The 576716-nt window shown below is 37.0% G+C and overlaps 5 protein-coding genes, 1 non-coding gene and 2 pseudogenes across 15 annotated transcripts; 4 read left to right on the forward strand and 4 right to left on the reverse strand.

The window, feature by feature from the left end:
• Positions 1–11555: 11555 nt before the first annotated feature.
• On the reverse strand, positions 11556–348410 carry SPATA5 (spermatogenesis associated 5). Its single transcript, XM_045998426.1, has 16 exons — positions 348215–348410; positions 342454–342575; positions 340899–341056; positions 336470–336528; positions 335215–335859; positions 334175–334304; positions 333846–333902; positions 330608–330731; positions 327792–328047; positions 304466–304620; positions 279620–279829; positions 262715–262768; positions 260525–260604; positions 233404–233530; positions 78809–78973; positions 11556–13058 (listed from the first exon to the last, which is right to left on the reverse strand). Exons 1-16 carry the CDS (start codon positions 348375–348377, stop codon positions 12882–12884), a joined length of 2682 nt encoding a protein of 893 aa, XP_045854382.1. The 5' UTR covers positions 348378–348410; the 3' UTR covers positions 11556–12881.
• Positions 133044–133150, reverse strand: LOC123937751. The gene has a single exon (XR_006817549.1). It is a non-coding gene; the product is annotated as a U6 spliceosomal RNA (small nuclear RNA).
• LOC123937519 lies at positions 229512–229978 on the forward strand (annotated as a pseudogene).
• A 226-nt stretch (positions 348411–348636) lies between the features above and the next one.
• Positions 348637–387719, forward strand: NUDT6 (nudix hydrolase 6). 8 transcript variants are annotated; one of them, XM_045992398.1, is made up of 5 exons: positions 348637–348654; positions 352248–352451; positions 356643–356698; positions 382736–382790; positions 387054–387719. In XM_045992398.1, the coding sequence occupies exons 4-5, from the start codon at positions 382745–382747 to the stop codon at positions 387449–387451; spliced, it is 444 nt and encodes a 147-aa protein (XP_045848354.1). In that variant the 5' UTR covers positions 348637–348654; positions 352248–352451; positions 356643–356698; positions 382736–382744; the 3' UTR covers positions 387452–387719. The 8 variants fall into 8 exon arrangements, with proteins under 8 accessions (XP_045848354.1, XP_045848318.1, XP_045848353.1 ...); XM_045992362.1 differs by lacking the exon at positions 348637–348654 and adding an exon at positions 348778–349040; XM_045992397.1 differs by lacking the exon at positions 348637–348654 and adding an exon at positions 348778–348973.
• Positions 387720–387852: 133 nt separating this feature from the next.
• Positions 387853–449443, reverse strand: FGF2 (fibroblast growth factor 2). Its single transcript, XM_045992401.1, has 3 exons — positions 448913–449443; positions 397629–397732; positions 387853–388102 (listed from the first exon to the last, which is right to left on the reverse strand). The coding sequence occupies exons 1-3, from the start codon at positions 449088–449090 to the stop codon at positions 387917–387919; spliced, it is 468 nt and encodes a 155-aa protein (XP_045848357.1). The 5' UTR covers positions 449091–449443; the 3' UTR covers positions 387853–387916.
• Positions 449444–474021: 24578 nt separating this feature from the next.
• LOC123937725 lies at positions 474022–474146 on the forward strand (annotated as a pseudogene).
• Positions 474147–510618: 36472 nt separating this feature from the next.
• BBS12 (Bardet-Biedl syndrome 12) lies at positions 510619–546238 on the reverse strand. 3 transcript variants are annotated; one of them, XR_006816532.1, is made up of 3 exons: positions 546064–546238; positions 532062–532126; positions 510619–511405 (listed from the first exon to the last, which is right to left on the reverse strand). XR_006816532.1 is itself a non-coding variant. In XM_045992346.1 (3 exons), exon 3 carries the CDS (start codon positions 529878–529880, stop codon positions 527739–527741), a length of 2142 nt encoding a protein of 713 aa, XP_045848302.1. In that variant the 5' UTR covers positions 529881–529890; positions 532117–532126; positions 546064–546238; the 3' UTR covers positions 526294–527738. The 3 variants fall into 3 exon arrangements, 2 of the variants coding, with proteins under 2 accessions (XP_045848302.1, XP_045848294.1); XM_045992346.1 differs by lacking the exon at positions 510619–511405 and adding an exon at positions 526294–529890 and having other exon boundaries at positions 532117–532126; XM_045992338.1 differs by lacking the exon at positions 510619–511405 and adding an exon at positions 526294–529890.
• A 167-nt stretch (positions 546239–546405) lies between these two features.
• LOC123937056 (centrin-4) lies at positions 546406–551243 on the forward strand. The gene is made up of 5 exons (XM_045997558.1): positions 546406–546508; positions 547913–548059; positions 548444–548572; positions 549181–549318; positions 549482–551243. The coding sequence occupies exons 1-5, from the start codon at positions 546506–546508 to the stop codon at positions 549569–549571; spliced, it is 507 nt and encodes a 168-aa protein (XP_045853514.1). The 5' UTR covers positions 546406–546505; the 3' UTR covers positions 549572–551243.
• Positions 551244–576716: the final 25473 nt, after the last annotated feature.

The raw sequence follows: 576716 nt of genomic DNA on the forward strand, positions 1-576716 counted from the left end.
ACTGACTGAGCCACCTGGGTGTCCCATCCCATTTCTAGTTCTTAAAATGTCAAAGTAGGAACCAGCCCAGGATTTCCTCCTTATTAGAGCAAAATTTTTGAGCAACAAGGACTGATGGCCATCTAGTCCTCAGGCTTAGCCATGATGTTCAGTCTTCCCAACCAGAGTTCCACAGCCAGAGCCAGAATGAAGCTGCCTGGGGAGTTTCTGGAGATGGATCCCGTGGGCCGGTGGAAGGTGGTTCAGGTTCCACATTCCTTCACCCTTCTGCCTTCTCTGAGAACTACAGGTTATTGTGTGTGCTCTTTGATCCTTTTCTAAACGTTGTGTACAGGACATTTTCAAAGGTAGAAAACAGAGCTGGAGATGGAATGGGAAAGAAGAATGGAGAAAGAAAGTCTAAGCAGTGCCAACGTGACAATAAAATGACCTTTGTGCCTTAAATTAGGGGATTGGCAGAAATGGCTTATTATGCAGCTGAGGTATTTGAAATGTAGAATTTGCTGGGCTGGCAGATTAATCCCATTTATGCTGGGGAAAGTATGCCATGACATTAAAGGATTTATTTGTTTGCTAATCTGTTTCAGGCCTCAGAGGCCTTGTTACAAATAAGCAGGTGGAGGAGAAGGAATTGGTCAGAAAGAAGAAGCTACAGAAAAGGAGACCGTTGTCATTCCCGTTTCCCCTCCCAGTTTTTGCTAACCCAACGTCTAAAGAGGCCATCTGAAGTACTGTAGAATCCAGCCGCCCGTAAACACGGCGTGTATTACTGGTGATATGGACAATGTAGAGGGATTTTGTTTGTTTGTTTGTTCTGTTTTGTTTTTATACAGCTGGTGTGATCATTCCCTGTATACACACAAGCCAGAGTATATTTCTCCTGTAATTTCAAACTCAGGGTTTGAACAAGCTTTAATTTTTATCACTAGATTTATTGGGACCAATCACCAATAGTTATTTCAACTTGGAACAGTCTCCTTTCTTTAATTTTTAAAACTCCCCTCCCCTCAAGTGCAAACAAACGTTTGCTTTAGTGTTGCCTTTTTCCTCCTGGATGGACTGCCCAGTGCAAGAGCCAAACATCCTCTTAATCTCTTTTTCAAAGACTATAACCCTCTTTTGGGTAAAGCAGTCATTTTGTTTTGTTCCACTGCACCTTGACAATGCCGAGAAAACATAATCCTTTACTTAGAATAGAATCTCAGATTTGCTGTTCCATTACCCGGTAGCCTAAGCATTTGTATTAAAAGACAGTTAAGCTTTTTTCAGTGAGGCATTTCCTTCCTTACCTTCCTCACAGAAAGTTCTGCTTTATTTTTAGTAATATCCTGGCTCCTGGTATTGTATTTGTGCACATAATCCCTTCACAATAATGCTTAGCACTCTGGTGGCACCTTCCCTCCAAAGAACTCAAAGACCTTTACAAACATTAATTAGTTCTCACAGCACCCCCGTGAAATGGGTGAGTATTCCATTCCAATTGATATATTATTATCCACTTTTTGTGATTTTGCCAAAATTCTTTTCCTTTCTTCCCCAGTGTGTTTCCTAATGGAATTCACCTTTAGTCGTCCGGAGCTAGTCAGCTAAGTGCCTGGTAAAGGAATGAACCACAGCAAAAGGAAGCATCAAAGAAAGATGTGAAGAGTGGTCTACAGAAAGCTTGGTGGACCAGCATGTGGTGGGGAGTAGAAAGACCCTCCTCATCCTCCACCTCCCCTGATGCCCCGGGGAAGGGCAGAGGAGATAAGTGTGTGGGGACCTTCTCTTCCCTGAGACCAGAGGAGAAACCTGACGAGGGCCGGGGTGGGGGTGGTAGCGGCCGCGATAACAGACAACTTCCGCCAGGAACGGTGGGCAAATTCCTGTGATTCTGAGCTATTAGACCATTTCCAGGGCTGGTGGCCTCTGTGGTGATGAACTTTAACCTACCTTAAGAGGTTACCCCAGAAGCCACTGGAAAAATCCTCACCGTTCTTCAGGTTTAGTACAATCTGCTCTGTGCTAAAACTTCACTGTAATATATTTTTTTCACCAGCTTTTTGTAAAAAAACTTACCAAAAGTTGCAACATTTTACAAAAGTGTGGGTCTTTACGACTTACAAAATGTTTGAAAGTGTGTGTTAGTATTTCTGTATCTACTCAGATGATTCCAATCCTAGCCTTTCCTACACACTTCATTACTAAAATGGGAGCTATGTGGAGGAATAAAGTGGCCACTTGTTGAAGGTGAACCCAGGAGACAAAGGACCAGATTTCCTTTTTGACTGAATGCAAGAGAGCTGAGCAGGAGCCCTTGAAAAGGCTAACCATTATCCTTTAACGTTCAGCCAATTGGCGCTTCTGCCCTCATTCAATCACCCTTATCAAGCTTTCTGAGGAATTCCTACTGAGAAGTTATTTGGAGGGGGCAAAGCATAGAAGCCCACAAAAAGTTTTTGTGGAAATACGCAAATAAAAAAAGGATTTTTAACATTTTTATTTGGCCCAGAAGCCAAGTAATTTTCCTTCACTTACCGATGGAAATGTGGGATTAAATATGGACTGGTTTCAGATTGCTACATGTTAAAATGAGGAAAAAAAGTGTGGAGAACTATAAAAATAGTATGAATTTAAGGTAAAATATAAGAATTTGACCAAAGACAGGAAATTCTTTGTGCTCTAATTTCCTGACCACTGACCTCTGTGGGAACTTAGTGCTGCCCCGCCATCTTACTACACAATTATGGGCCATTTACTTTTTCTTCCCAAACCTCCAAAACTTCCTCCTCCATCCCTGTACTCAGCTGAGAACAGAGCTTCCTATTTCATTAAGAAAAATCGTCCCAAGTTTCCATCAAATGTCTCCACTTATTGCCCAGTACCATCTACCCTGCCTTTCTCTCTGTAGCTATAGAGAAGGTTTGTGGGTTCCAGGCCAAGCCTGCCCTAGTGCCTGGGGCCTGTCCTCTTCCCTGGCTCTGCCACTTAACTGGATCTAGGGCTAAATTCTTTCATCGTTATTACATCAGGAAAGCTCTGGCATCTTAAAGCTTACAAAATGTAGGCCACCACTGAGATCATTTCAGACAACCAACCAAGTAAACTCCACAGTACTTAACGATACTTCATGCAAATACCAAAGTGTTGATGGGCATCGGACAGGGAGAGAGAAAAAGAAAGAGTGAGAGAGAGGAAAGAGATACTTTTGTGCATTTTAAAGACAATTTTTGAACAAATAATGAAATTCAGGAAACAAAGTACTTCCTATACTGAAAGAGCATATATATCATGATTATATGAAGATTGGCACCATAGTTAATATCACAACCATACAGTTAATGTAGCATAAATTTTTTGGGCATTCCCTTTTCAGAAGTCCAGAATAAAGCAAGTATGATTCTGACACCAATTCTGATGTGGGGATTTTTCTTCCAACTATTGAACTATGGATTCAATTCAATTCCAACACTACCTGGCGATAAAGTCAACTCCCACAGATTAAGAGCTTAGTCTGTTTGTTTATTTATTTATTTAAGATTTTATTTATTTATTTATTTAAGATTTAATTTATTTATTTGACAGAGAGAAACGCAGCTAAAGAGCGAACATAAGCAGGGGGAGCAGGAGAGGGAGAAGCAGACTCTGCACCGAGCAGAGAGCCCAACGTGAGGCTCTATCCCAGGACCCCAGGATCATGACCCAAGCTGAAGGCAGACGCTTAATGACTGAACCACCCAGGCACCCCAAGAGCTTAATCCTTTAGGACTGCTTCCCCCTACCACAGCCTCCACAGCACCCCCCTACCTTCAGATGCCAATCAATAGTCCAGGTTATCACCTGTGCTTATGACCATCTATAAATCAGAGGTTCCCATGACCCACTCCTTTGGGTTGATTAATTTGCTAGAGCTGCTCATAGAACTCAGAGAAACATTCTACCAATAGATTACTGGCTCATTATAAAAGATAAAACGCAGGAAGAGCCAGAAGGAAAAGATGCATAGAGCAAGATATGGGGGAAGGGCACGGAGCTTCCATGCTCTCTGAGCCACTCTCCCCAAATATCCATGTGTTTTCTAACTCCCTGCTACATGGCACAACCGATGAAATCATTGGCCATTGGCACGGATCCAACCTCCAGCCCCTCACCCCTGTCCCATCCTCCATGGACACTCAGTATGTGATAGGCTGGCTTTTGAACAGGGTGGTGGAAAGAGAGCAAGATAGAGCATATGCCCACAGAGGAACATGCGCATAGACCCTAGCAGCACCGATAGTCAACAGGAAATTAAAGTGTTTTCTTTTCATCATTGTAATTTTTCCTTTTTTTTTTTTTTTTAAGATTTTACTTATTTATTTGACAGACAGAGATCACAAGTAGGCAGAGAGGCAGGTAGAGAGAGAGAGGAGGAAGCAGGCTCCCCACTGAGCAGAGAGCCCGATGTGGGGCGAGATCCCAGGACCCTGAGGTCATGACCTGAGCCGAAGGCAAATGCTTAACAACTGAGCCACCCAGGCACCCCTGTAATTATTCCTTATTAGTAGTAGTTTTGTAAAAATCCATAGTCTGGCCTTAGCCCTGAGGTCGCTGAGGCAAGGTCTTTGCCCACACTCGGGAACAAAGTGGTAGGGAATTGCTGGTGACCTGGAGCAACTTGTTAAGAGCTGATCGAGGGCCCATGGGTGAGGAGTGGCTTACGTGGGGGTGCCTGGGGGATGGAGGGCGGCAGTGTAGAGGGTGTTAAGCTACTGCCAGTTGTACTTGACAAACACTGAAGTATTCATCAGGGGAATCCCAGCAAACGCTTGAAGGAGCAAAACCAGTAGAATGGACTTTCGGTTATAGGGGATGAAAACTTCAAGACGTAAACTGGGTGTGAAAGGAAATGTGCCCTTATTTTGTTGTTATGAGCCAGTGAAGTCTGAGACGATATTAGTTACATAATAACCCTTGAGTTAATTATCGTGGGGTTTTTACTTTATTCCCTTGTATGACTTCATGCACTAGCGCTCAAAGAACAATGATAAACAATTGCCCTAGTTTCTGATATTTAATTAGGGTATGGGCCATTGGTTTAGTATTACTATTTTTAGCAGGTTAATGTTACCTTTGCCTTTTGAAAAACTGAGAAATAAATGTTGAATTCCATACTGATTGCACTGTTTTCTATTTTGATCTATTAATATGCTAAATTATTTGATTCTGAGTAGTAATTTTTTACAGGTGCTTCTTTTAAAGGTATGTAGCTAGTGAAAGGGGGTTGACACTATGTCAGTCACAGCAGGAACTGGGAAAACATCCTTTTCCTTTATGCTCTGAAACAGTTTCAATGGCATAATGATGATTGGATTGAAGACCTGAATTAGTTTTAGCCTATAAAACCATCCACGCTCAAGAATTTTTGAGAGGTAGCTATACGAAAACCAGCAATTTTAGCAGGGTTTTCACATGTATTTGCATGATAATATAAAATTCTTAACTTTTTATTTCATTCATAAATGTGTTTTTTTCCCCCTCAACTTTATGTTGTGGCTTTGTTGTCTTCTAAAAAGCAAGCCAGAAAGCATATTAGTTTACTACTGTTGCTGTAATACATTATCGCAAACAGTGGCTTAAAACAACACAAACTGGGCGACTGGTGGCTTTGTCTTCCACTCAGGTCATGATCTCGTTGTCCTGGGATTGAGTCCCACATCGGGGTCCCTGATCACTGGGGAGTCTGCTTCTCCCTCTCCCTCTACCTGCCACTCCCCCTACTTGCACCCTCTCTCTCTCTGTCAAATAAATAAATAAAATCTTAAAACACACACACAAACTTACTCTGTAACAGTTCTGTAACAGTCTGCAGTAAGTCTGAAATGGGACTAAAGTCAAGGTGTTGGCAGGGCTATCCTGGAGGCGATATGGGGGGAATCCTTGTCTTTTCCATACTCGAGTCTGCGTATCCCCTGGCTTGTCATCTTTTCCTCCACCTTCAAAGCCACAGAGAAGCATCTTCAGACTTCTCTTTCTGACCTCTTTTCCTCTGAATCTGATTCTCCGGCTTCCTTCGTTTCTTCCTTATAAGGGTCTTTATGATTACGTTGGACCTATGCAGAAAATCCAGGGTACTCTTATCTCAAGATCCTTAATTTGATGACACCTGTAAAGTCCCTTTTGGCATTTAAGGTAACACATGATTTTCACTGTTTCTGGGAACTAGAGTGTGGATGTCTTTGTGTGTGTGTGTGGTGGGGGGGGTGCATTGTTCTGTCCACCACCAAAAGATTAATTTGTTTTGGATTTTGTTCTCCAAAGAATGGGCTATTGGATCAATCATTCATGTTGTTTTTTGTTAATTTAAGCTTTTACCTTTATATTTTCCTAAAGTTAATTTTGGAGTTATTTATGATAACTTTTTGAGGAGATTTCATAATTTGGTTAATCTTATTCTATTAATGAAAGTGTTTAGATTTATAAATTATCTTCTGTGTAGAATATTAATTGAATTCCATAGATTTTGATATATAGGATTTTCATTATTATTTTTCACATATTGTTTTGATTTCCTCTTTGATCAAAGAATAATTCCCAGATGAATTTTGAACTTCTCAACACTTGGGGTTTTGTTATTTCTACATTTCTCAGTTTTAGGTGTCTTTTTAAAAGATTTTATTTATTTATTTGAGAGAGAGAGAGGGAAAGTGTGTAGGAGCAGCAGGGGGTGGGGTGGTGGGGTGGGGTGGGGGAAGCAGCAGAGAGAGACAGAGAAGCAAACTACCCCGAGCAGGAAGCCTGATGTGGGGCTCGATCCCACGACCCTGAGATCATGTCCTGAGCTGAAGGCAGAAACTTAATCTACTGAGCCACCCAGGTACCCCTTGTTTTTTTTTTTGTTTGTTTGTTTGTTTTGTTTTTTTAAGATTTTATTTATTTATTTGATAGAGATCACAAGCAGGCAGAGAAGCAGGCAGAGAGAGAGAGAGGAAGAAGCAGGCTCCGGTGGAGCAGAGAGCCCGATGGGGGCCTCGATCCTAGGACCCTGGGATCATGACCTGAGCCGAAGGCAGAGGCTTTAACCCACTGAGCTACCCAGGTGCCCACAGGCACCCCTTCTTAATTTTAGTTTTATTACATGGTGATTATAGGGCACATTCTGCAACATTCCTGCATTTGCAAATATTTCGTGTATGTGTGTGTGTATATACTCTATTATATAATTTATATAGATTATATGAGAGAATAAAATATTGTGCATTCTCTGTTTGCAAAGTTTAAACATTTTTATCTGTTATAAGTTACTTAGATTCTCTGTATCTTGGAGGTAATTACTAGATCAGTTTATAAAGAGCTTATTTATTTTTTTATAGCACTACAATGTTCCATTGTATGCATGTACTATAATTTATTTAAAGAGACCCTATTGATAGATACTTGTTCTAATATTTTGCTATTATAACAAATAAGTCTATAATAAATATTTCACCATTAGATGGTAAATAATATGCTATTCTTTATCTTTGGGAGCATATTTGTGGAATAAACTATAAATAAATTCCATTAGCTCTGTTCGTTTTGAAACTTATTCAAATGTTTTATGATATCCCCTATCACATTGCCTGTATTTTAACATTTCTGAGATTTCAAAGCAGTTGTATTCTAAACTTTTTCCCTCCTTCCTCAGAAAATGTCTCTTCTAATCTACTCTAGCTTTATCTTTCAGTACTTTGCTTCTCCTCCAGTGCCAAACTTTCTCCCCAGATTTTTGGCATAGTTGCCCTGTTGCTATTTCCCTTTGGGAAATCTCAATCTGTGATTATTCCTGGCCCCAAATAATCTGTTCTCCATGTCCTTGACTCTCCTTTTCACCTGTCGACATTTTTATTGTTGTTTATGATTATGTTGGTATAAACAGTAATTTAATTGCTGTGGGTTTATGACAAACATATGAACATATTATTACATGTCAGTTCCCATTTCACTCAACTGGCATTTGACTGATTTTAATATGAATATTTTTTGGATTTTAGAAAGATTTATTTGAGAGAGAGAGAGTGAGAGACTGTGCTAGTGGTGAGGGTGGTAGAAGAGGGAGAGGGTGATAGGGAGAGAGAATCCTTAAGCAGATGGCCTCTGAGTGGGGAGTCTGTTACTACACTCGATCCCAGGACCCTGAGGTCATGACATGAGCTGAAACCAAAAGTTGGATGCTTACCTGGATATTATTACAATATTAATATTAAAATCACAGTAATTTATTTTTTCCCAAAAAAGGTGTTTTTAAATTAATAGTCTGATAATTGATGGTGTCTTATCACATCATATGTGTTCTGAAGCAGAGTAGATGTTGAAATTCCTGGAATTCATGGAATTAACCAACTTTCTAAGTTGGTTCAAAATGTGTTGTACTTGACAGATAGCCTTTGAAATACTTTACCTGGGGTTTAATCTATTCCCTGATTTCAGCATAGATGAACTCTATTTTTCTTTCTTTCATTTCTTTGGGTTTTGTTGCGTGTGGTATGTTAAGTGTGTCCTTTTAACCCATCTTTCCAGAAATGTTTATCACTAGGTCCTGAAAAAGGAGTCTACAGATTTCTCAATAATTTTGTAACCAACTTATAACCTTGTAACATCTCTTTCTGCCTAAATTTGCTTGAACGAATTCTTTTCTCCAAAAGTAAGTCCTAAAAGATACAGGCAACTGGGGTATATTTGACATGCACATTAGGTAAAAAGCTTTTCCGTGCATACAACTGTTAAAATGAAAACTGAAGGAAGGAAAGTAAATCAATTTGGAGCATTAGAATTTCTATGTGGACCATATTTGAAAAAAAATACTGCTAATTCAACCCATATATAATTTGAAAGTATGCTTTGGTGAAAGTATGCTCATCTTTAACGTTAGGACTCAGAGAAACATGACAAAACAAACCAAAACTCTTTAACAACCTCATTCAGAAATTTAAGTAACAATAGGCCAGGGGAAATAACTTCAGTCTATTCTAGCAACTTTCCTGTAGGCTTCTCCTAATAAAGATAAATTAAACATACACTTAAATTTGGTTTTTCTCTAAATTCAATCATTATTTTTCCAAAGTAGAAAATCTATACATTATTTTAAAAATCTGTTTTATACATTAGAAATAACACAGAACTAAATATTTTTTCAAGCAATGTTAGGGCAGTCAGAATCAAGCTTATAAATACACTTTCTTAGTCATAAAGGAGTAAAAAGTTAGAAGCCATTCCTTTAAATTTTGTTGTTAGAAAAAAACACTAATTGCACTATTGAAATGAAAACCTCTTGGAACACTGGGGGAAAAATAAGTGTCACAGTGAGTACCCTGAAACCCTGAAGAGAATCTGGACCAACGACAAACACTTGACCAGATGCCAAAAAGCAAATTGTTTTCTGAAGACAGGAAGCTGGACATTTTCTTTTCTTGCTGCACTTAAATTTTCCATGAACTGTACTGTGTAATTCAATCACAAACAAATCCAAATAATAGGATCATACACGATTTTAAATCCACACACAGGAGACTGGGGCATCAGAAGTAAAGCCCTCACGCAGATGAAGCTGGGGTAAACTGTCATTAGTGACACCTGACCTGTTCTTTTCTATGACTCAGATTTTTACTGGTACTGTTATAAAAAGGGAACAAACTTCAAATAAAGAACAATCATTGCCTTTTCAATGGTAATAATTAGCTATCTAAAGATATAAAAAAATAATTGGTTTGTAATAGATTAAAGATGTAATGCTCTAAAATCTTTTTAAATTCTTGACTTCCTGCTCCTTGCACAACCACAGTACCACGGAAACAGAAGTCTCACTCTCTAGATTTAATTTCTCCCACCCTCGGTCATCAAACAAGGATCACCTAACCACTAATTCTCACCAACACATTTCTTGTTTCCTGGATCTTAAAAGCCCGATTTTTTTTTTTTCCTTCTTGCGTTTTATTCCATCATCCCAGTACTTCTGATTTTCTAGACACATGGGGTGGTAGGCGTCGTGGATTGCACTGGAGGTCCATGGACTTCGTGGAAGGACAGGATTGTGATGCTGGTTAGGAACGCAGAACAGGGCTGGGGACTTGCCCTTTGCCCCATGACGTGTCAATTTAAGGCTGATCTTTTAAACATTATGATGACATACTTAGGCATAAAAAGTATAGACTGGATTACAATCAACACCTGTATTCACATTACCCAGTTTAAGATAGGACATTTCAGCTTTTCTCCCCAGAGGAAATTCTCTTGGTATTTGATGCTTTTCACTTCCCTCCACATAGTTCTCTACTACCCGTGTTCTTGTAAACAACATATATTATCATGCATGCCTTAAAATTTAAATGAATAAAAGTATTCTTCTGAAATGTTTTTTTTTTTTTTTTTGAAATTCCTCTTTTCCATGTAGCTCCAATTACTATTTTACTGCTGTAAGTATTGCATTGTATGGGTATCCCATAGAATTCTCTGACTGACAGATCATTTCGTTTCTTAATATTTACAAATACTAGGGCTCTGATTTTCTTAAGCATTACTCATTGAAAACAACTTGCTCTGAGACATACACTGAAAAGAACTCTGAGATTATAGGGTCTTCAGCATTCCTAGATATGTTAGTTGCTCTCTGAAGTAGCTGTCCCAATTTACGCCCCACCAGCAGACTGTGCACACCCTTCGGGATTATAAACTCTGTAAGCAGGATTTTAGCTGTTGGAATCCTCCAACAACTGAAGTGCTGGTCATCCCAAGGATATTTCTAGTGTGGATCCATATTTTCATGTTGAAAGTTTTCAAGCGTCTAAATCTCAAAGGTGGTGTGAATTTGAACCCAGAAGCCGTGGTCAGGTAAGCTCAGAGTCAGAATTCTGAGGAGCTGCTGCTTTTCTTTTTCAAATCCAAAGCACAAACCAAGTCAAGAGAGGCTCCTCGTGATCTCTCCAGTCAGCTGGAGCAAGTCTTTTCTAATTTGCCCTTATGCTGCAGGTGTTGGTCTTTAATGATCTGGACATTATATATGAGGCCTGGTTATGACTTCTATTTCACATGGGCTGAAGGGTCTGAGCGGTCACTAATAGCTGAGCTCCTCATTGATTGAGATTGCACCCCCTCCCCCCCCCCCCCACTGCCCAGTCTCCAGCCTGAGAGCCTATGCCAGTTCAGGCTTACTGTTCTGGTTTTTATTTTATTGGCAGTGTGAATTTAATTTTTTTTCAGTTTAGGTCTTTGGGGATAAGGTTTTCCTCTTTATTTTCTGTGCCCTCAGAACTTATAGAGAAAGATGGTCCTCTAATAACTAAAGGGAAAATGGGAAGCATAATAGTAATTTTTAAGTCTTATTTCATCATGTAAGCCTTATATTCTAAATCAGCAGACACCAACAGAATGTTCTAGTGATGTAGTCTACAATCTATTCTATCCACGTGGCAGACACTTGTCACAAGTGGCTACTGGACACTTGAAATGCAGCTAATGTGTCCGGTGAACTCAATTTTTAATATTATTTAATTTTAATTCATTAAAATTTAAACTTAAATAGCTGTATGTGGCTAGTAGCTATTATATTTGACAGTAGAGCTCAAGTAGTAGTCATATTCTTTGTCCCATGGGTGGTTTTATGTACATACTAATAAAGCAATGTAGTCTGGGGAAAAAATGCTTTGCAAGTCTATTTTTGATAGTCAAAGGGTAAGATATTTGAGAGGTGACTTCAGAATACAAAACTGTATAGTCCCATTATTGTGATAATCAGGTATTTCTCGCCTGACTTGTCTTTCTGGAAATTTTTAAAGATCTACAGTAAGCATGTCTCAGTGCACATTCTTTCCACTGCCACTTTCTCAACTGGAAGTCATGGAGTCAATTTCTGACAGTTTTCTAAATATATTTATGGAATATTAAAGTGTCAAGAAATTCTGAAGATAAATAGGAGCACAAATATACATATTTCAAATGCAGCATAAGACAATATGGTTAAGAGTACAATTTGGTTTATCTTTGAACTGAAAAAGTTTATTAGTAAGCTGAAAATGGGTGCAAATTAACACATGAACATACAATTTATTTATAGTGTTGTATGAAACAAAACAGGTCTATTGCTCTAGGCCTGGACTGGGATTATAATTCCTATTTTTTTTAATTTGCAAAGGGCATTACATGAAATAACTCTTAATTTTTTTAAATTGCCATTTGTACAGATTAAGAAGGCCAAAGCAAAAATGTAGGTGTAAATTATAATAAGAACAAAAACATACCTGGAAACAAGGCCATATAAACCTGGCTGGTGCATTTGGCTATTTCACTGGCTGGCCTTTAAAAATAAAGATCTGTAAATCTTTCTCACTATGGACTAATCCACATGTATTTTGTATTTCTTGAATAGAACTGATGCCCACAGGCTGGCCATTCAGGAATAGACTGAAACAGATTCTGGAGTTAGGAAAGCATTTCATGGGAGGAATAAACTAGGTCAAAAATGAAAAAGCTAAAGTTTGCTTTTTAAATATCAGCACACATTTCCAGATGAAACTGATTTAAACTTGTGTCCAGAGATTTTTATTGATAGTTTTACTGTATCCATTTCATTTAAAATGTCTTTAAACACTGAAGCCTCTCAATTCCAGTCAACATATTTCAGACACTTAGCTTAAGAAGGATTTTTTTGGACACTCTCAAGACAATTTTTTTTTTTTTTAATTTTATTTACTCACAAGAGACAGAGAGAGAGAGAGAGAGAGAGAGAGAGAAGCCCAGTGTGGGACTCTGATCCCAGGACCCAGGGTTCATGACCTGAGCTGAAGGCAGATGCTTAACAGACTGAGTGACCCAGGTGCCCAAGACAAATTTTTAAGAGAAACAATTTTTGTCTAGAAAGCATTTTTAGCACACTGAATATGTATCCTTCGTCAGAGTGAATGTAGCCCACTCTTCTCTTGATACTCCTCATAGAAACGTCTCAGTGATTTAGGAATTCTCGGTGTCACAGTGCTCAAGGCTTGAGTAAAATGTCTTCTCGAAATGCAGTTGGCTTGAATGTCTTCTTCCAGAGCTAGAAGGGCTGCCTCCCTACAGACAGCTATAACCTGAAGCAAAACAAAGAAACAAAAACAAACATACAGAGAGAGAGAGAGAGAGAGAGAGAGAGAGAGAGAGAAAACAATCAGTACTGTTTTTTTTTAGAAATGTAGTATTTCAAATATTTATCTGTGGTAACTGCTACAACCAGAAGCCATCGCTAACATGGATCTTCACGCTTATTCCGCTTCATTTTTCAGAAGGATAAAAAGTAATCACCTTCATTCCAAAACAATGTATTAAGTACTCAGAATCAGGAGGGGCTAGCAGAGATGGAAGACACGGTGTTTATTCTTAAGAAGCCTGCAGTGGTAAAGGTGGAATACATGTGCGGGCACCTATTTCTGCTACAAGGTGACAAAAGGTGAGTGTGTATGTGTATCGGGGGCAGGTGGGAACCAAGAGATACGGGGGTGAGGGCGGAGGAAGGAGATGCCCTGATAGGCAGCAAGGTCCTGCTCATCAGCACACTTGTCAGGGCAGAGAATTTCCACATTCCGCTTGACCTCTGAGGTTTTACCCACACATAAAAGCATTTCTTTAGGTGCATCCCTTGAACTGAGTTCTTAGATCTTGGGAATATCGGAGAGAAGTTGTCTGCGTTTACTTTGGAGAGCTGCATTAGAACAGAGAAGTGAATTTTGTTTACTCAGGGAGCAAAGCTGGAAGAATTGAAAAGGATCTGGGGAGGGGGTGGAGTGGATGCAGAGTGAGGGAGGACAGAGTGGGCGGTAGGAAAGTGGAAGGGGAGGAAGGTTCAAGTCTTGAATCCTGAAATGTGTTTTTAAGCTCTCTGGACTTCAGACAGCGGAAGCAGGCTGATGCCAGTGTCATTCTAAAGACACATTACTGTGGTGAAAAGAGCTTGTGGGATGAAAAGAGATATTGTGATTTTCAGGGCAACAGGGAAAACAGTGATTGATACTGACTGCACCTTTATATTGGTAAATGAAAGGGCCAGCTGAAACACATTTGTCCAGCCATTCAGCATATTTTCTCTGTTTGTTCACTTACTGAAAAGAGTTCCTCTGCTTAGGCTGGGCTAATGGCTGCCAAAGCAGTTTAGTAGCTTTTTAGGGGATTTAGCAGCATGTTTAGGGAGCTTTCAAAAAACATGCATAGATTTAGATGGCTTTGTCAAATTACGACAATGTAACTATTAGTTCTGGGCTTCATTAATGAGCCCTGAAGTTGACTACAGTGGTTATGCACGTTAATGCTTTTCCAAAATGAGTGGCTACCAACTGTTGAAGGAAAGGACAAAACTTCCAGGGATTTGTAAAAACAACTTCACACGTTCTGGTGCAAAAAGAGTTATTTTGAAAACAAGATGTAATAATTAATAAGCACAATAAAAGCACATGAAATGCCCAGCATGATAAACTGGTTATTTGATGGTTCCACTCTGTAGAAAGTGACCCTGAGGACCTCCATGAAGGGAGGTAAAACAACCAGGCAGGGAAAGCCTCAACTCTCTCCTTCCCTCCATCTGAGTAGTACTTCTGCTATCTGCAAGAATTTTTTTTTAAAAAAGGTTTTAGTTATTTATTTGAGGGAGAGAGAGAGAGAGCGCACAGGCACGTGCGCACACATGAGTGGAGGTGGGGAGAGGCAGAGGGAGAAGCAGATTCCCCACTGAGCAGGGACACCAATGTGGGGCTCCATCCCAGGACCCGATCCCAGGACCTAGACATCGTGACCTGAGTCAAAGGCAGACACTTAACTGGCTGAGTCCCTCAGGTGCCCCGTTATCTGCAAGAATTTGAAGCAATGGTTGCAAGGCTGAAGTCTGAAGAAGAATCACTGGAAGAGGCAAAAAGGCCTGAGCTTCCTGCTGGCTGGTGGATTTTAAGCTCGTCCTCTGAGACAGTACAAGGAATGTTCCATTATGTGGCTCCTTCTCTGGCTAAGTGGAGTAGAGAAGTCACCAGCTCTGGGCCAATGCACGTCTTGCACACTTCACCACTGAGACTTATGTCAGAGAATACCAGACCCAGCACACGATGGCTACAGAAATTTACTGAGTCCCTACCACATGTCCCTACCACATGTGCTAGACAATTACTAAGGACTCTACTAATCCATTGCTATGCGAACACTGCCCCCCCAGGTTTTATACAAGGCAGTGGTGTCCCTAATAGTGTGCACCATTTGATGGGAGGATGGTAATGGAGTGGCCAGATAAGCATGTGTAAGGTGCTGGCGTGGGCTGTGGGGAGGCTGGGCTGAGGAAAAGAGAGGTGACCGCAAGGCTGCCTGGACCCTCTCCACGTTCCCGGAATCTGGTTACATGGCCACATAGTGAGTAGCTCCTGCTGCTGGTACACCTGAGAAAGTGAACTGCTGGGCTAGCAGGCTTCCTCTCTCAGTACACAGTAATCAGACTGGAAAAGGAATGGTTATACTCCTTTAATCACTAGAATCTCAGGTGGCCTAACAAGGCAGGGTAGGGAAATGTAGGTAGTGGGAAGTGACAGGAAGGCTGTCCTTGGGGCAGCAACCCTGAGCAAATCCTCTCTGCAGATCAACTTTCTTTCCGTTGTATCTCTGTCTATAGATTTTCCCAATTTCTAACTTGCTTTTTGCCTTTCTTTGGTCACTTTCAGGATTGTGGCTGAGGAGACACTGGTGGTGACAGCCACCTGAAAGCTGGATGTTTGTAACTTACAGCCTCAACATATGTTAACATTCAAGAGTAATTGTCCTACTATATTTAGTATTTACTGGCCTGACCCTTAATTAACAATTCCATCCAATTTGGAGAACTACAAAATTGTGAGGTATAGAAAACTTGGACAGAGTTTTGACAAGAACACTGAGAAATGTTTGAATTCAATAGAGATGATCCCGGGAGCCTTTGAGAGACAATGGCCAAGGAAACAGAGCAGCTGGATACTGGTACTTTTAAGCACCTCATAGGAAGGTGTCTTCCTCTGTACAGAAGAAGGGCTACAGTCATTCGCCCTTCCAGAGCAGCTGGAGGACAGTCTGAACTGAACACTTGCTTCAAGAAAGGTTTTCCTGTTTCATAACATTTTATAAGGGATGCCCTGAAGAACTTTCTGCCACTTCTATTTTCCTATCATATTTACTTTAGCAATATATAACCAGTAACCAAGAGGAAGTAGGACACTACAAATAATTAACCGGTCACTCATCAATCAACATCCACTGGATAGCTAACTCTGTACAACCACTAGATGATGCCAGGCAGAGGATCCAGAGATGTCTACGACATGGCTACCTGACTTCTGGTGCTCCCCCACCAGCAGGAGATCAAGGTCAATTAACTGCCCCATCTGGCATGGTATTAGAGGTACTGTTAAGCAAGGCTATAGGAAAAATGCTTTGGTATGGAAAGAAGAGAGAAATTACTGCTCCATAAATCGAAGTGGGAAGGGCAGAATTTAGATATGCATACAGAACAGAAAAGGGCATTCTGAGCAGGAGGAATAAAGTGGGCAAAGAAACAGCACGGTGGGGGCGAAAGAGACCAGAGATTGTGTAGCCAAATGGGGAATTAAAAAAAGAGAGAAGAGTAGTTCTGTCATCAAAATGTCACTAAAAATAAAATGACAGTTTTCAGAAGTCATGTGGGCCATAATAACAGTGAAGGCTAGTCAATGACAGTCATCTCTAAAGCTCTACACCCAATTCACAAGCGGCTGATGCATAAGCCCCTAACAGAATAATTCCTAAAGCGTCCTTTGTTTGTATTTTCTCCTCATGAAAGGGCTTCTTAGAAATTCCAAAGGGAAAATCATTAAATGGATTAGTGGTTCTTCTCTCCTAACCCAAATAAAAAGGTATGCCTGAAAATGGAAGTATTCTTAGGAGGCTCATTTCACGAAGGCTGGTTTCTATTTGCTCTGGGGTCACTCATACTTCTCAGGAGAAGTGTCGCTTTGCTACCTGCTCTCAGGGCCCATGCCAGCATTCCCCTTAACAGATGAGTGTCTTCAGAGGAAGAAGTATTTCATGATCAAATAAGTTTTAGGTAACAGTGCATAGACTCTGTTTCCCACACTGCACTGTAGAATTTGAAAGATTTTTGTGAAGGCTGGCAGTAGTAATCTGCTTAATTTTCTTTAACCTGTGGTTTCCCACAGGAGTCTCCCTTTGCCCTGGTTTTGGCAGAACAACCTGTGGGTGGCTATCTTTCAAGTTACTGGTGATCTTCAGCACACACTCTGGGTGGTGTTAACCCACACCGAACAATTCAACCAGGACACAAAATGGCTTTTGCCTCTCACATATCCTTTTTTTTCCCCCCTTTTGCTCTCTCCTAGTGCAGAATAGAGAAAAGAGAGAAAGGGAGGAAAAAAGAGCCTGGAGAAGGACCAGTCTGTTTAACGGGATCAAAGGGCAGCAGCCACAGCACATGCTTGTGCTCTGGAGACACAAATGGTCAAAGCGTATTTGTCGAATCGAACCGAACATTTCCTTAACTATAAACAAGTTTCTACAAAGTTCACATTATATGCATCTTTTTCATATTTGGCCCATATCCTATAATATTTTTACTTACATTTCATATAGCCTATACTTTGTCAGTTATACTTAAGTCTCTGGAATGGTAACATCAGTAACACTGTTATATGTTATCTGAAGCAATGTTTCAGTTTGGTGTACTACTTTGAATCGAGTTCTGGCTTTAGAAGTAATATAAATTAGAACTTTTGCCGAGAATACAAGTATGCCTGGGTTATTTTGAGGGATGCTTCCTTAGGTATCAAAATTTGTTACATGGGGACAGGACAGGAACTCATCTGTTGGGTTGTCAAGGGGAAAGGTGCACTGTCATTGAGAAATAAACTTGAACATTTACTAATAATGCAGTAATACATATTGGGTTAGAGGACTGAAATGGAAGCTTTGGGACAAAAAAATTGTACAAATGGTGGTCTGTTGTCCCATTTGATGAAAACAATGTGGCAACAATGAACAGCTGAGGGGTTTTCTTTTCTGTATTAAGCTTTGAAAGGGTGAGGGCATTTTAGATAAATTATCTCTCTCTCTCTGTTGGGGACTGATTGCTACAGAAACTAAGAAGGGCTTTCAATTTGAATTAGGATGTTTATCTCTAAAGTTTGCGAGACAACATAGTGAGGTAAGTGCATGTATGTCTATGCATATATCTCACTACAGTGTATTCAGGGCCCACACAATTCATCATTCTGCGGGCATCACATTCAAAACCACACGTGGTCTGGGAATGGTCAGTGATGGGGGAATTCTGGTGAATTTCTCCCATGAGGTTACCGAAGAATCTCATGAGAAGATGTGTAGAATAGATGAATTTGAATCACAGACTGTCTGGAATATTAAACCAACCCGTTTAGAAAGAAAACTCTTGGCACTCGAACACTTTAACATCTTTGGCAAAAAAGATTTTGGAAGCTTTCCCCTAATCCCTTCACCATGTCCTCCTCTTCCCCCATAGGCTGCAGGCTAGATCATTTAAATGAATTATTAGCCAACTACCAGCAAGGTTGCTTTCTCCATTAGGCTGTAACTGTTTTGGCTGGCTCTGTAAAACTGGGTGTCTGTTGTCTGTGTTCTTTTTCAGTTTTGATTAAAAAATAAATACCCAGCCTTTTCAGATCTATATATGCCTTGCTGCAAAAGTGCCAGTTGGGAAAATGAGAAAATGAGACAAAAGACAAGCAGAGTGGGCCCAAGATTTCACCGTCAGAGCTAAACTAAGACACATTGTTGTTGCGGTGGCCACGACACCCATTTATTTGGTGCCAGCATGTCACAAATTCCCTTCCCAGGGATTCTGTAATAATAATAGAGCTATCAGATATCTGAAAAACAACATAAATTAAGCAGGAACTCTCTATATGAAAGATTTAGGCATATTTGAACTAAATTCCTAAGAGGTAGGAAAGGAAAAGATTTTTCATGAAAATGTTCAGAAATCTTCAAAACAGAGTCACTGAGGAAAATAGTAATCGTTTTCAAATGCAGGCAAAAAGTACCTCAGCAAGGAAAGAGGACATATAAGTATGAATTTTCATGCTATGCTTGCCCTCTGAAAAAAGCAGTGCCTTTAGAACAACAATACAGCAATAACTGGATTACGTGAGACAACTCCACTTGGGAGGGGTGTGGGGAAGCAACTTCCCAGGATGAGAAGGCTCTTGACCATTGAACCTTGGGAAATCTAATTACCTCACTTTTAAATGCAAAAGGGCAAAAGAGGCAATTGTGCAGAATTCTGAATGCCATGAAGAATAAGAACAATGTCTTACTTCACTGTGGAAAAAAAAAAAAATGAAACCTCTTATACATAGCCTACGGTTCTTTCCCCCAATCCACAACGAGACAAGAAGAGTTTAAACAGGTGGCTCAGCTTAGCAAAAGAGAAACAGGCGTATTGCAAAATTAAAACCCACATGGTTTCTAAGCAGGCAGTAGTAATTAAAAAAAAAAAAAAAAAAGAGATGTGATAAACAGACAAGGCAAGTACTTTACCAAAACCTAATAGGTAGGGAGGAAAACCTGAAGTGTTGGATGATACTTTGGGTATTCATCATCCTGTGCTATAACCCTGCCCTTGCTCTTTCCAGTTTGGCAGTAGCACCATCTTCTTTCCTGGGGCACTGAAAGACTAGGAACCCCACTATTGATTTAAGTACAGTTGTTTCCATTTCCAGATAAGGCCTGGGTAGGTAGTATGCGCCCTCCTTTTCCGTTGACTGTAAGCAGATTATGGGAAGGACATCAGGAACACAAATCCATGAGCAGCTTATAAGGCTGGGAAAAAAGCATGCTGCCCCAAGAAGGCCTAATAAGGGAGCTAAAAACTGCTCACTTCCCACAGCACAGGCAGGCTGACATTCTAACAGAACTGCCTTCACGAAGTTCCCAAGTGCCTCGCAGAGGTTATCTGTGTCCTCCAAAGGAAGGCAGGAGGATAACAAAGTCCCAAAGGCAGCTTAGCCCACAGCTCAAGTTCTGCTTGGTTCCCGTCACCCCACTCTGCAGGCAAAAAAAGCGCTCAGATCTGAGGAGAAAAAGAAGTGGGCGATTTAAAATGTGCTAGAGGAGGAGGCGTATGCACAGGGTGACCTCCCGGGACGAGAAACGTGGCTCTGGGTGGCTGAATGCGAACACATAGTTTCCTGGGCTCCTGGCAGGGCTGCTTCAACGCTCTTGGGACAACGGCCACTGCAGCCTCGGGACTGTAACGGAGGACAAGGACTGGGCCAGGCGGCAGTCCTCTGCGCGGGCAGAGAGCAGAGCATCGTTAGAGAGGGGGCCGGGGAGGAGAGAAGCCGCAGCCGCCCCGGCAGCTGCACGGAATCCACGCGGAGGTAGAGCCGAGCTTCCCCGGCCCCGCGCTGGCGCGCCGCGGCCGCTCCTGCTGCTTGGCAAGAAGAAAGCGCGCCTTCCAGTGAGGCCTAAATGTGCTTTTCAGCTTCTTTGTATTTCAAGTGTACTAAATAGCTTTAAAGAATCTACCAAAAGAAACGGGCTGCAGTGCTTTAAAAAGTCTTAGGTATTTTCAAGAAAGTGGTTTTTGTGAAAAGCATCTTCTGTCTGGAACACCTGTGACCTGTTGAGCTTAATTGGGCTGCAGCTGGCGCTGATTGTGGCGCAGCCGCCGGCGGCCGAGGGCGGACATTGTGTGCGCTCCCGCCCGCCCGCCCCCTCGCCTTTCTTTTCTCTTTCACAGCCCCGCGACCTCCATCTCCTGTGTGTCTGAGGGATTAGGAGCCCAGTAGAGAGTGGTGTCCTGCTGTTTGCGAACAGCGTGCACTGGAGGTGCTTCAAGGAGGAGGCTACCTGGGAGATTATGTGTTCCCGTGGACGCCGAGGGCCCATTCTCCCGGGCCCATTGAGACGTGCTGAAAGGTGGCTGAATGGCCCGGGCATGAAAGATGGGACTGAAGGGAGCGCAGCAGGCTCCTGGCCACGCAGCAGCAGATGGAAGTCAGACTGTCACGGCCGGGCACGCACGGCCAGGGCCGCCCCACACTGCCAAGAAAGCAGCTCCGGAGCGCAAAACAGGGCGGGAATTCAGAGGGGAAAGCCAGTGGCACTGCTTTAGGGTACTTCAGAATGACACCTAACCACAACGTGCCCAGGTGGAAGTGAGGGTTTTGGCGGGGGCAAATTCCAGATGTAAGGAAACTACCTAACTGTTGCCCTACCTAACTGTTTAATTGTCTGCAGAATAAGCCCTAGCATAATCCATCCATCTGGGACTATGTTAGGGTTATACTATTTAGAATGCCACACAGAAAGCCACTGAGTCAAAAGAAAGTAAGAATTTCTATAAAAACACATGAAAGCACAATGACATCAAAGAAGGTGGGAAAAGCCCTCGGTTGCTGAATTTTACTGATTTCAAGTTATTCTGAGGTCTCTAAAATGTACAGCTGAAGTATATGTACAAGTGAGCAACCTTTTGCACGGAGGCCACACTACTTCTTACTTTTTAAAAATTTACAAAGGAATCCATCATTCCACAGAGCCTTGGGGCAGGAAAGATGTGGAGTTTTCATTCTTATTGTTTCTACAACCATCTGCACTTAGGGGAATTTTAAATGTTTCTAACATTAATTGAACCATACAAGATCAAAAAGGGTATTTTTAGTTTTGAAGAAAACAAACCAACTGTTATAGGAATGGAGAAAGCAGGAACCACATGGCAGGGAAGAAGAGGGGTGAGAGGGCAAATAGATGGTTGAACTCCTATTCATTCCTTTAGCCAAGAAGTCTTTATTGACCACCTACAAGGTCCCAGAAACAAGGTACCCAGGGGATATAGTGGTGAAGAAAACAAAATGCTTTCATGGAACAAGATGTCCAGAGTACTGGCTAATCTATTTACTCTTCAAGGTTCAGTGTAAATGTTTCCATTGGGAGGCATTCCTGGAGGCAATTTCACTTAACTCCCCAGGCCTGATTGCTTTAGGATCACTTGTTTTATGGTCTGGTAGCAACTTGAACTATTCTATCATGTTACAATTGTCAGCAGGGATAAAGAGTTATTTGTGGTAAATGTCTATCTCCCTCACTAGACTGGAATTCCCATGGAGGCTCTTTAGTCTTTGCTCTGCTCTACTCCTCAAACATACCAGGTTAGCATGTCTCTTGACCTTTGGGAATCTGCAAAAAAGGTCTCCCGCTGAGGTCATCTCTGAACAGTGATATGAATTAATTTTTGCCTTAAACACACACACACACACACACACACACACACACACACACACACACACACCCTGCTGTTGACAACTGCAGCCAAGATAATTATCTACTATGGACTAAAAAAGTAAAAATGTCTTGAGAACAATGGGTCATCCTAGTTGAGGTGTATATTTGTGAGTCTTAAGGCTGATGATCAGGCTATGGCCAGAAAGCTAGAAGAGACACAAAACTTTGGGTAAAAGCATCCAGGATGGGGGGAGCTTGAGGTTGGCCCAAGGCAAAGAGGAGAGAAAGAGCAGGGCAAGGCATGTTCTTGGGAGATGAGACCCAGCAAAGGTCAGCTTGCTGTAGGACTCCCTTTTAAGTCTGGAGGGTTTGATTCTTCATGCCAGTGTTGTGGGAGATAGGGAGATAGTGGCTGGGGTCAAGGTGAGCGGGCGGAGGGTTTAGGTAGTGAGTTAAACTATACCCTATGTTTCCTCACCTGCCAGTCATCTTCACTGCCATCCCCCACATCTTGCCCCCACCCCCACCCCCAACACAAACATAAAAACGCCTCCTTGGAAACTCTGTAGCTTCAGAGATGCCCTGGGTAGCCTTCTTTGAATTCTGTCTAATTTGTGATCTTTGAACATTCACAAAGTGGAGTATTTGGCAGTTAGAACCTGTTCCCCCTTTATAGCCAGTCCTGTTTTATTTTTGAACTATAACTGACATATGACATTATATTAGTTTCAGGTATATAACATGATTCAGTACATGTATTATTGTGAAATGATCACTACAGTATAACAACTATCATCACTGCACTTTTTTTGTGTGTGATGAGGACTTTTAAGATGTACCCTCTTAGTTACTTTCAGATATACAATACACTATTATGAACTATGGTCACTATACTATACATTACATCTCCAGGAAATACTTATTTCTTAACTGGAAGTTTGTAACTTTTGACCACCTTTACCCATTCAGTCATGCTATACCGAGTCTTAATCTCTAATAAACTCCTTTCTCTTTTTCCATTTTCTGAGCAGCTGCATGCTGGTCCAACTGATCAGCAGTCTTGCATGGCATCTCTAAAATCATTTTAAAAAGTATGGTATCGTGTTAATGGCTATCTGTGTTAAACATAAAAAAATGACTTGACAATTTGTAGCTAACTGAGGGGCATCTGAAGATAGGTCCTGGTGAGCAAACACTAAGTGTACCACCAGGACATGACAGGGAGTGAAAAGACAATACAATTACATATCTTGTACTTATTTTATGGATATCACATTTTATACAAAATATCACTTTTGTGCATTTATTGGCCATATAATAAAGATTTTTAACCTAGAGACCTTAGATATCCAAATGGGTCTAAGGATATACTGAAAGCTATGAAAACTTATACACAAATTTTCTTTTTCTAGAGAGATGGTTCAAACTGTTCATCATATTCTAAAAAGAAACCATTACCCCAAAAGTATTAAGAACCACTGTTCTATAGTAACTATATTTCAAACCTTGCTAAATCCTATGAATGCTTCATAATAATATCTATCTTCCTCTTTCTAGAATGTATTTGGCTAGAATTATCACAGTTGAGGAGTACAGGAGTTGCAATATGTAGTTAATCACTGTAAAGGGAAAGTAGTTTTTGCTTTTTTGGATCTTCCTCTTGTCCCATATAAACATTCAACAGTTGCCCCTAGGTATAACTTTCTTAGGTCTTTATTGACATGAAGAGGACCCTAAAGACCAATATCTTATTTTGCTTATTTAAAAAAAGCTAAGGTAATACACTAAGACTGCAAACTTGAGAATGCTAGTTAAGGAATGAAAAGCCAAGTACCCAAGATAAGATTAGAATTTACAAGTGACAAATATTAACTATGTGTAATTTTAGTTAACCCATAAATGAATTTTCAGATTTAAATACCTAATGTAGGTTTTGATATTTGGTAATAACATTATACACTGGGTATTTAGAAACTGATGGGTTTGTTTTTTTATCTGCAAAATGATATGGCCTATTGTCTTGTAAGGAGTGAGACACACTTTGAACTCTATTTACTGCATGTCCATTAAAAAGAAAAAAAAATTGATTTTACTGATTTGAAAGCCAGTAGTAAGATACAGCTCTTAAAAAATATATATATGTGATATAACTTAGAAGAAGTTACAAATACTTGTAAAAACCACATAGCACAATCACTGTCATTAGTTACTCATAATCCAAGTCAAGGTGGGAAATAAAGATAATTTGGTTTATGAAGGCTTTAACCAAAACACTCATATGTTTCTCTCTTCTGACCATTAAATCCATTACGTAATGGACTATGAAACCTAACCATTCTTTCTTAACTACTGTTACCCAAACTCCTTTGCAAAAATGCTTATGACAGAATAAGGCTTCTGTCAAGTTCAGCAATGAAAAAGCCAGAAAGTCTCCTAAAGAAAGACTGAAAATGTCTACTTGTAAAGACCAAACTAAAAACTATGAGAAAGCCCTCAGAGCAATCAGCAGACATGGAAAGGTTGTGGGGAAAGACGTAGATGAAACTACTTATCGATAGTTAAGAAATCATGTTTCAAAAAAAAATTAATTAAAATGGTGTCTTAAATTATACCTTAGTGGGACTGGTTTGGTTATGAGAAATGTAGCAGTTGGTACATGTTTAGAGCTAATGAGGGATTTTTAAAGCACAGATTATTCATCTAGTTCTTAAAACCTAAAGACATAAAATTGAGTGAATCTGAGTATGTGTATTTCAAGACTGTATCTATACTTCTACCTCATTTTATATTAGGTGAGCTTTCCTCAGATTTCTAATCATCAAAAAATGTATCATTGGGAAAAAACTAGTAGACATTTCTAATGACGGAATTTTTTTTCATAGAGATGAATCAACTGAACACAAGGGAATTATAATACAATGGAAATGATTTTGCAATCTTAATGTATCTTCTATTATAAATGATAAATATGGACATAAAAGCACTCTATAATGTTACAAGTAGAGAAAACTGAAGCAAGTGTCAAGACTTTCCTCTTACGGGTGTACTTTTTCATTTGCAGATCTGATCATTAGACTTTAGATAGGGTACACCTGGGTAATTGAACACTTCCATTTTAGCATAGTGGTATCTAACTGGAAATAAACCCATACTATCTTTCCTAAGTGTGTTCAAGATGTCTATTGTACTCATTCCATATTTACACCAAAGAGTTTGCAAGCCAAGGGAAACGCTGGGTTATTTTACAGGTCTGTCCTGTTCTCTCCCCCATTCTACTCTGTTCTCTACTTTACACTATGTTCTCTACATAAACATATATACACATATACATAGGAATGCAGACAACTGTGTATGCGCACATACACACACAAGCACGCAAGCATGTGCACACTCATTTGCAGATGCAATGTAAGTTCACAAGATGCGATGTAAGTTTAAGCACTATTCTAAAGGGGCACATAGGTGGCTCTGTGGGTTGAGCAGCTGACTCCTGATTTCAGCTCAGTTGTGGGATTTCAGGGTTGTGGGATTGAGCCCCGTAGTATGGGGTTCTGTGCTCAGTCTGCTTGTCCCTATTCCCACTCCCCCTCTAGTGCTGTCTCTCTAAAATAAATAAATAAACAAATAAACAAATAAGTACTCTTTAAAAAGTGTGATGTACATTTTACCATCAGTCGTTCTGAAGCCCAGCATTTGTAAATCTCTTAAAAATAAACTGAGCTTTTAAAATCCCATCACTCTGGCAGCAACCCAGCATAGCTGTGCCTTTAACAAAAGATTTCTGTAATAAAACGAGATTTTACATGCTGAAACAAAATATTTTAAAACATCTTTCTGCCGACTGCTCATTTCAGTAATATTTGTGGAATTTAAAACCCACACACGCATACACAAATGTTCCCATGGAAGATTAGGCTAAGTTTTAGGTTAACCTCAGAATTATTAAATTTTTATAACAATCTTTTAATGAACACTTTTCATTTATTTTCTTTAAGAAGAAACCCAAGTCTTGAAAGACTTTCAGGCCATGTATTCTTTAATTGCCATAACAAATGCGACCAGGCTAACTTTAATCAAAGGAGACTCATGAGCAGTTTTCACACTACATTTGTGAATGCCTCTGAGCAAGGTGGACTGAATTCTGCCTCAGCTTCTCTTATGTCTGCAAATATGTGTAATCAGCTGTGACATCTGCTGTATATTAGGGCTAAACTGCTAGGGACAGAAACCTAATTTGAATCAAAAGGAGGTATTTATTATAAGGATATTATTGAATCTAACAGAACCTAAAGATAAGAGTGAGGCTGGGCTCAGCAGACCAACTGGGACCAGAGACTGGGACGTTATCAGGACTCTCTCTCCCTAATTTTGATCTTGGCTTCTCTCTGTACTTGGCTGAGTTGAGTTTTAGTCCTCCTTAAGTACAGAGTGGTTTTTCCCACATGGAAGAAAACATGGCAAAAATGTTTTATATCTTACAGCTTCAGCTACCACAAAGTCCTCATTTTCTCAGTTCCGGTTACGAAAACTCCTGCGGAAAGGGGCCTGAGTAGCCTGGTCCAATCACTGTGACTGGGGAAGAGGGTATGGAGATGGGGTCAAATTGAGAGAGATCATTGCTCTGTACCCAAATCAACTGTGTGTGTGTGTGTGTGTGTGTGTGTGTGTGGTCACACTGGGATGACTGAACAACTCTGTAGTTTTTTGGGGGCAGGAAGTGAAGATTCTTGGGGGCTGGAAGTACAGATAATATAAGGCAGGCTTATGTTGGTGGGTGGAGGGAATGAGAGAGAGATGCAAAAAGTGGCTTTTATACTCCTCTACATGTAAGTCAATTTATGTGGCTTTTACTGCTTCCTCTCAAATGCTGTCTTGGCGACATGTAGAGTGTATTATCTCTAATCGTTCTGTTGAGAAGGAGCCACTCCGGAACTCATGCCCAGTAGTGCAACTGTCTCCCTTGCTCCCAGCTGCCATTTTCTTAGACCACGCTGCTCATCAGGGGTCCAGATAACATTCTGAGCGGTACAACTGATTTCCAGGCCACAGATATTATCCAAAATATGATAAAGTTGAAAAGCCTTAGGGGCCACCAGTTAATTTCTTTGGAAATGATCATGGAATCTATAGGAAAAATTAAAGCTGTTCTTTTGAATGATGATTTCAACATGGGTTATGGTCATTGCCATCTATATGTTAAATCCATTCTCTTAGCAACTGAGAAGTCATAGTGAAAATCAGAAAAGAAAGCAAACAAAAACTCAACTTTTTTTGTGGGGGAGGGGTCATAAATAGCTAATAGATACAAGCCTCAAGTCTGGAGCTGTTTAGTTTGGAAGTTTATGGAAATTTCATTTGGAGACAGTCCCTAAATTCAATTGTAACTGGAAAAGCATGTAACTGGAAATGCGTGCTGACAAGGCCTACAGAGCAAGGGGAATGAAATAGACAGCATTCGAAGCTTGGAGGACTGACTTCATTCTACTAGCTGAGAGGCTGAAAGATGCTTGCAAGAGTCTTTCACAACAGCGCCACCCTGCTTTGTAAACTTGCCCAATTCTTGTCCCTGGGAATAGAGGAGAAAGGGGAGATAGAGGAGACTAAATCCTTAGCAAACATTTAGGGAGACAATAATTACCCCCCCCTTTATTTTCTTTTTAAACGACAGAAAATTCAAACATACACCACAGCAGAGAGAATAATGTACAGTGAATTCTCATTTGCCTGATACTTAGCTTTAGCAATGAGCAACCCATGCCTGATCTTGCTTCATCTTCACTCTAATCCTCACCCCAACACAGCACTAGCTTTTTGAAGCAAATCCCAGAATCGTAACACTTAATCCATAAATATTTCAGCATATATCTAAAGGAATTTTTTAAAAAGATTTTATTTATGTATTTGACAGAGAGAGAGAGAGAGAGCACAAGCAGGCAAGCTGCAGAGGGAGAGGGAGAAGGAGAAGCAGGCTCCCCACTGAGCAGAAAGCCCGATGTGGGTATCAATCCCAGGACCCTAGGATCATGACCTGAGCTGAAGGCAGCCATTTAATTGAGCCACCCAGGTGCCCCTAAAGGAATTTTTAAGAAAATTTTTAAAAAGCATAACCACATCATTATTTCACATTTAAATGGCAATTCTTTAATATTATCAATATTTAGTCAGTATTAAAATTTTGCCAATTACTCATAAATGTATTCCATGCTATTTTGTTTAGATTGGGATCAAAATAAGACCTATACCTTGTATTAGTTACTGTATCTCATCTCTAAAAAATTCTCTCCTTCTCTTCCTTACAATTTATGTTGAATAAACTAGATTATATGTCCTATACAGTTTCCCACATTCTTTATTTTCTTGACAGCATCTCTGTGTGTGATTTAACACATTCCTCTGCCTCCTGTATTTCCTGTAAGCTCACAATAAGATCTAGAGGCTTGAGTGGTTGGATATTTTGGGAATAAATAGTTCATATGTGATGTTGGAATACATAGTGTTTAGTAATCTTTTATGGTTTAATAGTCACTTGTGAATGTCTAAGTTCTTCATTAAATATAGCAAAATGGTGCTATTTGTTATTCCTTCTCCATTTATTGGCTGGGATATATTTACAAAGGGAAGCTTTCCTTCCCCCTCTTACCATTCTCTTAGCATACTATTCACACTTCTCTTTGCCTTGCCTTTCCTTACTTAACAACTTTATCCTAGAAATCACTTGAAAGCTACATAGAGAGCTATTTCATGCTCGCTTCGGCAGCACATATACTAAAATTGGAACGATACATAGAGAGCTATTTCTTATTTTGTTTACAACTGCACAGTTTATTCAATCAGGTCCCAAATACTGTACATTTGAGCTGTTTCCAGTCTTTTATTCCCTTTTAAGATTGATTTATATGTTGGTCAAAGTCTAAAATGCTCAGGTAGTACAAAAGTAAAAAAGCAAAGAACTGGTAAGATGCTCCTATTCACTGTAGCATGGATATGATTATAGAATCTTGTTTTTTTAACCACTGCTCATTCAAAATTTTAGAAAGGGTGAGTCTTAAAAATCATATTTTCTGTCTCTTCCCCCGTTTTTTTGCCTTTGTTCTTCCAATTTTCCACTTTTCTCAGCTCCAAACAGCCTGTGAAGGCCTCCAGCCTCTACCAGCTCCAGGCACCAATCAACCTCTCCACATAAGCAAGAGGCTTTACATTACAGAACTCATCTGGCTCTGAAATCTGAAATCTGGCTATTGAAGCTCACACTCTGTCACTGCTTCCTGGTGATCACTATTGCCACAAGCACTCTGTTATAATGGTTGTCCTAGTGGTAATGAGTATAGTAGTGGAATTAAGGTGAACTCAGACACAGCAGCATGCTTGGGTTTAGGGAAGTGAAAACAGGAAAATCAGGACCCTTCTTTATCCTGGTGATTTAAACCAGTGTGGTTCCTCTATATCTATTTTTTAAGTACGTGGTAATATGCTAGGAGTAGCTCCTAATTCTCAGAAGATCACATGTTTATGTGTCGTAGACATTTCCAATACAGATACGTTATACTTGGCCACTGGTTTCTAGTCTTTTACCTATCACCTCTTGAAAATGAATCTACTCTCCTCTCTTCAAATATCACTCCTATGCAAATGTCTTTGAAATACTCATCTTCAAGTCATGCCTCTGTCCAGGCACCTACAACCCAAAATATTTAACATCAAATGTGTCATCTTGATCTGCAAACTGCCTGCCCCATGAACCTATTTTCAGGGATATACCATTCTCCCAGCCACTGAGGCTTAAACCCATTGCTAATATATCCTTTATTCTTTGCCCCATACCACTTAATCTGGCTAAATCTTCTGGATTAGATATTGATTTACCTGGAGTCATGTGAAAACTGAGAATTGACAATCCTATCCAAGGGACTAACTAGTGGATAAAAGCTGGATTGGAGGTGATTCTTTAATAGCTATGCTTTGTCTGTAGGATAAACGCATTAGATAAAAACCTTGCCAGCATGCAGGTTGGGTATAAATATTTGTTAGAAACACTGGATATGTGGGGGGAAAAAAAAACATAGGAGAAAAAAGGCCCCAAAGGCCAGGACAAATGAGTCCTGATTAACAAATGAAAACCAATGAGATAAGCCTGGCCCCTGTCAGGAGAGCTAATGGTCAGATGTGCGAGGGGGCTCACGGCACATGCCAACAGAAATGCTGAGGAGTAGGTGTGGTGGCCAGAACAAATGAGGTCAGCAGTGAGAAATCAGGTCAACCCTCCAGTACTCGAAAGACTCATGGAGAAGGATGGCACTGTCACTCTCATGAGGTTCTAGGAAGCAGAAGTAGGACCAAAGCTGTAGGAGACAGGTTTTTGCTCAGTAAAAGGAAGAAAACATATATGAATCATTTACAAGCTGGCCAAATATGGAGATAGCTCTAGAGATAGTGAATAAATGAACATATGACAGGGACACTGTAGATTTTACTCAAACACTGGAAATAAACGTTTACATGGCAGACAGGAACACTCAATATGCTACCCCCACTCAATCTGCCCTATTCCATTTATTCGTACTTGCGCACTTACCTTTCCTTCTTGTTTCAATGGATGAACTATTTTGGTTGTTAAGATCAGTCCTTCTATTTATGTAATGGACTTCATTCTCTTTTTTCCTAAGTCAAGATTGCTGTTATAACTGTTTCCCCCACATACAATCAACTTTCCCCACCAGCATAAAAATATGTTGCAATTACTCATCTTAAAAGCATAATCCCTCCCTTGTCTCCATACCTGCTTCAATCCACCACCAGCAAAAGTCCCTGGAAGAGCTCTTTTTATTTGCTGTTCTCTAGTTCCTCTCCTCCCAGCACTCAATAAAACCCACTGAAACAAGACTTGTGACCCTCTAGTGAATTGCTCTGTTAAGATCATAATCCAGTGATCAGTCCTCAATTCTCAATATACTTGATCCATCAGCAGCATTTGATACCAATCACACCCTCCGACTTTCTTTTCATTTGAACACTGGAACACCCCCACATTCTTCACTCCAATGACACTGGCTTCTTGACTGTTCTTAAGTACAAAAAGCTCAGTCTTGTTCAAACCACTGGCACCTGTTTCTTCTTCTGAAATGACCTTTCCTTGGATAACTAACTTGCCTTAGGTCTTGTCACCTTTTCAGGGAGGTTTATCCTGGCCACCTTATTGACAACTGCTGCCTCCTCCCTTGTAAATCCTCTTTTCTTTTCTTGCTTTATTTTGCTCCCTACCTTGTTACTGCCATCACATATACTGCATTTTCTTTCTTCTTTTTTTTTTTTTAAAGATTTTACTTATTTATTTGACAGAGAGAGAGAGAGAGATCACAAGTAGGCAGAAAGGCAGGCAAAGAAAGAGGGGGAAGCAGGCTCCCTGCCGAGCAGAGAGCCTGACGCGGGACTTGATCCCAGAACTCCGGGACCATGACCTGAGCCAAAGGCAGAGGCCCCAAACCACTGAGCTACCCAGGCGCCCCTGCATTTTCTTTTTAAATTAACCATTTTATGATTTTTTAAAGTTTTAGTTATTTTAAATAACCTCTATACCCAACATAGGGCTTGAAATCATGACCCTGCAATCAAGAGGTGTGTGTTCCGGGGTGCCTGGATGGCTCAGTGGGTTAAAGCCTCTGTCTTCGGCTCAGGTCATGATCTCAGGGTCCTGGGATCGAGCCCTGCACGGGGCTCTCTGCTCAGCAGGGAGCCTGCTTCCCCTTCTCTCTCTGCCTGACTCTCTGCCTACTTGTGAGCTCTGTCAAATGAATAAATGAAATCTTAAAAAAAAGGTGTGTGTTCCTCTGACTGAACCAACCAGGCACTCTCCATGTATTGCATTTTAACTTATTTTATTGGTTTGTTCCCCTCACAAAAATGAAGCACACATAGAGTACAGACTTTTGTTTATTTTGTTCACTAACATATGCTAGTGCCTAGAACTGTACCAGTCACATAACAGGTACTCAGTAAATTGTGTTGAATGAATAAATGAGGATAAAAGTAGGAGAACAAATGAAAAGAATAAGGTCTGATATTTGACAATATTAACTAAAGTTAGGACTTCAGTCCTAACAATTTATTCTTTGACTAAATATGGCCTTTATGCCTTAGAGCAGATGCCGTACTTAACTTTGGTAGAATATTAAGGCTTACCAAAAGCTAAAAAAACAACTATCCCACAAACTTCAGAACCACTAAACTTGTGTGCTCATGTTCTCGTCTAGACTCAGTAGAGCTAGCTATGACTACTATTGATTTCAAGTGTGCTCTTGGCCAGCCTTCTGCAACACGGGGCTACACTAAATACCTAGTAACCAAATCAAAATAGTAGAGATTAAGTAGAGATTAGTGTTAAATGGAATGTTAAACAAAGCTCTCAGCTGGGATTCTATTTTATATTCCTGAGCGGTTGCAAATAATTCCTGAAAATATTCAAAGTGTGAATTCAGTCTGTCCTTGGCCTTTCCTTTCTTGACCCCATCACTACCATGAGCACAGTATCCTGGGGCTCACTGCAGAGGGATCCTTGACTCCTGGGCAAACACAGCTTGTTCCTAGCTCTGAGGACACCACGAATACCAAGCTCTGCAAAGCTGCAGATCCCAAATGGCTTTCTGACTGATGAATGGCTGACCAGGGGAGATCTCAGTGACTATGGGGTGCTGGTACTTTTTAAAAGTACACCGAGTGGATTTATGCTGTTTTCCTAATCGGGTCTGTCATTCACATCCACCAGCTTCAGCGGGCCTCTGTCACAGAAGTTCAGACCATCTCTAAGTTCTCTTTGAGTATCTCAGGCACCAAGGAAGGATAAGAAGGAAAAGGCTAAGAGTGTAGGGAGAGAAGAGGTCCAAGAAACAAGAATTCTGGGAATATGTTAGCTTAGATTGATGCTAGGAGATGATGTGTACAAGAGAAGACGAGTTAGAGGAAACTGAAACAGTCTCCAGGAAAATCGGAAGAAGGTCTGGAGAAGGGGGTATGAATTCTGGGAGATGGGCAGAAAGGCCAGGAGGCCAGGAACTCAGAGCTGGTTACTGGATTGGAGATGAGGAAACAGCGAGATCCGGGACGTGAATTAGAAGCGAGGAAGTGGAGGCACTAGGTGTGCCAAACTCTTTGAGAACTTCGGTAGTAAAAAGGAGACAGGTTGTGACAACAATCTAAGTAAAATTCAAAAAGGAACACACTACCTAAAAGGGGATGTAGAACAAGAAACGGTATTTCCAGAGTTAATTTTTAATTTCCTGAGTTCACTGCTGTAAGAATTTCAAACCACTCTGGCATATATATCCTGGCATGTGCATGAACTTAATTGTGGAGATAAAATGCAGTAGCATTTCAGACAGAAACCAAAAATCCTCTGTAAAATCACTAGAATGGTTACATTAAGTCCCCCTCGAACTTCTAATCACCCCAAAATTTCAACTATAACATAATGCTGAAAGGTCTTTCCTTCAATGAGTAAAGGACAGGTGCGCCAAAATGTAGCTCAAAAAGTTTGTTGAATGAACATTAGCACAAAAAAACTTAGTAACACGTACAATAATGATTATTCAAAAACTTCAGATCTTCTCTGCTGTCAAATAATTTTCCTTTGTATTCATGTTTTATTTGTTTTACCTTAAGTCACCCCCAATCATGCTGACATCTACTACTGATGATTATATTAGACCTAAAAGTGTTCTTAAACAAATGAAAAATACTGACTTCCATTCCTGAAAGCCCTGCTTCCAATTTTCAGGAGGAAATTAAATAATGTATAAATCAAATACTGGGCCTAAGCCCAGACAGCTGAACATCGTTTTGTCCTTTCAAGGCAAAGAGGAAGTGTCTGCTGCAGCAGAGACATGCCAAGAGAAATAAAGCTTAACCTCAGCCCCATGTGAAAGTGATTTTAGATAATCGGGGGTGTCTGCAAATAGGTTAAAAATGGGACCACATACTAACAGGGAACGTTCCATGGAAGTTAAAAAATGTATCAAGATCTAACCCCCACCTTAAAAACAAAACATGTTGGGAAAATGGTGTGGCCTTAGAAACTCTCTATAAAGGCCGCAAAGGAAACAGAAAGCAGACAGGGAGGAGAGAGCTACAAGTCAAAGGGAAATTAAAACGTGTTTCCGCTTATGAATTACTATAGGCTCAGGATTTGATGTCTTTGTAATTGTAATTACCAAATTCAAAACGATGTCTGTGTGTGAAGGGGAAAAGAGGAAAGAGGGGGGAGAAAAAGTGCAAATAAGCATGTGGGTAGAGTGGTAGATGAAATGATTTGGATAGGGGGCCAGCAAGTTTATTCTTGAAAGGGCCAGATGGCAAATGTTTCAGAGTTGTTTTTTTTTTTTTTTCCAGAAGACAGTCCCTCCTGTCACTACTTGAGTCCCTTTAGTGTGAAAGCAGCCACAGGCAATACGAAAATGAATGTGTGTAGCTGTGTGCTAATAAAACTTTACGGATGCTAAAATTAGAATTTCATGTATTTTATTACTACTTTTGATTTTTCTTCAAACACTTAAAAATGTAAAACTATTCTTAGCCTACAGGTCTTACAAAAACAGATTGTGGGACAGATTTGACCTGCACACCATAGTTGGCTGACCCCTGATTTAGATAGTTAACTCCCCATTACACAGAACATTCCTATGAAAATGTGTTTGACTCAAATTTTGGATTCTGAATAAGAGAAACTGATGGGGTTTTTTTTTTTTTTTTTGGTTTGTTTGTTTCTTTTCTTTTTTTCCCCAGTAGATGAACAAAAAGATGCTAATAATGGTAGGAAGCATTTGAGAGATACAGCAGAGCTTCTCGAAGCCTATAAAAAAGACAAGTATCTCTACTTTTTTTGTAGCAGAATACTTATACTAGTATGAAATAAAAGTTTATGTAGTAAGAAATTTTGAAGCCAAATGCTACATAACCATTAATATGCAGTATTATTCAGGGATCAAGAATGATAAAACATTATCCCCCTTATCAGAATTTAACGTCTTATAAACATCCTTGGCAGCATAAGGCTAGTCTGGATTTATAAGTAAGTTTCCATCATCACCTCTATGGAAACCAGAGAGTTGGTGACTAGAAGGATTTTCTGGTGGAACATATGCTTTACAGATCACATGGTGATAAAAACTTTATGGAGCATTTGATCTAGACTATCAGAAACAAAGGAATATAAAAGTGCAAGGCATCTATGTTCATAGTTTTTGGAAAGCAAAATTATTTTTATATATTAAATGTTCTGTTAGGGAACAGACAACTAACTTTCCCTTTCTGTATTAAAAGAGAAAGTCTTGTAAAACATCCTGGTAGCTGTCTCACAACCTTGAACTGGGAAATGCGGCATTCTTTCTTTTCCCTTTCCTGTCTCTTTCTTCTTCCTTTATTTATTTTTTTTTGGGGGGGAGGGGTTGGATAATCTCAGTACTTCTCCTTAGTTCTCTGAACAAACGAAGCCCCCTTCTTTAGGGAACTGCTCCGCAACCATTGCAACCCTTTGGTAAGCCAGTCATAGTGCCCTGTCCCTCAGGACACAAGGGCAGCTGCATGAGACAGCTGGGGCAGACAGGCTGCATCCTAAGGGTAACAAGGATCTGAGCAAGGTTTAAAAGGAACACACTATCCAAAAATGGTTATAAAACATGATTATTTCCAGAGCTGTATTTTTATGGACCAATCACCCATGGTATACAGGATCCTGATCGATGTTGTTAGTGTATACTCACACTCATTAAAGAGAACTTGGAGCATACTTTTTTATTTGATGGCAAGTTTTGGGCAGGAATGCAATTCTCCATTATAATATTGTTTGTATAAGGAAATGTAATTCTTTCAACAACAATCTGTTTCGTGATGGCCTCCTTTATGGCCCAGTTTCTAGGAATTGACTGTAGGGAAAGAAACTGCTTTAACCATCCACAGGGATGTGACTGAGGCTGGAGGAAAGGGAGGACTGCAGAGAGTGCAAAGGCTGAGTATATACAACAGGCAGTGGCAATGAGGGCAGGCTCAGTGAGCAGCCTTTTATTTCCTCCCATCCTGCTGCTGCTTCTTTTTAAAAAATTAATAGACTCTTTTTTTTTTTTAAGAGTAGTTTTAGATTCACAGTAAAATGGGGGGGGGGAGTACAGAGAGCTCCTGTAACTACATACACACAGCATCCCCCCATTATCAACATTTCCACCAGAGTGATACATTTGTTACAATCCATGAATACACACTGACAGATCATTAGATCATTAGCACCCAAGGGTCAGAGTTTACTTTAGGATTCACTCTTCTTGGTGGTGTACATTCTATGGGTTTTGGCAAATGTATAATAATATGCATCCATCATTCTACTGTCATACAGAATAGTTGCACGGCCTTAAAAAGCCCCTGCCTATTCATCCCTCCCTCCCTTACAACCCTGGGCAACCAGTGGTCTCTTTACTGTATTCATAGTTTTGTCTTTTCCAGAATGTCATAAAGTTCGAATCATGCAGTATGTAGCCTTTTCAGAATTCACTTCTTTCATTTAGTAATATGCATTTGAGGTTTTTCCATGTCTTTTTATGGCTTGAGAGTTCATTTCTTTTTTAGTTTGGAGTAATATTCCATTGTCTAAATGTACTAGTTTATTTATCCATTCACCTACTGAAAGACTTCTTGGTTACTTCCACACTTTTTGTGGTCCTTGTTCTTTTATTTTCATTTCTTTCTTTTGCTTTAAAGTCAAAGTATCACAGGTTTCTAGTTATGAAATAAATCATGGGACTAAAAGTACAGTGTAAGGAATATAGTTAATAATATTGTAACAGTGTTGTATGGTGACAGATGGTGAGCACAGCACAAGGTAAAGACTTGTCAAATCACTATGTTGTACATCTGAAACTAAGGTAACATTGTGTGTCAACTATACTCAAATTAAAAAAAAAGTATGCATGATTAATCAGACCCAAGAAAACGTCAAAGTATCAGAAGTAGACAAGAGACTTTATTAGCAACCCATACAGTCCTCAAAATAGGTATGAGGAAACTGAGGCCCAGGAGTTAAGTGACTGGCCCGTGGAGGTTTTCCCTTCCTGCTGCATTTGTCTGGGCCCACTGACAGCCTGCAGGCTAAGATCTGCTGTCTCTGTATTGGATGTTCATTCCAGGTTTAGCATCCCAAATGTCACTTTTTTTAAAATAGTTTGTTTTGGTACAACCAGTATTTTAAGTAATACGACTCATACACCTTTAGAAAATTTGTCAGCCATGTATTAGTTCATATTAGAGATAAAATATTCAGGTAATAATTTAGTCTTCACAATGACTCTAGGAAGTAGGTAGTATTACTGTAACCACTCCACATATGAGAATCATAGGGCTAGGAAGTGTCAGAGATGGGATTCAAATCCAGGTCACCCTAATTCCTGAGACTGAGCTCTTTATCTCTGTAATACTGCCAACTTGTATATATATTTTATGTACATTTCTTCTAGTTGAAGCTTTAAAAGAAACTGTCCTTTTAATCAGAGACAATATGAATTCAGAGTAAGGAAATAATGAAAATTTCAGATTTCTTTATCATGATCCTAAATCTTGAGGTCTATTTCAGCATCCACAAGATGCAAGGTGCCATTTATGTAGGGAACAAAGAGATTAAGATTTTAAATTTCCCCTTAAAGCTTTAGTACACAAGCCACCCTAATTTGGAAATATAGCCACTTTTTGGAATGTACATACCCAAGAAAAAGCATCATACTGTATTTATGCATTTATCACATACTTTATATTTTGGTTTCATAAACAAAAATGAAGACATAAGTCAGTTAGCTAAGAATGTAAGTCAGATTGCCACAGGTCAGATTTCCTCCAGGTCATCTTCCTGGCTGCAAAAGAGGCTAAACTAATGAAGACACAATTGTAGGTAAGAGCTTTTTAAAAGAATAAGCCAAGGCCAATAGAAAAGGCTACTAAAACTTTATGCAAACACTACTAACAAACTCATCTGTACTACTTCTAGGGGTCTCATCATTTGGTTTCTGTAAGCTCCTGAAGTCATTTGCCAGGTAAGTGAATGCATAGACTCAAGGATAGAAATGGGATATTTTACAAAGTGTCACTGTTTGTGGTTGTTTACATGTAACTGGAACACCATGAGGTAAAAACAAAAACAAAAAACAGAACAAAACAAAACACAACACAAAAAAGACAATCATCAAGGATCTGTCTGAAGAAAACATACTATGGAGAAAACTAAGGTGGATATAATTCAATTAAAACAGCAGTGTATGAGTTGTTTTTATTCCAACCCTGGAACGTACCCTGGCAATCTCCTTCTTAGTGAAAATATGACCCTCAGTAAACTTGACTTTGACCAAAATATTTCAGATAACTCTGATGAGACCCACTGATGGTTCTTCATTCCAAGTTATTGCATCAAGTTCTTTCATGTAAGAATGACATCCTGTCATCACCAGGTGGCCTCTCAATACACGAACTATTCTAATGGGGAATAAAACGATCGTTTCCAGATTAAATCAGTGCCTAAAGCATTTGTGCTAGAGAACTGGGTAACAGGATTATGATAGTTTTTTTAAAAAATGTACTCTTTTATATAATTAATCTGAACCTTGTCCAAACCAGCACTAATCCAAACTTGTTATCATCAAAAATTAAAACTCATACCCAATGTAAAAGGACATAAGCAAGGTCTCTTTACTTCAGTGAGTGTCTTGTGCCTGGGACTCAAAGTGTTAATAGAGTTAAAATTCAATGGTTTCAGATATTCTAAAAGGAACATGTGCTAGTTCTTTCCAGAGACAGAGTTTTTAGTGTAGTAAATTTTCACAAAAATGAAATTTCATGCATTCAGTCTTTCACTCATCAGATATTTATTGAGTACAAGCTGTGAGCCAGGCACTGTTAAGTCTTCTCTGATCAATAATTCATTCTAAGATCCTGAAGCTGTAACACTATTACAAAGGCATTCTTTCTGGAAAGTGGAAATGCTTTTCAGATCACTGCAGAAGGTCAAGTATTAACATTAATTGAGAAAACCCTTTAAGAACTACATCGAGTTACAGCTAATATACTATATAGAATAATTCTTTGTGATAGTGAATATGATACTAGATTATCAAGTAGGTCAGAATGTAAGAAAAAGCTACAGTAGAAGTTTCATTTGAACAAACAGGTTGCATGGACAAAGTCACTAACAGTTCCTCACCTAAATAGAAGTATGTAAAACTAAGAGACTAAAGGATCATTTGTGACATTAGTATATTCAGTCTTTCTTGTCTAGAAAACAGTATTAATCTATAGTAAAAAATCCTTCTATAAGTATATGATCATCCACATATAGAGAGCTTCTCTTTTCTCTTTATGCAATAGAGTTATATTAATTAAAATGTTACATAATGGATATGTTCACTTAAGGAGAAATTCCAACAAAATGAAAACTAGTCTAGATGATCAACTCCATTAGAGGATCCATAGACACCTTAAACAGTATGTTTACATTTTTAAAATTTGAATTTCTGTATATTTTTTTCAGAAAGAGGGACTGGACAGTAGAGTCCATGTATTATACCACACATGGTAAAGGGTAAAACTCAATCTTGTGACAGTTCATTATATATATGGATTCAGTAATTCTTTGGGTCAGATAAAAGACTCATGAAATAGACTCAAGTTGAGGCTTGTAGATCACTGAATCCAAACCCCTTCTTCAACTTTACCCCTACCTATAAAATCATCTGTATCTACTATGATCCTTACTTCTTTCTCAACAATGCAAGAGAACAGGGCTCCCTTCCTTCAGCTGAAGGCCAAACCTTACTTTGTGCTCACAATCTCAGTCCTCTGTGACCTTCCCTCATTAGTTATTCCCTTCCCCATTTTCTTGCCTGTATATTTTTATTCTCCCTCTGACTCTTCCTCCTCAGCCCATAAACATGCTTGTCTCTCCCATCCTAGTCCCTACCCCACCAATATTTCTTCAGATACCAATCTCATCTCTATCCTTTGTTTAAATTTCTTGAAAGAGATACCTACAGTAATACCTCACTTTCCATTTTCATTTCAGTTTTCCACAATCTAGATTTTGCCCTCACTACTCCTCTGATACTGTTCTCAAGAAGTCACTAATGACTTTCATATTGCTAAACTCAACAGACCCGAACCTTCCAGTTGCTTTTGGTAATGATCTTCATCCCATTGGTTTCCAGAACCCATCTCTCTTCAGTCATTTCTGTTCTGTTTCTTAGGTCTACCCTTTAGGTAGGTTTTGGTGTTCCAGATTTCTTTCTCAGACACTTTACTCTTCTCATTTTATATATTCTACAGTGTAATCTCTTATTTATATATTCAACTACCACTTGCTGACATCTTTTCTTGGATGATTCAAAAGTCCTTGCTATTGAACATATCCCAAACTGGATATGTTACTTTTATCCCCAAACTGGCCTATATTTTCTTCTCTCACTTGATGGTACTATCACAACCCAAGGTACCTACCTGTGAGTCACCTTTGATTCTCTTCTCTAACTAATTAATCCCATAAATCTTGCTTCCTAAATGCTTTATGTCTTTCCCTAATTTCACTATATTTTAACTAATACAAGTTTAGGCCCTAATGTTCCTTCATGTGGGCTATTACCTAGGCTATCTTAACTCTACTTTTCGTATCATAACTAGGGATATTTGTTAAACCTTCCAGTAGAGCAACTAAGCAAAGTATTGTTTTGAGGCTATTCACAGACCCAATCTCAGGATGGATGGGGACAGTACTAGATATTGCAGCCAAAAAGGACAGAGCTGAGTTAATAGTGGGTTAGTATTGAACCTTGGTAACCTCTGAGGCAGAACATCTTGTACTACCATGACCACTGGTTAGGATTAATTGATGATTATCACAACATTAAACAAACAATTCCACCCAGAGCTCAGACTCTTTAGGAATGTAGGTTTGTCTCATGCCAATAGTATAAAAACTCTACTTTGACTTGATGAAATACTAATCAAAGGCAAATAGGAACATGAAGCGTCAGTGGGGAAAGTAAGTCATAAATAGTATGGCTCCACTGCCAAGTGCCAAAATTACAAGTGTAGCCTTTAACACTTTGTCCTTGCTTACAGCTATTAGCTATGTTACCCAAAGAAAAATCTTACTCCATTCCTTTATTTTCCTCTTTTTAAATGATACTTTGTCATTAGCTTTTCTTCTATCCTCTTCCTTTCTCTAACCATTGTATATAGAGGATACTAGTGATAGTCAAATTTATAATTTAGTCCCTAAGTTACAGCATTTTTGTTGTTGTTGTCAAATGATCCTCTATTGAAATATTTTCCTTTGTAGTTCTTAACTAGCTGGGCATTCTACTCTACTGCTCTTGATGTCATGAGGGTGGTGGCCATCAACATTGCAGGCCACAGGCTGGACGGTCTCCAGGATCTCTTTAATAGTTCCAGAGAGTTCTCTGGCTAAAGATTGGTGCTGCGTTTATCAGGCAATGTTGACAATCTCATCAAAAGTGATATTTCCACTGTGTTTATGTTTTTCTGCTTCTTTCTGTCCTTGATGCTTCCTTGAGGGCACTGGTAATCAGGGCCTGTCTGTTCTGAATAATCAATTTCAGTATAATTTCTCCAATCATTGGTTGCCTTGGAGATGTGATTACCAACCTTTTCTGAAGACAGACCCAGGGGGCCAATTTGGGGGTCAGGGCAGATGTGGCAATGGTTTCCCCACTGGTGCACCTCAGGTATATGACTTTGATCTTGTTGGGGTCAAATCTGGGACGGCATGGTGGAGGGGACTGGTGTCAGATTCCAGATGACCAAACAGAGTTGTACCTAGGCCTCCAAGTCGAACGCCAAAAGACCTAAGTTATAGCATCTTGCAAGGTTACAGGCAAGATGGACTCATGATGGAGCCATAGAAAGGATGGGGAGTGATTAAGAGGTTATAGACTTGGGAGAATAATGGTCACATAGTATCACTTCTAAATACTACCTTTAGTTAGGGAGGGTAGAGTACATTTACAGTTTACAGAATAACAAGATATTACATTTCGCATATGGAAGTACGGGAAGGTAAGTGTGCCTCATCTATGTATTCAAGAATAGAATAAATACACTTATCACTTATATATGGCCTATCTCACAACATTTTCCTCTTCTCTGGGAAATACCCCTGAAATTAGTCTTCAAACGTATGACCTTGTTCCCCTATCAGAATTAATTAGTTAAGAGACAGGCACAAGAATCTGAATGACTCAATTAGGTTCTTTCTCCAGGGGCTTTGGAACTAAGAGAAACAAAGAAAAGTTGAGGGTAGATGATTCACATTCACAGCTGCAGAGCAGTTAAAATTTCTGTTGTTAAGGACTGTGGAGTCCTTCTAGTCCCTGATAGTCCAAAGTCCTATTCCTTAAATCCTGACATATCATAGTTTATTTTGGAAAATATTCTTTATTAGGCTCAAGTCAGTTCCCGCTGGTATCTTTTACTTACAAATAGAAACTTAACCATATATATATACACATATGTGTGTATATATATATGGTTATATTATATGTATATAATACACATATATGTATATAATGTATATGATGTATATTTATATTATATATATGTATATATACATATATAATTTTAAAAAGATTGCATTTATTTATTTATTTTAGAGGGAGAGGGAGAGAGAGAATCTTAAGCAGGGTCCATGCTCAGTGGAGCCGAAAGTAGAGCTCAATTTCATGACCCTGACATCATGACCTGAGGCAAAATCAAGAGTCCAAGGCTTAACTGAATGAGCCACCCAGATGCCCCTTAACTACTACATTCTTATACTTGCTGATACAAAAATACCATTTGTTCTGTCTTCAGGCTGAAAATGTTGTCAGTTTTGATGCTTGACTTTTAGTTCTTGTTATTCATCAATTACCAACTTTTATAATTGTTGACACTGACTTCTTTTCTTTCATTGACACTGTCTTCTTTCTACTTTATACCACTTTTAAATTCTAGTAGCTTCCTGACTAGCCATCTTGTTTCTAGATTAATTTTCCAAAATTACAGCTCTGATATCACTGAAAAAATCTTCAGAAGTTCTTTAGTGCTTATCTGGTAAATGATAAGCTTCCAGAATGTGCATATTCTAGACACTCTACAAAATACTCCTTACCAATCATTAGAGCCTTACCTCCAAAACACTGACGCCCATTTCTTAGTATGTCTAGGCTCTATTGAATCACATATCCTTCTTTGTTTCTGCCTCTGCGTAAAATGGATTCTCTCCTATAGCCTCATAAAGTTAGGCTTATCTTTTTTTTTTAACACTCTTTTTTAAAAAGATTTTATTTATTTATTTGACAGACAGAGATCTCAAGTAGGCATAGAGGCAGGCAGAGAGAGAGAGAGGAGGAAGCAGGCTCCCCGCTGAGCAGAGAGGCTTGATTCCAGGACCCCAGGACCCCAGGACCATGACCTGAGTCAAAGGCAGAGGCTTTAACCCACTAAGCCACCTAGGTGCCCTAAAACTAGGCTTATCTTTTTTTTTTTTAAGATTTTTATTTATTTTGACAGACAGAGATCACAGGTAGGCAGAGAGGCAGGCAGAGAGAGAGGAAAGGAAGCAGGCTCCCTGCTGAGCAGAGAGCCCGATGCGGCGCTCGATCCCAAGACCCTGGGACCATGACCTGAGCCGAAGGCAGAGGCTTTAACCCACTGAGCCACCCAGGCGCCCCAAACTAGGCTTATCTTTTAAAGGCTCATTAAATTGTTACTTCTTCCATGAAGGCTTTTCTGATCTACCCCCCTGGATGTGTTCTCTACTTCCGTTAAGAGTTTCATTGCATTTATTTCCCTTTCTGGACTTCCTACTTGGCTCTCATAAGTCTCCTCACCCTTTATGTTGAAACTTTGTGATCTTTTTCATCGGTGAGGGTTAGATTTCATCTGGAAGCCTCTAGAGGCAAGCTGAATTTTTCCTCCTGTTCCACATGGAATGCCTGCTCTCTAGCCTTCCAGCACAGTGTATATCCTGAGACTTTCCATTATTACTCTTTCCATGTCCTCCCATTTCTTGATTTATTCCTTTGTTTAGCTGGCATACAACCTTAAGTACATTTGTAAAAAAACAAGTACATGTTGAGTCCCTTCCAGAATATTATAAAATGCCTTTATCCAATCCTCATGTTTCTAAAGTTTGGTTTGGCCTATAATGCTCAGTTAAAAACAATTTTCTTCAAGGTTTAGAAGGAAATCATCCATTGTCAGTGCCTTTGTCTTCTCCCAACCATCCCCTCCCCCACTCCACTCCCATTTACTAAACATTCAAAACCATTCCAAAGGAACAATGATATATCCAAGGAAATTAGAATTTAAGGACATAGGCTTTGGAGTCACACTGGGGTTTAAATACTAATTTCACTAGATGTTAGTTGTGAGACCTTGAAAAGGTTACTTTAAGCTATAGTATTCTCTTCTGTAAAAATGAATATACTAATTTCGTACCTTAGAGGGTTGTACTAAATTAGATAACTTATGTAAAGTACTTATTATTATGTCTAGCACATAGTAAGTACTCAACAAAATTGTGGCAAACATTCCTAATATTATTAATATATTACCTTACTATTGAACATATAGTGAAGGCCAATAAAGAATCCAGTGGCTGTGTATTTATCTACCATATTTTCCCTAACAAAAATGACTTATAACCTAATTCAAGTGGAAGTCACTGTGAGTGGCCTAGGAGGCTTATATTTCATGGTTCCTTATAAACTTCCACAGGCGGATATGCTCCCCTTCTGGTTGTAACTTGTTTCTAATTCCTTAAGTTCAAGCTCTTCTGGAGCATTTTCCAGAAAATAAGTGAAGCTGGTAAGTGAGGGTCTAATGTGAGAAGACTATCCACAAATCAATGGTAAACTCATGTTTAGCATCCAGCCATTTAACATCCAGTGAAGACTGAAGGAGAAGATACTGTCAAATCACAAGAAATGTGGAAGGAAGTTTCATAGGTTCGAGACATAGTTGTGCATTGCCAAATTTTGCATAGTAAAATCCTAGAGATAGACTTTGTGTGTATGTAGTCAGGATAGGTATACTAAACTCACAATGGTATTTTCATTACATTTCATATACATGGAGAATGGGTTCCCTCTCAATAGTCATCTTTGAAAATAGAAAGCAAAACATTTTGTAGCAGACAGAAGCTCAACATTGTCACAGTGACTACTCGTATTACCTGAGCACCAAGATTAAGTGATGAAACTTTGCACTGTCTTTGCTGACTGGTGGAAGCATTTACAAGTCAACAGGAAAGAACATTTATGCCAGCACCACAAAGAATTTCACTACGTACTGTAATGTATTCTTACTAATGTAATCATGATGCTTAGCATTTGAAATACTGGTTATCTAATCCTTTCAAAACTAATATAGATAAGTCTTATTCATATTCCAGTAAGAAAACCAAAATTATTAGTATCATTTTGGAGCATGAAAAAAAACAAAAACAAAAACAGTGACATACTAAGTTAAGGGTGCAGGGTAGAATTTTAACTAAAGGACCCAGATAACTTTCTAGTGTAAGTTACACATGGCAAATAGAAAGTTTAGATTTATTATATGTACATCACAATTCCTCAAATACACAATGAGTCTCAAGTATCTAGGCAACTTCGTGCTGAGGAATGAGTAAGCCAGCTAGAAACCAAAGGAGAGTAAGAGGAAAGCTTAACTCAGAGGGATCAGGACATGCTTCAAGCCATGAACCTTGCATGAAAAGATACAAAGATAAAATGAGGCTCATAGGCCAGGCCACCAAATAAGGCCACAGTGACTGAGCACTGCCTAGGTCAAGGGGTGAAATTATTCACATGGACCCCCCTAGGTGCTATGTATTGCTGGGTTCCACTGGCAGGAATTCATTAATGCCATCAACTTTTGATAACAAAAGGATCCTCACTTAATTTTTTAAATTAAAATTTTTTTAAATTAAAAAAAAAAAAAACAACAAAAAAAAACCAACCCAAAACCCAAAGATGGATATTTTAAACTGTTTCTACAGGTGGAAATCCAGGAGATGGTAAAAAGACCTGAAGACACTGATCTTCAAGCCATCCCAACTATTTTCTTGCCAAGTTGGGAAGGTACAATTTTCCTTAAAGGTGTATCTAATGCTTTGACCTTGAAATAGCCCTAAATGGTCCCCTTCGCCACCTCCCAGTGCTATAGTCACTCTCCAGCATTGTGCTGCAGTAGACTATAACGATATCATCAACTGTGCTAAATTTGGGTATATCCTATTACTGCTGTGGCATAACTCCATGGCTCTGCTTTTTCACATGTGTCACAAAAAAGTCCTCAAAGAAGGACCAAGGGATAAAAAGGATGGACTGCTCTGATTTTCACATGTAACTTATTTTTATAGTCTTCAAGATAAACACCCACTCTCTGAGTTGAAATGAAAAAGTAGAAACCTGTGTTTCTGCTTTTTAGGTTGAGCATAAAAAGATAGTAATATCTCTATGATTCAGGGCATTCTCCTAATTGTACTTCTAATTCTAATCTGATCAAATTTCATGTTAAAATGATTTGTCTGCCAAGATATACACTTGCTCAAGGATTTAATTCTTCAAAATTACAGGTGGAGTTTTTAAAATGTTATGCTTCTCTTTTAATTTCATAAGCTATGTTTTCTGCATTATTTAGTTGAAGACTCTAAAAGGAATAGATGAATGGGAAAGCAACATGAACTTAAATTCTTTGATGCACATAACATAAAAAACTTGCTGTTATATCTTCATTATATTTCTATATTTACAAATAAACATTAAACATTAACCAGTTCTCAAAATGTTTTGTTAGGTTACCCTTCCTCACAGAATGTATACAGGTAATAAAGGCCATGAAGTTGGTATTTTTAATACTTGCCAGTGATAAAACTAAAAATGATAAATCTTTCAGATGGAAAAGCTATGCTACACTCTACTGTTGAGGGTTTTATATTTTCATGGTATGCAGGCAGATTCAAACCTGATGTCATGGGCATCCCATAATGACCACACTATACAAAAAACTCAAATTCTCATAGCATTAAGTTATGTTTTTATTCTTTAATCTCATCTTTTAGTTTTATTTACCAGAGGAGATTGTATCTGGAAAGCTATTTAAAACTATAAATCTGTCAACAGTTGCTTTTACAGGAGTGACATGGGAAAACGAAAGGATAGCATTAAGAGGGACAAAGGATGTACTACAAGGAACACTTGAAATACAGGACTTCCCACCCCAAATACAGTGTTACTTGGATGCTCTATGTTTGCCTTAGCTCATGCTTACAAGGGAAAAGAAATACGAATGACTAATTTCAAATTAAAAAATGCCAGGAAGGTGGGGCGCGTGGGTGGCTCAGTGGGTTAAAAGCCTCTGCTTTGGCTCAGGTCATGATCCCAGGGTCCTGGGATCAAGCCCCGCATCAGGCTCTCTGCTTGGCAGGGAGCCTGCTTCCCCCTCTCTCTCTGCCTACCTCTCTGCCTACTTGTGATCTCTGTCTGACTTTGATCTCTGTCTGTGAAATAAATAAATAAAATCTTTAAAAAAAATGCCAGGAAGGTAAAAATTGGAGGTTCCAACTTTTATTTGAAACTGAGGCAAAGACATTTTTTTAAAAACAAGACTGACTGGCACACACTTGTCAAGATGGAATTTTAGTGGCATTTCACATATACACAAAACCTCACTCTGTAAGCAAAGCTACATTGATGTTCTGCTCCTTGAGTTCATAAAACTCATGGGTGCTCAGGTTTTAATTCTGAGAAATAATAGTGAAATAAGTCATGTGTTCAGTAGTTTCAGCGAGAGTAGTAGTTTTAAACTGCTCTACAGAATCTCCAAAGTGCCCTAAAAGTAATGGCAGGAGGAGTAGGGAAAGGTATGTAGGTGGGACAGGCCCAATCAAAACAGATTCATTCTTACCTTTTCTATATAATAGTCTTTCCACACATTTTATTTGAAGGAGGGGGGAAAAGGTTCTGCTACTATAATCTTTTGGAACCTATTCATCTTTAGTTTCACAAATGATAGAAAAAACTAACATTGAATTTAAAATGAAGCTTTCATGGAAAAATATAGTCCTGTATTGGAATGAGGAGGTGGAAAGAACATATGATCATTTCTTGAAACAATATTTTGCTTTTATAGTTTCCAAGTGTAGCTAATATAATCTTTTTAATTACTTATTCTCAATTGGAAAGCAAAGTCAGCCAAATAGTGACAACCTGATAAGAATGTCTTTTCCTTGCCAGCTTATATAAAGAAGCTTAAAAATGTGTGTGTGTGTGTGTGTGTGTGTTTTCTGGAACTTCTGTCTTCAACATCACCTGGAATTCCCTTCACCACTCTCCTGTGTTGAACTGCTTATTTCCTGGACCCCATGTCTTTTCCTTGTTTTTGGTGGAACTCATCCACCAGTAGCTTCCTAAAAAGGGGTAAACGGAGATACATTTGTTTTAGATCTTGCATGTCTGCAGTGTATTTATTTTATCTTCACATTTGACTTCATAGTTCGGCTAGATATAGAACTCTAGGTTGGAAATCATTTCCCATCAGAATTTAGAAGGGTAGCTCTCCTGTCTTAGGGCCTCTACTGCTGCTATAGAAAATGCTCTGGCAATCTAAATTCTTGGTCTTTTGTATGTGATGGGTTGGGGCTGGACACTTGGTAGAGTCTTTTAATAAAGAAACTTATATTCTTCAATTCTTAGAAAGAAATTCTGACAGTTTTTTCTTCTCTGATTTTCTGTTTGCTCTGAGACTACTATTAGTCATTTGTATCCATTTCTCCGATTCTCATCTCTATCTTTTTGTTTAATTTTTTGGGAGACTTACTCAATTTTTTCTCCCAATTCTTCTACTGCATTTAAAAAAAAATTTACCTGAACATTTAAAAATCTGAATTAAAGAACAATATTCTTTTGTAGAGCCCATGCTGCTTGTTTCATGGTTGTACTTTTTAACATCTATTTCCCCTGTGTTTGTTTTAGAGTATCTTTCATATTGGAAGCTTTCTTCAAATATTGGTGATCCGTAGTTTTCCATTCATATTGAGGAATGAAGCACTGAAATTTGAATTGGAAACTGTGTGCATGATGAGGCTTGTCAGTTGGTGGTCTGTACTTTGTAATTCTCCCAAATATAAGTATCTGCAGAGCTGTTCTTTCAGACTCCAGAGAGAACAATCTTCTAATCATCTGCCTGTCTGACAGCATGACAGGGTCAGAGCAAGGGAGGGGGCCTGGAAGTCTTAGCATGAAGTATATCACTTGTCATTTAATACTTTGTTTTTGATTTGACATGGTACTTTTCCCCTCACCCTTATAAGGAACTGGTTGTCTTCATGTCTAAAACCTCTGTAGTTCAACTTTTCTAAAAAAAAAATAAAGCTCCAGTTTTCTTTGGGGGATTGTCTCCTATCTGTGAGGAGCAGGAGAAAGAATTGAGGAGTGTACCTCCATTATGTAAAGATTCCCAATAAACCCTGTTTTTAATCTTTCCTTCTTTTCCTCAAAGGTACCCTATATTCTAATTTCTTGAGTCTTTTTTGACTACCTATGTTGTGGCAATCAGCTGCTTCTTATTGGTTTCTCTTGCCTGTAGGTTTTAGCATTCTCTAATCTGCTCCTTTATTGTCCAGCTTCAAAAATTTAATCTATATTTTCATCCACTGTCATCTTCTTCATTCTCTTTGTCATTATTGGTTTATGCATTTCCTGTTTTTTACTTTCATTTTAGTACAGTTTCAGAAGGGAACAGATGTAAATGAGTGTGTTCAGGTTACCATGTTTAATGAGAAGTTTCATGAACTTGTTTAATGATGTTCAGACAGTTTCTAGAGGTTACCCATACACAACATACCTGTGTCTCAGAAGTCAGCACACAACATGCATAGCCACGTACATGCAGAAGCATGCCAGCATTCTGTATCTTGTGGCCTGGACATCAATTTCTGAAGTATTTAATGATATTATGAAGATACACTTTTCTGAATGCTTAACATTTAAAATTAGTATTTGTCATGAAATAGATATGCATATGGTAGAGGAAGTCTCTATGCCTCCAACATACACAGTCACTGTAAATTATTACGAATTTGATGATGTCTCTTACAACTGATAGCCTCTTAGAATCAAGGATACAGGTAGTACCTATTTGAAAGGGTCATTGGAAGATACAAATAAAATAATGCTTACAAAAATCTTAAGAACAGTGGCAGAGTGATATTATGTGCTTATAGTTTAGTTGCTCTAATTCCTTTTTCAGCAAGCTTCTGCATGATGTAATACTTTCCCACTAAACTTCTACTATTCTGTTAAGACAAGTTAGTATGTTAACATATCGTGAAGCATATAAAATCACCAGACAGCACATAATAAGTTGCTGGTTTATTATTTTTTAAAAAAAATATGTATATGTATAAATAGTTGCTGTCTTCTGAAAAAAGTGAGATGAGACTCAGTATGAAGTTCACAGCATCTAGATCCATGAGGCACTCCATTTTTCATTTGGTCATTTATTCTTTTCTTAAAAAAGTTATAAAGCATCTCTTAAGTGCTTAAGTTCTGCGGGTAGAAAGAGGTGACACAGATCCTCTCTTAGGGAAGCTTCCAATTCAGCAGCTGCTGGTGACTATGATGCAGGGTGCTGAGTGGCCCATGCAACAGAAGTCAGGATGTTCCTAATGGGTTTAATGATTTGGTTATACTGATTCTGGGCACATATTTAATAGTATCATACTGAAAGTATCATATTTCTATAAAACAAGGGGATTTGACTTCAGTTTAGAGCTCAGGAAAGATGGAACTCTTTGTTAAAAAAGGCATGTAAACATCTTTCTTTTTGCCATGGCATCCAGCTTAATGCTGGTGTGGAGGCAGGATGTGGCCACCAAAGAAAGCACAAATACAGACACAAAGTTTCAGTCAGAAGAAACAGAGTGGTATATAGCACCATATAGGCTTGACCAACATTTTGATATACAAATTGGAGAAATAAAGCCTTTTTTTGAAACTAATTTTTAAGGGCTCTATTCTTAAAGGCTACATTGAGGAAGCAATCCTTCTAGGACTTTGTGATAACAGCCCTGAAGTAAGAAAAGGACTGTGGACACAGTGTGAGATAATGGCACCAAGATATGTGGTTGAGATGCAAAAGTGAACCAGCACATTTCCCATAGCCATACTGCAGGAATGACAAACTATCAGAAACTATTAGAAGACAGATATGTCAGTAAAATCTGCTGAAGTTTTATTACACTGCATATGTTAAGTTATTTTCAATAATTTTTCCCATCATAATCAAGTGTTAAGCTGAGGAACCCATTTTAGCTTAAAGTCACCAAAATGAACTGGCCTGGGTGGATGCTAACTCATTAGTCAAGAGTCTCAAAACTAGTTATAGCTAGTATTACTGATTCTGTCTTAACAAAGGTTTAAAAAAAACAAAATCTAGGTTAGCAAGCGAAATGTATTATGGGATAGAGAGTATGGGTATCCAATCTGGGCTGGAGGTGGTCAGAAATGACTTTCTGGATCTAGGTTGAGTGGCTGCAGAAGATTCAGTTGAAAAGTTGTACGAAGCTGCAGCTATACAAGAAAATGTTCTAAATGTCCTTGCATTCCTCAACCAGTAGATAAATTCATCCCCATTTCAGAGGTGGAGAGAATGTATCGTTTAAAACGAGGGAGGCAATAGCACTTGACAGAAGATAGGCAAGGGGGGGAAGAAAAGCATAATACTTTAATGACAAGATGTTACACAGGGAATGAAACTGATAGCAGGTTAAGCTTCAATCTTTAATATGCTAATGTAAATGAATGTTGTAATAACGTCCACAAATGAAGTCCAAGGGTTTCTTCAGAGAAATAAGAGAAAGCCCAACTGTCTCCCAGATTAAAGAAATAATATTTCTTAGAGTTTTGCTTAAGAGCACTAGTCCTTAAACAAAGCTTTTAAAAAAAATTACTCATTAAAAAATGCAAAAAGATAAATCTAGATTGTAAGTTACATTCTGCTTTTGTACTAACTTCCATTTGGCATCTGTTATTTCCTAATGTAGGCAACAAGACCTGGCAAAGAAACACATCCATTTCTGGTCTGATTTTTACTTATCCCTCGCATTGCCTGATATCACTGAAAGAATTTTTATTTTATACTATAAAAAAAAAAGCAAGGAAGTCAACCAACATGGCAACATAGGAGGTTCCTGAACTTCTCTCTTCCTGCAGATAGACCAAATGTACACACATAGGGCAATCCTCTATGACAGCCTCCTATACATTGGGTAAATGAGAAAATAGACTGAAATGGGTAGGCTGACAGGCACTCTTGCTAAAAATTCTCTACTCCTGGCACAGCATCATACAATCTGGAGAAAACCCCCGACTCTCAACTTCTCCCTGAGGAGTGAGGAGTTTGGGCCACATATCTAGGGCCCCACCTGAAGACTGGGTCCCCAAAACATTTAGCTCTGAAAGCTAGAGGGAACAGACAAAAATGCACATCTTCTAGCCTTTCTCGGAGAGGGGTCTTAATGCATACTTTACAAGCTGCTGCCTGAGGGTCTGGCGTCTAAGTATAGCATGAATTTAGGGTAGGCTGTAATCCCTGGGGGAAGCCGGCAGACACTTCCCAGGCTTCTCTTTCTGGCTTGCTCAAACAATAAAACCAAGTAGCCAGTATCTCCCTGGAAGAACCTAGTACATGGCTGGTGACCCAGTTCTGAACTATCAGAAAGAGAAATTAAAAAACAATCTCATTTATAGTATCTTCAAAAAGAATAAAATATTTAGGAATAAATTTACCCAAGGAGATAAAAAACATCTGTACACTGAAAACTATAAGACAGTGATGAAAGAAACTGAAGACATAAGTAAATGGAAACATATTCCACATTGTGGACTGAAAGAATTAATATTCTTGGAATGTCCATACTACACAAAGTGATCTACAGATACAATGCAATCCCAATCAAAATTCTAATGGCATTTTTCAAAGAATAGAACAAATAATCCTTTGATGTGTATGGAACCACAAAAGACCCTGAATAGTCAAAGTAATCTTAAAAAAGAAGAACAAAAGGGCGCCTGGATGGCTGTTGGTTAAACATCTGCTTTCTGCTCACGTCATGGTCTCAGGGTCCTGAGATCCAGCCCACGTTGAGAAGGGAGTCTGCCTCTCCCTCTGCCATATCACAGTTCCTGATTTCAAATTATATTACAGAGTTATAGTCATCAAAACAGCAATAATATTGGTATAAAAACAGACACACAGATCAATAGAACATAATAGCCTAGAAATATACCTGTGCATATGTGGTCATTTAATTTTTAATAAAGGAAACAGGAACGGGGAAACTATGGTATCTTCAATAAATGGTGCTGGGAAAACTGGGTATTCTCATGTAAAACAATGAACCCTAACCCTTATTTTACACCATACACAAAAATCAACTTGAAATGGATCAAACACTTGAACATAAGACCTGAAACTATATATAAAATCCCTAGAAGACAAATAGGGGGTAAGCTCCTCGACATTGGTCTTTCTTGGTGATGATATTTTAAATATGGCACCAAAAGCAAAGGCAAACAAGTAAAAATAACAACTGGGACTACATCAAACTAGAAAACTACTGCACAGCAAAGAAAACCATCAAACAATGAAATAGCAACCTATGGAATAGGGGAAAATATTTGCAGAATGTATTTACAAAAAGGGGTTAATATCTGAAATATACATATATACTCACATAACTCAATAGCAAAAAACCCAAATAATTCCATTTTAATAATGGGTAAAGGACTTGAATAGACATTTTTTCCCCCCAAAGAATATATGCAAATAGCCAACAGGCAAATAAACAGATACTCAACATCACTAATCAGGGAAATGCAAACCAAACCATAATGAGACATCATGTCATACCTGTTGGAACAGCTATCATCAAAAAGTTAAGAAGCAAATTCAGGTGGAGATGTGGATAAAAGGGAACCCTTGTTCGTTGCTGGTGGGAATGTCAACTGGTACAACCATTATGGAAAACAGTATGGGGTTCTTCAAAAATGTAAAAATAGAACTGCCATATGATTCAGGAATCCCACGTCTGGGTATATATCCAAAGAAAATAAAAGCATTATTTTGAAGAGGTATCTGTACTCCCATGTTCTTTGGAGCATTAATTATGATGGTCAAGGTATAAAGACAACTTAAGTGCCTACTGCCAGATGAATGGATAAATATAATGTGGGATGTGTGCATGTGCATGTGTGTACATACACATACATAGACATACAATGAAGTATTATGCAGCCTCAAAAAAGGAAATCCCACCATTTTCAACAACGTGAATGGACATGAAGGACTCTATGCTAAGTGAAATATATGACAAACTTCCATGTGGAGTCTAAAAAATATAAATAAAAAGTAAATTGAACTCTGAAATAGAGAGTAAAAAAGTGGTTGCCAGGGGATGGGGAAAGAGAAAGAAGTTAGTAAAAGGCTCTACAAACTTTCAGTGATAAAATTAATAAAAGGTCTTGAGATCTAATGCATATCATGATGACTAGAGTTGATAAAACTATTGTATAACTGAAATTTGCTAAGAGAATGAAGCTAAATTTTCTCACATATACACAAAAAAAGTAAATATGTGAGGAGTTGGATGTGATAATTTACTTGGAAGGGGGTTTCCTTTCACAATATAGATCAAACCATCATATTGTGTACTTTAAGTATCTTATAATTTTGTCAATTATACCTTAGTAGAGCTGGGGGCAAAAAAAGGAAGGCCAGAGAGAGAGAGTAGAAAGCACAAAGGAGAATGTTTATTGTCTATACCAAACTCCAAAATGACAGCTTGTCTACTATTGCTACTCAAATGCAACTGTGTATTTAGAGTTCTTGCCAGGCTTTCATTCTCTGGAGTTGTTGTAACATGCAGGGCATGACCTATTCTATGGGCATTTTAGCAGTGTAATAAAAGGCGCTAGTTTACTCTGTGACTCCCATAAGGTAGCTTTGTTAATTCCGGGAAACTTGCATGGTATGAAAAATAATTTGATTTCTGCTAAGTTTGAAGTTCTAATATCTGTGATTTGTTTATGATCTGGATAAACAGGTGAACATAAACATACATGTGCTATGGTAACAAAACACTTCACAAAATATAGGTAAAACTAGGTCCATGTAATAAGAAAAATTACCTTAGATTGCTCTGCATTATTTTATATAATATTTTGTTATAAGATTTCTTTTTATTGTGTCCCCAAAAAGAGACTGCTGAATAAATAAAGGGATATACTGATACTCATTTGGAAACAGAAATCTTCATATTAACTGTAATATCTGACTTTACCTGAGATAATTAAAGTAATTTTCACTTTCATACTAATTCATTTTTTTAAAATAAAGTGACTTTCAAATCTCTGTATTTATAAGTCCTTTCCTTCTTAAAAATAAGGTCTTAACTACTGTTATATGGCTCTGTTCTCATCACCTGCATGAATATATTCATTTTTTCCCCTTCTTTTTTTTATTTTGTTAAAGGTTTTTTAAATTTTCATCTTTACAGTTACATTCTATCCTTTCAATGTATTTAATTTTACTTTTGTATGTATGTAAGTTTTTCTTTCTTAACAATTTTGAGATGTGGTTTCTTCTAACAAACCAATGAAAATACATTCAGGATATAGGGTATTGCTCTGTAGTGTTCACTTGTCTGTTAATACTCCTTCTTTCTTTTTTTGCTCTCTTTTTAAAAATTTTCATTTTTACAGTTACACTCTATCCTTTCATTGTATTTAATTTTATTTTTGTACAAATAAAAGTTTTTTTTCCTTTATAATTCTGGGATCTAGTTTTCTAAAAAAGATTGAAATACACAGGATCCATTATATTGCTCTATTCTATTCACCTGTATGATTATATTCTCTCTCTCTTTATAAAAATTTATTTATTTATTTATTTATTTATTTATTTACTTATTTTTCCACTTTTGGGTCTCTTCTGATTGGTTTAGTGTATTTTTTTTCTGTCTCTTCTGATTGGTTTAGTGTATTTTTTTCTGTATTTTTTTATTTTATTTTTTTCTGGGTTGTTTTTGCCATTTTAGTACTTTGTTCTCTTAATCATCTATCTATTCCTCTCTGGACAGAATGGCAAGATGGAAAAACTCACTTCAAAAAACAGAAAAAGAGAGTACTGACTGCCCATGATCTAATCAGTATGGATATAAGTAAGATGTTGGAACTAGAGTTCAGAATAATGATTATAAAGATACTAGAGAATCCCTTTCTAGATCTAATCACATCAAAATCTAATCACATCAAAATAAAAAAGGATATTAATGAGCTACAATAAAAAATGCAGGCTCTAATGGCTAGGATAAATGAGAGAGAGGAAAGAATTAGTGATACAGAAGACAAAATGATGGAGAATAAGGAAGCTGAGAGAGAGATCAACAACTACTGGATAGTGAGGGGAGAATTTGAGAGTTAAATTATACCATAAAGCAAAACAATTTACAGTAATTGGGAATCCATAAGAAGAGGAAAGAAGTTGAAGGGCAAAAGAGGGGCAGATGTTTATGGCAGCAAATAGTGGAGAACTTTCCTAATCTGGGGAAGGAAACAGGTATTTAGTCCAGGAGGCACAGAGAATTCCCCTGCAAAATCAATGAAAATAGGTCAATGCCCAGACGTGTAATAGTGAAACTTGCAAATCTCAAAGACCAAGAGAAAATCCTGAAAGCAGCTTGGAACAAGAGGTCTGTAACTTACAAGGGTGAAAACATTAGACTGGGAGGAGACCTACCCACAGAGATCTGGCAGGTCAGAGAGGACTGGCATGATATATTCAGGGTGCTAAATGAGAAAAATATGCAGGCAGGAATACTTTATTCAGCTAGGATGCCATTCAAAGTAGGAGAAATAAAAACCTTCCAGGACAAACAGAAACTAAAAGAATTTGTGATCACTAAACCAGCCCTATAATAAATATTAAAAGGAATCCTTTAAGTGAAGAGAGAACCTCAAAGTAACACAAACCAGAAAGGAACAGAGACGATACACAGAAACAGTGACTTTACAGCTAATACAATGGCAAGAAATTCCCATCTTTCAACTGTTACTCTGAATGTAAATGAGCTAAATGCCCTGATCCAAAGACACAGGTATCAGACTGGATAAAAAAGCAAGAGCCATTGATATGCTGTTTATAAAAGACTCAGTTTAGACCCCAAAACACCTCCAGATTGGAAATGAGGAGGTGGGAAATCATTTTTCATGCTAATGGACATCAAAAGAAGGCTGGATGGCAATTCTTATATCAGACAAGTTAGATTTTAAACCAAGGAGTGTAATAAGAGATGAGGAAGGGCACTATATTATAATTAAAGTGTCATCCAACAAGAAGATCTAACAATTGTACCTATTTATGCCCCTAACATGGAAGCCAGCCAATTATATAAACCAATTAATAACAAAATTAAAGAAACACATTGAAAATAATACAATAATAGTAAGGAGGCTTTAACATTCCACTCACTGCAATGGACAGATCATTTAAGCACAAGATCAATAAAGAAACAAGGACTTTGAATAACATACTGGACCAGATGGACTTCACAGATATACTCAGAGCATTGCATCCTAAAGCAACAGAATACATGTTCTTCTCAAGTGCACATGGAACATTCTCCAGAATAGATCACATATTGGGTCACAGATCAGGTTTCAACTGGTAGCAAAAGACTGGGATCATTCCCTGCATATTTTCCCACTATAATGCTTTGAAACTGGAACTCAATGACAGAAGAAATTGGGAAAGAACTCAAATACATGGTGGCTAAAGAGCATCCTACTAAAGAATGAATGAGTCAACCAGGAAATTAAAGAAAAAAAAATCATGGAAACAAATGAAGATGAAAACACAACTGTCTGAAATCTTTGGGATGCAGCAAAGGTGGTCCCAAGAGGGAAGTATATAGCAATACAAGCCTTTCTCAAGAAACAAGAAAGGTCTGAAATATATAAACTAACCTTACACCTAAAGAAGCTAGAGAAAGAAAAGCAAATTAAACCTAAACCCAGTAGGAGAAGGGAATTAATAAAGATTAGAGCAGATATCAATGAAAACAGAACTAAAGACAGTAAAACAGATCAATGAAACTAGGAGCTGGTCCTTTGAAAGAATTAATAAGATTGATAAACACTTGGCCACACTTACCAAAAAGAAAAGAGAAAGGATCCAAATAAATAAAATCATAAATGTAAGAGGAGAGATCACAACCAACAGTGAAGAAATAAAAACAATTATAAGAATATATTATGAGCAACTATATGCCAACAAATTAGGCAATCTGGAAGAAATGGATGCATTCCTAAAGACATAAACTACCAAAACTGAACCAGGAAGAAACAGAAAACCTGAACAGACCCATAGCCAACCAAGAAAATTAAAGCAGTAATCAAAAAATCTCCCAGCAAACAAGAGTCCAAGGCTGATGGCTTTCCAGAGGAATTCTACCAAAGGTTTAAAGAAGAATACCTATTCTTTTGAAGCTGTTCAAAAAAACAGAAATGGAAGGAAAACTTCCAGATTCTTTCCATGAGGCCAAAATTACCTTGATCCCCAAACCAGACCAAGACCCCATCAAAAAGGAGAATTACAGACCAATATCCCTGATGAACATGGTTGCAAAAATTCTCACTAAGATACCTGTCACTAGGATCCAACAGTACATTAAAAGGATTATTCACCACAACCAAGTGGGATTTATTCCTGGGCTGTAAGGGCCATCCAAAATCCACAAATTAATCAATGTGATACTACATAAATAAAAGAAAGGACAAGAACCATATGAATCTCTCAATAGTTGCAGAAAAAGTATTTGACAAAGTACAGCATCCTTTCTTGATTAAAACTCTTCACAGTGTAGGGATAGAGGGAACATACCTCAATACCATAAAAGCCATATAGGAAAATCCCAGAGCAAATATCATTCTCAATGGGGAGAAACTGAGAGATTTTCCCCTAAGGTCAGGAACATAGCAGGCATGTCCACTATCACCACTGCTGTTCAACATAGTACCAGAAGTCCTAGTCTCAGCAATCAGACAACAAAAAACAAATCAAAGGCATCCGAATCAGCAAAGAAGTCAAACTCTTACTCTTCGCAGATGACATGATACTCAGTGTGGAAAACCCAAAAGACTCTACTTCAAAACTGCTAGAACTCATACAGGAATTCAGTAAAGTGGCAGGATATAAAATCGATGCACACAAATCAGTTGCATTTCCATACACTAACAATGAGATAGAAGAAAGACAAATCAAGGAATTGATCCCATTTGCAACTGCACCAAAAACCACAAGATACCTAGGAAGACACCTCACCAAGGAGGCAAAGGATTTGTACTCAGGAAACTATGGAACACTTATGAAAGAAATTGAGGGAGACACAAAGAAATGGAAAAACCTATTCCAGGCTCATGGATTGGAAGAATAAATATTGTTAAAATATCTATGCTACCTAGAGCAATGTATACATTAAAAAGCAATCCCTATCAAAATGCCATCAACTTTTTCACAGAGCTGGAAAAAATAATCCTTAAATTTGTGTGGAACCAGCAATAACCCCAGGTAATCAAAGGAATGTCGAAAAAGAAAACTGAAGCTGGTGACATCACAATTCTGGACTTCAAGCTCCATTACAAAGCTGTAAACATCAAGACAGTGTGGTACTGGCACAAAAACAAACACATACATCAATGGAACAGAATAGAGAGCCCAGAAATGGACCCTCAACTCTATGGTCAACTAATCTTTGACAAAGCAGGAAAGAATGTCCAATGGAAAAAAGACAGTCTCTTCAACAAATGGTGTTGGGAAAACTGGACAGCCACATGCAGAAGAATGAAACCGGACCATTCCTTTACACGATACACAAAAATAGACTCAAAACGGATGGAAGACTCAAGATGTGAGACAGGAATCCATCAAAATCCTTGAGGACGGATGTAGCAACCTCTGTGACCTCGACCCTAGCAACTTCCTGCTAGACAGGTCTCCAAATACAAGGGAAACAAAGGCAAAAATGAACTATTGGTATTTCATCAAGATAAAAAGCTTTTGCACAGCAAAGGGAATAGTCAACAAAACCAAAAGGCAACCTACAGAATGGGAGAAGATAATGTAAATGACATATCAGATAAAGAGCTGGTTATCCAAAATCTATAAAGAGCATATCAAACACAACAAACTAAATAATCGAATCAAGAAATGGACAGAAGACATGAACAAGACATTTCTTCAAAGACATCCAAATAGCTGACAGACACATGAAAAAAATGCTCAACATCACTCGACATCAGGGAAATACAAATCAAAATCACAACGACATACCACCTCACACCAGTCAGAATTAAGTCAGATAACAACAGATGTTGGTGAGGATGCAGAGAGGGGAACCCTCCTACACTGTTGGTGGGAATGCAAGCTGGTATAGCCACTCTGGAAAATAGTATGGAGGTTCCTCAAAAAGTTGAAAATAGAGTCACCTAAGACCCAGTAATTGCACTACTGGGTATTTACCCCAATGATACAAGTGTAGTGATCCAAAGGGGCACTTGTACCCCAATGTTTATAGCAGCAATGTCCACAACAGTCAAACTATGGAAAGAGTCCAGAGGTCCATTGACATAAAAATCAATAAAGAAGACACACACACACACACACACACACACACACACACACACACACACACAATGGAATACTACTCAGTCAACAGAAAATTAAATCTTGCCATTTGCAAGGTTGTGGATCGAACCGGAGGATATTATGCTAAATGAAATAAGTCAATCAGAGAAAGACAATTATCATACGATCTTACTCATATGTAGAATTTAAAAAGCAAAATAGAGGATCGTGGGGAAGAGAGGAGAAAATAAAACAAGACAAAATCAGAGAGGGAAACAAACCATAGGAGACTGCTAATCACAGGAAATAAACTGAGGGTTGCTGGAGGGGAGATGGGTAGAGGGATGGGGTAACTGGGTGATGGACATTAAGGAGGGCATGTGATGTGATGAGCACTGGGTATTATAGAAGACTGATGAATCGCTGACCTTTACCTTTAAAACTAAGAACATACTGTATGTTAATTACTTGAATTTAATAAAAAAATTTTTTAAATAAAAAAAAAAAGATGGAACATATCTGAAGTTCCAAACTTTCCAAGTTTTCATCACTGATGATTTATGAGTCTCTTCTAGAATTTTTTTATGACTTTACTTACTTGAAAGATTCAGAATTAAAAACACATTAAAAACATATTATTTAAAGAGGAGCAATGCAAAGTCTTATTACGACACCAGAAAATAATACAGATTGTTAGGAAGAGGAGAAGGGTATTGTTGATACAAATCTGCCCTTTGTTTACTGAGACAGTAAACTCAGGGTTCCATAAGAGGTGACAGTTATTTTGTTCTTCATGGATGGATGAATCAGTAAATGACCCGTTGCATACAACTGCTAAGTGAACTTGAGTTCTAATCACAAAAATATTAATAATGTAGTTCTAGCTAGAATAAAAAAAAGACCAAGGTGGGGCATGAAAACATTAGGCCAAAAGAATCTGTATTTTAGGGCAGTATTTTTATGTAACCTGGATGCCATTTAGTAATGGTTCCTCAGTTTTTAAATCTGCCTTCCCTCTGTTTCCTTCATAGAGTCAAACAAGAAATAATCTTGGTCTATAAATGTTATACTTTAATTTTTTCTAATTTGTATAGAATTCCTAAAGAATGATTGTGTATTACTGTCCTGTACCTACTGGGATATATTCCAAATAGATATATGTCCAAGAGACAGATCAGCAAATTATCATTTAAAAATCCTGGGAGGCTTGGGTGGCTCAGTCAGCTGCCCTTGATCCCAGCTCAGGTTTCCAATCTCAGGGCTGTGATTTCAAGCCCTGCACTGAACTCCACACTGGGCATGGAGCCTACTTAAAAAACAAACAAACAAAACAAAAAAACTCACAAAAAACACATAATTAAAAATAAAAATCCTCAGATACCTTTTGAAGATTTAAAAAATTTTATTTATTTATTTGACAGAGAGAGAGAGAGAGAAAGCACACCTGGGGGAAGCGGCAGGTAGAGGCAGAGGGAAAAGCAGGCTCCCTGCTGAGAAAGGGGTCCCATGCGGAAGTGGATCCCAGGACCCTGACTGGAGCTGAAGGTAGCCACTTAACTGACTGAGCCACCCAGACGTCCACTGAAGAAGATTTTAAAAACAGAAAATACTGTAAGTTAAAAAACCTAGTTGCTTTAAATTTCTGTCTTACCATTTTATGATGTGGGCATATTTGTGTTTTCTACAGACAGTTTCCTCTAAAATTAGTTCTAATACTGTTTTAAACAATATAGCTAGTGGTACAAACTAAGAGTCACAAATATATGTAAAGAGAGAAAGGCTCTCAGAAATTATTTCTTTCAATATAAGAAATACAAATACAAAGAAATTAAGACCTGTCTGAGGTCATAAAGTGACTCAGCAGCAGAACCTAGAGATGAGACTCCATTATATCATTGCTAATATGTGATGTGACAAGGTTTTTGAATCAGAAAACTTTAAAAATGTAAAAACTGCTTTCTATAATGTACTTCTTCATTTAAAATGTCCCTCCCCTCATCGATCACATCCTTGTACAGTTCTCCTGTGTTTTAAAACACGGCTGTATAGTGCTGCCATTGTGTAGTGTGTCATCTCCATATAAAACACCACATGTGCCCAAGTTGAAACTGCTCCTGTTGAGTAGGGAGTCCCAGTTTCCAAGGGGAATGTTTTTCTATTCATGCAGGCAGAAAATCTGATTCAAATACAGTAGCATAATGTTCAAAGAAAAGAGAATGGTTTTCTTCATGGTTAACAGTTTTTTAAGGAAATAATTCTCCTTTGCCATTAAAAGTTATAAATCACCACAATTATAAAATGAGGACAAAAATAAACCACTGAGCAAATATGGTGATTTTTATCTGTAAACAGTTACAAGGCATAAATCAATTCCAAATAGATCTCTTTTTCTAGAAATAATACATTTAAGACCTTACTAAATATATTTTGAAAGTAAAAATTGACAATTCATTGAAATTAAAAATTTCTGCTCTATGAAAGACACTAGAGTGAAAAAATAAGCCACAGACTAGAAGATTTTTAGAAAACACAAATGTAATAAAGAAGCGGCATCTAAAATATACAAAGAACTCCTAAATTCAAATAAGAAAACAAATGACCCAATTAAAAAAATGGGCAAAAGATGTGAATAGATAGCTTACCAAAGAAGATATACAGATAACAAATAAGCATATGAAAATATGCTAAACATATGTCATTAGGGAATTGCAAATTAACAATGAGATACCACTACGTGCATATTAGAATGGCTCTGATCTAAGACACTGACATCATCAAATGCTGTTGAGGATATGCAGCAATAAGAACTATCATTCACTGGGGCGCCTGGGTGGCTCAGTGGGTTAAAGCCTCTGCCTTCAGCTCAGGTCATGATCCCAGAGTGCTGAGATCGAGCCCCACATCAGGCTGTCTGCTCAGCGGGGAGCCTGCTTCCCCCTCTCTCTCTGCCTGCCTCTCTGCCTACTTGTGATCTCTGTCAAATAAAAAACAAACAAACAAAAAAACTATCATTTACTGTTGATGGAAATGCAAAATGGCACAGCCATATTGGAAGACATTTGCCAGTTTCTTATAAAAGTAAACATATTCTTACCAAATCTCTAGCAATCCCACTCCTAAGTATTTACCCCAAAGAGTTAAAATCCTAAATCCATAAAAAAAACTTTCAAATAATGGTTATAGCTGCTTTAATCACCCAAACTTGTTAAGCAACCAAGATGTTCTTCAGTAGGTGAATGGATAAATAAACTATGGTACATGTAGACAATGAAATGTTGTTCAATAGTAAAAAAAAAAAAAAAAAAAAAAGAGCTATCAAGTCACAAAATGATATGGAAGAAATGTAAATGCATATTACTATGTGAAAGAAGATTCCAACAATATAGCATTCTGGAAAAGGTTATAAACAATGGAGACATTAAAAGATCAAGGGCTTGGCTTAGGTTGAGGGAGGTAGGGATGAATAGGTAAAGCACACAAGATTTTTAGGGCAGTGAAATTATTCTACATGATACAGTAATGGTGGATACAAATGTCATTACACATTTGTCAAATTCATAGAAAATACACTATCAAGAGTGAACCCTAATATTAAACCATGGACCTCAGTTAATAATAATTTATCAATACTGGCTCAACAATTTTTAACAAATATATCTCAATAATGCAAGATATTAATGATGGGGGAAACTGGAGGAAATAAGAGGGTAAATGGGAACTCTGCATCTTCCACTTATTTTTCTGTAAGCCTAAAATTGCTCGAAACTAAAATCTGTTCAGGCACCTGGGTGGCTCAGTTGGTTAAGTGGCTGCCTTCAGGTCAGGTCACAATCTCAGGGTCCTGGGATGGAGCCCTGCATCTGGCTCCCTGCTCAGTGGAGAGTCTGCTTCTCCCTCTTCCACTGCATCTGCCTCCCTGCTCATGTTTGCTCTTTCTCTCAAAATAAATAAAGAAAATCTTAAAAAAAAAACAAAAACCTAAAATCTATTAATAAGAAATATATACATTATTAAAAATGACATTTAAGAGATAATTCCAGCTACCAAAAGCATATCTTATACTAAGGTAGGAGAAACACTTCTACTTTTTCTAGTGAGATAAATGTTTGGAGATGAAATTCCCATTCATAACTTATCAGTCATAAAAATGCATCACTGAAAAAGAAAAAATTGGTCTTTTGACTATAGAAAATACTACTTTTCAAATTTTATATATAAATAGTAGAGAAATATGGTATTAAGTATGTATATCCTAGTTTTAGGAGTCATGCTGAAGGTTGGTGATGAAATGTTTCTCTTTGGAAGTTCTTAAGTTGATGAATTCTATACCTAATACATTTCTAAAAATTTTATCTAAAAATGTCTAAGAAAGCAAGCTTCTTACAAAGGGCAGAAATTGGTTATTGATTTTATTCTCTATCTCAGTTTTCTTTTTGGTGTCTGTGTAGAAAACTCAATTTTCTGGTTTGTTTTTTTTTTTTTTTTGGTTTGGTTTTTTAATTTTCTGTATTTTTAACTATAAAGTTCCTCTTACATTGGGGTCTTCAAACCAAAATTCCTTCCTCCCTTATTTCTTTCTTCCCTCCCTCCTTTCCTCCCTCCCTCGCTCCCTTCCTTCTCTCCCTCTTTCTTTCCTTTGTAAAAGTAATCTCTACCCTCAGTGTGGGGCTTGAACATGACCCTGAGATTAAGAGTGGCATGCTCCACTAACTAAACCAGCCAGGTGCCCCAAACCAAAATTCTTTTAGGAACAAATCCTTGTTATCAAACAAAATCTTACAGATTAAAATTGAGCTCCCCCAACTGAAGTCCAGGTGAGAGGCTCTAGGATGTAGCCCTAAGACAACGCCAAAGAACCTAATGCTTTCAGAGATAAAATTTTAAACTATCCTCTAAAATATAAGGATATCCCAGTTATAAAATCACTTACAGGGTCTTCTATTACCATTACCTACCTTTTAGCTTCCACCCCAAAGTCCCCGATGCTAATAAGGCTCAGTAAAATATAATAGCAGTGTTTAAGCTGAGGTTAGACTAATACCAGAGTCAATAAAACATATTATGCAATTTGATTATAACCATGTGAAAATGTAATTGCATACAACAGAAAAGATTGGAAGTCCTTTCAACAAATTGTAAATACTTTTATTTATGTTCACTGGATGTTTTCTAATGTAAAAATTTTGTTGTAGAATAAATCTTTTTTATAAGGAAATTTGAGCCCTTCAAGTATCTTGAAAGTTAGCAGAAGAGGGAAGGTAAAGGAGTTAAGAGCAAGAAAGCTCACTTGTTTTTAAACAACCTGAACACTGACTAGTTATGAATTTATTTGGGAGAGTAAAGTTTTTTAAAATGCAGATGCTTGGGGGTGCCTGGGTGTCTCAGTGGTTTAAGCCTTTGTCTCCAGCTCAGGTCACGGTCTCAGGGTCCTGGTATCAAGTCCCACATCGGGTGCTCTGCTGGGCGGGAAGCCTGCTTCCCCCTTCCCCTCTGCCTCTCTGCCTACTTGTGATCTCTCTCTCTGTCAAACAAACAAATAAATAAATAAAAAAATAAAATAAAATGCAGATGCTCCCTGAAGTAATAATGGTTATTTGGCTTTATAGGGATTTGAATCAATCAGACTGTTTTCTGAGACAACTGATTGGGACTGTCAAAAAAAAAAAAAAAAGCGCTCAGAAAAGTAGGTGTAGAGGATACTGTGTGTGGGGCAGCAAACTTGAAAGATAAACAGTGAAAAGTGAAGACAAATTTTGTCTAATCTAACCTTGCATAGGACTTGCTCTGTGCCTAAAGAAGATAACAAAATCCCCTTTTATCCTGTTGGTTGGCTTTACTAGTGCATGTTCTCCTGCTTCCAGGAAATAAAACTTGTGTTTACTCTTTTGGGATTACTTATACTAGGAATGTAATACATTTCAAGGGACTTGCATGGGAAACTATCCATCACAGAACAACTTGGGGTAGGATCCAAGACATACCACATCAACCCAGAAACCGAATTCTATACTAAGCTAGATCATGTTAAAGGTGAACTTCAATGTGTTTTAATTTTTACATAATTTATAATGTATAACATCAACTCTTATCCCTGAGTTATTTTATGTCCCTAAAATTCAATTACTGATTTCTAGTTTTATATACAAGTACAAAAGGAATTAAAATATTAATGTAAATTGCTTTACATAATAAATGTACTAAAATTTTATAAATAAATACTTTTGGGGAAAAAAAGCCTAATTTAAAGGCAAAGAAGGCATAAACTACCCATGAAAATATCCTATAGGGTTCAAAATTAAGGTGGACTAGACATGGCAGGAATTTTTTGATGTGTAGATACGCAATATTAATTTCATAAATGAATGAGAGGTGAAATCATAGCTTAAGTGTCTTTTATTAAACTATAAGGAAGCCATAAACGAACCACCAAAGCAGCTTTTGTGAACCTGTGCATGTGTGCATAATTCATGCCAATTATGATCGACTCGGTTGTATAACAAGAAAGTTATTTTTCAATTGACAACTTTTGGCCACATCTCCCCACTAATCTCCAGTTCTGACACAAGCCATGGCACACAACAACAACAACAAAATAAGAAATGCTGGGGACTACTATTTTTATATCTGAGAGTATTTGTGTGACCTTTTATGTTTTTAAGGATTTTGGCAAGAAGTTAGTGTTAGGCAAACTAAATACAATTCTTGGTTTTAAATATAAAACCACTCCTTCAGGATTCTTCTGAAGTGAATAAAAAATATGCCAAAGGGCTACTTTTGCTACCACCAAAGAATGTCTTGTCCTAATGCCAAAAACAGTTTAAGTGATTTTTTTTTAATTCTGAAAGAAAAAGAGAACATAATTAATTAATGATTTGAAACTTCCACAGTGGTAAATGTGGCATGTGCATTACGCCTAGTGTCTTGAATAAGGAAACCTTCTTACAAATATAAAAGCAAAATCCACTTTCTAGATTTTAATAGCAAAAAGAGAGTTAAATATTGTCAAAGAACACAAGCAATAATATTTGGAGGTTGAAAACATACAAAAAACAAAAAAAGAGAGTTCTGAATATCTTAATAATTCTTTCTACTTTTCTTTCTAGCTTAAGGAATGGTTAGATTTTGTTTTTAAATTTCCAAAACATAGTGAAGGTCATATTTAAGGACTTAATAACTGCACTGCAACTCTGAACAACAATTTGATAGAGTTTTAGTAACATTTTAATAGAATGACACCTTTGAGAACTCAGAATTACTGTCATTTGGGGATGAAGAATGAGAACATCCCATTGTCACCATCACACACCATATGACCCATAGTACTTTATGTCATTAGTGTTAGATTTCTGAGCCTTACCTAGATACCTGGGTTTAATCCTAACCTAAATGAAAGGGCACAGTAATTAGGGATGCTTATTTCCTAAGTGATTATTCTAAGGGCGCTTGGGTGGCACAGTCGGTTAAACACCCAACTCTTGGTTTTGGCTGGGGTCATGATCTCACAGTCATGGGATTAAGGCTTGCGTCAGGCTCTGGGCTCAGCCTCGAGTCTGCTTTGGATTATCTCTCTCCCTCTGCCCCTCCTGCTCATGCTCTCTTCCTCTCTCTCTAAATAAATCTTCAAAAAAAACCAAAACCCCTCAACTTTCTGAAGTTGCTACGTTCACTTCTCTTAACCAACAAAATTTATGTTAAAACAAATTAGAATTAAATTGTATACTAGTCACTAGTATTATCTTGATGAATATGCTGATGTAGGAAAACAATGTTAACAGTTTGTAAGGAAACATTAGCTTTACACACTTGAAAGTAAAAAACAGCATACATGTTTAACAGGAAAAAAAGAAAAATAGGGATTACAAATGTTTATAAATACAAAGTAGCTGAAATAAATACTGCATGTAACTACGAAATGCAGTTTAAATTTAAAGAATACACTATTAAGACGAAAAAACATGAATATACATGAAATAGTCATTGTGAGTATTCATAAAACCCAAGGCAATGAAATATGAAAAATTCAATTCTGTGGATTTTTCATATTAAAGATCAATTAGATTGATTTTGCCAATTATAAAAAATATAACAGGGGCGCCTGGGTGGCTCAGTGGGTTAAGCCTCTGGAGCCTTCGGCTCAGGTCATGATCTCAGGGTCCTGGGATTGAGCCCCGCATTGGGCTCTCTGCTCGGTGGGGAGCCTGCTTTCCCCCTGCCCCTGCTCTCTCTGCCTAACTCTCTGCCTACTTGTGGTTTCTCTCTTTCTGTCAAATAAATAAATAAAATTTAAAAAAAATAAATATAACAAAAATGACTTATTGTGCACTTGCTATGTTCTTCAAGGGTAAGTCCCTTATAGGAATGATTTCATCTAATCTGGACAACAGATCCATGAAGTAGAGATTTTTTTGTATCCTTATTTACATACAAGGAAGGGTAAGAAATGGGCATACTAAGTAGGCATTTGGATCTGGATCTTTCTCATTCCATAACCCATTTGCTTAACTACAATGTAGATCTGCATAGTAAAAAAATTTTTTATACTTTTTTTTTTGTTAAAGAGAGGGAAAGAGTGAGAGAGGAGGGGCAAAGGGAGAGAGAATTATAAGCAGCTCCACGCCCAGTGAGGAGCCCAATGCAGGGCTCAATTCCACAATCCTGAGATCATGACCTGAGCTGAAATCAAGAGTTGGATGCTTAACCAACTGTGCCACCCAGGCATCTTGGTAAAAAGTATTTTTGAAGGAATAAACAGTTTTTACATATATTTGTATGTATTCTGATCAATTAGAATTATTAGAAATTAGCCTTCCATCACCTCAAATAACCAAACAAAAATATCCAAGTCTACTATAATCTATATATACAGAATTGATAGCATGCTTTACACATCATTTTAAAATTGTGTTCCTCTCATGTTAGTAGAACCTCTAAATTTTATCACTCTTTTGAAGATGACGAAATACAGATTAAACGTGCAAAAATTTTGAGGAACCAGCACGTGTTAACAGAGAATGAGAATCTGGAAGAGGTGAAAGAAGGCAGAATGTAAAATGCTTAATCAGCTTTACTACTGGCTTGAGTAATTCTTCACAGATACATATGCAGCCTGGAACCCAGGTTTGGGGTTCTAGATTATTAGGTCTTGGCTAACTTGTTGCCTTGAAACACTGCTTCCTTACACAGGGTTTCAGTATTTGGCTATAAAATGCTCTATTAAGTTTGTTGCTAGCCAGCCTCTCATTCAACAACCATTTCCTCTCTGATTAATGTTTCTTATAAGCTGATGGCAGCTTTAAACATCTGGCAAGGAGTCAGTAATACAGGTATCACAGAACAAGGCGTTCTGGAAAATTATTTGCTTTGGTGTAAACATCCTATCTGAAATAGCCTTCAGGTAAGTTGAATTAAGGTTCTTGTATTGCCAGTTTGAGTAGATGCTGAAGTTTGGAAATACAGAAGATGTTTATATCTCCACATGTTGGAAGTTTTAAAAACTACATTAAAATCAATATTGTAACCTTGTAACTTCCCTGACAAAGAGTTTAGGGAAAAAGTGGACTGGTGGCTTATTTCCATTTTACAACACTTTTTATTATAATGCCTCTAGAATCACAGATATTGAACGTGACTAACTGTTCTTGAGGAAGTTGAAAAGCAGAGAAACCAAACTTCTCAGGGGGGAAAAAAAATTACTGGGAGTCTCTGAGCAGGTAAAAATTTCATTTCCATTCAGTGGAAAATTGTGAAAGTTTGCTAAGTAGAAGTTTGTTAAAATCTGAACTCATGCACAGTCTGTCTTTTCATGTTCCTATTCCTCTGGTGCTATGATTTGGATCTTTAGGCCACAGTAGTAGCAAATACACAGAGACTGCCTAAGAGCCTAAGATCCCAGGTTTCTAGAAGCACTGTAAAGGAAACAAAACCATGTTATATATCCCTGGAAGTCCAATGCCTAAGAGATTCCTAATACAATTAATTTAATGTATGATAAGTATATAACACATAGATTTTTAACACTAGGAAGGATCACAGAGACCATATTACCACCTCCCCTGTTAAAATATGAAAACTGAGTTCTAGAGATGATAACTGATTTGACCCAACTAATACTGTAATACATGGCCAAGATAGGATGAAAGTTTAAGTCGTGGCTTTTACCAAACTCCTTCACTTAGTATGCAGATTGTAAAATTGTGGGGACAGGGGAAGGAAAGTAGTGGTGGGCTGGCTTAAAAGTTACAGCCTAAATATCTGCTTTTGGTATATGCTGATTTTTGCTCTGAGAATTTCATCATGATTCATTTGCAACAAGGTAGCTACATACTAGCAACTGAAAAGAGTTGCGGAGATAAGGTGTTGGCTGTAAGAGCTTATGTTCAACCTTATATGGGATAAGATGGCTCAGAGAGCATAAAGCACCTGACTTTCATAATTTTGGCCATTCATACCAGGTACTGGACTTCATGGCTGGTTTAATACTGCACAAAAGACACCATTTTGTTGTTGTTTTGAAGAAAGGAAGACTGCTGCAATGCAGTGCCTCATTTGTATGTGTGTTGAGTCCTGGAAGCTTAACGACCCTACGTTCTCCTACAAATGTTACCTGAGAGCTTGTCTGGAGGTTCTAGCAGTGGAGCACAGCTACCTGCATACACTTGACCAAAGAAAGGTCCTCTTCAACTGAGCATGCAGCTTTGGGAGGGATGCACCAACTTCAAGTAGTGAAGGAGGAAGACGACACCTGCCTAGCCAGCTAGATCAGCTGAATCAACCTTAATCATCAGTGGGGTGACAGATGGCACAGTCAGATCACCCTCACATCCAAAAAGATATTACACAAAAGACATCTGTAATACTTTAATACTTCCATCTTACCCCATAATTCATAATAAATAATGAGTTTCCATAATTTATCCCATTCACATAACATGTTTGTCCAGTGTTCATGAAGCAAATCTTAAAGTAACAGAAAGTAGTTTATCTACTTGGGATATAAAATCAAAATTTCTTTATTCAATGCATACATATCAACTTTATATGAGCTACTCTGCAAGGCACTCTGAAGGATATTTAAAAGTTGATAAGCTAAAAATGAGAGTCTTTTAGAGATGTGAAGGTTGTGTCCATACATGGATGCCAAGCTGGCGGGGGAGAATACAGACTGAAATGGGGAGTTTATAAAGCTCATGCTCTGCTTGACAAAGCTTTCCCTCAGGCAGGTAGCTCTCATTAAGTGGGGCAAAGGAGCACCTTTTCTAATTCACATAATAGCAGTGGGTAGGCTAATGGTGGTTTTGGACACAAAACACCACCAATCTTTGATAACAGAAGTTTGATCACAACATTTTGTATTAACTTTTTCAATGGCTCTCCAATGCTTAAAGGAGAAGAGAAAGTTCAGATGATATTCAAGGTCCTTCATATCTGTCTTATTTTCTTGTTTTATCACCTACTACTTCTATATGCAGACTCTTTCTTCTAGTCATATTTCACCATTTAACCAAATCTAGGACATACCGTGCTCTCTGCATACATGCATCTCTGCCTTTCCGTCAGCCAGAAATGCTCTATGCCCAGCCCCACTGGACTTAGGGAACTCCTACTTACCCACTGACACTCAGATCAACTACTCCCTCACTCAGATTCAGCTAGTGTGAGTCACACCCTCTCCTTTCTCCCATAGTATTCTGTACATCATTAGATCATGCCATATGAACACATTATATGGAACTTAGTCATATGTATGCTTTCCCTTCAAAATTGCAGGTCTTATTCTCAATATCTGGAAAATACAATACACAAATAAAGAAAAACATAGTTCCTAACTTCAAGTAACTTATACTTATTTGGGAAGTCGACAACAGGGTAACTAAAATCATATATAAGATAAATATACATAAAAATGTAAAGATGCTTCATATCTGCTGCTTAGTTTGCTAAGTCACTGTCCATAAGAGCAGGCAAACCTTTACTAAACATTCAGGTATGTCAAAGAGAATAATGAAACACTTTCAAAGACTTCTCAGCTGACTCCAAGGCATGAAAAGATCATGAAAAATCTTTCCGGAGGAATTGAAAGATTTGGTCCTGTGTTTGTCACTTATTTGCTGTGGGACTTCAGACAAATCGTTGTTTTTGCTTGGCTCCGGTTCTCTTTTTTTTTTTTTTTTTTAAGATTTTATTTATTTATTTGACAGAGAGATCACAAGTAGGCAGAGAGGCAGGCAGAGAGAGGGGAGGAAGCAGGCTCCCTGCGGAGCAGAGAGCCCAATGTGGGGCTCGATCCCAGGACCCTGAGATCATGACCGGAGCCGAAGGCAGCGGCTTAATCCACTGAGCCACCCAGGTGCCCCGGCTCCGGTTCTCTTGGTATAGCACTGTTCCCATAGGGTTAAGATACTCAAATAGATAATGCATACAAAAACACATTTAAAACTAGAAAACGCCACATTAGGTGAATCTTAAAACTGACATTCTTTGTTGGTAGAATGACAGATTCAACACATAAGTCTACAATTCATCCAACATTAACATCCACTGACTGTGAGATAATGGCTGCTTTGCTGGACTCCAAGAACGAGAAAAACCTGGTTTCTGCTACAGAGAATCTTACAGTTTGTTTGGGGAGATCAAAATAACTACAAGGAAAAAAAAAACATACAAAGAACTAAACAAGTAAAACAGAAATCAGTGTAAAACCGTTCAAAAAGAGAAGTCACTTCTGGTGCGGTGGTCATGTTTTAATGACAAAAACAGGATTTCACTAGGTTGTGTAAGAAAAGAGGATTTTGAAATTCTGGGGTATAGAATTTTAGGGAAAATGCACAAAAAAGAGTAGAGTGGTAACAAGGATCTCAAATAAGAACAGTAGACGGTTGGCTACAGCAGTATATATTCACAGGGCAGTTTCTGATTAGGCAGGGCAAGTAGGTGGCAGACAGTGTTGCTAAGTACTGTGGCACTCTGCTTCACTTTGGGGATGGAACAGGGCTGCCAGGGTGCTCTCTGACACTAACCAGAGGGCCTGAAACCAGCTAGCAGCTGTTCTCTAGTATTATCTCAGATGGGTTGTTAGATAGAGTCGATCTATGCCAAATTCAAATATACTGGTTCTGATTTTTAGTTTGGGGAAAATTGCCTCAAGAGATTTCATGTAGGAAGAGTACAGACATCTGAAATGGCTATGATTTTTCTTCCTATTTTCATTGCGTTGGAGAATGTCAGTAGGAATATTAATCAGTAAGATAGAAAATTAGTTTAAGGTTCTTTCTTTATTAGCTATAATAGCGTTAAGCATGGTAACTAGAACCTTGTTGAATTAATGAGGCACACTGGAAGGTAATTTTTTAACGTCAAGCCGGCATTAAGACCTTGAGCTATTAGACCCAGAAAGACAGATACTACAAAACAAATCCAGGGCAAGACACATGATTTTAGTAAAAAGAGAATAGACAGAGTAAATTAAAATGAAGTTAAAGCTTTTCAAAAACTTAGTGTGGAATGTATTTACCAAATTGCTTTAAGAGAACTTTCTTGCACTAGGTTCATTAGATTACCCTAAAAACCACCATATAAAGCAGATGTGATAGACTTTAGAAAAGAACAAGAAGCAACTCATTTGTAATTTAGCTTTCAGATACATTATCTGGTTACTGAGGCAATGGAAAACATTACCATCTAATAGCAACATCATCTAATACTTCCATGGTAAATATAAATACTGAACAGATACGAGGAAGAAAGAATAAAGGGACATAACATTTATGAAGCACTCTCTATGTGTCATGCACCGATTCTTGGTTCTTTTGTATTTGCTACCTGTTTTAACCCTCAAAATGATTTCAGTCACTGAAATAACTTAAAAATGAGAAAATGGAGGTTCAAGGTTCAATAACTTGCTGAAAGCAAGTTGAACTTTCAGCAATAACTTGCTGAAAGAAAAAGACTACACTTCTTTTAAAAGTCTATTCAAATGCAACACTAAAATTTTGCTTTGTTTTCCTTTTATTGCTTGTATTGGAAGTTGAATTCTCAAATCTTGATGTATGAAATAAATGCTCTGATTGCCTATATTATTTATAAAATATATAACTGATAACTGGCTCTTAGACTTACTATGAATTTCACTTAATGAGATAATCACTAACAGGAGGATAACATCCAAATGCAAGTAAACATTCAACTCTAATTTTACAGACACTATGTATGAAGCTATGTCAGCAAATTCCTATACAGAGAGGAAATTATATATCTTACTCGTCACCTCTGCTCCTAAGCACATGGCACATGGGTAATGGGCCAGGTTATGCCTTTCATGTGCACATATTTGTGACTGTTGATTTCCTGTTGGTGGGTAAGATAAAAATTTTCCTAAAGTAACTAAGATAACTGGATAAAAGACAAATGAAAAAATGAAGTGGAATCTGCTACAAATAACTTAAAAAACAAAAATCAAAGCAAAAGAAAACAATGGGTATAACCAAAAAAGACTTATTATTTCCTCCTGAACTGAATTCCCATCTGCTTTTAAATGGCAACATGTTTTTCTATTTACTGGGAGCTACAGCCAAGAAGCCAAAGACAATGAGGTTCTGGCCTCCAGGGAGCGGCGGGCGCAGGGATGGCTGAAGGATGCTACCTGCTTCAGCCTCTCCATGGAGGCAGCTCCCTAGTGACCTGACTCCCCTTCCAGTTGGCAAGAAACTTCCCCTTGGGACTCTCCTGAGAATTAAAGAAATGCGTCAGTTCTCTGTATACCCTCTCCAGGGAAGGAAAATGGTGTAACTCACAGGGGTCTAAGAGGCCATTTAAAACACTGGGCCATGTAAGCTTTTAATAAACAATGTTCACGGGGCAAAATAAAAATAGGTTGAAAGAAAACATTTTTAAAAAGTAACTCCTCCAGTTCAGTCATTAAAAGTACCCATATCATTTCTAATCACTCTCTAGAGCTTTTTGTTGTTATTTTTTTAAGTAAGCTCTACACCCAACGTGGGGCTTGAATTCCCAACCTCAACGTCAAGAGTCACATTATCTACCGCTGAGCCAGCAAGGCACCCCTCTCTATAACTTTTTAATTAAAATTAAACATTAAAAAAATACAACAGTTACGTTTCTAAAAGACAGACACTGGTGTCAGCAATTTAGTCATCTCTGGCTCATGTTCATGTAGCTAAGACTGTACAGTTTAAATTAATATATTATATATTATAGATAATTCATAATATATTACTTATATAATAATGATGATACAACACTTCTGTGAAGACAACTAATTTATCAGTACTTTCATTTTACACCAAAAGTGGCCACTGAGATACTCTCTAAATTCGAAAAAGTAGCTATGGCCATAGCAAGGTATGTTGCTACAAAGTTAGAGGGTTCACATTATGATAATGACAAAGGGAAGTCTATTTTTCCTAAATATAATTTTAAAAATTGTTTTTCTTTTTCAGTTGGTTAAATGCTTGTTAAATATATACAATATAATAGGTTCTGTGCTGAAGGATCTGCATTAGACTGAGGACGAAATAAAATTAGTTACATCAGCCATAAAGCACTGGATCTGCCGGAGTCAGGTGATGCAGGTTCCAGCTTGAATTTATCTTGCCGCTAACAACAACAATAAATCAAAACTAATTTTGGCTTTCAACACTGATGCACCATTTTCATTCTGAAGGAAAGTGGTGGGGGGAAAGATGGGATCTTATATTATTTGAAGCTACACGCTGTCGGTCTTAAATTTCCTATTTATTAATTTTAAGACTTAGAACTACTAAGAAATAGCTCCGAATAAAATTTCGAATAAGTTGTAATAATATATGGACTATAATTAGGACCAGGGTGGGATATACTTCCCCCACCCAATCATTATAGGACCCAAAAATGTAGTTCAAAGAGGGACAGAATTTTCTGCTACTTTTCCCTTGTGACTATTTTTAGAAGATCTGATATAGAAATTAATCAGAAATGAATGTGCTTATATTACAGATTGGGTAAGACATGTACTACATAAGAACTAGCAAGCTGGTACAATAATTCCTGGCACCAAAAGAGTTTTTTCCTTTCAGCCAGGCAGAACCTCATAGGCTTTGATTTTTGTCTTGCACTTCTATGCTACTACCGTGAATTACGTCAAAGTGAGAAAGGCACATTTATACCTTGCTAACTGCTCTTCCACTTCACTCAGCTCAAGTGAAAGATTTATGGTTTCTTCTCTTTGCTGCTTCCTGTAAACTGACATATATACATGATGCCAGTCCTTGGTCTCACAACAAAAACTGAATTCTAGAAATGCTGGAGCAGTCAGTTAACAGCAACTATATGTTCATTTTAACTTAATGGACAGTCATGTCAAGAAGATGCTCATAAGGATTATTTTTTCAGATGGGACTTAAAAATGTATGTACTTCAACTGCTTCTCAAGGTACTTTCTACATGACTTTTTTTTTTTTTTCTTCCCCTCCCAGTGAAAATGAAAAACCTTCAGGTGGGGAAATAAAATATACATAGTTCATAGTTGAGACGAAACAATGAAGAGATTTAGATCTATTTCAGTTGTTGTTATTAACTATGACTGAATGATATACACAGTTCAATTTTACATGTCAATTTACCTACAATTCTGAGTACACTAATGATCTATTAGGTATTAATCTCTTTATGGTTTTTACAGAGGACAGATTATGAACAATAGCAAGCAGACAGAATGTGGAGTCTGTATGCTGGATAATTCAGAAGAAAAATAATTTCTTACTTGAAAATATATTAATTCCCCCGTACAAATCCCTATTGGTGGTATTCAGAAGATATTTCTGTGTTGAGGACTACAGTCTGTCCTTTCTTGAGAAATGCATGTAGAAAAGAAGCACAATTATTTTAATGGATTTTTATTTTGTAAAGAAAAATGGCCAAAGCAAAAAGCTGCTAAGGAGAGGAAGAAATGTTTACCTGTCACACTTAAAACCTTTCATATTTTCACAGAGGTCTTGCTGTTCTTATTGACAGTATACTTTCCCAGCTAAGGGTAGATTATAGGCTGTCCCTTTTACAGTTTTATTATTTATTTATTTTAAAATTTTATTGCTTTGAAAGAATGAGAGCATGCATATGCGAGAGAGAGAGACAGAGAGAGAGAGAGAGAGAGAGCAAGCACAAATTGGGGGAGCGTTAGAGGGAGAAGCACACTCCCCACAGAGCAGGGAGCCCAACGTGGGACTCCATCCCAGGACCCTGGGATCATGACCTGAGCCAAAGGCAGATGCTTAACCAACTAAGCCACCCAGACACCCTCTTTTACAGTTTTTACGAATTTTTAATATATAAGGAGATTGACATAATTTTCCAAAATGATAAAAGATGGTAATAATACAATCTCTCTGCCAAATCTTGTACTTCTGAGCACTTGCATGATATACTAATTTTGTTTTTATGATCTCTATTAGAAAACAGTATGTAAAGTTGTGTTTCATTTCCATTTGACAGGTCGAGAAATCGAAGTTCAGAGAAGCGTGGAATGGTTGGAAGCTGAGGTATCAAGAAACCCCAAAGAAGAAACTTCTACTTCTAGTACAATGTTCTCCCCACTATATCATGTTAATTCTCTGAAGACTAAATTTTGAGAAGTGACAGAAGCCAGGTAAAAACAACTGAGATACAATAGAGGCCAGTAAAATGCAATTTAATTTAGTGACTACCTGTCATATAGTGCATTTCCTGTTTTAAGATTTCTTAACATACAGTTATTTAAAACAGTTGGTATCAAGCAGTCTTTTTGCTAATGACCCCAACCCACTGCTTTCCTGCCACCAAGGTATTTTGAGCAGAACTATCTTACCTCTGCTCCTGAATATGTATCTGTCTGGAGGATGAGTTCATCCAAATCCACATCATTACTGATTGGCATAGAGTGAAACTGGAGGTTAAATATTTCCCTTCTTGTTGCTGCATCTGGTAAAGGCACATAGATGATTCTGTCAATTCTTCCAGGTCGCATCAAAGCCTATAAAGAAGATGATACCATGCAGATCAACCAAACTCAGAACTGACATTCCACATGAAAGGTACCAAAGAAAGGGGATGTCTGGAACCTCACAAATAACCTACTATTACCCATAATTAGTACATAAAACAAGAAAACAAGTACTAGTGATTCTATCATCTATTTCAAAGATCTAAACAAATAATATTCAGAGTACTTTTGAGAATAGCAAAGCAATACTTCTGAGAGGCTTTCTGCTTCTCAGCAACTGTCAGGTCAATAAAAGATGGCTATTTTCTCTTAGGGAAATGTGTAATATGACTTATATTCATTATATCAAAAGACTTTTTTTGGAACTTCCTGCAATAACTCTTAAAATATGGGCTAAGCTGTTTTAGAGAGCCCTCAAAATAGCACAGCTCTGATCAAAGAATACTTCTAGAGCTGAAAGTAGTCAAATGAACTTCCCTCATATTTTACTAGAGGCTAATGGCTAAATTATCTTAGAGCTAATGAAATTCATCTATTCATAAAACTTTATTGAGCATGTACTATATACCAGACATTGTTCTTGGTATTAGAAAACAGCGTAAGATATGTGTAAGCATAAGATAGATACATATAAAAGTGATTGTGGTGATGGTTACATATGACTATGGATATACTAAAAGCCACTGAGTTGTGTATTTTAAATGGGTTAAATTTTTTATGTAAATTCTATCTCAGTAAAGTTATTAAAACAGATATGGGTCTAAAATGTATATATGTATTAAGGGACTGGGGCAACTTTTAGTTGGGGTGGTGACTTACACAGATGTCCAAAGGAGTCAACCTCAGAAAGATCTGGGGGAAGAGCATTCAAGGTATCAAGTACAAAGAGCAAAATAATAAGTTCCAGGGAAAGAACAAAAAAATCTGCGGTAGAGTGAATAAAGGTAAGAGAGGTAGGAATGAGGTCCAAAAGATAGTCATAGGTGGATCATGAGGCCGTAAAAGACATGGTAAAGAGCGTGGATGGTATTTTAGTTGTAAAGAGACGTCATTGAGAGATTTTAAGTAGAAGGTGAATTGGTAAGATTTACATTAAAAGATCACTCATGGAATGATATCAAAGGCCTAATTTGTGTAACTATATTCCCAGAAGAAAAGGTAGGAGAAGATGGGGTAGGAAAAATATTTGAAGAAGAATAAGCCAGAATTTCTCCAAATTGGTAAACAAATTTACACAGTCAAGAAGCTCAGTGAATTTAAAATAAAATAAATATAAGGAAAACCACACCCAGGGGCACCTGGGTGGCTGAGTGGGTTGGGTCTCTGCCTTCAGCTCAGGTCAAGATCTCAGGTCCTAAGATCGAGCCCTGCATTGGGCTCTCTGCTCAGCAGAGAGCCTGCTCCCCACCTCTCCCACTGCCTGCCTCTCTGCTTACTTGTGATCTCTGTCAAATAAGTAAGTAAAATCTTTAAAAAAAAAGAAAAGAAAAGAAAAAGAAAAGAAAACCACACCCAGACACATCATAGCAAACTGTTGAAAACCAAAGACAAAATCTTGAAAGCTGCCAGACTGAATACAGAGAACAACAATTTGAATCACCAATGATTCTCAATCAAAACATCGAAGGGCAGAAACCAGCAGAACATCATCATCAACGTGCTGAAAGAATAAAAATGTCATTCCAGAATTCTAGTACCAGTGAAAATATTCTTTAATGATGAAGAAAAAATGAAGTCATTTTCAGATAAAAGAAACCAAGAAAATTTGTTTTGATCAGAATGGCACTACAGAAAATGCTAAATGACGTTCTTCAGGTTTAAAGGAAATGACATAAGAGGAAAATTGAATCTTCAGGAAGAAATGAAGAGTACTGGAAATGAAACACTACAAAACTGTACATGCTTTCCACCTCCAAAAAATTACTCTTGTTGCTGACATAATAAAAAATGGCATTTCTTGAAGATTTAAGAGACACTCACTTATAATTAGTGAAACACAGCATATTTCTATATGTGCACTTTTGAATGAAATACCCAGAAAAAAGGTTTGATAGACATAAATACAGAAAATAAGAAAGACAGGAACTATAACATGAACACCTTCTAATTAAAAAAACAAAAAACCAAAACCCTGAAAATGCAGCTGAGACCACATGTAAAATACTATAGAAAATACAAACATTAAAACCTCATATGGTTGCATAGTGGAAATAAGATCTTAGAGAATCAGCTCGTGTGCGTGCGTGCGCACACACACACACACACACACACACACACACACACACATCACGATATCCTGTGAGTAATAAACTGTGTTTATTCTCTGTCCTCTGTCTCTGACCCAAGAATCTCATGTCATTAGCCATGTCCCCATGAAATTGTGACAGGCTAACTTCTTAGCTTTCAAATAGGGTAAAGTCTCAGAATCTTTATAGTTCTTGATATATGTTCCTAATAATGGAGCCTCAAAATAATATAAAGTAAAAATTGACAGGATTAAAGAGATAAAAAGATAATTCCACAATCACAATAGGAGATTTTAACTCTTAGCAATTACAGAACAACTAGAAAGCAAATCAGTAAAGATAGGAAGGACTGAGGATTTGAACAAGACTATCAATCACTGGGACTGAACTGATAGTTATTTATGGACCACTATACCCAACAATTGCAGAATACATATTTTTTTCAAGTACACTTGGTATAATCACTAAAACAGCTCATATGATGAGTCATTAAACAAAACTCAACAAATTCAAAAGGACTGAAATCATACAAAGTAGTGCTTTGACTATAAGAGAATAAATTAGAAATGAGTAAACAATAAGACATAGAAGAAAACCTCAAGCACCTGAAAATTAAACAATACCCGTCTAAATAAACCACAGGTCAAAGAAGAAATCACGAGGAAATTAGAAAGTGTTTTCAGTTGAATGATAATGCAAATCCAACATATCAAGATTTGTAGAATATACTTAAAAGCAGTACTAGAGACAAATTTATAACTTTATTTTTTAAAAAAGATTTTATTTATTTATTGGACAGACAGAGATCACAGGTAGGCAGAGAGGCAGGCAGAGAGAGGGGAAATCAGGCTCCCTGCTGAGCAGAGACCCACTTTAACCCACTGAGCCACCCAGGCACCCCAAATTTATAACTTTAAATAGTAGGAGTGAAGTCCAAAATTAATGACCTAAGGTTCAAGAGTAAGTACAAGGAAGGAATAATAAGGATGAGAGCAGGAATCAATTAAATAGTTAACAAACAATAGAGAAAATTGAAAGTCAAGGGTAGTTTTCTGGAAAGATTTTTTTTAAGATTTATTTATTTATTTTAGAGAGAGAGAGTATGCATGTGGGGAGAGGCAGAGAGAATCTCCAAGCAGATTCCACACTCAGCACAGAGCCCAACATTGGGCTTGTTCTCATGATCGATGAGATTGTGACCTGAACCAAAATCTGGAAAGATTTTTAAAAACTGATTAAATCTTAACTAGATTGAACAAGGATAAGAGTGAAGAAATCACCAATATCAGAAATGGAAGAGAAGTTATTAATACAGATCCTACAGATAGCAACAAGAATAGTAAGAGAATACTGTGAACAACTTTATGACAATAAATGCAACAACTTTGAAAAAAATAAGTTTCTTTAAAAATCCAGTTACCAAAATGGACACAAAATGAAAAAACAAAATAAAAATGACCCTATATTTATATTTTTAAATGGAAATGAATTAATAAAAAATTTAATTTTTATGAGTTTTACACCAAAAAACTCTAGGCCTAAATGGTTTCAGTTCTGAATTCTACCAAAGAAGAAATAGCAGTAAGATTGTACAACCATTTCAGAATAAAGAAAAGGGAACACTTTTTAAGGTACAAGTCTTTATGCAAAGGCAAAAGGCAAAAGACAAAAGACAAAAACTGGCAGGGGAAATGAAATATAGAAATTGGAAGAGGAAAAGGTAAAACTATCCTCATTTGCAGATGCCATGATTGTTTATGTAGAAATACTAAGGAACGTACTAGTAAGATTACAGAATACAAGTTTATTATAAAAATTGTATTTTATATATAAACAGTAAATAGAAAACGAAGTTTTAAAAATCCACTTGAGAATATATAAAAAACACAAAATGTAAAAGACAGAAATAAAATTAGCGAACACTTTACTGGAAACTAGAACATTACTGAAAAAAATTAAAGACCTACATAAAGAGAGATATACCATGTTCATGAAGTAGAAGATTCAATATTAAGATATTCATTCTTTTCAAATTTATCTGTAGACTCAGGGCAAGTCCAATAAAAATTTCATAAGAGCTTTTGAATAAAACCTGACAAACATTATAAAATTTATATGGAAATGTAAATGAGAATAGTGAAAGCAAGTCAAAACAGAAAAAAGTTGAAGGACTTACACTACCCGAGTTAAACTTGTAATGTTAAAAAAATCAAGACAATGTGATAAGGTCCAGAGGATATAAATATAGATCAACAGAACAGATAAGGGAGTCCATAATGGTTTTTATTTTTACAGCATCCAACTAGGAAAGGAAAGCATTACAAAAATAATGCTGTAACAACTAGACACTCTTACTTATTTATAAAAAAGATTTATTATTTAACTGATTTATTTTTAAAGATTTTACTTATTTGTCTGAGAAAGAGAGAACACACAAGCAGGGGGAGCAGCAAGCAGAGGGAAAAGCAGGCTCTCCCCTGAGCAAGGAGCCCCTTCCAGGACTCAACCCCAGTACCCTGGATCATGACCTGAGCCAAAGGCAGATGCCTAAGCAACTGAACCACCCAGGAGTACCTTATTATTTTATTTTAGGGAGTGTGAGAGCAAATAAAGAGGGGAGGGACAGAGAGAAAGGGAGAGAGAGTCTTAAGGAGACTCTGCACTGAATATGGAGCCCACCTGGGAGCTCAGTCTCATGACCCTGAGATCATAACCTCAGCTGAAATCAAGAGTTGCATGCTTAACCAACTATGCCACCCAGGCGTCCCTGCTATGGTGAGTGCGGTGAAGTGTGTAAACCTGGTGATTCACAGACCTGTACCCCTGGGGATAAAAAATACATTATATGTTTATAAAAAAATAAGAAATAAATAAAAAATTTTAAAAAAGACTCAGAAAAAAAAATGAACACTGATCCTTACTTGACATTTCAAAAATTAACCTGACATGGATCATAAAACTCAATGTATGAGCTAAAACTACAAACTTCTAGAAGTATAAAAAATTAACTGGTCTTTAAAAAATTAAATTTTTTTCTCTTCAAAAGATACCTTTAAGAAAATAAAAAGGCAAGCTACACACTGGGATAAAATGTCAATAGGCATAATTGACAAAAAAATTTTGGATCCAAAATATACAAAGAAACCTTAAAAACAAAATAATAAGAACACAACCAAGAGAAATTGGGCGAAAAATCTGAACAGAATTTCATAAAGGAAACTCCCAACCGTATGGTTGGGAAATAAGTAAATGAAAAGATGCTCAACATCACTAGTTATCAGATCAAAGCAAATTTAAATCACAATGTGATGACATCATTACATTCTTATAAAAATGACTAAAATTAAAGACACTGACAATACTAAAGATTGAAAAAGAATACAGAGCAGTAAGAACTCATACAGTGTTAATGGGAATATAAGATAAAACCACCACTTTGGAAAACTGTCAGTTTCTTAAAAGGTTAAACATTTTCCACTGTAACAAACTAGCTACTCAACTCTTAGGTATTTACTCAAGAGGAACAAAAACATATATCCAGACTTGCACATGAATGTTCATAGCAGTTTTATTCACAATAGCCCTAAACTGTAAACAACCCAAATGTCCATCAATTCATGCACGGATAAACAAAGTATGTATATAGATATAAGCGAACACTAACTGGCAATAAAACGAATGAACTATTGATACACTGAACAACATGCATGAGATCTCAAATCATTTTATTGAGTTAAAGAAATTAGATATGAAAGAATACATATTACATAATTCCATTTATCTAAAATATGAGAAAAAGCCAATCTAATCTATAATTACAAAAAGCAGACAAGTGGTAGCTTGGAACCCAGGGCAGAAGAAAAGATGGATTACCAAGGGAGCAGAAGTAATGTTTTGGGGTTGACTGAAATATTCTCTACCTTGATTGCAAAGGTCGTGAAACAGGTTTACATATATATATATATATATTTTTTTTTTTTAAGATTTTATTTATTTATTTGACACACAGAGAGAGAAATCACAGGTAGGCAGAGAGGCAGGCAGAGAGAGAGGGGGAAGCAGGCTCCTTGCTGAGCAGACAGCCCAATGTGGGGCTCGATCCCAGGACCCTAAGATCATGACCTGAGTGGAAGGCAGAGGCTTAACCCACTGAGCCACCCAGGCACCCCCTGGTTTACATATGTCTACATTAATTGTACACTTTAAATTGATGCAGTTTATTATAGCAAGTAAATTATATAGTTGATTTAAAAAGCAATAACTTGTATTTGTTAGAGTCTCGGTATTTCTCAATCAATCAGTAAATTCAATGGCATTGGAGATGTTCTCAGATGATCTCTACCTGGAAAGATTACCTCCTTCAACTAAGCAGTTTGAAAAAAGTCACAGAGAAGTGGTCAATAAAAAAAAAAAAAAAAGTGGTCAATAAGAGAAGGCATACGTACTTAATAACAGATCAATTTTTATGATTTGGCCATGAGGATAGATTGGCAGGTATCACAAGCATTTCAATCCTATAGTCAACTCATTCTCTCTCTTTTAAAAATTTACTTTATCATGCTTATGTTTAGAGTTCTAAAAAGATTGTTAAAGTTCATGGGATCAATTCCATTATATCTCATACCAGTGCTTCATAAAACATTCCAGTAAATGTTAACAGATGTAATACAGAAAAGACTTTTCTTCTTAAATAACATTTGGGAAACAATGGGTAGAAGCAAAATTAAACAGCCTGGCTTCTATATGCAAAAATTTTTGGAACCCATACTAATAAAAATTTCCAAGAGAAGTCTACAGTAATATATACAAATATTATCCCAAATTCTAATCAAACATCTCAAAAGCTAATATTCTATTTTCACTTTGGAAATGCTGGTGTGTACTTTCTGCATATGTCTCAATATCTACAATATGGTGAATGTCTACCAGATAACTATTAATTCTTAAGTTATGTATAAATTGGCAAGCAAAAAGTCAATTAACAAAGACACAGTAAAGGTAAATTCCTTTGTTTAAAAATGACTGTTTTGGGGTGCCCGGGTGGCTCAGTGGGTTAAGCCTCGTCTTTGGCTCAGGTCATGATCTCAGGGTCCTGGGATCAAGCCCCCCATCAGGCTCTCTGCTCAGTGGGGAGCCTGCATTCCCCCCTCTCTCTGCATGCCTCTTTGTCTGTCAAATAAATAAAATCTTAAAAAAAAAAAAAAAAAGGACTGTTTTGGGGCACCTGGGTGGCTCAGTGGGTTAAGCCTCTGCCTTTGGCTCAGGTCGATATCAGGGTCCTGGGATCGAGCCCCGCATCGGGCTCTCCGCTCAGTGGGGAGCCTGCTTCCCCACCTCTCTCTTCCTGCCTCTCTCCCTATTTGTGATCTCTGGGTGTCAAATAAATAAACAAAATCTTTAAAAAAACAAAAACAGACTGTTTTAATTATTTAATTATCTGCACCCAACATTAGTACATTAGGTAAAAATGATGCATGATCAGCTTCCTTGAAATGTACTTAAGTTTTCAACCTGCATTTCAATTATGGGGAATCACTTCTCCCCTACCTACAACATATATAGGATTCAGTAAACTAGAATGATTCCAGTAAATATATGTTTTCAAATTATTAAAAAAGTATTAGTTAAGGCAAATAACATTGTTTATATAGCCCTTAAGAATCTATAAACCACTTTTCACATATTGTATTTTACTTAATATTTCTCCAAATCCTGTGAAGTAGTTATTGTCATATACCTTTTAAGAAACAGGGAATGAAGCCCAAGAACATACAATAAAAGGCAGAAAGTAGGCTGAATACTGAATCAGTCCTCTTTTTACTTTACTATCCTATCAGTATAATGATACACAGTATAGATGGACAAATGAAAAAAATTCTTGTTCTGAAATATGATATACATAGCAAAAGAAATTTAAATAATTCTTGCATCAAAAAAATTATTATGTATCTACTTTGGGCCAGGCCCTGTTTTTGGTGCTGGGGGAATAGCTGTAAATGGTTTGGTTATTTTTTTTTTTTCCATTTTATTTATTTTTTCAGCGTAACAGTATTCATTCTTTTTGCACAACACCCAGTGCTCCATGCAAAACGTGCCCTCCCCATTACCCACCACCTGTTCCCCCAACCTCCCACCCTTGACCCTTCAAAACCCTCAGGTTGCCCCAACCTCCCACCCCTGACCCTTCAAAACCCTCAGGTTGTTTTTCAGAGTCCATAGTCTCTTATGGTTTGCCTCCCCTCCCCAATGTCCATAGCCCGCTCCCCCTCTCCCAATCCCACCTCCCCCCAGGAACCCCCAGTTTGTTTTGTGAGATTAAGAGTCATGGTGCACCTAGATACATGCTGAGTGTTGTTCCAATGACTTAGATGACGTGTGTGCTCTATATCCTTTGCTGTGTTGTTGATCTATGGGAAAGGAAATTTTAAAATAGCCTAGAATATGAGTTTTCCAATAAGAGTGAAAAGGATAACTTCAACTTTAAAAAATAACCAAACCAATCCCATCTTGTTTCATTTATTCTTGGGAAACAAGATGGGATTGGTTTGGTTATTTTTTAAAGTTGAAGTTATCCTTTTCACTCTTATTGGAAAACTCATATTCTAGGCTATTTTAAAATTTCCTTTCCCATAGATCAACAACACAGCAAAGGATATAGAGCACACACGTCATCTAAGTCATTGGAACAACACTCAGCATGTATCTAGGTGCACCCTCCTCCCCCCACTACACACAAGTTTTAACTGTCCCTGGGCAGTGCAGGTTGAGTACACTTCAATGATTATAACGTCTGGGCCAACAGCCAGCTGGTCTTTTTCTGGTCTGATCTTGTCAGTGAAAGTTAGCTTAAAAAATAGTAGGAAAGAGCTTTCCTTCCTGCAGAAACCTGAATGAGTTAACACCCTTCCTAGAATTTCTTTAAAAATACTGTTCTGGGATATTAGGGTGGAAGAATGTATTCTGAATGATGCATGTTCTGTTATTTTAAAATCAACATATGACAACTCTTAATGAAAAAAATAAGCCAAGCCTTCCTAATACTACTTTGAGCCCTTCTATCCTCAAGGTCATAGATACTGTGGCTGCTACCTTAAAACTCTACTTAAAAATATCATAGGGCAAACCGCCTTTTCAAGAGAACTTATTCAAGACCCTGGCAAGTCCCTACACCTCAGCCCTGGTTTCTTCATGTATGAGAAGGTGGTTCTTTACTCAGAGAGGGCTGTGTACATCTGACAAGAATTCTCCTCAAAATATACAGATGAAGAAATATCCCTACACAATTCTGTTAAATAATTCCATAAAGTTCACCTGAAATCTTCTGGTGCACCCAGAACTACAAATTATTACATGACCTATTACATGGGACTTCCAACCCTGATTCTAGGACTCCATTATAGTATCTTTCCAAAGGAAATGTCCACAGTTTATGTTACATGGTGATTACTGAAAATGTGTTGTTATTTTAGTTGATTATATCAATTAATTAAATTAATACCATTATCTTTTCTTTTCTGACCTTTCCAAAAAGGACTTAAAAGCATTTCTGGTATTTCATATTAAGGATTCTTAATGATTCAACTCTATTACCACAGTTATAGGGCTGCTTTTTTAAATAAAATTCTGCAATTTGACACTTGTAATTTCATATTCTATCAAATGTTTAAATCTAATTTAGGTAGTACAGAAATTTAAGTTTAAGTTTAAATTTAAAAGTTTAAGTTGTTCAGACTAAGGTATTAAAACAGACACTTTGAAAAATCAGGTGCCATGGCTCCCACTTATTTTGAATGATGAACAGGGTGTGTATGTGACGGTAGGGAGTGCCTTCCTCTAGGAAAGACAAGCGGCACTGAGTCTTTACATTTTACTCTAATAAAAACATAGTGTATCATGATGCATGGAGAAAACAGATCTGGAAACTGGGAAGAGAGGTGGACCCTTGGTAACAGCTCTGATTTATTTAAAAGAAACCCTGAACTTATTCTAGGCGTCTCCCTCTCTTCTAAATTTGATGGATAGGCAGTAGGCATGGTTAATGCTACTTCTTAATTCCTTCCTGAAATGGTCATCTCTCCTCCATCTTCTTTATTACATATTTATGTGTTCGTTTACTGTCTGTCTTTCCCAACAGGCTGTAGGCTGTATATAATGGCAGGGGTCATATTCTTTTATTCAACACTTAGACTCGGCAACAGCACACACAAGGCACTCAATGAGTCAAGACAACACAATCTCTTGTCTAGAATATCATAACTGTCTTGCTAGTTGTTTTTTCTGCATGTAGTCTAATTCTTTCCTTCTTCCTCCCCGATCTACATCACTGCAAAAGTGATCATTTTTTAAAAAAGAGTATTTATTTGACAGAGAGAGAGAGAGGCAGGCAGAAGGAGAGGGAGAAGCAGGCTCCCTGCTGAGCAGAGAGCCCAGTGGGCGCGGGGCTCGATCCCAGAACCCTGGGATCATTCCCTGAGCCGAAGGCAGACGTTTAATGGACTGAGCCACCCAGGTGTCCCAAAAGTGATCATTCTTATACTGCAAATACAGTAACCTATTTTATAACCATCTAATGGCACCTCAAGGGAAAGAGTCAAATTCATAGGCTTTCAGGCCTCTATAATTTTGATGTAACTCTCCTACCTTATCTGCAGCTCCTTAAGCACACCTGAGCACTCACAGTTAGCCAAAATCACCATGCTACTGCTCTCTGCCTCCTTGTCCTCACACATATTTCTCTCTCTGCTCAGAATATTTTATCTCCTTGTCTGACAAGTTCTACTTCTTGTTCAAGTCTCAGCTTAAAAGTCTTCTCCTTTTTACCTTCTATGACTCTACCAGCTACATATAACTTATAATTTGGCATACATGCTAAGTGAGGATAAAAAAATTCGGCCTAACTGGGTTAAAAATTCTAGCTCCTCCATTTATTAGCTGTGTGTTTGGACAGATCATTTAAAACCTGTTGGTACTTCAAAATCCTTAACAGTCCTAGTCTCTACTCAGAGGATGGCTCTATGAATTGAATAATATAACCCATATAAACTGCTCAGCACAGTGCTTGGTACACGGCATGGATGCTTCAGTTAGGATGCTATTATCATTATTACTGTTCCTGTATAATTATCCTAGGAGTAGACCAAGCTCCTTAAACATAGGAAATGCTTGTTATCTTTGGATCCTAGCACATGGTAGACATTAATGTTCTTTGAATGAATGAAAGAATAAATGTTCTAAAACTATGAGATTAGAATGTTAGAAAGGTAGGCTTAAAACACAGATTCTTTTTTAAAGATTTATTTATTTATTTTTGTGGGGGAGGGGCAGAAAGAGTCTTAAGCAGACTCTGTGTTGAGCACAGAGCCTAATGGGGGGCTCGATCTCAGGACCCTGAGATCACAACCTAAGCTGAAACCAAGAGTCCGACACTTAACTGACCGTGCCATCTAGGCATCCAAAACACAGATTCTTGTTGTAAATTTCCAAATCTCAGTGTTAAAAAGGATTGCTATTTAACAAGTCTACTTCCTTTTTCCTCTCCCTGCTTTTATCACAACCCCTGAAATGCTCAATTCACAGCCTTTTCGTAATAGAGTCAGGAGAACTTACAGCAATGTGCTTGCTCTCTTCAACAGAAACCTGAAAAAGGAATCACTAAAAGAGAGGAGACCCTAGAACATGCCTATATTTATTAAATCTTTCTATGTGTTGGCCCACATTACTCAGTCTAGAGATGGACGTAGTTGACTTCTAGAAAATTTTTTTATCTTTGACTTTAGCTGCTATCTTTAAAAATTTTTATTTCCAACTTTATTGAGGAATAATTGACAACTATAATTGCATATATTTTAGTGTACATGATTTGATATACACATACATTATGAAACATTACCAAGATCAAAGTAATTAACATATCCATCAATATATCCAACAAAGTGAACTCAATTTTGTATATAGTGAGAACACTTAAGATCTACTCTCAGTAAATTTCAAGTACACAACATCTTATTTTTAACTATACTCACTATGCGGAGCATCAAATCCTCAGAACTTACTCATCTTATAATTGAAAGTGTACTCTTTGACCAAATTGTCCCCATTTCTCCATGGCCTCTTGGCAAAAACCATTCTACTTTTGGTTTCTAGAAATCATGTGTGTGTGTGTGTGTGTGTGTGTGTGTGTGTTAAGATCACACTGTAAGTGATACCATATAGTATTTGTCTTTCTCTGTCTGGTTTATCTCACTTTAGCTACTATCTTTTAAGGCTTGAAGTTCTCAGTGTTTTAGGGAATACGATTTCATAATATCTTTTATGTAATTCAGTAATCCAAAAGTTTAATTAGACTGAAGGAAGAATAGCTTTAGAGACTAGTAAAATAAGCAATATTTTGCAAAACCCATTCAACCCCTTGTAAGAAACACTCTTCATTATATTATTTGGTAATTAAACTTGGAGACAACGAGGAAAAAAAACATAAAAAGTATACTTAAGTTGGGGAAATAGTTGCTGAACAGGTATCAGGAAACCGAAATGGATTTTATATAAAATTTGAAAAAGAAAATCTTGGGGCACCTGGTTGGCTCAGCATTGAGCATCTGCTCATTTGGCTCAGGTCATGATCCCAGGGTCCTGGGATTGAACCCCTCATCGGGCTCCCTCTTCAGCGGGAAGCCTGCTTCTCTCTCTCCCACTACCCTGCTTGTATTCCCTCTCTCGCTGTCTCTCTCTCTCTGTATCAAATAAATAAATAATAAGAAAAGAAAGAAAATCTTAAACTATCCACATATTTTGAAAGTAACTAAAAAACATTGATTGATAAACTTTTTTGTGCAAAGCACTATTTACAATACAAAGAAGCGTAATACTTGGCCGTTACTTTTCAGATATTAACATATTAAAAGCAGAAAACAGTCAACATACAGAGTTAAGTATAAGTTTTAATCAACAGGCTAAGATAGTAGCACAAAAGATGACAAAATACATGAACAATTGCCACATTAACTAAAAATTTAAGGATGAGAATTAAATTGGAACTTGACAAATGCTGTGATACTAAAAGCCAATCATTTAATGAGATAAAATCAGCAACATTTACCTAATTGGTATATATTTTAATTTTTATTTTATTTTTGTTTTTTAAAAAGATTTATTTATTTTTGATAGGGAAAGAAGAGAGAGAGAGAGAATAAGCAGGGGGAGGGGCAGAGGGAGCAGCAGACTCTTTGTGGGGCTGGGAGCCCGTCATGGGACTCCATCCCAGGACCCTGGGATCATGACCTGAGCCGAAGGCAAATGCTTAACTGACTGAGCCACCCAGGCGCCCCTATAAAACATTTTTAGAAAGACAGAAATAGCTGAGAGGAATATGTTAGAGATCAAGATCAATGACAGTTAAAATAAGCAATAGGCTCTGTTGATCCAAGGAAACCAATTTTTAGAATTCTTCTTTTATAGCTTTTAGCTTAGTAAATCTTTTTATAAGAAATAACTTGACATCTTTTAATTTTACAGTATAACTGAGTTAGTAATGATATATATATTTATACTGTGCTCATCATCATTTACATAAGTAACCCCTTTGAGATGGTATATTTGATACCATGGGGAATGTAATCTATGGGAGAAAGAAATGGTTTACAAAAAGAAGTGAGACTTTTTATTTGTATTTTTAAAAACACAAAATCGCTATTGGTGCAGTAGGTAATGTCTAAGCTTAAAATTAAATGATTACATGGTAGGAAAAGGCCAAGAAAATACTCCGCACAAATAATAAAGGTACAGCAATGTAAACACCATTCCTGAGAAGGAAAAAGTTTTAGTGAGGTCACAAGGTGAGCCAGACCTTCCCAATTGCTACACAGGGAACAGATTACAGTAAGATTCTACTTCCTGCAGCTTTCAGGTGGGCCAGAAGCCCAGAGAAGCCAGAGACTCTAGGGAGTCAGACAGTGACTTTATCTGGTTATTATTCCACACGTGACAGGTCACAAAAAAAGCTTAAGAAGAACTGGCAGAGGATTCTTGAAAATGTGGGGATATGAAAGTAGGTGAAGTAAAAACAAACAAAAAACAACTCCAGGGGTATGATTATATATATACAGTGGGTGATGTCAAGAACTGTGGTCTTTATCTTACAGCCCATAGGAAGCCATGGAAGGTCTTTAATCAAGTGAAGGACAGGCTCAATTTTTGTTTAAGGAAGTAAACAATTCTGGCAGCAGTGTGGAGGTGGCACAGGAATGAAGTGTAACTTCCAGTTAGGAAGCTAATACAATCTTGAGGTCTTAAATTAGAACATGAATAATAACACAGGCAGTGAACCTGTAAAGGACGATTTAAGAGATATCTTTGAAGTAAAACTGCCCGAAGTCTTCAACTTATTATTAGACATTTCCCCCTTTGACAATGCCTCTCCATTTTGCAAAGGAAGATAAAGCAGGCATTTATTTTTGATAGATTTGTATTTGTATTTGTATTCTGCAAAGAGAACAATACTTGCCCAATTAAATCTGGATCTTCTAAGCAGTTTTTCAACTGCTGGAAATGCCTTTTTAAGACAACATTTCAATTCATTATTACAGCTACTTACAATATCCAGTTACTCCTAGAGTTGCAGGAGTTTTTAGCGCTCAGTTTGAGACTTCACAGAGCAGTTCAATTCCACAAATGTATGCCGAGTATCTACTTATGTGCCAGGCACAGGATTAGGCACTAGGGTTACAACGTTCTTTGTTCTTGGGAAAATAACTCTTTTAAAAAGGATTTCTGTATGACAACACCCAAGCATGTGTTTGTATGAAAACAAATAAGTCAATTGGTATGTAGGCTGCCTGTCTAATGTTGGGCTTGCTCAGTTTTGTAAAGACCCACAGTGCCACGCAAGAAAAGACTTGATGCCTTTGACAGCAGGGGTACAGAATGAACCGCGGTACCTGGCAGTCCTTGATGAATACAAAAGAGTAAAGAAAAGAGAACAACATCAATACATAAACACACACTCACAAGTTCTTTTATTAGAATGTTTTTCATCCATTTCTATTCAAAAGGCCCCAAACAGTATTTAACTAGAACTAATCTTAATTTTTCCTCTTATAAAAAGTGTATTTGCTTTTTGATAAACTATAGAGGAAAACTGAAAACAATGCAGTTAATCTTTAGAAGATCTCTATAAAATTCCATCTTTTAAAAGTTCTCCACAGGATAGAAGGATGGGGAGTAGACTTCCTTACACATATACATTGATTTTTATGGTATTTAAATGTCAACAAACCTATAGTCTCTAAACAGGGGTGAACGGTGAGGGGTGGTGGGGATGGGGAAAAATCATCTGCCCCCTGCTGCTTTCTCTAGTATTATTTCCCATTACTTGGCCCCTCTCTGCCTTTTACTTTCTGCTAATACCAAACTCCTTAAAGTTCCCTAAAAATAGCACATCCCCACATACCTCTGTACCTCTGTATGTGCTGATCTCTCTGTCTGAAGAGTCCTACCCACCCCTATGCCATGTACTCCAGGAAAATTCTAGTTCTTTCTTCAAATCACTTCCGCACACACAAAAGAATATTTACTTCTTTATATTACTTCTAAACACCATTTGCCAGTCGGTTGCACATATTACACTACAAGATTTGTTTACATATTCTAATGTCTCCATTGGACCATAAGATATTCAAGGGACATAATATTTTTCCAAATTAAAAAAAAAATCAGTTCGGGGCGCCTGGGTGGCTCAGTGGGTTAGAGCCTCTGCCTTCGGCTCAGGTCATGATCCCAGGGTCCTGGGATCGAGCCCCACATGGGGCTCTCTGCCTGGCGGGGAGCCTGCCTCCTCCTCTCTCTCTGCCTGCCTCTCTGCCTACTTGTGATCTCTGTCTGTCAAATAAATAAATAAATTCTTTAAAAAAAAAAATCAGTTCATCAAAACGTAAAGTGATCTGGGGGCGCCTGGGTGGCTCAGTGGGTTAAGCCGCTGCCTTCAGCTCAGGTCATGATCTCAGGGTCCTGGGATCAAGCCTCGCATCAGGCTCTCTGCTCAGCGGGGAGCCTGTTTCCTCCTCTCTCTCTGCCTACTTGTGATCTCCATCTGTCAAATAAATAAATAAAATCTTAAAAAAAAATGTAAAGTGACCTACCTGCAGACACCTAGCTACCAGATGCAGACACATGCAGACAAGAAATACGTAAGATAGCAGGTGGTACCAAAAATACATTGCTGAGAATATGAATTTTCTGGATAGTTGGATTTTTTTAGTTAACTATATAAAAATCATTTTTAAAAACTTAAAATAGAATTCTCACGTATACTATGTACAATGATGATATGTTAAATATAAGTGAAACTTTTCTTGTTGATTCAGTTTTCCACTTCTCTTATAATTAAACATTATTTGGTGCTAAAGGAAACTGTTAAGGATAGAGAGGTAGCAGACAGGTTACACAGAGTGACTTGAAGGGACACCACAGGACCGATGGGACTGACTGCTGAATACCACTACAGAGCTGGACAGACTGCCTCCTTGCCCACACTTGTAGGGTTCACGATTTTTCTACAGTCACTAAACTGAACACCACTGTTTCCCTGCCTCCCTCACCAAATGGACTGATCATTTTTTTCCCCTCCTGCCAACATTCCAATTTTTAGGGTATAAAATACCCAAGTATAGGAAGTTCTTTCTTTTCTTTTAAAGATTTATTCAGTTGAGAAAGAGCGAGTGCATCTGTATGTGGGTGGAGGGGTAGAGGGAGACACTCTTGAGCAGACTCCCTGCTGAGGTGGAGCCCCATGTGGGCTCGATCTCATGATCCATGAGATTCTGACCTGAGCAGAAACCAAGAGCCAGATGCTCAATTGAGCCACCCACACGCCCCTGGGAAGGTATTTCTTATCAATCCCAACACCTAAGAATGCAGGGATGTTTTACCCTTTTTCTTTGCCCCCCTTTTTGAGGGGAATAAAACTTATCTGGCTGGTGCTGGCCCACTTCTGAGCTCTGTGACCATCAGTACTACATCCGGTTTGGCTATTCACTGCATTTTCTTCTTCCTTGTCTACCATACATTTTCTTTTTATCTTGTCTTTGATAATACATATTATAGGCTTTTCTTTTTATTTAATTTTTAACTCTTTCAGAATTCAAAATTCTGGCTCTATTCCTTACTAATTGAATTTTAATACAGTAGTTTTCAGCACTCACATGCAGTAACCAGAAGCATCTGAGCTAGAGACCACAGCGTAATTCTGGCTCTGTGAGACATGTGGGACGGGACCATATAGTTTGGTAAACTACACTCCATGGGCCAAATCTATCCCATCTCCTGTTATTATAAACAAAATTGCATTGGAATCCAGTCATGTTCAGTCATTTAAGGATTATCTATGGCTGTTCTCACTCTAGGACAGCAAATCTGAGTACTTGCAACTGATAACTGATATAAACTGATATAACCAATGTAGGTTGCAAAGCCTAACATATTTACTCTCTCGGTCTTTACAGAACAAGTTTCCAAATCCTTTCAGTAGTGATCGATCCTTCATCCCTCCCTTCCTTCTTTTGTTCCTCCTTCCGTCCATCCCTCCTTTCTTTTAAAGATTTTAATTATTTATTTGAGAGAGCAAGAGAGCACACAAGCAGGGGACGTGGCAGGCAGAGGGAGAGGGAGAAGCAGGCTCCCTAGTGAGCAGGGACCCCGATGTGGGGCTCAGTCCCAGGATCCAAGGATCATGACCTGAGCTGAAGGCAGACGCTTAACCCATTAAGCCACTGAGGCCCCTACAGTAGTGATTCTTAATCCTTAGTGGGCGTCATGATCACCTGGAGAACTTCTGAAAAGTAGGTTTTCTTGAGGTTCTTTCTCCAGAGATTTTAATTCAATTGGCCCAAGTCCAGGGAAATTATTTTCCCAAAGCTCAAGTATTCTAATGTGCATTCAAAGTACTGCTCAGGATTTCTCAAACCTCAGCGTGCACAGGAATCATCTGATTTATCTGTTAATCCAGGAGAGTCCCGTGAGTATTTACACTCCATTTGGACTTACAACTTCTGGAAAGAGAGAGCAGAACTCTGCGTATTGATTAAGTGTGCCTGCTGACTCTGAGGCAGGGAGTCTTTAGACCCCATTTTGAGAGCAATGGCTTATAGAGGTTGCTTTGAAAAAGCCTCACGGGTAGATCTGAACAGGCTCATGTCCCCAGTAATGAATCAAGTCATTCTATTACTCTTAAGCCTCAGGTTCTCATCTGTAAAATGGGGCTTTTTCTCTACCTGCCTTGCCGATCTCATAAGCTTGGTAAGAGAAGCTCTCTATGAGATTTGTCAGTCTCTAATACCCTGACCAAATTCAGATAATACTGCTTTTGGAAGATTCAGATTACATCTGATATGGCCTTCTAAAAAACTCAGATAATCAACATACAATAAGCAGACATCACATAATAAGCATATAATGCATATACCATAATTTGAACACTATTTCAAGTATAAAAACAAGCATAACTAAGAACTGTGTCAATGACTTCCTGAAATCAAACCTGGATAATGAAGGGTTTCCAGAAAGCTGGTCACATACTGTAGTGATTACACAGTGGCTCCTAGGTTGGAACACAAATGTAGCTAAATCCTTTTCATTGTCCAGAGGATTTCACTTATCTAAGGGTTCTTGGATAGGCTTAGGGAAAGGACTGCCTGTAAACCTTTGAAATTGTAGGCCAAATTTTGCCTGCAAATTTTTTCAGACGAGTATATCAGATTCCCCAAAGAAGCCACTCTCCAAAGGAGAATAAAAGCAGTAATTTACCCTAAGTTTCTATGCCCCAAGATCTGGGTCATATCAGCTCATTATGAGAACTTCTAATGGTGAGGAAAACAGTCTGTTGTGAGTTATTTCCAAATGTTGGTGTCCTGGTTTAAAACAAACCCATTTAAGAAAGAAATCTTTGGATTTCCTTTATTTCTGGTATTTTCTAAACAAAGTAGGTAAAGAAACTAATAATAATTTTTCCATTTCAGTAAAGGTAACAATATTTAAAATAAAAATTTTTTAATGTGCCAGAAAAGTCTCAGTTTTATTGCTATTAAATACAAGCAAAAAAGGAATTTGATTATCCTGTGGGAGTATGTTTTTATGGTTCCTGGTCACTGAAAACAGCAGCATTTTCTTACATGGCCAAGTCCAAATGTAAGTAGTGACCTGACATTGCTCAGACATTTCATTATTCAGTCACATCAAGTAGTTGACACACCCAGAATAACCTGGATTCCACACCATGTTTACCCTATCTTTAGCAAAGAATTCACTGGCTATGGTCTTTCCAAACACTCTGGAGTTATAAAAAGAAGTCTAACTTGCCTCTTTAGTAAGTGTTCATCTGTATCTAGTACAGTAGACAACTGAGTTTGAAAGTTACATCAGGTTAACATTACCTTTGGAAGACACTGTCTCCTAAGGACTGCTTTCTCCAAACATCTGTAATCACTCATTTATATTATTAAAATTAACTTGAGCACTTACCCCAACAGTTCTATATTTATTCAAAAAGCATATATATGTGCCTGTAGTAATATATTATGTATATTATCTCACACATACATACATTTTTTTTTTGACTGTTCACAGCAGCTTTACTTATGATTATAAACATCTCAACAACCCATATTTCCATTCACAGGTGAATGGATAAGCAAACTGTGGTAACACATTTTTTAAAAAGAATATTACAGAGGCATCTGAGTTGCCCAGATTGGTTAAGCATCTGACTGTTGATTTTGGCTCAGGTTGTCATGTCAGGGTTGTGAGATTGAGCCCTTCCTTGGGCTTATGGTCAATGTGGAGTCTGCTTAGGATTCTCTCCCTCTCCCTCTGCCCCTCCCGGGCCCCATATTCTCCCACTTGTGTGCTTGCTCTCTCTCTCAAAAATAAACAAACAAACAAATAAAGAAAGAAATAAAATGCTACATAAAACAATCATGAATACAAGTTTGTAGTATTTTCTTCCCTCACCCTATGGTGTGCGTATGCATCTTTAGAGATCTCACTCCTAAGTAATAGGCAGCATATAGGTATGGCTCTATCTCCGTATTTCAGAGAACCAAATCCTAATCCCCCTATTATAATATCCCCAAGCTGTGGTTAAGAAGCAATGGAGAGGCCGTTCCAGGATGATGATGATGATGGTGACAATGATAAACAATAGCTGCAACATGAAACGTACTCTCTGCCTAACACCTTCCTGAGTCTTTTATATGTTAACTCGTTTAATCCTCAAATGGGAGTTAGGTATTATTAGTCCCACCTTACAGATAACAAAAGTGAGAGAGCAGAGTTTAAGGAACTTGCCCAAAGTCATACAGCTAGCTATTAAGTAGTAGAGTCAGGAGCAGTACATGAGCAGTCTGGCTGTGGAGTCCACACTCAGCCACTACCCCAAGATACACCTGACTTCAGATTCACAGTCAAAAGTAAAGCAAAGATTATACTGTAAACAGAAGTCAGGGTCCCTACTTTGTCAGTAATGAGGGTAAGGATAATATTTCTTTTTTTAGGATTTACCCATCCACTTTAGAGAGAGAGCGAGCAAGAGAGAGAGCAAGCGAGCATAAACAAGAAGGGCAGAGGGAGAGGGACAGAATCTCAAGCAGACTCCCTGCTATGTGCAGAGCCCAACTTGGGGATCCATCTCACCACCCTGAGAACATGACCTGAGAAGAAATCAAGAGTCAGACCTTAAGTCTAACTTAAGTGCGTCACCCAGGTGCTCCAAGGGTAAGGATAATTTTTATCAAAAGCAAACATCTTTTCAGGGTGCCTGGGTGGCTCAGTGGATTAAGCCTCTGCCTTCAGCTCAGATCAGGATCTCACGGTCCTAGTATTAAGCCCTGTATCGGGCTCTCTGCTCAGCAGGGAGTCTGCTTCTCCCTCTCTCTCTCTGCCTGTCTCTCTGCCTACTTGTCATCTCTGTCAAATAAATAAATAAAATCTTAAAAAAAAAGGGGAAACATCTTTTCTTAATCTGATATGAAGATAATTAGAGGATCATAGGATATTCGTATTACAAAGATTCCTTCTATTTTCTAAATTCCTTGCATTTACTGAGAAGACAGAGGTCCAGAGAGGTTAAATTATGGCAAGAGTCCTAATACATGATTAAGTGGGAGAGCTTAGAAGAAGCAGTCTAATAATGTAAATAATAATGTTACTGAATGCCTACTATATATTCAGAACTGGGGTAAGTGTTTTCCTATAGTAATTCATGCAATCTTCACATCAACACCCAGAAGGAGATATTCTTTACCAGTTTTACAAGAAAGGAAATAAGGTTGAAGAGGTTAAATAATTGAAAAGGTCAGGGCGATATTAAGCAGTAAAGCTGAAATTTGAACTAAGGTCTGATTCCATACCCTCAGACCTTGGTAACTAAACTATATTCCATTATTTCATACTGCTATCCTAAGAAAATTTCTAGGCAAATTAAAATATTATTAAAGTTTTAGAAAATAATTGGGGGGAAAAAGGATCTATGATTCCAGACAAATATGCCTTTGTTAATGGATTGAAGTTTTCCTCTTTTTTGGTAGTAAGTGCTAAACATCAGGAATGTAAGTTATGCACATGCATTTAACCCTGTTTGAGATGGAATCTTAATAAAAGGACACCTTTAGAAAAGATAACCATTATATGTAATGGAATACAGAATCAGATTCTCCTGGCAATTAATCACCTACTGCAAACCTATAGGCTGTTTCTGACAGATCCAAGTGCTTTGAATTGTTGAGTAAGATGTGTCTGGACTAGCTTATGAGAAGAAATTCTGTTTAAAGCCTTTGAAGAAGTTTTAACATATACTTACACATACTGATGTATGTGCATGCATACATACTGCAGATGGATTTCAGTAACATATGTATGGATATATGTGTGTAGTATGTATGAAACTGAAGAACTCATTTTATTGCTCAAATATGTGCAAAGAAATGAAAGCAGCCTTCCTTTAACAGCCACAGAGCGCTATCCGTCATTTACCAGAGATACTTCCTGTTTTTAAGCAGTTGGGAAAGCATGATTTCCAACCCAAATACTTAGCTTGGCATGTTAGTGTTGTGTTGATAGATGCTTTTATAACCACTTTAATTCCACCTTAAATATCAATATGAAAAAGATAATTTATTTTCCCTCAACTCCTTCCTTCTTTCCTTCCTTTCTCCCTTTCCTTTTTGCTTCCTTCCTTTCTTTCTTGGTGAGTTAGTGTTGTCTTGATAGATGCTTTTATAACAACTTTTATTCCACCTTAAATATCAATACGAAAAAAAAGAGATGATTTGTCTTCCTCCTTTCCTTCCTTTGCTTAAGAAATGGGAGAAAAGGAGAGAGAAGAGAGGAAAGGGAAGGAAAATATTATAACCAGAACAGGTGGGCGACCAAGTTTAGTATAGCTCTGACAGATGTGGCTGTTTTATCTCAGACTAACTCTGAGGGTGGGGGGAGCAGTGTTTTCTTTCTATGAAAGAAAAAGAAAAAAAAAAGGAACTCCAGCCAAATATTACAAGTCTTTAAAGAGGCGTTTGGAAGTTGCAATTACAAGTCCACTACATTCCCTGACCAAATATTTTTAAAAATGCTTTATGTGGGCCATGGAATTAACAATGCCTCAGGCAATAACATTAGTAAGACTGAGGAGAGGGGCGCCTGGCTGGCTCAGCTGGTAGAGAATATGGCTCTTGATTTCGGGGTTGTGAGTTCAGGCCCTATGTTGGGAGCAGAGCTTACTTAAAAAAAAAAAAGAAAGAAAGAAAGAAAGAAAGAAAGAAAAAGATATGTAAGTTCTCAAATAAGCAATTCTGTTTAAATGATTTTAAAAATGGATTTTGTTTTTTCATTATTTGATACTGCTCCATCATGTCAGTTTATTATCTTCTTTAGCTTTTGTTTTGTTCTTTATTGTAATAAAGAAGATTTTCTTTAGGAATTGTGAAGTGCTTGCCTGGTTTTCATGATTTCAGTGTGATGATAAGAACTGACATTTAGGGGTGCCTGGGTGGCTCAGTGGGTTAAAGCCTCTGCCTTCGGCTCGGGTCATGATCCCAGGGTCCTGGGATCGAGCCCCACGTCAGGCTCTCTGCTCAGCGGAAAGCCTGTTTCCTCTTCTCTCTCTGCCTGCCTCTCTGTCTACTTGTGATCTCTGTCAAATAAGTTAAAAAAAAAAAAAATCTAAAAAAAAAATGAACTGGAATTTAGACTTGATTAGTATGTTTTTATGCATTTTACCCAACCTTATATCTGACCAGGTATTCTCCTTATGTAGAAAGCATTCTCTGCAAATCCTACCTCATCCTGCCATGGTGGAATGTGGCACTGCAATTATCTGCTCCCTTTGGGGTATCTTCAAGCTCTACTCTATTTGGTGTTTTCCATCCTCATTTAAACATACCAGACACCTCTGCTACTAAACATCCTTGTTCAGCATATCATGTGGTCTTAGCTACTGCCCAGCCTCTTTCTTCTGCATGCATAGCTAGAGAGTGGTTAAATCTCTGTTTCTACTTTCTCACTTGTCACTCTTATCTCAGTTGACTCCAATCTGTCCACATCACTGCACCAAAATGACTCTTCTTACAGTCGCCAATGACCTTCAGATTGTTAAATTTTAAGAAATTACTTTTTCTGCTCATATCTTGCCCAAACTTTCCACAGGATTTAAAAAGCCAAATCACTCCTTTGTTCTTAGAATACTTCTCTCTTGGCTTCTTACACTCCATATTATGCCTCTTATTTCTCTGGATGTTCTTATTCAGCCATATTTGGGGTGGGTTTCCTGTTCTTTTTTTTTTTTTTTTAAAGATTTTATTTACTTATTTGACAGAGAGAGATCACAAGTAGGCAGAGAGGCAGGCAGAGAGAGTGAGAGGGAAGCAGGCTCCCTGCCGAGCAGAGAGCCCGATGTGGGGCTCGATCCCAGGACCCTGAGATCATGACCCGAGCCGAAGGCAGCGGCCTAAACCACTGAGCCACCCAGGCGCCCCGGGTTTCCTGTTCTTCTACTTTACCTAAACTTTAAGGTTGAAGTTCTGCAGATCATACACCTAACCTTCTTTTCTTTCTCTTCACGTTCCCATCCATTCCTTTGACTTCAACTACCATCTACGAAATAGTGATTTCCCAAATCTATATATCAGGTCCACATTTGTCTTCTGAACTCGACTCATGTCAAGCTTTCTATTGACATCTCTACTTGGATGTTAAATAGGTACATATGAAGAAACATCCCCAACCTAATTCATAATTTTCTTTTCTAAAGCTTTGATATTCCTAAGATTCCCATTCTCATAAAATAGCCTTTACACCAACCCAGAACCCTAGGAACTATGCCTCTTTTCACTTCCCACTTTCAAACTGCCAGATTCTGTAGATTCCAAATAAATAACTCTGTCCACTTTGTTCCACTCCCACTGTTTGAACCACTTTCTTGTGGTTATCCTTGTGTCACATTGCTCAGAGACTGTTCACACAGAGTGCTGGTATGATGAAATGGCTTTTTGATGCAGATGTGGTAATTGCTTTCTACCCACATCCTTAATACCTTCCATTGTTTTCAGCTGTCTTTAGTATAAAGGACATACTATGCTCTCTCCAACCTCTATTCCTTTTCAAATACTGGGTCCTCTGAATAGAAAGATCACTCCACTGTTTTCTGGCTAACAGCCCCTTCATTCTTCAGATTTGGCTTAAAAATCAGTAACTCAGGGAAGCCTTCTCTAATTTCCCAGACGAAGTTAGATTCCCCCTCCTACACGCTTCCATAGCACTTGGTATTTGTTTGTAGCACTTTGAATACCTGTAATTACTTTCTTATATAAATTAAATATAAAATGATTTCAAAAATGCTGTATACCAGAAATTGCACTGGTTTTTATACATTATCTCAGTTAATTATAGAAAACCCTTGAGAGGTAGCTAGAATTACATTTTTCTTCTTTGCTAGACCATAAGCTCCATGAGAATGGGGAACCATATTTGTACTGTGTATTATTTCATTCCAATATCCAGCCAGGACTACCTTATGTGCTTGATAAATATTTGCTGACTGACTGAGGGCAGTTTACAAAATACAAACCTCCAGATAGCCTCCAATCAGGTACCAAGTAAGTCAAAGTTATATAAATGTTTTACTTTATATGGTTTACAGTGGAAGAAGAAGTAGCGTCCTATAACAGCTATTTTTAACTCTGTTAATTCTATCATTCTTATCAGTTTTTGTCTATTTCTGTTGACTGATTTTTCCTCCTAATTATTCATTTTCTTATTAAAAAGACACCAGGTGTGACTGAGGTTAGAGAAGATGGTACTAGAAGTTTTAAAAGAGAGATGATGATTCATATATGAGATTATATGATATATATGATCCATCAGATGAGATGATTGTCTAAAAGTTGGAAAATAGATTTGGAATAAATGAAATGTTACTCTAGAAGGGACTGAGATTAGGGGAAAGAAAACCTGGGAAATCACAGTTTGATTACCTTTAAGGAGCTTCAATGAAATGTTTACATTTTTTTGAGGAGGAGGTTCTCAAAATAACAGATAAAGCATCTGACTATTTTAAGTAATTTTAAGAAATTGAAAGGAGCTCAAAAGTAAAAGATTAGAAATTAGTAAAAGAAAAAAATGTGATCATTGTACACAATGGGAATTACCATAATACCGCTAGATATTTGTTCCAATGGAATACATGGGCTGCCCTTTCATATTTTAAAAATTTTATTTCTCTAAAGGGATTAGACCCTTTATTTTTATTTTATTTATTTATTTTTAAAGATTTTATCTATTTGACAGAGAGAAAGAGAGAGTGCACAAGCACAGAGAGAAAGAGTTGCAGGCAGAGAGAGAGGCAGAAGCAGGCTCCCCGCTGAGCAGGAAGCCCAATGCGGGGCTCAATCCCAGGACCCTGGGATCATGACCTGAGCCAAAGGCAGACACTTAACTGATTGAGTCACCCAGGCACCCCTGCCCTTTCAAATTTTTCATAAGATTTAGTTTATTTAAAGAATGTTGGGCCAGACACTCAAGTTTGAACTCCAAGAACTCCAGTTTCACAAAATGCTTTAGGGTCTTTAACCATTCCCTAATGCTAATGGAAGTTAGGAAACTTCTGCCAGATCTCTGTTGAAAGAGCAGTGCCTCTAAGTCATCCTTTCACAAATCTAGGAAGCGAATCACCATCAGTTTTGGATATCAGTTCAAGTTTGACTAGAGATTTCAAGAACTTTCGAAAAAATAATCTGGAGGAGTACAACAGAAACAGTAACAAAAATGGGTCCACTTGGCCTTTATCTTGAAGCAGAGTGTCCTGCTGGCTCTAATTTCTTCAGTTCACAGACCTATCTGATATTGTCCTACCCTTCAAACCCTCTCCCTTCACTCTGTGGTCAAAGAATTAACTATAAAGACTTACTGAAAATTACCTTCCTTATAAATCTATCTGTCCAATAATATGCATAAAAAAGTAACTATAAATAATCCATGAGCTTAATAATAAGTAAGAAAGACTGTAAGAAGTAGTTAAAACATCTCTAAAATTTGGGGGCCTTTGTTTGCTCAGTATGAATCCCCAAACTTAGTCACTGCAATGATGTTCAGTTGTGATTATGAAGAGGGTCCTTTAACAAAACTATAAAAATAATACTATGTCAAAGATTAAAACCATGCATGGTTGTTATCACAGTAACATTATAAAATATATAGCAACTACACGCCAGAATATTAGTGCTTAAGAATTTTTGGTGCCTGAAAATGACACCTTTTAGAAAAAGGAGAAACATGTGCTAAACCCATCCCAGAGCTTTAGAGGAGAACTTGAAATTTAAAATAACAGACATACAAGAAAGTGTTATGTTGTAAAAAGTTGTTCCTGACACAATATACTAACTTATTTTACCAGATCTGTAGAAGGGAAGAAAAATTCTATTATCCTATTAGCTCAGGGAAAACTGCCTTTCTTATAAAAAACAGGACACAACTGAGGCCAGAACAAAGGTAAGTAAAAGTTGGAGCCCACCTCTGATCCTGGACCTTTCAGCTCTAAAACATTTGCCATCTCTAATCTGATTATACCTGTGGCATCACAGATCAGCATCCATTTAAACTCTGACAACTGAAATAGGTAAAACTCTAGATCAGAGCTGTCCAACAGAAATACGGTGTGAGCTACATATATAATTTTAAAGTTTTCTAGTCCCTATACTTTGTTTTTAACAAAGTCAAATTACTTTTAATAATATATTTTATTTAATCCAACATATCCAAAGTGTTACTTAAATATCAATGTAAAATTATCGCAGAAACATTTTACATTCCTTTTTTGGTATAAAGCCTTTGAAATCTGGAGTATATTTTACAATTAAAGCACATCTTGATTTGGATAAGTCACATTTTAAATGCTCAGCCGCATGTGGCCAGTGGTTACTAAATTGGAACTGGTAGTTCTAGGGTTTGTGGAGACCTTCAGTGAAGAGACTAGCACCAAATACATAATAAATTGTTAGGGCATTAGATAAATTACCCTTATGAAAGCACTGACTAGTCTCATCAACTTCCTTCACACAAGAGAGCACCTTTCTCTTCCTAAGACTTTTACTTATCTTAACTGATAGAAGGATCAGTCTTCTCATGTTGCAAATGATCAATTTCCACTGAATCTCAATTTCTATACAACATCACATTTGAAAGATAGTATGAGGCCCACCAAATATCCAAGATGATCAATTTTGTTAAATGAAAAAATGAGTAAATTCATTAAAAAACAGATTAAGTATTGTCACCTGTAGAATATTCAGTTCATTAATAACAAGAAAATAATCACTTCTAAGTCACTAGAAACTATAATCTGTAACAAAGGAAATGTGTTCCAAGTAGAATTTTAATTTATTGTTCAGTTATATGTTAAATTCAGGTTTAAATCTGGTTTAGATTCATTCTCTTCATTGTTAGAGAAGGCAAAGGAAACTATAAACCATGTAGACTTTTACTTGTTAAGAGAAATATATAATGGCATTGCATTGTTTCTTTGACACTGGGTCCCAAATTCTTGTCATAGATTTTATAGTGCAGATTCAAGATTTTCAACTCATTCCAGTTGAATAGTTCAGAGATATGAACAAATGCTTATTTGTTAGAGCTCTGTATTCATTTTAAGCAATAAGGCCAAGGTCTCCTTTAGAAATACATGCACATGTATTTATATATTTACTTGTAAATACATACACACATACACACACCACATACAATAAGTAAAATTATATTTTAACTGCTGAACTATTTCACTGTGTTTTTCCATATTTATTTTTATATGTACATAAATTATGGGACAGAAGCTATCCACAGGAATTAAAATATGGACAGAAATTATGTAAATTAATTGTCCCATAGTTTCTGTTGACTTGGAACCCTAAGTTCCAATATGCAGAAATGGTGGCTAATTCATTTTGTCACAGATTTTGGTATGTTTGGATGTAGTGATGGCCACAACCGACCATTTCCTAATGTCTAGCACATAGATATTAAGATACAAAAGCAACACCCAGTATTACTGTTCCGTCCAATTCCCACTCTACTTAGGATGGTTTCATCTTTTAATGCTAAAATTTTGTAAATTGCTATAACAAAAAATATTCCCATTCCCAAGCTTCTGAAGTTGGAAGGAGCAGAAATTAGAAGGTAGGCCCTTGTGCATGAAACTACTGTTCAGTAAAATCCCTTGTATTAAAAGGCAACTTAACTAGTTAGCCAACTAAATAAATATTTACAAGTCTGGTACTGGATTTATCAAAGATAGATAATACCCCTTTTGCCTTGGAGAAGCTAATAGAAGAATGGACATGACAGGTAAACAAATAATTTCAATTCAAGATGAGACCTCTTGGAGAGAGTTGAAAATTTGGTTCTTAAAGGCAAAATCTGTTAACTTGCCAAAACAAAATGATCATAGCAAAAACCTTTCAACACGTCAAACCATCTCATGAGATGGGATTCAGTTCAGTTCAATAAAAAGCAGAATTTGCTTTTTTCTTGTTTCAGTTGCCTACTTTTATTACACCTGTGCACAATTCACTATGAATATCAAATGAATGTCTTCATTTCTCCAGTTTCATATTTTCTGCAAGATTCATGATTGTATTTGACAACCAGGTCGCTAAAGAGAACTAAAATTCCTCAGAGGAAGAAATTGTAAAGGAAAACTTCAACTAAAATCCCCAGTACACCATCCTGGTCCTGCACCCCTGCTTCTCTAAATTCCTGCTTTTTCAAAAGGAAATGTTTTTATGAACTTCCTCAACTACTTGCACATATGCAGTCGTCCTGACACACGGGACTTCAAATTTTATTATCTTGGGCAGAGGGAGTCTGATAGTATCAGCTCAGATTTGATTCCAAGTCCCAGACAGCTGTTGAGGACCTATGCAGCCACAGCTGTGAATAGTTATGCCATTTCCTTCTCAGTGAATAATTCTGATATGGGTTTATTATTGCCTATTAACTAAATAGGGAAGGAAAGAAAAAAAAAACCCAAAAAACTATAAATGCTGGAGTCATATGTTGCAATGCATGAGACCTTGTCCGACTAGTTTTTAAACCCCTCAGAGTTGATGATATAGTACTCCAAAAATAACATGATTATTTCTAAAAATAGTCAGAGAAAGGCACTCATGTCTCAAGGTAAAGGTTCTGGTGTGGGTGGAAGGGGTATGACATATTGTCACTCTCTACGTCCTCCACACCTAAGCTTAACGTACCATTTACTTCAGCTAGCTGTCTAAAGTTTCTTCTCTCAAAAAATTATTTTCTAACCAAGGAAATTTCTCCCCTATATATAGCTAAAAATAAAATTGCTGAGTCCAAATGAATGGAAAGAGATGGTGTCCCTTTCCTGAAATTCACAAAGAGAATGTTTAAAATGTGACCGAGTTCTAAATAATGAGTAAAACTAAAGACAGTTTTAAAATTGCCACATAATTCTGGACTTGCCAGTACGGGCCTGGATCACCTTGCTGACTTCTCCCCTGGGCTCTGTCAATATCTCGGTTTCCCTCTACCCCCTTCCACTTCTCTGGCAAGGTTACTTTTGCTAAGGAAGTTGTCCATGAGAAATATGACCCCACACGCCTTGGGAAGGAATTCACTTCAGCTACTATGGAGCCAAGAAAGGCTTGGGACTCTGAAATGGGGAGGAAGATGGGAGGAGGATTAGAACTGACCTTTACACTTAAAGTTTATTTTTACTCTCCTTTTACACACAAGGAAATTTAAAACAAATTAAAAGTCACACTGTTAATAAACAGCAAAGTTTTGTACAGTTTATTTTTAAAATAAAAATAACTTCACTACTTTCCCTGAATATAAAAATGATTCATATTATTATTGTAAACAATTTTGACATGGTACTGATTAATTAGAAAGTAAAAAATCACCAAAATGATGGCTTTAGTAATATTTTGGGGAACAATTATCTAGACCACTGTAATGTACATTGTTTTACACAAAAGTTATATTTATTACTGTTTTATAACCTACTTTTATTTCTCAGGAAATATAATGCATGAACTTCTTTTAATATTAATGTCTTTATATCACCATTGTTATAGTTACTTATTATTTGTTATGTATATATAGTACATATGTAGTATTTAGTTCTCAAAGCAACTCTCTAAGATAAGTAGTACCATTTTACAGAGTCAATCCTGTAACAAATCCTGCAGTGAACATTTTAACTAATATCTTGGATTGACTGTCTTATTATATCCCAGGATAAATTCCTAGAAGTATGATTAGTAGAACAAAAGGTGAGTAACTTAAAGTTTTTTGTTATTTATTAATTATGTTCCAGAAAGGTTATAATAATTTATGGCTTATAATTACTTTTGTCTATATATATTTTAATAAATGTAATTTGGTGGTCTGATATTGAAAAAAATGTGAAATGACTTCTAGAAGTATCCAAGAAAAACCTGCCATAGGTCGTATCTCATGATTATGCTGTATATATTCTTTTGCTATCCTGGAGCATAAAATTCAAGGTCCTAAATGTCAGTAATACACTTATTACCACTTAAAAATGATCTCTACATATGTTAAAAAAAAAAAAAAAAGTCTTCCCCTTTATACTTGCCCTTACTAGGAAATCATATAATAAAAACGAAAGGAAAATACTAAGTTGTTAAGAGACTCAGTGCAGTTCAGGAGTGAACTAAAGAACAAGAGAAAATTAGAAGTGCAACTGGAACTGGGACAGATTCACAGGACAGAAGAGCTTCCACATGAGTAGCACACTGGCCCCGCAAAGAGCTCCTCTGACATTAGAAGGCTCATTTCATCTTGTTGCACTTTTGAACATGCTACTTAGAGATTCATTCCGGCAATAAACATCCCTGGAGGTACAGAGAGAATGGAGATGACTTTGGTAGGTGTTAAGGAAGGGGAGGAAAACGGTTTAAGTTATCTGGAATGTGGATAAAGCACTTTGGGAAGAGCAAACAGGTAGGAAGTTGAAAGTGGGAAGTACTGTAATATAGTATGGAAAACAGAGGCTTTAGAAATAGTCTGGGTAATCATTTTGCAATATATACAACTATTGAATTGTTATGCTGTAAACCTGAAGCTAATATGTCGATTATATTTCAATTAAAAAAGAAAGGCTTAGAAGTATAATTATACTTGATTAAAACTGCCAATCAATTGATAAGATTATTTTCTTCTTTCATATTCTTGTTTCCTCATCTGTAAAACAGCTATCATCATAAAACCCCTCTAATAAAGTTGTTTTAAGAATTAAAAAAGAAAAGAACTAGATAGACTAGAGTTCACACACATCTGTTCTCCTCTTCTCTTTGTGTGACCTTGGTGAAGCCATTCAGTGCTGGAGTTTTAGTGTCCTCATTAAGGAGAGGGATTGGACCACTGTATCTAGCATCTTCGTTAGCTCACACATTCTGATCAGATTTTATTCTACAAGTAAAGTCTATAAATCATTAAAACACAATTTATCAAATAATTTCTAACATTTAAAAAATAAAATTATTGATCTAACATATTACCTACAGCATTACAATTAGCATTAGAAGATAATTTTAGGGCCCAATTAAAACATAAAAATGTTCCATAGAAAAGTGGGCATATCTTAATTGTCAGCTTTGTCTTAACTGGTTCATCTTGAGACTGGGTTTAATGTGTGAAACTGTTACATATATATTCAATATGGAAGATAAACGGAAAGAATGAGCATTATTTTTCAATTTTAATTTATTATCAATTAAAATAAAACATAGTGGTTGACCTATATTTCTGTATCTACATAATACTATTTTAAAATTTAAAAAATATCTAAAAGTAGTTATCGTCCAGCCAAAACAGTATCAGTGAGACTAATATTTAATGCCATATTTCTAAATTCTCTCTCGTATTATAATTATGAAACCTGTTATAGTGTGTTTTCTTTGCTTACCAAATTTTCCATTAATGGCAAAGTATTGAGGACATTGAAATAAATATGTGTTACTTATGTCCCATGCTTTTCCCCAACTGCTTAATCTATTTTAAATCCCAGTGACCTTTGTTGATATTAATAATAAATACATCTGACAGTTTAAGCTACTAATCTAGCATCAAAATACCTAAAGGTACTTGCCTATATATATGTAACCCGAGATAGGACAATTAAGTAAAAGCAAATCCAGTGGTGTTAGAAATAATTTCAACTATTTAAAGGACTTATTACATAAAAGCTAATTTATACTAATTATTAAATTTTATAAAAACTAAATTGATACAAAAAATTCTACAAAGCTTCTGTAAATATTTGCTTGAATGACTGGTGTACACGTTTACTCTTCCAAGCTAAATCAGACTAAACTGAGTTAAATGGGACATGGAGGAATTTCTGTTTGCCAGTAAGGTTATTTTTAAGAGAATGAGATAGGCTTATTCTAGTTTAATATCTATTTGGTAGAATGTACATGTGCAAAAATAATTTATACATAAAAACTGCAGTGGTGTTACATGGACTTGCTGGCTAGGAAGCTTCATTTCCCACCTAGAAGGCTGGTTGACAATAGTTCCCTACTGGCATCACTGAAATGCTTTAGAGAGTACTGTGCCTCAACAACAGAACATAAGCTTTCAGGACAGAGAGACACCCCCCCCCCCCCCCCAAAGCAACTCCAGCCACAGCAGCCTCCCGATCAGGATCAGCTCTTCTTAGAATCAAACAACTAATTGTTCTTCCCATTATTTGTCATGCCCACAAAGTCTTACAATTCCTATATTCAGTATTCACTGACTCCACCAATGGCTTATTTTTAGTAGTAACTAATTGTATCCACCTGAACTCAGCCTGACTTGTGCTTTGCTCAGAGTGAAATGAATAATCGTTTTCTTGGAGTACCCTCTTTTTCCTAAGTTAAAAATACATTTGTAGATTTGGGACTAAACATCTGCTTTTAATCACATGGAGTCTAAATTTAAAGAAGTTTTTTTTTGTTTTGTTCTGTTTTTTTTCCTATTAGGGCACAACAAAGGTATGCTTAGATGTATTTGCATAAGCACATGTGAATGAAATTCACGAAAAGGAAAATGAAATTCAGAAAAGATTGTATTTGGAAAAGATTTTATTCTCTACAGGGTATGTGCCCATTATGTGTTGTTAGCTCAGAGCTTAGCTTTATCTTGCATGCAGGGATCAACCTGCATATGAGAAATGGTACCGAAACTTCAAACATTGGAAACATGTTTGATAAATACCACTACCATGATATTTAGTTTAAGAAAAAAAAAAAAAAACAAAACTACTAGGTGTAGGTGTATGAAGTGAAAAGACAGATGCTGGTGATATAGCTTCAAATGCTGAAACTGAGTAAAACCTTTTTTACTTGGGGGGGGTAGAATTTCTTGCCTTTTCTTTTTCTAATTTTAATATTATGCTGTTAATAGCTAAACAGGCACGGGGCTAAGTATTTTATATGTATTTTTAATTTCGTCATCTGCCAAGCAGTGGCATTTTTAAAATGCTGATTTTTTTTTTAAGATTTTATTTATTTATATGACAGGCAGAGATCACAAGTAGGCAGAGAGGCAGGCAGAGAGAGGAGGAAGCAGGCTCCCTGCTGAGCAGAGAGCCTGATGTGGGGCTCGATCCCAGGACCCTGGGATCATGACCTGAGCAGAAGGCAGAGGCTTTAACCCACTGAACCACCCAGGCGCCCCAAAAATGCTGATTTTTTTTAACATGATAAAATTAAAGCTAAGTCAGCCAGCTGAGGTCAGACACTGAAAAGTGGAGTCAGATACAGAGGCTAAGCTCAAACCATAGTGTATTTCCCTACAAATTACTCTCCAGGTGAAAGCTGCCACTCTGGTACTGTGAATCTCTGAAACCATACATATCTATATATACTTTCCTCTTCAGTTTGAGACTCAGACTATCTGAAATCTAAACCCTTATTGAAGGACTTAGAGCTACACTATAAAATAGCAACAATTTCCAGTTTTATTACTTCTCATCTAAGGCTGAAAGCCAACATTTTCTAGTGATGATAAACTCCTTTTAGTATAATTTTTATACATTCTTAAGGTATTTATGTTGCCCACTGTTATCTTTTGAGGGTACCTAGAAACAAACTAAGTTATTTGTAGACAATACATTCTCAAAGGCATAGAACAAAACTAATGGAATAAACTGGAACAGTTAAGATAAGAAAAAGATGGGTGATGTAGTACGTGTGGGAGTAGTGAATAAAGAGAAGGTTTTATGTATGATCTGAGGATGGGGGTTGCAGGCAGGTGTGAAGAAATAAACTGAGAGGCTGTTAATCAGAATAGGAGAAAAGAAAAAAATTCGGGTAGTCCCTATAGGCTGTTAAAAATAAGTAACTGAGGAGCGCCTGGGTGGCTCAGTGGATTAAGCCGCTGCCTTCAGCTCAGGTCATGATCTCAGGGTCCTGGGATCGAGCCCCGCATCGGGCTCTCTGCTCCGCCGGGAGCCTGCTTCCTCCTCTCTCTCTGCCTGCCTCTCTGCCTACTTGTGATCTCTCTCTCTGTCAAATAAATAAATAAAATCTTAAAAAAAAAAAAGTAACTGAAGGGGCATCTGGGTGGCTCAGTTGGTTAAGTGTCTGACTCTTGATTTCAGCTCAGCTCTTGATCTCACGGTCCTGTGACTGAGCTTTCACATTGGGCTCTGCACTCAGCAGGCAGCCTGCTTGAGATTTTTCTCTCCTTCTCCCTCAGCCCCTCCCCACCTTGCATGTGTCCGTGAGTGCACTTGCATCTATGTGTGCTCACATCTATGCAGGCTCTCTCAAATAAATAAATACATCTTTAAAAAAAAAAAAAGTAACTGGAGAATACCACTCCAGTAGGGGAAGTGAGGAAACCAGTAAACCAAGGACGAGACAAGAATAGTCAACAGAGCAAAAAAGAAGTCTTTCCTGTCCTCATCTGTTTGTGTTACTTTATTCAGTAATGTAAGCTCACTGTAAAAGAATAACAGAACAGACTGTATAGAAATGTGCAGCGTGAAAAGCAAAAATCCTGTTTCCTCTTCCAATCCACTCATTTCCTTTCATAGAAACCATTTTCTTCTAGACATTTTCTATTCTTAGAGAGATATATATATATAAATATATAAATATAAATATAAATAAATAAATAAATAAATATATATATATATATACTGCCCATTAAAACAAACAAAACCCGGCAAAATGAGATGATACTTTCTTGCGTTGATCATCAATCTTTGCCCAGCATCTTAAAAGGACCATGTCACAATCTGACAACCTTAGGTTTACTCAACTGAGCTCAGAGAGCAGGAGGGCAAAGTGCTTTCAATGATATAAAGTAACAAGATTTTTAAGATTAATCTTCATTCTATTACTCATTGAGTCCTAGAATCAAATGAGTCTTAGTAAAATAAAATTATTATGTGACTAAGAATTTCTCAGCATTTACTCTAAATTATAAATGGTATAACTAACAGTGAAAAAAATACACCACTATTATTGGCTCTTAACTATAGCAAATCCGTACATAAAATGGTGTCTAAAATGAAGATACTAGAATAGGTATTTAAGATATAAAATTTTATGTCTTTAAATTTTTATGTTAATTTAAAAAATATATAATGTACTTGGATAATTGTAAATAAATAAACAAATATGCATCTATTGGTAGTTCACACTATGATTTTCTCATAGATACATGCAATAAAAAAGTTTAGAGGTCACCGCTCTGAAGTATTATTAACATATCTTTATTAAACAGTGAAAATCAAAATGCAATACGGCATTCCTATAGAATGTCATCTCCAAGATACTAATTTAGTATTAAGCAATAACAGCAAGTATACTAAAAATATTTTAAAAATGTTAAGTACCAGTGGAATGAAGACCACCAACTCTAGCAATTAGTAGTTTATATTGCTGCTTCCTAGAAAAAGCAATCCTAATATACTTTTCAATTAGCTGTAAAAAGCCTTTTTCATCTAATTTATGTATGTTACTATTATCAGCAACACTTTGTATACTCTTACTCTTTTTTAGATAATTTGTGACTTAGAATTAACACTAACAATAGTTTTGGAGGCTATAAGAACACATGAAAATTAAACTGAAACAACCCAATTTTTGCTCAGCAAGGTATGTTTGCTCTACAACACATTGAAGAGCACTGGAAATAACTGATAAAGATTAGCAAATGACGTCTTCATTTAATTGCAGACCATTTCGTTCTCAACCAGTCTCTTTATTCAACTAATGATTAATGTTTTTAATGCCTTTCTGAAAAAAGGCAATTTATGGTTTTGGAGTAGAACCTGGCAAATGCAGACTGTTGTTAGGTATTAGCTAATCAAAGAGTTAAGTCCTAAAGACTCGTATCTCTGTGTTTGTCAGGTCTTGAGATACTGTTCAACAGAGTAAGTTTAGAATTATTCATGGAAATTTGTTAAGTCATAGGTGAACTTATAGCAAGTGATTAACTGGCTTATAAAGTACTGAAGACATTGGAAGTCACTTTCTCAGATACAAGGATGTTCACAGCAATTTGGTCTTTCCTGATTTGGTGAGGAAAATAGGCAAGGAAGGATTAAATTTCACGTACACTCTTCATTGTTTTGTTCTTTAGTTCATTTGATTAAGTTAACTCATTGTTCTTTTATTGTGAATTCCTAAAAAGCATCCTCTTAAGAGTACCTGACTCTCTAAACTGCTTTTTAGGATTTTACTTTGAAGGTGGAGCCTTCACTACCAAAAATATGATTCAAAATGATGGAATGAGACACTTGTGTGAGGACATTAGATCTTTATTATTATACTGAGACTCAAAGCCCCTGATTTATCTGCTTTTTGAAAGTAACTGACACCTTGTCACAGTTAGCTTGCCTTGGAGAGTTTGTTAAAAAGTTGTCCAAGTTCCAGACAGTGCAAGAGCAGGCTCTAAACTGCCGACACGCAACGTGCTTGGACAAGCACTTTCTTGTTACAATGAAGTAACAGGCTTACTTTTTCGGTGCAACCAAACTCAAACAATGAGAGGAGCCACTCCAAACCATAAGCCATGACAAACTGAGGGCCAAGCTTATGGTATACACTCAGCATTCCCAACTGGGCACCATGGGCAAACCCAAGTTTTCTCTTCAAAGAAATGTCTGAGCGGATTACAGATGCTTCAGCTCTTCAGTATGTTGTCATTATGCACTGGTGCCAAGCACAGATGGCTGTTCTGAACACAACAGAAAATAAGTGTCACTCCTCCCACGATACTGAGTAGCATACGAAATGCTTATGACAAGCTAAATTAACCCACATAATGTGGACTTTCCTCTTGGAACAGAGTAATCTGTGCTAGTGTTTTATTTATTCATTTTCTTCAGGGTTGGTGTGTACTAAAGTCCTGTGAAGTCACATTCATCTCTGCAATAATCAAAACATGTAAACTACTATGTATCACTTACTTCAAAATTTGAAAGAGAAAAGTTAAGGTCTTGCTCCACATATCAATAAAGAGAGAGGTAGCGAGGTAGCTATGTAAGGACATGGAATTAACAAAAGTGTTCTGTGGTATGCAAAGGAATCTATAAGATATTTTTCACTCCTTTAGAATAATGTTAAATGTATATGTTAAAATATCTTTGAAAAGGTCCAGAAGAAAGCCAAAGTGTGGTTTAGACAAATATTCCACATGAAATATAGGCTAAATGAAGGTAAAATATTTGCATATACTTTGCCATAGGATTAATAGATCTATATATGGCTTTGGGTTTATAGGAAAGACAACAGATAAAACATTAAAAATCTGGGCATAACATTGAAAAAAATTCTATAATTTATTATATCTAGTGCTTATAATATGGCAGCATTTATCTCAAATTAAAATTTTAATGTGGAAAAATTAATGAGGCATTACCTATTTAGAGCTATACAGTCTCTTTACATTACCAGTATAATTCCTTTCATAATTTCAAAACAAGGATGTTATCCATAATTCTGAAGATCATTCAGTGTCTGTGGGTCATCTAAATTCTCCAAGTTCAGTCTGTATAAAAGTCTTTTTGTATAATTATAAACATTTACATTATTTTATATTTAGTCTGGAAGGATCAGGATTTGTATTTTTCTATATGCCTAACCAGGCTCTCTTTCTATACCTATCACCTATGAACTGACATAGAGTGTCTATAACCCACAGAGGTCAAGGAGGAGCCCTGACCTATCAGAGAATGAGCATGCCCTGCTCCGGAAAGGTTAAGCATGAACTCTGCCCACTGAGGCTTAGATTTACTGCCCTAGACTATTAAAGCCTTCATAAATGGTTTCAAGAGGGAGCCACAAATACATGACCTCCCTTCTTCCCACCACTCACACAGTCACGACTACTATCTGTTCCTTGAATCTAGCAGCACTAATTTCATGTTGCCCTTCATCTATGTTATGTCAGCCAACCGCAAGAAGCCCCAGCCTTCCAGATCATCCCTCATCTCCTGGATCAAATCCCCACAAATGTCAACACAGTCTCTAATCTGTTTTCTTCTCCCAACCCTCTATTACTCTATTTTATAAAAAGTGAAAGAGAATACATTAAAAATATGTGTCAATTTTAACACATACTAATCTCAAGTGGAGAAAAGAACCCAACCCTGGGGTGGGAAGATACTTTGCCTTTCAATGGTCTTACTTAGTGGTGATTTTTAGTATTGGGTAAAGTCCTGCTTCAGTTAAAGATATCCATCTGAGAAGGAATAAACTCAAAAAACGAAGATATAATTCTAGAAAGAGTATGGAAAGATTCCTTCAAATGGGCACTGGTCTCAAACAGGGTTCAACTAGAAAGCCAGAGACCCAAGGGAGACAGGAACGCTCTAATCAGACAGATATAATCACATACATGTATGTGTACTCCTCCTGCAATACCAAGCATGTGAATAGGGAGGGGGCTGTGGGCAACTGTATGCTGGATGCCTCAACTTGGTTTCTTACCATCTTAAGAAGGGTTATGTTGGAGATTTCAAGATCTTGTTATTTAAATAGAATTTAAATGTTATTTAAATTGTTGTTTGTTATTTAAATGTTATCTAAATAGATTTTGTAAGTCCACATTCAAAAACTTAGAGAGTTAATGCTTTGAATTTTATATATTAACACCTGCCTCCCTCTCAAAGTATCCTTGAAAGTCAAGTATATATGCTTTTGAAAAAGGAACTAGAGTCAAACTAGTGAGCATGGTCAGTGACCCTAACAGGGAACTGAATATGTTTTGACTTTATTTTTTTAATCTTATTTGTCTTTATAGTATCTGCCACATGCAAATATCTCTGTTCTCAACCTAGAGATGGATTTAAGAAATAACAGGAGTTAACTAGGGATAAGTAGGGAAAAATACACATTTATAATAAAAACTAATGGTTATTCATATTATTTGGGCTAATGCCGTCTAAAATAAAAAAACCAATGCCCTCCTTAAATTGTATTGACTGGTTCGATGAGTTTCAATATGTACTTTAAATGTATTTAACTACCTATAATAAACTTGGGTATGGCCAATATAAAGTGTGTAAATCCAGTGGTTTTAGACAACTCTTTCAAATGACTATTTGCAATAAAGACTGTTAGTATTCTTGCTTATAGTAATCAAAACAGAAGTAGGATATTTAGTCTTTTAAAGCAAGTGCCCTGTTAATACTGGTATTGGTAACATCATCTTCTCTGAGACAAAAGGACAACATTCTTGCTGAATATATATATTTAAAGATGTTGTTTATTTGTCGGAGAGACAGAGAGAGAGAGCACGAGCACACAAACAGGGAGAGTGGCAGGCAGAGGGAGAAGCAGGCTCCTCATTGAGGAGCCCAACATGGGACTCAATGCCAAGACCCTGGGATCATGACCTGAGCCGAAGGCAGATGAACCAACTGAGCCACCTGAGGCGTCCCCTTCCTGAATATTATTAATTTTCAACTCATTTTTTTCAGGACTTTACATTTAAGAGAGAGGTTTGGATTGACAGAAGATGACCATTACCAATCTAGAAATAGTAAAGACAGCCATGGCAAGAGTCTTACTAACACTACACATAGGGCTGGAAATGGAAATTATAGTGACACTGCTTCTAATTAAGCTTGAATTTTATGTCAGTTTTGTAATCAAGATTTTAAAATCATAAATGTATGCTATTAGATGGTAACAAACTCAGAGTATCAGAAGTATGCTTCTGTAATTTTCACTTTATTCTCTTCATTCTCCCATCTGGTTATACTCAAAAAACAAAGAGCAAATAAACCAAGATCCTATTGAGCACGGACCATATTAAATTCTCTAAAGTATAGAAGTAATGGTCTAATGTGGGGAAAAAATTATATGCTTTTTCTTTTCATGTGAAATGCTCAGGAAACCTAAGTTAAGTCACTTCGTATTTAAAGAATCCAATCGTCTTACATGTGAAAGAGGTATTCTGCATTTTAAGTAAACAGACCTGCTGTTGGTGGTAGGGGTTGGGGCGGGTTTCAGGGAGTGGGAGCCAGTGAAATAAATTACCAGCATTTCCAGGTTGGGAAGGAGTATTGGTTTCTTTTCGGGTCAGGCTAGTTGTCGCCACCAATACTGACAGGAATAGTTACTGGACTGATGCTCTGCCTATGATGACTGAGGGACACGGAGACAGCAGAACAAGAGAGAAATCACATCTGTAATACCTGGTAGATCATCACCAAAAGAAACCTGTTATCTGGGCTTTGTTTTGTTTTTCTTTTCTTGGAGGATTAAGATTCTTATCTTAATGCAGTATGTCGTTAAGCTTGAATTTTATGTCAGTTTTGTAATCAAGATTTTAAAATCATAAATGTATGCTACACATATATAAACTTATAAACCCTCTCTCTACAGGCACTATATTTTCATCATTCATTTACTATTGAGATTCTTCCACTGAACTACTTCTATGCAAAAGTATTACCTGTTAATTGAATCTGACACTTCTCAGTATAAGTTTTAAACAAGGTATTTTAGTTTTAGAAAAAAAAATTTGAAACTCATAGACTGACCTCATGTTGCTTTATATTTGTGATACATTTTGGTACATACCTTATCCATTAGCTTTAACATGATTCAGACTGAATTCCCAGGAGAGCAAGTAAATGTGAGAAAAGCGAATGTCTTGGATTAATTCTTTACATAAAACAAATTGGTTTGATACATTTTTTACTTGATTAACTGGCATGATGTCTTAGTGATGAGAGAAGTATGTAAAATACTCATGCTTTTGTTTTACTTTGTCAACTGCTTTGCTTAACTGCCTGAGTTACCATATAGTCTTTTATTAGGCTACTATTAGTTTAATATCTAGGAAGGGAATAAAAAAAATTCATTGAGTGGATGAATGAAAGGATGATGAAGATTTATAGTTACTTGACTTGTCTTTGCCTTATCTTCCCTATTTACTATTTAGGAATAATAATATTATGGGGGGTATCCTAAAAGAAAATTGGAAAATAGATGGTTATTAAGTAAGGAGTATTATTCTAATTATAAGAGATCATTATTTTCATTACTACTTCTACTTCTGTTAATCAGTACCAGTCTTGCCCAAGAGCCGAGGAACAACTTACTTTTGTCATCACCATAAAACTAGCAAATCTCATGGTTAAGGTAATACACTGATCATCAAATTTGAATAGGTATTAAAAAATTTAAACATTATTTAAAAATCCAAATAAATGAAGTTGTTAATCAAAATGCAACTGAAATAATATTATTTCCTCTATATATTTTTGAATTTTTGAAACTCCTTAGATTTTATATAACTCATTGAGACAAATTTGTTTTCCCTATAAATATATTTTTTTAAATGGCTCAGTCTTAATTCAATACCAAACACCCTTTCAAAAAGCTACTATAGGGTGCCTGGGTGGCTCAGTGGTTAAACAACTGCCTTTGGTTTGGGTTATGATCCCGGGGTCCTGGGTCTAGCCCTGCATCAGGGTCCCTGCTCAGTGGGGAGTCTGCTTCTCCCTTTCCCTCTGCTGCTCTGCTTGTGCTCTCTCACTCTCTCCGTCAAATAAATAAATAAAAATTTTTTTAAAGTTCATAGTTTCTCTGTTTAGGATGTGCATAAATTCCTAAAAGAAAAAAAAAAGGCTACTATAAAAAGTAAAAAGAAATCCTGAGGTTTCAGTGAGTTTTTCTCTAGCTCTTACATCAAACATGCTTTCTCTCCACTAAAGCTACTGTTTCTTATGGCAGGAAAGCAGATGATTCCCTTTGGCATTCTTGTGCCCTTTAAATCCCCAAAGCCACCCAAGAACAAATAATGAACTGTACAAATCCTTTAAAACTTCCAAGAATCACTTATAAAATATGGTAAAACATAAAGCAGCCTGTGAGTTACGTATTAACATAAAAACCGTACAACTCTGTCAGTTACCTTATAAAAAGACTTTTGATGATTAGTTTGTCCAAGACTACAGTTCATATATAATAAGACATTTTATATGGTCATTTCAAATTGGTGCTTAATAGAGCCTTATGATTCAATGAAATATAGAGAATTAATTACTTTCTCACTCTAGGAAACAGTGGAAAGTAATCTGAAAGGATGACGGAAGAATACTTGCCCTATTACACTATACCTTTCTGTTCAATACTCAGGGGACATTAGTTCTGATGCCATTAAGTCTCTTTTTCCTCCTTCATATGTTAAAGCCCTCTTGGTTTAAAATGTTAAGTTCGTGTGTGGTCTGTTTTCAGGAATGATTCAGATGGGCTATATAAGGTTATTTTTTTTCTTATTTGTGTAAGTGAGGACATTTCTGTATTTTTCACTTTTGAGGCATATTTTAAAGATGTCAACTCTGGTTTAAGTCTTGATGAAAGTACAAGCCTGTATTTCATGTACTTTTTCACATTTTGATTAAAAGACAAAGGTACACTGCATACTGGATATTAAGACCAATCTTCCTTGCTTTTACTCTGACCTAGTGAACCTCTCTGGTAATTGTACACCAGAGAACAGCTTTGTTATGGATTTCAGTCTTATTAAATGCTTTAAACTGTGAAATCATTTATTCATTGGCCATTTAATGATTATGCTTTTCTCTTATCTATGATATATAGTACTTCAAAGTATAGCTTGTTATTATAGCATTCAGCAACTTAAAGTTTATTAGCAATAATCAGTAAACAGTTATCTTCAGTCATATTCTCTGCATATTGCATTGTAGGCCAACAAACCATATGAATAAAAGTATAAAAATGTTGTAACATTAGGTAGCATTTGAAAAACAAACTTTAAGAATAGTGTTTTCAATTTCCTTCATGCTTTCTGAATGCACTGAAGTCTGGAGTATTTAATGTCACTAGTACTGCATTAATGTCACTAAGGATGTTAACATGCACTAGTATTAACAATAGCCTTATTGAAATCAGTATCAGGCAGTTTAGCTTTTAATGCTGCAAGCTGGATTGTTCTCACTGTGTTAATCTGCAAAGTTTATAATTCTCATCACAAAATCATGTTTCAGCAAAGTTCTACTAGAAGCTTCAGGTTTCCAAGACCACTTGTGTTACTGGGATCATAAGAAGAATTAAAGTTGTTAATAGTTGAGCAAGCAACACATGTAAAAAGAAATGAACAACATACTTTTTCAGATAAAACCGAGACTTATTTCTTATTTATTCAGAAGTATCTCAGAAATATTAAGCAGATATTCTAACTTATGTTTATGCTTAAAGTTAATGCTGGATTGGTATATTTTTAATGAACCAATTTGTTTACTTGACAAACAGGCCTAATCAAAGGTAGGCTAAAAAACTAGATTTGGATTTAGAAAGAAAAACATATTGACTTAAAAATAAAATATTTAATTCAAATAGAGTTAGCTCCAGATTAAGGGTAAAAGAATCAAAATTTTATACAAATGAACAATATTTAAGTTAAGGAATAAATGTGAGCCTGAATGCTAGGTAGCTTGCATTTTTGAAAAATGGAGAATCTGGGTAATTTAAACAAACCCTCTGGCTCACTCAGAATAACTAGAAAAACTGGAGAAAAACATTTAATTGAAGGAATCAGAAAACTAACAAGTAATAATGGGAGAAGGAGGACTACAGGAATGAGTCCTGTATTTAGGGCAGCTTTTCACCTGGGAGCAGCTCTAATTCATAGAAGAAACTAATGGAAGATGAGAAGCTAGCTGCCTTTTCAACACACTTGAAAAGGGTCCAGGAGTAGAGAAACTGCAATCCAAGCCTACTATGAAAAGGGTCCTGGTAAAGACACTAGGAGAGAGCAAAAGATGACTTAGTGTAGTGATGGAGATGTTCTCTATTAGTACTGTTCCAACAGAAAGGTCATTAACCACAAGGGACTACGGGACTTGAAATAAGGCTAGTGTGAGACTGAAAAACTGAAGTTTAAATTTCCTTCAATTTTCTTTTAAATTTAAAGAGCTCTATGTGGCTAGGAGCCTCTGATTAGACAATGCAAGTCTGTATGAGATGATGCATGAGTATTTATTGCAGCACTGAATATATCAAAACTCCAGACTGATTAAAGATCTATATACAAAGGCAATTTTAAAGTATTTAGTAAGTAAAATTTTGGGTGTGCAGAAGGATTTCTTTAAGACATAAAGAACACAAAAAGGAAAAGACTGATAAATCTGACTGCACAAAAGTGCAAAATTCCCCTACAATTAAGACTACATAAAATATAAACAAAGCGTAAAGCTCAGTAATAGAACGGGGAGAGGACATCTGAGTCATATATAACTGACAAAGGATTAGTAATCAGAATATATGAAGACCCACATAGTAATAGGAAAAAGACAATTACAGAAAACAAACAAACAAAAAAGGGCACTGATCCTATTAAAGTTTTGGGAGGGAGTATATGCTACAATATAATCCTGTCTTCCCCATGGATCCGAACATAGCAGGGGTTTGAATGGGGGGTAGGGAGAAACAGAGAGAAGGAGAAAGATATGAGAGGATGAGAGAACACAGAGGAGAAAGAAATACAGAGATCAATTTACCCAAACAGCTATTTTCTTACTGGAGAATGTAGCTTATGTGTATCGTCACATGGGCTTCTTAACATTTCACCTCTGAATTAGATGCTTTTGCCTATTCAGCCTTTGTGAGCTCTTCCTCAGGGGCAAAACTTTCTCTATAAACTTAACAGTAAGGAAGAGTAGGCATCACAGAACTACTCTGCCTCCCGGCAGTTCCAAAAGGAAAAACTCAGATGAGTTGAGGTGGGCATGCTCTGTTTCTTTATTCAAACCAATCAATCAGTTAAGACATTCCTTCTCATAGAATTGAGCTAACATTATGAAGTCGATAATACTTGACCAAAATATCTAAAGACAGGGTTTATATTTCTTCTGTGGTAATATCACTTGTATGAGTCAAATAGTAATTTCACTTTTAAAATGACTAAATGAATACAAACAACGTCTCTTTCTTTACTTTTCTGATTATTTTGCTGAACTGCCTGCAATAGATACATAACTACCACAAGTTAGAAGTCTGTGGCAAGTGCTTCCTGATAGCTATGAGGAGGGCATTTATTAGAATAATGGGTAGAAAGTAATATCTCTGCAAATATTGAATGGAAGCAGTTTTTTAAATCTCAGTACTCTTTCACACAATTTTCAGGTACCAAAGAGATGGAACCCTTCTGCAGCAGGGTTAAGGGATGAATCCCATAAGCACAGATCCTGATGAAATCTGAGGCAGTATTCTGGCTTATGAACATTCTTCACAATATCCACACAACCAAAGAATGGATTTTGTAACAAATATGAACAACAAAATGCCCCCAGTATCACTAGACAGTATAGAAGTCATGATTCTATCTGATAAACCTAATCAGAGTAGCACCTGATTTCCTTCAGGCGTCATCAATTCTTCTTTTATTCCTGTGAATACTGGTATTATTAACTCCAACCACTAATCTATGAGAGGAAGTCTTTTCATTGGAAGAGGAGGAGGAAGAAAAGATAGAGGTACCCTTCAGACCCTTTCTCATTCTGCTGGCTCTATGAAACATACACAGGAAAGATGGAAATCTAACTAGAAAAGTGATACTTCAAAGTCCTCTATTCATCTCTGTGAAATCTGGCCATGACCATGAAATCAGATGAGGTTAGATACACTGCTTTATTTTTTGCCTCGATCATTAGGGCTGAGATGGAAAACTGATGAAACAAAATGTGACACATATTTTTCCAGAATTAATTCGGATGCTGGTATGATGCCAAAAGTGCTATTACTGAAGCAGAGATATACACACTACTTCAACTACTGGTGCACACAACATCATCGGGAGCTTCTCTTTACCATCTCTTAAACATTTAAACTGATGCGCATTTTAGGGGGTGGGAGGGATGGGGTGGCTGGGTGATGTATATTGGGGAGGGTATATGCTACGGTGAGTGCTGTGAATTGTGTAAGACTGATGATTCACAGACTTGTACCCCTGAAACAAATAATACATTATATGTTAATTTAAAAAAAGAGAATACAGTATTGTTATACTATCCTGAGACTATTACCTAGGAAGAATGTATTATTCAAGTGATTTTAGCAAATGGGTAAGATTAAAAGGAACCTAGACCCAACTGGTAGAAGTAATCAAGGCAAAAGGTTGGTATAGACAAGGGGAAGACAGCAATCAGGAATGAAGGTTAAGGTGGTAGCCAAAGTGAGCAGGCATGGTCAGGGAATTGGAGAGAAACAGTGGCTAAGTGAATAAGAAACTTATTCAGGGTATAGTTATACTGGATAGTCCATATTATTATATGTGTGCAAAGTGAAAGCATCTACTTGTTGTTAACAACTTGATCTGGGTATCTTTGAGGTGTGAGAAGGGCAGAAAGGTACACCAGGACACATATGACACCTACACTGTGTTTTATTTTATTGGATGAGCCAGGGCTCGGTAGGCTGAGAGCAGGCAGGGCATTCCATGAAGGGGAAATGAGGTACAAAGGCAAAGCAATGGCGATATGTACATAATCATTTTTCTGAATCAAAGATCTAGAGCATAAGGTTTAACTTCAATTAATTGGCTCCTGAGATCTTAGGACCCTTCCTTACATGGTAAATTAGTAAAATCGAGGGAGACTGTTACATAAAGCTGTGTTTGGGAGCTTAGAATTTTAATATCCAGAAACCAAATATAGATTGCTAATTTCTGAATCTTAAATTTTTAAAAATATTTAACTAAGCACATACTAATACTTGGATTCTGAAATTCAGAAATTATATCAAGAAGCCAATAAACAAGCCTGGCCAGGAATACCAGGGATGATTCATATTTAATATTACTTTTCTGCTATTTTATATTAATATCGTTTTACAAAGGGTGATGTTCAAAGAAAAGTTGGGGAGTAATAAGCAATTTCCACTATTTGCCTCTGCCCATTTTATTTATTCCATCTAAATGATCCTCTTTTTCATATATTATTAAATGGGTTACAGTGACAGTACTAGAAAGATAAATACAAGAACGTTTTTCATATAAGAGACTGGAAAAGCATCTGTGCAATAGTCTCAGCATTTCTTAACCTTTTGCAGCCATTTACCTCTCTGTTCAGCTGCTGAGTTAACCTGAAACAACACAAAACAATGCTATTTTTAAAATTACTGACATACAATGTTATATTGGTTTCAAGTGTGTGATATACTGATTTGAGAAAAAAATATGTATTTTTTTGAAACTGCATATAAAAGCTCCAGAAAGTCCTTGGAAAAAAAGGGGAAGTGTGACCCAGGGAAGAATGACATGAAGTCGTGACGGCCACAACCAACAACTATGTTTGGTTCCTTAGTGTTTTACAGAAATTATCTCATACTTAACCTGTAAGAAGGATGAGCATTTAGGAATAACGAATGGTAATTTATCTGATAAAGCTGCAAATTTAAGATACTTGTCAACTGCCTCAGCATTGTTCTACAGAGCAAGAGCTAGCTGATTCTCAGAACTTGGGGGCCCAGTACAACATCTAATAGTCCACACCTATTATGATGCCTAACTGCAATCTGATATAATATCATATGTATATGATATATAATCTGATGCTTTTGTGATTTGATATATAATAAACCATCAAAACACAATTAATTTTTATGACTGGCATTTTAAAATAGAACGATTCAAGTCAAGACTTTTGGAAAAGATCAGTAGGTTCTGAGGAAGGAAAAAGACTAAGGAAAAGATAGTTAACCTGGAGATAATATTCGAAGTGACAAAGTAGTTCCACACTAGCATAAAAGTGTAGCCTAATCACTAAAGCTCATGTGATCGTCTAATGATTAAAGAATACTTCATGGAGAAATATAAGAATGATAATCTTTCTGCCAAAGATTCTGGCTTTTGAGTGCACTGCAGAAATGTTATTAATATTTCAAGGTTGTTAATATTTTATGGGATGGAAAAGTTATTGCTTTTAAGGATATAGATGTTTAAAAACAAACAATTTGTCAACTATACTTCAGTAAAGAAAATGATTTTGATAGTTAGAGGTCAGAAATAGAATGGCTTGTACTTTTAATCTTATAATGGAAATTACTAAGGAAAAAAAATCACTCAAATAGAAAGTTGCTGCACAGCAAACTTTGTAGGAATGTATCCATTCTACTAAGGAACAGATACAAGAATATATAAATCCTAAAAATATACAAAATGTTAATTTACATGGACTATATAATATTGTATTCTATATATTTAACAATAGGGAATAAAAGTGAAAGATTTATAAAAATAAAAGAGTAATTTCACTTCTTTCTTTTTTTCTTAACGTCCAGAAGAAAAACCTTTAAATAATTTAAATAATCTTAATATTTAAATATTACATATTACATTTCTATGTATATAACTTAAATATTAAATTCAGCCTTTTTCCTTAGGGCATAAAGAGTTGTGAAGGATCTTTAGTTTAGATACAATTGATAAAATAATTTAATTATTACTTGGAGTCAGTAATAAATATAGTTTTGATGCCAGAATTTTCAAAGATTCAAATAGAAATACCCAAGAGAACATTTATTAATATTCTTAATAAATAAAGACTGTACTATCTCCGTAACACTCTAATTACAAAGAGAAAATTTTAAATCTCAGCATATTCCTGGTCAAAAGCAGAATTCAGCAATCACAAGTGGTGCTCCTCTCACATGCCAGCAGGTGCCATTCATCAGAGTTTGCAGGAACATGTTCTGCATACCACCATATTTTTATTTATTTATTTTTAAATATTTTATTTATTTATTTGACAGAGAGAGAGATCACAAGTAGGCAGAGAGGCAGGCAGAGAGAGAGGGGAAGCAGGCTCCCCACTGAGCAGAGAGCCCAATGCGGGGCTCAATCCCAGGACCCAGGGATCATGACCTGAGCCAAAGACAGAGGCTTAACCCACTGAGCCACCCAGGTGTCCCTGTACTCCCATTTTTAAATGGTCAAATAGCATGCGGGGTTTTTTGGAACATCTCAAAAGGCTTCACATTCCTCATCCCTAAAGACATACTACTCTTCATAAATACAGTTTTCATTATTTTCCTTTCATGATCCTAAAGGTCAATATTTTTAAAGAATGAAACTTAAAGGAAAACTACAAACCATGTCTGAAGGCATTTGGTTAGACACTCCAACTAGAGTTCAAATTAAAAATGATGTATCTTTTATAAGGTTATTAGATTTTAGAAAACAAAAGCCTACAAATCAGAAAAGCACAATACCATTAAAGAAAATGAAGCATCCAGCTTTGACATGCCCACAAATGTCTACCGGAACATGTTATAATTATTTACTAAAAGGTATATTTTAGTAAATAAAAGCATCTTAGGCAGAATATAATAATGTAGAACTATCTCATGTTCTGAAAAACCATAATCTTGGAAAAGTAAAAGTAAAACTTCTATCCTTAATAATTTTTATTCAGTTTTCCACTGCTTAAGATCATCCCTTATTTTAATTATTCTGTAGTCATAATATCCATCTAAGATGAATCAATATATTATCATTATCAATCATATTATTAGCAGTTGTGAACTAAAATAGAAATGCATGTATGATCTGTCTCCAAAATAATTCTTACACAGGATTTCCCAGGCTACTATGTTATTAATTATTAGAACCTATAAAAATTCTGATACTACATTCTTTTGTTTTAAAGATTTTATTTACTCATTTGACAGAGAGAGAGAGAGAGAGAGAGCACAAGCAGGGGGAGCAGCAGGCAGAGGGAGAGCTGAGCAGGGAGCCTGATGCAGGGCTACATCCCAGGACCCTGGGACCATGATCTGAGTCCAGGGAAGATGCTCAACCAACGGAGCCACCTGGAAGCCTCTTGATATTACATCCTTATCATGAATTTGTGACTTTATTTTTTAAAAAAGATTTTATTTATTTATTTGAGAAAGAGAGTGCAAGGGAGAGAGCAAGCAAGCACAAGCTGGGGCGGGGCAGAGGGAGAGGGAGAAGCAGACTCCCCTCTGAGTACAGTGCCCAACAGAAGCCTCTTTCCCAGGACACCGGGGATCATGACCTGAGCGGAAGGCAGTCACTTAACCAACTGAGCCACCCAGGTCCCTGAATGTGAAACTTTAAATGTTTAATCAGATTAGCTACAAAAGAGCCAAAGCTTAGCATTTTGATCTATGTTCCAACTTCACCTAACAAAGATCCCTTGGAGAAGATTTCTGAGTAATTCAGCAATCCTACCTGGAGAAAATCCTACCTGGAGAAGATTTCTGAGTAATTCATAGAAAGCCAATACAACACTTAGCTTCCAGTAACTTTTAAAAGTCCTTTTGTGTTGTAGCTCTAAACTGACTTTCTACAATTGGACAGCAGTAAAACAGTGACATATTTTTATCTTAGAAAATTAAAGCATACCAGCTGGGAGAACTACATGTTTAAGAAGAGAGGATGTCCTTCTCTGACACTCCTACCCTATTGCCCAAGTAATGCCACTTTTACTGAGTGTAGCTCTGAAGAGGAATGCTGTGGGACAGGGAATGAAATTTGGAATCAAACCCGAGTTCAAACCTCAGTTTGTATGAATTTGGGTAAGTTACTGTAACTGTTTAGTGTCAGGAGGTATGTCTGAAATGTGAATATTCATATTTATATTCTCACAAGGTCATCCTGTTAAATGAAATAATGTGTAAAATACAAAGTAAAGGGCAGTGTCAAATACAAGGTCCTACAGTAGCTACTCTAACAATACTTAATATTATGGCTGTTTTTAATGTTATAAAATTATTAATACTAGGTAGATAATAAACTCCAAAATAGACATAATAACAGTATCTCATAAGGTGACCAAATACAAATTAAATTAGAAGTTGGTAAAACACCAACTCAGTGTTTGAATAAAGGTTAACTGTTATTACTAATATTATTCCAATTCTTCGAATACCTGGTCTCAATAGTCTCTAAGAATCCATCAACCAAATCCATCTCTTGGAAGGGGTGAGCACCAAACTATCATAACTGAGGCCTCATCCTCTAAATAAAGGGATAGCTTCCACCAGAAGACCAGAGTTTTAAGCTTGCCTCTGCCGTAAACTAGAGCTTTGACTTGGCCAAATTCAACTGATGTAGTAATTTATACGGCTATGCCTAGGAATTTATTGTTCTAACCCAAAGAACTAACATTACTGGCTACTTTATAATGGCTTTTTCACTGCTTATTTTTATTTTAGCAATGGTTATACTAGACCTTACTGAATGGAATCCTCTTAGTACATAACTGGTAGGAAAATCATTGTTTCATAGAACACATCCAAACTACTGGGCCAATGATTTTTTTCTTTTTTAAAGTAAGACAATACTTAGCATGGCATAATGCATGAAGCATGAAAAACAAGAATGGACTTATTTCCTCAAAGTAGGGGCAAACATTAAGAGGGTAAAAATTTTCTTAATGGATCTCACAATATTTAGGATGCTAAAAACTATAGAAGTCTACATAGATACTTAACACATATAACTGACATATAATTTCTTTCTTCTGCTATAATATTTGAAAGCAATTTTTTCTTTTTTTTTTTTAAAGATTTTATTTATTTATTTGACAGAGACCACAAGCAGGCAGAGAGGCAGCTGGAGAGAGAGAGGGCAGGAAGCAGGCTCCCTGATGAGCAGAGAGCCCAATGCGGGACTCGATCCCAGGTCTCTGGGATCATGACCTGAGTCGAAGGCAGAGGCTTTAACCCACTGAGCCACTCAGGCGCCCCTGAAAGCAGTTTTTTAAAGAAAACTAAATGTTTGCTAAAATTACCATCCATATCCCATATTCTCACATGTACTAGCTTCCCCTGTGGCTTTAGTCTTTAAAAAGGAAAAAAAAAAAAAATCAATTTGGGCCTTGTGGAAATCAAGCAATGAACATTTAAAAAAATGTACTCTTTCTTTTCAAAAAAAATTTTTTTTTACTGCACTAGATTTGAATTCGAAGTAGTTGTTTCTGCCAAATGGACAGGTTTATTCTCCTCAGCCTACTGGAAACATGTACTTGCTACTACTATGAAAAGTGTCCAGTTCTCATAAGAAAACTACAGCTTGATATTTTCATTAAGACGACTGTGAAAATTCACAGGTAGCAAAACTAATTTAACATGAGATTGTGATGAGATAAATTTCTATTCAAATTCTAATTCAAGTAAAATTGTATTCGAAATTTAAATTGTATAACATTTTTCCAAGAAATACAGGATCTGTAAGAAAAATAATACTACAGTTATGTACACTAATAAACAATTTATTGGGTGTTATGTGTCAAGCACTTAAATGCTATACTATCTCATTTAATCCTTGAAAACTTCTACAACATAAAATTTCATTATTATCTTTACTTTTTTGGGTAAAATAATTTGCTCAAATTTATATGGGTAGTAAATAATAGAGCCAGAATTCAAACTCACATGTGTCCTACTCTAAAGACCACGCTAGCAACTACTTTACTGGTTTTCAAACTGAGTCTTCTTAAAAATACCTTTTCCTAGGCCTGACCCCTTCAAAGATTCTGATTCAGTAAGTCTGCATCAGGGCCAGGAAATCCTTGGTTTTTCAAAGTTCATCTGGTGATTCTAATGTACAGTCAGATTTGAGGAGCACAGAATTAGGTCAGTCTGCTTTTTTCCTCTTTAAGTTGTGTATATCACAAAACTAAGTATCTCAGATTTCTAGAGTTTCCTTCCCACCTGCCCCCACTCAGATTAGCTTCCGTTAACCAAGGTATAGCTTTTATTACAAGGAAATTGGTTTAAAGTGGCCTTTGATGGAAAAAATTGATGCGGGGGGGGGGGGGTAAGAAAAAGAGCAAACTGGGAATTAACTATCTTGTAATTGTTATCCTTGTGCAGGGGCCATGCTAATCTTCTCTGTATCGTTCCAATTTTAGTATATGTGCTGCCGAAGCGAGCACTATCTTGTAATTGTTAAGACTTGTTCAGTCTTAGGGAATATTCTTCTTTCCATTCTTCTGTCACTGAAGAAAGAAGAAAGGAGAACTATTGAGGAAATGGAGCAAACATCTGTGGAGAATTTAATAACAACTACGAAGGAAGGAAAGCCAACAGTTTTATACTCCAAGTATAAAAATGCAATTATTTACAGCTGAGAGGTTAAATAGGAACATCTGATGCCAAAGCAGACTAAGGTCCTAGAGAAAGTCAGCAAATACTTGAGAGGTTACTATGCGCAAGGCATTATATTAAGAACTATGTTATCTATATTCTAGAGAACACCTGATACCATTAGAAAAGGAATAATGTAATCAAAATCTAAGTATTAGCTCTGGTTTGAAAGAGTTACTGATACCTTGAAGAACTAGGCATTGGAAAGTCTACTCTTCGCCAAATCTTATACTAAGAACTATTGGCCTTATTGTCTACCATTATTAAAGTTAGCAGTTTTAAATTAAAAACATTTTTTTCCTGTAGTAAAAAATTCTAGGGAAATTCACAGTTAAAAAAACATGTAGCTTAAAAGAATGACTTAAAATATTTTATGTTTTGTAGCTTACAAAGCATTTTCAGTATCTCCATTTCAATTAGAAAAAAAATTAAGCAGTTTTAAGAGGTAGGCAGAGTTGGTGTTATTTCCTCAATTTGATGAAGAGGAAACTGAAACTTAGAGTGGTCTGGTGGCTTGCCTGAGACCAGAGTCCAATCAGTGGCAAATCAATGACTCAAAGTCAGACTTTCTAACACTGAGTTCACATGCCAGATAGCTTAGCCCTAGATCATACTAACCCAGGCATTAATGAAATGTAATTGAAGCACAGCTAAACTCTGTAACAACATTATGTACTTAAAATGAAAAAACAAAAGCAGATGTATAGGTATTTCATAGACTATGCAAGCTGGAAGACATTTAGGGTCTCTTCATAAAAGGGTCAGAGAAGCCAAAGCTGAATGTACCAATGGCCCCATATCACAAGTGAGCTTGGACAGAACTGGGTTTAGAAACTAGGGGCTCACTTCAAACAGTCAGTAGGTCAAACTCTGCTTTTGTGGGCCACTCAAGCTTAGAATGGTTTCTACATTTTTAAAAGGTTGTAAAAAAAAACAGAGGAGGAGAATAAAGAATGGGAAAAGATGATGGCATGGAAGGGGATGCAACAAAGACCATATGTGGCCTGCATAGCCTAAAATATTTACTACCTGGGCCTTTACAGAAAAAGTTTGCAGACCCTCATTTTAAAGAAAAGCAGAGATATTGAGACATAGGAACAAAAAGAATACCACCCATACATATTAGTATATCAGGTAATAAGGCACAATTTTAAAATGTAGTTAAAACTTCTCCATAAAGAAGGAATTAAAGACAATACCCTTTTCTCCTTCAGAACACTAAAATATTTTAAAGTGAACAATTTCCTGATTTTAAACACTTGTGTTATCAGAAATTTCTACTGGAGAATCTACAATGTGCAAAAACATAAGAACCAGGATAGAGAATTCTAGTATGAATGCCAAAAATAAAACTTACCTTCCCTAAATAGATAAATAATCACCTCCTCAAAAAACAAATCAAATTCTGGCCCCCACCTACTAGAAACATTGGATATTAGTTGTCAGTAGTGACCCGAGATGACTTCCTACTACAGTGCCAACCACAATTACTTTTAAAGCCAAAGGTACCACATATGAACCTCTATAAATATTAAATCTGCCTCCTACCACCATAGTGGCTAAAGTAGCTATTTTTAAAAAAAAAAAAACACTTTAGTTCCAAATTGTACCTGTAAAATAGCTAAATCAGTGGTTAAACTACTAAGTTCTTTATTAGCTTTCCCTTTCCTTTGGACTCACATGCTCAAAACACCTTATATTCTTTCTGATAAAATTCCCTTGGAAAGAACACTATTTCAAGTTAATGATTTTAACAGAATACCCAATGCTGTAAGCACTAATACTTATAGCAGTTACAAGAGGGAGACATTTATTATGTGTGTGTGCACATGTACAGAAAATTGTGTCAAGTTCCAGTCCTGATACGGAGATACTAAATAAAGTCCTACTTAAAGTGTGGTGTGTGAGTTGATGATTTGAAGATTTTACAAAAAAAACCAAAAAAACAAAAAAACCCCACAACATTCAGATATTTACGTGAGGAGGCAACCTGTCTGCTCCTATTCTACACCTTCTTCCAGATTGTTAGCCTCTGCAGGAAAAACTGCCTACGGTCCTTGTCCATATAGGTACATTAACTTGAAAAGAGTTTCTCAAAAGGTATTCTTTTTTGGGGGGGGAGGGAACTTCTCATTGTGCTTTATAATGCTAGGCCCAAGGGTGCGGGGGTATATAAAAAACATAAATAGGTCTTGGAAGGCAAGCTGATTGGGTGGGGGTAAGGGGAATAAAATCATAATGCTGTCCACTCGCTCCCTTTATTCCAAAAGCTCAAAGGCAGCTCAAGCATTTTCACTCACATTTTAATGCAACCGAGTTTCAGAATCTGGAATGGACCATATGCAGCTGTGAGAAGCCTATCAGCAGGTATTAATGAAGTACAGGGGCATGTGGAATTAAAAAGTATTCTGTATGCTTGTAGCAACACTTTATTCTTACTATTCTTTATTACAAACGCAGTATGTCCATCATGCTATGGGTTTTAAAGAGGTTGTAAGCTATCGTTCTTCATACTGTTTTACAGGAAAATGTGAATTACAATAATTTATATACAACCCTATCTACATAAAACAAATGTGGAATTTGCTAAATAGCTTTAGAGATGAAACACGTAGATATTTCAGGAGATCAAAACCAGAAGTCTGATTGAGTAAGTTCTACTGGAAACAATGTGCTTTTTCCCAAGAAAACAGAGGTCTTACACAATAGAGATATCATAACTTCTGTTTTAATAAGCAAAATTCCAGAGTAATGCATCAATGGGGTATTGTGTAAGAATGTAAATGGAGGTATGTTTGTTTCTTAAATAAAAATTCATATATTTTCTAGCAGACATGGAAGAAACCCAGGGATCTGACAGGGATTTATAAAGGTAGTGTAATAAAGAATAATTACCCTTAAAAACTAATTTTAGGGGGCGCCTGGGTGGCTCAGTGGATTAAGCCGCTGCCTTCGGCTCAGATCATGATCTCAGGGTCCTGGGATCGAGCCCCGCATCAGGCTCTCTGCTCCGCGGGGAGCCTGCTTCCTCCTCTCTCTCTGCCTGCCTCTCTGCCTACTTGTGATCTCTCTCTCTGTCAAATAAATAAATAAAATCTTTAAAACAAAAACAAAAACAAAAACTAATTTTAGGGTTTTGGATGCTTAAAGACTAAATTATATACTTGTTCCTATAATGTTAATGAAGTTCAGATAACTAGATGAGTTAATAAGATTAGATGACATAAGAACTATTATAGTATGGAGAGAACATAAATGGACATTTCTCCAAAGAAGACATTCACATGGCCAACAGATACATGAAAAGATGTTCAACATCACTCATTATCAGGGAAATGAAAATCAAAACTACAATGAGATATCACCTCACACCTGTCAGAATGGCTAAAATCAATAGCACAAGAAATAATAGGTGTTGGCGAGGATGTGGAGAAAGGGAACACTCTTGCAACTTTGGTGGGAATGCCAACTGCAAAATGGCACAGGCACTCTGGAAAATGATATTGAGGTTCCTCAAAAAGTAAAAATAGAGCTAATTTATGATCCAGCAATTACACTAGTAGGTATTTACTCAGATAAAAAAATACTAATTCAAAGTTGTACATGCACCCTGATGTTTACAGCAGCATTATCAGCAATAACCAAATTATAGAAACAGCCCAAATGTCCATTAACTGATGAATGAATAAAGAAGATGTGGTATATATATCTCCACAGTGGAATACTACTCAGCCATAAAAGGCATGAAATGTTGCCACTTGCAACGACATGAACGGAGTTAGAGAGTATTATGCTAAGTGAAATAAAGTTAAGCCTAACAAGAACCTCAGGAGATACACCTACATGTTCACTGTAGAATTGAGCAGGAAAGTGTTAAGGTAAAAATTAAGTTTCCCTTCCTAAATTAAAGAATCTTTGTTCTTACTACCTATAATACTATCTCTAGATGTTTATTACAGAAGTTGAAGGAAATTCATTCAAGAAACTAGAACATTTACTTTTAAAGAATCCCTGATTAGAGGCTGGGTGTGGGAATGGGAGATAGGAAGTCTCTTTACTTCTCAAAAGCTCTTTTCTAGTTAAGAAGTACTCTTAAGATACTAACACAATAATTTTAAGGCTTATGAAGAAATCTTTTACCAGAAATGCAATAAATTAGCTTTTTCTACAACTAATACGAAGGGGAGGGGTTGGTTTGTTTTGTTGTTTTAATGCAAAGCTTTTGGGTACGTTTAAAGTTGAATCAAGTTCCCACATAAAATACTAATGCTCTCATTTTATGTTGGGGGGGCCTGTTTTATTTCAACTATTATCAACATGTTATCATTACGGTAGCTCATTCTTGATGCGGGAAATGAAAGAGATTTTGGAAAAACCTTAAAGAAAGCATTACTTTTCCTCCACCTCCTATAAGGCAACAGCAGTAAATTCAAATAAGAATTTGTGCCACAGGCTCCCACTCTTCCCCTTATTGTGTTTCTGCTGGTGTAGAGACCGGTTTTTGGATTTAGTTGCTGAGACTGAGTTATTATAATCTTCAAGATGTAGCACACTGTCATGGGGTTCCTCTTTTACTTAATGTTTCCTTTTAGTATCTGGCCACTGACCCCTTCCCTCCATCCTCACTAAAGATGAAAAGTTATGTGTTTGGTAAAGGGCCTTATATGTATATTCATCCTTGAGCAATACATATCGTTTCACTTTTTCTGTTTGAGTTACATAAATAATATTATGCCATATGTCTTGTCAGCCCTTTTTAATAATCTATCTTTAAAAAAAATAATAATCTATCAGGTTTCTAAGTTCTCTTTGTGTTGTTGTAGCCTGCAAAAGAAAAAGTACATCTCAGAGCTGGCTCAATATTATCAGCAAGGTCTTCATTCTATTACAAGCTGGTCTGACACTTGGTTGGTGTTCTGCTAAACATAAGTCATTTCACAAAACATCAACATCAGAAAAGGCTACTCTGTGCCCATAATGAATCAAGACAAACACAAGACCACTGCATAACCATGTTTGAACATAGACAAAATATGAACATTGTCCAAGCCACAAAAACAACCCAATTCCATATCCCTGCTAGTAAGAGTGACTGCTATTTCTCTGTCAATTACAGCTTTGCCTATTCTATTCTTCCTTCCTCATAGATGATTTGATTAAGATAACCAATCCTAGAATTACCTCGCTTTCTGACAGTATCCAAATCAAAGCAAAGTCTCACCTTTAACTCTCACATCAATCACCTAACACAAGTTCAGATCTTGTAAGTGCTTCCCAACATCCTCTTGCTGAGATGTTCCACAGTTCCCCACAGTGGGGGTTAGCCCTCCTTACAAGTAATAAATCCAATAAATCCAATTTGTTCCACTACAGTCTGTGTTCACAAGGGTCTCTGGCTGGAGGGCATGGCCAGCAGTCACGTTACTGCTCCTGATGGCTACAGAGTGTGCCACAGGATACATCTATCAGATTGTAACCATTCCCCTTATGGCAGACACTTTGTCCTCAACTCTACCAGACACAATTCTGAGGTAAACATCCTGGAGTAGACCCCATTATAGACCTGAGCTGTGTTTCACTGTAGTATGTCCACAGATATGGGACTACTGAGTGACAAGTTATACCCATACTTTCACTAAGGATTATGGGATTGCTCTTCAGACAAGCTACATCCAGTCTAGATTTCCACCAGGGGTACTTAAATGTCCCATTACCCCAAATCTTCATCCTTCATTTTTATTTACCTATTGAGTTTTCAAAAATGATTTTTCCAATTAGATGGGTGTGAAGTGATATGTCACTATTATTTTAATTAGCACTTCTCTAATTACTTATAATATTGAATATCTCTTCATGCACTCGGCCATTCAGGAGACTCCTTCCAAGATGTGGTAAGTAATAACTTTGCTTTTATCTATAGATCTGTTTCCCTTTCTTACTCCTGAATTTGCAAGCAGTTCTCATAGTGTCCACATGTTTATCTCTTCTCAGCTTTGACGTTACAGATACCTGCTTCCTGTCTGTCACTGTCATGTGAAGTTTGTTTTATCCTAGAACTCACTGTACAGAAATTCTTAGTTTTGCCATTGTAAAGTTACCAATTTATCCCCGATAGCTTGTGCTTTAGGAATAGAGTTAAAATTCTTCCATATCCAAGGCCACAAAGATCTCTAATATTTTCTTTGATTGGCTCTACAGTTTCACCTGTCACTTTTAGGTCTTTGTTCTCTCTGGATTTCATACAGTACATGATGTGAAGGAGGGGTCCAAATTTATTTGTTTCATCTAGCAAACAGGTCTTTCCAAGAGCCTATTAAGCAACATACCTCTTCCCCACATGTTTTTGAGTGCAAACACCCCACGTGAGTGTTTTTGAGCACTGACCTCTGTTCCATTAGTCCAACTGCTTCTGTGCCAGTTCCAAACTACTTTTATTAATATGGATTGAATCTCATCAAAATATCATTCTTCTTCCAGATACATTTCAAAACAGACTTAGCTATTTGTGGATTTTTATTCTTCATCACAGTCAGTTTGAGTCTCTCCCCCCTCCCCAAATCCCATTAAAATTTTAATTGGAATTGCATTGGTGAGAATTGACATCTTTGAGTTAGGTGCCCTACCAATGAACATGTTATAGCCCTTTATTTATTCAAGCTTTCATTTATATCCTTTAGTAAATTTTTACAATTTGTTTTATAAAGCTGTTACCCATTTTTAGGTTAATGCCTAAATGCATTATAATTTTTATAACTACTGTGAACTTTGGGCTGTAGTTACTGCTAGTGTAGAAAAACAAAACTATTGATTTCTGAAAGTATATAAGTTGCTTTTGCTAGTTCTAATGCTTTGTCTATGTAGATATCACATAATTTCCAAATAAAGACTGTTAGGTTTTTCTCTCTTCCCCCTCTTCTCTCTGTCCATCTTTATTTCACTTTTTTCCCTTTTCAGATTAACTAGATCTATATCAAGAATATCGGTCTTTAAGTATAATTGTCTTGCTTTGTCTAAAACTTGTTTAAAGTTCAAAGATTTAGTTTTGATATTTGCTATAGGCTTTAGTATTTAAACTTTATCAATTATAGTTTCCTTCTACTTCTAGTTTTCTTGACTTTATGACTACTAGTCATAAATTGGTGTTAAATTTCATCAAATACTTTGAAAATCTTCTTTTAGATAATTATGTAGTTTTTTGTCTATCATATATTTTCACCATTAATCTAATTTCATTGCCTTTTTTAATGTTAAACCATCCTTGCCCTCCAGAGATAAAATAACTGTGCTTTTAAAAAGTCTGTTGGAATTAGTTAGCTAACATTTCATTTAGAATTCCACACTTAAACAACTGTAAAAGACTGACCTATGATTCTCTTTTGTTGTACTATTCGTTTGGACTTAAGGTTGTACAAGTCTTGCAAAATTAGCAAGAAAGCATTCCCTCAAGTCAATTTTTTTTTTTCTTTCTTTGATTATCTGCATGAGACAGGAGAAGTGTCTTCTGAAAGTTTAGTAGAAGTATCTTGTTTAACTTATTCAACTTGGGGAAGTATATCTGTTTACTCAAGTGTGTATTTCAAGTGTAAATTTAGGGAGAGCTTTGATTATCATTTCTATTTCTTTGAAAAATTTTTATTAAGTTCTCTACTTTTTAAAAGATATTTGCTTTCTGTTTTCATCAGTTCCATACAAGGAAATTAATCACAAAGAAGTTTCTGACAACCAACATTCTACAAATGAGATTCCTAAGAACTAGTACTTAGACTTCATACCCTAGCTCCAAACTGAAACTTTGAGTTTCTGCTAGACAGCTGTCTGCGAGCTGTCTGGCAGAAAGTTCTGTTCTCACTCTCTATAAAAAATTATCTGTATGTAGATAGCAGCTTGAATAATGGGGACTGACAGGACATCTTAATGGGAAAAATGTTCTGATTATTTTTACTTCAAAAATAAGGAGTGCTTTTCAACAGTAAAGGACTTAAACAGTAAATTCAATTGAAGAAAATTTGTTGAAGGCCCCATAAAGTAAGAGAAAATATTTTGCATCTGAACCTGGTTTTTTAATCTATTTCATTTTGACGGTTTCAATCAATGCTCTTTTTTAACTAGTAGATTGCAGGAACATAAAGAAATGGGTTCAGGTATAGATTAAAGAGGAAAGGTTTCACTAAAGATGTGAGAAGTTATTAGGGATATAATTTGATGGCTAAATTTAAGATTTCTGAATAATTAAAACTAATGAAAGTCTGCAGGGTGAACTAATTTATTAAATTGAGATGATGGAACTTTTTCTCATGGTCTCAACTACTACAATATTCAATATAGCTTGTGTGTGCTGTCCCATAGGTCCTTAATAGAATTTTTATAAACTGTTAGAATGAATGTTAGCGTGCTTCTTACTTTGTTTATCACTCAATCCTAGCCAAAAGGCACTAATTAGAGTAGTTCTGCCACACAGTGTTTATATACTAATTATCCTACTTCCTAAACCAAGTGTTCTAAGAACTACTAAGAATGCATGGCAAAAAGCCACGGTTGCAGCATCAAGTATACTGTTTTACAAACAAAAAGAACAACAGACTCCAAAAGAAAAGAAATAGAAAAATTAACATATGACACAAAGTGTGGTGAACCAGACAACTGTATTTTCCTAAAGATGTGGTGAGCATTATTATGGCAAATAGCATAGCTATGTAATTTTAGTAAATACTGAGACTTCCACATTAAAAATAAAATAAAAATTTAGAAACAAAAATATTATATGCAGTAAAGGTACCTACACACACAAATATGTTTTATATTCAATTTATGGGAAGTATTAGGTAAAAATTTCAAAGAAAAATACAAATTAGTATTGCAAAGCCCTTATTTTTGAACTTTTATTGAGTGCCTTCTGTGGGCAAGACACAATGATTCCAACGATGAACAACACATACGTGTTTCTTGCCTTCAAAATGTTTGCAGTCTGAATATGAAGGTGCTCAGTTAACCAAGTAAACAGAATAAATACAGTGTAAAAAAAATTTGTAAAGTGTTGGGACATAGTAGTCTATAGATCATATAACCCAGTCTAGGATTTTATCTTGCCTGCGTGTATGTGTATAAACAAATAAATGAATTTTAGAAATAGGAAGATCTTTCTGGAACTCTCCTTTCTCATCTGTCTTTTCCTGGGTATTTTTGTTTTACCCTGTTTGCTTCTGTAGTATTTACTCTCCTGGCTATTCCTGTCAGTTTGCTTTCTTTTCTTGTCCCTCATGTCCCTATTTGGCCATGATGCAGAACAATGTACATTTAAATACCTTTTTGCATTGTTAAAAAATGTGTCCTAATAAAAACAGTGATAATGTTGAAAATAATTTTTTTTAAATTTTATTTATTTATTTGACAGACAGAGATCACAAGTAGGCAGAGAGGCAGGCAGAGAGAGGAGGAAGCAGGCTCCCCGCTGAGCAGAGAGCCCTCGGGGCACGATCCCAGAACCCTGGGATCATGACCTGAGCCGAAGGCAGAGGCTTTTAACTCACTGAGCCACCCAGGCACCCCAGGAAAATTGAATTTTTAAGAGAAGAAAAATCACAAACTAAATTATCTTTATTTTCACGTTAGACCATATTCTCTTGGTCAAGGCTTTGAAGAAAAAAAATAGTTCTGTGCTTCAAGCTAATAATTCTGACTCATTGCAACGTCATCAGTCAAAAGTGTTTGCTGGTTCTTTGGCCAAAAAGGAATAAACGGACTCTGCCTTGTCATTTTTCCAATGTGTTCAATAATTCAGCAAATCACCTTCCTTTCAATTAACATACACCCAAAATCAATTTTTATTCTATCTTCTTAGTACTACCACAAGAAATTCAGGTTATAGCACATCAAAAAGAGACACAGGATCACATTACTGATAAGTTAGATGGAATCTAACAATCAGGAGAGAAAATGAACCCTCTTTGTCTCTACATTATCCATTAGCACACACATCTCAAGAATATATCTTACAGTAAACTTTTTTGTTTTTTAAGATTTTATTTATTTATTTGTCAGAGAGAGAGAGCAAGAAAGCAAGCACAAGCAGGGAGAAGAGCAGACAGAGGCAGAAGCAGGTGCCCTGCTGAGCAAGGAGCCCATGTGGGACTCAGTCCTAAGACCCTGAGATCATGACATGAGCCAAAGGCAAACGCTTAACCAACTGAGCCACCCAGGTGTCCCTTAAAGTAAACTTTAATAATTATCTCCTTCGTATATGCAGGCAGTGCTAATTCGGGTATATAAAAACAAAAATACACTTTATCTGTGCTGCTACAAAATTAGAAGCATTATAAACTCCTCCAAAATATAATTCAAAATCTTGTTCTCTGAGTTCAGGGGAAGTAAATATCTCTCCAATGAGGAGGGAAACCCTCTTAGAACATCAGAAGACTTACTAGTTCAAAAGCACATCAGTATTCAGATTAGGAAAGGGAGGTAATTAGAGCCTACAGCTTTGTTTAGGGTTATCAGTGCCAAGGACTACAGTCAAAGAGCACACACAAACAGTCCTTGCCCATTATAGTTAGATGATGGGAAAAACAGAGCTCTACATCACAACTACTGAAAATACGACTATCATCAGAAATGAGAAAATGAACCCATTAGCTTTCCCCAGCAAATTGTTTTTCCAGCTCAGCTACCTAAGCTGTGTGACCAAAAGCTTTTCTAAGCGTTCTTGAGAGAAAATGTTTAGGGGTACTATTTTTAATTTGTGCCTACACACTGTTTCAACCCTGCACAAAGACCAAGGGATAGATTTGTAGCTAAATCCCATGACCTTGAAAAAGGATGGAACCTGATATAATTACATATGTTAGATCTGTAATGGTAAATATCAAGGCAGAACTATTTGCTCTGCAGTGCACCTCGAATTTCTGAGAAGAAAACAGAAAATCTTTATGGAATAAACATAATCCAAACTGAGTTCTTAGAATTTCCACTTGGTCTTTGCTGCTTGCTATTGGGCTGTTCTTTTATGAACACATTTGCTCTTGCCTCAGTGGCTAACACAAATCCTTTTTATTCCCCTCAAAATTTCAAGGATGTCTCCTATCCTTCAAAGTTGACTGAGGGTATCAGGTGTTAACTCTTTCATCGATGTTGGTCTTGACCTCAAAATTCCTCCTTTTTTAGAACTGTTATTCTCAATTAGAGGAAAAGCTGACTTGCCCTCACTCCGTTCTTCCTCATCACTCCCACCCTCCAACTTCAGTATTAGGCTAACAACTTGTAAAAAAGCATTACTAATTCTGCAGCCTTCAACACTGCAAGACTACACATTCCCAACTATGTTTCTCTTAACTCCCAGAATGTTTTCAACAAACACTTTTAAGTACCATTTAAACACTGTGTTAGGTCCTGAGACACTCATAACTGAGATGAGCACCCTTAAGTAACCCAGGGACCATCCTCCCTCTTGTTTTCAAACACATACTTAAAATTATCTTCCCAAAATCTCTTAGTCTTCATTCCATATGAGATCATTATCTCTATCAAGTGATAAGACACCGAGAGTTCATAGTACAATTCAAGTTGTGTCCTCACATAACTCTTCCTTATTATTCTAATTTGGAGCAATCTCTCCTTTCCCTGCTTGTTCCAATCATTTGGCACTAATCAGAAACCACACTATACTGGTTACCTTTTCTGCATCTACTTTATATTATGTGTCACATATCATACATATCTACTTCTTTAAGAGGAAAGGAGTCAGGTTTTACAGTCAGAAAGAACATGGCTCTCGGCCAGGCTCTACCAGTTCAGGATCATATAACCTTGGATAAGTCATTAATCCTCCCTGTGCTCATAATAGGGTTATTGTGGGGATCAATGATTTAAAATATAGGCACACTATAAGTTGGTATTAAATATAAATTCTTTTCCTCATTGATTAAAATAAAAAAAATAGCATGTGAATACAAAAGTGAGAATTTACTAAACCCTTACTTCCGGGTTCCTCATTTTTCTCATTATATAAGCAAGAATCGAAAGCAAAAATGAAAAATGTCACCTTTTAAGGGGTCATTCAAGGAAAGTAAGAGATCTTCATATAAGCTTTTATTTACTGTACTTCTAACAAGAAGTTGCTACTTTGTCCTCTTCCATTCCCCACTGAAAGTACAAGCCTCCGAAACTGATGTAAGCTGACAAGAGTTTCTATCTCATCATGGCAGATTTCATACTGCAGTTGCTATATCCATTAGATTGTTTCTGCATTATCATTATCCAAGTAGATGTTTACCAACTGAGGACAAGAACTATTTAACCAGGCTTACTGTTAATGGATGTACTCAACTGCAAGCAGGCATCACTCTAAAGCAAAGCATGTCACAAGATAAGACTCTAAACATGATAACCAGAGACAAAATGAAATCCCAATCACCTACAATTAGTTTCAACTATTCATATGAAGAACAGAGCATGTTTATGGAAATACCAATTTTTTCTTTTCCATGGACACAAATTAATAATATTTATATATATACAAAAGGAATCTTTGGCTTTCTCCCTTAAAATTATAGAAAGGAACTTATAAAATGATATAATGCTTATTATATTTTAAATGACTTCTATCTTAATACAAACCCCAAATATTTTATGTATAATTACCCTCCATTTCTTTTTTTAATATATATATATTTCTTATTTATTCATTTGACAGAGATCACACACAGGCAGAGAGGCAGGCAGAGAGAGAGAGGGGGAAGCAGGCTCCCAGCTGAGCAGAGAGCCAGATGTGGGGCTCGATCCCAGGACCCTGAGATCATGACCTGAGCTGAAGTCAGAGACTTAACCCACTGAGCCACCCACGTGTCCCTATCCTCCATTTCAAGAATTAATTAAGAATTCTTTATGATCCTTATCTTTATATAAATAAGTCTATTTATATATGCTTATTTTATTAATTTTATTTATTATTTTAAATTAAATTTATTATCAAGTTTAGGGGAAATTAATTTATTATTGAATTTAGTTTATTAAATGTATTATATTTAATAAGTATATAATATAAATATAAATAATATAAATATAATATAAAATAAATGAATCTACTAAATTTATTTAAAAATAATTAAATTTATTATTAAGCTTAGGGAAAATGGGAACTACTCTGCCTTTTCTCCTAATAGAATTAATGACAGTGATATACCACTAATGTGTCGGGTTTTAAAATTTAACTTTATACTTATTTTGCAAAACTACCCAGGTTTTGAAAGCTAGCCTCTTATTACCTTAGTTGGACAAATTATTTTCAATACTAGCAATCCTACCTTGCAAACATTTTTAGCGGGACATTACACCATTTACTACAACATTTGAAATGAAAATTAAAGTGCAATCAGTTGAGCTTTGCTTTTTCATTTTCCCTTTATCTGTTACAGTTAAGAAGACTCCACATGGACCTCTGAAATTGCCTCTTCATTAATGAACTGCTTAAAGGAGAACAGAAGTTTGTATTTTTTAAAAACACAAAGCTTAATAGTTTGTAATGTAATAGAAGCCCCACCATATCTCCAACTATCTTGATCTTAGAAAATCTCAAGATTTTCCAAGTTTAAAAACACAGGAAGAATCTGTAGAGATGTCTTATGCGTATTAGTGAACATTACAAATGAAATTCCAAAGTAAACAGCCATCTGGGAAAATACCTCCAAGGAAAGATTAATAACCCAACTATATAAAGAATTTAAACAATTAATAAAGAAAAATATCAATGTTTCAACAGCTTAATGAGCAAGGGCATAAAAAGTAAACTTATTTTTAAGTTTTTCTCATAAAAGAAAATCAAATGATTAATAGAAGTATGGAAAAAAATTTAAGCTATTTTCACCAAGCAATTAAAACTTAAGAGATAGCCTCAGAGTTTAATCTATGAAGACAAAAGGGCTTAAAAGGATAGGGAAAAAAACATTAATATCTACCTGGTAGCACCTGGGTGGCTGTCAGTTGTGTCTGCTTTTGGCTCAGGTCATGACCTCATCCTGGGATTGAGCCCTTCAGGGAGCCTGCTTCTCCCTCTGTCTCTCCCCTCTGCTGGTGCTTTTCTCTCGCTTTCCCTCTCCCATAAATAAATAATTTTTAAAAAAGATTATTAAAAAATATATATATCTATCTGTCCAAAGTCACAGAGTAAATGAATGGCAGACCTTACGCAGATCAAGAAAGTGTGAATCCTGACCTCTTACTATTACGGTATACTAAGTGCAAGGAGCCAGATAAATAGCATCTAGATACTATAATTTGAAATTACTGTTAGCTGGACTATGAGCAAAGGGAGCTATGCAAGGCTAAGAAGAGTAACACACATAGGCATGATACCATTCAAAGTTCAAGGAACTGAAAAATCAGTCTCTCTTCTTGACTAGATGAGAAAATTGTGCTGGTTTATTGTAAATATTCCTTGAAAATTAAGCTAACTATTTAACTCTATATATTCAAAATGTTCCTTACCACTGAGGGCCTCATATCAAATGAACAATTTAATAAGTTGGACTGGATGATATAAAAATTCTCTTGCAGTTTCAAATTTTCCTGCTCTGAAAGTACATGTCTGTTAAGTAAAAAAAAAAAAAAAAAAAAAAATAGCAGTGATGCTCAACTAGCCATAAGAACACAAGTGTAGAAATAGAGAAGCAAAAAGCATGAAGCCAAAGATATCAGACATAGGGGACATACTTATTATGCTTGGGAATAAAACAGTATGCAAAATTAGCAAATATTTAAGCCAGTAGTTAAATCTTCCATTATCAAAAATTTATAGCTTACTAAATTAGATTTCTTCCCCCAGTGTGAACAGCTCTCAAATCTAATCTTAGAAATATATGAAAAATTAAGATTTCCCTTGAAAAAAATCACTTTACAGTCAACTCTGGTAGAATACTTCAATTAAAAAAGGCAAGTGATAATTATTTTCAGAACTGAAAATCACAGATAACAGTGAGAAATCATCTAAATTCCATGGACATAAAAAGGTTAGAAAAATAAAATAAAAAGATCAATCTGGGGCGCTTGGGTGGCTCAGTGGGTTAGAGCCTCTGCCTTCGGCTCAGGCCATGATCCCGGGGTCCTGGGATCGAGTCCCACATCGGGCTCTCTGCTCGGCGGGGAGCCTGCTTCCTCCTCTCTCTCTGCCTGCCTCTCTGCCTACTTGTGATCTCTCTCTCTGTCGAATAAATAAATAAAATCTTTAAAAAAAAAAAAAAGATCAATCTGATTTTTTTCCTGAGTAGTTTTATTTTTGAAAATTCTAATAAATAGTGCAATATAAATTTATTAATAGAAATAATATATAAGAGAAGTACATATATTGATACAGCAATTAAAGAGTAGCAATAATTAGTTTTCCTAATGGAATAATTTGAATCAACATCTCTGTCTTTCATAATGAAAATATTATGACTCCTGATAATTTATTATAAAATAAAACTTAACCATGTAATCTCCTAAGTTATTTCTAAAAACTTCATTGAGAAATAATTTATATGCCATAATATTCATCAAGTTTAAGTACACAATCCAATGATTTCGAGGAAATTTACTTTATGTAACCATTACAATAATCTAGTTTTAGAATATTTTTGTTGGTCCCCAAAGTTGCCTTATACCTGTTTATAATTAATTCCCTAAGCATCTTGTAACCCCAGCCCTAAGCAACTACTTACTGATCTACTCTTTATCTCTACAGATTTGCCTTATCTGGACATTTCATATAAATGGAATCATATAATTTGTTATTTTTATACTAAGAAGAACTTTTCTAAGGCCCAATGTACTTTTTTATAGGACTCTCAGAATAAAATTAACCTAAAGTTAACTAAAAATGAAAATCCCAGATGTTTATCAGGAATTGTAACCATCCATATATTGAATGAAAAGGAAAATTTAAAGACCCTTCAAACTACACGTTCTTATTGCCATTAAAATATACAGGCAGAATTATAGAATCATTAAGTATAAGTTCCACTTGTTATCTTCTTCAGTATCATATCAAGGAGAAAGAAAACTGGACTAGGAATCAGGACACTTAGAATTTTTTTCATACTAAGTGATTCCTAGTTATGATACCTCAAAGTGTTGCCTATTCTGAAAATAAATCAGAAGGGCTCAGAAAATTCTCAAAGGCAAATAAACTAACCAAAATAATGAGATATTGGCATAGAGACCTCAACAAATATCCAGAAATTTTAAACAACTCAATAAATCTTCATCAAATATCTACCATAAAAACTACATTTTTCCCCCTTAGGTACAATGGGGGGGATAATCAAAATACAGGAAGATAGTATTTTACCCTTCAAGGGTTTAAATTTCTGTTGGGGAAAAGAAGTCACACACATGAAATACTTAGTGAAGAACTCAAAATAGAGAACAAGTGATAGAATATGAAGTCAGATTTGGGGCTGAGAGAAGTCAGGTGGGGAAAAATAATGTGGGCTAGAAAGATCACTAGAGGTCACAGAGGAAGCAGAACTTAGGGTGACTCTTGAACTGTGGTTCAGGATTACATAAGGATCCAAAGAGGGTGGTCTAAATAAGAAGAATATCATGGTCAATTTGCACAGAGAAAGAAGTAAGTTATTTCAATCATAAGGAAATGAGTCTGATTAGAAGAGTCAGTATGAGTGGACTATGATATTGGCCGGAAATGAGAGGATTAAAAAAATAGATATAAGTGGCATACTTCAAATCTTTCCTCTGATTGCTATAACCTTTTTGGAAAAGGTAGAGTTTTGGAAGGTTAGTGAGGAGGAAATTATAATAAGTGTGTCTGAACATCTAGTAACTTCAACTCTTTCCTTTCATATAAAACGAGATATGAGTCTCTATCCTCTCTTCATCTATTAAATCTCAGACACTTCCTTTCAAGGGCTGCATAACAGAGGGCAGTTTATTAGATGAATCAGTCCCAGGAACTGGCACTGGCAGAAGGAACAGCTCTCCCTTCCCTCAGGGACAGTGGAGCCCAGCCAGGACTTCCAGTCCGTCTAAGTCTATGAAATTCGTGTTAACAAGTCATGAGTGGGGTACTACCTGTACATATATTTGAAGAAATGAAATGAAATTAACACTGAGGCTTAACTATGTACCAGACTCTGCTAAACACAGAAATAATAAACATGACCTAATTTGATACTCTGCATCTATGGAGTAGGTAGGTATTGTTATCCTTTTACAGATAAAAGAATCTGAGTCATGTTGGTTAAATATGGATGTACCGCTAATAAGTCACTGAACTAGGCTTCAAAGTCAGGTCAAGTCTGACTCCAAAGCCTATGTTCTTTTCACTTAACCACATTGTGTCTATGTGTCTACCTTTTCAGATAATAGTTTTAATAGTTGCCAGTTTTTAATATCAAAATGTTCTAGGTTCTTTTCTATGTACAGAATAAGCATTATTATCAATCTGTATTAAAACCCTGAAAGAGAGTACTTATATCCCTGTTTACAGATGATTAAACCACAACCCAGAAAGGCCAAATAATATGCCAAAGTTAAAATAGCTAAGAGGAAGAGCTGGCTTTAAATTCAGGTGTGCTTGATGTCAACCCACCATTCTTCATACTATGCCATGCCCTCTTATTTGGTATGCATTTTAAGAAATTTTGTTACTTATTCATGGGTACATAAACTTCCCTATATGTCTCTTTGCATTTTCTGTTCATCTGAGAACTATAAATTCTGAAATACTCACAAATATAAGTAAAAAGTATTCACATAAGTTCTAAGATGTTGGTGGGCCCATTGATTCTTCTTTTTTTACCCTCTAATATTAGAGATATTGATAAAATAAATCCAATGGACACTATTAATTTGTCCTTTTAAAACTGTTTGATACCATCAATATCCATTTTCAACATAACCACACTTTTAATATTTCTGATGGATGGCCCACTATAATTAATAGTTCTGATGATAAAGAGAAAAAGAGAAAAGCGGCTTATCTACAACGTACAAATGGTTCTGACCTATGGAGTTAACTGAATCTGTTTACAAGTCCCATTTCCATGTGGCAAACTTTTCATGAATTTGTAGATACTGCTCAAGTTTCTTACAAATCTTTGTTGTTGTTGTTGTTTTTTAAGATTTTATTTATTTATTTGACAGAGAGAGATCACAGGTAGGCAGAAAGGCAGGGAGAGAGAGAGGAGGAGGCTGACTCCCCACTGAGCAGAGAGCCTAGGCTCGATCCTAGGACCCTGGGATCATGACCTGAGCCAAAGGCAGAGGCTTTAACCCACTGAGCCACTCAGGTGCCCCACAAATCTTTATCATAAACGGAACCTCTCAAAATCCATCAGTTACTGTTCCTTTGTAACATGGTTTCCAAATCTTTCTACATCCAGGTCACACTCTTCTGGATGCAGTCCAGTATCTTGACCCTCTGGAGTGACAGAGCAAGGATGTGTCTCTTCCAAAGAGAGACCTCTGAAAAACTGAAGCTGCCTCTCATACTTTCCTTCAGAATCTTTGTTTCCCTTCCTCATTAATGAGGAATTCAGTTTGTAGACCCTTGCCTCTCCCTCCTGCTCAAATCCTGGTTACTTTCCTTTGGATTTATACTGGCTTGCCTGGTTTCTCTTAAAATGTCGTGATTCAAATGTAAACTGACCAACATGCAATACAGTGAGACTTGTTTTTTCCTTTTTACATTAACAATGCCACTTATATATATCTTCCTCTTGTTTTTAGTTTTGGCTTCTTGTCTTAAATTCCTTTCCTAAAGAAACACTATAACCCTTCATTCTAGCCCATAGTTTCTGCCTCTTCTAATTCAGCCTGAACATTGATTAATCTTCCAAAAACCTCATGATGTATCTTCTACTCAGAAATTGTGTATCTCAACTGCCTACACTAAAACCTGAACTTCCCCTAGATGCTGATTTCAACTTGTCCAGCTTTATCAGCCACTGATCTCCTTTATTTATTTATTTATTTACTTACTTACTTTAACTTACTTAGTTTTACGGGGTGGGGGAAGGGCAGAGGGAGAGAGGGAGAGAGAGAGAGAGAGAGAGAGAATATTAAGCAGGCTTCATATGGAGCCTGATATGTGGCTCGATCTCACAACCCTAAGATCATAACCTGAACAGAAATCAAGAGTTGGATGCTTAATCGACTGAGTTGCCCAGGCACCCCCTGATCTATTTATAATTCTGAACCATGCAATTAGAATATTCATAATACCTTGCTTTCACGTCTTTGTCCCTTGCCTAGTTTTAGTTCCGTATGGAATGCCTACTAATCCTCTCTTTTGTGTCCTAAAATATCATCCTCTTCCCTAAGACTTAATATAATTACTATCTCTTAGTCATCCCTGTCAGGAGCAATCTGTCCTATCTAGATATACCTGACCCTCTTTTTAGAAGGCTATTTCATGCTTCCTTGTCCTCAGTTTAGTTGTGTGTCTTAAGTCTTCTATTACATTCTAATATTGAAGCTAGAAAATATATCCTACTAAGCTAATACTGTGTATGGCAAATATAAACTTTGTAGTCCATCTAATCAATTGTTTCAACAAATATTTGGTAACCATCTCTTATATACCGGGCACTTTGCTAAGTTTTTGGGATGTGAATCTGAAGAAATGCAGTCCTTACATCTGAGGAGCATGCAATACAATGAGAGAACTGAAGTATTTATTTAAAGCAAACAAACAAACACTCTTTTATGCACAGAAGCAGGCCAAATCTCTGTTTGAGTGGTTAGGAGACCTGATCCTCAAAGGATGAGTAGGAATTTAGCAAGCAAGCAAACAAATGCTCAGCAAGTTATTGTTCACAGCGATATGATGGAGGTGATAAAAACTATTATCAGAGATTAGAGAATCTGTAGGAATAAGAAATGTCACAGAAGATATTGCAGAATGAGAGGTTATCCCAGAATACAACCAAAGGAAGCCAGGTGCTTGGAAAGGGCAGTGTTTACATTAGTAGTATTAGGTGATTAGCAGCTGGGATGAGCTGATGGGAAGGTGATAATACAAGAAGCTGGCCACAGTAATTTGTGTTGTCTGTGTTTTCAGGAAGAGGTGTGTCTTTATTTTGCCTGCAGTAAAACTGATGACTATGGGCAAGTCTGTACTCCACCCAAAGTGAATCATTTTTTTAAGGATGTAACTGAATGTTGTGTTTTAGAACGGAGTTTACTGGTGAGGGTGGATTAAAATCTCATGTAAATAACTACTCGCTTCCTTGCTATATCATGTGTAGAACTTGGATTTTTCTCAAAAGTAGCACAACTTGGTAAAATAGAAAAAAGGCTAGTTATCACACTACTAACACTACTACTATTTTCCAGAGGGAGTATTGCTGTGAGGAAAAAAAAAAAAAAGAAAAAGAAAAAGACAAGATTTCTGGCAGATTATACTTATTCACACTCTTGCTAGTCAGATTCATCTTAAAACACTGTTTAACTTTATTTTGCTCTTTTGGAGGTTTGTCATAGACTAAAAAAATGAGAGTTAAATGCCTTGGGGTAGCATTCAATCCTTTAACTTGTCTTCTAAATCCTACGAGAGTCTCAAAGATTTTGAGAGTTGCTCTCCCATTTAAATTGTTAAGATTTGATTTCTAATACATTCCCCTGTTCATGACTGAACAGTAGCAGGAGGCTGAGGCTCAGAACCAGGGGCTCTGGTCTGGGCAAGGTCCTTGCTTTTTTCACCCTCCTCCCCCAAGGAGCCCCAGGTGCTGCTGCTGCCTTGCAGTTGCCTCTCATTGTTCCCCAGAGGAGTGGGCATCAGCCATGAACCTCTACTCTGCAGCCCAGGCTCCACTTGGCATTCCTCTCTCCATTCTGCTTCCTCTCCTTCAGAAAGGTTCTTACTTTTCCTAATCAACTATCCAATATTTCAATGATTCTAAGCAGCACAATTCTTCATCCTTTAACTCCACAGAAATCAGTATGTGTCTGGCTACATTTTCTTCATAGTGCACTATAAAGTAATGGTGAACCTTCTGATCAGTGGCTTCTTAACACTTCTATACTCCCATCTAACTTGACTCCTATGTACCCAAAATATTCCCCCACGGAATCATATCTGTTTTATCAAAACTGTAACTGAGTGAAAAATGAGACTTTTGAAAGTACAGTTCACAAACATTTTTTTGTTGTTGTTTTGTTTTGTTTGACACAAACTTCTAAAAGCAACATTTCATACCTCCCAAGTGGTTCAGAAAATCAGATTAAAAACTTGTCAAAACCTTTACAAAAACAAAAACAGAACAAAAACAAAAGAACTCCTCAATATTATCTGTAGATCCTTCTGAATTAGTTTTTCAGAACCACTTAATAGTTATAATCAAATAACAGAAGACACACCTTTGGTGGGGCATGATTTACCTGGAATCTCTAAGTGATTTGATTATAATTATTCTTCACAGCAGAATATAATGGACACAACACTGGACTAGGGGTTAAATAATGTTCTCTGATCCATGTTACCTCATCTGAAAATAAGAGGGTTAGACATGAGTTAAGTCCCTCTCAATCCTCAATCTCTGTGGTTTTCAGTATTGATGTTTTGATAAAGATCACCTTTACTGGTGAAAAAAAAGGGGGGGAGGGGAAATGAATTCTAAAATCTAGGACACTATTATAATTTTAGCAGCTGAATTTGAACATTGTTTTGAGTTAAAGGAATCTCCCTTCAGTTGCAAGTGATGAGACATTTTGGCACTTGCAACCTGGCATTCTTTCCCTTTCTTGCTAACTTCCTTCCTCTGATTGCTGCAGACAGGTTGTAGCAAGTAATGCTCTCTTTAGGAGAGATTTATTGTGCTCAAGTGTTCCTTCTGTATTTTCCTCCACTGACATGATGCAACAATAAGCATGTTTATATACTGCCTATGTATTCTGTGTTTCTCAACTTGAACTTCTTTGGGGGGCCACTACATAATAGGTATTACCACATCCGGACCTTTACTTGTCAAGACCAGAGATAAAATACTGAAAATATGTTTTATTCATCCCTACCATTGTTATGCCTCAATAAATTAATAGCTTAATAAACTCTAGCCTTTATACTGAGAGTTTATATAAAGCTGCACTGATACAAAAACTAGAAGTATCCACCCTCATCATACACGTACATAAACACAGCCTTTGGTCTGAAATTCCTGATAATCACCTTTTATTGCAAATGTATAGTCACAGACTAATTCTAAGGGGATTATGAAATTTTAAAATGTCCAAAAGAAGAAGAACCTGATGTGAGATGTAGGTTTACTATATTTTCTGCCAGAAGTGATTTGGGACTAGTCATTTTACCCTCTCAAAGCTTTAATGGTCAAATGCATAATAAAGTGAGGATTTATAGACTGCCAGGGGTTTTCATCCTATTTTCTGCCTCAACATACCAGCAATGATCTTACTCAGTCTCATTATTCACAGGCTCACTACTCTCATCGCAATGAGAAGTAAGGGTTGGGGGGGGTGTGCCTATGACAAGCCTTCCAGGTGTATCTGATAAATCTAGAGTGTGTCTGTTTATGGGGCAGTCACTCCAATTCCCTCTGCAGTCCCACTCTCATTGCTACAGACTAATTAGCTCAAAGGTCCTTTCCAGCATCACTCTCTGTGACTATAAATGGAAAGGATTCTTTTTATAAGAACATGTTTCATTAAGTTGAATAGGTTTTGCTCTTCTTATGTTGACAGTTTTCCTTTCAGCGTTGTAAAGATATGATTTTACTGTCCCCTGGCTTGCACTGTTTCTGATCATTCCTACCTGTGTGCCTGTATTATTTAACATGGCTTTTTTTCCTTGTGTTTGCTTTTAAGGTTTTCTTTTTATCATGGATTTTCCGCAACTTTATTGATCTCCACTGGTATGGTTTTCTTGTACTTGTCTTGCTTGAATTTCCTTGTGCCTGCTTAACCTTGGAGCTACTTTTTTCTGTTGGGTTGAGATTTTCGAACAAATCTGGGGCTTTTTTTTTCTTCAAATATATTTTCTCTGATCCTTTTCCCACTCTACCCCCAGGAATTCAATTTCATCTATTAGTTTATCTAATATTATGTCCCACAGGTCACCAAGGCTCTGTTTTTTCATGTTTGTGTGTGTGGTTTCGTTTTGTTTTTTTGCTTTTTTTCCCTCAGTGCTTCAGTTGGAATGAGTCTGTTAGTAGATACTGATCTCTTTTGTAGCGTCTCATCTGCTGTAAGACATATTCAGTGAATGCTTCATTTCAGATTTTGTATTTCTCAGATCTATACGTTTCATTTGGTTCTTCTTTCAAGAAATAAAAGCAGGAACATGGCATTTTAAAAGTTAAGTGGGGCAGGGAGGGACCTAACTGAGTAAGTAGAAAGTAGTTCATCTTGGGAAGCAGAAATTTGAGAATGGGGAAGAAAGTACAGAAGACTTTTGTTTTCTTTCTTAGCCTTTTTTGTTTTTGTTTGTTGATTTGTTTGTTTAGCCTTGTAGGTCTTATTGACTTTGAAAAATTTGAGCAGGAATTACTATGGATAAAACTAAATGAAAATAGATACACAAATGAAAAGTATAGACACATATAAATGATTTTATAAGCAGTAATACTTTCCTCTCTATCTCTGTCTCCCCATAAAATAGAAACTTCTGCATTCTGGGATTGGGATAAAGTACTGGGATAAAGTATCTTAAATCCTCTGTCTCATACTCATTAGTAGTTTATTTCAATGTTGAGGCTGGGTAAAGAGTCAGGTAGGCCTAAGGCAAACTCTCTGTACAAGCACCCTCAGCTCCACTACTTCCCCATCCTTCCAGGACTAAAATTTTATCCAACTATCAAACAGTACAAAGACTTAAAAGAAAATGGTCATAGGCAGGATATTTTTGTATTACAAGTAAAAGAGATGGTTGGCTCTCAAATATAGAGCTGAATAATAATAACAACATAGAAAGCATCATATTGTCTATGGTGTATTAAAGATGGCTGCAAAAACTTTCCCATTCCTCTCATCAAGAGGTTGAACCTATTCTCCTCCCACTCATTTGGGAGTCATTTGGGGCCAGCACTGGGAGATGCTCTGTCCAAAACAAGGGCAAAGGAACCGGGTATAGCTTCAAGAGATCTGCAACTTCCGCTTTTCTGGGTTGAAATGGCTCCATTTTATAAGCTAGCCACCATACCCATAGAAGCCCAAGCTTACAGGAAGGTTATGTGGAGGAGCTCCAAGGTCCTCCAGCAGAATGCCTCAGATGAACCAGACATAAGGGGGGAGCCATTGTGGACATTCTGGGCCAGTAAAGCCTCCATTTAAAGAAGAAGTTGGGACTGGGCTCAACTGCCCATTCAGACAAGAGGAGAGCTAATAAGTATTTGAACAATAAAAGAATACATAAGAAAATCGGGGACATTTCTTTGACTGTAAGATACATGTGTGGTTATTACTGTGGCAATTAAATAATTTAACATGTGTAAAATATTTAAGACTGTGTCTGACATATCCTGTTCAATAAATGTTAGCCATTCTAACTACTGCCATAGAAATATACCAAGTTTCCCTACTTTTTATTACTCTATCTGTCAAGTCAGCAATTCCCTTGCCTGGGGTAAGCAATTTGGCCAATCCCAACTTTCCTCTTTTCAGATGTGCCTGTACACACCCATTGCAGCACAGAGTAGAAAGCATTCAACTTACCAGCCCCCCTTCCCCTTAAGAAATGTTGGGGATTATATATTTTAAATGGCTGCCATATTTCTTCATATTTTACTTGTAATTCAGTTAAATAAGTAGTATCATTATTATTCTAGCTAAAAGCTTTCTTTTCAAAAAAGCATTTTAGGGGCGCCAGAGTGGCTCAGCCAGTTGAACACCAACTCTTGGTTTCAGCTCTGGCTATGATTTCAGGGGTTCTGAGGCTGAGCCCCAGAACAGGCTCTGCTCTCAATGGGGAGAGAATCTCACCGTCTCCCTCTGCCCCTCCCCCAGCTTTTACATGTGTGCACACTCCTTCTCTTAAAATAAATAAAATAATTCTTTTTTTTTTTTAAAGGCATTTAAAAAAAACTATTACCTAAAATCATGCTCAGGAAAGTTAAAATTTTTATGTTTGCTGTATGATAAAAATATTGTTTATACTTCCACATCACTCACATAAAAGCACATTTCCACCTGCAAAATCCAGTACTTATTTGTATGTGTGCTTATGTCCTATATAGACTTCAATTCTATCACATCACAAATTTTGCCAAGGTGGGTACTTTTTTATTGGTAATCAAGGAACACTACCATCCTATCACACTTTAAAAATACACAATGGGTGTATTGCTATCAGTTGTCTAGTCAACACAATTCTAGTTACTACTGAAATAAGAGTCACTCATTTTGGCAGAAAGTTGAAGGAATCAAGACACACAGTTTAATGGCATATATTAAAATATAATAAGGCAGTTGCTACAGGTTGGCTAGGGACTAACTCCATTATCTGCTTCCTTAATCGTTTTTTGAACCACCCACTCTTCACCACTCCCTGGAAAAGTTTCACTGTTTAATTTTTAAAAGCATTTCTCTCTCTTCACTGCCTTTTCTTTCTCCAAAAATGTAGAGTTCTGGTCTCAATCAGTGTGCACATGTAGCTCTTATTAGTGCTAAAAAGGAACTGTATGTATACTTAAAAAAGAAAATTGAGATAGTTGCCTTCTCACATGTATCCATGTTTAAATAACTGTGAAGGATGTAATTTCCAGAGTACTATAAATATTGAGATTTTAAAATAAGACCTTTACATCAACTCTTCCCAATGTACTCAGTAGATCTGAAACCACAGTGATTTAATACTAGCATCCATTTGAAAATAGCTTTGAGAAACTTTGAACTTTTTTTCTCTTTAAATTTATATTCTATTCCACTAGCCCAAGGGAATTTCCTTTGTTCACTAATCATCTTGTAATAATTCTCAGGAATAAAATTATGTATATACATTGATTTTAAAAAAATTCACATGAATGTAAGGTTCTAAGTATTAAATTTCTTCTGGATTGAATCAGAATTACCATTATATATGTAAAATTATATCTATTAACGATTTAGAGGAAATATTAAGCATAAAAGGTTGAAGTTTATTCGAGATTCATTTCTTAATGAGACAGATGGAATTATCTCGTTAGTCTCCTCCCTCCTGATAAGTTCTTATAAACATGGGAGATGATTACTTATTGCTAATATTCATTTTCAGTTCTATCTCAATTTTTTATATAATAAAGTACAGAGAGCTTATTCTATGCATAAATAAGTAGGTGAGAAGAGAAGAAAGTTTGTTACAATTTGAGTTATATAACAGAAAAGATGACAAATGATAATGGAAAGTCCTTTCTCATCCTAATTCCTGAGAAAAAGAGTGAAAAAGGCAAAGAGTAATTATTATGATCTCCAGACCATGTGCAGAAAACCGGTGCTTCAGAATTATCCAGTCTCTCAGACCCATAACCTTTATTTCTCACTGTCCTCTTGTTTGGGGCCTCTGAGGTTTATAAAGAGAAGTGTGCAAAGGGGAAATCTCCCCTCTCATCACAAATGGACTCTGAGACAGATCAGTTTTAGGCATCAGAGATTTAGAAATGGATTTCCTTAAACTATCATTCCTATGTATACCATGCAACCCTACATGGGGAATGTCCTGGTTTAATGAAATTAAGGAATCTAACTTCTGCAAGGTTGGTTATACAGCATTTAATTGTTAAAAAGCCAAGATAACTGAGGGGCAAAAATGTAACACAAACATGTTATATTAATAAAACAAGATCAAGGTTTTCACAAAATCTTATATATCTTGGAGCTTCCAGCTGGGAGGAGAAAAATGGCTCAGGATAGAAAAGGGTCTTGAACTGCCGATGTGTACTCATGAGAGATTTATTCAAGGTTCTACAAACAATAACATGGCAACATAATAAAACTGTCTTAGCAGCCCTTCAGTATATGTCCCTAGCAACTGTGATCCCTTAAAACACTGTGCACTTCACTTGGGGTGTAATAATGAGGTAAAAATTGGAGATTTGATGCCCGCCCCTTGTAATCTCAAGGAATAAAAATATTACAGCCCTGGTTTTAGTAACACAATGGTTCTCAAACATGGCAGATGATAAATCATTTGGAAATCAATGTTCTTTATTTTATTTGATATTGGAACTTTTTCTGATTTACCACAATCTGTTCATATTATCTATGAAGTCTATTACCAAGCAAATATTAATTTCGAATTCTGTAACTATATTTATTTTTCACTGTAAATGTCTAAAATCAATCAATGCCTGTACACTTCCCCTAAACAAAGTAAGAATCTTATCACAGTTTCACCTCCTTTGGTCTCTAACCCCACCCTTCCCTTACTATTCTTGCCCCCACAATTCCCAAAAGATTCATATTACGTAGAATTTTAGTTCTAGATGGATGAGACACTTGGTTTATTAGTTTCTCCCCTTCTTCTGTTTTTTTTTTTTTTGTCATTGTTTTTCTATAAAACTATATGCATTCTTGGATTCTGTACTCTCTATTACAATCTATATATCTCACTACTTCCTCCTGATTACATATCTCTTCTTGTCAGAATATATGTTCCGAGAGCTTTCAGCAAGCATCTTTGTAGATTTTCTGAGATCTTGTATATCAGAAAATATCCTTCCTTATTGCTCACATTTAACTTTCAGTTAAGTTGGATAAAATTTTAGGTTCAAAGTTGTTTTCTTTCAAAATTTTGAAGCTATCATTTCAGGTTCCCTTTGAATCTGTTATTGTTGAGAAATCTAATGTCAGTCTGATTCATGCCTCTCTATGTAGGTTATCTGTTTTTCCTTAAACCTGAAAGCTTTTAGAGTTTTCCCCTAAGCTTTGATGTCCTAGTATTTGAATAGAATAGATCCATAGATGTAGGTTTTCTTCCTATCTATACTCTTCAGTTCTCTCTGAACTCTTCAAATCTTAATTGCTATATTCAGTTCTGAAAAATTCTTAGTTATTAAGTGATTTTGGCATCTCCTCCCCTCAGTTTACTTCTTGTCTCTTCTTCTGAGACTTATAGTAGATGAGTGATGACATGTCTATTTCTATCATTCATATTTCTTAACTTTTTTAGTGAAAGATTTTTAAAATTTTATTTATTTGAGAGAGTGATTGAGAGAGAGAGCACATGAGCAGTGGCAGAGGAAGAGGGAGAAGGAGGAGTGGACTCTCCTGCTGAGAAGGGAGCCCAATGAGGGGCTCAATACCAGGACCCTGGGATCATGACCTGAGCCAAAGGCAGAAGGTTAACCGACTGAACCACCAGCAGCTCCTTGACTTTTCTTACATTCTTTTCATATCTTATTATCTTTTCCTAATATTCCTAGAAGAATTTCTGGATTTGGTTTTCCACATTATGAATTCATTTTTTGGCTACATCCATTCTGTTATTTAACTCATCTAGGGTTTTTTTGTTGTTGTTGCTTTTTAGTTCCACTATAGCTATTTGTAAATTCACATTCTGTGCCACTGGTTTTGCTTACTTTATTCTATTGTGACTTTTAGTTCACTCACCTAGTTACTTTCTGCTTAGGTGGAAGAGCCCTAGTTTATATAAGTCAAACAGTGAGAGTCAATTATCATATGGTTTCACTTACTTGTGGAGCATAAGCAATAACATGAGGACATTGGGAGATGGAGAGGAGAGTGAGTTGGGGGAAATCGGAGGGTAAGACAAACCATGAGAGTCTGTGGACTCTGAGAAACAAACTGAGGGTTTTTGAGGGCAGGAGGGTGAGAGGTTGGGTGAGCCTGGTGGTGGGTATTAAGGAGGGGACATAATGGGGCACCAGGGTGGCTCAGTGGGTTAAAGCCTCTGCCTTCAGCTCAGGTTGTGATCCCAAGGTCCTGGAATTGAGCCCCACATCGGGCCCTCTGCTCAGCAGGGAGCCTGCTTCCCCCCGTCTCTCTGCCTACTTGTGATCTCTCTCTGTCAAATAAATAAATAAAATCTTTAAAAAAATTTTTAAAAAGGAGGGGACATTACATGGAGCACTGGGTGTGGTGCATAAACAATGAACTTTGGAACACACAAAAATTAAATTAAATAAAAAAAAAATAAAGGGTTCTTCTGATGTCACGATGTGGACTCAATCACTTCCTAGCTTTACTCTCTAATCTCACCTCTGCTTCCCTGTGGCCTCTATCTACTAGCAAATCTCTTAGGCCCTCCACTCTAAGCATTTTTTTTTTTTTTAATTGGGGTTTTCCTGCTTCTATAATAGTTGTCAAATCCACAGAGTGAGGAGAGTTGAGAGAGTAGGAATGACTGAACTTATTGCTAATACAACTCTCTTGCTGTCCTGATCTACTGTCAGCCTCTAGCTGGAAATGGACTGCTACTTTCTTGCTTTATACTAAAGACAGGGTGAGCAATTACTGGGTTATTATGGAGGAGAAAAATGGGCTCAGTTAGAAACTTTTGTCTTAGTTTATTATCCTTGGTTTATGGTTGGTGACTTTCACCTACATGAGAAAAATGATTCTACTTCCCTATTTGGCAGGTGGGCTAAGATCACCTCTAAGATCTCTTTAAGATCTAACATTTCCTTGTTCTAAAATTGAGTAAAGAGTAAATTTTTTCCCTGTTCCTTTTTTCTTTTTAACATACTACTGATTTGCTCTGAAATTATTTCTTACTAGACTCCCAAAGTGCTGATACAATTAACAACGACATCCTGAAAATTCATGTACTAGCAGGAAGTAATCACAGTTTAAGCAAGTTCACACCTGTTATGGGTTATATTTTAAATTTTATTTCAGGGGCACCTGCGTGGCTCAGTGGGTTGGGCCTCTGCCTTCGGCTCAGGTCATGATCTCAGGGTCCTGGGATCGAGCCCCGCATCAGGCTCTCTGCTCAGCAGGGAGCCTGCCTTCCTCCCTCTCTCTGCCTGCCTCTCTGCCTACTTGTGAACTCTCTCTCTCTGTGTCAAATAAATAAATAAAATCTTTAAAAAATAAATAAATAAATTTTATTTCAATTTTTATTATGTAAAGCCTTGTTTATTTATTTCAAGGATCTGGGGCAGAGAGGAGCCATGGGAATCTATAGCAAGTCATATTCATAAACACTATGATTTCTGAATGCTTCTAGAACAATAAACATATTATAAAACACATAAAGTTACAACTTACAGTAGCTTACATGTGAATTCTTTTTGAAATGAGAAATTCTGGTTATTTTCTAACATAACAGAAATGCTTTCTTTCATAAAATGTAAATAAAAAGACAGGAAATATATATTTTTCTACTGACATTTATCACATATGTTAGCAGGATTCTAGATACTAAAATTGCATTACTCCTATACAAACAGACATTTCCAGGCTGGGAACTTTCTAAACTGCTTCAAAGCATTGCTATAAATCATTAAGCGTAATCCATATTCAACTTCCAAAATGAAAAAGAAATTCCAAGGATTAAGAAATACTGCATAAAGAAAAAGCATTTGACAAAATCCAGCATCCGTTCCTGATTAAAACGCTTCAAAGTATAGGGATAGAGGGAACATTCCTGAACTTCATAAAATCTACCTATGAAAGACCCATAGCAAATATCATCCTCAATGGGAAAAAGCTTGCAGCCTTCCCGTTGAGATCAGGAACACGACAAGGATGCCCACTCTCACCACTCTTGTTCAACATAGCATTAGAAGTCCTAGCAACGGCAATCAGACAACAAAGAGAAATAAAAGGTATCCAAATTGGCAAGGAAGAAGTCAAACTCTGTCTCTTCGCAGATGACATGATTCTTTATATGGAAAACCCCAAAGACTCCACCCTCAAACTACTAGAACTCATACAGCAATTCAGTAACGTGGCAGGATACAAAGTCAATGTACAGAAATCAGTGGCTTTCTTATACATTAACAATGAAAATACAGAAAGGGAAATTAGAGAATCGATTCCATTTACTATAGCACCAAGAACCATAAGATACCTGGGAATAAACCTAACCAAAGAGGTAAAGGATCTGTACTCGAACTACAGAATACTCATGAAAGAAACTGAAGAAGACACAAAAAGATGGAAGACTGTTCCATGCTCTTGGATCGGAAGGATAAAAATTGTTAAAATGTCTATACTGCCTAGAGCAATCTATACTTTTAATGCCATTCCGATCAAAATTCCACCGGCATTTTTCAAAGAGCTGGAGCAAATAATCCTAAAATTTGTATGGAATCAGAAGAGACCCCGAATTGCTAAGGAAATGCTGAAAAGCAAAAACAAAACTGGCAGCATCACGTTACCTGATTTCAAGCTTTACTACAAAGCTGTGATCACCAAGACAGCATGGTACTGGCATAAAAACAGACACACAGACCAGTGGAACAGAGTACAGAGCCCAGATATAGACCCTCAACTCTATGGTCAAATAATCTTTGACAAAACAGGAAAAAATATACAATGGAAAAAAGACAGTCTCTTCAATAAATGGTGCTGGGAAAACTGGACAGCTATATGTAGAAGAATGATACTCAACCATTCTCTTACACCATATACAAAGATAAACTCGAAATGGATAAAAGACCTCAACGTGAGACAGGAATCCATCAGAATCCTAGAGGAGAACATAGGCAGTAACCTCTTCGATATCAGCCACAGCAACTTCTTTCAAGATATGTCTCCAAAGGCAAAGGAAACAAAAGAGAAAATGAACTTTTGGGACTTCATCAAGATCAAAAACTTCTACACAGCAAAGGAAACAGTCAACAAAACAAAAAGGCAACCCACGGAATGGGAGAAGATATTTGCAAATGACAGTACACTAAAGGTTGATATCCAAGATCTATAAAGAACTCCTCAAACTCAACACACACAAAACAGATAATCATATCAAAAAATGGGCAGAAGATATGAACAGACACTTCTCCAATGAAGACATACAAATGACTATCAGACACATGAAAAAATGCTCATCATCACTAGCCATCAGGGAGATTCAAATTAAAACCACATTGAGATATCACCTTACACCAGTTAGAATGACCAAAATTAGCAAGACAGGAAACAAAGTGTGTTGGAGAGGTTGTGGAGAAAGGGGAACCCTCTTACACTGTTGGTGGGAATGCAAGTTGGTGCAGCCACTTTGGAGAACAGTGTGGAGATTCCTCAAGAAATTACAAATAGAGCTTCCCTATGACCCTGCAATTGCACTGCTGGGTATTTACCCCAAAGATACAGATGTAGTGAAAAGAAGAGCCATCTGTACCCCAATGTTTATAGCAGCAATGGCCACGGTCTCCAAACTGTGGAAAGAACCAAGATGCCCTTCAACGGACGAATGGATAAGGAAGATGTGGTCCATATACAGGATGGAGTATTATGCCTCCATCAGAAAGGATGAATACCCAACTTTTGTAGCAACATAGACAGGACTGGAAGAGATTATGCTGAGTAAAATAAGTCAAGCAGAGAGAGTCAAGTATCATATGGTTTCACTTATTTGTGGAGCATAACAAAGAACATGGAGGACATGGGGAGATGGAGAGGAGAAGGGAGTTGAGGGAAATTGGAAGGGGAGATGAACCATGAGAGACTATGGACTCTGAAAAACAACCTGAGGGTTTTGAAGGGGCAGGGGGTGGGAGGTTGGGGAACCAGGTGGTGGGTAATAGAGAGGGTACGTATTGCATGGAGCACTGAGTGTGGTGCAAAAACAATGAATACTGTTACGCTGAAAATTAAAAAAAAAACTAAAAAAAAAAAAGAAATACTGCATAAAATATATGTGAAATTAAATGATTGCTAATCAAGTCTAAAAAATTTAGTAGTTCTGTGGTCATTCATTAGAATGACACTCTTAAATGAGCTACATCAGTTTTTAAAACAGTACATCAAATGGTTATATCTTACTGGGGATCAATTTCCTCATCTATAAAAAGAAAATATTTGTCAGCAAATTGCAGGGAAAATTAAGTTAGATAATATCTGTCTCAGTGACCTCTCAAGGAATGGTACCAATGTTTCTCATTTTGTGTTATTGTACTTGTCTGGACATTGTTAAAATCATCAGCTTTGAATTCACACAATATTGATCTATTCACTGCTAACAATTCCTTTATGGAAGTTCTAAACTCTCTAAGCTTCGGATTCCTCTCTTATAAAAGAAAGAGGTAATGTACAGGGCTTGGGATATTAATAAATTGAAAGTAAACCATCTGTATTATTGATGTGCAGTATCACCAACTACTCAATTTGCCATTAATTAGCTTTATTTAAAGAATTCCTATGTGATTTACAAGATTAATTAAACTGAAGCCACCTTTAAGGCTCTTATGTCTTTATCACAGGCTGTATGGCCCTTTTCCTGGACTTCCACCTTCTATTTGATTAAAGAACTGAGCAACTGAGTAAAAGAGAGTTGGTATGTACATATGCAACCTCTGTCAGTGTATGCTAGTTAAAATTATTCTTCAAACTGTGTAAAAGGTAAGAGAAATTTTCAGAACAACAATTTACTAATGATTTGTTAAAAACTAACTCTATGTAAGACATACGCCCTAGGAACATCACAAGTAAGGGAGTAAATCTCTGCCTATTAGAAACTTGTAATTTAGGGATAAACAAGAAGATAAATAGCAGTTTAAAGCCATACATACAAAATGTTCAGCAAACACTCTGGGCAGTGTGTTCTATAAGAGATTGGAAGGAGAAAACAAATTGTTCAAGGCTGGGAAAATACCTGCTTTCAATGCATTTTCTAAATAAGTCCCACCATTTTCCACAGGTCCCTCCATTGATGCAAGAAACCAAAAATGACAGAGTTTTTAATACTACATATAAAAAAGAAGAATGGTAGGCTCCTGGGTGCCCGAGTTGGTTGGGCATCTGCCTTTGACTCAGGTCATGATCTCAGGGTCCTGGGATCCAGCCCCACGTTGCGCTCCCTGCTCAGCGAGGAGTCTGCTTCTCCCTCTCCTTCTGCTTACCCCTCCCACTGCACGTGCGCACGCTCTCTCTCTCAAATAAATAAAATCTTTTAAAAAAGAAGAAGAATACAAGGACATTCAGAACTATTCATAAACTACTATGAGCAATTTCGTCAAAAAACCAAGAAAAAAAGTTCAAGTCCCTATGAGCCTGGAAAATTTTACATGACTGGCCCTGTGTGGACATATTTTTATCCCAGAGGAGCTTTTTCTTTTGTTTGAAAAACTGATTGTAAAAATAAGTTGTTTTTTTCCCCCTTATTAAGGGAAACACTTCTACTTTTAATCATAACTAACACTTAAGACAGGTTAAAGAAAGGAGAGAAAATGCCCCTTTATAATTATGGAGCTTTATAATTACTGTGTATTACAACAGTCCCACTTACAAGGTATCTTCTATTTTTAACTAAAGCTGGGATCTCTCTGGATATTATTAAGTTATTTACTGGCTTCCCTTGCATCTGGTACCCAATGTAGGACACAGTATATAAAACTATAATCAGGCCTCAGATAATGACAGAACAAAAGCCAGAGAAAGCATAATTAGCATTACTGTATTACTTAAACCATGTAAATAAATTGAATTAGATCATTTATACAGCTTATCCTTAAATTAGTTGAACTTTGCTGAGCAAGAAAGAAATGTATCAGAGAGTATATTAAAATGTAAATGAAACATACATATAGAGTTAAAAAAATTTCATGGATGTGTGCTCTTTGTAAAATTTGTCATGTCTGTAAGGCAGTATAATAATAACAAAATAATTTCAATGATTCCTAGAGCAGCTAGAAAAATTGTGAATTCCACATGCCTAGAAAATACCTGAGCTTTTCCACTGGTTTATTATTTGCCTCCTGACAAATTGTCTAACAAACTCTGTCCTTGTCTTTCCTTTTATAAAAAGGGAGTAACAACCACTTAACTTCATAGTACGTCTTGGCAAAGTAAGACAATTGTCCTGATGCTACTGGTGCGAGACGGTAAACTTGTCTCTTTCTGGGGATGCAAACAGGACACAGTTTAATTCCTGAGATGATACATATTTATAAATGTACTCTCTTGACTTGAACAGATTAAAGTAACATTAAGGAGTAAGAGTTTTCATTTTCAAAATACATATTTATAAATGTACTCTCTTGACTTGAACAGATTAAAGTAACATTAAGGAGTAAGAGTTTTCATTTTCAAAATACTTTGATTAAACATAGTTATTGTTAAAATCAATAGAAACCACTATTTGTGGCTTGGTTTAGGTACAAAAAAGATAAAAGATGATTCAGTATAAACATTCTCAAAACCTGAATGTTTATATAGCTTCATTTTTAGGACTGTTAGATTAATATTTTTAACTTTTGCTAGCCCTAATTTTCAGTATAACGTATTTAAGAATTGTAGAATTAGTTACAAATCTCAACACCCATAACCCTTGGTTTATTTCAGTTATGTTAGTAAGTTTTCACTACAGAGATACAGGTCTTTATGGTTTTCCCATAATAACTATCAGATTTTAACCATTAGTGGAGACAATTATAATGAGTTGCAGTCAGCTAAGTGCCCTCTAAAAAATAATACGCCTATATAAAATAGGTCATCTACTGGAAGTTAAGGAAAAGATCATTTGCTTCATCTGAATAAGTTCTTCATTGCCCAATGATTGCTGAACTTGTCTTTTTTTTTTTAAAGATTTTATTTATTTGACAGATTTATTTATTTTATTTATTTGACAGACAGAGATCACAAGTAGGCAGAGAGGCAGGCAGAGAGAGAGGGGGAGGCAGGCTCCCTGCAAAGCAGAGAGCCTGATGCAGGGCTCGATCCCAGGACTCTGGGATCATGACCTGAGCCGAAGGCAGAGGTTTTAACCCACTGAGCCACCCAGGCGCCCCGCTGAACTTGTCTTTAACTCATTGTGAAAGTGAGATCGAGTGTGTGTGTCTAGTTATGGTGCCAGGGTATCATAGAAAATTTAGCCTATCCCTCTGCTTTCTAATTTTTCTGCACTGGACATGCATTTTTCTTGAAATTATTATATATATATATATATATATATATATATATATATATATATAAAATTTCTACAGCTAATCAGTTTTAACATTTTGGCATATATATCCTTTCAGATTTTTCTATAAACAAAGGTTTACATATACACAAATATCCTTGCACGTTTATTTTTGGAACTACATATTGGAAATCTCTAGGGAAAATGAGACTGATTCTAACCAACTATGCTGTTCTGCACATTCTACTCCTAAGGATCTCTTAAAGCCAATTACTTCCTTTCATCCCATCTTCATCATCCTTAGTTCAGGCTACTGATTCTCCCCCTTACTCTTACTAACAGATCCTCACTGTCCATCCTCTTAGTACAAGAGAATTCTAAAACACAAATCTGATTATATCACTCCCTGCTTAAAAGCTTTAATGGTTATCCTTGCTTCCCGGATAAAAGAAAAATTCCTTGCGATGGCATTCAAAGACTCTCATTCTGGGCCATGGATTATCTCTTCTGCCTCACTTCTGCCACTCTCAGCTTTCCCAATACGGCCCCATCATCCTGAACTACAAATGTATCATCTGCTCTCTCTATTTTAGGCCTTTCCAGCTAATGCTACTCTCTTCTTGAAATAATCCAATCCCTTCCACTCCATCATGTCCAGTCCTTTTGGAAACTCATTCTAAGAAACTTTTCTGATTTCCCTAATCTAGTTTTAGTAGTCTCTTTATCCCATCTCTCTTCCCGTAGAGAACTCTGTGCTTTTCCATCAGATAATTTATGTAGGATCCTTTGGCGTAGTTCTCCACTTGTTTATGAACACCACTTACTAAACCGTATACCTGATCAGAAGAGACTTTATCTGCTATTTACTCTTGTATTCCCACAATCTGGCATGGTGAATATTAAAGCCTCAAATAAATACTTTTAGTAGGTAAAAACAAGTAAACACAATACCCAGCAAACAAACAAAAAATTCAAATGTTGGAAGTTATTTTATCAATGACAAAGAATAATTGGGAATTTCATAATAATTATTAAGTCTCTAGGAATAGAATCTCCCTATGTATCTTATAAATCTGATGTTCAGCTTTGCACATTACTCTTTGCTTTCCTTTTGGGAATTCATTATATACTGATATTGGGAAGGATCTCAGATTTCTAAAGGCACTGAGATCATGACTTGAGCCAAAACCAAGAGCTGGATGCTTAACTGACTGTACCACCAAGGCGCCCTTAATAGTGCCTATTATAAAATTATTTCTACTTCAACTCATAAACGTCATTGTTAATGATACTAAGAAATGCTTATATAGGGGCACCTGGGTGGCTCAGTGGGTTAGGCGTCTGCCTTCAGCTCAGGTCATGATCTCGGGGTCCTGGGATGGAGCCCCGCATCAGGCTCTCTGCTCAGTGGGGAGCCTGCTTCCCCGCCCCGTCTCTCTCTGCTTGCCTCTCTGCCTACATGTGACCTCTCTCTGTCAAATAAATAAAATCTTAAAAGAATTAAAAAAAAAGTACCCTCTTAAAAAAAAAAAGAAATGCTTATATGAAAGACATTACTGAATACTTCACTCATGAAAAACATCTCAAGCTGCAAATATATATTTTGTCTCTCAAGCAAATTAAAACCTCAAATAAGAAGCAAATACTTCTTTGATTTGACTGGTACATCCCAAACATAAAGCAATTTTAGATGATAAATATCATTTATAATAGGATTAGACATGCTTAGGTCAGTGATAAAGGCATATTTTATAATTGGCTTTATTTTTAGCACACAGATTTAAGTTGCTTGCTCAACTTTCCACTCAAGAGCCATCAACAGATTTTCTCAGTGTCTTTAAATCTATTACCAATTCCCAAGGTCAGTAGCAACCCTGCTAACCAGTCCAAATCTTTGAAAACCACCAAAAATCACCGATTTCTGGGAAGAATATCTAAATGTACAAAAGTAACATTCCTTGTAGAGTCATTTACTAGCTGTTAGACAGTGAACAAGTTACTTCATCCCTATTATGCCTATTTACAAAATAGTATGAAAAACCATCTACCTTAACTGTTTTATTGTGCAGACTGAAATGAGATAGCATACGCAAGCTACTTAGTCTGACACACAGAAATGATTTTTAAAAATTAGAAAATACTTAATGTGTTTATCTTTTTTTAATTATCCTAAATTTCCATAATCTCTTTGTTACTTGAATTGTAATATCTACATAGTTCCACCTAGTACTAGTAAATGTTATATAGTTCAGACAACAGAAAGATTATAGAAAGTCAGAATAATTAGGAAAAATACTAAATATCAAAAGCTTCTATACTGCTTTTTCCTCAGGCATATATTTTCACATAAATTCATTTATTCAACATTAGCGTGAGTGCTTTCTAGTGGTAAAAGAAAGTCTGAGCTAAGAAATATAAGCTGATAAAACTACAGACCCTATAAAGTATCCATAGTGTTTTAGGAGAGGCCTGACGTTATGAATATACTTTTAGGTTAAAGCCAGAAAAAGAAAAAAACTCCGCCATCCTAGATAAAGCAAGGTTTCAGGCTCAAAAGTTTTTTTTTTTTTTTCTTTTCTCCTCCAGTTACATTAAAAAATCCAATTGGTCTTTCACTCTCTGAGACATGCAAATCACTGAATTTTAGTCTTCATATTTATACAGACTGGGAGACTGACAATGAGCATACAATGTAAGTTCGTCAACATAGCACATTCCCCAGGGCACCTGGGTGGCTCAGTGGGTTAAAGCCTCTAACTTAGGCCCCAGTCATGATCCCAGGGTCCTGGGATCGAGCCCCACATCCGGCTGTCTGCTCAGCAAGGAGCCTGCTTCCTCCTCTCTCTGCCTGCTTCTCTGCCTACTTGTGAACTCTGTCAAATAAATAAATAAAATCTTTAAAAGAGAAAAAAAAAAACAAACATATTCCCGACTAATATTTAAAAACCATGGCTTCTTAAACACTTGCTCTTATATCAAATAGTCATAAATTGAAAAAGGTTCTGATTTGAAGAGATGATACAATATTTGTTCTATGATTTAGTAGTGAAAATAATATTTTGAAGATGGGAATGAATGTTCCTAGAATAAAAATAAAAAGCTTACAATTTCCGGGCACCTGGTAGCTCAGTGGTTAAACCTCTGCCTTCAGCTCAGTTCATGATCTCATGGTCCTGTGATTGAGCCCTGCATAGGGCTCTCTGCTCAGCAGGGAGCCTGCTTCCCCCACCCCACACCCCGCCCCCCGCCTGCCTCTCTGCCTACTTGTGATCTCTCTCCGTCAAATAAAAAATAAAATCTTTAAAAAAAAAAAGAAAAAGCTTAAAACTTCATCATGGTTATTTTAAACTATAAGTTCCATGCAATTCTATCAGATGTGCTGTGCAGATGTTAACCAAGATTAGAATAAAAAGATACAGATGGTAGTTTATTCAGTTTGTATTACAGATTATACTGGCGAACGTGCATGTGTGTATGTGTATAAAGCAAACCACAGGGTGGGGGCAAGAAGAGAAAAGGAAATTTGCTGGGTCAATATTGAGCCATAGACAGGCTAAAAGGAACCTCAGAGAAAATAATGTGTATGATGAATATGTACAGCAAGGGTGGTTGAATCTTCAGTCTTCCCATTTCTAGCTTAACACTTTCCAGCCTACTCTGCTATAAAAACTCCTATTAGTCCAGTCCATTTTAAAAATACAAAAAGTTTAGTCTCCAAGTTTAGGTAATCAGAACAATCTATCTAGGTATTTGTTTTAAAGATTTTATTTATTTATTTGACAGAGAGAGAGAAAGAGAGAGACCACAAGTAGGCAGAGAGGCAGGCAGAGAGAGGGGGAAGCAGGCTCCCTCCTGAGCAGAGAGCTCGATACGGGGCTTGATCCCAGCACCCTGAGATCATGACCCAAGTCGAAGGCAGAGGCTTAATCCATTGAGCCACCCAGGTGCCCCTCTATCTAGGTATTTGCCAAAAAGCCAGAAAAGCCCCTAAGAACCTTATTTCCTGACAATGGATGAAGATCCTACATATATTTATAATCACTGCAGATTCCTTGACAACTCAGAAACTTTTGTGTAAAATGGAGTAAGGAAGGAGAACAGATATGACATGCATTGGCCATCACAACATGAGAGAACAAGATGTCATTAGGTCTCCCAAAGGAATATTTAATGAACAATTCATTTAATAGTGATGACTAATGGGAAACTGCTGATATATTCTGTATAACAGAAGGATTTTTTTCAACATAAGAATTCATAGAGAAAAACAAAGCTGAAGAAAAACGAAACTGAAAACTAAGTAAAATTGAAAGCATTACAATTTAAAATTTAAAGAGCTAAAGCCAAGTATTTATCCATGATATTTTAATCCCCCCATCCCCTGGAGAAAATAGTAACAATAGCTATTGTGTCTCCAGGGCTCACTTTGTAACAAGCTCTATGCTAAATGCTTCTTGTAAGTTACCTCATATAATCCGCTAACATTTTTGCAAAGAAGGGAGTATTCCTATTTTACAGATGAGCAAATGATACTTCTCATTACTTGGTAAAGGCCAAAACAGAATTCAAATCCAGCCTTAAATGACTTAAGACCCATTTATACTGTAGATTATTTTATGGGAAAAACAAAGGAAAAGCAGCTACTCCATCCTGTATTATGTAAGAATTTTTGTAAGAATTTTCTAAGAATTATGTAAGTATTTTTTATAACTGCTCTTGGTTTTTTAGCTCTTGGGAGGTTAATACTGAGAGGTTAAGAAGAACTGTCATTCTTCTATATTAATGACCACAAGAGTGGAATGACATTTACAGAAGATTGCCAAAGTTAACAGCTATATAAAAATTGTTTTAGACTAGAATGAAATCCATAAATATATATAAAATATATTGATATATCAATATATAATCAGTATATGTATAATACATATTCCTTAGAACAATCATAATCTAAAGATGAAATAAAATTACTCATTTATATAAATTTAAAAATAATAATATATTTGCTTTATTCAAAGCTAACACCTGATCCTGTCTAAATTGAATGTATTTATTTACATGACAAATGTTCACCAAGATTTAAGAGTGCTAAGAACTATTCTAGACTAGCCATGGATAAAAAGTGATCACTGTACTTAATGTATTATCAAAGATGAACATGCATGCATATATACATTCCTTCTTTCAAGCCTGTGTTCCACAAATGAACAACTCACATAAGAATTTTTTGCATGCTACTCAGTGTTAATTAGTATCTAAATGTAGTGAAAAAGTACAGTAATATAGATATTCAGTGCTAAATAGCCAACTTCTCTTGCTGAATTCTGCAAACACAATACCTCTATTCACTGTCTGCACTCTTAAATATATGTAACATTAAGAATGTCAAGATGTTGGGGTGCTTGGTTGGCTCACTTGTTAAGCATTCTGACAGGGTCCTGGAACTGAGCCCCGCATGGGGCTCACCGTTCAGCAGGAAACCTGCTTCTCCCTCTCCTGCTCTCCCTGCTGGTGTTCCCTGTTCTCGCTATCTCTCTGTCAAACAAATAAATAAAATCTTTGGGGAAAAAAAAAATGTCAAGATATTCTGCATGATGGGAAAAGCCTATCCATTCAAAGCACTATCCATTCAAAGGACAATACTGCCAAGGAATGATCTTCTAATATATTGTCCTTTCCCCCCTTGTTAGGAGAGCCATGTTTGCTACAAATAAAGTATCAAGTTCTTAGACTGTGTTATTAAGTTCCTTACATGCAACTTACATGACAGGGTAAGTGGGGTTCCCATGTTAAACAGAGGACCTGTATTATTCATTCTTATTCTTACTTCTCACTTCAGACTGGATTTATAGGACCTGGGCCAAAATTTGATTTTTTCTTTTTCTTTTTGATAAATACTTTGTATTATTTTTTAAAAGAGGAAAAATATAGAAAAGCACAAATATCTGGTGAGTTCATAGGGCCAACCAAACCTGATTTTCTTAACCTCAAATTCCAAATCCCAAATTTGCAAATACTCACATATGTGCTAAGTGACGGGGTCATAAAATCATTTTATGCTTGCCAATTCAATTTAAAACTGAAGAGATCAGAAGTTATCTTTTCCAACTTCCTAATCAATACAGCAGAGATTCAGCAAAACTCTTTTTTTAAAACACTTGGAGTAGCAGGGAGAGCAATGCCTCCCAGAACAAGCAAGTTGACTAAATGAACAATGGTCATTCATTGAAAAGTTATTCCATGCGTTTTAACCAGAATCTTCTTAATTGTCCTTTCAACAGGATAGGCTTTTAAACATACAAAGTTATTTAAACAAGTAACTGTACTGCATGTATTCTTCTTTTCTCCTGAGTAAAAATATACTCTGGTCCACACCTGTTAGTTATATCTAAAATTATTTACAAACCATGAGGTCCCAAAATTGTATATTATATTCTAGATGTGATCTGACCAGGACAGAGTACCACAAAACTATAAGTTTATGCAATCTGGATGCTATAATTAATGCAGTCTAAAATGACATGAGTATTTTTTAGTAGGTTCATGATATTGTTAACTTATATTAAATATGAGCTCAAATTTCCATATACCACCAAACAAGTAAAATCTTTTTCATTTTAGAGTGTGTTTACTTTGGTGAATTTAATTATTAAATTTTAAATTTGTTTTCAGTAAACTTCATTTTAGGGGGAGAATGTATATAGTTTTAAGATTATTCTCCAAATTGGGGCGCCTGGGTGGCTCAGTGGGTTAAAGCCTCTGCCTTCAGCTCAGGTCATGATCCCAGGGTCCTGGGATCAAGCCCCACATCGGGCTCTCTGCTCAGCAAGGAGCCTGCTTCCTCCTCTCTCTCTCTGCCTGCCTCTATGCCTACTTGTGATTTCTGTCTGTCAAATAAATGAATAAAATCTTTAAAAAAAAAAAAAAGATTATTCTCCAAATTACCACGAATATCAAGATTAATATCTCATCAAGGTTTATTAAATAGGAAATATATAGAGAGCAATGTAGCAACCAGTAGTTCATTTTAAGAACCAGGAAGTACCCAAGGAGTTAATTTTAAGCAGATTTAAATAAGAATCAAATTTAATTTAGCATTCTTTAATTTAGAGATTTATAATGCCTCTGGCATTGTAAGAAAGAATGGTATTTTTTTTTTTTAAAAACTCATCCTCTGAGGAAGTTGTTATGACACAAAACAGGTGTGGAGCTTTGACTCAATAACTAAGCCTAAGCCATCATCCTATATCAATCATTTAGAAGACTATTTGCATTATTTTCTATTATTATGTTGAACTGTAAGTAAAAGAGAGAAACCAGAATTTTAAGTACAAAATCCATTAAACCATGTACATCTAACACTCCTAACCACTGAAACTGAAAGCAGATTCTATTTTAATAATAATAATAATAATATTAGAGTAGTTGACAAAAGACGGATTTCCTCACTTAGTCATCCTCCTGTATTAACAGCTTAATTTCCTACCCGTCATTTACTCAACTAAATGCTGGATGTTCTGTAAACAAGTTTGTTTGTGTAACAGGGACTGAGGGGAAGAAAGAAAATATACTACAGTTTTTCTTTTCCTGAAACAGCTACCAAAAGTTAGCCTTCATGAGCGATGATATGTCAAAGAAAGGGTAAATTCCTCGATCCAACAATAACCTGTCAGTTGATTATTTACCTATTCCTGGGGGCTCTTTGAGCAGCTGAACAATCCGCCTGTGACTTACCACAGTATTCTGGAGAGTACTCAACACAGGGCTGACAGAGTGGGGCTATTACTTTGACATACAAATCTGACGTGTCTTGATGGCAAAGAACAAGGCAAATTTCTTGTTTTATGCTTTGTGTGAACTGAAAAGAAGGGAGAATATGAGTTCTCCAACTTTAGCCCTGTCCCTATTGGGGCACAGTATTTTAAACTACATGTTTTATCCTGGAAACTTATTCCTTTGCTATGGGTGAAAAGAAATGGATCTCAATTTGAAAATAGGAAAACATTCATTTAAATAATAAGCTTAAAAATTTTAATACAATATATAAGTTAAATGCTGGAACAACTTTGCATCCATATGCAAACATGGTCCTTTACTTTTAATTCACACTAGATTCAAAACTTAGATCAAAACTAGATGTGAAATGTAAAACTTTTACTAAAAAATATAGGAATCTCTTCAACAAATGGTGCTGGGGAAACTAGACATCACATGCCAAAAAAAGAAGCTGAAACCTTAACTTACACCTTATACACAAATTAACTCAAAATGGATCAAGGACCTAAATAAATATAAGGTCCCAAAAGAGAAAGTCTTCAGTGACACTGGATTTGGTGTTTCCCAGTGACAACAAAAGAATAGTCAACAAAATATAACTAGGCAAATTTGACATCAAAATGAAACATCAAAATGAAAAAAAAAATTCGTGAATCGAAGGACAAAATCAACAGAGTAAAAAAGGGAACCTACATAATGGGATGCAAACCACGTATTTGATCAGGGGCTAATATCTAGAAGATATAAAGGACTTCTACAACTCAATAAAACAAAAGTTTAAAGATGAGCGAAAGACTTGAATAGATATTTCTCCAGAGATGATACAAAAAAGGCTAATAAGCATATGAAAAGATGGTTAACATCACTAACTAGGGAAACACAAATAAAAATCACTAGGAGGTATCACCTTGCACCTATTAGGTTGGCTATTTAAAAAACAACAAACAGGGCAACCCTGTCCGGACCCCTCTCACTCTTGAGAGCTTTTCTTTATCTTCACTTAATAAACTTCTATGGTTTTACTCACTTTCAAAAATAAATAAATAAATACATAATTAACTAAAAAACAAACAAACAAAAAACAAATGTTAGCAAGGATGGGGTAAACTGGAAACCATGGGCACTGTTGGGAAGAATGCAAAATGGTACAGGCACTGTAGAGAACAGTACGGTGTTCCTCAAAAAGTTAAAATTAAATTATCATAAAATTCAGCAATCCCACTTCTAGGTATATATCCAAAATAATGAAAACAGAATTTCAAAGAGATATTTGCACACTCTCTTATTCATAGCCGCACTACTCACAATAACCAAGAGGTAGAAGAAACCCAAGTGTCCACTGACAACTGAATAGATAAGCAAAATGTACTATATACATACAACAGAATATTATTCATCCTTACAAGGAAAGAAATTCTGATATATACTATAACATGCATGACAGGAGAACATTATGCTAAGAGAAATAAACCAGTCACTGGGGCACCTGGGTGGTTCAGGTCATGATCCCAGGGTCCTGGAATTGAGGCCCACCTCAGGCTCCCTGCTCAGCAGGGAGTCTGCTTCTCCCTCTCCCCGGCCCTATAATGCTCTCTCTTTCTCTTTCGCTCTCTCTCAAATAAATAAAATCAGAAAGAAAGAAAGAAAGAAAGAGAAAGAAAGAAACTAATCATAATAAGATACATACTTCTGCTTACCTATGGTAGTCAAATTCATAGAAACATAAAACAGAATGGTTGGTTGCCGGGGACTGGGTGGAGGGGGTCAAGGAGAGTTGTGCAATGGGTAGAACGTTTCACTTCTGCAAGGTGGAAAAGTTCTGGCGATTGTCTGCACAACAATGTGAATATACTTAATAGTATTGAACTGTACACTTAGAAAAGGTAAAATAATAAATTCTACGTCATGTGCTTTTCACAACAAAAAACTTAAAAAATTATTCATGATCTTGGGTTAAGCAAAGAGTTGATTAAAAAAAAAACAAAAAGCAAAAAAAAAAAAAAAAAGAAAGAAATTGAGCGAACTTCTGCTCTGTAAAATACACTGTTAAGGGAAAGAAAAGAGAAGCTATACACTAGAAAATACTTGCAATATACCTGACAAAGGATCTGTAATTAGAATATAAAGAATAAAAGGAAGAAAAAAACAGCCCAATTAAAAAAGTAAAAATTGCTCAGAAGAATCTAAAACATTTCTCCAAAGAAAATATTGTAATGAAAAATGGCACATGAAAAGATGCCCAATATCATCAGTCATTACAGAAATGCAAATTTAAGTAAGATAATACTACACACCTATTATAATGGTTAAGTTTTTTTTTTTTTTAAATGCCAGCACAAAGTGCTAGCAAGAATGCAGAACACCTGGAATTCATATGTTGCTGGTGAGTCAACAAAGTTCTGACAATCTAGAAACCAATATAAAGTTGTTACACACACCGTTAGGTAACCTATGACTCAGTAATTCCACTCTTAGTAATTATCCTAAACTATGAAAACTTATGTTCACACAAAAACCTGTCTGCTAATGTTTACTGTAGCATTATTCACAGAAAAACTGGAAACAATCTAAAATGTCCTTCAGGTGTATGGATAAGCAAACTGCAGTACATCCATATAGTGGAATATGACCCAGCAATAGAAAAGGAACAAACTACTGATAATACGTAACAACACAGACAACTCTTAAAAACATGTTAAGAAACCATACTCAAAAGGTTACATACTGCATGGTTCCACTTACATAACATTTGGAAAATGGCAACTTGGGGAACAGATCAGTAGTTGTCAGGCATTAGTGGTGGGAAGAGGGTTAACTACCAAGGGGTAGAATGAAGAAATTACTGGGGTGAAAAACTGCTTTGTATTGTCATTACCCAGTTCTGCACATTTGTCAAAACCTCAGACCCTTCACCAGTGACTTGGTCAAATTTCTTAACTTCTCTCTGTATTTCAATTTCTCATCTATAAGATCAGTTACAGTAATTGTATTTACTTCATAAAGTTAAGATTTATTGATTAAAATACTTAGAGGAAGACTAAAATTTAGGATATGTTGAACTGAAATGCCTTTGAGATAGCTCAGTAGGCAGTTCATTGGCGAGGTCAGAGCAATGGTCGGCTAAATCAACTGCAATCACATGATACCTAAACCCATAGATGCAGATGAGATTGCCTGAAGACAAGGAAGAAGAGGGGTCCTAGCACTGAGCCTTGATGACCTACAACATGTCATGATTAGGCAGAGGAGAATTTGTAAAGGAGTCAAGAGGGCCAGAAATAGAAGAAAAATCAGGAGACTACTGAGGTAAGTGAAGCAAAGTTGGAGTATTTTGAAAAAGGAGTGGACAATGAAAGCGAACAAAACTAACAGATAATGACTAAGACTGCGAGCTTTTCTTTTTTCCTTTAGTAATAAAACCCCTCAATTTAAGCTGTGTGCTCAGCCACTCAAAATAGAGAACGTATTTATTTTGCAGCCTCCCTTGTACCTGAACATGTTCATGTAGCTAAGATCAGCCAATGGGATGTAAACAATACATGCAAGTTATGGGCTATGTTCTTGAAGTGAGGGAGTAAGTTCTCGATTACCTCACCTCCTGATTCCTGTTCACACGAATGAGAATCCAATTGAGGTAACAGTGAGATTTTTAAACACTTGGCTAAGGGATGGTACTGCAGTAAGATCTAAGGAATCTGAGTTCCTGACACCATTAAAAGAACCACCATATCAGTTAACAGCTCTGTTGTCTTAAGCTACTCTGTTTAACTGAAGATAAATAGCTTTAGTATTTCAGAATTCAACACAACAGATTTACAAGAAGGGACACATAGAAGGGATAATGTCAATATATTCATAAACAAATATTTAAATGAAAGGTACAACATATGGCCAGTACATTAATAACATAAGAACTATCTGATCATAAAAAGCATATTTTTTTTATACTTTTAAAGTGATCAACAAGCATTTTAAACCTTGTATTTGGAAATTCTTACAGGTGATTCTCCATTTTGCTGGGTTTTAGACTGAGTGGGGGCTGAGGTAGAGAATCAATGCAATTAATTGTTACTTTCCATGTTAATGGCAGAAGTAATGAGACAGAAGAAAAAGAACCACCAACCTAGAAATTAGACACAGGTCTAGTTTATGACGTCTGCTTTGGCATTTAAGGGTTTAAATCATAAATATTTTTTTCAGTCATTAAAAAGAAACTGCAATGCAATTTTGATTTCAGCTATCACAAGTATAAGAAAATCTATTCGTTAGCACATTAAAGGTTAAGTTACAACTGGTATTTTTATATCTTAATGACTCACATTAAATAATAACACAAAAACTCCAAATCTAACTCTTAAAAAACGTAATCTGTATTCTAAAAACAATCTCCAAATTATTTTTTCACTGGAAATTTTGGAAGGGAGTAGAAAACTCTGTACCTTTTAAGCCTGCAGAGAATTCATGAAAGCCTCATTCAAGTATCAAAAATAGTTTTAAGCTAAAAGAACAAAAACTAGTAATGACTTACTAAATCAGTTTTTATGTTTACCTCTGACATATCTACCAGCAAATTTCAAGCAAACCACCAGGAAGACGCTTCTTTCTCAGACATAATGGAATGTTTTTGTGTGTGTGGACTAATTGCATTTCTGAACTAAATGCATGCAATGTTAATAAACGGAAGGAAAAGCAAATATAGAGTTGTCATTTTTAAATTATATTCTTAAAAGGTTTAGGGGTATCATTTGTGGAACACAAAGAGATTTCCTTCTGTAACAGCATTCCAGGACATCACTCTTTCCTGCCTACCAGCAGACAAGATTATACTTGTCTGGAATGTCAGTGAAGTATTTATACAAAGGCAGTTTTTCAGAATCTTCTAATTGTGAATACAAAACAGGAAATACAGTAATACCATCAGTATATGTTAAACACTGTTTAGTATAAACTGTGTTTCTCCCTTAATAAGTACTAGGTTAACCTCCAAGAGGAGGAGGTGAAAATGAGCACATCTATAAACACTTGCCTCTAGTTGTTTGCAGTCTGCCAGAAGAAAGGCTCAGGAAGAAAAATTCAAAGAAACTTTAAGAATTTATCAAACTATATTTTAATCAGTGTTAAACTATACCTCTAATAAAAACTTATTTTTCTCAAGTTCATAGGGGAAAATGAAAGTACTATTCTATAAAAGTTAATATTTTACTGAATGAAAAACAGCTTAATAATATATTAATTTAACTGAAATACTGTTTGAGCAGGAAAAACAAATTTCTGTGTAAAGTGGCCATCCAAAAAAAGTACCAGATAAAGCATTTCATGTTCTAAAACATACTTTTCCATCAAAAACACAATTTATTTTCAATGGATTAAAAAAAAATTAATACAATTCTAAAGAATTACCTACCAACGAATTTTAAAATTTATTTACAAATCAATTATAAAGTATAGCTGGTACCCCAAGCAGAATAAACTCTTACAGAGATAAATTTTAACCTTCCATAAGATGGCAAAATGAACTTTGGTTTGAGTGCCCCCTGCTGATGTGACAATTTTAAAAATACAAAAGTTGATTTAATAAAATTATGATGTTAATTATTTTTTAAAAAAACTGCTTCTACTCAAATTATTTTCAATTTTTTAGTGAGAACTAAAGAGATATAATATTTGATCTGTAGCTTATTTTCATTCAGTGGTCATATATTTATGGTCTATTACCTGACATTTAGAGAGTTTCATTTCTCTGACCTTAAAATATCTAGAAATTATTAGATGGTTAGGAAACACTTGGAAAAGAATCAACTGTTAAAGGAAAATCAAGAACTGAACTAAGTGGTCCTCAAGAGAAGCAAGCTAGAGAAAAAGATACTGGTAAAGCCAAATTCGTTTTTTTTTTTTTTTTAAAGGAAAAGGTTGTTAAGACTAAAGCAACCAAGAAAAAGTAATGAGGATGGTGTTAGATAAATGGAAACGAGAAAAAAGCAGCAAAAGCCTGAGGATTTATGAACATGGCATGTGCAGAACACATGACACTTGAAGACTTAACTGCCAGATGAAATGGATAAAATTATGTTCCATGAACACAGAAAGTAATGGTGAAACGTGGGCCCAACCTTTGCAGACTTAAAAGGTCAGAATGAAGAGCCGGACTTTAGGCAAACGACAGGGAGCCACTGTAGGTTCCTTAGCTCTATGGTAATCTGGTAAAGCAGCAGAACAACCTGGTTAAAGACATTCCTTTAGGAAGAGAACTGTGAAATAAAACAAAGATGAAATGGAGGAAAGAAGAGACTGGAGGCAGAGAAACAAGTTAGGAGGCAGAGAAACTGGTTAAGAGACAACTCTAGCAATCCAAAGAAAGAACTGAACCAGACAGAAGCAATGGAAATGAAAAACAATAATGATATTGAGATACATTTTGAGTCAAAACCAAAACTAGGTGTCTGACTGGACTCAGATTTTTGTCTGATTCTTACGCCATATTGTAACTGTTGAATTCAACTGAAATAAAAAAGTAGGAGACAAACAGTTAACAGAAGGGAAAACTGGAGCTTCAAATGTGAGTAGTCAGCAGGATCAAATTCGTTGAATTCGAGAAAATAAGAACCATTAAGAAGCCATTAAATTTTGTTTGGTAGTCATTGGTGACTTACATAAATTCACTTTATTAATAAAATATAGTCAGGAGGAACTAGAGAGTTGAAACTTTTTTTTTTTTAAAGATTTTATTTATTTATTTGACAGAGAGAGAGAGAGAGCATGAGCGCAAAAGCAGGGAGAGTAAAAGAGGGAGAAGCAGACTCCCCACTGAGCAGAGAGCCCTATGTGGGGCTTTATCCTGGGACTCCAGGATCATGACCTGAGCCAAAGGCAGCCCCTTAACTGAATGAGCCACCCAGGCACCCAGAGAGTTGAAAATTTTTTAAAATTGAGATAAGACAGAGAAACTAAGCGGAGCAATTTACTTTAAGGAGAGTATGTCTGTCTCTGAGAGTAAAGGAAGAACATTTAAATAACAGGGCATAGCAATGTTCAGTTAAAGATGGGGATACATAAGGAAGTTCACAGCAAATGGTCTCAATTATCTCAAAAACTGGTTTCCAGACTCATTTCTCAAATAAGAATGATAGATTAGTACTCAGCAAAATTGGAAAATATCTGGTATCACTTTTCTATCCAGGAGTGCAGTTCTCCTAGAGATGTCTAGTCCCAAGGGATGGCTTCCTTGGCCAGGATTTCTCATTTTTCTATCCTTGTCTAGAAAAATCTGTGTGCTATTTCATAAAAATGTTCAAACCTGACCCACTGATGACATTGTTTCCTACACATATATAGTCTTTCCAAACACAGTTATGTGAAGACATCTGGAATCAAGTATGCAACTCAAGAGTAGACCATATTCACAGGCCACAGGTAAAAGTAGTAATGGTTAAGACCTCATGGAAAAGTAATGTTTCCAAAGATAAAAGAGTAGCCTTATTCTAGAATTACCAAAAAAAACCTTATGGAAAATCATAATTTCTAAACTTTATGTTATTTTTTCGGTGCAAAAGAATTTTTGTTAAAAGAATTATAATACTTGAAGCTAGATTTCAATTAATTCATTTTCTTTGAGAGCAGATCCACTTGTAATTCTTCTGGCCCAAGGTCACTATATTATATCATTGTAATGTCACTGTTAAAAAAATATCATAATAAGGTTTCCTCTCAAGACTAACATTCATAAAGTAATGCAGTAAACATTAGGATGTACATAAGTCTAATAGAACATAATACACTTACTGGAAAGTATACCAGTTGTTTTGAAGCAAGGCCTTGTTCTTCTTTATGACCAAATATTCTAATAAATTGATAGAGATGTTAACACTAATTAATATTTCCTAGAAAAGACTAAAAATCATCAAGACCTCATAAGTATTTATAGAATGAATAAAAGTGCTACACTGATTACATGTCTATACAACAGACCAAACTAAGTTCTCTCTAAAGTTAAATAGGTAGGGATCTGATAACATCTTTTTCTTTTCAATAGAAAAAGAGTAAACAGATTTTAAATAAAATTTCAGAGAAAGAAAAAAGAATTAACTATTGTTTCCTTCTTTGAATATTATCCTCTAGTATTCACATACATGAACATATTTTATAGCAATAGTTATACTTTAGATATTACATCCTTTCTAATTAAAAGTGTCAGTTTTCCATTTTCAAACTCAAGTAAAATGAATTTTTCCAAGGTAACCGTCTTTTGAGAAACAAAAATTCTTTGAGATTTCCTCCCCTTCTCCCACTGCCCCACACACAAAAAGAGGTCAATTTTCACAAAGTACATAATAAAACAATAGGAATGAAAATTTAAAACTGAGGAATGAAAAGCAGATTTTAATCTACACTGCATGTAGGACACATCTAGATAGAGATAGATTTCAAAATACTACCAACAACTGCATATGTTGTCTAACAAATGTGTAATCAATAAAGAAGACATGGCCAAAATAATAGCTTTATACTCCATTCATTAAAGGAGACTACAAATGTAAAGAGATGGTCTTATGTGTAAAAGAACAGTTTTTATCTATACCTCAAAAATCTTCCTGGTATTCTTCATTAGTTACTACTGCATTAGACAACCAAAGCAGGCAGTATTATATCTAAAGGTGTGGAGTGTGAAAAAAAAAAAAAATTATCTCAGAACACAACTAGTTCTTTCCCATCATACATCCTTTGGAAATATTTATCTGAATATCTAAATATTACCCTGGACACTAAAACACATAAATTTTGAATTTACAGACTGAAGTAGAGGCTGATGTGTGAAAATGAGTAAGGCATCAAAACATAGCAAACAAATAAAAACCAAGCAGACAACTGTGAAAGTAGAATAGGACCTGAGTCAAGAATTCAAGATACAGGGCGATGACATCCCTGGGCAACAAACTAGTTTAAAATATGCAGCCACTTTGGAAAACAGTGTGGAGATTTGTCAAGACATTAAAAATAGAGCTTCCCTATGACCCTGCAATTGCACTACTAGGGATTTACCTCAAAGATACAGATGTAGTGAAAAGAAGGGCCATCTGTACCCCAATGTTTATAGCAGCAATGGCCACGGTCGCCAAACTGTGGAAAGAACCAAGATGCCCTTCAATGGATGAATGGATAAAGAAGATGTGGTCCATATACACAATGGAGTATTATGCCTCCATCAGAAAGGATGAATACCTAACTTTTGTAGCAACATGGACGGGACTGGAAGAGATTATGCTGAGCAAAATAAGTCAAGCAGAGAGAGTCAAGTATCATATGGTTTCACTTATTTGTGGAGCATAACAAAGAACATGGAGGACATGAGGAGATGGAGAGGAAAAGGGAGTTGAGGGAAATTGGAAGAGGAGGTGAACTATGAGAGACTATGGACTCTGAAAAATAACCTATGGGTTTTGAAGGTGTGGGGGGTGGGAGGTTGGGGGAACCTGGTGGTGGGTATTAGGGAGGGCATGTATTCCATGGAGCACTGGGTGTGGTGCAAAAACAATGAATACTGTTATGCTGAAAAAAATTTAAAAAATAATAATAAATAAAATAAAAAGTCAAATTTGCCCTCTATGAAGTAAACATTCACCCTTGAATATATTAACCTTTTAAGAACTTAGAAGGAAAAGGGTCATTATACTCCAAGGAGATCAAAAAGTCCTATTGAATTTGACTCAATTAAAATAGTCTATTTGGACAAGAAGGTTATATCTTCAATTTGACAGCAATAACAATCCTGACTCACCAAGACAGTCTTGCCTGAGGGCAATGTACATGCCATGTTTATGACGGCAGCACATACAAGAAGAAAAATAATTTATGTATATATAAACCGAAAGGATGGTTAATTCTAATGAATAGTTTTATTGATAAACAGTAATGGATAAAATGATATCACTAGCACACTGAAGCTACTTCTTCATTATTAACTCTTAATTATTACTGTATTTTCTTAGGATTTTTCTGACAATTTATCTGAATAAACACGAGTCAACAGAGGTCAGAAAAGGTAAAAGCAGAAATTTAATTATGGGAATTATGTTAATCACTAACTATAGAAATTCAAACGTAACGGATTATTTGTCCAACAGGAGTGATTCATTCACAGTGATCCATTCACATTCTCTTGAACAATACTTTCAACAACTAAGACAAAACCAAAATGGCTGGTCAGGATTGATGAAAAATTCTGTTAAATTTGGTAGAAGATGAAAATCACAAGGAAATATCCCATAATCATGGCCTCATTAACAGAATATTATCTATGCTGAACCTTCATCTCTATAATGTAGTTTAAAGTTAGGTAAGCCCCAGCACATCCTAACGTCGATTCTAGCAGGAAAGGTTATGATTTTCAAGAACAAACAAGGTAGAAGATTAGAACCAAATGAGGTTCAATGGCCCTACATACTACACTACTGCATCAAAATTTTTTATATGTCTAAGAAGAGTAAATTTGGAAATGGAGAGCAAAATACATGATTTCCTAGCCACTTTCAGAAAAGATCAAGGATACTTAATGCTTATCTCACTTTTCCCGGAAAGCCAGTGTTTAGAGTCACAGGCTCCTCACAGATGAAATTAAGACACAGGACATGGACTGAAGTGGTAGAACAAATACCATCTAAATGATACAAGAAACGTGCTTACACTTAGACTTACCTTTTCACATTCAACAGTAAAATTAAAAATCACCTAAGTAACTTCCTTCTTTTTTTTTTTTTTTTTTTAAGATTTTATCTATCTATTTGACAGACAGAGATCACAGCCAGAGAGGCAGGCAGAGAGAGAGGAGGAAGCAGGCTCCCTGCTGAGCAGAGAGCCCGATGCGGGGCTCGATCCCAGGACTCCGGGATCATGACCTGAGCCGAAGGCAGAGGCTTAACCCACTGAGCCACTCAGGCGCCCGGTAGAACAATTAGTAAGAAACACTGGAATAGTTCACAGTTGTCATCTCTGGGTGAATTAGAGGTAATGCTCCTTTATACTTGTATGTACTTTCTTAGTTATATAATCTGAGCATGTACTGATTTTGTAGGAAGAAACAAATTATAAACACTGAAATTTTACAAATACATGTTTTACAGAACTTGAAATAATTATTCCAATAATTTAGTAGTTGAGGGAGAAAATACCATACAGAAGAACCCAGATCCACTTTTTCTCTGTGCATTTTTTTTCCCAAGTCAAACCAAAGACCGTGCTACAATGTGATCAGTATACCAGCAGCATAGGCATCACCTGGGAGCTTGTTAGAAATGCAAAATATCAGGTCCTCCCCAGACTTTCTGCTTCAGCATCTGCATTCATTTTAACAAGATTCCCAGGTGACACCTAGGCACGTTAAATTTTGAGAAGCACTGATAGAAGACATTCTTCGCTCTTAACAACTAAGGCCTAGTCCCATTTTATTCATTGGTTGGTTAGGGCCATACTTTTGGCAAGCCTTTATGATTACAAATATGCAAACTACAGAATGCCTCCCAGGTTTATGGTCGAACTGGCATGCCAGTCTGGTCGTTTGAAATACATTCTGTGATTAAGCTTTTAAAATGGAGTGGCCTGACAAGGGCAAGGAGGGGGGCAAAAGACAAAAACAAAAACAAACACCAAAGCCCGAGTTCTTCCGCTTTGTTTCTTCTTAACTAAGTAACTTCCTTCTTTACAAGACATCCATTCAATCTTGGTTTTTACTTTAATATTTTAAAAATAATTTAAGAAAAATCATTAGAGTCTCAAATATTTCTAACTTAAAAATTGTGGAGACTTATTCTTTCCATTAAAAAAGAAAATCTTCTATGTTATACACAGCAGTATTAGACACAAAACTTAAAAGCTGTCTTTTATTTTTTCTATTTTCTTTTTATTTATCATTAAAATTTCAATTCCCTATAGTTATCAGTGTTATATTAGTTTCAGGTGCAAAATATAGTGATTCAACAATTCTATATATTGGGGCGCCTGGGTGGCTCAGTGGGTTAAAGCCTCTGCCTTTCGCTCAGGTCATGGTCCCGGGGTCCGGGATCGAGCCCCACATCGGGCTCCTTGGCGGGGAGCCTGCTTCCTCCTCTCTCTCTCTCTGCCTGCCTCTCTACTTGTGATCTCTGTCAAATAAATAAATAAAATCTTAAAAAAAAAAAAAACAATTCTATATATTACTCAGTGCTCATCAAGATAAGTGTAGTTTTTTAAAAAAAAAAATTATTCGAGAGAGAGAGAGAGAGAGAAAGCATGCAGGGGTGAGGAGGGAGAGACAGAGGGAGAGGGAGAGAGCCTTAAGCAGACTCCATACCAAGAGCAGAGCCTGACATAAGGCTCCATCTTATGACCCTGAAATCACAACCTAAGACAAAATGAAGCGTTGGATGCTTAACTGGCTGTGCTCCAAGATAAGTGTAATTTTTTTTTTAAACAATTTTATTTACTTACTTGACAGACAGAGGTCACAAGTAGGCAGAGAGGCAGGTAGAGAGAGAGAGGAGTAAGCAGGCTCCCCACTGAGCAAAGAGGCCGATGCAGTGCTCGATCCCAGGACGCTGAGATCAGGACTTGAGCCAAAGGCAAAGACTCAACCCACTGAGCTACCCAGATGCCCCGATAAGTGTACTCTTAATCCCCTTCACCTATTTCATGCATCCTCCAACCCACCTCCTTCTGGTAACCTCAGTTTGTTCTCTATAGTAAAGAGTCTGTTTCTTCGTTTGTCTCTGTTTTGTATTCTTTGTTCATTTGTCTTGTTTCTTAAGTTCCACATATGAATGAGATCATATGGTATTTGTCTTTCTCTGACTTATTTCACTTAGCATTATAGCCCGTATAGCCATCCATGTTGTTGCAAATGGCAAGATTTCATTCTTTTTTTGGGCTGAATAATATTCCTCTCTCTCTGTGTGTGTGTTTCTTTATCCATTCATCAATCAATGGGACACTTCCGTAATTTGGCTATTATAAATAATGCTGCAGTATGCATAGGAGTGCATGTATCTTTTTGAATCAGTGTTTTTGTGTTCTTTGGGCACATACCCTGTAGTGGGATTACTGGATCATAAGAGATTCTATTTTTAATTTTTTGAGGAACCTCTATACTGTTTTCCACAGTAGCTGCACCAGTTTGCATTCCCACCAAGAGTGCAAGAGGGTTCCTTTTTCTCCACATCTTCTCCAACACTTGTGGTTCCTTCTGTTTTTGTTTTTTGTTTATTTGTTTGTTTATTTTAATTTTAGCCATTCTGACAGGTGTGAGGTGATACCTCATTATGGTTTTGATTTGTATTTCAAATGATTGATGATTAATCATGTTGAGCCTCTTTTCATGTGTCCATTGGCCACCTGGATGTCTTCTTTGGAGAAATGTCTATTCATGTCTTCTGCCCATTTTAATTGGATTATTTGTGTTTTGAGTGTTGGCATCGTATAACTTCTTCATGTATTTTGGATACAAGCCCATTATTGAATATGTCATTTGCAAGTATCTTATCCCATTCAGTTGGCTGTCTTTAGTTTTGTTGATTATTTCCTTTGCTGTGCAGAAGCTTTTTATTTTGATGTAGTCCCATAAGTTTATTTTTGCTTTTGTTTTCCTTGCCTCAGGAGACATGCCTAGAAAAATGTTGCTATGACCGGTGTCAGAAAAATCACTGCCTGTGTTCTCTCCTAGGAGTTCTGGGATTTGAGGTCTCACATTTAAAGATCCTTCATCCCTTTTGAGTTTATTTTTGTGTATGGTGTAAGGAAGTGGTTCAGTTTCATTCTTTTGCATGTGGCTGTCCAGTTTTCCCAATACCATTTATTGAAGAGACCATCTTTTTCCCATTGCATATTCTTGCCTCCTTTGTTGAAGATCAACTGACCATGTAATCATGGGCTTATTCTGGACTCTGTTCTGTTCCACTGATCTGTGCGTCTCTTTTTGTGGTAGTACCATTCTGTTTTGATTACTACACCTTTGAAGTATATCTTTAAATCCGGGATTGTGACACTTCCAATTTCTACTTTTTAAAAATGGCTTTGGCTATTTGGGGTCTAATGTGGCTCCATATGAATTTTAGGATTTTTTATTCTGGTTCTGTGAAAAATGCTGTTGGCTACTTTGATAAGAATTGCATTAAATCTGTATATTGCTTTGGGTTGTGTGGACATTTTAACAATATTTGTTCTTCTAATCCATGAGCATGGAATATCTGTCCATTTGTTATCTTCAGTTTCTTTCATTAATATTTTACGGTTTTTAGAGTACAGATCTTCCACCTCCTTGGTTAAGTTTATTCCTAGTATTTTATTCTTTTTGGTGCAATTGTAAATGGGACTGTCTCCTTAATTTCTTTTTCTGCTACTTCATATTATTGTACAGAAATATAACAAATTTCTGTACACTGATTTTTGTATCCTATGACCTTACTGAGTTCATTTATCAGTTCTAGTAGTTTTTTTGTGAAGTATTTAGGATCTTCTAAATGTAATATCATGTTATCTGCAAATATTAGAAGTTTTACTTCTTCCTTAACAATCTGAACACCTTTTATATCTTTTTGTTGTCTAACTGCTGTGACCACGACTTCCAGTACTATGTTCAATAAAAGTGTTGAGAGTAGACATCTTTGTCTTGTTCTCAACCTTAGGGGAAAAATTATCAGCTTTTCACCACTATGATGTTAGCTGTGGGTTTTTCACATCTGCCATTATTTTGTTGAGGTATGTTCCCTCTAAACCTACTGTGTTGAGGGTTTTCCTCATGAATGGATGTTGTACTTTGTCAAATGCTTTTTCTGCATCTATTGAAATGATTATGTTTTTCGTCCTTTCTCTTGTTGGTGTGATGCATCACTCTGATTGAGTTGCCAATATTGAACTATCCTGGAATCTTGGGAATAAATCCCACTTGATTGTAGTGACTTTTTTCATGTACCATTGGACTTGGTTTCCTAATACTTTGTTGAGCATTTTTATATCTATGTTCATCAGTGAGACTGACCTGTAGTTCCCCCCACTCTCTTTTTTTTAAATTATTTTTAAAGACTTTTATTTACTTATTTGACAGACAGAGATCACAAATAGGCAGAGAGGCAGGTAGAGAGAGAAGAAGGGAAGCAGACTTCCCTCTGAGCAGAGAGCCCAATGTGGGGCTCGATCCCAGGACCCTGGGATCATGACCTGAGCTGAAGGCAGAGGATTTAACCCACTGAGCCACCCAGGTGCCCCATCTCTCTGTCTCTCTCTTTTTTTTTTAATAGAGTCTTCATCTGGTTTTGGGATCAGCGTAAAGCTGGCCTCATAGAATGAATTCAGATTTCCTTCCTTTTCTATGTTTCAGAATATTTTGAAAGAATAAGTCTTAGCTCTTCTTTAAATGTTAGGTAGAATTCATGTGTGAAGCTGTCTGGTCCTGGACTTTTGTTAGTTTTTTGATTACCAATTCAATATCCTTGCTGGTAATCCATCTGTTTTCAAATCTATTTCTTTCTGGCTCAGTTTTGGGAGGTTATAGGTTTCTAGGAATTTATCCATTTCTTTGTGGTTGTCAAATTTATTGGCAGATTTTTATAGTCTCTATAATCCTTTCTTTTTCTGTAGTGTTGGTTATTTCTTCTTTTTTATAATGGTTTTATATCTGATTTTGTTTTTTATGTCCTCTGTTTAATAAGTCTGGCTAAAGGTTTATCAATTTTTTGATCTTTTTAAAGAATCAGCTCCTGGTTTCACTGATTTGTCCTACTGGGGTTTTTTTAGTTTCTATTTTATTTCTTGCCTAACCTTTATTATTTTCTTCCTTCTACTCATTTTGGGTTTTGTTTGTTCTTTTTCTGGTTCTTTTAGGTATAATATTAGGTTGTTTTTTGAGATTTTTGTTTATTGAGATAGGTCTGTATTGTTAAAAACTTCCCTCTTAGAACAGCTTTTGCTGCATCCTAAGATTTTGGACCACAATTTTTCATATTCATTTGTCTCCATGCATTTTTTAAAATTTCCTCTTTGATTTCCTGGTTGACCCATTCATTGTTTAGTAGCATGTTATTTAACCTCCATGGATTTGTGTTCTTTCCAGAATTTTTCTTGTGGTTGATTTCTAGTTTCATTGCATTGTAGTCAGAAAAGATGTATGGATGACTTTAATCCTTTTTAATTTATTGAGACTAGATTCGTGGCCTGATACATGATCGATTCTGGAGAATGTTCCATGTGCACTTGACTATGGATTAGTTCCTTTGTTATTAACTGCTTTATGTATTTGGGTGCTCCTGTGTTAGGTGCATATATATTAACAATTGCTACATCTTGCTGGACTGTTTCCTTGATGATTACATAGTATCCTTCTTTGTCTTGTTACGTTTTTGTTTTAAAGTCTATTTTGTTTGATGTAAGTATGCTGCCCTGGCTTTCTTTGACAACTATTTGTATGATAAATGCTTCACCATCCCATCACTTTCAATTTGCATGTGTCTTTGGGTATGAAAGTAATCTCCCATATGCAGTATGTGGTTGGGTCTTGCTTTTTTAAATCATTCCATCACCCTATGTCTTTTGATTGGAGTGTTTAGTCCATTTACATTAAAGTAATTACTGGTAGGTATATACTTATTGCCATTTTGTCACTTGTTTAGTGGTTTTTTTTTTTTTAAGATTTTATTTATACATTTGACAGACAGAGATCACAAGTAGACAGAGAGGCAGGCAGAGAGAGAGAGGAGGAAGCAGGCTGTCCGCAGAGCAGAGAACCCGATGCAGGGCTCAATCCCAGAACCCCGGGATCATGACCTGAGCCGAAGGCAGAGGCTTTAACCCACTGAGCCACCCAGGCGCCCCTGTTTAGTGGTTATTTTGTGGTTTTTCTCTCTTCCTTCTCTTGCTCTTTTCTCTATTAGTTTATTTTCTTTAGTGATATACTTGGGTTCCTTTCTCTTTGTTTTGTCCTTTCTCTTTGGTTTTTGATTTTTGGTTAATCATTTGATTTTGGTTAATCATTCAGTTTATACATAATCATTCAGTTTGTGTATAAGATCATTTGTATATAAATCATTTGGTTTGTATATGAGATCTTCTCCATATGGCACTCTGTATTAAGCTGATGGTCACTTAAGTTTGAACCATTCTTTATTCCTCTCCCCATCATGTTTTAGGTATATGATGTCATACTTTACTTCTATTTTGTGAGTCCTGTCACTGATTTTTATATACTTATTTTTACTGTTTTTGTTCCCACTTTTCTTCGACTTACTGTCTTTCCTTTCCACTCAAAGAATTCTCTTTAACCTTTCTAGTAAGGTTGGTTTAATGGATTCCTTAATTTTTGTTTGTCTGGGAAACTCATAAGCACTCCTAATCTGAATGATAGCCTTGCTAGATAGTGTACTCTTGGTTGCAGGTTTTTTTTTCTTTCCAGCATTTAAAATATATCATGATACTCCCTTCTGGTCTGCAAAGTTTTTGCTGCAAAACCAGCTGACAACCTTTGGAGTTTCCATTGTATGTTACTATTTTCTTTTGCTGCTTTTAGAATTCTCTTTATCACTACTTTTTGCCATATTATTGTCATATTGTCTACTACTTATTGTCATATTGTCTTGGTGTGGACTTCCTTCGGTTGAATTTGTTGGGGGTCACTGTGCCTCCTTGATCTGAATTTGTTTACTTTCCTAGATACAGCTATTAGTTCTTCAGATAAATTCTCTGCCCCCCCCCTTCTTCTTCTGAGATCACTGTACTGTGAATGTTACTACACTTGATGGTGTTGCTGAGTTCCCTAAGTCTGTTTTCATTTTCTTTTTCTTTTTTTCCCTCTCACCTGCTCAGCTTGATTGTTCTCCGTTACTTTGTTCTCCAGGTTGCTGATACATTCTTCTGTCTCCTCTAGTCTACTAGTCCATCTAGTGTATTTTTAATTTTAGTTATTGGGTTCATCTCTGACTGGTTCTTTTTTGTTTCCTGTCTCATTGTTAAGGTCTCACCAAGGTCCGCCACTTTTTTATCAAGTGCAATAAATATCTCTGTGATCATTACTTTCAATCCTCTATCAAGCATATTATTTATCTATGTGTGACTTACTTCTGTGGCTGTGATTCTCTCCTGTCCTTTCATTTGGGACATATTTATCCAGTTCTCATTTTGCTTAACTGTGTCTATTTCTATGTATTAGGAAAGTCAGCTACATCTCTTGCTCTTGAAAGCAAGTGGCCTTATGAAGAAGAGGTCCTGTAGTGCTCTGCAGAGCAGTGTCCCCAATTCACCAGAACCTGGTGCCTCAGGGGTATCTCCTATGTGTCTTGTGTGCCCTGCTACTGTGGTTGACCCATTTTTTCCTTTGGTCCAGTTGTCTACAATGTCTCTCTTTGTCCGTTGTGGGCAGTGTTTCTTTGCTGTGCTTCAGGTCAGCTGGTCTGGAGATGCCTTGGCCTTGAGTTGAGTGAGATCAGGCATTTGTCAGAAATGCAGTAGCAATGAACCTTAGGGCATTTTCCCTCTTTTGTTCCCTGAGAAGTTTTTGTTGGTGGGCAGGGCTTACAGTCAGGCTGGCTGTCTGCTCCCAGCCTGCTCCTAGGGCCACCTGCTCCTAGGTGTGTGTGTGAGATTAACTTTCCCTCTCCATGGGCAAGAGTCTTTTGAAGTGGTGCTGGCCCTTTGGGGCTGCATGCACACTGCCAGGTTTGTGGCATAGCTTTGGACAGGCTCAAGCAAAGAGAGTATTGGGAAGGGTGAATCCACCGAAGCTAGCAGGGCAGGCAGGTGTTAGCACAGTTTGCACTGATCTGCTGTGGGAGGACACATTGTGCTGGGGCCACACAGGAGGAGGTGTGTCCACAGGGGAATGTATGGGTAGAGCACACTGTTTTCAAGTTAGGTAGAGAGTGTCAACATAGTGCTATGTTCTTAAGCTGAGGGTAGGCATGGGGAAAATCCTCTATTCCTGGAGATGTCCCCCATAGGTCCCTGTACTTCCAGCACATGCTCTGAGAATAGTAAACAAATTTCCCTCCCCTATACCACATGCGATTTTCAAACTACTGCATCTATGCTATACTCCACGGTACTGCTTGCCATGCTGTCTCTTTAAGGGCAGGGACTATTTCCTCTAGCCCTCCAAGCTCTCCCAGAGCTAAATCTGCTGACTTTTAAAGTTCAGATTTAAAGTCTGCTTCATTGTAAGAACTTGTGAAATTTGACCCCTTTGGTTTTCAAAACCAAATGTTATGGGACTTCATCTTTCCTGCGTGGGCTCCCTGGTGTGAGTCTACTTGTCTCCCCTTTCTGTGCCTGTGTCACCACCCCTTCCCAGGGACGATCCTGTGGGTCCATTTAGCTCCTAACTGGGTCTCCATCCTTCCTTCTCTCCTTAACATGGTCTCTTCTCTATGTAGCTGTGGAGGGTCTGTTCTGCCAGTCTTTGGGTCATTTTCTGGGTTATTCACACTGATGTGAGTGTTACCTAGTTGTATCTGTGGGACATGGTAAAATCAGACTCCTCCCCGCAGTTGTATCTGTGAGACATGGTAAGCTAAGACTCCACCCCCACAGTTGTATCTGTGGGACATGGGAAGCTTAGACTCCTCAGATTCCACAAAAACTGTTTTAACAGTGAAGGCAATAAGAGAACTCTCAGGAAATAGTAAGAAAATACAAATTTACAGAGGCACACTAATGAAAAATCTCTAGCTCTAAAGCAGGCATTTGCCTTGAGTATCTGAGAATTCCTTGTGGTCTAGAAATGTAGTTGTAATGAGTTCCGTGCTCCTGTAAAGGTAAAATCATCATCATCATCATCATCGTCGTCATCATCGTCATCAAGGGCCTGGCCTTGGAAGATAGTTGAATCAGAGAGAGAATAAAGGACAGGGATTCTAAGGAGGGATACCTTTAGTAAGTCATCTGAGTCAAACCCAGCCTACAGAGGAAACTGTAGGGATATGCCAACATGGCCTTTGCACTTAGTGAAAGAGAAAGAGAGGGGAAGAAAAAAGCTACTCCCCATAGGAAATATAACCATGGCAGGAGAGGCAAGATGGTAAAATAGGAGACCCTGTTTCAACCGGTCCCCTGAATTGAGCTAAATATTCACCAGAACACTCTGAACACCCATGAAACCAGCCTGAAATGTATGATTATACACTTCTGGATCTCTACAGGGGCAGATCATCATCAGTGGAGAGGTACAGAGGAGTGAGAGTGCTTGGACTGATATCAGAGGATAAACAGAAGGTGAAGGGAGCCACCAGAAGCAATCCTTTGAAAAGTAATACTCCAATATGAAAGTGCTCTATGCTTGGGGGCCAGCATTAGCATGGAGTCAGGTTAAAAGTACCCAAAAGAACAAAGGGTCTTAAGGGGAAATTTGGTAGGATCAGGTGGCCATAGGCACGGACCTAAACCCACAATCCCAGGGCAGTGACAGCCGATGCCCAACTGTGCCTGAGAGAGCCTGGCAGGGGCTCCAGTCTTTGGTCCCTGGGCCTGCAGCCTTCCACAACCTGCGCAGCTAACAGGTCTGAGCTCACCCCACATGGGTTTGGGCACAGGCTCCAGACAGCAGCCCCCCCAACAGCAGACACTGGGATCGGGCTCACCCAGACCAGTATCACTCATGGTTTTAGTGGCATGGGGGTGCAGAGACAAGTGTGGACCTCCGGCGACCACTGGGACAGTGGCTGGGGGTGCGCATCACCTGTGGGAGGTTGCAGTGTTCAGCAGAGTTTGCAGAGGGGGAGTCTGTGTGTTCTGGACCACCCAGAGGGGAGCACACTAAGGCTTCTCTCTCAGGCAGAGGTCTGGGTGCAGACAGTTTACTTTGCTCTGACTCTCCAAAAAGGTACAAAAAGCCATCAGAGAACAAAAGCCTGAGAAAAGGGTTTCCACAGAGCCCAGCCCCTTGATGGGGGGGCAGGGCAACTCAGCCCAAGCAAGACTGACTGAAAAACAATGCGGCAGGCCCCACCCCCAGAAGATAAGCCAAAGGAACTAGAGGAAAACAACCACAGGGTCCTCATAAAACTGTAAAACCCCACATCAGGGGAAAACAATATATTAAATTCCTGGTATTGCCCCCAAACCTGTGTATTTCATAGATACAACTTTTTTTTAAAATTTCTTCTCACGATCCTTGTTCTTTTATTTTTTTTAACCTATTTACCATTACAACTAGATGTTTAATACAACATATTCCATAATAACTTTTTTAAAAACGATTTTATTTATTTAACAGAGAGAGATCATAAGTAGGCAGAGAGGCAGGCAGAGAGAGAGGGGGAAACAGGCTCCCACTGAGCAGAGAGCCTGATTCGGGGCTTCATCCCAAGACCCTGAGATCATGACCTGAGCTGAAGGCAGAGGCTTAACCCACTGAGCCACTCAGGTGCCCCTCCATAATAACTTTTTAACTTAAACATTTTTCATACATATACCTTTGTTTCTTTTTCTTTTATTTTTATAAATACATATATAGATATAAGCTTCAAGGTAGTCCTTTTTCCCTATTCAATACTACCCTTATATGTAAACCAGTTTTAATTTCCCTGTAACTCTGGAAAGTTGACTCCTTTAACAAAGATAATAAGATACACCCAGGAAGAACTGAAATAACCTTCCTCGCCCATATCTAGGGTTTATAAGCACCTTCCCATCTTATTCTTCTGTCAGTGTTTCTGTGTATTTGGTTTTTGTTTGTTTGTTTGTTTGTTTTTGTACTACATAAATCTTATTCTTGGGGTTCATTTTGCCTGGGTTCTTCTTTTTTTTTTTTCTTTTACTTTTGTCGGTTCTTTGTTTTTTGTACATTATAAATTGTATTTTCTTCTCTTTTTTCTTTTTGGTAGTAACTTCTGCTTGCTCCAAAACTTTTCAGGGTGCACCTTGCCTGGGTTATGGTTGATATATTCAGCTATATATTCTCTCAACCACCCCTCACCAAAATGACTAGGAGGAGTAACATCTAACAGAGAAAAAATTCAGAGACTGTGACCTCTGTCACAGAACTTTTGGATATGGACCTAAGCAATATGTTGGAAATAGAATTCAGGGTAACAATTATCCAGGCAATGGCTCAGCTGGAGAAGACCATTAGCAGCAACATAGAATCTCTAAGGGAAGCAAGAGCTGATCTGGCAGAACTTAAAAATGCTATCAATGAGATCCAATCTAATCTAAATACTCTAACAGCTAGGGTAAACAAGGCAGAAGATCAAATTAGTGATCTAGAAGACAAACTGATAGAAAAGAATGATCAGGAAGAGCCCTGGGACATATAGCTTAGAAGCCATGAAAACAGAATTAGGGAAATAAATGAGGCCATGTAACATTCCAGTGTCAGAAGTAGTGGGATCCCTGATGGGGTGGGGGTGAGGGGTCTAGAAGATATAGTTGAACAAATTCTAGAGGAAAATTTCCCTAATCTGGGGACTGGAACAAGTGTTCATGTCCTAGCAGTAGAGAGGACACCCCTCCAAGATCAACAAGGGTAGAAAGACCTCCAGGCATGTGATTGTGAAATTCATGAGTCATAAATTCAGAAAAGCTGTCTTAAGGGCAGCTAGGAGGAAGAGATTCCTTACATGCAGACAGAGAACCATCAGAATAACATCAAACCTGTCCACAGAAATCTGGCAAGCCACAAAAGGCTGGCAAGACATATTCAGGGCACTAAATGAGAAGAACATGCAGCCAAGAATACTTTATCCAGCAAGGCTGACATTCAGAATGGATGAAGAGATAAAAAGCTTCCAAGACCAGCAAGGTTTAAAAGATTATGTGACCACCAAGCTGGCCTTCAAGAAATATTAAGGAGGGGTTTAATAAAAGAAAAAAGAACCAAGAGTGACATAGAACAGAAATTTACAGAGACAATCTATAGAAACAAAGACTTCACAGGCAACATGATGTCAATAAAAACTTATCTTTCAATAATCACTCTCAATGTGAATGACCAAAATGCTCCCATAAAATGGCACAGGGTTGCAGACTGGATAAAACGACAGGACTCATCCATATGCTGTCTACAAGAGAGGCATTTTGAACCTAAAGATACATCCAGACTGAAAGTGAAGGGATGGAGAAGCATCTTTCATGCCAATGGGCCTCAAAAGAAAGCTGGGGTAGCGATTCTCAGATCAGAAAAGTTAGATTTTAAACTAAGGACAGTCAGAGATACAGAAGGACACTATATCATTCTTAAAGAGTCTATCCACCAAGAAGATCTAACAATTATAAATATTTGTGCCCCCAGTACAGGAGCAGCCAACTACATAAGCCAACTGTTAATCAAAATAAAGCATCATATTGATAACAATACATTAGATGTAGGGAATCTTAACATGTCACTCTCAGCAACAGACATATCATCTAAGCAGAAAATCAACAAAGAAACAAGAGCTTTGAATGACACATTGGACCAGATGGACCTCATAGATATATACAGAACATTCCATCCTAAAACAAGAGAATACTCATTTTTCTTGAGCACACATGGAACTTACTCCAGAATAGACAACATACTGGGTCACAAATCAGGACTCAACTGATACCAAAAGATTGAGATTATTCCTTGCATATTCTCAGACCACAATGCTTTGAAACTGGAACTCAATCACAAGAAAAAGTTTGGAAGAAATTCAAACACTTGGAAGCTAAAAACAACACTGCTCAAGAAGGTTTGGATCAACCAGGAAATCAAAGACCTTAAACAATTCATGGAAACCAATGAGAATGAAGACACATTGGTCCTAAAACTATGGGATACAACAAAGGCAGTCCTAAGGGAGAAATACATAGCCACCCAAGCCTCAATCAAAAACACTAAAAAATCCTGAATACATCAACTCTCTTTACACCTTAAAGAACTGGAAAAAATCAACAACAATTTTAAGCCAACCCCAAGCACAAGAAAGTAAATAGTTAAAATTAAAGCAGAGATCAAGGAGTTAGAAACTAGAATAGTAGAACACATCAACAAGACTAGAAGCTGGTTCTTTGAAAGAATTAATAAGATTGATAAATCACTGGCCAAACTAATTCAAAAGAAAAGAGAGAGGACTCAAATTAATAAAATTATGAAAGAAAGGGAGAGATCACGACTAACACCAAGGAAATAGAAACAATCATCAGAAATTACTATCAACAGTTATATTCCAATATGTTAAGCAATCCACAAGAAATGGATGCATTCCTGGAAACCTATTATGAACTTCCAAGACTGAAACAGGAAGAAACTGACAACCTGAATAGACCAATATCTAGTAGTGAGATTGAAATGATGATCAAAAACCTCCCAAAACACAAGAGTCAAAGGCCTGAACAGATTCCCTTGGGAATTCTACCAAACATTCAAAGAAGAAATAATACCTATTCTCCTGAAGCTGTTTCAAAAAAAATAGGAACAGAAGGAAAACTTCCAGATTCTTTCTATGAAGCCAGCATTACCTTGATCCCCAAACCAGGCAAAGACCCATCAAGGAGAATTTCAGACCAATATCCCTGATGAATATGGATGCCAAGATTCTCAACAAGATCCTAGCTAATAGGATCCAACGGTACATTAAACAGATTATCCACCATGACCAGGTGGGATTTATCCTTAGGAAGCAAGTGTCCTTCAACATTCACAAATCAATCAACGTGACAGAACAAATCAATAAGAGAAGAGAGAAGAAGCACGTGGTCCTCTGAATTGATGCAGAAAAAGCATTTGACAAAATACAGCATCCTTTCCTGATTAAAATGTATCAAAGTATAGGGATAGAGGGAATATTCCTCAACTTCATAAAATACATCTATGAATCAATTTCATAAAATCTATCTATGAAAAACGCACAGTGATATCATTCTCCATGGGAAAAAGCTGAGAGCCTTCCCACTGAGATCAGGAACACATCAAAGATGCCCACTCTTGCCACTGTTGTTCTACATAGTACTAGAAGTTCTAGCAACAGCAATCAGACAACAAAAAGAAATAAAAGGTATTTAGATTGGCAAAGAAGATGTCAAACTCTCACTCTTCACAGATGACATGATACTTTATATGGAAAACCCAAAAGACTCCACCTCCTAAATACTAGACCTCCTACAGCAATTCAGTAATGTGGCAGGATACAAAATCAATGTACATAAATCAGTTGCTTTCTTATACACTAACAATGAAACTACAGAAAGGGAAATTAGAAAATCGATTCCATTTACTATAGCACCAAGAACCATAAGATACCTGGGAATAAACCTAACCAAAGAGGTAAGGGATCTATTCTTGAGGAACTACAGAACACTCATGAAAGAAACTGAAGAAGGCACAAAAAGATGGGAAAACATTCCATGCTAATGGATCGGAAAAATAAACATTTTTAAAATGTCTATACTGCCCAGAGCAATCTATACTTTCAATGCCATCCCAATCAAAATTCCACCAGCATTTTTCAAAGTGCTGGAACAAACAATCCTAAAATTTGTATGGAACCAGAAAAGGCCCCGAATCACCAAGGAACTGCTGAAAAAGAAAAAACAAAGGTGGGGGCATCAGGTTGCCTAATTTCAAGCTTTATTACAAAACTGTGATCACCAAGACAGTATGGTATTGGCACAAAAAAAGACACAGAGACCAGTGGAACAGAGTAGAGAGCCCAGATATGGACCCTCAACTCTATGGTCAAATAATCTTCGACAAAGCAAGAAAACTATCCAATGGAAAAAAAGACAGTCTCTTCAATAAATGGTGCTGGAAAAATTGGACAGCTGTGTATAGAAGAATGAAACTCAACCATTCTCTTATACTGTACACAAAGATAAACTCAAAGTGGATGAAAGACTTCAACATGAGATAGGAATCCATCAAAATCCGAGAGGAAACACAGGCAGTAAACTCCTCGACATCAGCCACAGCAACTTCTTTCAAGACACGTCTCCAAAGGCAAAGGAAACAAAAACAAAAATGAACTTTTGAACTTCATCAAGATAAAAAGCTTCTGCACAGCAAAGGAAACAGTCAACAAAACAAAGGGGCAAGCCATGGAATGGGAGAAGATATTCATGAACGACACTACAAAGGACTGATAGCCAAGATCTATAAAGAATTCCTCAAACTCCACACCCAAAAAACAGATAATCATGTCCAAAAATGGGCAGAAGACATGAACAGACACTTCTCCAAAGAACATACAAATGGCTAACAGACACATGAAAAAATGTTCACCATCATTAGCCATCAGGGAATTTAAAATCAAAACCACATTGAGATACCACCTTACACCAGTTAGAATGGCCAAAATTAACAGAAGAGGAAACAACAAGTGTTGGAGAGGATGTGGAGAAAGGGGAACCCTCTTACACTGTTGGTGGAAATGCAAATTGGTGCAGCCACTTTGGAAAACTGTGGAGATTCCTCAAAAAATTTTAAAAATACAGTTATCCTATGACCCTGCAATTGCACTACTGGGTATTTACTCCAAAGATACAGATGTAGTGAAAAGAAGGGACATCTGGGGGCGCGTGGGTGTCTCAGTGGGTAAAGGCCTCTGCCTTTGGCTTAGGTCATGATCTCAGGGTCCTGGGATCGAGCCCTGCATCGGATTCTCTGCTCAGCAGGGAGCCTGCATCCCTTCCTCTCTCTCTGGCTGCCTCTCTGCCTACCTGTGATCTCTGTCTGTCAAATAAATAAATAAAATCTTTAAAAAAAAAAGAAGGGACATCTGTACCCCACTGTTCATAGCAACAATGTCCACAATTGCCAACCTGTGGAAAGTATTAAGACGCTCTTCAACAGACAAAAGAAAAAAGAAGATATGGTCCATATATACAATGGAATATTACGCCAACCATGAGAAAGGATGAATACCCAAGTTTTGTATCAACATGGATGGGACTGAAGGAGATTATGCTAAGTAAAGTAAGCCAAGCAGAGAAAGTCAATTATCACATGGTTTCACTTACTTGTGAAGCATAAGGAATAACATGGAGAACATTGGGAGAAGGAGAGGAGAAGGGAATTGAGAAAATCAGAGGGAGAGACAAACCATGAGAGACTGTGGACTCAGAAACAAACTGAGGGTTTTGGAATGGGGGGGTAAGGGAATGGGTGAGCCTGGTGGTAGATATTAAGGCAGGCATGTACTGCATGGAGCACTGGGTATGTTGCATAAACAATGAATCTTGGAACACTGAAAAAATAAAACAGAATTTTTTAAAAAAGTTATTATAACCACGAATCTTATATAAGATTGCCCACATAGCCCCTTCCCTAAATTTTAAGTAAAAACTTAAAGTTGTCCTGGACACCCCAGAAGCAATGAGCACAGTTAGTATGCAGAACTTGGCTTCTAAATACCATTGTCCATCAAAAAGGATCAGAGCCTTTTGGAAAAGTGCCTGATTTCTGGACTGCAGCAGGGTAAGTATAATGTTGGTTCAGAATATCTATCTCATGTAAGAAAGAAAGTATAAAGGAAAGATGGAGATATAATAAAAAGAATACAAGAGCTTGAAGGTGATCCCATTGGCTTAAACTGGGACAATCTGAATAAAAGTAAAAATCCCTAAGTCTATAGTGACAGACATAAGGAAAAAGGGAAATTTCTTCTTTATAGTAGAAAGCCAGTCAATACTCACAGAAAAATCATGCAATGAGAAAAATCACCATTTGGCAACCATTGTAATTATAAGTGGTTCAGGCAAGAAGCATCAATAGAATATTAAATTAGTAGTGAAAGTCTAAGTAATACTAGGATATTTACATAGGCTCAATGTGTATCCCAACAGGATAATTATAAACTACAATGGAAAAACAGTAACTTTGAAGTAAAGAAACCTGAAAGACATCACTTTAACCAATTGATCAAAGATAACATCACCAATAATGGAACAAATCACAGTCACGTGCCTCCTCATAAGAGAATACTGTATCTGTGGTATTCCTGTCAAAATGCATAAACCGAAGTTCTCATGAAGAAATATCAGAAAAACCTAAACTGAGGGACATTCTACAAAATGACTGTCATTTACTCTTGAAGAGTACTGAAATCCTGAAGGGCAAAGAAAGACTGAGGAACTAATTCATATAAAAGGAAAATAAAGAAACATGACAACTACATGTTACATATGATACCACTGTATTTTCTTTTTTGCAGAGGACATTGGATAATTATCAAAAGATGAATAGGATCTACAGATTAGATAACAGCATTGTATTGGGATTAGTTTCCTGATTTTGATCAATGAATCATGATTTTTTTTTTTTTTAAGAGAATGGCCTTGGTTTCAAGGTAACACACATTCAAGTATTTAGGGCAAAGGCATCATATATATAACATCCTTTCAAATGGTTCAAAAAAAACTTAGAAATACAAGTAGAGAAAATAATAAACCAATGTGGAAAATGTCAACGCCTGGGGAACATGGGTTAAAGATTTAAAGAAATTTATTATAAAATTACTATAGCTGTTATGTAAGTCTGAAATGATGTCATAAATGGAAACTTTAAAAAAGAAACCATTTTTTAAATGTTTTCAGATAATAGTGTCTCCAAGTACCTTGCAAAACTCTCTGTAATAGAAAAAAAACTGCAAGTTCAAACCTCAAAAATAAACTTCCAAGAAACATGAAACTAACAAAATTGACACACACACTAGAGGTACCTAGGTGGCACAGTGGGCTAAATATATGAATCTTGGTTTTGATTCAGGTTGTGATCTTGGGGTCATGAGACTAAACCCTGTGTCAGGTTCCATGCTCAATGCAGAGTCTGCTTAAGTCTCTCTCTCCCTCTGCCCCTCCCCCATGCTCTCTAAAAATAAATCTTAAAAAAAAAAAAAAAAACCAAACCTATGCACACACACACACAACAGAGGACATACAACATCGAAGAACGAGTTTTTGCAAGACAAAGAATCACATGTTCAAAGACTGAATATATTGGAAAGTTTTTGAAGCTAAATATAAAATGACTATACTTAATATGTGTAAAGAAATAAAGTAACTGAAAGCATAACAACAGAACAAAATAAGATACAACTAAAAGGCAGAAGTCCCTAATTATGATGAAACACACACACACACACATATACACTATAAAAATATACATGGTAGAGAAGAAAAGTTAAAGCCTTGGACTTCCAAGTCACACAGTCTGGTTCCATCACTTACCTGTAATATAAACTTGATCTAATTATTTGAGCCCTGAGCCTCACTTTCTTTATCTATAGAGAGGATCAAGAGTATCTCATAACCTCGTACGATTGCTGTAAGAATTAGATGAGTGGGCTGATCTATATAAAGAATTTAGAATAGCATCAGCACATAAAAAATCCTCAATTAATGGTGGTGGTAGTATTTTACAGAAATGCATCCATACCCAAAGTTCTTAGAGTCTCTTATTATCAGAAATCAAATACAGCAGGATCACTTTTATTAAAATAAGAAAAAACTTAATAATTTTTTGTGTGTTAGGCAGAAGCTCTCTAAATCCCCTCAAAAACTTTCTTACCTAATATTTTTTCTTCCACACAACTGAAACAGTCTAGGGTTTTCTTCCTAAGCTACTTCTACTATTCAACCCACTCAGGCTATCTTACCCAACAACAGCCTTCCCTCATTCTTGGCCTCCATATGTTACTCATTGAAATACTGAATTGGGAGTGCTTGGAGTTTTAATTATGCTGCCTTAATACAATGTATACTGTGTCATTGAACATAAGAACCAGAAATGACCTTAGAGACCATCTAGCATGCTATTTTTGGAAAACTGAAGTACCTACAATAACCTGAAATGTTTTCAGATGATACATGGATATTACATTAAATAAGTAACATTAAAATTTTATTCCTTTTTTAATTTTCCAATATTCACAGGCTCACTTTTTTTTTGAGTTATCCAAATTCATTTGTTATTTTTTATCTGCATCATCAATTTATTTTCTGCATTTTTAAAAACTCAAACTCACTTAATTAACATTTGGTATGTTATTAGCTTCAGAGGTAAAGTTCAGTGATTCCTGGGTATATAATATCCAGTGCTCATTACACTGGTATTATGCCCTCCTTAATGCCCATCACCCTGTTACCCACAAACAACCCTCAGTTTGTTTCCTGTGGTAAAGAATCTCTTATGGTTTGTCTCCCTCTCTGATTATGCCTTGTTTTATTTTTTCTCTCCCTTCTTCTATGTGTCTCTGTTTTGTTTAAGTTCCACATGAGTGAAACCATATGACAATTGTCTTTCTCTGATTGACTTATTTCACTTAACATAATACCCTCTAGAGTTCCATCCACATTGTTGCAAATGGCAAGACTTCATTTTTTGATGTTGAGTAATATTCTATTATATATATTAAATGTCTTTTTAAAAGATTATTTCAAGTTCACATTAAAGTTTTAAGAAAAGCAAGAATACAAAGAACCTCTACACAACCTTTACTGGAATTCACCTATTATTAACAATTTACCCTTCCTGCCTTATCTTTTTTTTTGGTGTATGTGAAGGACACATAACACTTGCTAATCTTGTTTTGCTCAGAGCCCTCTGTAAAGATCACACAACTTTCATTTAATAGCACTGTTTTGTTTTCATTACATTTACTTTTTGCTGCTGTTTTTATTTATGGCAAGCAGTCCTTCTAGGGAGATATAAATTATCCTTATTTATTAAATTTACCTAAGTGTTTAAAATACTAATTGAAGAAAAATATAAAGAGTGGTAAAGTGGTATATGAATATGGCAAATTCATGGTGATGCACGGGGAAAAAGAAAATTTAGAAAACATTCAACTAGTCCTCGTATCTTTTTGAAAAAATAAGCTGCTGGCTGGGCAAGAGTATAATATAAAGATGTCTAGCCCAGTTCGGCACTTATCCTAAGTAAATGAATTAGTCCCTGGAATTAAGGCTTCCTTTAGGCCACCGCCCTTTCAATTTCTTTATGGAAGAAGTACTGTAGAAGTCTTAATTTTCCAATACATGGTTGTACCTGCCATGGCAGGCTAACTATCACTGGCTGATAAGATTACCTCTCCTATACCCACACTTCCTCCTCCTCACAAACCTTTGCTCTCTCATTCTGGGTGCAAAGCAAAAGTCAGTTGAGCCTGTTCCCATACTACCTCTTCCCCTGCCTCTCTTCTGTTCAATAAATTTTACTGAACACTATGGCCAGGAGATTAATAAGCACAATGAAAAATAATTAAGAAATCATAATTGAAAAATTCTAGCTTAACAATTATTTAATATTAAAATAATGTGATGTAAAAAATATTGTATAAACCAATAAAATATGACTGTTAACAAGAACATGACTATTTCTGTAAAAACCAAGGCAAATCCTTAGGAAAATTCAATCAAGGTAATAACTAAAATAACTATTTTGGTATAAGCAGAACATCTGTAAAAGAACTCAGAGTGCCCTAAGTTCTCACTACATTAAAATCAAACACTGAAATCAATACAATGAGGTTTAGATAAGGGATATCATGGAACTTCAATCAGTGGATTATTCTCAAAAAAACTCATTTGCCCTGAAACGAATGAATAACAAATTAATGTATATTTAAATGTCTATGTTAAGGAAAAAAAATCAACCTTTACCTAAAATATTTTAAAAATTCCTCTTTTGATTTTTTTTCAATTAACTATTTGTTACCAACCAGTAGTTACCTGGAAATAACCAACTTGGAAATCTTGACACATTAAAAATTACCAGTGAAACATGGGGAACCTGGGTGGCTCGGTGGGTTGAGGCCTCTGCCTTCAGCTCAGGTCATGATCCCAGGGTCCTGGGATCGAGACCCGCATTGGGCTCTCTGCTCAGCAGGGAGCCTGCTTCCCACCCCCCCCACCACCCCGCCTGACTCTCTACCTACTTGTGATCTTTGCCCATCAAATAAATAAATAAAATCTTTAAAAAAATTACCGGAACCACTGTAGAAGGAAATAAGGCAACATCTACCAAAATTACAAAAGCATTTACCCTTTAACACAGTATTCCCACTTTATGACAAACCCACACAACTACAAAATAACATTTGGACAAGGTTGTTAGTAATGGCAAAAGACTGGCAACAGTCCAAGAGTCCATTGATAGGGTACTATTTGTATGTAGTTCTGTGCTTATGCTGCCTACAAGAGGATGAAGAAAATATCCATGTACTGAGAAAGATCTCCAAGATATGGTGCTAAGTGAAAAAAAGCAAAGCATTTGATGTATATGCATAGTTTCCTACATCTTAGATTTTTGGGGGATATGGGTATAGGAAACAATAAATAAATATACATATTTGCTTGTAATAAAAACAACATTAGAAGAATAAAGAGACTAATAAAAAATGAGGTGAGGGGGAGGGAGACAAAAATGGGATACAGAAGTGAGAGTAAGGTATCACTATGTGTATCTCTCTACAGATTTGATCTTTACATCATTTAATATAGATTACCTATCCAAAATATCATGTAAACAAAATATTTAGAAATAAAAAAAATAACTAAAAGAATATACAGAATAATAACAAATTTATTCTTTTGCTTTCTGTCAGCAGAACGACTTATTTTTATACATTAGTCTCTAATCAATAAACTTTGCATTTTTCACTTCTAGCTGAGATACAATTTCTTCTCTGAATTTTTTTCTACTCTAACATAACTGTGGTTGGTTTCTTTACTTAAAAAACAAAACAAGGGGCACCTGGGTGGCTCAGTGGGTTAAGGCCTCTGCCTTCAGCTCAGGTCATGATCCCAGAGTCGTAGGATCGAGCCCCGCATCGGGCTCTTTGCTCAGTGGGGAGCCTGCTTCCCCTCTCTCTCTGCCTACTTGTCATCTCTGTCTTTCAAATAAATAAATAAAATCTTTAAAACAAACAAACAAACAAACAAACAAAACAAAACAAAAACCCAAGAGGACTTTTGTTGGCAATAGAATGCAGTTTTCCTATCTGTCTCCAGCAAAGAGACAACTTCTTAAACATGTAAACAAAGGTAAAATGATTGGCTATGATTTTTTACTTCAAGCTGCATTTTTTTCACCCTCTCCTTTACAAAAAATATGACTTTTTCCATTCAGTTCATTAATGGGGTGTGGGTGGTGTGGCAGATAACATGATTATTTAAAACATAAGATCAACTGCAATTTTAATAGAGTGGGTTTAAGAATATCACTTACATCTAGTTCCCAATGTCTGTTTTTGTTTTAGTATGATGGATGGAATATTATTAAATCTCTTTAGAAGCTGTATGTTCCATGAGGTTCCATGAACCTCAATGGTTGTTATGGGCATGCCCTGGATCCCAGGTCAGGTTCCCAAATCCTTAATCTCTGGAAGGCAATGTAAACAAACACTCTTTGTCAGTCTCTAATTTCCCTACCACTACTAAGTTACTAGGTGTGTTTGTGTTTATACATGTGGCCTTACATATACTTCTTTCTACTGTAAATTATTTTGATTGAGTAGACAATATAAAAAATGAATGGAAGCACTGTCATACTCCACTTGAGAAACGAACAAGGGCATGCCTATTCCTTACACTGAGGCCCAGCAATTGATTAAAGATTGGACAATTCTTTTAATTCATCTTAAAAAAAAAAAAAAACACCCAAAACTTTAGTGTCAATACAAACTACCAAATAGAAATTAACAGACACCCATCTGACAAGCTTAAAACAACACCTGACTTTCTGAATGTGTTAACTGAAGCTTAGACAGCAAATAAATTACCAACAGTCACATCTAAGAAATGAATTCAGAGCTTCATGATACTGAATATTTTACCAAAATAATTAATTTTACATATTATGATTACTTTATTATAAATGATTTAATTCACCAATATAGAAATAATTCTATATGACCCTATCTCCTACAAAGTAGAACTTTCCTTCAATATTTATGAAGGTTAAAAATATATATAAAGTTTCCCATGTCCTTCTATGATGAAATAGCACTGTTTTCCATTTCTTTGTATCATGAGATCAGCATATTGTCTCAATGAGCATTTTTCAAAGAATGTTTTGTTTACCATGTTCATAAATCCCCAAGTCAATGTCTAAAGCCTCTTTTTTCTCTTATTGTAACCCAAAGAAATAAACTCCCTATAAAACACTGTAAACATCGGTGGGGTTATTCATTCGGAAAAACTCCCATCAAGACAAAAATCCATGCTTGAGAGCACGGTTTCTCAACTTCAACACTACTGACTTTGGGGCTGGATAATACTTTGGTGCCCGAGCTCTCCTGTACATTATATAAGGCGTTCAGCAGCACCTGTGGCCTCTGCCTACTGGAGGCCAATATCACCAATCCATTTTCCTCAACCAAAAATGTCTCTGATACTGCCAAATGGCAGGGGGTGGGGTGGGGATAAAAATCGTCAGGTTGAGAACTGCAGAAGGTTATAAAATCCTTACTAGCAGAAATCTTTAAGAATAGATAGTCACCTTCCTGGTTAGTTCAGACATTCACTGCTTAATGAAGAAGCTGGTTCTAACTGGTTTTGTTTGGTTTACACAATCTTCTGAGATGTTTTTGTTGTTGTTCTTTGTTCCTATTATCCTGTCTTTCTGAACTTTCATGCAAAATCAAAATTCTTATAACCCTTATTTTAAAAAAATGTCCTAAAAAAATAACTTGAATTAGCAGTACACCCATCACTGTAAGTATTCAAATCAGGCCCAGAGTTGGGGGTTGTGAGGAGTTATATATAGAAACTAAAACTAAAATCCAGGTGATTAGCAATTTAATTATGATATACCTATCTGATTTATCAGCATCATCACTCTCCCCAAAGGCTGAACTGGTAAGGATTTTGCAAACTATTAAAAACTGTTTATAACCAGATTTTTTTTTTTTTTTTAAACTGGACATGAGGCTGCAGTATACTAAAGACTATCACTAATGCAGAGGGAAGTTTTAATCCCTGTGGAGATTGTCTGGGTAAGTGAGCAAAGACTCTAGCTGACAGCACAGATAATACAATTCAGTTCCAGGCCAAAGCACTGTATTTGTTTTTGTTGTTTTTCTCCTATCCTATCAGCAGCCTGTCTCCATGGATTTGTCTGGGAAAATGATAAATAGTAAAGCAAGCAACCTCCTCCGTGCATCTAAATCGTCTTCCTAGCAAAGACTACAAGCAAAGCTTTAGAAGCACCATCTTTTAAAATGTGCATTTATACGTATAATAAGTTACTAAAAACCAATGAATATAAATGTAACAAAATGCACAAAAAGATAAGTATTTACACAGAGCCTTAAGTCCTTGAAGTTCAGAACACATTAAAGAAAAAATTAACAATCATCAGATATTTACAAATATGTGAAAGAGAAAATATAAACATGTAAATGACTCCCCATTAGTCCCTAGTAACTGAATTCAGGCAGGGATGCAGTCCCCTTTTGAGTTAATGTGAGAGTGTTTCACATTGGTGTTCTTGTTATCGGACAGTAATAATATAGTTCTTGATTTCAAGATGTGATTTTTTTGATAGTCTATGTATCTGTATCATTTAAGAAAATTACAGTTTCTTTTCTGTCAGAAAGAACAGTGATATAGATTCCTTTTGTTTGAATGGTTGGCTAAAAATACAAAATGTGGAGGATAGAAACTTAGAGAATAGTGATGTTTTTAGTTCTTTTTTATCTGATTCCCAAGCATTAATAATTTTTCATTTCTTTCCAGTGTTTTAAAGGTCCTTCCAAAGTGTCCCTAGGGCAAAGAAGCTCTGTTTAGATTTTTCCTATGTGCTTTATTTTCTTGATATTTTTATTTTGCAGAAGGAATTTGCCATTTACTTTTGATGAAGTTAATTAATGTATAGTAACTTTAGATTCTATTTCTTGGATTTAGAGGACAATTTGAATGTTACATTTAAAAGGTTTGTATGTAAATGGCCTGTGGTGGTCAAATCTGGTTTGTAATTTTAATCTTGATGAACTAAGGAATACATAAACAAAAATTAACAGTTTAGCTCATTGTGTTTTTATCTCCTTATTTATCTTTAGGAGGACTATATAGCTTCTTTTTGACAATTATAGAAAATAGCTAAAAACCAACATTAAGACACCTAAAAAAAAGATAAAGAAAAAGATTTTGTTTATTTATTTACTTATTTGAGAGAGAGAGAGAGACAGTGCATGCACCTGAGCAGGATGAGGAGCAGAGAGGGAGGGGGAAAGGGGGGGAGAGGGGGAGAAGGGGAGAAGGGGAAAGGAGGACCGGGGTGGGGGAGAATTTCAAGTAGATTCCATGCTGAGTGTAGAACCAATGTATGGTTCAATCCTAAGACCCTGAGTTCATAACTTGAGCTGAAATCAAGAGCCAGATGTTTAATCAACTGAGCCACCTAAGCACCCCTAAGATACCTTTTAATTTAATGTTTTCAAAACCAAGGAGAAGGATCTTCCATTCCAAGGCAGGCTCCAAATAATTTAGGAGTCCAGGGCCCCAAATAAATTCATTCATTCATTCATTCATTCATTCATTCATTCATCTATATATTCATCAACACATAAATTTACAGCAATCTTTGGTATTAAGGAACAGTATTCATAAGGTCCTTGTATTATAATGATTATAATAAAAACATTTATAACATATTTAAATATGTATAAAACATCTTCACCATATAATTGACATTTTACTCTTTTCTGACTTTATAATGTACTATAAAAGGGGAAAAGTTAAATTTGTGATAAGAGGTAGGAATGGGAAACAGCCATAGGAAGTCATTTGAAAGTCAAAGAATTAAATACACTACTTCAAGTTAAATTTCTCAGCTTTTCAAGACTAGTGCTCTTTTTCTTAAGTCACCACAAGATTTTAATATATAACCATTATCAGAAATGCTTCTTCCGTCACTGCCCTGTGGCTTCTCAGTCACTTCAACCAAATAGCTTAATGAGTCCTTTCCATTGTCTTATTAAAAGTAAAATTTGAAGACCATCCACAAATTTAGCTATGCTAAACAGACAATATAAAATTCTATACTCAATCAGAATACAAGTGTTCATAGGTCATACACTCTCAAATCAAGGTGAACACAATACATTATTTCTTAATAGTTTAAAAAAGGAAAACATCAATGAAGCAAAGTATTCATTTTTAGAACTACACATCTGAATTTAGAAGAACTAGAAGAGAATCTTATATTAAGGGCTGCAGAATGAAATTATCTCAATTTCCTGAATAGCATGGCATGATAATCTTGATTAATGATATGAAAAAATAGACTACAGTCATAAAAGTACCAAAGAACATCTCAGTCTGTTCATCAATTAATTTTTTTTAAAGATTTTATTTATTTATTAGAGACAGAGAGATCACAAGTAGGCAGAGAGAGAGGGAAGCAGACTCCCTACTGAGCAGAGAGCCCGATGTGGGGCTCGATCCCAGGACACTGAGATCACGACCTAGGCCGAAGGCAGAGGCTTAACCCACTGAGCCACCCAGGTGCCCCTCTTCATCAATTAATTTATGTAGTAAAGGTGTTTTGGGGGAACCTGGGTGGCTCAGTTGGTTAAGCATCTGCCTTCAGCTCAGGTCATGATCCAAGGGTCCTGGGATCGAGCTCCATATTGGGCTCCCTGTTCAATGGGGAGTCTGCTTCTCCCTCTTCCCTCAGCCCCTCTCCCTGTTCATGCTCTGCAATAAATAATAAATTCCTTAAAAAAATAAAGATGTTCTTTGGGTAATTCCTTTATGTATAAAATTCTTATTTAAAAACTTTTGAATCATTAAATATTTTAAACAAAAACAAACTTTAAAAATCATGTTGGTAATTATATGTATGTACATACATGGCTATATAAGGCCTAATAAATATGAGAAAAGTAAAATAAAAGAATATATGTCAGCTTAAAAGTGGACAACAAGGGGCGCCTGGGTGGCTCAGTGGGTTAAAGCCTCTGCCTTCGGCTCAGGTCATGATCCCAGGGTCCTGGGATCGAGCCCCACGTCCGGCTCTCTGCTCTGCAGGGAGCCTGCTTCCTCCTCTCTCTCTGCCTGCCTCTCTGCCTAGTTCTGATTTCTCTCTGTCAAATAAATAAAATATTAAAAAAAAAAAAAGTGGACAACAATTTTTTTTAGAAGATTTTATTTATTTTATTTGACAGAGAGAAAAAGAGGGCACAAGCAGGTGGAGCAGCAAGCAGAGGGAGAGGGAGAAGCAGGCTCCCCGCTTCGCAGAGAGCCCAATTCAAGGTTTGATCCCAGGACCCTGGGATCATGACTGAGCTGAAGACAGATGCTTAACCAGCTAAGCCCCCCAGGCACCTCCGGACAGCAATGGTTTTAACTTTAAAAATGACAAAGAGGTATTTGTCCCCTCCATGTACTACTCTCTGGAATTAGGAAACCATTTTCTTTTGTATAACACTCTCCTCAGGTTATTTAGAAGCACATTATGTACTTAAAATTTTAAATTATGCAATGTAGAACAAATAATGTTAAAATGTCCACACAACCCAAAACAATATACAGATTTAATGCAATTCTTATCAAAGTAGCCAACAGCATTTTTCACAGAACCAGAACAAAAAAATCCTAAAATTCATATGGAGCTACATTAGACCCCAAATAGCCAAAGCCATTTTTAAAAAGTAGAAATTGGAAGTGTCACAATCCCGGATTTAAAGGTATACTGCAAAGGTGTAGTAATCAAAATAGAATGGTACTACCACAAAAAGAGATGCATAGATCAATGGAACAGAACAGAGAGTCCAGAATAAGCCCATGATTACATGGTCAGTTGATCTTCAACAAAGGAGGCAAGAATATGCAATGGGAAAAAGATGGTCTCTTCAACAAATGGTATTGGGAAAACTGGACAGCCACATGCAAAAGAATGAAACTGAACCACTTCCTTACACCATACACAAAAATAAACTCAAAAGGGATGAAGGATCTAAATGTGAGACCTCAAATCCTACAACTCTTAGGAGAGAACACAGGCAGTGATTTTTCTGACACCAGTCATAGCAACATTTTTCTAGGCATGTCTCCTGAGGCAAGGAAAACAAAAGCAAAAATAAATTTATGGGACTACATCAAAATAAAAAGCTTCTGCACAGCAAAGGAAATAATCAACAAAATTAAAGACAGCCAACTGAATGGGATAAGATACTTGCAAATGACATATTCAATAATGGGCTCGTATCCAAAAATACATGAAGAAATTATACGATGCCAACACTCAAAACACAAATAATCCAATTAAAATGGGCAGAAGACATGAATAGACATTTCTCCAAAGAAGACATCCAGGTGGCCAATGGACACATGAAAAGAGGCTCAACATGATTAATCATCAATCATTTGAAATACAAATCAAAACCATAATGAGGTATCACCTCACACCTGTCAGAATGGCTAAAATTAAAATAAACAAACAAATAAACAAAAAACAAAAACAGAAGGAACCACAAGTGTTGGAGAAGATGTGGAGAAAAAGGAACCCTCTTGCACTCTTGGTGGGAATGCAAACTGGTGCAGCTACTGTGGAAAACAGTATAGAGGTTCCTCAAAAAATTAAAAATAGAATCTCTTATGATCCAGTAATCCCACTACAGGGTATGTGCCCAAAGAACACAAAAACACTGATTCAAAAAGATACATGCACTCCTATGCATACTGCAGCATTATTTATAATAGCCAAATTACGGAAGTGTCCCATTGATTGATGAATGGATAAAGAAACACACACACAGAGAGAGAGGAATATTATTCAGCCCAAAAAAAGAATGAAATCTTGCCATTTGCAACAACATGGATGGCTATACGGGCTATAATGCTAAGTGAAATAAGTCAGAGAAAGACAAACACCATATGATCTTACTATATGGGGAATTTAAGAAACAAAACAAATGAACAGCAAAGAGAGAAATCAAAAAAACAAAAAAAGAAAGAAAGAAAGAAAGACTTTTAACTAAAGATAACTGATAGTTACCAGAGGGAAATGGATGGGAGAATGGGTGAAACAGGTGAAGGAGGTTAAGAGTTCATTTATCATGATGAGCACTGAGTAATGTATAGAGTGGATGAATCACTATATTGTATACCTGAAATAAATATAACAAACTATACTGGAATTAAATAAAATTAAAAACTAAAAAGTAAATAAATAATACAACAATGGTAAAAAATTTAAAAAACAATACGTAGTGTAAATGTTATAAAATGTAAAATTTTTAAACAAATACAGGTATAGAATATAGTCAGGTTGTAGCACATCTTGATAATACATGAGAAATGGACAAAACAGGATAAAACACAAGGTATTTGGAGGAAGAGGAAGCCCTGCATTGCAATACTACCTTTATGACTTATTAGTTCTTGAACCATGGCAAGTCATTCAATCTTTCTGAATATCAATTTTCCCAATCTTTAAAATATAAACAGAAATATTACTTTGCAGGCTCATTAGAATTATAGATGATATATGCATGCTCAATTAAAAGTGGTAATAATTATTACCAGCTATATTTCTGGATTTTTGATTCCCTGCATGTATTCAATTTTGTATTCTTTCTTTCAATATAATACTGAAGAAAAAAAATCCTACAATTTAATGCATAAGCCCTAAATTAATATATTCATATCTATATAGATAGATTTATAATATTCAATATAAACATTATACCTTTGTTTGAACTACATTTTTACTTCTTTGTTTTCCATGAAGAAAATCCTTGTTGCTTAAGAGAACATTTGGCTTTTCTCATGGGACGCAGGTTTAGGTCACAAATGTGAATGTGAGATACCAAGATACAGAGACCTGGCTACAAAACACTCCTCTGGGGCACCTGGGTGGCTCAGTGGGTTTAAAGCCTCTGCCTTTGGCTCAGGTCATGGTCCTAGGGTCCTGAGATCGAGCCCCACATCGGGCTCTCTGCTTGGTGGGGAGCCTGCTTTCCCCTCTCTCTCTGCCTGTCTCTCTGCCTACTTGTGATCTCTGTCTGTCAAATAAATAAATAAATTAAAATAAAACCACTCTTCTTACCCATTCTGCAAACTGTGTAGGCAGAACAATCAACTATCACCAAAATATGCTCGAGTATAACTAAAAGAAGTTTTATGAGAAATTATTTTTAATTATTTTAATGGTGATTAAATGTGCACCTCTATTATATCCACAAGGCCATCAGAGTAGTTAACATAGCTTCAATCTTAGTGTGCATTTTTCTGTTCAATAAATACATTACTGAACTACCCAAAACATCTTTTACTAAATATTTATCACTCCCAAGAAAAAACTACATAAACAGTAATTACTGGTAATAAAATGAGGTAAAAAAGTAAGAAAAACTAGTTTTCTCAATGAAAAACATAGAACAAGTTAAAGAGACACACAAGTTACCTCAGCAAATTATCATTTCAAATCAGCAAAATTATAGCTGACATAAAAAAAGCTGGTATTTTCCAAATGCACTGATACAGTTACTAAGAATATGTAAGGCAAGTCTCCTTCATACTAACTGCTTACTGTGAGTTCTAGGCACTTGGATAAATCAGTAAACAAAATCCTTGCCCTTATGAAGTTTATGTGGGGAGACACAAAAATAAATGCTATAAATAAGTAAACTGTGTGGTAATAAATCTATAGAAATAAAACAACTGAGTAGTGTAAAAGGGGATCAGAAGAACCAGAGAGAGAAAAGAAGCTGGAGAATCAGATAATTCATATTGTCACTGCCCAAGAGGTGCAGCATTATTGTTGGTTCAGATAAATCAGATCTGTCTTACAAGCATTTCCCAGTCTTACAATTCCTAGCATTTTGTAACCTATGTTATAACTATTTTTTTTAAGATTTTATTTATTTATTTGACAGACAGAGATCACAAGTAGGCAGAGAGGCAAGCAGAGAGAGAGGAGGAAGCAGGCTCCCTGCAGAGCAGAGAGCCTGATGTGGGGCTCGGTCCCAGGACCTTGGGATCATGACCTGAGCCGAAAGCAGAGGCTTTAACCCACTGAGCCACCCAGGTGCGCCTGTTATAACTATCAATAAAAAAGAAAGTCAAACATTTTTCTAGGACATGTTTGTTTTTGCCTCTCTCTCACCTAGCACACTGCTTGGCACATAGCAGGTACTCAATGAATATCTGGTGGCTGACTCATTCTAAGACAACTAACAAACAGTTATCTGAATAGTACTGATCGAAAATTTAGTTCAAGGGTTGGCAAACTTTTTCCCATAGGGCCAGATAGTAAACATTTTTATCTTATTGACTAAATAGTCTATGCAACAATAGGCATGGCTATGTTTCAAAAAACTTTACAAAAATAAGCAGAGATCTCAGAAGTTTTCTATTCTCTGCTTAGTTTACTCTAATTGCTTTAAGTCTTGTTAGATTTTCCTAGATATATAAAAGTAAATTTATTCCTTACTTGCTAATGCTTACTTTCCTAATTCTAATCAACTAAATCAAATAAACAAAACATAACTTCAACAATAACAATATACACAAACTCCAGTTCTCCTTCCCTCTCTCCTTTCCCTCCTTTCCTTTCTCCCTTTTTGATTTTTAAGTGAAAATTGATAACCTCACTTAAAGTGTGAATAAAGCTACTACAATGCCTGACGGTATACCATAGTTTTTACAAGAAGACATACACAGAGGTCTACCAGTCATCTAATATAACGCAAATGTCAGAGATTGAATTCAAATTTATAAATACAAAGCAAAAGCTGATCAGAATATTAAATACACAATCAACTCAAAGACATTAAGTCTAACACAGAATTTAAGAATTTATTTAGTTTAGTGGTTTAAAGTATAAGTTCTAAATTAAGCTGCCTGGATTGCTAAACTGTCAGCTCCACTGAATCAGGCTGTTTACTAAATCTTTCTAAGTAAACGTTTCTCAGCAGTAATGACCTATGACTACCTCACAGGATACTACTTTTAATAAAATATGAGCCTTCTACTTGGCCTCTGAAAAAACACACCTCTATTTCATCAAGAGGAAACAAGTACATCATTAAGCCTGAAAATAGGGAGTTAATGAAGAACTCCTACATATCCAAAAGTATCCTAAATGTGCTTCTCAAACATTAATAATTTTCGTTACCTCTCTACTTTGATAAAATATACTATCCCTTGCTTTTATCATGTTACATCAAATATTCTTTTTTTGCTATTTTAATTTAAAAAAAAAAGAAGCTTCAGAATCAAGATTTCCAAAAGGCACTAGTGCTATAATTGGCTTAGCATTTTTTTCTATAACAAAACATACTTCTGAATAAGTCTGTCATCAAACCTGTAACCCCCAGGCCATAGATGTTACCAGCTCCATAGACTGAAAAGCTGCTAAAAGGTAGACACTATTATTTGATATGCAACATAATGATCCAAAGCACTTGTCTGGGTCACCTGCACTGTCCCTTCCAGGAGACAGAAGTAGAATCTAGCACAGGAAGGAAGAAGGGAAGGAGGGTAGGAGGGGATAAAAGTATAATTTCATAATTCTAGCTATACTTTATTACAGTAAGAACCAGATTAGAAACTGTCCTTAATATATGCATAACAAACTGACTTTGGTTACTGAGAATAACTTCTCTAAAAGATTTATTTGTAAAATCTCTAGTTTGCCAGCCAAATTCTCTAAGAATCTTTCTAGCACTAAAATTCTACCTTCTTCTGTACTGAAAGCTGGGTAGCAATGCTTGAAAGCAAAATCTTTGTTGGGGTAGTTCCGAGTCAGCTAAGGCAGTGAGAAAGAGAGGTCTGCCTAAAGCGGTTGTCAAAAGACAAGCAAAGGAGGGAAAGAGCTGAAATGCAAAATGCTTTACCTCCAAGTGAAAAGAACTGTTGCTGAAGCAGAGCTGACATTTTCCTCTGCATTTGCGATTAACAAGTTTTTTTTTCTAGTGTGTTTAATGGTCAGGTTTTGAGGTAGGCTTTATATACTGTAAAATTCACCACGTTTAGTTTTATAGTTAGAAGGGTTCTGACAAACATATATAGTCCTATAATCACCACCACAACAAAAATGTGGAATATTTCCATCACCCCCAAAAGTTTCCTCATGGCACTTTGTGGTCAATCCCTTCCCCCCCAACTCCTGGATCTGATTTCTGTCCCTGTGGCCTTGCCTTTTCCAGACTGTCACATAAACAGAACTAGTCAGTATACTCTTTAACCTTTTGTGTTTGGCTTCTTTCACTGAGCATAACGCTTCCATTTTATTGCATATATCAGAAATGTGTTTCTTTTTTTACGGCTAAGTGGTACTTCATTATATAAACATAGCAGAACTTCTTTATCCACTCATCAGTTGATAGACATTTGGGCTGTTTAGTGATTATGAATAAAGCTGCTATAAACATTTGCCTAGAGGTCTTTGCGTAGACAAAAGTTTTCATTTCTTTCAGATAAATACCTAGAAGTAGAATCGCTACGTATTAAAGTAAATGCGTATTTAACTATATAGGGAATTTTTTATTAGAAAAGATTGATAACGTCACTTAAAATAAAAAAAAAAAAGATACTACACTGGCTGATGGTATACACAGTTTTTACCAGAGAGAACATACATAGCACTACTAATATTACACAATTTATTGAGCTAAGGAATACACTGGTGGTGTATAAAATACATATACTTATATTTGGTTAGAATCAATTAGAGATCATAAGCAAATCACTCAGCACACACTGGATGCCTAGTATATACCTAATGACTGCTAGTTCCCTAGCCACTGTTCAACTTTCTCTTTTCTCGATGTTCCTACCTCACCCCAACTCAAACTTACACAAACCTACACTTAATATTAAATCACTATTTGTTAAATAAATTATATACAGTAGGACACACACACACACATACACACAAATTTCAACTATTATTTTTTAAAACAAAGCCAATTCCACTCATTTCCTTAAGTCACTCATCCTCTGGACAGAGGAGGGGAAGACTCCTCTAAAGGCCACAGATGCTGCACTCACAAAACATTTCAGGTAAGTATCACCATCTTGTGTCCAAACACAGTAACTGCAATACCAAATTCACTGAGACCAACACATACACGGTTTTAAAAGACCAGATCTAATATCCATTTTTCCAAATCTATGGTGAATGTACATGCCAGTACAATACTGCAAACAAGGTTTAGACTGTGCATGTTTTATGATAATAACACTTCAAAACTTGCCTGTATTTCATATTAGATCATACATATCCTAAAGAAAAGAACTGAGTTTTCTTTATTACATACTCGACACTTTTGCACATCCCTTCCAAAGTGCACACGTACACACACACACACACACACACACACAATGAATAGAATACCAGGCATCAAAATGGCACATTACTGTTAATACTCACCATGCACTTTAAAAATAGTCACCAAATTAGCCCTTCTACAAATAATCTTAAAATACTGAATAGGGGGCTTCAGATTTAGTTCTTGTACACTGAACATGAAATATGAGATCCTAGGAGCATTAAGGGGGCACCTGGGTGGCTCAGTGGGTTAAAGCCTCTGCCTTTGGCTCAGGTCATGATCCCAGGGTCCTGGGATCGAGCCCCGCATCGCCCTCTCTGCTCAGCAGGGAGCCTGCATCCCTTCGCCTCTCTGCCTACTTGTGATCTCTGTCTGTCAAATAAATAAATAAAATCTTAAAAAAAAAAAAAAGAATACTGGGAAGAAGCTTTTTCAAATTTAAAAGTGACTCAACTTTAAATAATCATATGTTTAGACATTTCTGTTCTAACTCAAAATTATTTTTACATTCATTTTAAGTTTTCAAAAACAGCGTATTAAATAGACCAAAACATTACAGATACTGTAAAACTGATCAGACATCTGAGAAAGGAGAAAATATGCAGCTCAACAAGTTTTCTTTTTCTAAGAGTAATAAATTTTCAGTGAAAAAGTTAAACTGTTCTTCAACTGTCAACCAAAGTTTTTATTACACAACAACAGCCTTAAGGCTGATTTATGGCTTTCCCCCCTATTCTGACAATCAAGTGGTTAAAAAGAAAAGTCATTTTCGCACACCTGGATAATATTTGCTTACTTTTATAACATGTTTGCAGAAAAGAACTTTTCAGCAACATGAAAGTTTGCGGAGGTAACACCTGAAAAAGCCTAAAAAAAAAAAAAAACCTCAGAAATTTGTTTGGTAAATAGCAAGCTTTAATGTAGCATTTGGAAAATCTATTATTATCTATCTCTAAGTCACAACATAAGAGAATTTGGGGACATTAATGACATACCCCGGATTATCTACTACATTTTGACAGGTACAGAAACAGAGGTCCAGAGAGGATGAATAATTTCAAAGGATACAGTTTGTTAGCAACAGGGCTAGAATGAGAAACAAAGATCCCCAAATCTGTATCTGTCTGCCTCATTTCTCCCATTGCTCATTTCTCACTATCAATTTCAGGTCTTTCTATCACAGTTTACATATAACATTCTAGTCCTTAACATCTTTGCCATCTACATATGCTAATATCCTTTTCCCCTAGACTCATGCTTACATGATGTAGAAGCCCTTCTCCAATGCTATGCGTACTCCAAAAACTCAATCAGAAATGCTAAGTATTGGGAAGGCCCGTGCCCAAAACACTATAAATAAAATGGTCAAATAAGAAAATTATACAACTCCTCATATAATAAAATATCTGTAGTATCACAAACTCATGAAACTGCACCTATAAAAGTAGAAGTGATGAGGACATTAACTACCTATTTCAGCACAGTTTTTTTTTTTAAAAAGATTTATTTATTTGACAGATAGAGATTACAAGTAGGCAGAGAGGCAGGCAGAGAGAGAGGAGGAAGCAGGCTCCCAGCCAAGCAGAGAGCCCGATGCGGGGCTCGATCCCAGGACCCTGGGATCATGACCTGAGCCGAAGGCAGAGGCTTTAACCCGCTGAGCCACCCAGGCGCCCCATCAGCACAGTTTTAAAGCTAAAAAAATACTATTAAATAATTTCATTTCTAAATTTCATTGACTATAATTTAAGTCTTATCTTGTCTATTTCCATTGGAGAAAACAAAGCATTTCAGAGTATGTATTCTTAAGGTAAATTAGGTAAATTTTACTTTCTTAAATTACATAGGTTAAACTATTTTTCAAAAAGTCAGAAAACTACAGAAATTCTTCTTGATAATTAAGATATATAATGCCTCTGCTATTAATACCTGTAAGACTTACATAGGGAATGGCAGAAACAGAATCCCACACTTGACAAATTAGAAAGATCGGATGTAATATGATGAATTTAGTAAGAATTAATTCTTCTACTTCTAAGGCCTAAAGCCCTAGCAGCTGGCTAGCAGAAACTATTGGGAAACCACTTGGACTTAAGGAAAAACAAATCTCTGGGAAGCATATGAAAAGTGGGAATAGCTCGGAGGAGCTGTACTTGAAGGAAGACCTCTAGATCTGATCGCACTGTGGCTCAACTTCTAAGACTTAAATCAAATTAGTAACACAAGCCCAAGGCGGGGAAGCTATAACTTAGCAGAAGACTCTGAGGAAACACTTGGGCTTTTGGTTTTGTTTTTGTTTTGTTCTTGATGACTTTAAATTCAACAGCAGTCGACAGAGTGATTCAGCTGGCAAATAATCTAACACAATCCTGGAATGCATTAGCAGAAGACATGATATTCAGACTGAAGGCATTAAGTGTCTTACTAAACTCTGTAGTGATCCGACTACAACCTATTACAGTATATTCATCTGTGGATGCCATAATTTCAGAGAGAAAGGAACAAATGAACAACAGTTCAGAGGGGGTAAAAAAAAAAAGGATAAGAATGCCAAAAACGAAATAAAACAAGATGTCAAGCCTGGAGAAGACTAGTTGGTAAGACAGAATGTAAGACAAATAACAGTTTTCAAAAATAAAGAAGAACCATATTAGAAGAAAGATTAAAATCTGTACTTCTGGCTGGTATGTTGAAGCTTTGGGGAGACACAGAGCAACTGGTTCAGTACAACAACAAAATGCCTAAAAATAATCTGAGACAAAGATGGTGTGGTCTATTTCATGAGATAATAATCTCCTCTCTCCCATCAGTTTGGAGAGTAAGCAAAGGATGGAGAAGTGATGGGTAGAAATTTTACAATGAGAGGGGAGGATTAATGTATCAGAAGGATAACTAGACTATCAAAGCCTTCCAAGTTCACTCCAATCTTGAAAAAATCAGTTTCTTTCACAACTTGGGTATCAAGGGCAATATGTACTGTGCTATTTATACTTTCTCTAACAGAAGAGTAAATGTACTCCTATTTGCATATTAAAATATTATTCACCAAACATCTAAACATAGAACCTTAATTTCTCAAAATTTAAATATCTCAGCCTGAAAATTCCTATGATAATACTAAAAAGGGCACTCAACTCACAGTTATAAAAAACTAAAAAACCAATGAAACTTTAAGATTCAAGTGCCATCAAGAAATACATTATCCAGGGCACCTGGGTGGCTCAGTGGGTTAAGGCCTCAACCTTTGGCTCAGATCATGATCCCAGGGTCCTGGGACCTAGCCCCGCATTGTGCTCTCTGCTCTGCGGGGAGCCTGCTTCCTCTTCTCTCTCTGCCTGCCTCTCTCCCTACTTGTGATCTCTGTCTGTCAAGTAAATAAATAAAAACTTTAAACAAACAAACAAAAAGAAATACATTGTCCATACAATTAAAAAACTACACTTCTAGATTTATGGATTTTGTTGAGTAATTCAACTGAAAAGAATAATGATTTTGTCCAAAAAGACATATTTTAAAAGGTTAAATATTAAAAGAACTTTTGAGATGGAATGCACTTGAAAGAACAATAAGATAATACAACCTTCCTATTATTTATTTTAAGCCATTAATGCAACACATATGTTTTTAAAGATTTTATTTATTATTTATTTAAGAGAGAGAGGGGGAGAGAGAGAATGAGCAGGGAGAGGGAGAAACAGGTCCCAGTTGAGAGCAAGCCTGACGCAGGGACAAATCTCAGGACCCTGAGATCATGACCTGAGCCAAAGGCAGATGGTTAACGGAGTGGGACACCCAAGCACCCCAGAAAATTAATGCAATATATTTAAACAATCTTTAGAAAGACACCGTGGCTCATGTATGGACACCACACATTAAGAGACATTACTAAACTTCTAAAAGCCTACAAGGATAGATCAATGGTCAGTAAATTTTTTCTGTAAAGATTAAAATGGTAAATAATTTAGGCTTTATGGGCTATAAATACTGTGTGATACTGTAACTACTACAGTACAAGTGAAGTCATAGACAATACATTAATGAATTAGGGTGACCATGTTCCACTAAAGTTTTACATACTGAAATTTGAATTTCATCTCATTTTTACATCTCACAAAATTATTTTTCTTTTTCATATTTTTCAACCATTTAAATATATAAAAACCATTCTTAGATCATGAGAGGTATAAAATCAAGTGGTTGGTCAGTTTGCTGACCACTGGGATAAACAGACTCTACCTAATTAGCACCTAAGTGAAGTATGACATATATACATACAACTTCTGACTTGCTTCTCTTGTCATTTTTCCCAATCGTCCATTCCCAAAACTGAAACCCTTACAGAAGCTACCATAATAGATATGCTGAAAACACTTAAAGCTTTAAAAAAACAAACAAACAAAACAAACACACAAACACCTATCAATAATGATAAAGCCACTTCTGAGAGTCCTGTAAAAGGAAGGTAAAGCTAAAATTGGAAGATGAATTTGGAGGAGGCCTCCCAGGCCTGACCACATTGCAGCTCACCTTATAATCCCCCAAGACTCTCCACATCATTTTGATAAACAATATTAAGGATTAATAAACATCCTTTCCTAAAATACAAGAAAGTAAGAATTATAACTTATTTAAAATTTTAATGTCTGTTAGGTCAAGCAGCTTTTTAGTTCCAACTTAGCTGAGAATAGCAATATTAAAAGAATGGCACTTACAACTAGGAAAGGTAAGGAGAAAAGCCATCTGTAAACATATCTGTACTCTTTCTTCTAAAGGTATTTTTGGAACCCAATTCACTTGAAAATTGGGGGACACATATATTTTTCTTCTCACTTGCCAACATTTCTAAACATGCTAATTAAGTTTTCCCAATGTTACAAAGATATCTAAAACCAACTTTTAATTTGCAATACTTAAGAAATAAAAATGTTATGTCATATTTAACTCTTCAAGCACATTTCCTCTACTAGAAAAACTGGAAGGAAAATTAATGCCAGTTTATAATATCCATGAGCTAAACATACGAAGTTAGAAAATCATTCTGAACCCTGAATTATTCAATATTTCTATATAACTTGCAAAATTTTCGTCAGTTGAACAATATTTTCCATAGATGACTTAGCAGAATTTTCAAAATTCTACAAATTTACTATTATAAGAAAACTACATTTATAGGCTATATACTTTATAGTAGTAATAATTATTGAAAGCCTATTATATTCTAGGCATCAGTACTAAAAGTAACCAAGTGACTAAATGAAAAAATATTCATAAAACTAAACTATTTTGAGGTTTTTTTAATGTCTGGGAAAGAAGACATGACCATTTCTTAATATCCAACACAAGTGCATGAAATGCCATGGATTAGACATTATATTCTTCCAAAGGGACCACATAAACAAGAGCCTAACAAGGAACAATATAAACTCCTACAGTTCGGACTCTTTGTTATTTGGGCATCAATAAAAATTCAGTTGTTTTCTAAAGTCTCTTGTTGCTGAGGAAATCCAGACCATCATCTATCTAAAAACAATGTGTCAACTTGACATTATACAATCTCATTAATCTTCATCTATCCTTCACATCTTGTCATTCTTATGCAAAATGGACACTTGGGAATATGACTTTTCTTCCTTCACTTAGCAGCTGGAAGAGAGAGTAAGTCATAAAGTCTATGGAGACTTCAGGATACCACCAGGAACCACAAGCAATTACTTTACTTAGCCTAGTGTGCTACATCACATCTAATGTATTTGACATGTAACTATGATATAGCAGGAAATAGAATAATGTGATTATTGAGCTGTGTGTCTTACTTCCTTCAGCTGAATCACCAGAATCCCCAAGAAACTCCAGCTCTAGTTTCCCCAAGCTACACGAAACTGAGATATTGTCCATAAAAGACACTAAATACACGCAACCTAAGGATCACATAATGATGTCAGTTTCATTCCTCTGGCAGTCCAAGAATTCTCACCGTTTTAACATACTAACTTAAGGTCACCATGACACAGAGGTTGTGGCTTAACAGACAGTAGGATGGTAAAGCCAGCTAATTTACAAGGCCAAACACCTTAATTAAATTTAGCAAAAGTTAGACCAAATGTATAATTTCTTTGGCATTAGAACAGTCTGTTTTTTTCTTAATTCCAGTTTTAAGCTAAAAAACCCTCTACCTTTTAGCAGCACATGAAATTTACTTTAATTCTTCTGTTACCCATACTCTTCCTATTACAGTTTCCTCCAGACAAGGCAGGTAGTGGAAACTGTCTATTCATTTCATAACAGGAAGTTTTTTTGTTTTTATATTATCTCTTAAGACTATTTTGTTTCTACCGGAATGGACCTTCAGGACATATTTTGAACAAACACCGTGTTCTAATCACACATGCACTGAAACTTTTTTTATAGTACTATTAAATGATATACAAATAATGCTCTAAAATAGTTCTTCAAAGGAAAAAATCTGCAAAGAAAAATGACTTTCGATGTAGTATCATATGAGTAACAAAAGTATCATATGAGTAACAAAAGTATAATTAAGAAAAAAAATCCATATTCCACACAAATATGGAATTATACCTGAAATAGAAAAGAATTAACTTTTTTTTTTTACAAAAATCACTGATTACTTAAAGTGTTTTTTTTGTTTTGTTTTGTTTTTGTTTTTTGCACAATTACAGAATACAATATGCAGAACATTTAGACCCTGGTGTAATGTACTAAATTCAAAGTTGTACTTGAAAGCATAGCACATCAATTGATGATCTTGAAACCATTCTTACACCCCTCAAAAATGCTTTTTCCCATTTACCAATTTTATGTTTTGCTGTCAGGAATAACTTTATTATTTAATCCTTTACAAATTAAATATTGCAAATTTTGAAAAATTTGAATACTAAATTAAAAACACTTAGATTCCCCTGACCTAGTGGAAATAAGTCTTTGTATCCAGTTAGCAAATACTTTTGATATATATATATATTTTTGTTAAGATTCTACTTATTTATTTGAGAGACAGAGATCACAAATAGGCGGAGAGGCAGGTAGAGGGGGAAGGGGAAGCAGGCTTCCTGCTGAGCAGAGAGCCAGATGTGGGGCTCGATCCCAGGACACAGAGATCATGACCCAAGCCAAAGACAGAGGCTCCACCCACTGAGCCACTCAGGCACCCCAATACTTTCAATATCTTGATTTAAATGTGCTCATCCCAAGTTAGCTGGTTAAAAAAAGTTGGATTTCTGCCCTTTTACGAAGATGATGCCGAAAGCTAAGAAGTAAGCCCCTGCCCCTCCCAAAGCCGAAGCCAAAGCAAAGGCTTTGAAAGCCATGAAAGCGGTGCTAAAAGGTGTCCACAGGCACAAAAAAAAGATCCGCACATCACCAACGTTCCAACGACCCAAGACTCTGCGTCTCCAAAGGCAACCCAAATACCCTCGAAAGAGCGCCCCCAGGAGAAACAAGCTTGATCACTATGCCATAATCAAGTTCCCCCTGACTACTGAGTCAGCCATGAAGAAAATAGAGACAACAACACACTTGTGTTCATTGTGGATGTCAAGGCCAACAAGCACCAGATCAAACAGGCTGTGAAGAAGCTCTATGACATTGATGTAGCCAAGGTCAACACCTTAATCAGGCCTGATGGAGAGAAGAAGGCATACGCTCGACTGGCCCCTGACTATGATGCTTTGGGTGTTGCCAACAAAATTGGGATCATCTAAACTGAGTCCAGCTGGCTAAATCTAAATACATTTTTTTCATGATAAAAAAAAAAGTTGGATTTCTAATATTCAAAAACTAATCCAAGTATGTGTAAATGCATATATACATATACATACACCCATACAAGCATACATATAAGTACACATAGATACATACTATATATTTGTATAGGTTTATACTTCTCTCTGAAACATCTTAAAGAGGTCAATAAATCAAGGTGTTAACAATTAATATCGATACTTAAAACAGTTACTTTGCACAATTACATGTTTTTAGAACTGATGAATTCAAGGTAACATTTTATAAAGGATTTAAAAAAACATGGCTAGAAGTTCGGCAAGCTATTTCCCAAACTTCAATTTCTGAAACTATGTGATGATGAATACTCATGAGTTACTATTATTGAAATACAACATTTACCTTCCTAAGACAAATTATTATCACCAGGCAAGAAACATGAAAACAATGCAAAAATCCTTGAAAGGAAAAAAAAAACAAACCACTTCCATCCCTTAATTTTCTGTCTTTGGAGACAACTTCTGCCCCAAATCCAGTTAAGTATTTTCTCCAAGAGATCCAAATATCTTCAGACTAAACTATCCCAAAGAGAATGGAAATTCTCTACCATCACCTTGGGGGTTTTGACTTTAGAAAGCTGAGCTTTAAAAAAAAAAGGCCCCAGACCTTGCAGAGGCCCAAGAGTAACTTCTAATCTCTAGGTTTGTCTTTAAAATTTCTAAAGGTCTTTTGTACCAGGTGTTGGTTAAAAAAAAAAAAAAAAAAAAAAAAAAAAAAAAAAAACTAGGATAAATTAGATCTATTGTAAAACACAACAGCTAGGGTTCAATTTAGGTCTTACAGGAGGAAAAGTAAGCAAAACAGATTATAAATCAACAATCCCACCATATTAAGTAACAAACTTACAAAGTGTCACACATATAAAGAACATGAAAAAAATGTATCCTTTACAATAGGAGTTTAAATTTATTTATCATTTTCTATTTTAAGAAAGATTATATGTATAATTTGAAGAAAGATTTATGTGGACAGGGCAAGGCAAAGAAATGTTGCATCTGAGAAAACAAGCAGATTGCACAGAACAAGAACATTTCAGAGGAACTGGTTTGTAGCCAATTATATGACAGGCAAGGAAGGAAAAGCTGGTCTCTGAGAAAGTCAGAAGTTGTTAGTACTTGGAACAGAATTCAGATAGGAGTAGGGGGGAAAAGCTGCAGAGCACTCTGGTAGGAAGACTTGTACAGTCACAAGATTCTGGTCCTCTAGGGGGCTCACACTTTCTCCCAGTTATTCAATCAAATGCTAATTTAGGTGCTACTGTGAGGGACTTTTGCAAATGTAATTAATTAAGGTCCTGAATCTTCTGACTTGAAGGTGGAGAGATTTTCCTCTGTTGGGCCTAACCTGATCAGATGAGACTAAAAGACTGGGCTTTTCTGGCAATAGAAGCTTAAAGCATAAGAGGGATAAAATATGATTTCTTTTATTTATTTATTTTTATTTCATTGCAAAGACACCAGTTCTCCCTGTGGTCTTTGAAGATGGAAGAGGCCATGTGGATGGTCTCTAGGAGTTACAGTAGCTCCCAGCTGACAGCCAGTAAGGAAATTTAGTCCTTAGGCCTGGCCCAGTCATGTGAGATTAGAAAAGGAATACGAGCTCCTGACAACAATATAGTTCTGCCAACACTTTGTTTTTAGCCTGTAGTGAGTCTCTAGAACAAATGACTCTGTCATGCCATTCCCAGATTTTGACTGACCTACAGAAATACTAATAAATGGGTGTTGTGTAGAACTGCTAAATTTGAGGTAATCTGTAACACAGAAAAAGAAAACTAACAAAAGCACCTATCAGGCTGAATCATATAGCTTGATTTAGATGAACCCAGAGAAGTTTATTGTAAACCCAAAAGTTCTATTTCAAGAAATATATCTAACAGTGAAGACATACTCTATTAAGAAATCCAAGAAGACAACTATTAGATTAGGCATTGTAGAAAATGAAACCAAAGAAAATTTAGAAAATGTCATAAAAATACAAAGTATTCTTAACAAGAGAAAGATTTTTTTTTTCTGTACTCAGCACCTCTATTTGTGAAAAAACTAAAAGGTGGGATTAGGTAATCTCTAGGGCTCTTTCCGTACTTTCTATGATACTTGCTAAAATGCAGTCCTACTTTTTTGTTTGTTTGTTTGTTTTCATACACATCAGAGGTATCTGAGCATGAACCCAGATCACATAAAGTGCTCAGAACACACCTATCCTCTTAAAAAATACTATAGCAGAAAGGGAACAATTTATTAAAGTCCAAAGCTTTCTCACCTGTATTTGACCCAAAGGTCTTCATCGCATAACAAAATACGTAACTGAACGAAAGCAAAGCTTGGTTTCCACATAAGAGCTCCTTTCATACCTCTGAAAGGATCATTTTTTCTAAATCCCATTTTTAAAACTGAAAGTCTGTGTATATGTGCACAGGGAAGGAGGGAGGAACTCATAAGGTCATATATATGAAATAATAATGTGAACAGAAAAAAGAAAAAAATGGTTCATACTACAGGAGAAAATTTTTACTCTTAATTTAAATCTTTGCAAAGAAATTATACACTAAGTATAAATTAGGCATTTAAAATTTAGTGAATTCTCTTTATTAAACTATGACTTAGGGAGAAAAAGTGGTAGCAATAGCTAGAAAGGGTTAATTTTCCAATTCTGCAGCTTAGTTTAATGCTATAGCCTAAGTAATTTCTTAGAAATTGTCACTTTTATTCTCATCACTCTGAAAGCAACTGCAGGCAAAGAATTCTAAAAAGTTGTTAATAATAACTTCAGTCTAACTTATTCTAAATACCCAGAAATTTACCTTAATATGAATGAAAATGTTAAAAACTTCTCAAAAATAAATCAGATTACATAAACAAAGATTTTCAGAACTTCAATTCTCTGAAAGTTTTTTTTTTTTTTAAAGATTTATTTATTTATTTGTTTGACAGAGAGAGATCACAAGTAAGCAGAGAGGCAGGCAGAGAGAGAGGAGGAAGCAGGCTCCCCGCTGAGCAGAGAGCCTGATGTGGGGCTCGATCCCAGGACCCTGAGATCATGACCCGAGCTGAAGGCAGCAGCTTAACCCACTGAGCCACCCAGGTGCCCCCAATTCTCTGAAAGTTTGATGCAACAACAAGGGGGAGAAACTCAAGGGGTTACAAAATAGTCTCATTAATACCAAACCATAAGCAATAAAAACACAGAAGCATTACTCTGTTCTTTATATCTCCTTTAGTTTAAGATTTTTGGGATCCTCTAAATGAAAAACTGATTTCAGAGTAATTTGGCAGAAAAAAAACCCTAGCATAATCAAATGACCCAGTTCTTGATTTTAAAACACTCACACTGTTTTCTTTCTTACCTTGTCTATCCTATCTGGGCGGTTGGTAGCTGCCAAAATTGTCACGTCTTTTAACTGTTCAACGCCATCCATTTCCGTTAAGAGCTGAGCCAGAACACGGTCAGCTACATTCCCGGCACCTGAAGAACTGATTTTTAAAAATAGAGTTTTAAAACAACTCTTTACCAATCCCCAAGTATTTTATTACTTTTAAAAAACTATATATCCTATAACAAAAAAAATTATGTCTGTTTCAAAATATAAAATGCGTGCTTCAGAATTCATTATTTGTTGAAATTACCATACCCCAAAACTAACTATATTCAAATCATTCCTTTTCCTCCTTCAACAACCATGTTCATTTTCTCTCCAAGAATGAAATATATAAGATCTGGGAAGTAAGATATAAGATCATTTAAAGCAATTTATCAAATACATAGAAAACTGTGTAATTTAGTCAATATTTACTTTTTATATGGCAAGTATACTGATACTAACTGGGAATAAAGAAACTAAATAAAATAAAAACCCATTCCTCACATGAAGTTTAAAGCCCACACAAAACAAAAAAACTCTACACTCTTTACCCATACATAACACATGGGATACTTCTGATGTATCTTGATATTTTAAAATATTAATGTTTTTAAGCACACCATCAGGTAGGTAGTGATCACAATCCCCATATGTGGAGAAGCAGGCAAAGAAAGGTACGTTATTGTGTTCTTTTTGTTAATGTATCAGGTCAAATACAAAGCTACTACTAGACATACTATAATTAATTAAATATAATAATTAAATTATAATTGAATCACATTTCCTTGGACAAAAAAATCCAAAACAAAACTGAATATTGATTATTAATAAGGAAATTTAACAGGTCTTACCAATGAACAAAACCCTTATATTACATAGTCAAGGCCCTATAATAATAATTCTTATTAGCAGCAGGTAGGATTTACTAAGAACTGTTCAGAATTGAGAAATATGTAATAAACACCTGAGTGGAAAATTACAGAGTATAGCAGCATTGTAAGAGTATCAAACATATACATTCAACCAGATGTATGGGGTGAGGGGAAGAAGAGGAAAAAAGGATAGAAGGTACACACCTCTATCACTGTCACCAGTGACAGAACGAATGTACCTTAGTATAACCATCATGTAACATATTTAATTAGATAATTAGGATCTCTAACAAAATGTAGATCTCAACATGCATTACAAGTTCAAAAACTTGATGTAGTGTATAAACAGCAGAGTAGTCTCTAACTCACATCAATCAAACACATTGTTATGTAAATCACACTGTCAATTTATTAAATTAAATGGTTCTTCCCCATGTCTAAAAAGTTTGGGACCAAGGAATACCAGAGAGGCCACTGAGATTTATTTTGGTTAGCCCTAATTCTTGCAAGTAACTAATTGGCAAGTGCTTGGATTCGCTAATCTGATTATAAGAATAAACTTTGAACATTCCGAATAAGTGGATTAATATCCTCCATAATATAACTTTTCCACATGAGAGTTTACCAGATAGAAACATTGTTAGCAAAAGCTCTAAGGTCACCTTCATTATGACTACAAGCATTTAAATATTTAAGGCTGCCACCAGATTACATCTAAGGCCTTTAATTGCATCTACTATGCTAATTAGTTATGATCCTATCTATATTTTCAGACACTAAGGAATGTCACATTGAACACGTTTTGGGAGAGTCAAGGTGGGCTGTCCAGGGAGATGGTTTCTAAACTTGAAAACTGAGTGAAGACCAAACAGGTAAAAGGAAAGAGAACACAGGATACGGAAAATAGAAATCAGTTCAGAATAGATGGGCACAGAAGTTAAGGTGAAAAATGCAAAAGATCACTACAGAAAGAAAAATCAAGACTAGATAACAAAGGCTTTGTTTTTGAAATCACCTGAGTTTGGATTTTATCCTAACTTAAATGGGATGTTTCACCTAGAGACATGACAAAATCAGATTCATGTTTTTGAGGACCACTACAGCTACAGTATAGAGAACAGATTATGAAAGGGCAATACTGGTCTGTTTTCCAGTCCAATAACAACTCTTCTTAGACCCTTCTGGGACATGAGATCACAACTGCCTTCATTTGTTCAGGCCACTATTACAAAATATCATAGACTAGGTGGCTTATAAACAATAGAAATTTGGGGCTCCTGGGTGGCTCAGTCATTAAGCGTCTTTCTGCCTTGGGCTCGTGTTAAGGTCCCGGGTCCTGGGACTGAACCCTGCGTCAGGCTCCCTATTCAGCAGAGAGTCTGCTTCTCCCTCTCCCACTCCCCCTGCTTATGGTTCCCTCTCTCACTATCTCTCCCTCTGTCAAATTAATAAAATCTAAAACAACAACAACAAAAAACAAAAGAAATTTATTGCTGTCTGGATACTGGGAAGTCCAAGATCAAGGCACTAGCATGGTTTTAAGTGAGGGGTCTTTTCCTGGTTCATAACTGACACCTTTTCACATCCTCACATAAAGACGGTGGGTGAGCTCTGTGAGGCCTCTTTTATAAAGACACAAATCCTATTCATGAGGTCTCCACCTTCATGACCTAAGCACCTCCCAAAGGCTCTACCACTTAGGATTTCAACATATGAATGTGGGGAGGACACAAACATTTAGACCATAGAAATAAGACAAACCACTGCCCCCCAAATTGGAGAGACAGACAAGCTGAATACAAAGAAACCAATGAGCAGAAACCTCCACAGGAACCAGTGCTGGGTTAAGGATACTGGAAATGTAAATGATGAATTTCTGGAGGCAGTGAGGACAAGTCTGAGAATTAAACAGTCCAGAAGACACAATCACTAAGGGACTCTTACATTTTTTGTGAGTTTACCTCCAGAAGCCATACCAGGTTCTCACAATGAAGACCTGAGGAAAATATTGCACATGCAGCAGGAGGAAGGGAAAAGTAGCTATTTTGAAATATGCCAGAATAGTCTGTACTTCTGAACACATCCTGCCTTCAAGAGAAACTATTTTACCAGAGCCTAAACTATGATAAGTTTATCAGAGCCCAACTGAGGTAGAGGAAGAGATATACCCAACTCCAGCCCTCTTAAGCCATCTTGTATTACTTTAAGGGAAGGTGGGTTACTAAAAAGCAATTGCAAAGTTCACGGTCCAGTAATACAGACTACAGTAATACAGACTACTAAAAGACTACAACCTAATCACACGACCAAAGAACACCTCGCCTCTTACACTCTTACTACATTACCAAAGGCCTATTTACCATAGTTCCTTTTATGCAGTATTATTATGTCTATTTACATTTGACAAAAATAAATAAAATCAAAACTATTACAATAAAACAAAACAAAATCAAAACCATTACAAGGCATACTAATAGACAAACCAAACACAATTTGAAGAAGCTGAATGAACATCAAGGAACCAGAGAACCTACAAAAATGCTATAATCAGACCAGGAATTTTTTTTTAAGATTTTATTTATTTCTTTGACAGAGAGAGAGAGATCATAAGTAGGCAGAGAGGCAGCCATGTTGTTGCAAATGGTAAGATTTCATTCCTTTTTTATGGTTGAATGATTTGTGTTCTATATACACACCACATCTTCTTTACCCATTCATTCATCTATAGATGGACACTTAGGTTACTTCCATCCCTCAGCTGTTGTAAATAATGCTGCAGTGAATATAAGAGTGCATTATCCCTTAGGATTAGTGTTTTCATTTTCTTTCCTTTTTTTTTAAATGATTTTATTTATGTATTTATTTGACAGAGGGATCACAAGTAGGCAGAGAGGCATGCAGAGACCCCCCCCCCGGGGGGGGGGGAAGCAGGCTCCCTGCTAAGCCGAGAGCCCAATGCTGGGCTTGATCCCAGAACCCTGAGACCATGAGACCATGACCTGAGCCGAAGGCAGAGGCTTTACCCAGTGATACACCCAGGCGCCCCAGACCAGGATTTTTTTTTTAAACTATGATTAATATGCTAAGGGTTCTAAAAGACAAAGGAGACAACATGCAAGAAAGGGGCAACATAGGGAGAGATGGAAATTCTAAGACTCAAAAGGAAATGGCAGAAATCAAGACAGTAGAGCAGAAATAAAAAATACCTTTGATGGGCTCATTAGACTAGACATGGCTGAGGAAAAAATGTCTGAGCTTAATTATTTGCCAATAAAAACTTCCAAAATGAAAAAGCAAAAAGAAAAAAAGACTGAAGAGAAAAAAGACTGAAGAAAAAAAAAAAACCTAAAGAATTTCCAAGAATTATGGAAACTATAAAAGGTGTAAAATATGTTTGAATGAAATACCAGAAGGAGAAAAGATAATGGAATAGAAAAAATATTTGAAATAATAATGACTGAGAATTTCCCCCAAATTAATGTCTGACACCAAAATACAGATCCAGGAAGCCCAGAGAACGTCAAGTAGGACACCTGGCAAAAAACTACCTCTAGGCACATCATATTCAAACTACAGAAAAGCAAAGAAAAAAAAAAATCTTGAAAGAAGCCAGAGGAACAATACAGTTTCACATTACAGATGCAAAAAATAAGAATTATATTAGATAACTCCTCAACAACCATGCAACCAAGGAGAATAGAGTAAAATACTTAAAGTGTTGAGAAAGAGAAAAAACACCTACCTTAATTTCTGTATTCTGGAAAATTATCTTTCAGAATTGAAGGGGAAATAAAGACTCCCTCAAACAAAAATTGAGGGAATTTGTTGTTAGTCAACCTGCCTTGCAAGAAATGTTTTAAAAAATTGTTCCAGGTGGGGCACTTAAGTGGCTCAGTCAGTTAAATGTCCTACTCTTGATTTTGGCTCAGGTCATGATCTCAGGATTTTGAGATTGGGAGCAATCTCACGTAGAGAGTCTGCTGGAGATTCTCTCTCTCTTTCTCCTCCTCTGTACCTCTCCACCATTTACACTGTCTTTCTTTCTCTAAAACAAATAAATCTCAAAAAGTTATTTCAGGAAAAGGAAAATGATATAGGTTGAAACTTTATATAAAGAAGGAGCACTAGAGAGGAATAAGTGAAGACAAAATAAAAACTTCAACTTTCTTATCATTGATTGATCTAACAGATAATAATTTGTCCAAAATAATGGTAAGAACAATGTAGCCAATGACTATAGTATATGTATAAGTGAAATGAATGACAGAAATGATATAAGGGACTAGAAAGAGAAATTCAAATTTTGGTTATTATAAAGTACCACCTGTGAAGCAGAAGGGAGTTATTTGAAAGTGCATGCAGATTAGTTGTAAATGTGTATTGCAAATTCCAGGACAACCACTGAAAAGAGGGAAAAAATAGAAAGATACATTTCATTCACCAAGAAAGGAGAGAAAATGGAATCATAAAATGATCAGTTAAAATCAGAAAAGGCAGAAAAATAGTCAAAGACAAAAAAGGAACAAAGAACAAGGAATAGAAGACAGTAACAAACATGGTAATATTAATACAACTATATCAATAATCAATTTAAAACATCAATGGTCTAAACACACCAGTTAAGACAGACATTGTCACAGAGGATCAAAGAACAAGACCCAACTATATACTGTCGACAAAAAATCCACTCTAAATATAAAGATACAGAGAGAAGTAAAGGGATGGAGAAAGATGCACAATTAATTCTAATCAAAATAAAGCTAGAGTAGCTATGTTAACTTCAGACAAAGCAGACTTCAGACCAAGAAAAATTATTAGGGATAAAGAGAGGTATTACATAATGATAAAGTGGTCAATACTCCAAGAGGACATTAATAATCTTTAATATGCATCACCTAACAGTAGAGGATCAAAATATGAGAGGCAAAAATTGATAGAATAGCAAGAAGAAAGAAACAAATTCACTCACAGAGTTGGAAATTTGAACACTGCTCCAGCAGAAATGGACAGATCTAACAGGCAGAAAATCAGTAAGAACACAGGTGAACTCAACAGGACCATCAACCAACTGGATATAATTGCTATCCAAATGTCACTTCATCCAACAACAGCAGAATACACATTCATCTCAAGATCATATGGAGTATTGATCAAGACAGACTACATTCTAGGCCATAAAATCTATCTTAACAAATTATAAAGAATAGAAATCATACCATGTGTGCTATCAGACCACAGTGAAATTAAACTAGAAACCAACAGCAGAAAGACATTTGGAAAATAACAAAACACATGGAAATTAAAAAACCAACTCTGGGGTGACAGGGTGGCTCAGTGGGTTAAAGCCTCTGCCTTCGGCTCAGGTCATGATCCCAGGGTCCTGGGATTGAGCCCCATATCAGGCTCTCTGCTCAGCAGGGAGCCTGCTTCCCCCTCTCTCTCTGCCTGCTTCTCTGCCTACTTGTGATCTCTGTCTCTCAAATAAGTAGAATCTCTGTCTGTCAAAAAAAAAAAAAAAAAAAACACACTCCTGCATAATACATGGATTAAAGAAGTCTCAACAGAAATTAAAAAAATACTTTGAACGAAATAAATGAAAATACAACTAATCAAAATTCGTGGAATGTGGTAATAAAAGTAGTGCTTAACAAGAAATTTATAGCACTGAATGTATATATTAGGAAAAAAGAAAGATTTAAAGGCAGTCATTTAAGCTTCTACCTCAGGAAACTAAAAAAAGCAAACTAAATCGAATGAAAACACAAGAAAAAAATATACAAAAATTAGAGCACAAATAAAATTGATAATAGGAAGTCAAAAGAGAAAAATCAGCAAAAGCAAAAGCTCATTCTTGAAAAGATCAATAAAAATGATAAGCTTGTAGTCAGGATAACTAAAAACAAAAAACAAAAACAAAAACAACAGCAAAAAAAAAAAAAAGAGAAGACACAGATTACTAATATCAGAAATGAAAGAAAGGATATTGCTGCAGGTCCCAAGGACCTTAAAAGCTTAATAATGGATTTCCAGTTGACCCTTAAACATGGGTTTGAACTGTGCAGGTCCACTTATATGACAATTTCTTTTTGATAAATACATTACAGTACTTTAAATGTATGTTCTCTTCCTTCTGACCTTCTTAACATTTTTTCTCTACCTTACATTATTGTAAGAATAGAGTATATAATACATACACAAAGTATGTGTTAATTGACTGTTTCTGTTACCAGGAAGGCTTCTGGTCAATAGTAGGCTATTAGTAGTTAAGTTTTTGGGGAGTCAAAGTTATTTGTAGATTTTTAACTGCACAGGGGGTCAGCAACCCAAACCCCCACATTATTTAAGAGTGAACTAAATTATGAAATATAATACAAGAAAATTTTTATAGTCACATACTTGATAATCTAGGTGAAATGAGAATCTGCCAAAATCCACACAAAAACAATCTCAATAGGCTTATACCAAATAAAGAAAATGAATCAAGAATTAATAATCTTCTAAACAGAAAGAATCAGTTTATCAGAATGAGTTTATAGTAAATTCTAGCAAGCATTTAAGGAAGAAATTTTACCAGTTTTTTACAATTTCTATTAGAAGATAGAAGTAAAGGGAATACTTACTTGTTAAATCATTCTATGAGAGTATCATTATCCTAATACCAAAATCAAAGACATTATAAGAAAATTACAGACCAATTACTCTATAAATATGCAAAATATTAGCAAACTGAATTGAGCAAAGTATAATAAGTATGTATAATTCAATGATTTGTAAAAAATTTGTACATTGTGATGAAGTGGAATCACTGGTTCAACATTCAAAAATCAATGAACATAATCTATCATATCAACAGGCTAAAAGAAAAAAAAATCATATAATCTTATCAATAGATGTAGAAAAAGCATTTGACAAAATCCAACACCCAGTCTGTGCATGACAAAAACTCTCCACAAAGTGGTTTAGAGGGAACATACCTCAACATAATAAAAACCATATATGAAAAGCCCACAGCTAACATCATACTCAACAGTGAAAAACTAAGAGGTTTTCCTCTAGATCAGGAGCAAGACAAGGATGTCCACCCCTGCCAGTTTTTTTTTAACACAGTGCTCAAAGTCCTAGCCAGAGCCGTCCACAAGAATTAAAAGACATCCATATTGATAAGGAAGAAGTTAACTGTCACTATCTGCATGACATGATACTATACATAGAAAACTGTAAAGACATCACCAAAAACTATTAGAATAAATGAATTCAGTATATTGCAGGATAAATTATTAATTATAATTATTAAGTTAAATTAAAAATTAATACACAGAAATTGGTTGAATTTCTATACACTAATAAAGTAGTAGAAAGGGAAATAAATGATTACATTTGTAATTGTATCAAAAAGAATAAAATACCTAGAAATAAACTTAACTAAGGAGGTAAAAGACCTGTACTCTGAAAACTATATAATACTGATGAAAGAAATTGAAAACACAAATAGAAAGGTTTTTATGCTCATGGACTGGAAAAACAAGTATTATTAAAATGTTCATACTACCCAAAGCAATCTACAGATTTCATACAATTGCTATCAAAATACCAACAGCATTTTTCACAGAATTAGGACAAATAATCCTAAAATTTCTGTGGAACCACAGAAACCCTAAATACCTAAGGAAATCTTAAGAAGGAAGAACAAAGCTGGAGGTATCACAATTCCAGATTTTAAGATATACTATAAAGCTGCAGGAATCAAAACAACACAGTACTGGCACAAAAACTGACACATAAACCAATAAAACAGAACAAATAAGCCTATGTTTACACAGTCAAGTAATCTATGACTGAGGAGGCAAGAATATACAATGGAAAGTCTCTTCAATAAATGGTGCTGGGTAAACTGGAAAAAAAAACATGCAAAAAGAATGAAATGATCACTTTCTTACACTATACAAATAAAATAAAAACAGATTAAAGATCTAAATGTAAAACCTAAAACCATAACACTCCTAGAAAAAAAAATAGGAGGTCATTTCTTTGACATTGGCCATAGCAACATATTTCTAAGTATCCCTCTTAAGGCAAGGGAAAAAAAAGCAAAAATAAACTATTGAGACTACATCAAAATAAAAAGCTTTTGCACAGTGAAGGAAACTATGAACAAACAAACTATGGGAGTTGATATTTGCAGATACTGAATGAAAGAAGATATGTGCAAATGATATTGCTGATAAGTGGTTATATCCGAAATATAAAAATAATTCAAAATATATAAATAATTCAAACCAAAAAAAACATAAATAATCCAAACAAAAAATGGGCGAAGGACCCAAATTGACATTTTCTAAAGAAGACATATAGATGGCCAATAGACATATACAAAGATGCTCAACATCACTAATCACCAGGGAAATGCAAATCAAAACCACAATGAGATATCAACTTCCATCTGTCAGAATGGCTAAAATCAAAAACAACAGAAAGAACAAAGATCAGTGAGGATCTCGATAAAAAGGAAACCTTGTGTGCACTGTGGATAGGAGTGTAAAATGGTATAACCACTGTGGTAAACAGAATAAAGTTTCCTCAAAAAATTAAAAATAGAAATACCATTTGATATATTGTGGAATTGTACCAGCAATTCCACCACTGGATATTTACCCAAAGGAAATGAAAATACTAATTTGAAAATATATATGCACCCCTATGTTTATTACAGCATTATTTACAACAGCCAAGATATGGAAACAACCCAAGTGATGTACATACACACGAAAACACACATACACACACACAACAGAATGTTACACAGTCAGGATAAAAGTAAGATCTTGCCATTTGTGACAACATAAATGGACCCCCAGAAGGTATTACAAAAGTCAGAAAGACAAATATCATAGGATTTCACCTATACATGGAACCTAAAAACAAAACAAATGAATAAGCAAACAAATAAAAGGCAGAAATAGACCCAAAAATACAGAGAATAAATTAATGGTTGCTGGGGAAAAGGGAGTCAGGCAAGATGGGTAAAGGAGAGTAGATGAAGAGAGGGGGCTTCTACTTATGGAATGAATATGCAATGGAAATGAAAGGTAAAACACAAGGAATATAGTCAATGATATTATAATAGCATTGAATGATGACAGACAGTAGCTACACTTGTGGACAGTACAGCATAATATATAAAACTTTTAGAATTACTATGTTATATACCTTAAACTAATTTAACATTGTATGTCAACTATACTTCAATAAAAAAAATATAAAAATATCCAATACCCAGTCATGATACAAAGTCAGCTGACTAATAATAAAGAGAACTTCTTCAACTTGATTTAAAAAAAAAACCTACAAAAAAACTATACCATCATACTTAATGCTGAGAAACAAAAAATTTCCCATTAATATCAGGAATGAGGCAAAGATGTTCCCTCTCGCCATTTCTCTTCAACAATGTACTACAAATCCCATATAGCGCAAGAAGACAAGAAAAGGCAAGAAATGGTAACCATATTGGGAAGAAATAAATAAAACTGTGTTTGTCTGAAGATGAAATGCCTGTCTATATAGAAAATTATGCATCAACCAAAAACTCTTGCCAATAAGAGCTTATTCCCTCAAGGACTTTAGGATCTAGAAGGCAGAAAGAAAACATCATGTTTACTTTTTTCTCCAAAATAAAAAACACAGAATAGATCCTCAAAGACTGACTCAAGAACTATAGATTTTATCTGTTATTAATGTAAATCAAGAATTTGAACAGAATATATGACTAAATAAAACTAGATTAAGATGACCACTTACCCTATCAGTAATAAAGTGGTTCTAACTATAACCATGAATGATCATACTACATAGAACATTTAGAATCCTTTCTACAAAAACAAGAGCAATCTCATAGCTATCAATGTTAGATTTAGGCAGGGCTACCACTGAATTTGAATACCACTCAATATAGACTTTCATTAGTGGTAATATTTGAGAAGAAAATTAAAACAGTTATGTTAGAGGATAGGAAAATGAGTTATTTTAACAAAAAATATAGATTATTACTAAACATATAGATTTTAACTTTTAAATCTTTTAAAATGAAAAATTTGAACACATTCCAAATATATATGAATTTTCATCATATAATTCAAAGAAAATGTCAGTATATTATAGCTTTGGATTAATGTTGTGAACACAAATTGCTATACAAATTAACAGATTTAAAGCTGAAAGAATAGTATACATGAGCTTCACTATAAGCAGTTTTTACATGAAAGTTATCAGTAAAAAAACCATTTAAGCATTTTTCATTTTGAATCTAAATTTTAGCTCACAGATTAGGAAAAAAAAATCAAGGAGCTTTTAATTTTTTTTTTTTTTTTTAAGATTTTACTTATTTATCTGAGAGAGAGAGCATGAGTGGAGAGGAGGGGCAGAGGGAGAGGGAGAAGCAGGCTCAATCCCAGGACCCTGGAATCATGACCTGAGCTGAAGGCAGACACCTAACCAGTTGTTCCTCCAGGAGTTTTTCAAACGCCATATTTAGATGCTGAAAGCCCATGACACACAACCACATTCTATTAACATAAACTAATTTAAATTTAATTTAAGAATGGATAAAAAATTTCACAAATAGAAAACGTGCCATTACCATACTGCTTTAGACACTAAACTCAAGTATTAGGTATAGAGTCCAAATAAAAAAAAAATAAATAAACAAATGAGAGAAGCCCAAGACACCAGTTATCAACAAAATCATAATATATATATTTCTTTTAGTTTTGTCTTAAGAAGAGGAGAGATACTAGGGAGTTAGAATCTGTAAAACAAGTGTATGTAATATAGAAAGGAATAGAACTGAGAGAGTAAAAACAAAAATTCCCAAGAATTGTCCAAGAAAGGCGGGGGGGATTTCATCATCAGGGGCCTGGAATCCATAAGAAAAAGTCTAATGAAAATTCTAAACCCCAAAACTATAAAAGCTATAATTAAAAATTAAAAAGATTAGAGTAATAGATTAGACACAGGAGAACAAAGGATTCTTGAACTGGAAAACAGGCAAGTAGAAAATATCCAAACTGGTGCACAAAGAAGAGGGGAAAAAAGAACGAAAACAGTGTAACAGACATATGGAATCGAGTGGAAAACTAAGAAACATAGAGTACCATATGAGACAGTTCCATAGAGAGAAAAGAGAATAAAATAAAAGCCATATCTGACAAACTAAAACCTGAGAATTTCCCTAAGACTATCAAAAGGAATCAAAGAGATCAAGAGTGTACTCAGGATTCTTAAATACTGAAGCCAATACAATTATTGATAGCTTGAGATAACAGTCTATAGCCAAAATTTACAGTTAAGGTTTATTTCAAAAGATATCTTTGTAAAATGACCTCTACAATCAGCAGCTAATACTGAAAAAGGTACAAACACGGTATTTCTCAGTCTTAAGTATCAATTCCACTAGTAACAGAAACTGTATTTGTTTGCATACATACAAATAACTGCTTACTCATTAAAAAGTGTCAAGAATAGATCCAAGTGTTCTAGGTCCAATTTTGCTTTAATATTCTTTACCTGATCCTGACAACCCTAATGTGAACTTGTTTTAAAATGAATCATCTCATTAGGAAACCTATATACTTGGGAGGGAACTGGGATTTTTTTTGATGAATAGTGGATACAACCACCTAAAAGAAAATGAACTGGGGAAAGAAAGAAATACAAAAAGATTTTTCTTTTTCACCCTTTTTAAAGCAAAATTCAGAAAGTATATGAATTATACTTTCTTCAAATAAATACCATGAGGGTGATAACATCACTGGAACAATAACTATAGTTCTGGCTCCTCTATACACATCTATAAAATTAAAAAAAAATTAAGGGAGAAACAATTTTATATTTTAAAAAATTCCAAGCATAAGAATACTTAAGCTATAATCCATAAAAAATAAAATCACATAACACATTCGTTTTGTCAATATTCTTTTAAAAAGTAAAAATCTCTTATAAAGATATAGCTTGTAAGTTATGAAAACACTAAAATTATTAATACCTTTTCTTTTAGGCAAAGAAAAAGAAAGAAAAAAGAGGCTGAGAAAGGTAAGCAGATTTTTTTTAACTTTAAAACAATTTTAAAGTTTTAAACATTTAACCAGTTTAAACTATTTGTTTTGATAATTAAACATGTTTTAAACAATTAAAGTTTTTTAACATAAGACTTTTATACTTTCAATAAAATGTGTTGATATTATAGTAATAAATTTACCTATAGAACACAATTCTATTCCTCAGAAAGAAGTTGGCTCTTCCATAAACAAATGCATTATCTATTTTTTTAAGATTTGTTTATTTTAGAGAGAGAGAGAGAGAGAGAGCATACAAGTAGGAGGGGCTAATGGAGATGGAGAAAGCCAAACAGACTCAGCACTGAACCCAAGGCAGGGCTCCATTTCATGACCCTGAGATCACAACCTGAACCAAAACCAAGAGTCAGATGCTTTAACTGACTGTGCTACAGGAGCCCCACAAATGAATTATTTTTAATAAGTCATTTCCGATACCACGACACTCTTAAACTGACTCATGTTAGACTAGTCTTTGAAAAAAAAATTCTAAACAGAAACTATCATATTCCACTTTTGTAAACAATATTCCACATATTTAAAATTCTACCTATGTTGTCCAGCCGACAATAACTAATAAATAATTATTTAATTTAAAAATTAAACATTTGAAGAGTCTATCAAAATCAGAGATTTCTTAAGATTCCTTGCTCACTTTGTTGAGCTGACATAAAAATAATCTCTTGAACAAGATCTCTGATTCCCATTAAAAAAAAAAAATTAAGCTCTTCTGTTCCTGATAAACCATTTGCTTATAGCATTATTAAAGCTCAGTATATATTCGGCCCACACAGGCAGTTTATCTATGCCTTACCTATAGCCTCAGGAACATGGAGAGTTCAGATGTCTCATAGAAGATGTGAGGGAAAACCTTCATAAGTAATTATAAAAAAAATACCTACTGTTCATTGAATACCTCCCAGATAGGTGCTCTGTACCACATAACCCATGGACTACTTTATTCATCCCAATAACACCACTGTGAGGTAAATACTACTTTTATTCTCACTATATATAGAAAGAAAACTGAGACACAGAGAGGTTGAGTAATTTGCCTAAGATTCCACAGCTAGCAAATGGCAGAGGCAAGATCTGAACACATATCTACTTGATTCCAGATTCTATACTCTTTCCATAATACTATAAAGCATAAATAACTTTCAGAGTTTTGCAAACCAAATACACCAATGTGCCAAAGTAGGTTGAAATGCCTGTAACAGCTATCTTTTAAACCATCACAGAGTGAGGGAGACCTATTGATTACAGTTGAAAGAAAACAATTGTACTGAAGAAATAGATGCCAATTTAAAAGAAAGAACCACCAAAATTCAAAACCCGAAAGCAAAAACTAATGAATGTCAAGAATCAATAATGCCTTGAGTTTTCTAGCTTAAAACTATGCTGTCAGAGTGTGATCAATATTCAGCATGAGCCTGACAGTAAAGAAGCTATTTTAGGTTCACAGGCTATCCTAATAAAAGTAGTGACATACATAGTGAGTTATATTCTCCAGCTGTCCTTAGCTCTGTGAGCAGCATGTGCTCAGCATAACTGCAACTTTGTATAAACTGTTAACATAGAGAATGACATAAAAGTATGTATTTTTCCATTATGCCATGACTCCCAGTAAAAATTCCAAGCTAACAAAGGCAATACTCATTACATCTGTATAGTCTGACTAAAACACGTTAGAGAAACAAGTGATCCTTAACCCCACAGTTCAATTTACTCATTGCCAAAAGCAGTTTTTTGAAGAGAACTTTTTTCACACTCCTGACATCCCCACACTATTGTCATGAACATAATTCAATAAAATAAATAATAAGGAAAATTAACATATGTCAGCTCAAACTAATTTTCTGAAAAAAGTGGTCTAATAACTGAAGCAGAGAAGATGCTTCTAAACATGCATCATTTCTTAGTGCCATTGATTTAGAAATGGTGACACAAAAAATTAAAATTCTGTACTTATTATAATCAATTTTTTTAATTTAACTTCCATTTGTTAACATATAGCATAATATTAGTTTCAGATAAACAACACAGTGATTCAACACTGCCATACAACACCAGGTGCTCATCAAAATAAGTGCCCTCCTTAATCCCCCTCACACACACACACACACACACACACACACACACACACACACACCCATCCCCCCACTCAACTGACTTTTGGGAACCATCAGTTTGTTCTTCACTGCCAAGAGTCTGTTTTTCAACTTGCCCCGCTCACTTTTCCTTTGCTCATTTGTTGTTTCTTAAATTCCACATATAAGTGAAATCATACAGTATTTCTTTCTCTGACTGACTTATTACACTTAGCATAATACTCTCTAGCTCCATCCATGTCCTTGCAAATGGCAAGATTTCATTATTTTTATGGCTGAGTAATAATATTCCACTGTGTGTGTGGGGGGGGGAGCTGTTTCCATAATTTAGCTATTGTAGACAATGCTGCTATAAAGACTGGGGTGGATGTAGCCTTTGCAATTAGTATTTTTGTATTCTTTGGGTAAATAACTAGTACAGCAATTGCTGGATCACATGGTAGTTCTATTTTTAACTTTTTGAGGAACCTCCATACTTTTTCCAGAGTGGTTACACCAATGTTTGTGTTCCCACCAACAATTCAAGAGGATTCCCCTTTCTCTACATCCTCACCAACACCTGTTCTTTCCTGTCTTGTTGATGTTAGAAATTCTGACAGGTGTGAGGTACTATCTCATTGCAGTCTTGATTTGCATTTCCCTGATAATGAATGATATTGAGCACCTTTTCATGTGTTTGTTGACCATCTATATATCTTCTTTGGAAAAACATCTAGTCACGTCTTCTGCTCATTTTTAACTAGATTATTCATTTGGGGGATGTTTAGTTTAACACATTCTTTACATATTTTAGATACTAACCCTTTATCAGACATATCATTTGCATATCTTCTCCTATGCCATAGGTTGCCTTTTAGTTTTACTGATTGTTTTCTTTGCTGTGCAGAAGGTTTTTCTTTTGATAAAATCCCAATACTTTATTTTTGCTTTTGTTTCCCTCGTCTCAGGAGACATATCTAGAAAGAATTTACTACAGTCAGTGTCAAAGAAGTTGTAGCCTGGGTTCACTCCTAGGAGCTTTATGATTTCAGATCTCAAATTTAGGTCTTCAATCCATTTTGAACTTATTTTTACATATGGTGTAAGAAAGCAGACCAGTTTCATTCTGCATGCTGCTATCCAGTTTTCCCAATACCATTTGTTGAAGAGATGATTTTTTTCCCATTGGATATTTTCCTGCTTTGTTGAAGATTAACTGACCATGTATCTGTGGGTTCTTTTCTAGGTTTTCAATCCTGTTGAATCTATGTGTCTATTTTTATGCCAGTACCATACTGTTTTGGTTACTAACAGTTTTGTAATATAACTTGAAGTCTGGAATAGTGATGCCTCCAGCCTTGCTTTTCTTTTTCAAGGTTGTTTTGGCTATTCAGGGTCTTTTGTGGTCCCATACAAATTTTAGGATTATTTGTTCTAGTTCTGTGAAAAATGCTCGTGGTATTTTGATAGGGACTGCATTAAATGTGTGGATGCTTTGGGCAGTATAGACATTTTCATAATATTTGTTTCCAATCCATGAGCATGAAGTAACTTTCCATTTTTTGTGACAACTTCAATTTCTTTATCAATGTTTTATAGTTTTCAGAGTATAGGTCTTTCACCTTTTTGGTTAGGTTTAATCCTAGGTTTTTGGTGCAGTTGTAAATGAGACTGATTCCTTAATTTCTCTTTCTGTTGCTTCATTATTGTTGTATAGCATTACCTGATATCAAAACCAGGTACAGACACCACAAAAAAAGAGAACTACAGGCCAATATCCCTGATGAACATAAATGCAAAAATTCTCAAGAAAATGCTAGCAAACCAAATCTGAGAATACATTAAAAAAATCACTCACCATGATCAAGTGGGATTTATTCCTGGTTGCATAGGTGATTCAACTGCTAATCAATCAACAGGATATACCACATTAACAAAAGGATAAAAAATATGAGTATTTCAATAGATGCAGAAAAGCATTTGACAAAATACAACCATTCATGAGGAAAACCCTCAACAAAGTAGGTTTAGAGGGAACATACCTCAACCTAATAAAGGCCATATATGAAAAACTCACAACTAATTCCCATCTAAATGGGGAAAAACTGTGAGCATTTCCTCCATAGTCAGGAACAAGACTCCCTCACGTCCACCCTCATCACTGTTATTTAACAATAGTACTAAAAGTGCTAGCCACAGCAATCAGACAACAACAACAACAACAAAAATAAATAAAGGCTCCTCCAAATGAGCAAGGAAGAAGTAAAACTTTCACTACCTGCTGATGACATGACTCTCTGTATAGAGAAAGATTCAACCAAAAAATTGTTAGAACTGATAAATGAACTAAGTCACAGGATATAAAGAACTATTATATAACATGAAGTTTTAAAAATCATCCTGGTTAGTACTCATTGGGAAGGCTGCTTTGAATTGGGGAAAGAGCTTTGATATTCAATAAGCGTGGGTTCAAATACCAGCTTTACCACTTATTTTTATGTGTAATCTTGTGGAAAAGGTATGTAAATCTCTCTGAACCTCAGTTTTCTCAAAGCATGGGTAATAGGCTCATACCTTCCTCAAAATTAGATAAAATGTATAAAAGATCTAGTACAATACTCAGCACAAAGAAAATGTTAACAGGCAGTAATTATAAACATTATCATTATTATAATTATCACTATTATAATTGGCTTAACAAAGAAATCTGTAACTTTTTAACATTACCTTAACAAATAAACTAAATAGGGGTGTATATAAACGGTTGCTGACACCATTGGTAGAAGTTTTCAGAAGTTAATACAGCACAGGTCAATACAAACATCCAGATTCATATTGACAATTCCCTACCTAGATTTACTTACAACATGGTAGAAAGTTATCAAAATTCCTTAATTTTGCCATGAAAACCACCAACATAATAATAAGACAAGAACTGCTCTTCTGAAGTTCTTCATAACTACTAGGCATGCCAAAGCCAGTAACCATAATAAACTAAACTAAGATTCTTTCTTTCTGTAAGACATATTAGTAGGAGATTGCTGTACATTGGTACTTAGAGGTCTTTACATTTTAATGTTAACTGTGTATTAGCTGTTCAAATGTAATAGTAGCTTGGAATCCTCTGAGTCCTCAAGGAATGATTTGAGTAGCTAAAATTTCCAGATAAGAGTATTTTTAGACTTCTCAGATTTTTTTAAATGATTTTTTTTTAAATGAAAAGCTTTCTAAACTTTCTAAAACAGAGAAATATAATACACTTACAGGATTGTTCGCAGATACAGAAATGCTTGGATCAAGAAACACATAAATTAGAAGAAAATATCTACTTGTTTGATTTCTTGGATCTATATCCAAAGAAGTTCTCATCTGTTTTTTTTTTTTTCCTGCTCTCTTTTGTCTTCTAAATGAACTTTTGCTTTTTTTGCGTGGAGGGGGATGGATACTGATTCAGGATCTTCATTTATATGCTCTAAGTATAGCTACAGACACCTAGGATTTGGTACCCAAAGACTTGGATGCTTGCTTGAAAAAAACTTGATTAACGTAAGTTGAATTACAATAAAATAAGTCTTACTGAATAGCTGTCTGGGTAGAGGGTAACTTGGTGACCATTCTACAAAATTAATTAGTATACCAAGGAAGGCAAGAATCTTTCTCAAAATATCTCCTCACTTACCTAAAAAATACGATCTTCATTATTGTTGCTATCCTTTGTTATCATTTGATTACTTTGCAATCAGGCACATTATAAAGAATATTTATCATTCTGTATCCTTAGCACAACTGACAAAGTTTGGTGAGTCCACACCCATTTTCAGACTTAGTGTGTATAAAAACTACTGAATTTTTTTGAAAAAATTATCACTTAGCACTTAATTTATTTCTTTTTAGAGCTCTTTGACAGGTGAATATATTCCAAAGCTTATAAATGATTCTTTATAATGAAGATGATGGTGCTTCTATGAACATAGGACAGATGAGAAAACTCTGAAAGACAGTCTCAGTATTTAATTTTAAAAGAAAATTGGTTCACAAAGGACACTAAAATATATTGAAGTCAGACTCCACTAACAACCAAGTAAGTGAACCTAACCTCTAGTTTCTCTAAGCCTTCATTCCCTTCATTCCCAAAAAATAAATGTCTGTGTGCTTCTTTGCTAGGCACTGTGCTAGACATCTGAGATAAGAGCATGAAGATATTACTGTTTCCTTGAGGATTTTGTAATTACTGGCATGTATGAATAAGGGAGTTGAATTAGAAAATATAGATAGATTCTTCTAGTTTTAAAATTCTGCATTCTGTGTTGGTATTGTGTAGACCCCAAGTAAACTTACTTAATTCATTATTTTTAATAAAAATATTCATAGTCAAAAACTTATTACTTACACCTCCAACTGGTACTTCTAAACAGAAAGAAGTGAAATTCCTACTTGTCCAATTTGCTATTTATTATAGGAGGAAATGGTGGCTGTATTAAATGTTGATGATTAGGTGAAGGAAATTCTTTGGATTCCCATTACCCAGCTGCCTTTGCCCTTTATTTCCACAGATCATTGAGAGTTAGCTGGAGAATAGCACAGTGAAAATGTTTTATGGGCTGAGAAATATTCTTGGCTGACTTTCAAAGCTGCAGTAGGAAACAAAAACCATAAAACTGACATCCTAGGAAATCAAAACCAACTCCAAGAAAAAGTTTAAAAACAAATGTGTAATCACTAACATAATGAAATGATTTTATAAAACTTTATTATCTGCTAGAGATAGGCAACACAACAATGGAAAAAAGATGTTCAGTTGTAGAAAATACTGAAGCTAGACTTTCCTAAAACATTAATTCTCTTTTCCCTTCAGAAGTCAAGGCCCTTTTCCAAATTATTCTTATTCAAAAGTCATACAGTGCCATGGACCGAAGGGATGTTTAGGGTATCTTAAAATGGGTCAGTAAACTATAGCCACAGGCTAAATGTGGCCAGCCAACTGTTTTCTTACTGGCTTACATATTCTCTATCGCTGCTTTTGCAATATAGAACAGAGATGAAGAGTTGCAAGAGAGACCATGGATCAAAAAGACAAAAATGTTTACTAACTGGCCTGGTACAGAAAAGGTGTGAAAACCACTATCCTAAAAAAATCTCACTGCCGTGATTGTACGGATTAAAAAGACTGTATTCTTCAATACTAAAATTTTCGCAAAAATGATATATACATTTCCTTTTTAACTCCTTCAATAAAATGAAATGCCCCATCATTTGCCCCTTCGTATGATTTCTAAATTACAGACCAGCATCTTATCTATCCAAGTTAAATTTTTTCTAGTATACATTTTTAAATATCATGGAGTTCTGAATGGTAGGCATCTGACTTTGTTTCTTAAAAACTACTTCCCACACTCCCGTAGTCAGTATTGATGCTTGGAAGAGGCCTAAGAAAGGCCTACAGAAGGCTAGCCAAATATGCAGTACTCTGAACATGAAGATCACCTATGATAATTTTCTTAATGGATGTGAAACACAAGCAAGCTTTTATTTCAAAGACAACACAACTACAATAAGAGACCTATGTGTCCTACAACAACAAAAAGTAATTCCCAATTTCTAATAAAATGCTGCAACAGCCCATCTCTCTAAGGAAAGCTGTACCTTTAATCTGTGGTATGGTATTCAGCCACAGTGCACAGACAAACACAAAACAAAAATAGTCACAGAACTCTGCTACATTTCATGGAATTATTATAATGAAAAATGTTAGACATTTTGCATTTCTTCTTTTGCTCTCTTTTCCCCAGCATTTCTGTTTAATATTAAGAGTTTACAAATGTGAAAACCATGTTATATCTGGGGCGATCAAGTATAAAGAAGGAAAATCTGCATACCAGGAACTAGGCATTTAATTCATTGATTTGAAATACAGATTTACAAAACAGTGGTTAAAGTATTTAATAAGTGGTTACTGTTAGAGTTTCTTAAACATAAAAATATTCTTTAAATATTTACATACATGAGAATTTTTACTACAACAAAAACACACTTTTTCTATCTCAAATCCTGATTGTATAAGAGGCAAGAGTAATACAGTTGAATCAGAAAACATGAATTCTAGTCTTGCCCAGGCCACAAAGGAATGATGTGCCTAAGTTCTTAAAATCCAGGGGCTTCTGTTCTGAAGAACAAAAGTTGCACAAGATGACTTATAACAACTTTTTCAGCTATAAAAGTTTATGATTTTATGAAATTTTTAAAAGTACCATAAATATCAATTAGAAAAAGGTACTACCCTCCTTGAAAGTGTCATTTAGAAAAATGGTACCCACAAAATTTCTTCCACAGTGCTTAGTGTCATGAAGTCACTGAATTTACCTGAAATCTGGATATGCTATTAAAGAGGATATTGCATTTCCTGATCATTATTTTTAAATTCAGAGTTTTCAGAATACTGCTAAGCCTGAAACCTTCATTTTCAATGAAAGTTGGCTCAGAACTTCTTACTTTTTCCCCCAACCACTCCAAGTACCAATTGTGGATGATTAAGTGCAGTAATAAGAAAGTGGTTAATATCACAGATTCTCCCAACACCTTACAGAAACTATCAATCAGCTTTTACCTGGGAACTTAATCTTTTTCATTTTTCTATATATTTAATCATCTTTTTACATTCTAGTCATAAAACAAAATCCTGAACATTTTTTTTTGTGTTTAATAGCATCGCTTTTATAAAACAGAACAGATTATCTTCTTTCTCCCAAATAACAAGGTTACTATCTTTCTTCTGTTCTTTTTAAGGTTTTTATTTGTTTGAGAGAGAGAAGGAGAGAGAGAAAGAGTGCACCCGTGCATATGAATCAAGCAGATTCCATGCTGAGTGCAAAGCCCAACACAGGGCTCCATCCCCCAACCCAGGAGATTATGACCTGAGCTGAAACCAAAAGTTAGATGCTCAAAGTGACTGTGCCACCCAGGGACCCCATTTTCTTCTATTTCTAAGATAAATCTTTTTTCCTATTTTAAATTTTTGAAATCGATGTCTCTTGGAGTTGGTGACTTCTTGGCTTCATATCACAGTTTAAGGCTACATTTTTCATCAGTAATGCTACATATAATAATGATGTATCTTTTTATTTTATTTTATTAACATATAATATATTATTTGCTTCAGGGGTACAGGTCTGTGAATCATCAGTCTTACACAATTCACAGCACTCACCATAGCACATATCCTCCCCAATATCCATAACCCAGCCACCCTATCCCTCCCCCTCCACCCCCAGCAACCTTCAGTTTGTTTCCTGAGATTAAGAGTCTCTTATGGTTTGTCTCTCTCCCTGGTCCCATCTTGGAATACTATGCAGCTACTAAAAAAAAAAAAAAAAAAAAAAAAAAAAAAAACAACTCACCACCACCAACAACAAAAAAAACCCCGAAATCTTGCCATTTGCAACATGGATGGATGGAACATTTGGTATTACGGTATTATGGGTATTATGCTGAGCGAAATAAGTCAATCAGAAAAAGACACTTATCATATAATCTCTCCAATATTAGGAATTTGAGAGGCAGGGCAGGGGGTTTTGGGGTAAAGGGAGAGGAAAAATAATGATGTGTCTTACAACTAAAGGCATCTTAGACCGATGAAATACCATAGTACCCACCATCTGTAGATCATATTTTCTAATTTCCCAAATGTTTCAGTTTCATCCACTAGAATGTAAACTCTGTTAGGACAGGATTTATTTCTATGTCTATTACTATATTTCTATCTGTATGGAAATTATTACTATTAACAGTAGAATATCTACGCAGATATTATAAGAAACACAAAAGTTTTTTAAGTTGTCACTAACACGCCAGCTACTGTGTCAAGCACTTTATGTGCATTTAATTCTAACAACCTAAAATTTGTTAGTACTACCATCTCCAATTTACAGATAAAGAAAAAAAGGCATAGAGAAGTTAAGGAAATTGCCCTAGGTCCTGTTCACTATTTTAACCCCAACATAAAGTCTGTTGCAGACTAAGCATTCAATAAATATTTACTGAACAAGTGAATGAATGAATGCTGGCAAAGGAATGTAACAACAGCCCAGTTAAACAAACAGGGTCATCACTAAAGTAAGTCACAGAGAAAATGCACAATAAATACAAGCTTGAAAGGTTAGTTAGCTACTAATACCTGGAATTCTAGAATCTGTGGTACAGTAGTCGAGTCAAAAGTGGCTCAGAGTATCTGCCCTGGAGTCAAAATATCTAAATTCAAATTCCATCTCTGATGACCTTGAGCTATCATATTCATGCATCTATATGTCTAAGCTTTTTCACCTGTAAAACGGAGATGAGAAGAGGACCTACACAAGGTTGTTGTGATGAGTACAAGCTGAAACAAAATAAAAAAGACCATAACATAGTGAGTGAGGTCAAACAAAGAGAGTCCCATTATTTAGAAGTTAATTAAACAAACAAGATGAGCCTCTTTAGCTCTAGAGATAAGTTCCTAATTTCGAACCTCTTCTAATCCTGCTTAAGGTTTGGCATTCCCAGGCAATCAATGTCAGGAAATGAGGATGATTCAGGATCCTGAGACTAACTGGAATGTCACAGACAAGGAAGATCTTCTAAGCATCTCCAGGTTAGTCAGTGGCTATTTTCTCTATCAGAGAAGACTGGGCTAAGAGAATATAGCATATGGGGACTTGCTCCATATCTCTCCACTTCTGAGGATAGGACTACTGCCCAAGACAAGGCTGACCAATGATTTATTGCCCGGCTTGCTCTCTCCTCCTGACTATGACCCTGAAAAGGGTAAATATTTAAGCTAGTATGAAGCTCAGGCAGAGTACCGGAGCCAACTGTCAATTGTATGATATCCTACCTTGCATTAAGGCAGGGGCCTTTCTGTGAGTTTTTTTCCTTCACCTGTAAAGCACTCAAAACAATTTCCAGTATATAACAAGCACTAAATGAGTATTACCTAATATTATTAGCTCAGTTTAATTTAAGCCTCTTCCCTACCTCAGTGCTTTACTCCTGATATAATACCTCTTTTCCAAAGAGCTCTGCTACTTTAACAGCATTTTCAATTTTCCCAAATCTTAGATCATTAAAGCACTTCATAAAGAGAACCTTAAAACATTTTCTCTAACTCACAATATGAATACAGAACACCCATAATTTAAATGGTATTCAGAAAAAAAGAAGCAAACACCAGGCTTATTTATTTTTCAAACCCCAAAGAAATTTAAATGGGACAGGGAGGAGGAGAAAACAGTGGTTGTAATTAGATACTTTGATAAGCATGAAAAAAAATCTCTCGTTCTGAAAGCACAAATATTTCTAAAGCTAAGCAAACAATATACCCATGTTCTATTTACAATGTGCTTCCTGGCTGCAAATCTCAGTCCCATGGCTAATTTGAGTAACTTCAAATAGTCAAAATAATTGATTTAACAAACAAAAGATAACAATAACTAGAGTATATAATAATTCTCTGCTCAATTTGTTAAACATTTTAAGTTTAGAAATTAAAGTCTTGATAAGAAGAAACAGACTTTTTATGCACTATTATTTTTGAACTAGTCATATGGGTTTGACCTGAATGTTATCATAGAAAACATAAGAACAATTAACAAATTAAAGCAATAACTATTCTATAGCCCAATATTATGTAGAAATGTCTACTAGTTTATGGAATTTTAAATTTTTCCATGTTTTCTATTTCTTTAACAATGCATAAAATTGGTTTAGTATCTTGGGAATTTTATACTTTTGGTATGTATCAATGACTGTTTTTTCAATTTCTAGGAACTGTCCAATTCAAGTAGCTGAAGAACAAAAATATATATGTGGAGGTTTTACATATTTTGGTTTTTAGGTGCCTGCATTCTTATTAGATAAAACAATTATTTCTAGGCAATGCTGGCCATCACACAGTTTTAAAAAACAAATACAGAAAGAAGAAACAAATAAGAGAAAACAGAGCATCTTTGAGATTCTTAGGGCTATCAAAAATAATCTACGTAAAACTTAGTGCACCTAAGATATAACCACCTCTAAGTCTCTACTTTGGACCATTAGCATTGTGTTTTTTTGTTTTGTTTTAATCAGCTTCATTGTTGTTTTGTTGTTTTCTTTCTATTTTTTTTTTCAGTAGGCTCCATACTCATGTGGAGCCCAACAAGGAGCTTGAATTCATGACCCTGAGATCAAGACCAGAGCTGAGATCAAGAGTTAGACATTTAACTGAGCCACCCAGGTACCACTTATTGTTGTTTTCTGAAACATCAATGAACATGTCCAAAAAGTTTTCTATACAAAGGAAACACCACAGAATTTATTTGACCTTGGTTTCAATAAGTCACTGAAGGAGGGAGGTACACAATACACGATATGATGAAGACTATTAGGGGAAATGATATCTGGAGGCTGCAAATCACTAGCATCTCTAAAATATTTGCAAATTTCTACTGGGCCAAATTGCCCACAAAAACAGGATATTCCTATCAAGTGCCTTGTCTGGGTTCTCACACCATTTTATTTCAAAAGCATTTTATGAGAACTCTGCTATATATACTACCTCCCATCTGGTTCATATTTAACAATGTATCCCACCCTGTTCTTTTTAGGCTCCAAAAATGTCCCTGATGTCACATAAATGTGGCAGGTCACACTGCTTCAGCAAACTTCTCTGGTTTCTTTTTCTTCTCTTGTGGTTAGGTGAACGTGAGCTACTTGTAACCTTTTATGACACTTTACCTCAGAAGTAATAAGACAGTCTAAGTACTTCAACTCATAAAGTAAAAAGACCAGTAGGTATTTATAGATTATCCAATGGGTAGAGTGAAGAGCAGGGCAGACTACCACCCAATAATAGTCTCCTCATGATAGTTCATATTCTCATCTGATGAGGCAGCTCTACCCAGGAAAGAAAAGAGCACCAATGTCTGTTACAGACTTTAACACTGGGGACCTAAAAGGTGCCATCTACCATCACTGTAATTATTATCAGCAAAACTTTTTCTTTTTTTTTAAAGATTTTATTTATGTATTTGTCAGGGAGAGAGAGAGAGCACACAAGCGGGGAAGGAGCAGGCAGAGGGAGAAGCAGACTCCACAATGAGCAGGGAGCCCAAAGTAGAGCTCCATCCCAGGACCCCGGGATCATGACTTGAGCTGAAGGCAGATGCTTCACCGACTAAGCCACCCAGGCATCCCAAGCAAAACTTTTCTAATCAATATATAGATCAAGAAGGTACGCACAAAGCATACAAAGTAACATTCTCCACAAGAAGTACTTGTAATATATAATCTTTAAAAGGACTTCTAAACGTTTGTAGAGGAAAAAAATTATACTTGTAAACAGTTAAGATACATGCACACATACCCAAACACACACATATACATCTGTATACACACACACACACACACATCTGTTTGAAATGATATAAATAATCTTTATTGTTTGAGATTCAGGAACAAAACTATTAATACTAATTTTTATTCTACTGTAACTCTATTTAGGAAACATAATCCAGAAAATACTAAAATCTATAAAATAACAACTTTTATTACAATTGATTTTACTGTATAGTATAATTATCCTTAATGGAGTTTTGTTTACAGTTTTTATCATATGCATATAAAAACCCAAAGTTTGGCTGGCAGTACTAGTAATAATGTAACAAATAATATAAAGTAATAATGTAATATATAAATAATATATATAATTATGTAATTATATATAATAAATAATAAAGTAATAATGTAATAAATAATGTAAAGAATATAAATAATAAGCTATAAAAATTAACTCAAATGTCCCAAATGGATATCAGTGTTTTAAAAAAGAAAATGTATATGGAAGTATTATAAAGTGATAATATGAAAAAGTATACTGGGTATAAGAGAAAAAAGCTACATGAATTAAAAAAATGTTTTTATTTAGTCTAAATGTATTAATAAATAAGATCTATATACGAAGTGTTAATTTACTTTACAATGTAATTGCCAATATTTAATAGCAGTCCTTTTCAATAATTCTTACCTTCCCCTTTCAACTGCTAAGGCATCAAGTTCATCAAAGAAAATAATGGACGGGGCCACTGCTCTCGCTTTTCGGAAGATCTGGTGAAAAGAGTGCCACATTAGCTAAAGATAGCAAACTTCAGAAAATTTTGCAGTTGCCTTTAGTTTGAAAACTATGTTAGGAACTAAATCTATTATGTGCAAGTCAACCAGCCCAATCATGACCTTCAGCTGGTAACTTTACTTCTCTAAACTTCAATTTCCACATCTAGAAAATGGAGATAATGATAAATATTTGCCTCAGAAGATTATTTTTAAGAACTGGGTTTTAAAAAAGAATGCAAAGCATTTAGCACAGTGCCAGGAATATAGTAAGAGCTCAGTAAATGACAGTTATTATTAATAATCATAAACACATGTTTAAAAGAAAAACCATAAACATGTAAAATCAGTTATAGCTTAGTGTATAAAATACCCACAAACCCAAAAGCCACCCTCCTTACTCATTTCTCTGAAGACCGTGCAGAAAAACAATGGCTGATGTAAAGCCAGGACAAGAAAAATGACCAAACCTTGGAAGAGCACAGACTGATAAGACCAAAAGTCAAACACTACCAACAACAGGAACTGGCCAACTAGCCAGTCACGAGGGCAAAAAATGTGGAAACGGGCTAGAAAAAGTCAGCACTGGCAGAAAGAAATCCAAATGTGTGTTATCTGTAATCTAGGCTCCCATCTCTGGTCACAAGGACCATGACCATAAAAATAAAACATTAATATTAATAAATATTGCCTTTTTCTTATTTTAATCAATGATGATACTGTTGTTGTTGTTGTTAATGTTTCCTACAATTACCACTGCCTACATTTTCAAGAAAAAAGAAAAAGGACAAAAAGTAACTTAAGATCTTTTCTTAGATGAAAAACCAAGTATTCCAATCTCTAATTCTCTTGGGTTGGTATCCAGGTATTCACAAATGGAGGCCATCCGTTCCATTGCTATTTGTGTATTCTCGTCCTTGTTTAGCTTCTGTAAGGATACAGGGTGTCTGTGTGAAGCAGGCCAACGTCTGCTTAGGAAAGCCAAGACTTGTGGTCAAATTCCTATAGTTACCCGATTCCAAGTGCCCTGATTTTGCATGAATTTATCAGTTGTGCAGCTTCCGCAATATGGGTGAGTGGCCTATCAATTAGGCACTGGCTTTAAATCTTAGAAGGGGGATGTATCATAATTGAGGTAATATTTACGGTTACAGCACCAAATTCTTTGAGTTGGGGGAAAAGATGATTTAAATATTTCAATGGTTTTAAGGTTTTTTTCTCCATTCTGTATATTTATATTTTTATTCATTTAGTCTTTAATTAAATATAATACACTATATATATACAATATACTGTACTAAAGTGTGATGGTAAAATCACAAAAAATTTTATATCCTTTTCAAGTATTACATACTAACTATATTGACATTTATTATATAGCACAATAATGCTTAACTATTTTACCTATATTATTTGACAGAGCTACAATACTTAGTAAAGATCTTTGAATACAGTATATAACATGCTGCTGTTATATACATGGATTTTTATAAGAACTTAGAAATGTAACATTTAAACACTGTAAGTATGTGTGGAGGTATTTTTAAGATTTAAAAAATATATAAATATATATAAAATATATATACATAGGGCTAATAATCTACTTCCTACATATATACATCTGCCTATTCGGGACATTGCATATACATGGAATCATACTCAAAATCAGCATTATCTCAGTCACCAAGCAAAGGTAAAATAATTAAAATAAGGACAGTACAGTGAAATTTTCATATACTAAGCTTATTCAATTTAAAGGACTACATAATTTAAAGGATTTAAATCTCATTCTGAGATCAAGCATTCCTTGTAAGTACAGGAGTTGTTTTTTTTTTTAATGAAATGAGGGCAGTTGTTAAAATCTTTATTTGGTAAAACTAAATGTTCACAGTATTATAATGTTTAAAGATAAAGATGAAGTATTGTAGATGATCAAAATTGCATTTTTAAATAATAAAATAATGCTTGCCTGAAGGACAAATATACCACTAGAATTTGGATTTGGAAATTTCAGCATCTACAATCCAAAACAAAATGGAAACCATACAGAAGGACAGAAGGATAGTTCCCCTACACAGAGTTCCACTTCAAGGCATAATCATCTTACCTCTCTAACCGCTCTTTCAGATTCACCAACATATTTATTCATTAATTCAGGCCCCTGCATGAAAAGAAAACAACTGTTCAATGTTCTTTAAATGTAACCACATGTATGTCTTTTGATGAAAGAAAAAATGAATACTTAAAAGAATAAAAAAGAGGAAAAAATAAAAATCTGCTCTCAACTAAATTGGTTCCCTTAGCGTACTTATTTTTATTGGGTGTTACTTATGTCTCAAAAATTAAAGCCATTCTGTATTTCAAAAACTACACATCAATGTAAAGGAAAGGTTGTGACTAAACATAATAGTTTCACTTCTACTTCATCTACCTGTCAAAGCCTATTTTTACTATAGATCAGGCATGGTGCTAGGTATTGAAGATAGAACAGTCTAATTTGGGAGACCAACAAAGAGATATCATCCATGTATTCCCAGATCTAACCAGTGTTAGATGTCTACATGTCCTTTTGGATCCCGGTCCACTAGATCAATATCGTTCTCTGGCAAGAAACAAGACCTCAGGGCAATTCTTCTTAGGACTCCATAATAATTCCTGAGAATGGAATGGAAGTCAAGTAATTCCATATTATTTTATAGTCCCTGAGTGTTTCCTATGTAAATGCTACTCTTGGACACTCTGCTCTCACTTGACTTGGCCATGTAGACACTGACTATATGAACCTGCAGGGCCAAACATGCTCTTCTCAGCTGATTTAAATGAGTACAGTGAGAGAAACTTCCCACAGCTAAGAAAGACACTTAGCATTATAGGACAAACTTCATACCAATATTTGAAGGGAATAGTTGTAGTTCTCAGGACAGCAGGGTTTTTTGTTTTGTTTTTATTTTTATTTTTTTTTAATTTTGGTGGGGGGGGGGTAAGGCACAGGCAGAGGGAGAGGGAGAAAGAGAATCTTAATCAGACTCCATGGCCAATGTGTGAGCCCAACAAAGGGCTCAGTCTCACAACCCTGAGATTATGACCTGAGCTGAATTTAAGAGTCAGGTGTTCATCTGAAAGAACCACACAGGCACCCCTTGTTTTGTTTTCAATATCCCATGACTTTCGTGATGTGATGATTATGTGCCATTAGAGAGTAGATAGGTGTGCAATAAAAAGAGAAAGTTTATTGTTTTTCACACAATATATGATACTTTAGATATTTAAGAAAGAAAAAATGTTAACATTCAAAAACATTAAATGTCAAAAAACCCCAAGAACAAACAAAAAAGTGTGCATCTTTAATCAGTAATATGCAGTGTATCACTTGGAGATGAGCCACTTTTATAGGGATTCTCCTGTTGATGGCCAGTTAGTAAAAGTCTGTAGAACTTTATTACTAGAAGGGCACACGTTTCACTGTTGGTACCCCTTCTAAAATACCTGGACACAGGAAGGGAAAAGAGGTTTTCTATCAGCTGGATGAAGTGCTGAGTGGCAGATATCTGAAGGGAGATTCAGAGAGAAGCTGAATGAATGGACACTTAGAAGGTGACAAGAATCATTGTCATTGTCATGGTGTGATGCTCTGACTGATGAGGGTTACCAGGGTTGGTGGTTCTGAGACTTTGTTCTAAGGGAGTTATCTCCTATGGCTGGAGGGGGGTTGGGAGGAACACAGATGAACAAGCAGAAATCAGCACAGGGGTAGTGGTGGCAACCACCTAACATGAGGTATCAGAGATCAAGAGGGTAAGGAGAACTTCACCCTGGGAAGGTGGCTCAAAATGAAGTGTCACAGTCTGAGTGGAATGAGGAGGACATTCCTGTAGGATTTGGACGAGAACTGAGATGGAGAGTTCCCATACAAGGGAGCAGAACAGCATGGAGTACTAAAGCAAAGTGAGTTGAGGTAAGTGTCCACATGAGAAGGCATCCTGGGGCAATGTTATACAGAATATTGTATGTAGCCCTAGTGGGTAAGACAGGTATCCTCCTGGAAGGATAGGATGTGGCGAGGCGAACAGTATGGAAGATGTCAAGGAAGAATATGGAGGGGCAGAATAGGATAAGGAAAGCACTGAGGTGACAAGATGGTCTTGTACTGGGTACCAGGGCCCTAGGGGAGTAAGAAAAGTACACGTGGGGAAGAGCAGCACAGCAAAGATCACTAAAGTCAGTGGGATGAGGAGGGTGCTACAAGAGGTGGGGAGAGGTGGGAAAGGAAGATGGTGGCATCACCCTGACAGATGAGGAGTATGTCTGTTCTGGAAGAAAAGGGGCAGAGGCAGTAAAGGGGAATTATATTTAGAAGGACTGATCAAATAAATAATTAAGGATAATAGTAGCCAGGTTCCTCACTATTAGAGGAGTTGTAATATAAAAATAAAGAAAATGAGAATGAATTCTGCTGTACTGAACTGAAATTGGAATTATCAGTATAAATCCAAGACTTTCAATATATTTAGGTAAGTAAATATAAAAAAGTGTGTGCAAATATATATACCCATATGTGTGTCCATATGTGTATGCATGTGTGTGCATATATATACAAACACATTCATATTCCTGAGCTCTGTTCCCTCAGAGAACCTGAGAGTTGCCATATCCCAATAATAATAAGCACATCTAGCACCCAGAGCATGGCTTTTAAATTATAAAAACCTGGATTCCAAATTCTCCACCATAAAGGTATCAGGGCTTCTTAAAGAAATGGCGGATTCCAAGGCTGGGATAGGTGATGTACAAAATGAGTCTGGAAATCTTACTGCCTAGATAGTAAGAAAGTGCTCAAAGAGATGGAAACCTACTGTTAACATTTGTTGAGGAACAAGGTAGTTATACAGTCCCAAAGTAACTACCCACAGAGCAATATTAACTTCATGGGGATAACAGTAATTTTACAATGGCGAAGCTTGGCAGACACCACCATAATCGAAGTTAGCATCAGTAGAAATGAGACCTTTTAAAATCAAGTAACACCTGACAGGACGCAATGAGAACACAGCATTGTTTCTACGAAATATCTGAATCTAATCATGAGTAAATATTTAAAAAACCCAAACTGAGAGATATTTTACACAATAACTGACCTATAATGTTCAAAAATGTCAGGGTCACAGAAGTAAAAAAAGAAGTGAGGACCCATTCCCAAATGAAGAACACTTAAGAGACATGACAGTTAAATACAGCACATGATTATGGACCAGATCATTTTGTCATAAAGGACAGTACTGGGACAAGTGACAAACTTAAATGGTAATAATGATGTTCTTTTCTAACTTGATAGTTGTACTATGGTTACATGACAGAATGTATTTTTTATAGATATATACACTAAAGTATTCAGGGTGATAGAGCATACAGCAGCAACTTATTCTCAAATGCATTCAGGAAAAAAAAAATTCTGACTACTCCTGCAATCTTTCTATAAAGTTTAAACAGTTCATAAAAATAGAAGAAAAAACACTTGATCCACAAACAGAACAATTACAGTGAGATAAGTAAAAAAGATTTGATAAACACAGACCCAGAAAGAACAGAAATGATTAAATTAGCAGACAATGTCTTAAAACAGGTATTATAAATATAATAGCACTGTAGTGAAACAGTCAGTAAACCTGAAGACAGAGCAACTATTCAAATTGAAGCAAAAAAGACTTAATAAAAATGATGAGACTTCAGGGATCTATATAACAAAAGCCAAAGACTTAATATATGTATAATTAGAGATCCAGAAAAAAGCATAAGGAGAAAAACAGAAATATATATAAATTTGATAAAATCAATGAAACCCCAGATCTAAAAAGCTCAACAAACCCCAAATATGATAGGAGAAAAAAAAAAAAAATCACACCAAGCACATAGAGATCAAGTTGTTGGAAACCAGCAAAAAAGATACAAACTTCAGAGAAGTTGGAGAACAAAAAGACACCTAACATGCAAGCAAACAAAAAGAATCAGTACTGACTTCTCATCCACAACCTTATGAGCCAGGTGACATTAGAACAAAAGTATTGCAAAAAACAACCATCAAGCTAGAATAGCATATCCTTAGACAGTGTAAGCAAACAAAAGACTGTATCAGATAAACAGAAACTAAAGGAAAGTACCACCAACAAATCTCCACTGCAAAAACTTAGTTAAAGGAAGTTTTAAAGCCAGAAGGGCGGGGCACCTGGGTAGCTCAGTCGGTTAAGCTTGGGACTCCTGATTTTAGCTCAGGTCGTGATCTCAGGATTGTGAGACTGAGCCCCTCGTTGGGCTTTGTGCTGGGTTGGAGCCTACTTAGGATTCTCTTTCTCCTCTCCATCTACCCCTCCCCCCATCTCTCTCTCTCCCCTTTCTTAAAAATAAAAAAGCCAGGAGGGAATCTATATTAAGTACAAGGAAATGAAAAGTGTCGGAAATGGTACTATATGGCTAAATATTTTTCATTAATTTCTTAAAAAGACAAGTGAACATCTAAAGCAAAAATAATAATATACTGTGGGGTTTATACATATGTTGAGATAAAATATAGAGTATAGCACAAAGGAAAGTAAATTGTAAGAATCTTATAACATAAAGTAATATAGTACTGGGAGGCACACTATAAATTAAATTTGTATCCTATAAACCTAGAGTAAGTATTTTTTAAAAAATAAAACAAAGAGGTTTAGCTATTAAGAAAATAGGGGAGATAAGACAGGATACCAAAACACACTCAACTATTCCAAAAGAAGGCAGAAGAGGAGAAAAAAAAAAAGATGGGAAAAACGGACAAAAATTTGGGGCATTAAAAGGCAAATTATAAATATGTCTGATAAAAAGGAGACAATATTTAATACTTTTTTTATATACTACCTCCACAATAGGTGCTTCAAAAATATTCATGGAATGGCAACAAATGAGTGCATTAGAACACATGGGGGATCAGGATGAACAGTCAAGGATAAGAATAAGAAAAGAATAGGAAGAGTCTCTCAACAGTCAGGCTAAACAAAATCCAGCTGCTCCAAGAATACTGCCTTTAGTCATGTTCACTTAAGAGGAGTTATTTGATAGCATCAACATAGAAATCCTTAAGTAATAAGAGAAGTAGTTTTATCTTTCTGCCTGATATTTTTATTTAATGCAAGATGATGCATTAGTAAATTTCTATAACATTAACAAAGTTTTCCCTAAAAAACAAAACATGAAGCCTCTCATCTATTTCTTACACCTGTTTTCCTCTTTTCTTTAAAAATAATCTTTTCAAAATAATCTCAAAGTAACAGATTATACATAATCTAAAAAATTAATACTTGAGGGTAATTAGGGGGCAGATATATTAAAAACATAATTATGACATATTATGAAATATTATGTAACATTTAAGGGAATTCTACATTTGTGACTGAAATCTACCAACAACCAAGAAACACATAAACCGTCGGTAAGCAAACACATTTTTAAGAAAACTTGCTTGGGACAGTGCTTTTGATGACTATACTTTATAACTAGTACACCAACTGTCTATACATTGGTACCTACACTGTCTCCAAGCAATCATGTTTACATAATGAAATGGTTTTTGAGCTTGTTTCCCCAAAAATACTACAGAGATACTTATGACTCTAATCTCATTACCAATGATTTAATTATCTTAATTTCTTAAATAATGCAATCCAAAACAGATTTATTTTCAATGAAGACAAAGGATGAAACGTTAGTTATGCTGAAGCAGAGTGTTCTCCCCTTTTAAAGGATTTTTAATAGCAATGGCTTAATATCAAATCAATTTTACAAGCTTGTTTTTAAGACACACATTAGACAGTGTAATAGGAACACAAAATTTACACTTATAGTCATCAGTGAGATAAATAAACCTGAAGGCATTTTCCTGAGTACTGTGGAATTGAGAAGAAAAAACACAAAGAGCCAGACAGTAAATATTTTACTCTATGGGCCACAAATGGCTTGTGTCACATATTTCTCTTTTTTAACATCCCATTAAAAATGTAAAATTCATACTTAACTAGAGGGGTATATTAAAACAAGCTGCAGGCTGGATTTGACCCAAAGGCTGTGTAATTTGCTGGTCCCTTATCTAGATTAACCTCACACAATTTGAAATAGTTCATTTCTGTCAACAAGATCAAAAGTCACCAAAAATATCAATGACATTATTGGTGACTAAAAAACCTGGCCTTAAAAATATTAAGAAAACTGATTAAACATTAAGGAAAAAAATTAATGATACTTTAAAAAGCAATTTCAAAATACCTAGTATGTTTAAGATGTTCATGCCCAATGACAATAACTTCTAGGTAATATACCATAGAGAAACTCTTATGCATACACCAAAGGAGACATATGCAAGAATATTATAGAAGCATTGTTTGCAACCAAAAATAAATCCTAAATCTGGAATTCATGAATATAAAAATGGGTGAAATAGCTAAAGAGGTATAAACTTCCAATTATAAAATAAGTCATGGAGATAAAAAGTACAGCATAGAGAATATAGTCAATACTGTAATAACATGGTACGGTGACAGATGGTGACTACACTTGTTGCAGTGAGCACTGAGTAATATACAGAATTGTTGAAACAATATGCTGTACACTTGAAACTAGTATAACATTTTTTGCCAAGTATACTTCAAATAAATAAATGAGTAAATAAATTGCAGTGTCCTCATAAAATGGAGTTTTATACCATCAGAGTGTAAATGAATGGCTATACTAAGGAGACCAGCAAGAAAGCTGTTGTTACGTAGCCAAAATGCACTGTTTATATATTATTTACAACAAAGAGTAAGAGAGTTCTTAATGTTTTGCCAACTTTTTAAAGATTGCAGAACAGTTGTAATTTTCCCCATGAATCATTTTTGCATGGTTTCACCTCGCCTGATCATTTTAATTCCTGTATTACAGGGCAAAACAATGTCTGTCGGTTCATAATATAGACAGTCAAATAAATAAAGTAGGTGTTATTCATTTGCAATATGATAAATTACCCTTTTACCCAAAGAAGACTGTGGACAAACAGTTAAGACAGTGAACAATAAAACAAGAATCAGGACCCACTCAATAAAACAAACATTCAATAATCAGGAAAATGGGTTATTGTCAGGGAGGAGGTCAGAGAAGGTAGAGTGAGGACAGGGTGAGAAATTTTTATGCAGAATGTTATTCTATTTCGGGTAACTAATTAAGCAAGTGTGCCCTGATAATAATCAGAAAGGAAATTGCTGATGTCACTGTTGTTTTACTGTAATTACTATCATGCCGAATCTGAATTATTGTTATTATTCTTACAGCAACTCTCCATAAGTCAAGGGCATGACATAAAATAGTAACCCAGTGAAGACATAACTTTATATTCAGGCAGTATATACATTGCATATGTACTGCTTTTTAATTATCTGGCTTAACTGAAGGAATCGGGAGAAATGATTGTTGTTCTCCACAGATTATCTAAAAAAGATGACTTGAACATCAGTGTTGAAATGTACAAGATTATGATCATTTCGTGATCTCTGAGAATATAATATCAATATCCTGCTACCAGTAACAGAAAAATTAATATTTTAAATATATGATGTTTAGGCAAACAGACTTTTTTTTTTTTTGAAATGTGAAAATATGGCATATAACCTCAACCAGTAAAGAGTCATTCCTCTACTAAATAGAGTTTAGCTAAAGGAAACCTGTAAATAAGAAACAATGTTTTTTTCCCTTCAAAAAAAACAAAAGAAAAAGGAAAAAAAAAGATTTGAAAACCAAACCTAAGAATTTTGCACTATAAGAAAATATGTGCTGGAATAATTCAAGTATTACTAAGAAGTCATAGCAGTAATAAAAAGACTTCTGCAGGAGGGGAGCCTGGATGGCTCAGTCAGTTAAGCAGATGCCTTTGGCTCAGGTCATGATCCCAGAGTCCTGGGATCTAGCCCCTAGTCAGACTCCCTGCTGAGTCTCCTTTCCCTCTCCCTCCCTAACCCCTGTTCTCTCTCTAGCTTGTATGCACTCTCTCTCTCTCTAATAAGAAACCTTAAAAAAAAAAAAAAAAAAAGACTTCCATAGGGCCCCTAAAGAACATGTGATGTTGCAGAAACCACCATCCTGACAAATCTTACCTAGATGACTGGCCTACAAAATGCAACCCAATAGCTACACTGATATGTTACATGGGTCCAGAATTTTATAAGAAGCCAAGGCAATATCAAAACCAAGGAAGGTTTACTTTGAGCTTAAAGTTCAAATAGCCAAAAATCACTGTTTTCTGGTACAATAAGTTGCAAAAGATTAAATTCAGCTTTCAAGAAACATTACATTTTATTCCAACAGGAAACAAGGAATCATAAGCTATGATGCTATATTTTTGTTCTATTTGAAACCAAATATGTATGCAATTCTTAAAAACAGAAGAAAGCAGCAACTAGTGTCAACTAATTTCATGAAGTCTTTCTAAAGACTTCTAAAGTTTCATATGTATTATTCTCCACTGCTTACAACAGTCCCCTGAGATGGATATTCTTATTATCATAACTTTACAGAAAAAAAAAATGTGAAGTGAAAAAAGTTTAAGTGATTTATGAAAAGTCACACAGCTTAATAAATGGCAGAACTGGCATGCAAGTCTCTTAACCAACATACCTGACAATTAGAGGAAAGGCCCTAAAAGTTTAGCAATTGACAGGAATAAAGGACAAACAACAGATTAGAATATAAGCACTATGTTAAACATACTCAGAATGTAGTGGGAGGGCTTTAGGAGTCATTTAGTCTAACCTACTTCATTTAAAACCTGAGGAAAACAAAGTGTGAAGAAGTTGAATGAAATGCCAAAAGCCCAAAAAAGTTAAATGACAGAAAAAAATGAGAAAAATGCAGGATTTTGGTTCCTAGACAATTACTCTTTCTAAAAACTATGATGTGTTCCATTTGTTCCAAGCCATTCCAATAAATAAATAAATAAATAAAAAGGAAATGTGCCCTTAAGAGTTTACATGGTGGGGCACCTGGATGGCTCAGTCAGTTAAGCATCTGCCTTTGGCTCAGGTCATAGGATCCCAGGGTTCTAGAATCAAGCCGTGCATCCGGCTCCTTGCTCAGCGAGGAGAACCTGCTTCTCCCATCCCTCTCCCCCTACTGGCCATTCCCCCTGCTTGTATGTGCGTGTGCGCTCGCTCGCTCGCTCTCTCTCTCTCTCTCTGTCAAATAAATAAATTAAATTAAATTAAAAAAAAAAAGATTTTGCATGGTACTAGCAATTCAAATTCAAAAGTATTTGTGGGAGCAGAACAAGTGACAAGCACAAAGTATAATCCTCAATAAATAGCTGTGAACATGGGTTAATTTGAAAATAAAAATTTTATTGATTTCTATTATAAACAAGAGACCATTTACATCAAAATATAATAAGGGTTAGGTATAAATAGTATGGTTTATAAGTGCCACATTTGCTCATAAGTTAACTCTTTAAAAAAGTAATACATAAACATAAAATAGATGGACTAGATAAAGTTATTTCTTTTCCAATTTTAATTACCAAATAACTGTGGTATGTTAGCCCTGTCACATTTTACCTGCCCAGATAATGTGCTTCACTCATAAGGGTGATCAAGAAAAACTACCAAAAATAAATAAAGTATCATAAGTAGGCTTATTTTGCAGTAATGTTATTTTCCATGTTTCCATGGTTAATATTTCAAGTGTCCAAGTTTTCAAAACATAAATAACATAAATTCATGTAAAGATTTGTCCAGCTGTGCTATTAATACAGTGAGAACTAAATCTGACTTATCTTTTATTGTTTCATGATTTTATATCCTATCAGTCACAAACTCAATACTTACACCTCATGCAGAATTGCAAGGCAATTTTGCCCCTTTAATCAGTACTGGATTTTTTCCAGTTTCCCAAGGGCTTTTTAAATGTGTCTGACACCTGCCTGTTGCTTTTGGCTATTACAATTCAAACCCAGTTTTTATAAGTTCTAAAATGTCTAGGGAAGGCAAGTTAACCTAAGTGTTAACTATGGTTAAATGCTATGGAATATACTCATAAAAACCCAAACTCGCATGAGATAGAATTACATATATGTAATGTGAGTAAAGGATCTTGAAAATTAATAAAAAGTACGACATCGGCACATACAGAAGGCCATTTTGGGAAAGTACTTCAAAGGGTTTGAAAACAGGCATTAAGTATGAGGCAAGAAATACCTTACCTTGGTAAGTAAAAACCCTAAAAAGCAAGAGGGGCTAGCAGAGAAGGGAACAGAATTCAAGCTGTTCCTCTCAAAAAAAGTACAACACAAACCTTCCCCACAACTTATTGTTTCAGGAAACTAAAATGACACACTTCAGAATTTACACAGCAGCACCATGCTGCCTACAATTTGGCTGGCTATAAAGTCTGAATGTAGACATGCCCACAGAAACCCCTTACATTACTGCTGACCATTCTAGTCACTCTCCAACTCCTTTACTGACTAATACGCAGAACTGCAAACACTGGGTTTCAGCTTCCATGTTTTCATCACTAGAAATGACCATTCTCTTGAGCTGCAAACCCATACAAAAAATGGCCTTTTACATATTATCTGCCATGTTGTTCCACAGGCATTTCAAACTCCACATGTCTAAATCCCAGTCTGGTATCTGCTCTCCCACCTCTAATCTGCCTTTTTCTTCCTCACGTGCTAACTTTTTCAAGAGTCAGGGTACTTCCATCTACCAGTCACTGACAATGAATATTTTAATCACCTCTGACTTTTCCCTTTTTCATTTCTCACATACATTTAATCATCAAGATTCTAAATGTTACCCATTTCATTATATCACTTCTTTAATCAAATGTCTGACTAAATTATGAGTTGACAGCGAGGAGCCCATCTAATGCATCTTTGTTTACCATGTACAGAAACAGAGAATATAGAACATAAAGAAGGAACTTAATAATCTGAGTTACATAACTGTTGCAATTATAAAACATTTACAAATAGTTTCAAAGCATTATAGACATGAAACTTTGATATTTCTTTAATTAAATTTTATTCAAGAGATTTAAAAGAAGGAAAAAAATGACTAATCTCTTTCAGCTGGATTCCATGAATAAAAAGCTAAATGAATCCAACAATAAAATTTTCTTTCTATTATTAAGTAAACTTCTTAGACGTCTGAAGGCATTCTTCTCTTTTTAAATCTGTCTTCTAAGACTCCAAATGTTGAAAGTTTTGTTATTATAGTTCATATTATTATCATTTTTTGCTTTTAGCCAAATATTTTATAATATTTTCATGTCAAGGGATCTTTTTTACATAGCACTTTTATTGACTGATACAAGCCCAACTCAAAAAAATGTTAACATTAAGTTATAACATACGATGTTTCAACTTTAATATGTCAGCTTATATAATGCACAAATAATGCCAAAGTTAAGTAAATCCAATCTAACTTCTACATAATGGCACATCATTCTATTTGTCCTAATAATCAATTACCATTAGTTATTCCCTAATAGCCATTCAAAGAGTGATAAAACTAAGTATATATATCTAATAATGATACTAATAACTGCCAATTTAAGCATATGGGGCACATAAGACAACACTATTTGGAGAAGTCAAGGGAATTATTTTTTTTTTTTTTTTTTTTTAAAGATCAGAGAGAGAGAGAGAGGAGGAAGCAGGCTCCCCGCCAAGCAGAGAGCCCGACGCGGGGCTCGATCCCAGGACCCTGGGATCATGACCTGAGCGAAAGGCAGAGGCTTTAACCCACTGAGCTACCCAGGCGCCCCAATCAAGGGAATTATTAAAGTTAAAAAAAAAAAAGCCTGAAAGGAAATGAAATAGAAACTCAAAAGGTTTCAGACTCTAGATGAGCCCAAATGGCAATAAACCTATAGAAGGAAAATAATGAGTTAGGGTCCACAAAAGGCATGAATCTGGACATAGTTCCTGGTGAGACTAAATTAGAAGCTATATCCGAGGTGAAAGAAAAAATAACCAAAACACTAAAAGAAAGTATTCTTTATAATGATAGGGTCTGGGGCCAGAACCAACACACTCCTTTATAGGCTTTAACTGAGAACTGCAGTGAAATAGGCAAGCGCAGGGAAGCCCTAAACCCAGATTCCCCAGCCAATTTCCTCTCAGGGCTTTCGTTTCCCAGGAACTTTCCATTATCACCATGAACAGCAGGATGATGAATAGGAAAGAAGGTCTCCCCCAAAGCCCTCACCCAAGGAATTGGCAATCTCCCCCCTGGCTTTTCTCCTTCCATACATTCCACTCTTCCCATATAGTGTAGTACAGAGCTATGCGCCAGGCTTTTTAACTTCAGTTATATTCATTAAATGTCTGTACTATGTCTGGATCCGTGATACTGACCTTAAAACTCTTTTATTTAATTAACAGACCTCTTCTGATAAAGCTTAAGATTTCCAGAAGAATTAAGATAGTACTGAGTTCCTATACCACCTCGCAACCCCCACTGCACACTTAGTTTCCCCAATTATTAACATCATATATTGGTATGGTACATTTGTTATAATCAGCTAATAATAATGTATCAATACTGACTCACGAAAATCCATAGTTTATTCAGATTAGCTTTTATCTAATATCCTTTTTCTGTTCTAGGATCTCATCCCAGAGAACTACTGTAACATTATATTCAGCTGTCATGTCTCCTTGGGTTCCTCTTTGCCATGAGTTTCTCAGACTTTCCTTCTTTTTGATGGCCTTGGCAATTTCAGGAGTACTGGTCAGATATTTTATAGAATGCCTGAAGCTTTTCTCATGGTCAGACACAGATTATGAGTCTTATAGAGGAAGACCCCAAAAATAAAGTGCCATTCTTGTCACATAATACAAAGGTATACACCATCAACATGACTAATCACTGAATATGTTAACCTTGAGCACCTGGCTGAAGTAGTGTGTGCCAGTTTCTACACTGTCAAGTAAGTAACTCTTCCCCAATCCCCTTTTCGTATTGAACTCTTTGACAGGAAGTCCTAACTATATGCAGCCTGCACTTAAAGAACTGAAAAGTTACGCCTTTCAAAACTTTTTCAGTTACTTCTTAATATACTAATCCTCTCGAAGAGCTAATACAGATTAAAAAAACAAAACAAAAACAAAAAGCTGAGACCAAGAGAACTTATTTAAGGCTACAGAGCTAAAAGTCCAAGGGTTAAGAATCAAACCAAAGCTATCTGAATCCTGGTTTAGTACTCTTTTCATTGTAACACAATTTCAAGATCACAAATTATATAGTAATAGGTAAATTTCAAGCTCCACCTTATTCAACCACTAGTCTCCTTCCATATACTTCCATCTTATTCATCAGGTTCCTGTTTCTTTGGCAGTGATTACTCTTTCTTATTATTTTCACCAACTCCTACCTCAAAGCCATGCTACTTTTCTCAGTTTTCTTTGTCCTACAGGAACAAATCTTTTTTTTTTTTTTTTTTTAACTGTCCCAGAAACATCTTTTCTCTTCTCTGAACCTGCCCTGTAGAAACTGCCTGAACTACTTTCTCCAGTATCATGGTGTAATTAGTGAAAAAAAGGACTGGGCATTAAATTAAAGAAGAGGGGAGGGGAATAAAAGACTGTATAATGCAGTGGTTCACAGCTTAGACTGTGCACTCAGAAAGTCCTGAGACCAAATTTCAGTTTCATCTCCACAACTCCGACCTTGGAAAAGTTATTTCACTATCTTAAACATTATTATCCTCATTTGCAATCCTAGAAACTAAACTTAAAGCATTCAGTATATAAAGAGGTGTCTCTATACAGTTTTCCACACAGTATCTGCAAAATGGAAACTCTATGATTTACAGACTACCCCACAAAATTTAAAAACAAAAGCTTAAAGATAAACTTGGAACTTACCAAATTCAAATTATTTTGTATCTTTGATAACAGAACAGTAGGAGATCTAGTTGAATAAAGAACAGTAAGTACTTAGAAACGTGCATGCTTTGAATAAAAGTTTCCTGAAAATGGGATGTATTTTATAGAATTCCTCCTTGAGACAAGTAACAGAAGAAAATTTCCCCAAAAAAGTCAAGCATACCCTAAGCTCATTACATTCTAGTACTCACCAAAAACAGCTACTAAAGGACTTGCTCAAAATCCTTGTCAAATGCCTAATCACCCTTCTTCCAGAATCAGTTAACAGTTCTTCATAAGGTAAAGCAGCCCAACTACCCAAGGGAAGCACTCCAGACAAAAGCAAGAGAGAAGCAGAGAGGAAATTTCAACTGGAAAATATTTTGACATAATTGACACAGATGACAAACTAAACTTAAGCATATGTCAAGTGCTAGAGTCTACACAAAAACACATACAGGTGCCAAAGGATATTAAGAGTCACATAAGCCAAGGTGAAGTCTAAACTTACACTAAGTACACCTCTTTTAATCACTGTTTAGGAAAGATGCAGAGGGGATGCCAAATGGTTCTTTCATAAACTCAGAACAAGAAATGTTTCAAATCTTTAAATTCTTTATTTTGCAAATTAAAGGTAATTACAACTGTAAAAAATGTTAGGGAATTTTTCCTTACAATACATGTAAGATTCTTGTATTTTCCAATAGGCTAGAAAATTGCACTATCTACATTTCTCCGGTCATTTTCAAAATCTGTCAGACGTGTGATTTCAAAAGCTCAAACTTAACACTTAAATCCCTGGGAAAAGAAACATATATGTTGCAACCAAAAACCAACATTTCGTCATAGAAAACAACAACAACAACACAAAACTAGGAAGAATATATTATAAATTCCCAATTTCTTTGACTTCATTTCTGCATACATAAGCTATATGACCTAGCTACTTTAAACCCTTCTCACAAGCAATGATGAGAAAAGATGAAAAGACTGATGAAAATGCAGAGAAAAACAAATTTTTTCAAGTTCCCAACTTTTTCTTTTGGAGATTTTTAAACATGTAAGAAAACTTAAAAAATAGTAGAATGAACATTCATTATTTATTAAATATAATCTCCAGCCAGATTCAAAAATTGAATAACACTGCCAAACTATATTAAAATGTATATTGAATAAAAATCCACCTTAAATAAAAACTAGTAAGTAGGATACTAAGCAAGTATGAACTCAATTGAATAAAAAAATTTCTTAACATCACTTATCCTTTATGTATGTATGACCTAAAAGAAAAATGAACATGAGTTTAGTGGAAAAGCTCAAATAAGTTAACACAAGCATGGTTATTTTACATGAACAGTGTGCAAGATAAACCTTTCAAAGAATCTTTGTACATTTTCTCACAGTGAAAAAAGTAAAACTGCCTAAAGTTCTGAAATGTTTCATACTCAAAAACAGTGATAAATATATTTCTAAGTAATCCTAAAATATGCCAGAAAGTAGTCCTGGTAACATCTGGAACAGCTATCTTAGATTACATAAGAATGAGATACTAGTTCATAGGAAAATAAACGTGCTCCTCTTTGAGATTCCAGTGTAAATAACTGTGAGTGCAGAACTCATCAAATAAGTTTCAGATATCCAGCAGACAGGAAAAAAAAAAAAATTCAAGGGTTATGAATATACCACTGTGGAATATGCAACAAGGTAGGCATAGAAAAGTGGGAGATGACAGTAAAATGAGTAGGAAGTTCCAGTAAAACAGCTATGTCCATTACCATGACATAAGAGAACAGGGACCAAAGAGAAATCAAGATGCTTCTGAAATTTCAAAATCACTCATTACCCCAACATTTAAAGCTGCAAACTTTAAAACTGTGGCTGTGATTCAGTTTAAGTGATCATGGTGAAAATGGTCTCCGCCCCTATCTTGAGTATTTAATATATTTCACAAGATAATAACAAATATGCAAACACTAGTGACTGTCAAGATACTGATTCTTAAAAAGCCTAAACATATCTAAACATTATTCCAAAAAAAAAATTTTAAGTAAAAAATTGACTCTACACTGAAATAAATTTTATGCTTTCAATATGCCAAGGATTTCATTCAGTGTTCTAAGATAGAAAACATATTTTATTATGAAAAAAATTCCCTGATACTATCAAAAAAGAGCCTTTTATCATGTGCTTTTTCTGAAATGAATTTGATATTTAACAAACTGAAGTCATATTTTTGTGATAAAGTCCATTCCACTAATGGATTTAAGGTTTTATATATGTATATTTAGTAACTGGATAGATGATCATATTGCATAAAAATTAATTAGAGAATTAATATCTGGTCCTGGGGTACCTGGGTGACTCAGTTGGTTAAGCATCTGACTCCTGATTTCAGCTCAGGTCATGATCTCAGGGTCTTAGGATCGACCATGTTGGGCTCCACACTCAGTGGGGGAGTCTGCTTGAGGATTCTCTCTCCCTCTGCCCCTCCATCTGTTCACATGCTCTCTCTCTCTCTAAAAGAAATAAACCCTAAAAAAAAAAAATCTAGCCCTAAAGTCAAAAAAACTACATGTCAAGTAAGATTATCTACCCCAAGTAATAGGGTAGGGCAAAGAACAAATAACATATGTGTGTGTTTCAGAATATAAAACTTGTACAGATATTCCTTGACTAGAAACATGTTTTAAGGAATTTAGTTTTACCATATAAATTATTTAATTTCTTCAAAAACTTTATATAAATATTAAATCCACCTCATATTTATAATAAAGTCTTACCTAAGCAAAAGAGATTAGCACAATTAAAAACAGGAACTAAACAAGACTGGTTCCTTTTATACATGGATATAAGAAATATTGAGAATCACAAAACTAAATAAAGTAGTTTTCTATAGTCCACCATTTTTGCTGATTACAAGACTAGTTTATTTAGAGCTCATCCCCCTATATTATATTGCCATCAACCTCAAAGAAAAAAAAATGAGCTACTCCTTAAGATGCCTTTTCATGTTTTTCTAAGGGTAAGAATCAGATGATGGGTGATAGTGGGGTTGGAACAAGAAAGTGGCAATTAAAAAATTTAACACCTTACCTTTATAGCTAGGAAATTCAGGCCACTCTCATTGGCCAAAGCTTTTGCAATCATTGTTTTAGAACATCCAGGTGGTCCATACAGAAGAACACCTTTAGGTGGCTGAATACCCATTCGAATGAAAGACTCTGGGTGTTTCAAGGGCCACTCCACAGCCTGTTTCAATTTCAGTTTGATATTTTCCAGTCCTCCTATATCTGACCATGATACCTGTAAAACAGAGCATTATCTAAATGTAAGTTTTGCCAGGAGAAACAGAGAGGAAAAAAAGAATCAATAAAAAGTGCAAGAGGGGGACTAGAACCATTTAAGAATTTAGAAGATCCTTAAAAAGTTCTATCAAGAAGTAAATTACAGTACATGAAATGTGAGCTATATATTACAGAAATACTAAAGAAAAAAGTTTCTGCTTGTATCAATAACTGTTTAATGACTGAACAAACTGTTAAGTCTATCTTCTATTCTAGATGGCTTAAAAAATTAAGTTTCATCAGTCTGAAAATGGCCTGAATTAGTGATCCAAGGTCTCAGCTACATATATCTTTTGGGCAAATTTATTTGCGTTATGTATTACTTCCAAAAACATTTCTGTAGGTCCTTAGGGACCATACTATGTTTTCCATCTTTGACATATTCAAGAAGTATCCTCAAAATTTTGTTCCTTTTTCTCAACAAAGAAACACCTACCAAAATAAGACAACTCTTTACATGATGTTTACTTAGTAAATATCCACTAAGAACTACATATCAGATAATATACACAGGAAATAGAAAAATAAGACATGAGTACAAACTTTAAAGAACTTAACAACCTTACCAGTAATGTGTACATAAATAATCACAGTGCAATGGAAAGGATGCTAAGCACAGTAACAAAGACACAAAAAAAGCTTTTGGGAGTTCCCAGGAAGAAAAGATTACTTCCAGCTGGAAGGCAAATCTGAAAGTCAACTTCTAAAGCACGGATGAGATCTGGAAATGTGAAAACAGGGCAACGGTCGGGTAGAGGCCAAAAAATTACAAAAGGCTCAGAGGAAAGTATGAAGGAATAAGAGAAAAAAAATATGAGGGAGAAAAATTTTAAAAGGAAAGTAAGTTGAAACTATGTAGTGGACGACCCTGAAAACTAGATGATGGAGTTCAAGAACCTCTCTCTTCATACTAAGTCTTTGAAGATTTTTAATCTGGAAAGTGATATGGTCTGATCTCTGCTTTAGGAAGACTTCTCTGACAAGATTCCTTTAAAGAGGAGAGAGAATGCAGGGAGATCAATTAAGGACCTATCACAAACATTCTTCAAATAAAAAAACAAACTGAAACGAGGGTAACCTCATGCAGAGTGAAGACACACCAGAGTGATACTACAAGTCCACAGCACGAGGGTTTGAGGTTAGAGTAAGAAAGGGGAAAATTTCAAGCTGAAGATTTCAAGATGAGTTGATAGAATATGAATAAAAAATAACTTTAAGGGGGAAATATATAAGATAGATTTTTATTTCTGGATATAAAGAGTTGAAACATAGAACAGGATATTCAAGAGATAAAAGGGGAGCAGTTGGAATGTAAGCATCATAAATGGAGCTCTGGAAAGAAGACAGGACTGGAATTTGAATTTCAGAGAACTGCATAAAAACTGCCACCAGGAGAGGAGAGATGTGGGTGAGGGGCAGATTGCTGGGCACCATCTACATTTCAGAGGGAAGGGGGAAAAAAAGAGGAAGAAAAGTTCAGAAAAACAAACAATTCACAAACCCCAAAAAGAGAAAGGTTTTGTTTGTTAATATCAGGAAAAGGTTTTTTGTTTGTTTTTTAAAGAACTTGCGGGTTTTAGAGAGGGGTATTTCGCTGTTGTTTTCGTTTTTTGTCCACAGAACCAAAGAATGCTATATTACCAACCATAATCCTGAAATCAGACTTAGTTATCCCTTTCTAAATTGCTTTCTTAGAATTTATTTTTAAAAAGTAAGATTACTGGATTAAGAGGCATGAACATTTTTAGGTCTCTTTTTTTTTTTTTTAAAGATTTATTTTTTTGACAGATAGAGATTACAAGTAGGCAGAGAGGCAGGCAGAGAGAGAGAGAGGAGGAAGCAGGCTCCCAGCCAAGCAGAGAGCCCGATGCGGGGCTCGATCCCAGGACCCTGGGATCATGACCTGAGCCGAATGCAGAGGCTTTAACCCGCTGAGCCACCCAGGCACCCCCATTTTTAGGTCTCTTGATGCATGATGTCAGTTTGCTATCCCAACTGCTTTATCTATTTTAGTAGCATGAATAATACATGTATGAGTTTCCCTTAGTATCATCAGCCTTGGTTTTATTTTGCCTTTTTTTCCCCTGATTTCTGATTTCACCAACTAATAAAGCTAAAATTAAACTTGAGATCAATGCACATAAGCTTATGGCCCTAAAAACACAGGATCAACATGACTGTTTACATAACTGTTACTGTTAAAACCAGGCCTGCCTAAAAGTGTAGTGAATTTTCACACTAACTCAAAATGTAGTGAGTTGTAGTGAGGGGTAGTTGCTGCTTCTGCTTTCTGGTGTCTCTGATTTTTATTTTTCTTTTTAAATTAAATTTTGAAAAATTTCAACATACACAGAAATTGAAAAATCAATACCATATGTGTATATATACTTTTTGCCAAAATTTGCCAATTTTTAATATTTGCCACACATGCGTTAGTGCATGCTCTCGCTTTCTCTCTACATACACACACATATTTTATCAATTTTTAAATTTGCCACTGAATCTTTTTTTTTTAAGATTTTATTTATTTATTTGACAGAGAGAGATCACAAGTAGATAGAGAGGCAAGCAGAGAGAGAGAGAGGGAAGCAGGCTCCCTGCTGAGCAGAGAGCCTGATGCGGGACTCAATCCCAGGACCCTGAGATCATGACCTGAGCTGAAGGCAGTGGCTTAACCCACTGAACCACCCAGGCGCCCCACCACTGAATCTTTTTAAAGTAGGATGCAGACACGTGGGTGGCTCAGTTGGTTAAGCATCTGCCTTTGGCTCAGGTCATGATCCCAGGGTTCTGGGATCAAGCCCTGCATTGGGCTCCCTACTCAGCAAGGAATCTGCTTCTCCCTCTTTCTCTGTTCCACCCCATTGCTCATTCTCTCTCTCTCAAATAAATAAAATCTTAAAAAAAAAAAGTAGGATGCAGATATCAAGACACTTATGAATAGTGCAGCATACTCTCAAAGAAATAAACATTCCGGGGTGGGGGGCGCCTGGGTGGCTCAGAGGGTAAAAGCCTCTGCCTTCTGCTCAGGTCATGATCCCATGGTCCTGGAATCAAGCCCCACATTGGGCTCTCTGCTCAGCAGGGAGCCTGCTTCCCCTCCCCACTCATGCCTGCCTCTCTGCCTATTTATGATCTCTGTCAAATAAATAAATTTTTTAAATCTTTAAAAAAAAAAGAAAAAAGAAAGAAACATTCTGGTAAAAGAGTGTTAACGAGGGTAGTCAACAAGTATCAAAAACTGAATAGATCAGTAACTACAGAGTTTTTAAGAAACAGTGGTCAGTAGATACAGCAACAAGGTTACTGAATTGAGTGGTTTAATCAGATCAGTTTTTGTTTTTATGCCGTTTAGCAGTGGAATATACATACACACAAACCACAAACACACAGGAGCACATACAGACAGTATATATACATGTTATATATAATGTATAAAAGCTATATTTATAATAACTACCAGAAATGTAGAAGTCAAGGAAAGGAGCACTCCTTAAACTTGTGAAATTTAACTCCTTAAACTTGTGAAAATTAAAATAATAATCCTGCATGAGGCCCATTCAACCGTTACTATGCAATTATTATACCTGTACAATGAGAACAGCACATTGTCAATGTGCTCCACTAGGAGCAGACCTTCCATGTCTTGGAGCATGTTTGAGCTTTACCTTTTTTTTTTTTTTTTTTTAAGAGAGAGGGGGAGAAAAAGAGAGGAAATGGGAAGGGGGAGAGAAAGAATCGTAAGCAGGCTCCACACCCAGCACGTAAACCCAACTCGGGGCTTGATGTCACAAACTTGAGATAATGACCTGAGTCAAAATCAAGAGTCAGATGCTTAACCAACTGAGCCACCCAGGTGCCGAGTTTTACTTTAAGTAATGTAGCCTTATAACAGAACACTTACTCAAGCTAATTTAAATAAGTACACTTACACAGATAAAATTTTCTTAAAGGTTAATCCAGAACTACTTTCCTAATCAATGACATTTTATAAAAAATTCAATTATATGCCTATAAATGCCTAGGGAGTATTTTTTCTCAGAATTTCTCAGAATTTTTATGAAACTAAACCCGGCAAAACTTCATTACAATAAAATTTGGTTTTCAATACATTTGTGTGTGTTTAGTTTTAAACCAGTCTTTTAAAGATTCTTGAAATAAGAGTTTTTTAAAATAACTTAATATCAGTGCTCGCTTCAGCAGCACATATACTAAAATAACTTAATATCAGATATTAAGTACTTTCATGAACCACACATGGAAATCACCAATATAAACACAAAGAAATCCATGTGCTAAAAGATAATCTCTGTAGTTAATAAGGGTCAGGGAGTACGAGCAAACAGAGTCACCTGAACCAGAGTTGGAGAGGGCTTATCCGCCAAGCGAAATTAGGATGCTTTTAATAGGAAAACTGAGTGTTCATCGGCATGGAAGAGGCCAAAATACAGATGCCACTGTATGGACCTAGTAGTCTGTGCTGAGGAGTTGGCCCATTGCCCTGAAAGCTACAGCAGAAGAAAAGTGAAACAACCTTGTCCCCTACCTCTCTGCTGAGAGAGCTCTTGCTTCATCAGTTGTCCTTCCTCTATTACTGTTCTGATTGTATTTTTCATTATATTCTTTCCTCAGCCTACAAATATTCCCTGTTTCTCCCTATCCTGCAAAACAACCTTACTTTGATATTGTATCTAATGTTCTATCGTCTTTTATCTCACCACTAAACTATCTGAAAAATAGTTAATGCTCCTCTATTCCTACTGTACTTATATCTCCCACTTTATACTTTAGTTTAAAGTATTTATCTTGCCAAACAGTGGTAGGAAAGGAGTATAAAAGAATAAAGATAGGGGCGCCTGAGTGGCTCAGTTGGTGAAGCGTCTGCCTTTGGCTCAGGTCATGATCTTAGGGTCCTGGGATTGAGCCCTGCATCGGGCTCCCTGCTCAGCAGAGAGTCTACTTCTCCCTCTGCCCCTCCCCCCTGCTCATGCACATTCTCTCTCAAATAAATAAATAAAATCTTTAACAAAACAAAACAAAAAAAAAGGATAAAGATAAAACATTTAAGACTGATGGGAACCCTTGGGGCGCCTGGGTGGCTCAGTGGATTAAGCCGCTGCCTTCGGCTCAGGTCATGATCTCAGGGTCCTGGGATCGAGCCCCACATCGGGCTCTCTGCTCTGTGGGGACCCTGCTTCCTCCTCTCTCTCTGCCTGCCTCTCTGCCTACCTGTGATCTCTCTCTGTCAAATAAATAAATAAAATCTTTAAAAAAAAAAAAAAAAAGACTGATGGGAACCCAAGGAGTTGAGGGAGTTACACCAGAAGGTCTGTAGCCTCTCAGGAAAACATGAGGCAATGTCATCTGCAGAAATATCAATTAATCTAACAAATACTGACTAAATGCCTATTTCATAATATGCTGAATGCTGGGGACAAAATAGTTCTTGGTACTACTGAGTTTCTGACCTGATGGAATACTCCCTTAAAGGGATGTAGTTCCATAATTAGGCAATTCCTATATAGCATGGTGCATGCTATAGTCACAGAATTTAAATGCATGGTCAAAAAAAACTTTTCAGAGGTGATATACAAGGTGGGATCTGATAGCACTAGTCAGCTGAAAGTAACAACAGGTGCCATGGGAGGAGAGAGAGTTAAAAAAGCATCATGCATTAGAAGAACTAAAAGTAATTCAGTATGACTAGAATTTAGGGAGCCAGGAAAGGACAGAAAGGAGTAGAAACAAAGAAAGTTCGCAACAGAGGAAGCTATCAGACCTTGAAGACTCATAAGGCATCAAGAAGTTTAGACCTTACTTTGAGAGATGTAAAGAACAAGTTAATCAGGGAAATGACAAGATCACATTTCTGGAAACGACTGTGGCTACAAGACAGAGTAGGGATTAGAACTTGGAGGGGACTTCTACAGTAACTCAGATAAGAGATGGTGATTATCTGCACTACAGTAATAGCAGTGGAGCTATAAGAGGAAAAAAATATTAAAGCTTTATTAAACCATAGTAAACTATATTAAATAAGGCAAGCCAATGAGTTTTAAAAATTAATTAGATCTGAAGAAGGGGTGGTGAAAAAGAACATGGAATCAAGGGTAATAGCCATGATTCAGACTTGGGCAACTAAGTAATTGAAAGTTACATTAAAAGAGAGGTGCCTGGGTGGCTTACTTGGTTAAGCAACTGCCTTCGGCTCAGGTCATGATCCTGGAGTCCCAGGATCAAGTCCCACATGCAGCTCCCTGCTCAGAGGGGAGTCTGATTCTCCCTCTGACTTCTCCCCTCTCATACTCTCTCTCATTCTCTCTCTCTCAAATAAATAAATAAAATCCTTAAAAAAAAAAAAAGAAAAGAAAGTTACATTAAAAGAGAAAAAGCAACATGTTTGGAAATTAAGGAATAGTTTCCAATTATCATACTGTGGTTGGAATTTACAAGTGAAATAAATTCAATAAACCAAGAAATGTCTTCTATGTGTTGAACTTCTGTTAGGAACTGTAAGGGCACAAAGATGAATAGGAAAATGTCCACAAAATTTTATTCTCTAGAAAAAGAAATAAGAAAAGCTATGCTAAAAGACACAGTCTTTGTCTAAAGATATAAAATAGCTGTCTTTACACAAAGTAATACAAAAACTACTGAAAAAAAAATACGAAACAGTTCTACAGTTCTCAAACATGTGAGATGGTGAAGAGAGACATTTGGAAATTGTGCGTATATGTAAGAGTTATGTCAAGGTGTTAGAATGTGAAAATGATAGGAAATGAGTGAAAAAGAAAGGCAATAAAAGAAATTCATAAAAAAACCCACTACTGTGGTCAATCACACAGACAGCTCGCTACAACTAAGTCTAAAGCAGTTTCCTATTGTCCCTTGCCAACTGGCTGCAACTGGAGCAATGAAGCCATGCCACCATCAACCATTCAGAAAAACCAGTAAGTGTCTATCTCATACTCAGTCCCATACCAGGTACCAGTCTACAAAATCCTAGCTCACAGGATTAAAACACAGTAAATAAGAGATCAAAAATAAATTCACTCTAATTACTGCATGGGGAATGAACTTAGTAGAGAAGGTAGGCGAGACTGGATATGGAAGATGCAGTTAGATGGTGGCTTGGAGCAGGATTACAGCAATGAGATGGCAAGAAGGGCCAATTTGGGCATGAGACATTTTGTAGGCAGAACCAATAGGACTTACTGATTAGAATGTGAGGGAATGAGAGGGATCAGAGGTAACTCCTGAAAAAAAAAATTTGGCACTTCTTACCTCATGAGGTACTTCGTACCTCATATGATGTACAGCCTTTAAGAAATTACGAAGGACAATATAAAAATTATCTTTTTTTCCCAACACCTAAAAATAGCCATTGTTAATGGTACCTTCTAGTCTTTCAAATGTGTGTATGTTTTCAGAGATCATAATGTATTCACAACTTCATATTCTGTTTTTTTTAAACTTCATTTTTTTTATATTATAGATCTTCCAGTTACTGTATGACTTTGGGTAATTTACTTGCTCTCTCTAAACTTTCTCATCTAGAATATGGAGATAATAAAATCTAAGCTACAGTTTTGTTGTGAGAATTAAACAGTATAGTTTATATTAATTGTACTTTGCCTAGCACACAGTAACTATTTAATAAATACTAGGTATTAGCTTATTTAAATGTCTGAAAGATGATTATAATGAACAGTTATATTTTGAAGGCTTAGTGACAAAAGATAAAAGCCAATCAGGCAACTGCATTTGTAGTTTCATGAGCAATCCTGAATTACCATAACTTTTCTATTCTTTAGCTTTGCATCTGATCATTTACATTTCTTAAACTAAAGGTAAATAAGTTTTTCATTTTAATTTAGCACCTAAATGCCAAATAAATGAACAGATAAATGATGAGTAAATCTACAGCTAAGATATTAATTCAAAAATGAATATAAGTTGGCTTAAAGAGTTTGCTATTGCACAGAAGAATCTTAAAGCATAGAATGTCATGGGAAAAGTCTGTCGAAGAAGAATAAATACCAGCATGAAATCAAAAAGTCCTAAAACTAGAGCAGGAATTCAAAAACTAGCTGGTTCACTATTCCACCTTCAGACAGCATTTCATCTTTCAACTCTCTCATCTTTCAACAAATACTATTTAATGCTCTTTAAAAAAATAAAAAAAAATTCCGTAACTCTCTTTTTAATAAGTTACACTATATCATAACTGCTAGAAAATTATTCCTACAATCTAACTTAAATCACTCCTGATAATAGTTGGGTCCTTTCTTTCTTGCTTGGTCCTTATGAAAATAGTGAACAGCTGCTCACATGTGGCCTTATAACTTTTTGAATAATAAAGTCAGAAGTAAAGGAACAGCTGTCAAACAAGTACAGACAGAGCAGCGAGATAAATTTCCCCAGGGAAATGCCCTCCACAAACCTCTTACAGTACTTTCTGGACAAGCATCCATCCAACAATACACAAATCAAAACCAAAACCAAAACAACCCCTCAAAGTGCATACCCACAGAGGCCAAAAGACTTGATGAGGTTTAAAAAAAAAAACAAAAACAAGCAAACAAAAAAACAACTTAGCAAGAAGTTCCACAAGGACAAAGTAAAAATTAATGAACTCAACTGCAGATATTAGGAGATACACTATGAGAGAGTAATTCAGTAGCTCCAGAGGCGCTGACACTGTCTTTACACATTTGTGAGGAAAGATGCTCATATCTGTTACATGCCAAGGTTTATACTGCCAGGTACAAAAAAATTATTTTCAAAGTGTTATTTTTATAGAAAATATTGTGACAAAGAGTACTTTTCATTTTGTTCTTTCATGCTAACAAGTCCCAGCAGGAGGACAAGAAGCCAGGAGTAGCAAGTGAGTTGGCACCTGTTCAAAATTCTCTGCGGGGTCACATGTTAACGTTCAATTCAAATATTATTAAATATTTATTTTGTTTAGAAATCATAAATATCTCAAATTACTAAAGATAGTAAGTAATGCAGAAAGAAGTAAGTTGAGAAAACCCAACCTCCAAGATCCAAAAGAAAGATCAATACACTTGCAGATGCTTCTTTAATGGAGGTAAAGCAAAATTAGGAAATGGTAAGTATTCAAACTGTGCTCTTAGATCTAAGTGAAAGCCATTAGCATTATAGAGTGAAAAGACAAAAAATATTTTCCCCCATGCTTTCAAAACACATTCTATGGAGGTTCTTAAAAAAAAAAAAAAAGTCAACGTTTCAATTGTACTATAGTGCTATAACTACAGCCTCTCTCTCTCTACCCAGTCCATTAAAAATAAAAACTTCAGAAAAAAAAATACAACAGCAAAAAAGACAAATAGAAGTGCTCTGCACAGGGTGGTAAGAGGCGCTGAGTATTCCAAGTATGTTTTCCTTCTCTTTTCTCTCTCCACTCAGCTTCCCCCCGCCTTCCTGTTTCACACTTGGTTGAAAATACCTACCAACTTCAGAGGTAAGAGTACATGGAGCTTAAAAAAGTAGACGAGAAAGAATAAAACAAACTGCACTCCAAAACTTTGCCATTAATTGCAAACTGCCACTAATCTGGGTGATTTTGTTGTTCTTTAGTAAATCACATTATGGACCTCACTGGAACATATAAAAGCTATGGGAGACAGATGCTCCTATAACTACTAATTAATAAGGAAAACAAATTAAGGTAAAGAAGAAATAAACTAGTCGAGTAAAAAAATTATAGGTATCCTCCCAAATTATAGATATCATGGAAAATACGATCAACTTAAAGGCAAGTGTTTTAACCAAATTTCAAACTGTTTAAATTTCATAATCAGTTGAATGGTTACATTAAAATCCGAGTTCAATTTCTAAAATATCATTACCTTACAATCAAACTTTAAATTAGGTTTACTATGATCTGCTCTCAGAAAACTGGCTATGCATGAACCTGATAAATATAAGAACATATTATTATTTCAATAAGCCTCCTTTAGATAACAAAACCATACAAATTAATTCAACTTAAAAATAGATAGGGGTGGCTGGGTGGCTCAGTCAGTTGTGACTCCTAATTTTAGCTCTGGTCACAGTCTCAGGGTGGTGGGATCAATCCCCACTCCCAGGGTCTCCAGAGCTGGCAGGGAGTCTGCTTAGAGTTCTCTCTCTCCTCTCCCTCTGCCCCTCCCTGTTGTGAGCATGCTCTCTCACTGGCGCTATTTCTAAAATAAATAAATTTTAAAAAACAAAAAATAGTTACTCATTTCCAAAATGAGCTTTTAAAACACAATCTACTTTTGCCACAAAAGCAAGTCCAGGAAAAATCTCATTAAAAATGGAAACTTTAAACAAGAAAAAAACAGCAGCAGCAACAACAACAAAAAAGAAAACTCACCATGAAAATGATATAAAGTCTCACCTAGAAAATTCTTCATATCTCATTAAAATATTTTATATTTTTTTCTAATTTACCAAGTCCTAATAATTTAACTGTGAAGAGGAAAAAATGTTTTGAATATTTAAGGAAATTGCTTAGAAAATTCCTACCATTCTTACTCTGGCATAGCAGAACTGGGAAAAGATAAAGGAAATGAAAAATGTAAGAACAGAACAGAGAGAAAGGGACTTCTACACACTAGCCCTCCAAACTCAGGCGCTAAACAAGCATAAGTTCTACAAGTTTCTCAAGTGAATTTTAAATTAACCACAGGTAATAGGTGACAAAATGTCCCAATACTAAAGAAATATAAAAGGTCCAGGAAAAAAATGTGTTAAATAGTAAAAATTTTAAAATGAGTTCTGTCCTGATTATTGTTCTATGGGAATTACAAGTGAATAATGAAACAGAAGGTCTCTTTTGTTATATAAGCACGTATCACCAGGACCTTCTTAAGATAGTGCCTATGTATTACAGATGCTCAATGTCTAGCAAAGGAATAAATTAATAGGCAGACATACTTCCCTTATATTATTTTAAAAATAAAGTGGCAAGGGGAGCCTGGGTGGCTCAGTTGGTTAAGCGACTGTCTTTAGCTCAGGAGTCTGAGTCCTAGAGTCTGAGGATCGAGTCCCACATCAGGTTTCCTGCTCAGTCTGCTTTTCCCTCTGACCCTCCACTCCTTGGGCTCTCTCTCTCTCTCACAGTCTCTCTCTCTCTCAAATAAACAAAATCTTAAAAAAATAAATAAATAAAGTGGCAAAAGAGGGAGAACTAGCAGGGGGATGGGCTGGTAGGAGGTGAGATGAAAAAAATAGCAGAATTAGGAATAAACTAGAATGTGTAGTCAGACCTAATGAAAAAATGTGCTAACAAGTAAAAGTGTACAAAGGCTAGACGTATGCCTTGCATGACATTTTCTAGCCCAGATCTGTCCAAATAGTTGAATCATAAATTCAAAACATTTCCTCTGATCTCCTTTGATGGTTGGTTGACAATAAAAATTTTTGCATAATGGAAAGAAATTCCCTCCCCTACCAAGACTGTACAAAGAGATGCTCCAAATTTTTGTGAAATAGGAAACAAAGGGAGAAGGTCCCCTCTATGTCAGAAAACTGAGCAAACTTGTATAAGCAAATTTCCTAAGGAGCTTCAACTCTGTGTCTTGAGATATAGACCAGAAAGGGAGTTCCGACATGGAAGAAAAACCAACGCTGGCCAGAAAGTCAAGATGTTGGGGAAAAAAGATTACTATTGATTTTGGCTTGAGGCAACAGGTATAAGGAGAAATCCCTGACAGAGGAAAGGGGATATCAGAAAATATTTCTTAGAGCACTTAGAGTCCTAATGGCAAATATTGAGAACAAGAACAAAGGATGTTACCTTATAGCTAAAGCTTGTCTTAGATGCTGAATATGCTACATGTAACAAATGAGGGTATGAATGTTAGTGGGACAGAACAAACTTGGGAACCAGGCCTGAAAGACACCATAAGACAATTCTGGGGAATAAGCTGCCTAGAGAAATGAGACATATATTTTACCCATGTTGTGCGTTCAGTGAGACAGGTCAAACAAGTCTCAGGAACTAAGCAAGCCTACGTGGTAGACCGTTGAGCAAAACTTGACTCTCCTAGGGTAAAATTTGTTTGTCTTTTATAACTTCTGATAGGTATGGGGGCTCCTATGTTACAAATATCAACAAGAGAGCCAGACTCCCATAGGTATAGTTGGTAGAGGTTTTAATATCAAATATCCATTCACTTACTCATTTATTCACTCACTCACTCACTCTGATATATTCATTTTACTGCAAGATTATTACGTTTGGAATGTCTGGCCAGACTCTAGGAATACAGGTAGGCATACAGAATGAGGTATAAGGAATGAACAAAACTGACACGGTCTCTACATCGTTGAACTTACTGTCTGGAAGAAGAGGCAGACATTTAAAAAAATACATTAACAACTGAATAACGTGAAAGAAGAGATGCATATGAGAATAATGGCAGAATCATACGGAGGGACCTGAGTTTTACTCTAGATTCTAATCTGATAAAAGAGACTCATTTTAGCTTCCCTAATCTGTGACTTGAGCAGTTACTACTCTCCTTCCTGGCATCCTTTCTTTGTTATGGCTAGGCAAATCTAAAGTTATGTACGTTAGATATCCTGACACTTTACTGAAAAAAGCAAAGTAGTAAGACAGTTAAACATGGATTAAAAACAACAACAAGAAGAAAGAAAAAAGAAAACAAAAAAACCCCATGGAGAATAAATTCTGCATATGAGCAGCACATCCACCTAAAATCTAGTTAAGTACTCATGAGGAGCTGAGGGATTTTTAAATCAGATAATTAAATACTCAAAATTAATAAGACATCCTTGTCAAGCCGGGATGAAAATGGCCTTTCACCTCAGTGGCAATCCTCTCTAAAATCCTTAATATCCTAGCCTAAGCATAATAAAAATAGCAGCCAAACTCAATTGAGGGGCATTCTACAAAACACCTGACCATATACTCAACACTGTCAAAGTCATCAAAAACAAGCGAAGAATAAATGGTGTCACAGCCCAGGGAAGCCTCAGGAGACATGATAACTAAATGCAATGTGATAACCTAGATGGAATCCTGAAATACACAAAGGACGTTAAAAAAAAAAAAAAAAGGTCACAGGTTATAGTAATGAAGGGGAAACATAGGCAGAACCCACAGGCTCCCTGAGATGAGAAGGTAAATGTAGGAGCCTGGGGAAGCCAGAGGCTAGATATCACAGAGCAGAGGATTAGAGATAAAAGAAGTCCACAGGGAGAGAAATCCTGAATTCTGATGATGGTCTCCTTCACATATCTTATTATCAGTGTAAACATGTGAGAAAAACAAAATGAAGCAGGGTAGGGTGAGTGAGAGGAGCCAAAGACCCAAAAGGAATAGAAGGAATGTGTCTACTCTCAACAGAAACCTCATAATTCACCAGGCATTAGGTAGAGTACCAGAAAGGATCTTACCCCAGTACTAGGGAAAAATTAACCTTACAGAGAACACTGCCCTGGTCCTACCTAAAAAAATTTAAAGGCAAGATGCACACCCCACCCCACCCCCCAAATAATCAAGCTATTGCCAAGTAACTTAACCACATCTCAGAACAAACTTCAGGAGTATTTTTATGAATATAAAAATTATCCAGCTGCCAATAAGGTAAAATTCAAAATTTATGGAATTTAATAAAAAAGTACCAGGCATACAAAGAAGCAGGAAAAGACAACCCATAAGAAGATGATCAATAACCTGAAGCTGATCCAGAAATTATGATGCAGAATAAAGACATTAAAACAGTTGTTATAAATGTATTCCATATGTTCAAATAAAGAAAACACTGACAACACTAAGTAGAAAAAAATATAAAAAGGTTAAAATCAAATTTCTAGAGAAGAAACTAATTTAATGTCTATAATTTTAAAAATGCAATGGATAAGCCTAATAGTGGATTAGATATTTCGGTGGGGGGCGGTGGTAAAACAGATTAGTGAACTGTTAGACACAACAACAGACATTAAAAAAAGAGAAAAATTTAAAAAAAATGTATACAACATTACTACACTTCAGGACAATCTCAGGCAGACAAATGTACATATATTTTGAGCCCCAGTGAGGGAGGGAGGCAAGAAACAAACTAAGTCTAAAAAATAATGGCCAAGTTTTTTCCCACCAAAATTTGATTAAAACTATAGACCCACACATACAAGATCAATGAACCAGCATAAGAAAGATGAAGAAAACTAACAAGGCACATGGTAATTGAATTGCTTAAAACCAGTGATAAAGAGGAAATATTAAAAGCAAACAGAGGATAAAAGATATATCACATATAGAAAACAAAGAAAAGGGAGACAGCAGATTTCTTTTCAAAATGACTGCAAGAAAGAAAGAAGAGTGGAGCAAAAGCAACTGGGGGGGAAATGAGAAATAAAAGATAGGATATCATACTGAACCTGCAGACAGTAAAATGATAACAACAGAAAGCTATAAATGACTAACTCCATCAATCCAACTATTAAGGCAAATGGATCAATTCCTTAAAAGATACAAACTATCAAAACTCACTCAAGAAAAAAAAACAATTTGAATAGTCCTATATTTATTAAAAAATTAAATTGTACTTATGTCTTCCAAATAATGAAAATTCTAGGCCCAGATGGTTTCAGTGGAGTATATTTAAGGAAATAATATTAATTCTATACAATTTCTTCCAACACATATATGATGAGAACACTTTCCAACTCATTTCATAATGCCAGCATTTCCCTAACACCAAAACCATATTAAAAAACTACATAAAATAACTACAGAACATTATCTCTCATAAACATGTATGTAAAAATTCTCAATAAAATACTAGCAAATAAAATCCAGCAATTATATAAAAAGGGTACTATATCACAGTCAAGTGAAATTAATCCAGAAATACAAGACTAATTCAACACTGAAAATCACTATAATTCACTATATTGACAAACTAAAAAAATACATTATGAAAAAAAAACCACATTATGATCATTTCAAAGATGCTGAAAAATGCATTCAACAGAATTTAACATCCATTCAAGATTAAAAAAAAAAAAATCTCGGGCGACTGGGTGGCTCAGTGGGTTAAAGCCTCTGCCTTCGGCTCAGGTCATGATCCCAGGGTCCTGGGATCACCCGCATTGGGCTCTCTACTCAGCAGGGAGCCTGCTTCCCTTCCTCTCTCTGCCTGCCTCTCTGCCTGCTTGTGGTCTCTGTCAAATAAATAAAATAAAATCTTAAAAAAAAAAAAATCTCTCAGTAAACTAGAAATAAAAAGGAACTTAATAAAGAACTTCTTAAGAAAATAAAACTAACATAATAATGACGAGGGAAGGAAATAAAGAGTTGTTTTCAATAGGTATGGAGTTTCAGTTTGGGAGAGGAAGAAGTTGTGGAAATCTGGAGATGGATGCTGGTAATGATTGCACAGCAATGAAAGCATACTTCATGCTACCAAATTACACATTTAAAATGATTAAAATGGTAAATTTTCTGTTATGTATATTTTATCACAGGCTAAAACAACAACAACAACAACACTTTTCCCATACTGGGTTTTCACCGCTGCAGGCTATAACCATAGTTTCTATAATGCTATGGTTACAAACACAGAACAGGGTTAACCCTAGCTGGGGGGGAAGGGGGGTTAGAATTAGTAAAAACCTAAATGTAAAAGCTAAAACTACAAACTCTTAAAATATAAGGTAAATCTTCATGACCTTGGATTTGGCAATGGTTTCTCAAATGTGGTACCAAAGTACCAAAAGCAAAAAGTACACTGGACTTCATCAAAATTAAAAACTTGTGCCTCCAAAGTCACTACCAGGAAAATAAAAGAGGCAGCCCACTGAATGAGAGAAAATATTGCAAATCATACATATCTGATATCCGGTATCACATATCAGATAAAAGACTTTATCCAGAATATATAACAATTCTTACTACTCAATAATAAAAGACAAATAACCCAATTAAAAATGGGCAAAGGATCTTAAGAAACATTTCTTCAAAGAATATACACACAATTGCTAATAAGCAAATGAAAAAATGCTCAATATCATTAGTCTTTAACGAAATGCAGATCAAAAACCACAATGAGCTATTATTTCACACCCACTAAGCAACAACACTGGATACACTGCTGGTGGAAACAGAAAATGGTGTAGCCACTTTGGAAAACTGTTAGTTCCTCAAAAGGTTAAACACAGAGTCACCAATGATCCAGCAATTCTACTATTAGATATAGATCCAAAAGAATTGAAAAGAGCTGCTCAAACAAAAACTTGTACACAAAAGTTCAAATGCAGCTTTAGGGGGCACCTAGGTGGCTCAGTGGCCTGAGCCTCTGCCTTCGGCTCAGGTCATGATCTCAGGGTCCTGGGATCGAGCCCCACGTTGGGCTCTGCTCGGCGGGGAGCCTGCTTCCCTCTCTCTCTGCCTGTCTCTCTGCCTACTTGTGATCTCCGTCTGTCAAATAAATTAAAAAAAAACAAAAAAAAAACTTAAAAAAAAAAGAAATTAAAACAACAACAACAACAACAAATGCAGCTTTAATTATGATAGCCAAAAGCAGACGCAATCTAAATGTCTATGAATGGATAAATCAATTTGCTACATCCATAAAAAAGAATATTATTTGGCAATAAAAAGCAATAAAGTACTAATAATGATGCACGGATGAACCTCCAAAGTTTTATGCTAAGCGAAAGAAATGAGTCACAAAGAATCAAATATCTTCTATTTCATTTATATGAAATGTCTAGAATAGGCGAATCTATAGAGATATAAAGTAGATAAATGTTTGTCCAAGGCTGGTGAGGATGGGCAGGTTGGGAGATGATGCGTAAAGGGTATAGGGCTTCCTTTTGGGATGATAAAAATGTTCTAAAATTGACTGCAGTAATGCCTGTACAGTACTTTAAATATACTAGACCATGAAAATATACACTTTAAATAGCTGAATTGATATGTGAATTGCATCTCAATAAAGCTATTACCAAAAAAACCAAACAAACATATTTATATGGAAGGCTGAAAGAACTATTACTGAAAAATAAGAACCTTTATAAACCAAAATCCTTCACAAAATATTCCGTTATTTAACAAACTTCTATTATTTAGTTATTACCATTTGCCAGCAGTGGGGATTCAAACGTAACAAGACAAAAGGTCCGCAGGGATATATGTGTATTTTGTGTCTGTGTATGAAAGGGATCACATTACAATATCTTTGCTAACTCAGAGATCAGAAAACAATTTTTCAGGAAGAGAAGACAACAGATGCAAAAACAGGAGTGGTTCCACAGGAGAGCATAATAGTAGAACAAAGTGAAGGAGGCATGAACCAGGTTAAAATAGTAAGCTAAAGAGTTTGGACTTCATTCTAGAGATGATCAACAGATAGTCACACTGATGGCTTTTACACCAGATCAGTAATTTCTGCTGGGAAAAATTACTCAATGACGTGTTGGGAGGGACTGATTAAAGGACAAGATCAGATGTGTGTGCAATTCTGTACAAGGTGATGCAAAGATGTGTAGTTCTGCCAATGAACCACATCAACCCTATCAATGAGTTCCTTTACACTAAAGGAAAATCGGTGTTTTTGGCAAACACTCATCAAGTATTTACTGAGTACCAACCAACTATAATATACAAGTGCAGCAGATGCCTCTATGATAATCTCAACATTATTTATTAATTCAAAAGAAGGCCCACATCAGAAACAGCAAATTAAGAGCTGTCTTTCCTTCTGTCATCTGAAAGGAAGAGTGATTTCACCAAAGTTAACCAGGATCAGCACTGAGAACAGAAACTGTTGATCTTTACACCAACTTTTATATCTCTCTCATTCCTCCTCTAGAATATAAGCCTGAGAAAAGTAAGGTATCAAAAAAAAAAAAAAGTGGAGTGAAAGAGTTAAGCTTCTAAAATATTTAATACAGTTAAAAGTACAATCTTGATTTTGGCACAGAGTATTTCCTGGTTAAAAGTAATCTACTTTCCCAAATGTGCTTTCCTATTCAATTGTTATTACTTAAAACTATAAAAATGCACAAAAGAAGTTGGCAGGGAAGACTGGGATCTTGGGAGTGATAGAAGACACTCTTCTGTCTAGACAACAAGAAGCAAAATCAAAAGAAACCGAATTCAAAAGCCCTGCCAAGCACCAATATGGAATTAATAGAACTTCCACAGGTTGTATATCTATTCCAAAAAAAGCAATCTGTTATTTAGTAAAGCATCACAAAACCCTGGATCCTTTGAATCTGTAAAAAATAAAGAACATACAGAATACAAGTAATGTTTTTAAAGAATAGAAACTCAAATTCCTTCTAATTATCCTGAGGGTACACTGAAGAATGAAATGTAATTATGGTCAATTAAACTATTTAACTCAAATCTCTGCACAAGAAAAGTAATGTTAATGAGCTCATCCTATGAAATTCAACTGTCTTGTCACATCCTGATGTTCTATTCTCATCTGAAAAGATGCCAAATGAAAATACATCAGTAAATCTTGAATATGTAATTAGTGAAACAATCTTTTGATTATTCATATAATTAAGTTTGCTACTTTTAAAAATGAGAGTAAATGAGGTACGTTTATTTAACTAATGACATGTGGTAAACACTCAACTTGACTGTACTGCTTCCACTGCTAGGTAACTAGACTGCCACTCCACCTCTAAGTTTAATCTGGATCCAAGCTTACAAAGAAGTTTAGGGCTATACAATTAGTCTTGAGGCTCTGATTGCAGTTAACTTTATAAAAGTGGGTTCACATGAAAGTACAGCCCTCTCTTTTTATTGGCTTTTAGCTTATTCTGAACCAAATGTCCAAATTCTGAACACTGCAGTCCAAAAGTATAAAGATGGATTATTTCCAAATCATGAAACAACCTGAAGCTATATAAAATGAAACAGGGAAAGCCAGGGGGTATGGGTGGGGATGGTTTACGATGCATAAATGAATTAAATTTGATGGTAATCAATCTGTATGTATTTGGTTCAGAATGTCATTTATCAGTGATAACTGCTAGGGTATATATCAAATGACTTATTGCAAAGATAATATGTAAATACAACTTTTAAAAGCACTGGTTTTTTTGTTTGTGTGTTTTTGTTTCCTTAATAAAAAGAGAATTTTCGATAGATGAAGAAAGCAGCATGTTTTGGCAGAAAATATAAAGGACTACTTTTTATCCTTCCAGAATAGACAGCTTAGCATGATTACGTGCGACTTTATTCCAAAACTGTGAAATTCACCAAACAAACAGTTAAATTAAAATTCACTAAGGTTAAAATTCACTAAAGAAACAGCTTGCTTTATAAAATATGAGGAATGTGAAGAATGTTATATGAAGGTAATAATTTACTAAATTATACTTTAGTACAAAAGAAGGATGCAATATTTAAATATATGTGAATTTGACTATCTGGGTTTTTTCATGACAATTACAGTTTTCACTTGTCCACTGAACAAATATTAATTGGACATCTATTATGTGCTAGGATAAAAATAAAAAGTAAGAACTTCTCTCATGGAACTTAAAAATCCCATGGGAAAAAAAAAATCATCCAGTTTACACCCGTTATCTAAAAATTAAACATTTTTATTGGAAGGAGAAGATATAAATAAATTGATAGTTCTTTCTCATTTTCTTTTTTTAATCTTTTTTTAAAGGACTATTACTTTTTTTAAAAGTATTACTCCTCATAATGAAAAAGATCTTTTCAGTCAAGAAAATGAACTCTAGTGGCAAATAAAATAGAAAAGGACTAAAGTAAAAATGAGATTTTTTAAAACTCTTTATAATTTTAAATTTTTACCGCATAATTATAGATTAAGACAATCTTTATGGGGGAAAAAAAGAGCTTAATAACATTTGTCTCAAGCTTTAAAACCACATATTTTAGTGTGGTAATTCCACTTCTAGGAATCATAGGTGCAAAGATTTAGATACAAATGTGTGTATAATCGTATTAGAGAAAAATGGAAAAAAAAAATATTTGATAATGGAAGAAGCATAAAATTACAGTTTATCACAAACCAGTCTATTATATAGTCATTAAAAAGATGTTTGTTGAGAAATTTTAAAGTAAAATGTTTACCATATAATTTTAAGTGGATAAAGCAAAATATAAAACCATATGTATCCTAAGATTAACTATATGCACATAAAAACAACCTATCAAAATTTCAAAAATCTACTGGAACTATAATAAAATGCTAACAGTTGCTATTTCTGGGTGAAAAACTGAAATTTCAAAATTCACAGTGGCATAGTCAAAGATTCTGAGGATTCCTGTGGTAAAGAAATACATTTGATTTTATTACCAATCAACTGTAAAATATATTTGACTTTTAATACACCAACTGGTATAATCATCAATTCACAAACTCCACAAAAAGGAAACGTTACATTTAAGTACGTGGCTAACACTTGTGGTGTCTTGAAATTAATAATGCATTATAATCTTAAGATGAGAATATAACCAGGCCAAGTGTGATTTACAAATTTTAATTTCACACACTGAAATCTGTTCTCAAAAGATGCTGAATGCTCAATTTACTATTAAAAAATGTTCACAATTAACTACCGACTTGAAACAGGTTTTCTATAGCAAAGTTAAGCAAAGTTAGCAAAGTTACTACAAGTAAAAGTACTAAACCCCCTGCAAAAAAAATGTGGAGATATTTTTGTCAATGTAATAGTCTGAAAGCAGAAGAGTAAAGTTTAGGAATCCAATTACAGAAATGCTAATTTCTCGGGAAAATTTTTACAATCTGAAGTGAACATAAAAAGCAATGTAAAAACGTATTTTGACTAGGGCTAATCACTCTGGAGCTCATGAGTAACATCACAGTACACCATGGCCTTACGCCAAGTAATAAAGTGCCAAATGGAAAATGGCACAAGTCCATGGATTGTAAATACTGTATCAAAAGAAAATAAAGGAAAAAAAAACTTTCATTAGAGCAATTAAAAATGCAGTTGTAGTACCAGTTCCTGTGATGAATAAATCAGTTCAGCAATTCCAAGAGTGGATAGCCACTATTTAAACACATTCTCCATTGGCAATAATTTTAAGTTTAAAAAACTTAACTGTGTTTCTTTAGTTCCTAAACTTTTTTTTTAATTTATTTATTTTTTTCAGCGTAACAGTATTCATTGTTTTTGCACAACACCCAGTGCTCCATGCAAAATGTGCCCTCCCTATTATCCACCACCTGTCCCCCCAACCTCCCACCCCTGACCCTTCAAAACCCTCAGGTTGTTTTTCAGAGTCCATAGTCTCTTATGGTTCGCCTCCCCTTCCAAATTTTTTTTTTTTTAATAAACATATAATGTATTTTTATCCCCAGGGGTACAGGTCTGTGAATCGCCAGGTTTACACACTTCACAGCACTCACGATAGCACATACCCTCCCCAATGTCCATAACCCTCTCCCCCTCTCCCAACCCCACCTCCCCCCAGCAACCCCCAGTTTGTTTTGTGAGATTAAGAGTCATTTATGGTTTGTCTCCCTCCCAATCCCATCTTGTATAGGAGTTCCTAAACTTTTTTAAACACTAAAGTGTTTTTGGGTAGTGTAGTTGGTTTATAACCCTATCACCTGAAATTTTCGCATGTGGCATTTGATGACTTCTACTTGATCCATTATATTATGCGACAGTAGCCAATAAATACAGGTAAATACTGCAAGTAAAAGTATTCATACCAATGTGCCCAAACTTAAGACCATAAATTCCAAAGAAATGAAAAGCTTCTACTAATCCAACATCTATCATTCATTATTCCATAATTCCAGTTGTCAAATTATTCATACTAAATGAGCACATTGTGTTACACAGCTTTGGTAAACCCCCAATGTTAGTCTGTAAATTCATTAGTGAATTTGAAAAAGTTTCAAAAAGAATTTAAAATCACATAAAGTCGCCTAAACTAGAAGCTAGTTCTTAGGGATGTTCCTATCTCCAGGGCATTGTTTCTCACCTTAATTTACAAAACAATGGTGTTCTATAAGAAGTCAACAAACGTCTTTGCCACTGAAGCTTTTGCTAACTACCATAAAACTTAGTTGCTCAGAACAACAAACATTCGTTATTTTTCACAATTCTAAGAGTTAATCGGGTGGCTCTTCTGGTCTGGGTAAACTTCTGATCTGGGGTGAGATAGTTTAGCATGGTGTCTATCAGATGTGTGACCACTGGCAGGCTGACCAAAAGGAGGAGATCTCAGCTAAGAGAGCTCACCTCCATTCCACATGGTCTCTCATCCTCCAAGAAACTATCACAGTTTTCTTAGCATAACTAATTCAGGGTTTCAAAAAGCAGCAAGAAAAGGCAAGCCCCAGTGCTTTCAAGCCTAATTGCATCATGATGGTTAATATTCTATTAGCCAAAGCAAGTTACATGGCCAAGTACAAATTCAAAGGATGGAAACCTTGACTTCATCTCTTTTATTGTAGGAGCTACGAAGTTGCTGTGCAAAAAGGGCAAATACAGTGATGGGAAGAATCTGCAGTCATTTTTTGCAATCTGCCACATTGTAAAATGCAGAAGGTATCTGCTCTACATAGTCCATGGCCAAATAAGTTTCCACAATAGCTCTCTTTTGACACTGAAAAGCTCTGCAGCAAAGAAATATAACTGATTTTATTAAAACAGCATTTCCAAGACTTATGTGGCCACAAAACACATTTTCCAAGAACACTTTTAAAAGTAAAAACAAACGAAAAAAGCAAAATAAAACAACAAAAAAAGGAGAAAACAATCCACTGACTTCTTCCCCACTATATCATTCCATAGACTATATTTATTCCACAGACTTAATATCTTTGTAGTCTCTTTAAGTTTGTTGTGTTTTTTGGTTTTAGCTTACAGCAACTAAAAAACATTAGTTCATGACCAAGATAACTATTAATATACACACAATGGGGCAAAGGGCACAAAACTATGCCCGACTCTCTAACAAGGCTCTAAGTCTTCAAATAACTATAATGTTAGAGCTTTTACAAGGGAGTATCTCAGAAGCAGTAAGACTAACTCAAAAAAGAAAAACTAATGGAGTGATATGATTAAAGCAGAGGGAAAGAATAGTCACAAAATTCCATTCTTCCATCAGAGGCTCTCGTAAAACTGTCACAGAGCAATCTGTAAACTTTCCTCACGCTACACTGTGATATAAACCTCCTGATGATCAAGCCAAATTTAACAACCTATCCCCTATACCAATATGACACAGGACATGCCATCAATGCTTTGTTTCAATGTTCATTTTCCAGAAATATTCATATATTCAAAGTGAACTATAAGGCCATCTTTTTCCCCAGAATGTTAGGCCTACTCAGGTGATAACTTAGCAGATGATTCACCCATAAAAGGTAGTTTCTGTTGCCCTTGTAGTGATTTGACTGTCAACTTTGCAAAGCATGTCAATGATGAAGAAAACATAAAGAAACCTAAGGAAACATCAGGCATCAATAGTAGAGGGATCATAACTAGAAGACTTTTTATTTTTGTTCTAAAATTAGCCTAGTGGACATTTTCTTATAAGACTAAATACACAATTAGCATACAACCCAATAGTTGCACTCTTGTGCATTTATTCCAGAGAAATAAAAATTTACATTTACATAATACCTGCACATGACTGTCCATAGCAGGTTTAATCATAAATGCCCCAAACTAGAAACAGACCAGATGTCCTTCAACAGATGAATGGTTAAACAAACTATAGTACAGTCATAGCATGGCATACTACTCAGCAATAGAAAGCAACAAACTACTGTTGCACATAGCGACTTGGATGAATCTCCTGGGAACTATGCTAAATGGGGAAAAACTAATACCAAATGGTTGCTACTATACAATTCCATTTTACGGTACTTCTAAAATGACAGAATTTTAGAAATGGGTGCAGGAACAAGCTAAGTAAAAGGGGCAAAGCAAGGGATGATTGTGGTGATGGAACTATTCAGTATCTTGATTCTGGTGATGGACACACAAATCTTTATAAGTAATAAAACTGCACAGAACTAAACACAAACACAAACACACACACAAGTACAAGAAACACCATGGAAATCTGAATAAGATCAGTGATTATATCAATATGAACACACTGCTTGTGATACTGTAGTACTGTTTACAAGATATTACCACGGGGGTGGGGTGGGGTGGGAGAGTGAGTGAAGAATACACAGGATTTCCCTAAAGTATTTCTTACAACTACACTGAAGCTCCAATTACATCCATAAAAATCTTAATTTTAAAAAAGTGTTTTTTTTGAAGTTTAGCCTAAGCAGGTTGTTTCCCTGGAGTTTCAGTTTCTTTTAGAGTTCTATTCAAACATGTAGCTAGCGGGCACCTGGGTGGCTCAGTGTTTTAAGCCGCTGCCTTCAGCTCAGGTCATGATCTCAGGGTCCTGGGATCGAGTCCTGCATCAGGCTCTCTGCTTGGCAGGGAGCCTGCTTCCCTCTCACTCTCTCTGCCTGCCCCTCTGCCTACTTGTGATCTCTCTCTGTCAAATAGATGAATGGAATCTTTGAAAAAAAAAAAAAACGTAGCTAGCATGGGAGCACAAATGACTTACATTTGGTACATCAATTGCTACTTCCCTCATTGCACTGGGCCTGATGTCATTCATCCCCTGTAAGAAATCATTCAGAGTAATCTTCACCAGCCCAGCCATCTTGCTATCAGAGAGATTAGGCTGTTTCTTCAGGACTCTCCGTAAGGCATGGAGACCTGTAAAGAGAAAAGTAATACAAGATTTACCTTCTGCCCCATAAATACAGACTGAATCATTACCAAAAAACTAATAATAAACCCAAACTTCACACATATTATAGCATTTAAAATTGTTGGTGCTTGTGTGTATATATGGAGGTAGGGTAGGTGCCTGAAGAATATGGGAGATGAAGGCAAAAATCCAAGTGCTTAGTTTGGGCAGTAAAAATATGACAAACTGATATGAAATATGAAAAGATGGATACTTCATAAACATGAAATAAAGCTTACAAAAAAACATCCACAAAAAAGACCATAAGGATTTCTCTAAATAATCTAGGGAATAACACAACTCTTGCTTCTGCCCTTTTTATTAATGCATTCAATCCAGAGTTATAAATTTTGTAAGGTATTGGCAGAATATCTTAAAGGAAATATTCAGTTGGCAGCTGGAAATGTGGTTTTGGAACTCAAGAAAGAATCAGACTTTAGAGTTGTGTGCATACACATGAGATCTGATATTACAGGAACAGGAGAGACCTATAAAAAGAGCCTAGAAAGAGACCAGTGATGAAAAAATGAGAGCTAAAGGCTCAATCTTAAGAAAGCCCATCATCTGAAAAGCATAAGAAATGATGGTTTTTAAAAAAGACAGAATACAAAGAGATGGAGGAGTAGAATCAGAATAGTAAAATACTGCAGGAGCCAAAAAGATGTTCAACCAAGTCAAATGTAGAGAAATCAAGAATAGCTTAAAAGAGATCATGCTGACCCAGAAAGTGACAGATGCAAATTCTTTATTTTTGCTATCTGCTTGCAGTTTAAACACTAACAGAACTAAACATCCTAATTCCCCTTCCTTCATAGATAAGTTGCCAGATTTAGAGCCCTTTGACCTGTGACAAAGACCTCTAGGCAGCAGAGTCCCTATCTATGGCTCTCTGCCTTAGAGTCTTTAATAAAGTGAGACTTTTGTGTTCCAGTGAATGATGAAGGTCCACTTAGAATTCCGGTCTCAGACACCCCTTAGAAATTCAGTCTGAATATACGAACTTGTCCTGGGACACCAGCTAACTCCATCATGTTAAAGATCTTTTGTCTAAAACATGGATGCTATGCATCCATGAATTTTTTACAAAGATAAAATGATACCATAACTATCACTTTACTTGCTTTCATATATTTGAACTTTTATAGAGAAACAGAAGCACTGATGCAAAGAGGGCAGACACAAACTCCCAAAACAGAAGGTTAGGTATGTTTGACTAGTAAGAAAAAAAGTGAATACCTCAACGATATTCAGAAAATCGATCTATAGCAGTCTTTCCCAGGAAACTATCAGTGTGAATCTAATATTCATGGAGGACTTGGAGATAGTAAGCTAAACAGCAAAAATAGCTACATAAGAAGAAACTGAAGATACACATTAAAAAAAAAAATCATTATTTTCTACAGAAAATGTCTTAGGTCATCTTACAAACACCCAGTTGGTTTTTCTGCCTTCCAAAATGCTGAAAGATAATTCTTTACATCATTCTAGCATTTCTGCTTATCTTTTGAGCAAAAGGACTGTCTCTGTTCCAGATATATTTTCAAGGATGTTTGTACACATGAAGATAGACTGTCTCCCCGCAAAGCAAACAGCAGACATGATTACTGTCTGATACAAAAGATTCGGTTTCCCTGAATTCAGGATTCTCCTCCTATAATGCCTTGTCTGGAAACAGAAGTCACCCAGCCTTCTTCATGTCACTCTGTGAAAAGTGAGGCTCAAGGAACTGGTTCATATGCTGCTGCTCTGGCTACTTCTGTTGCTATAATATTCTGGCCTTTGACTATGACCCAGGATTTTTTTTTTCTTTTTAAAATAGGTCCCAACATGGGGCCTGAACTCACAATCCCAAGATCAAGAATCACATGTTCCACTGACTGAGCCTGCCAGGCACCCCATGACCCAGGAATATTGTATCTTCTGCAAGTACTTGGAAAACTTACTGGCTTGCAGGCAGGGTGTAAAAGCTCAGACCCTTCACAACACAAAATGAAAGTTAATATTAAATTAGGTTGTTTCATTGCCTAACATACCCTTTAGTTAAATGGTACAGTAAGCGTAAAAAAGAAACCTAAACAGATAAAACTGCAGTAACTAAAGTGCAGTAACTAAAGTGCCGTAACTAAAGTGTTGTATTAAGCAGCACGTTGGTGGCCCAAAAGAACTTATGAAATTCCTATAAATCTTACATAAATGGAAGTAATCAAAAGAATCTGACTCTTCTTCATGTCTCAAATGGCTCTCTAGCAATACTGGTCAACATTTTTAATTTAAACCAGATACCTCACTCTTACCAGAACCGAGATACTAAAAACTGAAACAAAGGAAGCAGTCAAATAATTTCCCTGCCATATTTGTGACATGTAAACATACAGCTTGACAAGAAAGATCACTTATTCGCATGTGAGGAAGGGGTTTGGAAAAAAGACAATATATGGCTAAAGCATTTACAATAAGAATATATTTATAAGCTAGCAAAACATCTGTGATTTCAAATGCAAACTACAGAATTTAGAGCTAGACAAAAATTTCCACATCTATGAAGATAGCAAGAAAAAGAGGAGTAATTCCCAAAGACAGAAAAGGTGAAAAAATAAAGACAGGAGTTTTCAAAAGTTAAGAAATAGTAAAATAGAAAGACTGATTCTGTGATGAACATATCCAAATGATAGATAACATATATTTACCTACTATTTCTCAAATAAATTTAAAATTAAAGGATGAAAGTGAGCCACTACTGAGCATATGAATCAAGAATTGAAAAATAAAGGTTTGAAGTAAAGTCATTCAAGCTAGTAAAGACAGAAGATTAAATCCAAGCACTTTCTTTTGCTCCCTCCCAAACCCCCACTACAGTGAGTGTAAGGGGATTTTTTAAAGAAACAAACCTGGAACGGCATATAGGAGAGAAACAATAAAATAGCAACAAAAATTTTGGAAACTGAACAGCAAATGAACAAGTAGTAACTGAATATAACTGACCCAGGAAAGCTGACACACTAGCATACAGTAAGAAAATCTGAGAGGAACCAGATTTATGCCAACAGATGCCCCTCCTATTCACCTTACCCACATATGATCAAAAGAGTTCAAAGTTGGATAGCACAAATTGCTTCTGGGGGGAAAAAAAAAAAAACACAGAAAAATCAGGTTAGAAATTGAAAGTGGAAGGTTAGGAGAGAAGTCTATTAGGAAGCTGTTAGCTCCTCAAGATCCCCTCCCTAATTGCATGGAGTCAGATGACGTTTCCTGTAGCCTATCTCTAAAGGTAAGTAACTAACACAAACCATTTCTGAACTGAGGAGACACAAACCACAGCTAGAGACAAGGGAATCATACCAAAGAGAGAAATTAGTAAGACTCCTCACCTCCTCCACTCTGCTCTTCCCTGCTGCTCCCAGAGTTTACTATCAAGATACACCTGCCACATAGGAAGCTAAAAGATCCTTCTCACAGAAAGGTACTAGCCCGACCAAGGATATCGACAGGTCCCTTCACCCAAGGAAAGGGCCACGCAGAACTCACTACATGAAAGACCACAAGCTCCAACAGTTCAGAGTACCTAATCAACTTTTAGGAGCTCCACTTTCAAATATGAGAAAACACCCAAAGATCACTAGATATCTAAGAATACCTTCTAATAAGCACTATAATAACAAAATATATAGACAAAAAAAAAGCACACTAAAAGAACCAGCAATAATGTAAGAAGAAACAAATACAAGAGCGGTGGTGCCCTGAAAGGACTTCAAGCCAACTGGGACCCAGAGAAAGGCTGGCAAGGTTTTGCCTCCCCTCCCCAATAAAACCAAGAACTAGTCTTTAAATAGAAGTATAGAATTTGCTCAAGATTAGCTTCCAATGAAGTAATAGGATCAACAAGAGATGCTGAGCAGAGGCTGAGATAACCCCAGAGCCCACTAGGACCATGTAGAGGTAGCAAGGAAAGGAGCATGCAGTTAGTATGAAAGAGTACACAAAACACTCTACTTCTTTCTTGTAATTGTCTCCCTTTTCTGTTCAATTCTGCCCAATCTGTATTAAATATTTCTGTTTTCTAGGGCTTGTTATTTTTTTTTTAAAGATTTTATTTATTTATTTGACAGAGAGAGAGATTACAAGTAGGCAGAGAGGCAGACAGAGAGAGAGGAGGAAGCAGGCTCCCTGCGGAGCAGAGAGCCCGATGCGGGGCTCGATCCCAGGACCCTGAGATCATCACCCGAGCCGAAGGCAGCGGCTTAATCCACTGAGCCACCCAGGCGCCCCTAGGGCTTGTTATTTTTTAATGACAATGCCTGGCTCATTATTTTTCAACCTTTCCTCATTTCTAATTTAAGAATTTCAGGTTATAAGTTCCCCTATAAGCATTGCGTTAGCTATATATCCATAAATTTTGATATATCTGCATTGTTTAATACCAAACAGCTTTTCATTTGCATATTATAATTCAACCAATGAGTTATTTAGAGTTTTCTAATTTCCAAACTATAAAATTTTCTAATTTATTCATTTTTAACTTAAATGAATTTTGGTCAGAGAATAAGGTGTATTAAATACATTCATAAATGTTGAATTAAATGAATTCATAAATGTTCTTTGTATGCTTCAACATATATGTTGCTGGTTTCAGCATTCTAAGCATATATCCATTAGGTCAAGTTTTTTTATTTTGTCGTTCAAATCTTCTCTATCCTCAACACCACTGACAAAGAAGCATTAAAATTCTCTCACTAAAATAGGTTTTCTGTTCATTTCTCCTTGTACTTACAGAAAGTTTACTTTATAGATTTCACAGTGACCTTTAAAATAGTTATGCCTTCCCAATGAACCGAAAGAATATGCAGTACTCATCTTTATCAGTGGGGATGCTTTTTGCCTTAAAGTTACTTGGTCTAACGTTAACATGACTATAGTCTAATCCCTACCTTCTTTTCTTGGGTTTTTTCACACTGATTTTTGTTTTGTTCTTTTTACATTCCATTTTGCCTTCTACTAGCTTTGAAGGTATATACTCTTTTTCTATTATTTTGGTAATTATACTGGAAATGTTAATGCATGTATTTACGTGAACAGAGTATAGTGAATCAAAGTAAAGTCAATCATGAAGCTGTCAGGATATTAATAGGAAAAGTCAGTGAAATAGATATTTTTCTACTGCACAGAGGGTTTTTAACATCTAGGAGGAACATCTGTTTGGTTTTTTAAATCTTTGTTTTGTCTGTAGTTAATTCTGCTCTCTGTATTTTATCTGTATCTTTTTAAAAATATTTTTTAAAGATTTTATTTATTTATCTGTTAGAGAGAGAGAGAAAGAGAGCACAAGCAGGGGGAGCGGCAAGCAGAGAGAGAAGTGGTCTCCCCACTGAGCAAGGAATCCAATGTGGTACTCAATCTCAGGACCCTGGGACCATGACCTGAGCTGAAGGCAGCCACTTAAGCAACTGAGCCACCCAGGTGTCCCTTCATTTGTATCTTCTTTTCTCTTTCACCAAAAATACCAATAGTATGCTCCTGTCTCTTGAATGGACCTTCTTCTGACTTCATAATCTTAAAAGTCTTTCCAAAGAATGAATTTTTTTTTAACTTTGTTGTTCTGTTCTCTATTTCATTAAATCTAACCTTATAGTTTTAATTTCCCTCCTCTTGGGTTTATTCTACTGATCTCTTCCAAATACTCAAGCTGAGTGCAGTTATTTTTAACCCTTCTTCTTAATAAAATATATTTGTTATGACTTCACCTTAGAGAATATTTAAAACATAATTTTTACTATTCTATTCTTAATATCTAATTTGCCATATGATGTCTTTTATAGCTCAGAGAGTTTATTTAAATATTATCTGATTTAGTTTTCAATTGTACTACTTATTAAATTACTGACACTTAGCTTGAAAATCATGGTTCTATACCTAGCTCCAGGGCTGACACTGCAAACTACTTTTTTGTTCCATGGTAGACTTTGCCAATGCTAGAGCAAATCTCTAGAGGAAGACAGCAAAGCTGAAGAGGGAAGAAGGGACTTTATGTCCCATAGACTTCCTATCTGTTTGCTATTCCTATAACCATCATTCTACCAACACCAGCACAAACCCAGCAGTGCTACCCTCTCAGAAGACTGGAAAGAGACCAAACTTCCATTATTTGCACATGAAAATCATCTACCCAGAAAAGCCAAAAAGCTCAGAAGAAAACTAGTAGAATTAATAAGAGAGTTAAACAAGGCTGAAGACTGACAAAAAAATTATCAATATAAAACTTCTCTATACCAAGAAGAGCAAATTTAAAATACCATTTTTTTAAAAAAGACACCATTTGCAATAATCACAAAATTGATAAATTAGCTAGGAATTAACCTAACCAAAAACATATAAGACCTCTATGAAGAAATTTTAATAAAGAGAAAAATATGAATTCAAAGAGTGAAATTCCAGGTTCTTGAATGGGAAGACAATACTATAAAAATGTCCGTTATATTCAAAACACTGTTTATGTTAAACGTAATTCCAATCAAAATGCCAATTGTATATTTTTGGTAAATCAGAATAAACTTTCTCTAAAAATAGTATTGAGAAATAAAGATCTATATATAACTAAGTCAACAATAATGCAAGTAAATAGGTAGGATTTATCTTACCATATAGTAAGATATATTATAATTAGTACTATTAAAATAGCATGTAAAAGGCATAAAACCAAAGAGACCACAACAGGACACAGGGTTCAGAGACAGATCCATATGTATATAAGTTTAATACGCAATAAACCTCTGATAATCTATCATAAATCAGTGAAGAAAGCATAGAATATTTAGTAGTTGGTAACTAAATAATGGGAAAATTGGTTCATTGTGTGGATCCCTAGGCACTGCGTCTCTAATGAATTATCCGTGTAGACAACATTTCATACGTGTTGTCTCAACTCATTGCTGGAGGAATTAAACATGTCCTATGTGACTCCACTGGGAGAGAACTCTTAGAAATCTATACCAGGTTTCCTCCACACTTTGCCCCATGTGCCTTTTCTCTTTGTTTACTCTACCATGTATCCTTTGCATTATAATGAATCATAGCAGTCAATATAACTACATGCTAAGTTCTGTGACTCCTCCTGGTGAAGCATCAAACTTAGGCATGGTCATAGAGACCCCATATATGTAGACAAATATAAATGAATGATAACTGTATAAAACAACAATGTTTGGGGATAAAGAGAATCAAAGTATTCCCAAAGTTTTTTTACTATTCTTGCATTAATCTCTAATAAGCCAAGGAGACATAATATGATATATAGGATAACCACTGAAAAAGAAGTTAAAACGTGTAATGAAAAAGACAACAGGAGGAAGATAAAAATAATAAAAATACTTGCCTATTCCAAGAGAAGGCAAGAAAACAAAGGGGCGGAACATAGAGAAGGTGGACAAACACAAAGAAGGCAGATTAAATCTAAGTATTTAAGATATCACCCAAATTTAAATGTATTACATATATGAATTAAGACTGACAGCACAGATGGATTAAAAAATACCCTGTACCAAAATAAACAAATAAAACCCAAATTTGTGCCATTTATAAAAGACGTATTCTAAAAATACAAAGATGAAAAGATTGAAAGTAAAAGAATAGAGAGGGGCAGTGTCTGGGTGGCTCAGCTGGTTAACTGGCTGCCTTTGGCTCAGGTCATAGTCCAAGGGTTCTGGAACCAGGCCCTCCATCAGGCTCTAGGTTCAGTGGGGACTCTGCCTCTCTCCCCTGCTCATGCTCATTCTCTCTCTCTCAAATAAATAAAATCTTGGGGGAAAAAAAAAGAAAAAAGAATAGAGCAAGAACTACCATGCAAACATAAACAAAAATAAAACAGTGCTCCTATAATAGACTATCAAATAGACTTTAAGCAAGAGGTATTACTAAGCATTTCAGGATAATAAAAGGGTCAATCTACCAAGACTATATAAAATTCTATATTAATACAGGCCTAGTAACAAAAGTCTCATGACATAAAAAGCAAAATTAAGTAGAACTGAAAGGAAAAATGGACAAATGTGCAACTCAACTTACAGATTTTAACATATTTCCCATATACATTTATAGATACATAAATATACATATTTACAGAAGGTATAAAAACAAAATTAGCTCACTTATCCTAATTGGCATACATTTTTTAAAAAATCTAAAATAATAAAATATCCATGCCCTCAAGTGTATCTGGAAGAAGTACCAAAACTGACATATGCTGGGACACAAAGTAACTGTCTGTATATTTTAAGTAGAGAAATCAAAGTATATGTTCTGGAACCACAGTAAGAATTAATATCAAAATCAGTTAACAAAAAGGGGTACCTGGGTGGCTCAGTGGGTTAAAGCCTCTGTCTTCCACTCAGGTCATGATCCCAGGGTCCTGGGATCAAGCCCTGCATCAGGCTTTCTGCTCAGCAGGGAGCCTGCTTCCCTTCCTCTCTCTGAGCCTGCTTCCCTTCCTCTCTCTCTGCCTGCCTCTCTGCCTACTTGTGATCTCTGTCTATCAAATAAATAAATAAAAGCTTTAAAAAAAAAATCAGTTAACAAAAAGATACCAAAAAGACATTAAATATTTGGAAATTAATTAATTTTCAAATAATCCATGGGTCAAAGAAAAAACCTAATAAAACATTATAATTTTTAAAAACTAAAATAATGAAAATATAACATGAGAATTTGTGATTTGCTGTTAAAGCTGTACTAAAAACACAGTGACAGGCATAATGCACATATTAGGAAAGAAAAAAGGCTGACAGTCAATGAGATGCTCATCCTGTAAAATGAACAATAAAATATACCAAAGAGAAAAATAGCACGAGGGAAACAATGAAGAAGTTAATGAAATAGAAAACAAACATACAATTTAAAAAAATTAAAGCCAAAGTTTATTCCCTGAAAAGGCTAATAAAACATATAAACCTCTAGCCAGATGAATCAGGGCATGGTCTCACCAGTGTGAGAAAAGACACATTACCAATATTAAGAATGAAAAATAAGGTGCGCCTGGGTGGCTCAGTGGATTAAGCTGCTGCCTTCGGCTCAGGTCATGATCTCAGGGTCCTGAGATCGAGCCCCGTGTCCGGCTCTCTGCTCCGCAGGGGGCCTGCTTCCTCCTCTCTCTCTGCCTGCCTCTCTGCCTACTTGTGATCTCTCTCTCTGTCAAATAAATAAAATAAAATCTTTAAAAAAAAAAAGAATGAAAAATAAGACATCACTACAGAACCTACAGATATTGAAAAGCCAGTAACAGAATACCTGGAATAACCTTGAGCAAATAATTTGAAAATTTACATGAAATAAACAAATTTCTAGGAGAAAAAAGCTTATCAGAACTACAAACCAAAAAGTACATAATTAAATATTCTAAATATTCTAATAGCTACAAATAAATTTATTCTGTAATTAAAACTTTTCTCACAGACAAAATTCCAAACACAAATGGCTTCATTGGAAAATATTATGAAGTATTTAAGGATGACTATAACACTAAGCTTACAAAAACTCTTCCAGAGAAAAATAAAAGCCAGAACAATTCCCAAGTTGACTCATAAGGCCAGCATAGCCATGTTCCTCATCTTAAGAGTACGTTATAAGTAAACAAAATTGTAAGTGAATCTCTCTCATGAACATACATGCAAATATCCCAAACAAAACATCCATAAAAACATAAATAAAGGATTATACATCAGGACAAAATGGCTATGTTCCAAGAATATGAAGTTGGTTTCACATGTGAAAAAAAATCAATGAACACCATTCTCCACGTTATTAGAAAATAAACAATATGATTATCTCAAAAGACACAGGTAAGTATATCATAAAAAAAATCAACAGTTAGTTACAAAAACCAAACAGGACTAGATGGAAATTCTTTACTAGAGTAGCTACAAAAAACAGAGAGTGAATATATTTCTTAACTGCAAAATACTAGAAACTTTCTCCCTAGGATCAGGAATGAGATAAGAATAATTATTACTTACACTAAAGATGATGTTAGAAATCTTAGCCAGTGCAATAAGGCACAAAAAGAAGTAATAGGGGTGCCTGGGTGGCTTAGTTGTTAAGCGTCTGCCTTTGGCTCAGGCTGTGATCCAAAGGTTCTGGGATTGAGTCCCGCATTGGACTCCCTGCTCCGCGGGAATCCTGCTTCTCCCTCTCCCACTCCCACTCCCCCCCCCCCACCCCAGCTTATGTTTCCTCTTTTGCTGTGTCTCTGTCAAATAAATAAATAAAATTTAAAAAAAAAAATAAGTAATGAGCATAGAGATTAAGAGGGATAAATAAAACTCATTATCAGTAGACTGAACACATGTAAAGCTATAACATAATTATATACATAGAAAACTCAAAGAATCTACATATACACTATTAAGACTAAGAAGTGAATTTAGCAAGACAGGCAGACACAAAGTCAATACACAAAAATTTACTTTCCCTAGGTAACAGTGAAAGAAAAAAAGAGAGCTATGAGGTAAAATTTTCTTTTTTTCCTTTTTTAAAAGATTTTATTTATCTATTTGAGAGAGAGAGACACAGCAAGAGGGAACACAAGCAGGGGGAGTGGGAGAGGAAGAAAAGCAGGCTTCCTGCCGAGCAGGGAGCCCCATGCAGGCCTCGATCCCAAGACCCCGGGATCATGACCCAACCCAAAGGCAGACGCTTAATGACTGAGCTACCCAGGTGCCCCTAGAGGTAAAATTTTAAAAGATGCCACTTATAACCATATTCAAAAAACCCTACATACCTAAGAATAAATATACTGAACATCATGCAAGGCTTCTTCACAAAAACTTTGAGAGAAATGGAAGACCTAGAATAAGTGAGGGGATCTACCATATTCATGGACTGCAAAGATGTCAACTTTCTAATTCTCCCCAAATTGATCAAGAGACTTAAAAATTCTAATCGAACTCCAGTTTGGTGTGGGGGGAGCCTACCAAGCTGATCTTTTTTTTAAAGATTTATTTATTTGAGAAAGAGAAACAGACAAAGACAGAGAGGAGTGTGGGGGGAACACAAGGAAAGAGAACCCCCAGTAGCCAAGCTGATTTCCATCTAACACTATGCCATACCTGCATTACTTACTTGCCAATTCAGTTACAGTTCACATTAAAATAAGGCAACTATTAAAATATTATATCATGAATTCACTTGGAAAACATACATCCATCAACCACAAGTTACCCCTTCACAGATACTCTTCTTCAATTTTAGTTAATCTATTCACTCGTTCAAAAATTCATTCACCAAGTACCTCCTAAACATAATTTATTCAACAAATGTATTGAGCTCTTTCATCTAAGAGTCCACAAGAGCAACAAGCAGATAAGCCTCTCATAGTCTAACAGTCTAATAGAGAAGACACACAATAACAACTATTATAACCTGTGCGGAGTAGTATGAGGTGGAAAGAACAAAGTGGTACAAAAACACATCAGGGACAGCTAACCCAGTTTTGTGGAATTAGTAACAGTTCGGAGTTAGATAACATTCAGAAAAATCATTTAGTACATTCTTCTATTTCACAAATGAAGAGAGACTAAAATGTGGGTCCAACCTCAATACGCAGACCTGAAAAATGAACTGATGTTAAACTGTTAACATAAGAATTGAGGTCACATAGGCTGCAGAGTATTCAAGGCAGAGGGAATACTATATACAAAAACCCAGGGACAAGAATGAGCCTAACTTTAGAGATTATGAGGTCCTGTAGAACAATAAAAGACAAAATCTCTGACCTTAAAAGAATTCACACCTACAAATATAAAAGAACGTGTTTTAAATAAGCCTAAATCCATCTTTATTAATTTGTTTGCAGATATTTAAGACAACATGCCATACTGTCAAAAATGGAAAAAAAAACCCAACAATATGGAAAATAATAAATTTGCAAAAGCTATAAAAACTTAAGAGATCCATGAAATTCCTGCATAGGCCTTCCAATTATTTCCCAATCAAAGGTTCCATGACTCTAGACTCTATATAGAGCTATATATAGTATACTATATATAGTATTTTACACAAATGATTTTTGAAAATAATGTACAAGTTGAAACAGAATTTACATGAATTAAATGTTAAATGTATATCAGAGGTTGCAAAATTTAAACATCTCTAGAGCTATCATATTAATGCAACCAATTCTCTGTGTCTTAGATCTGCCACTAGTGTGAGTGTCACTTTACATAAAACTTAGCCTTGTTGGTCATGTTATCTCACTTACTAAATGGAAAAAATAAAATATATTTTATCCAAATTATTTTTTCAGCTTTAAAATTCTATGATGCTAAGCTTAAATGACTGGACATCAACCATTCCTAATGAGGCCACAGAATCTATGCCAAGAAATTCAATTTTTAAAAATACATGTATTTTTATGAACCAGTAGAACACAATTAACTAGAGGAGCAATTGGACACATGTACACCATCAGCGAATATAGCTTAGGGCAAGCAATCTATGACATTTCTTTTTCTTACTAAGTTTAAAGTTAATTTTTAAAATGTAAACAAAAACAGAAGCAGTACATCTATGTTCTTAAAAAACACAACTTGGAGACAAAAAAACAGGTGTAGTTAATTAAACAATAAATTTGTCATTTTGTTTTAATTATTTTATTTTCCAATGCTCTTAAAAGTTTTGAGAATGGAAAACAAGACACAATGAAAAGTCAAAATGCCTCAGGCAAGCCTAATGCCAACACATTCTTTCCAGTCTAAAACATGTTCCCCCTCAAGCTCTGCATCACTATCCAGAGATAATCACATCCGGATAAGAGCAATTACTCTAAATTCATGTTCTTCAAAACCATCTGCTCCAAATTCAATCAACAAACATCATCTTGCCCTACACATATGGAATCCAACAATTTTATACCCAGTGCTTACTAAATAAAATTATTTTTGAGACTGCAATTAAGTTCCTTCATTGGAAACCAACAATGAACTTAGACTGATCACAGGAATAATAATGTTTTTCAGAATATTATCTACCCTACAGACATTTAATTATATGACAAAGTAATGTGAAACATGGCATCTGGATGTCAAATTTAAATTATAAAAGTTAAGCGTAAAATTTCCTCAGGCACATGAAGGCTGAAAGCAACTATAATAAAATCTAAGTCTCCTTTTTTAAAATACATTTTCTTCAAAATATCCAAACTATAGAAAATTTATGTTTTATCTGGAATCTTTACTTTCCCTCAACTCAATATAAGTATAGACAAGGTGGTAAGTATCACTTGATATATCACTGGGAGAGTTCCATTTCTCACTGCATTAATAGAAATCAAATAAATACCCTCAAAGGTATTATGGTTCTTGTTTTATTTACACTTCAAGTGATTGGTATAACAAGCTGATCAAGGAAGCCACGTCTATTCTGAAGCCACTATCACTTTCAAAGTTGCTTTTAAAAGTAATGGGACAAGACGGGGTGCCTGGGTGGCTCAGTGAGTTAAAGCCTCTGCCTTCGGCGAAGGTCATGATCCCAGGGTCCTGGGATCGAGACCCGCATCGGGTTCTCTGCTGAGCGGGGAGCCTGCTCCCCTTCCTCTCTTTCTCTGCCTACTTGTGATCTCTGTCTGTCCAAAAAAAAAATCTTAAAAAAAAAAAAAAAAAGTAATGGGACTAGAGAAGGCATACTGGTCTCAAGACCTGAACCCTGGGCCAAGGAAATGTAGTAATGATTTCTAAGAGGGTCTTCTAGTTCTAAAACATCAAGATTAATTCACTTCACCAGTCCCGGGTGTAACAAACTTTCCTAAAAATATAGTGTTTAGTTAAATTTTTAATATCAAATTATTTACTTAATTGGCTTATCAATGTTATAACCTGTTGGGTTAAAAAAAAAAAAAGATAGTTGACTACAGCACAATTCTTAAGCCAAGACAGGCTGAAGATTTATGGCTTGGTGGACTCGAGCAAGGCCCAGGTCAGAGAAGAGGAACCAGAAAAATAATGATGGAACATAACCTGAGATGAGGAGGAAAAGGGGGCACAGATGTGGCAAAGGCAGAGGGGAGGCCAACTATATTCAGGCCTTTTTTATGGAAAGTACAAAATTCTAAATAACAGCACAACACTAAATTGAAAAGTAATTCACAAGCACTATTTCTGTTTCTCCACTTTTAATCACCCTTCAATTTATCACAATCTAGCAGCTAGCCACAGGACCCCACTAGAACTATTCCCTTACAAGGCCCCCATTTCCCAGGTAGGAAACTAAGCAATAGATATCACTGTGGTCTCTAATATTGTTGATCCTAGCTCCACTACTTACTTCCTATGTGAGTTTAGGAAAGTTCCTTAACCTCTCCGACCTAAGTTTTCTCACTTATAAAATGAAGATAACCTTATAAGGGTTGTGGTGAGTAAAAAATGCATTAATATGTGTAAGGCACTTCAAGCAATGGCTAACACATTGGGTTAGTGGTAACTAATACAAAATTAATTCTAATTGCTTCCTCTCTGCAATCTTCTCTCATTTGAGTCACCACTTTCTTTCAGTTCTTTTCCCATCTCCTGGCCACTCCCCAGTCTCCTATACCAGATCTTTTCTAACAAGCCAACCACTGAATGGTGGTATCCCCCAGGACCCCTCTACTCTCCTTATCAGCATTCTAAAACCTCCCTGATCACTCACAAACACCCAACACATACAGGTACCATGATTACCTGTTACTCTGCAGTACTTGCCTGGGCACTCTGAGCTCTAAGACAGGGTCCAAGTCTTGTTCACTGAGGCAGCCCCAGCACCCAGAGCAGTCTCTGGCTCAATAAATGAATAAATGTCTGAATTTCACTCATGCTAAGTGATTTCATTCATTTCAATGGCTTCAGTCACAACCTAACTGTTGACAACTCCCAAGTTTCTATCTCTAACCAAAACTCTCCTCAGCTCCAAAGTCTGCAGTTCAAAGTTCTGAACCTCAGACAATATAAGGATAAGAAAGGGTGGGACGTGGAAGACAGACTGGTCAGGAAGCAAGTAACACCATAGTCCAGACAAGAGCAATGGAAACAGTTAATTTTTTTTTTAAAGCTCAAATTCTGAATAAATTTTGAAACTGAATCTGACAGGATCTGATAAAGAATAAAAAAATTAAAATATAGCTCTTAGAAATAACTTATTTCGATAGACTGATTTTTTTATTTCTGTGATTGCTTTAATTAGGATGAAAACCTTTCCTCAAGTTTCCTACTTTTATAGTCTTGGCAAGGCAACTCGGAAAAGTTTCCACTAGTGAAGTAAACGTATTACTGAGAGCTTAAACAGAATCAAAACTACCACCTGTTTTTCTGAAACAAACCATTCGACTCTAGTCATTTCAAATGAAGAGCAAAAGTAATATTAAGATACCCAATTCACTGACCAAAAAAAGAATTCTACCTCTTATTTTAAAAAAAATCCATAGTATTTAGGCAGTGTCATTCATAACATCACAAATAAAACTATCACTACATTTCATAATTACAAAACAGAGGAGAAAATTCATTGTTTCCTGAGATTTTATATTGCATAGTTACTGCTTATTTACCAAGCTACAATAATGAATAAGGATATGATCCATTATAAAATGCATTACTTAGAGTGATGATCATGATACATTGATTTAACTTTGTTGCTCTACTGCAGACCTGCAGCAGACTCACATGGGGATAGGGAGAGGGAAGAGACCATGACTCTGCCTATGTATGACACGAGAGCTTCCAAGTTCAGCAAGAAAATCTGTCAGGGAGGCCCCCAAAACAAGTCCTATCAAATTATCTACAGTTTGCATTTGTTGCAGACTTTTACTGATACAAAGTCAGGAAAAATTACTTCTCCAGCAAGGTAAAGGACACTGACAGCTTCCCTAACATCTCCTGTACTAGGATAACCAAGAATACTTCATAAAATACCAGTACTGTCAAAATTCAAATAAGCATCCACCAGAGGATGGAAAATACACACAAAATATAAATTTTTCTTAAAAGAGAGAAAGTGACAGTATGAGGTTCTGTATAAATCATGACTACTGCAACCATATTACATTTTTAAACCTCATAAGAACTCTTAAAAAAATATGGTATCCCTGGTTAGCAGGTGAGGAAACAGAATATAATAAATTAAATGAGTAGTGTAGCATTTGAATCTACAGCTCGTAGCTCATCATAAGCTTTCCACAAAACACCATCACTTCCCTGAACTTCACTTAAAAATACTGAATTTTTGCAGAATCAATATTTTAATTCTAACTTAGAAAACAACATTAGCAGAATTCAAAAAATGGTGGAAAATTTTAGAAAAATCCTTTCATAAGAGCTGGACTGTTGCATACTTTGTACATAGTAGATCTTCCATAAATTCCTGTTAAAATAAGCTAGTGAAGGGTGGGAGAGGGGAATAAAAGATAAAAATAACTCAGAATTCTGGTATAAGACAGATCAAATTTTCCACCTCAAAAAAAGTTATATTATGGTAATTAGACTCAGTATTGTTACCAGCCCTACTTAATAGTAATAATGACAAAATCATTGTTTAAATAAGACTTTTAATTTTTCCTGTATGTGATGCTATCTTATCAAGGTCCAAATATTTGGTATGAACCTGTTGAAATGATGTGTAATCAACAAGGATGCTAAAGATAAATTCTTAGAATGTGAAGCAAGTACTTCCTTTCACTGTAAACAAAATGACTGAGTCCACTTCTTAAAGAAATCAAGCCCTATTTATATTCACTCTCCTGAAATGGCACAGGCAGCCTTAGAAGGATAAGTTTATAATAAATCCCTATATTTGGAAAACATTGTTGCTAAGCATCTTCTAACATTCAGCAGAGTTTATATAATTCATGTCTCTGCTACATAATTAACATTTCATGTTTTCCAAAAAAGTGTGGTATGCTTATCTATGCTGTTAATTTAAAACATTATAAATTTTGAAGGAATTAATAAAAGGCTACACAACTAATTAATTAGAAAGGCAGCCTAAGCCCAGGAAGAATACAAATACAGATATTAAATGTCAGGATGTGTCCGAGTTGAGCTCATAAACAACATGTCCACTTGAGATAAAACATTTCAAAACGCAGCTGCTCTTTGCTTAAAAAGGTGAGCTACAAAACATTAGGCTTTTGGACAAGTCACAACATATCACACCACACTCTAGCTCAGAAATTAATGATAAAAAAAATAACATTTGAAAATAACTTTCACACCCAACTCTCAACATTAAACATTATATCTGCTCAGATAAAAGACCCACGTGTTGAAAGTAACACTACTGTAGTATTTCCAATTTTCACATTCATATGGAAACAAGTTAAAAGATACAGAAAACATTTAGTAACATTGGAATAAAAGACTGGAAAAATTAAGATAAGCACACTGTAGTACCACTCTCACAAACTGTGGAATACAAACTATGGAATAGATTGTAAACCTTCTAGACTCTAAAAAAGCATGCACAAACAAATATATTCTATAGGGACTTTTATCTTTTGTATTAGTATCCCACAAACAACCATTAGATTACAAAAACAATGGGAAACATAATCCACTTAGGTTATATGAAATTCTGAATCACTTCAATGTACGCTATTATTAGACATCTGGGTCCCACCCTTTGTTAAAAAGGACAAGGTTTCTCTGACTAGAAGGCAGGCCAGGAAGAAGGAAAACCATCAGACAGTCAATGCACAAAAAACTCAAAGAACACACAGGTCCACAAATTTTAAGCAAGCAAATGTTCTAGGAAAAACATATGTCTATATTTTTATTTGTATGCTTGCTAATTCTCAACTGTTTCCTTAATTGTGGCTTTTCTATCTTTCAGAATTATTTTTAAGTTTTATTCAGAACCATTATATATATGTACCTCTAAGACAAACCTAAACACTTACTTTCCTAGAAGGAGAGTTGAATGACTGTAGTTCAGAATAGTACATTACTGTTGCATAAAAACTCTGGGAAAAACTCAACACCATCAGAGGATGACAGAGATTTACAGTCTCTAAATTTATCCAGCTATTTAAATCAATTACAGAGTATCCAAAAATTAGGGTTAGTGGGCCAAGATCACTGCTTCTCCAAGTACAGCCCCTGCACCTAAAGCATCGGTATCTCCCATAACATGATAGAAATGCAAATTCTTGGGCCCCACCTGGACCTAATGAACCAGTAGGATGGGGTCCAGAATTGTGTTTTAACAAGCTCTACAAGTACTTCTTAGACAGGTTTAAACTGGAGAACTACTGGCCTAAACCAGTAATTTAGAAAATTTGCTCACAGGCAACTGCAAGACTGGCTGCTTTAAAATCATCTAGGAAACATAAATACTGGCTCCAGTTCCCTACTTCCCTTAATTAATATGAAGAGGAAATGTGTGTGTAGCTTCCCAGGCGAACCTGATGTATGACATTTAAGAACCAATGTCCTAAGTTAGTGGCTCTCAAAGTGTGGTCCCCAAACCAACAGCATCAGCTGGGAACTTGTCAGGATTCACAAGCAGCAGCCAAGACTGAATCACAACTCTGGGAGGTGGAGCTCACCCAGCAATCTGTTTTACTGAGTTCTGCAGGTAATTCTGATACTGATAAAGTCTGAGAACCTTTGTTCCAAATGATCCACCCTGAATTTAGAACATATGAAATGAATGTGGATTTCATGGAGAAGAATAAATAATAGAAAGAGACAGAATTGATTTGTATACTCAGAAATACATCTCCTGGAGCTAGACTATCTCACTGTCCTCACAAATCTAGAAGTTAAAGTGCCTTTCTTCCCAGATATGCCAGTGGACATTCTCAAGCTGTAAACACAGCACAACTGGTGAACATTGAAAACGCCTCCTGAAAAGCACTGGTTTTAAACAAAATACAAAGTCCACAGTCAGAGCCATGGCTGAGAAATCTTGTCAGTGGAAAGCTAAAAATGGACTGGAATGTTTAAAAAAAAAAAAAAAAGAAATAGCAGCAGTGATTTAGGCATCACAAAACACTTATACCTTATTTACTGCTACCTATAAAGGTAGCAAGAACCACTTGGAATTGTTTCCTCAGCACAGACAGGGACTTCTAAAGGCAACAGAGGAGAGAGAGAGATGAATCTCACTAGGGGTTTAAAAACAAAACTGATTTAACCCTCAGGTTAATAAACATTTTTATTGCTCTGTAGGGGCAGTAGGGTGGTAATTAGTCTGATTATGTCTCCCAGCTTTCACATGTATTTCTCAGATCACATATTTATTGAGCACTTACTCCGTGCCAGAAATTATTACTGCTACTTCCAAATATTAAGATATTATCATGACTGTTTTTTAAAAAACAGTGATTCTAACTTTGTGTATAATTCTAAGGTCAATATAATGATTGCAACTGCTTCTACTTACCCAAGAAAACTTAACATGCTTAAAACACAACAACAACAACAGGCAACAATTCAAACTTCCCTAAGTGGTCATTTTAAAAGACAGAGACGCATTCAAATTATTTTCTAATTGTCCCTCTAAATTTACGTAGGATGCAATATTAAGTGCTCAATTCTTTTTATTTATGCCTAAGAGACTAGTTCAAATTTACCACAGAGCTGAGTTTATTCTTCCTATGCTCAATATACCCATCATAATATATGCAGATATCTCTGTGTGTTCAATATGTAGGATACGCTTATGCCTATTCTATAGAATTTGGAATGTAATTTTTTTTTTTTAACATTTATTTGTCAGAGAGAATGAGAGACAGCAGAAGCAGGCAGAGCAGCAGAGGGACAGGGAGAAGTAGATCCCTCCCCCCACCCAGAGTAGGGAGCCCTACTTGGGGCTCGATCCCAGGACCCTGGGATCATGACATAAGCTGAAGGCAGTTGCTTAATGAACTGAGACACCCAGGTATGTCTGGGTGTCTGGAATGTAATTCTACTATTTTTAATGCTTATTGAGTTTTAGAGTTGGTTTATCTTTCCTTTTGAGTTGCACTATAACCAAATTTATAATTTACTTAGGTCAAGTCTATAGGCAGAAATTATAAAATTGTTTCAATGAGAAAATGCAATTTATTTCACAACTGACATTAGTCTGCTCTGTGGCATTAACTCTAAGAACGCTGTGGGAGAAAGCCCTGACTAGTCACTTAAGTTATTCAGAAAAACAGGTACAAAAGAGAACACAATAAAGGGCAGGAAGGCCAGGTGTCTGAAGAAGGTAGCTAATGAGGCCAGGCCACATTTAGTAAATAACTTGGGTATTTATTTTCCTCTTTCCTTTTTCTAATCCTTCCTATCCTTTTTTTTTTTTTAACCTCCCCCCTTTCTTTCTCATCCCTCCTTATATCTAGGGAATGTCATATTTACAAGAGCACTTACAAATCATCTGCAAAAACCACCTAAGTATACCCATAGAGAAAACTAAGGCCCAGATAAGGCAAAGAACATGTCCAAGGATCACAAGCCTGATTTTAAAAGTAGGTCTGTCCAACTCTACTTTTCCATTTTCAACTACATTCTCTGCTTCTTTAGGAAAATGCCTTGCAAAAAATTCTAGTGCACTGTTCTTAAACTGTATTCTGCTATATATATGGAATGATGCTACATAATACAACATATGTAAGTATTTAAGACAGTATACACAAAACCACATACTTTCCCTACTGGACACTTTAATTATAATGCTAATCTTTTTAAAAACTATGTTCTCATAAACCAATTCATTGCTAGACTAGAGGAAAAAAGAAGATCAGTTCAATATGGATAATTTGAAATTACTATTAATATTTACTTACTACTTGGATTTGCCAAGTATACCCCAGATACCTACCTACTCATCCATCTATCTATCTATCTATCTATCTATCTATCTATCTATCTTCAGGTTGGAGGCCCCTTCCATCCTTTCTTCTGATCCTTTCACAACTTTTTCAAGTAATGTAAGAAAGTAAAGGGTAGAATCTCTCAACTTTTCTTGTTATCCTCCTAAAGATCTTGGGGGTACTAGAGTGCCCATGAAAGTAGATGGTTTATTTACATCTGGTATGTAAATTTACAGTATCAGATTTCCCCTTAATGTCTTAGGACAAAATTTATGGACATACTTACCTTTGAAATAAAAAATTAAATCAAAAAAGCCTTCCACCGCTTTGACAAAAAGTTTCTTTTATGATTTAATTCTGATGCAGAGCATAGATTTGGAATAAAATGACATTAAGTTTAAATCCTAGCTCTGCCTCATACCAGCTGCAAGACCTCTCCAGAGTCTGATACTTGTATCACAGGGTTGGTGTGAGGAACAGTGGAAAAAATGTTTACCCTTTCCCACATTCTCACCCCCCTCATTCTGCATGTAGAGCTTTTTGTAACCTTCTTCTTAGATATGGCTATTTCTGAATAACCATAGCATTTCCTTTCCCCATAGGGAAAGTCACTACATTCTCCATAGTTTTATGAGTACATATTTCACTGTGTAAGTAGTTATTCACATATCTCTTTCATTCATTAGACTGTATGTTTCTGGACAGCAAGAATCCCAGAGCCTTCCAGAGTGCATGAAATACATGAGAAAGTAAGAAAAGTGTCTGATAAAGGATACTAAAGAATGAATCCTAGGCCAAAATGCACCAAAAAAAATGTTTACGTTTGCCTTGTAATCTACATAACCTATGGTTTCCCCCATCTGTGAATCCTCTAACATGGAAATTGTGATAATGATCAAAAAGAATAAAACAAAACTGATTTTCTCCACCAAGAGTAAGATATTCAAAGAACCCTAAATATCAGGTGCCTGGGTGGCTCAGTTGGTTAAACGACTGCCTTTGGCTCAGGTCATGTTCCTGAAGTCCAAGGATGGAGTGCCACGTCAGGTTCTCTGCTCAGCATGGGGAGTCTGCTTCTCCCTCTGGCCCTCCCCAACCCCACCATGCTCTCTTTCTCTCTCAAATAAATAAATAAAATCTTTAAAAAAAGAAAGAAAGAAAAAAAGAACCCTACATATCCCTTCCAGGTTTTCTTTTCCAACCTGTTTTTTGTTCTATATTCTCTTCTCTGCATATATCTAGCCAGATTAGAAAGACGAAAGGACTAAAGGAAGGGTTTTTAAAGCCTACTATATTAACTATGAATCCATAATTTGGAAGAAGTTACCATATTTCTATACTAAATCTCTAAAATAACTAAAGCTCCAACTCAAAAATTCCATTTCTTCCATTACCTAAAGGTGCTGAACTTTTTTTAAAACTTAAACTTTTAAAAATGTTGGATAGGTCACAAACTGAAACAACAGAACACAACAACTGAAAAAAATTCCTTCTGAAGTATAAAAGGACCTAGAAACACATACACAAGGGAATAAATTTAAGGAACCTAGGATTACCGGCAAACCAGGTATGCTTTGAGGTATATGCCCAGCCTTTAGAGATTACCAGAAAATAAACACATTCTCTTAGGACCAAAAAACAAACAAACAAAACCAAAAACAACAATCAGATATTTTTTTCAGTAAATACTTATTTGCCTGATGAAATATTTCAATAGCTTATAAAATCTGCCCTGATTTGAATACATTTTTCATGGTTAAAATTACTCTGAAAAATTACAAAAATGTTAAAAGATCTTAAGGGCTTCCAAAGCAAAGACAGTTTATGCCATGGGGACATTCTTAAAGTCAAAGAGTCAACTCACACCCCTTATACACTTTCAGACTTAAACAGCACCATCACATACTCTGCGGCAAAGAATTCTTAGATTTTGCTACGTACTTTTTCAGCACTTCAAAAAATACAAAGGCTGCTCCTGTTAACGAAAATTCTGATCCACCTGTAGGCTCTTCTCCCTAATTTTCACAGCACAGTATCAATAAATAGTCATCGTCAATACTGCCATTAATGCATCTGATGATATATGTGTATGTGTGTGTCTGTGTGTACTTAGGAAAAGTGTGAAAGGAGATGTGCTATTATAGTGGTTACCTTCGGGAAGTATGAGTGATTTTTATTTCTTTTTTATAGTTTTCAGAATTATCTAGTTTTCAATAAATACATATTTTATGATTAGAAAAAATATCAGCTATTTCCATTAAGAAATAAGTATGCAAATAAGCCAGATTTATGAAGCCCATCAATACAGACTCAGTAGCAAAGCACTCTCACCTGCTTCATTACACAAGGCTTTCAAGTCTGCTCCAACGTACCCATGAGCACCATTTGCCAGCTGTAACAGTTCAGATTCAGTGAGCAAATGGGGTACCCTTTGAAGCAGTTTCTGGAGAATATCTAGCCGATCTGCAGCATTAGGAACTCCAATCTCAATCTCTTTATCAAATCGTCCAGGTCTTCGAAGTGCAGCATCTAAGGCATGAGGGCGATTTGTGGCCCCAAGAACCAACACTTGTCCTTCACTTCCTTCCTTACAAAATAAAATGAGAATAAATTATACATTCATCTAAAAGCAATATATACATACATATATATTACCACATATATATACCTAAAAGGTATATGTGTGTGTGTGTGTGTGCGCGTGTGTGTGTGTGTGTGTATATAGGCACTGGCTATATAAACAAGATTGATCTAAGTGTCCAGGCTGTTAAGTCTTATCCTTCACACTTTAATTACTCATCCCCCATTTGTCTAAGTTCAGCCTAAATACTCCCTCACCTAGAAAGTTTTCCACTACATACCTTTCCAACTATAAGTGATGTCTCTCCTATTCTTGGTACCTAAACGTCACCATTGTCATAATATCCTACCATATAGTTGTTTTACTTTACATTGTCCTTTTCCCCTAGGCAAAGACTATGACCTGCATATTATTCTAATAGAACAAGGCTCTATTACACAGTTGTTTAAAAAATATTACTCACATGTGGACTGCACTTTTTTTATTCTGATAAATGTTTAAATTTCTAGAAATATAGATAACGATGGAACCAACACCTTGAGCATCAGCCATCCTTGAATACATACGGATTTTTCACATAGGAATGACATTTGGAACAAGTTATAAAGAACTATGATAATGATCAGCCATCTGTGAAAGTTATCCGACATTTTATTCTGATGACCCATGTATGATCTCACAGGGACAAACTTAACTGACACGTCAAAAACTGACACGTCATTCAAAGTAAGGAAATTTAAACCTATTCACTTATACTGGCTGTGCTAACAGAAAATGCACGGATTACAAAAAAATCTCTAAGTTATGAATTTAGAATCAATGGCCCTTAAGCATTTTCATACTAACATCTATGTTACATGCTTCCAGTCCTGCCCACAGGCAAAACCACCAGTACACAGCAGACCTATCCCAGCAGCAGAGAAAGAGGCAGCAATTAATAGCCTCCAAAATAAAGGCTTCCATCTGATCTCATGCTCACCAGAACTCTTTTAATTATAATACAGCTCTCCATACATATTTGCCTTCCAGGTGGAAAAAGTCATCCATAACAAAGATATTTGGCTGGCTTAATGATTTTACGTCTTATTGTAAATAGACAAACTGGCATCCCAGTTTATGTATGTCTCTTGTTAGTGTTGTTATGGTGGTGCAGTCCTCAGAGCCCTGCCACCCCCAACACACTAGCATCACTGAAGTCTCCAATTTTTAAGGGCTGAGAACCAAACCTGGGACATAATGACACCAAATTATTGCACCAAGACTGAGAACCAGGTGACTACTTGCCTCCCTCAGGTATCAACTCTTCTGTTACACTTAAAATTATAACACATGTTGGGGCACCTGGGTGGCTCAGTCAGTTGAGTGTCCAACTCTTGACTGTGGCTCAGGTCATGAACTCATGCGTTGTGGATCTGAGCCCCACGCTGGGCTCCATGCTCAGTGGGGAGTCTACTTAACGTTGTTCTCTCTCCCTCTCACCCTGTCGCTCCCCCTGCCTGCAAACATGTGCTCACGAGCACTTGTGCATGCTCTCGAAAATAAATAATTTTTAAAAACTGTAACACATGTTAACAAATAATGGAGACTTAAAACTCAACCTTCACATTATTTTCACATGTTTAGTTTCTACCAATAGGTAGTAAAAATCAGAAAGTTTCAACTGTCCAGTTGTTTAACGTGCAAAAGGAGGGTTTGGGACTACATGAGTTCTAAAATTTCTTTTGGTTCTAACATGACTCTAAAAAATGAGTTCTTTACAATCCAGAATAAGAAATGTATTCTGGTAAATGGCTATCAGGGGTCTGAGAGAATTTTTCTTCATTGCTGTCACTACTCCTATGGATCTTCCTTTCATAATCAGCACATAGTTTTTATTAATATCCGAGTGTATCCCTATCAGAGAATCTGGTAACATGGGTAGATTCTTTTAAATGTGTACAAACAGGGGCGCCTGGGTGGCTCAGTGGGTTAAAGCCTCTGCCTTCGGCTCAGGTCATGATCTCAGGGTCCTGGGATCGAGTCCCACATCGGGCTCTCTGCTCAGCAGGAAATCTGCTTCCCTCTCTCTCTCTGCCTGCCTGCCTCTCTGCCTACTTGTGATCTCTCTCTGTCAAATAAACAAATAAAATCTTTAAATGTTGTACAAACATATTTTCCATTATTCTCACTCATTTCTTTCACTTGTCCAACTTAAAACCTTAAAAGAATCCATTTTTACATGAGTATATAAGACTTAAGAAATTTCTTATTGATCTGAACCTTACTGATTTTTGCTTCAGGTTTTTAAGTTAATACCATTTACTACCAAAAAAAAAAAAATCCATCATTGCATATTATTATTTTATATTCTAGAAAAACATGGCAGTATATCCTCCTAGAAGTTATTAAGATATCTGCTGAAGAAAATTATTTTATGGGTCTTTCCTTTAGTTTTTATGGCTAATATTATTCCCTATCCTAGACTACCCCAAAACTCAGACATATTTAATAGTTTTTGCTACTACATACATATATTATTAGGAGCCAACCCTTTCTTACACAGAGTCAATACTGGTGCTATACTTACTGAACCAATACCATCCATCAATGTTAACAGCGATGCTACCACTCTTTTTTCCACTTCATTCTGAGCCCCTTCTCTTTTAGGACAAAGTGCATCCAGCTCATCAATAAAAATAATTGATGGGTGCCTAAAAACAAACAATTAAAATAAATTCTTTAAAATACACCTGATTTTTAAATTGGATTTATTGCATTTCAGTTGAAACTGAATACGTTTAATTTTTTAATTGAAATGCACATGCAAAAGAATCAAACTTAATCATATACAAAAATAAATCTAGGCATGGCTGGTTGGCTCAGTCGGTTAAGCGGCTGCCTTCGGCTCAGGTCGTGATCCCAGGATCCTGGGATGGAGCCCCACATCGGGCTCTCTGCTCAGTGGAGAGCCTGCTTCTCCCTCTCCCTCTGCCTGCCACTCTGCCTACTTGTGCACTCTCTATCTCTCTGTCAAATAAATAAATGAAATCTTAAAAAAAAAAAAATCTAAAATGGATTAAAAAACTAAATGTGAGACCTGAAACTATAAAAATCCTAGAAGAGAGCACAGGGAGTAATTTCTCTGACATCAGCCATAGAAACATTTTTCTAGATATGTCTCCTGACGCAAGGGAAATAAAAGCAAAAATAAACTATTGGGACTACATCAAATAAAAAGCTCCTGCAGAGCAAAGGAAACAAACAACAAAATTAATGGAAGAAGATACTTGCAAATGACATATCCAGTAAAGAGTTACTACCCAAAATGTATAAAGAACTGATATACCTCAACACCCAAAAAGCAAACAATCCAACTGAATGGACAGAAACATGAACAGACATTTCTCCAAAGAAGATATACAGATGACTAACAGGCAACATGCAAAGAAGCTCAACATCACTTAACAGGAAAATGCAAATCAAAACTACAATGAACTATCACCTCACAGCTGTCAGAATGGCTAAAATCAAAAACACATAAAACAAGTGTAGTTGAGGATGTGGAGGAAGAGGAACCCTCATGCACTGTTGGTTAGAATGCAAACTGGTGCAGCTACTAAGGAAGTTCCTCAAAAAGTTAAAAATAGGGGCACCTGGGTGGCTCAGCGGGTTACAGCCTCTGCCTTCAGCTCAGGTCATGATCCCAGGGTCCTGGGATTGAGCCCCACATAGGGCTCTCTGCTTAGCGGGGAGCCTGCTTCCTCCTCTCTGTCTCTCTGCCTGCCTCTCTGCCTACTTGTAATCTCTATCTGTCAAATAAATAAATCTTAAAAAAAAAAAAAAAGTTAAAAATAAAACTACCCTACAACCCAGCAATGACACTACTGGGTATTTACCCAAAAAACACAAAAACACTAATTCAAAGGGATACGTGCCCCCCTGTGTTTATAGCAGCATTATTTACAACAGCCAAATTAGGAAAGCAGCCCAGGTGTCCACCAACTGATAACTGAATAAAGAAGATATGGTTATATATACACAATGGAATATTATTCAACCACAAAAAGAATGAAAGCTTGCCATTTGCAGTAACATGGATGGAGCTACAAAGTATAACCCTAAGTGAAACAAGTAACAGACAAAAACCATACAATTATCTGTTGGATTTAAGAAATAAAACAAATGAGCAAAGGGGAAAAAAAAAAGGAGAGAGAGAGAGAGAAACCCAAAGTCAGACTCTTAACTATAGAGAACAAACTGATGGCTACCAGAGGGAAGGGTGAAATAGAGGACAGGGATTAAGGAGGGCAATTGTCATGAGGAGCACAGGGTGACACACAGAATTGTTGAATCACTGTTGTACACCTGCAACTAATACAACACTGTAAATAATACTGGAATTAAAATAAAAACTTAATAAAAAAAAGAAATCCAATGCATCAAATTCAGGACTCAGTTAATAATATTAAAGACAAAGGCAACAGGATGTTAAACTGAAAAACTTTACATTAATTCTAGTCCAAATTATTAATTCACCACATTCTAGCACATCTGAACAACAAAAAGCAGAGTACTAAGAATAGTCTACTGCTCATGAGATAAGTCTACGCCCAAACAGAACTTGCCCTCTAATGCCCAGTAAATTGTTGTGACTGCATCAATTCAGAATCTGAGGCCAGAGATGTCCCTTGGAGCAGATGTAAAGTCCAAGGTACAGAAATTCCAAATGTGCTCTCTCTCTCTCCTCTTTTTTTTTTTTTTTTTTTTTTGCCCTATTAAAAAAAGAACTTTCAAAGTGATCAGTTCTCCCATAAAAAGATGTGCATTCTCTCACAAAAGAAAGATTCAACTGCCAGGAACAAAACAACAATGAAAACACACTACACAATACAGTATACCACTGGTTCTCAAATTTTCAGTATTGGGACTACAAACCTTATAAGGGACTACTTTATTTCATATACGATCTCTGGGAAAAAACAATTTGAAAAATCAAAGTTCTTTGGCGGCACCTGGGTGGTTTGGTCAGTTGAGAGTCTGTCTTCAGCTTAGGTAATGATCCCTCCTGGGACTGAGCCCTGTGTCAGGCTCCCTGCTCAGTGGAGAGCCTGCTTCTCCCTCTGCCCCTTCTCCTCCCCCCACACTTGTGTTCTCTTCCTCTCTCTCTCACTTGCTCTTGCTCTATCGCAAATAAATAAATACAATCTTTAAAAAATTGTTCTTTTGATGAGAGCAGAATTATGCTAGTTAAATGCCAAAAAAATGGCAAAGACATAGCCTTATTATGAATAATATATTAGACCAAGTTATAGGCCACATTCTTATACTCACTGCAACATAATATGGTAGCCTAAACTGAGGAATAATCAATAAAAATTGTTTTTAAAAAGCAAAAGATATGTCCCTTTGAAGCAAACTATAATTTAAGAAAAAATTTTAAGCATAAAGGGATACTATAATATAATCTACTAAAGTAACTAGATAAACTGAATATCCTAAAGTACCATAGGCACTCTAAAGAGAGAACATCAGAAATGCATATCTGAAGTAAAATCATATGATTTACCATACAACAGTGTCTTAATTGTCCTACTTTAAGTAATTCAATAACTCATTGATCAAACTTCCAAAACAATATTAGATAAAAATAGATGAATACAACTTCATTAGATTTACAGTCATTTCTAAAACTATCAGTATTATTTTTGTAGTGTTCTTTCATGTTTCATATAACATGTTAGTAACTCTACTTTAACATAGCCTTGACTATTAATTACAAATTAGTTACTAATTAGATTACTAATTACAAATCTACATGTAAATACCGTAGAGTGGCTTCAGCAAATATCTGACGTAACCTTGCTTCTGTCTCCCCATAGAATCTGTAACAAATAAAATGCATTTAAGAACCAACACTTAATGTTTTTAAAGTTTCATCTATAAAAGCTCATCTAACTTTTCAAATACTTCCAGAGTACTTAAACTTACTTTCAAAAGTTGTTTTCCAAACTTAATTTGTATATACAACCAAAAGCAAATTTAAATTATTTCCACATATGAAATATCCAGACAGAATGCTATGCAGTCATTTTTTTAAAATCACCTTTAAGAAGTATTTAATAACACTGTTTATTCCATTAAATTATGCACCTACTTGCTTATAATTTCAGGACCATTAATTACAGAAACATAGGCTCCGACTTCATTAGCAATCGCTCTGGCAATCATTGTCTTTCCAGTACCTGGAGGGCCATAGAGTAACACTCCTCTAGGAGGGGGAATTCCTAGAAGAAAAAGAAGAGAACAATGGATTTAGCATTACTAGGTTTCTTGTGTTATCATATGACTGCAAATATGAGTTATAAAATATAAATTTACCTTGTATCACAAAACTAAAGTAAGAGCCAGACCTCCTGCCCCTGCCCCCCCTCCTCCAAAAATGTACTAACTGGCCAAACACTGATCTCAAGCAATGACTTTCTCTCTCTCCCCCTCTCTCTAGACCCAACCAGGCCAGGAACACTAGTGAAAAATTGGCTGAGAAGCTCAGACAAGAACAAGGCACCCAAAGCAAGCCATCAATCCTAATTTTCACCCAACTAGCCATCTTAGATTATATAAGCATTACTAGCAAAATGTCAGTCAAAGGGTTCACATATTTTTATATATAAAGATTCATGAAAAATGAAAAGACAGAGAAAGAAGCACCAAACTATAGGCACCAAATACATGCAGAGCATCTGGGCAGTTACCACACAGAGGTAGCCCTGAGTTTCCTTCAAGCCAATCACTCTCTTAACCACTTGCTTCAATGCAAAGAAATCCGCACAGTTATATTTCCTAACAAAGAAGTTTTATCTAACATATTTGAATGTTTGGTTTACTTCTCTGGTCATTACAGCTGATCTAGAATGACAAGATACTAATTCTAAATCCAATACAAATAACTGTGGAAGTATGCAATTAGAATAGACAAGGCTGCAACTAACTCACATTATAACCTAAAGAGATCAAGCACAGAAAAAGGCTCACTTAACTGGCATCTCCCAAAGCAACTCACACCTCCTACCATACCTACCATTCAGGAAAGAAAACCAAGAAAAGAGGGTGAGCAATTATTACATAAGTGGAATGTGCCAAATGCTTTTTGTTTGAATTTAATACTTCTGGTGCAATACATTGAAGAAATCATACCATAACTCTTGAAAAGTTCAGGCTGTTTGAGAGGCAATTCGATCATCTCTCTAATCGCTTTCAGCTGACTACTTAAGCCTCCTATCATGCCATAAGTTACTTTGAAGTGGTCGTCTTGCACTTTTGAATTTGTATGAATCTTTGTAAAATTGACTCTTGTTGTTGAAGATATAAAATAAAAAATATCAGTGTTGCACATTGTTCCCACATATGCTGACTTTAGCAATCTCTCTTCATTGACAAGTTGCTCATTTTCTCCTCTGGCTGAATTAAAACTACACTTAAGTCCTGTGACTTCCCCTAGTCCAAGTCCGCTGCTATTCCCAGGACTCTGTGTAACATCCGACAAAATGTCACTAGTTTTATCTAACATTTTTTCATCTACTGGTTTGCGGGGAGTACTGCTTGATGTTGGGTCCCGAGGCTCTTCCAGATCTAACTGGCTTAGCTGCAGGGATACATCCAGGGTACTGGTTTCCATGCTGGACTGTTCACAGGCCTTTCCCTGGGCATCAGTGTCAGAGTCATTCTGAGGCCTTCTCAGTATCATGCCATCTGTCCCTTTCACTCGCAACACTTGCAGTCTGCATGGTCGTCCGTAGAATGTACAATACAGAAAGTTGCCTGGTAAAACAATCTTGCCATCTAGAAAATAATTTTTTAAATATATGTGTTAGCATAACTTTTCACCCATTTCATGTTTAAATGCAACTTATTCCATCTATTAACAAAACTATCTGACTGAAAAGACTAAATCAAAGATAAGAGTATTAATAAAATAATTGCCATAAAAAGGAGACAGTTCCCATTTGATAGAGCACCATCTGGAGACAGAAGGACAAGATAATTCTTTAAAATTCTCCACAGTCAATATATCTAGGATTCTATCAACTATATCAACAAATAGTCTGGCATTCCACATCTAATAATAAACAAACCTAAAATGGCACACCTAACTAATACTCCAAGATAACATTTCTCACTGGAAAGAGGAAGAGCTCAAGGGTTAAAAGTCTCAGTTTTCCCACTGACTTTATCCATAGATAAGTCAAATATTCTCTTCAATGCTTAAGTGCCAATCAATTAATTGGGGAGAAAAATTCCTGTCCCAAAAGGGCATTAATTCATTGAGAAGAACACTCCACATTATGTTGAATAAAAGTATGATTTACACAAGACCTCAAAGACACATTACTTTAATTACAGCTACCTTGCTTTTTATAATTTAAAAAACTATTTAAAATATATGCCTCACCTAGCTTTCTCAGAAGACAACCAGCCAGTTGTTCTTCATTAATATCCACATTTTTGTCACTATAAAAGGTGGAGGAAATAAAAATCAGAATTAAGTATACCAGAGACTAAATGTAATATAAAATTACGTGTACACAGCTGTAATATAAACCTAGTCAAAAGAATAATTCACAAACTGGAAATGGTTTGTACAATTTGGGAATAATTTATGCTTCTCAGATACTTCTAATAGCCATGAAAATATCACTTGCAATTTGGTATCCTAGTGACTTAAATCAATGTTCTTTAAAGTTTAGAGAACTATCCAATAGTGGATCATGAAATCATTTCAGTCAATCCCATCCAGAATTTTTTTTGATAGAATACAAAATGTCAAAGTACATCACACATAAAAAGGGAAAATACCACTTAGAAAAGCATTACTTTCTTATACATACGGATCTTACACACACACATCTATATACACATGTATACAGCTACATACATGTGAGAGCATATGTGCCCTGTATCTGTGGAATGTATGCATACACTGAATCACAATAAAGTGTATTTTTTATTGTGTCATAGCCAAAAAACATTTGAAAACCCCTGGCCTAAATTAATCATTCCCTTTCTGAAACTGCCTAGCTTGGAGAAAGGCTTTTATTAATAGCTTACTTCATTTCCTTTCTATAATTTATAAATTAACTTTAAGGAAAATTAAGTCCTTTATAGGATATTACCTGAAAAGGTAGAGATAAGAAAAAAGGAGAGTAAGGGTATAATGGAATTTAATTCTAGAGAAAGGACATACCTTTCTCCAGAAAGGGAAATATGAGAACCCCTTCTCCTACTAACAACTGTCTTCCTAGAAGGTTGCTTGAGTACAAATAGGTACATCTAAAAATCATTACACTTGTAAAGAAACATGTTCTTGGAGAGTTCTCAGAATATGTGCATTTTTCCTTCTTCCCCACATGCAAGTAGCCCATACCCGCACAGGAGTCCTACAGTTGTGAGCTCTGCCAGAGATCAGTGGAGAAGTAATAGTTTAGCTCAGAAAGAGGTATATTAGCAGACCCACCTAGTCCAAACCTAAGCCTTGTTCTCCAAATACTTTATTAGTAAAAACAAAACCAATATAGTCAACTTCGTTATTTGCAGATTCACCTACTTGCTAAAATTTATTTGTAACCCTAAAATCAATACCAGCAGAGCTTTCCTAGTCATTCATAGACATGCACAGAACAGGCAAAAAGAATTCGAGTCGCTAAGCACTTTCCTAGCTGAAACTGAGAAAGTACTCTTATTTCAATTCTTCCAGAGATAACTAGAGGATGGACAGTAGAGATAGCAGGAGGCAGTGCGATGTACAGCAAAAAGTCCCAGCTCCTGTACCAGCCGGAGATTTGAATCCCAGCTTTGACATCTGTTAGTGAGGTGGCCTCAGGCAAGTCACATAACACTTCTAAACTAGTGCTTCTCTTTTATAAAATAAAAAAGATAAAATCTATCAGAACGAGTTGTTTTAAGATTATAATGTATATAAGATATACATATTTTTGTATATTAAATATGTGCTAAATATATTAATGTTATTAATATATTATTTATAATATACATTAAATATGCATTTAAATATAAACATGTAACATTAAACATAAACATATATCTCATGTATATGTAAACATACATACCCCTAGGAGCAACGGTTCAATATTAGCTAATGTAGTGTTCACAGCAATTTTATAGAACATACTGCTAATAATGAAAACTGACTGTATATTCAAATAAAGGAGAGAGAGAAAAACAGAACAAGAAGGAAATTTCAAATCAAATATACATACAGACTATGTAGGAAACTGTACCTCCTTAAAATGCTTAATTCACTTGTTTATAGAACTCTGAAACCAGTTATACTTGCTTAAATCATTTCTATTTATTAAACTCTGAACAGAAAATACTTGCAAATATGTATAAGAAGAGTAAAAATACTTTAACGAGTTTTGCTTTTAAAAAAAGAATGGATGCAGATAAAATCACTTCCACTAGAAGGAGCTCTAACCTCACTAATAAATCTTTTCAGAAGCAATTGAAGGATTTAATCAGCAAAATAAAATTACTGATTTTTCTTATTGGAAATTAAGTTTCTTATCTAAACTCTGCTGCTGCATTTAAAACACAAGGGGTTTTTTTGGTAAAATTTTAAAAACCAAGCTTCCACCTGCTTTCGGCTTGGGTCATAACCCCAGGGTTCTGGGATTGAGCCCAGCATCAGACTCCCTACTCAGTGGGGAGCCTGCTTCTCCCTCTCCTTCTGCCCTTCCCCCTACTCATGCTCTCTATCTCCCTCTCTCTGATAATAAATAAAATCTTTAAAAAAACAACAACAACAACAAAAACAAGCTTCCTTTTAAAACATACAGTTCCTCTACAGCAGATAATCATTATCACCTAAGACTGCTGCGCCCTCAAGAGGTCACAAAAAAATCATCAAAAAAATCCAGTCAACTGATGACTGCAACCTGCAGCACTGCCTCAAAACAATCTAAAGATTAATATTTAATCTGAGTAGAACTACTACCTAACCCATATAATAATGGGTAAGTTACTTCTCATGGAGCCCATTTCCTCATCTTTAAGAAAGGGGCAATATGGGCATTTTGAAGGAGGATTAAATAAGAGAAGAGGGAAAAGTGTGTATGCATGTGTGCTCGTACACAGCTGGTGCACAACACATGTTGAGTTCTCTTCTCCTCTTTAATTTTATTGTTAGAGTATTATTAATTCCTCTGAAAAAAGTTTCCTGGCTTATAAATACACACACACACACACACACACACACACGTATATGTATACATGTATACATATACATATATATATGCTGAAGCTCAAGCTTGGAATCTACAAAAGTAGCACAAGAAAACAATAAAATCAAGCTAATGAGGGGCGCCTGAGTGTCTCAGTCAGTTAAATGTCTGCCTTCAGCTCAGGTCATGATCCCAGCGTCCTAGAATTGAGGCCCAAGTGAGGCTCCCTACTCAGTGTGGAGTCTGCTTCTCCATCCTACATTGCCCCGTACCTCACCCCCCGGCTTGTGCGCCCGCTCTTTCTCTCAAATAAATAAATAGAATTTTTTTTTAAAGATTGTATTTATTTATTTGACAGACAGAGATCACAAGTAGGCAGAGGCAGGCAGAGAGAGAGAGGGAAGCAGCTCCCCGTTGAGCAGAGAGCCCGAAGAGGGGCTCGATCCCAGGACCCCGAGATCATGACCTGAGCCGAAGGCACAGGCTCAACCCACCAAGCCACCCAGGCCCCCAATAAATAGAATTTTTTAAAAAAATAAAGTTAATGATTGTTAAATGTTTTGTGATTCTTATATATAAAGTAAACACATCCCCAAAACTGTTAGTAAGGTAGTATTAAAGTATCAAAAGATTCTTTTTATAAACAAATTTTGGTAAGACTTGCATATGAAAACTGAGTTACAATCCTATTAGATATAGAGTATCCAAGAGGATGAGTGATAAAGGTTAACTATATTGATAAGGTGATTCAATTAGCCTTTGGTAAAGGACATTTGAAAAACTGATAAAAATAACTATTTTACTGGATTGAATAACCACAGAGTTAAAATATATAATCAGGTACTTTGCTTGAAGATATTTGGTTTTTTTAGAGTTATTTATTTGAGAGAGAGAGAGAGCGCACATGAGCACACGCACAAGTTGGGGGAGAGACTCTTCAAGTGGACTTCCCACTGAGCGGCAGAGCCTGTGGGAGGGTGGGGGGCTCAATCTCATGACCCATGAGATCACAACCTGAGCTTAAACCAAGAGCTGGAGGCTTAACTGACTGAGCCACCCAGCATCCCTGGAATAGTCTTGATTAAAACTTGTTTCTTGCCTATTCACAGTACTCTACTCCCTCCTTTACAACAGCCCTGATTACACTGTTAAACAAGATGAAAACCGTTGTTAAATATTCATTAATACTAACTCCTCTTGCCTAAAATATCAGAGCATACTCTAACCACAGGATACCGGAGTCTCTAATCCATACGTTAGGTGGACTCATCGAGCTTGTGCTAATACAGCAGACCACCAGCCACTCACCATGAGGCTACCAAGCACTTAAATGTGGCTGGTCCAAATTGAGATGTGTTACAAGTATAACACACACGCTAGATTTTCGAGACTTAGTTTGAAAAGTATCTTATTAATAGTTTTAATAGTTACTATAAGTTAAAATTTTATAACTAGTTAAATATTAAATAATACTTAAATAATGATTAAATTAAATGTTAACTATTTCACCAATTTCATTTTCCTTCTTAAATGTGACTACCAGAAAATGCAAAATTGCATATGTGGTTCACATTTGTGACTCTTGTTCTATTTCTACTAGGCAGCACTGATCCAAAATGTCACCAAAGAAAAGAGCCAAACCTGAGTGCCAGGTCCATTTCCTCAGCCTGTAGCACAGCACCCAACAGAGGCTGGACTTGGATGGCATCACCAACCCTCATGCCCACATTCTTTTGTGCCATTTCACTCAGGCCAACCTTGCCTCCAGGAAATCCTGCCACAGGCCAGGCCGTATAGACCTGCCCAGAACACAGGAAACAAAAATACGAGAAAAGAAATATTCACAGATTATCATTAATTTATAAAGCAGAAAACTAAGCACAGCTGATCATATGGATCCGCAAAACATAGTCCTTAACCCGAAGGAGTTACAACCTGACAAGTTACAAAAAAACTTTTAAGATAAAAATTATATCTTCTTGTGAAGATTAGCAATGATCCCACAGTGAAAATGATTTGAATATTTGAAAGGTAATTTAGGAAGAGAGACAAAGGCATTAACATGTAATAAATAAAAAATAGGAAAAAATACTAAAGACAAACTAACTGTAAGGTAATCCGGCCTGAAGCATAAAATACATCCAGGAAATAGTGAAGGAGCCTGACCTGGCACAAAAGCTTCATGAGAACCTGGATTTCATCAGAATTAAATGTTAAGGGACAGAAGCAAAGACTTCTAGCTCTAAATAGTGGGCTGAGCTCATACATTTATAGTTTTCTACAAGACATAGCAAAGGACTTTTTTTTTTTTTAAAGATTTTATTTATTTATTTGACAGACAGAGATCACAAGTAGGCAGAGAGGCAGGCAGAGAAAGAGAGAGGGAGCAGGGTAGAAGCAGGCTCCCCGCTGAGCAGAGAGCCCGATGCGGGACTCGATCCCAGGACCCTGGGATCATGACCTGAGCCGAAGGCAGCGGCTTAACCCACTGAGCCACCCAGGCGCCCCCTTTTTTTTTTTTTAAAGATTAGGAGCAGGAGAGCATAAGCAGGGGGAGTGGCAGGTAGAGAGAGAAGCAGGCTCCCGGCTAAGCAGACAGCCTAATGTGGGACTCAATCCCAGGACCCTGGGATCATGACCTGAGCTGAAAGCAGTTGCTTAACCAACTGAGTCACCCAGGCGCCCCAGCACATAACAGATTTCAAATCATTTTCGGAGGACTTCGCTGAATGAAGAGTACCCTGGCTAATGAAGCAGCAGAAGAAATGGCAGAGGCAGAGGTTGCAGCAGGGCAGAACCAGGCGAGGTTCTAGGCTTCCAGCCTCAAGTATGATGAAAAGCAGCAAGAACAAACAGCTAAAAACAGGAAGGGCAATCAAATATTTGTATACAGAAGAGATGACTTTCATACTCCCAAACAGCATTTCTGTGAAAAAAAATATAACTAAGAGACTGGGGGGAAGAGGGCAGATACTATGTGCTCACTACCTCAGGAGAAAAGGCCTCTCTTTACTAAAATTATGACATTTAGGGCCTACTATTCCCAGGATAGTCATAGATATCAAAGGAAGGAAAAGTTTATATAGATGCAAGGATCTTTTAAAATGTAGCTTTTCATTTATTACTGCTTTGCTGAAAATCATAGTAAAAAAAATCTCAGATCTTTCTAAATTAAGGAAATGACAAAGACTCTTACCTCTTGTTTTCCATCCAAACTGGTAAGCAACACTGGTCGACCTATACATATATTTGCAGATTTCATAGTGTTGAGTCCAAGCTGAACAAGGGAATTCTGGAATGTTTTAGGAACTTTGTCATCTACCAAAAGCGAAAGAAAATTATTTTCATACTATTTTATAGCTGAAGTTAAAGCCTGCTTTCTTTTGGTGTAAATAAAAATCTTCTAACCATAACCACATGAATGCACTTACCATACCTTAGAGAAACCAGTTCCAATTCTCTTTTTTCTTTTTAACAAAAAGACTTAAGACCAAACCTTTTTGAGGGTCCACTGACTGACAATATGAGCACCAAGTAAAAAAATATGTCTTATGGGATAGGTATTAGTTTTCACCCTTTAAGAAAAATAAACTCTAATTTCTTTAAAAACTGAACATACCTGCAATAGTCTTCATACTCGCATAGTAACATTTTGTACTACAGATTCTAGTTAAGTCAACTACTAGTATTCAAAGACTTGAGCTGAGAAACTGGCATTTAGTTCTGGAGGGTTAAATTACATTTCCACTTCTGATCCACCCGATACCAGTCAGATATTTTTCTTTTTTTTTTTTTTTTTAAAGATTTTATTTATTTATTTGACACAGAGAGATCATAAGTAGGCAGAGAGGCAGACAGAGAGAGTGAGAGGGAAGCAGGCTCCCTGCTGAGCAGAGAGCCCGATGTGGGACTCGATCCCAGGACTCTGAGATCATGACCTGAGCTGAAAGCAGCAGCTTAAACCACTGAGCCACCCAGGCGCCCCGATATTTTTCTTTTTTAATCCCAAGAATACATGGGTAAGATAATAGCACAGGTCTTATTCCTTAGGCAAGCACATATAGACTAAAATGACCATTATTGTTTTCAACTTTTGGCCCCGTAGGGGACCCAGTTGGCAACACCTCTGAAAATTATGTGCTAACATGTCCACCTGGCCCCGTCCACTTCCTCAAGGTCCATATTTGGTCCTTCCTCTGATTCTCCCAGCACCCTATGCTGCCAGATATTAGCATTTATCATCATAATATACATTTGTTTTATAATCTGACTTTCTCCTAAACCATATGCTGCTTTGGGGCACAAACTGGGTCAAATTCATCTTTGTATCTCCAATGCCTAGTAGTGCATCAAATATAGAAGTTGCATAACAGGGGCGCCTGGGTGGCTCAGCCCTTAAGCGTCTGCCTTTGGCTCAGGCCGTGATCCCAAGGGTCTTGGGACTGAGCCCTGCATGGGCTCCCTGATCAGCAGGAAGCCTGTTTCTCTGTCTCCCACTCCCCTTGCTTGTTTTCCCTCTTCGTTGTCTTTCTCTGTCAAATAAATAAAAATCTTTTAGGGGCGCCTGGGTGGCTCAGTGGGTTAAAGCCTCTGCCTTCAGCTCAGGTCATGATCCCAGTGTCCTGGGATCGAGCCCCGCATCCGGCTCTCTGCGCGGCAGGGAGCCTGCTTCCCACCCCCACCCCCCCTCTGCCTGCCTCTCTGCCTATTTGTGATCTTGTCAAATAAAATAAATAAAATTTAAAAAAAAATCTTTAAAAAAAAATTTTTTAAAAGAAGTTACATAATAAATATCCATGAAATCAATGAACATGGTAGGTAACTACACAGTTTTTCTGCTCAGCACAAAATCCATGAAACACTTATGAAATTTTAGCCTGTCACAAGCTGTGTTATAAAATTTATTGTTAGACACATATACCATAATCATAGTTCCCTAATATTAGTGTTACTTAATAATAAAAACACAAATACTTTGTAATTTAAAAGGAACAAAGTAAATGAAAGCAAAACCAAGAACCATGTCTCATTTAATTATTTTTTGCCACTACAAAATAACTACCCCATATATGTATTTTCCTTCTGTCATCAGCTGAACAAATCTAGGAAAACAAAGCATCTCATGGAGCGAAAATTAACAGTACTGAGCATTTATAAAATAAGCATATTTCATAATATGAAGCTGAAAAGAAATTCAACTTTTCTATGAGCATTAGGCCTCCTACACAGTTTACTCATCAATAACAGCAAAGCATCCTTTTGGTGATCACATAAGGTTCAGTTTCTGCCACTTCTCTCTTCCTAAACCTCAATGAATTACCCTTCCCTCTTGATAAGTACCTCACAGATGTATTCAATTCTTGGCAAGATTCTAGGTTTTCTTCTCTTCCTTCTAGCCTGTCCTGCACATTCACTGTGCTCAGGGTTTGACAAATCACAAGTTCTCTAAATACCTCCACTTCCTCCTTATGAAAGTCACATTCAAATTCTCATCCACTGGTCTTATTTCCTAATATCTCCATGTATTTTCTCGCAGCATTCAAATCTACTCAAGCTATGTTCCACACAATTCCTTCCAGCAGTCCTCATTGCTCCAATACTGTACTTTAAAAATACATCTCAACATCCACTTTCCCCATTGGTTAACTATATATTTATTGAGCACTTCATGTGTCAGATTAGTAAAGGTAATTTCAAACAACCATCAACTCTTCATTGGTTCATCCAGCAAACATTTATTATGTGCCTACTTCACAGCAGATAATATTTTAGGCACTAGGGATACAAAGAAGTGGAAGGTCCTAGGCCTCACAGAGCTTACAATCTAATAGGATGAGAGAGTTATTAAACAATTACTTAGTAACCGTGTAATTTTAAACTAAAATTAATACAATGCAAGAATGACTAAGAGGGCTGAGAGAGCCTATTATGCGGAATCTAATTTGGAAGAAACAGAGAATGCTTCTTCAAGGAAGTAATGTTTAAAAATTCAGATCCAAAGGAAGAGTAGGAATTAACAAAACAAAGAGGAAAAAGAAAATAATTCCTGGCAAAGAGAACAGCTTGTACAGAGAGGTCTGAACAGAAGGCAGCACAGTCCATCCGAGGAATGAGTATAAGCAAAATGTCAAGAGACAAGAAGGGGCCATGTAAGGAAGATCAAGATCTCCCAGGGCAGTAGGCTACACCAAGCAGCAGCTCGTTCTCTCTCTCTCTCATAAATAAATAAAGCTTTAAAAAAATAAAATAAAATAAAATGTTAAAAAAAAAGGAAGAAAAATCCAAGAAAAGATGTTCAGCACAATGCTATACAAAGTGTGGTCAGCAAACTATTTGTTACTGTCATGATGGGGTAAGTACAACAAATAAGGGTTTAGAAGCTTTTATTACAACTGGACAGAGTAATCCTACATCTGTTGAATCTAATAAAAATTTCTATTTTTGAACTTATTTTTCTAGTAATTTCTTTTTACTGTATTTTACAACAGTGCTGTGCTAGGACATATCAGTGAGAGAGAGAGAGAACAAGCTAAAGGAGGGGCAAAGGGAAAGGGGAAGCCAGGTTCCCCGCTAATCAGAGAGCTTGATGCGGGCCTGGATCCCAGGACTCTGGGATCATGACCTGAGCCGAAGGCAGATGCTTAACCGACCCCTACATACCATATTTTAAAAACTTTAGGGGTGCCTGGATGGCTCAGTCATAAGCAGCTGCCTTCGGCTCTGGTCATGATCCCAGCATCCTGGGATAGAGCCCTGCATCGGACCCCCTGCTGGGCAGGAAGCCTGCTTGTGTTCTCTCTCTCCCTGTGTCTCTTTCTGCCAAATAAATAAATAAAATCTTTAAACACACACACACACACACACACACACACACACAAACTTTACCTACAGAGTTTAAGTAGTATTGGTCTAGAAGGCACCCAAACCAAGATTCAGAAATAGTATAAAGTACAAATATAAATTCAAAACTGATTAGAGTATAGACGGAAAACTCTGGACATTGGATGAACTTGCCAAAAAAAAAAAAAAAAAAAGATTTATACAGGGGAAAAAAGGATGTTAGGACTAAGAACTGAGGAACATTTGGGAGCCAAGTAGAAAATGAGCCTGCAAAGGAAACTGAAAATCTACCTACCAACAAAAGGATGGAGAAAAACTAGGAAAGTTTAATGGCACATAGCCAAAAATTAAAGTGGGTTTTGTTGTGTTTTTTTTTAAGATTTTATTAGAGTGAGCGAGAGGGAGAGCACAAGCCGGATGGAGGGGCCAGAGGAGAGGGAGCAGCAGACCTCCCACTGAGCAGGGAGGCCAATGAGGGGCTTGATCCCATGACCCTGGGATCATAACCTGAGCCAAAGGTAGACACTTAACTGACTGAGCCACCCAGACGCTCCCCAAAATTAAAGTGTTTTAAGAAAAAGGAAATGGTAGACAATGCCAAAAGTTGCTGAGTGGTCAAGTAAGGAAAGTAAAGAAAAACTGTCCTTTATATTTATGAACATGGAGATGATCAGTGACCAGGACAGGGATAGTTTCCATAGAATGATGGGGTACTGTCAAAATTTTAATAGGCTAAGGAGTAGGTGAGAGATGAGGTGACAGAGACTACTCCATTTATGAAACTTGGGAAACCTGGCTGGCTTGGTCATCAGAGCCTTCGACTCTTGATCTCGGGTTTTGAGTTCAAGTCCAACGTTGGGAGATTACTTAAAAATAAAATCTAGGGCGCCTGAGTGGCTCAGTTGGTTAAGCGACTGCCTTCAGCTCGGATCATGATCCCAGAGTCCTGGGATCGAGTCCCACATCAGGCTCCCTGCTCCTTGGAGAGTCTGCTTCTCCCTCTGACTTTCTCCCCTCTCATGCTCTCTCTCACTGTCTCTCTCTCAAATAAATAAATAAAATCTTTAAAAAAATAAATAAATAAAGTCTAAAAAAAGAAAGAAAAGAAAAAAGAAGAAATTTGGAAATGAAAGGATGGAAAGAGGTAGGGTGGTGGTAAGAAGAAAATGTGGAACTTTCGTTTTGATTTAAGATGTAAGAGAAATCAGCAGGTTTAAATTTCAATGGGAAAGATCCATGAAAAAGATTAAATATGCAGGACAGAACAAGTTATCCTCTGATCCTTAAATGAACTGAAAACACTGTGTTAATTCTAAGACTGTCATTAGGGTGTGCATTAGACATAAAATTCTTGCCCCCAGTTTAGCTGGTGATCCATTTGTTCAAAGCTATGACACCGTTTCCACACATAGAAACTTTAACAACTAAATTTTCAGATAAATCCGTTCTCCTAACTCAAGGCAGCTCTGACCTAGGATAAAGGCTTTAAAGTCAAATACTGCCTGCCAGTTGGCACTTGTGGAACCTGGAGCCAATCACATTAACTATTCTTCCTCTCTCAAATAGGCATAATAATAGGGCACCCATCTTCCAGGGCTTCTATGAAGGTTAAATGAGGTATGTATGTGACATACCCAAACTACTGACAACAATACTATGTAATCGGTAGCTATTATTAAATACTAGAATCTGTGAAAAGAACAAATCCTAAAGTCTTTCATTCTTGGAGACACATTGATCTCTCTTAGGAAAGATGTATCCACATCTTTACTGAACTGTTTAGTTTTCTGGTATATATATCCGATGCTCGTAGCTTTAAGTAATTTTGCAGTTAAATGTGTCGTTAATCTTAAACGTGGAAAAGTTGTTTCAAGTTCAATTTACAAATTCAAAACAATTTACAAAAGTGATGGCGTGACTTATCCACGGATAAGCCGTTTCTGCCTGACTTCTCCAAGTAAGGCACGGCTTCGGGTGTACAAACTTGCGTGCCACTGTCACACCTCTGTCTCGCCCAATTTTCAAAAGCCTCAGCACCTTAAAGGCGGCATCACCTAAAGGTCTACGTCTTAAGTTGCCGCCCCTCCGCCTCAGGTCTCCCACCCAGAACGCTTTACCCTTTTCTAAGAAGTTGGTCACAACCAGAGTCCCGGCCGCTGCCACCGCTCCGGACCCAGCTGAAGATGCCGAGGGCCCCAAAACAGAGGAAGCAGAAGAGGGCGAGGTTGAACCATTGTCTGCGCTTTGATTCAGCCGTTTTCTGTTCTTCTTGGACGACATGATCACAAGGCCGCCTAGAAAAGGTTGCAGCAAAGCCGGCTCAACGTGCTCCAGTCTCTGGAAGAAAAACTTCCGGAGCAGAAGTCAACGAGACTCCGCCCTCCACCGTAATCCCCCAAGTGGAGCGCAGGACTTCTTCACGCCTTTCCTATCCCTGAACAAACGTCTGTTGACTTAAACTAGAAAAAGAAAGTGGTGGAAAAGTTTCTCTTTAGCTTTCCTGGAACCGGGAAATTTTCTGAGAGGAGCTGGTGGACAGGACTTCAAGGTTACTTCGGTATAGCCCCGGGGGAAAAAAAAAGTTGTAACGTTAGCACAACTTTCGGCTGGCATTCTTCTAATATTTACGGGAGCGACCTCCTCTCAGGGAACTCAAAGGAAACTTGATTTAAGGCCGGAGCTAGTGGTAGGACGCCAACGCGTAAATGCCGCCTCTAACCAGCGGGAGTTTTCCGCGCGCAGTGCTCCTGCGGATCTGCAGCGCAAGGCTGTTGGCAGGGCACCGCGGGGCTTGCGGCGGTCGGGGTTGCAGGTGGGACCACCCCGCCAGAGCGGAAGAACTGCGGGGAGAGCTGGACAGATTCGGTGGCGTCTCGGTGAGCCTGGCACAGCTCGGCGCCTTGGACCGCCTGGACGCCGCCTCATTCCAGAGGCGCTTGCAGGGCAAGTGTGCCTGGGCCGTGGGGTTCCCTGGCTCCGGAACCTTTCTAATAAAGTAACCGGGGCCCCCATCCACCTAACACGGTCTCCGTCAATCAAGTACCGAGTCCTAGGGAGAGAGGGCAGGCATGACTCGTACCAATTTCCCGTTTCCTTCTTGTGCCCTTTGCTGGGAGGCTTCTGAGGCACTTGGTTGAAATTTTAACTATCCCAGACTTGGTGATCGGCAGCCCTAGTTTCTGATAAACTTCCTAGTGTGTGACCTTCGGCAAGTTCTATAAACTACCATTTACCCTTCCATAAAACCGGTTAGTAACGCATAGGATTGCTGGGGGTTTACGTAGGGTAATGCATATAAAGTGCTTCGCTCGGCCTCTACCACATACTTAACGCTCAGTAGTGTTAATATTTACCGGGACTTAGTTCTGCGGGGCACTTTCCCCGAGACAAAGCTATACGGGTGGTGAACAATGAATGGACCAGAGTGGTCATTTTTGTACACCAATTGGATCAGGCTGACGCATCAAGAACTGGAGTTTGCTAGAGACAAAGCAACAAATCTTTTATGATTAACCAGGGAGGGTAGTGGGCGCTTTCAATCTTCAGTAAGAACACTCTCTGCTTTCCTTGAACTTAAGTCTAAAGATAGGAAAGACAGCTCAGATGGAGGCGCTTTCACTTTGAGAGAAGCCGGTGATTTGGTTCGGAGTTTATCAGACTACCCCTGAAGGTTCTTCTATTCGACTTGAAGGCCTAGCACGGAAATTCAGCATTGGAAAGATCCTGTCACTCTAAAAGAAAACTTCAGATAATGAGGAATATGGCAAATGAGCATCTATGTAAATATAATTCAGCTAGTTCGTTCTTTAATCATTCTCCTTCCCAAACTACTTGCCTCTTCACCGCATTTTCTCTCCTACTTGTGAATTATTGCCTTCTCCAACAGTATCAGCCGTAGAAGAATCAAGCTAGAAGAATCAAGTGAATGTTCATCCTCTAATATATCTACCAATGTGTGGGAAGAAACAGGTGTTTATTTGCACACACTTATTACTTGTCAGTGGCCAAGTGGTTAAAGCACTTCCTTAGTCTAAAAGGCAAAGCATGAGTGTTGCGTTTAAAGACACACATCCAGATTTCAAGTCCCGGGTTCTCACGGGTGCTTAGCCATTAGGCAAACCACCACTAAAAATATTTGCCTCTTAGGTTGCTTAGGTGCATAATGCCAACCCTAATTATTTTCCTCGATACATTTGGTGATCAAAGATAAATTATAGAAAACTAATTTATAATCTATATAGTGCTATATACTTTATATTTTTAATAAAACATTCTATTGCATTTATGAATTCCTATTGCTAAACACTTAAGAACTTTACAAATATTAAATAATTCATTTAATCCTCATAACAACTCTGAGGTTAATACTGTTACCTTTATTTGAAAGGTGATGGTACTGAGGCACAGAGATTAATTTCCCTTGGCTCTGGAATCTGTTCTTAATGCATTATGCTGCCTCCAAGAGCTAGTGCAAATTTTATTATTAAGTCAAACTAGATTTCACTTGGTTAGAATGATTAGGGAGGATATGGGAATTTTCTGGGGTAATAGAAATGCTCTGTAATCTTTATTGGAGTGTGTTACACAGGTGTATGTATGTGTCAGAACTCCTTAAATGTACACTCAAGATTTGTGCCCTTTGTGTAATTGTACATCAATTTTAAAAAGATTTAAATCAGAGAAAGAGATGGGTGAGAAGGATCTGACTCCATAGTCCCAAATCAAGAAGCTTTTGTGAAAGGCTCCCATGTGTTTGTCACTGTATTAGACCCACTGCCTTTTAAAGAGGTAGAGAACATGGTCCCTAACAGGGAGTCACTGCACAGCTGGAGAAGAGAAGAGGAGGAAAAAGAAATTAGCCATTAAATGAATAATCAAGCCTTCCCACCACCACACACGCACACAATTTGCAAGATTATTGTAAAGATTAAGTGCGGTGATAGATGGAGAAAATGATCTGAGAATACTGCTGTATTCTTCACCCATAAATTAGGGGCGATAATACTTGCCTTTCAGGCTGTGAGAACTTAACGAGATAATATATACACAGTGTCTGGAGCTTAGTGAGGACCAAATGTTGGCATCTTTTTCTTCTGGTTCAATCTTAAGAAATAAGAGAATTTACAGAAGTCAAAACAGAAAAATCTACGTTCATCTTGGTATTATTTATAAATTAGAAATAATTTGTCCAGGAGTAAGAGGTTTGTTAAGCAGGTTTTGGTGTACCTATCTGAGGAAAATTGTACAGTCATTAAAAACTTATGTTCCTTACAAATTTTAATGGCAGCAAAATGTTTATAATAAGTAGTAAAAGATACGCTGTAAATTATATATGGTGTGATGTCAATTCCAAAATTATATTAATGGGAAAATGTCAAAATTTAAATTTTTATCTCCGCATGCTAGTAAGATAAGAAGTTTTGATTTTTTCATTATATTTTCATTTTTTTTTTTCTAGTATACGTTATTTAAAACGTAGAGTTTGGGTGCCTGGGTGGCTCAGTGGGTTAAAGCCTCTGCCTTCGGCTCAGGTCATGATCCCAGGGGTCCTACTTGGCAGGGAGCCTGCCTCCCTTTCTCTCTCTCCCTTTCTCTCTCTCTCTGCCTGCCTCTCTGCCTACTTGTGATCTCTGTTTGTCAGATAAATTAAAAAAAATCTTTTTAAAAAAAAAAAGTAGAGTTTTAACCACCTTGAAATTTATAAGCCAAAAAAATTATGACAGAATTCTTAAAGTGTAAGTAGAAGCCCCTAAGAGTCATTTATAAAGATTAAAACTAAGGATGTTAAAAGGAAGAGCAATTTATTTTGTTTAAATTTTTTTGTTCATTCTACAAATATTGAACACCAGTTATGCGCCATGCATTGTGTCAGGTGATATGAATTACCAGCTCTATCCTCAAGGAATTCAGTCTGCTGGAAAAAATCCCATAACAAGGTACTAATTACAATAAAACTTAGTTCCTGTGCTGGTGATATAAACAGAGCATTTTAGGATTCCCCTCCCCCAGCCCTTCCTAGCTAAGTACTAAGGGAGGTGGATGTTTTAGGATGGCTTTTTGGAAAGGGTGACACCTGAGATGAGTTTTTTATGTCTTCCACTCTTTTCACTGGAAAATGTTTACAGATTTTTATCCTCATCTGCATTTTAGCTGCAATACAGCAATGGAGATCAGAAGGTAGGATAGCGGTATGGCTGCACATTCCCATCCTCCAAAGCCGATTTATTACCCCTGCTGCTTCCCTGGGTTTCTGCTTTCACCATGCAGAATCGGATTCATCCACGCTGACACTGTGGCTGGGAGAGGGACGCAGCAGATTACCAGGATATGCTACACATCAAGTAGGAGTTGCAGGTCAGTTTCAAACTAACAGTAAAATGGACCTTTTAGAGGTTTCGCCCAATTTTTTCGTACAGCTAAGTGGTATTTTATTCATGTGTAATGAACAGCTTGATCTTTGGGATTATTAAGGAGTGCTTTAAACAGAAGAAGTTTGGGGCGCCTGAGTGGCTCAGTGGGTTGACCTTCGGCTCAGGTCATGATCTCAGGGTCCTGGGATCGAGACCCGCATCGGGCTTTCTGCTCAGCAGGGAGCCTGCTTCCCTCTCTCTCTCTCTCTCTCTGCCTACTTGTGATCTCTCTCTGTCAAATAAATAAATAAAATCTTAAAAAAAAAAAAAAAAAAAGCTTCAAGCATCCAGCCAAGCTTAAACAGAAGTTTGTCTTATGAGTCAGCAGAGGGCAGCACACCAAGCAAGTTTGGTGTTGAGTGTTCCAGAGGAAAATTTTGAACATTTTTACGTAGGTATTTGAACTTCAGTACTCAAATATTAACACTGAATTGGGATCAGGACTAAGTCATTATGGTAAAACATATCAGTATTAATTATGTAAGTGTGTTAAGTACAAGATAACTTTCAGGTGAAATTTAAGGTAAAGGAAAGCAGATTTTGGGGGGGCATTACTTCTTAAGGATATTTACATTAAGTTATGGTGTGGAACAGTTGTTTAAGATACACAATTTAAGTATATTACGGACTTTTCAAGCCACTGATTAACTCCAAAGATGTGGTCTTGAAAAATTTGCTCCAGGTTAAGACTGGAGTTCTCAAATTGTAGGGTGCATCAAAATCACCTGGAGGACTTGCTGAGAACACCCTACTGGGTCCCACATCTAAGAGTTTCTGATTCAGTTGGTGTGGGATGTTGCCAGGAAATTTGCATTTCTCATAGATTCTTTGCTGCTACTGCTAATGTTAATTCTGGTCCCTGGACCATCCTTTGAGAACCAGGGCTAAGAAAATTCTTAGACTTCCAGGAAAAGTGAAATAGTAAAGACTCCTTATGACTTAAATGAAAGCAGTATTATATGTAAGCTACTAACTTAACTAATAATTTTATTTGCCTTCATACAACTTACAAGCATTTTCAAAGGTAGTTTGCACCTTTGAGGTTAAAAAGGAGTTGTTCAAGGATGCCTAATGTTTTCTGTATCCATGATCTCACTTTTAACAAATAGAGACATAGAAATTTCCATTCTGCTCTACTTCAGAAGACTACTTGGCAATTTGATGACACCCTCACACTTCATTAGAAAGTCATGCAATTATCAGTTCATTGGTACAGACTTCTAAATTAGACTTTTAAATGCAGTTATTGCTACAGAATTAGTAGTATATACATAAAGAGTGTACTATGAAGCCCTTGTTTGTAACTAAATACTGTAATATGTATTATAGATAAGATATACCGTAGGAGTTCAGGCAATGAGAGATCTGGAATTTGAACAGTCTTGAAGTATAACTAGGATATGAAGTGGCTATTAGGGGTGGCAATGAAATCATATAAGAAATTGTTTTGGAAAAGGTATAGCGTTTTTTAGATGAAGGGAAAATAATTGACATTTATTGTTCTAAGCAACAGGAGGTAGGTATAGCAGATGAACATACCACCACAAAAATACACCACTCTGGCATATTGATTATTCTGAGCTCGAGAAACACTAGATACAGGAAGGTTTGGTTTTGTTTTGTTTTGTTTTTTGTTTTGTTTTGTTTTTTTAACCTAAAACCAGGGCATAAATTTTTTGTACCAGGAAGAGGAGACATTCTTATGGAAGATGGTGAGCTGACACCAAGTCAAGTCTATACAAATAAATCTTATTAAAATAACCCTTGGATCCCTAATTTCCCCCCATATATGTCCTAGTCATTTTCCCACCATTTACCTCCCTTATCCCAACCCCCTTTTTCTTTTGTCTTGGCTCCATAATTCATTGCTCTTTGTTAAAATGATATATATATGCCCCTGGGCTTAAACACTTTTTTGGGATTTTCACTCCTTTTAATAATCTCCATCACCACCCAGTACATGTAAATATAATAAATTTAAAAAATATGTATTTTTTTTCTCCATTAATCTGACAGAAAACATTCTGTCAGCTCAGTTCACAGCCCTAGATACATAACCTAAGTGGGTAGAGAAAAAATCTTTCCTCCCCTACACTGGAATGGAGTGAGCTATGGTTTTGTTACTGTTCTTCAGACACAGCGAGCTTGTGTCTGCCTTAGAGCTTTCACCCCTATGAACTCCTCTTCCTGTAATGCTCTTTGCCAGGGCTTTATCTACCTCTTTAGAGCTGAAGTTTCTGCTCCAACATCTCAAAAGTCTCCTGACCTTCCTGTCTAAAATACAGCCCTCCTGCATGCCAGTCTCATCATTCGTGGCCCCTTTATCCAGATGTTTTTCTATATAGCTCCCATGACAATCTAAAATTATACCATGTACTTAATTTCCCCCACAACAATATAAACTCTGTGAAGGCAGGTATTCTGTCTTTTCCACCATTGTCTTGTCAGGTTCAAGACAGTATCTGGCATAAAGTAGATAAATATTTCTTGAATGATTAGATAGCTCTTTAAGTGGAAACTCAAGTTCCCGGAGAGCTCAGTTGTGTAGGGAAGGGACACTGTTGCATAGGGAGAATACCAGCTCAGAATCCAGACAGTTTTAGGGCTGTCTGAACCTAGGCACTAAAAATGATACCACTCACATGAGTATTGTGAGGAATACCTGAGATAATGTACATGAAGCACTTAGCACAGTACCTGACTAATCATAATAAAATAGTAATCTCTCTTTAATCCCTGATCTCTTTGTGTTTATTTATCTTTTAAGTTGTGACCAGCAGGGGTCGCTCGCATTGTGCTTTAGCTTTGCTGGTTTTGTCTGAAGTATTTTGCTCTTGTTTATAATTCATTAGGGAAAATTGCAATTTGAGTAATCACAAGTTATTAAAATTTAAGAGTAAGTTTCCTTGGCGTTTCTTTGGCATTCTAACCCTTATAAAGTCCAGTTAAATTATAGTTTATGCTTTCTAATGGAAGCCAGCATTAATGTTAATTATATCTCACTTAGTGATTTTCCTTTTTTTAAACACTAAAATGTGCAGTTTTCATTTCAGAGAAATTTGTCCTTCCTTGTGTTATATATACCTATACCTTTCTGTATTTTATTTCTACATCGCATTTTCTCCTCATGTCCTATATAATTTGTTTTCTATTTGTTACCTTCTCATACACACACCAGAATGTAAGCCCACTGAGGATAGGGAATTTTGTTTTGTTTACCACTATATCCCTAGCACCTCAATAAATGCCTGACATATAACAGGGGTCAATTACTATATAGAAAACCCATAAGTATTATATATAGTAACTCAATTAATCTTAAAGGGTGTGTAGAATATACATTTTTAACAATATTTCCTCATATTATGTAAATATAAATATTTTTAAATTATAGCATTTAAAGGAGTTAATGCAAATCATTAAGGTATCATTTATATTTTTGACCCAGGATTGTCAAAAAACTAATAAACCTTCTTTATTTGTTATTCCCTAACATCTAGCCAAATGTGTAATGTGCTTGGAAGTGTGTATATTAAATGAATAAATGAAAGGATTAGAACTTAGGACATATGTAAAATAAACAATTATCCTAAAGCAACATATTGGTATTTATAAAAGTCATATACACACATGATAAAAAAAAATACATATTTGTAAGTGGCTTCAGGGAGACTCTGAACTGAATATTGAGATATTTGAGACTTAGATTATCAGGGGCACAACCCATGTTCTATACAAGGAATAAAAATGAGAATGGAAAAGTCACTTCATTTATTCAATAAATGTTTTTAAGCATAATATATGACATTAAAATAAATGCTACAGATGGATAGAAAGATTAATTTCTTTAACTATGTACCATCAAGAATAGATGATCTAGAGAAGAAACTTATAGAACTGGTTATCCTACAATTTAGCATATGCTAGAACCATCATTAATATTCCAGGTTGTTAAAAGAACCTGAGTAACTGAGCAGTTTATTGCTGGAGAGATTTTAAAAGTGTCCATGGATGAGGTAGTAATTGATCTAAGCCTTCCAAGTTGGGTACAATTTTGATGACCACAGATAGGCATATGGGAGGAGTCCAAGGTGAAAGAAATATTTCTCAATTATCTTTTACTTTTCCCCAACAGGAGCTGTATTTGATGAAAATACTGGAAAAATATTGGTTGTACAAGATCGAAACAAAGTAAGTTGCTTCTGCTTTTTAAAATTTTTTTTTTAATTTTAGTTTAATTAACCTACAGTGTTGTATTAGTTTTAGGTGTGCAATATCGTGATTCAGCAGTTCTGTATTTTCTCAGTGCTCATCACAGTAAGTATACTCTTAATTCCCTTCCTCTGTTTTACCCATCCCCATACCTACCTGTCCTCTGGTAACCACCAGTTTATTCTCTATAGTTAAGAGCCTGTTGTTTTGTTTGCCTCTTTTTTCCTTCAACCATTTATTTTAAGATGCTTCTGTTTTGTAAATTGCTTTCTAAGTGTTCAGTTCTCTCTAGAGGAAAATAGAATACAGAAATTTTTATATGCTCAAGGAATTACAGAAAGATACTTTAAAAGTTCTTTCTAAGCAGTTGTGGATCAGGATATTTTTTTAATTCAAAAAAAATACCAATGGAGGCCTTGAAAATGTCAGGATAACCTCATGTTCCTCACTATTATATTATGGCTACAGAAAAATTATAAATGGCTATATTTAGGTGGGAAGGCAAATGTGTTTCTCACAGACTGACAAGATATTCTTCCATTCATTAAGCATTCAGTAAGCTCCCATTCTGAGCCAGGCGATGAGAATACAAAGATTATTAAAACGGTTTCCCTCATGTCCTGCAGTTTACTACCTATTTGGGAAAGCAGTCATACAACAGACAATAACAATCACTTTGCCTTTAGAAAACCCCTGAAGACTTCTCAGAGGAGATAACATTCAAACTGGGTCTTGAAGAATGAATAGGAGCTTACCAGGCCAAAAAAAAGTGGCAGGGGGAGTGGGAGAGAGAAAAACAGAAAATTTAAATGGCACATAAAAAGGCACAGAGAATTTACAAAGGTTGTAACATGGTATCTTAGTTTGTTCAAGCTTCTATAACAAAAATACCTTAGACTGGGTGGCTTAAACAACAACCATTTGTTTCTTATCTGGAGGCTGTGCCAAGTTCAGGATCCTACCAGATTCAGTGTCTGGTTGGTCCCTCTTCCCAGTTCATAGATGTTCGTCTTCTCAGTCTCCTCACATAGCAGAAGGGACAACAGTTCTCTCTGGGGTCTCTTTTTAAGAACACTATACCCATTCATGAAGACTCCACTCTCACGACATCATCACCTCTCATAGGCCTCGCCTCATGATATCACAATGGGGATTAGGATTTCAACATGTGAATTTGGGTCCATTCCATGTAGTGTATAAATAATGGTTAAGAATTTCATTGTGGCTAGGAGTATAGGGAGTGGTAAAATATTTGATTTGAGTGGTAGATTAAAAACAACATAAAGAGCCTTGTACAACAAAATAAGTCTAGGCAACCAGAAGCAACAAAAACTTTTAAGTACCATGGTTAGCATCAGATGTTTTCATACTTAGGACTGAAAGTGAAAGAGAATAATTATTTTGATACTTTCTGAGACTTCAATAATATTGATAGACAGAGTCAAACATTTTTCCTCAATATGTATGTTCTTAAATTTTAAACTAAATATTTGTAACAATATCTAAAAGTATTCAGAATTGCTATCTAAAAAGCATGTTCATATTTATAAGGAACTTTCAACGTTTTAGGTAAGGCAGGATCTCTGACTCAAACTAAGATTGATTGTCAACAAATATTTTGAGTATCTGAATTAATATTGTGCCTAGCCTACAAGAACTTTTACTATTTATTTTTTTTATATTAACTTATACTATATTATTAGTTTCAGAGGTAGAATTGAGTGATTCATCAGTTGCATGCAACACCCCATGCTCATTACTTAAGTGCCCTCTGTAATGTCTATCACTTAGTTAATCCATCCCCTGCCCATCTCCCTTCTAGCATCATTCAGTTTGGTTCCTATAATTAAGTCTCTTAGGATTTGTTTCTCTCTCTAATTCTGTCTTGTTTTATTTTTCCTTCCCTTCCTTTATGTTTGTCTCCTTTGTTTCTTAAATTCCACATATGAGTGAAATCCACATATGACTAAAGTGGCAAGATTTCATTCTTTTTTTTTTTTTAAATATTTTATTCATTTATTTGACAGAGAGAGAGGTCACAAGTAGGCAGAGAGGCAGGCAGAGAGAGAGGGAGAAACAGGCTCCCCACCAAGCAGAGAGCCCGATGCAGGGCTTGATCCCAGGACCCTGAGATCATGACCTGAGCCGAAGGCAGAGGCTTAAACCACTGAGCCACCCAGGCGCCCCAGATTTCATTCTTTTTGACGGCTGAGTGATATATATATATACCACATCTTCTTAATCCATTCTTCTGCTGATGGACATCTGGGCTTTTCCCATAGTTTGGCTATTGTGGACATTGCTGCTATAAACATTGGAGTGTATGTGCCCCTTCGAATCACTATGTTTGTATGCTCTGGGTAAACACCTAGTAGTGCATTTGTTGGGTCATACGACAGCTCTATTTTTACTTTTTGAGGAACCTCCATACTCTTTGCCAGAGTGTTTGCCAGTTTGTATTCCCACCAACAATGCAAGAGGGTTTCAATTTCTCCATATCCTTGCCAACATCTGTTGTTTCCTAAGTTTTTTTTTTATTTTAGCCATTCTGACCTATATGAGATGGTATTTCACTGTGGTTTTGATTTGTATTTCCCTGATACCGGGTAATATTGAGCATTTTTTTCATGTGTCTATTGGCCATTCAGATGTCTTATTTGGAGAAGTGTCTGTGCATGTCTTCTGCCCATTTCTTGATTGGATATTTTGGTTTTGGGGTGTTATTAGGTTCTTCAGAGATTTTGTATAGTAGCCCTTTATCTGACGAAACATTTGCAAATATCTTCTCCCAATCCGTAGGTTGCCCTTGTTTCCTTGTAGATTATCTACTTATGATCCATCTGTTGCTGTGAGTGGGGTGTTAAAGTCCCCTACTATTATTGTATTATTATCTGTATGTTTCTTTAGTTTTGTTATTAATTGGTTTATATATTTGGCTGCTCCCAAATTAGGGGCAGAAATATTCACAATTGTTAGATCTTATTGTATAGATACTTTTGTTATGATACGGTTCCTTCTTCATCTTTACTATAGTCTTTGGTTTAAAATCTTGTTTGTCTGATCTAAGGATTGCTACTCCAGCTTTCTTTTGATATCCATTAGCATGATAAATGGTTCTCCACCCCTTCACTTTCAATCTGGAGGTGTCTTTGGTCTAAAATGAGTCTCCTGTAGTCTCTTGTATATCATTGGGTCTTGTTTTTTATCCAATCTGATACCTTATGTCTATTGATTAGAGCATTTAGTATACTGATATTCAGAGTAATTATTGAAAGATATGAATGTAGTGCCATTGTATTATCTGTAAAGTTGCTGTTTCTGTAGATTCCTTCTGTTCCTGTCTGATCTTTGTTATCTTTGGGCCCTCTCTTTGCTCAAAGGATCCCCTTTAATATTTCTTGCAGAGCTGATTAAGTGTTCATGAATTTCTTTAGTTTTTGTTTGTCCTAGAAACTCTTTATTTCTCTTCTATTCCTAATGACAGCCTTTCTGGATAAAGTATTCTTGGTTGCATATTTTCCCCATTTAGCATTTTGAATATATCATGCCAGTCCTTTCTGGCCTGCCAAGTCTCTGTGGACAGGTCTGCTGCCAACCTTATGTTTCTACCCTTGTAGGTTAAGGACCTCTTGTCCTGAGTGGCTTTTAGGATTTTCTCTTTATCTCTGAAATATACAAGTTTTACTGTTAATATGTAATGCTTTTGACCTATTTTTGTTGATATTTGAGGGAGGAGGTTCTCTGTGCCTCCTGGACTTGGATGCCTGTTTCCTTCCCGGATTAGGGAAGGTCTCAGCTATAACTTGTTTGTTTTGGGTTTTTTTTTTTTAAAGATTTTATTTGTTCATTTGAGAGAGAGATAGAGAACACAAGCTGGGAGGAAGGGTAGAGGAAAGGGGAAAAGCAGGCTTCCCACTGAGCAAGGAGCCCCAGCTGAGCCACCCAGGTGCCCCTATAATTTGTTCAAACAACCTTCTGCCTCTCTTTCTCACTCTTCATCTTCTAGGACCCCTATTATCCAGATATCATTTCTCTTTATGGTGCCGCAGATTTCTCCAAGTCTCCCTTCATGATCCAGTAGTTGTTTTTCTCTTTTTCTTAGCTTCCTTATTTTCCATCATTTTGTCTTCTATATCACTGACTCTCTCTTCTGCCTCATTTATCCTCCCTGTTAGAGCTTCCATTTGTGACTGCATCTAGGTAATAGCATTTTTAATTTTGGCCTGATAAGATTTTAGTTCTTTTATTTCTACAGTAAGAGATTGTCTAGTTCTTCTATGTTTTTTTTTCAAGCCCAGCTGGTATCTTTATAATCGTTGTTTTAAATTCTAATTCTTACATTTTGTTTTATCTGTATTGGATTCTACCTCCTTTCTTTTGGGGTGAGTTTCTCCCTCTGTAATTATGTCTGGAAAAGAACAGAAGAAAGAGAAAGAAGAGACAAAAATAACAACACCAGAAAAATACAAACAAAACAAACCAGAAGAAAACAAAAACAAAACAAAATAAGAAAAAAATCAGACAAAAAATGAAACAGGACAAAACACTAAACTAGATCCTTGCTGTATTTTGGTCTGTTTGTTAAAAGAAACTAGATCTCAAAATTGGAAAGAAAGCAAAACTTTTATATATATACAAAAATAAAATAAAATGAAAGGAAAGGAAACCCAAAATTTTTTAAATGTACATCGTGTATATATAAAAATAAAAATTTAAAAAGAATAAAAAATTGAAAAAATAGCTGAAAAAAAAACTGAAAGACTAAAGAATAATATGAAAAAACTATACACTGTTTATCCCAAGAGTGAAGTTTTGCAGTTCTCTCTGTAAACTTGGATTATTAGTTGTTCCTTCTGGGGGAGGGGCCTGTTGCACTGATTCTCAAGTGTCCTCGCCCTTGTAGAATTGTGCTTCCCTTGTGAGGCAGCCAGGCTCAGTGCATACAGCTCCAGATTACACTATATGGCTCTGTTTTTCTCTCTGAAGTCATTCAGCACCAATGGGGGAATGAAAATGTTGGCACCCTGCTCTCTAGCCCCGGAGCTTAAAGTTTGCACTCCCCACTCTTCAGTGAGCCCTCACAGAAAAGCAATTGCTCTTGTCTCCCTGGTTTCCATTCGAACTTTGTATTTACCTAGTCTGTGACTGAGCATTTTTATCTGAGGCATGTAACCCAGTTTCCAATCTCCAAACTTTACGGACTCCTGTGAGCAAACCCATGCCATTCCTCCCAGAGGAGAGATGGAGTCTTGCTGCACTTCTGCCTTTTCCTGGGCCCCTGCCTGGAGAGTAGTCACAAAACCATGCAATGGTTCACAGTTTATGGCAACAAAGAGGAGAGATTTGGTGCCTAGACTCACTGTCTTCATATGGTTTCCCCACTCCAGTGCCTGAGAAATCTGCCACACTCAGGCACCCCATACTTCTTGTGAATCCGGGGATCCTGAGACCCCACCCTCCCATCTGGGACTCTGCCCCACTTTGCCCCCTGAGCACCTTTAAGCCAGGGACATCCCCCATCGCACCTGACTTCTAAAAGTTCCAATTTTGCACTTCACTGCTTATAATACTTTGTGGTAGCCTTTTAAGCAAGCTCCCTCCCCTCCTCCGTATCTTCCAATACGTCACTCCAGATTCACATCTCTGCACCTCCTATCTTCCAAAAAGTGCTTGCTTTTCTATTTGTAGGATTGTAGTAATTCTTTCCTCAGATCTCTAATTGATTTCACAAGTGTTCAGAATGATTTGGTAACTTTTTAGCTGAATTCCAGGGACCAGACAAAATTAGGGTCTCCTACCCCTCTGTCGTCTTAACTCTTCCCCTCTTTAGTACGTTTTATACTTGAGCTGGACCATTTGATGGGAATGACAGGAGAGTAGTAAGCATGAATGAGTGGTACAAGTGGGGCCTTATTATAAAGGGGCCTGAGAGCCTGTCAGAGGACTTTAGATTTGACATGGAACTAGTCACTCTTGAGGATTATGACTGAGGTGGCAAAGTAATGAAGAAGATATATGGCAAACATTAAATTAATAATAATATGCAAATAGATTGTTAACTATGTGCTAAATGAGAGAAATTTGGTATAAACAGAATGGACTTGGAATCAGGCTGACCTGAGTTCCAATCCCTGTGCCACTTCTACCTTAGCTAAGTCTCTGAGCCTTAGTTTCCTCCTCTTAAAATCTATATAATAATACCTTTCGTGGGATGCCTGGGTGGCTTTGTTGGTTAAGTATCTGCCTTTGTCTTATGTCATGAGCTCAGGGTCTTGGGATTGAGCCCCACATTGGGTTCCTTGCTTAGCAGGGAGTCTGCTTCTCCCTCTCTCTCTGCTGCTCCCCCTGCTCATGTGCATGCTCTCGCTCTCTCTCCCTGTGTCAAATAAACAAAATCTTTTTTAAAATATACCTTTCTCATAGAAAGGATCCATTAGCTCTCTTTAACAACTGAATCCATACGTACTTGAAACACACAGAAGTATAACACAAGAAATGTATAGCTAGTATAAATCAATGCTGGGTAGAATTACCTTAAGTATAATTTTAATGCTTTGTGCTCTCATTTATATCACTTTATAGCAATACACAACAGAGTGATGAGCACTATATTTGTTTTTCTTTTTTTGAATTTGTGTAACAAAAAGCCAAGAAAGTTCTTCGTTTTCTTGCTAAGAATAATGTGAATAATAAGTAAAGAAGTCTTTTTAGAGAAATATCTAATTACTGAAAGAGAGGCAGAGTCCTATTTAATTACTTAACCTCTGCCCCAGACCTATAATACCATAACATTTCCAATGCTAACCTAAATTTTATAATGACATATGTTTTTCTGAACATTTTACTACATGTAACTAACAAAAGTTTTACTATTGCTTATAAAAGTTTTTTTTTTAAGTTTTTGTTTCAGTCACTCAGTGCTTATCATGACCAGTGCATTCCTTAATCCTCATCACCTACTTCATCTATCCCCCCACATGCCTCTCCTCTGATAATCACCAGTTTGTTCTCTATAGTTAAGAATGTTTTCTTGGTTTGTCATTCTTTTTCTCTTTTCCCTTTGCTCATTTGTTTTGTTCCTTAAGTTCCCTAGATAAAGTGAAATCATTTGTGTTTTTCTTCCTCTGACTAACTTATTTCACTTGGCATTATAGTACCTAGCTTGATTTATATCATTGCAAATAGCAAGATTTCCTTCTTTTTTATGGCTGAATAATATTCCTGTGTGTGTGTCTGTGTGTGTGTGTGTGTGTGTATGTACACCACATCTTCCGTATCCGTTCGTCAATGGATGAACGCTTCAGCTGCTTCCATATCTTGGCCATTGTAAACAATGCTGCTATAAACATCAGGGTGCATGTATCCCTTGGAATTAGTGTTTTTGTATTCCTTGGATAAATACCCAGTAGTGCCATTGCTGGATCATAGGGAACTTCTTTTTTTCACTTTTTGAGGAATCTCATACTGTTTTCCAGAGTGGCTGCTTCAGGTTGCATTCCCACCAACAGTGCATGAGGATTCCTTATCCTACACATTGTCACCAACACCTGTTATTTCTTGTGTTTTTAATTTTAGCTGTTCTGACAGGTGTGAGGTAATATCTCATTGTAGTTTTCATTTGCATTTTCTTTTTTTTTTTTCTTTTTTTTTTTTTTTAAGATTTTGTTTATTTATCGGACAGACAGAGATCACAAGTAGGCAGAGAGACAAGCAGAGAGAGAGGAGGAAGCAGGCTCCCCGCTGAGCAGAGAGCCCAATGTGGGGCTCAATCCCATGACCCTGGGATCATTTGCATTTTCTTGATGATAAATGGTGATGAACATCTTTATTATGTCTGTTAGTCATCTGTATGTCTTCTATGGAAAATCATCTGTTCATGTCTTCTCATTTTTTAATTAGATTATTTGTTTTTTGGGTGTTGAGTTTTATAAGTTCTTTATGTATGTTGGATACTCTTTATTGCTCTGTCATTTGCACTGTGTTCTTCCATTCCCTAGGTTGCTTTTTAAGTGTTGTTGTTTCCTTCGCCGTGCAAAAGTTTTTATTTTGATGAAGGCCCAATAGTTTATTTTTGCTTTTGTTTCACTTGCCTCAGGGGACCTGCCTAGAAAAAAATTTGCTATGACCAATGCCAAAGAAATTCTTGCATATGCTTTTTTCATTTTTATGGTTTCAGGTCTCACATTTAGGTCTTTCATCCATTTTGAATTTATTTTTGTGTATGGTGTAAGAAAGTGGTCCAGTTTCATTCTTTTGTATGTAGCTGACCAGTTTTCCCAATACCATTTATTGAAGAGACTGTCTCTTTCCTATTAGATAGATTCCTATTTCCTTCTTTGTCAAGTTGACTATATAATTGTAGGATTTTTTTCTGGGTTTTCTATCCCATTAATATATGCGTCTATTTTTGTGCCATACCATACTGTTTTGATTACTACATCTCTGTGGTATAACCTGTTCAGAACTTTGATGCATCCAGCTTTGCTTTTCTTTTTCAAGATTTCACTATTCAGGACCCTATCTGGTTGCATACAAATTTTGGGATTATTTGTTCTATTTCTGTGAAAAATGCTATTGGTATTTTGATGGTGATGGCATTGAATCTATAGACTAATTTGGGTATTATGGACAGTTTAACAATATTTGTTCTTCCAGTCTGTAAGCATGGAATATCCATGACTTTGTGTCACCTTCAATTTCTTTTATCAGTGTTTTTTCATTTTCAGTGTACAGGTCTTTCACTTCTTTGGTTAGGTTTATTCCTAGGTATCTTATTATTTTGGGTGCAATTGTAAATGGGATTGTTTTTTTAATTTCACCTTCTGATTTATTATTTGTGTATAGAAATGTGTGACAGATTTCTGTACATCGATTTTTGTATTCTACACCTTTACTGAATTTATTCTAGCAGTTTTTTTGTGAAATATTTAGGATTTTATATACATAGGACCATATTATCTGCAAATAGTAGTTCTACTTCTTCCTTACAGATTTAGATGCCTTTTTTTTTTTTTTTTTTTTTTTTTTGTTATCTGACTGCTGTGGCTAGAACTTCCAGTATGCTGTTGAATATAACATCTTTGTCTTGTTTCTGACCTTAGGAGAAAGGTTGTCAGTTTTTCCCTATTCAGGATGATGTTAGCTGTGGGTTTTTAATATATGGTCTTTATTACGTTGTGGTATATTCCCTCTAACCTACTTTGTTGAGGGTTTTATCATGAATGGATGTTATGTCCATTGAAATGATCATATGGTTCTTACCCATAATTTTTTTAAAGATGAACTTATTTTAAAAGAGCATGGATGTACACAACCAGGGGAATAGCAGTTGCGGTGGAGAGAATCTCAAAGCTGACTTCCCACTGAGTGCAGAGCCCAACATGGAGCTCAGTGTCATGACCCTAAGATGATTATCTGAGCTGAAATCAAGAGTGACTCTCAACCAACTGAGACATCCAGGAACCCCATCATTTTTTTTTTTTTTATAAATGTGGTGTATTATGTTTATTGATTTGTGAATGTTGAACCATCCTCGCACCCCAAGAATAAATCCCATTTGATCATGATAAATGATTTTTTTCATGTATTCTTAGATTCAGTTTGCTAGTATTTTGTTGAGGATTTTTGCTTCTGTGTCCATCAGAGTTATTAGCCTGTAGTTCTTCTTTTTAGGACTTTACCTGGTTTGGGTATCAGGGTGATGTTGGTCTCATGGAATGAATTTGGAAGTTTTCCTTCTTTTTTTATTTTTTGGAACAGTTTGAGAAGAATAGGTACTAACTTTTTAAATGTTTGGTAGAATTCATCTGTGAAGGCATCTGGACCTGGTCTGTTGTTTGTTGGGAGTTTTTTGATTACTGATTCCATTTCTTTGCTGGTAATTGGTATGTTGAAATTTTCTGTTTCTTCCTTTTTCTGTTTTGGTAGGTTATTTGTTTCTAGGAATTTAATCATTTCTCCTAGATTGTCCAGTTTGTTGGCTTTAGTTTTTCATAATATTATTTTATGATTATATTTCTGTGGTATTGGTTGTTATATCTCCTATCTCAATTGTGATTTTATTTCTTTGGGTCCTTCCTTTTTTTTCTTGACACATCTGGATAGAAGTTTATCAATTTATTGATTTTCTTTTCCAAAGGACCAGTTCCTGATTTCATTGATCTGTTCTGGTTTTTTTTTTTTTTAAGTTTCTTTATCATTTCTGCTCTAATCTTTATTGCTGCCCTCCTTCTGCTGGTTTTAGGTCTTTCTTTCTTTCTTTCTTTGTCCATATGCCACTGGTTTATTCTTTGGGCTTATCATTCCATTTCTGTTTTTCTAAGTGACAATTAAAAATAGCAACAAAGTAATATCTTCTTTTAGCTTAGGAGAACAAGAGGCTTCAACATTAATTCAATAAATTCAGTTTTTTCTTGTTCTTTTTCTAGCTTCATTATGTGTAAGGTTAGGTTGTTTATTTGAGATTTTTCTTACTTCTTGAGGTAGGCCTATATTGCTATAAACTTCCCTCTTATAACCTTGTTTGCTGAATCCCAAAGGTTCTGAGCCATTATGTTTTCAATTTTATCTGTTTCCATTTACTTTTGTGTTTCTTCTCTTATTTCCTGGTTGACCCATTCATTGTTTAATAGCACGTTATTTAATTTCCATGTGTATGTGGTCTTTCCAGAGTTTTTCTTGTGGTTGACCTGTAGTCTCATAGCATTGTGGTCAGAAAAGATACATGGTATAACTTCTATCTTTTTAAATTTGTTGAGGCTTATTTTGTAGCCTAATATGTGATCTGTTCTGTAGGATGTTCCTTGTGCACTTGAGAAGAATGTGTATTCTGTTTTAGGATGGCATGTTCTGAATATATCTGTTAAATCCATCTGGTCGAAGGTGTCATTCAAAGCCATGGTTTCTTTTTGATTTTCTGCTTAGATGATCTGTCCATTTATGTAAGTGGGGTGTTAAAGTTCCCTACCATTATTGTATTATTATCGATTAGTTCCCTTATATTTGTTATTAGCTGTTTTATGTACTTGGGTGTCCCATGTTGGGTGAATAAATATTTACAATTGTTATATCTTCTTGTTGGATTGTCCCCTTTATTATTATATATTGTTCTTGTTACAATGTCTGCCTTAAAGTCTAATTGCCCAATATGAGTATTGCTACTCTGGCTTTCTTTTCACCTTCCCAATCTTTTAACAATCTTTAAGCCTTTAAAGCCTTTAAAAAGTCTGTAAGTCTTTCCATCATCATGACCCATAGTATTTTAAAGTTCTAAGCAGTGCCTTTCATCCACAGGAGTGGATACAAGGAAGATATTGATATTCTGAGTCTAAGATTGCATGGCCTAGCCCCACTGGTCTTTTTAAGAGATTTTTTGGGGGGACTTTCCGTGGCTTCCATACTGCTACAATTCTAGCTATTCTATAAAATTGTGCTCTGTGGAGTCATGCCATATAGCACAGTGCCAATCCAGGAAATAGGTACATACCAAACATATGAAAGAGAGAACTGAGCACAATGTTCTAAAAAAGGATAAATAATTAGGATAAAAGGAGAATAATTTCAGGCTTCATCAGTATAAATAGTTGACAGGGATGAAGTAGTTGAAAAATAAGAGGAGTAACACACACCTGTTGTCTGTCATAGGCCGAAGAGGTTGGAGTTGAGACATGTTAATAGTTGAAGAATAATAATCTATATTCTTCACATGCCTAGATCTGAATCAATTAACCATTCTTTGAAGTAAACTATTTGGAAGTGAGGACTTCTCTGATACCACTTTAGGAATGGAAGATAGGGGCACCTAGGTGGCTCAGTTAAGCGTCTAACTCTTGATCTTGGCTCAGATCATGGGATTGAGCCCCGCTTTGGGCTCCACAATGGGCATGAAGCCTGCTTAAGATTCTCTCTCTCTCTCCCAAGTCATGCACGCTCTCTCTCTCTCTCTCAAAAAAAAAAATAAATAAATAAAAGGAACCCAAGATAAACACCCAGAGAACTTTTTGTCTGTTGCAGTTCATGGATTATGAATATGTATGTGTCCTTTTTAGAAAAGCTTGAGCTTAATTGTTTTAGAACATGTTAAACTTCAGTTGTGCCCCAAATTCTACGTGTAGTAATGAAAGTTAACATTTTATAGAACGTGGGGGAACATGTGTTCTCTTATTCTCTGTACGTAGGTTACTTTTTGGAAGGAAGTTAAATTATTAATTATGTAAACATATTCCATTTCGGTACAAGATATATCATTTAGAAAAGAAATTGGCTCTATACGTGGAGACCTAGACCTCTGATCCTTTATTCTACTTTTTTTACTTTGTATGTGTGTGTATGACATTTGAAAGCCAAATTATTATCAGCATCTGCCAACTTGACCAGCCAAGGGATATTCATTGGCAGCTTAGCCATTCTGAGCTTGTTTCCCTGATAAAGTAATTTCTTCCCTTCCTCTTCAACAATTTTGATCTCTTGTTCTTATTTAACAGCCAGACTAATATGATTGCTCCACTCTAAGCAGTTTTTCAGAGTTGGTTGAGCTATCAAATAAGAATCTATGTAGTTACTTGTTTTTTAAAATACAGAAATTCATAAACAAACCTAGGTCTAATAATTTAAATTATTAATTAATTAAATTAATTAAAGGTCTAAATAATTTAAAAATTGGTTGCAGTCTTAGAAAAGGAGCTTCCCTGGCAGCTATAGCTGAACTGTCTTACCCCAAACCTATACAATGTTATGTTTTTGGAAGTAAGTTGTTCTTTTCCTTGCAAAACCTGCCAAGAAAAATGATTTAACAGGTTCAGTTTGTAGAAATCAGTTTCTAGAGTGATATGTATTAAAGCAGTTCAAAAGGAAAGAATTGAGTTGAGTTATACTTTTAAAATAGGACAATAGTCAAAACTATGTACAGGCATACCTCCTTTTATAGTGCACTGCTTTATTTTCTCCCAAGATATTGTGTTTTTTACAAATTGAAGGTTTATGGCAACCATCAAGTTCTGTCAGTGCCATTTGTCCAACAGCATTTGCTCACTTCATGTCTCTTGTTATATTTTGGCAATTCTCACAATATTTCAAACTTTTTCATTATTACTGTATTTGTTATCGTGATCTGTGATCAGTGATCTTTGATGTTATTACTGTAATTGTTCTGGGCCACCACAAAGTGTGCCCATATAAGACCACAGCCCTAATCGATAAATGTCATGTGTGTTCTGACTGCTCCACCAGCAGCCATTCCTCTGCACCCCCCATCTCTCTATATCTCTCTCTCTCTCTCCTTCTCTGTCCCCTCAGGCCTTCCTATTCTACGAGTCACAACAATTTGAAATTAGACTAATAACTCTGCAGAGGCCTCCAAGTGTTCAAGTGAAAGGAAATGTCACACATCTCTCACTTTAAATCAAAAAAGTTAGAAATGATTAAGCTTAGTAAGCTATGTTGAAACCCAAGACAGGCTGAAAGTTAGACATCTGATGCAAAACAGTTAACCAAGTTGCAAATGCTAAAGGAGTAGTCCTAGAAGGAAATGAAAAGTGCTACTCCAGTGAACACACAAATGGTAAGAAAGTGAAACAGCCTTATTGCTGATATGGAGAAAGTTTCAGCGGTCTGAATAGAAGATCAAAGCAGCCACAACATTCCCTTAAGACAAAGCCTAATCCAGAGCAAGGTCCTCACTCTCTTCAGTTCTCTGGGGGCTGACAGAAGTGAGGAAGCTGCAGAAAAGTTTGAAGCAAGCAGAGGTTGGTTCATAGGTTTAAAGAAAGAAGTCATCTCCATGACATAAAAGTCCAAGGTGAAGCAGCAAGTACTGATAAGAAGCTACAGCAAGTTATCCAGAAGATCTAGCTCAGATCATTAATGAAGGTGGCTATCCTAAGAAATAGGCTTTCAATGTAGATGAAACAACCTTCTATTGGAAGAAGATGCCATCTAGAACTTTACTAACCAGAGAGGAAAAGCCAATGCCTGGCTTCAAGCTTCAAATGCCAGACCTACATTCTTGTTAGGGGCTAATGCAGCTAGTTACTCTAAGTCGAAACCAGTGTTCATTTACCATTCTGAAAATCACAAGGCCTTTAATTTTTTTTTGACATGTTTTTATTTTTATTTATTTATTTATTTATTTTTATTATGTTAGTCACCATACAGTACATCATTAGTTTTTGATGTAGTGTTCCATTATTCATTGTTTGTATATAACACCCAGTGCTCAATGTAATCCATGCCCTCCTTAGTACCCATCACCAGGCTCACCCTTCCCCCTACCCCCTCCCTTCTAAAACCCTCAGTTTGTTTTTCAGTGTCCATAGCCTCTCATGGTTCATCTCCCACTCTGATTTCTCCCCCTCTTCATTTTTCCCTTCCTTCTCCTAATGTCCTCCATGCTATCCCTTATGTTCCACATATAAGTGAAACCATATGATAGTAGACTTTCTTTGCTTGATTTATTTCATTCAGCATAATCTCCTCCAGTCCCACCCATGTTGATGCAAAAGTTGGATATTCTTCCTTTCCGATGGCTGAGTAATATTCCATTGTGTATATAGACCACATCTCTTTTATCCATTCATCTGTTGAAGGGCATCTCAGCTCTTTCCACAGTTCGGCTATTATGGACATTGCTGCTATGAACATTGGGGTACATATGTCCCTTCTTTTCGCTACATCTGTATCTTTGGGGTAAATACTCAGTAGTGCGATTGCAAGGTCATAGGGTAGCTCTATTTTTAATTTTTTTGAGGAATCTCCACAATGTTTTCCAAAGTGGCTGCACCAGCTTGCATTCCCACCAACACTGTAAAGAGGACTCCACTTTCTCCACAACTTCTCCAAAATTTGTTGTTTCTTGCCTTACCAATTTTTGCCATTTCATCTTGCGTAAGGTGGTATCTCAGTGTGGTTTTGATTTGAATCTCCCTGATGGCTAATGATGATGAACATTTTTTTCATGTGACTGTTAGCCATTTTATATGTCTTCTTTGGAGAAGTGTCTGTTCATGTCTTCTGCACATTTTTTAACTTGATTATTTGGTTTTTGGGTGTTGAGTTGAGTTCTTTATAGATCTTGGCTATCAGTCCTTTGTCTGTAGTGTCATTTGCAAATATCTTCTTCCATTCTTTGGGTTGCTTCTTTGTTTTGTTGACTGTTTCCTTTGCTATGCGGAAGAATTTTATCTTGATGAAGTCCCAAAAGCCCATTTTCTCTTTCATTTCCCTTGCCTTTAGAAACTTGTCCTGAAAGAAGTTGCTGTGGCCAGTGTTAAAGAGGTTACTGCTTATGTTCTCCTCTAGGATTTGATGGATTCCTTTCTCACATTGAGGTCTTTCATCCATTTTGAGTTTATTTTTGTGTATGATATAAGAGAATGGTCGAGTTTCATTCTTCTGTATATAACTGTCCAATTTTCCCAGCATCATTTATTAAAGAGACTGTCTTTTTTTCGTTGGATATTTTTTCCTGCTTTGTCGAAGATTAATTGACCAGAGAGTTGAGAGTCCATATCTGGGCTCTCTATTCTGTTCCATTGATCTATGTGCCAGTACCATACTGTCTTGGTGATCACAGCTTTGTAATATAGCTTGAAATCAGGCAACGTGATGCCCCCACTTTTGTTTTTCTTTTTCAACATTTCCATGGCAATGCGGGTTTTTTTATGGTTCCATACAAATTTTAGGATTATTTGTTCTAGCACTTTGAAAAGTACAGTTGGTATTTTGATCTGGATGGTGTTGGAAGTATAGATTGCTCTGGGCTATAGACATTTTAATAATGTTTATTCTCTCGATCCATGAGCATGGAATGTTTTTCCATCTTTTTAAGATGGAAAGATAATAAGATATTTGCCTTATTCAATTTCTTTCATGAGTGTTCTGTAGTTCCTAGAGTATAGATCCTTTACTTCTTTGGTTAGGTTTATTCCAAGGTATCTTATGGGTTTTCGTGCTATTGTAAATGGAATTGATTCTCTAATTTCTCTTTCTACAGTTTCATTGTTAGTGTATAAGAAAGCAACTGATTTCTCTGCATTGGTTTTGTATCCTGCCACATTATTGAATTGTTGTATGAGTTCTTATAATTTGGGCATGGAGTCTTTTAGGTTTTCCACATAAAGTATCATGTCATCTGTGAAGAGAGAGAGTTTGACTTTTTTGCCAATTTGAATATCATTTATTTCTTTTTGTTGTGATGGCTGTTGCTAGAACTTCTAGTACTATGTTGAACCATAGTGGCAAGAGTGAGCATCCCTGTGTTCCTGATCTCAACAGGAAGACTGTCAGCTTTTCCCCATTGGGAATAATATTTTTTCATATCGTTTTTTCATAGATGGATTTTTTTATAGATGGGGTTTTTCATAGGTGGATTTTATTAAGTTGAGGAACGTTCCCTCCATCCATGTACTATGAAGAGTTTTAATCAGGAAAGGATTCTGTATTTTGTCAAATTTTTTTCTGTGTCAATTGAGAGAACCATGTGGTTCTTGTCTCTTCTCTTATTTATGTGTTCTATCACATTGATTGATTTATGAATGTTGAACCAAACTTGCATCCAATGAATAAATGCCACCTGGTCATGGTGGATAATCCTTTTAAGGTACTATTGGATTCTATTAGCTAGAATGTTGTTGAGAATTTTGGCATCCATATTCATCAGGTATATTGGTCTGAAATTCTCCTTTTTGATGGGGTCTTTGCCTGGTTTGGGGATCAAAGTAATGCTGGCTTCATATAAGGAGTCTGGAAGTTTTTCTTCATTTCTATTTTTTGAAACAGCTTCAGGAGAACAGCTATTATTTCTTCTTTGAATGTTTGGTGGAATTCCCCAGGGAATCCCTCAGACCCTGGACTGTTGTTTTTTGGGAGGTTTTTAATCACTGCTTCAATCTTGTTACTGGTTATGGGTCTATTCATGTCGTCAGTTTCTTCCTGTTTCAGTCTTGGTCGTGTATAGGTTTCCAGGAGTGCATCCATTCCTTTCAGGTTGCTTAATTTGTTGTATAGCTGTTGATAATAATTTCTGATAATTGTTTCTATTTTCTTGGTGTTAGCCATGATCTCTCCCCTTTCATTCATAATTATATTAATTTGGGTCCTTTCTCTTTTCTTTTCGATTTGTCTGGCCAGTGGTTTATCTATCTTATTAATTCTTTCAGAGAACCAGCTTTTAGTTTCATTGATGTGTTCTACTGTATCTCTGGTTTCTAATTCATTGATCTCTGCTCTAATCTTTTTTTTTTTAAGATTATTTATTTATTTATTTATTTGACAGACAGCTCACAAGTAGGCAGAGAGGCAGGCAGAGAGAGAGAGAGGAGGAAGCAGGCTCCCTGCTGAGCAGAGAGCCCGATGCGGGCTCAATCCCAGGACATTGGGACTATGAGCTGAGCTAAAGGTAGAGGCTTTAACCCACTGAGCCACCCAGGCGCCCCAATCTCTGCTCTAATCTTAATTATTTCCCATCTCATGCATGAGTTAGGTTTAATTTGTTGTTGATTCTCCAGTTCCTTAAGATGTAAAGATATTTTGTCTATTTGGGATTTTTCTATTTTTTTTGAGTGAGGCCTGGATGGCTAGGTATTTCCCTCTTAGGACTGCCTTTGCCATATCCCATAAATTTTGGATCAATGTGTCTTCATTTTCATTGGTTTCCATGAATTGTTTAAGTTCTTTGATTTCCTGATTGATCCAAACATTCTTGAGCAGGATGGTCTTTAGCTTCCAAGTGTTTGAGTTTCTTCCAAACTTTTTCTTGTGATTGAGTTCCAGTTTCAAACACTGTGGTCTGAGAATATGCAGGGAATAATCTCAGTCTTTTGGTATCAGTTGAGACCTGAATTGTGACCCAATATGTGGTCATTCTAGAGAAAGTTCCATGTGCCCTCGAGAAGAATGAGTATTCTGTTGTTTTAGGGTGGAATGTTCTGTATATATCTGTGAGGTCCATTGGTCCAGTGTATCATTCAAAGCTCTTGTTTGGTTTTTTTTTGTTTGTTTGTTTATTTTCTGCTTAGGTGATCTGCCTATTGCTGAGAGTGGAGTGTTGAGGTCTCATACAATTAATGTATTATTATCAATATGTCTCTTTATTTTGGTTAACAGTTGGCTTATGTAGTTCGCATCTCCCATGTTGAGGGCATAGATATTTACAATTGTTAGATCTTCTTGTTGGATAGACACTTTAAGAATGATATAGTGTCCTTCTGTATCTCTAACTACAGTCTTTAGCCTAAAATTGAATTTGTCTGATATGAGAATTGCTATCCTAGCTTTCTTTTGAGGTCCGTTGGCATGAAAGATAGTTCTTCCTCCCTTCACTTTCAGTCTAGATGTATCTTTAGGTTCAAAATAAGTCTCTTGAAGCTAGCATATGGATGGATCCTGTCTTTTTATCCAATCTTCAACCATTCCGTTTTATGGAGCATTTAGACCATTCATATTTAGAGTGATTATTGAAAGATAAGATTTTATTGTTATTGTTTCTGAAGTCCTTATTTCTATAGGTTGTCTCTGTATATTTCTGTTCTGTATCACTCTTGGGGTCTTTCTCCTTTTATAAAACCCTCTTAATATTTCTTGCAAGACTGGCTTAGTGGTCACATTCTTTCCATTTCTGCCAGTCCTAGAAGCTCCTTGCCAAATAAAGAATTCTTGGCTGCATATTCTTCTCATTTAGTACTCTGCATATGTCTTGACAGCCCTTTCTGGTGTACCAGATCTCTGTGGTCAGGTCTGACATTATTCTGATGTTTTTCCCTCTGTGCCTAAGGAATTTCTTCCCCCTAACTGCCCTTAAAATGGTTTCCTTGTTTCTAAGTTTCACGAGATTTACTATTATGTGCCTGGGGGTTGGTCTAGTCTTCTTGATCTTGGGAAGGAGTCTCTCTCCCTCTAGGACACAAATGCTTATTTCATTCCCCAGATTAGGGAAGTTCTCAGCTATGAATTGGTCAGCTATATCTTCTAGTCCTTTCTCTCTCCACCCCCTCAGGGATCCCTATAATTGTGACATTGGAACATTTCATGGCATCATTTATTTCTCTAAATTTGTTTTCATGGATTTTAAGCTGTTTGTTGCAGGCCTCCTCTTGCTCCTTATTTTCTATCGGTTTGTCTTCAAGATTGCTGATTTGTTCTTCTGCCTCATTTACCCTGTTAGAGTATCTAGATTATATTGTATCTCATTGATAGCATTTTAAAGTTCTGCCAGATCCACTCTTATTTCTGTCCTTAGGGAATATGTGTTGCCATTAATAGTTTTCTCCAGCCTGACTAGTGTCTTCATAACTGCTACCCCGAGGTATATTTCTGACATCTTGCTTAGATCCATATCCATTAGATCTGTAGGAGAGGCCATTGTCTCTGGGTCTTTTCTTTGTTGGGCGTTCCTCCTCTTAGTCATTCTGTTGAGTTGTGGTTGAGGAGATGTACAGCTGAAAATATCAACCACAATCCAGGCAAGGTGCACCCTGTGAAGGTTCGGAGCAATCAGAAGACACCACCAAAAAGAAAAAGACAAAAACAAACCCAGCCAAAATGAGACCCAAGAGTAAGATTTATAAAATACAAAACAAAAACAAATAAAACAATCACAAAACAACAACAACAACAACAAAAAAGGAACCCAAAATTAAAGTGGGGGGGCTAGTGTCAGGAAGATGGCTATAATCCCTATATATGGGCAAGGAAGGGTATTTCAGTTCTTCCCGGGTGTATCTTGTTCTTTTTGTTAGAGAACTCTATTTCCCAGAGATACAGGAAAATTAAAATGGGTATGTATATAAAGGTAGTATTGAATGGGGAAAAAAGCTTATATCTATAAAGCTTCAACATATAAGCTTAATAGCTATATATATATATATACATATATATACACACACACACACACACACACACATATATACATACACACACACACACAGATATAAAAGAAAAAAGTTTATGGAAAAGTTCAAGTTAAAAAGTTACTATAGAATATGTTGTATTAAACATCTCGTTGAAATGATAAGTAGGTAAAAAACAACAACCAACAAACATGGAAAGAATTTTAAAAAATTAAAAATAAAGAGAAAAGTTGTATCTAAGAAATATACAGGCTGTGAGGCAATACCAGGAGCTTTGTTTTCCCCTGGTGTTGGGGTTTTACAGTTTTATGGGGACCCTGTGGTTGTTGTCCTCTTGTTCTATCAGCTTGTCTGCTGGGGGAGGAGCCTGGCACATTGTTTCTCAGTTAGTCCTGCTTGGGCGGAGTTGGTCTGCCCCTTCAAGGGACTGGATTCCATTGAAACCAGTTCTTTGGGCTTTTGTTCTCTGGAGGCTTTTGTTCTCTGGTGGCTTCTCATGCCTTTTCAGAGGGTCCAGAGCAAAGTAAACTGCACCCCACCTCAGAGAGAAGCCACAGTCTGCTCCTCTCTGAATCCTCCAGAACACACAGACTCTCCCTCTGCAAGTGCCATTGAATACAGCAGCCTCCCACAGGCAGTGCACACCCCCAGCAACCCTCTCAGTGGTTGACCTAGGCCCCCACTTATCTCTGTACCCCGTGCCACCAAAACTGAGAGTGATCCTGGTCTGGACAAGCCCGGCTCAGTGGCTGCCATTCCCAGGACGATGGGCTCCAGTCCAAGCTCGGTCCTCTTGGCTGCAGCAACACCCAGCCAGCAGCCGCAGGGACCACTGACTCAAGTCCCTCCCAGATTGGCGGCGATGGCTGCAGCTGGTCCCTGGACCATGGGCTTAGGTCTGTACCTGCAACCACCCAGTCCCCGGCATTTGCTCCTTAAGCCCCTTTGTTCTGTTTGAGCCCTGTTATCAGTCCCTTCCAGTCTTGCAGCCTCTGGTCTCCAAGCTATTGTGGGTCCGCAAGTGCAGGGCACATTTGTACTGGTGTATTACTTTCCAGTGGCTTGCTTCTGGTGGCTCCCTCCCCCTTCTGTTTATCCTCTGATGTCTGTCTGCACAATCCCAGCTACATCTTGTGTACCTCTCGACTGATGATCCTCTGCCCCTGTGGAGATCCAGACATGTATAATCTTACATCTCAGGCTGATTTCATGGGTGTTCAGGGTGGCTTGGTAGATTTCTGGCTAAATTCAGGGACTGGTTGTAAAGGAGTCCCCCCACTTCTCTGCCATCTTGGTGGAATTCCCCAAAGCATTTAAGAATTATGCTAAATCTACTCTATCTGTGGTCTATACATATAGCAACAAAGACTAAATGTAAAATGTTTACAACATAGTTTTACCAATTATTTCAAGCCCACTGCTGAGAATTGCTGCTCAGAAAAAAAGATTCATTTTGAAATATGACTGCTTATTGACAGTGCACCTGTTCATGCAAGCGCTCTGATGGAAATGTGCAATGAGATGCATGTTGTTTTCATGCCTGCTAATACAAGATCCATTGTGTAGCCCCTGGATCGAGGATTCATTTCCACTTCCAAGTCTTATTATTTAAGAAATACGTTTTTTAAGGCTAGAGCTGCCATAGCTAGTGAATCCTCTGATAGACCTGGGCAAATTGAAAATGTTCCAATATAAGAATTTTTCATCTACTTTGAAAATGTTATTATGTAGCCATCTTGAATCTTGAGAAGGAATGGACCCTTGGTGAAGATGCTGTGAGGAATACTGAAGTGACAATAGGGGATTTAGAATATTACATAAATTTAGTTGATAGAGCAGCAGCAGGGTTTGAGAGAACTGACTTCAATTTGGAAAAAGTTCTGTGGGAAAAATGCTATTTGACAGCATCTCATGCTACAGAGAATCATTCATGAAAGAGTCAGTAGATACAGCAAACTTTTTTATTGTTTTAAGAAATTGCCACAACTACCCCAGCTTTTAGCAGCCACCACCCTGATTAATCAGCAGTCATCAAAATTGAGGCTTGACCCTACACCAGTGAAAAGATTATGACTTGTGCTCTATATTATGTAGCTACTTTAAACATCATAGCAACCTATTATCATCCTCATTTCACAGATTGGGAAACATAACCAGAGTTAAGTCTTAAAGTACTGTTACGAAGAACTTTTCCTCTACCAGCTTAGGTGGTTGAGGAGCCTGTGAATTAACTGGCCGCAGATTAATATGAAAGTTTGGGGAGTACTCCCTGAACAACCAGGAGTAGGGGTTTATATATCAGGAAAAGGGGAAGGGAGAGATAGGACTTCTGTGTGAAATACATATGGCAGCTTCTGATGTTTGATTACGCAGTGGTCCATCTGGGTGCTAAACATTCGCTTCCTTCCTGGCTGGAAGCTGGCACCAAGGGGTGTATGGCAGCTTCTTTTCAGAAAGTTCTGCCTTTAACCAGATAAGGGCAACTCAGAAAAGGCTTCTTTCTTCATCTTGCTATATCTCAGATGTCTTCAGTTTAAAGTAATCTTTATGCCATTCTGGTGGGTTATGCGTCCCTTCATTTAGGGCTACACATAGCTAACGCAAAATAAGAAATGCTATTCAGCTGCTGCTGGTATCTTTGAACTCAAAAGGGCCTAGAACCCACACCCCTGAAAAGGAGGCTTCAGGTGCCTGGTGGCTCTGGGGAAGGGGTACACAGTGAAGTTTATGTTGGAAATTCTAGGAGAATTGCAAACTGCATTTGGCCGATGCTCTGGAAAGGAACTGCTATTGCCAGAAGGAAGCAGCATTTCTAAGGCACTCCAGAGCCACAAGCATATGGAAAGCCGGGAGGAGGCAGACAGAAGGGGCTGGTCCCCTCTTCCTGTTCCTGCCTTGCAGTCTGTTCCTGGAGCCTCAGAAGGAGTGAGCTGGCAAAGCAGAGGCTGGTTGGATGGGTCCCAGCTCCAGTATTGGAGGAGGAGGAGGAGCGTGGAGGGTGGAGCTGAGAGACAATAGCAGCATCAACTTACTAGAAATGCGCATTCTTAGGCCTCACTCCAGACCTGATGAATCAGATATGCTGAGGATGCTGATCAGCAATTTTGTGTTAAGAAGCACCCCCAGGTGATTAAGGTACAAGCAAGTTAGAGAGCCAGTAAACTAGAACACTGAGATTCCAGTCTCTTCATTTGCTGATTTTCAAACTTGCTAATGATTGGTTCTTTAAGAATGAGAAAATGCTACTTTTCAGAATCTAGCTGTGATCCCCCTCTGCTAATAGGACAAATTCAAATTATATAAGACTTTCGTTTTCTTATGAATTAAGTAGGAATGATACTCCTGCTTAGGGTTTTTCCCTCTTTTTAAGTTATGATAGTATCTTTTGAGCAATAAAATATAAAAACAGTATTTGTGTATAGTTCAATATTGTAATAAAAACTGCAAAGTGAGACACTGAATCATATCTAATTTCTGTAATTGTGGTATTAGGTGGAATTTAAGCATGAATGATAGCTATTAACCATAAATAATAGCATTATTTTAAGACATCTGAGCCACTTTTTCTCCTTTCCCTTAAGTGCCTCATTCTCCCTAGGAATAGTATAAAGTGTTTCTTTAGAGGAAAGTTTAACCTTCGCCACAAGCATATGCATACATTGAAACACAGATCCAGAAATGACACTTAAAACTCATCCTTTCTCCTTTCCTATCTATATATGCCAATCCTTTGAAATAAAAAACTTAACAGTGACTAAAGAACTGAGTTAATAGTAGGAGCCTATGCATTCATTCACTAAAGATTACTGATACTACATATACTATTTGCAGGCTCTGTTCTAAGCACTAAGCAAACATTAGTGAACAAAGTGAAATTTCTACATCTGGAGCTTATATTCGAATGAGTAAGATACAAATAATAAATGAATAAATAATATATAAGTTGGTGGTAGTTGTTACTAAGAAAAATGTAGTGGTACATGGAGAAGGAGTGACTGGTCTTGCTATATTGTGCATTAATTTCTGTATGCCCCATAGCCTAGCTCTACATAAGTTTTTGTTGAATGAACAAATATACTATATATACAAATATACAAATATACTAAGACATCTCTAGTAGCTTCTCTTTGGTACAATGTTAACACTGTAGCTAGTGAGATTTATCTAAACACAATGGCTGTGAATTCTGAAAAGTGAGAGTAGTAGCATTAAAGATTAGAATAGTGGAAATAAAAATCAAATTTCTGGCATTCAACCAAAGAGAAAGGGAAGACCAAGACAGTCAGATCATACAAGAGAACCAAAAGGAAGAGGCTAGCAAATCTGTACTCTTTCTCTCCTTCTCCTACTCCTTTTCTTTCCTTCCTTCCTTTCTTCTACCTCTTGCTCCTTTCTTCTTTCTCCTTACTTCTTCTTTTTTCTTCTTCTTTTTCTTCCAGGGAATACTTTATTCAAACCCATCAGAGAAATGGACAACTTGGGTCTGTAACAAAGCATTGTGTTTTAAAGCATAGTTCAGTGATTGTATATGAGAATATACACTGCTACATAGAATTTAACTGATCAGAGCACAACTTCTCAATGCTCAAAACAGAATAAGCTTCCCTATAAAAGCAGCACCTTTGTGACATTAATATTCCTCTTATTCTTCTTCCCCCTCTCCTTCCAATGAATCCACACCTTAAGTTATTGTTTAGGGGAAGCATTTTCTGCCCCCATTATAACATTTCTTTTGTTAGAAATAGAAATAACATTGTATCAGGAAAAAAGACTGGATAGTTTCTATAGAAATAGCTTCTGGAACAATTTCAAAACAGAATCCCAAAGACAGTGTATTAATGTAGAGATACACATAGAGATATATTTATACATTAATAAAATATGCCTTATAAATTAATCTCAAGTCTGAGCCAGACAGGAAAGGATGGAAAGCCTGAATTCTATACCCAAATAATCAACAGTCTGTGGAAACTGGGAACCATGCCATTGGTCTCCAACTTAGAACAGTTGAGAAATGATACATTCTTTATGAAGCACTCATCCAGGAAATGAGTGGGTCAAAAAGCACACCAGTAAAAGGTCCATAAACCTGTTTTATTTTTTTTATTTTTATTTTTTTGTTTTTTTTTAAAGATTTTTATTTATTTATTTGACAGAGAGAGAGATCACAAGTAAGCAGAGAGGCGGGCAGAGAGAGAGGAGGAAGCAGGCTCCCTGCGGAGCAGAGAGCCCGATGCGGGGCTCGATCCCAGGACTCTGGGATCATGACCTGAGCCGAAGGCAGCGGCTTAATCCACTGAGCCACCCAGGTGCCCCATAAACCTGTTTTATGAATGAAGCATGAAGTGTACTGTTTCCAAGCTGCAGGACCTTTATGAGTAAATAATAATTTTCATTCTGCAGTTTTGTCATGTTAATACAGATGTAGATATAGATATATAGATGTAGATCTATATCTATATCTATAAAGAACAGAATTGTAACAGGAAGAAAGCCATGTCAGCCTTTAGAATATTGTCCCATGCCATTTCATATTTATAATCATTTTTCCCATATGTGCTCTCATTCTAAGAACATATCTTCCCACCTGCCCCCCCACCAAAATATGAAATGATACAAACACACAAAACAATGCAAGCTTAACTAATCAAATTTATTCATACTACCCATGAAAAGCAATTACATATGTACATAAAATCATTAACACAGAACAAGAGAAATCTGATTAGAAACACAATACAGAAAATAAATGTGAAAATTAAAAATAGCATACTTTAGTTATTAAATTTATACTGTACTTTCTACTTATTTATAGCAGCATCTGTAAGATCCATCTATTTGTTAATAGTTAACTAGCAGCAAAATTTTTAAAATTACACAAATTCAGTAGATATTTCCCTCCACTGTTTTATTCATACAGAAATTATCACATTAACCAAACAAAACCACTTCTATTTCCTGAAGCAAAAGGTAGGAAAAGATTTCTTAAGTAACCAGTTTCCCCTGCCCGAGAAGAACAAAGGGTGGAAAAAGGAAGGTGAAGGAAATTTGCATGCCATTACCAAAAGATAAATTCTCAAGGCATTGACCAATTATGGGTAGATTTTGTTGAGTCTCTGTGTACGTGTTAGTGAATAAAGCTATGTTAACTTTATTTTCTAACTTTATTTTGCAGTTGAAAAATATGTGGAAGTTTCCAGGAGGCCTGTCAGAGCCTGGAGAAGATATTGGTGTGTATATCTTACATATTTTTAATTGGCTTGGAAATGTTCGGAAATTTATGTGTACTTTATTTGCTCTATAGCTGAAAATAAGATTTTAGGTTTTCTAATGGGTTTAGACTGAGAAATTTCAGAAAAGTTACTTCAGGGCTAATATAAAATTAGCAGCAAAACTTGTAATATTACAACTTATCTCACTAGCATAAAAAATACCATTAGGAGCATACCACCTATTTTTCTTAGAGGTGCTTCTAGAGTAATTTGTTTGAAAATAAAAAGCTTTGTATATACATTAGTAAAGTTTAGCATTAAGGGTGATTCTGGATATGACTAATATTGTTCCTGGAATTAAACTATAAGAAAACACAAATTCTTGACCATTTCACCACACAAGGATGAATAGTAACTTTTAAATGAACTTCAAAGTAAGTATTTATAAACTCAGTTATAGAGCAATAGTGACTTAATCCTCCTCTATAAAAATTTTATCTACTATTTATTTTAAATAGTCAGGAAGCCAAAATGTAATAAAATGTCTCATACAAGTGAGTCTCAACTGAAAGTTCCTTAAAGCAACTTCCTGAGTTCAGTATTTCAAACAGAAATGTGACATAAGCTAAGAACTCTATGTTACTGAATCTACAGTAAATAGAAGAAAGAATAAAAACAGTTTTCCTACCCATTCCTGACCCTTGACTGGGTCAAATGCAGTCTGCATCATAATAAATCAACAGATGCCCCATTTGGTATTACTGTAATTTTCCATGATTTTTCCTCCATATGCATGTCCCCTATTTAGCCAACATTTATATATAAAGGCAACTTCCTAAGTTATCTTTAAATATTTTATTTAAAAACATATATATACTCAAAACTTAATTTTTTAAAAATGTTACACAGATTAAAATGCTCTATACACAGTACATAGCCAACTCCTAACAAACCATAAGTAAATTTACTACAATGAGATATATCCATAACAAATTTTGGTTTTCAGGTACTTATGGATCTTCTGCTTAGAGTCCATTGCTTGGGTCTTCTATAGAAAGAAGATTTTGTGGTGGTACAAGTGCTAAAAGAGAGGGCCATTTATTTTGGAACACCTAATTAATCTCACACTACCCTTATGTGATATATGAGAGTGTGTGTGAGCTAATTAAATTTATGTCTTACATCCTTATCCAATCTATATTAGGCAAAAATCAGGCTACAGGAGGTATGTTTAGCTTCCTCCTCTGCATCTTGCCATCTCAAAAAGTCAGTTGATTTTTTCCTTTTGAGTTTTTACAGATTTTGTGAATTTTCAAGATACTTACATTTTAATGCAAAGGAAGAAGCACATTTCCAAGCCAAGTTTGTATAGTTTTAGGTTTAAGTATACTCCAGAACTCTTCAAGTCCAGATTTAAAAAAAAAAAAAAAAAGTGAACTCTGAATTAAGTATTTGTAGTTGGTACAACAACCCACCTATTCAGCCATGAGGAGTTATAAGAAAAGCAGCCACTGGCATTCCTTGTATTGCGTAGGAGTATTATTAATTAAAGCTTTGCTTTAGAACTGATAAAATCCAGAAAACAGCTAGAAATGATAACTGACAATAGAGTTCTGAAAGATTATGTCTGTCTATATTAGAGCATTTCCATTTTACAACACAATAGATTATTCTTTTTTTTTTTTTCACAATAGATTATTCTTAAGGATAAAGTCAAAGTACCCAATAATCATCAAAATTATTTTCTTTAACTCCGTATTTAGGAAAGTATGTAATATACTTTAGGAATACAGCCATCACAAATGTGCACACATTCATATTAGCTCTTAAGTAGTAAACACTAGTTAACTGAGAAACACATTTGTTTGGAATCCTTCATTCTTTGATAATACTAGGTAAATGAAACACTCTTGTCCATAGTGCTTAAAAAAAAACTAAGGGGGTCATGTACAAAAGAGAATGCAATCTTCGGGCTTTAATATAATACCCTAATAGTACGAAAGTATCTACAAGGTTAAAAATAGAGAAATTGCCTTCCTAAAAAAATTCACTACCATTGACAGGAAGAGAATCTCCTGCATGGTCAAAGGACCATAAAGCAGTGGGGGCTGCTCAGAGCTCATCAGTGCACCAGAATCAGAGGGAAACACCAGGAAAACCCACAAGCTGCACAGTCTTTCCTATTTTCTTTCAACTTAATCCTATTGTTAAATATTACAAAATAGAAATAACAAAATAAATTCCATTTCACTGTCCTATAACTAAACAAAACACTGTGTGACATATTTAAACATAGCTCTCAATAGGCAAAAATAAAAACAAAACCCTCTTGGTTCTTTAAACATATAAAACAGTAAATGTTATTTCAGTTCAGCTTACAGTACATTAAAATAAAAGTACAACAGAATAAAGCAGTTTATCTGCATAAATTTTTTTTTTAATTCTTGGCAAAAAAGTCTTGGAGTAAAGATTTCCATCTTGAGGTGGAAGGCGTCACTCATACCCTGATTGGAAAGGCACTTATCTACTCATTCAGTTTTTAGTCCAGTCAATGATATGCTGATTCAAATTAAACTGATCAAACTACCGAGGCAGTGCTAAATTCCAATCAGCTGATAAGGTGACTGCTTAGTAGGGTAGATCCACTCACTAGTCTGTCCTGTGCTTCCATGATACATAAAAAGGCTAGACTCCAAATGAAATGCCAGACTTTGGATTAGTGGTACGAAGAGTTTAACAGATAACAAAAATAACATGGTTATTTTTCAAGGTGTTAAAAAAAAAACATTTAAGCAATAGCTAAGTGAAATCAGCAAATTTAAGACTAGTGCCACAATCTGATTTATTAATTAAATCTAACAGATTTAATAACAAACATATATTGTATTCCAAGCTGAAAATTATTTTCCTTATTAAGAAAGGTTTTCCTTTTATTCACATACATTCTTTCGTGTTTTTAGTTTAAAACAGTAAGTTCTAACCATGTTTAATCTATGGCAAACCTCAAGGGAAGGGGAAGTCAGCATGTAGTTCAAAATGGCAGACAAATGTCTTATATTTTAGAACACTTTGCTTTTCCTGTGCATATTTCCAGAGCTGTTTCTTAGCAGGGTGAGGGTGGGGGGGAGACACACCCACAAGCATATGTAGGCAATTAAGACAATCTATAGTCAGAATATGTGGAAATTGAGATTTTTTTCCTTGACTTCCCCTTCCTTGCCTATTCTTCACCAGTAGGACTACTGAGAAGGCAAATATAATTTTCTATTTGACAAACAAGGACACAGAAGCATTGAATAGAGGTCTTTGAACAAAAATCTATGCCTGTGGCAACTGTGAAATTGGAAAGCTTCCAGCAAACTGAGCAAAGAACGCAGCTTTTTAAAGGATTTCTCATGACCACTCTGGGAGACAGTGACAGAACATCCCAAAATTAGAGAAAGCCCATTTAGGGGGTTCTTCTGGAGATTTAGGAAAAGCAGCCACAAAAATGTTAATGGCAACCAAAATCCTGCCCCAGAAATTTGCATAATATTGAAAAGAACCAACCTTATAAAAGGAGAAACCCTTGTTGTATTATAAAATTCTGTAAATTACACGTTTGTTTTTTTTAACGCTTTTGATAAAATAGTTCTTTGGAATCTCAAGGAACAAAGGAAGTGCCAAAAATTACCATACTGGGATTCTACTGACAGGATAACTAGGGGAGCATAACAGAATGGTTATAAATGAAACTGCTCTAGGATGTCAGAGGCTTGAGAGCCCCACCCAGGATCACCAGGAAGGATTTGAACTGTTCACAGCTCAATACATTCTGCAGCTCTACAGACTCGTGAGGAAGAATGAATCACTTTTTCTCAATACTGATGTGTGTATAAGTTTGGGCAGTTTTGATATATGACCACAAACAGGATAATAAGGAAGAAATATGTGGGAATATTAACTGCAGGAACCTGTGTTTTCAATTTTTGGGAAATAGAGCCATAATAATAGAGCCAGAAGAAGTTAAAAATATGACTCCCAAAGTATATAGGTGGGTAAGCCTACACAAAGCAGCCAAAGAAATATTCGATATTTCAAAAGCTTCTAAGATGTACACTGGTAAGAAAATACTTTGGTGTTTCAGGATGTCCAGAAGGCAAAGAGTTTATGTTGAACACTTTCTTAGGATGGCTTTTTGCTTCTCAACCTTTAGATAATGCTACTTTATCTGAAAATCTTTGATGATTAAAATCCTAAAAATGTGATTCTTACTGATTTGTACATCTTTCTTTTATGTAGGAGACACAGCAGTTCGAGAAGTTTTTGAAGAGACTGGAATAAGATCAGAATTCAGGTCCCTCCTGAGCATTCGGCAACAGCATACCAATCCTGGAGCTTTTGGGAAGTCAGATATGTATATCATCTGTCGCTTAAAGCCACATTCATTCACCATAGATTTTTGCCAGCATGAATGCTTAAGGTGTGAATGGATGGATCTCAGTGACCTGGCCAAGACTGAAAATACGACTCCCATCACCAGCAGAGTTGCCAGGCTGCTGCTCTATGGGTACAGAGAAGGGTTTGACAAGATTGATTTCACCATGGAAGAACTTCCGGCAGTTTACACAGGCTTGTTCTATAAACTCTATCACAAGGAACTGCCAGCCAATTACAGAACTATGACAGGAATGGATTAAATCCATAGTTACATGTTCTAAAAAATTTTAAGTAAATTGCACAGGCAGAATAATGTGTGCCGTACTATAAAAAGCAGTGGATATTTGGAGTTAACTAAATATCTGACTTTAATATTCTAATGTTTATAATTTTCATAAGAAACCTTGTTTGATGAAAACATGCAAATTTAAAAGCCTCTTTTCAAGGAAGCAAATGTATGAAAAAGATTGTAGCACTAAGTAAGCTTCAGTGGATAAAGGAAAATGCAATACAAAAGGTGGAAGTCTATACATTTTCCGGGAATTTTTGTTGCTTTTCTTTAGTAAGGCAATGGTTTAATGTTTACTCTTAGATAAAAAGGTTATCTGACCATTCATTCAAACTGAGCAGATAGCTGTACACATTCTTTTCTTTTCTTTCATTAACAAATTTCAAAAATATACGTCTTCTTCCATGTGACATGAGATCAGATGCTGCCGTTAAGATCAGCTCTTAGCAGACATTGGAAGAAAAAGTATAGCTTTCTGCCCGGGTCCTGTTTTGGGTCCAAGTTTATACTGCCCTGTTCGTTTCAGTGCCACATACCAACTGGAGTATTTCCTTGACCGGTAAGTATTGTAGTTATTAGATTCCAATCGCTCAAAAAAGAAACACTCGTCGGTAACACATTTCTGAAAAATAAAGGAAAAATTAGTAGTTACTTTTATATTTTCATATGAAATACTTACGACACTATACTGCCCGTTCTGCTCAACCAGCAGCGGTGCTCTCAGCTTGAGAGGGACAAACTAGTTTGCAAGATTCAACAGACCAAAAGTTCAGCTCAGCTCAGAATTTAGCTCAGCGGTGGGGTGCAGGAAGGAACACAGCAAGTCAGCAGAAGAGCTTTCAAATGCCTCTTCAGATGAAGAATCCAAGGACCTTCTCCAGCCCTGCCAAGGGACAGACCAGGTGTTTAGGCAGCAAGAGCACACAGATGCGATGGGAGCCGCCCTTGCCTTGGACTTGAAATACCCCGTGAACAGCTTTCACAAAGGGGGTTACACCCACTAACAAAGAGCACACTACACTTCGTAAAACGCACAGCTGTGGCTTCCAGCTCGGTATTCATGGTGCATCCATATTCCTCCCAGTCCACAGGCAGGTTACCAGTCAGGGGTCATTTTTACTTTTATCAGGGTTCCATGCCAGTGATGGAAGTAACCCAGAGGTAACCTTCCGGAAGAAGAGGGTTTTGTTAATACTTTACTCACAGAAACAGAACCAATTCCTTAAATTATAGCAATTTTTTTTCTAGTGGTTACCATTTCTAAGGCATAAAAACAATATTTTATAGGAAATAGTTAACGTATATAATGCCCAAGAACTATACTGGAACATTATATGATTAGAATTCTCAAAACACTAGTAGATAATGGAGAATAAGTAACATAGACCATATTGATTTCTGGCAGTGTCTTGCGGGAGAGGAGACTATTCTCCCTTTTTATTTCAGTTCAGCTATTAATGGGGTAGGGGTAGCTAGCTTTACAAATAGGTAACCTGGAAATACTATTCTAAGTAATGGAGTCTAATAGGCTGCTACATTATTTCAAGTAAGTGTTCAAAAATCAACTTCACAGGGTAGACTGATGACAGTTATTGGCCTCTGGGGTATATGTTGGGTGGGGGGGGGTGTCAACAAATGATTTACTCTAAGGGAAGAAAGGAAAACTAATTTTTCATATTAAATTAGGAAGAAAGAATTATAAACTCATAGAAAACCATATAAATTTATACATATTTATATCTATATATAAATACAACATGTATACATAGGTATATGACATAAACCTAAAGAGTTTACCAGATTCTAGCTTATTTCTATATACTCAAATCTAGGAAACTTCAGGGTTAGGAAAACACACATTCAAAAGACTTGAATCTTTCCGGATTCTTTAGTTCTAAGATAAACTAAACAGTGGCACAAACTGTGAGAAAAACACAAATCAATAAACAGAACAATAAAAAGAGCTGGCATAACAACCCAAATGAAAATGATCTGAATGTAACAGGCATCTCAGTCATCTAAAGTAAGGGTGTGGTATGAGATCCTATAATCTGCTTCTAGGGATAAGAATTTTACTGGGTATTTACTTGGCTTTAATGTTTTGATCACCTTTAACTTTTAAAAATGGATATACAAACTTACCTAACTTGCCCACTTTTTGCAAGAAATTACTAAAGCAACTTGTCTTTTTGATGCAAATAAATGACAGGTAGCATTACAAAGAGGCATACATTGCACAAGGACGCAGCTATGTGATACAGGCGGGGTAAAGAAAGAAGTGTGATAACAGTGAAACACTTATACCTAGAAAGATGTGGATATTCCATAGCCAATACGTTCACTTTACCTTTGGTGAAATTTATTTTGCTTTTCGTGTTAACTGAAGTTAATCTGTGTTACTTTGTCACTTTTCAGTGCCAATGATAAAAATCTTCCTCTTCCCTATTCCAGGTTTAAAATCAGGAGTAGAAGAAGCAGGCACAAGTAAAGAGTCAAAAAATCATGATGATCATAAAGATAACATGAAAGGTCATCACTGAGCTTCACAGGCTAACTCCCCAGAGGGAGACCTAACCAAGTCAATTTTTGGATATTCTGTCAGCCTCCAGGGTGCCCGACCTTGCTCGGTTGGCACTCCCTACAATGCCTGGCCTATTGGGATACATACCATGCCAACAATATCTGCCTTCTCAGCCAGTTCCTAGTATTTCAGAGGAAAGTAACAGTACTGGTGATTAAGTGGATAATACATCATAAACCCACTTTTTCTTTTTTTATAGAAGTTACTCATACCTTTACAAAACAAAGGGGAAGGAAGGAAAACTTGCATCTGTGCTGAATGTTCAGATACGTAAATTTACTAAACTATTACACACTTGAAAACAAACTACATGTTCAAAATGGTTTATGTTCTAGAATGTGGATTTGCCATCGACTGAGATAGGGAAGTCTATAAGTGGGAACAGGTTTTATGGGGAAAGATGGGGAAGTCAGTTTTGGACATGTTGTGTTTGAGATGAATATTAGGCATTCTAATGAAGACAATGTGTATTGACCACATACTATATAACAGACACGATGCTTAACCTTTTTTTAATCTTTTATCCTCCTCTTGCTAATGTGAACAGCCACAGAATTGGCAGTTAAAAATTTCTAATTTATTTGAAATCTTAGAAAATATGTTAAATTACAGCAATTCCGATGAGTTATTAGTCTCATTTCCCTAAAAAGGGAATGTAGATGTACATGTACGAGAGTAATTTAAATCTGTCAGGTGTTAGTGGTAGGGCGCACCAAAAGACTTCCCTGAAGGCTGCCCACAGGAACCAGCTTAGCTCAGAGTCCTAAATGATTTGTTGACAATGATAACAATGTGCCGATGGTTTTAAATATGGTTCTGAGAGTTTGTAGGGTATCTGAATAGGGAAGAATCAAGTAAAGTTTGGAAAAGCATAATTAACATTTTAAATGGGTTTTTGGCTAAGATATTTACTTGGAAATTCCAAAAAGAAAGTAAAGTGATATATTTACACATATTGAAAAACTGATCTAGGAGATGGTGGGAACCAGGCTTCTCACTGTTGGGAGTGAGGTTATAGACCAGATGGGGAGGCTAAAATGATTCATGTGATACTGCCGGATTAGGGTTGGAGACATTATTAAGTACTTACGTTTGTCTTAATATACAGATAGAGAAATAGTCATAGATGTATATATACCCAGGGTAGTATATGCCTATATTTCTTGCTCTGTCAGGTAAGAGGGCCTAGAAGCAAACACACTTCATCAGCAAAAAACAAACCTAACATCCAGAACTTGGTTTCTAATACCATTGCCCATAAGAGCAATGAGGGCTCCTTAGAGAAATGGCTTATCCTAGACTATAGTAAGGAATATAGAGGATGAACCTGGAGCATCTTGAAGGCCATTAGGAAGTGCTCAAAATCCTCCAAAATTGATGGGGATGTGTCAGAGAATATAGAAGCCAATATTTCCAATTGAAAAAAAAGCTCCCAATGACCATAGCAAAAACAGTTTGAACAAAATAAATAACACAGTATTGGATTATAACCCATAATATAAACACCCATGAGTGTATACTGATATAAATGATTGAATAAATAAATGGAGAACAGACAAATTTCTCATGCAGAAGAATTTCAAATTTGTAAATATTTCTCCCTCAAGGAAATGGAGCATTAGCCCCATCCCTTAAAGGTGGGCTATGTACAATGACTTAATTCCAAAGAATACAGGGTAGAAAGAGGGGGAAAAGAGTAACTTCATAGTAGAGACAAATAATACTTCAGCCAGATGATCAAGATTTTCATAAGTCATGACACAATGAGGAAAGAAATAAGCAGGGTAATTTCTCCTCCTCACTACCATCTCTTCCACTTACGCATCAATTGCACAAATCTGGCCCTCTGCTAAATGTCAGATTTGAACTTTATTGCCCTTTCCCCATGTTCTGTTTTTTGGATTGTTTATTCTTTTACAGTACTTTGATTTTTCAGTTTTGGCTTATGAGGGAGTTTGCTCAACATGGATCCAAAAATGCTTTGCTTACACCACTTCTGAGAATTAAAAACAGACATGATGTAAGTATCAGTGTTGATTACTTCAGAACAAAATAAAACAAACAAATTGTGAAAAGTTCAAAGCAAATTAGACCTTAATCTTTGTATATACATATAGGTTGTGTAAAATTTTATAAGAGTGGTTTCTAAAAGCAATAATCCTCATTAAGTAGTAAACTTTGCATTTAACCTAGTGTTTTCTCTCTCAAAAACAATATACATTCCTCTGTATTTTTCTGACAAACCTGATCAGTATATATAGTTAGTCTCAATAACTAAGCCCTCAAAAATCTATTTTCCCTACTTTGCTGTATATGTAGGTCTCATTTCATTTTTAAGTCCCCTCAACTAAGAAAGTTATTTTATAGGTTAAAAAAATATATTTTACTTTTACAGTAATTAAATGTATATATCCTCAGAGAATAAATTTTTTTCTATGTTTCACTATTATGGTCCACACAAGTTATATACACATTTCTAAATATCTTTTTTTTAAATTTTTATTTATTTATTTGACAGAGAGATCACAAGTAGGCAGAGAGGCAGGCAGAGAGAGAGGAGGAAGCAGGCTCCCCGCGGAGCAGAGAGCCCGATGCGGGGCTCGATCCCAGGACCCTGAGATCATGACCTGAGCTGAAGGCAGTGGCTTAATCCACTGAGCCACCCAGGCGCCCCTATATACACATTTCTAATATTGAGATATCATGTTCTGGATATCACGATCTATAGCATTATATAGAAATCAACATGCAATTTTCTAGCACATAAAGACCAGACAAATTTTCTTTACTAATGCCAACAATGATGTTGTTTGGGGACTTAAATGTAAAACTACAGTTAACCTCACTATATGCAGTTTTTAAGAACCTACAATTTTGTGAACACATAAGAAATCATAAATCCCAATATTTGTTCTGGACCTCTGTTGTTCATGGCAACAAAATTTATCCTGCTATGGAAAGGAGTAAGAGTCTGTTGTGTATTAAAAAACTACTCAAGTTAAGCCTCTAAATATAGGCTTTGGCAGTTAATTATAGTTACTCTTTAAACTTTCAGATTTTCTAGTTTCAAAAGGGGGCAGGGGAAAGACCCTTAAGAAATGTTTTCAAACAGTGAGGATTCCTTAGCCTGAAAGCATTCATGCCATTACTATGTGAAGATACTGGGGGAAAAAACAATCTTCTTTCATACTCTCAATTGGTAGCAGTCAACATAACATGACTCTTAGAAACCAAAATATTTTAGGTGTCCAAAGGAAATGAGAATGTTTTGCAAATCACTGCAGGAATCATAAACAGGGGAGAAGGCAGAGGAATCCAGGTATATGCCATAACACAACAGTCTGAAATGGGGCCAGGTAGAAGAGTGGAAAGAATTATGCCTATGGCAAGTGCAAGTTCATAAACCCCAGTTTCTCCAGGTTATAAGGGCATCTGCATCCCCACGATGGCTAGTGGTCACAACACTGGACTTATACCAAAAGTTGCTATTAGGTTTTTTTGTTTTGTTCAGCTTTTTATATGCTAGCTATCTCTTCTCATTGTCACCTGAGTGTGGTCTGTGTTGACATCCCTGGCGATGGTATCCTTTACCATCAGTGATTCGTCTCAACCCATTAAATGTTTGGCACAGATAACACTAATAGCCAAGGGTCAAGACATTTAATTCTTTGCCTAAAAGTTGTTGTTGTTGACAGCTCCCTGCCTATAGATCTGACTCAGAGAGAAATATGTCACTGACCCACCAACATCATCTCCTTGATTTGACGGTAGGGGCACTTCTCCCCTGAAAATTGACAGACTAATTTGAAAGAGATAGGACTGCTGCTGAAAAGTCAAGGAAGCAAGCCACATACACTGAATTAGGTAAGTCTGGAGATTAATTTGTGACCTTGGCAAGAATAGAGCCTATGATGGGAAGGACAACAACTGAATCTTGGCTGGTGCCGTTGCTCAAAGGAAACTGAAAAATCCCGAATTTTCTATTTATGTGTAACAGCTGTGACTTTGTTCCTACATAGTTTGTGATAAATTTCTAAGCACTGCTAAAGTAACTCTTACTGTATCAACTTGAAGGGAATCTGCTGTATTATATATGAATTAGCATATATCCAAAGAGATAGAAACGTATTTAAGACAAATAAAATACCTCAGTCTTGTGAAAGGTCCTGCTGAGTTAAGGAAGAAACTATAAAACACTTTATTTCAGAGCACTTTCCACTTCTGATGGCACAGATTCAACATTTTGGAAAAAAAACTTTCCAAAAGTTTGGAAAAACAGTTTGGAAAGCTTAACGACTATATACCAAGAGAAGAGGTCACAATTCTCTTAATTCTAACTTGGAGAGAATTGTGTAAGAATGAGAAGACAGTTCAGTTTTCATGTCTATTGTTCTAAATTCATCTCCTCTTTTATGGACCCCAGTGGTTTCAGAGATGCGCTTTAAAGTAGAATAGCTTCTGTTTTCATCACTTTGGACAAGTACGAAGCTTTTTCATCATTACAGATGAACGTAAATTCTAGCCTATGTTCTGGAGATAAAGAATCCCTCCCCTGAGTATCTTACAGGCCACCGTGATTACCAGATTACTGGATCTTCTAATCTCAGTAAGTGGAAAACTACAGGAGAAGAGTTTCAAATCATTCACTGAGCCAGATTAAGAAAGAGAGAAAGAGCTTTAAAAGCACTTTAAAAGACTAGTGCTGTCTACAGATAGTCATAACAAAAGCAAAGGTATGCATCTCCTTTATTTTCTCCACCACCTTCACTGTTTGACATTAGCCAAACCAACACCAAGCCTCTGCGGAAGCCATCATGATTCACACTACATGTGTTTTGTCACATCCTGACGTGAGAAAGTAGGAATAAACTCTCCTCTCAACAAACTCAAGGTCATCCAAAATTACTGATTCACTGTCCTGGAAATATTTAAAATGCTCCTTTGGTAGATTCCCAACATATTACATCACGCTTTAAGTTGACAACAGACTGGTAAGAAAAAAGACAAGAACAGTACAAGTAAAAGTCCCAAGTAGTCAATCTTTTGGGACTGTATTTTTTGCCCAGGAACCGCATCCATTCCTGAATTTGACTATTATCTATGTGCTGATGACACTCAAATCTATATATGGACACAGACCTTCTTCCAAGTTCCAGACCCACAATTACAACTATGTAGTGAACATCCCCACCTGAATTTCTCTTAAGCCACTCAAAAGAGGTTAAGTCTAAATTTGAACCTATATTACCTTCTCCCAGAACTTGCTCTTTTCCTCCTTCCCCTTTCTCATCTACCTTCTTATCCAAACCAGAAAGCTGAGGTTTTTCTCTCGACTTCACTCCTAAATCCAATCAATCTCAAGTGCTAATACTTCACTCAGTCCTCTGCCCTGCCACTGCCAGGCTTTCATCATGACTTGCTTGGACTATTACAATGGGCTTCTAAGTAACTGTCTCCAGCACTGTCAGCCCCCTCAAACCCATCCTCTACACTGCTGCCAGAGTGATGTTTCTCAAATTCAAAACAGACTGTGTCTCTTCTTAAAACTCTTCATGGCTTTCCACGGCTTGTAACACACGGTGTAGAATGCATTTCAGCAGGCAGTCTATCTACCTCTCCAGCCTTCTCTCTTCCCTTCCACTTTGCATTTCCTTTGCACTTTAGACTCCTGCAGTAGTGAATTATTTGTAATGCTACAGAAACACCTCCTAAGCCTTCTGCACCCATGTCTTTGCACATTCTAAAAGTTCTCTCTACCCTCATCTCCACTCCTCTGCTCCCTGACTGCCTGATGAATTCCTTCCTCTACATTACCTAAAATCCTATTGATGGGTCATCTTCTAAGACAAGTTTAATCACTTCCTTTCCTGTATTACTTCCTATGTCGTAATACTTCTTACTTCCTATTCAATATTACTGTGCATTTATACAAGGTATAGAAGGAACATATCAAAACCCTTACAATTATTACAAATACTGACACTTCTGCCTCCCCAGGATTGTGATTCATTAAGGGCACAGACAGTTTCATATTCAGCTTTATAACCCAGATGCCAATAGCATAGCATTTGGCACACTGTACGCTCAGTAAGTATTGGCTATTCTTGAAGAGGATTCTAAAGTTTATTCTACTACCAAAGAGGGAGTGCACACCATTACACCCAGAGTTGTTATTTATCCTGCAAAAGTCACACAAATTGATAATATATCAACAGAAATATATCCTTGTCAAATGATCAAGCAGATGATTGAAACATTCTTTTTCTCTGTAAGTCTGTTTTGGTACCTTCAGAAATCCAAAGGTTGTCACTCAGAAAAAATTTCAAAAAACTATGTGTAGGGGCACCTGGGTGGCTCAGAGGTTTAAGCCTCTGCCTTCAGCTCAGGTCATGGTCTCAGGGTCCTGGGATCAAGCCCCACATGGGCCTCTCTGCTCAGCAGGGAGCCTGCTCCCCCTTCCCTACCTGCCTCTCTACCTTCTTGTGATCTCTCCCTCTGTGTCAAATAAATAAAAATCTTAAAAAAAAAAAAACTATGTGTATAGCTTAAAACACCACAACTGCTCTAATATTGGCTCTAATGGGAGAAAGTTATAGCCAATATAACTGGCTACTGGTATTGGTATCATGTCTGTGGTTTGTGTGTACACACACACACACACACACACACACATTTTTAGGTAAGTGTCCCATCTACTCCCCCAGAGAGACTGCTTTATTTCTCTGCAGTATTTCCCACATACAGACATGTAATCCTGTTCTAATGACAATGGTGGGGTTGACAGGGAGGCTGCCATAGTGAAAAGAATACTAGGCAGGAGCTAGTACTCCTGACTAGCTGTGATAAGTAAAAAAGTACAGTCCTTGTCCTGAATGAGCTTATATATAAAGGAGAAAAGGAAGAGGAAGTAAAACTTTTGAGGACTTACTATGCATGACCTGGATTTTGACATTTGACATAAATTACCTAATTTAGTCCTCACAAAAATTCTATATTGATAGGATCATTATTATCTCTTTTTTACAGGTAAGGGAACTACCTCAGAATAATGTGCTCGAGAACACACAGCTAATATGTGGCCACTATCACTGTCTAGGTTAAGGATCCTCTTCCCCAGCTTGTATTCTGTACTGCAAACATTTTGCATGTGAAATCTGAAAGGAGAAACTTAAAAACTGATACTCAAAATTGTATATATATCCATCCCTCTGATCTTCAAACAACTGCGCAGTATAAAAATTCTTTTTTTACAACTCTAGTTCAATAGCTTTGCATATAAGTCAGTGAAATGCAATGACTTGGAGCTCATGCTCTAGAGCCAAGACTGCCTCAAGTGCCATCCAGGTTCTACCACATGTGAGTTGTGTTTCCCTGGTTACTTGTTCACTCAGAACTTCAGTTTCTGTATCCATGAAATAAAGAGAGTGGTACTATTTTATAAGATGAATATGAAGATTAAATTAGGTAACACTTACAAAATCCTTAATAAATACCAATACTAGCAAATTAACAGCAACAAAACTCACAGAGGAAAAAAAAAAAAAACTACAAAAAGGGTATTACTTACAGAAGCCAGTAATCTTCCATCTTCCTTCATGGCAAGATAGCGATTTGCACATACTCCTTTGATGGACACAACCCCTCTCTCTTCTGCTTGAAGTTGCAGTTTGACTGTAATGGAAAAAAAATCACCTTTGTGGCATCACAGAAAAAACACCTATCTGCACGTTTACTTGATATGAAGACAGGGGCAACCAGCTAATCCACTCGGGAGGGTTGGCAAGGTCGGGGGCCAGGGATGGGTGTCAATTAGATCATATCAGGGTGAGATGTAGAACCTCTAGAACATGAGTACCTCTAGAGACCCTTCTCACTCTAGTGTCAGTGAGAAGAGTGACAGAATGGAGAATGTTTTCCTTGATGTGCAGTTAGCCTCCACTTGGCCCTGTTAACTGCTTACACTGTTTTTAAAAAGTGAACATATTTTAAAGTACATAAAAATGTAGGGGCACCTGGGTGGCTCAGTCAGTTAAACCACCGACTCTTGGTTTCACTTCAGGTCAAACCGTCAAGGTCCTAGGATTGAGCCTGGCTTTAGGCGGGGAGTCTGCTTGTGGATTCTCTCACTCCCTCTGCCCGTCCCCCTGCTCGTGCTTTCTCTCCCTCTAATAAATAAATCTTTAAAAACAATAAAAGTACATGAAAATGTAAACTACTTGTGAGAACTTCCACACTACTGCCTAAATTTAAACTTTTTTTTTTAATATTTTATTTCTTTATTTGACAGAGAGAGAGGTCACAAGTAGGCAGAGAGGCAGGCAGAGAGAGGGGGAGAAACAGGCTCCCCACTGAGCAGAGAGCCCGATGCGGGGCTCGATCCCAGGACCCTGAGATCATGACCTGAGCCGAAGGCAGAGGCTTAAACCACTGAGCCACCCAGGCGCCCCTAAATTTAAACTTCTTAAAAGTTGTGGTTTTTTGTTTTTTTGAGAGAGAGAGAGCACGAGTGCACATGCCTGCAGGATGGTGGGGGAGGGGGAGGGGCAGATGAAGAGGGAGAGAATCTTAAGCAGACTCCACACTGAGTGCAGAGCCTGACCCAGACTCGATCTCAAGACCCTGAGCTCATGAACTGAGCCGAAATCAAGGCCCCACACTTAACCAGCTAAGTCACCTCAGTGCCCCTTTTAAGATATTTTTAACTAATTCTTCACAAATAAAATATAATCTAATTGATCACTATTATCTTTTGGTTTGTATTTCCTTGAGTTTCTACACATATTGTTTCTACCTTCCCCTTTAATACAATACCAATGCATTTATCTTTCTTTACAGATGGGTTGTGATGTATACCTATATATTTTTTTGCAAATATCTATCTCATGAAAAAACAAAATTCTCATACTTGATTTGCTTTTACAGTATTTTTAAAGATTTTCAGAATGTAAGATCCTGAAGATGATGACCTATTATACTGTGTTATCAATATTAAGCATATTATAGGGGAAAAAACAGATATTACAAGATTATGATTATTCCATGAGGATAATTATCTAGTTCAAATAAAAATGAACTTAACAGCTTCTGTTTTGCTATTCAGAGGTAGCATTGTCCTACCTAAATAATATTCTCTAAAATGTATTTTAGTTAACAGAGGTTACATAAAAAAGGAGGTTCTGGGGCTAAATAAATTTAGGAAATTCTTGGTTAAGCCAAGTTAACTCTTTATTGCCAAACTCAGACCTTTGCTACTTACAACCTGCATTATATATCTTAAAAATCACCATAAGGGGGTCAAGTATACATTGTTTATAAAATTTACCTGGTCTCAGAATGATTTTTTCATAGGCCATTATATGGCCTATGAACATATCTAGCTAGGACAGTCTTGAAAGCAGTAGAAAAGAAGCAGTCAATATTCAAATGTTTAGAAATTATAACATTAATCAAATAACATTAGAAACAAAGTAAGTTAATTTTCCCAGGTATTTCCAGGTATGAGTGGAATGGAACCGAACATGACATGAAAAAGCAAGGTTTGAAAAATTCTGGAATTATTAACTTTGTTAGATACTATTATGTCACTGTAATTACGTTTTAAAATTTTCTGTATCAGGCAGAGCAATCTACAGGTAAAACAAGACATAACATCTGGGATTAACTTTAAAATATTTTAGCAATCAAAAATAAATGAAATATTCTAGCAGACACTCAACTGTTTTTATAAAGTGGTCAGGATAAAAAAGATCCCGATTAACCTAAGTCAACAGTTATTAGAAGCATGGGAGTTTATTTTTCTATTTGCACTACTTACTTTATGAATGTTTGAGAATTTACATTTAAAGAAAAAAGCTATTGAATATTCAATGCCTGATTCTCCTCTGTGTACCAGTGACTCCTAGATTTCAGAGAGCATAGGATTAAATAAGTCTGCACTTACCAGGCAAAATTCTTCTACAGAATCTTAAAAGATAATATAAGGTAAAAGAAATATAATCAAAACATGAAAACTAAACAAAGAAGAGCATAAAGTCTTTTTCTTAACATCTCAGAGTGTAAAAAATAAGCTTTATTTGTAATAAATAAAATCAAAATTATCTTAATGAGTATGACCAAACCTTGTATACAGTTCTAAAGTGATCCGGATAAGCCATATTAATTATGAATATATTTGTATCTCTTTTTAACTCAGAAGGCTACATAAATGCTCACAAGGCAAGATTGCATAATCACTATACTTTCTTTTGGTGCTTTATCAATAAAGTGTAGCCTATCTGTAGGTCACCATCATTAAGTGTGTATTACTGGCCATAAGAGAGTTTATGTATATTAATGTGGGGCCAATACCAGCTACTCAATACCTAAAGCAAATGCCATCATTCATTTACTCATTGACCTTTCACAGATTCCTTGGGTTTTCCACACTAGGCGATTATCGCTCAATAAGCCACTAAAAAATAAACATTAACTGTAGATGCTCAAAAAAATGTTTCCATTGCCATATAATTATAAAAAATACACTTTAAAAATAACCACAGCCTAAAACAAGCTGTATAAGCCATAAACGCATGAATTTTCTTTAAAAGCCCATTAAAGCTGAGATGCAAAGTAACCTAAATGAACTATTTTTCACATACAAATGATCCCTTCCCAAAAAAGAGATGTCTAACTGCTTTTATCTCTGACAGGAGAAAGAATAAACCTGCCAAAAGGGAAGTATGGAGAAACCAGCTGAAACTTTATTAACTTTTAACAGCTGTTGATGTGAGGAATTAGAGTTCTGAAGAGCTCTAATGAAAGAACAACTCCATACCCACCTGTGAGTTCTCTTTCACAGAGTTTGCACTTAGTACACAACCACCACACATCAAAGGCTGGTACAAAACAGAAGGGCTGAGAAATATTCCTGAAGTACCCCCCAGGCCTTTGCTGACTGCAAAGCAGCAGTTCCTTGAAGGCTAGGAGCAGGACAATCTCTGAGTAAGAGCCCTCTGACAAGCACTGAGCCTTCACCAAATGCAAAGCAGGATCAAGAGAGATCTTCCAAGGCAAGCCAGGGGTTGAGTTCAAGAGCAAGACTAACTCCTGACCTACCCAAACAGTTGGTAGCTGGGCTATAAGGCAAAATAGAATACAAAAAACTATTCAATTAACCCACAAGAAGGAAGGAAAAGAAATACTGGACAAAGAACAGATGGGGAAATTAGAAAACAAATTCCAGGATGGCAGATTAAACCCAACATTATCAATAATTACACTAAATGTAAAAAAAACCTTTACATTTAAGGGAAAAAACTGTCAACATGATAAAGCAAAACTCAACTGTGTTGTTTATAAGAAAGGCACTTTAAATACAAAGACAAAGGCAGGGTGAAAGTAAAAATGGGGGGGAATGCACACCCTAAGTATAAGAATACTGTTATGTCATTATTAATATCTGACAATGTGGACTTCAAGGCAAGTAATATGGAAATGAAGAAGTGATTGCATGATGATAAGAGGTCAGATACACCAAGAAGACATAATAATCTTAGATGTGTAGCACCTAATAATAGAATCCTAAAATATCTTAAGCAAAAATTGACTAAATCAATAAGAATATGGAATGTATGAATAACATTATCTACCAACTGGGGCACGTGGGTGGCTCAGTGGGTTAAGCCTCTGCCTTCAGCTCGGGTCATGGTCTCAGGGTCTTGGGATTGAGCCCTGCAGTGCACTCTCTGCTCAGCGGGGAGCCTGCTTCCCCCTCTCTCTGACTGCCTCTCTGCTTACATGTGATCTCTCTCTGTCAAATAGATAAATAAAATCTTTTAAAAAATTATCTACCAACTTGACCTTTTTCTTTTTACATCATGTAGCTTTCATTCACCTGAAACTTTATTCTCTTAACATCAGTCATTTGAAAACTGTGCAAAAAAAAATTTAACTGCCAGCGTTGTAAGCTCTCCTAGGCTTATTTGAATAGTGAAGTTGAGTTGTTCAAATCAGTTAACTCCAGCTGACAAGTTTTTTTCTAAAGTCACTATAACACTAAGTAATATCAAAGGCTCTTACCCTGAACTATTGGTGCTCCTGGTTCCTTAATTTTTTTTTCAAAGATTTTATTTATTTGACAGAGATCACAAGTAGGCAGAGAGGCAGGCAGAGAGAGGAAGGGAAGCAGGCTCCCCGCTGAGCAGAAAGCCCGATGCGGGGCTCGATCCCAGGACCCCAAGATCATGACCTGAGCTGAAGGCAGAGGCTTTAACCCACTGAGCCACCCAGGCGCCCCCTGGTTCCTTTATTTTTAACAGTCTATAATAATGCATATATGATACAATTCATTTAAAATGTACATACAATTCAATGATTTTAGTATAGTCAGAGTTGTGCAACCATTACTACAATCAATTTTAGAACATTTTCATCATCCCATACCCATGCCCCTTAGTACTCACCTCCCATGTTCCCAGACACCACCATCCCCAGGCCTAGGCTACCACTAAGCTACTTCCTGTCTCTATAGATTTTCCTATTCTGGATATTTCATATAAATGGAGTCATGCAATATATGGTCTTTTATGACTGACTTCTTTCACTTAGCATAAGGTTTTCAAGGTTCATCCATGTGGTAGCCATTACTTAATTCCTTTTTTTTGCCAAATAACATTCCATTGAATTGATGAACCACATTTGATTTACCTCCGTTGGTTGATGAACATTTGTTTTGTCTTCAATTTTGGGCTACTATGAATTATACTGCTATGAACATGCTACAGAAGCAAGATTTTGGGAAGACATATTTACATTTCTTCTGGATATACACCAAAAATTCAAATTACTAAGTCATATGGTGACTATGGTTAATCAGTTAGGAATTATTGGACTTTTCAAAGCAACCATTTTACATTCCCACTAGAAATTGAGGGTTCCAGTTTCTCCACATCCAGACCACATTTGTTATAGTTTGTGTTTTGGGTTTTTGTTTTTGGTAGGTTTTTTTTCTCTGTTTTTCTGTTTCTGTTTCTATTATAGCCAACTATATACCTCATAGTTTTGAAATGCATTTTTCTGATGGGTAATGATAATAGGCATCTTTTACTGTACTCTTTGGTTGTTTGTATATCTTCTTCAGAGATATATCTATTCAGATCCTTGGCTCATTTTTAAATTACGTTGTCTTTTTTATCACTGAGTTGTTAAGGCACAATTACTCTAGACACAAATCCTTAATCAGATATCTAATTTGCAAATATTTTCTCCCATCCTCTGGGTTGAATTTCCACTCTCTTGATGTTGTCCTTTGAAGTAGAAACACTTTTAATTTTCATGAAATTCAATTTATCAATTTTGTTATTATTTGTACTTTTATTGTCCTAGCTAAGAAACCACTGCATAATCCAAGGTCATGAATGAAGATTTACAACTAAGCTTTTCTACTAGAGGTTTAGTTTTACCTTATCCATTTTAGGTTTTGATCCATTTTGAGTTAACTTTTGTATGAGGGATGAAAATCCAACTTCACTCTTTTACATGTGAATATGCCACCAAAATGACACTTAAAGATCACCCAAACAAAATATACATTCTTTTTAAGGAATACTCCCAAGAATAAATTATATATTGGCCATAAAACAAGTCTCAATACATTTAAAATGATTAAAAATCAAATAAAGTAGTATATTAGAAATTAGTAACAGTAAGTTATCTAGAAAATCCCAATAGTTAGAGACTAAGCAATACATTAAAAAAGAGAGAGAGAAGAAACACAACCACATATAAATGCAAGGGAAATTAGAAAATATTTCCCAATTGCCTGATAATATAAACTCAACATGCTTAAAGGGAAAGCTACAGCTTTAGATATTTATATTAAAAAAGCAAAAATTGTGAGAATCAAAGCTTCTAGGATGAGAACTAGAAAAAGATCTTTTTTTGCCATATTGCTACTTTATGTTATATATTTAATTCCAGTTAAGATAGTGTTATATTAGTTTCAGGTGTATGGTATAATAATTTAGCAGTTCCATACATTACCCTGTGCTCATCACAAGTGTGCTCCTTAATCCCCATCACCTACCCATCCCCCCACTCACGTCCCCTCTGGTAACCAGATTGTTCTCTATTATTAGTAACAACTACAGGGGCGCCTGGGTGGTTCAGTGGGTTAAAGCCTCTGCCTTCGGCTCAGGTCATGATCTCAGGGTCCTGTTTTATGTGGTTTTCTGTATCAATGATAAATATATGCTATTTTTAAAAATCCACTGCATTAAAAGACCTTTTTAAACTGGGCCTTGGACACTGATTTAACCCAGATCATTTCAGCAAGCTGAAGACCACTCACAATATTAAGTTTTTGGATACACATAAGTCAACAATTTTGATAAACATAAACTTTTGGTGGCTTTCTAATGTTGATATTAAATCCAGTAAAATGAACTTGGAAAAACTGTGCTATCAAACTCGTTTTTTTTTCCTGTATACCAAAAAACAAAATAATACAAAAAACTCAAAAGCTGTAAACCACAAAATTGAAGGATCTTATCACCAGGTGAGACCTTAGTGGTCAATTAGTCCCATCATTATACAGCTACATTTTAAATCTCATCTACAATATCCAAGAGAAATAGCCATCTTGCTTTCACTTGAAAATCTTCAGCAAAGGAAAATTTACAATCTCCCTAAAATGATTTGGCTACGTTAGCAAAGGAAAAGAAACTCTGATTATCCTAAATAAACCACTCAAATGTCCAAGTGCTCGGATTATTAGCACTTGACAATTTATCTATGCAATATAACCAAAAAACCAAATTATTATTCCAGGGTTATTGCCACTGCTCAGAATATTTTGGAACTCCTTTGGAATTTCCCCCAGAATTTGTATTGTTTTCTTTTGAATATCCTCAAGGATGATAAATCTTAAAATCATAAATACCAATTTGTTAGAGCTGTAAAGGACTTCGGAGATCTTCTAGGGTACCCTTCTCATTTATAAATCAGGAAGCTGACATTTAGAGAGTTCTGTCTCTGTTGAAAGATATCATTCTTGGAAACAGTCAAGTCTGTGTTTCCAAGAATGGTGAATATGTTTATTCATTCATTCAATAAACATTTATTAGTAACAGTTATGTGCCAGGTACTGTGCTAAGCAATAGGAAGCACAAAGCAAAATACAACATCGTTCTTTGACCGTGATGAACATACAGTATAGTCAAGGAGAAGAGCAATGGTATACAGACAAATAACCAAACAAGCTCCATACTTTAAGTGCCAGGAGAGAAATACAAACTACCTTGAGAGTTCTCAGAAGTAGCTATAACTCAGGCTAGGAAGTTAAAGGTTTCCTGGAAACAGCGACAACTGACTGGAGACCAAGGAAATTAGCAGGAGTTGGCCAGAAAAAGAGAGCAGGAAAAACAACAACAAAAAAATCCATATACAACTTCCAAAGAAGTAAGAGAAGAAAACAGTATATCCAAGGGCCGTCAGGTGATGGGTAGAGCTAGCACGGAGAGTGAGGGTGTTGTATGTGCTGCGGAAAAGGGCATCATGGGACAAGACGGGATGGAAAGGCCAGAATCTCTGAATAATGTGTTAAGGAGTTTGATAGTGTGATAGTGTGAAATGATGAGAGCTTTTAACGAAATAGAATGGAGAGAAGCTGATAAATATGTGAGAAATGAAGGAAATAGAATTAATAGCAGACATAAAGGGAGTGAAAGGAATGGAGGTGAGAGAAGGCAGAGAAGGAAGGAAAGGGAAAAAGAGGAAGGAAGAAAGGGAGGGAAGAATTCAGAATGAGTCCCAGGTTTCTCTATCTTGGATAACTGGGAGATCATGAAGATGGGAAATGCAAGATGGGGGACAAGAGAAGACAATGAGATGGGCTCCCTTAAGACATATTGGAAGTCTGTGGAAAATCCAGGTAGCGATATCCCGAAGACAGTCATGTGAACCTGGAGATCAAAAAAGAAATCTATACTAGAAATCAAGATTTGGTAATTGTAGCAAACAAGTGACTGTGGGGCACAGAGGATACACCTAATCCACACAAGGAGATATAAAATGGATGAGAGCCTCCAGAACAATGTATAGTAGGCGTGGATTAAGAACAAAGGATACATTGGGGCGCCTGGGTGGCTCAGTGGGTTAAGCCTCTGCCTTCGGCTCAGGTCATGATCTCAGGGTCCTGGGATCGAGCCCCGCATCAGGCTCTCTGCTCGGCGGGGAGCCTGCTTCCTCCTCTCTCTCTCTGCCTGCCTCTCTGCCTACTTGTGATCTCTCTCTCTGTCAAATAAATAAATAAAATATTTAAAAAAAAAAAAAAAGAACAAAGGATACAATCTTGGGAAGGACCAACATTTCTAGGGGAGTAGAGTATGTAGAGTAAGTAGAGCCTGGGTAACAGGGGTCAGCCCAAGCGCACAGGAAGGTATACCTGATACCTACGGCATGCATGCATGCATGCGTATACACACACAGAAACTAAGGGACAAAACTTTTATTCTTTGAAGGTGATAAAATTTTCTACATTAAAAATCAAAGATTAAATGCAATGTGATATTCTGGACTGGATCCTGGAACAGAAAAAGGACATTAGTGGAAAAAAATGGTAGAATCCAAATAAAGCTTGTGTTTAGTTAACAGTAATGTTTCAGTATCTTTTTTTTTTTTTGACAAAAGTGCCACAGTTATGTAAGAAGTTAACCTTAGGGAAAGCTGGGTGAAGGGAAGGGTATAGGAGAACTCTAAAAATCTTTGCAACTCTTCCGTAAATCTCAGATTAGTTCTAAATAATGTGTTCTAAATGTCAAAATAAAATACAAGTAAACCATTGGAAATAGTTCAGCAAGACAGCTTGATATAAAATATATAAAAATCAATTGAGTTTCTATAACACAACAAACTGATAGAACATGTAATTATTTCTTTAAAAGATACCATTTGTGATAATAACTAAAGGTTCCTAGGACACTATTATGGAGAACATTATAAAACTTTATCAAGTCATTTTCAAAAGACTTAAAAGGGGAGGTATGAATGCTTATAAATGGGAAGACTCACTAAGACTCACTATAATGAAGATGTCACTTCTCCCCCCAAATAGTCCATAAATTTAATGGAACCCCAAGGGAGTAGTTAGTGGTAGAAAACCAGGAAGAGTAAAAAGCAACTGAAAGGGGGCACCTGAGTGGCTCAGTGGGTTAAAGTCTCTGCCTTCGGCTCAGGTCATGATCCCAGGGTCCTGGGATCAAGCCCTGCATCAGGCTCTCTGCTCAGCAGGGAGCCTGTTTCTTTCTCTCTCTGCCTGCCTTTCTGCCTACTTGTGATCTCTGTTTGTCAAATAAACAAAATCTTAAAAAAAAAAAAAAAAACCAACTGAAGACATAACTCAAGTGGGACCTTCAAATAAGGTCAAATGGTACAAAAGGAGATGGCTAACATGACTGAAAAGAATTCACTGGATTTAACCACAGTAAGAATTTGGAACAGTGAATGCAAACAACTTCTTTAAGAAGTTTTCTATTGGCAACTGCACAGTGTTTCTTAGATGGGCTAGCATTAATGTTATTTTTCATTTAAATAATTTGAAATGGAAGCAAACAGAAACTCTCAATACATGAAGATAATCAGAAAGCAGGCGTCTAAGGACACCTGGGTGACTCAGTCATTAAGTGCTGACTCTTGATTTCTGCTCGGGTCATGATCTCAGGATCATCAGATTGAGCCGCGCATTGGGCTCTGTGCTGGGGATGAAGCCTGCTTAAGATTCTCTTGTGCTGTATTAGTAGTCTGCAGATGACAGGTACTCCTATTTCCCAGCATCCTCATCGCAGAACACTAAACATATTTTCACTTCTTACTCATTCAAAACAAACTTTAACACTTAAAACTGAGTGATAGAATGTTTTAGCTTTCCACTAGAAATATATTTTTGAGTCAAAAATATGTTGGTTGGGGAGCCTGGGAGGCTCAGTTGGTTAAGTGTCTGCCTTCGACTCATGTCCTGGGATGGAATCCTGCATCTGGCTCTCTGCTCAGCAGGGAGCCTGCTTCTCCCTCTCCCTCTGCCTGTCACTCTGACTACTTGTGTTCTCTCTGTCAAATAAATTTTTAAAATATTTTGAAAAATACATTGGAATCATCCAATTTAATGCTGAAGACCAGGCACTAAGAACTTTTTTTTTTTTTTAAATATAGATTGCTGACAAAGAAGCCTAGGTAACACAAGAAACTCATTTGATGAAAATGAAAAATTTTAAATCTCCATATATACATGGAGTACTTGAGGTAACAATCAACAAAGATCAACAACCTACATTTTATTTCTTCCTTTTGATGTGAACACGAACAACTAACAAGTTCCACACAGCCCCTCCCATTAAACTTTCATTTTTTATTGTTTCCTTTTGTCTTTCATCCCAGAACCCAAAACCCATACACCATTTTCTTCACAACTTAACTGAATGTTAAAATTGATAGATAATGGGATGCCTGGGTGGCTCAGTCATTGAAGCCTCTGCCTTTGGCTCCCGTCATGATCCCAGGGTCCTCAGACTGAGTCCCACATCAGGCTCCTTGTTCAGCAGGGAGCCTGCTTTTCCCTCTACCTGCTCTGCCTGTTCTGCCTGATCTTCTACAGATCTCCATGCTCCTGCTGACAAATAAATAAAATCTTTTAAAAAAATAAAAATAAAAGTTATAGATAAGAACATGTGGCACACAGATGGTTCACTAAAATTCTCAGCAACTCTTCAGTTTGCAAAGAAGTTTAAATGGAATATAATATGAGAGAAAGAAAAATAAGAAGGAAGAAAAGAAGGGCAGGAAGAACCTCAGAAATCTCTGAGTTCCTTCATTACTACTCAGTCAGGACATGGCTTTATGAGCCCAATAATATTGACTCTTATATCCATAAAGTAAAAATTGTTTTTATTATGTGTCAATAATGATAAAAACATTTAAAATCATTTAAATAAAAATAAGTGAAATATATTATGTCTAAAATACCAAATTTCTTTCCATAATTATTTTGCTTCTACCCTATACTATTTAATTTCCACAATTATAAAAAATTAAAAATGTACAGCTGATTTATGCCAAAGAGGGGGCTATCACAAGCAATTTTAATCCATAAAAACCTACAAAAAGCAATTTCTTCCAATATCTCCTCAACTGGATGTCATACTTCATTTCATGACTTAAAATGGAAGCAGTCAAGCTAGCTGAGCTACACGTAAGAGCAAGTATAACACCAGGCCCAAAAGGTGGGAGACAGACAGCAACTGGTTTTACTTCTATAGTGGCACCAGATAATTGAGTCAGACTGACAGCAAGAAAGAAAAGACTACTTGGCATCCTGAGGCATTCCAGAAGTTCCAAGCATAATACAGGGTCAAAGCAGAGCTGCAGGTAACTTCAAAGATGGAGAGAAAAGGAAAGAGTCCGCAGTCTCAGTGTTCCTCAGTCAACAGTCACAACAGGTTGATAGGTAGAGAAAACATCTTCCCACACCCTTCCCACAGCTGCCAGAACCTCCAGAGAGTATCTGACTGTCTCAGCATCAGGAAAAGGGCTGAACTGCTCGGCCACCAAGGACAATTCTCAGCTGGCTTTGTGGAGGTAGCATAATCAGGCAGGAAAATTCCATCAACCATTGGCAGGGGCATTTTCTGGCAAGAATAGCTGCACTACTGAGGTCTCAGTAATCTGGATTTCAGGAGCCCACACTGCCTCCTGGCAGAGCAACACAAAACATCCATGACAGCACGCATGTAGAAATATATGCTTCCACCTACAGAACTCATCAACTCTATGTAAGTGTTCAATGGTCTTTTCTCTCTAGAGTCAAACAGTTAGAGAAATGTTTCTAAAAAAATAAGTTGGACACAAAATTGTAGAAATGGAGGGCAGACTGGTAGTTTCCAGAGGTGGGGGTGAGGCATTGAATGTGGTTATAAAAGGACAACCCAAGAAATCCTTGTAATGGTGGAAATGTTCTGTATCGACTGTGTCAAAGTCAATATCCTGGTGTGGCATCATACTACGGTACTACAAGACATTACAATTGGGGAAAATTGAGTGAAGAGTACATAGAATCTCTCTGTATTGCTCCTTACGACTGAATGTGAATCTATCATTACCTCAAAATACGTAAAATTAATTTTAAAAAGTCAGCTTAGTTAAAAATCTCAACTAGTTTAATAATTAACATTTGATACAGGTATTTTAAAATACATAGAATTATTTGAGGGGAAAAATAAAAGTCAAAGAATATCAAGAAAATACAAGCCTCCAGACATTATTTTTACTAAAACTTCAATTTCTGTGGTAAAATAGAAATGGAAGAAATTGAGAACCCAGAGGTAGTACAGTCCATAGACAAAATAACTGGCCTCCACAGTACATGGGTATTTTGATTCTACAACTTACTGTCAACTATGAGCTCAGTCCTATCTGGGCACATGGAATAAAACACAATACAGCTGACCCCTGAACAGCACAGGTTTGAACCATGTGGTTCCTCTTATACACAGAGTTTTCACAGTACAGCACTGGAAATGTATTTTCTCTTCCTTATGATTTTCTTAACATTTTCTTTCCTCTAACTTACTTCGAGAACAAAGTATACAAAAACATGCAACATATAAAATGGGTGTTAATTGACTGTTTATGTTATCGGTCAGACTTCTGATTCACCATAAGCTCTTCATAGTTAGGGTTTCGGGCAGTTAAAAGTTATATCCAGGTTTTGACTGTCAGGTGGGGGGTCAGCACCTCTAACTTCCATGGTGTTCAATGTCAACTGCATTTTACAACATAAAAACCTTATATAAAGTTTCATTTAATATTAAATTTTAATTTTAACCTAATAATCGTGGGGAAAATACACAAGATGATTCAAAGAGGAATCAGTATTTGAAAATTCTTTTTTGTTGTTGTTAGCTTTTACTACTTATCAAATTATTCAGAGGCTGATTATGTGGCCTGTGGGCTATTCTGCAACCACGGGTTCTCCATTTTTTCCATTCTCTTTTCGCAGCCTCTGAATACTTCCACTGAAAGGTGAGGATACAGGGTCAGAAGAAAGAAATATGCTCATGTCTCACTTGTGCTACTTGTTTGTGGTCATATTAAAACATTAGGTGGGGGGTGGGGGCGCCTGGGTGGCTCAGTGGATTAAGCCGCTGCCTTCCGCTCAGGTCATGATCTCAGGGTCCTGGGATCGAGTCCCGCATCAGGCTCTCTGCTCAGCAGGGAGCCTGCTTCCCTCTCTCTCTCTCTGCCTGCCTCTCTGTCTACTTGTGATCTCTCTCTGTCAAATAAACAAATAAAATCTAAAAAAAAAAAAAAAAAAAATTAGGTGGGGGAAGAGGTACAAAGACAAGACAAAAATTTTTTTGTGTGCCTCACATAAGCTGAATGCCTACAGATTTTCATATTTTTCATTAGCAAAAGAACTCCAAGAACTGCTCTGGTGAATACAGAACATGTGATACCTTCACATTTCTTTGTATCTCCTACAACATCTAGTGAGCTAGCAGGAAGCTCACTGGGCCCTGTGGCAGGCGTCTGTGCTACTTGTGAGAAGACTTTTTCCAGCAGAGGCCTTCGGAAGCTCTAGAAGAGCTGCTCTGTTTTTGGAGGCCAGTAGCAGACAGGCCCTGGAGGAAGTCAATATCCTAACATGGAACAGATAGTTGAAAGACCTTCAGTCAGGGTCGGCCACTGCTACAGCTGAGAAACATTTTCACTGAGAAACAACTGCTGATGTTCCTAAATTTTCGTTCTATAATACAAATCAGTTCTTGAAAAGTCCTTGACCTCTTTGGTTTGTCTCAGAAAAACAGAGTTCAGCATTCAAGGAACACTATGAAAAATGAAAACACTTGTACTAAAAGCAGGGTAGCCAACTCAAAGGCCTACAGGGACCATGCAAGTAACACAGAACAGTGCATCAGCTTGAGTGATGAGATGAAGGGGAGTCGGGAGGAGTGGGGTCAGTCAGGGACCATGGACTACAGGACCCATGTCCCCAGCTAGTGGGGCAGCCACTACTTGGTATCAGCCAAATACAGTTTGAATCTCCACTACTCCCCCATCTCCTTCTTTCTCCCTTCCCTCACTCCCTCCCATCTCCCTTCTCTCTCTCTCCCCGCTCCCCCCACCCCACACACATGGTCTATGACAGTAATTTGATTTGGCTTGTGGGTCACCAATTTGAAATCCTTCTTCCCAAAGGCTATTAACCTGGTTGGAGTACCCAGAAATCACAAACAGCTCATCTAAGATTCACAGTAAAAATATAAGCTGCCACAAGCAAGTGTTTTTGCCCTCAATCCAACATACCCAAGAGATGGAGCACCTCCTGATGACAGTCTTTTCTTGGTGATTCTTTCTCTTTTTGAAATGCTTCTTGGATGATGTGAGAAAGCCTGAGGTTTCTCTCAGAGTTAAGTGCCCCATGGAGATAACACAACCAGCTTGGCTGGTCAGTCACCTCCCCTGCCCCCCAGGGTAAGTACCAGTGAGCTGGGCTGTTTGTGTTCCTGGCACCTCTTTCTGGACTAAAGAGTTCACAGTCATCTATAAAAATCATACAATTCAGGCAGCTCCAGAACAGAAAACAGAGTAGCAAGTGTGTGCCTGGGAAAGGAGGAGCTTGGTGGGGAGGAGAGCCAAGTAGGGGCACAGGGTGGAGAAGGGAAGCTGCCCAGAGTGTTCCAGTTATTCAACTTCGCTCTCCCACACAGTCATTCTATTTGACTGGTAAAATCATTAGGAAAACACCTTTCAAAGCAGGCTTAAGACAAGAGAGTTTTATTTGACTCTCATGAAAATAGCCCAGGCAGCACGTCTCCCAATCAGTGACGAGCAGTACTACAGCCTCTACTCTGGAAAACCTTGATTCCAGCCAAGAGTTCAAGGCCCATCTCCAAAACTTCTGAGGAGGCCCTCCCAAGGAAAATTCTTCCCTGCATCCCCTGCATGACATAGCTGGGTGGATTTAGCAGGAAGCTGGAAACAGCTCTTTTGCCTGAAAGTCTCTAGGAAGAAACAGGGCCTCTTCTTGAGTAGCGCTGAGAACTTAGAAGAAAATAGATCACAGTTAAAGAAGATCATGGCTCCACCTCCAAGAATGTCCCTGCACTGAGGTCCAAGTTAATAAAGTTACGTGGAGTACTCTGCGTTCTCTAAAATAGGATATTTGAAATTAATGGTTAAAAGCTGGAAGAGTGGGAAAAATTCTTCAAAGTGTTCGCCATATCCAGGGCACCTGGGTGGCTCAGTGGGTTAAAGCCTCTGCCTTCGGCTCAGGTCATGATCCCAGGGTCCTGGGATCAAGCCCCGCATCGAGCTGTCTGCTCAGCGGGGACTCTGCTTCCCCTCCTTCTCTCTGTGCCTGCCTCTCTGCCTGCTTGTGATCTCTGTCAAGTAAATAAAAATAAATAAATAGGTAAATCTTTAAAAAATAAAAATAAAAAAGTGTTTGCCATATCCTTACACAGTATCTCGATTACTGAAGTTAAATACTTTGACTGGTTGCACAAAAATACTATACCCTGGGATGGAAATGAATGTATCAAAATAATTCAGTGAATAATTGAATATGTTAAACCTCCTTAGGGTTAACGTCTTTCTATGTTTATCATTTTAAAAATGTTATTTCCTCAAATGGACAGGAAGCTATTCAATCAACGCCCATTTTAAAAATGTTATCTGATCCAAAGGCTCATAGATCTAAAAAAGAAAAAAAACAAATACAATGGCTTTCTCTTCCCATGTTCCTAACTTGTTTTAAGGGCCCTATCCCTGAAGAGAAAAGTATGCTCACTGTGCGGTCTAACGATTGAAGCCTTCATTCCCCCCTAGCTTTGGTCTCAGTGTCTGGAGTACATGTATTGAGAGCTTAACAGATGTCTGTATTTCATGGTGAATTCATAAACCTAGGTTCTCTCTTCTTTTAATATATGAAAAATGCACCTTTTTGACTTTGTTGGTGCCTATTTACTTTAGACATGTCTGGATTTAACTGTCTTGTTTACACTCCGCATCTAACAAACATTTATCAAGCACTTACTGTGTACCAAGCCCGGCACTAGAACATACACCCTGTCACCACTGATAACAATAAAAAAGACTGTGGGGAAAAAAAAAGACTATGGCTGTATGATCCAACGGAGTCAGGAGTAGAGCAATGACCAAAAGACAGCCCAAGAGTTTTTTTTTAAATTAAGGAATTCCACTAAAAGGGATTTAATTTCGAGTCCCCTGAAATATTTGATTTCCCCCTTTTCCTATTCAAAAAAATACAAATGGCAACAATAAAATATCCTCCACTTTATCTCTTATTTTCAGAACTTTTTTTCTGTCTCCACATCGGCTCCCTCCATTCCTCTCTGTGTTCTAAAATATTTATAGTGTAGATGGACTTAAACATACTTTAAGTGTCTTCTCTCCTCACTCTCTGATTCTGGAGTGTGAATGACATACAATAGTAAAAAAGAAAAAAAGAAGTTATAGAAATAGAGTAAGGTCAGATAAACAAGGGCCTCAGAAACAAGCAAAAGGTTAGGTTAAGACAATAAGTAACACAATAAGAATGACTGGGGTGGCTGGGTGGCTCAGTCGGTTAAGCATCTGCCTTTGGCTCAGGTCATGATTCCAGGGTCCTGGGATGGAGTCCTGCATTGGGGTCCCTGCTTGGCCGGGAGTCTGCTTCTCCCTCTCCCTTTGCCCCTCCCCCTGATGTGTTCCCTCTTTGTCTCTCTGTGAAAGAAATAAAATAGAAATAAATAAAATCTTTAAAAAAAAAAGACAACCAGAATGATAAACATACTGCAGGTTCTTGAAAAGTAGTCTGAACTACTTTTAGTTCAGACTAAAAGAAGAGCCTAAAGAAAACCTAATTGAAAGGTTATTGGGGCTTTCACGTATAAGATAATAAGGATGTGGACTGTGATGGTGGCAATGAGGGGGCAAACAAAGGCATAAATGCCAGGGTTTCATGAAATTTTGGTTAAAAAAAAACAAGAAAGGGAAAAGTTGTGTTTAGGTTTCAACTTGAAAACATGAAAAGTGAAGTGAAATACCTTGGGAATAAAGTTGACAAAATAAGAATATCCAGTTTATGATCTAGCAGCAGCTCTATGCTCACCACAAAAAAAAAAAAAAAAAAAAAAAAAAGCAAATAAACAATGAATTGCTCATTTGATTGGAAGTGAGGTTAGTTAGATTCAAGCTAACAGAGTGACGTCCAAATGGAGACATTTTCCAGACAGCGGAGATTTTGAAACTGGCTGTGGTAGACTTATTTTGGTGGCTCCAATGAACCACACCTTTTGATAGTCATACCTTGTTGTAGCCTCTCTAACTTGTGTAGCCTCTCCCATACTGACTCTAGTCTGGGGCCACATTGACCGAATTTGGTCAATGGGACAGTAGCAAACATGATGTAAACAGCACTTACACACTGGAAACTTTGGTCATGACATCCAGCCACTCTGTAAAGAAGCCCAGATGGTCTCATGGAGAGACCACATGAAGACATAAAGAGATCCCCAGGCTTCCAGTTACCCCTGCCAAGGGGACAGACATGTAAGTAAAGCCTTTTTAGATATTCCTTACCCAGCCACCATTTGACTCCAGTTGCATGAGAAATCCCCAACTATACTAGCAGAAAAACCACCCCGCTGAACCACGTAATCATGAGAAATAACAAAATGGTTCTTTTAGGCCATTATGTTTTGAGATGTTTGTTAGACAGCAGTAGCTAACCACAGCACTGGAGGTAGAAGAGAGACAAGGGGGTAAAAGGGAGAATCAGAAACAATAACCTGTTCCCACTAACTTCCATTAGGGCTTCCTACGTGGCAGCATGATACTGAATACTCTGCCTGTGTCATTCGGTGTTAATATTCACAACAGTACTAACACAGTACCTCTTAGCAGCAAGGATCCCCACTAGGCAGATGGGTGCACTGGTATTTAAAGAAATTAAGCAACATATCCAAGATCATACAACTGTTCCTGGGTGGTGCAGTCAGTTAAGTGTCCGACTCTTGGTTTTGGTTCCGGTTGTGATCTCAGGATCATGAGATCGAGCCCTGTGTCAAGCTCTGCGCTCAGGGCAAAGTCTGCCTGGGATTCTCTGCTTCTCCCTCTGCCCCTCCCTTACTGCGTGCTCTCTCCAATAAATAAATCTTAAAAAAAAAAAAAAAAAAAAAAAAAAAGCAGAGCAGAGGCATAAACACAGATCTACCAGTTACCTGCACAAATGTGAAAGATGAATCCATGAGAATGACCTTAACAAAGAAATGAGAATAAAGACAAGTACTGAAGGTAGGGCTAGGGCTGGAAAGAATAATCACTTGACCACATTTTTAAATTTTTCTCTAATTTCAAGAATAGCTGCTCAACAGATTCTTGCTAAGGAATCAGTTTTAGCCCCTATTTAGAAGGTCAGTTCCTGCTTGTTCTACATCTGCACTTCCACTCTGATAACAGCAGTGGCTCCTAGAGCTACATTTAGAGCCACCTCTGGGCTCAGGGAGTCTGGCCTCACATGTTTATCACTTCAGGATCACTCTGGCCATCTCTGGGGCCATCTCTGGGGACAGAAAATGAAGTGCCCTCTTTGGGCTCCTATTCCTGTTCTTTGGACATACCTATTTCTTATGACATTATGAGTCCTTCCCAGAAACTGATTTTTTGAACCTCCAGCAGATTTTGAGCCAAAAAACCTTGGAGCTTAGTCCATAGAAATCATCTAATCCAAACTTTTCAATTCGAGATAAGGAAGCAGAGTCCTGGTTTGGTAGTGACGTAGGCCAAAGATCAGCAGTTCCCGTCCTCGTCTACTGCTGGACGCCGAACCACACTGTTTCTGTGAAGCGTGTCACTATCATTATTTCATTTGCCTGGAATGAAGATGGCTGAAATAATGCTAAAACTGTGCCTTGTTCCAAGTGATTCGTTGTGCGGGGGTAAAGGTGGTAGTGGAAAAGCAGGGGAATAGATGAAAATACCAAGAAATAAGAGGTCTTATGTTCCCAAAGAAAATCTTATATGACCTCTCCTTATTCTTTATAATCAAAAGACAAAGAGTTAATCACAATAGTTTGTAAAGTTAAAAAAAAAAAAAAAAAGCCATGAAGTACACAAGTAGAAAAGCAAATAGAGTTCAGGCTCTAGTAGTCATACTTCCAACCCCAAAAAAGGAGCCTAAAATCACAATGTACTTCCTTCCCCTGTGCTACAAAAACCGTCACTTTGTTTTCTTTTGCTCCTTTATCTTTGTGAGACTTAGAACCGCTCTGTAAAGAGTGAACCAAGAGTCCTATACAACTCATTACTTACGAGTTCTAGATATGAAAGTCTGCTTCAGTCTAGATCTTTTCTTTGGCATCTGGGGCTTGTATTTGTTTTTTCTTTCTTCCACTTCCTCTTCCAATTTCTACCTCCCTTACTCTGTCTGCTCCCCTGACTTATTCTTTCTGCTTCTTTCAAAAGATGTATGAGGTTGCACAAGAGAGGAAAAAAAAAAACCCAGATGTCTATAAAGGCATCTACCTTTATCTCAGTATTATTTTTGGAGGAATAAAGAAAGGTTTTAGGCACAGAAAGGGATCCCGTTTGAGATGCTCTGAGTTGAAATTTCTTTTCTCAGGCATAGAATGGAGTCTGGCCCTCCCAATTAAGCTGTTCCACAACCAGACACAAATATATCTCATTCTTCTCAACCCACACCTTTTACTATAACCACCTGTTTTTCCCAAGAATTTCAAAAGTACACTACTTTCTACCTCTATGGGAATAGTAATTTTCACATAAGAAGATATTATTCAGAATCTAGCCATAGTCTTTCAGCTGGGCAATACAAGAAATCAAACTCCTGATTTGCATTTTTTTCAGATTCACAGAAAGAACTTTTAAGCCAGAAACATACCCTGGAGATCACCTGTTCCAATGCTGATGTTTTTAAAAACAGAAAATAGGCTCCCTACCCAAAGATGTTCTCTTACGCCATCTAGACTTTTCTCCCTTGCGACACTCAAATCCTAAGGGCTAGCCAGTCACCACAGGCCATTGCAACACCACTGGAAGCTAAGCACACTGGAGTCCAGCTAATTCTTCTGAACAGCCACTTTCAACCGGGATCAGGCCTTTCCCCTCCTACAGTATGAAGCCTTTTTCTGGTCTTATGTTCCCAAAGAAAATCTTACATGACCTCTCCTTATTCTTTATAATCAAAAGACAAAGAGTTTACTGTAGTTTGTAAATTAAAAAAAAAAAAAAGTCATAAAGTACACAAGTAGTAAAGCAAATAGAGCTCAGGTTCTTGTAGTTATACTTCTGACCCCAAAAAAGGAGCCTAAAGTCACAGTTACTGAATATACATCATACATGTGCCAGCATCGACAACTCTTATTTTCCTGCCACCATACTGAATGAAGTCTTTCCTCCTTCAAGGTTCAAACCCTCACTTCCTCTTGTTGGTGCCATCCATTGACTGGTCACTGTTACTCACTGAAAACCTTGGGATTTGACACCCCACATCTTTTCTCATCATCTTGAAAGACCTCACCATCCATGCAGAAGCCCCAACAACCTAGCTTCAAAGATCCTCAGCTTATCAAACCAGCACACTGTACTTACCACTCCCGTGGGCACGAAATCATTTGAGGGTTGCTGTTTCATCTTCATCTCCAATACAGTTTAGCCTCATTTCCCTCTGCCAGTTTTCCAGCCACATTGATTTTATTGACCTAGACTCCACCATTAATTTTCCAGTTCTTAGCCTCTTGGGCTCCACTTTATTACCAGTCTAAACTCTGTGGGGTATCATTCAATTCTCCTGCTTTTTCTTCCTAGCACTTCTAAAGACAAGCCCAAATTTTAGATCAGTATAGCCATCTAACTTCTCCACTCCTGTGCTCAAACTACTTAACATACACAATGGAAATCAATCAGGAATTGACACAATCATTAGTGTCATTAGATGATATTAGAAATGTGGGGTCTCCAGCTGTGGTGGGCCTTTGGCAACTGTTCAGCAGCCACGGGCCTATCCCAGGAATCTTCCTCTCCCGTTCTCTACAGCAGCCATATAAACTTACACCCTGCTTTAAGGCTCTCAGCCCACAGTCACATGTCTCTCCTGGACATAATGTTGCCCCTTACTTCAAAGAAAAATCTGATTATCAGAGACATAAAGTCTCTAAATGTTCCCACACTAAAAATTTATTTGCCCACACTGTGCTAGCCAAGCTAGGCTCATAACTTAGTAGAACACATTTTTTTTTTTTTCCAGCAACTAAGCTGCCAAAGAGAGTTGGTCATGCTGTGCCATTTTGCTACAAAAGTGGCACAATGAAAATCTCTGTGTATTTGGTGGTATTCTGTTATGACCTTTTAGCTTTCCTGTGGAGAGTCACTTTGCTCCTGAGGTCATAAAGATAAGGAGAGCCAGTCAAGGAGACCCAACCCTCACCCAAGTGTCCAGGAGGCAGTAAGGAAGACCTGCAGACCATGGCAGAACTCCCCTGCTGGACCAGCACCTGCTCCCACTCTCTCACATCCCCAGCTCTCTCCCAGCAGTGTCACAGGGAGAGAGAGAGAGAGAAAAAGAGATCGTCTTGGACGTCCCATAAGGCTCAAAAACCTAGAGCAGAAACGCATGTAGTTATGCTTCTAATCAATGCTGATTTTCCTCTACAAGAAAAGAGGATGATGCTATGATAGAAGCAACAGACATTCCCCGTAACAGCCCAGAATAGGACTTAAAAAAAAAAAACTAGCACTTGTCCTCCCTAATCAGACTACAGCCTCCACTCCCCTCTGCTGACCAGTCTTCAAGAATGGCCTCTGAGGTCCAGTTCAGTTGTATGAAAAGAGAAGAGCAAGGCGGCCCTTGGGGCAGATGGTAGTAGACAGAGGCCGGGGGTAGCAGTGGTCCTTCCACGATCACAGGCGAGAGCAGCCTGAACCAGCTTCCCATGTATCACTGTGATCTTGCTGGGAACCCTCTCTTTGTTTGTTTGCTCTAACAATATAATCTCTCTTCTACAATAGGATCATGATTCTGGGTTTCAGGAATCCTAAAGAAGCAAAGTAACCCATACATGTCTGGGAAAGGAAAAAGGAACCAGGAAAAGCTAATGAAAGACACTATGGAGGTTCCTTGAAAAATTAAAACTAAAAACACCATATGATCCAGCAATTCCTTGTCTGGGTATGTATCCAAAGAAAACAAATCACCATCTAAAAAGGTAACCATATCTCCATGTTCATTGCAGCATTATTTACAATAGGCAAGGCACGGAAACAACCTAAGTGCCCAATGATGAGTAAATGGATTAAGAAAATGTGACAGACATCTGCACACCCACACCCACATAAAATGAATTATTATTCTGCCATAAAAAAGAACAAAATCTTGCCATTTGTGACAACATGAATGAACCCTGAGAGCATTATGTTCCATGAAATACATCAGACAGACAAAGACATACTATACTGTATGTGGAATCTAAAAAACAAATGAGCTCATAGACATAGGGAAGAGATTAGTGGTTGCCAGAGGCAGGGGGTGGGAAGGTGGGTGAAATGGGCCAAGGTGGTCAAAAGGAACAAACTTCCAATTATTAGATAAGTCCTGGGTTATAATGTACAGCATGGTAACTATAATTAATGATACTGTATCGTATATTTGAAAGTGTCTAAAAAGAACAGATCCTAAAAGTTCTTATCACAAGAAAAAAAATCTGTAATTATGTGACGTGATGGATATTAACTACACTGTGATAATCATTTTGCAATATATACATATATCAAATCATTATATTGTACACCTATACTAACATAATGCTATTCTCAACTCCTGAAGATGGGAGAAGAAAGGGAGGGGGAGGAGGGGGAAAAAGCGGGGAGGAAAAGAGGAAGAGGGAGGGAAGGAAGAAAAAGAATATGAACAAGAGGGAGAAGGAAAGGAGGAGGAGGAGGGTAGTGGGGGAGAGAGAGAAGAAAGAAGCTAGACTGCATGTTCCATGACAAGCACTAGTCATATAAGGGGGAGCCTCCTTAGTGCCTCAGTGATGAGCTAGGGACCAAGGCAAAACTAACCCTCTCAGTATTAACAGGAGGCCAGTCCAGACCTCTGTCAGGAACACTCTGACTCACGTTCTTGGAGCATCACATGAATAAGTTGGTCCTATCCAAGACAGGTTTGGATACCTCAGGCCACTCTAGAATTTATGCTGTAAGGGCCCTGTGATTGCTAATTTAATGTATCACCTTGGCTGGGCCATGGTACCCAGATATTTGGTCAAGCATTATTCTGGATGTTTCTGTAGAGGTGTTTTTGGGTGAGATTTACATTTAAATCACTAGTCTTTGAGTAAAGCAAATTACCCTCTTCCCTAATGGGGGTGGGGGGAAGGCATCTAATCAGTAGAAGGCCTGAACAGAACAAAAGACTGACCTTCCCTGAATAAGAAGGAATTCTGCTATAAGATGGCTTTTGGAATTGAATCACAACATTGGCTCTTGTCTGGGTGTCTGACCTGCCAGCTTGCCAGCTTCCATAATCCCATGAACCAATTCCTTAGAATAAATCTCTCTCTCATGTGTTTCTCCTATTGCTTCTGTTTTCCTGGAAAACCCTCACTCATACAGGCCTCCAAAAAATTAAATTGCTAGGTCCTCAGGAGACAGCGTCTGTCCGGTGATAGCCCTAGGCAGCAGTGTCTTCCCCCAGCAGGGCTGGCCTCTGATGGCACTCCCAAGGCAGGCTGACCTTTGGTGAGCGGTTGCTCATACATCACACCCATAGCAGTGACATGCCCCTCCCTGTGTGTTCTGATCCAGTCCCTTCGTATATGTCCCAAACCACTGTTCCATCAGTATAGGAATTTCCCAAACAACAGTTATGATTTTCACACTTTAGAAACATAAAACGTATTGCGCAAAATACGTTCAGATATAGATTTCTGGTGTGCTTTGACTTAAACTGTACAGTGAATTAGAAATAATGCTCTGCTTTCAAGGACTAATTAAGCATCATTTCCCTTAGCAAAGTAAAGCAGTTACAGTGAGAGTAACCAAGGCCATTCATCCCTTGAGTGGGAGTGAAGAGGCCAGAAGCCAAAGGACAGGTGAATGAGAAGTGGGTTCTTTCTAACAGGAAGGCAGAGGCCTGAGCACTGCTCCCAAGTGGTGAAGTGTTGTGTTCACCTGTCCCTCCTGAGACAGTAACCTGTAGCTCACTATCTCATTTGTCTCTGTCCCCCCTTCATCTCTTCTCTCCTAATTCCATTCCTCTCTCCAAAGTTGTAACCACTTGTTAGTAGTTCGGTATGTATTCTTTTCAGAACTTTGCCTTAAATAGTCTCTAAGAATCTAACCCTTTTCCGTGTATGCATTTTCATAAATGGGGTAATATTTTCAGTACTGCTCCAGTAATTGCCTTTTTTCTCCTAACAAAATGGAGACCCTTCCACTCTAGCACATACGTTCTTCAGAGTGTGCCAGGCAATGGTGTGAACCTTACATTTCTCAGTCGGACTACCTTAAGAATTTCCTAACTGTCCTCCCTGCTCCCAGCCTTACACCCTCCAACCTATCCCACACACCCCAGTGATTTTACAAAAGCCCACATCTGATACTATGAATCCCCTGATTAACATATTTCATTGACTCCCCCAGGCCTTGAGGATAAAGATCAAATTGTTCAGCATGCTTTACAAGGCCCATCAAAACCCAGTCCCTTCCTACGTGGCTGGCCTTGCTGTTTACCATAACCCTACACTCCAGCCATGCCAAACTATTTGCAGTTTCCAAAACATACCAGACCTGGCTCTGTTTCCTTGGCCTTCATGCCCTTATTTGCCTTCCAACAAAAATTAGTTGAGTTGCAAAACATATATGTAAATTACTAAATGACTTCTACTCAATGGGGATATTAGCCACATCCCTGTTACTAAGTTGGGTGGATGGTCTACCAGAAAGTTCTAACTTTGATTTAGAGTAAAAGTCTAAGGCATCACTTTTTGGTGGTAACACCTATTTGCCTCCCAGGACCCAGTTCAGCAGTCAGTCCTACCCCAAGCCTTTTCCAACTTTGTTGTCAGAACTGACCATCTCTCCTTGGAATGGCCTCATGCTATTACAACCCAAGGACAAAAAAGAAGCAAAGCAAGCACAACATTTTATATCTCTTCTTGTCCTGCCAGACAACACGTTTTAAGGGGGTATGGACCTATCTTATTGGACTTTTTAACTCCAGTGTCTAATGTAGTACATGACAATGTATTAGACACCTGTGGTTAAAATAACACATCAATAAATACATTATTTTTATTGAGATAAAACTTGTCAGGACCCAAATAATATGTAAGATGAATTACAAAAATATTGACAATGCACCAAGGCAAAAAAGAAAATATTAAAAATGGTTTTTAAATGAGGCAAATAAATTCAAGTGTGGAAAACTGGTGAAGCCAGGATTGAAATCATTACACAAGCGAGAAGCAGACCTATAGTGAGAAACCAATAGCAGGAAAACCAATAGCAGGAAAAAGTTTCTCAGAGAAAGTAAGGTTAAAACAAATTGGTTGTTAAGGAGAAGGGTAAGTACTCCTGACAGTTACCAAAGAGAAAGTTTTCCCAAAGGACCTCAAAGTAGACACTATGAAATGAGATAAACAGCAGTTTTAACACATCTTAGAATGAACACAGAGATGAATTTCACACAGGTAAGCCATAAGCCAAAGGCTCACGCCAACCAACACATCCAAACTGTTTCTCTCTCTGCTGGTCAAGCTAAATAGAAGATATACTTTAGTGATTCTAGTGTACTGTCCTTAACATATTTTGGATCATGGACAACTCTGAGAGTCTTGATAAAGTGCTATGTATCCTCTCAGAAAAACACCCTGGCATAATATCTTGCACTTATTTTTAAGGAATCATGGAAACCTAAAGCTTGTCCATGGGTGAACCCCTCAGTTTAGACTCTCCAACCTGGAGTAAAGCTATACTATATATCCTTGAGTCAGGCTTCCATAAATATTATTCCCCACAGCAGGCCTTTTTTGTTGTTGTTTTTGTTTTTTTTGTTTTTTTTTTATTTGTTTATTTACAGCATAACAGTGTTCATTGTTTTGGCATCACACCCAGTGCTCCATGCAGCACGTGCCCAGGTGGTGGGTAATAGGGAGGGCACGTACTGCATGGAGCACAGCTGGCCTTTTAAAAGGTTCTGCTCTCTGTGCTACCTAGAGAACAGGACCAGATGCTTTAACTGTCAGCCATGGTAGGTGGAAAAACAGGTGCCCAGTTCCACTTCTGGAGGTGAGACCATGGGTAAGGCCAAAGTTCTTCAGAATCCTACAACATAAGAGCTCTACAGTTCTACAACATTAAACAAGGCCGAAAATAATTTAAGTCTGGAAAATATGCAATGTACATGTAACCATAGATACCCCAACTATTTTTTCTTCTAATCTCATTAGAATACCCAAAGAATATCTAACTTTGAGTAATATAATTTCCTGAAGTGACTTCCAAGAAAAATCGCTTATTGCAAAACACATATGTAAATAACTAAATGAATTATTCTGTTGTACAGGGAGATTAGCTACATTGCCGTTAAAATTTGAGTGGAGGGTCTCACCAAAATTATAACTTTGATTTGGAATAAGAATCTAAAATATCACTTTGGTGGTAATTAGATAATGGGGTCAGCTATATATTAAGAATACCTTTAGATCATAACAACAAATCCATATCACCAATTTTCTTTATCTTTAATTTTTTTACCTGTCTGTTCATTAAAAGTGAAGGGGTTCATGGGCCCTGGCCTAACAAGGCCAAACATGAAGAACTCTAGATCCTCTTGCAACGAAAACACACTTTTTTTGTAAAAGGATGGCATGAAAACTTCAGTCAGGAGAGAGAAAAAATGTCAGTGGAGTACGAGGACTCCCTAAGCCCCCTTGTCCCGCGGATACAACTAGAGAATTATCAGATCATACCAGAAATTGGCCTGAAGACTAGCAGAACAAACCACAACTAAGGGTAGAGAAGAGGACATAAAAAGAAGGTAGGAAGTGCAGATACATGGTTTGGGAGAGAAATAGATCATGTCCAGTGGGGTGGGGAGGGAGTCATAGTGGTAGAGAAGGGTGAGAGACAGACTAACACACAGGGGAGCCCCAGGGGAAAACGAATCACCATAGCAATTGGCTTGGAAAGCAAATTGCATGACTTCTTGCAACCAGTGGGACTTAAAGCCTACAGTTTTAAAGGTCAGCATGCTTGGCTCTGGGAGAGGTCAGAGGCATTATTCTGCTCTTGGACAAAAAGCAGCGCAAACAGCCTATGGACATACAGCATGGAAACAGAGATCATTTTTTTTTTTTTTAAGATTTTATTTACTTACTTGACACAGAGAGAGAGATCACAAGTAGGCAGAGAGGCAGGCAAAGAGAGAAGGGGAAGCAGGCTCCCTGTTGAGCAGAGAGCCCAATGTGGGGCTCGATCCCAGGACCCGGAGATCATGACCTAAGCTGAAGGCAGACACTTACCTCACTGAGCCACCCAGGCACCCCAGAAACAGTGATCTTAAGAGCACCTGGAGCACACATGGGGAGGTAAGTTGCTTATCTCAGAGCATGTCCAGAGAGGCAGCATTCATGGAGGGCCGCCTCAAGAAAAAAGGAACTGGCAGACAACATTTCCCTCCCTAGCCACCTGCAAGAATGGGCACAGCTCAGACACTGGCTACCTAACTTGCTTACACCATGCCCCACCTCGCCCCAGTTAAACCATCCCTTCCAATCACGCTTGCCTCAGTCCCAGCACAGAAGACCCCTCCCCCAGAAGACCGTTCCAAATCCCTGCTCACACCATAGCTCCTGACAGGTGTATTGCAGAGCCTCAGTTCAGCAGTGGTGGTGACAGGCTCATTTCACAAATACACCAGGCATACCTAATTAAAATACACCATCTTCAGGACAGAGACCAAACAGTGCCTAAAACAGCATAGAGATCCTCTGCAGACAACCAGCCTGAGGATAAAACAGCAGCCAGGATAAAACAGCAGAGCACATGCAGCACACAGTGGAGATACTCCTGGAAGCACCAAGCCCTGGGGAACAGGGGACACTACATGGCAGAACAACACAGGACCTCTTCATAGGGTCATTACTCTCAAAAACAGGAGATGTAGCTGATTTTCCTAACACAAATAAACATGCAAAGAAATGTATTAGACAAAATAAGAAGATAGAGAAATTCATCCCAAATGAAAGAACAGGACAAGGCCATGACCACAGATAAAGTGAAAAAGATATAACTCACATGCCTAATAGAGAATTTAAAGTAATGATCATAAAGACACTCACTAGACTTGACAAAAGAGTGGAAGACATGAGTTAGACTCATAACACAGAGATAAGGAATAACAGAGCCGAGATAAAGGGCACAAAAATGAAATGAGAAACATGCTATATGGAATGAACAGTAGGCTGGAAGTAGTAGAGGAATGAATTAATAACCTATAGGACAGAGTAATAGAAATTACACAAAATGAGGGGCGCCTGGGTGTCTCAGTGGGTTAAAGCCTCTGCCTTCAGCTCAGGTCACGATCCCAGGGTCCTGGGATCGAGCCCCACATCAGGCTCTCTGCTCAGCAGGAGGCCTGCTTCCTCCTCTCTCTCTCTCCGCTTGCCTCTCTGACTACTTGTGATCTGTGTCTGTCAAATAAATAAATAAAATCTTAAAAAAAAAAGAAATTACACAAAATGAAAACGGACCTAGAGAACTCAATGACTCCATCAAACAAACGTAGTAACATTTGCATGATAGGAGTCCCAGAAGAAGAGAGAGAAAAGGGGGCAGAGAACTTATTTGAAGAAATAATAGCTGAAAAACTCCCTAATCTGGGGAAGAAAACAGATATTCTGATCCAGGAGGCACAGAGAACTCCCATCAAAGTCAAAAAAGGCAGACCCGAACCAAGACATATTATAATTAAATTTCCAAATCACACTGATAAAGAAAAACATTTAAAAGCAGCAAGACAAAAGGAAGTAACTTACAAGAGAAAACCCACAAGGCTGACAGGACTTTTTTCAACAGGACTTTTTTCAACAATTTTCAAGAATATTCTACCCAGCAAGGCCATCATTCAGAACAGAGAGAGAGAGAGAGACAGTTTCCCAGACAAATACTAAAGGAGTTAATGGCCACTAAACCAACCCTGTAATAAATATTAAGGGGAATCTTTGAGTAGAAAGGAGAAACTAAACGTGACAGCATAAGGTAGAAAACACAAAAGTAGTTAAAAAAAAAAGAATATTTCTGTAAAAAAAATTACTCCAGAAACTCACAAAATAAAAGGATATAAAATATAACAGCATATACCTAGCACATGGAGAGGAGAGGTGTAAAGAATGGGTTCAAACTTAAATGACCATCTACTTAATGTAGACTGCTAGATGCAGAACTTATATACAAACATAATGGTAACCATATATCAAAAACCTCTAATAAATATGCAAAAAATAGAGAGAAATCCTATTATATCAATAAGGAAAATCAGTAAACCATGAGAAAAAGACAAGAAAGGATCAGAAGAAATCTTCAAAAAGAACCACAAAACAAATAATAAAATGACAATAAATACACTTCTATCAATAATTGCTTTGACTATAAATGGACTGAATGCTCTAAGCAAAAGACATAAGGTGACAGAATAGATTTTTTTAAAAAGATCCATTCATATGCTGCCTATAAAAGACTTATTTGAGCCCTAAAGATACCTACAGACTGAAAGAGAGAGCGTGGAGAAACATCTATCATGCAAATGGATGTCAAAAGAAAGCCAGAGTAGCAAGGCTTATATCAGACAAAGTAGACTTTAAAACAAAAACTGTAACAAGAGACAAGGAAGGACACTACATAATAATAAAGAGGACAATCCAGTAAGGTACAACAATTGTAAATATTTATGCACCCAACATAGGAACACCCAAACACATAAAACAACTAAAAACAAGCACAAAGAATCTAATCAATAATAACAGAGTAAGTGTAGGAAACTTTAATACCCCACATATCAATACACAGAACATCTAAAAAGAAAATCAAGGAAACAATTGATTTGAATAACATCCTGAACCAAATGAATTTAACAGATATTTAGAACATTCCATTCTGAAATAGCAGAATACAGTCTTTTCAAGTGTACATGGAACATTCTCTGGAATAGATCACATATTAGCTCATAAATCCAGCCTCAAAAATTCAAGAAGATCAAAATCATACCATGCATATTTTCTAACCACAACACTATGAAACAAGAAGTCAACCACAAGAAAAAAATCTGGAAAGACCATATATACAAGGAGGTTAAATAACATGCTACTAAACAAAGAATGGGTCAACCAGGAAATAAAAGAAGAAACAAAACAGTACATGGAAACAAATAACAAAGAAAATACAACAGTCCAAAACTTCCAGGATGCAGTAAAAGCGGTTCTAAAAGCAAGTTTATAGCAATATAGGCCTACCTCAAGAAGCAGGACAAATCTCAAATAGACAACGTAACCTTATACCTAAAGGAGCTATAAAAAGAACAAAAACAAAATCAGCAGAAGGAAGGAAATAATAAAGATCAGAGCAGAAATAAATGATATAGAAACTAAAAAAATAATAGAACAGATAAATGTACCAGGAGCTGGTTTTTTGAGAAAATCAATAAAACTGATAAAACTCTAGACAGACTTACAATCAAAAACAGAGAAATGGCTCAAAATCACAAATGAGAGAGGAGAAATAACAACACTACAGAAACATAATCATAAGAGAATATTATGAAAAAGTGTATGCCAACAAATTATACAACCAAGAAGAGAGGGATAAAATCCTAGGAATATATAAACTGAAACAGGAAGAAATAGAAAATTTGAACAGACTGATAATCAGCAAAAAAAAAAAAAAAGTCAGAAATCAAAAACCTCCCAACAAACAAAAGTCCAGGAACAGATGACTTTCCAGGTGAATTCTACCAAATGTTTAAAGAATAATTAATACTTATTCTTCTTAAACTATCCCAAGATACAGAAAACTTCCAAATTCATTTTATGAGGCCAGCATTACCCTGATACCAAAACCAGGTAAAGACACCAGTAAAAAACAAAAAACAAAAAACAAAAAACAAAACAAAACAAAACAAACAAACAACAACAACAAAAAAACTACAGGCCAATATTGATGAACAAATGCAAAATTCTCAAGAAAATACTAGTAAACTAAATTCAACAACACATTAAAAAAATCATTCACCATGATCAAGTGGGATTTATTCTCATGGGTGGTTCAATATTTGCAAATTGATCAATGTTATACATCATACCAATAAAAGAAAAGATAAGAACTATATGATTATTTCAATAGACATAGAAAAAGCATTTAACAAAGAACAACATCCATTCCTGAGAAAAACACTCAACAAAGTAGGTTTAGAGGCAGCATACATCAACATAATAAAGGCCACATATGAAAAACCCACAGCTAACATCCTTGTTGATGGGGAAAAACAGAGAACGTTTCCCCTAGAATCAGCAATAAGACAAGGATGTCCACTCTCACCACTTTTATTCAACATAGTACTGGAAGTCCTAGTCACAGCAGTCATAAAACAAAAAGAAATAAAAGGCATCCAAATCCAGAAGGATGAAGTCAAACTTCCACTATTGACAGATGATGTGATATTATATATAGAAAATCCTAAAGACTTCACCAAAAACCTGGTAAAGCTGATAAATGAATTCAGTAATGTTACAGGATACAAAATCAATGCACAGAAATCTGTTGTATTTCTATACACCAATAATGAAGCAACAGAAAGAGAAATTAAGAAAATAATCCCTTTTGGGGTGCCTGGCTGGCTCAGATGGTTAAGCCTCTACCTTTTGGCTCAGGTCGTGATCTCCAGGTCCGGGGATCAAGCCCCATGTGGGGCTCCTGGCTCAGCAGGGAGTCTCCTTCTCCCTCTGCCTCTCCTCTCTGTTCATGCTTTCTCTTTCTCAAATGAATAAATAAAATCTTAAAAAAAAAAAAAAGAAAGAAAACAACCCCATTTACAATTGTACCCAACATAAGATACCTAGAAATAAACCTGACCAAAGAGGTGAAAGACCTATTACTCTGAAAACTAAAAAACACCAATGAGAGAAGTTGAAGACGACACACAGAAATGAGAAGACAATACATGCTCAGTGAACAGAAGAATATTGTTAAAATGTCCATACTACCTAAAGTCATCTGTACATTTAATGAAATCCATATCAAAATTCCAACATTTTTCACGGAACCAGAACAAACAATCCTAAAATTTTAATGGAACCACAAAAGACCTCAAATAGGCAAAGCAATCCTGAAAAAGAAAAACAAAGTTGGGGGCATCACAATTTTGAACTTCAAGTTCTATTACAACACCCTAGTAATCAAAACAGTACAGTACTGGCACAAAAACAGATACATACATCAATGGAACAGAACAGAAAATCCAGAAATAAACCCACTATTATATGATCAATTAATCTTTGACAAAGCAAGAAAGAATAATGAATGGGAAAAAAGACAGTCTCTTCAACAAATGATGTTAGGAAAACTGGGTAGCAACATGCAAAGAATAAAACTGGACCACTTTCTTACACCATACACAAAAACAAATTCAAAATGGATAAATGTGAGACCTGAGACCATAAAAATCCTAGAAGAGAACATAAGCAGTAACTTCTTTGACATCGGCTATAGCAACTTCTGTCTAGATATATCTCCTGAGGCAAAGGACACAAAAACAAAAACTATTGAGACTACATCAAAATAAAAAGCTTCTGCACAAAAAAAAGGAAACAATCAACAAAAGTAAAAGGCAACCTATGGAATAGGAGAAGATATTTGCAATGACATAGCTGATAAAGAGTTAGTATCCAAAATATATAAAGAACTTATACAACTTAATACCCACAAATCAACCAAAAAAAATGGGCATAAGACATGAATAGACATTTCTCTAAAGACATACAGATGGCCAACAGATAAATGAAAAGATTCTCATGATCAGTTATCATCAGGGAAATGCAAATCAAAATTACAATGAGATTCACCTCATATCTGTCAGAATGGCTAAAACTAAAAAACACAAGAAACAATAGGAGTTGGCATGGATGTGGAGAAATGTGGATGTGGAGAAAAATCCCATCCTGTTGGTGGGAATGCAAACTGGTGCAGCCACTGTGGAAAACAGTACAGAGGTTTCTCCAAAAATTAAAAATAGAATTAACACATGATCCTATTATTCCAGTACTGGGTATTTAGCCAAAGAATACAAAACACTAATTCAAAGGGATACCTGCACCCCCATATCTATAGCAGCATTATTTACATTAGCCAAGATATGGAAGCAGCTCATGGACAATATGGTATGTGTCACCCTGTGTGTGTGTGTATACAGACACAATGGAATATCATTCAGCCTTGCTGTTTGCAACAATGGATGGAGCTAAAGTATAAGAGAATGGAGTCAGAGAAAGACAAATACCATATGATTTTGTTCATATGTGGAATTTAAGAAATAAAACAAGCAAAGGGGAAAAAGAGAGACAAATCAAGAAACAGACTCTAGGGGCGCCTGGGTGGCTCAGGTCATGATCTCAGGGTCCTGGGATCGAGTCCCGCATCGGGCTCTCTGCTTGGCAGGGAGCCTGCTTCCCTCTCACGCTCTCTGCCTGCCTCTCTGCCTACTTGTGATCTCTCTCTGTCAAATAAATAAATAAATAAATAAATAAAAAAGAAACAGACTCTAAGTGTAGAGAAAAAGCTGATGGTCACCAGATGAGAGGCAGGTGAGGGATAGTGAAATAGGTGATGGGGATTAAGGAGTGCACTTGTCAGAATGAGCACAGGATAAAGTATGGAAGGGCTGAATCACTACATTGGACACCTGAAACTATTATAACAATGTATGCTACTGGAATTAAAATAAAAACTTTAAAAAACAGTATAAATATTACAAAACCTGAAAAAAAATTGGTCAGATAGCCCATTGAAATCAACATATCAAGCCTATGCATGTTACTATTCTTCTATTATTTTACTGTATATACTACTTATTGTGTGTTATTTTCTCAGTATTCTCAAGTCTTTTGGTATTTTTTTTTTAACGAAGACCTACATTAAGCTTACTACCTGTCTTTAGTTTCCCGAAAACATCTTTATTCTACTTTTTGATATCTAAGATAACTACCCATCTGCTGGTAAATTTCCTATTCTCTAGGATTCTTACAGACTTTCAACAGTGCCTACATCTGTAAGCAATCTGTGTACCAGGGGTTGGACGCTTTCAAGTCCATAAGCTTCATGGAGGAGAGGAATAACATGATCAGAGTGGGTCTTCAGAAAGATTATTCAGGCTGAATTATATCTCACCAACCTCCCCCCAAATTCATATGTTTATGCCCTAACACCTATCGCTTCAGAAAATGACTATATTTGGAGACCAGTCTTCTAGAGAGGTGATTAAGTTAAAGCCCGGTCATTAGAGACAGGCCTAACCCAACCTGAGTGGTGTCTTTTACAACACGAACTTTGTGTGTGCACAGAGCGATGACCAAGGGAAGAGGCAGCAAGAAGGGAGCCATCCATTAACAAAGGAGAAGTCTCAGAAGACATGAAACATTGACCTTTGGCTTGTAATCATCAAAACTGTGAGAAAATAGATTTCTGTTGCTTGAGCCACTCAGGCCATGGTATTTTGTTAACAGCAATCCTAGCAGACTCATACAGATGGGATGGGTTAGCAGGCAGTTTTAAGAGTCAGGGACAGAACAGCTGTGGCAAGGGTGCAGAGACCAGGGTGAGTGTAAAAGACACTGTGTAACTGAAATGCATAGGGCTCAAGAAGAGGACGTGAGCATTGAGGAAGACAAAGAGTAGACTTTTGCTCCAAGAGATGGGTTGGGCTGGCAAGAAAGATGGGGACACTATTTAAAAATATTGGGCAGTCGGGGCGTCTGGGTGGCTCAGTGGTTTAAGCTGCTGCCTTCGGCTCGGGTCATGATCTCAGGGTCCTGGGATCGAGTCCCACATCGGGCTCTCTGCTCAGCAGGGAGCCTGCTTCCCTCTCACTCTCTCTGTCTGCCTCTCTGCCTACTTATGATCTCTCTCTGTCAAATAAATAAATAAAATCTTAAAAAAAAATATTGGGCAGTCAAAAAAGGGGGGCAAGTGATATCAAGGAAAGAGTTGTTTAATTTTAGACATGTTTCTGGATGTGTCTGGTTATAAGTGCTTTCTTGACATGTCTGTTGATCTTGGTCTTTATTTCCTCACCTAGCAGATACTAAAAAATTACTAATGGACCAGATTAAAAGAAGTTTAAAATGAAATGGGAGACTAAAATAAAATAGGTCCAACTACATCTGTTTTGCGGGGGAAGGTTGGTTTTTGATCTTACACCACATGTTCTTAAATAGTGAGCCTACCTCGAATCTCCTTGAAAGCAACTAACTCTTAAAACATCCTTTCAGTTATTCTCTTCACACTTTCTGTATGCCCCAGTTTATTCTGCATTTTAATCTTCCAGACCCTATCTTCAAGGTTCACTCTATTCTTACACAGTATTTACCTTTAATTTTTTCCTAGTTTATTTTTGTATGTGCCATTTAAGAACCTCTGAATTCTTCAGAAAACAACCCCTAAATTTTAAGGAATTTTTTAAAAGATTTTATTTTTGGGGCGCCTGGGTGGCTCAGTGGGTTAAAGCCTCTGCCTTCAGCTCAGATCATGATCTCAGGGTCCTGGGATCGAACCCCACATCAGGCTTTCTTCTTAGCAGGGAGCCTGCTTACTCCTCTTTCTCTGCCTGCCTCTCTGCCTACTTGTGATCTCTCTCTGTGTCAAATAAATAAATTAAAATCTTTTAAAAAAAAAAGATTTTATTTATTTGTATGTGTGGGAAAGAGAAAGAGAGACAGCACAAGCAGGCAAAAGAGGAGGAAGAAGCAGACTCCCCACTGAGTAAGAAGATGGACATGGGGCTTGATCTCAGGACCCTGGAATCATGACCAGAGCCAAAGAGACACTTACTGGCTGAGCCACCTGGCTGCCCAAGGAATTGTTTTATATTAAATGATTAATATTTCCTAAACAAAAATAATGCAATAAAACCATGGGAGAAAAGATGGCAAAGACCTTAAGTTTGCTAGACATGGCAAAACCTCTGGGAAAAGTTTAAATTCTTTTTTTTTTTTAATTGCTCTTTCTGTTTAAATTTCTGCTACATTGTCTATCTAGAATTCTGACCATGAATCTGTCTTCTAAACACCAAGAAGTCTAGAAGGCATAATTCATTACTTGTTATCACAAAGAGAATTTTTTTTTTTTAAGATTCTCTTTATTTGACAGAGAGAAACACAGCAAGAGGAGAACACAAGCAGGGGCAAGGGGAAAGGGAGAAGCCAGCTTCCCTCCGAGCAGGGAGCCCAATGCAGGGCTAGATCCCAGGACTCTGGATCATGACCTAAGCCAAAGGTAGATACCTAAGGACTGAGCCACCCAGGTGCCCCGAGATCATGTTTTAAAAAGGTAATATCAAACCTTAATTTAAGTTTTTTCAGTGTTCCAAAATTCATTGTTTATGCACCACACCCAGTGCTCCATGCAATACGCGTGCCCTCCTTAATACCCACCACCAGGCTCACCCAACCTCCCAAACCCTCAGTTTGTTTCTCAGAGTCCACAGTCTCTCAGGATTTGTCTCCCCCTCCGATTTCACCCAACTCACTTCTCCTCTCCATCTGTCAATATTTTCCCTGCTATTCCTGTGCTCCACAAGTAAGTGAAACCATATAATTGACTCTCTCTGCTTGACTTATTCCACTCAGCATAATCTCTTCCGGTCCCATCCATGTTGATACAAAAGTTGGGTATTCATCCTTTCTGATGGAGGCATAATACTCCATCGTGTATATGGACCACATCTTCCTTATCCATTCATCCGTTGAAGGGCATCTTGGTTCTTTCCACAGTTTGACAACTATGAACATTTGACAAGCTATGAACATTGGGGTACAGATGGCCCTTCTTTTCACTACACCTGTATCTTTGGGGTAAATACCCAGTAATGCAATTGCAGGGTCATAAGGTAGCTCCATTTTTAATTTCTTAAGGAATCTCCACACTGTTTTCCAAAGGTGCTGCACCAACGTAAATTCCCACCAACAGTGTAAGAGGGTTCCCCTTTCTCCACATCCTCTTCAACACTTGTTGTTTACTGTCTTGTTAATTTTGGCCATTCTAACTGGTGTAAGGTGGTATCTCAATATGGGTTTTTTTTTTTAATTTGTTTATTAGCATACAATGTATTATTAGCCCCAGGGGTACCGGTCTGTGAATCGCCAGGTTTACACACTTCACAGCACTTACCATAGCACATACCTTCCCCAATGTCCATAACCCAACCACCCTCTCCCTAACCCCCTCCTGCCGGCAACCCTCAGTTTGTTTTGTGAGATTAAGAGTCTCTTATGGTTTGTCTCCCTCCCGATCCCATCTTGTTTCATTTATTCTTTTCCTACCCCCCAAACCCCCCATTGCTGCCTCTCAACTTCCTCATATCAGGGAGATCATATAATAACCGTCTTTCTCTGATTGACTTATTTTGCTAAGCATAATACCCTCTAGTTCCATCCACATCGTCACAAATGGCAAGATTTCATTTCTTTTGATGGCTGCATAGTATTTCATTGTGTGTGTGTGTGTGTGTGTGTGTGTGTGTGTGTGTGTGTATACACACATATATATAAATATACCACTTCTTTTTATCCATTCATCTGTTGATGGACATCTAGGTTCTTTCCATAGTTTGGTTATTGTGGACATTGCTGCTATAAACATTCAAGTGCACATGCCCCTTTGGATCACTACGTTTGTATCTTTAAGGTAAATACCCAGTATTGCAATTGCCAGGTCGTAAGGTAGCTCTATTTACAACTTTTTGAGGAACCTCCATGCTGTTTTCCAGAGTGGTTGCACCAGCTTGCATTCCCACCAACAGTGTAGGAGGGTTCCCCTTTCTCCCTATCCTCACCAGCATCTGTCATTTCCTGACATGTTAGCCATTCTGACTTGCGTGAGGTGGTATCTCATTACAGTTTTGATTTGTATTTCCCTGATGCCGAGTGATGTGGAGCACTTTTTCATGCGTCTGTTGGCCACCTGGATGTCTTCTTTGCAGAAATGTCTGTTCACGTCCTCTGCCCATTTCTTGATTGGATTATTTGTTCTTTGGGTGTTGAGTTTGCTAAGTTCTTTATGTATTTTGAATACAAGCCCTTTATCTGATATGTCATTTGCAAATTTCTTCTCCCATTCTATCAGTTGTCTTTTGGTTTTGATGACTGTTTCCTATGCTGTGCAGAAGCTTTTGATCTTGATGAAGTCCCAAAAGTTCATTTTTGGTTTTGTTTCCCTTGCTTTTGGAGACATATCTTGAAAGAAGTTGCTAACGCCGGTCTTGAAGAGGTTACTGCCTATGTTCTCCTCTAGGATTTTGATGGACTCCTGCCTCACGTTAAGGTCTTTTATCCATTTCAAGTTTATCTTTGTGTATGGTGCAAAAGAATGGTCGAGTTTCATTCTTGTACACATAGCTGTCCAATTTTCCCAGCACAACTTATTGAAGAGACTGTGTTTTTTCCTGCTTTGTCAAAAAAGATTATTTGACCATACAGTAGAGGGTCCAAATCTGGGCTCTCTACTCTGTTCCACTGGTCTATGTGTCTGTTTTTGTGCCAGTACTATGCTGTCTTGGTGATTACAGCTTTGCAGTAAAGCTTGAAATCAGGCAATGTGATATCCCCAGTTTTGTTTTTCTTTTTCAACATTTCCTTAGCAATTCGGGGTCTCTTCAGGTTCCATACAAATTTTAGGATTGTTTGTTCCAACTCTTTCAAAAATGCCAGTGGAATTTTGATCGAGATGGCATTGAAATTATTGATTGCTCTGGGCAATACAGACATATTAAAAATGTTTACTCCTCTGATCCATGAGCATGGAATGCTCTTCCATCTTTTTGTGTCTTCTTCAATTTCTCTCATGAGTGTTCTGTAATTCCTCAAGTACAGATCCTTTACCTCTTTGGTTAGGTTTATTCCCAAGTATCTTATCATTCTTGGTGCTATAATAAATGGAATGGATTCTCTAATTTCCCTTTTTATATTTTCATTGTTAGTGTATAAGAAAGCAACTGATTTCTGTACATTTATTTTGTATCCTGCCACATTACTGAATAGCTGTATGAGTTCTAGTAGTTTGGGGGCAGAATCTTTTGGGTTTTCCATATAAAGTATCAGTCATCTGCAAAGAGAGAGGGTTTGACTTCTTCATTGCCAATTTGAATACCTTTTGCTTCTTTTCGTTGTCTGACTGCTGTTGCTAGGACTTCTAATACTATGTTGAATAAGAGTGGTGAGAGTGGGCATCCTTGTCGTGTTCCTGATCTCAATGGGAAGGCTGTCAGTTTTTCCCCATTGAGAATGGTAAATGCTGTGGGTTTTTCATAGATAGATTTTATGAGTTTGAGGAATGTTTCCTTTTTTTTTTTTTATTTATTTGACAGAGAGAAATCACAACTAGGCAGAGAGGCAGGCAGAGAGAGAGGAGGAAGCAGGCTCCCTGTGGAGCAGAGAGCCCGATGTGGGGCTCGATCCCAGGACCCTGAGATCATGACCTGAGCCAAAGGCAGAGGCTTTAACCCACTGAGCCACCCAGGCGCCCCAGAGGAATGTTTCCTTTATCTCTATACTTTGAAGTTTTAATCAGGAACGGATGCTGTATCTTGTCAAATGCGTTTTCTGCATCAATTGAGAGGACCATGTGGTTCTTCTCTCTTCTCTTATTGATTTGTTCTATCACATTGATTGATTTGCAAATGTTGAACCAAACTTGCATCCCATGGATAAATCCCACCTGGGTGTGGTGGATAATCTTTTTAATGTACTGTTGGATCCCATTAGCTAGGATCTTGTTGAGAATATTAGCATCCATATTCATCAGAGATACTCATCTAAAACTCTCCTTTTTTGGTGGGGTCTTTGCCTGGTTTGGGGGTCAAGGTAATGCTGGCTTCATAAAAAGAGTCTGGAAGTTTTCCTTCTGTTTCTGTTTTTTGAAACAGCTTCAGGAGAATAGGTATTATTTCTTCTTTGAATGTTTGGTAGAATTCTCCAGGGAATCCATCAGGTCCTGGGCTTTTGTTTTTTGGGGATGCAAAACTTTATTCTTATCTATAAATGAGGTTAATAACACTTGTGCTTCATAAGCTTGTAATCAAGATTAAACACATTCTTTGTACAGCTGACATACAGCATATTCTCAAGAATTTCATTCATTCATTCAAAAAATACTCCATAAGTACCAAGCTCCTAGGAATATAGAGGTGAAGACCAAACAACTGGCCCCTCCTCTACTACCTGGTCCAGAGATTTTGCCAATGACATGGCAATCTCGCCAGGCACCTGGCCAAGGTTGGACAGATCCCATGAACACTTTGTGGCTTTAATACCCACCATACAAAATAATCTGTGCCTCACTTTTCCAACTGTGTAACAGCCAAAAGAGTTACTGTAATTCATTATTTTTAAATCCAACACTTACCATATATGTCTTATTTATAGTACCTCTATTAAACCAGTTAGAAAGCCTGTCTTCCCAGTTTTACTTGCATTATATTCCCATTACTAAATGATTCAGTTTAGAGTAATACAAAAATGTAAGTATGTAAAAAGAACTTCTAAAACTTAGAAACACACTCAAAATAGAGTATTTTATTTCTTTTTTCACATAACTTTTTGGACAAATGCCCTATCCCCAAAGAAGATAAGGGAATAAGGTTATAATTAATCTTACACTTGAACATTAATGACTTAATTGGACCTGAAAAAGGCTCTTCAAACTTGTTTCTAATAAGAAGTAACAAAAGAGGACCAACCATTTAAAAATGCAAGATTATACTATCCCAGAATCATAATTTCCAAGATTAAAGAGACCTTCTCTCCTTGAGTCCCCATCCAAATAACCATGAACCAGTAAGTAAATGGCACCACCCCCCAACACACATACACCATCTTCAAATGAGTCAACTCTAGAAACAGCTATGAGGAGAAAGGTCAAATTACACAGGAGAATGAAAACAAAATCTAGGCAAGAAAACTAATATAATCAATTAATAGATTAGAAAGAGAGTGAGAGAGAGATGAGGTGTTAGATTAAAAGATACATGTTACTAAGCAGTAAATTAATTTTATTTGTAATTCAAGACAAAGACTGTTCATCAAGTGATACATTTCAAAAAGCCATTTTTTAAATGGAAATATTATTTGATGTTGTTACCCTCTTCCATTTTCCACTTCCAGAATGACCACTGAAAAACCTATGAATTGTTTTCTGTTTGTAAAATGATTCAGCTTAGAAAAGAGTAGAATAAGACTGGTCATTCAGCAATTTCTCCCACCCACCCTTACAGACATCACATCACAAAGACTATGACTCATTTTGTCATACAATTTGTATCCTTTTAAGAGCTTTAAGATTGTAGTGATGAATTTTGGCTCATAAGTCTGAATATTAGGATTAAACTATTTGCCAAGAAGTTCCCTCACAGCCAAAAAGTATACTAGCAATGGTACCAGATAGTTCTTAATCCTAATTTATAAAATGATTCACTGGTTTTAGCTTGAGAGAGAGAGCTTTAAGGATTAAAGTGTCTGATTCAAATATGAACTGTCAGATCAGTAATCCTTATTTAGAGGATTAGAACCAGTTCTGGAATTGGTGAGAAATATTAATTTTATTCAATAGCTGAAAAGAAAACTTTCCACCAGAAAAAGTAATCCCAACAAATGATTATGTTTTACCTTTATTACTTCTTTTGAATAATGTGAAATGTGTCTGCAGAAAGAACTACAGTGATAGGGCATTCAATTTATCCTTTTTACATGCCTCAAAGTTTAGTATTTATGTTTATTTATTTAAAGTTCTAGTTTGTTCTACAAATGTTGTTTGAACCTCTTCCTAGGCTTCAGTCTGGTCATTCATTCAGCAAATGGAGCCAAAAGGATCTGGGATGAGTCAGTTCAGTCTCAGACCCTCAGAGAAGAAAGGAGAGTAAGAGATTGCTAGGTAATGTTTGGATTAAAAAAAAAAAAAAAATCCTTCCCAACTAGGAATTTACAGTAACATTAGGGAACATGAAATTAAAACACAAACTATTAGAAGCATACGGGAAAAGAAAGATGGTCCAGGGTGATAATGAAGGAAATGTGACCTAAAGCATGATTCAGACTAGAATAAGGTAAAATGATTGAGAGGACTTTCCATCTCAAGTAAACAGCAGATTAAAATGAAGAGGAGGAAGATGTGAGCTCAGAACGGAAGTGAGAACACTCAGCTAATTTGTCCGGTACATGTAGAATTTAACAAATACTCTTTGAGTGGCCACTGTGCATGAGGTCAGATACAAAAAAATCCATCCCAGTCCTTGTCTACAAGGAGCTCCGTCCCACTGCCAGACAGAAACACATCAACCATGTCTGACAACAGAAATCATTAGGTTCTGCCACAGAGTATGTACCAAGCACTGTGGGGAAAACAGAGATCCAAACAATTCTCCTTCGGTAAGTAGGGAAACTTTCACAAAAGAGAAGACTGCTGAGCTAAAGTCTTAAAAGACTTAAAAGAGAAAGGTGGGAACGGAAAGTGTGTGTGAGAGGAATTGATAAGAAAAAGGAATTTCCAAAAACAAGCTCACATGAGGAAAGGCCAATCACTTTAACAGTGACGGCCTGTCAGATGAGAGACATCAGCAGCATCAGGAGAGTATGGTAAATATTTGGAAATAAGATTGAGCAGGTAGATCACATGTGAAAAGGGAAGTCAGGTAGGGTCTGGTTGTAGGTAAGTAAAGGGCAGGGGAAATCAAAAGACAAGGCAAAGAAAAATCACTAAGGCAGAGAAGCCTTTGAGGCATCTAGCTTTGATGACTAGAAGAATAATTTTCCTACAAATAGAAATCTGGTAGAAAGAGATGTTAGTTTGAGAAAAAGACATTAAGTTCTTCTTTACGCATTTTGAGTTGAGACTATGACTACAGCAGTTTATCTGTCCTTCAAGCAGAGAGCAACACAGTCCTAACACAGAGATGGGAAATCGGAGACTGAGGTGGAGACTACCAATGATCTGCTGGAGAAATGGGAGTACTCAGAAAGAAGAGCAGAGGGCCCAAAACAGAGCCTTGGGGAATACGATAGCAAAAGAGCAAAAATAGGAGAACCCACAAGAAGGGACGGTTGGATGGGTGAGAAAACCAGGTTGATGGAGTGTAAGAGAAGCCAAAGAATTCTCAAGAAGACAGAAGCAGGGAATAATATCAAGTGCCAAATCGTGGGGCATCAAGTATCAAGTGTCAAGTAGGGTGACAAATTGGATAAGGCCACATGATTGAAGTGAAAGGCTGCTGGGCCACAATGATTAAACAGAATTCCAGGGGGCAGGATCCAGGGTTAAAAAGAGAAATGAAGATGAACTAGAAGAAGAGAGCACAGGATTTCAGGATATTGGCCCCAAAAGAATGAACAAACAATGCACAGCACACCTAAGAAATGGGTGGTCCAGGGGCGCCTGGGTGGCTCAGTGGGTTAAAGCCTCTGCCTTCAGCTCAGGTCATGATCTCAGGGTCCTGGGATTGAGCCCAGCATCAGGCTCTCTGCTCAGCAGGAAGCCTGCTTCCTTCTCTCTCTGCCTGCCTCTCTGCCTACTTGTGTTCTGTCTGTCAAATAAATAAATAAAATCTTTTAAAAAAATTACAAAAATTAAAAAAAAAAGAAATGGTTGGTCCACACAAAATGTTTTCATCTGCCACTGACATTTAGTAAGCACTCCCTGAGGAAAAGGTCCTAAGCCTTTATAATGCTTATTTATATAAGCATTATAAATGCTTATATAATATATGGAATATATGGAATTCTCCATATTTATATGGAGAATTTATATGGAGAATTCATGGTTCCTACCCTAAGGTGCCAGCATCTTCTCAAAGTGCCTAAATTATGACCAGAGAACAATGTACTCAGAGAATGAGCCAGATCATTATTACTCTGTACAAATTTCCTTTAAGGAAAAAAACACAAACATTTCTTTCTTGACTCATTTTATTGCTTAATTATAAATTTCACCTGCAAATTAATGTATAGCTTAATTTAAATAATTAAATAAGGACAGCTGGGTGGCTCAGATGGTTAAGCGTCTGTCTTTGGCTTAGGTCATGATCCCAGGGTCTTGGGATTGAGCCCTGCATGGGGCTCCTTGCTCAGCAGGGAGCCTGCCTCTCCCTCTCCCTCTACCATTCCCCCTACTTGTGCTCTCTCACTCTGTCAGAGAAGTAAATTAATTTAATTAATTAATTATAAATTAAACAGGAAAATTCCTTTCAACAGCTCAATTATACGAGGAACTTCCTCCTTGTTTTTATCATCTCTGGAATATCTTAAAAATATGGAAAACTTTCACTTCGAGATTCTGTAGAGTAATTCCATTTAGAAGGTAAGTTAATATGGGGAAATAAGTAGTCCTTCAAAAATAAAAACACATGCTTGCACCACAGATTTCTGCAAATGAATAAGCAAGCATTAAGGATACACTGGTCAATTGAAAAGTCACCTTGCCCAGGAAGACTGACAGAGGACAGCTGGGATGAGACATAAATTAAACACTGAATATTGGCTGTCTGTTGCCTCCAGGTCCTCCAAATTTCTTCAAACTAAAAATATCCTACAGGAATTTAAAATGGGACTAGTCTGGCTTCTAAGAACCAGTCTATGGCTCAAGGGGTGAGGTTTTCTGGGAGTCACCACCCTTAGTCCTCGCCTAAATTTCTGGAGTTATAAATAACCTAGCTCAGAGGAGGAGTATAATAGCAAAAGAGAACACAATAGTGAATTTAACAATGGATACAACAAGAAAACACTGAAAATCGTGCTGCCACAACCGCATTTCCTAATGACATAATCTTCCAAATGATTTTGCAAACAATCAAGTATTAAATATTTATTGAGCACTGAGAGCATTTACGAGACCGGATCTCGCATTTCAGAGTGCAGAAAATGACCAGCTCAAAACCAAGCAGAACAAAATACATTTGCTTGGATAAAATACAGTCAAGGGTTCAGGTTTTTGCCCTGAATGTGCTGATTTGCCTTGTTCCAGTTCATGTCTTTGACTCTTACCCCAGACCAGCCTTCTAACAGATGTATGCTACAGGACAAAGAGGCCCAAGCAGGGTTTTTGGAAAATCAACAAACACTGGAATTTGGAAAAACAAGCAAAGGCTATGGCACATGTGTAGTGATTATCCTGTTGTACAGGCCTCTTTTGGTTGAAGAACAACAGTTTCAATGATGTGAGACTCAAAAATTACCTCTTTTGTTATCACAGATGGTGATTTCTAAGAATCAATGTATGGATGAATAAAGTCAATTTTATAATTATAACATATAAAGAATCATTTGTGTCTTATTTATTATATCTGTAATATTTTATTTTCAAATTAAACTTAAAAATCATAGCCATCCATTTAAAATAGTATCATAAATCTAAGTGAGAAATACTTAGAACCCCATTGTTACACCATGGTCAAAGTCTAATTACATAAGGGCCATTTTATAAATACAAGGAAAGCCCTCAGGGTGTGTCACAAGGGGATACTGCCTTTTCTACACTGAAGTCACTTGGCATCAAACTCTTCTTAAAAGGCTTCTAAGGTCATAATATCTATTATCTAAGTCATAATATCTATGACTCATGAATTGTCCTTTCCTTGCTCTACCAGTGCATGATTGCCATGATTAAATGAGCTATTAGATTCTTACTTCATTTGTGTACTGCATGTAAATAGCATTACAGTAAATATTGTGTTTAATAAGGCAAATTAGTGGGATCCACTTGCCAGATAGTACCCAAAAGAGATGGGAGGAAAGAGTCTAGTATCACTGCATCAATGGTGCCATTTACATAAAGGGAGGGAAGAAAGGTGACTTTATCCAATAACCCAGGAACACATCTAGAAGCAACCTATGAACTAGTAAGAACTCCACTACACAGCGGGGCTGGCTTGGCCAGTGCTATGAAATGGAGGAAGCCCACAAAGGGGGGCCCTGGAGGGGGCTCTCGAGACTGAATGGAAGAGTGCAGTGAGGCTGGGGGAGGGCAGGAAGACAAGGTAAGGGATGAGGTGGGTAAGAAGCTCACTCGGGATGAACACCGCCGAAACTAGTTGAGGAACTCAGGTCATCAGTTACTGTTCTGAACCTCAATCCTCTCTTCTATAAAACAAGATCGGTGAACTACAAGGTCTGACGCCTCCCTCTGAATTTCACAAGCCCTTGTTTTTATGACTGGAATTGCGTGGAATACGTGCCGTGGCAAAGGGCATGGGTGTCAGGCGGGCCAGGATCCCATCCCTGCTCCACATAGGAGTGGGCAGGTCCCTCTGCCTCTCCAAGTCTCAGTGTTCTCTAGGGCCTGGAAGCAGAAAAGTACAGCAAACAGGCCGCCACCTCCTAGAAGAAGCCCAAGGGTAGAAACGGTCCAGCTAACTACCACCATTTTTTCCCCAAATAAGAGCATCTGGAACACATTTAAGGCTAAAATCTCCATAAGCAGCATACATTTCACTCACTGCTCTCCAGCACAGGGTGTATGTACGTGCTCCTTGGGATAAAATGTTCTCTCTTCCTAAGTTTTTACATGGCTCACGACTTTAGAGTATATACTTAATATTACACAATCCCATGGGTTTGAAGAGGCCAATCAAAACATCCAGGATACCAAAAGGAAGCCGGGTGAGCAGCACACATGCTAGAGAAATATAGACTGTTACCACATCTTGCCTTTATCAAAACTCTCATGTCGAATGAAAGTTACTCCAGGACTATGAGGAACGTGCAGGAAAATCAGCCCTTTCAAGTGAAAACAACACAGGAGGATACCCAGGTGTGAAGCAAAAGTGACCTTCAGCAACACTGGCAAGATGGAAAACTGGTGTTCAGTCATCTTCTCCCTCCCCTTTCCTTTCTGCCTCTGCCCTCTGTGCCCCACACCTCCCTGCCTTGTCTCCCCTTTAGCACCTGAGCCACATCCCCCATACCTAACAGGCACCTCACGTTTATACAATCCCTCCTTAAATTCCAGTCCTACTCAGGTGTGGGGAAGAAATTAAATTCACAATTTAACTCCCACTAAATGTTAACATCTGATAATGACTGAACTCTTCTTTTTAAAGCTATTTGCATTTTAGAAGACATCTGGGCAGAAAATGCTAATTCCAAAGCAATTGGCAAAATCGGAGATTTTCAGGTCAACTGGACAAAACCGTTTGAGGAATGAGACCCTGGGTTTTTCAACTTTTCAAGTATGTCTGGATATCTGAGCCATAATTCAATAGAAAACTGTGGCGACCATTAACTCTGCTTTCCTTTCTCCGTGTTTTCTGGTCAGTCTTGTTTGTTTGGGTAATGGAGGAGATGTGTTTGGGAAAATATTGTTATATCATGTCCATAATCTTTTTTTTCTTGTAACTTTCCCATCAGTCTTGTCCTGGTTTGGTCAACTATCAGTATATCTTCGACATGCCAGAAAAATATACTGTACTTAAACTTATTCCTGGGTGAGCTACACTGAAGTGGTCTAAATCGTCATTTTAGGTTTTTATTCTTCTCAGTCTATTGCCTGGTAAAAGGTGATTTAAAAAAAAAAATCCGGGGCGCCTGGGTGGCTCAGTGGATTAAGCCGCTGCCTTGGGCTCAGGTCATGATCTCAGGGTCCTGGGATCGAGCCCCGCATTGGGCTCTCTGCTCTGCAGGGAGCCTGTTTCCTCCTCTCTCTCTGCCTGCCTCTCTGCCTACTTGTGATCTCTCTCTCTGTCAAATAAATAAATAAAGTCTTTAAAAAAAAAAAAAAAATCCGTACCTAAGCTGAGAAGCAACATGGGAAGTTTGGGGGGATAGGAAAGGAATAAATGAAATAAGATGGGATCGGGAGGGAAACAAACCATAAGAGACTCTTAATCTCACAAAACAAACTGAGGGTTGCGGTGTGGGGGTGGGGGGGGCAGGGAGAGGGTAGTTGGGTTATGGACATTGGGGATGGTATGTGCTATGGTGAGTGCTGTGAAGTGTGTAAACTTGGCAATTCACAGACCTGTACCCCTGGGGCTAATAATACATTATATGTTAATTAAAAAGTAAAAAAGGAAAAAGTAAGTTAAAAAAAAACTGTACCTTCCGCAAATCTGGATGAGTATTCTACTCTTCAGTTTCAACATGCTATCTTTAGCTTGTTGTCAAGTTGGCAGGATTCTCAACCTTAGCGCTATTAACATTTGGGGTCAGAAAATTTTTTGCTGGGGATAATGGAGGTATCCTGTGCATTGTAGGACAGTTAACAGCATCTGTGGCCTCTACCTACTAGGTACTAGTAGCACCATTCCAAATATGAACCAAAAATGTCTTCAGGCCTTGCCAAATGTTGAGGGTGGTGGGCAGGAGCAAAGTCACCCCCCCTTCCCCCGCTTTGAGAACCAGTGAGTTAAAATAAGATTATGAAAAATTCATAGGTGGGAAGAAAAAGTTAACAGCTGTTATTACAAGGGCAGTAGTATGCTATGCAATTCAGAATTATCCTAACTCACTATCCTCTATATAGTTTTATTCTACAAGAAAGAACATCAAAAGCTTCAAAGAAAAAAAAATGATTCAACAATTAAAAAAGTGTCTTTTAAAAAAAAAAAAAAGGCATAGGGGAAGCCCCAACATGAACCTAATCTGGTGGAGAGTTCTTCTGTCTTTTAGTCAGTTCTTCTGTCTTTATTACTACAGACAGTTTCTGCTACTTGAAAAGAACAAAATTATTTGGGACATACATGCACCTGACCCTAATCAGCTGTGCTGGCCTAACAGAAAAATCCAAAACAAACTTCAAACACAAAGTCTAAAACTTAATTTGGGGGATGCTTCGGTGGCTCAGTGGGTTAAGCCTCTGCCTTCGGCTTAGGTCATGATCTCAGGGTCCTGGGATCAAGGCCACACCCATATCAGGCTCAATGCTCAGCAGGGAGCCTGCTTCTCTCTCTGCCTGCTGCTCCCCCTGCTTGTGCTCTCTCTCTTTCTCACTCGGACATATAAAATCTTTAAAAAATGAAAACAAAACTTGATTTTGTGAAACCTATTCACGTTACTAGAGAATTGGGTTGCGAGTACCTTTAGAGTTTTACTGGATAATGTAAGTGATTGATAAAATTTAAAAATTATGGCGGACCCGAAAAAAATTAAAGAGCTGCATCTTTTGCTGGTTGCTATTTTGGAATCATTAAAGACCCAAGATAAAAGTACACTTCCCATTCATCAACCCAGGTTTGGTGGCAAAGCTTTGGCCTCGTCCTGTGTCACCTCACAGGTGTGAATGACGTTTCATCAGCATCTTGTGATAAAGAGGTAACTACCGGGGGGTGAAGCTCCTACCTGGGGAGGTCTTGTCTCGGGAAAATAGAGGAGCAGAGTCTTCATCTGAAACCCAGAAAGGAAGGCCAAACACGGGGCTTTTAAAAGGGCTGTTTCACCTGCACTTACAGGATGCCAGTTAAAATATACTGATCTTCTTTCTCCCATTTCAGATTCCACCAGTGTTGTTAATCAACCCACTTCATGCCCCTTTCTTCCTGTTTTCTATAGACCAGTTGGTCTCAAAGTGTGGTCACAGGTCAGCACCACCTGGGGAACTTGTTACAAATGCAAATCATCAGGCCCCACACCAGACCTAAGGACTCAAACTCGGGAGACAAGGTTCAGCAATTTGCTATAACTCCCCAGGAGATTCTAATGCACCCCTCAAGTTTGAGAACCAACGACTGTAGGCCAGTGTTATTTCTATAACCACTAATAGATTATTTTTTACTGAACACAAAAGTGTACACAAGTGAAATGAGACCTCCCAGAGCTGTATATAAGCTCTCATTTGAGCCTCATACCTGATGCAAGATCGACATTGTCCCCACTTTAAATCTGAGGAAACAGGTCAAGGTCCCAAAGCTAACAATTGCAGGCGGACGATTAAAGCTTTTGCGGTTCTCATCACTATTAAAACAGAAGTGTGTCGCACTTTATTAACAAAGTCCATATCTATTGCTCTGAACGCTTTTGGCAATTGGGAAAACCTTAGAAATAGATGGGTGAGAGCAATGTGCCAGCTGGCTCGAATCCTACAAAATCGGAGTTTAAGGGCACAACTCTGGGAAGGTATTTTTCCAATAAAGAACACTTAGTTCAAGTTGGGTCCCTCCTTCTCCGTCGGTGGGATTGCGCGCCCCCAACACGGAAGGGATCGGAACTTCGGGGTGGGGACCCGGACGGCCTCTCAGCGAGCCCGCTCACCTCTCCGCCGCCGGGCATCCCCTAAGCAACAGGTTGCGCGAAGGCCAGGCCCAGGCACCCTGCGGCTCTGGGCCCCGGGGACTGGTTTACCAGGGGAAACTGGCACACTCCGAAGCCCCGGGAAGTGTCTAACCCGACACCGCAGCTCCGGGGAGGTGGGGGCGAGTGGTGAACCCGAAACCGCCGAGGGCTGCGCGGAAAGAAACCACAGGTCCCACTGAGGTCAGAGTGAAGAGAAGGAAGAAGCTGGAATGGAGGGGCGGGGGAGAGCACCAGAGGAGATGGGATGGGGGAGGAAGAGCGGGCCAGCACTCACTGTGAGGATCGCTCTTCTCCCGGACCCCGTCCACTCTGCCATCGGGGTGGATGCGCAGGAAGAAGCCCCCATTTTTGCAGTACAGCCGCTTGGGGTCCTTGAAGTGGCCGGGCGGGAAGGCGCCGCTGCCGCCGTCCTCCGGCAGGGCGGGCAGCGTGGTGATGCTCCCGGCTGCCATGGCCCCGCCGGCGCTCTGCCGGGGTGCCCGCGCCCCTGGAGCCGCGCGGGGAGCCGCCGCCGCCCCCCGGCCCCGGCCCCCGACCCGGTCCGGGGCACGGCCACGTCCCCGGCCCCCCAGCCTCCCGCCCGGCAGCGCGCGGCCGCGCCCGCGGGCCCCCAGCCTGGAGCCGCTCCGCCGCTTCCCTCTCCCGCTGCCCTAGAGCGCGGGGCGCCGCGGGGCTCGGGAGCTGGGGTTTGCGGCTGGGTGTCTCCGCGGCCGCCGCTCTCGGGAGGGCCGCCTGCCGTAGCTGCAGCGCCCGGGATCCGGCAGCAACCGCGGTACCGCGTCGGCTGGTCTGGCCCCGGCCCGGCCGCGGCGTCACATCTTCTACATCTCCACCCTGGAACACCCACCCCCCCACACGCCCCCGGCCCTCCTCCCTTCCTGCGCGCCGCCCCCTACTCGCCGCCGGCTTTCTGGGGCCGGCCTCTGGGTCGGGAGCTCTGGCCTCAGCACGCAAGCGCGCGACATCAGTCCGAGGGGGAGCCCGAACGCAGCCGGGGGCGGGGGAGGTGCGGAGGGCGAGCCGGGAGGCGACCGCGGAGGCCGCCGCAGCTCTAGGCGCTCGATCCCGGCGAAGCCCCCAGAAGTCGCCCCAGCCCAACCCTGCGCCACCCAAGCCACGTTTAGTCTTCCTCCACGCTGCAGAGCTTTTGCTGTGCAACCAGCCGTGACTCAACTTTTAAACGTTTAAATGCAACTTTCTCCCCCATTCTTTTTCCTTGTCAGCGTTTCAAAGCGAAGAAACTCTTTCCACCCCAAGAAGTAAAGGAATCGGAAATGAGGGAGGATTCCGTGTCAGAATAAGTTCTGAACGCCCCTAATCACCAAAAGAGGAGGGGCATGCTTGGGGCACAAACCGTTAAACTTGAAGGCAGAGGCTGAAATCATTGACTAACAAAAGGAAAGTATGAGGCCAAAGGAGGGGAGCAGACCAGACAGCTAAAAGGAAAAAAAAAATTTTTTTACCACCCTAACTTGAATTAGGTAATGTGAAAAGATGAAGACAGGCCTCAAATTCTTATGTGATAGAAGTACGTTAATGTCTTATTCCTAAACTGGCACTAGCCCTGGATAAATTGGCATTTCCTGAAGGGAGGGCAGTTTTCTAAAAATCCCAAACTACAGAACTGAAGTTAGTTGGACATTGGTAATTTTCAGTAGAATATAAAAGGTATTACAGATGAGCAAAATATCCGTCCAGAAAATTTCCTAATCTTGAATGTCTCCTATATACGAAGCATTTGGGTAATGCGGTGGGAGATGCTCAGTCAGGCAGGATCTTGTCCACACAGTGTGGGAGGTAAGATCCGAAGCATGAACAACACAAATACCGGCAAAAGGTGCCAAGGCCATACAAGAATAAAATGAGGTGTTGTAAGAGTTCAGACAAGGGGTTATTCAGTTTGGGGGGGGGTAGATTGAGTGTTAGGGAAAGCTTCTAGGAAGATGCGAGAACACAATTTGGGAACAGGTTTGGTTTCAAAAGATCAGTACATCAAAAAATGAAAGTAGGAGCTCCTGGGTGGCTCAGTTGGTTAAGAGACTGCCTTCTGCTCAGGTCATGATCCCAGGATCCTGGGATCCGGCTCCCCCTACTCTCCCTGGAGCCTGCTTCTCCTTCTCCCTTGGCCTGCCACTCCCCCCTGCCTGAGCTCTCTCTCTGTCTGTCAAATAAATAAATACTTAAAAATTTTTAAAAAATTTTTTTGAAAGATGAAAGTATTTTTCATATGTCTCCGTGAGGAGTTTAACTCTAGATGCATTTCTAGAATGTTAAATAGAAGTATGAAGGGATTGGAGCTTTAAAACCCAGAATATTCTTCCCTGGGCTGGTATATGTTCTCTGACCTCTCTCTCCAAAATGCACAGGTTTTATCTGCATTGAAAATCTGTTAAGACAAATAATCCCTTCCAGATGATCTTTGTAGGTGTCCCAAGGAACGCTTAATGCTGCTGTAGGACTCGGTTGAGGTTGCCACTTACTTTGACATAAGTAGACTTGAATAAGCGTGGAACTCTATGTCAGAGAAAGCTGAGTATTCCAAGAGCAAAGGGACAAAATATAAAAAAATAAAATAACAGTAGTATCCAGAAATTGGGGGAAGAGTTATATGCAGTTAAGTAATTTGTATGCTAACGGCCCATAGATCTCAAAGAACTTCATTACCTGTACAATTAACCCCTTGTTTCCTAGTTCCTTCCAAAACCAGGAAAAGCCATTACAGGAAATGGTTAATCCAACTGTCTCCAAAATAAATAGTGTTATTCCAAGAAGACCTCCTTAAGATAGTTGTCTCAAGTTCCCACCCAGCCCCCTCCCAACACACACTTGTACATATGCAGAGATAGACACTATTCTTAGATGCAATCAATTTGCTCTTGCTGGAACCATGAGTAGTCAAATTACCTACACTCTCAATTTACCCAGCTATAAGGATGAATATAAAAATAAATGTAAGATGGTGGGTACAAAACTCATTATTTTTAAAAACCACTAGGTTCCAGTGATAATTATTCAAAAACTACAAAGGAAAGAGGAATTTCCTTCACAATACCAAGATGAATTACTTTGAAATTAAGAGTTATTCCTATATACAAAGAGTGTCTCCTATATACAAAGATTTAATGAGAGCTTTAAAACAAACAAACAAACAAACAAAAAAAAAAAAACAACAAGCATCCTCAAATGTTCCTGGGTAGAAACATATAGTAAAAAGCCAATGTAAAATTCCTCTCGCTGTGTTTTAAAAATTTAAACCATACTAGTTTAAATTTTAGCACAATTTTAAAAACTACACAACAGTATTATAAAATGCATTCAGAAATGAACATAATAGCAAATACTTTTTTTTTCATTGTAGGGGAAAATGTGAATGACTTTTGAATGGATGAAAATGATTATTAAATATCTTCCATGGAAAATTAGGCATCATCTGAGTATCTGATTTTACAAGGTCTCTATATGTTTAATCATCTTTGAGCAACTTTACAAATTTTATAAATTATAGATAACTGTCCTGGACTGAATTGTGTCCTACTCTCCCCCAAATTCCTATGTTGAAGCTCTAACCTCCAATATGACTATATTTGGAGATAAGGCCTTCCTAATCCAATATGACTGATGTGTTTATTCAAAGAGGAAAGATACCAGGAGTGTGCACATAGAGAAAACACCATGCGAGGACAGGAAAAAGGCTGCTGTTTGCAAGACAAGGAAGGAAACCTCACCAGAAACCAAACCTGCAGAGCCTAAATTTTGGACTTCCAGCCTCCAGAACTATGAGAATATAAAATTACCACTGTTTAAACCTCCCCAGTCTATGGCATTATGTTAGGGCACCCTGAGCAGACAAATTCAATAACCAATAACACACAAATTAAGTATATCTAATGAAGGACATTGAGTTGCCTTGTGTGATGGTTAATTTCACATATCAACTTGGCTGGGATAAGGTATGCCTACAGAGCTAGTAAAACATTGTTTTGAGGTATGTCTGTGAGGGTGTTTCCAGAAGAGATTAACATTTGAATCAGGAGACAAAGTAAAGAAGATCCACTCTCACTAATGCTGTAGGCATCATCCATCCATTGAGGGCTGAATAGACCAAAAAGGTGAAGGAATGGTGAAATATTTCTCTTTTCCTTCAGCTTGGATATCCATCTTCTCCTGCCCTCAAACATTGAAATTTCTGGTTCTCAGGCCTTCAGCCTCAGAAGAAGTTAAACCAGATTTTCTAGTCCTCCAGTTTGGAAATGGCAGACTATGAAACTTCTCAGTGTTCATGACTATGTAAGCCAGGTCCTATAAAAATCTCTGATATATACCTGTCATCTCTATCTACATATCTATATATCTTGTATCTATATAGCTCTAGAGAACTCTAATGAATATACCTCTTCTACCTATGAAATAAGCTAGCTCTGCACCTATTTGTAAATTCACTTCAGCATTCCTTCTGCCTCGAGCTGTGTGGCTCTGAATTCTCTTTCAAACCTGTTGTCACATCTTACTGGTTTCCTCATGAATTAATGAGAGAATATCAACTCTATATTTTATAAGATATTAATGTTAATATTCACTTTTTGTCTGCATGACAGTTATGATTTTATCTTTTAAAAATGTTATCCTTTAAAATAATAAGAGTAATGAGAATTTGCCCTTTAGAGATTTCTTCCACTTTCCAAAAGTATTACAGGTTTCCTCCACTCTCCAAAAGTAGACCATTTCTGTGAAACCTTTCATTAAGTCGAAATGATGTAAAGTGAAGAAGCAATTTACCACTAATGTATGTGGAAAATTGTTTGAGTATTCCCAGACCAAATAAATAACCTTGTAAAGCCTTTTCTGATACCCTGGGACACATCTTGCTAATACGTGCAGAAAATAAATGGACATAAAGCACAGATGCTCATGGCTCAAAGCTATGGGAGCTCGATGCTGACATACTGTGTACAGTTTCTGGGAAGGAGCTTGGCAGGGCCACTCCCATTCATAGGGGTGTGCACTGCTTCTCTAATGACTTGCTGCAAAACCAGTGCTGAGTGCAGTGTTCAACGTTCGCACTTTTTTTATGAAAGTGAAAATCATCTTCAGATTTCCTTCAGTTACTAAAACAAGTACTAATGTAGGTCTTTCACAAAAGTGAAGTAGCATGTGAAATTTCAAAAAGTGGGGAATACCGGCTCGCCTGGGTGGCTCAGGTGGTTAAGCGGCTGCCTTTGGCTCCAGTGTGATCCCAGGGTCCTGGGATTGAGTCCCATGTCAGGCTCCCTGCCCAATGAGAAGCCTGCTTTCCCCCTCTGCTCATGCTCTCTCACACACTCTCTCTCTCTTTCTGACAAATAAGTAAATAAAATCTTGAAAAATAGGGGTGGGGGGAATATGTGTATAAACCTATTTTATATAAAACATTGAGAACTGATGCATGAAGTGATTGAAAGATCAATGCGAGGATTAAAACTTCTGAAGTATCTAAAAGGATTTTAAATGAAAACAATATATTTTAAAATGTTAGTGTCAATGGTTGATGGGGATTAAGGAGTGTACTTGTGAGGAGTACTGGGTGATGTATGGAAGGAAGCGTTGAGTCACTATTACCTGAAACAAATAGAGCACTGAATGTGCTAACTATACTGGAATTAAAATTAAAAAGAAAAACAAAAAAAAAGTAACAACCAGAAACAACAGTAAAAATAAAATAAAATTTTAGTGTCATTAGCAACCAAAATTTGCACGTCATGTAATAAAACCCCTCACAGAGAAAAGCCCTGGACCAAATGGCTTCATTGATGAATCTACCGAATGTTTAAGGAAAAATTAACACCACGCCTTCAGAAATTCTTCCAAAAACAAGAACAAAATAGAAGAGGAGATAATACTTTCTAACTCATTCAGGAGGCTACTATTTTACCCACACCAAAACCAGACAAAGACATCACAAGAGTACAAAACTATAGACCAATATTCCTTGTGATTTTAGATGCAAAAATTCTCAATCAATGATTATCAAACAGAATCTAGTAACATAGAAAAAAGATTAAACATCATGTCCAAGGTTTTATTCCATGAAATGGAATGTCTGGGTTTTATTCCAGAAATTCAAGTTGGTCAAACATAGCAAAATCAGTCAAAGTAAAACACCATTTTAATAGGTGTTTAAAGGTTTAAAATTTCAAAGAACACTATCATCTCAATGGACACGTTAAAGGTCTTTGACAAAATCTAATACTGTTTCATGATAAAAACAAAACCACACACACAACAGACTAGGAATAGAAAAGAATTTCCTCAACTTGATAAGGTCACTTATGAAAAACTCACAGCTAACATAATATTTAAAATAATAAAAAAAAGAAAACTTGCCTCCTAAAATCAGGAACAAATGAAGGATGTTTATTCTAATCACTTGTACTTAACATTATAGTAGAAATTCTAACCAGGCAACTGGGCAAGAAATGGAAATAAAAGGCATCTAGACACAAAGGAAGAAGTAAAATCATATTTGCATGTGATAGGAACTGATAGAAAACCCTAAAGAATTCACCCACACATACACAATCAGAGCCAATAAATGAGTTCAGCAAGGTTGCAGGGTAGAAAAATCAATATATTAAAATCAGTTCTGCTTCTTTATACTAGCAAGGAACAATCTAAAAATGAAATTAAGAAAACAATTTCATTTACAATGTCATCAAAAAGGAGTAAAATATTTAGGAATTAATTTAACCAAAGAAGTTCAAGACTTGTATACTGAAAACTAGAAAACATTGTCTGAAAGAAATTAAAGAAGATGTAAATAAATGTAAAGACATCTGTATTCATATATTGGAAAACTTAACATTGTTAAGATGATTGATCTACAGACTAAATGTATTCTCTGTCAAAATTTCCAACTTATTTTTTTGAGAAATTGATAAGTTGATCCTAAAATTAATATGGACATACAAAGGACCCAGAATAACCCAAACAATCTTAAACAAGAAGAGCAGAGTTGAAATACTTGATTTCAAAATTGTCTACAAAGCTACAGTGTACAAAATGATATAATACTAGAATAAAGATAGACATACAGATCAATGGAATAGAATTGACAGGAAATAAACTGATGTTTATGATCAACTGACTTTCAACAATGATGTCAAGACCATTCAATGAGGAAAGAATAGTCCTTCCAACAAATAGTGCTGAAACACTGATATTCACGTGAAAAAAAATGAATTTGGACCCTTATACCATATAGAAAAATTAACAAATATCACAGACTTAAATGTAAGAGCTGAAACTATAAAACTCTTAGAAGAAAACATAGGTGTAAATCTGGGCAACCATGGATTAGGCAATGGTTTCTTAGCTGTGACACTAACGACACAAGCAGCAAAAAAAAAACAAAACAAGATAAATTGTACTTCATCCAAATTAAAAACTTTTGTGCATCACATTGTTGAGAAAATAAAAAAGAACCCAGAGAATAAGGGGAAATATTTGCAAATCATATATATGATGAGAATCTAGTCTCCGCAATATATATAAAGAACTCTTAGAACTCAACAATAAAAAGACAACCCACTTTAAAGTAAAAGTAGGCAAAGTGTTTGGATAGACATTTCTCCAAAGAAGTATAAAAATAGCCAGGGACACCTGGGTGGTTCAGTCAGTTAAGCATCTGCCTTCAGCTTGGGTCATGATCCCAGGGTCCAGGGATGGAGCCCCGCCTCAGGCTCCCTCAGTCAGGAGTCTGCTTCTCCTTCTCCCTCTGATCCTCCCACCTGCTCATGCTCTTGCTCGCTCTTCCTCTCTCTCTCTCTCTCTCACTTTCTAATGAATACATAAGAAATCTTTGCAAAAATAGCCAAAAGTACATGAAAAGATGTTCAACATAATTAGTCATTGTGAAATGCAAATCAAAACTTCACACCCACTAAGATCATTATGATTTTTGAAAAATAGAAAATAACAAGTGTTGTCAAGGGTGTGGAACAGTTGGAACATCTGTACATTCCTGGTGGGAACACAAAACTAATGTAGAAAACAGTCTGGTATGGTAGTTCCTCAAAAAATTAACACAGAGTCACCGTATGATGTAGCAATTCTATTCATATATATAATGAAAACATATGGCCATACAAAAATAAGTCAATGAATGTTTATAGCAGCATCATTCATAATAGCCAAAAAGTAGAAACAACCCAAATGTTTACCTGTCAGCTGGTGAATGAGTAAACAAAATATGGTATGTCCATACAATGGAATATTATTTGGCAATAAAAAGAAGTACTGATACATGCTAAAAGACAGATGAGCCTTAAAACATTATGCTACATCAAAGAAGCCAGATGGAAAAGTCCATATACACAATGTATACACAATGTCCAAACTAAGCAAATCAATAGAGACACAGGGTGTCCACTCCTCATCTACATTATGTAATGTGTGGTCAGTGACTGTGGAACTCTGAATGTTAACTGTTTTTTAATGAAACCATGCTAAACTTGTTTCCTTATAAAATCGATCTAAAATGCAGAAATGACTATCTTCTAAAACCTTGTACATCAAAAATAATCTTGTTGCTTCTCAGTCATCATTATGAATATCAGCTGTGAGATAATAGAGTGATCCACTCTATTTTATTTCTACAAGGGGTAATAAAAAGTTACTTTTCACCTTTTATGCCCAGTTAGCAGATCCTGATCTCACCAGAATAATGTTCCATGCTTTATGTTGACATTGTATTATTGATTTTGAAAAACAAATAAACAAACAATAAGCACCTAAGGGTTCCTGAAATAGTCAAGGCTTAATTATGGTGCATTTGGCAATTTTTATTCTTACATATTGTATGGTCACCGTAACTAAACCTGCAACCTAGTCATTCACTCTTTTCAGGCATCTGTGTGACTCTATTAATTGAGTAATTAGTCTCCTCTCATTAGATTCTTTGCTTTTGCTTTCCCAGTTTCAACCCCTAAGTTCAAAAAAATTAAAGCTTCGTGATGTCTTTTAAACTACCTGTGGGACTCTCCTGAGGGTCAATGGACAACCACAAAGACTTGTTCTTTCACTTTTTTAAAGAGAGGGTTGCTAGGCAGTATAGGTTTATTCCTATGGTCTCTATTTTTTAATTAGCTGAACTCTAGAGTAAGAATTATGTGGGAATGCTAGCAAACCAAAGGAGGAGCTCAGCCATCCTTATATTAATTCCATTCAAAACAATTGTTATTAGTAATAAATATATTACAAAAATGGCCCTTACCTGAAGGCCTTCTTGTTCTTTATCTGCTGTGTAATCTGCTCAGATGCTAATTTCATTGTCCCTTTTTTTTTTTTTTTTTTTTTGACATTTGTTTAAAAGAGCATCCTGACCCTCGATTCAAGGTACTTTTTTATAATGTGCCAAAATTAAGAGAAGAAAAATATCTGGTATCTTAGATGCTGGGCCTGAATTTCACTGTGTGAGTTGGGAGACACCTGGGAATCCAAGATGGCCTGACTGGCCACTAATCCCACACATGCAGACTTACTGGAAGCGGCATTCAAAGGTACCTATCAAGGGCGCGGGGCAGGAAACACTTTCCCAAGATGTCCCAGTGGGCTATGGCATGGCCTATCAACAGCCCTGAGGGCTTGATAGTGGAGGGGATGATTGTAGGAACAAACTGTGCATGGGGGAACCACTACGACTCAACATTCTATCAGCCTGGGATGGCTCCCAGTTGGGACTTTAAAATGGACAACAACAAAAAACCCTGTCATCTTAAAGCACCCTTGAAAGAAGTGGGAACCTGAATTTATCTTTGGGACAAACTGTTCCTTGGTTTGGGGAAAGTACTATGAATGAAGCCTTCGATTATGTAGGTTTAGTACAAGTACCCACCACCAGTGCTGCCCCTGTTCTAAACAAATTCAAAAGATAAATGACAAACCGGGAGAATGTGGAGTATCCAGGACATCAAAGTGAACCTTCTAAATACATAAAGAGACCTTAAATATCACTGAGAAAAGACCCATGGGCAAAGGAATATGAACAAGTAGTTCATAGAAAAAGAAATAGAGACCAAATACGTAGATAAGCACATGATCTTTACATAGATAATCTTATAAAATATATAAATGAAATATCAAACATGTGAATAAAAGAAATGCAAATTAAACTAGAATGAAAGATATTTTTCTACCTTTCAGATGGACATAGTCAGAAAGTTTAATACATAGCATCAGAGAACAGGAGGAAACAGGCACTTTCTGTCACTGCTGGTGGGAGATCAAACTCGCAAGAGCATTCAGTATTTGAAGTAAGTGTGTCTTTTAACCCAGCAATTTCTTTTCTAGGAATTTATCCTACCAACATATTCGCACGTGTGTCCAAAGATATGTGAATATATGTGCTTCAGCTTTGCTTATGGCTGCAAAAGCCTGGCATTAAGCAATAAAAAATGTTATCAGGGGCACCTGGGGGGCTTAGTTGGTTAAGCATCCAATGCTCAATTTCAGCACAGGTCTTGATTTCTTGTTGGGCTCCATGCTGGGATAGAAGGAAAAAAGCGGGGAGGGGAGGAGGAGGTATCAGTAGGGGCCTGTAAAAGAAATTATGGTAAAGTCATTCGTTTAACAAATATTTTTTTCAGAGACTATCACTACCAGATGCAATTCTGTAACGAACTATTGTAGTTTTTTTTTTTTTTTAAAGGAAGTTGATCTTTAGGTATGGCGATGGAATGAGTCCCAAAATACATTGAAAAAGTGGAAAACAAGTAAAAAATATAAGGCGTGCTGCCATGTGTATAGTATGGTTCCATTTTCACAACGGGAAAACATACATGCATCCACAATATATATGCTTTTATTGGCTTAGAGTATTTCAGGAATTACCTGTCTCTGGAGAGAGCTGGGGACTAGAAACTGCAAAAGACCTCCCAATTATCTTGTTTTTGTGCTCCTTGATTTTTTAACCACATGCATGTACTACATGCATTATTTTTCCACTTAAATAACTTAGTTTAGGATACATTTAGTAAGAAAAATATAAGAATTTGATGTGAAATTCCTTTTTAAAAAAACCGAAAAAGTAAAGGCAGAGGGTCCAGAAAGTAAAGATGCTATGTGTCAGTCATCTCTGACTATGTCCTCTGGGATTTCAGGGGACAGCTCTCAGATGACTTCCACACCCCCTATCTCCCTATAAGAACACATGGTTAGTAGAAACCAGTAGGGTAAATAATTGCAAAAAAAAAAAAAAAAGAAAGAAAAAAAAAGAAAGAGAGAAAGAAAGGAAAGAGCAAGCTAAAATAACTGGGCTTATTAGATATTTAGTGATCAGATGATCAAAGGTTACAGTTCCTCTGAACTTTGAACAGATCACATCTGAAACATTCACATCTTAAAGGGACACCAATAAAACAGATGGTTTTCCAGACGGGGCAACTCTGATTACCATAATCATGTATTGCGGTAATCCTGCAAATTCCCATGTATCATCAGCTTCTTTTAGTCAAAGACTGAATTAGGGTGCATTACAGCAGGAAGTTACAAGAACACTTTTTCTGCAGTTCTCCAAATATAGTATCCCCTTATAGACTCTTCCTTTGTTAGTCTGTGTGGTTACAAAAGAGTAGAATAGACCAAGAGTAGGGTTCTTCTATCTCTTCAGTTATAAGAGTCTTTCTCCTTCCTTGGAGAAATCTATTTGCCCAGATTCTAACTTGTCCAAATTCTATTTGCCCAGAAGTCTTCCCAAAGTTTAACTTTAACCTGACCATATATGGTCAAACAGCAATGTGCATACCACATTTAGAAATACTATAAACTCCGACCCACCAAAACGGGCTGATTATAGTCAGGGTTTGTGTTTAGAGAACAGGACTGAATATTTTTTTCTTTCATCAGTGAGGAAGCATCAGCTTTGTCTGTAGTCCAAGTTTACTATAACCTTGGCCAAAACTATGACTTAGTTTGTAACTGTTCAGCCAATGACCTCAAGCCTGACCTACAAGCAGTCATCTCCTGGGATGAAAAAGGTCATTTAAACACCTCAGCCCCTAGTCATTAGGAGAATACAAAATCTTATGTCAAATTGGTATTCTTAAGGTTAAGGTCTTCTCACAAAAGAAATACAGAAAGAATGAGTAATGATTAAAAAAAAAAAAAGCTGGAACAGGAGTTAACTAGACTTGAAAACTTCAAATGTTTTCTCAATATTCCCTCTATGATAAAAAAGTGCATTTCATTATAAGTGAAGGGGATTAAGAGTAAGTACACTTACCATGATGAACACTGAGTAATGTATAGAGTTGCTGAATCACTATATTGTATATCTGAAACTAACATAACACTATGTTAATTATAATGGAATCAAAATAAAAAATAAATTTTTAAAAATGCATCCTACCAATTCAAATTCTCTAGAACATTACGCTTTCTGAAAATCTAATGTTTTGGCCAGTAGTCTACTCATTGAAAAATGAAATTACGGTGAAGATTCAATTTAGAACCACTGCAATTCAAATAGACTGAGCTAAAGTTAGTATTTTCACTGTCCATGCAAAAGGCTAAGCAAATCAGGAAAAACATTTTGACTATTACAAGGACAACTATTTTACAACTTTAGCATTCTGCACATATACAAACAGCAAAAGAGTACTGGTTTCCAATTCTTCATCTCTCTACTTAGCATGTCTATTTTGAAAAATAATTTGAGGTAATTTGCCTATGAAAAGACAAAATCCAAAATTATAAAAATAAGCAGACAGAACTAATTATACCAGGGTTGGACTTTACATTAATCAAACATTGAATTTAGCTCTAGTCTTGTGGCAGATAAGGAAATAACAAAAGCAAGACATTAATCTAAAATCTGTGTTGTTTAACAAAAACTCACTGGGAAGTAGGCTTTCCTAGCAGGAATTCTTTACAAACGTGTTAAGCAGCTCCTTATAAAATGAGCAGTGAGTAACATAAGAGTCAATTTAAGTGGACTGTAATTTTGCCAAAGATTAAGAAAATGTTCTTCAGATTACCTTAATAAAGCTGAATTCAACATTCATAACTCTGTAAAAGCATTTCTGTAGGAAATTTAAAAATGTTCTGCTGAAACATTGTATTCTGTTGATTTTGTTTAAATTAGGACAGATTTTAGAAAATTTGGAAGGGTGGATGATTAATATGTTCCTTAAGTCTTCTCTTGCAAATATCAGTTACCCTGATCAGTTACCCTGAGTTCAAGTAAATACTTATTATTTTTTTTTACAACTGTAAGAATGTTCATAACAATAAGCACAAAGAAGAAAACACTGTTGCAGCAATTATCATTTGGTAACACTTCTCAGGGATATCCTCTAAGATAAGTGGATAATGATACAGAATGTATAGATAGTTTTGTTTTATTTTGTTTTTCAAAATTGGACCATACTGAATACACTTCTATGCCATTGTTACCCATTTGTCAGTATATTATGAACATTTTGATGTGTCATTAAGTATTTTCCTGTAAGTTTACTCTTCATGTCATCACATTATTCCATTGCGTGGATATACCATGATGTATTTAATCCACTGTGCACATTTAGGTAGTTCTCACTGTTTCGATTATACTTTATTGCATCATGCTGCCTACTTTTTAGTAGGAGTAATTCTTTGCTTTTATTTCCTTTCAATTTCCCTTTCACAAGACTCATTGTACTTGTAATTATTTATGTAATTTATGTAATTCACTGATAGAATATGATTTCCAGTCTTTGATATAGAAAACACTTAATAGTACTTTTGATGGAATAGATGACTGTTTTAAGACACTGGGTACATTTTATCAAGTTGGTTTGAAAAAGTTGTGTCAACTGACCCTTCCCAAAAGCACGGTGGGGATCTCTTTTTCTACATTCTCTTTATCTCAGGTATTGTCTTAAATACAATCATTGAACAACTTTGCATTAAAAAAAATAACAGTTCACTATTGCTTTAATTTGGATTTTAAAGTTATTATAGAAACTGAACACTATTTTCATGCACTTATTGAACATTTATTTGTTTTGTTTTGATTTTGTTGGTTTTAAGTGTGACAAGTCCTAATAAGGCACAGTCATTTCAGTGTTATCTGAGAAGTACATAAAACACCAATGTTCTAAGCAACACTCTCTGATCTAAATTGCCAGATTCACAGGCAATAACTTTATGCTATAAACATCCAAAATTTTAACTTTTAGTCTGAAAGGGAAAGAGTCTCATGTCTGCACAAAGATGGACCATAGAAGTCCTTATGAGCTGGACATTTGGGGAAATATAAAGGAAATCCCAGTCAGGTACATTTACCTTTTTTTTTTTTTTTTTTTTTTTGACAGAAAGAGATCAGAAGTAGGCAGAGAGGCAGGCAGAGAGAGAGAGAGAGAGAGAGGAGGAAGCAGGCTCCCCTGCTGAGCAGAGAACCCGATGCAAGGCTCAATCCCAGGACCCTGGGATCATGACCTGAGCTGAAGGCAGAGGCTTAACCCACTGAGCCACCTAGGTGCCCCCAGGTACCTTTACTTTTTAACTGTTCTTTTCTTCTCATTGTGTTCCCTATATAATAGGTATTTTTAAAGGAACAAAAGATAAAATATACACCGACCATTTTTCTGGTCAATTATCTAATCTTAACTTTATTTTCTTCTGTTAATGGGTTTGTTTTCCCTCAGAGTCCCCTATTCATTTCTCTTCATTTCCTGATCCACTTAGAATAAATTCCAGTGTGCATTCATATCTACATCACTGGTATTAAGAACTCTTAATGACATCAGTGTGTAGGCTGCAAAAAGTATCTTAACTCTTGAGAGGGGTTAGTCATGCAATTTGTGTGGCCCTGTCTTCATTTAAAGTCATCAACTTAAAAAAAAAACAAAACTACACCATTCATATGAAGCAAATAGATACCGACCTCACTTTTTTGCAGTTGCTGAGGGGTATCAATTCTCTGGAGAATCTACAATCTAATTCATACCCATAAATCACAGGTCATGGCTTCTGATGGGTGGTATTGTCAGTGCCTAGGGTCAGCTCATTCTGATGTTTCTAGAGGGTGTTCTTATAAAATGATCAAACATTCAAAGAGTAAATGTAAGCTGAGACTTCAAGACAATGCTCACAGTGTATTTTCAACATCACTGCTCACACATAGGATGAAAAGGGAGTATAAGAGCAACTTATCATACTAAAACTGAACTCTTTTCGTTAAGAATCATAGAATCATAGAAAAAAGAGAGGAGCCTTGGTGGCTCCGTCAATTCAACTTCTGACTCTTGATTTCGGCTCCACTTGTGATCTCAGGGTCATAGGACTAAGCCTTGCGTCTGGCTTCACCCTCAGTCGGCTTGGGATTCTCTTCCTTTCTCTCTGTCTCTCTCACTGCTTACTCTCTCTCAAATAAATAAATGAATCTAAAAAAAAAAAAAAGTCGCAGGAAAAAGAAAGCCTGTGTGCAAAGGATTGCCATTATATAGTTGAGACAGGTTGTCTTGCCTGGGATATGTCAATAAGACCTGTAATTGCCCAAATCTCCAATAGACCTTCGGTTCTCCAGAAATCTGACCATATTGTGTTGATCCATTAACTCTTTCAGTCTCTAAGACCATTTCACACTTCTTTTTTCTTGAACTTCCAACAACCCTCCCTTTTAGATGACACCTTGCTTGCTTCTTATTTTACTGAAGATAATGGAATCAATCAAAATAGAATTTCCTTACCTTCCCACCATCAAATAACCAACTGCCTGAATCTGCTCTCATGTACTCCACCTGCACCCTGACCTGCCCTCTGCCTACTCCCACCCAAGCCTTGGGTCACAATTCCTCTCCCTTGATGAAGGAATTTTCTCCAGCATCACTTTTCCTCCTTTTTAGTAGATTATTCCCATCAACATGAAAACATGTAGATCTTTTCCCTATCTTCAAAAAAGCCCCTCCCTTCCCTTGACCCCACACCACCATGTTTCAGATACCATTTTCTGCTTTCCTCTACAGCAAAATTCCGAAAGAACTATCTAATTGCAGCCTCTTGTTCTTCCACCCATTTGTTTCCGTTTTAGACCTTTGATTTCATCTGTGGCTTAAGCAACTGTATGACAACAAAGTAATGAATACAAAAAAGACTTCACCCACATTCCACTGGTCTCAGACATCAGATATTCTCATTTGATTTGTGTTCCCTTCTTATTTTGCTCATTGGCTAGTGTCCTTTTTTTTTTTTTGCAGTGTTGCAATCATAGTCTAGGAATACTTTTATTTTCTATCCTCTTTACTTACCGTTATAATTTCCTATCTTGCTACATTATTTACAGGATTCATATTTTAAGAATTAAATGTCATCAGGTTGGTATGCGGATACTTCATTTCACTATCGACTAATTCAGGCCATTTAGATGGTGTTTTACCATTTTTACCAAGACTGCTGTGGTAAAGTACTTCATGAACATAATTTACTAATAGTCCTTATGTGAATTGTTTGTTCATGTATGTTGTAGGGGAGTCATTTAAAATGCAGTGTAACTACCCTACGACATAGTGACTAGTATTCTATCTGCTATGGAAAAAGTACAAGGCCTTATATAATATCATATCCAGCTAGAGCTGGGATGGGAGGATGGTTGCCTCACCTTCCTAGTTATACCCCACCACTGTTCTTCATGTTTTTTTGACACCTTCCCATCATCTATGAACACTTCTTTATTTTCTGTTATATACATGAAAATGTTAGTCTTACTTTGCACTTTTCTTGCCCCAGCCATTGAATCAAGTATTTCTTCAAAGACCTCTGCTTTTTTGTTTGATTTTGTTTTATTATTATCATTATTATGTGTAGAGCATATTATTTAGAAACTGAGATCTGAACACTAGGTATGCTCAGTGTTAATGCAACAATACAGTTCTCAGTCCTTCTCAGCTGAAAGAGTTAAGAAACATACATCTACATATATGCGTGCACACACACGTATACACGCATACCCTATGGGAAACACAAAATCACTGGTATATCCATTCTAATCTTACAACCAGAGGGTTTATTTCAGTTTTATCCCTTTCCATATTTATAACTCTTTATTCTAGCAGTAAGAAACCTGACTCCCATTAACCCAATATACTTGATTATTGGATCAACTCCCCCATGTAATTAATTACCACCACCACTGCCCCCTGAGTGGGCACCCTCTTCACCTCATTCTGGCTCCAGTATCCCATGTTGGATGGTTTTTCCCTTGTCTGGATGCTGTCGTTATCTTGCTTGTGCTCTACTTGCCATACCCATGCTACTACCCTACTCCATGGGGATGCCCTTCTCATCCCTCTTGGGTTCCACCTCTTTGTGCTGGGCCAGTAACACCCACTTTCCAGTATGAATGCTTACTTTTGCTCGACTCTACCTATTGGCTTTGAGACCAAATTATTTAGGCAAGAAAGAAAGAAAGAAGACAGGCAGGCATTTAGAAAAAAAAAACTCTATATGTGTGTGTGTGTATATATATATATACTGATACTCTCCCCACCACATTCAATGCCTTTTCTTTTATTACTACTTTAATTATTTTTTTCTTATTACCAAGGTATACAAGTAACACAATGCTGACAAGTATATAGCGGGGGGGTGGGGACCTTTCCTCTACTCTTTTAGGTTTAGTTACTGGAAGCCTGCAAATTAAATTGACAGAAGACTGATTAACAGGAGAAAAAACATTTTTCTTCACTATGTTAATATTCTTTTTTTTTTAAAGATTTTATTTATTTATTTGACAGATACAGATCACAAGTAGGCAGAGAGGCAGGCAGAGAGAGAGGAGGAAGGAGGCTCCCTGCTGAGCAGAAAGCCCAATGTGGGGCTCGATCCCAGGACCCTGGAATCATGACCTGAGCTGAAGGGAGAGGCTTAACCCACTGAGCCACCCAGGGGCCCCTAATGTTAATATTCTTATGTGTAAAGTGGCTCCACAGAAAAGAGAGGAAAACCCAAAGAGGCAGTTAGACCTGGGTGTTTATGTATCATTTTATTTTATTTTATTTTTTTAAAGATTTTATTTATTTATTTAACAGAGAGAGAGAGATTACAAGTAGGCAGAGAGGCAGGCAGAGAGAGAGGGGGAAGCAGGCTCCCTGCTGAGCAGAGAGCCCAATGTGGGGCTCTATCCCAGGACCCTGAGATCATGACCTAAGCTGAAGGCAGAGGTTTAACTCACTTAGCCACCTAGGCACCCCTTTACATATCATTTTAACAAGGGGCAATAAATTGTGAAGCAGTGAACAAAGGAAAAGGGGGGGTTGGGCTCCTAATGGTGGTCAACTGGGTGAAAGTAATTAGGAAATTTATAGTAAGGGTTGTTATTATTGTTTCTACCTTTTCAACATTACATGGGCCAGGAATTTGGTTTAATAGGGAGATTTGGGTTAAAAATCCTTCTGCCATCACTTAATAGTTGAACTACTTCAAAACAAATTCATCTGCATCTCAATTTCCTTATATATAAAATAGGAAAAATAATAGAATCTTATAGCTATTTTAAACTTTTGAAAGATTTTATTTATTTATTTGAGAGAGAGGGAGAAAGAACACAAGCAGGGGGAGTGGCAGGTAGAGAGAGAGGGAGAAGCAAACTCCCTGCTGAGCAGGGAGGCTGATGTAGGGCTTGATTCCAGGATCCTGAGGTTATGACCTGAGCCGAAAGTACGTGCTTAAACCACTGAGCCACCCAGCACCCCCATAGCTATTTTTCAAAGGAGTAAATGAAATAATACAAAGCATGCAGTACCTATATGTAGTATTTGCTTTAGTTAATTTTTCCTCACTTTCCTCATCTATTAAATGGCCATACTATGATATCCATCTCACCAGGTTTTTGTGAGGATTAAATGAGTTATTCCAGGGGCGCCTGGGTGGCTCAGTGGGTTAAAGCCTCTGCCTTCAGCTCAGGTCATGATTCCAGGGTCCTGGGATCAAGCCCCACATCTGGCTCTCTGCTCAACAGGGAGCCTTCTTCCTCCTTTCTCTCTTCCTGTCTTTCTGCCTACTTGTGATCTGTATCTGTCAAATAAATAAATAAATCTTTAAAAAAAAACGAGTTATTCCAGGTGAAGTGCATATAATAAATATTCAGTAAATGTTAACAGTATGATTATCTACTACAAACCAATTCAGAGCTGAATGACTGATAATTATCAGTTTAAAAAAGTAAAAGACATGGGGCACCTGGGTGGCTCAGTGGGTTAAGCCTCTGCCTTCGGCTCAGGTCATGATCTCAGGTCCTGGGGAGTCTGCTTCCCCCCTCCCCACCTCCGCCTGCCTCTCTGCCTACTTGTGATCTGTCAGATAAATAAATAAAATCTTTAAAAAAAAAAAGTAAAAGACAATTTTCTATTTATTATAAACAGACAAAAATGTTTTAAAATTTTTGCATATGTTTCTGGAGGGGCCAAGGGCAGCCAGCCCTAAAATGTGCTGAGGTGCCTGGGTGGCTCAGTCAGTTTAGCATATCATTCTTGATTTCAGCTCAGGTCATGATCTCAGGGTCCTGAGATTAAGCCCTGTGTTAGCTCTAGCTCTATGCTGGATATAGAACCTGCTTAGGATTCTCTCTCCTCTTCACCCTCTGCCCTTCCCCCATACCCAATCACTCTCGTGCTCTTGAAAGTGAAATGAAATGCAATGAAATGAAATTTAAAAATAAATAAAATAAAATATGCCACTTGGGCATATTGATTATTTTGAAGTAAAAGTTACTTAAGAAACAGCCAGTACAGGGGGGGAACACTCTGACCCCCTTTTGTCTCCAAAAAGCAAGAAGTAAATATCCCACATGAAAGGTACTCTCCTTATACTAGGAGGTAAAGAGACATCCTTTTCACCAGAGATAGGGAATTTAGAGCTGAAAAGGCTGTATAAACAAAACCTGTTACTTTTACTAATTTACTACCCCGACCCAAATTTTGTTTAGGATTCCTTAATGATTGGAGCTCCCAACATATATTTTCTTTGTCCTCTTAATTCCTCACTTACTGCTTCTTTGTCTCAAAAGTATAAAAACTGCTTGCCTTAGTCTTTTATTTAGATCTTGATTTCATTATTGGACCTCCATGAGCATGTAATTAAACTTGGGTTTTTTTCTCCTGTTAATCAATCTCAAATCAGTTTAATTCTTAGACCAGCTAGAAGAATCCTGAAAGGTAGATAAAATTTTTCCTCTGCCAAATTTCTTTGACCCAAATATCTGAAGCTAAGAAGAATTATGCGGCCAAGCTTTAGTTTACACTGGTGAGTTTCTGGAATACACTGGATAGTTATACTTTTTATTTAAATTACTAAGCCCATTTTCAAACATGCCATTAATTTTGGTTTTTAAACCAAAATAACATCCCGTCTTCATCTGTGTTTCCTAGAATGAAGAAAAGTAATATTTTCCTCTGACTGATTCCATATTACTCTCTTTATTTAGTGGTCACATATATTTTGAACTAAACTCTCATGTCTTAAATTCTTCTCTAGTAGTAGGCATTAGTAGGCCAAATATTCATTGCTGCCTATTTTAAATATCTTGAACAACTTTAATGGTTTCTCTTCCTATTCTTTTCCATCTTGTTCTCTTCATCACAGTCCAGATTCTGCAAGTCTGGACATGCCTTCCTGAGGACAGCCCTAGGGGAGGTGAAGTGATCTAGGGATTTCCCATACTGAGCATGAAACTAAAACTTCTAAAAACTCTCATCTTGACTTCTTTCCACATTCATTTTCCATTTGCTTCTCTGACACACTTCCTCATCTTTAACAAACTTCCCATCCTTCAAGTGTCTCCAAGATGAGACATGCATTTTTCTGTGCCTCTCAGGGCTGTGGGAGGGTTGTGCCCTCTCTTCTGAAAACCTTGTTGTTTCCAGAGGGTCTCTTAATTTGGTTGGAGGCATCCAGTGCCTCGAGGAGGATTAGAATTCTTAAAGCAGGAATGCAAAAACAAAGAAGCAATTACCGTTCAGCTTTTGTGTTTCAAGAATAGATTGTGAAACCCATAGCTGGGATTATAGTTGAGAAAGGAAAAACAATCAGGGCTTTTTTTTTTTTTTTTTAAAGATTTTATTTATTTATTTGACAGACAGATTACAAGTAGACAGAGAGGCAGGCAGAGAGAGAGGAAGGGAAGCAGGCTCCCTGCCAAGCAGAGAACCCGATGCAGGGCTCAATCCCAGGACCCTGTGATCATGACCTGAGCTGAAGGCAGAGACTTTAACCCACTGAGCCACCCAGGCACCTACAATCAGGGCTTTTTAAGAGAGAAAAGATTTTTTTTTGTTTTAGTTCCAAAAGGCTGACTTTAAGTATTAATAAAAAGAATCCCCCAAATGAAGTTTAACAGAAAAAATATCTTATAGAAAGAGTAGATGAAGAATCACCCAGGCCACAACCTAGAAAAGTATTGCCCAGCAGAGAAGAGGAAATGGCTTTCATATGGGTCAGAAAAGGGGCATGTCCTACTTCCTGATGGGGTTGAACCCCTGGAGGGTAACTGAAAAGAATCTACCAAAAAGTTTTCAGGATGGCAAGATTGGGGAGACTCATGTCCTAAGATGTAGTTCTCTGATGGCAATAAGCTTGGTGCAGCCTCAAACACCTTGTTCATCCAGCAAGGTACAGAGCACAGTTAGTGCTCTCCAAGCTCTGGGAGGAACGAAAGGATTATGGGAGGGAGGACTCTCAGGGCTGTAGGCCTATGCTCTAGGGCTCTCAGGGCTAGGATGTAGATGTTCTACACTGGCTCTATCTAGGAATCAGTTGAATTCTCAGTTATATCACAGTTGATGGCCACTTGGAAACTAAATGTAATAGCACATCTGTGTGGTACAGAGGTGTCAGTAACTGCTGATAAGCAGAGACTACTACATGATAGAGTGGTAGAAAACCAAGTTTGTAGAACATTGGTCTCATGCCTGGACACCTCAGAAGTCCCTTCTAGTAGACACTGTTGGTCTTATCCAATCTCCTTTATTTGACCAGTATACCACCCTTAGCTGTTGTGAGTGTTGGCTGATAATAACTCACTTTTTGGAGGCACCCTTCTCCAGAGAAGTGTCCTCACCAGGGAACTGCCCAAAACTATCTGGGAGGTTACCTCTACCCCATCCCAACCAGGGAGCCAATGACTAACTGACATGGGCACAAAAACCTGTCTCCCTTGCCTCAGAGGTGTCAACTTTGTGGTGTCATTCACACTCCAGGGCTCAATGGCAAGCTGAGGTTAGATTTCAACAGAAATCTCATTGTTCTTAGCTTCTTCCTGAGGAAACCTGCTTAACCTCACTTACTTAAAACTTTCTTCTGAGAGCACTCCCCCAATCAATCACTTACAGAAGAATCCCTGCTTTAGGTTCTGCTTCTAGAGACTCTAAGACACTCCCTCAAAAAGTTGTCACTTTGGGAGAATTGGGAGGGGGGATTCTTGAATGAATGACCAAGTTTAAATTCGAAATGAGTAAGAAACTAACTGAAATGATTGAATTTACTGGAGCCACCTGATTATGTTTTGAGATATCAGGTGACACACGTAGGGGAGGAAAAACTTTTCTTCTAACCCTCTTGGGTTTCATAGCTGGGGGTCCTGTGAATTAAATTTACAACAAACAGATTAACAAAAGATAAAACATACAAATTTATTAATTTTTAATTTTACATGCATGGGAACATTACAGAAAGAAATGAATATCCAAAGAAGTGGTAAGATTTGAGCATATATACCATGTCACTAAGGGATGAAGTGGGGCAGACGGGCATTTCTGGGAGAATAAATGACTTCTTAGAAGGGAAGGCAGAAGGCACTTATGGAAACACAGATGACTTTTTTTTACAAGATGAAAGGACACTTAGGAGAACAGATGGGAGATATGACAGTTTGTGACAATGTTTGGATATGTTGTCAAATTTTCAGTTTCTCTCTGGGAAGCGATTAGATGTATTTGCTCCTGGGGAAATTTATGAAAATCAAATTCTTTTGAGAGGTTCTGCTTTTAGGCAGATAATTGAGATAGTTGAGGAACTCTAATGCCTCTAGCTCAAAGTAATTCTATTTGGGGTGGGGTGGGCAGTGAGCAACCATGTGGGGGGGAGGGGCAGAGGGAGAGGGAGAGAGAGAGACTCTTAAGCAGGCTCTACCCTTAGTGAGGAGCCTGATGCAGGGCTTGATTCCATGACCTTCCAGTCATGACCTAAGTCAAAATCAAGATTCAGACACTTAACTGACTGAGCCACCTAGGCATCCTAGCTCAAAGTAATTCTTATGTCAAAAGGTAAAGACAAAGTTTAGTTATAAAAAATTTTAAATGTTACATTCCTTCACACTAGAGGTCATGCTATGAAGTATTGACTCTCTTACACCTAGAAGATGCTAACTTTTCTTCTTCACCCATCAGAGCTTTTCTTGTCCTTCACAGTCCAGATCAGATGCCACTTCTTTACAGCATCCATTTTATTGGCATGTTTCTAGTGTCCAGTCAAAATACAAAGACCAGGAGAGTTGGCCAAAAAACAATACTGAATGTATTCATTCGGTATTCATTCATTCAAACAGAACTGAATGTATTCCTTTTCCTGGGGAGAAAGATCCATGTCACTCAAGAAATGACTTGAACAGGAATTTAGGATTAGGGGTAGGATAAAGCACAAAGGAGGAAAGTCACCAATGAAGCCTGAGTTCACATCTCTTTTTGGCTCTGACACCAGATTATAGACTCTTCTTTCCAGCTGGACATCACCTTGGCCTCTTTATGGAAGGGAGGTCCAGTTATCAGAGCTCCCACAGCTCCTGTAGTTCCCAGAGAGGTTCCGGGCTGAGTACATTTGGCTTTCTAGCATGTTCAGGGTTGTGTGGTGACCAGACTGTTAGGGTCCGTGATCAAAGGAACGAGACTGACACAAAGCGAAAATCAAGCAAAGTTTTATTTCGCGCCATGCATCAGAAACCAAACTACATTAGAAACCAAACTGCATTAGAAACCAAACCGACTGGTAGGTGCCCGAGTCTTGCTGGGGACCACCACCTCCCAGTCGCTGGGGTCCCCCCTGGAGGCTCCCTGCCTCACCCTCACTGTACCACAGACCCACTCCCGGCATGGCTGCACCGTTGGCTCTTGAGAGGCTGCTCCTGATGGCGGCGCTGCCCGAGGCGGCGTGGCTGCTTGCGGCGGCACTGCTGCTGATACTCTGGCTCAGGGTGGCTTCGCTCATGGCATCGCAGTGGCGCCGCTGCCGCTGCTGCTCTGGACGGTGCTGCTCACGGTGGCGCTGCTGCCGCTGCTGCTCTTGGCGGTGCAGGGGGCGATGCCGCTGGAGTTGGCGCCCCTGCTGCTGCTGCTCTGGGCGGTGCGGTGCAGGGGGCGATGCCGCTTGAGGTGGCGCCGCCACCGCTGCTGCTCTGGGCGGTGCACGGGGCGATGCCGCTCGCTGTGGCGCCGCTGCCGCAGCTGTTCACGGTGATGCACGGGGCGATGCCGCTGGCTGTGGCGCCGCTACCGCTGCTGCTCGTGGTGGTGCACGGGGCGGCACCGCTCGTGTTACGGCTCAAGGTGGCCCCGCTGCCGCTGCTGCTCTGGTGCATGAGGCAGTGCCGCTTGCTGTGGCGTCACTGCCGCTGCTGCTCTGGGCGGTGCACGGGGCGATGCCGCTGGCTGTGGCGCCGCTGCTGCTGCTCGCGGTGGTGCACGGGGCGGCGCCGCTCATGTTACAGCTCAAGGCGGCGCCGCTGCCGCTGCTGCTCTGGTGCACAAGGCGGTGCCGCGTGCTGTGGCGCTGCTGCCGCTGCTGCTCTGGGCGGTGCACTGGGCGGTGCACGGGGCGGCGCCGCTCATGTTACAGCTCTCGGTGGTGCAGGGCTCTTACTAAAAAAAAAAACCCTCCTCCATCCAGCCTCACAGACCATCTTTTATAGAGGTGGCTGAGCCCCGCCCACACACAGGTGGCCAATCGGATTTCAACCTACCACAGTTAATATATGCACACCCCTCTGACTGAATACGGCTATCTGGCCTGGCCCGCCCGTATATCCGGGGTTTACAGTTCCTCTGCCTAATCAGGCCCCTACACAGACTGCTTTGGCCAAGGTCTTTCTTTAATTGTAGTTAGCAGTGCCTATGCTTACCTTCTTCACCAGACTGGAAGCTTATCAAATGAGCCCCAAGTTCTCACACAATTTTGCTCCCCCTACAAAGCTATTACGGAATTTCAGTAAGGTTTAAGCAAGCAGCATAACAACTGTTTAGCTGTTTCTTGCATGACAGAGCCTCAACAGTGGCTGCTGCATAGTCTCAGAAGGTTGATGTGAAGTGGAATCTCTGTTCTCTCAGATCAGAGGAAGGCTCACTTATCTTTTCTCATGGTTTATTAACCCTGAAGAAACTATTGGCATTAAGCTTTGCTCAGTGGCAGTATCATAGCCAATGAGGTTTATCCGAGGCACGATTATTGCTAATTGAAACTATCGGCATTACACTGCCTAAAACACAGAGTGTGCCCTGAGAAATACATTTCAATGGGGTGAAAAAGGGAATGGTAACAACAAGATCTGGGGGGTGTGGAGTAAGCTAGGGCCCCAAGTACCATAGGGGAAGAACAGATAGCTCACTGTCTCCCGGTCACTAGTTTGGCATCATTGGTTCTTGATCCACAGTAGGGCTGGAATCATCAGCTCTCAGTATCTATTATGATGAGCCAGAATTTTAGGAACTTTGGCAATGGCAATAGTGAGGAATAAAAGGGTAATTGAAGTCTCTTCATGAAATCTCTTTAGATACTGATGAACTGACATGGAGTACAAACCAGCCAGTGAGGTATAAGACAGCTTTTCAGATCACTGAGAAACATTTTAGCCCTTTGGGATAGAAATCTTTATCAAATGTGTGATACGCTTTTTGTCTTTTTCAAAGAAAGTATGCCAGACATATTTAGCTTTTTATATAGTTGCTCAAGAACACCATTAATCGGGCAGAGTGAACTCTAGATTGGCCTACAATCTGCTATTGTCTGCACGTTTGGTTCTGTTTGCTTGTATGTTTGTTCATCTGCTTTTGAGCTTTCCTTTCACTCGTCTTCTACTAGTCTGTCAACCAACCCTTTATAGCTGTTCTCAGTGTACCTACTTGTAACAAATCTCTCTGTGTTTGGTTTTAAATCTTCTAAGAATTTGGACAGGATGTGATTGTAACTGTGAAAATCTAGAACAAGGATTGCCATTACAACAAGAGCTACTTGTCATCACTACCCATCAAGCACTAAAATCTTGGATGTGGTCTTCAGAATTATTCACCAAAGATGCTCTAAGTAGCTCCAACTAATTGATTAGAATTGGCAGAATTGTCATGGGAGCAGAAACCTACCTTCCATGGGATGGTGGTAGAAGTCCAGTCCTGCAAGAAATAAACAGCACCTCAAACTTGGGTGATTTGATGAGAGTGTAATATTCTATTTACAGAAGTCTGAGTAGGGTTTAAGGAAGCAGCAACGGCCATATCCCAGAGTTACTAACAGTGGGAATGAATACAAATTCGAGGTCTGAAGGAGAGGGAGAAGTTAGTTTCTAGAACCTAGATCTAACTGCTGCCAGGAGTTATGGTCTGGGTGGAAGGCTGCAGCTAACTTATAAAGACCCTTCTGGGAGAGAGATGTGAGAATAAGTACTTGATCTCCCTCATTCTCCTCAGATACTTGTGTCCGTTTAGTTCTTCCCAATGGCTAAACCCAAGTAGGAGGCAAGATAAATTCCTTTGATGCAGTCCAAAGCAATCTGCCTCCCAGGGCACACAGCAGGAGGGAGAAGGATGCAGGGGCGCCAGATAACTTCGGGCATAGAGAGGAAATGTACTTTCTAGAATACTTAGAACCAGAAGCAGAGCTGTTGCCTGGGGCTCCTGGACGCTGATTGTACACTGATGTGTCCTGTTGATGCTAAGTTTGATGAAAGAACCAGCAAAACCTGGTATTTATGAGTCTTTCATTGAATGTAATGACATATGGTGTTAGTGTAAGTTCTAGCATGGTAATTGAGCACCAAATATGAAAGGACAGGATTGTAGGGGCTCCTGGGTGGCTTGGTCAGTTAAGCCTCTGCCTTCAGCTCAGGCCATGACCCTGGGGTCCTGGGATCCAGCCCTGCATTGGGCTCCCTGCTCAGAGGGGAGTCTAACTCTCCCTTTCCCTCTGTCCCTTCCCCCAACTTGTGCTCCACTCCCCCAATAAATAAAATATTAAGAAAAAAAAGAAATAGCCAGAATGATACTTCTAGGTGGAAAAACCCTACCTTGTATGGACAGTGTCAATTTCATCCCCTTGCTCTTATCCCACCTCTCTTATCCTAGGGATTCTGGACTCAAAGAAAGCTATGTCGAAATATACTACATCTGTTTCTGCTCTCTGGCAATGTTTAGCTCATTAAATGGGAATTTAATTTATTTGACCTTTTATTAAGTGTATATGTGGGTGTAGTTTCCTGTTGTCAGACTAGAGCTCAGGAGAAACATTTCTTCACCTCTGATCTAGACTAGAGTAAGTTTAATTCTATTTTGTAAAAGACTCCATTTTCTTTTATGTAAAATCCAAGAAATTAATTGAATAGCTATAATGACATTGACTTTGGCTGTTCAGACTATTTTTGTTCTTAGTTCTTCATCGTATTCCAGATAGTAGACGTTGCTGGAGAGCCAGGTTCCAGATAAGCCCTCCTTCTCAGAGCTCTCTACGTGTGTTTCCCCCTTTTCTATTGGCTCTCTCTCCTGGTCTTACAGCAGACTTTAGGTTCCCCTATTATAAAATGTTTTTCCCCATCCCATTTCTTTCCTTTCCTTCATTCCTGACCCTTTCAAAGACTCATTTACACCTGTAAGCCACTTCCTGACTGTCTTCCTTACACCACTATTAATTTGACTATTCCTTCCACACTTGGCTGAAAAATAGGTATCAGTGATTAGATTTTTTTGGCCCTCCTTGGGTATAGGGTAATACACATCATCTTATAGTGTTCTTGTCTTTGGATTTCCTCTCTCATCCTTTTCCTCTTCTCCCGGTCGCTACTTCTCTGCTTCCATTATTACTGTCTGTTCCTTTTCCTGTTCTCCAGATACAGTAGTATTTCTCAGGTTCCTTTCCCCAGCTCCTCCACCAAGCATTCACACTCTTTCTTGCATTTTTAGTTCCCTTTCCGTACTTTTTTCCTCAAAAAACATCCACTCCCTTTGCTTCAGTTACCACTGCTCTGAGTGTGAGTCCTGGCTTTATAAACTTAGCGTATCTCTGGATGCACAGCCCTCTCTTCCCCACTAACCTGCTAGATATATCAACCTCCATAAGCGTCCAGCACAAACTAAACTAGTCCAAGTCACACTCATTATGTCTCCTTGCAGATGATTACTTCTTGATGATTTACTTTTTGGCACCCTGGCCCAACACATCAGATTTTTCTTTGTTTAGTGGCTCTCTAGAAGCTTGTTTGTCTGCCACCCCTGCTTCTTCAAGTACTGTCCCAACCTAGCTTCACAGCCATGGTCTTCTAGGATTCTACACTCTCTGGCCTCAGTGGATTGGTTGCAGGGTAGATCCACAGTGTGCTTCCAATGAGCAATAGCACACAATGGTAAATGCTCAACTCTGGTGTCAAATGTCAGAGTTTCCATCACGGGAATACTGTCCTCTAGCTAGGCTGCATGGGTTTTTCTAATTATAAACTCAGTACGGTAAGAGTACCTATTTCATAGAACTTTTATGAATATTAAATGAGATAATACATGCAAATTGCTTAGCACAGTGCCTGGTATACGGGAAGCATCTAAAAATGTTACTGTTTTATCCTGGGCCGTTTGGATTCGAAAAGACAGCAATGTCCATCAGTTCCTTTCAGTGTTGTCTCAGGCATAAACCTCTGGGGATATTAGTGCCACATTTGCCATGTGGAAAAAGCTCTTCTGGAATAGGAAAGATTGGTGTTAGCCTGCAGGGTAGACAGGAAATGAGAGACATGGTGGCATTTGGCCCCTTGCCTCTATTTGGCTCTCATTGCTCCCAGGGTTGGATTTTGTGAACTCTGCCTAAGCTAGTTCAATTTAACCTTCTGTTACCTGACTGTCACAAGAGTAATTAACACCTTTAGCTCCCAAGTTGTTCTGATTACCATGTCCTAAAGATTCTGCTTCTGAAGTATCTCTGGCTTTGTGTCTTCTCGTTCACTTCCACTGCCTCCTTTGTTTTTCTGGGCAATGCAAGTAGCTGCTTGTCAATCTCTGTAGCTACAGTCTAACCTAGAGTCTCGTTTAAAAATAATTTTTTTGAACTGCTACTTGAGCATGCCATGTTCTTCCTCCAGAACCTCCACGGAATCCGCACTGTGTTCTAAATAAAGGACCATTTTCTACCGGTGGTTTCACTTCCATTCTCAGGCTTCTCCCCACCCGCCTGCCATGCCAGCTACTCTCCACTTTACACACTGCAGTGAGACAGAATGACTGGTTCCTAATTCCTCTACATGAGGCTGTCTCTGTGCTCTTACTCATGCTGCTGGTTTTACATCCGTCCTCTCAGCTTTTCTGCCATCATTTCTGTAAAAATCTCACTATCCTGCAAAGCCCACACTTTTACTTCAAGTAAGACTTCTGGTTTCCCCAAGCAAAATGAACTCCTTGATTTCCTATACCATCGAGTTCTCATGAATGGTGCTTATTTGACTGCATTTTCTATTATAAGTGTATATGTGCATAATTCATTTCTTCCACTGGACAGTAAGTTCTCAAAGGACCAGTGTCTTACTTAACTTGATAGCCCCCAAAGTGACTACTACTACACAGAGGGCTTTCAAAACACATTTGTTGGAGATAAATGAATTGAGAAAAAAAAAAAACATTCTCATGCTGCTTCCCCAGCACATACACTAAAACCAGAACATTAGGTTGTAGCTACACTTGTTGTGGTGAGCACAGCACTGAATATGTGTGTGTGTGCGTGTGTGTAAAGAAGGAAAGAGAGAGAGGAGGAGAGACATATTTAAAGAAAGGAATTAATTTCCACACCACAAATGAATTCAAGATGCATTTCATTTAGCCAGTGATGCCAATTTTGCCTTGTATTGCTATTTTTGTTTGTCACTATGACAAACTGATTTAGTACATTTTTATTTTTGTTCATATTCTATTTAATTTTCCTCCAAGTTTCTATATGTTTTACTTTTATGAAGTGTTATAATATTATAATCCAATTCAAATATTATAATTTCAATTATTTTAAAAAATAATCCCAAACATACTTTTTATCTTATTATATATAGTTCTTAACAATGTAAATAAATAAAGGCAAATTGTGTTTTAGTTAAAATCAATAAAAAGCTTCAAACCAAATGTTTCCTATTAGCTTAAATGATAGCATATTTAATTTAATGCAGCAAGTAATAACTAGAAATGCAGGGGTTTTAATGTAATATATGCAATACTTTTTTTTTTTAAATCCTTCCATTTCTCCTCTATAACATATTTCAGAATAAACTGATTTATTTATTTACTTATTTATTTAGCAGGCAGAGAGATAGAGAGGAGGAAGTAGGCTCCCTGTCAAGCAGAGAGCCCGGTGCAGGACTCGATCCCAAGACCCTGAGATCGTGACCTGAGCTGAAGGAGGAGGCTTAATCCACTGAGCCACCCGGGCGTCCCATAAACTGACTTCTAAATGAGAACTTAAAAATGTAAGAAAGCATTCTTTATTCTGGAGGAATTTTTAATATTATTAAAAATAATTACCCACAGTTTGCCTGGGTGGCTCAGGTGGTTAAATGTCCTACTCTTGGTTTGGCGCAGGTCATGATCTGAGTCGTGAGATAGAGCCCCGCATCAGGCTCCACACTGAGGTGAAGCCAGCTTGAGTCTCTCTCTCTCTCCCTATCGTCTGCCCCTCCCCTCCTGTGCATGTACTCTCTCAAGAAAAAAAAAAATTGCCCACAAAAATAAAATATTTTGCTTAAAATATATAGGTAATATGAATTTTTCATTTTTATTCAAATATTAATAGTGATTTTCAAGAGGAAAAACTTTTGCCTAACAGAAGTATTAAGGAGATCAGCATGAGTTACTGCCAGAAACTTAGACTATCAAAATATACAGCATTCATCTGTGAAAATGTGTGCATATTTTATTTTATTGAAGTTTGTCATTTGAAAGTTTTTACATTTCTCCTTAAGTACCTCCCTCTTTAATGCCCACCCAAGGCAAGGGGTCAAGTAAAAAGTAAGAAACTGGAAAGTAAGTAGAATCATTTGGAAGATGGGCTCTATGATTACCACAATTTCAATTTTAGGTATACTCATTCCAGATGGATTATAGAACCAGCGAGCAATAAAGAAAAAGTAGTTTAAAAAAATCTGAGCCATTAAATAATGTCTATACTTGAGGGAACAAAACTTTTCTCCTGCTCTCTTAGGGTCTCCAGCTGGGTTGAGAAGTAAGTTGAAATAAAACAGATTAAGAGGAGAAAAGTAGGGGTGCCTGGGTGGCTCAGTGGGTTAAAGTCTCTGCTTTTAGCTCAGGTCATGTTCCCAGGGTCCTGGGATCAAGCCCTGCATCAGGTTCTCTGCTCAGCGGGGAGCCTGCTTCCCCATCTCGCTCTCTGCCTGCCCCTCTGCCTACTTGTGATCTCTGTCAAATAAATAAATAAAATCCTTAAGAAAAAAAAAGAGGAGAAAAGCGTATAAATTTTATTTTTCATGTACATAGGAGACTTCACAAGGAAACCTATGGAGAGTCTAAAGGAAGATTAGAGCTTTTTTTAAACAAGATTCATCTGTACAGTTTTCTCTTAGCCTCCACTCCCTATCTCTGGTGATAAGAATGTTCCTTTCCTCCTGGTCCTGGGAGGGCACCTTTCATGGGGGAGTATTATCTCCTGCTTTCAGGAAGGAATGGGGGAAATCAGAGTGCCCTTTTTGCATGTGCTGCATTTCAAGTGCCTTTAGCTAGAAATAATCCTATGCCCAAGTAGCATATTTTGGCAAGGCATATTCTACCATTCTTCAACTCAACGTGGATTCTAAGGTAAGTTCATTCTGATGGATTTTTAAAGATGAAGCAAAATGACCAAGCTGTAGGAAAAAAGGACCTTCAGAAGAAGGGATATGGTAAAGAACATAGAACATTTTTAAAAATATTTTTTTTTAAGATTTTATTTATTTATTTATTTATTTGAAAGACAGAGAGACTGAGAGAAAGAAAGAACACAAGCAGGGCAGAGGGAAAGGGAGAAGCAGACTCCCCGCTGAGCAGAGCCCAACACTGGGCTCAATCCCAGGACCCTGGTATCATGACCTGAGCTGAAGCCAGACACTTAACTGATTGAGACACCCAAGTGACCCTGTAGAACATTCTTTTATTGGCATTGGTTCTTCCATGCTTATGTCATCCAGATGAGCAAAAACTGAATGAAGACAAACTAAGGGCTAGTAACTAACAGTGAAGCAGGTCTGTTTTCTGCACATGTCTCTGTTCTGGTCAGTATACTCTGACCTGTGAGCTCCTCATAATTATCCATCCTAGAGACATGAACTGTACTAACTCCCAAATTCTATTTTTTCTTTGTAATGCATTGATTTTTAAAGAATGGGTTTACTTCTTTCTCTCTTATTTTTACTTAGGCTAATTATAAAAAATTAGATTATGACATAATAATAAACACTAATCATTAGGGGAAGCAGCACGGGAGCAAGCTAGAGCCCCCATCTCTTATGAAATTCCTTTTTTTTTTTTTTGGTAAGCTAGAAAAAAAATTAATAAGCAGGGCCTCCTGGATGGCTCAGTCAATTAAATGTCTGCCTTAGGCTCAGGTCATGATTCCAAGGTCCTGGGATCGAGTCCCGTGTCAGGCTCCCTGATTCTCTCTCTCCTCCTGCTTGTTCTGTCTCTCTCTATCTCTGTCAAAAAATAAATAAAATCTTAAAAAAATAATAAGCATGTAGATAACTGTAAGTGGGCTACATTTCAGGTTTTAGTTTTTCCTTTTTGTATGTTTAATATACAACATATATGCTCACTACAGTACTGGTCTGAACAGAACTCCCTAGGAATGGGACACAGGGAAAAGAAATAACTTAATATAACCATTGATCTCTTTACCCTAAATATCTTTGGAATAATTTGAATTACCCTAAAGTATAGGATGAGATTTCTGAGGGATGCATACCATGATGTGAAATTTTACTTCCATGGCAATTTTAATGACAACAAAAGCAGCTGGTTAATTACTGAAAACTGAGGAGAAAAATTAATATTTAGAAAATGAGCTCTTTACTGACCCAAACAAATGGAAAGACATTCCATGCTCATGTATAGGAAGAAAAAATATTGTTAAAATGTTAACAAATATTATTGAAATATATTACCCAAAGCAATCTACAGATTCAATGCAATCCCTATCAAAATAACAATAGCATTTTTCACAGAGCTAAAATAATCCTAAAATTTGTATAGAACCACAAAAGACTCCAAATAGTCAAAGCAGTTTTGAAAAAAAAAACAAAAACAAACCTGGAAATATCAGAATTTCAAACTTTAAGTTATATTACAAAGCTATAGTATTTGGGTGTCTGGGTGGCTCAGTTGTTCAAGCATCTATCTTTGACTCAGATCATGATCTCAGGGTCCTGGGATAGATCCCCACATTGGGCTCCCTGCTCAGCGGGGAGCCTGCTTCTCTTTCTCCCTCTGCCTGCCACTCCTCCTGCTTGTGTTCTCTCTCTGTTTGTCAAATAAGTAAATAAAAATCTTTAAAAAACAACCCCCCCCCCAAAAAAAAACCAAAGCTATAGTATTCAAAACAGTATGGTACTGGCACAAGATGCATAGATCAATGGAACAGAATAGAAACCCAGAAATGAACCCACAATTACATGGTCAATTAATCTTGAACAAAGCAGAAAAGAATATCCAATGGGAAAAAGACAGTCTCTTCAATAAATGATGTTGGGAAAATAGGAGAGCTATGTGCAAAAGAATGAAACTGGACCATTTTCTTAAACCATGAACAGAAATAAACTCAAAAGAGATTAAGGACCTCAATGTGAGACCTGAATCCCTAAAGATTCTGGAAGAGAACACAGGTAGTAATTTCTCTGACATCAACCATAGCAACTAACTAACTAACTAACTAACTTTCTTTCTGTCTTTCTTTTTCTTTTCTCTTTCTTTCTTTCAAGATTTTATTTATTTGACAGAGAAAGAAAGAAACAAATAAAGGAAGGAAGGAAGAAAGAAAGAAAGAAAGAAAGAAAGAAAGACAGACAGCAAGCAAGCACACGCAGGGGGAAAAGGAGGAGGAATAGGCTCCTAGCTGAGCAGGAGCCTGATATGGGGCTCAATCCCAGGACCTTGGGATCACAACCTAAACCCAAGGCAGATGTTTAACCAAGTGGGCTGCTCAGGTACCCTGCAACTTCTTTCTTGATATGTCTCCTGAGGCAAGGGACACAAACATAAAAATAAACTATTGGGACCATACCAAAATAGCTTCTATATAGCAAGTGATTCATCAATAAAACTAAAAGACAACCTACTTAATAGAAGATATTTGCAAATGGTATATCTGGTAAAGGGTTAGTATCCAAAATATATAAAGAACATATACAAATCAACACCAAAAAAATCTACAAATAACCCAATTAAAAATGGGCAGAAGACACGAAGAGACATTTCTCCAAAGGAGACATACAGATGGCAAACAGACACATGAAAATTTGCTCAACATCACTCATCATCAGGGAAATACAAATGAAAACTACGATGAGATATCACCTTACACCTGTCAGAATGGCTAAAATCAAGAAGACAAGAAACAAAAAGTTGTTGGCAAGGATGTGGAGAAAAAGGAACCCTCTTGCACTGTTGGTGGGAAAAAATTAAAAATGGAACGGACCTATGATCTAGTAATTGCATTTCTGGGTATTTACCCAAAGAATACAAAAACACTAATTCGAAGGGATATATGCAGTATGTTTAGTGCAGCATTATTTACAATAGCCAAATGATGGAAGCAGACCAACTGTTCCCCAATAGATGAATGGATAAAGAAGATGTAGTAGTGTGTGTGTGTGTGTGTGTGTGTGTGTGAGAGAGAGAGAGAGAGAGATTTCACTTATATTCACTTATATGTGGGACTTTAAGAAACAAAGCAAATGAACAAAGAAAAAAAGGAGACTTTTTTTTGAGGCTCTTAACTATAGAAAACAAACTGATGATTACCAGAGGGGAGGTGGGTGAGAGGATGAGTGAAATAGGTGAAGGGGATCAAGAGCACATTTAGGATCACTGAGTAATCTATGGAATTGTTGAATTGCTATATTGTAAACCTGAAACTAATATAACATTGTATATAAACCTCACTAGAATTGAAATAAATTTAAAAACTAAAAATTAAAAAAAGAAAATGAGATCTTTAGATCATGTCTTCTGATCTTTTTAAATATGCCAGCCTCAATTGGAAGTAAAATTTTGCAGTGGAGTACTTTTGTTAATTTCACAGAAAGGCAAAACCAAAGGTTTAAACATTTTCAACCTAACTGAATAGCACCAGAATGCCAATATAATAATTTTGACTTTTGATTATTCAGAAAGTAATGATGGGATAAAAGAGAAAAATAAAAACAAAAGGAGAAAATGTACACATCACAAAGTGATTTAGTACGATGTTTATATTTGTAGGATTCCTTTTATATTTTAAAGCACTTTCATATATATTTTCTTTCTGATCTTTACAACAATCCTATCACTAGAACGAGTTTCAGACATGGAGCCCAGAAGAATAACCTGTTTATCCTTGTACTTGAGCAACAGGAAACAAAATTAGCTGGAAAACAATATATTTAATAAGATGCTCATTTAGTGACAGGGTTTTGTTGTCATTTTGTTTTGTCTTTTACTTGGGAAAATGTACACTGCAAAACTTAAGCTGGAACAGAACAGGGTGGCTAAGGGACTGGTAACGGAAGACTTTGTTTGCTCTAAAATCAGGAGTTGGCATTGGTATATGTTCCAATAGTAGCCTCATAAAAATGCTGCTTGTTTTCCAACATACAAAACTGCTTTTAAATCCCATGTTCCCTTAAGCTCTTTATATTATAACTTCATCAAAGTTAAGAAACTTCTGAGCTTGAAAAGAATCTATTTCTTTTTTTTCTTTTTTTAAAACTTTACTTCCTTTTTTCTTCTCTAAACACTTTGAGAAACTTCTCACAATATTTGCTATAGATGTGGAGAAAAGAAAAATGCAGATTTCTCCTTTTTAAAAAATTGATAATGAGTACTGAATATTAATTTTCTTCGAATTCCCTTTGCATACATGAAACGGTCTTAATGAAATTGGAAATTATCATATGGTAATTTTTGGAGAGAGTATAGAAGATTAATGTGCCCCTTAGAGAAAAAAAAAAACCCAAAACACTGAAATTCCAAGTATTGTTACTGCTATTAAGAAATCAGATGTCTCTGCTGCACAGTCAGAAATACTATAGAAAGAAGGAGCATTCAACACCTTGAGGTTAGAAAGAAAAAATGATGACAGTTTGTTGTTGGTGACTTTCTTGCATATTTATTTTCAAAAAATGGTAGGAAAAAAGAACAGAGAATTGAAGTTGAAGTTGAAGAGATACTGAATAGTCTTGATAGACAATTTGACAGCATAATATCTTGTCAGTTAAGAAATTCAGGATCCCTCCAGTCAGAATGGCTAAGATGAACAACTCAGAAAACAACAGATGTTGGTGAGGATGCAGAGAAAGGGGAACCCTCCTACCTTGCAGGTGGGAATGCAAACTGGTGCAGCCACTCTGGAAAACAGCATGGAGGTCCCTCAAAAAATTAAAAATAGAGGTACTCTTGACCCAGCAAGTGTACTACTAGGTATTTATCCAAAGGATACAAACATAGTGATTCAAAGGGGCCCCTGTACCCCAATGTTTATAGCAGCAATGTCCACAATAGCCAAACTATGGAAAGAGCCCAGGTGTGTATCAACAGATGAATGGATAAAGAAGATGTGAGATATATATATATATATATATATATATATATATATATATAATAGAATACTTCTCACTACAATAGACTACTACAACTTCAAAAAGAATAAAATCTTGTCATTTGCAATAATATGGATGGAACTAGGGGGTATTATGCTAAGTGAAATAAGTCAGAGAAAGAAAACACCATATGATTTCACTCATATGTGGAATTCAAGAAACAAAACTCATGAACATAGGGGAAGGGAAGGAAAAATGAAATAAGATGAAAACAAGAAAGGAGGCAAACCATAAGAGACTCAACTATAGGAAACTGAGGGTTGCTGGAGAGGAGGTGGTGGTGGGAAGGATAACTGGTGATGGGCATTAAGGAGGGCACTTGATGGAATGAGCACTGGGGGTTATGTGCAACTGATGAATCTCTAAATTCTATCTCTAAAGCTAGCAATAGACTAAATGTTAACTAAACTGAATTAAAATAAAAAATAAAAAAAGAAAAAGAAGAAATTCAGCATGCCAGCATTATATTTTGGGTGAAATCTTTTTAATGAAGTGCTAAACACTGCCACTTGTTTCCTGGTAGACACCACATTTGGATCCGTTTGTCATCAGGTCGGATTTCTTCTCTTGTGTACACGAATGCACCAGAATGTTTTACTCTGAGTCAGACATTAGAGCAAGCCATCCAGCACATTTGTATAGAAACTTGTGGTGGGTCCATTGTTTAGATATATTCTATTTTCCTCCATTATTTGCTTAATTAAAGTCTTAAAGTATTTTGCAAATCTATAAACAGGAAATTGTATGTGTAATGCCTTCTTCTAGCCTGTGTCTTCTTGTAATAGTATACTTCAAAAGTAATTCCTGTTAATCGATGGCTAAATAAGAACCAGATTCCAGAATTGAAAAAAGGAAACACAAGATTAACTCATTAGGTTTAAATACTAAGGAAACTAGGCCAAGTAGAGGCTAATTTCCTGTCCATGGCCTTTTGTAAATTTCTGATCTTTAGGCAATACACAGAGGCAAACATGCATGTAAAGAACCTACTGGAAAAAGTTAAAAAGAAAAACCTTTCTCTTTTATACCTACATTATATAGAAGACCCATAACATTACTTGCACTAAATTATAAGCAGTGGAATCTTTCATTTTTCCAACATGTCTCGCCATGTTTGGTGATTGGATTTGTTCCAAACCAAGCTCCCTGTGGGCTCCTGATAATCTAATGGTGGGAGAAGGTGGGTGGAGATTGTCGATAAAACTGTAGGCACACTTTTAAGTTATAGCTGGGATCCCTATTCCACACAGATACGTACAAGCTCGTATTATACCTACACTTATTACAACTACATCTTGTCATATCTGTATTCTTAGTGTATGCCCACATATAGGAGTTATTGTATCTAACTGAACAAGCTGAATTTGTTAATTCTCCTACCATCTTTTTTTTTCTAGATTTTATTTATTTATTTGAGAGAGAATGAGTGAGAGAGAGCATGAGAGAGGAGAAGGTCAGAGGGAGAAGCAGATTCCCCAAGGAGCTGGGAGTCCAATGCGGGACTCGATCCTGGAAGCCCAGGATCATGACCTGAGCCGAAGGCAGTCACTCAACCAACTGAGCCACCCAGGTGCCCTCTCCTACCATCTTAACTCTTAAGGTGATCTAGGCTCTTGACAGAGATCTAGACTCTTGAGAGGGAAAGATGCTCTTACGATTTTTTATAACTGCTTATTCTTTTTTTTAAGATCTTATTTCTTTATTTGAGAGAGAGAGAGAGTATAACTGCTTATTCTTAATAATTTTAAATGTTGTATATAAGCCTTAATGTCTTAGTAAGTGGTAACCCATTGTCATGAAAAGAGTAAATGTCACTAGAAGACTTAAGATATGAGGAATATAGCTATTCAAACCATGCTCTGGTGAAAAGCTTAAGTTTCAAATAGACCTCAATTATCTTTGTCCCTCATCATTAACATGGTAAATATCTAGTGTGTGTGTGTATAATAGTACAAATATTATAAATGTATTGATAAATAGTATACTATACCACTATATAAATTATATTAAAGTATTATAAAAATTGCATTACAGTATAGGAATTGCAAGCAGGCAAAGGTTATTTATTGAAGGCTTTGGGTCTGAAATATCTCCGAAATTTGGGGGTTTGGAAATGCTGCAATTGCTATCATAAGGTCCACCTTCATAAATTTGCTATATTGCTTGCTATAGACTAAATGTTTGTGTCTCCCCACAATTCATATGAGAAACCCTAATCCCCAGTGTGATGATAATAGGAGTTGAGGCCTTTAGGATGTGGTAAGGTCTATGAGGATGAAGTCCCCAAGAATGAATGGCATTAATGACCTTTGAAGAAAGGCCCTAGAAACATACCTTGCCACTTTTGCTGGGTGAGGACACAGTGAGAAGACGGCAGTCTAAGAACCAGGAAGCGAGCTCTCAGCAGACACTGAATCTGCTGGCTCCTTGATCTTGGCCTTCCCAGCCTCCAGAACTGTGAGAAATACATTTCTGTCACTTATATGTCACCTAGTTTATAGTGTTCCATTATAGTAGCCTGAACTAAGACATGCTGGTATTGTTTAACTGAAAGTTGAAGATAAGAACAATAATCCTTGCCGAGAGGACTGGGATGTCCAGGCAAGAGTTTTCATGCTGACATGACAATTAGAAGAGCAGCAACAAGGTTCAACTATACACAAAAATGTAGGAGCCAGAACCCAACGGTTTAGGTGTCTGACAGCAGGTTGGAGAGACAAGGAATCCTGACCATAGTGAAGCCCAAACACTGCACGTGGAGGGAATGATATTATAGGCCCTATAGATTTCTTACAAAAACATAGTTTCTTATAAAACTTGTTAATAAGAGTGAGTTAGGGTGAATGGTTTCAGACATTTGCTTAGTGTTTTATACCCCTTCTTTAATTTATAGCTACCTTTTTGTAAATTACAAAAGCACTACTTTATTATGAAAATCCAAATGATTCAGACATGTTAATATAGAAAATAAAAATAAAAATTTCCAATAGTCTCTTTCTCCAGATATGAACTGACTGCTGCTTATCTTTCCATGAGATTACAGACTGGGGAGCCAAACTACTTAGGTGCAAATTTTAGCTCTGTCACTCACTAGATGTGTGACTGTGGGGCAAGGACCTCTCAGTATCTTGGAGTCCCATCTGTACAGGGATGGGATCCCATCCCTCATAGAGTTGTGAAGATTAACAACAGCATACACAGAGCACTTAGAAGAGTGCCTGCTAAAGAGCAAGTGTGGTTTTTATTGAGGATGATGATTATACAATTACATATAAGTAGATATTTACACATAAAAATACAAGGTAATTCATATTTATAGTTTCATCTTTATAATATTAGAATCATAATATATATGCTTAAACGATACTGATCGTAGGTTGAAACTTTGTGATGAGGCCTCCATATCTCTTTGGACGATTCCCCTGACTTTTTTCTCTGCATTCTGCATGATTTTTCTCAAGCTTGTCCTTCACATCATAGATTGTACCTTGTCAATTTTGCTACTTGCTGTTTCAGATAAATTATTTCCTTAATGATATTATTTTTAATGAATTTGAATGCATATGACATCATCTTTAAAAAGAACTCAAAGATATAGAGTGAAAAACTCCCTCCATTCCTGTCCACCTGATGCCCAGGTCCTGCCTAGAAGCTTGCTCTTTTGCCATTTTCTTGTGGATCCTTCCAGAGGGTATGTATGTGTCAACAAATCAATACAAATAAATATTTTTACATAAATGTTAGTGTTCTGTTAACTAGCCTCTCTCCCAAACCTTCCTTACAACACATCTTGGAGAGTTTGCATTATTATTTCATAAAGATCTGCCTCATTCTTGTTACTGACTGCATATTCCAATGTACGAATTGTCATAATTTATTTAGCTGATCTCCAATTAATGGGCATTTATCTCATTTCCAATATCTTACTCTCACAAACAATGTTGCAGTAAATAACCTCATGTATATATCACTTTAACACATTTGATTTTACATATATTACACACATATGACACAGGATAAAGTCCTACTGGCATTTGTCCTTTTTATAGATACTTTATAGACATTACTTCTCATAAAAACTGCCTGATATTATTTTAAAAAACAACTATCTGTATTTAATTTAACTATAATTTAATTTAATGTGGATATTAAGTAGTCTACATTTTAATATCTAATTTTGGTTATTTACTTTAACTTTTTCCCTATACTCTTTTCATAGAGATGTAAAGTATTTATAGACTCCTCACTATAAATATACTCTTTAATTTACTTTAAAGTATAAAGTCTTCCTAATTTATTACCTGAAATTATATCCTGGATTGTCTTCTTCTAGTTTGGATTTTTCATATATCTTTTACATGTTATGTTCTATTCTTTTCGTTTAAAATATGTTTAATTCAGCTCCTGTTCTTTAATCAAAGTCTGTTCTTTTGAATAACAGAGTTAGCCTCAAATTGGTTGGGAAATTTTTCCTTGATTTTTTGCTCCTTGATTCCAGGAAACTGAGCTTTTCCTTCTGGTCAAGAGTTTGAGGGATGGGGTTTGACAGTTTGTATTCTTTGTTTTGCCCATTGGCTGTGGGAAAAACAGCTGTTTTCTTTCTCTGTGTTGTTAGACTGTGGATACTAAACCAAGGCAAGGGTGCATAAAACTTGATAGGAACAACCCTGGAGCTTTGGTTTGTTGCCCCTGAAGCACCCTTGTGGGAGTAGTGAGTAGTGTTTTTATTAATGAGATTATCAGTCTTAACTGATTTTAGATTCAGTTCCAAATATCCTCTTTTCCACTCTATCCTTTATTTCTCTGAGCCACAGTAGAAGGGAAGAAAGTGGTATTTTAGTGGCCCAGTAGGGGCCCAAACCTAGCTATTCTCAAGAAGAGAGTTCCCTATTGGACCTCTTACCCTCCCCAAACCCCATTCCACCAAACCATTAGAGAGAGTTTCAATCTTTTGTCCATCCTTTAATAATATTTACTCCAGTCTTTACTAAAGCTTTCATTTATTTCATTCTAAGTGTCTTGGCAAGAAGTGGAAATCTTTTTTGGCCCCAATGATACAAACTTAAACTTAATCAGTAGAACATTAGTTAAGTGGAAGGAGATAAAATTTTCCCATCCAGTACTTGGCCTGTTTATTTATTAGATAATCTAATTACAAAGTCTTGAAAAGCAACAGACGAATTCAGCTCTTTTTATTCCAAAATGAAATAGAGGTCAGAAAATAGGATCACATTCTCTTATTTTGTTGAATTTTATTTATATCCAACTAACCCCATTATTACCCATAAAAATAATAAAAATGGGTTTTCTTATAGGTAACTTTTGGTTTCTCTCTTGCTGCTTTAAGATTCTGTATTTATCTTTAACCTTTGACATTTTAATTATTATGTACCATGGGATGGACCTCTTTGGGTATCTTCTTTGAAACTCTCTGTGCTTCTTGGTAACAACAAAGTTGGTAACAAAAAGTTACTTGCAAGGGGGCGCCTGGGTGGCTCAGTGGGTTAAAGCCTTTGCCTTTCGCTCAGGTCATGATCCCAGGGTCCTGGGATCGAGCCCCACATCGGGCACTCTGCTTGGCAGGGAGCCTGCTTCCTCCTCTCTCTCTCTGCCTGCCTCTCTCCCTACTTGTGATCTCTATCTGTCAAATAAATAAATAAAATCTAAAAAAAAAAAAATTTTTTTTTTAAATTAAAAAAAAAAGTTACTTACAAGGAAAAATCTATAGGGCTATCAGCCAATTTTTCGGCAGAAACTTCACAAGCCAGAGAGGAGTGGCATGATATATTCAAAGTGCTAATGGGGAAGAACCTGCAACCTATTTTACCTGGCAAGGTTATCATTCAGATTTGAAGGAGAGATAAAGAGTTCCCCAGAAAACAAAAGATAAAGGAGTTTATCACCACTAAACTAACCTTATAAAGGGACTTCTATTATAGAAAGGAAATGGCCATAATTAGACATAGGAAAAATACTAATAGAAAGACGTAAAATATGACAACATATACATAAAATGTGAAAGGAGTAAGAAGGGAAATAAGAAGAAAAAGAAAAAGGAAGATTTTTTCTTTTTTTTGTTTTGTTTTGTTTCATTTTTTAAGAATGTGTCTGAACTTAAATGACCATCCAATTAATAGGGACTGCTATTTACTGCTATTTATTTATATATGAACCTCTTGGCAACCACAAACCCCAAGTCTATGATAGATACACAAAAAATAAAGGGAAAGAAAGCCAAACAAAACACTATAGATACTCATCATGCAAAGAAAGAGAGTAAGAGAAGAAGAAAACAATGAACTATAAAAACAACTAGAAAACGGGGCACCTGGGTGGCTCAGTGGGTTAAAGCCTCTGCCTTCAGCTCAGGTTATGATCCCAGTGTCCTGGGATCGAGCCCCGCATTGGGATCTCTGCTTGGCAGGGAGCCTGCTTCCTCCTCTCTCTCTCTGCCTGCCTCTCTGCCTACTTGTGATCTCTGTCAAATAAATAAATAAAATCTTTAAAAACAAACAAACAAACAAAAAAACCCTAGAAAACAAAGTTTTAAAGTGGCAATAAGTACATATCTATTAATAATTAATGTAAATGACCTAAATGCTCCAATCAAAAGACAAACAGTGGGAGAATGGATTAAAAAAACAAGACTAATCTGTATGCTGCATATAAGAGACTCACCTCAGACCTAAAGATGCATACAGACTGAAAGTGAAGGGATGGAAAACATTCGCTATGCAAAGGGAAGAAAGAAAGAAAGAAAGAGAAAGAAAAGAAAAGGGAAAAAGAAAAAAGAGAAAGAAAAGAAAAGGGGAAACCTGGGGTAGCAATATCAGACAAAATAGGCTTCAAAAAAAGACTGTAACAGAAGTCTAAGAAGGGCATTACAGATGATAGAGGGATCAATCCAATAAAAGGATATAGCAATTGTAAATCTCTACACACCCAACACTGGAACATCTAAATACATAAAGAAAATACTAATAACCATATGAAGAGAAATTGATGGTAATGTAATAATAGTAGGGAACTTTAACATTTCACTTATATCAATGGGTAGAGCATCCAGACAGAAAATCAAAAAGGAAACAATGTCTTTGAATGACACATTGGACCAGATGGAAATAACAGATATATACAGAACATTCCATCCAAAAACAACAGACCATACATTCTTTTCAAATGCAAATGGATCATTCTCCAGAACAGATCACATAGTGGGCCACAAAACAAGCCTTAATAAATTTAAGATTGAAATCATACCCTGCATATTTTCTGACCACAATGATATGAAACTGAAATAAATCACAAGAAAAAACTAGAAAAACACAAACACATGGAGACTAAATAACATGATGTGAAACAAAAAATGGGTCAATGAAGCAGTCATAGAAGAAGTAAAAAAATACATGGAAACAAATGAAATTGAAAATACAATGGTCCAAAATCTCCAGGACACAGTAGAAGCAGTTCTAAGAAGGAAGTATAGAGTAATACAGGCTTATCTCAAACAAAACAAAACAAAACAAAACAAAACAAAAAAACAAAAACAAAAAAAAACAAGAAAAAACTCAAATAAGTAATCCAATATTATGCCTACTAGAACCTAGAAAAAGAAGAAAAAGCAAAGCCCAATGTGAATAGAAAAAAGGAAATAATAACAATAAGAACAGAAATAAATGGTATAGAGACTAAAAAATCAGTAGAAAATTTCATTGAAACCAAGAGCTGGTTTTTTGAAGATAAACAAAATCAACAAACCTTTGGCCAGATTCATCAAGAAAAAAAAAGAAAGGAACCAAATAAATAAAATCAGAAACAAGAGAGAACTAACAACAACTGACATCGCATAAATACAAAGGATTATAAAAGAACACTATGAAAAATTATATATGCAACAAACTGCACAACCTTGAAGAAACAGATAAATTCCTAGAAACATACAATCTTCCAAAAGTGAACCAGGCAGAAAGAGAAAATCTGAACAGTTCAATTACAAATAGTGAAAGTGAATTGGTAATCAAGAAACTAACAAAAAATAAAAGTCCAGGACCAGATAGATTCACATGTAAATTCTACCAGACATTTAAAGAAGAGTTAATACCCTCTTCTTATTAAACTATTCTCATTAAACTATTCTCATTAAACTATTCTAAAAAAGTAGAAGAGGAAGGAAAGCATCCACACATATTCTACAAGGCCAAGATTACCCTGATACCAAAACAAGACAAAGACGCCACACAAAAAAGGAAAACTATAGGTCAATATCCATGACGAATATAAATGCAAAAATCCTCAACAAAATATTAGCAAACTGCATACAACAATATATTAAAAAGATCATTTACCACCATTAGGTGTGATTTATTCCCAAGATGCAAGGATGGGTCAATATTCACAAATGAAACAATGTCATATGCCACACCAACAAAACAGAGAATAAAAATCATATGGTCAGGGCGCCTGGGTGGCTCAGTGGGTTAGAGCCTCTGCCTTCGGCTCAGGTCACAATCCCAGGGTCCTGGGATTGAGCCCCGCATCGGTCTCTCTGCTCAGCAGGGAGCTTGCTTCCCCATCTCTCTCTCTGCCTGCCTCTCTGCCTACTTGTGATCTCTCTCTGTCAAATAAATAAATAAATAAAATCTTCAAAAAAAAAATCATATGGTCATCTCAATAGATGCAAAAAAAGCGTTTGACATGATTCAACATCCATTCATGAGAAAAAACCCTCAAATGGAGTTACAGAGAGCCTACCTCAACATAGTAAAGGTCATATATGAAAACTCACAGCTAATATCATTCTCAATGGTGAAAAACAGAGAGCTTTCCCTCTAAGGTCAGGAACAAGACAAAGATGTCCACTCTTGTCACTTTTATTCAAAGTAGAACTGGAAATCTGAGCCACAGCAGTGAAACAAGACAAAGGAAATAAGAGACATCCATATTGGTAAAGAAGTTAAATTGTCACTATTTGCAGATGACATGATATGTACTGAGAGAATCCAAAAAACCTCACCAAAAAACTACTAGAAGTAATAAATGTCTTCAGGAAGTGGAAGGATAAAAAATTAATACCCAGACATCAGTAGCATTTTTATATACTAATAATGAAGTAATGGAAAGAGAAATTTTAAAATATATATACATATCATTTACAATTGCACCAAAAATAATGAAATAACCAGAATAAACTTAACCAAAGAAGTGAAAGAGTTGTAGTTTGAAAACTACAAAACACTGTTGAGAAAAATTGAAGATTACACAAACAAATAGAAAGACCATGCTCATGGAGTGTAAGAATTAATATTGTGAAATTGTCTATATTACCCAAAGCAATCCACAGATTCAAAGCAATCTCTTTGAAAATACCAACAGTATTTTTCACAAAACTAGTGAAAAATATTATTACAAAAATAATACTAAAATTTGTATAGAACCACAAAAGACCCCAAATAGCCAAAGCAAGAGAAAGAACAAAGCTGGAGGTATTACCATTCCAGATTTCAAGATGTTCTACAAATTTGTAGTAATTAAAACAGTATGGTATTGGCACAAAAATAGATATGTAGATCAATGGAACCAAATAAAGACCCCAGAAATAAACTCAGGTTTATATGGCCAATTAATCTATGACAAAGGAGGCAGGAATATACAAAGGGGAAAAGAGTCTTTTAAATAAATGGTGCTGGGAAAACTGGACAGTTACATACAAAAGAATGAAACTGAACTACTTTCTAACACCATATACAAAAATAAACTCAAAATGGATTGAAGAACTAAATATGAGACCTAAAAACATAAATATCCTAGAAAAGAATACAGGCAGTAATATCTCTGACATCTGCCATAGCAACATTTTTCTAGATATGTTTCCCAAGGCAAAAGAAACAAAAGCAAAAATTAACTATTAGGACTACATCAAAACATAAAGCTTTTGCACTGTAAATGAATCAATCAAAACAAACAAACAAACAATCCAGAAACTTAAAGACAACCTACTAAGTGCAAGAAGTTATTTGCAAATGGAATATGGGATAAAGAGTTAGTATGCAAAATATATAAAGAACTTATACAATGGAACATCAAAAGACCAAATAATCCAACTAAAATATGGGAAACATGAACAGATATTTCTCTACAGAAGACATAAAGATGCCCAACAGACACATGAAAAGATGCTCAACATTATTAGTTATCAGGGAAATACAAATAAAACCACAATGAACTATCATCTCATACCTGTTAAAATCAAGAAGACAAGAAACAAACAAACAAAAAACAAACAAACAAAAAAAAAGAAGACAAGAAACAACAAATGTTGGCAAGGATGTGCATTACTGGTGGGAATGTAAATTGGTACAGCCACTGTGGAAAACAGTATGGAGATCCTCCCAAAAATAAAAATAGAAATATATGATTCAGTAACTCCATCTTTGGGTATTTACCCAGGGAAAATGAAAACACTGACTTGAAAAGATCTATGTACCCCCATGTATTATAACAGCATTATTTACAATAGCAAAGACATGGAAACAATGTAAGTGCCCTCAATAGACAAATGCATAAGGAAGATGTGATACACACACACACACACAGTAATAACAAAGGATAAGATGGTGCCATTTGAGACAACAGATGGAGCTAGAGGGTATTATGCTAAGTTAAATAAGTCAGACTGAAAAAGGAAAGCACCATATGATTTCACCCACATGTGGAATCTAAAAAAAAAAAAAAAAAAAGTGAATAAGCAAACAAAAAGCTAAATCAGAACTATAAGTACAGAGAACAAACTGATGGTTGCCAGAGGGGAGGGAATGAGGGAATAGACAAAATGGGTGAAAAGATACAGAATTCCAGTTATGGAATGAAGAAGTCATAGGAATAAAAGGCACAGCATAAGGAATACGGTCAGTGATATTGTTATAGTGATGTAATGGGACACATGGTAGCTACACCTGTGGTGAACATAGCATAATTTATAAACTTGTCAAATCACTAAGCTGTACACCTGAAACTAATGTAACATTGTGTGTCAACTATATTCTAAATAAATAAATAAATAACAATTATCAAAATGGCAAATGTCTATTGCATTTACTCTTTGTCTAGCAACTTCTAAGAACTTAATATGTATTAACTCACTTAAAGCTTGACACATAATGACTATATTAGGTATGAAGCTCTGCTCCAGCTGAGATTACTTATAAATATGTATCAAACCTTCCTAGTGGTCAATTTAAGAACAGAACAATGGAAAGTTACATCACAGTGACAGTAAGCTAAAAATAAGCCAATCTGTCAGGAAGAGCCTAGAAAATTCTTGTTTTTGTGAGCCAAGAAAAAAATTCTTCCATGGATCTTAAAAAACTGGAATGTGTAAAGCACACCAGTGTCTACCTTGCTTTTAATAATTAGAACCATAAACTAACTCCCTTATAATTTTCTCCAATGTAGGCAGAGAGCTTAACACCCAAGCATAGTTGAAGAAAAGCAGTTTTCAAGAGGCCAACACGATATGCTGTACATAGAAATTCTTCTGTAACCTGGTTTGATCCAAGTATGAAATTTAGACTATTTTGAGAAAGAGATGATCCATTAGGAAATCCTCCATAAATGTGATTTTCCAAACTGAGATTTTATAATTATGAGGCAGAATAATTCAGAATGCAAAGATATATTGTGTTAGTTAACTAGTAGGAAGACATCCCATGTTATTATCAAGGATGCAATCATAAGATTCGACAGTCAACCAGACAAAGGATTTATGTCCTATTGAGAAAGTATGAGAAACCTAACCAGGATGCATGTCTCTTTACTGAGGTTGGAGTAGGATGTGTCTTGCAACAGGCCAAGATTCTTTAATACTACTATGGTAGTTTTCATTATTGGTTCTAACTCCTCATACCTTATAACTTGGAGCTTGCCCTGTTACTTAATATTTCCTCCTACTAAATGTGATGTTGCCTATTCCAGTGTCTTGGACAGAAATGACAGTATGCCAGTTCTGAACCTAGACCTTAAGAGATCCTGTATATTTTTGCTTATTCTCTTGAGCCTATATTGTTACCGTGAGATGAACTTTCTTTGGATAGTTGCTGTCCCTTTCATCTGGGCCTAAAAATAAGCAGGCATTGAGAAGAGATGTTCTAACCTGTTTGTAGACCTTTAGCAGGAGGCAGAGCCAGGTGCTGCAGGTGAAGGCACACCTTCTCTAACTACTTCACAGATCTATGAGCAAAATAAAAGCTTTTGTTAAATTGCACTGGGATTTGTGTGTGTGTGGTTATTTGTTACACACTAATAGCTGACTGTTGCAATTGTGCTACGTCAGTTTCTAACACATGAAGAGCCAGAAAATGGAGCCTCTACACTTTTACCCCATAGAACATGGCAATGATAATTTTAGCTTGGAGAGTTTTTAAAGCAAGTTTATCAAGCACCCACTTGGACTATAAGATATATTAAGAAAGTACCTAACTCAGGGTCTGTCACTAAACATCTTGAAGCCTTCAATAAAATAATAATAATAACTGTATCTTTTTAGAGACAAAGTAAGCCAGGTATTACAATAGTCACATTAACGATCTCATTTTACTTTCATTAGTTACACAAAATAGATGGTAAAAATGCAAACTTCTGTCAGGGAGTATTGGCCAACCAACAGTTACTTAAGAGAGTTAATTTGCAAATTCCCTGTAAGTAACATAATCTTTGGTAGGTGTTCTCCATTCTATTATTAACCAAAGAGGTTTGGAGTAACTTTCTGAGGTTTGGAAACCACACTTTGGTCACTTTGCCTACAGAAATAAGACTTACTACCTCCACTTCCTCTGGCAAATATTTTCTGGGCCTATGACAATTTCCTTAATTTTCTACCCTTGTGACTCATTAGTGTCATAGTGATTTTATTGCTATGATCAGAATTAAAGATGTTTAGTCAACTGGCATTCTTACTTACTGATTAGAAGGAAAGTCATATTTTGTTTGGGCTTCCTTAAACCTATTCTCCTGAATACACTTAGTCAAGTCTTTTTAAATTGTCCATTGAAAAGCACAAGAACACTCTTTTTGCAACTCATCTTATAAAGAGTCTGTTCCCTACCCTTCAAATCTAGACTGTTCTCATCACTTGCTTGGACCAAAAGAATATAGTGGAAGTGAAGTTATGACTTCCAAACTAGACCTTAAGCTTCTGCCTTGGTTCTGAGAATGCTGCCCTGAGACTGACCTGTGAGGCAGCCAGTCCAGCTTACTGAGGATGAGAGGCCACAGGAGAACCAAGTTCTCCTACTGATAGCCTCGCACCAGCTGCCAGATACGTGCCTGAGGCCATCTTGAACCTCCAGCTATAAACCCAGGAAAAACCAGTGGCACCCTGCAAACACAAAAGAATTTGAGAGATAGCAAATTGTTGATTTAAACCACTAAGTTTTAGTGTGGTTTACAGAAATACATAGCTCATACTTTTTCTTCTTAATCCTGGTAGCATAGTTGAAAATATTAATTTGAGAAAAGGTAGTGAACCAAGGAGAACAGATAGCAAGTAAGTTCTATAAGAGTGGATCATACAGCTTTACCTCAGCAACAGGAAAGGGGAAAAAAATGAAGAAAGTGTCATTGTAGATGAGAAGAGACGAGTGAGTTTGCAGATAAGGGAGGTAACCAGTAAATTGTGTGTTGGGGGGGTGGCTCTGCCATTGCACCTTGGTAACCCTGCATGTATCCAATAAGCCACTTTGGGTCTGCAGCCTGCTCTCAGTGTGGTGGAGTCTCCTTATGTCCTTCTTGGAATATGAGAACCTGAAGGCTTGTGAGGAAGGGCTACCAGGACATTTCTCACTTGCTTTCCTGTCAGGGAGACGGACATGAGACAGTTTCTCATTGTCTCCCTGGTTCTGATGTGGTGTGAGGTGTTCTGTCTACCTTAGAAGGAAGCGCAAGCTATAAAATTGTTTAGCTGCAATCTAGAATCCCCTCCTTGGCAACACAGAGTATTTCGAATTGCTTTGCAATCATCTGGCCCTTTTGTTTCAGTGCCATCCTTTTTGGTCTATGAAACAACCACCTTTGGCTACTTTTCCATGTTTGTGTAAGTAATAAACCCTCCAAAGCTAAAGAGGACTCATTGTCTTTACTGGCCAATTCTTGCAGGCCTTGGCCATGGTCTTGCCTGCTGTCTGACATGGTTGAGTAATGAAAAAAAAAATTCCCATAAAGAATTAAAAACAAACAAACTATAATTTTGTAGTTGAAGTAGGATGAAAATTTGACACATTTTCTGTTCCCTACCCTATCCCAAATCTCATCTTCAGTAATGAATACAGGGATTATCCACACTTCAGTTATTTGTCATCCATGCCCCTAACCAAACTTTACAAATTCAACTGTCCCATCAATAAATGCATCTCGGTACATGAAAAACCTACCTAGGCCTTGGAAAGATAGTCCAGATTGGCTTGGAAGCAATGGTACAGCAAACATTTAAATTGTTAACTTACCTCAGGGAAAGTGTATACATTTGGCATAAATGTTCAAGCTTTTGAAATACTTAAGACAAAACTCATGAATTTTTTTTTGTCATTGTTAACTGTCCATAAAGAAAAACAAGTCAGAGAAATAAATCAGTAATACTGGGAATTTAATTTTATTGCTATGTAAATAATTTTCCAAATAAACAAAATTTGGGGGGAATGGATATTTTCTGTACAAAAATCCTGACTCTTGAAATGCATAAATATACCTCTGATATTAAAATTTTTAGGGAAGCATGTAGAATTTAGGGAAAACTTCCATGAGAATTCCTATTCCAAAATAATATTTATTAAACATTTATTTTGTTCTTTCATTCTCCAACTACCTGTGAAGGTGAAGAGTCCTTAAATGTGAATGTGAGACATTGGACACCAGAAGGAATAAGAAGAAAAGCACAAGACTTGGATTATAAATAGAGGCAGAGGCTTTGAGTAATCAAAATGTACCTGTGAACACATCCTGTGAAAACCTAAGCAAGGGTTCTGCCCACTCTGGTCAGATAGAGAGCTACTTTTGCTCTAGGTAAATAGCAAGCTAAATGAGCCCATTTTTATTAAGAGGATATTTGAGCCATGTGGAATGTAAACAATGAAAGTGGTCTAGCCAAACTAGTTCTACTTTATGCAGACACCATTTATTCTTCTACACTTAAAAATTTTTAAATGTGTGCAGGCCAATACTCATCCATGAATAAAAATGTAACAACTCAACTGACATCCACGGAGTGCTAACTACGAGCTGGGCATTATAATTATCCCATGTGTCTCCTTGGCTCTAGCTTTCCCTACTGTAATCCACTTCTCTGCTTAAAATTATTCCAAGGCTAGGGGCGCCTGGGTGGCTCAGTGGTTTAAGCTGCTGCCTTCGGCTCAGGTCATGATCTCAGGGTCCTGGGATTGAGTCCCACATCAGGCTCTCTGCTCAGCAGGGAGCCTGCTTCCCTCTCACTCTCTCTGTCTGCCTCTCTGCCTACTTATGATCTCTCTCTGTCAAATAAATAAAATCTTTAAAAAAAAAAAAAAAAAAAATTATTCCAAGGCTGGCTTCCAAGTGCTTCCAGAGTGAAACACAAACACTTGAGTCCAGGGCAAACAGCCCAGCCCTTGCCAGCCTCTCTGGGATCCTCCCTGCCAGGCTTCCTTCCCATATTAGATCCCTGGCCCCAGATAGATTGCCGTTTCCCGGAGGTGCCCTGAATTCCACGCCTTCGCACATGCTGTAGCCTCTCCTGAACCCTACCCTATCTATCTCCAATAGAGTAAATGCTCCTTATTCTGTAGTATAATCTGCCTATAACTATGCCAGTCCTGATATCACAGTGAACTTGCTCATCCTTGTGATTCTAGTGCTTAGCCAAGAATAGTAATAAAAAAATGATTATTGGATGAATAGTGAATCTTAAGAAACATGTGTAAGTGTGAGCTGAGTGTGATCTTGGTGTGAGCTGAGATAGTGGAAATGTTTGTTATAGTGAAGATGAGAAGAATTATTTGGAGATAGAGTATGCTTTTAAAAATGGCACAGAGGAGGGGGCGCCTGGGTGGCTCAGTGGGTTAAAGCCTCTGCCTTCGGCTCAGGTCATGATCCCAGGGTCTTAGGATCGAGCCCCGTATTGGGCTCTCTGCTCAGCAGGGAGCCAGCTTCCTCCTCTCTCTCTCTCTGCCTGCTCCTCTGCCTACTTGTGATCTCTATCTGTCAAATAAATAAATAAAATCTTTAAAAAAAATGGCACAAAGGAGGAGGAGTCAAGATGGCAGAGAAGCAGCAGGCTGAGGTGACATCAGGTAGTAGGAGATCACCTAGATACCTTATCAAACCATTCCGAACACCTACAAATCCAACAGGAGATCGAAGAGAAGAAGAGCAACAATTCTAGAAAGTCTACAGAAAATCAACCACTCTCTGAAAGGTAGGACTGGTGGAGAAGTGAATCCAAAGCCACGGGAAGATAGACTATGGGGGGAGGGGCCAGCTCCCGGCAAGCGGCAGAGCAATGGAGCACACAATCAGGACTTTTAAGAGTCTGTTCCGGGGCACCTGGGTGGCTCAGTGGGTTAAGCCTCTGCCTTTAGCTCAGGTCATGGTCTCAGGGTCCTGGGATCAAGCCCCACATGGGCCTCTCTGCTCAGCAGGGAGCCTGCTTCCTCCTCTCTCTGCCTGCCTCTCTGCTTACTCGTGATCTCTCTCTGTCAAATAAATAAATCTTAAAAAAAAAAAAAAAAGTCTGTTCCACTGAGGGACATCACTCCAGAGGTTAAACCAGGGTGAAGCCCACACAGGGACAACGTGGCCCCAGGTCCCGTGGGGTCACAGAAGGATCGGGGGTGTCTGAGTGTCACAGAGCTCATTACTCTAATTACTAATTACTCTAATACTCACAGGCATTAGAGTGGGGAAGCCGGCTACAGAGACAGAGCCATTACCTTGGACCATAATCCGTGGCACAGACCACTGCTCAGTGAGTAGGGTCCCCACAAGATCCGGGGACACCCCCTGGAAGAGCTCAGGGATATGGGGGTTCGGAGACTCCAGGCTGAGCGGTATGCCAGAGACAGAGATGCTTGGTCACAGGCTGGGTGAGCTCGGAGCGCAGCCGGAGGCCATGGAGACGGGAGTGATTGAGAGCTTTCCTCTGAGGGCGCACTGAGGAGTGGGGCCCCGAGCTCTCTGCTCCTCCAGGCCAGAGGTTGGGAGGCCACCATTTTCATTCCTGTCTTCCAGAACTCTACAGAAAGCGTTCAGGGAACAAAAGTTCCTGAAAGTGAACCTGAGCGGATTACTTAGCCCGGCCCCTGGGAAGGGCGGTGCAATTCCCCCTGGGGCAAAGACACTTGAGAATCACCACAACAGGCCCCTCCCCCAGAAGATCAACAAGAAATCCAGCCAAGACCAAGTTCACTTACCAAGGAGAAAAAAGCAGAATTCCAGAGGAGGAGAAATCAAAGCATGGAATTCATGGCTTTCTCCCCATGAATCTTTAGTCTTGCAAAGTTAATTTTTTCTACTGCTAAATTTTTAAAAAATGTTTTACGCTTTCCTCTTTTAACATTTTTAACTAGTTTTTTTTTTAAAAATCTTTTTTGAACCTTCATTATTATAGTTATATTTTGTCCTTCATTGTATCTAACTTTATTTTTTGTATACACAGAGGGTTTTTTCTTCTAAAAAATTTGGGGTACAACTTCTAATAGATCAAAATACATCCTGAATCTAGCACTGGGCTTGTTCTAGTCTCCAGCCCCAGCAAATTCTCTCCACTTCCTTTTTCTTTATTCTCCCAACCAACTTACCTTATCAACTCCTTTTTTAGAAATTAAAAAAAGTTTTTTTCATCTTCAGAGTCATATTCCATCCCTTCATTGTGTTTACCCTTATATATGTATTTCATTCTTTAAATTTTGGGAGGTAGTTTCTTCTAAGAAACCAAAATACTCCCAAAATTAAGTGGGTGACCCTGTTCTAGGGTCTAATATATATATATATATATGTATTTCTTTTTTATATCTTTTCTTTATTTGTTTTCTTTTTAAAAATTTTTTTTCTGAACTTCTTTTTACCTCCTTTCTCCCCCCCCACGATTTGGGGTCTCTTCTAATTTGGTTAAAGCACATTTTCCTGGGGTCTTTGCCACCCTTTTAGTATTTTATTTGCTCCTTCATATATTCTTATCTGGACAAAATGACAAGGCAAAAAGAACAAGACACCGTACCGAAGGCTAGGGACCTAATCAATACGGACATTGGTAATATGTCAGATCTAGAGTTGAAAATGATGATTCTCAAGATTCTAGCCGGGCTTGAAAAAGGCATGGAAGATATTAGAGAAACCCTCTCCGGAGAAATAAAAGCCCTTTCTGGAGAAATAAAAGAACTAAAATCTAACCAAGTTGAAATAAAAAAAGCTATTAATGTGGTGCAATAAAAAATGGAGGCTCTCACTGCTAAGATAAATGAGGCAGAAAAAAGAATTAGTGATATCGAAGACCAAATGACAGAGAATAAAGAAGCTGAGCAAAAGAGAGACAATCAACTACTGGACCATGAGGGGAGAAGTCGAGAGATAAATGATACCATAAGACGAAACAACATTAGAATAATGGGGATTCCAGAAGAAGAAAGAAGAGAGAGGGGAGCAGAAGGTATATTGGAGAGAATTATTGTAGAGAAATTCCCTAATATGGCAAAGGGAACAAGCATCAAAATCCAGGAGGTGCAGAGAACCCCCCTCAAAATCAATAAGAATAGGTCCACAGCCCGTCATCTAATAGTAAAATTTACAAGTCTTAGTGACAAAGAGAAAAACCTGAAAGCAGCCCGGGAAAAGAAGTCTGTAACATACAATGGTAAAAATATTAGATTGGCAGCAGACTTATCCACAGAGACCTGGCAAGCCAGAAAGAACTGGCATGATATATTCAGAGCACTAAATGAGAAAAACATGAAGCCAAGAATGCTATATCCAGCAAGGCTATCATTGAAAATAGAAAGAGAAATAAAAAGCTTCCAGGACAAACAAAAACTGAAAGAATTTGCAAACACCAAACCAACTTTATAAGAAATATTGAAAGGGGTCCTCTAAGCAAAGAGAGACCCTAAAAGTAGTAGATCAGAAAGGAACAGAGACAATATACAGTAACAGTCACCTTACAGGCAATACAATGGCACTAAATTCATATCTCTCAATGGTTACACTGAATGTAAATGGGCCAAATGCCCCAATCAAAAGACACAGGGTATCAGAATGGATAGAAAACCAGAACCCATCAATATGCTGCATACAAGAAACTCATTTTAGACCCAAAGACACCTCCAGATTTAAAGTGAGGGGGTGGAAAACAATTTACCATGCTAATGGACACCAGAAGAAAGCTGGGGTGGCAATCCTTATAGAAGATCAATTAGATTTTAAGCCAAAGACTACAATAAGAGATGAGGAAGGACACTATATCATACTCAAAGGTCCAACAAGAAGACCTAACAATTTTAAATATCTATGCCCCTAACATGGGAGTGGCCAACTATATAAACCAATTAATAACAAAATCAAAGAAACACATTGACAATAATACAATAAAAGTAGGGGACTTTAACACTCCCCTCACAGAAATGGACAGATCATCCAAGCAAAAGATCAACAAGGAAATAAAGGCCTTAAATGACACACTGGACCAGATGGACATCACAGTTATATTCAGAACATTCCATCCCAAAGCAACAGAATACACATTCTTCTCTAGTGCACATGGAACATGCTCCAGAATAGGTCACATCCTGGGTCACAAATCAGGTCTCAACTGGTACCAAAGACTGGGATCATTCCCTGTGTATTTTCAGACCACAAATGCTCTGAAGCTAGAACACAATCACAAGAGGAAAGTTGGAAAGAACCCAAATACATGGAGACTAAATAGCATCCTTCTAAAGCATGAATGGGTCAACCAGGAAATTAAAGAAGAATTGAAAAAATTCATGGAAACAAATGATAATGAAAACACAACGGTCCAAAGTCTGTGGGACACAGCAAAGGCAGTCCTGAGAGGAAAATATATAGCGATACAAGCCTTTCTCAAGAAACAAGAAAGGTCTCAAATACACAACCTAACCCTATGCCTAAAGGAGCTAGAGAAAGAACAACAAAGAAAGCCTAAACCCAGCAGGAGAAGAGAAATAATAAAGATCAGAGCAGAAATCAATGAAATAGAAACCAAAAAACAATACAACAAATCAATGAAACTAGGAGCTGGTTCTTCAAAACAATTAATAAGATTGATAAGCTCCTTGCCAGAATTATCAAAAAGAAAAGAGAAAGGACCCAAATTAATAAAATCATGAATGAAAGAGGAGAGATCACAACCAACACCAACAGAATACAAATGATCATAAGAACATACTATGAGCAACTCTACGCCAACAAATTTGACAATCTGGAAGAAATGGATGCATTCCTAGAGACATATAAACTACCACAACTGAACCAGGAAGAAATAGAAAACCTGAAAAAAGCCATAACCAGTAAGGAGATTGAAACAGTCATCAAAAATCTCCAAACAAACAAAGGCCCAGGGCCAGACGGCTTCCCAGAGGAATTCTACCAAACATTTAAAGAAGAATTAATTCCTATTCTCCTGAAACTGTTCCAAAAAATAGAAATGGAAGGGAAACTTCCAAACTCATTTTATGAGGCCAGCATCACCTCGATCCCCAAGGAGACAAAGACCCCACCAAAAAGGAGAATTACGGACCAATATCCTTGATGGACATAGATACAAAAATTCTCACCAAAATACTAGCCAGTAGGATCCAACAGTACATTAAAAGGATTATTCACCATGACCAAGTAGGATTTAATCCTGGGCTGCAAGGTTGGTTCAACATCTGCAAATCAATCAATGTGATAGAACACATTAATAAAAGAAAGACCAAGAACCATATGATACTCTCAATAGATGCTGAAAAAGCATTTGACAAAGTACAGCATCCCTTCCTGATCAAAACTCTTCAAAGTGTAGGGATAGAGAGCACATACCTCAATATTATCAAAGCCATGTATGAAAAACCCACCACAAATATCATTCTCAATGGAGAAAAACTGAGAGTTTTTCGGTAAGGTCAGGAACACGGCATGGATGTCCATTATCACCACTGCTATTTAACATAGTACTAGAAGTCCTAGCCTCAGCAATCAGACAAGAAAAGGAAATTAAAGGCATCCAAATCGGCAAAGAAGAAGTCAAACTATCACTCTTTGCAGATGATATGATACTATATGTGGAAAACCCAAAAGACTCCACTCCAAATCTGCTAGAACTTGTACAGGAATTCAGTAAAGCGTCAGGATATAAAATCAATGCACAGAAATAAGTTGCATTTCTTTACACCAACAACAAGACAGATGAAAGAGAAATTAAGGAGTCAATCCCATTTACAATTGCACCCAAAACCATAGGATACCTAGGAATAAACCTAACCAAAGAGGCAAAGAATCTGTACTCAGAAAACTATAAAGTACTCATGAAAGAAATTGAGGAAGACACAAAGAAATGAAAAAATATTCCATGCTCATGGATTGGAAGAACAAGTATCGTGAAAATGTCTATGCTACCTAAAGCAATCTACACATTTAATGCAATTCCTATCAGAATCCAATCCATTTTTTTCAAAGAAATGGAACAAATAATCCTAAAATTTATATGGAACCAGAAAAGACCTCGAATAGCCAAAGGAATATTGAAAAAGAAAGCCAAAGTTGGTGGCATTGCAAGCTCTATTACAAAGCTGTCATCATCAAGACAGTATGGTACTGGCACAAAAACAGACACATAGATCAATGGAACAGAATAGAGAGCCCAGAAATAGACCCTCAACTCTATGGTCAACTAATCTTTGACGAAGCAGGAAAGAATGTCCAATGGAAAAAAGACAGCCTCTTCAATAAATGGTGTTGGGAATATTGGACAGCCACATGCAGAAAAATGAAATTGGACCATTTCCTTACACCACACATGAAAATAGACTCAAAATGGATGAAGGATCTCAACATGAGAAAGGAATCCATCAAAATCCTTGAGGAGAACACAGGCAACAACCTCTTCGATCTCAGCTGCAGCAACTTCTTCCTAGGAATATTGCCAAAGGCAAGGGAAGCAAGGGCCAAAATGAACTATTGGGCCTTCATCAAGATCAAAAGCTTTTGCACAGCAAAAGAAACAGTTAACAAAACCAAAAGACAACTGACAGAATGGGAAAAGATATTTGCAAATGACATATCAGATAAAGGGCTAGTATCCAAAATCTATAAAGAGCTTATCAAACTCAACACCCAAAGAACAAATAATCCAATCAAGAAATGGGCAGAGGACGTGAACAGACATTTCTGCAAAGAAGACATCCAGATGGCCAACAGACACATGAAAAAGTGCTCCACATCACTTGGCATCAGGGAAATACAAATCAAAACTGCAATGAGATACCACCTCACACCAGTCAGAATGGCTCAAATTAACAAGTCAAGAAATGACAGATTGTGGCGAGGATGTGGAGAAAGGGGAACCCTCCTACACTGTTGGTGAGAATGCAAGCTGGTGCAACCACTCTGGAAAACAGCATGGAGTTTCCTCAAAAAGTTGTAAATAGAGCTACCTTATGACGTAGCAATTGCACTACTGGGTATTTACCTTAAAGATACAAACGTAGTGATCCAAAGGGGCACGTGCGCTTGAATGTTTATAGCAGCAATGTCTACAATACCCAAACTATGGAAAGAACCTAGATGTCCATCAACAGCTGAATGGATAAAGAAGATGTGGTATATATATACAATGGAATACTATGCAGCTGTCAAAAATTGAAATCTTGCCATTTGCAACAATGTGGATGGAACTAGAGGGTATTATGCTTAGCAAAATAAGTCAATCAGAGAAAGACAACTATCATATGATCTCCCTGATATGAGGAAGTGGAGATGCAATGTGGGGGGATTGAGGGGTAGGAAAAGAATAAATGAAACAAGATGGGATTGGGAGGGAGACAAACCATAAAAGACTCTTAATGTCACAAAACAAACTGAGGGGGGTTGGGGGAAGGGGGGGAGGGAGAGGGTGGTGGGGTTATAGACATTGGGGAGGGTATAAAAAATGCAAAGGTGATTTAATAATGGGAAAATTTTAAAGTGACACTATTTTGGTTTTATTTAATAATACAAATACTAATCTATTTAAAAAATAGTGGCACAGAGGTGTAATTTTTCAAAAGCTGATGGCTATTGATGGCTATTGATGCAATAATAAATACTAAATACTGATGGCTATTGATGCAAAGTCTCTCATGCATGGTTCACAGGACTCCAGAGACTACTGGCTCTTATTTGTGAGGGTAAAAGACAGGTGTGGACTTATGAATAAGGCAGACATGTTCACATGGCTTTGTATCAGGCTATGAAAGGTAAAAGACAGAGGAGTAAAGTAAACCTGAGTTTTCATGATTCATCTAAAATCTTAGCACTAGTTTTCTGTTTTTTGTTTTTTTATCCTGATCCTGGACTTGGAAAAAAATGTTTCACATGGTTTTAAAAAATTATACTGGCAAAAATGGGACTAAAGCTTCTGGGACCATAATGAATGCACAGGACTTTCTTTGGAAGGGTGAAATTTGATTGGTGTTCTGTGAGTCACTAGGAATCTAAGAAAAACTTTATGGGATAAGTAAGGAGGAAGGGAAAAAGAAAGGATCTCAATATTATGGAAATAGTACTGGATTTGTAATTATAAGATCTGAAATAAAGATCTTATAAAAGATCTAATTTCTTTATTTCTAAAAGAAATAAAGATCTAATAAAAATAAGATTCAGATCTTATAATTCCAAATCCAAATAAAGTCTACTTATTCTTTTTCAATACTGGCATGGGCTAGTCATAACTTCTCTGCTTGCTTCCATATCTGTAAAGTTAATAAGGTATCTTTGAGATTTCCAGTTAATATGGTAGATTAAACCAACATCAGAGATCTGTTCCTTCCACAAAGTTTTATAAGTTTCAAAATAGGTTTGAAAGTAAGAAAGGGAGATCTCCAAATAATGAAATAAAGAGGAAATAAGAAATCAGGATGTGGAGGGAGAGCTAGCACTAAGAACAGTCATGGGGCATTAGAACAAGACATATAGCTAAAGAGCTAGAGATTATAATCATGGGAGGAAAGAAGTCAAGTTATGTATGGCCCCACGCATGTTAGGTGCTAGAACAGAGGTCCTTTCAATAAACCTAGGGGTCTGAGGGGCCCAGAAATGGCCCTTCAGCCATAAAATGGGGCCCAGAAAACCACCACATCTGAACCAGGGAGAGGTATGGAAAAAAGTCAATTGCATATTAAGGATCATTGTTTGGTAGGAGGATTATATATCATCCAACCGCCTTAAATTAAATATGCATATTAAAATTTAAGAGTAACCACTTAAAGGACAGAAATAGAACATTAATATTCCTCTTGTCTAGTAGATCAATAATAAGACAGTAAAGAAAATGTTTGGTAAATAAATATAGAATAAGATGGTGTCAGTTCAATATTAATAATCACAATAAAAATAAATGCATTAAACTTATTAGTGAATTAATAGTGACAATAATAAAAACAGAATGGGAAGAAATCAGAGAGGAGACAAACCATGAGAAACTCTTAACTGTAGGAAACAAACTTAGGGTTGTTAGAGGGGAGGTGGGTGAAGGATGGGGTAACTGGGTGATGGGCATTAAGGAGGGCATATGATATGATGAGCATTGGGTGGTATATGCAACTGATGAATTACTCAATTCTACATCTGAAACTAATGATGTACTATATGTTGGCTAATTGAATTTAAATAAAAAATAGTGATAATAATAATATATTAATATTCAGCTCATAAAGTTTTAAGATTTAAATGAAATAAATGCTACGTAAATGCTTATTGTTAGATACAGTGCAAAATGTTGTTCACTCTCAATCCAAGTTCAGGTTTTGTCAATAACCTTTAAGACTAACTGGAAGACTGTTCCCAAATCATTTAGAAAGTTCAGGACTCAACTTGTGTACCTGTCTCTCAGCTAATCATTTCCCATTCTCCCAGCAGACAGGAATGGCAGCCTCCTGACAAGATGAAGCACCCACGTCACTGAAGATTTCCGGGCTTAACTTCTCACCATTTGTTTAGTGTTCCTGGACTTAAGTTCGGAAAAAAAAGGGAAAATGATTGATTTGGTTTCCCATTTACTTTGTCCTTTGTTCCATCTCTTAAGGAATTCAATTTGAATCTGTTTTACAATGTAAACATTGTATTAAAAATACAAAGCAAAACTGGATCAAATGAAATTTTGTGGGGGAGTCATTAAATAACATTTGAGGTGATAATACTATAAAAAAAAAAAATACTTTGGTACTGCTTCCAGATGCTGTGTTCAGCCTCACAGGACTGTCAAAACTCTTTGGGTCAGTGGGTTTCTGGTGCTGCCCTAGTTATTATTATCACTATTTTTTATTTAAATTCAAATTAGCCAGATCAAAGGGATCTGCAGGGCCTTTGAGGTCGTGGGAGGGAGTGGGGAGGATTCTGAGCAGGAGACGCTTCAGGTGCCCTCTCATTGCTTCTTCACCTTGCTTGGGCTTCCACTGGGCTTCTGTGTAGAGATTGCATTTGAAAATAGTGCCAAAGCTATAAAAAGAAAAGAGAAGAGAAGAAAAGAGAAGGGAAGGTAAGAAACACTGCGCCCACATTCTTTGTTTTACAGATGATAAAACAGAAGTTTGGAGAAGGTAAGTGGCTTGCTCACTGCTGACAGAGCAAATAAAACATCAGGGACTAGAAATCAGCCTTTTTCTCTAATACTATCTCTGATATATTAGAGCAATGATTTTATTTTTCCTCCTGACAAAAGGAACTGAGGCATTGTATTAAGTTCTAGGACTAAAAATATAAATAAATCGTGGTCTCAGCCTTTAGGGTTCTTTGATTGCATGAGATCATCTAAGAGAGAAAGTTTTAGGAGGGATGGAGCCAATAACAATTTCTAATGGAGTCACTAGAACCAAGAAGATAAGAACAAAATAAATTAAAAAAAAAAAGAAAAAAAAAAGGAAAGCAAGGGGAAAGGACTCACGCTTTTAGAGCAGGTGAAATTTGACTTTATTATTGCCATGATTTTACATTTATACCATCATGGTAAAATAGATCACTTTTTTTTTTAAAGATTTTATTTATTTATTTATTTATTTATTTGACAGACAGAGATCACAAGTAGGCAGAGAGGCAGGCAGAGAGGGTGGAGGAAGCAGGCTCCCTGCCGAGCAGAGAGCCTGATGCGGGGCTCGATCCAAGGACCCTGGGATCGTGACCTGAGCTGAAGGCAGAGGCTTTAACCCACTGAGCCACCCAGGTGCCCCAAAAATAGAACTTATTAAAAGAATATATCAAAAGTTAAATACCAAACCCAGAATAAAGAAGCCTAGGTCTCATCTCACTCTGCCATAAAAAAAATCCATGTCTCAGTTAGCTTGTCAGTAAAATGGGAACAATTAGCATGGAGCTCAGTATCTGTCAGCTGTTATTATTATCCAGTGTGTATCTAAAAAAGGAAATAGAGTTTGAGACTGTGATTGATCTTTTCTGGGAGTGGCTGGACTGGGAAAATTCAGTAAGGGTGGGGAAAAATATAATACATTAAAAACCAACCACAAAGAAAAATTCTTTGCTCTGAGGAAGTTCTTAAAGTTGTGCTAATATAATAGTGTTATATTAGTTGTGCTAATATAATAGTGTAATAAATAGTGTATTTATTTAATTAGTGTATTAAATGGTGCTGAAACAGTTAGCCTAAATGTCTGGTACTAAAAAGAGTCAACTAATTTACGAAAAAGATTTAAGGAAATTAAACTAGAGAGAAAAAAAAAAGCTACAAATGATGTACCATGTTTACATGTTAAAAATATTGCATAGAGGGTCTCCTGGGTGGCTCAGTTGGTTAAATGTCCAACTCTTGATTTTGGCTCGGGTCGTGATCCCAACGTGGTGAGAGTGAGCCCCATGTGTGGCTCTGCACTCAGTAAGGAGTCTGCTTGAGATTCTCTCTCTCTCTCTTTCTGTCCCTCCCTCGGTTACCTCTCTCTGTCCCTGTCTCTCTCTGTAAATAAATAAATAAATAAAATCTTAAAAAAATATATTGCATAGAAAAAAGATGTAAATTAAGTACAACGAAACAGTAAAGAAAGTAGAAGAAAATGGCTTTCTCAGTAATTAACTATATGGATTTCTCTGGGTCTCAGTTTCCTCACCTGTAATGATGGAAATTGGAAAAGAGGAATCTATAAAATTTCTTCTAGCTACAAAATTATCTATGGCTACCACAAGATTTGATCCTCAATAAAGGAGAATACATACAGAATATGTATGTGCTTTAGTTGCTAAGAAACAAGATATACTCCTTTTTCTGCAGTTTTATTTTCCCTAAGTGAAAACAAATAGCATCATTGATAAAATAATTGGTATAAGATCTGTCAACCAATGAAGAAACAATTGGGAAAATTAAGAACTAGAAAAAAAATTACTCATTATCTCTGAATCTGGCTAATATATGCTTATATTATCAGTAAGGTCATCAGAAAAATTAGAACAATTAAAAATAAAGCAAATGTAAAATGATGTTTGTTCTCTTTGTTAAGAAAAAAAACAAACATTAGATTTAAGAATATGAAAGCATAGTCTACAACAGACTAATGGAATTAAGAGTTCTGGAAATTCATGAAAAGATTTCAAGGTAACAGATTGCATGTAAGACAAAGCTTATGAAATCAGTGGCAATGTTAAATTGACTCAATTCTAAAGATGTAATCCTGGACCCAGAGGAGTCAAAGTTGAACCATATTGTAGCCTACAAACGTTGTTGCAAAAGGAAGGAGACATTTTCCAGAACCTCATAATATGGAAACCAAATATCTTAGAAACGTGAGTAGAGCTAAAGAAATATAAAAGAGCCAATAAAGTAATGAAACCCTGGAACATATGAAGAAAGAAAGTGGGAACAACCAAATTCATAGAGCCTGGAAAAGCAAGAAGGAAAGAAAGGAAGGAGGACCTAGGATTGCCAGCATATTAATGGCAATTAAGAAAAAAAAATTGTTGGTGATAATATAAAAGAAAAGAAATTAAATTGAGCTTAGAAAGATTCAGTTTGATGACTAGTGAAATAGACTACAACAAGTTTTGCTGAAAATAAAAAATATTTTATGAATTAGCCAATTCTCTATGGGAATTCAAAGTTCTCTTAGTTTTTTTTTTTATTTCGTCTATTTGTTTCCCAGAGTAAAAGTAAGTATAAACTAAAGGTGGACTCAAAGAACTAGATCAAATCTCAAAATACTATCTGGCCAATTACTATAGATGCCTTCCCAAAATAGAACTGAGTTTACTGTAAGGTTATTTTTCAGAGAGCTCTGAAGACAGAGATTCTGTAGCCATCTCTGGAAAGCAAATCCAATATTAGATGGCCTGTACTGTCAAACATTATCTTTGTCTCATCGGACTTGCTTTTATTATAGATTTAGATTACTTAGCTAATTTTCCCTGTATTTTTAAGTGGAGGAGTCCAAATATCTTTTGAGGTTTTCTTGATGACTCGCTTTTCTGGGAGCACAAATCATAAATATACAGCCCTAAATGGATGTTCACAAAGTGAATTCACCCAGGTAACCACAACTCAGGTCATGAAATAAGAACCCTGTGAGTACTTTCCAAGCCCTCCAGTTCTCCTTGTCAGGCACGACCCACCCTGTCTCCCCAAAAATAACCACGAACCTGATTTCAAACGCTTTGGTTTAGATATGCTTATTTTTGAAATTAACATGAATGGCTAAACCATATGTTCTCTCTTTTTTGGTAGCTTTTTAAATGGAGATATGCTTCACACAACATAATGTTCACCACTTCAAAGTGTTCGCTTCAGTGGTTTTCACTGTAGTCTCTGTTGTGCAATCATCACCACTAATTCCAGAATATTTCCATCTCCTTTTCCCCAAAAACAACCTGTACCTACTAGCAGTTAGTCCTGATTATATGGTTTTGTTTTGTTTTTTTGTTTGTTTTTTGCTTTTGGCTCCTTTTGCTCAAAATTATGCTTGTGAGATTCATATGCTGTGTTCAGTAGCCAATATTTTTTTGAATAGAGTCTAGGGAGTAAAGTACAGGGTTTCCTAATTAATTATGGTTCCATACCAAAACTAATGGCTTAGACCCCGCTTGCAGTAGTATCAACCAGGGAGTGTTAAAAAACATTGATGTGAAGGCTCCATTCCAGATAAATAAATTATAATCTGGGGCTATGGTAGGGGTAGGCTGCAGCTTTGGTTGTTTTTAAAATTGTCCAGATGATTCTGTTGTCCAGATGATTCTTAGTTCTTAGCCAGAACTAAGAACTATTACAAACAACTAATCAGTAAGAGACTTAGCCTGATGAGAAGGTGGCACTAATTAAAAAGACAGTCTCTTAGACCCTCAGGCATACTGAATTAGATTGAGACAGTGAGAATCTGCATTTGACAAGTGACCCATGTGGTTCTTATAAGGCAGTTTCAGAAATACCGCAGGAAACCAACAATTATTTCTAAAAAAAAAAAAAAAGACTTCATCAACAGAAGTTTCTACTGCCTTTAAACAAGAAAACACAGATGTCAGTTTAAAATATTAATACATTAAAAAGAAACTATTTTCATGTGTGATTTAATTCTAGTGATGAGAGGATGATTATATTACATCTGCCTTATTTCTTTTAGTTTGATATCAGTCCAAAGTGAAAAACCTATTGGGAAGTAGCCTTTTCCACCTCCGGCTCTGAGGTTAACACAGGAAACAGGTCTACTTTTTTTAGACATCAATCCAGTCTCAATGTTGTCAACAGACCGAAATTTGCAATTTGCTTTTCATTCATAGTGGACAACATACAAAGAATCTTCTTCACATCACCAGATAAACACATTGGGAAATTTTTTTAAATGCAACCGCCAAGAAAAATGGCAAACAAAATGGAAAAGGAAAAGAACACTCAGGAAAGGAAAAGACACCCCAAAACAGTCTGAAACAGACTTCATTATATATTGTAGTATGAAAGTAACAACTTTACATATTGATAATTAAGAACATTTTATTAGAAGCTAGAGTTGGCATTTCTATCATCTGGTCCTGCTGGGGATCGTTTATACATACCCAGGGCAAAGACAGTGGTTTAAATACAGTACTCTTTACATTCTCAGCTCTTAAAAATTTATCATTGTCATTATTGAAAGATATCTTCCCTTTTTGAAGTTCTCTTGATCTAGTCCATGATTAGCAGTATGAATGACCTGGTCATTTTTCACCTTATCAATTGATCACTAACAATAAAATGGATCCTGTTATTTAGTACATTAATTCAACACGTTAGATGGTATTTAATTGTATAAACATACTAACAATTCTAAAATAAAATTTGAATTTTATTCATTTAGGATAGTTTAGATGCACAGAAAAATTGTGAAAATAGCCCAGAGAATTTCTATGTACCCCATATCTAGTCTCCTTTATTATAACACCATTTATTAGTACGGTACATTTATTACAACTAATGAGTCAGTATTTATACATAAATCCATACTTAGTTCTGATTTCCTTGGTGTCTACCAAATGTCATTTACCTATTCCAGGATCCCATCCAAGATACCACATTACTTTTGTTGTGTCTCCTTTCACTCCAACGGGCTGTGACTGTTTTTCAGACTTATTGTTTTGTTTGTTTGTTTGCTATTGTTTTTTTTTTGTTAAATGACTAGTTTTGAGCAGGGCTAGTCAGATAAGTTTTAGAGTGTCACATACTGATAAATTTTTAAAGATAATTTAATTCTTAGATTCAATTAATAAATTAGAAAAAATTGACTTAAAGTAATCCTAAAAGGAAAAATAATTCTTTTGGAGATGGTTCAGACTATTAGAATCAATTCAAACAGACTTAAACAATTGATCTTAGTGTATATAAAGGTATAACATAAAACAGACTACTTATGATTAATAGAATTATTGTCATTTCTAAAAATTGGAACTTAACTTTCCAAATTAATAAGAAATGAAATTATTTACATTCCTCTGGGTTTCAATCTCTGTTACTGTTCTTGCTTACACAGCCATAAAGTTCATTTTATCTTGAGGTCTGTTTTTTAAGTTTTCACTGTTTATAAATTTGTTCACATGTTGAAGTAAAATGTATATTGACATTTTTAAAAGCAGTCTAATAGAGCTCATTCTACTATATTAAAATATCATATTTGTCTAACTACCCCCATTGTTGAATACTTGGTTTGTTTCCATTTTTTGTAATACTACTATTAACATCCTTGCACAAGAACAACTTAAAGTTGAACCAATTTGCATTTTTTCCAGCAATGTATATAATACAAGCTTTTCTGCACAGTCATCAACCCTGAGTTTTTCATATATTCTCTACTCTAGTATTTAATGCTACTTTAAGTTTGCTTTGTTATACAGTTATTATTGGAACAGAGATATTCATTTTTCCATGTCTCCTTGTGAAAGCTGTTTCTTCTTCCTCTTCTTTTTTTTTTTTTTTTTAAGATTTTACTTATTATTTGTTTTTCAGAGAGAGAGAGAAGCAGCAGCAGGGGGATGGGCAGGCAGGGAGAGAAGCAGGCTTCCTGCTGAGCAAGGAGCAGGATGGAGGACTCAATCCCAGGACCCTGGGATCATGACCTGAGCTGAAAACAGATGCTTAACTGACTGAGCCACCTAGATACTCCTGTTTCTTCTTTTTTAAATGGGTACTTGAATGTAAAGCTTACGGATGAAATTAGAAGGAAGAAATTTTATTTACTAACATCCTCTTAGGAAGAACTGCCCTTTTTGGAAAATGGGAGATTTTAGTCGAAGGCAAATATAAGAAAAGCTCTTTTGAGACTAGGGATAAGTTTATTGATTAAGAGGGATGGGGGATGAGAGAAGAAAAGCAAGAAAGAAGGGTGTATTGAAGAAACAGGGAAAGGTCAGCACTGCACATTTTGACATCTGTCTTCTATAACTTACTCAGAAGTGTATAATATGAACGGGTAGAATAGCTGTAGACACTACGATTGGAAAAGTAAAGGGTGGGAGGAGGGAAGAAAAGAAATAGTTTGCCAATAAAATATCAAAGGCAGAGAAACAAAAATATGTGTGTGTGTGTGTTTGTGTGTTGGGTGGGGCACAATAAAATTCTCTGTCTTTTTAATTTTTTAAGCATTGTCTACTCCCAATGTGGGGCTTGAACCCACAACCCCAAAATCAATAGTCTCATGCTCCACCCACTGAGCCAGTGTTTTTGATATCTGGTGAGGTTTAACCTGAGTTTAGGGTACCCTGACTGCTGCCTGGATTATACATATTTATATATTTAAAATAGCAAACTTTTAATAGTGTGTCACATTTAGTTCTTCCTATCATTTAAAAATATTGTAATTCTTGTAGTATGGAAAAATGTATCTATGTTCAGCGGCATCTTCTCTTTTTTAATATCCACTAATTTATCTCCCACCCACAAAAGGAATGCATATGTTATTCTGGTTTCTTTGGGTTTTATATGTTACATTCTGGTTTGTTGTAGATTTATAACCTATTTGCTTCTTTCGAACCCATTGTAATTCATGGATATGGCTGTGGTAACAATAGATCTAAGTTAATTCTTTTTCATATCATTAAAAAAGTTCCAGGGCACCTGAGTGGCTTGGTTGGTTAAGTGCCCAACTCTTGATTTCAGCCCAGGTCTTGATCTCAAGGTCGTGTGTTTAAGCCCCACACTGGGCTTTGTGCTAGGCATGGAGCCTATTTAAAAAAAAAAAAGAGTTATTTCACTCTCTATTGTATTATTTCTGGTTTGTAATAAAATAGGTAATCATTACGGTTTGAATCTATAATTGGCCAGTTTTTGAAACCCCAATATTATAAACATCATGCACTAAAGCTTTTGTAATCAACTTTCACTGTAATCTTTTAAGAATTTTTTCAGGGACTTTTGAAAGAACAATTTGACATTTTTACCCCCTTACAAATGAGTTTCACTATCACTCAAAATCTGTCAGGGATTAAACTGGTACCAAGAATCATAAAATTCAGAGCTGAAAAGTATAATAGGGATGACCTCATTCAACTTTGTGATTTAAAGGTGAGAAAATAGATGCCAGGAGAACTCGAATTACCTTCCTAAAGTCACAGCTAGTTAACAGCAGAGCTAGGACAATGACCCATGTCTCTGATCATCGCAAGACATAAAATAATAAAAAAGGAACTGCCTTTTACTTTCACTACCCTTTTACTTTAAATCTCCTCACCTTTATTTTTATGCGAACCCACACTAAAATAATCTCACCTTTTATTTTTGTGGACATTAAACCAGCAGGTCAAAATTTTAAGAGGCTGAGAGTGGAAGTTTGCCACCTACAGGTCAAAAGAAAGAAGAAATCTTGGGTTTTTCTAGGGTAAAGCTTTGATGACATTACAAAGCACAAGTGTGTTTGAAGACATCTCTTTGCGAGAGTAGTTCTCAATATAGCGCGGGAAGACTTTCGTCAAGGGGATGCTGCCTTCATTCTCATCACCGTTAGTCAACAACTTTCTACAGTGTTTCTTTGCCAACAGTATTTGGTGTTATGTCTGTAGGAAAGAATGATAGAACACTGAACAGTATGAATCCATAATTAGAAGGCCATGAAAATGTTTCTTAGCAACTGAGACCCTCTCCCTTTTTTGGTTGGAATTTCCTCCTCACTGCTAAGAAATGTCTGAGCAGGCAACAAAAATCCTATAATGATGCTGGGACAACTGGATAACCATTTGGAAAAAGTTCTTTTAGAGTCTTATATCTCCTACTAAAATAAATCTCAAAGGTATTAATATTTAAATGTGAAGGACGAACAAGACCGTAAAATTACTAGAACTCAGTATAGGCGACTTTAATATAATCTTGGAGTAGGGAAGCCCTTTCTAAACGTAACACCAAAGGAAGAATATCGAAGGAAAATAAATTTTACAAACATTAAAAATATAAAGCAAATCACTATTCTTTCTTAAAGATTATTTAAGATGATATTGAATTTTCTCACAAATTAGTCAAACAAAATTTTAATAACTATATATATAACATTTATATATATATCCATATATACAGACAGGGCCTTAGACAGCTGTATAGCAAATATTAATAATGGTTACTTTGGTGTGTAGTGGGAAAAGAGATTAAGAGTTTACTCTAAAAATGTTCTTGAAGAATGATGGAAAGAATTTAAAGATGAATGTACTTTAAACAAACAAACTCCCAGGATGGAAGTGTGAATAGGGAGGAGAAAAATGTGGTACATAAAGATAAAAAGAATGAGGTCTGGCTATGAGGAAAGAAAAAGTACTGAGGAAGAATGGACGTACCAGAACAGGTAATAAAATTGATCAAGGACACAGTGAAGTAAGAGCTGGTACATCATGATCTAGAAGCCTGGAAGTAAGGCCACAAAGCAGCCCAGGTAAATCAGCTTGCTTGCTACTCGTACAACATGGACTTTGTTATCCTGAGAGTCAATTTAAAACAGTTTGAAAGTATTGTAGTTTAAAGAGAGACCTCAGCTGTCTAAAAAGCCCCATAAAAACATATTGCTAAAAGGTCACAGGTGAAAACTCATTTAAAAATAACAAAGAAACTGGAGTTTTTAGAATGGCTCATTGAAAAGTATTTTAAAATGCTTGAGGATATGTCAGTAAAATATGTGTTTTTTAAGTCTCAATATTTTTACATACAGAAGATAGAGCTTACCAAAATTCATTTGATTTTCACCCTTTATTATTTTTTTAAACATGTATTTATTTATTTAAGTCATCTCCACACCCAACACAGGGCTCAAACTCACAACAGTAAGATCAAGAGTTCCATGACTATTTTTTTAAGATTTTACTTATTTGAGAGAGAGAGTGAGTGAGAGAGAGAGAGAGAGAGAGAGAGAGAGCATGAGTGGGGGAGGAGTAGAAGTAGAGGGAGAAGCAGACTCTGTGCTGAGCAGGGAGCCTGATGTGGGGCTCCATCCAGGGACCCTGGGATCATGACCTGAGTTGAAGGAGCTGCCTAACCAACTGAGTCAACCAGGCACCCCTGAGTCCCATGACTGTTGATGAGCTAGCCAGGAGTCCCTAATTTTCACCCTTTAATAATATGCTCCTAGATTACTTTCTACTCTATCAAAATAGACTGATATTCTGCATATGCAGAATTTGTATAGTTATGTTTATTTGTGTACCCATTAGTTTCTAGAGGAGTGATATTCAAACTTTTTTGATCATATGACCAATATATGCATATTTATATCTATATGTCCTACCAAGCTAATATATGTAAACTATATAACCTAAAGAAAAAAGTTAAAATAAAAAAAAAAAAAGAAGGCAGTAGAAATTCTAATACATTCGTCTTGCACCACCTTGTATCTTCCTGTCTGTGCATCCACCCTTCTTCAGAGACCACAGGCTGCCATTAGGGTCTCTCAAGACTCATTGCCAAACTATACTGTGTATCTGGGCAAGACCCTTAGCCTCTGTGTCTCAGTTTATTTGTAAAATGAAGATAATAAAAGAGCCTGCCTCATAGAAGTGTTGTGAAGATTACATGAGCCAGCGCCTGGAAAGTGCTCCCTATCATGCTTGGCATGGGAAGTACTCTGTAGTGGTAGATATGATCTGTGACCGACACTTTGCAAAGAACAATCCTTCTTTAGATGATTGCTAACTTAAAGTTGATTATATCTGGTATTTTAAGACTTCAAGTTGTTTCATATAAAATAATACATGGAGATTTGCTCTTTCCTTATTCTTCCTTATCTCTGTACTCTTTTCCTCAACTATCTCCTTGGCCTGGAGCTAAGCACATGGTATTTCATGTTTTTGCCAAGTTGCAAAATTTATTTCCCTGAATGTGTGGATTCAGTTTTCCCAAAGAAGGGTAGCAATTACTTTTATTAAAAAGACCATTTCTTGGGCGCCTGGGTGGCTCAGTGTGTTAAGCCTCTGCCTTCGGCTCAGGTTGTGATCTCAGGGTCCTGTGATCGAGTCCCGCTTCAGGCTCTCTGCTTGGCCAGGGAACCTGCTTCCTCCTCTCTCTGCCTGCCTCTCTGCCTACTTGAGATCGCTCTCTGTCAAATAAATAAAATCTTTAAAACAAACAAAAAACAAACAAACAAAAGACCATTTCTTCATATTCTATTTAGTTATAGCCATGATCATCAATTTCTGGCTGTACATTATCATACAGGAAGCTTTAAAAACCCACATACCCAGACCCTAATTCCAGACCTTCTGATTTAATTTGTGTAAAGGCTCCCCAAGTGATACTAAAGTGCAGCCAGGGACTGAGGACCATTGAGTGAGAGGAAAATGATTACTTCATGTCAGCAACACTTAGTCTTGGCTACATATTCCAATCACCTGGGAGCTCTTAAAAATACCAATGGCTGGTGCCCTGATCTCAGACTATTAAGTATCTGTGGATGTGGTCAGGACATTAGCAGTCACAAAAGCTCCCCTGTTGGTTCTTATTATGTGACAACATGATTCAGAACAGAAGACACACGCACACTTCAAGGCAGGCTGATCGAAGAGTGTTGTGGTCTATAATCATCTGTTGCTTCCTCTTAAGTCTCCCTAGCTTGGGCTTGGCTTTGCTCCCTTAGGCCACCAGATCCATGTAGGAGACAGCAGTCCTGCTACTCTCAGAAGTGGCCACCAGGGTCAGTAACTATTTAAAAGGGTAAAGCACTACACCAAATCTACTATTATTAGACGAGATCGGGCGCGCTCAGGGTGGTATGGCCGTAGACCCAAATCTACTATTATTAATTTTTGTCATTATTATCCTCTCTCCTCCAGCCATCTTGAGACGTGAAATACATCTTACCTAGTACTCTCCTCTCCTATTGCTCTTATCTCCAAAGGAGGCACGCTGACCCTTTTCGTTCATGGCATTATATCTAGTCATTATAAAGAGGGCAAGGGAGGAAAGGGCACAAAGGAGAACCACTAAAATTGTAAAGCTAGGAAAGGAATAGAAATCTCAGGAAACCGCTTTTTAACAAAGTTTAAAATGCTTATTTCCCTAGATATTTGCATGCAGTTTATATTGAGTTATGTTATCTTAATGCATATTTAATATAAACCTCAAGTTCACTTTAAGAATAACAGATAAACATTTCAGAGAGCTGAGGTGACTTGCCCAAGGTCACACAGTAGGCAAAGTCAGATTATGAAAAAGTTCTTCTAGTTTAAAGTCTAATGTTTATCTGACTGTACTACAAGTACATCCTGGAAGCTGATAGATCCCTCCTTTTTATCATTCTCTTATTATGGAAGGGAGAACCTTTAGCTGGTCCACAAGAGACTGATCTGTTGCTTCCAGAACCTGGAGATAAGGTTAAGTTCTGGGGGTTTTAACAAGCATCACGAAGTGGGTGATTGTGGTTATTAGATAGCACTACAAAGGAGATGTCTCCCAAATCAGCAAGTCAACATTTAAGGGGCCACAGGATGCTGCTACCAGAGAGCAAGTCTGAAATACAACTGAGTAAAAAGAAAGCAGTGTCTCATTAACTCAACATCTGAACAGAGAGTACGACGACCGAAGTGAGCAAAAAGCTGAACTTCCTGGGTAGTGGCGGGTGTCCAGCATTGTTCTGAATAGTGCTGGGTCAGAGGTGATGGTTCCTTGGCTTCAACTCCAGCCTCAACAAGCAGTGTTCCTAGCTTCCCAGAGACTTTCAGACACAGAAGACAATTCTTGATTCAGTTCATATTCTGCTTTTTCTAGTAGTTATGTTACAGATACAAATATGAAGTTAGCATCTTGGTTTATACAACAACTTTCTATGAATTTGGTTAGTACAAGTTAAGAGTTAATTCCTCTGGTGATGATTACCTCCTGTTAACTTGACAAAAGCTTGTAGGCCTGGAAAGCTATCCTCCTGGAAACCCTGTCTTTTGGTGACGGCAAAGCACTGGCACCCTGAGAGACCCTGGACTTCTCTGATCCACCATTGCTTCCCCCCAATGAAACAGAGCCTTGTAGAGTCAGTGGCATGAACTAGCAAGCCAAACACTGTGCCTGAAATTAAATGAGTCATTAATGGCTTTGTAAAGATCCAGAGGGTGACTCTAATGATATACTGGTCTGTGCTTTATACAGGAAAGTCAACCTTTGTAAAGTTTGGCCATTTATGTCAGTATCTTAAAAAAAAAAATTTGATACAGTGCAGATCTCTGTTATGGAAATTTAGAAAGGTTTGTGAAAGAGATTCTGTTCTCGAGTTCCTGGGAAAGACAACTTACTTCCTTCACCATGCTTTCTGTGGACTCCATGTGCTCCTGTGTTCCTTGTAATTTCATCCGATTCTTTTCCAAGTTGTGTTAGTTGTCATTCCATAACCTGTTGTTTGTCATCTAATTTCTGAGATCTTCATTTTTAATGTGTTTTTTCAAAAACTTCAATCTAAATGATTTAACTCACTTAAAAATATTTTGGTCTATGTCAATAGCTAGAGTTTTTTTTTTCTTGTGAGTTCTCACGGTTTATTAAAAGTTCTTCAATTTTAATCTTTTTTTCTTGTACTAAAGTCATTTAAGGTTAAATAGCATTTTTTTCTCATGTCCAAATTACATGGATTTTTGTGGATACCATTATATGAGGGATTTCCTATGGAGACGTGCATGGACCACGGTCAATTTCTCAGTCTCATGGCTCATGGTCTCTCTCCTATTATAAATGAAGAACCAGAAATAGAGAAATAGAGGTCTCTCTCCTATTATAAATGAAGATCCAGAAATAGAAAGAGAAATAGAAAGTAACCCTTCTCTATTTGTCAAAGCTAAGACTGGCTGGAAAGATTTTCTGCCTTTATTTAGCTCTGTGTGTCCTAGAAATCTACAAACCTCGCCTTCAAACTTACATTTCATTTCAGAGATTATTTCATCGAGGCTACTGGCCACCCAGCCTAATATAAAATGACTTGTTTTACCATTCCCGATGTAAATTTTCCCTCTCCTTTATTCCAAATGTTCCTGTCCTGCTCTATTTTATTTCTTTCCAATATTTTTTCCTCATAGTGTAACTCAGGTTCCTGGAAGGAAGCATGTGCTGGATATTTCTGATATTCTTCAGAGCTTAGATCACTACAGCACTAGTCAATTCTATCTACACATACACATAAAAGTGGGTTGTTTTGCATTTTTGCTCTTGCTTTGCACTCACCCAGAATGTGATGCCCATAAGTTACTTTTCAAATCTGTTTATCCATATTTCCATTCAGGTGGAGTCCTTTCAATCGTTTTGGGGACTACAGCTCACAATGACCTGTCAGTAACGCCTTCACTCTTGCTGCTTCCCACTTCTTTTTTTGCTCCTACATCTGTCCAGTGTCTTAGGCAGGCAGATATACCTGCCCATTTCCTAAATATGTAGGGATTCCATTGCTGGAATTTCTTAAAGGTTATTTTTTGAAAAGCCAGTTAACCCCTGGTCCAGGAACGGTTATTTATCTTTGGGAAGACTGGCTATAATGTGGATGTAAGAAAACTGCAAACTTCTCTGTAGTTTATATTAAAGAAGCAGATTGGTCGCAAAGATGTCAACACTTCTTTGGTCTTTTGAGAAATGTCTACCTGCTTATGCACAAGGTTTTTTGGAAAAACCCACTTAGTTAAATGAATCAAGTTTATGTGAGGGACTGCCCTCTGCAAGAACAGAATAGTTTCTTGAGTAATTAAAACTGAAAGGTATTCCTTGTAAGAATTAGAGAAATAGTTCATAAACCACATAATAGTACAAAGTTTTTTACAATCTGAAAACAAAATGAACTTATAAAGTTTGTATTAAAATGAGACTTCTAGTGTCAAGGGAAAGTTTTATAATATTTTACTAAACATTTAATAGTAATAATGCATGCAAATACCAACTTCACAAAAAAATCTATTATACAAAGTTAGATGAGCATCTACATTAATATTAGTGGCACTCATAATCTTCATAATATTTTAACAAAAACTAAGTGTTAGTAGTACACAGATGAGTAAAAGTATCAATACCTACACAAGTAAAATAATACTTTGTTTTAGAAAAAGCAGTTCAACTCTTAATGTTAGAGTCTAGCTTTGAACAAAGCTGGTATATATAACTGGAATGATTATCTGTGCAAGGTTTTCATGTGACCTTATTTAAGACAACCACTAAACCAAAAGTTTTATTATTTTACCTGAGTGGAGGATAACCAGGTTGTGTTTTCTAATACATTTAAATTATCCCTATCAGAGAAAATCTTAGTGTAAACTCCAGCTCTTCTACCTATTAGCTTTAAGACTTTGGGTAAGCTTCTTAACCTTACTAAGCTCATTTCCTTATCATACAATGGAGAAAATAAATGTTTCAAAGATTGAGATAATAGATGTTTAGGATGAATTGTGTCCCTCCTTCCCCCCCATTCATATGGTGAAGTCCTAATCCCCAGTACCTCAGAATGTGACTATACTGGAAACAGGTTCTTTAAAGAGGTAATTAAGTTAAAATGAGGTCATTAGAGAAGGACTTATCCATTATGACTTAGTGTCCTTATGAGAAAATTAGGACACAGATAGATAGGGAGGACATTGTGAGACAAAGGGAAAAGACATCTATTTACAATTGAACTGGAAAGAGGCCTCAGAAGAAACCGACTCTGACAATACCTTGATCTCAGTGTCTAGGCCCCAGATTGTGAGAAAATAAATTTCTGTTGTTTAAGCCCCCTAATATGTGGCACTTTGTTATGGCAACCCTAGAAAGTTAATAGAACATGTGAAGACTTTAGAATAGTGCCTGGAACGCCACAGGTAATCAGTAACTTCATTACTACTGTTATTATTTCCCCAGAGCTTTTCTAATTTTCAACTCCACACATAGTTCAGTTCTTAAGATGTTCACTTAATGGCTAAGTGGCAAAAGAATAAGACTTTGTTGGGATACACAGAATGCTATGGACTCTCAGCATCCTTGCATGTTCTTGCTGGGTTTGAGCTCTTTTTCCCGGCCATTTCTCCGGGATGTGTTTCCAGTGAGTAACCTTGAATGATGACACAGTATCTCACTCCAGACCAAGAACAGGCTTACTTCCACTTACTATAAAAGCTGTGATTTGCCTGAATTCAAGACCCTCGGGTACATGACTGAGGTCAGTAGCACAGATTGGTTTCATCCCATTGCTCAGTGTGTTGATAGTAGCCTTAATTAACTGCTCTATGAAACCAACTGAATAGATCTGATATTGACTAAATAACCTGTTTATCAGATTAATCAGACTAGTAAACATGAAATTTACATGAAAATTCAAGTCTGGCCAAGAGCATTTCAAGTTTAGAAGTGAGTAGTTGGAAGAGGCCATTCATTATGGGCTCTGAATGACACGGCGTATTTTCTGGGTATGCCACGAATGCAAGGACCTGACCTATCTTTACCCAGTCCAGGCTTGTGTTTACATTGAGCAACCTTGGGGCATGAGGTAACAACTCCCCTTGGGCAAAAAACAGGATTGTTTCCGGTCACTATAAAAGCAATCAATGCCCCAAGCTCAGTGTTCCTTTTCTGTAACACAACCCACTGTGTGTGCCTGCTTCCATCACTCGTATGGGGCTCAGAGAAATGGGAACTGATACAAACCAACAAGAAGCACTAGCTACCACTTTCATTGTGAATATCAAAGTGCACTGTCTCTGATCCAAGTGTCTCGTGTATCTGTTGCATACCATGAAATGGTAACAGGCTCACAGGTAAGTTGGGTGAAATCTCAGACCCCGCAGTTATTGACAGACATCAACAATTTTCTTCTTGGTAAAGGCTGGCGCTATGACTTGGCTTGATTTATTATTAGGAAATTTATTATTAGCCTGATACATTACAAAATCTTACTTTCCAAAGACTTAGCCAATAACACTACAAAAATAAAAAGCCCTCTGTTTCCTGTGAATTTAACTGTGTGGGTCCAAGTCCAGTAATAATTTCACTGTCTGTTTGAAGTACTAATAATACTAAATCCAAAGCTCGGCGCCATGCCTCGGTCTTTGGTATAACGACGTCGTAAATGCTTGGAATCTGTTCCAGTTTATTTGTAACGCCTGAATTAAAAATTCCACTATTTAGTTTACTGTATTCATTCAAGATGTAAGATGAAGGAGAACCAGAGTCTGTGGCATTTTGTAGACGCTGTTGAATGAATGTGCTGGCTTCAAATTCTGATGAGCAACTGGCTGTGTTATATACGAGAGTTGAAAGGTATTTGTGCCACCCATTTGCCAGGCATTTAAGCACAGTTGATCTGTATAGTGCCAGAGAGGAGGCCAGCCAAGAGGAAGTATTAGGAAGCCATCCTGAACAGATGTGGTTTCTTTTACTCAGTGATTGTTCTGCAAGAATCTGAAGGTGGCTAAGACACAAAAATTCAACTGCACCACCTCCAAGGAAGACCTTTTGCTCTTTTAGAGCATAATACAGACGATAGGCACAAGTCCAGAATCTATCTTCCTTGGTTTGCATCTGTGCAGTGACTGGGCTAGTGAGCACTACCGTAACCAGATTAATTCCTTCCGTTTTTATCACGACTGTGATTACGTTGATTCTATCTATGACATCTGAAGGAATACTTCTCCAGAAGGTCACAGAGACCCCACTGCCCACACAGTTTTCATTCACTTGTGTGATGTAGGTCACCTGTACTGCTCCCGAAGCTTCTGCAAAAGCCTGCATCACACTGCTATTCACTGACCCAAGTACCAACCGCTTACTGTGTATGCACTTTTCAGTTAAGTGTTCAGACACATTTCCTTGTACCAGGACAAGGTTCACGTTGAACTTAATTAATACCTGTAAGGCATAATTTGTCCACAGTTCTTCTGTGGTGTCTTGTTGAACCCTCATGCTCTCCAGTACTGTGTTAATATTTGTAGCCTTATTAAACCCCAGGTGCCGATAATTCTCTGTGAGGTCACCCTCAATGAGAAGAATCCGGATAGGCTGATTCTGTAATTCCTTTATCAGAGTAGCATTAGATATTGATATAACAGTGATAAATCCTGGACAGACACAAGAAAAACTTTCAGGTACACCTGGTAAACAACAAGTGAAGATTCTGGAAATGTCAAACCTAAATGGCATGCTACGGCTGCCTTGCTGCATAATTGCATTCTGATACTGCAGCCGTACTGCTTCATCTACTAATTTCATGCTTTGGTGATCTCCGTGACTCAAACCCATCTCCAACTCTACCAAATCACTACATCTGTAAGTATTGGGAGTAGCTCCACCATGTTGTTCCAGAAATCCATCTGGTTTGTTTATCCACTGATTATTATCTGTCCTATTAAAATGCCTACTGTGGATTAGTATTGACTTTCCATAACGGCTGCCTGTGAGCAGACTGTTTTGCAGACTTTGAGGATTTTGTAGTATATTTTTATCTGCTTCAACTTCAGCCTGAGATCTAAAGAGCGTAGGTGATCTAACAGGTATCCCAGAAAGATTGTAAAAGGTCAGTGATGGAGAGGCAACATCTTTGAAATTATGCTCTTTCTGTAAACCAGTATCTGAAGGGATTTGTAGAAAAGGGCACAAACTGACACTAGATGTTTCAAGTCCAGAAAATGTCTTAGTGCTGTCTATATGGTCAAATACATTGTGGACAGGTACTTGAAGGGAAACTACCTCTTCAATGCAAGAGTTCAAGCCCTCTGACATTGCAGACACTATTAATGAAATGGGGACACCTAAATGGAGACATTCTTCAGCAGCACTGCTCCAGGCACCGATGAGAAACAAAAGAGTACTGGTTCCAGTTTTATATGTGTTATTTTGTGCTTGAACTGCTTCGTTGAGAAGTTGTCCCACTGCACTGGTTAAATCCAAACTTTCGAGAAGCCTTACTGTTGAACTGATTAACACACTTTCATGACACTCTGCATCTATAATAAATTTAGATAATTTTAATGGACCTAGGAAAGTTCTTCCTGTTCCCGCAAATGATGAAAGTTGTTGAAGTCCCATGTGCCTTCTTTTATTTATGACCCTGCAAGCCATCACCATGAATCATCATCTGCAAATAAAATAAAAACTTGGAAATTTATTCAGTGTAATTTGTGGTTATAATTGCTTATAAAAGAAAAATCAGATATAGTCCCTGCCTTTGAGGGGTTTCTGGTATACACAGTTTCCATTAAATCGGGTCAGTGCAATGATAACAGTACTATAATGATATTTCGATAAAGGTATGGGCATGTGGGGAAGGAATACTTCATCCAATAGGGGAAGTGGACCATGTAGGCAATGATTCTGGTAGTGTTTCCAGTTGAAGACAATGCTTGAAATGAGTCTTGAAGAATAATTTGAAAGCGTCAGCAAGTTGAAGTAGGGGGTAGTAAATGCACATATATGTGAAAAAACACAGTGTACTGGGGTAATATAAGTAGTTTAATTGTATAGAACTATGTACAGAAATTGTATAGAAACATAGAAATACATAGAGCAAAAAATTGTATAGAAATAAAAATACAGAAATATAAATATAGTTTAATTGTATAGAAATAATTGTATAGAAATATAGAAATTGTATAGAAATATATTTAATTGTATAGAAATATGTATAGAAATATAGAAATATAAAATAATATAGAAATAGAAGAAAGTAGTAGGAAATGGAAGATGAAGCTCTAGAAGAGAAAAAGGGCTGGATCATGAAGGGCATTATGTGCCATGTCAAACCTGATCCTACGATGGGAACCACTGAAGTGTTTTAAGTAGGGAAGATTAAGAAACAGCTTGATACAGACTTTGAAAGCATGTGCTCTAAATCTAGAAGTCTGGATTTGAACTTGGCTCTAACATTTACTAGCTATGTAGACTTCAGCAAGTTATCTAACTACTCTACTCTGTCCACATCTGAAAAATAAGGACTATAACAGAAACTACTTGATAGGGTTGATATAAGGAGTAAAGGACTACAGTGTTCAGAACAATGCCAGGCACATAATCCCTTCTGAGAACTACTGTGACTACTGCTGCTGCTGCTGGTGTTTTGGATAGATTACCGTTCTAACAGCACAGAGAATGAACAGGATAGGTGCCTCTCTGGAGGCAGAGAAGCCAGCTAAGCATTATCTGTAATTATCTAGATAGGGAATGTGGAAGAGGGATGCAGGTGAGAGGATGGACTAGGTTACTGATTAAAATGCAAAGGGGAAAAAAGTATTATTTAAAGGGAAGTTCAAAAGCAATTGGGCTTTTTCCACATACTATTTAAAAATCCACAACTAAGGGGCACCTGAGTGGCTCAGTGGGTTAAAGCCTCTGCCTTCGGCTCAGGTCATGATCTCAGGGTCCTGGGATCGAGCCCCGCATCGGGCTCTCTGCTCCGCAGGGAGCCTGCTTCCTCCTCTCTCTCTGCCTGCCTCTCTGCCTGCTTGTGATTTCTCTCTGCCAAATGAATAAAATATTAAAAAAAAAAAATCCACAACTAAAACCAGTAAGACTTAAAGAGAGACACTTCAGTCCAATAAAAAGAACTTTTTTAACAAAGTACCCCTTATTTGAAAAGCTGTCTATAATAAAATTACCTATCTTGTGAGGTATAAGCTCTCAGTTAAAAGACTAGAACTAAAATTGTAGATAATATAAACTCTTCCAACTCCAAGACTTTATAATTCTTTGAATGATATTTTTGGTCACAATCTTTTAAATCCAAAATATCAAAAATGAAGCAATTCAGTTTTGCTTTTCATCTAATAAATTTGTTCCTATAATACCTGGATTCATCCTTGAAGCTGAGGAGTGCCACTATTCGAGATACCTTAAGATCAAGAGGAAGCCATAACACAACTATTCCTCAAGAGTAGCTTCCTATAAGCTTTCAAGGACTAAGGGGAAAAGTTAATACAGCCAAGGAAAAGATATAATGATGAACTGTTTGTACTCAGTTTCAAATGCAAATGCTCTTTTGTGAAAATTAAAATCAAGCTCTTGATACATCCAGGCCTATCTCATTTGATATGGCATCAATATATACTCCAGGACTCATACTCTAATCCCGAGACCCATCGTATCTTAGAATTATCTGATCTTACCATGTTTTCGCTGTCCCTCACTCCTCACCCCCATACTGTCAATTCTCTACTTACCCAGTTTAAATTCCTATCTGTCAATTATTATACTCACTCCCTTGCACATACATCCTCAAAAATCGTTATCCCACTTCAAGTTCACCCTACTCACCTTGCAAAGCCATCAATCTTGATGAAATCCAATTCTCTGTCTACTCCACACTCACCTTGCTGCAGCTGAAAATAAACACAAAACAAGCACAACCATGCTCTATCATTTCAAACCTCAACTGACCTTATTGTTGCTTGGCAATCTACTTCCCCAGTTCATTTATCCTTTTTTTTCCTTTTTATAAAAGGTTATTGCTTTGGGGGTTCTATCTCTTAAAGTTTTGCCTACCCCAAGTACAAAAGATATTCTTCTATACTTCTTCTAAAAACGTTATGGTTTTTATGTCTATGTCTTATATCTATGGATCTACCTATTCTGGATATTTCATGTAAACAGAATCACACAATATGTGACCTTTTCTGTCTGGCTTTTTTCACTTAGCATAATGTTTTTGAGGTTTATCCACAAAATATTATGTATCAGTACTTCATTCCTTTTTATGGCTGAGTAATATTCCATTGTATGTATGTATCACCTTATTTATCTGTTGATGGACATTTCAGTTGTTTCTATCTTTTGACTACTGTGAATTGTGCTACTATGAACATTTGTGTACAAGTGTCTGAGTATGTTTTCAATTCTTTTGGGTATACACCTAGGAGCGGTCACATGGTCGTTTTATGTTTAACTTTCTGAAGAACTGCCACACTGTCTTCTATAGCAGCTAAATCAGTTTACTTTCTCACCAGCAATACATGAGGGTTTCAATTTCTCCACATCCTTGCTGTATTGATTTCCTAGAGGTGCTGTACTGAATTACCAAAAGCTGGGTGCTTAAAACAATATATTTTATTCTCTCATGGTTCTGGAGTCCAGAAGTCTGAAATCAAGGTATCTGCAGGGCCATGAATCTTCTGAAGGCTCTAGAGAAGGCTCTTCCAGTTTCTAGCTGGCTCCTGGAGGTCCATGGCTTTTCATAAAAAAAATCACTATCTGCTTTTTTTTCATATGGTTTTCTTAAAAGGACACCATTCATTTTATTTAGACTCAACCGTAATCTGGCATGACCTATCTTAACTAGCAACTTATATAAAGATTCTATTTCCAAATAAAATCATTCTGAGATTTTGGATGGACATGAGTTTTGGAGCGAACACTACTCAACCCAGTATGCTCACCAATACATATCTTCTGTTTTATGCTTTGTTTCTGTCTTTTAAACAATAGACATCCTATTAGATGTGAAGTGATATTTCACTGCAGTTTTGATATGCCTTCTCTAACAACTAACAATGATAAGCATTTTTTCATGTACTGGCTGACCATTTGGAGAAATATCTATTCAAATCTTTTGCCCATTTTAAAATTGGGTTGTCTTTTTGTTGTTGAACTGTACAAATTCTTTACATATTCCAGAAACTAGGACCTTGTCAAAATACAGTTTATAAATTTTCTCCCTCTGTAGGTTGTATTAGCCACTTTTTTGATAATCACTTTGATGCATTAAAGTTTCTCATTTTAACGAAGCTGAATTTGTCTTTTTTTTTTCCTTTTGTTGCTCATGCTCTTGGTGTCATATCTAAGAGTCTATTGCTAAATCTGAAGTCATGAAGGCGTGACCCAGCGTTTTGAGTTTTATATCTTATATTAAGTTCATTAACACATTTGATTTTTGTATGTGGGATGAAGTAGGAGTCCAACTTTGCATTTGGATGTCAAATTGTCCCAGCATCATTTGTTGAAAGACTATTTTTCCCAATTGATGGTTTTGCATCTTTGTCAAAAGTCAATTTGGCAATAGATTTGGGGTTTATTTCTAGACTCTCAATTCTATCTGACTGATCTGTATGTCCATCCTTAAGCCAGGACCACATGATCCCATGACCCTGAGATCATCATGACTTGAGCTGAAACCAAGAGTCATATGTTTAACCGACTGAGCCACCCAGGTGTCCAAGGACCACACTTTTTTGATTACTATAGCTTTGTGATGGGTTTTAAAGTGAGGGAGTGTGAATCCTCCAACTTAGCTCTTTTTGTTTTAGCTTTTACATTTATATTTATAATTCATCTTAAACTGATTTTTGTAAATGGTGTGAGGTAGGGGTCATTTTGTTTCCCCCTGGATATCCAGTTGCTCCAGAATAATTTGATGCAAAGACGAGCTTGAAAGGACTGGCTTTTTGCATGTTTTTTCATTTCTAACATGTTCTGAGAGCTTATTAAGTATGAGCCACTTTACATGCATTATGTAATACAGTTCTCATAATATTATGAGGTATGTACATATTTAACCTATAAAATGAAAAACAGATAAGTAACATACCAAATCTCAAAGCTAGTAAATAATAGATTTGTCTAATGCCAGAGTCCCATGCAACCCTTCTGGCTGTCCCCCTGCCTAATGTGATAGAGATTCACCTTCTCTCCTGCAGAATTTTCCACTACATTTCCACTTCCAAACCTTCTTGCCTTCTTCCAAGCCTGTTTATGTCCTTAAAATGGATATGCTTTTTTCCCCCAAGCATCGGAATCTCTGTTTATGGTTTCCTCTTTATACTAAGTTTAAATCACAACATATTACTGTATTAACAGAAAACTTACAGGGAATGTAGAGCAAAAGGAAAAAGTCATTTCAAACTTATTCAAAGTCTGTATTTAATTTATGTGAAAACAGTTTTCCTACAAGCAAAAAAACAGTTTTTCTACAAGCAAAAAGTTATATGAAACTGATCTCAAAATACTCAATTATTTCACTTACATGTGGAACCTAAAAAACAAACCAAACAGAAAAGGCAGAAACAGACCCATAAATACATAGAACACACTGGTGATTGCTAGAGGGAAGGGGTGTCGGGGATGGGCAAAAAGGGGTGAAAGGGAGTAGGAGGTATAGGCTTCCAATTATGGAAGGAATAAGTCACATGGATGAAAGGAAGAGCATGAAGAATATAGTCAATGGTATTGTAATAACATTGTATGATGGCAGATGGTAGCTACACTTGTGATAAGCATAGCATAACATATAGAGTTGTCAAATCAGTATGCTTACGCCTGAAATGAATAGAATATTTTATATTCAATAAAATATGAACAAACAAATATTCAAGAAAAATGCTATTTCAGCATTTGAAGACTCTATTCCAAGTTCCAGCAGCAATTAAAAAAAAAAAAAGTCTCAGTCAAGATGGCAGAAAAGTAGCAGCCTGAGACTACATCAGGTAGCAGGAGATCAGCTCCATAGCTTATCTAAACATAGCAAACACCTACAAATCCAACGGGAGAGCGAAGAGAAGAAGAACAGCAACTCTAGAAACAGAAAATCAACCACTTTCTGAAAGGTAGGACTGGCGGAGAAGTGAATCTAAAACGACGGGAAGATAGACCGCGGGGGGAGGGGCCGGCTCCCGGCAAGCGGCGGAGCAACGGAGCACAAAATCAGGACTTTTAAAAGTCTGTTCCACTGAGGGACATTGCTCCAGAGGCTAAACCAGGGTGAAGCCCACGCGGGGGTCAGCGTGGCCCCAGGCCCTGCAGGGTCACAGAAGGATCGGGGGTGTCAGAGTGTCGGAGAGCTCGCAGATATTAGAACGGAGAAGCCGGCTGCAGAGACAGAGCCGAGGACTGAACTCTCAGCTCGGGGTTACCTTGAACTGGTCGCGGGCTGGGTGAGCTCGGAGCGCGGCTAGAGGCTGGGGATACGGGAGTGATTGGGTGCTGTCCTCTGGGGGCGCACTGAGGAGTGGGGCCCCGGGCTCTCGGCTCCTCCGGGCCGGAGACTGGGAGGCCGCCATTTTCATTCCCGTCCTCCGGAACTCTACGGAAAGCGTTCAGGGAACAGAAGCTCCCAAAAGCGAACCCGAGCCGATTACTTAGTCCGGCCGCCGGTAAGGGCGGTGCAATCCCGCCTCGGGCAAAGACACTTGAGAGTCACTACAACAGGCCCCTCCCCCAGAAGATCAACAAAATATCCAGCCAGGACGAAGTTCATCTATCAAGGAGAAAGCAGGTTCAATTCCTAAGCCAGCAGAGCAATTCCAGAGGAGGAGAAAGCAAAGCACGGAACTCATGGCTTTCTCCCCATGATTCTTTAGTCTTGCGGCTACTTCAATTTTTTTTTCTTTTTTCAATTTTTTTTTCTTTTTTCTTTTTTCTTCTTCTGCTAAATTTTTTAAAACTTTTACCCTTTTCTTTTTTAACGTTTTTTGACTAGTTCATCTAAATATATATATTTTTCTTTCTTTTTTATATTTTTTAATTTGTTTTATTTTTTAAATTTTTTTCTTTTTTTTTTCTTTTTTTTTTCAGAACCTGTTTTTACCCCTTTCTCCACCCCACAATTTGGGGTCTCTTCTGATTTGGTTACAGCACATTTTTCTGGGGTCTTTGCCACCCTTTTAATAGTTTATTTGCTCCTTCATATCCTCTTATCTGGACAAAATGACAAGGCGGAAAAAATCACCACAAACAAAAGAACAAGAGACAGTACCGAAGGCTAGGGACCTAATCAACACAGACATTGGTAATATGTCAGATCAAGAGTTCAGAATGACGATTCTGAACATTCTAGCCGGGCTCGAAAAAGGCATGGAAGATATTAGAGAAACCCTCTCTGGAGATATTAAAGCCCTTTCTGGAGAAATTAAAGAACTAAAATCTAACCAAGTTGAAATCAAAAAAGCTATTAATGAGGTGCAATCAAAAATGGAGGCTCTCACTGCTAGGATCAATGAGGCAGAAGAAAGAATTAGTGATATAGAAGACCAAATGACAGAGAATAAGGAAGCCGAGCAAAAGAGGGACAAACAGCTACTGGACCATGAGGGGAGAATTCGAGAGATAAGTGACACCATAAGACGAAACAACATTAGAATAATTGGGATTCCAGAAGAAGAAGAAACAGAGAGGGGAGCAGAAGGCCTATTGGAGAGAATCATTGGAGAGAATTTCCCTAATATGGCAAAGGGAACAAGCATTAAAATCCAGGAGATGCAGAGAACCCCCCTCAAAGTCAATAAGAATAGGTCCACACCCCGTCACCTAATAGTAAAATTGACAAGTCTTAGTGACAAAGAGAAAATCCTGAAAGCAGCCCGAGAAAAGAAGTCTGTAACATACAATGGTAAAAATATTAGATTGGCGGCAGACTTATCCACAGAGACCTGGCAGGCCAGAAAGAGCTGGCATGATATATTCAGAGCACTAAATGAGAAAAACATGCAGCCAAGAATACTCTATCCAGCTAGGCTATCATTGAAAATAGAAGGAGAAATAAAAAGCTTCCAGGACAAACAAAAACTGAAAGAATTTGCAAATACCAAACCAGCTCTACAGGAAATATTGAAAGGGGTCCTCTAAGCAAAGAGAGAGCCTAAAAGTAGTAGATCAGAAAGGTACAGAGACAATATACAGTAACAGTCACCTTACAGGCTAATAATGGCACTAAATTCATATCTCTCAATAGTCACCCTGAATGTTAATGGGCTAAATGCCCCAATCAAAAGACACAGGGTATCAGAATGGATAAAAAAACAAAACCCATCAGTATGTTGCCTACAAGAAACTCATTTAAGACGCGAAGACACCTCCAGATTTAAAGTGAGGGGGTGGAAAACAATTTACCATGCTAATGGGCATCAGAAGAAAGCTGGGGTGGCAATCCTTATATCAGATCAATTAGATTTTAAGCCAAAGACTATAATAAGAGATGAGGAAGGACACTATATCCTACTCAAAGGGTCTGTCCAACAAGAAGATCTAACAATTTTAAATATCTATGCCCCTAACGTGGGAGCAGCCAACTATATCAACCAATTAATAACAAAATCAAAGAAACACATCAATAATAATACAATAATAGTAGGGGACTTTAACACTCCCCTCACTGAAATGGACAGATCATCCAAGCAAAAGATCAACAAGGAAATAAAGGCCTTAAATGACACACTGGACGAGATGGACATCACAGATATATTCAGAACATTTCATCCCAAAGCAACAGAATACACATTCTTCTCTAGTGCACATGGAACCTTCTCCAGAATAGATCACATCCTGGGTCACAAATCAGGTCTCAACCGGTATCAAAAGATTAGGATTATTCCCTGCATATTTTCAGACCACAATGCTCTGAAGCTAGAACTCAATCACAAGAGGAAAGCTGGAAAGAACCCAAATACATGGAGACTAAACAGCATCCTTCTAAAGAATGAATGGGTCAACCAGGAAATTAAAGAAGAATTGAAAAAATTCATGGAAACAAATGATAATGAAAACACAACAGTTCAAAATCTGTGGGACACAGCAAAGGCAGTCCTGAGAGGAAAATATATAGCGGTACAAGCCTTTCTCAAGAAACAAGAAAGGTCTCAAGTACACAACCTAACCCTACACGTAAAGGAGCTGGAGAAAGAACAAGAAAGAAACCCTAAACCCAGCAGGAGAAGAGAAATCATAAAGATCAGAGCAGAAATCAATGAAATAGAAACCAAAAAAACAATAGAACAAATCAATGAAACTAGGAGCTGGTTCTTTGAAAGAATCAATAAGATTGATAAACCCCTGGCCAGACTCATCAAAAAGAAAAGAGAAAGGACCCAAATCAATAAAATCATGAATGAAAGAGGAGATCACAACTAACACCAAAGAAATACAGACAATTATAAGAACATACTATGAGCAACTCTACGCCAACAAATTGGACAATCTGGAAGAAATGGATGCATTCCTAGAAACATATAAACTACCACAACTGAACCAGGAAGAAATAGAAAACCTGAACAGGCCCATAACCAGTAAGGAGATTGAAACAGTCATCAAAAATCTCCAAACAAACAAAAGCCCAGGGCCAGACGGCTTCCCAGGGGAATTCTACCAAACATTTAAAGAAGAACTAATTCCTATTCTCCTGAAACTGTTCCAAAAAATAGAAATGGAAGGAAAACTTCCAAACTCATTTTATGAGGCCAGCATCACCTTGATCCCAAAACCAGACAAGGATCCCACCAAAAAAGAGAACTACAGACCAATATCCTTGATGAACACAGACGCAAAAATTCTCGCCAAAATACTAGCCAATAGGATTCAACAGTACATTAAAAGGATTATCCACCACGATCAAGTGGGATTTATTCCAGGGCTGCAGGGTTGGTTCAACATCCGCAAATCAATCAATGTGATAGAACACATTAATAAAAGAAAGAACAAGAACCATATGATACTCTCAATAGATGCTGAAAAAGCATTTGACAAAGTACAGCATCCCTTCCTGATCAAAACTCTTCAAAGTGTAGGGATAGAGGGCACATACCTCAATATTATCAAAGCCATCTATGAAAAACCCACCGCAAATATCATTCTCAATGGAGAAAAACTGAAAGCTTTTCCGCTAAGGTCAGGAACACGGCAGGGATGTCCATTATCACCACTGCTATTCAACATAGTACTAGAAGTCCTAGCCTCAGCAATCAGACAACAAAAAGAAATTAAAGGCATCCAAATTGGTAAAGAAGAAGTCAAACTATCACTCTTCGCAGATGATATGATACTATATGTGGAAAACCCAAAAGACTCCACTCCAAAACTGCTAGAACTTGTACAGGAATTCAGTAAAGTGTCAGGATATAAAATCAATGCACAGAAATCAGTTGCATTTCTGTACACCAACAACAAGACTGAAGAAAGAGAAATTAAGGAGTCAATCCCATTTACAATTGCACCCAAAACTATAAGATACCTAGGAATAAACCTAACCAAAGAGGCTAAGAATCTATACACAGAAAATTATAAAGTACTCATGAAAGAAATTGAGGAAGGCACAAAGAAATGGAAAAATGTTCCATGCTCCTGGATTGGAAGAATAAATATTGTGAAAATGTCCATGCTACCTAAAGCAATCTACACATTTAATGCAATCCCTATCAAAATACCGTCCATTTTTTTCAAAGAAATGGAACAAATAATCCTCAAATTTATATGGAACCAGAAAAGACCTCGAATAGCCAAAGGAATATTGAAAAAGAAAGGCAAAGTTGGTGGCATCACAATTCCGGACTTCAAGCTCTATTACAAAGCTGTCATCATCAAGACAGCATGGTACTGGCACAAAAACAGACACATAGATCAGTGGAACAGAATAGAGAGCCCAGAAATCGACCCTCAACTCTATGGTCAACTAATCTTCGACAAAGCAGGAAAGAATGTCCAATGGAAAAAAGACAGCCTCTTCAATAAATGGTGCTGGGAAAATTGGACAGCCACATGCAGAAAAATGAAATTGGACCACTTCCTTACACCACACACGAAAATAGACTCCAAATGGATGAAGGACCTCAATGTGAGAAAGGAATCCATCAAAATCCTTGAGGAGAATGCAGGCAGCAACCTCTTCGACCTCAGCCGTAGCAACATCTTCCTAGGAACAACGGCAAAGGCAAGGGAAGCAAGGGCAAAAATGAACTATTGGGATTTCATCAAGATCAAAAGCTTTTGCACAGCAAAGGAAACAGTTAACAAAACCAAAAGACAACTGACAGAATGGGAGAAGATATTTGCAAACGACATATCAGATAAAGGGCTAGTATCCAAAATCTATAAGGAACTTAGCAAACTCAACGCCCAAAGAACAAACAATCCAATCAAGAAATGGGCAGAGGACATGAACAGACATTTCTGCAAAGAAGACATCCAGATGGCCAACAGACACATGAAAAAGTGCTCCACGTCACTCGGCATCAGGGAAATACAAATCAAAACCACAATGAGATATCACCTCACACCAGTCAGAATGGCTAAAATTAACAAGTCAGGAAATGACAGATGCTGGCGAGGATGCGGAGAAAGGGGAACCTCCTCCACTGTTGGTGGGAATGCAAGCTGCTGCAACCACTCTGGAAAACAGCATGGAGGTTCCTCAAAATGTTGAAAATAGAACTACCCTATGACCCAGCAATTGCACTACTGGGTATTTACCCTAAAGATACAAACATAGTGATCCGAAGAGGCACATGTACCTGAATGTTTATAGCAGCAATGTCTACAATAGCCAAACTATGGAAAGAACCTAGATGTCCATCAACAGATGAATGGATAAAGAAGATGTGGTATATATACACAATGGAATACTATGCAGCCATCAAAAGAAATGAAATCTTGCCATTTGCGACGACGTGGATGGAACTAGAGCGTATCATGCTTAGTGAAATAAGTCAATCGGAGAAAGACAACTATCATATGATCTCCCTGATATGAGGACATAGAGAAGCAACATGGGGGGTAGGGGGATAGGAGAATAAATGAAACAAGATGGGATTGGGAGGGAGACAAACCATAAATGACTCTTAATCTCACAAAACAAACTGGGGGTTGCTGGGGGGAGGTGGGATTGGGAGAGGGGGAGCGGGCTATGGACACTGGGGAGGGGAGGAGAACCATAAGAGACTATGGACTCTGAAAAACAACCTGAGGGTTTTGAAGGGTCAGTGGTGGGAGGCTGGGGGAACAGGTGGTGGGTAATGGGGAGGGCACGTTTTGCATGGAGCACTGGGTGTTGTGCAAAAAGAATGAATACTGTTACGCTGAAAAAATAAATAAAATGGAAAAAAAAAAAAGAAAATCAAAACCAAAAAAAAAAAAAAAAAAAGTCTTAGCATTCCTGAGGAATGCTCCGAAGGAAAAGCTCCTAAATAATTATTTTGGAAAGATTAATTAATTACCAAAAATAAAAATGCAAACAAAAATCTCTCATCTTCTAAAAAGTTGAGTATAAAAAGGCAAAGACAGTAACAGGCATGGTGAAATAGATAATTTCAAAGGAAAAAAAAAAAACTTTTCTTGGCATTGAATTGACACTCTGATTTTTGTTCTGCCATACATCAGCACCAATGTTTTCCACAAATAGCTGTTTTATTATTGGGTTTCCTAACAACTTTACTTGCCAGCTTAATGTCTCTTTAACTTTTTAAATGTCTATCAGAAGCACAGTCACACTACTGCACTGGGTTTTGACATCAAAAGCATCCTTCTTTTCCTAGTATGATGTCTAGTTCTGTTTAAGGCATTTGGTCTAGAATACCAAGACATGCAATACTTTTCAGGAGTTGAATTTTTAAAAATATTAATATTTTCTGGCAGTATGATTAGCTTTCTTCATTATCAAAATGAACAGTTTGTATATCACCAGTCTATTTCCAATATAGTGGTCTAATTATGTTCCATTACTTAAAAACCTTCAACTTGGAACATAAAGGTTTTTACTCCTTTGTCTGACACAGGAGCCCCCTTTAAAAAATCGGCTCAGATCATTTCACTCCTCTGCTCAAAATCTTGCAAAGCCTTCCCATTTCACTACGAATGAAAATCAAGGTCCTAATAAAGCCCTAATAACCTGCACTCCTCCCTCTTAGTAGTAGTTTCCTACTACTCTATCCTCCAGCAGTCTGCAAGTCATGCTCCCTAACGTAGAGTTTCTGTTCTAGTTATTCCCTCTTTCTGAGATGTTCATCCCTGAGAAATCTGTTGCCTCACCAACTCTAAATATTTACTCAAATTTACTATTTTCAGTGAGGCCTACCATGGAGCACCCTATTTAACATCACAACTCCACTTTTCCCTCTACACTTGAATTCCCTTTAACTGCTCTACTTCCTTTTTTCCATAACACTTACCACTTTATAAAGTAGTACAAAGTTTAGGTATGTATTTATTATGTATGACCATCTCCCTCTGTTAGAATGTAATTCCCAGGAGGACAATTTTAGTCACTGAGGTATACCATGTACCAAGAATATTGTCTGACACACTGCTGACAATAAATATTTGGTGAGCAAATGGTTTTCACCATAGTTGCTATCTTTTTTTTTCTTAATATTTTATTTATTTATTTGACAGAGAGAGAGGTCACAAGTAGGCAGAGAGAGAGGGAGAAACAGGCTCCTCACTGAGCAGAGAGCCTGATGCGAGGCTCAATCCCAGGACCCTGAGATCATGACCTGAGCCGAAGGCAGAGGCTTAAACCACTGAGCCACCCAGGCGCCCCACCATAGTTGCTATCTTAACTTTAAGTACAAAACTGACAAGATTAAACAGATGCCATGATCAGTATTACTCCACCAAAATTTTACATGATTCCTATTTGGTACTGCCTTGGTTGAGACCATTTAATTGCTTCCAAAATGGTTCCTCCTTCACATGGCTGTCATAATTATCTTTGCAAAACACAAACCTAATCAAAGTACTCCATTGCCTAAAAACATCTATTTATCTTAGAAAATAAAATCTTCACTCCCTAGTTTGACACAGGTGTCCCATAATCAGACCTGAACGTAATTTATGACTCATTTCCCACCTTTCTTTATAAACCCTAAGATCTTGACACATTAGAACATACATTTATTTTCATATTTATACATGCTATATTCACATTTGAATATCCTACCCTTTTTTAAAAATATTTTTAAAGATTTATCTATTTATTTAACAGAGAGAGAGAGAGAGAGAGATCACAAGCAGGCAGAGAGGCAGGCAGAGAGAGAGGGCTAAGCAGGCTCCCTGCTGAGCAGAGAGCCCGATGCGGGGCTCGATCCCAGGACCCTGAGATCATGACCTGAGCCGAAGGCAGTGGCTTAAACCACTGAGCCACCCAGGCGCCCCTATCCTACCCTTTCTTCACCTTGGCAAATGCTATATATTTTTCATGACCCAAGGCAAACGCCACATTTTTAAAAATGTTATTTATTTATTTGAGAGAGAGAGAGAGCATGAGTGGGGGAAGGGGCAGATGGAGGAGAAGCAGACTCCGTGCTGACCAGCGAGCCTCCTGCAGAGCTCCACATTTTTGATACAACCTTCTCCATTGTCCCAGGAAGTAGTGCCTCCTTCCAGTGCTCATGCACTTTCCACACACATCTACTAAAGCACTTAGCGCCCGGAATTTAAAACTCTGTATATATGTCTGTGCCTTTCTCCCCTACTAATCTGTGGCTTCCTTACTTTTATTCATCTTTATCCTCTACACTCAGTTCCTTTCAAACTCACCCAGTAGCTGGCACAATATAAGACATGTGGAAAGCATTAAATAAATTTAGTATAAGTAAGAGTGCCAATGAATTTAATATTTTCCTAGACTAATTACCATTATTACTACTGTTTTACAATACAACTGGATTAGTAACAGCTATTTTTCAAGACTAAGTACTTTCTAGACCCAAGACCTAGGAATTGCAATCTCAGACTATAATAAAAAAATCATTTTACTAGAAGTTAATTTCCCAAATATAAGAGCCTAAATCACAAAGTGATGTAAAAGCAGGTTAACATATTACTCAGACTTTTAATTGTCAAAAGATCAACACTGATCAAAGTTAGAATTTGGTTCTATATATTTGGTCACTATTCATTTCTGGGTCTTAGAAATCCCCTTAATATCAGTAGTAAAGATGAAGTAAATGTCCTTAAAACTCATCAAGAGGAACTTTCTTGGTGAGGTTAATGGCCTGAAAAATCAAAATACAACTAACCCTTAAAATCTAGGGGTTAGGGACAGGACTCCGACCACTGCACAACTAAAAATCCAAATATAACTCTTGACTCCCTCAAAACTTAACTATACTTAACTAATAGCCTACTATCGTTTGGAAGACTTACAGATAACAAAAACAGTGAATTAAAACGTATTTTATATGTTACATGTATTATATGCTGTATTCTTACAATACTACCTTAAAAAATTTTTTTTCAGTATCTCTAGGCTACAAGTTTTAACAGGGAGTTTTTTCAAATTGTGGCAAATCTCAAAAAAAAAAAAAAATCCATATAAAAGTAGGCCCACACAGTTCAAATCCTTGTTGTTTAAGGGTCTACTGCATTATAATTAAGTTAATGAACATTCTACTTAATCACAAAATATCTTGAACTTGAATAATTTTAATTTCCACTGGGACTTTATACGGAAAAATCACTTCTAATTTTAGAATAACCTTACCCATTTTCCAGAATCCTGATATGTTGTTCATGATTACAAAGCTTGGGTGTCTGACGGGATAGAATGTGAACCAGACAGGATTATGGTTTTGGAAAATGTGCCATGCTTCTACATACTTCATACAGTATGGACTGTGATTCAACAATGTGCTTTGCACATTTTTCTTGCCCTGCCTTCAAGGAGATAAGTGGGGAAAAAAATTAGGCAAAAGTTAATGTTCCTCATAAATCCACTGCTGAAGAGTCCAGTATGATTTTTGGAAAATAAAGTACTTACTCTGCAGAAGGTACCGCAGGAGGCATAAAAACAGTCCTGATGTGTAAGAAATTAGGGCCATAAGTTTTAAGGGAATATCACCTCTTCATTTCTACCAGAAGTGCGAGGTCCATCTCATTCTCTTCCACCCTCTGCCTGGTCCCTGACCAGATTCACGACTGGGAGAGTCAACAAGTCTGTCCCTCTGGACAAGAATTTGCTTTGATTTACAGTAGTTATAGGCTCTAAATCTCAGCAGTTACTGAATCAACTGGATTATCAGGCTACTTCTCTCTGACTCATGACTATGGATTTATGCAGGATATGGCTGGAAAGCCGGCCATATCTTGGGATTCAACCACAGGAATGGCTGAGGGTGAGAGTAGGGTAGGGTGGGGGGTCTGGTCGTAATTATATTTGGAGCCAAAGTTCTTCCCGGCAAATAAATACTACAACATTGGTTAAAAACTCTTTCGTATGCAGTGAGTTTTGGTGCATCCCGATGCCCACACTGCCCCCATACCCACTTCCTTCCAGCCATTTGGCTACAGCACCAGAATCCCTCCGGACCAGGTAAGAGGGAAATGCTAAAGGCCAAGCCCCCGGCACTGTGGAGGAGAAATATCTAGCGGTCCCGGGAAAGGTCCGTCCCCTCCACCTCTGTTAATTCCAGCCGGACGGTGAGCCTAAACTGGACCAATTTACCCGGCCCGCCAGGCCCTGGATTCTCATCCTTTCCCCGGGTAGGAAGAGGTCAAAAAAGCAAATAAAGGCTCTCATCGTCTGCACTAAAGACTTGGCAGTCGGTGGAAGGATGTCGTTACGAACCTCGCTCTTTCTCCATCTTCACGCGAGGCTTCAGATCCCAGCTTCTCACCTCCGGACCTGTTGTTTGGCATTGGGACATCTAACCACCCGGACGAAGAAGCCCCCTTCTCCGCCCGCATTTTGCGCATGTGCGAAGCGGAGCAAGCCAGCCAGCTGGGTGGGTTTGGTCGCTAAGATACCAGAGGGAAAGTTCTGCTTAACGGCCGGCTAAGAAAGGCAGAGCGTTACTCTATTGGTAAAGAGGAGAGAGGGTGGGCTTCAAGGGCCTTCTTTTCTAACCATTGGGTAGAATAACTGTCAATCATCCGGCAGCCTGGGTGGGCGGGGCTGCTTGAGGGCGTGGCGAGAGCGGCCTTAGCAACGGTTTCTGAACTGTGTAGACTGCTGTTGGGCTGCGCGGCTGGCGGCTGGGAGGTCCCAGCGGACCTCACCGGTTGGTGACATGGTGAGTGCCACGCCGTAACCCCTTGCGGGCCGGGGCTAGGGCTGAACTTCCAGCCGGAGCAAGGAAGGAATTTTGTTTGGTTTATGAAATGTGTTATTCACCTCCTGATCCTCGAGTGTCACGTAGTAACCCCTCCTCTTGTGGCAAACTTAGAAGCATGCTGGCCGCGGCTCTAGGGACGCAGGAGCGGGCCTCCAGTTCATTGGTTCCCGGTCGTCCCCACCAAGCGCTGATACCAGCGCTCGGCGATCGGTTCCGTGACGGCAGCAGAAACCACTGGTTAGCCAGAAAAGAACTGCATACAGAGAAGAAGAGGCTGAGAAACTGTTGGAGGGTCTAGGCTTCTAGGAAAGAGGTCCTGAGCTCGGAAAAAGCGTCCAGGGTTGGGAAGATAAAGGTTCTGAGGGGTTGGAACTGCGCACCTGTGCATCCGCAGTCCGGGGACCAAGAATCCGCCGCTGCCGCCACCTGAGCCCGCTCAGGTGATGAGGCGCTTCGAAACGTGATGTCCAGTTGCCATCTCTGCCGCCGCTGATTTTTTTTTTTAATATTTATTTGACAGATAGAGATCACAAGTAGGCAGAGAGGCAGGCACAGAGAGAGAGAGAGGAGGAAGCAGGCTTCCCGCTGAGCAGAGAGCGCGATGCTGGGCTCCATCCCAGGACCCTGAGATCATGACCTGAGCCAAAGGCGGAGGATTAACCCACTGAGCCACCCAGGTGCCCCTGCCGCCACTGATTCTTAACCCGAAGCTGGAGATGGGATAGTGAAGTAAGGCTGCAAAATCCCAGGAGTAACTCTATGACCTTGCTTGTCAGCGGAAGATGGCACATAGCAGGAAGATGACCTCCACCTTACCTGGATGCTGATAATTGGCCCAACATTTATTCTTACTCCGATCCCTGGAGTAGTTTTTCACCTGGACAATGTAGTTTTTTTTTTCATTTCTCAGCTTCTGCATTATAGAAAAGTACACTAAAATGTGGGAAAGGGTTTTGTTTCAATCAAGCATATCCCACAAAATAAATTTTATTATGAGACATATAGGCCTAGATGAAAGGTGTGCCTTAGACATTACTTTTTAGATATACCAAGTAGGGCCAGTCCTATTCGGACATAACATCTACCGTTGGAGCATACATGCCTTTGCCTCTTCTCTCTCTCAAAAAGCGCTAGTTTGAAGGAAAAACTTGGTAAAAAAAAGTGGTAAAAAGAACCAGACTTTCCACCAAGATATTAATATCTAAAAGCATAAGTGTTAGCAAAGGGAAAAGGGGGAAATTGCTGATGGTTGTTATGTAGTAGGGAATAGGGTTCTTCAATAGGCTTATTTATCATCGATTATTCAGGTCTGCTAAGTTTTCCAGTTACATAGTTTTTCATGCACGTATGTATTTATTACAGGCATCCAACTACTGCACAGGTTCAGACCAATGGAAGAAAAGAGCAGCAAAACTTGAACTGAATGAAACCCAAAAGCAAGAAATTAAAGAGGCCTTTGATTTATTTGATGTTGATGGGTCTGGAACCATAGATGTGAAAGAACTGAAGGTTTTGAAATTACTTCTAATTCTAAAATATTTAAAAACCATTTACCTGTGGCAGTCTTTCAATCTTTAACAGCAGCTGTCTAAAAGCTTGAGATAAAATCTCTTCAGTGTGGACACCGACACCTTCAGTATACATACTTGCCTCATACTAATAATGTAGTATCTTGTTAGGCATTTTATTCTTGTTTTATGAATGAGTACAGCAAAACTCAGGATGTGACAAGGACATATCCTATGGCATAGTAGGATTGCAACCTAGGCCTGCTGACTTGACTTTCTAGGTTTATGCCTAGTCCATAGTAAAAAAGAGAAAATCTAGTCATTAATAGGTAATTTAAGAGCTAGCAGTGAGAATGTGGTATAATTTATTTGCTTCCTATTTCAGATTGCCATGCAAGCCTTAGGATTTGATCCAAAGAAAGAAGAAATTAAAAAAATGATAGCTGAAATCGACAAAGAAGGAATTGGCACCATTACTTTTGAAGATTTTTTTGCCATAATGAGTGTAAAAATGGTATAGTAGTGATTTTGTTTTTCAAAGAAATACAAGCAATAGCCTTTTACATTTTTTTGAACAATCAAAGGTTTCACAGAGGAAGAATTGGAACTAGGTTTTTCAAGATGGGTAGGATTTACATAGACAGGAATAGCAAGATCAAAGATGTTTTCAGGATAATAATGAAGACTCGTGTGGAGAAGGTTGTTAGGAAATAATAAGGATAGATGGCTGGTTAGAGAGAATGGAGTCAGCATTTTGAAGCCTTTGAACTCAGCAAACATCTCCCGAGTGCCCATTTTTGCCAGGCGCTATTTGAGAGAGCACTAGGTGAGACAAGCTCTGTGTTCTCTTAGAGCTTACATTTTTGATAATGGGTATCAGTTACTGGTGTTAATAAGGATACATTCTCTTTATCATCCTTGCCTCTTCCACTTTAACAAGCCCTGAATATAGATACCTTGAGAGCAAATGTGAGAGCATTGGAATAATTGTTAAAAGTTATAGCAGTACAGTCAGAACTCAGTTGCCTGGTACATTGCTGCTCTAGAACTCAAACACCTGTAAGTCCAATTTGATAGAATAAATGAAAGATCAATGACATTTAATTGCTTCTGTTTTTAAAGAGTGAAAAAGATGAAAAAGAAGAAATATTGAAGACTTTTAAATTATTTGATGATGATGATACTGGAAGCATAACACTAAACAATATCAAGAGGGTTGCTAAGGAATTGGGGGAAAATTTAACAGATGATGAACTTCAGGTAATTTTTTACTTTTAAAATTATAGTTTATATATAATTTATAGTAATAGTCTTAATTAAGTTGGACTCAAATACATTCAAAATAAAATTTGTGTATTTGAATAGTCATGTCATTATTCATTTTTAAGGATTTAACATAGCATATTTACATTTTATTTTACAGGAAATGCTTGATGAAGCTGATCGTGATAGGGATGGAGAGATAAATGAGGAAGAATTTTTGAGAATGATGAAAAAGACCACTCTTTATTAATGCTTTTTTTTTAATTCCTTCTGGAAAGTTGTTAACAACTTCATATTTGCTATATGTTCTATCATATCTGAATGTATTATCAATTTTTAGTTTATATGCACAAATTGGCCTCTTAATGTCTAATTCATGTGAGAAGTTTCATGTTTCTTCCAATCTGTTGTTAAATCCATAGCATCAAGAAACAAAATGTAATGATTTCTGTGAGCCATGGATCCCAAGCCAGTATTAATTCCAACTGCTACTTTTAGAGCTCTAATGTCTAGTGCTCGCTTCGGCAGCACATATACTAGAGCTCTAATGTCTAAAGACTTAGAAAATTTTTTTTAAATTTAATGAAACTGACCCACATCCAAATGAATTTTGCAAACAAGCAATTAGTTTCCCTATTATTTTCCTTTTGTGCAACTCTTTAAAACTGATAAATATTTGCTTTTTAATCAGTTATTCAGATATGTTAAGTATTAAATAAAATTGCCTAGAACTATATTATTTGCTAGTTTTCATCTTATAAAGAAATTCAGAGCAGCACTGTACTATGTAGATTTTCCTGTAAGTTTGACCCCTCATGTGAGCATTTAATACCTCTGCATGGGAGGTGTTAGGGATTTTACACATGTTATCTCAGTGTTACAACTTAGAAGCTGGTAGTATTAGCTCCATTTTACTACATATGAGAAAACTAAAGTTCAGAGAACTTAAAAATTTCCCAGTTGTTCATAGATAATAAATAAAACATGGATAAATCTTGTATCCTTATGCTTCACTATGCAGATTCCCTATAGAAAACAAAAATCTCAGGGTAACTTAAATGTATATTTTCTAACTCATTTAATATTATGACTCTTGTAACTTAACTTTGTTTTTGTTTTGTTTTGTATTGTTTTTTATGAAAGAGCCAAAATGTTGGGAAAGGCAGTCTCAAGATACAGTCTTTTGATCCCCCACTGGATCACACAAGACTGGGCTTTGGGCCTGGAACACTTCCTTACCAAGATGTCTCTACCGCTTATGCTGGAATTGTCTGTGAATATCTTTCCATTTCAGACTCCATGTGTACTTTTTTCTGCTTAAAGATGTGTATAATATGGTGCCTGTGTGTGTGTGTGTGTAATATGGCACCTGGCAAACCCCACGTTGGAAACGGGGTGTCCCCTTCAAAAAGGGTGAGGTCCTGCTGCACAACAAGATGGCTATTTACAGGCCACTTGCCCTGTATTGGCTTCTGGGAGGGACCTGCTGGCCATGGGAAACTGACATTCACTACTGAAACTGATACTGCTCTGTCTCTTCTCTATATGAGTGAAACATTGTTCCAACCAATAGTTGACTGCATTGTTTCTTCCTTGGCAATTAAACTGATAGCAAGATGCAGTGGAAGAAGCCCTCAGGTTTCTGCTCCTGATAATAGGCAACAGATGCCACTTGCTGGATACAGACTCTTCCTAAGTAATGTCTTTGGAGCAAGAAAGGATTCTAGAAAATGTAACTTTAATTGCCCCACCTAGTACATTTTTAGCTCAACTGAAATGAAGACTCAAGGTTTTGTCAACATGAGAGGTTTTTTTTTTCAGTTGAAACTAGAATGGCATATGTGATGCATTATGCTCAAGTGTTTCACAGTATCTTTAATTCCTAATTATGCAGCATTTCCTTCTAGGCTAAAATATAACTATTAAACATGCTTCATATGTGAAAATTACGACATTTAAATTGTTAAATGATTTCTATTTTTAAGTGGGTTGTATGCTTAAAAATACACATGATCAAGGTCAGAGAGTTCTGAATAGAAATCTCCTCATTCAGTCCCCAGTTCTCCCCAGGACAGAAAGTCCTTTATCACTACCTTTATTTAACATTATACAGAAGTGCTAGCCAGTACATTAAGGCAAGAACAGAAAAAAAGAGACCAGAAAGGAGGAAATAAAATTCTTTTTATTCTCAAATGACACCGTATATACATATTGTATACATATAATACATATATATGGAATAGCCCAAAGAATTCAGAGATTCCTGGATGCAAAGTTGTTATGCACATACAAATATAAGCACAATTCTATTTTTACAAACCAGGTATTAGTAATTAGAAAATGAAATTTAAAAGACTAGTAATAGTATTAAAAATATAAAAATCTTATAACTGAATCTAATGAAGATACACAGATCAAAAACAAAAAAAAAAAAACAACAAAAAACAAACAAAAAAAAAGATACACAGATCTTCAACATCAAAAACTAGAAGAGTACTAAGAAAAAGAAGACCTAAATAAATGGAGGAATATTATGTTCATGGATTGGAAAACTGAATATTATAGAGATGTCAATTCTTTTATTAATCTATAGCTTAGAGTGCAATAAAAATCCTAGCCTATGTGAAACTTGACAAGCCTATTCTAAAATTTATATGGAAATCCGAGGGACCAATACAGACTCGAACAAAGTTAGAGGCTAGCTTACCTGACTATCAAGATTTATTATAGGGTCATCGCAATTATAATAGTGTGGTTTTAACTGGGATAGATTAATGGACCAATGGAATAGAACAGAAAGTCCTGAAACAGACCTATATATATATATATATATATGGCCATTGATTTAGGATACAAGTAACTGCATAGTAGTGGGGACATTTTCATTATAATAAATTGTTCCAAATCAATAGGATATCTGAAAAGAATAAAAGAAAACATGACAATAAAAACACTGATACCATACATAAAAAGTAATTCTAAATTATTGCTAAGACATGAAAGGTAAGAATATATGATCATTACCTTGAGATCAGATTCCTAATTAGGAAACAAAAACCACTAAAATTAAAGGAAAACGTTGATAAATTGTACTATAAAAACTTCTCTTCATAAAAGGAGAGAATGAAGACATAAGGTACTAAGTGGAAAAAGATACTTCCAATAAATCTACCTGACGTAATACTTGTATGTAGAACATATAACTTTTAAAAATCTGTAAGAAAAAGCCCAATTTTTAAAAGTGAGCAAAAGGCTTGAGTAGCCACTTGATAGAAAAGGATATGATAATGGTCAAAAATATGTGAAGAATTAATCTAAATAAGGAATGTAGTAGGCTAAATAATGGCCTCCAAAAAGTTCCATGTTCTAATCCCTGAAACCCATGAATGTTATATGACAAAAACAAAACAAAACACACACACAACCAAAAAGCAAGTTTGCATTATGATCAAATTAAAGACTATGAGTTAGATTTTCTGGGTTATCTAATGGGCCCTAAACATCACCCCAAGTAAAGAGAGGTGGAAGGACAATTGACACATGAAGGAGAGGGTAATCATGGAAGCAGAAAATATTGTTGCTAGAATGGCATGGATGGGCATGAACTTTCTTAAGTGTTTCACAGTATTTTTAATTCCTAATTGTGTAGCATTTCCATCTAGACTGAAGAAAAATATAATTACTAAAAATATGATGAAGCAATGTGCTTATAAGCCAAGGAATGCTGGCAGCTGTCAGGAGCCAGAAGAGTTAAAGAATAAGCTTCAGGAAGGACTGTATCCTGACTGACACCTTGATTTTGGGCCCAGTAAAACTGATTTTGAAATTCTGGACTCCAGACTATGAGAGAATAAATTTCTGTTGTATTAAGACACCAAGTTTGTGATCATTTATTACAGCAGTCACAAAAAATTAATACAAGGGCAATACAAGTCAATATCATCCTGAGATAGCACTATAATTCCAGCAGAATGGAAAAAACTAAAATAATAATTCAAAGTGTTGATAAGAATGTGAAACAATGGAAATTCTCAACTATTGTCATACATTGCTTCAACTGTTTTGAAAACAGTTGGCATAATTCAATAAAAATGAACATATGCATGTATCATGACCAGCGTGTATTTCTACACATGTACCCAACAGAAATATGTTCACATGTGTGCCATGAGACATACAAAAAATATTCCTTGGCAACAATATACATGAGTCAAAACCTGAAAATACTCTAAATGTTCATCAACGATAAAATGTATAAATTATTATGTATTTACATAATAGAATGCATCTAGGAATGAAAAAAATTCACCTACATACAGCCACATGGATGAACTGCAAGCATAGCATTGACTGAAAGCAACCAAGAACAAAATATATGTTCTGAAGAGATGCTATTTCTATAAAGTTTAAAACCAGACATACCTAAGTGGTAGAGTTAGAAGCCATGATAGTGGTAAAAGGGAGGAAGTAGGAGGAGGAGGGGGTTTGCAGGGTATTTCTGAAGTCTTGGCATCTTTGTATATCTTGGCTTATATAGTAATTACCTAAGTGTTTACATTGTCTTAACCCCTTGAGCTGTTTACTTGGCTGTTTACTTTTTCAATAAGAAAAAGTTAAAAAAATTATTCATGTCCACCTTGCTGGGCATCGTGATTTTGTGTCATGTACACTAGCAATGTAGAGATAGTCCCAGGGTAAAGAAATTTGATCGGCCAACACATTGACGTATTAGAGAGGGCTGCCAAACATTCCGTTGCGAACAGCACCTAGTGGACCTTCATTTGTTCTCCCCTCCTTATTAATTATCAGGGCCAATACTGGAAAGAAACAATGTCTGTAATGAATATGCAAACATTTTCAACCAAATACATTTCTATTACATCTTGGTTATATCCATTTTCTGATGCTAATGTTGTATAATTATGCTCTATTTTCCCCTTGATCTGTCTTTTAAAAAAAAAGAGAGAGAGATTTGTTTATTTGACAGACAGAGAGCACAAGTAGGCAGAGCAGCACGCAGAGGGAGAAGCAGGCTCTCTGCAGAGAAGGATCCGAATGCGGGACTTGATTCCAGGATTCTGGGACCATGACCTGAGCCGATGGCAGCCACTCAACCAACTGAGCCACCCAGGCGCCCTCCCTTGATTGGTCTTGCTAGAGGTTTTACCAGTTAGAACTTTTAAAGAATGAACTATTGGCTTTGTTTATCCTCTATCTTTGTTTTCTATTTTATTGATTTTATTTTTATTTTAATTCCTCCTTTCTTTTTATTGGTTTTTGCTTTTTTACTTTTAAGGTTACTTCTTTGTGTTACTAATGTTCAGCATTATTTTTTCCTAAGCGTAAAATTTTTCCTCAAATATCCCCTCTAAATATTTATTTCAATATGTAGTAGGCTTACTGTGATTTCATCCTAGGTTTTTAAATTTTTCTTGATTTACTATTTGACCAGTAAGTTTTTAATGCTAATAAATGCTCTTTATTTTCCAAATATACAGGGAATTTTTAAATTTTTAAATGCTTTTTGATAATGGTTTATAGCTGAATTGCATTATTGTCAGGAAGTGTCACTTGTATAATAACAATGATTTGAAAATTGTTGAAACTTACTCTTGTGCTTTTTTTTTTAAAGATTTTATTTATGTATTTGACAGATGGAGATCACAAGTAGGCAGAGAGGCAGGCAGAGAGAGGGAGGGGGAAGCAGGCTCCCTGCTGAGCAGAGAACCCGATGTGGGGCTTGATCCCAGGACCCTGGGATCATGACCTGAGCTGAAGGCAGAGGTTTTAACCCACTGAGCCACCCAGGTGCCCTACTCTTGTGCTTTTGAAACATGTTGACAAGGGGTGCCTGGGTGGCTCAGTGGGTTAAAGCCTCTGCCTTCGGCTCACGTCATGATCTTGGGGTCCTGGAATCGAGCCCCACATCAGGTTCTCTGCTCAGCAGGGAGCCTGCTTCCTCCTCTCTCTCTGCCTGCCTCTCTGCCTACTTGTGATCTCTGTCTGCCAAATAAATAAATAAAATCCTAGAAAAAAAAAGTTCACAAATTCTTTGATGTTCCTCCTATCAACAGGAAGATTCCTCTTTTCCCTCCCTTTGAATATGAATTGTCCCTAGTGACTTGCTTCTAAACCAACAGAATGTAGTGGAATTGACACTGCAGGACTCGTGATGATGGGTTAGGAAAGGTGATATGGCTTCCGCCTGGCTCTCTTTCTGAGCACCCAACCTTGCTCAGCATGAATCCAGCCACCATGCTGTGGTAGACAGCCACATGGAACAACCACATGGAGGTATTCTGGGCATAGCTGAGGGTTCCAGCCTTGGGTTAACACCAGCTGTAAGCCAGGTAAGTTAGTTAAGTCTTCAGATGGTTCTGGCTTCCAGCTTTGAACTACCACGGCTGATTCTGAGTAGAGACATGATGTCCCCACTGAGTCTTGCCTAAATTGCAGACCTGTAAGCAAAATAAATGCTATTATTATTTTAAACCAGCACATTTTGGGGTCTTTTGCTGAGTAACAATAGAATACAACATGCATCCTAGACGTATCATGGTTTACCTTTAATTAGGACTTTTGCAATTCCCCCAAACAGAATTTTACAACAGCTTAACTCCATTCCCCTCTCTGACGTATTGTGCTATTGCCACCTATTTAACTTCTATTTATAATCAGATAAATATCATTTTTCTTTCATCAACCAGTCTATTTCCTCTGGATTACTTACATATGCTTTCTGGTGCTCTTCATTCACTGATGCAAGCCTGTGGTTCCATCTGGGATCATTCCCTTCAGCCTGAATAAGTCTTTTTTAGCATTTGTTGTGGTGAAGATGTACTGGTGATAAATTCTCTCAGCTTTTGTTAGTCTGAAAAGGCCTTAATCTTTGCCTTCTTTTTTAAAAAAATAATATTTCTACTGTGTATAGAATTCTAGGTAAAATGGTAGGAAGGCCTTTATTAAAAAAAACTTTTATCCTTTTAATGTCATTCCATTATGTGCCGATTTCCATAATTTGTGTTGAAAGTAAGCTTATAGCTTTACTGTTGATTCTTTGAAGATAATGTGTGGGGTTTTTTCCCCTCCGAGTGTTTTTAAGATTTTTCTGTTTGTCTTGGTTATTAGCAACATAACTATGATGTGCCCAAGTATGGTTTCCTTACACTTGTATTCTACATGAGAATCATAGTGTCTTGATTCTGTGGTTTGATGGCTTTTAATCAGCTTTGAAACAATAGCCAGTATTTCTTCAAATATTATTTCTGAGTCATCGTCTCCTCTTTCTAGAACTCCAATTATACAAATGCATGCTAGACTTTATCACTATTCTTCATTTGTCTCTCACACTCTTTTTGGTGTTTTCTATCCCCCTATCTCTTTGTGCTTCAAACGAAATATAGTTTACTGACTTGTTTTCCAGTTTACTAGAAGTTCTTTAACAGATTCCAGGTTTCTGTTGAAATTCTCCATATTCTCCTCAGTTTTATTGAACACATGAATTATCTTTATTTTAAAGTCCCTGTATGATTACTTCAATTATCTTATCTCTAGGTTGATTTTTGTTGTTCTTTTAAATTGTGACTTTTAGTAATTTGGCTCTTTTTTTCTTAGCTAGATACTGTGAGTGAAAAATTGGACAGACTATAAATGCTGTCATCTTTCACAAGTTAAGTTTTCTTCCAGCAGGTATATAAAATATAGGATAATTTTGGTTCTTTTGAGAAATGGTTTTCATCATTATTAGGAATTTTCTATTTTGGGTTTGCCCTTACTCCCAGATGTAATACTTTTGCATTGGCTGAAAGCCCAGGGTACTTATTGACACCACCCCGCCGCCTTCACCTGGTCTGGGCTTGAACTCAAATTTGAATCTTTGCAGCATCACACAGCTGTTTAATGAAACATTTGCTTAGCTTGTTGTTCTGTCAGATGCTGTTTTCTGCTGCATTTTTTGGAGTCTCACCCTGGATATTTATAACTAAGGAGTTATCCAGTGATGGGAGGAGGTGTGTATTTGGACAGTTTTTCACTTAATTTTACCTTGAATCCCTGCTCTGTGTAATTTTTCTTCCTGAGTGCTAGATACTTTGGCAACCCCAAATTCCAACCTGTTTCTCCTTCAGCTCCGTAAGCCGAAGATTCCTGCCTTTCTGCTTGGGGCTTATTTCTCCTATTGATTTATTTGTTTGTTTGTTTAGTCATTTATTTATTAAGATTTTATTTACATTCTAGTTGGTTAACAGTGTAATGTTAGTTTCAGGTGTACAATATAGTGATTCAACATTTCCATGCGATGCCCAGCGCTCATCACAAGTGAGCTCCTTAATCTCCATCGCCTATTTCACCCCACCCCTCGCCCCTCCCTTCTGGTAACCATCATTCATTCTCTATAGTTAAGGGTTTGTTTCTTGGTTTGCCTCTCTCTCTCTCTTTTTTCCCTTTACTCATTTGTTTTGTTTCTTAAATTCCACGTATGAGTGAAATCATATGGTATTTGTCTTTTTCTGACTGGCTTATTTCGCTTAGCACAGTGCTCTCTAGCTCCATCCACATTGTTGCAAATGGCAAGATTTCACTCTTTTTATGGCTGAATAATATTCCATTATTCACTTCTTTTTTTAAAATATTTTATTTATTTATTTGACAGAGAGATCACAAGTAGATAGAGAGGCAGGCAGAGAGAGAGAGAGAGGGAAGCAGGCTCCCTGCTGAGCAGAGAGCCCGATGCGGGACTCGATCCCAGGACCCTGAGATCATGACCTGAGCAGAAGGCAGCGGCTTAACCCACTGAGCCACCCAGGCACCCCCATTATTCACTTCTTTATCCGTTCATCAGCTGATGGACATTTGGGCTCTTTCCATAATGTAGCTATTGTTGATAATGATGCTATACACGTTGGGCCGCATGCATCCCTTTGAATTAGTATTTTTGTATTCTTTGGGTAAATACCTAGTAGTGAAATTGCTAGATCATAAGGTATTTCTATTTGTAACTCTTTGCAGAATCTTCATACTGTTTTCCAGACTGGCTTTACGAGTTTGTGTGGGAGGCCACGATAAGGCTTGAGACGAGGACCAAACCAGGCCCTGACTTGTGTCTCCTTTAAAGTCCGAATAGCCTAACAAAAGGTTTAGGATGGAAAATTTGAGTAGCACTGAGAAAGGGTCGGTGCTATGTGTTGTGCGCTCGCCAACGTGACTTCCCACATGTTTACTAGTTAGATGAGAGCAAATTGGTTGGGGTCATAAACTCTTAACTGGTCCTTGCTGTTCCAGCACAGCTCATGAATCACTCTCGTGTTTTACTTCTTATGAGACAATTGTACTAACATCAGCCATTGCCTACAGGTGTTGATCTGAAGTGGGCAAAACAGGCCTGGTCTGGAGGGTTTTTGTGCACGTAGCAAAGTCTTTTGTAACCAGCTGAAGATAGTTACTGTTGGCTATATAATGCCTCCCTGCCCTGAATAAACTCAGCACTGTTGGACATCTTCCTCAGTGTTCCTCCTGCCCCCATCGCTTTGTCTCTTTAACTTCTTTTCACCATCCTCTTACCCTCACGTTTCCTGGTTGATTTGTCGCGCGCCGGCAGCGACAAGTTTGCATTCCCAGCAACAGTGTAAGAGGGTGGCCTTTTCTCTGCATCCTTGCCAACATCTGTTGTTTCTTGTGTTGTTAATTTCAGTCATTCTGACTGCTGTGAGATGACATCTAAAGAACTTACAAAACTCAACTCCCAAAAAACAATCCAGTTTATTTTTTTGAATTGGAAATAAGTCCTCAGGGAAGAAGTCATGATGCGTATGGTACTCCTCTCTAGTGCTTCTCTTCTCTCAAGGACTGCAGCTTTTCCTTTCTGGTCTTGCCTGAACTGGATACTTTCCTGCTCCTTCACACCGTTTTTTCATTTAGCAGCTTTTGTTGTCTTCAACTGCTTTTATACTTGTTCAGCAGTTGTCTTCAACTGCTTTTATACTTGGGGGTATAGCTCAGGGGTAGAGCATTTGACTGCAATTGCTTTCATACTTGTCTTTTATAGTTGATGAGTTCATCATATCCTGAACTAGAAATATCAATATTCTTTTCAGGAAAATAAATCTGATGGATGACCTTGGACTGGCATTTGGAGACACTGCAGGCTGAAAGGCCAGTTAAGAGGCTACTGTAATCATTTAAACAAGGAATGGTGAGGACCTAATGGGTAGCGACATTTGGTTTGGACAAAAAAAAGAGATGTGATTCAAATCTTTCATACATGCTATCTTATTTTCATTCACAGAACTCTGATGAAAGAGTAGTATTAAGTAAAAGTTACTGAGTTAGGCACTGTCCTACCTCCTTACTTGGACTTTCTTAAATTCTATGCCTATGGGATCCTATTATTATCACTTTGATTTTACAGACAAGAAAACTAAGATACAGATGGTTTGAGTGACTGGCTCAGTGTCACATGGACAATAAATGACCCATTTGGACTTTGAGTCAGGCCTGCTGGCTCCACCTTCTGTGCTCTTAGCACAGGGCTCTCATCATTCCTGGCAACAGGTGTTATCTTTTAAGTGGGGCATGTTGATAACCCACATTCCGAAGGGAGAAAAGAAGACAAATGGATTCAGTGGCTCGTGAACATTTCTAGTTATTGTTTAGAAAAGTGAGTGGAATAAACTTAAGGAAAGTGATAAATCCAGAGAAGTGAAACCAATGAAAAAGATGAATCTGTTTTTCTTTTCTTTTAATATTTTATTTATTTATTTAACAGAGAGAGAGATCACAAGTAGGCAGAGAGTCAGGCAGAGAGAGAGGGGGAAGCAGGCTCCCTGCTGAGCAGAGAGCCCAATGCAGGGCTCGATCCCAGGATCCTGAGATCATGACCTGAGCTAAAGACAGCGGCTTAATCCACTGAGCCACCCAGGCGCCTCCTGTTTTACTTTTTTAAATGAAAGAACTGATTTAAATCTTTATAAGTTCAATAGTAGAGAGTAGAGAATCATAGCCAAGAGTAGGCAGTCAAGGCAAGCAGATAACTTGGAAGATCAGAGACTGATTGTAGTGATAAATGTTATTACTTGATATTTTATTTGTGGAAATTTTCTCCCCAAATAATTTTCCCTTGCTTTGTTGGTGATGGCTCATTTTCACCAGACAATTTTAAGTACAGGTTTAAATATTTGTTGGACGAATGAAGTACAATTCTAACAGTAAGAGCTCATGTTACTTCATCTTACCCACTGGAATCAGGGGGTTGGTTGTACACACACGATGGAGGATGGAAGTCACCCCACTAGAGGGCGTTGAGGTCTTGTCTCAGTTTGGTGAATGAAGGTGTGGTTTGATTTATGCTTATTTTGATAGTTTGATGTAAATCAGAGAAGGATTTAAGGAAACATCAAATTTAAAGATGTAATTTATCTAGCCCAATTTGGGGAAAGAGTTATAGAAATTGTATTATTCTTTATCTCACTTTCATGGTAACTAATTACTTTTGTTAATTAAAAGTCAAGAATTGTACTTAAAGCCAAATCTAACACTACTCAAAATATAAGCCATGGAAGTATGGGGGAAATATATAATTTGAAGATTTTTAAAAAATCTTTTCCCTCCAATCCAATTTTGAAGATGTTTGACAGATATATTCCTCTATGAAGTAAGAATCCCAATTGTTTCATATAAAAAGGACCAGAAAGAAGAGATTACTAAGTTGATGACAGTGGTTACTTCTGGGGGAGGAAAAGGTAAAGGTACATGGTTTGAATTTTTATGAACATAAATTTTATAATTTAAATAAAAAGTAAAAAATTCAGTTGCATTTAAAATCTAGGATGCCAATTTAGAAATGTAAGTCCAAATTTATATAACCTGCCTAAATATGAATAAATACATTGTATAAGTGGTACAAATAAGCATTCTACAATAAGAATCCAAAAGGAAGGATGTTACCCTGTACATTTTAGCATCTCTTGCGTTGTATAATGGATAGTCACATATAGGGTCTGAGGTCTTCAAAAATGAAACTTATTTAATTTGTTCTAACCCTAAAAATACCAGTTTACTTGAGAATTGAACACTCTTTTTTCCCTTCACACTTAACAAAAGAGTTAATAACACAGTTCTATAGGATTCAGTTTGGGAAAAAATGGGATGTGCAGAAGAACTAACTATAGATATAAACAAAGAAATACCCATAATCAAAATTATGTTCTCAAATAAGGTCCTTTAAATTAATTTTAAGGGAATGAAAAATATATAAGTACACTGTATTACATTATTTCTTGCTATCTTTTTATTAGAAATATGGAAGTACCCTTTACTTCTCTTGGAAATACAATGGATAAGTCACCTATCAAACCATATAAAAAGTGAAGTAAAATGTATAAAATAGCATGTAAGTAATAAGCCCTTGCTGTCACTTATGAAACACCCCTGAATTGCCATGCCCTTAGGAGAGTTAGGTGTTGGACACAAGAAGTATCATGGTTCTCATTTTTTTTTTTTTTTGGTTCTCATATTTTTACTGTTAATCCACTCAAAAAGGCACCCTTCTGGCCCAAAGGACTAGAGTTAAAATATCCCTTCCATCCACACATTATAGGAATATCACTAAGATACTCGGCCAGAGAACAAAGAGCACACAACATTTTGCCAAGCATGTTGAAAGAAGAGATCATTTTAGGAATACTACTTATCAAGACAAGATTTAAGTGCAGTCAGATAAGCAAATAGAGATAAGGCCTCTGATGATGGAAACAAATGAGGAGAACACTTTGGGACACACTAAAAAAAAATCAGCAGAATGTAGATAATGGAAAAAAAACCCCAGCTATCTAATTTGAGCAAGTGTAGAGACCATTTTTTCCCCTATGCCTGGCCAAGCGTGTAGTGTGTGTGTGTATGTGAGTGTGTGCCCACATGTGCCCACCAAACACTGTGTGTAAATAATATCACCTTTCCCCAGCTGTTATTTTTAGTAAGTTTGAGTATGAAATTATGCATAAGTTGTGTATTTAGGCATTACGTCTCAAAATAAGTTCAGTCTTCCTTCAAGTCTTATTTTTTTATTTATGTAAAATGTAGGTTAAAGAATCCTATCAGTTAGCTCAAGTGAGTTGACACTGCCTAATGTAAAATGTAGGTTAAAGAATCCTATCAGTTAGCTCAAGTGAGTTGACACTGCCTAATGTACAAAGCCAAATTTCTTGCCTCGGCTATGTAAAACGTGATAAGGATTAAATAATGATTATTTTTGCCTGGATGTATTAGGTGTTGGCAGAAAAAACACTTATTCTTAATGTCTCTGAGTATTTCCTACCTATTGTTTCAATCCTATATCATGGAATCCTTTATGTCATTCATTTTTCCAAAACTCAATTACTGGGATTAATTTAGAAATTCAGTATAAATGGCCTGTAGTTCTTGTGCTGCAAATCTATGTTGAACAGTATAAAAAATCTGTCTTACAAAGAATATAAATTTCCTAACTAAAATCTTCTAACCAGAATTAATTATCATCAGTAAAGCTCCCATTTTTAAAGCCTCTACCAACTTGTCAATTGTTTCAGAAAGTTTGTAGATCAGAGAGCAGTCTTGTTTCCCCATATCCTTTCTTTGAAAAGTGGAAAATCTGACCTCTCCTAAGTCGTGTGGAGGCTTGTGAGTAAACAAAATAGGTAACACACCAACCGTGGGGTATGATTTGGGGGACAGAAAGGATCCAATGAGTTTGAATGTGCTATTCCACAGTTGGAGGGGATTTGGGTTATTTCTGGCTTAGATGACAAAGTTGGAGTCATTGTCTCTAGAGCAGAAAATTAACAGATGTATGGAGTAGGCTATGGACATTTGGTTATGGGAGCCCAAGCTAAGACAGTGGCTATCCTAAAAAATGTAAAGATGTTCATTATAATATTGTTCCTCAAGTCACCATTTAAATAGATTGAATGCTTTGTCCATGTCAGCTAACTTCTCTGGGTTTCTTATTGCAGCATATGTAAAAGGTGGATAAGAACTATCTGTCTAGGGGCGCCTGGGTGGCTCAGTGGGTTAGGCCGCTGCCTTCGGCTCAGGTCATGGTCTCGGGGTCCTGGGATCGAGTCCCGCATCGGGCTCTCTGCTCAGCGGAGAGCCTGCTTCCCTTCCTCTCTCTCTGCCTGCCTCTCTTGTGATTTCTCTCTGTCAAATAAATAAATCTTAAAAAAAAAAAAAAAAGAACTATCTGTCTAAAAAGTACTATCGTACTGCTGATAACCCAGATGACAAGGGGAAACACCTTTTATTTATCAAATATGTGAGAAGAAAACAACAGAAAATAATATAACAGGCACCATGCATTTACCACCTAGATTTAAAAGATGGAATTTGCTGAAATTTGCACAACTCTCATTTCTTTTTTTTTTTTTTTAAAGATTTTATTTATTTATTTGACAGAGAGAGAGATTACAAGTAGGCAGAGAGGCAGGCAGAGAGAGAGGAGGAAGCAGGCTCCCTGCGGAGCAGAGAGCCCTATGCGGGGCTCAATCCCAAGACCTTGAGATCATGACCTGGGCCGAAGGCAGCGGCTTAATCCACTGAGCCACCCAGGCACCCACAAATCTCATTTCTTATTAAGGAATAAAACATTACACATACAGCAAGAGTCACACCCTTGCCTTCACTATTATTTTTCCTTTTCTTCTCAAAAGTAGTTTGTATGTATAACTTTTAGGCAGATGTTTGTACTTTTACTATGCAAGTATATATCCCTAAAATTATAAACTATTGTTTTAGGTATTTTAAAATTTACATGATAGCATGTGTAAATATCCTTTACAATTTGATTTTTGATTGACATTATATTTTTGAGATTCATTTACATAGATACTTGTTACTATTGTTCATTCATTTCAACTGCTCTGTATAATTCTGTTATGTGAACAGACGGTGTATTTATTTTTTTTTTACACACAGATGGTGTATATATTTTTTCTACAAGAAGTTAGATTGTTTCCATATTTGTACTTTTAGGAACAGTATTATAATGAACATCTTTACATTTTTTAGGATAGCCACTGTCTTAGCTTGGGCTCCCATAACCAAATGCCATACACTGGGTGGTTTACACAACAGTTACTTATTTTCTCACAGTCCTAGAGGTTGCAAGTCCAAGATCAGGGTACCAGCATGTTTGGGCTCTGGTGAGAGCTCTCCCTTGGCTTGTAGATAATCATCTTCTAGCTATGTCATCCCATGACAGAAAGAGGGGCAATAAGAGATGGAGAGAGAGAGAGAGAGAGAGAGAGAGATGTCTTCTTATGCTATGCTATTAGTTAAGGTCCCACCCATAAGACCTCATTTAGCTTTAATTACCTACTAAAGACCCAATCACCAGGTGTGGTCACACTGGGGGGTCAGGGTTTCTACCTATAAATTTTGGGAGGACACAGTGCAGTCCATAGCATCCACCTGTAGTAAAATTTGTAGTTTATATGGAATCTACATCTTCAGCATTTCTAGATATTTCCAAATTGCTCTCCAAAATGGTTGCAATAATTTAAACACCCACCAGCAAACATATAGATGACGGGGGTATTTTTAACTAAAAGAACTTATAAATTCTGAATGTAAGATATAGAGGACAATCTTTTCAATTTGCAGCTCCTTTTTCCTATTCCACCATTATCTGGAAAGTTCTTGTTCCAAGTAGCTGTCTAAACATTGGCTTCTGCTAACCAGTTCTTTTATTCCTAGGCATTACACCACATGGAGTGGTGTGTTCTCTTCTCTAATCCCAAAACTAATGAAAAACACTGACCTGAAGCAACAGAGTTTCATTACGGGTCAATGATGTGGAGTAGAACTACTCAGTGGATTCAAAGTGAAAACTAGTGTTCTTTCCCAGAGAAGCCAGGTCTCCTTTGCTGGGAACAAAAGCTATCAAAGTTTCTAGTCCACTGCAGTGGAGCTGCTCCATATCCAATCATCTCCGGTTCCAGTTGTGAAAAGCCCGTGTCCTTTGACATCCACAGTGATTTTTCTTTTTTCCGATAGTGCATTTAATGTTCCTCAAAGTGGTTTAAATGGCATTTGATTCCCTCCTTCTCATTCACTCTGGCCTCCCCAATTTTAACATTTTGCTTTCTTATTTCTTCAGCACTCAGGAAACCTATAATCCTTTTGTTAATGTAATACTTCCTCATGCAAAGCTAGGGGCCTTTTATTTGCCCCCTGAGGTGCTTGTCTGTGAACTGAGAAGAGTCTGTTTAGAAAAAGAGATGGTTTCAATCATGTAGACAGTCTATGAATCAAAGGGATTTTTCAGAGTGAGTTAAACAATCTATTTTCCTTCCTGTATGTGTCACCATTTTTCTGGAAACTCTTACTTATCAGGTAAAACTGTACTTAGGAAGGTTCTCTGACAGCTTAATCATGGTTACACTGGATCCCACAGTGAAGCCAGAAAGCTGAAAGTGTTTGCAGCTCTCATTTCCGTGGCAACTGTCTGAAGGGCCAAATATAGGAGCATTATTTCTCTGTAGGACCCAGAAGAAGAAGTAACTAGGTGGCGAGGAAAACCCCTTTTAGTCAGAAATTTTTCTTTAGGAGGTCAAGACCTTTGAAAAATTAATGGAAAAGTACCACAATACCTTTATATGTATTTTTTCAATGCTTTATTGTTCTTAGCTAGGGAACTTTATATTTGCATGTCATAATGAATCCGTTTCCCCTTCACTGTCCCTTGGTCCCTCTTTTCCATGTCTGTCAGTTTATCCATTCCTTATTCTTATCACTATAACATGATGCCTGTCTAACCCAGCAGAATCTAGAAAAAACGTTTAAAAATTAATACACGCTACCACTTTATGAATAATCCTATACAAACATGTAGCTCTCTGAGTGATGAACCAATAAATACCTGAATGTGCTATGCACATTCTCTGCATTATGTGGGGGAAAATGTTCATCAACATGGGATAGTGAAGAGCTTTACAGTTCCTCTTGCCTTAGATAATTATTATTTAATCTCAGACACTCTGAATTTTAAGAGTATTTCTCTCCTACTCAAATTAGACCATTTTTGGATAACCTACCATTGTCTTAGGCCTGAAATATCAAGAAATCACCATAATGCTTCTCTTTATGGAGGGAGGGAGGGGTGTGTCTATGCCCCACAGCTGAGCAATATACATAAATACTCATGAAAAGAATTAGGGAAATGTGGTTGCACCCTGAACATTTCTGTATGTCAGGTCATTTGGCTCTTGATGGCCACAACCTAAATTTCTACTCCTTAGGAGCTGTTCTATATAAAAAGGATCTTCCAGCTTGAACATATACTCACATAATTAGAGCAAATAAACACCATTTTTATAGCTAGAAATTCATTTGAGTCATTAGTATGATCATTATTGGGACACCTCTTTTGAAGTCACTGAGTAACCCTTAAAAATTTATGCCATTCATCAATTCCTTTATCAGGGTCAAAATGAGACAGAATTAAGGCAGTTATCCAGTTAAAGTAAAGTCTTTTTAATTATTGCAACACAGCTGTGTCTTCCATCTATGTATTTAGCTCCCATTTATTATTTCTTAGTGGTCATTTACCAACTTTGTTATTTCATTTCTCACAATTTACAATAGTGTTGTTTTTTTTTTTTTAGAAACGCTGAGTAAATTCTACCACTATTTGTTATGAAACAAGTCCTGAAAAGACAGAGCTACATAAATGGACCAAAAGTATAAAGCCTGTTAATAGGTAAAACTTCTCCCCAATTTGTCCTCAATTAAGTTGTTAACAGGAAGAACGACATTCTTAAGTCCTTAAATACTAAAAAGGAATTGTATATTTATAATTCCTATGTTACACACATTCCTATATATATCCTATGTATATAATCCTTATTTTACATTTGTGATTAGTGTATGTTATATGTGTATACATCTATGCATATACACACACTCATGAAACAAGTGATTCATATCTACAGTTTCTTGATTTTGTTTTGCTTCCTTGGATGCATGTTTTTTATCCTTGGAACCCCAAAGAGCAAAATGTTTTACTTTTGTTTATTAATATTGTTGATAGTAATAACAATAAAGTCCTAGTTCTATACTGAAATACTGATTGGTTGATGGTTTCTTTATATATACGATACTATACCCCCAAATCTATAATCAGTAAGAGAGATTCTGTAAACAAAAATCTCTTGTAAAAGTGACTTGTAATTACTACTAGTAGTTGTTTTGCTATGATTTCTAAAAGAAAGAAACATTCTGGGGCGCGTGGTGGTTCAGTCGGTTAAGCGGCTGCCTTTGGTTCAGGTCATGATCCCGGCGTCCTGGGATGGAGCCCCACATCAGACTCCCTGCTCAGGGGGGAGCCTGCTTCTCCCTCTCCCTCTGCCTGCCGCTCTGCCTACTTGTGATCTATCCCTCTGTCAAATAAATAAATTTTAAAAAGTCTTAAAAAGAAGAAAAGAAAGAAACATTCTATACATTTTAGGAGAAAGCTGTTGTGTACTAGGGCTGGGATGGTATTCCTTACTTCTTTCAAAGCTTAGGAAGAAGGGCATCTCAAAAGGGTGTGGCTCACATCCATGTTATCTATGGAAAACTAAGCCTGGAACCTGCATCCTCCTCCTTGGTCTCTCCGAGGCCTCATAAGCTAGTAGCTTTCTCATGGTTTGTGGACTGGCCAAAAGTAGTGCCAAACTATAGACATGTCTCTAATCCTGCTACTCAAAGATAAGGGTATTTTGATCTGTTTTAAAGAGTACTGAGTCACTCATGTAACTATGGAAGGCACAGGGATGTATCTGGTGCTTGGGCACCTGGAGCCAGGATAAAATCCTGCCAGAGCTCTCTCTCTTTCCCTTACTTCTCCTTGCTTCTTTCAGAATATTCGTGCTCTTCTACAGAAGAGCTGTTTCTGCAGAGGAGAAGTCAGCCACCCATTGCACCAAAGTCTTGCATCTCTACCTGCCACAGAGATAAGCCAGGACCTGTGCAACTGATCTGGCTAGGAGTGCAAATTCCACTGGTCCAGCTGGGGTGGGCCACTCAACAGAAAGAATATGGCACTCCAGAGAGAGTTCTTAAAGTGCTTTTGCTGGGTACTCAGAATTAATTCACAAGATAACCTTTAAGCCCTTGGCTCAAGTCACCTGTTATCTAGAGGTGAAGTCTTACAATGGCCTTGACAAGTATTTGAACTGTATATAAGACATGATACATAGATTTAAGCTCATTTTTAAAACCAGCTATAATAAATGAAGGCTGGAAGATCTCAAAGTTTTAATAATGTCATTAAATTTTTATAGCTAAAATATATGATTATCAGTAGAGTTTTACTGACTATAAAATTTGTAAGGAAAACAGTTCAATAATAATTCAATTACCTTTTTCAGTACATGAGGCGCTTATGAGATATAGATTATGGAGAGAAATAGCTTTCAGAATGAATTTAAGGAGAAAATTCTGGTTATAAACAGGAAAGTAATATATGTCTATTCTAAATAGTGTGATTTCCTTAAAAAATTTTGAGACAACTGAGGGTTGCTAGAGGGGAGGGGGGTGGGAGGGATAGAGTGGCTGGGTGATGGACATGGGGAGGTTATATGCTATGATGAAGAAAAATAAATAAATATGTAAAAATGTGAGACAACATTAACGATAAAGTTTTAACTGAATGAAAAAGTAATGCTATGGGATGCCTGGGTGGTTCAGTCAGTCAAGCGACTGCCTTCAGCTCAGGTCAGGATCTCAGGGTCCTGAGATTGAACCCAATATCTGGCTCCCTGCTCAGCGGGAAGTCTGCTTCTCCCTTTCCCTCTGCCCCTCCCTTCTGCTCCTTCTCTCTATCTTTCTCACTCTCTCTTTCAAGTAAATAAAATCTTTATAAAAAAGTAATGTTAGTTAAGATAGTGATGTTATTGAAGAATGTCAGAGTTCTCTGAAAAAATGATGTCGGGAGTTTATATTAGAATATTGTATCATTTGAAGCCCAGGTTAGGAAACAGCTAAATCTCTGCATTCTGAACAGATAAGAATGAGTTAATGCATTTTTATACGATTTTTAAAGAAATGGAACACACACATACTTTCTACTACCTCTCTTAGTTTCTCTAAAATCAATTTTTATGTCCCTCTTCTTTTTTTTTTTTTTAAAGATTTTATTTATTTATCTGACAGAGAGAGATCACAAGTAGATAGAGAGGCAGGCAGAGAAAGAGAGAGAGGGAAGCAGGCTCCCTGCTGAGCAGAGAGCCCGATGTGGGACTCGATCCCAGGACCCTGAGATCATGACCCGAGCCGAAGGCAGCGGCTTAACCCACTGAGCCACCCAGGCGCCCCTTATGTCCCTCTTCTAACAAAACATGACCACTACTTCTCCACAAAAGAACTGGAGATTCCTCCAAAAGAAGAGTCATTGTGAAGTGGAGTGGTCCCCCACACAGGACATGAAAGGAGGTTGCATTTGAGATGTGTCTCAGCTTCCTCAGTTGGAACATAGGAAAAATTTTTCCACCAGAATAAGGAGCATAAGGATTGGGACGTCTAAATGCCAGCTATCCTTGGCCCTTCAGCTTTCTGACTACTGTATTTAGTAAGGAACACCAGTCAAATAAGAGAAATTAAACACTGATTTATTAATCTGAGTAAACATTTTTCAAACTCCTTGATTAAAGAATTTGAAGGATTCTGTGATGGAAAACCCATCTTACACCCAAGACTAAACTGTAATTTCCTGCAGCCTTTGAAAGTATGAAATGTGGGAACTGTAGGCTCAGGTATGTGTGGGAAGAAGAAAGAGAGAGGGAGAGGCAGGGAAGGGGGAGAGTGAGAGAGAAGGAGAAAAGAACTGTAGAGCAGACTCCAAGACCATGAAGCCAAACAACTGTGGGAGGATGACAAGAGCTGAGATAGTGAGAGTCCTCCTCACCTTCCCTACAGTGATCCTGCCCACTTAGGAAATGTGGCCCAATGAACAGTAGGCTTCAACCAATCAGCTGTTCCTCTTCCTTTGGAAAGAGCAAATGAAGAGAAAGTTGGGCCAAAGAGAGAAGGAAATCTGAGCAGTGGGAGAAAAAGTGTCCTTTGTGTGCCTTGGCATTATTGATATCATTCAGTTTTATTAAGGGGCTAAATGGCATTTTGGAACACTATAATGTTTCTATGGGGAAATATTGTTTCTATGAATTATAAATAAGTGTTTCTATGAATTATAAATAATAATAAAGATAATAAATTATAAATAACTCATAAATGAAGTTCTAGACTGCAACACATCAAGCAGATTCAGCTGCTTTTCAAATGAAATGCACACGCATCCTATACTATGATGATATATCTAGGAGTATGCTTTGTCAGCAATGCTGGACATTCCTCATAGAGTTCTACAGAATGAGGGTATAGATACGTTTACTTCTTAGACTATGCCAGAAAATACATTTATTTCAGTAAATAATACATATAGGAATTAATGTAATAACTCATTAAGCTAGCAAATGCAATCAAAAGGGAAAATAATAATAATAATTTCTGAAAATAATAGCATTTTTTCTGGCTTAAATTCCGTCATATTTATTCCCTGTAGTGGAAAAATAATTGTATCAGTTAGCTTTTAGTGCATTATAAAGTCCATCCAAAATTTAGCGAATGAAAGAAAAACTTGGACTTACATGTCCATGAGAGGCAAAATGCAAGGCCCCTTAAGGCCTAGGCTCATAACTGGTACATTGTCATTTCTATTTCATTCTATTGCCCAAGGCAAGTCACATGGCTAAAGCCAAAGTAAAGGGCTGGGGAAATATATTGGGCTCCTTTACTGGGCAGGATTGCAAGGTCAGTCGCAAAAGGCATGGACACCAGAAAAGACAGAGAATTGGAACCAATGATGCAATCTAACACAGTGATCACTGGCTCAATAAACTTAAGTTAGGTCTCTGTATCTCTGTGAGTACAAAGGAGTTAGAGATCAGGGAAAGGGGGCAGGGCAAGGTTTTGAGTGGCATGTCCTTTAAAGTCCCAATGCTTAAACAACTTCCATTTAAAGATTTTAGACTCTGAATTGGAGAATATTTTGAAGCATTTGATCCACTGGTACTCTACAGAAAGTTGGAGTCATCTTTCTCCATCTTAGAGCTGGACAAATAGAACCAGCCAAGAATATTCCTATCTGATTGATGGGAGACGGATGCCCAACAGAGGAAGGAACACCTAAGGGAAAAGCAACTATAGGAAATAGGAAGACCTTTACCAGCTTTGACGAGTCTCAGTTAATTGGGGAAGTCTTAAGAAGGGCCTGAAGGGCTAGAGATATGCCTCTGGCTCAGTGCCTCTGGCTTGGTGACTATGCTTAACTTTTTAAGGGGATGGGTAGTATATAAAGAAAAATTTTCTATATTTTAATATAACTCCCCTGGCAGTTATGCTAAAAGACTCTCTCCCTCCAACCTTTTCCTCCAATATTGGTTTTCGCAACAACATCTTGGCCAGCCTTTACAAATTTTCAGCCCATTTTTGTTATTAGAACAATCTAATTCTAGCATTTAAGATTCAGTCTTATTTTCAAACATGATTCAAAGTTCATCTTCTCCTATCTTCAACTCAGGCTATATCTGCCCAGAGGGATCATGGATGCATCCATCTCCACCTCCTTCTCCCTCTTCCAACTGTATTTCAAGTGGGGTGGGAAGGCAGGGGCAGAGTTGCAGACCTCTTCTTGGTTAACCATGACTGCACTTGTGTGCAAGGTCTAGACAGACTGATGAGGAGGCTCCAATATCCTTCGCTAATGGTGGGGGAGGGGGACCCTGTTTGCTACCATCCAGCTTCCCAACACACACACACACACAAACACATGCATCCCTTCCAGTGCCCAAAACTATAGCCCTGGTTCTCATGTTTAAGCAAACTCTGTGCTCAGCCATGCACATAGAATCCATCTTCTAATGGAAACTGACAGGACAGACAGAGTGGTCATCGGATCTTACCTTGACCCCTCTCTCCAAATCTCTGCCCCTCTTCACATCATATGGGAGCCAAGGTGCACATAGAATCCATCGTCTAATGGAAACTGACAGGACAGGCAGAGTGGTCATTGGATCTTACCTTGACCCCTCTCTCCAAATCTCTGCCCCTCTTCACATCATATGGGAGCCAAGCAACATGTCCACTCTTGAACCAAATTCTCTCATGAGGATAAAAATGTTGTCCTCCACTTCTTGTACATACCCCAATCTTTGGAAAAAATTCTCTCTTTTCTCCCTTTCCCTTCCCATTAGCTTTAGGGAAGGGAAAGCTACACCTCTTTCCCTCTAAGTTCTTTCAGAGGGAGAAACAGAGGTGGGAGGTGCTAGGATTGGTGGCAGGAGCAGTTCTGCCAGTTGACGCTCTGGGAGAATATGGCTGGCTCTAGTTGCGGGCAGCTCTCTGATTTTAAAATATGGACGTACTCACTGATTTTTGGCTTTAGTTTGGAGCCCTAGATGCAGTTCAAGGACAACAGGAAAAGTCTTCCTATATGTCCTATTAGTTTTGGATCGGGCAGAATGTTTCAAATCTGGGCTCTGCTACTTACTATTGAGTTTCATTTTCTTCACTTGTAAAATGGTGTTACTAAAAACTATTTCTCAGGGTTATTGTGATGATAAAATTAATGATGAATGTCATTTGGCTCCCATATAAACATGTTAATTACTCTTAGTGATTTTTTTCTCATCATCCCGTCCTCTGTGTCCATCTCCCGCACCTTACTTGCAAACACTTTCATGCATGTGTGTATCTATATAGACAGATATAAATGTATATGTGTGTGTATAGGATTTAGGCTTTGCTATTTTTTGTCTCTTGAATCCATGTTATGTTATTGGTGCAGAAAAATATATTTGGGATGTAGATCTTCAACATTCAGTAGCTATTGTCCTATGTTTTTATATGATTCAAGCCATAAGTTACCGAGGGTATCAGGTATGGACTTCCTACTTCCTGCAGTACACTGTGTAGGTGTATTATTACCAGAAATCCTCCATAACGCTACCCAGTCATTTTGGTCTCTGTTTTTACAGAAATGACTAGGATGAAAGAAAAGAAAGACTGAAACAAAGAAATGTGATTGTTTTTATGTTTTACCATCAAGAATATTGTTTTAGTTAAAATGAGACCATTCAAATGAGAATAAACAAATTTAAATAAAAGAGACGTTTTGATGATGATTTCTAAACTGAATGGGGTTTTACCTGATAAAATCTACAAAGCAGAATATTCTCAAAAAATGTCAGCTGCATGTAATCATTAATTTATGCTTTCTACCTTCAAATATGGTAGAATTTTTATAAACTCAATAGACTGAGAGTGTTTTATGACACCTGGGCTTTCTGTTTCCAGAAAGGAAAGCAGTTCAATTACTCTTTCAACAAACGTTTGTTAAATTACAAAACTGGAGAGGCTGTGTATCTTTGCCATTGCTTTAAAGTTAAAACTTTTCTAATAGAAGAGGAATGAAGTGAACAAACATACAAAAATCACACATCCTAGTATCTTCCTAATTCTCTACTGCGTAACACTGGCCTCCACCAACAGTGCTAATTTTTGACACCTCTAACACTACTATGACTACCTCTACCATCACAAAGCAAACTTAAAAAGGTTTGCTCTATTTGCCCTGAAGGAAAGTCTACGAGAATTGAAGAAATCTTGATTCGTTCCTTCTCAAAGGTCTGCAAAATCTACACAATATTGTCCTGACTTGTTACATTAGCCAAGTTACCAGTTTCTTCCAGAGGTAGCATTTGGTAAAGACAATGAACAAATACGCGTAGAATACCTAGGCTCACGTTCTTCTTTCGTTTGTAAGTACATATACACACATGAACACATGGCGTAACAGTAACTGGGAGAAAGGCAGAATTTGTGTTTGATTTTATTTGATTTTATTTTTAGACAGAGACTGCAAGAGGATACACTCATAGCTATGGCTGATTTGACTAATAAAAATGACTGCAATAGTTCTGACAGAGCAACAAAAATATTCCATGGGTTTTATGCACACACATAAATAATGGCCAAGAAATCAGAGTAATAGGATGGTGGAATTGAAGAATCTCAGAAGTCACTTGTCCCGGGGTGCCTGGGTGGCTCATTTGGTTAAGTGTCTGCCTTTGACTCTGGTCATGAGCTGGGATCAAGCCTGATGTTGGGCTCCCTGCTCAGCGAGGGGCCTGTTTCTCCCTCTCCCTCTGTGTCCTATCTCCTTTCCACCCTACTCTAACTCACTTTCTCAAATAAATAAATAAAAAATTTTTTTTAAAGTCACTAGTCCATAAAAAAAAATTTTTTTTTTAAGTACTAAAAAACTCACTAGTCAAATCTCTCATTTTACCGATAAAGAAGTTAGGTCTCTGGCTCTGTCCAAAAAAATTTGGAAGACATTCAAACGGGGAAAGAAATCACTTCCACACCCTTTTATGTTGTCTAGTTCTACAGGGGTCTGAGACCAGTCTTTGAGCTATTGTATAATTCTGGTAAGTCTAAGAAAACTTACAGTAATGCAAATTATTCTTGTTCCTAGAAATGCAAATGGATATTTTCATGTGGAATATAATTGATTATGGCCCTTGGATTATTGACCAGTTTTCTATCTGTTTGCAAATTTATTTCAGCATTCTTAATGATGCGCATGTGTTCATGTGTGTGTGCTTTTGAACCCGTTTTTTGTTTTGTTTTGTTTTTTATCTTACTGGCTCCCTCATTAATTATAATGTGTGAAATAAAATCATAACCGCCAGCTTAGTTTCCCATTCAGCATATCAAGGAAAAGACTTGGCCAAATATGGTTTTAATTTATGGAGTTTTACTTTATGGGGTTTAGAAATCAAGAGATAGGGGACAAGCTTGCTTCTTTTGTCCCCAGATGATTTTGGAAAAAGAGGAGATAGAGGCAGTGATAAGGAATGGCCTGATGTAGGCCCCCGTGTGTTACAGAAAAGAAATAAATACCTGGGTCTTGTTATTAACGTGATTTCCTGAATTCAGCCCAGCCGTACTGAATTGTTCTGTGAATTTGAGCCTCATGTACTCTCAGGTTTGAAAATCATTGTTCCAGACTCACAAAAATACTTTGAGACTATTAAAAAGGGAGGGAAAACATGAATTAAATGAGGCAAGAAAGCAAAGCTCTGCAACACTGATCTAGTTAAAATTTTAATCAGGAATGGCCCGTAGAAAACTATACCCTGTATCTCTGGTGTAATGGCTTCAAATGCAGATATAGTTTTGGCAGGATTATCTTGTATTTCATTTAAAGAATCCACCAGAGAGTGTTTTCATGTGGTTCTTTAAGCACAGTAAAGATTTACCTTCGATGCTATTTTTGAATGATAGCTGCAGAATCGCTGCTTCAGAGGGAAGAATGAAAGTCCGAATCCTTCTCTAAGGGGTATCTGTTCATTTTTACAACTAACAACCACAACAAGAAGAGCACATTATTTTGTTTGTTGGGTGTTTCAGCACTTAAAATGGTAATTCTAAGAGGGAAGATGCTCAAGCTTCACCTATTCTGCAGAAGCCAAATAAACTTTTTTGTGACAGAAAGTAGCATTACCATTACAGAAAAATGCAAGGTGGCAAACTCTGTGTGGGATGCAGGGCCTCTCCACGGCTTTGGGGGCCAGATAGATTTGAGCTCCGGAGCACCCTGAATGTCTTAAAGGTTCTAAAAATATCAGTGTGACCCAATTAATTAGATTACAGAAGACTCGGACCTCGGCATAATTTAAAACTTTCCTGCCTCTCACATCTGAGTATGTACATCAAGACAAGTTCAAATATTGGGAAACCGAAATAGATTCTATTAAGTTGTGAAAAAAACAACCAACAAACCCTTAACTGTTTGATGAGAAGCAAAGAAAAAGTGTCACTGTTAAAACAAAGTATTGAAATGCAGTTTCTGCAAAACAAGTTAACGCTAGTGATTCCACTCCACCCCACCCAACAATAACGTCAGTTCCTACATATGCCCTGTGCTTGTCACCAAAGGTGCCGTAAAGAAAAATAATCCATGGCCCTCCAAGAACCATCATATTAGTTTAACAGTAATATTGATGAATTGTAGAACTATTAGAGACACTTTTCTCAGTAACACCAGATATTAGCTACATTTAAAACTATATTTGTTGAAGAACTGAGGTCAAGTCTGTCAAGTCTCAATACTGTAATTTAGGTATCTCTTAGATGACGTGTCACACAACTGACTTATAGCTGTAGCTCATGATCAAGTCATCCAGTGATTCCTCTTGAGTGAACCAAATCTGACTGAAGAATAGACCCTAGACAGTGAGACTGCTTGTTAAAGAAATGAATGAATACTTTCCATTATAAACTCTTGACATCAGTGTTAACAGAATTCAGTAAGTACATGACCT

This window comes from Meles meles, chromosome 2, assembly GCF_922984935.1.
Source record: "Meles meles chromosome 2, mMelMel3.1 paternal haplotype, whole genome shotgun sequence".
NCBI lineage: Eukaryota > Metazoa > Chordata > Mammalia > Carnivora > Mustelidae > Meles > Meles meles.

Coding starts and splice junctions, on each gene's coding strand:
- LOC123937056 (XM_045997558.1), top strand. Junction 548,060..548,443: donor TAGATGTGAAAGAACTGAAG/GTTTTGAAATTA, acceptor TTCCTATTTCAG/ATTGCCATGCAAGCCTTAGG. Junction 548,573..549,180: donor CCATAATGAGTGTAAAAATG/GTATAGTAGTGA, acceptor CTGTTTTTAAAG/AGTGAAAAAGATGAAAAAGA.
- SPATA5 (XM_045998426.1), bottom strand. CDS start 348,377: ATGTCGTCCAAGAAGAACAGAAAACGGCTGAATCAAAGCGCAGACAAT. Junction 334,305..335,214: donor TGAACTTTTCAAGAGTTATG/GTATGATTTCTT, acceptor TTTTTCTTCTAG/GAATTCCCCCTCCTAGAGGA. Junction 260,605..262,714: donor CTGAAAGAGCGGTTAGAGAG/GTAAGATGATTA, acceptor TCTTTTCACCAG/ATCTTCCGAAAAGCGAGAGC.
- BBS12 (XM_045992346.1), bottom strand. CDS start 529,880: ATGGTGATGGCTTGCAGGGTCATAAATAAAAGAAGGCACATGGGACTT.
- NUDT6 (XM_045992362.1), top strand. CDS start 348,803: ATGCCGCCTCTAACCAGCGGGAGTTTTCCGCGCGCAGTGCTCCTGCGG. Junction 349,041..352,247: donor ATTCCAGAGGCGCTTGCAGG/GCAAGTGTGCCT, acceptor TCTGCATTTTAG/CTGCAATACAGCAATGGAGA. Junction 352,452..356,642: donor ACATCAAGTAGGAGTTGCAG/GTCAGTTTCAAA, acceptor TTTCCCCAACAG/GAGCTGTATTTGATGAAAAT.
- FGF2 (XM_045992401.1), bottom strand. CDS start 449,090: ATGGCAGCCGGGAGCATCACCACGCTGCCCGCCCTGCCGGAGGACGGC. Junction 397,733..448,912: donor GGAGAAGAGCGATCCTCACA/GTGAGTGCTGGC, acceptor TTTCCATTACAG/TCAAACTGCAACTTCAAGCA. Junction 388,103..397,628: donor ATGGAAGATTACTGGCTTCT/GTAAGTAATACC, acceptor TTTATTTTTCAG/AAATGTGTTACCGACGAGTG.